The 576,716-nt window shown below is 38.1% G+C and overlaps 1 protein-coding gene and 2 pseudogenes across 15 annotated transcripts; all 3 read right to left on the bottom strand.

The window, feature by feature from the left end:
• Positions 1-102,606: 102,606 nt before the first annotated feature.
• Positions 102,607-337,112, bottom strand: LOC149233060 (tRNAHis guanylyltransferase). 15 transcript variants are annotated; one of them, XR_016248206.1, is made up of 11 exons: positions 336,700-337,104; positions 326,372-326,506; positions 324,383-324,500; positions 261,597-261,728; positions 261,209-261,253; positions 260,938-261,107; positions 218,394-218,479; positions 217,376-217,483; positions 168,706-168,844; positions 167,998-168,130; positions 102,607-103,043 (listed from the first exon to the last, which is right to left on the bottom strand). XR_016248206.1 is itself a non-coding variant. In XM_089379675.1 (9 exons), exons 2-8 carry the CDS (start codon positions 324,484-324,486, stop codon positions 168,713-168,715), a joined length of 777 nt encoding a protein of 258 aa, XP_089235801.1. In that variant the 5' UTR covers positions 324,487-324,500; positions 336,700-337,101; the 3' UTR covers positions 102,607-102,916; positions 168,706-168,712. The 15 variants fall into 15 exon arrangements, 4 of the variants coding, with proteins under 4 accessions (XP_089235801.1, XP_089235800.1, XP_089235802.1 ...); XR_016248205.1 differs by lacking the exon at positions 326,372-326,506 and adding an exon at positions 103,487-103,517 and having other exon boundaries at positions 102,957-103,348; positions 336,700-337,099; XR_016248207.1 differs by lacking the exon at positions 326,372-326,506 and having other exon boundaries at positions 336,717-337,103.
• Positions 337,113-564,245: 227,133 nt separating this feature from the next.
• On the bottom strand, positions 564,246-565,664 carry LOC149233059 (uncharacterized; annotated as a pseudogene).
• A 751-nt stretch (positions 565,665-566,415) lies between these two features.
• LOC149233058 (transcriptional corepressor SEUSS-like) lies at positions 566,416-567,822 on the bottom strand (annotated as a pseudogene).
• Between the last annotated feature and the right edge of the window lie 8,894 nt (positions 567,823-576,716).

Below are 576,716 nucleotides of genomic sequence, written 5' to 3'. Positions count from 1 at the left end.
GTGATATTAAGTCTATATGTCATATTTGATGACAATAGGACCCTCAAAATTCTCATGACCGAGAGTCGGTAGTGGTAGAGGAGAAGGAGCAAGAGGCTCCTAAGACTAAGTAGGGACCAATAGCAACAATAGGGACACAACCAAAAGAGTCAAAGGATGATCTATGTTGTAACCCTAGAGACAACCTCTAGCTGAAAGGAGTGTAGTGCCTAGTACATTCATGCAATTCAAAAAAATATTTTGTTTTCTATCTTTGCCAAGCGACAACCCTTGGTGTAATGTTATTTTCACCCTTGGAAGAATAAAAAAACTGCTTCGAAATAGCATGTATATTTGTCGTTACAATTTTTATTGAGGTTGCAGTATGGTGAGGAGAATTTACGATAACAAAGATTAAATGTCTAGGGCAAGACATAATCCTATTCACCAAATATTAGCAAAAAACATGAAAAGGAAGAACATGAAATAATGAAATTGTGGAGCGCTTCATTAAGGCCTCTTTATATAAATATTAACAAGTATATTTTATTTTTCTCACAACATTATAAATTTGTTTAATGAATAAAGAAACTAGCAGCTTCATACACAAATTTCAAAAGAAGAAGATACGCCATAAACGAATTCCAAAGACAAGAAGAACATAATGTAACCAAAAAACATATGGAATCACTTGAAACTTCATTAATCTTCCAAAAGGGATCCCAACATTACTTCAAATACACTCAGATTGGTTCTCATCTTTTTAAAGAAAGATTACATTCAAGAAAAGTTACATGTTACTATCAAACTATCCAGTTATCTAACTATCTCCTAATTAAAATTTATACATTATTACAAAATAAAAGTATTTTCATCCTTTGAATAATCGAATGGGAAATGGTATTTTGTCCCTTGGACACGACACATGGTTCCACAACTTCAATTGTAGCCCGTTGGACCAATTTTTCGCATCTTTTCCAAGCATTTTGTATGAAACATGATATTGAGTCATTTTTGGAAGGCAACTTGTAAGTCTGACAATCTGGTGTGATTAGGTTTTGATTCAAACAATGGCTTCATGAACTACATCAATTGAAAGTCTCTTTGCAAAAAATTGACCATTTTTCTTCCTTTTAGCACTATATATTTCTCCAAATATGAGTCCAACCTACATTTTGAAGCTATCTATTGTTTTCATGAACTACAACAATTGAAAGTCTCTTTGCAAAAAATTGACCATTTTTCTTCCTTTTAGCACTATATATTTCTCCAAATATGAGTCCAACCTACATTTTGAAGCTATCTATTGTTTTTCATAAGCTTCCCAAGGCAAAAAGCTTCCATCCTTGTTACAACATCTTGGTAACCCAACTCTCTGTCTCTAATCAAACCTGGAATCAAAAGAAACAACAAAAATTTTAACCATTTCCAATTTTCCCTCAGTTTGAATGCACAGGTGGTTTTTCTCAATGGCTTTGTTGATTTCCAAAATAATTGCAACCATGTCAACAATATGCATTGTTTTCAAATATGTTGTGGATTTTTCATTCAGGAACTTGAACATCTTCCTGGCTCTTTATGCTTCTTTTTGCATGTCCTTCTTACATAAAGTTACAACTTCTATGATACCTGTGATAGCAACCCTTTCTTCAAAAACAACTTGAAATAATCCCCAAGTTAAATGCACCATCTAAATTATGTGGTCCCAAATGATATAAATGGCTTCAATCAAGGACATATTTCCCTTCAATCTACTCTTCATCTCTTTTATTTCTTCTTGAGTTGACCTGTGATTCTTAGAGATTTTTTCATTTTCTAACTTCCCAGACCTTAATTTTTTCTCTCTAACACCTACATCTACTTGAGATAGTGTCAACTGATCGTATAGATTTTTCATCTCTAACCCTAACAATATGAGTTCATTCATTATCTGTGTCAATTTTTCTACAAGATCTTCAGACTTATGGGACACTACAATTGTACACACATGAGTTTTGATAGTCCGATTTTGAATTAACAGGCCAAATATCTTGATTTACTTTCCATTTAATTTCAGGCCTACTTTCATGGGAGTATGGTGTTGAATTCACACATTTCCTTCTCTCAAAAATAACTTGGTGAGGGTCATATTTCCATTTCTCTCCCAATTCAAAATGAATTCCTTCATCATATCCTCTACCTGAGTAAGCGCCTGTCAAGAATTTACTATTAATGGACCTACAACATTTTCCAGTTTAAACATATACCCTCTGTGCCTAGGAACAAAATGGACTTGGTATTCATGTAGGCTTTGCCTTATGATCTCCAAGGAAAATATTCCCATAGGCAGAAAAAATTGGCAGTCTGTAAAGTTGCACTTCACATCCATATAGCCTTATTTCTATGAATTCCTAAAAAAGGTACCAATCCCCAACCCTGGTATGCTTAATGAGTTGTAGAAATTGCTTCTGTTGTGGTATAATTCTTGGGGGGCGTATACCATTCAAAATAGTGTAAGTAGTTTCCATGTATGTAGACAAAAATTGAGAAAAGCATTCATTTTTTGGCTTTCGTTTGAATACATTTGTCCATTCAACTAATGACCTCCTCTATTTCTTAGAATAAAAAGTACTCAGACCCAAATATTGAAGCTTACCCACATGAGTATAAAGAAAAAGGTAAAGCAGAATGGAAGGGTACCTAAAGGAATTGGCAATATGGAAGTTCTTGAATTGAAAATTGATGGATTGAGCTAGATATGAAGGTATATCCAAGACCACATCTAGTTGTAACATTTGACTTAAGAACCCTAGGAACAATTTGGTCACATTTCCTGTATCATATTGTTTAAGTAATGTTAAGATGGTGGCTAATGTTTTTTGTGCATCTTGAGAGAAGTACATAGGGTAGGTTTTAGCTGCTAGGGGAATTTGTGTCCCTGGAGGCAAAATCAGTGTAAACAAGAATTGTTTGTTTTCTTCTGATAACTGAGTGAAATTCAAAAGTAGTGAGGATTCAGTGAATGAATATTAATTTTGTGTATTGGGGAAACAAAAGGCTTTGTGGATGAGGTCAATTGTAACCTCGAGGATATTCTCCCCTTCAGAAGAGGCAACAAAATTCCTTTGAGAAATGTATGCAGACGTTAGCCAGGTCAGTTATTTGAGGAAATGATAAGTAGTTGGGTTTATAACATAATAAAAACCAAATTGTACAACCATAAAATAATCCTCTTTATTCAAAAAAATACCAAAAGACTCAAACCAAAATTCTTCAAATTCAAGGGGACAAAAAGAATCAAGAATTTCACCCTCTGTGTCCATTAAGGGCTCCTTAGATGCACGATTGGGATTTGTAGGTTTTGGAGCCAACTTTAGAGCTTTCTTTAACTTAATCATCATGAGAAATTGTGTTCTAGAATGGATTCTAAATAGCTAATACTGGCGTGAAGTAGTAGGAGTTGAGGTGTATTGGTTGTTGGTTGGCTTGGACATTGGTTTCAGAACTTTCTGAGCATGAAAAACACAAGAAACTGACAGGTAGGAACCACTAAACAAACCCTTTAATCCTTCTCCTCGAGTGGAAAAAAAATTAACTATTTGGTGCGAATGGTAGAGTGATGTGACTTACAAATGATGTGGAATAATGAGGTGGCAGTGTGAGAAGGCGGATGGGCTGACTTGCCTCACTTTCTTAGCAGGATCACTTGGTGGGTAGAAAGATCATGTGCTACAAACTAGAAGTGTTTTTAAGAAACAACTTATCAATTGTGACCCCCCCAATAGAGGTTTCAGAAAAATGGGTCGGTTTGGTGCATTGTATCTTGACCATCAATCGCGTCATGGACGATTTTGCAAATTAACTTTGCACCGCCCCTACCAATTTTTAAAGCTTGTGCAATTTGGTCAATCATAGTTTAATGTGATGTGACTTCTCAAAAAATCCTTGTGATCTATCGTTGGAATTGCATGAGGATTAATCCTCCCTTTTTATCATTATGGGCCCACATATTTTGGATTATTTGTCAACTCTAAAAAGTTAGAGCTTGCAATAAAAAAATATAATTAGGCTCTAACTATTCTACAAAATTTCCTTTTTTGTTTTTTTTCTTACACACACACATGGATATATCTATATATATATATATATATATATATATATATTTCAAGTTTTGGAAAAATGAAAACTTGAACTACAACATTGGCTCCACCAAGGGATAATGCTTAGGAACAAAACACTAAGAATCGCATATCAGTGCCTTCACCTTGGGCATGGAGTCAAATTGTAAATGAAACTGGAAGTAAAGTAAAAACACACGAATACTTATAGCAAACTTATCGGTATTTACAATGGCATGAGTATATGACTTCAATGTTGAAAGTAATGCTTAAGATACTACCCATTTACAGGTAGTTGCAACAACTCACCATCAAGGTTCTCCAAGAGGAATGTGTTATTTCCTTGGAATCCAACTATTTTAAATGGTCCAAACCATAAGGCATCAAACTTACCATGTTTTCCCTTGTCTTCTTGCCTCACATCCCATCTGAGTACAAGGTCCCCTGGCTGGAACACTTTGTCTTTAGATTTCTTATCAAATACAACTTTCATTTTCTCCTGGTATTTGATCAAATTCTATGCCACTTGTTCTCTGCTCTCATTTAACTCCACCAACTAATTAATTCTCCTAGTCAATGGGTTTGGTTCTTCCTTTACATCTTGAATTAACTTAGCTACAGGCATAGCTAGTTAGCTAGGAAATAAAGTTGTAGTCCCATACACCAATTCAAAAGGAGATTTTCCAGTGGATCTCTTTGTTGTGACTTTGTTTTCCCAAAGTGAAAAAAAATAATTGAAAATCCAAATTCTTTTCGTTATGTGCAATAATTTGTTTGAGAATTCTAACCAACATCTTATTAAAAGACTTAATCGATCCATTTCCTTGTGGATAATAACTAGTGGAATGGCTAAGTGTGATATTATATTTTTGGAAGAAATTAATAAGCTTCATAGATTTAAACCATTAGAGAAATTTTGATGTCTAAAATGGGCTTCCTAAGGAATATTATAAAATAATAGTGGAAATAATAAAACAAGATTAGATTACATTATCAAATTTTAAAGAGAGAAAAGAAAAAAAATATGTTTTCAACTCGTAGTTTCAACTTATCTCCTTATGGTTTTACTCAAATTTCAAGTAGGATCACTTGTTGGATGAAGAATTTAATTCCTCATCCAAGGAGTACCCATGTTACATATGGACCTTGCTATACGAAAAATGAGAAATACATTAAAAACGTGACTGCAATCACGATATTTCATGTATTTCTCAATTTTTAATGTAGAAGTGTCCATTGAAAGTATGCAACATGGGTACTCCTTGGATGAGGAACTAAATTATGCATCAAAAAAGTGCTCCGACTTGAAATTTGAGTAAAACCATAGGGAGATAAGTTGAAAATACGAGTTGAAAAAGTAGTTTTTTTATGTTTTAATTTTTTAATCTTTTTTACTTTTTTACTCAAAAAATGGTGAATTATCCCCCATTGTTGACATCACCATCTTGAATCCTATTGGTTCTTATAAAATTGATTTTGGTTGTACATTTTTGTTTTGAGGCACATTTTAGACCTCAAAATTTCTCTAATTCACCTTGGCATTATCAGTTGTTATCTTCTTTGGGAAACCGAATCTTGCAAGAATATTTTCTTCAATAAATTTGATCACCACTGAATCTGTTGTTGTCTGAGAAGAGATGGCTTCCCCCCATTTTGAAAAATAGTCTGTGTCAGTCAAAATCCATCTATGTTTCCCACAGGATGGTGGGTGAATATCACCTATAAAATCCAAACCCCACTACCTAAATGGCTCCTCTACAAATAGTGGAATTAAAGGTAAAGGTGACAATTTTTCTTTTCAGCAAAGATTTGGAATTCTTACAATATTTCACCAATATATACACATCAAAGAACATTATTAGCCAATAAAAACCAACTTTCAAAATTTTGTGAGTTGTCACTTTCCAACTATAGTGTCCCCCACAAGCACATCCATGGGATTCATTTATAACTTTAGGGATCTCCTATGTCAAACACAACAATTGTTGAAATATATAACAAGGTTGGATATTCATATGTACTCTTGATTCTTCAATATTGTAAAATGAAAAAGAAATTATTATTATTATTATTTGTAGCATGGGTTTCATGCTCAAGGTCATTTTATTTTACATCAAAGCACCCATTAAGTGCTCCTAGGTTTTTTCATTGAGTCAAGAAGTCAAAGGGTTATTGTCATGTGTATAAGACCCCATTGGGAATTTCATAGCATATAAAAGGAATGGTTTTTGAGTCTGTTATCCCCTACAATGTCCCTAGGCTGAGGAGGAGATCGAAAGAGGTAACTTCAAACCACTTTCAGTTTAGTAGCTAACCCTACTGAACCAAAGAGGGACCTCTCTAAGGATTTATCAATGAATAATTGAAAAAGAAATGGATTTTAGGCTATATGTATAAGTCTTGTTTGAGTATTTGAAAATTTAGGGTTTTTAGGTTTGTTGGACTAGGGATGAGAACAGGAAATTAGGTCAAGTTATCAAGTGTGCAGTGATAGGCATAAAAAGGAGCTAGATATCAGTGTGTTATGATGAACTTAGGATTTATTCAATGTAGTATAGGTCTGAGAGTTTGAGAAAACATAATGAGCATGTATAAACATGAATTCATTAATTTTAGAAGAAGAGAGACACAATCATGATTTTCCACATAAACAGAGCTTAAATCTAAGTATTCTGCCTATATGACTGCAAGGAAAACCATAAGAAGAAGACAAATCATGTAAAGAGAGATGATTTCATCAATTAAGAACTGATATGAAAGAAAAATAACACCATAGACTCACTGAACAAGTATTCTTGAAATATAGCTGCAACTGCTCCTTGATTAGCTGTAAGAAAACATAAGGTACAAGCCTCTCCACAAAAGTCCAACCCTTCTCTCTGAATGAGAAATGATACATATAGACTCAATCAAACAACCTCCCCACCTTTAGGAGTCGAATTCCTAATTGGTGGAACTGTTTCCAAGGTTTTCTCAACCAACAAGTGAGAGTGAGAAATTCAAAAACAAACTCTTCTCTTAAACTTTGATTTGAGTTTTGCCTCCTTTATGAGGCCTAATTAACCATAAAAAAAACCTATCGTGCTTATTTATTAATGATTACATCATCTAAAAGTCGAACTACTGAAGTTACATCATGATTTTAACTTTGACCAAGTCAAACTAAAAACCTAAGGAATTACACAGTCAAATTTTTAAATAAAAACTTAGAAATTTGCAAAAGCGCAACGCTAACTTTGAGGCCAATTTTAGGTTCCTTCCTGAGGTCAATTTGAGATCTGAGAGAACACTAAACTAGCCTTGCCTGTCTAGTTTCCAGAAAATCTTGATTTTTTGAAAATTACCCATGGGAAGGCCTTCAAAAGTTTATTCTATCAAGGTGTCTCCAAAAGTGCAACGCCTGTCAAAAAGAGTGGCAGAGTGATGATTTTTGACCCCTTTTTCTCCTTTTTCTCAAAATATGAGCATTGTCTAAGAAATATGATGAAATGGTTTTGACAGGAGGTCACCAGCTTTCCAAAAATGTAAGCCACTTGTCATTTGGAGCCTTGAGGAAAAAGACAGCGTGTTTCTATGACTAGCCCATTTTCTGAATTTTGCACCAATATTCTCAAAAGACCAAAAATTCTCAGAAAACTCCCAAAATTGGTCATGAAGTGAAAAATGAGGTGTGTCATGCTCTCATGGATGCTTCAGAAAGCATATCCAAGTTATCCCTCTCATTTTTGTCTTTTAGGGTTTCCTTTAGCTTGTTTTTCATTTGCTTGAGCTTGATGTTGCAAATCATGTTTCTGGTCTGATAGTGGTGGGCCATGTGCCTCAATATTTGATTGTCCTTGTTGGCCTTGTCAAGAAGCTGCTCTAGGTGACCATTGACCTTACTTAGCCAATACTCTCTATCTTCATTGATCTCCAAGGCAATTATGTCTTCAATGTCTAAGTCTTCATCTAGCAGGTTATGTTATTTTTCTTTCTTAAATGACCTTTTAAATCCCTTATTCCTCTGCTTCTTCTTTCCAACACTACGTTACCTTTTTCTTCTTGTTGCAACACCTTGGATTTCTCTTTCTCCATGATTAGTTGTTTGGCCTTAAGCTAATTGTTTTCTTGCTTAAGGAAGGAAATGATGATAGGGTAATTTTGGGAGATGGATAGAGGTTGTAGAAAACTTAGGAAGTTTGAAAGGAGTGAAAATGAGGGAGAGAGATGAGTCAGAGAATTTAAAAATAGCCCTGCTAGGAAAATTGTCCAAAATGATAGGTATGAGCTAGGGTTTGTGAAAAGGTGAGGCAAACTGAAGGTAAATGAGTTTATTAGTGAATGATATGGTGATTTATATGTATATAGAGGTGTGAGATGGAAAATTTTAAAGTTTGAAATGTCATATCTAACAAAACCATCATTTGCACTAGCTTTGAAGCATGAAATTTCACATAAACCCTAGATGAAGAAAAATCACCATTTGTACTTGCTTTGCCAAAGGAAAAAGTGAGTAAGATGATGATACTTACTTGTAGAACAACTTAGAAGAGAAAAGAAGAGAAATGCAAGCTTTAATTTGAAGTTTGGGTGAGTTTTGGCAAGTTTTGGGCCACTCTATCCCAAGTGGAGCACTGTTGGCAGAAGCGCGGCCCCAAAGCGTAGTGCAGTTCATGGAAGTGCAACACCACCTCCAAAAGCGCAACACAGTTAGCAGAAACGCAACGCCAAGATATTTTTTCCAAATTTATCTATAAAACCCATGTTTTTTCACCAAAGGAGAGGAGAGATCGATGAAAAAAGGAGGTTAGGATGTAAATGATTGGGACTTTTTGACCTTTTATAGGCACAATATGATCTTCTTTTGAATAAAAATGGGCCCCACATACCTTTTCAAAACATGACTTTCACCTTTTAAACTTGGCCACTTTGGAGACTTGAAACCTAAACTTCTCTTTATCTTTTTGAACAGTGAGACTTCTTCTTTTGGAACCTTGAGATTGTAACCATGAAGAACTTATGAAAATTCATAAAAACTTATTGCAAAGAGTTTCTTATCACAACTCATCTAATGTCGGATTTATGCATGGAATGAAGATGGACCATGAAACCCTAATGACCTAATGAAGACATCAGACTGAGTGAAATGGTAATGATGATGACTGATATGATGAAAAAATTATCTTTATTATGATTCCCTCATCTGAGTGATGTAAGCGACTGACATGTGAGATTTTTTAAGAGAATAGAGACATTCCTAGACAAACTAGCCAATGACCAAATTTTACTCTGAAAACCTAGTGACATGATAAAATTTGACCTTGAGACCCCTAACAGACTTGGTAAAAGCATATTTGATCACTGGTGACAGGTAGACAAGACTGACACTAACAAAGTCAAAGTGTAAATAATACCCCTCCAAGACCAAGTCGGTCTGGCAGAGAAGAAGTTGGCCTAATTATGGCATGTCGTACTCCTTGGAAGCCTATATATAAGGGAGAATTTGACCTCTTATGGAATCACTCACTTACTCATCTATCAAGCGAAGAACAATAAGAAGAAGAAAATCAAAAAATTTGAAAGGCAAAGAAAGACAATATTTTGATCTCTCTCTCTCTCTCTCTCTACATCTCACACATGTAAAAAAGAAGGCTAGGGTTTTTCAGCTACTCGGTCAAAGTTTTCAAGAAATAAAGATGGATCAAAATATAGGGAAAAATAGGCAATTTGATCTCTCTCAAGGCATAGAAGAAGAAGCATTCCACGCAAAGGAAGGAAGAAGCTCTAGAAGCCCTAATTCTACCACACGTGTGAAGTTGTAGCTAGTTACAGGGGACGAAAAATTCTCACCTGCAATGGGGGCCAAAAATTTGTAGCTGGGGGTCGAAGTTATGTTGCTGGAAGAGATTTGACTTGGTTTGACTTGGATATAAGAATCACATCATCAAGAAAGTCTGACTTGGTCTTGGAAGGGTATTGGTCTTGGTTTAGATGTCTTGGAATTCATCATTTGAAGAATCTATATGAAGAGAAGAGATTTATGGGTTTTCCTCTTAAAAGAAGAGGTTTTGGCCTTGGCTAGCAGCCTACATCTTGTGTCCTTGTGTACTATTGATCTTCATGTTTTGATAATTGTTTGATGATAAGAACAAAATAATAATAAGAAAAGAATAAGCTAATAATCAAGAAATGTAAAAGAACATCACAAGCAATTATCAAGTCTAAGAGAAATCACCTCTTTTATAGCCCTATTGATTTCTCAACATGGTTTTAGAGATAAGGTTGATCAAGGGCATGATGAATATCACGACATCCTTGAAGAAGTGATTGAAGTTCTCATTGAATCAGTACTCTATGATGGCAAGTCATCTCAAGCAAGGCATCAAAGCATTTAAGGATCTCCTGTTATCCATCAAGAACTATTTTACCAAGACCTCCACTACAAAGCACAAATAATTATTCTCAACACTTACAGGTATGTTTGAAGATGAAAATATATGGGAAATTGACAGTGGAGCATCTAGCCATATGACAACTGAACATATACAACTAAATACCTTATCAAGAGGAAAAACTTCCTATTCGGTCGAACTTGGAGACAACAAGAGTTATGCAATAAGATGGATTGGATCAAATCCATTGGAGCTAGAATATGGAGGAAGCATACATCTCAAAAAGATTCTATTTGTTCTAGGTTTGAAGAAAAATTACTTTCAATTTCATGTTTAGAAGATAAAGGAAATAGAATTGTTTTTATAGATGGAAAATTTATGGTATGGGATAAGGGATCTAACATTAACAATGCAAAAGTTATTGGGATTCATGAGGAAAGAATCTACAGATTACTTACACCTCTCTCTCAAGCCTTGGTTCACACTGAATTCAACCCATGTGAGCTTTTGCATAGAAGGTTTGGACACCTTCATTACAAAATCTTACCAACTCTAAATACAATGGTGAATGGCATCCCTAAGCTAAAAGAGGATCACGAAGGAATTTGTAAGGGATGTGCATTAGGAGAAAATGTAAAGAAACCATTTGGAAGCAATGCTTCAAGAGCTAAAGAAATCATGGATCTCATTCACTATGATGTATGTGGTCCTATGTCTACAAAATCTCTTGGAGGTTGACATCTATATTATGTGACTTTAATTGATGGCCACTCAAGGAAGACTTGGATTTATCTAATTAAGTCCAGGGATGAAGTATTCAGAAATTTTCAAGAATTCAAAGCAGAAGTAGAGAATCTTAAAAAAGAAAGATAAATATGCTAAGGTACTACAATGGAGGAGAATACACATCAAAGGAACTTATATATTTTTTTAAGGAGGTTGGAATTAAGAGGGCGCTGATAGTTCCATGTAATCTGAAACAAAATGGAGTAGAAAAAAGGAATAATCATACAATTGAAGGAAGTGTGAAAGAAATGTTACATGATCAAGACCTACCTCAATTTTTGTGGGGTGAGGCATCCAAAACAACTGTATATATTCAAAATCGAAGTCCTTGTAGATCACTTGACAACATCACTCTTGAAGAAACATTTACTGGAAAGAGACCATGTATAGATCATCTCTAAATATTTGGTTGCCCTATTTACATTCACATTCCAAAATATAAAAGGAAGAAATTGGATCCTGCAAGCTTGCAGGGCATATTTATTGGCTATAGTAACTCTTCAAAGGCATATAGGATCTACATAAAGGAACCTATGCAACAAGTCATAATCCTTGAAAGTCGAAAATTACCAATTAGGTTAAAGTCTACTATCCAAGAAGTAGAAGGACATGTTGCAGCTAAAGGTACATTCAAGGAAATCAAGAAGCCTAAACTTGTATTTAGGGAATGCAACCTATATGACAAATTTAATTGAATTGGAACCATCCACCTTTGAAGACGTCATCAATCATCAAGAATGGAAATATGTTATGAATGAATAATATCAATCAATAATGAAAAATGAAGTTTGGGAAATCATTCCTAGGCCTAAAGACAAATATGTAGTAACTTCCAAATGGATCTACAATATTAATCATGCAACATATGGAAGCCTTGTCAAGTATAAAAAAAGTTTTGTGGCTAAGGGTTTTTCTCAACAAGAAGGCATCTATTATGAAGAAACATTTGCACCTATAGCTAGGTACACAACTATAAGATCGTTGGTCTCTTTGGAAGAATTTATGGGATGGAACAACCATCAAATGGATGTTGAAACAATGTTCTTGAATGACCGTACCATTGGTGAATAAGTGTATGTTTAAAAACCCTTGGGATTTGTAGTACACGACATAGAAACTCATGTCGGTAGGTTGAAGAAGGAACTTCATGGCCTTAAGAAAGCCCCAAGGGCTTGGTATGAAAGGATGGACACATATATACAAAGATTGGACTTTTCAAAGAGTTATGTTGATCCAAATATTTATATCAAGATAGTGAAGGATGAACTAGTGATCATTCTTCTATATGTGAATGATATTCTCATAATAGGTGTGGAAGGTTGTATTCAAGAATGCAAGAGACAATTAGTAGAAAAATTCAATATGAATGATCTAGGGATGATGCACTATTACTTAGGGTTGGATGTTTGGAAGGGACCTAGTGAAATATATCTAGGTCAAGGAAAGTATGTGATCAAGATGTTGAAAAGGTTTGGCATGATGGACTGCAAACCTATGACAACCCCCATGATAAAAAATTTGGAGGTTAATAAGTCTAGATTCAATCCCTGTGGATCTTACAAGTTACAGACAATTGGTTGGATCTCTGATGTATCTTGTAAAAAATCTACCAACCATTTTCTTTGTAGTGAATATTTTCAGTTAGTTTTAAATAGAGACTAGACATGACCACTGGATAGCAACCAAGCATATGCTAAGATATCTACAAGGAACAATACACTACTGGCTAAGTATGATAGAAATAATGATATCCAATTGATTGGATATATAAATTCTGATTGGGGAAGCACTGAGATAGATGGAAGAATCATTATCAAAGGATGTTTTAGCTTGGGATCCTCTATGATCTCATGGATGACTACAAAGAAAGAATCAATTTCTTTGAGCAGTGTTGAAGCTAAAGATATTGCATCATGTGAAGTTAGTAGAGAAGTTGTATGGTTGAGGAAGTTGTTATCCAATTTGTTTGAAGGACTTATGGACCCTACAATTGTATATTGTGACAGCACCAATTGCATCATATTGTCAAAATACCATGTATTCTATGAAAAGACAAAGCACATTAACAACAAGTATCTTACATATGAAAGTTGGTGCAAGATGTAGTTTTGAAACTACAGTATATCTCCACCGATGAGCAGGTAGTTGATATTGTCACTAAATCTATTCCTAATAAGAAGCTTGTGTATTTGAGAGACAAGCTTGGATTGGTTGATACTTCCTCCCTAGTTGAGACGGAGAGATAGACACATCATTCTTGTCTTAAATTTGTGAAGAAATAATGGAGGAATGGGTAAGCATCTAGTTTCCAATACTCTTTGAGGATGAGGTATGGAATCCAATAGGTAAGAGTAGTTGAAGAGGAAATTTATGTAGGATGTGTTAATCCAAGACAAGAATTGTCCTGGAAGGACATACCTTGTGAACATCCGGATGGGGCATGTGCCTTAAAAGAAAATTATGATGATTCCTATAAGTTATTGTCTCGCCAATGTTGCACTCTTATCTTGTGGAGAGATAAAGATGTTAGTCAAGGCCTTGCTATGTGACAATGCTAGTTTAGTATGATGAGATGCAACAAAATAACTTGAAATGATAGCTTATGATATGACTTATCAATTCGACTCTTCTTATGAAATCTCTTCAAAATGATAACATCCATGTACCATTATGAACACCTCCCTAGTTAAGAGGGAGTGTTGAAAAATATAACTAAGTTCATTCTTCATATGTACTCTTGATTCTTGTAAACTGTAAAATGAAAGAGAAATTATTATTATTATTATTATTATTATTTGTAGCATGGGTTTCATGCTCAAGGTCATTTTATTTTAGATCAAAGCACCCATTGAGTGCTTCTAGATTTTTCCATTGAATCAAGAAGTCAAAGGTTCATTGTCATTTGTATAAGACCCCATTGGGAATTTTGTAGAATATCAAAAGAATTATTTTTGAGTCAAAATGTCAAGAATACTCCTCTAAGACCAAGTCGGGCTGGCAAAGAAGAAGTTGACCTAATTAAGGCATGTTTTACTCCTTGGCAGCCTATATATAAGAGAGCATTTGATCTCCTATTGGACTCACTCACTCACTCATCTATCAAGAAAATAACAAGAAGAATAAGGCAAGTGAAGAAGTTGAAGGACGAATAAAGACAATATTTTGATTTATCCCTCTCTCTCCACATCTCACACATACGAAAATGAAGGCTAAGGTTTTGCAACTACTAGACCAAAGCTTTTCAATAAGTAAAGAAGGATCAAAATCCAAGGAAGAAGAGGAAATTTTCTCTCTCTCAAGGCATAGAAGAAGAAGCAGTCCAAGCGAAGGAAGAAGCTCTAGAATCCCTAATGCTACTACACATGCCAAGTTGTAGCTGGTTGTAGGAGCCCAAAAATTTTAGACCTGTACTGGGGGTTGAAAATATGTAGTTGGGGGTCAAAGTTGTGTTGCTAGAAGAGATTTGACTTGGTTTGACTTAGATAGAAGAAGCACATCATCAAGAAGTTATGACTTGGTCTTATAAGGGTATTGGTCTTGGTCTAGAGGTCTTGGAATTAGTCATTTAAATCATCTATAAGAAGAGGATAAATTTGGGTTTTCCTCTCAAAAGGAGAGGTTTTAGCCCTAGATAGTAGCCTGCATCTTGTGTCCTTGTGTACTAGTGATATTCATGTTTTGATAATTGTTTGATGATAATAACAACATAATAATAACAAAAGAAGAAGCTAATAATCAAGAAAAGTAAAATAACATCACAAGCAGTTATCAATTCTAAGGGAAATCACCTCCTTTGTAGCCTTATTGATTTCTCAACAACAAAAACACCCAAACAAGGTCCTTCCAATATAACTGACCATTAGATATGACAAATTTCTGAGCTCGTAATCTTAAGGCTTTATATTTAGCTATGTCAAAATTTGGTGGACATTCAAGAAACAACAAGTAATGAAAAAGGTACTTGTACCATTCTGAGCATTAGTATTTATAAGAATTTTTGTCATTTTTCTATTTAGATTTGTCTTTCTCAACTTCTTAATTTAGCCCAGAATTATCAGCTAACAAATTAATACCCAATGCTTGACAATTTTCCTTTGACAAACCTTTGGTGATTCCTTACCCTTTTATTAGCGTTGTTGGCTCTATGTCCACATCATACTCCTAATATTTGCAATACATTTTACTCTTTTACCTTCGTTGTCTCCCTGTTTCAAAACATCCTTGACTGTTGTAGTGGGAACATAAACTATAATTCTCGATTGAAATACATATGTTCTGAAAGCTTTTAGTTCTTTGACAAGGTCATAAGCTTGTTTTCCCAAAATGTGATACTTTAGTTCAAAATCCCTCAAAAGATGGTTGAAAAAAGAAAAAAACATGTTGCTCTTTCTCATCATTATTTTTTTGTAGTAACACAGTTGCAATGGTGGTGGGTGATGCAAAAGAGAATATAAATAAAGGCTTCTCATAGTTCGGACTGATTAGCATAGGAGCTTCCAAAATCCCTTTTGATTCTTGAAAAATAATCTCTAGCTTCATGAGTCCACTTGACCTCTTTATCCTTCCTCAGCATATCAGTAATTTCTTTCACAATTTTTTCATAATTAGGAACAAATCTTCTCAAGAAATTAATTCTTCCAAGAAAAACCTGAATCTCCTTTTTATTCCTTGGTAACGAGATGTTATTGATAGCTTCTACTCTCTTAGGGTCAATTTTTACTCCTTCCTTTGAAACTATATGTCCTAACAACTTACCTTCCTTGAGAGCAAACTGTGATTTCTTTGGATTTAAGGACAACCCATACTTCCTGCACTTTTCAAAGGTTTGTTGTAAATGATCCAAATGTTCATCATCAAATTTTGAAAAAACAATTATATCATCAAGGTAAATCACTACAAACTTATCTTTCTCCCAAACAAAGGCTATGTCCATTTCCCTCTGAAATGTGGCACATGCATTCATGATGCCAAATGGAATCTTGGCATACATGAATGTACCCCAAGGTGATGTAAAAGTTGTATTCTCCTAGTCATTTGGATGCACTGTAATCTGGTTGCAACCAGAAAATCCATCTATCATTCATATTCTTTAGAACCCCACTACATTCTGCAATATATAATCCATTTGAGGCAAGGGATAATTATATTTCAGAGATGTGTTGTTTAGGTTCCTGAAGTATACACACAAACTTGTCTCTCCATTATTTTTCCTCATTGGGACTAGAATTGAAACCTAGTCTGAGTATCTTAAAGGGACAATAATCTTTGCCTGAAATAACTTCTTAAGTTCTTTTTCTATTAAAGGAAGTAAAAAAGGATTCATTTTTCTAAGCTTCTACTTATAAGGCTTCACTCTTGGTTTCAACAGAATTTTATGTTGAATGATATTGGTATTATATATCTTCAAATATTCATATGACCAAGCAAAAATGTCAAAACTTCTTGAATAAAACTACATACCTCTGTTTATAATATTTTGGAATCCCCTTTTCCAACTTGATCAATTTGGTTTTCTTCTTTGAACCAATATCACAATCTTCAGTATCTTCCTCCCAACCTTGCTTACTTACTTTAGCCGCAACAACGTTCGCATCAAACAACCTTTCCAACGGTACAAGTCCTCTTGGAATTGCATTACCTTTAAATTGTAAAATATTTTGATCTGTTATAGAACCTTTCCAAGGCAAATCTTCTTCGACTTCTTTTTTCTCATTTTCACCTTCTTCTTCTTGGTCAAATATCGAAGAAGATAATTCTCCAACTACCTCCATAAAACGCTTGATTTAGTCCCCATGTTTGAACACTTGCCACTTCTTCATTATCAAGCACTGAAGGTTTATACCTGACTTCAATTTCATATCTCAAGTGAGGATTTTGTGGAGGTTTGAATGTACTAGTTTCCACTACTAAAGAGTCAGCCAATTTGTTCTTTTCTCTTGGAAAAAATTGTATGTTAAAAGTTGAGAATAAATTGTCAATCAAGTCCCAAACTTCATTTCTATATGACCTCAGCCTTGGATTTTTGGTTTTACATTGGCCCTTTATTTGTTTTATGACCAACTCATAATCCCCAAACACTGACAGACATTCTATTTTCAAATTCTTTGCAACTTGTAATCCCAAAACTAATGCTTCATACTCTGTGATATTGTTTGTTGTGTCAAACTCCAATTTATAAGAGAAAGGAATCATCTCACCCTTAGGAGACACCAACAAAACTCATGCACCATTACCTTCCCTAGAGTATGCTCCATGGAAGTACAACTTCCAAATGGAATTTTGCATTACCTCTGGTTTTTGTACAACTGCTAGAATCTCAGCCTGAGTATCTTCAACTATCCTTACATCTACTTCTAAAAAAAACAAGAAACATCTTTTTCTTGGTCATGCTCTAGGGAGATACTTGGATTACCTTTTTTGGTAATGGTTTTAACAAACCTCGATTATATGTACAACCTTTGTTCTTCCTCACCCAATACTAGGATCGTTACATATGTGAGATCTAATTTGATGGAATCTCCAAGTTTCATTCCCCAAGACCTTGAAATAATTATACCAAACTGTGTTGGAATATCAACAACCACGATCTCCATCACTATACTCCTGATAGGAATCTGTGCCAAAGTGACCACCAAATCTTTAATCACACCAAGACACTTTACTCTCTTTGAATCAAAAGAGTACAAATCCTTATATGGTTTAGTAATCTGTAAACCAAGTTGCTCCATGATAGTCAGAGGCATGATATTGTGAGAGGCCCTTGAGTCCAACATACAATTATGTAGCATCAAATCATGAATTAACAATGTGATATAGAAAGGAGTAGTAGAGTCCTGCTCCTCTACATGCAGCCCAAACATCACAACTGGTCTCTCCTCTTGTAAATTCACATTATCTTGAGTGGCAGTTACTTGTGTTAAGGTCATGAAATTAGCAATATGATGTTTGTAAGAAAGTTGTCTTTCTAATTTTTCCAATGTAACATGGATATTTACTTTCTCTAACCCCTCTTTGATGCTAAAGTATGTATTCTTTTCTCCACCTTTACATGTTCATCTTCTTCCTTATTGTCCTAGGTTACTTGCTTTTACTGCATAGGCTACTTTTCTTGATTTGTTTCAATTGGCTTGGCTTGCTGAGATTGTGATGATTCTCCTCTAGTTACTGGAATAGACTAAATGGGTGCTTTCCCTTTACCATTACCTTTTTGTGTCATCTGTTGGTCCTGATCATCATTTTGATCCCAAGTTCTAGACCTTTTCATGGATTTTAGAATATATCTCTTATACAATTCAGCCTACATGAATTTTGCAAAATTCTTATAGTAAGCATCAATCTCATCTTCATCTAAAGGGGCATCCAAATCCATACCTTCTTCCTATGTTTTTGTTTCTTCTTTTGACAATCTAGAATATTAATTCTCCTGAAACTTTAGTGCTTCTTCCAAACTTTCCTCTAGTTCATCCTCTATGTACAAATGTGGTTAAAACTAATCATGTTGATCTTTCTCTCCCTCTATAGGATCTGCAAAGATCACCTCCTAAACTGGGGATTGAAATTCATGTTTGGGCCTTGTGGGATTTTTCTTAGAGGATTTTTATTTTCCAACTCTAACTTTACCAGCTTATTTGAAATATTTCTAATCACTTTAGTCATTTTGTCAAACTTTTGCTCCTACATATCCTTTTGTTTCCCTAAAGGACCAGCTTCCTCTTTCCCCTTTCTTTTATCAACATATTCTATTTTTGCTTTTAACTTTCCTGTTATTTCTAGAATTTCTTCCACCTCTAAAGCATTAGTTTGAATAGGGTAGGTGATTTTATTTCCCTTCGGGTAAAGCCAAAATCAAAATCAAAATCCCTTGCAAAGGCTACTTTTATAGCTAATGATGGAGGCTTGATTTTTGTTGGTAGATTGTTGTAAACTTTGTTAAATATTTTTATGAATTCAGTAACATATTCATTACCCTTTTTCTTTATTCCATTAAAATTCTCTTAAACTAGGGATTGAAATTCATGTTTGGGCCTTGTTGGATTTGTCTTAGAGGATTTTTATTGTACAACTCTAACTTTACCAGCTTATTTGAAAGATTTGTGATTACTTTAGTCATTTTGTCCAACTTTTTCTCCTGCATATCCTTTTGTTTCCCTAAAGGACCGACTTCTTCTTTCCCATTTCTTTTATCAATATATTTTTCTTTTTCTTTTAAATTTCCTGTTGTTGCTAGATTTTCTTCCACCTCTAAAGCATCAGTCTGAATTTGATCAAGGGTAGGTGATTTTCTTTCCCTTAGGGTAAAGCCAAAATCATAATAAAAATCCCCTACAAAGACTACTTTGTAGCTTATGGTGGAGGCTTGATTTATGTTGGTAGATTGTTGTAAAAAAATTTAAATCTTTTTATGAATTCAATAACATATTCATTAGCCTTTTTCTTTATTCCATTAAATTTTGTTAAAAAATACCCATGATCCTTCTTTCCTCCCCATTTATGCATAAAAACATTTTCTAATTCCTCCCATGTATTAATTTAACTACCAGGTATGGTTTTAAACAACTTTCTTACTTCCCCATCAAGAGACTAGACAAACAACCTCATCACAACATCAAGATATTCAACATTAATATTTACAGCAAATGCACAGAATGTTGCCACATGCTTTTTAGTTGTTACTTCATCTTCTCAAGTGAAATGGGGCAAGATTTTCAAATATTCTTGGGGCATGACATTCATTGGTTGTGGTAGATATAGAGGAGCGTATATGCAAAAACATGGTATTTCCATATTTTAAAGTGGGGCTGGGGGAATATTTATTGTCTATGATGTAGATTAAATAGGAGGGATTGTAGTTGTTGGATTTGGTTGTGGGATGACTACAAGAACTTGAGATGCGATTGGTATAACAATATCTTTAATCTCTTCGACTTTAGGGAAAACTAGGAAAGAGAAAGAAAATGATTCAGAAGATGCTTTCTCTAATTCGGACTCAGTAAAAGGAAATCTAGGAGGGGGTGTTTAGGGGTATTTACTCAAGTATTTTGAGAACTAGAACTTGAAGCCCCGTGAGTAGATATGATGGGACTGGGGGTTTTTGGATATTTTTCTCTTCAACCTGTCTTTGAAATAAGTTTCTTAGAGTCATATACAACTAGGGTTTTTTGTTGGGAGGTGTCAGAGTGAGTGTGAGGTCTTCTTGGAGCTAGGATCAGGTATTTTTAACTCCCTACATTGAGTGGTCTCATCCTACACTTTATTTTCTCACCAATCAAAGAAATACTCAAAAATATTCAAATTTGTTCCCTGACAACGGTGCCAAAGGATGTTGTAACCCTAGAGACAACCTTCAGCTGAAAGGAGGTCAATACCTAGGACATCCATACAATTCAAATAAAGATATATTCATTTTTTTCTATCTTTGCCCAAAGAAAACCCTTGAAGTGTAATGTGGTTTTAAATCTTGGAAGAATAAAAACATTACTTCAAAATGGCATGTATATATGTGGTTATAGTTTTTATTGAGGTTGCAGTACGATGAGAAGAATTTCTAAGAATAAATATTAAATGTATAGGGCTAAACAAAATCCTATGCACCAAATCTTAGCAGAAAACATGAAAAGGAAGAAGACGAAATGATGAAATTGTGGAGCACTTCATTAAGGTTTTTTCATATAAAGATTAATAAGTATACTTTTTTATTCTCACAACATTGATAAATTTGTTTAATAAAGAAAGAAACCAACAACTTCATACATGAATTTCAAAGAAGAAGATACACCATAAATGAATTACAAAGATAAGAAGCACATATTGTAACCAACAAACATCTAGAATCACTTGAAACTTCATTAATCTTCCAAAAGGGCTCCCAACATTACATAGAAAATGCTCAGAAAGCACCTCTAAGGCAGAAACTTCGAACACCCTCAGATTGGTTCCTCTCCTCTTTTTAAATAAATATTACATTCAAGAAAAGTTACATGTCACTATCAGACTATCCATTTTTCTAACTATCTCCTAACTAAAACTTATACATTATTACAACATAAAAGTATTTCATCCTTTAAATATTCCGATGGGAAATGGAACTTTACCCCTGGGATGTTGGAAATACTGAGAGGGGGTGTGAATCAGTGCTTCTTTTCAATTGTTTCTTTTACTAGTTAGATCACTTATATTTAGAACACAAAATGAACAGTAAGAATAAATGATTTTATTATCTTCTTCTTTACAATAAATCAAATACAATATATGTAGGGATCCAACCCTAGATGAAGACATCGATCTTCAATCTCCCAGGCTCCAACCTGTATTTTCCAAGCACCAACTTGGACTTCTAAGGCTTCATCCTTGTCAATTCTGAGGCACCAACTCCAAGGGCTCCAACCCTATATCCGGTACAAGCTCCAACCTGTATTTTCCAAGCACCAACATGGACTTCCAAGGCTCCAACCTTGTCAATTCTGAGGCACCAACCTCAAGGGCTCCAACCCTATATCCGGTACAGGCTCCAACCTAGTTTATTGAAGACTCTAATCCTCTAGAGCTCCAATGCTATCTTCCAAGGTACCAAGCTTGTCTTTTTGAGGCTCTAATGTTTTGCTTCACTTTTTCAAGATGTATTTGATTATACTTCACGGCTCCTAATGTCTTCTTCAATGAGCCCTATCTATCTTCGTCTTCACTATAGTCTCCATGTTATGTCATCAATGACAACCTTGTCTTCTTAGAAGGTATCACCACTATTCTTCATGTTACCCAAAAAAAATATCCAAGGTTACCTCATCATGGCTTCATGCCTCATGGTCTTCAATTATCTCCACAAATCTTCAATATGTTGCTTCACAAATTTCTCCAACTCTGCCCTGTTATGTTCTCAAGAGAATACTTCAACAAGCTCTATTTTTCCAATCCCAATAAATCAACACATCAACCATGACAACTTCAACCACAATAACTACGACAACTTCGACCACGGTAGGTTCAACCATGGCAACTTCAACTACGACAACTTCAACCACGGAAACTATGACAACTTCAACTACAGTAACTGTGACAGCTTCTACCATGGAAACTATGGCAACTTTGACCACGGTAGCTTCAACCAGGACAACTACGACAGCTTCAAGTATGGTAGTTGTGACCACGAAAACTACGACAGCTTCAACCATGGCAACTACGGAAGCATCGACCACGACAACTTAGAACACAACGACTATGACAACTTCGAGCACAAAAACTATGGGAACTTCTCTACTCCTAGCTCGAACCTGTGGGAGACTATTTAACTCAAGAATAATTCAACAAACTTGTCTTCCTTGCTTTTCTACGTTGCGGCTGCTTCTCTACCTCTTGTCTTGTCTCCACCAAAAAATATAAGTTTGAATGGACTAGTTTAGGTTTATATTTATAGTGGTTTTTCCATATTCTAAAGGGATACGTCTCTTTTCCAAGGGTTATGAGCCTACTCAAGTCAACTTGGATAGTTTGACAATTTTGACATATGCCGATTTCAAAAGTTGATCTCTCTTCAACTGTAAGGAATTTGGGGGCGTGCAATAGCTCGTTACAAAGAGGAAAAATTCCTCTTCACTCCTATGTCAATACCATCCTTAAATATGGTCATTTTACCACCAATAAAATTATTTTTGTGATACTGTCATTATTATTTTATATATGGTAGTCATTAGGATTTTAGTTTTAGGCATCCAATGTTTAGGGCTCCTTCTTTATAGAATTAGGTCATCAAGCTTATTAGGATTACAGATTATTTAAAGGTATCATGGACATCAACAAGATTAGGATGCCTTTTCAATATGTATTCATGGGCATCTTCATTTAAGGCTTCATCGTCAATGATCTAAGGATTTTCAACGACATTAGGGAAAGGGTTTATTCATTAGGATTAGGGCTATGTACACATAAGCTTCCATTCATGTATCTTAAGGGCATCATAAGTATTAGGACTCGCATCAATGTGTTAGGGCTAAGGTATCTTCTAGAGTATTATGGGCATTTAGATCATGCATCACCAATCAAGGGCATAAATGTACTTAGGGTTGTCATGTAGTTAGGGAAACACCATGAAAGGGTTTAAGGCATGCATCACGAGAATATTTTCCATCTCCAACAATGCCATATTGACATCAATGACAACCTTGACCAAAAATTTCCCCCTTTTTCATTGATGGCAATATTCTTTCCCTTCCAACCTTTTATCCCCCTATGAAATCAATGGAAAATGGGGTGCCCAAATACTCCCCCTATTAAGTTGCATCTCTTCATCATATTTTCTTAATAAATAATATTTCTTCATAGGTAAGTTGCTCCCCCAGTTATTCATCAAGGAGGATCTTGTCATTCCATTGTATCCAGAGAGTTCAAGTTGTCTTCAGCTTCGTCAGCTTTGTCAGTGTTCTTCAGTGTCCAGTGTTGTCTTCAGTTCTTCCGGTGTTGGATACATCGTCATGGTAGATGTGGTCCAAATTGTTGATTGATGGTGTTTGATGATTGATTGTCACATGGTGACAATATCATTTGTAATGGTTTTTTTTATATATAAGGTGATGAAAAAGGTTTATAACCTAAGCTAAGTACAAAAACTAGCAATAAAGGGTTTAAAAACTAAGTCTTAAACCTATGTGACAATATTAATGTAAAAAACCTAATTACATAAATCTAAGACCTATGTTAAAACCCAAAATCAGACTTTATTATAAAACAATGCAATACAAATCATACACCATAGTCCCTAACCACGCAGGTTTGGAGACCGCAGCAGGACTACCATATGTGAACACTGCAATGGAGTAACCTTAGCACGAGTGTTAACCGCAGTGGAGGTGGTGACCGTCGAGGTTGCAATCAGCATGTGAACGGTCAACACATAGTTTTGTAATCTGTGGTCTTGAAGCCTTAACAGCAGTAGAACCACTAGTTGGAACAGTTGTCACATGCAATGAATTGGCAGCACTGTTAGCTGGAACCGGTGGAGGGCGATCGCGGAGGTGGCAACCTGTGGTTAGACCACCCTTGTTCACATGGGCATGGTAAAGGCTTGTGCGTCATTGTCTAACCGCCAGCAAGCTTATTTTAGCCTAAGGTGTATTTTTGGGTTTTTGTGGATCTTTTGTGCTATTTTTAATTAAATGACCATGTAACCACTTGCCTAAGGTGTCCTCCTATGACAAGAACGAGCACATTCAACCTTTAATGCAACCCATTCATGCCAAGATTAGCCATCAGGGCCTCGAATGAACCTGAGGGGTTATAAATTCATCCTTTGATCATGAAGAAAGGAGAGAGTGATCTTTGAGTCTTGTATGTAGATGTTGAACTAGAGGGGAAATTGTTGATTTCAGTGTATCTTTGTCGTCTGGAGGCGGAATTGGGAACCGAGATAAGCGTTGGAAAGCTAGGAGAGAGATATTTCTGTTGACAGAGACCAGAAATGCCTGCATTCACATTCAGTTTGGTTTTCTTCTCCGTAAAAGACCTCTTTTGATCAATCCTAATAAAGCGGATGCCCATCTTGAAAGTGGACCTGGAGACGTAGTCCATCAGGGACGAACTCGTAATCAATGTTTGTTGTCTTCTATCTCTATTCTTACTACAAATTCATGCTTAATTATGTTTCTTAAGTTATTGATTCAGTCTTAAATCAACTGTTTTCCTTCAGTCTTCCACATTCAGCACTTAAGGTTAACAATCAATTCGCTATTGGCAATTAATCAATTCTACTTCAGTTTTAGTTTATGATCGATTTCAGATCATATAATTTGGTATCAGAGTAGGTTGTGTTTGGTAGAATTTTTTCCAGTGAATGTTAATCAGGTCTAAGTCACAACGTGGAGAAGGAACACTTAAGGAGTTTGATCCAGAGATTGGAAAGCGAAAAGTCGCTCATAAATCAACCATGACATGATCTGATGCAAGTGAAACTCCTGAAGAGAAGATGAGTGAGGAATAGTTTCAGAAAGTGTTTTTGAGCATGCAACAGATGTTGGGAGAACTCTACGAAGATAAGAAGGTGAGAGATGCAGCTTCTTCTTCAAAGACATTGAAGAAGGACAAGGGAAAAGGCAAGGCTGATAAAACTCCTTCTCCTCCATCATCTTCTTCTTCTTCTTCTTCCAGTTCAGATTCTAAAACAGAAAAGAAACCTAAGAAAACATCTCTTTTGAAACTTCATGTAAAATTTGAGCTACCTATTTATGATGGCGAAATGAATCCTGGAAAGTTAGATAACTGGATTAAGTAGTTAGAAGTGTATTGTCGTATTCAAAATATTTCTGATGATAAAACTAAAATTCAGTTAGCTACACTTAGAATGGGCGAACAACTTTAATCTGGTAGGAAAGTAAAACTCAAATAGATGTAAAGTAGAAAGGTAAAGTTGTTGGGTCCCTATAATACTAGTGATTATCCCATTACTATTGTAGTTGTACCCTTATTAATATTATTGTGCCCCTATTATCCCCATAATGTTATTACTGTGCCCCATAGAATCCCTCTTTTGTTATTTTTGTGGCTTTATATTGTTATTGTTAGGTCGACTGGGTTATATTGTGACTCCTTAGACTCCTATATATAGAAAGGAGGTTTTGTCATTTGAATCTGTTGGCATTATGACACAGGTTTGGTGCTATGGCACAGGTGTTGTCCTTGATGGCAACTCACTCTAGTGACAGATCTCAGTTCAGGCTCTCAGAATGAAGGAAAAATATATGTACGTGGGTTCATCGTGACCAAGCTACGTATACACACGGGTTAGATGTTCCAAAGACGTGTATGCGTATACACACACTTTCTCACAAGGAAAAGTGCGTACATGTGGGAAAACTTATGTTTGGTATGTGGTACTTAGTCCTTGGTATTTGAACCTATGGTTTTCGACCATGGTATCTCGTCTGAAGTGTTGATCCCAAGTATTGGGTCCATGGTATTGATTTGTTATGGTTTTGGACCGTGGTATTGTGAAAGGCCTAAGACTATAAAAGAGGAAGGAGATCATTAGGCAAGGTCATGATCTGAATTATTGAATATCCGATAAAGTGCTAGATCTGGAATACTGGTGATTGAGGTTAAGGTGCAGAGTTGGATCTGAACGAAGGAGGAACCTAAGCGCAAAGAAAAGGATAAGTTCTATTGATGGGTCAAAATCTTAAGGCTTGAGTAATAGTATCTTTGTATGATTTTGATCTGTTATATGTGGCGCACACTTGATCTATAAATCTGATAATTTGGGTTAACTAATGTCTGAATATTTAAAGGAGTGAATTATCTTTATAGATCTGTACACAGGTTTAGTGAAGTGAAGGCGAGTATACACGTTGTTTCTGTTATGCAAAAGTGCATATACGCAGGTTGGTCTTAACACAGAAGCGTATACACGCAAGTTTCAGAATATTGAAGTAGCGTACGTCTCTTAGATTATGTTCTAGCTGCTTTTGTTGATTACTGCAGTGATCTGGGTTCAGAATTGGTGTATGGTTACTGTTACTATGTCTGGGTACAGTTGTTAGAGAAGTGTTTATTTGATTCAGTTTTAATTGGTGAAAAGGAGATTGTTTGATGCAGAAATTCTTGATGTTTGATTGATGTTCATGGATCCAGTCTAAAAATTTATGAAACGTGGTCCCTGGAAGAAAAGAGAAGGTTGTAGCCTTCTGTAGGTCAGCACCTACATACTAGTATCTCAGCTAGTACAAGAGCTAAGGGGGTTGTAGCTCCCTTCCAGGAGAAGCTGGAGAACGAGAGAGGGTTGTAGCTCTCTGCAAGTTGCAGCCTGCGTACTGGTAAAGGAATGCACCAGTACAGAATCATTGTAAAAAGAAGTTTCTAATTGAAAAAGATAGAGACATATTGCAGCAGGTGGTTTTCACCCACATTGGGTTTCCACCTTATATCTTGTGTTCTTGTGTGTGATTGTCTTCTGCTCTGTCTTACTATTTCTGGTTACTGTTTATATGATTCTGATGCACAGATTAATGATCAACATCTGTAGAATAAATTAAATTATAAGTCTGCATGGTATACGTTGGTTTCCTTATCTATAGTTGCGTATATACGCAGTTTTCTCTAACTGAAGTAGCGTATATGATCTGGATGTGAAATAAAAATAATTGACTTGATAAGACTGATTCACCCCCCCTCTCAGTATTATTTCCAACAAAATCATCCAAGAATTGTTCTTTTATGTAATGTAAAGGAGGTTTCCCCCTCGAAGAGGCTGAATTTTAAGGCGTTGATCTATCTTTTCTATCTTTTACTTGAGCTGGTTTCATCACATTTGGTATCAGAACTTTGGATTCTAGGGTTTCGCTGCTCCAAATAGGTCATCATGGCATTTTCGCTATAATTTTTTTTCTGCAACGTTTCAGAATCTAAAAAAAAAAACCCATTTGAGAAGACATCGTTGAATCTCTGGTCTGAATTTCAAAGCTTTTCGCGCTATATTTGCGGAGATATGATCTGAGGAAGTTGGTCTTTTTGCAGACTCATGAAATACATTCCAAACAGGTGACCTGGGTAAAATCGTCAGAACTTTCTCTCTGAGCATCGGATTGAAATTTCGTGAGAAGGTATAGAAAGAGGATGGACTGTAGTTTCTTGTATATATTTTTCAGAGCCAAAGGTCGAAACAGTGACTCGTGGCACGTTGTACAAGTTCGCTCTACTAAAATAGTCTATAATCAGGTCACCGTGGGAGATTTCACATAAATCTTCCTTAGAGAATCCAATTTGGATCACACTAGTGGCATTGGAAAGAGGACATAGAGGGCTACTGTAGGTCACAATTTCAGAACTGGATGATTTGAAAGTAGAGAGATACATCAGAGGCAATATCGAGCTCCTAGCAAGTGGAAAAAGGTGTGTAGATTTAAAAAAAAAAATTCTTAAGCTTGGTTTGAAAATTTATTTTAAAGGAATTCAAAGGGCATAGTAGAGCATTATTATTGGTAACTGATACCCTGAGGAAAGAAAATTCAAACACCTAGTAAGCAACCTGAAAGCTCTAGCATGACTCATGAAGAAGAGGAAGAAATGCTACATGATATATCAAAATTACAAGACCAGGTGCAACAAATGTCACTCTCACAAAAGATAATAGAAGCTAAGATAAAGGGCATGGAAGCTAAGATGGATGATTTGAAGATAGATTTGAAGATAGATTTGAAGAGAGACATGACAAATTTGAAGATAGATTTGACAAATTTTCTACAAGAAATACTTACTAATGGTGAAAAGGTAGTAAAGGAAACTCATGATGCGAACAAAAGAAATGTTAATCATGATTTCATAGATTCTAATGTGTGATTGAAGACCCACCATATTCCAAAAATCGATATGAGGAAGTTTGATGGCAAGGATCCTGCAACATGGATATTACAGATGGAGCAATTTTTCGATCTCAATAATGTGCAAAACACACAAAAGGTACGTATTGCAACTTTATATTTGGAACCAAATCAGTTTGTATGGTATCAATGGCTTTGCTCTCGTAAACAAATTATCACTTGGGAAATTTTTATGGAAGAATTGACAGCACATTATGAGGATACAAAAAGCAACACTTTTTTTAGCCAATTGATAAGTCTCAAACAAAAGGGTTCAATAATGGAGCACATTGAGGAGTTCCAAAAATTGAACATAAGGGTAAAAAATATTCCAGAGGAGCATAGGATTGATGTGTTCATAGGGATTTTAAAGGATAATATCCAACATGATGTTCGCCTTTGGGAACCTGATTCATTAGAGAAGGCATTCAGGTTAGCAAGAAAAATGGAAAGCAAAATTATGGCAACCAGGAAGCATACCACTCACAACTATAAAGATGGAAGTGTTGTTGCCCCTAGTCTTCCACAACCTATAAGGTTGACACCACAACAATTGGAAGAAAAAAGAGCAAAAGGGCTTTGTTACAGTTGTGATAGCAAATACACTAAAGGTCATAAGTGTGCTGAGAAGAAATTATTCTACATAGATTGTGAAGAGGAAGAAGAAAAGGAGCAAGAAAGGTCAAAAGAAGAGGATATACTCCAGGAACAAAGCCTAGATAAAGAAGAAATGAATCTGACCATATCTTGTAATGCATTGGTGGGAATTACCACTCCTCAAACCATCAAGATAGAAGGACAAATCAAGAAGAAAAAGGTAATAGTGTTGATTGATTCAGGAAGTACCACAATTTTATTCATTGTAAGGTAGCAAAAGAATTGAATTGCTTCTTATATCCAGCACCAGAGTGTCAAGTGATGGTTGCAAATGGAGGAACAATAAATTTCTCTGGAAAGTGCCATAATATCAAGCTATCCATGGGAGAATATGTATTGACTAGCCCAATGCTTTCCATTCCAATGGGAGGTGCTGATGTTGTACTAGGAGTCCAATGGCTACAATCCTTGGGTACAATAGCTTTTAATTTTCAAGAACTTTTCATGAAATTTTCTGTGGAAGGAAAGGAAGTTGAATTAAGGGGTATTGCAGGGAAACCAGGAAAGATAATCAGCTCTAACAGTATGACAAAGCTTCTAAAAAAGGAACAAAGAGGTGTAATTGCACAATTATGTTCGCTAGATGTTTCCACATTGGAATCATCTATTTCTCCAGATCTCCAAAAAGTCTTGGACAATCATTCCAAGGTATTTGAGACTCCCAAAGGTCTCCCACCTATTCGTGATCATGATCATGCTATTCATCTGATTCCAGGAAGTGTTCCTCCAAACATCAGGCCATACAAATATCCATATTCCCAAAAGAGTGAAATTGAACGTATGGTTGCAGAAATGCTAGAGGCTGGTATAATTCAACCGAGTCAAAGTTCTTTCTCTTCCCTAGTAGTATTGGTGCACAAGAAGGATGGATCATGGTGCATGTGTCCGGATTATAGGGAGCTCAACAAGCTCACTATTAAAGATAAGTTTCCCATTCCTGTCATTGATGAATTACTGGATGAATTGCATGGATCAATTTACTTCACCAAGTTGGATCTTCGTTCAGGATATCATCAAATCAGAATGAAGACTGAAGACATTCTGAAAACAACATTTAGAACTCATGAGGGTCATTATGAATTTTTGGTCATGCCTTTTGGCCTTACCAATGCACCTTCAACATTTCAAGGTTTGATGAATTCAATTTTCAAACCATTCCTTAGAAAATTTGTGTTAGTATTTTTTGATGATATACTAATCTACAGCAAGTCTTGGAAGGATCATGTTGAACATGTTGACAGTGTGCTACAACTATTGGAGGAGAAACAATTATATGCAAAAAGATCCAAATGTTTCTTTGGAGTACAAGAGGTGGAATATCTGGGTCATATTGTATCTCATGAAGGAGTTAAGGTAGACCCTAGCAAAATTAAAGCCATTAAGGAATGGAAAATCCCCACATCCATAAAGCATTTGCGAGGATTTCTCGGGTTGACAGGGTATTATCGCAAGTTTGTTAAGAATTATGGGAGAATAGCAGCACCTCTAACAACATTATTGAAGAAAGATGCATTTTCATGGACTCCAGAAGCAACAAAGGCCTTCGAACATCTTAAAGAGGCAATGTGCCAAGCACCGGTCTTAGCTACACCGGACTTCACAAAAACCTTTATTGTGGAATGTGATGCTTCAGGAAATGGAATTGGTGATGTTTTAATGCAAGATGAAAGACCCATTGCTTTTGAAAGTCGTCCAATCAAGGGAAAGTTTTTACACAAGCTATTTATGAGAAGGAAATGTTGGCAATACTCCATGCACTTAAGAAATGGCGACCCTACCTAATGGGAAGACACTTCAAGGTAAAAACGGATCATGATAGCCTTAAATACTTTTTAGAACAAAGATTATCCTCTGAAGAGCAACAAAAGTGGGTCACAAAGATGTTGGGTTATGACTTTGAAATCATCTACAAAAAAGGGAAGCAAAATGTGGTGGCAGATGCACTCTCAAGAAAGGATGAGGATGTGGAAGCATTGTTGTGCGCCATTTCTATTATCCAACCAGATTGGATAAACGAAGCAAGGGAGGAATGGAAGAATGATGAAGAAGTGTGGGCACTTATTCGAAAGTTACAACAAGATTCCAGTACGTCTGATACATTTAGCTGGCAAAATGATTCGTTATGGTACAAAGATCGCTTATACCTCTGTAAGAATTCCCAGCTAAAACAAAAGATTCTTATGGAATTGCACACTTCTCCCTTAGGAGGGCACTCAGGATTTTTAAAAACTTACCACAGGGTTAAGAAGGAATTTTTTTGGGATGGCCTTAAATCAGATATTCAAAAGTTTGTGGCGAAATGTTTGGTTTGCCAACAAAATAAAGTTGAAACAATTAAGACACTAGGTCTATTACAACCTTTATCCATTCCAAGCCAACGTTGGGAGGAGGTTTCAATGGATTTTATCACAGGTTTACCCAAGTCTGAGGGAAAGAGTGTCATCATGGTGGTAGTTGACAGACTTACCAAGTATGCACACTTTTGTGCATTATCACATCCATTTAAAGCCAGTACAGTTTCTACTGCATTTATGGAAACAATTCAAAAGCTACATGGAAACCCAAAGATTATTGTAAGTGACAGAGATCCCATTTTCACTGGAAATTTTTGGACAGAATTATTTTCTTGTCTTGGTACTCAGTTAGCTCATAGCTCATCTTATCATCCTCAATCTGATGGGCAAACTGAGATAGTAAACAAATGTTTGGAAGGATATCTTCGTTGCTTTGTATCTGATAAACAGACACAATGGGTCAAATGGTTGCCTCTGGCTGAATGGTGGTATAACACTTCCTTCCATACAACAACAAAAATGACCCCATTTATGGCACTTTATGGGTATCAGCCACCATCCATCACATCATATTTAAGAGAAAATTCTAAGGTTCAAGCAGTGGAACATCACATCGAACATCAACAACAAGTCCTCCAACTCTTAAAGGATAACCTCGTGTTGGCACAGAATAGAATGAAACAACAGGCAGATCAACATCGCATGAAAGAAGTTTTGATGTAGGTGATTGGGTATTCCTACGGCTACAACCATATAAGCAAATGTCCCTCAAGCAAGCTAAGAAGGAAAATAAATTATCACCAAAGTATTATGGTTCGTACAAGGTGTTGCAAAAGATTGGTACTATGGCATACAAATTGGAGCTTCCTGCAGCTTCTCGATTGCACCCAGTTTTCCATGTTTCATGTTTAAAGAAGGTTATAGGCGACAAGCTCCCAGTTCAAACAATATTGCCAAAACTTGATGAGGAAGGAAAAATTATATTGGAACCAGAAGCAGTCACAGAAACAAGAACTCAACAACTACGAAATCGATCAATTTTGGAGTATCTTATCAAGTGGAAGAACTTATCCGCTGAAGATTCCACATGGGAGGATGAGAATTTTATACAGAAGCATCCAGAACTACTCAAGCGTTGAGGACAACACTTTTTTGAAGTAGAGGGGCATGTTGGGTCCCTATAATACTAGTGATTACCCCATTACTATTGTAGTTGTACCCCTTATTAATATTGTTGTGCCCCTATTGTCCCCATATTGTTATTACTGTGCCCCATAGAATCCCTCTATTGTTATTTTTGTGGCTTTACATTATTATTGTTAGGTCGGCTAGGTTATATTGTGACTCCTTAGACTCCTATATATAGAAAGGAGGTTTTGTCATTTGAATCATCCAAGAATTGTTCTTTTATGTAATGTAAAAGAGGTTGCCCCCTCGAAGAGGCCGAATTTTAAGGCGTTGATCTATCTTTTCTATCTTTTTCTTGAGCTGGTTTCATAACAAAAGTCATCTCTTCATGGTCTAAGTTTTCAAAATCTCTCAGGAAACAATTCTATCCTTTGGGACACATGCAGCAAGTTGTTATCGATTGGCAACATTTGAGGCAAGGTAAGGGGAAGAATGTTCAGGAGTTTACTCAGGAGTTCGGGAAGAAAGATTTGGAGCTTGGTATTCCATTGGATACATGTGAAACTTTATTAAAGTGCATTGGTAGTTTACATTCATATTTACAACGTACATTATTAATGTTTAACCTTGATGACTTTGATGAAGTGTGTGTTCAAGCCATACATATTGAATCAGGGGGAAAATCATTCAAGTTTTCACAGAAACCATCCAAACAATTGGAAATAAAGGATTCCAAAGACAACAAGAGGAAGGGAAATTTGAAGGAAAAGAGATCAACGACAACTCAGAAGGAAAGTGAAAGACCTACTTGTACTCATTGCCAGAGGATTAGACATGATGAGTCCAAACGTTGGGAACTTCACCCAGGACTAATACCAAAGAAGTTTCAGAAGAAGAAAGGTGAAAAGAAGGCGAATGCAGAAATCCAACAAGAATTGGGCTCCGACTCAGGTGATGAAGGTAAAATAACCAATGGTTTCTATAAGTAAAACTTCTAACACTGGTTCAAGTTCTAATACTTCTGCACCTTCTTCAATCATAAATCATTTGAATGAGGATAAAATGGTTGAATTATTTCACATAAGGATAAATTCTAAGCACAAGAAAATAGATACATTGTTTGACAGTGGATCACAGGAAAATTTAATATCCGCAGATTTAGTTAAGAAATTGGGTTTGGAGACACAGAATCATCCAAGACCATACCCACTAGGTTGGCTAAATAAAGAGACTCGAATTAACGTCACAAAGCAGTGTCGGTTAAAATTTTCCATAACAACTAATTACATTGATGAAGTGGATTTAGATGTGATTCTAGCAAACATATGTGGAGTAGTGCTAGGAAGTCCTTATCTCTATGATCGTGATGCAGTGTTTCATAGGAAAGATCATAAATATCACCCTAAGAAACATGGGATTGAATATATTGTCCGGGCACATAAACTCAAATCACACTTGGATTTAGTTTCAGTTAATCAGATGAAGCGATTAATAAGTTCAAGTAAGAAATATGTACTCATGGTTGTAAAAGAACAACATAAGGATCAACATGATGATTTTTTAGGTTGTGAGTCTCAGTTTAAAGATAGTTTGGTTAAAGTGGTAGAATCTTTTCCAAGTCTATTTAAAGAACCAAAACATCTTCCTCCTAAGTGATAAATACAACATGAGATACAATTGATGTCTGATTCCCCTCTTCGTAATATTGGAATATATCACATGTCAGTTATAGATAACGAAGAAATAAAGAAACAAATCTAGGAATCGATTGAAAAAGGTTTTATTCGACCCAGTTCATCTCCATGTGGCTCACCCATAATTTTGGTTCCTTAGAAGGACGGGACATGGAGAATGTGTGTCAACTTTAAGGCCTTAAATAAAATCACAATCAAAAATAGGTATCCTCTTACCAGAATAGATGATTTACTTGATCAACTGTAAAATGTTGCTTATTTCTCTAAGTTAGATTTAATAAGTGGGTATCATCAAATTCTCATAGCAGAAAATGGCATCTGGAAAACTGCATTCAAAACTAGGCAGAGATTATTTGAATGGTTGGTAATTCCATTTGGTTTGTGTAATGCTCCAGAAACTTTCATGCGGGTTATGAATGATGTATTCCGCCCATACATTGATAAATTTGTAATAATCCACTTAGATGATATTCTGACTTTCAGTTCTAGTATGGAAGAGCATGTTAGGCATGTTAAGTAGGTGTTTGAAGTGTTGCACAGGGAAAAATTGTACCTTAAACTTTCCAAATGTGAGTTTGGGAAAACTTCACTGAATTATCTTGGTTTCATAGTTAGAGGTGGAAATTTGAAAATAGATCCATCTAAAATCGATGTGATTGTTAAGTGGCCAAGACCACAGAATGTGATTGAAGTTAGAAGTTTCATAGGTGCAATTCAGTATTGGAGGAAATTTATTGCTCAGTTTTCTTTTATTTCATCACCATTACATGCTTTAACAGGTTTTAAAGCTCCCTATCAGTGGGGAGGAAAACAAAAAAAATCTTTTGATACACTTAAGCAGAAAATTGTCACAGCACCAATATTAGCTTTACCAGATCTTCAACAACCATTTGAAATTGAAACATATGATAGTGGTTATGCAATGGATGCAGTCTTACTTCAAAAATGGAAACCAATTTTTTTTCATTCCGAAACTTTTTCTAAGACAGTAATGAATTATCCGACATATGATAAAGCATTGTTTGCTTTGGTTGAAAATGTTAAGAAATGGAAACATTATTTAATGGGTAAGGAAACAGTGATTCACACAGATCATCAGTCACTTCAATACCTTCAGTCTCAAACTAAGTTGCAACAATCTCATCATTACAGATGGATGGTATTTCTTTAGCAATTTCACTTAGTAATTAAGTACAAGAAAGGTGTCACAAACAAAGTAGTTGATATTTTGTCTAGACCATCTTTGAATGCTTTAGTAGTGCTGCATAATAGTTCTTTAAAACATGAAAGTTATATAGAACAATACAGTACAGATGTTGATTTCAAAGATATTTATGAATCACTAACTCATGGTGCTCAGGTGGAATAAATAAATTATCATATTCATGACATGTTTTTATATCATTTGGGTAAGTTATGCACACCAAAGACAAAAAGAGTGCATGTCATTCGGGAAGCACATTCTTCTCGCATTTCAAGACATTTTGGAGTAATAAAAAAGGCACAAATTCAAAGGTATTGTTACTGACCTCGCATGTATGAAACAATTTTTAAGTACATTAAAGGATGTGTGATGTGTTTGACCAGCAAGCCAAGAAATTGAAAGATTGGTTTGTACATGCCACTTCCAATTCCTTTGCGACCATGGGACAACATTTCCATGGATTTTGTTGGAGGACTTCCTATGTCCAGGAGAGGGCATGATTACAAGTATGTTGTGGTTGACAGATTCAGCAAGATGTGCATCCTTGTTTCGTGAAAAAAGCAAGTGACTGTTGAACAAACTGCAAAGATTTTCTTCAAATAGGTATGGGTTCATTTGGGTTACCTACTTCCATTATTTCTAATCGACACACTCGTTTTGTAGGAGATTTTTGGTCCACTTTGTGGGGACTCATGAAAACAAAGTTGAAGAAGAGCACAACTTTTCATCCATAGATCGACGGACAAACAGAAGTGGTGAAAAGGAGAGTCATACATATTCTCTGACGTTATTGCAGTAAACATCCTAAGTTATGGGATGAACATTTACCTTATGTGCAGCGTGCTTACAATCGAGCCTTACATTCTTCATCTAATCGATCGCCATTCGAAACATGTTTTGGGTATCTACCAAAGTCACCGCTGGATTTCATGTTTGGTGAGGAGGATAAAGTCAGTGAACATGATGATGCAAACAAAGCAGTTAAGTTCATTCAATGGATACAACAAATACATGAAGCAGTACAGGATCAGTTAGAGAAGAGTTAGACCAAGTACAAAATGTGCATGATAAGCATCGAGTCGATCATGATTTTGAGGTCAGCGATCAGGTATGGTTGTATATCAGTAAAGACAGGTTGAAATGAGAAGGTAAGAAACTGAAACCCATCAGGTATGGTCCTTTCAATATTTTGGAAAAAGTTGGAAAAATGCATTCCATTTAGATTTGCCTCCTTACATGTGTATTTACTCAGTTGTAAATGTAGAAAATATAAAGTTGTATGAACGTCCGATGATCATGGATCCTGAGGAAGATACACAGATTCCAGCTATTGATGATTTGGCACCTAAGTATATGAATGAGTTGCAAGAAGATACCATCTTGGACAAGAAGATTCGATCTTCAAGGCATGGAGATGTTGAGTATCTTCAAGTGGGACTCAAGGGCATGAATCCTAGCAAGGTAAGGTGGATGGAGATTGGAAGAGTGAGGGAATTGTACCCTCACCATATATATGCTTAAATCAAACTTTGTGGTCCAAAATATTTCAAGTGGAGAGGATTGATCAAGGAGGATCTTGTCAGTCCAGTGTATCCAGAGATTTCAAGTCGTCTATAGCTTCGTCAGCTTCACCAGTGTTCTTCAGTGTCTGGTGTTCTATTTAGTTCTTCCGATGTTGGATACTTCGTCATGGTAGATGTGGTCCAAATTGTTGATCGATGGTGCTTGATGATTGATTGTCACATGGTGATAATATCATTTGTAATGGTTTTTTTATATAAAAGGTGATGAAAAAGGTTTATAACCTAAGCTAAGTGTAAAAACTAGCAATCAAGGGTTTAAAACCTAAGTCCTAAACCTATGTGACAAACCTAATGTAGAAAACCTAGTTACATAAACCTAAGACCTATGTTAAAACCAAAAATCAGACTTTATTATATAAAACTATGCAATATAAATCATACACCATAGTCCCTAACCGCGCGAGTTTGGAGACCGCAGTGGGACTGCCATATGTGAACACTGCAATGGAGTAACTATAGCACAAGTGTTAACCGCATCGGAGGTGGTGACCATCGGGGTTGCAGTCAGAATGTGAACAGTCAGCACACAGTTTTGGAAGCCGTAGTCTTGAAGCCTTAACCGCAGTGGAACTGCTGGTTCGAACAGTTGTCACATGCAGTCAATTGGCCGCACTGTTAGCAGGAACCGCTAGAGCGTGACTGCGGAGGTGGCAGCCTGTGGTTAGACCACCCTTGTTCACATGGGCATTGATCCAAAAATACTTTATTATCATAGGTTATAAAATTGAAATAAAATAATTATTAATTTAAGAAATTAAATTAATAATTATTCTAGAATGATTAATTATTTTAGAGACAATTAGAATTAGTATATTGTTGTAACAAGATATGACTCTCCAAATGAGTCGTATCTTAGGCTCTATTATAGGAGATTAGTTAGCTAGTTGGTTTGAATAGCATTTATTGTAAATGGACACTTGTAAGTGATCCATAATTAGAGGTAGTTAGGACATGGAGCTTATAAATAGCTCATTGCAAGAGTGTTTGGTTGTTCGGGTGTAAACTCTTGCAAATCAATTATGTAATTGTTTTTTTTCTGATTAATAAAATTATGTGTCTGAGGACACTTCTGCCATTATTGTGGTATCAGAGCTCCAGTAATGTAGCAATGAATTTGAGGAGAATCCAACTCAACGAAGTCCTGGAAAACTCCATTTAGTTGGCCAGCAAATCATTGGTATGGAAATTGTACAGTTTTGTTTAAAAGGAAAATAAATTTTATCATTGATTTTAGATTTTTTTAAAAATCTAAAATTCATTTTTTATTATAAAAAAAATTTGCCTCTGTATCTTGGAATTTTGTATGATTGTTTCAAATTGTTTGAGTAAATTGAAACAAAAAAAGAGAACAGCGCTAAAGTTTCTGTTTGAACGAGGTTGCTTTGAGTAATTGTGGTCGTTGGGCAGAAAGGATAAGTGGATCACTGGGATTGTTCTAGCTCTTCCAGCAATCGAAAATTTCTTGGAACAACAACAGTTGCGTGGTTGGCCATCGGAGCCGATCCGATCTAAACGTTGGAAGTGGTGAAGACCCTCAATAAATTATAATGAAGCCGTGGATCTTCTCAATAAATTATTGAGTCAATCCCCGGATCTGTATTCTGTCGCTGCTAAGAAAATCCAGGAAATCACTGATGAATTGCGACAACAGGTCGCAGCGGAAGACGTGACCCAGAGATTGGATGAGGTGCTTGTGGATCCAGTTCAGAAGCCCAAACAGAGGCCGAGTTTGGAAGCGGAATGTTCTATGATAGCTCTACCGATTTCAAATTTTTATAATAATATGTTATTTTATTTTGGTTTTGTTAATTGGCGTAGTCATCAATTATTTCGAACTCCTGGCAGTAGACGGGTCACGGGGATAAGTCCAGACAACCTTGGGAGAGGTGATGTCATGTTTCCTCGAATTGAATCTACAAAGTTCAATTATTGATGGACCTTGGAAATTAAGTCTCGTTGCTTGTCCCAAGATTTGATGTGTACCAATCGGATGCATATTTCATTTTCAATATCAGTACGCAGTCAAATTTATCTTTCATTTTCAGTTTCAGTTTCTCTGTTCCCAATCTACAGAACTTGTTTAAACAAGATATGAAATTTCTCTGTGAGGGACCATCACCCACATCTGTATGATTCAGAGCAGCCCCTGAAATCTGTCACAATTTCTTCTGTAGTCAAAAAGCGTGGTCGAAAAGAAGCAAAATGATTTAGAATCAGAACTGAGATTATCCCGTGCGCTCCATGTACATTACCCATTTTCGCATCGGATATTCCTATGAACAAAAGTTGCGATCTATGTATAGAGCCGATATAGCCATGCACATGGAAATATAATTGGATTTCTTCCAACATCCAGCAGGAGAGCCGTATATGCAGCTTCAGCAAAAGGATGCAGGACTACAGCTTCTTGAATTTGGTCTTCAGGTGCTTCAGCGAACTCCTCCAATGACGGCAGCGTTGTTGTTTGTCTCTGCAGCAGGGCTATGCCTGCCAGAAACTCCAAATGGCCAGCAATTAGAAATATTTTTTTAATTTTGTGAGCTTTGTAATTGAGTGATGAGTGAGCTTTTTAAAGTTTTTTTTTTTTTTTTTTTAAAAAAGGGGCCTTGTAATTTTGTATTTTAGTGGAGAAATAAGGTGCAATAGCAATTTGTAAGTTTTGGAGCAATAAGGAGTTTTTTTTTTTTGTAATTTTTCGAAGGAGATAAATGTAACTCAAAGTAATTTTACTTTGAGGGAGGGTAAATTTTTTTTTACCAGATTGTGCAAAAGCACCAGTGTAAAAAGTCAAATTTTGAAAGTTTCCCTGTAAAAATTTGAGAAATTGACTAGAGCCAAGTGCAAAGCTCAGTCAATATTCTCCTATTTTGACGACTATTCGAGGGTCAAGGCCAAGCCCCAATAGATCGTGTTTTTTGCGTGGTGTGTTGTGTTGACTATCTTGTACTCTCTGTTCTGCTTCTTGGTGCGTCTCTTCAACGATAAAAATGTCTAAGTTGATTAACTTATTTTCTGATTCCGACAAACTTGAGGGCACCAAATCTAACGTGGCATCGTCTTATTGAAAGCACACTCATTTACAATGAATTATGGCAAGGAATATGTGATGGAGATGTTAAGCCTAATAAACCCACAGATGCAGATCCACTGGCAAAATGGGAAATCAAGAATGCTAAAGCTTTAGCTCATATTAAATCGTCTGTGAATGATGAAATGTATGTACATATAGAGAATGCCACAGATGCATGGACTGCCTTGAAAAATTTTAAAGACCTCTTTGATACTCAGCCTGAATCAAAGAAGGTTGATCTACAGTTAAAATTGTTGCAACAAAAATTAACTGAAGATGGTGATATTCTTGAATATCTCTCCAGACTTAAGAATATTAAGCAAGAAATTATTAATGCTAGTTTTCCCGCAATTGATGATAGCTTTATGGTCACAATTGTAATTGTTGGGCTTCCTTCTTCCTATACGCATTTTTTAGAGACTTTACAAGTAACTGGGAAATTAGAAAAACTAAAGTTTGATGAACTTTGTGAAATGTTAAGTCAACATGATAAAAATTTTGGGAAGAAGAAGAAAGTTGGTGAAGATGTTTTTCTCACAGAAGCTAGCACAAGTAAGTCTTCAGCAGATAGTTCTCGAGGAAGAGGCAGATGGAATCAGAATCAAGCAGCACATAATCGAGGTCGAAGCCAAAGCAGAGGCAACAATTTTAACAGAGGAGGAAGAAATAATTTTCAAGGTAGAGGAAACAACCAAGGAAGAGGCAATTTTCAAGCACAAGGATATAATAGTCAAGGTAGAGGACAATCTCCAAATAGAGGTCAAAGCAGAGGCCGAGGACAATCTTCAGGACGAGGAAGAGACTTAAGTCAAATTGTGTGTCGAAGATGTAACAAAGTTGGCCATTATGCTGAAGATTGTCGAACTTCACTTAATAAAATTACCAAGTTTCAGCAGCATTCAACACAATTTGCAAATGATCAAGATGAAGATAACTCAGAATATGTGTTTACTTCCTCACCAGCATCACAAATTTCATCTCATCTTAGAAGTGACTATGAAGATGCCTGGATCTTGGATTCCGGGGAAACTCAACACATGACTTGTCGACGTGATTTTTTCTGGAATTTTCAAGAATGCCAACTTAATTCAATTTTTCTTACTGATGATACAAAACATACTCCTTATGGAAAAGGAGTAGTAAAAGTTTTTCTCCCTGACATTGGAGAAAAATTGATTTCCAATGTATGGTATGTACCCAGTTTCAAGAAAAATTTGCTCTCTTTAGTCACGATTTGACAAGCAGGACATCAGGTGATTATGGAAGATGGTTTAGTGAAGATTAATTCAGTGAAACAGAACTTGAAAACAGTTATGACAGGTTATGAAGATGGAAAACTGTTACGGATGAAAGGGACAGTTATTCCAAGGCATTCTGATTTTGCAGGGGCAGTGACTACAAGTATTTCACCTATCAGACTATGGCATGTAAGATATGGAAATTTGAATTTTGAGAGTCTTTCTCAATTGCAGAAACAAGGAATGGTTAAAGGACTTCCCACATTCAAAAGGGAAAATGCAAAATGTGAAGCTTGCATTTATGGCAAACAAAACCGAGAAAGTTTTCCAACAAGTTCATGGCGTGCAAACAGGCGGCTACAACTAATTCACAGTGATGTTTGTGGTCCACTACAAACTTCCTTTGGTGGTTGCAAATATTTCTTACTATTCATTGATGATTTCAGCAGAATGACTTGGGTTTACTTCTTGAAGAACAAGTCAGAAGCATTTGATAAGTTTAAAATTTTTCGCCAACTTGTTGAAAATGAAGTCAAAGAAAAGATAGGTACTCTCAGAACGGATAATGGGGGAGAATTCACTTCCAATGAATTCCAAACATATTGCAGTGAAAATGGCATAAGACGACATCTCACTAATGTTTACACTCCACAGCAAAATGGAGTAGTCGAAAGAATGAATCGCACTTTGTTAGGAATGGCGAGATCCATGTTAACCTTCAAGAGGTTAAGTCCAACATATTGGGCGGAAGCAATTCATACAGCTGTCTACTTAAGAAACAGATCTCCAACTGCTTCTTTAGACGGAATCACACCTTATGAAGCTTGGTTTGGTTTCAAACCTCGAGTTAAACATCTTAGAGTTTTTGGGTCAGTGTGTTATGCCTTAGTTCCGAAAGAAAAGCGAACTAAGCTTGACTCAAGAAGTTTAAAATGCACAATGATAGGCTATTCTGATGAGAAGAAAGGGTATCGTCTTTTGACCAATGGAAAATTCATTGTGAGCAGGGATGTCATTTTTGATGAAATAGAGAGTAAGAGTGCTGAAGAAATTGAAAATCTTCTTCACAAATTAGAAACTAAGGGAAGTAAAAGAAATGGAAAAATGCAAAGTCAACCAACTTCACCAAATTGGTATGAACTTGATTTTCCTTCCTCTGAAGATGAGTCATCCAGTCCATCTACATCAACAACATCATCTGGGTCTTCTAGCAGTTCATCCGCATCTCCAAGCAGCAGCAGTTCTTCAGACAGTGAGTCTCCACATTCTTCACCTGAGCGACGTACATCAGTTTATATTAATCCTCTTTACAATGATGGGGACTTTACAGAAGCACAAACAAGTGAGCACCAACTTCCGAAATGGGCAGTTCAACTTTTGAAAGATGTAAAGCCTGATGAACAAAATAAAACTGGCACCAGAAGGGCACATAGAAGTGAAGGCAATTTTGCCTTGATCGCAAATGAATTTACTGAACCTTCCACATACAAAGAGGCAGTAAAACATAAAGAATGGCAACAGGCTATGGTTGAAGAATATAAAGCAGTAATTGATAACAACACTTGGAAACTTGTTGATTGTCCAGCAAATGTTAAACCCATAGGATGCAAATGGGTTTACAGAATTAAGTATAATCAGAAGGGTGAACTTGACAAGTATAAAGCACGACTTGTCGCAAAAGGTTTTGCGCAGCAGGAAGGCATTGATTATGAAGAAACTTTTGCTCCAACAGCTAAATGGAACACCATCCGATTAACACTTGCATTGGCCGCTCAAAAAGGATGGAAAGTTCATCAAATGGATGTGAAAAGTGCTTTTCTCAACGGGGATTTACAGGAGGACGTGTATATGACCCAACCACCAGGTTTTGAAGTCGAAGGACAAGAACATAAAGTCTGCAAATTGATCAAGGCTTTATATGGGTCAAAACAAGCTCCACGAGCCTGGTATGCAAAGATGGATGATTACCTTAAGAAAGTTGGTTTTCAACGAAGTGAATCTGATGATACTTTGTATGTGCGACAACAGGGAAATTATTTGGTAATTCTTGTTATGTATGTAGATGATTTGATCATCACTGGCAATCATGAAGATCATATTGCATAGGTAAAAAAGGAGTTACATGCAGGTTTTAAGATGACAGATTTGGGATTACTTCACTACTATCTTGGAGTTGAAGTCTTCCAACGTCCACATCATATTTTCATTTCTCAGAGTAAGTATGCCGCAGAGGTTCTTCAGCGATTTGGCATGCAAGATTGCAAGCCCGTTCTCACCCCCATGGAGTAGAATTTGAAACTTTCAAAATTTGAAGGGGGGGAAAAGGTGGACAACTTACAGGCAGTTGATTGGCAGCTTGATTTATTTGACAAATACTCGTCCTGATCTATCTTATGCAGTCAGTATTCTTTCACGTTTTATGCAGGAACCACGAGACAGCCACTGGAATGCAGCCAAAAGAGTTCTTAGATATATCCAAGGAACAAAAGATTTTGGTCTTCTTTACACAAAGACTAAAAATTTTGTACTTGGTGGATATTCCAATGTCGACTTTGCTGGAAGTATTGATGATCAAGCATGAACATCGGGTTATTTAATCAACATGGGGTCAGCAGCAGTATCTTGGAGTTGTAAGAAACAAGCTACAGTGGCCACTTCTTCAGCAGAAGCAGAGTACATTTCAGCATGGGAAGCAGCATGTGAAATTGTTTGGTTGCGCCGAATTTTGCAGGACTTGGGCATTTCTCAGGGAGAAGCTACATCATTGTTCATTGATAGCCAGTCAGCCATCAAACTTGCCAAGAACCCAGTTTTTCATTCAAAGACAAAGCATGTGGACACCAAGTATCATCATATCAGGTCTCTCATTGCCAAAGATGTCCTCAAACCAGTTTATTGTCCTTCCGAAGATCAGATCTCCGACATTTTCAGGTAAAGGCCTGCGCCTTTATCTGATCACTGGTGGGCTTATTTTAGCCTAAGGTGTATTTTTGGGTTTTTATTGGTATTTTGTGTTATTTTTAATTAAATGACCATGTAACCACTTGCCTAAGGTATCCTCCTATGACAAGACCGAGCACATTCAACCTTTAATGAAGCCCATTCATGCCAAGATTAGCCATCAGGTCCTCGAATAAACCTGAGGGGTTATAAATTCATCCTTTGATCATGAAGAAAGGAGAGAGTGATTTTTTAGTCTTGTATGCAGATGATAAGCGAGAGAGGCAGTTGTTGACTTCAGTGTATCTTGGTAGTCCAGAGGCGGAATCAGGAACTGAGATAGGTGTTGGAAAGCTAGGAGAGATATCTTTCTGTTGACAGAAACCAAAAGTGCCTATGTACACATTTAGTTTGGTGTTTTGGTTGTTTAAAAGACCTCTTTCAATTAATCCAAATAAAGCGAATGCCCATCTTGAAAGCAAACCCGGAGACATAGTCCATTAAGGACGAATTCCGTAATCAATGTTTGTTATTTTCTATCTTTGTTCTTAATACAAATTCATGCTTAATTATGTTTCTTAAGTTATTGATTCAGTCTTAAATCAATTACCTCCCTTCTTTGTACCACATTCAGCACTTAAGGTCAACAATCAATTCATTGTTGGCAATTAATCAATTCTACTTCAGTTTTAGTTTATGAGCGATTTTAGATCAGTTATGGTGCTCTTCCTTCTGGAAATGTGGTCCATGATAGATGTGTTTACATTTCTTCATGTGATGAACCAACTACCTCTACCTTTATAAACTCCTTTAGCTCAAGAAAGAGTGCTTGCTTTGTGATCAAATGGAAGAAATCTTCAACAATAGTCCATCAAATGAGTAAGGGATCATGTTCTTCAATGGAGTTTCTCCTAAGAGATGATCTATCAAAGGATGATTGTCCATGAGTGACTCATCAAGGATTTCATAGGGCCCTTTCACGGATAGCTTCTGTAAGAATGATCCCAAGCTCCCCCTAACTGTATGGTCTCCTTTTTGGCAAAGTCTCATCATCAAAAACTTGGAATATCACATATGTCAAGGATGTCTTCATCAAATCAACAACATGTGTTGTTGGCTAGAGTGTCCAAGAGACTTTCAGATCCAATTTGCTTCTTTCTCCATATTTGTGTGACTTTCTTTTCTGGCTTGGTTATCGTGGTTCTAGCTTATGTAGGTGATCCAGGTGGATATTGGTGGCCACTCGCCTACTCCACCTAGACCCCCTAGTCAGTTTCATCGGTTTCCTTGTTCATTTTAGCATTTACTATTTTTAGCAGTTTTCCAGGTCCTGGACATCCATACCAGTTTTGACCCCCTAAACAGCGTTTTCTTTGGGGTCCATGGCAGGCTCGTAGCTATTGGTAGGGGCCTACGGAAAAACATGTGGTACTTAGAAAGACCTTTCCAACAAGGTATCGTACACGCCAAACAGAGATAATATGACCAAGTTACGACCCCGAGAAGTTGGCTGCCCAACTAACCCCAATGGGGCCAACAAACTCTTGGTGTTATATCTCCTGAGGTTAGGGCTTTGGTTGTTTATGGTTTTCTCATGTTTTCCAATAATAAATAAGCCCTTAAACCTCATTGTAACATAGTTTAGAGGCATGTATCCACCACATCTCTTCTCATAGATAAGCTACCATCGCCCGAGCTATCTTATTTCCATTCTTTTTGTAAGCATAGTTCAATATTTTTCTATTAATGAAATGAAGTGTTTTTCTGCTACATCTTTGTGTTTATGATTATATTTGTAAGTTGTTTCATTCTTGTTTAAGCTCAGATCAATGGTAACAAAGGGCTCTACTCTTTCTCTATTTTTATTTGCATGTCCCCAATGAGGTTAGGGTATAAGGAGTTAGGGCTTGATCTGGTTGAACCATTGCAAGATCAGCCTCGCAAAACCTAACAACCTCCCATGGCGGAAGAAAATAAAGATGAGGGGGAAGGAGATCCTTTCAAAATGTTGCTCGAGGAAGCCCTCAAGCGACAGAGGGACGCGATGATGGTTAACTTTGCCCAGATCCATCAACGGATACCCACAGGTGATGCATCTTCATCCAGTAGCCACTCTGGCGGCGCCACTCCTTTTAAGGTACAATTTAACTTCCCATATTCGAAGTCCCGATAGATGCAGACACCATAGATAAATGGTTAAATCTATTGGAAGGATATTTTCAGTTCATGACTTTTCCAATTGGGAAAATATTACTTTTGCATTTCTCAAAGCTACCCCACATGTCAAGGATTGGTGGGAAACCTATTGTGAACAAAAGGACGAGAGCGAAGCCTCGTTGTTTTCAGCCGCAGCCACTTGGAATTATTTCCAAGACACCATCAAGGAACAATATTACCCTTCCGAGAGCTATGAAGACAAATACATAAAGTAGACCACGGGGTGGCAAGGAAGGGACCAAGATGTGCCAAAGTTCACAAATATTTTCCATACCCTTTGCACGAAGCTGGGTATCAAGGATATTGAGAGGCATTTGGTGCTCAAGTACTGTGGCTGTCTACCAAAGTACATCCAAGATGAGATGGAGTTCTTGGAAATTTCCTCGCTCGGCATGGCATATCGGTACGCTGTCAAGATTGAGAAGAAATTTAAACAGAAGAAGTGGGACTTTGTATCTACAAATCCAAAGCAAAGAAAAGGTGCCCCCAAACCACAAAACAAAGGACCAAGCCAAGGCGGGGCTACCAAAGACAACCTACCGAAGCTCCAAGAAAAGAACAACACTACGAAGACGAAGAAGGACACGAGAAAATGGTGTGAGTTCCATAAGAGATCCACTCACAATAAAAGTGAGTGTCAGGCCAAGCAGTGACTGGTGGCCAAGTTGAAGGCTTCCGAATCAGACACAAGTTTTGACTCTGAATCAGAACTTGATAAGGGAACTGACAAACAGAAGTAGATCATTGATACAGAGCCTAGTGCCACCGTGGCCACCACCAATATCCACCTGGATTAGTAGGGACCCAAGTCAAGTTACAATCATGTGCCATATGTCCAATGTGATGGAAATTGAAGCACTCTATCTTGTTTATGAATGAGCAATCATGACTTCTTCTTGCAAAATTGCTTCTAGGAGAAAGACGAGGACTATTATATTTGTCTTTGTGATATGCCCTACAATATTTTTCCATGTGCCCAAAGTTTGTACAAGAAATATACTTTGACACCTGGGATATGAAGATTTCCTTGATATACTTATGAAGTCTTTTTGCCTTGGGATTCTTTGATGATATTCATTACCTTTTGTATTCCTGACACCATCTACAAGTCTCCTTGGAATAAGATTTCTTCCATTGTTGTCTGGATCCTTCTCTTGCCTTTGTTGGAACTAGGAGCATCAACATTTCTTCCTGGCTTCCTCACATCCTTATTGTTTTAAGCATTATCATCCTTGATTGAGGATTCACCTGCATAGCCATGACCTAATTTATTGATGGGAGACCTTTGATGACTTATGATGTCAACTAGGGTTTGAGAACTTTTCAAGTTCTTATTCAAAAAGTCAACTTCCTTTTTAAGAAAGACAATTCTTCCTTCATTTTCTTACATTCTTCATCCTTCTTTGATATAATGATCTCCATTTCTTCCTTCATCTTTGTTGCTTCACATTAGTGGGCCTTAAGAGAAGTGATTTTTTTGATCTTAAATTAGTGATGTCATCATCCTTTTCTTCTTGTTGGCATATCATGGTGATTCTCTCCTTTTCTGCTTCATCAACTTGTCCTTCTATGAATGCCAAAGCTTCCATCACCTTCTCAACACCTTGTGCTTGTTTCATTGCTTCTTCTAGTTGAGATCTAAGGGAGGAGACCTCTTCCTTGTATTGACCAATCTCTGCCTCAAGTTTGTCCATGCTCTTGAGTCTTTGTTCAAGGTGGCTTGACAAAGTTTCTTCCCTTTTCTTTGCCTTATCTAATTGATTTTTCGTGGAAATGACTTCTTCATGACGCTTTCTTTTGTTTTGATGAAATTCCTCCTTAAGTTTGGTGATCTCCTCAACTCTTTCTAGTACTTGAAGCCTGAAAAGGTCAGCTTCCTTCCTTTTCTTGTGTTGGTCACCATATTGCACTTTCTTCTTAAGTTCCTCATTTTCCTTTTTCAAACTGTTAATCTCTTCCATGGAAAATATAAGTTTAGTCATGAGATATTATTCAAAGTCTTTTTTTCTTTCTTCTTCTTCTAGGTCTTCTTTGGCCTCGATTTCATCATTCTTATTTTTAGGTTCCTTGATGGGTTCTGGATTTCCTTCTTGCTTTCCATCATCTTCTTGACTAGTGGCCATGCTTAATTCTCCTTTTGAGTGGAGATCGTGAAGTTTTTCCCATATACCCTTTGCTGATGGATATTTTTCCAAAGTGGCATTTATAGAATCTAGTAGCCCATTCAAAATTTCCTTCATCGATTTTGCATTGTCCTCCATGGATTCTACGTTCATCACGTTATCATTAATCATTGATTCCCATACTTCAACGCTTTGAGCCATCAAGAAATTTCTCATTCTTACCTTCCATACATCAAAGTTTCCATTGAACAATGTAAAATTCCCAAATTGATTGTCTTCGGTTTTCATGACTGAGGAAGAGACATCTTTAGGAGGATTGGAGGCTTTCCTCCTTGGCTTTGCCATTTCTATTCTAAGGATCAACCTTCAAGTTGTTAGGCTTGTCAAATGGTACTTGCTCTGATACCAATTGTTGGAAATACTGAGGGTGGGGTGGGGGGTGAATCAATATTTCTTTTCAATTGTTACTTTTACCAATTAGATCACTTATATTTATAACACAAAATGAACAATAAGAATAAATGCTTTTATTGATTTCTTCTTTACAATAAATCAAGTACAATATATGTAGGGATCCAACCCTAGATGAAGACACCGATCTTCAATCTCCCAAGCTCCAACCTGTATTTGCCAAGCACCAACTTGGATTTCCAAGGCTCCAACCTTGTCAATTGGAAGGCACCAACCCCAAGGGCTCCAACCCTATATCTGGTTCAGGCTCCAACCTAGTTTCTTGAGGACTCTGATCCTCTACGACTCCAACGTTATCTTCCAAGGCATCAACCTTGTATTTTCGAGGCTACAACCTCTTGGGTTCCAACCCTTAGCTTCACTTTGTCAAGATGTCTTTGGTTATACTTCATGTCTCCCATTGTCTTCTTCAATGAGTCAGGTCTATCTTCGTCTTCACTGTAGTCTCCATGTTATTTCATCAATGAAAACCTTGTCTTCTTAGAAGGTATCGCCACTTCTCTTCATGTCACCCAAAAAAAATCCCCAAGGTTACCTCATCATGGGTTCATGCATCATGGTCTTCAATTATCTCCACAAATCTTCAATATGATGCTTCACAAAGTTCTCCAACTCTACCCTATTTTGTTCTCAAGAGTACTTCAACAAGATCTATTTGTCCAATCCCAATAAATCAACACATCGACCACGACAACTTCAACCACGATAGCTTCAACCACAGCAACTACGACAGCTTCAACCACGACAATTTTAACTACGATAGTTGCGACAAATTCGACCACAGAAACTATGATAGGTTCAACTACGGCAACTGTGACAACTTCGACCATGGAAATTACGGCAACTTTGACCACAGTAGCTTCAACCACGGAAACTACGATAGCTTCAAGTATGGCAGTTGCGACCACAACAACTACGAAAGCATCGACCATGACAACTATGGTAGCGATGACCACGACAATTTTGACCACAGTAACTACGGAAACTTTGACCACAGAAACTACGGCAACTTCTCTACTCCTAGCTTGAACATGTGGGAGACTATTTAACTCAAGAATAATTCCACAAACATGTCTTTCTTTATTTTCTAGGTTGTGGTTGCTTCTCTATCCCTTGTCTTGTCACCACCAAAATATCTGAGCTTGAATGGATGAATTTAGGCTTATATTTATAGCGGTTTTCCATATTCTAAATACACATGTCTCTTTTCGAAGGGTTATGAGCCTACTGAAGTCATCTTGGACAGTTTGACAACTTTTGACATATGTTGATTTCAAAAATTGATTTCTCTTCAATTGTAAGGAATTTGGGGGCGTGTAATAGCTCGATACAAAGAGGAAAAAATCATGTACACTTCTATGTCAATCCTATCCTTAAATAGGTTCATTTTACCACCAATAAAATTATTTTTGTGAGACTGTCATTATTATTTTATTTATGGCAACCATTAGGATTTTAGTTTTAGGCATCCAATGTTTATGTCTCCTTCTTTACAGAATTAGGTCATCAAGCTTATTAGGATTAGGGCTTCTTTAAATGTATCATGGACATCAAGAAGATTAGGGTGCCTTTTCAATATGCATTCACGGGCATCTTCATTTAAGGCTTCATCATCAATGATCTGAGGCTTTTCATGGACGTTAGGGCAAGGGCTTCTTCATTAGGATTAGGGATTCATACACATAGGCTTCCATTCATGTATCTTAAGGGCATAATAAGCATTAGGACTTGAAACAATTTCTTAGGGCTAAGGCAGCTTCTAGAGTATTACGGGGATTTAGATCATGCATCACCAATCTAGGGCATAAATGTACTTAGGGTTTTGTCATGTAGTTAGGGAAACATCATGAAAGGGTTTAAGGCATGTATCACAAGAATATTTTCCATCTCCAACAATTCCATATTGACATCAATGAAAACCTTGATGAACATGGGACTCGGCACATGCTTCCACAACTTCAACTGTAGTCTGTTGAACTAATTCTTCGTATCTTTTCCAAAGTATTTCATTTAGAATAGGATATTGAGTCATTTCTTTGGAAGGAATCCTATAAGTCTAACAATCTGGTGCAATCAAGTGTTGATTCAAATAGGGTCTTCAACAACCACAACAAATGAGTCTCTTTAATGAAAATTGACCATTGTTATTCCTTTTAGCACTACAGTTTTCTCCAAAGATGAGTCCAACCTACATTTTGCATCTATCAATACTTTTTCATAACCTTCCCAAGGAAACAAGCTTCCATCCATGTTCCAACATCCTGCTAACCCAACTCTCTATCTTTGATCAAACCTGGAATCAAAAGAAGCAACAAAATTTTTGACCATCTCCAATTTTCCCTCAGTTTGAATGTGCGGGTGGTTTTTCTCAATGACTTTGCTAATTTCCAAAATAACTGCAACCTTGTCAACAATATCAATTGTTTTCAAATCTGCTATGGGTTTTTCATTTAGGAACTTGATGATCTTCCTGGCTCTTTATGCTTCTTTCTGCATGTCCTTCTTACATGAAGTTACAACTTCTATGATACTAGTGATAGCAACCCTTTCTTCAACAACAACTTGAAAGAATCCCCAAGTTGAATGCACCTATTGAATTATGTCATCCCAAATGACCTACTTGGCTTCAATCAAGGACATGTTTCCATTCAATCTACTCTTTATTTCTTTTATTTCTTCTTGAGTTGACCCATACTTCTCATAGATTTGTTCATTTTCTAACTTGGAAGACCTTAATTGTTTCTCTTTAACACCTACATTTGCTTGAGATATTTTCAATTGATCGTGGAGTTTTTTCATCTCTACCCATGGCAGTGTGAGTTCACTCATTACCTCTGTCAAATTTTTTGCAAGATCTTCACACTCACTAGACAATACAATTGTACATACATGATTTTTGATATTCTGCTCCAAGTCTTGGACAATTTCTATTAGATCTATTATCTCCCTATTTTTGTATGTCAATTGAATCATTAATTGTTCCTTTTATTTTTCTACAAAATCCAATTCAGCAATTTGCACATTTTTTGTCACAAGAATTTTCAACTTCTGCCTCAATGACTACATTTCATATTGTTTTCCTTGTATCAGAGCTTTTATAGCTTCTATGTCATTTGGGTCAACACCCAGCTTGATAATCAATTCCTTGTAACCTTCATTCTACATATAGAGCTCTAGAATTGGCCTTTTCTTGTTTGATTATGTTTGAGGCTTTTTCTAAGAGTTTCTCTGCTTTGTTGACTATCACTGAAGCTCTCCTTAAGTCATTATATGTCATCTCACATGTTTTCTTTTTCAAATTAATTGTATCATGTAAATGAACATCAGCGGTATTGAGAGATAAATCTATTGGTTTAAACTTTCCACCTGAAGGGAGTGACTGGACAGTAGGATGCAACAAAGATAGTTTCAATTGGTTCCTTTTTATGTCCATTGTTGAAAGAAACCTGGTCTAGAAAGAAGAAGATGCATGTATGGCCAACTTCGCCTTTTCACTCTTTTCTTCAATGAGTTGGTAGTTCTTTAGTGTTATATCAATTACCTAAGAACTTCCTCCAAATGTGGGCACCGCAAAATCTGTAAAATTGGAGGGCATGATAAGCTCAAGGTTTGCCAGATTCATCTGAAAACCTGGTTCACTAGAGGTTTCTTTCATGAGCTTCACTTTCATTTCCTCCTTACCTTCATACTGAATTTTTCCTTTCTTATGATGGTCGCACATCCTCCATGCCTACAGCCATTTCTTCAGCAGTATTTCTTTTCAAATAATTCTCTTTAACTGCAGGAGTTTCAATTTCCAATTCTTAATTAATAGGCCAAATATCTTAATTTTCTTTCCATTCAATCCAGACCTGCTTTCATGGGAGTATGGTGCTCAATTCACACTTTTCCTCGTCTCATAAATAACTTGGTGAGGGTCATATTACCATTTCTCTCCCAATTCAAAATGAAATTCCTTCATCATCTCCTCTACTTGAGTAAGATCTTGTATGGAATTTACAATGAATGGGCCTACGATATTTTCCAGTTTAAGCATATACCCTTTGTACTTGGGAAGGAAATGGACTTGGTCTACATGTAGGCTCTATACTATGAACTATTGGGAAAATATTCTCATAGTCAGAAAAATTGGTAGTTTGTAAGGCCGCACTTCACATCCATATAGCCTTATTTTTGTGAATTCCTCGAAAAGGTACTAATATCCAACCCTGGTATCCTTACCGAGTTGTAGAAACTGCTTATTTTGTGGTAGAATTCTTGGGGGTGGTACACCATTCAGAATAGTGTAAGTAGTTGCCATGTATGTAGACAAAAATTGAGAAAAACCTTCATTGTTAGTCTTTCTTTTGACTACATTTGTCCACTAAACTACTGACCTCCTATGTTTCTTAGAATCAAAAGTACTTAGGCCCATATATTCAAGCTTACCCACATGAGTATAAAGAAAAAGGTAAACTAGAATGGAAGGATGCCTGAAGGAATTGGCAATATGGAAGTTCTTGAATTGAAAAGTCATGGATTGACCTAGATAGGGAGGTATATCGAAGACCACATCATGTTGCAGCATTTGACATGGGAACCCTAGGGTTGGTTTGGTCACATTTCCTGTATAATGTTTTCCAATTAATGATAACATAGGTTAGGCTTTAGTTGTTGGGGGAATTTGTGTTCCAGAAGGAAACATTAGTGTAAAAAATGATTGTTTGTTTTCTTCTTATAACTAATTGAAATTCAAAATTAGTGAGGCTTCAATGAATTGTTGTGAATTTTACATATTGGGCAAACATAAGGCTTTGTGTATGAGGTTAGTTGTAACCTCGAGGATCATTAGAGAAATTTTGAGGTCTAAAATGGGCTTAAAACAAAAATGTACAACCAAAATTGAATTTATAAGAACCAATAGGACTTGAGATGATGATGTCAACCATGGGGGATGCTTCGCTATTTTTGAATTAAAAAACTAAAAGGATTAAAAATAAATAAATAAATACTAATTTTTCAACTCATATTTTCAACTTATCTCCCTATAGTTTTACTAAAGTTTCAAGAAGAAGCACTTGTTAGATGCAAAATTTAATTCCCCATCCAAGGAGTACCCATATTTCATGTTTTCGATGGACTCTACTACACGAAAAATGAGAAATACATGAAAAGCATGATTGCAATCACATTTGAAATACATGAAAAGCATGATTGCAATCACATTTTTTCATGTATTTCTCACTTTTCTTATAGCAGAGTCCATGGAAAGTATGCAACATGGGTACTCTTTAGATCAAGAATTAAATTCCACATCCAAAGTGTGTTCCCTCTCGAAATTTGAGTAAAAATGTAGGAAGATAAGTTGAAAATACAAGTTTAAAAAGTAGTTCTTTTATTTTTTTTCCCTCTCAAATTTGAAGATGTAATCTAATCTTCTTTTAATATTTCTACTATTATTTTATAATATTCCTTAAGAAGCCCATATTATACCTTAAAATTTATCTAATGATTCTCCCCTTTAGAAGAGGCAACAAAATTCCTTTGAAAAATGTATGCGGATACTAGCCAGGTCACAAATTTAGGGAACTGATAAGTAGATGGGGTTATAACATAATATAGACCAGGATTTACAACCCTAAAATAACACCCTTTATTCATAAAATGACCAAAGCACACAAACCAAAATTATTCAAATTCAAGGGAACAAAATGAATCATGAATTTCACACTTGGTGTCCATTAAGGGCTCCATCGAGATAGGATTGGGATTCACAAGTTTTGGGGCCAACTTCGGAGTTTTCCTTAACTTAATCATCATGAGAAACTGGGGTCTAGAATAGATTCTAAATTCTTAGTACTAACGTCAAGCAGTAGCTGAGGTGTACTAATTGTCGTTGACTTGGAGGTTGGTGTCAGAATTGTTTGAGCATGAAAAAGACGAGAAACTAATGGGTTGGAACCACTAAAAAACCCTTTAATCCTTCTCCTCGAGCAGGAAAATAAATTAACTATCACAAATGGTAGAGGAGTGATGTGATAGATGAATGACGTGGAAGAATGAAGTAGCAGGGTGAGATGGGGGGCGAGCTTGCTTGCCTCGCTCGCTTGGCAGGCTTTCCTGGTGGGGGGAAAGATCACATGCTACAAACCAAAAGTTCTCTCGAGAAACAACTTACCACTTGCCCCCCCCCCCCCATTAGTGGTTTCTGAAAGATGGGTCGGGGTGGTGCAATGCATCTCTTCACATGATGTGCAGTTTTGCAAATCAAATTTGTGTCGCTCCTGCCAATTTTTAAAGCTCGTGTGGTTTGGTCGGGTGTTGTTTAATGTGATGTGAATGCCCGAAAAAACCTTGTGATCCATTGTCGGAATTGCACAAGGGTTAATCCTCCCCTTTTATTAGTGCAAGCCCACATATTTTGGATTATTTATCGACTCTGAAAAGTAAGAGCTTGCAATAAAAACAATGTAATTAGGCTCTAAATATTCTACAAAATTTCCTTTTCGCTTTTCTTGTTTAATATATATATATAATATATATATATATATATATATATAGATATAGATATGTATATATATTTCAAGTTTTGGACAAACAAAAACTTAAACTACAACAAGCTAGATATATCTTCGAGTTCTACCAAGAGGAGGATGAGATGGGCCAAACAGACATTGAGGGATGTTGAGGAGCATGTGTAGTGCTGATTTTTTCTCGAAACTTTAGTTACATATATATGTCTAAGAACACGATCACAAACACACTAGCACTTTGCACAACAGAAAGCATACAACAATGAATCAACGTAGTACACAAGAAAATTTTGAACCCAAAACTTGTTATATTACAATATTTAATACAACAAACATAGGGCTCTTATACCAGGGATCATGGCCCTTACAGTTAGCTCTAATACAAGAAAAACTCGGGCTTGGGATCAATAACTTGTGATCACCAATCTACCCTTGAACAAATTATGCTTGATTTACTTGCTGATGTAATGCTTCCACAACCCTTTCGGTCCACGTACCTTGAACACATCTAGCAAGTCCTTTACCACATCTTTTGTTGCTCACAAGTACTTATGCAACTTCAAAATGCTTGCATCTTCAACTGAAAAATATGCTTCTATCAATTGCACTGCTACTCCAATTTCATTGATCTTAGGCTCACCAATCTTCCCTCTAACAACCCTCTTGTTGCTCCAAGAAGCTTACTCTTAGGGTCTTCACAATTCTACCCTCTTATCACTGATCTTTCAACCCCAAATCACTGAACTAGGGCACACAACCAAACTTCTGACTAACTGACTTATGCTACTCCAAAAGATCAGTTCTGAGGGACTTCAATTTTTCCCTCACACAATCCACAACAATAATTGATCTAGGGCTTACTTTTTAACCCACACATCTGCAATTTGACTCCTCATACTGCAAAAAACTTAAGGCTTCTATATTGTTGTCCAAAACTCTTTAGGACAAACCTACCATCATCTTGCAATCATCAACATAAAATAATCAACCACATATATGTTACACACTCAACAAGTTCACGGTCTAGGGCAGTTACTTGACTAAGATTTCAGGCCTCCAATACAGACCTCCGTAGCCACCACAATCGAGTTTCCTCAATCAGTAACTTTTGTGTTTTCCTTCCCTTTTTGTACCTTAAATCCTAGCACAACAATGTAAGGGAACAAGACCCTCACACTAGGTTCATCACAGGCCTTTAGACCACCTTTCCCAACCATGCAGGCCCAAAACCACGCAAGGACATAATCCTTGCTCCTTAAGAAAACTTGGTTGCATCACAGGAATAAACTCGGCCCCTTTCCAGATTCCATAACACAGAACATACCTTGTTAATTCTTCTTCTACATCTCAACTATCTTCTGAGGTAGACGTCCTTGGTAGGCTCTCATTCTTTGCTTAGATGATTTCTCATGGATGGATTATTGAATGACTCAATATTGCCTTCTTTTTATAGTGTTCTATGGTGGTCTCACATACCACCAAGGGTCACATCACATCATTAAATCCAACCTAAGCATCTTCCTTAAACACCATTAAAACATAAGACAAAAATTTCTTTCATTCATCTTTTTCCACCTCATTGAAGCCTTAGGTGCCCCTTAGCCCTTCAAGGGTGCCCCACATGCTCTCAATGAATAAAATATAATTTTTTCCTCTTGGTTTCGCACCCACAAATTTGGGTACAAAACCCACTGCTTGGATACATTTCTCATAAACCACTTTTGTGGGTCAACTCCTAACAAACCTAGTACCCCAAGGGTTGTGGGAGTACCTCCCAAGATACAAAAATCAACATGCGAGCTCTTAGCAAAACTTTCAAGTAGAGCATACCACCGACTAAATATTCCAACTATTTGACACTATCGAGTAGTGTCTACAAGTCTGAGACATCCACTTTTGAGAAGGCTATAGGCGATAAAGTATAGAGGGATGCCATGATAGAAGAGTATAGCTCCATCATGAGCAATGATGTTTATGATATAGTGTCGAGACTGAAGGGGAAATTTGTGGTCACTTCTTGATGGATATACAATATAAAACATGCAACAAATGGCAGTATCAAGAAGTATAAATAGAGGTTCGTGGTGAGAGGGTTCTCTCAGAAGGAAGGAGTGGATTAAGAGAAGATATTCACACCCATCGCCAAATATGCATATTTTAGAGTAGTTATGTCCCTTGCTTCAAATATAGGGTGGAGGATACATCAAATGGATGTGAAGACTACTTTCCTCAATGAAGTGATTAAGAAGGACATTCATATTGAGTAGCCTCAGGGTTTTGAGATACATGGGAGATATTCCCATGTATTATGTTGAAAAGGGCCCTTTACGGGCTATAGTGGGATCTACACACATTTTATGCTAGGATCGATGGATATCATCTTCGTTTGGGTCTCACCGAGAGTGAGGTGGATCCTAACCTGTACTTTGTACTCATTGAGGGTGAACCGCTCATCTTGGTATTGTATGTGGATGATTGAGGGTGGATCGCTCATCTTGGTATTGTATGTGGATGATATCTTCTTGACAGGATCAGAAAATCACATAAGGATGTGCAAGGAGGATCTTTCTTCGAAATTTGACATGAAATACATCGGCTTGATGCATTAACTTTTGGGATTAGAGGTGTGGCAGTAGCGAGGAGAGATTTCCCTTAGATACGGCAAGTATGTAGTGGAGATCTTGACGAGATTTAGGATGGAGGATTGTAAGCCCTACACCTATGATCACTAATTTGAAGAAGTTAAGCGCTTCTGAAGGTGAACTAGTGGATCCCACACTGTATAGGCATCTGATAGATTCCTTGATGTATCTGGTCAACACTAGACTACATATATGTTTTGTTGTGAATACACCTAGCCAATTCATGGTGGAGCCAAGATAGGTTCATTGGGTGGTAGTGAAGCATGTGATGAGATACATGTGCAGGACAATATACTTTGGAATGAGATATATCAGAGCTAGAGGATTGGAGCTGTAGGGGTACATATATTTTGATTGGGGAGGGAGTGTGGTGGACAGAAATTCCACATTTGGATATTGTTTCAACTTGGGATGAACAATGATCTCATGGTTCAACAGGAAGCAATAGTTAATGGCACTTATTTCAGCACACACAAAGTACATGGAAACGAATATACTGAGTTGTGAGGTAGTGTGGCTTCGCAAGATGCTTGCAGGATTATCTGATCTACAAATTGGGCCAATGGTGATATGTTGTGATACTCATAGTTTCATTAAGCTCTATGAGAATCATGTGTTTCATGACTGGTCCAAGCATAGCGAGATTAGATATCACTTCATCAAAGACAGGGTCTAGAGGGGTGTTGTGAGATTACAATACATTTCTACATAGGGGTAGGGGGGATATGTTCTCACAAAGCCTCTAGTGAAGGAAAAATTTGTGAAGTACAGGGATAAACTAAGGGTGGTGGACAATCCCTTCCTTGCTAGGAGGGAGTGTTGATGTGTAGCATTGGAAGGCTTTCAACAATTTCTTGGTGTCTTAGAATGTGGAAGACATTATTTGCCTCTTCTAATGATTTATGTCTTCTTTCCTAAGTTTAACTTGGGAAAAGTAAAATTATTAAAGTCAATTAATTGTTGTGGACTATTGAGTTATTTTCTAAGGATAAATTTTTTAATTATTTAAGTGACTTACAAATAATCTCAACCATTGATCTTCAAGATGTTTCTAAAGGAATCTTAAAGATGTTTCTAGAAGTAATCTTCAAGATGTTTCTAGAAGGAAGATTCAAGATGTTTCTAGCGAGGAGATTGTGGTTAGGGATTTGGACTCAATGAAGATTATAAATGGAGGCTAGCAATGGGGGTGAAGACAAAACTAAAATCACAAGTGTGTGTCATGAGTCATCACGATAGAGATCGATTCTCTCTGCAGTGCAAGTGGCTCAATGCCTAGTGCGCAGAGGAGGAGTAGTATGAGTGGGTTTCAACAAATCTAGGAGGTCCAAGTTGGAGGAGATTGCAAGGCCGAGTTGTCGAAAAGAGATCTAGTTTTTTTGGAGGAGGTCAAGTTGTTGGAGTGTAGGGATTTTTCTAGTGCATATTAGTGGTAGGGCATAGATCATGTTGTTGCAAGATGCAAATCTTATTGTTGTAGGTCGATTTATTCAAATATATTTCCTCTGGAGGCAGATTTCCTTGAGAATGATTCACCTAGGTCAAATTCATTTTGAGGGAGTCGAGTTACAGGGTCCAGGTTCTATTTTTCCTTGTATCTTTGTGGTTCAAAAAACCCATATTTTCCAGATAATGAAATGACTTAAAATTGTTAGTGGGTTAATTAATTTTTGAAATGCACGATTGAACTCTATGGTTTATTTCCCCTGCATCTTATTATTTTAGAACTTAAAGATACTAGTAATTTTATTTTTCGGTGATTTACTTATTATTTTGGTAAATAAACAATAAAATGGGGATAAATTAAATTGGCATGAGAATAAATCTTGTTGGTAGTAGAAATTTGACCAACATCACCCTCCAAAAGATCTCTCTCATCAAAATGTGTCATGGATGACACAAGGGGATCCTCCTTGTCCCAAAAGTCAAATCTCCTCCTCAAAACATGTCCAATTATGAAGCAACAGCTCCTTCAACAAGGAGTTATAATCAAATGTGTCCATGTCATTAATCCAACGAACATGAAGGGAATGTCATGGAGCTACGACATGACATCATCATGTGCAGTGGTGTATCATCTCCTTCAGAGGGATCTCAAATCACCATCTTCATCATCATCAAATCATATTAGAAATAAGAAAATGTCCATCAATAAGATACAACGCCAATTTGGGGGCATGTTATCATCTTTGGTACACATCAACTCTCTAAGAACTTCCATCGCCTAGATGTGCACTATTTCAGGTTATCGATGGAAAGGAGAGTGTCCTCAACAATGGTCAATGTATCTCAAGGTCAAATATCCTCAAAAGTTTATCAATTTCCAAGTTCTAGTGCCATGTGGAGTCATCAAGTGGCGTTATTTATCCACTCTAAAGTATTGGAGAACCATCATACAAACCCTTAAGGGATGGCAGTTGTACCAGGGAGCAAGCATCTAACACAACTCAAAATCAAGTGAGATCAACATCATAGGTTCCCAAACCATAAAGAGTACCAAAGTGCGTCATGTTTAATGTAAAATTCATCAAAGTACTTTACAAAAGCATCATTTTTAAATGTCTTCCTAGCTTGTGATCTGTAAACAAGTTACCTTGCTTAGATATAGGAGGACTATCAAAGGGACCTATTAGGTGCTTCCAACACTAAGGGTAGGAACAATTCCTAAGCTAACCCACCAAATAATAGGTGCAATTGATAAATGACATGACATGGGATTTACTCCATGGAGGGTGCCACTGTCTTCTACCAGCGATGAAATTCCAAAATCTTTGAGCATTATGATGTGAAGAGGGAGAAATCCTGGGACCTAACTTACCCCTTTCCTTGACCCATTTTTACCACCTCACTTGTGCATTTTCTTCTTCATTGATTCTCTTTTTCTTCTACAAATATAGCTTAGGTTACAAGATTTCACTAATTCATCATTAATACCATAAAAATGAAGTGTTTCATCACTCATCTAGATTGAGATATGCAAGGTTCCTTTTGTTTAGATTGGTCATGCATTAGCCAGCAACCAAGTGAGGGAAAATGATGGGGGTAGAGCTCAAGCTAGACCTGTTTCCATCCACTTTCATTTATCCCTACCATTTCATTTTAACATTATGTATCATGCTTTTTCATTTCTTACTACTATATTAACCTCTTAAAGCAAAGTTTGGAAGCCCCTACCCATGGATTAGGAAAATAGGGAACCAATACTAGTAACAGATAATGATAAACCCAAAGATGAGATGTGGATACAAGAGAGAGGTGGAAGGTGTTAAGTATAGATTCCCATGGATTCTCAACATGAATCAGAGCCTCTTATTTGTGAACCTCCTAGACAGTGAAAGAAATTCCTCAAAGAAGGTCAGAATAGAATAGAGGCACGAACGTGAAGCATGGTAACAAGAATACAACCAAAAGAGGTATATCATTCAATTCAATGTGTGATCCATAATAGAATTCCCTTAAACATTTAAATTAAAGCAGTTGGATAAAAAAATGGTTAATATACTTCATATTCGATCACTCACCTTAATCGAGTGAAAGGCATCTAAGGCTAGCTATATGTCGATCATGATAGGGCTGCTAGTTGGCAAGGTACACAATAGGTGTACGACTACAACTAGTCAACTTGGACCAACATGATACGTCTACAAAAACATGTTCAATGGATGAGGCAAACCTCTTAAGAGGTAGGAATCACATGTCAACATGATTTCCATGAATTTTCCAACCAAGGGGCTAAAAATAATTCAAATCCACAAAAAACCAACATTTGGAAAAAAGCCTCCTAGCAAAAGTTTGGAAAAACAAATAATCATACTTTCCTTACACAAACAAAATGTTGAATTTTGTAGCTATGGTCGGCCTTCATAATTTATATTTTATCCCTTGAAATATATAATGAAATTGTAAGACATGTTCTTCATGTCATTTCTATTGTTTATCCATTGAAATAATTAATATAAGAAATGTTCGTCATGTCAGTATAAAAAGATAAATTTTTGGCTCCAAACTTGTCAAGTCGACCCTCCCTCAAGTCTAGTTGGCCCCAATGAAGAGACACCCATTCGGATAGGAAAAACATTATATATAGATCATTTGACCTCCTCCACGAGGCACCATTCGACTTCTCACAAGGCAAGATAGTATATGGGCATACCAACGAAGAATATGAAGGATGAAGGACAAAAAGGATGAATTAATCTCAAGAATATTGTTCTCTCTACTTCGCACGTGTGATTTTTTGGGCAGTTTCTATGCAATAAGTCAAACTTCTAATCAACAATTTTTGGGCAGCAGGGACGAAATTTTGGGTAGAATATTATGGGCAAAATGGTCAAGTTTCTAGGCATATTCTAGGAGGTCGAAATTTGACCTAGGCAGATCAAAGACAATCGAGGTTGAAGGGAAAAATATTGACCTGACAAGAGGGTTGCTTGACACGATTTTACCATATCCTTATTGGTCATAGTTGACTAGTTGTACTAGGTGTATCTCTTGTTGAGCTAAAGAATTTCTCTAAGGAAAAGGTCGTTGAGTTTTTCCCCAAGTGGGTTTTCCTGGGGTAAATCTTGTGTCCTCTTTATGCAATGTGATCTATATTGTCCTTATGTATTTATGGTTGAATTTCTGAAGTGTAATTTCTTAATGATAACTGGAAGTGATAAAAGAATATCTACATCTTTAGAAGTAATTATCAATATTTCAAAAATTTGTGCCAGTATCTATCGCACTTAAAAAATAAACATCGTATCAAAGCTTTAGTGAAGGATAGGACATTGAGATCACTCTTAAATAACTTCGGTAAAGGGAAGAGCAATGAAGAAAACCTACATCTACAATCTAATTGTTTATCTATGACTTTGGGTTCACCTATGAAGTCTAAGAACAAATTGGAAGGAGCTACAGATTTCAGGGTTTGGAAAAAAAGGATTATCTCATCCTTGCAAAGAATGATCTCTTAGGTATTGTGAAGGACAAGGTCACTGAACCCTTCGATAATGAATGAAAAATAAAGTATGAGAAAAATGGCATCACAAATCTTGCCTCATCAAAGAAGTATGATGCCCTACTTAGATTATACACTATCAACAACATTGGTCAAGCAATGAGTTTGAAGAATGAACTTTGTGATGTTAGAATGACAATAAATTATATTATAGCCTCATTATTCATGAGGAGTTTTCAATTCGGAGATCAACTTGAAGCAATTGATGAAATATTTTCTCAAAGGGAACTCATCACTACAACACGTAATGGCTTACTTGACTCATGGGATTCGTTTTCATCTAGTATTTGTGGCAAGAAGGAAACTCCCAAGCTTGAAGAATTATGGATTGCATGTACTCAAGAAGAATGTAGGCTCATATCAAAGGGAAATATTCAAAGATCTGATGAAGGCGATTCTCAATCTTTTGCAGCACGTTTCAAGAACGTTGGAGGAAGAAAGAAGTTTGGTTTCCAAAGAAGAAATGAAGGAAGAAAACTTGATCCTCAAGGAAAGAAAGATATGTCGAAACTCCAATGCTATCATTGTCACAAATTTGGTCACTATAGACATGATTGTCCTGAAAGATCGAATGATAGAAAGAGAAAAGGAAAGCAGCATGCTACCACAACAAACATTGATGAACTTCCAAAGAAACCTAAGAATGAAGATTTAGGTACCAAAGACTTCTTCTATTTTTCTGCTCTTACATATTCTATTGCAGTTAGCGATGATTTGTGGCTAGCATATATTAGTGCCTCAAGACACATAACGGGAGACCATGACAACCTCACAAGTCTAATGGAAAGTATATTATCCTAAAAGGTAGAGCTTGATACAACAAAAATTATGCAGTAAAGGGCATTGGTAAGACATCCATTGAGCTAGAATCAAGTTAAAACATTCATCTTAGCAACATAATATATTTACAAGGTTTGAAGAAAAAAAATGGGTTTCTATTTCATGTTTGGAGGATAAAGGTGATAGCGTGGCATGTGTTGATGCTAAAGTACTAGAATAATTGGAGTTCGTGAAGGAAGGTTGTATAGACTCTTGAAACAACCTGCTAAAGAATTAGTACATAATGACATCAATCCATGTGAAATTTGGCATAGAATATATGCTCACCTTCACTATAGAGTTTAGCTAGCTTTAAAACAAATGGTTTCAGGTTTTCTAAAATTGCAGATGGAGCATGAAGAAGTATGTAAAGGATGTGCACTTGGGAAGAATGTCAAAAATCATTTTCCAAGTAGCGAAAGTAGATCCAAGGAAAATTTGGATTTAGTTCATTCTGATGTATGTGCTCCAATTCCAATAAAATTTCTTGGAGACTCTTTGTATTATAAAGCCTTCATTGACGACTTCTTTCGCAAGACATGGATTTACTTCATGAAGAAAAAGGATGAAGTATTTACCAAACTTCAAGAATTCAACGCTGAAGTAGAAAACTTGAAGGGAAAGAAAATCAAGACCTTGAGACTAGATAATGGAGGAGAATATACTTCAAAGGAGCACCTTACCTTTCCTAAAGAAGTTAGGATTAAGAGGGAGTTGATAGTCCCTTACAATTTGTTGATGGTGCTAGACCTGACAAAATGTTAGGGGATCTCCTCGATAAGAAGTCCCAACTAGACCTCAGACCATTTGGAGTGGGAGTCCCAGCAGCGGGTGGTAAAGAAATGCCTTGATTGCGATAGCACGCAGAGGTAAGTGTGATATCTTTGTCGAAAGAGTGTGTGACCTTGCAGCGAGTCAAGTGAGATGCATGGGGGTTCTAACACACAGAGGGTAAAAGGAAGTGTGTCCCTTAGAAGCATGTAATAGTATGCAGTCTTAAAGGAACACACAAGTTGAATGACATCACAAGCTAGAAAGCATAATAGTCCACAATCCAAAGTGACGGGTTAAACCAACAACACGTTTGCAACAAGATTCATACAATTGCATAAAAAATAGTTCATACACAAATGCGTAAGTTAAATAACATACATTGCTAAAGAAACCATAATAGTCCAACTACAATAACAACATATGCAAGAAAATGTGTTGGCTCTATTATATATATCAAGTGAAGGTTTCATCCATACATACATCATTGACAGCCACTAGCCCCAATAGTGGAACATTACAATCAACACCGCATGCTTGTCCAAAGAGATGTATTTGATCTTCATTATGGAGAAGCCAAGGCTCGTTACAATACTCTCCAAGCCTTCTCTAAGCAATGCCTAGCCAAACTTGGCTCCCAAAATCCTCTACAAAGAGTTATGAGGTTCTATATATAGCATAGGGTGGGGTGACCCTTGACATTCCCCTTTGACTCTTGGACTACCCTCATGACTCTTCACATTACAATAGTGCTTGTTCCCATTCCACTAATGACACTTGGAATTTCACTTACAACATGTTTACAATAATACAATTTCCACATATACCCATGTGGAACAAAAAATAGCTCGAGTCAGCCTCACAAGACAAACAACATCACTCGGGGTCTTGTTGAAAGATCAACTCAGTAACCTCCTCACGATGGTCTTCGGTGACGAACTGATACCAAGCTTGGTACTGCATTATTGTGTCCCCGTACTGTTTGATTATGTCTTTGTCGAAGCAAACTCTCACCTCCATGGCTTCCAGGTATATGGTTCTAAAAACTTTGTCGATCTCATCCTAAAGCATGTGCAACACTGTCCTAAGTGTGGTTGGACCACTGATGTACCTTTTCTTGATCTCTGCGTTGAGATGCAAGTCATCACTGGTGGCTTCGCGCATCAACTTCTCTATGTACTTGTAAACATCCAGCATGACTTGGTTCTTCCTCATGGTCTGGGTGAGGGTTCTAATGGAAGAGATCTTGTGCGTTCGCACTATGAGATCCAAAATCCTAAATAACCGTGCATAGGAAGCCTCAATGCTAGTGAAGAGTGGAGGGAGTTGTTCATAGTTCTGAATCAACCTCTGAATACGTGCTTTGTCTAGCTCAGCCTCTAGATTCATCCTCTTGTGCAAGTAAAGTGGGGTTTCCTTGTACCTCATTGTCCATTGTTGCATGTTCACAATAGAAGTGTGAATGTCTTTGAGAGTTTGGGTTGTCTTTGCGCGCTACTGCTGAAAACCATATACATGGACAACCACTTTGCGCACAGTGACAAATCTTCTATACATTGTCCACATGGTAGCCTCCAAAGTTGATATCTCCGCCACTATTGCTTTCTTCATCTCTTTCATGGCAGATATTACAGACTGCTCTGTTCTTTGTCTGGCCTCTTACAAGTCCTTCACCATTCGATCATTCTCTACTATCAAGAACTTGACCATTGAACTTGTGGCTTCTGCATAAGCCTTAGAAGCCTCGTCCATGACAACTATATGTCTTCTAACATCTGGAACAATCACCCTTTCTTCTTTGTGCGTCGGTCATGTATGATCATCCGGGAGCTACATTTTTCATGCATGTACAATCCTCTGTTGTGACTCGTCAAATGCCAGATTGTACACATCCATCTCTGAATCATCATCTAGGAGAACAAATTCTCCTTTCTCGCTCGAGACTGGTTGTCATTATGGAGGTGGCAGACATTGTGGTGTGACCTCGGATGCTCTCAGCATGAGATTGGTGTCTTGGTCCTGTAGCTCATATTCTGTCTCCATATTTGTTGGCTCAACCAACTGCTCAACCTGTTGAGCACATTCCCGAACCTGCACCTACTAACCCTCTTCCTCATCTATTGGTTGTTCTGCTTCTTCAACCTGTATCTATGCAGTTTGCTCTGTTAGTGCGCTTTGTCCTTCTTCTTGTTCCTATTTCATCCTTTCTTCCCTTTCTCTCCTCCTGAGTTGTTGTTATGTTTTCAGCTTCTTCTACGTCTCCTACAATCTCCTCTCTGTATCTTCCAACTTTTTCCTCTCTCTCTTCTTCTGCTCTACTCTCCTTTCACATTGTCGCCTCTTCACATATATCTCCAAAGCTACTCTCTCAACAAGTGGATCTTCTTTGAACTTGTAGCTTTGTTCAACCCCTGCACTCTCGGAAATCTTCCTCTTACCTCTGTCTTATATCGGTTTGCTGCTCAACTGTTGTTGTTGTTGTTGCTTCCTATGGTGCTACTTCCTGCAATGTTTCTTTCCATTCTATAGCCATGTTGACTGGTTCGTTGAGACTAGAGTAGTTATAGAAATACCTCGAAGGATCTTCCTCTCGCCAATGACATGCCCCGTGGATCCATGGGTAGTACAACTTCGCACAATTGTTCTTGCATATGCGGTGGACATCATACGGATTGAAACTCTTAGTCCCGAACCCAAAAATTTTCAAGTCCTCGACCTTGGCATCCGCATCTTTTAAGGTGCGGATCTCGTACAACCCAATCCGCAAACGAAGAGTTGGCCATGGTGCCTTCTTCCTCTTGTGCAGTCCTATTTATAACCCTATGGAGATGGGGTATTCAACCTCTTACACGGAAAACTTGCTCATGGCAAACCTCGGTAGCTCATGCGAAGGCTTCTCCATGCCAAATATCTTGATGAAGGTGCCACTGGGTGAGGCATACCAATCCGCAATGTTAACCAATGCCTGCATCACTTCTTGGGACATGCAAGGTGGATCATGTTCAAATATCATCATGTACAATGGGGCGATGAAGTGGTCAGACAGCCTCGCCATGACTCCTTAGTAGCTACACTCAAAGAGAAACTTGCAATAAATGTTCACAACATCCTCTGATGGTGTCCATGTCCAACCAATGTCAGGGAACTATTGCTGGGCACATGTTGCATCAAGCAGGTACGTGAACATAAATAATTTTTCTTGTCCATCCTTAGGTGGATTCCGAGCATTAGACATATGCACTTTCAGCTGAGAAGCCAACATGTCCGACCAGTTGAAACGCCTTCCTTCATTTTCCAACTTATCTAACATAACAACCCAACTCTGCGGGAAGTTCTCCATGCTCTCTTGGCCATACAAGCGACATGCAAAGATGATCAGGAGTTGGTAAGCCTTCCTAAGTGACTTTGTCTTGTAGACCTGGTTGTGTGTCATCCTAAACTTCGATGACTCTTTTACCCAATGCTTCATGACATATCTAGTGCACACATTATTGTTGGGAGCAAAGAATAGTGCATCCATGTAGTTCACCGACTCTGATAAGTGATACATCTAATGGTAGATTTTCATCCTGAAGGTGGAAAGTTGTGTCCCACTGGTATTGCTCAATGTCATCGTCTCAGGATCAGTATGTGAGACAACTCAGTGAATGATATCCGTGCACGAGAAGGCGAGGTACCTAAATGCAACCCTATACAAGCCTAACTTGTGAATGTTGACATAGGCTTGTTGATCTTCCAGATCTTCCTTGAAATTACCTGCAAATATGTCCTTTATTTCTTTCCATGTGATCTTCATGTCCCTCTCTATGAACAGTTGCATGTCTGCATAGATGGGAAAGTTCATTGGCACCTATTCAACCACATCTCCAATGTTGCTCTTGACAATGTCCATTGATCTAGCTCTCTTGGAAACCATGATGCCTGTATTGTTGAGAGACTGTTCAACAATTGATGTACCTGGAAATAGTGTAGACACTCACGACAAGCAAATGTCAATTTAAAACACAAAGCACTTCAAGGATCAATCATGCAACAAGTTGGGTGACTGTCGGGCAAGATTGCATAGTAGTGACTCTCAGAGGCTAGGAGACTATCAGTTGGAACTACGCATTGCACAGTCCCAACTTCCAGTGAGACCTGTTGTTGAATGGAACTACACAGAGCGCAGTCCAGTGAGGCTGACTATGAACTGGAACTGCGCAATGCACAGTTCAGTCTAGCTTGATTGTTGTTTGGGACTACGCATTGCACAATCCCAGTGAGAAAGACTGGGTACTGTCTCCCAGAACTACATAGAGCACAACTGGAGGCCAGTGACAAGCATCTTTTGCACAATTCCTAGAGCCAAGGTAGAGCCTTGAGGTCCATAAATGCGCAGTGCATGCACGCAAACCTGGATCTAAGCCAAGGCAGCATAGATCTCCCCAAGGGAAACTTGAAAACGAGAAGATCTGAATGCATGAGCGAAGGATGGTGCAGATAGGAGTGATTGATCATGCATATAATCAAAACCAATGCAGGAATCAGTCAAACGAACGAACAACGAACCTCGTAGATAGGGTCATCTCATCGGCGATCATTAGTGCAAAACAGTGTTATGCTTGCGACGCTTAAGAAAGACAATGCAAAACTTGAAATATCACTTCTACAAGTTAAAAAAAAACTAAAACGCTAGCAGTCATTTAGTAAAACATGCAAAACATCACTCGCACAAGCCAAGGAAATAAAAGCGACAAACAAAGCAGCAAAAGACTTGAAAAGCAAAACTTACCAAGAAAAGATGTGTCGATTGTGCCAAAGGTTCCTAGATGCCTTGGGAATGTTAGAGCTCCAAGATCGAATGTGTATAATGAGCTCTGGGGCATCCATTAAATAGATTTGGTAGATTCAGGGTTTATGATGTGCATACCAAAAATCTAGGAAAAAGCGGCAAGTGGCGGAAAGTTTCTAAAATCAACTTGAGTGTAACTCTAAGTCCTAAAAATAGATCCCTATTTTTAGGGATGCTTTTTTTCTTTTTCGGGAAAGGATGTCATGCATGCATGGAGAAATTACGCAATTCTGGAGGTAATCGGGAAACTTGTCTACACATGCATCGGACAGCAGCTAATGGAATGCTTCTACATAATTCCTGGGCTAAGTGGCTCGAGTTGTCTCTCATGCTATGCACAATATCCCAATTCAAGACAAGTTGTTAGCTAGGTCTGCGCAAGTTTTAAGTCAAAGCTCACTTTCGAGATGTTTTGCGCAATTTTCGAGAGCAAGACTGACTGTCGGGATGCTCTACGCAATTCCTAAGAGCAAGGCAGGATTCCCTATAGGATTGTGTAGTTTTCCAAGACAGCACAAGAATTAGATTTAGTCCAAGTCACAGGGTCATCTTGTGGTTAGTCAGCAAAGCGAGTAAGCGAACACACGCTGCAAAGTGAAAGATAAAAATGCAAGACAAGCTGCTAAGATTTTGAGGAGGGAGGCTCCAAAACAAAGCGAAAGGAAAAGTTTGGAGGGTGGTTGTAACTACTACAACACAATCCATAAAAAATGGAGTTGCTCAAACAAAGAATAGAACCAATGAAGAATTTATTAAGACAAAGATGCATGATCAAGACTTGTCTATGTCTCTATGGAATGAAGCATCTATGACAGCTATCCATATTCAAAATAGAAGTCCTCATTAAATTTTAGAAGATGAGACTCTTGAACTAACATTCACCGGACAAAAACCACAGGTTGGACATGTGAGAATATTTGGTTGTCTAATCTATATCCATGTACCTAAAGATAAGAGAAAGAAGCTAGAGCCTTCAGGAAAGAAAGGAATATTCGTTGGATATAGTGAGTCATCAAAGGCCTATAGAATCTATGTTTCAGGACAACGATAGGCTAAAGTCAACAGCATCGTGACCATTGACGAGGATGTTGTTGATTGGAAATCTAAAGAAGTTCCCATGGACTCTGATGATGATGAATAACATGAAGCTCCCAAGGAAGAAGGTTTAGATCCATCCAATCTTGCAAAACATCCATAGATCGTCAAGAATAACAAGAAGGGCCTAGTGATCCAGTGGACCCAGTTATTGTTCCTAAAATCTAGAAGACACCAATTTGGCTTAGATCTACTTTGCAAGAAGTAGAAGAACATGCAACACCACATGGCACCTTTAGGGAAAGCAAGAGACCAAAGAGGTATTCTGGATATGTAACATTGATGACTAATCTCATTAATTCTAAACCTTCCACCTTTGAAGAAGCAATTAGCCAGTAAGTTTGGAAGGATGCGATGCTGGAATAATATTAATCAATTATGAAGAATGACGTATGGTTGATTGTACCTAGACCTAAAGAGAAGTCAGTGATAACCTCCAAACGGGTATACAAGATCAACCATGCAATGGATGGCAGTATTAACAAATACAAGGTGAGATTGTGGCTAAAGGGTTCTCCCAAAAAGAGGAAGAGGACTATGATGAGACTTTTGCTCTGGTTGTCAGGAACACTACCATTAGAACTATTATTTCTATTGCTTCTATGGATTGGAATTCACATCAGATGGATGTAAAGACCGCTTTCCTCAATGTTGTGATTGAGGAATAAGTGTACATAGAATGACCTCAAGGTTTTGATGTTCGCGAGAGAGAGTCTCACGTTTGCATATTGAAAAAAGCCTTGTATGGACTTGAGCAAGCATCTAGATCCTGGTATTCTTGAATTGGCAGCTACCTAACAAGATTCAATTTCTCCAAAAGTAATGTTGATCCAAACCTATACATCAAGGTTGAGAAAAATGAACTTGTGATTCTATTATTATATGTTGATGACCTTTTTCTGACATGTATGGAGCATCTCATTAATGGGTGTAAGAGGGAGTTGGCCTTTAAATTTGATATGAAGGATCTTGGTTTGATGCACTACTATTTGGAGCTAGAAGTATTGCAGAATCCTGGTGAAATCTTCCTTGGCCAAGGAAAATATATTGTCAATATTTTGTAGAAGTTTGGGATGGACTATAAATCGATGGCAGCTTCCATGGTGCAAATCTGAGAAAGTTGAGACTCTGAGTCAAATTTGGTAGATCTATCCATGTACTAAAAGCTTATCCACTCACTAATGTATTTGGTTAATACCAAGCCAAACATTTTCTTTGCAGTGAATACTCTAAGCCAATTCCAGGTTGAACCAAAACACGATCATTGGATTGCAACAAAGCATGTAAAGAGATATTTGTGCAGTACAGTTGATTATGGTTCGAGATATGTCTCAAACGATGATACACAGCTACAGGGATATACAGATGCAGAGTGGGAAGGGAATGCTAAAGACAAAAAGAGTACATGCAGAGGTTGCTTCAATTTGGGCTCCACTATGATTTCATGGATGAGCAAGAACCAAACATTTGTTACACTCAGCACTATTGAGGCAAAGTATATTGCAACAAGTTTAGCAATTTGTGAAGCAATATGGCTTCAAAAGTTATTCGCGGGATTATTTGATCAGGTGTTGGAACCGAACATGATATATTGTGACAATCAAATTTGTGTGAAGCTTAGAAAAAATTCACATTTCCATGACAGGGTTAAGCACATTCAGATCAAATACCACTTCATATGACATGGTGCATAAGGCAGTAGTGAAGTTATAATATGTCTCTATTTATGAGCGAATAATTGATATTCTTAGAAAGATTCTATCCAAAGCGAGGTTTGTATACTTCGGGAAAAAGCTTGGACTTCTTGAGAATGCCTCTCTTAATGAGAGAGAAGTTTTGTTGAGGTAGCATCATGGACTAACATACTCCTTGTGTCAATTATATTGACCCAAATTAGGGAGAATGGCCTGGTAGAGGATTATCATTCTTCATGTGTCAAGTATGTTAACCCAAATTAGAAAGAATGTGTGAAAATTCTATCACTGCAGCAACAAGTTTACTTTTCCTACTTATTTCATCATAACTTATTCATGAAATTACTTCAACAAACATTAAAATAAATATCGCTGCAGATATCACACAATAATACAAAAACAAACATATGCACACATTGACACAGTTATTTTGGACTAAAGACCCCAGAAAAACCCAATGTGGGAAAATCGGTGCAGCAAGGGAGGATTTTATTATTCAACAATTTTCTAGTACAACAGGGTGCCAAACTGGCTTACCCACAGATAGACGAATTTCCAGCACTTTTTCTGAACCTAGCATAGGCCCTACTGACCTCTGCATCACCCTGAAACCCTTTGCGTCAGCCTACCGAGGCTCTGCTCAGCCTCTCTGGCCTTCTACGTCACTCATGCAACCTCTGCGTGGATGACGCAGACCCTTCTGGCTTTGCACAATCTCTGTTGCCTCTGCATGGCTTCCTCTGGCTCTGCGTCTACCTCTTCTGACTCTGCGTTGATCTCCCATCTCCCTATTCCATATTTGCTGCCTCCTGACTACTCTCCAGACCACTGGTTCAATTTCTCAACAAACCCCGCTCCAAAAATTGAACTGCCTGGTCTACCTCAGTGTGTTCTCCAGGTGACCCTCAAGCCTCCTCTTATACTTTCTTCGTTGACAAATCAACAGCGAGATTAAGTCCCCAATCAACGGCTAAGATTAGATCTGGCTTGATCCATGTCTTTTGGACCATTCTAACATAGTTTCATATTAATACACATTAATATTTTATTTTCCCTAAGTTTAGACTTAGTGTCTCCATTAAAAATATTAATTATTTTAATATTTACTGAACTGTTTAGAATCTGCCAAAATCCTTTCTGGGTATTGGAGATATCATGTGCCCCAACCTCTCCACCAAATTTCGTGGCTAGAGCACATCTGATGCTACCCCAAATCAATAAAATGGTCCTAAAGCATCAGGTTTGTTTAGCATCAAGCCCCAAATTACTCAGAGAGAGTGGCCTTTGGAGATTCACCATGTGTCAATGATATTGACCCAAATGATGGTGAGACAAGACTAGTTTGTATACCATGTGTCAAATAGACTGGAATTATGGTGACTAGTTGATGCTAAATGATGTACCATGTGTCAGGAGTACCGACAAAGATTATGGTGAGGAAATACCATAGGTCAGACATACTGACTGGGATTATGGTAATTGGTTGATGTTATTGATTCACCATGTGACAAAGATGTTTGACCAAATTATGGTAATTGGTTGATGTCATTGGTTTAACATGTGTCACAATTGTCAACCCAATTATGGTGATTGAGAAACGATAATGATTTGTTGTAACCTTTTCTTAGAGAAATTTTTCAACAAAAGAACATTTGTCTAGTCATTATGAATACCTCCCTAGCTAAGAGGGAGTGTTGAATTTTGTCACTATGGTGGACCTTCCTAATTTTTATGTTAGCACTTAAATATATAATGAAATTGTAAGACATGTTTTTCATGTCATTTGCATTGTTTAGCCCTTGAAAGAATTAATATAAGACATGTTCTTCATGTTGGTATCAAAAGAGAAAATTTCAAAATTTGAATTTTGAATTTTTAGCTCCAAACTTGTCAAGTCAACCCTCCAAGTCTAGTTGGCCCTAGTGAAGAGACACTCATTCGGATAAGAAAAACACTATATATCAAACATTCGACCTCCTCCACAAGGCATCATTCGACTCCTCATGAGAAAAAATAGTTTATGGGCACCCAAGTGAAGAAGGAGGACAAATTCATCTGGAGAATATTTTTCTCTCTCTACTTTGCACGCGTGATTTTCTGGGCAGTTTTTGGGAAGTAGGTCGAACTTTTGGGAAATATGACCGAAATTCGACCTAAGAAAATTAGAGAAGGCCAAGGTTGAACAACAAAAGATTGATTTGACAAGAGGGTTGTTTGACCAGGTTTAACTATAGCTTTGTTGATCATAGTTGACTAGTCAACAAAAGAACATTTGTCTAGTCATTATGAATACCTCCCTAGCTAAGAGGGAGTGCTGAATTTTGTCACTATGGTGGATCTTCTTAATTTTTATGTTAGCACTTGAATATATAAGTAAGACATGTTTTTCATGTCATTTTCATTGTTTAGCCCTTGAAAAGAATTAACATAAGACATGTTCTTCATGTTGATATCAAAAGAAAAAATTTCAAATTTTGAATTTTGAATTTTTAGCTCCAAACTTGTCAAGTCAACCCTCCATCAAGTCTAGTTGGCCCTAGTGAAGAGACACTCATTCGGATAAGAAAAGCACTATATATCGAACATTCGACCTCCTCCACAAGGCACCATTCGACTTCTCACAAGACAAAATATTTTATGGGCACCTAAGCGAAGAAGGAGGACAAATTCATCTGAACAATATTTTTCTCTCTACTTCGCACATGTGATTTTCTGGGAAGTCTTTGGGAAGTCGGTCGAACTTTTGGGAAATATGGCCGAAATTCGACCTAAGAAAATCAGAAAAGGCCAAGGTTGAACAAAAAAAGGTTGACTTGACAAGAGGGTTGTTTGACTAGGTTTAACCATAGCTTTGTTGATCATAGTTGACTAGTTGTATTAGGAGTATCTCTCGTTGAACTAAGCAGTTTCTCTAAGGAAAAGGTTATTGGGATTTCCCCAAGTGGGTTTTCCTAGGGTGAATCTTGTTTATATTTGTGCCTTGTGATCTCTATTGCTCTTATGAATTTATGGATGAATTTCTGAAGTGTAATTGCTTAACGATAAACTGGAAGTGCTAAAATAATATTTACATCATTAGAATTATTTGTATTTCAGAAATTTTTGCTAATATATTGCACTTGAAAAATCAACACAAAATACGCCAAAATCTTGTTAGACATTTTCAAGATGGCAAATTGTAAACTTTCATCTACACCTACTGTTGAAGAAAAGTGTAACTAGGTTCGATATTTGTAAATGTAATTTTGGTCTTTGCACTTGTCAAGAAAAGAAATACTATTTTTGTAAATTATTCAAATGAGCTTCTTACTCATTCATAGGTCTAGAAAAGTCAAAGAATCAAAGTCATGTTAAAGAGCTCTTCTTGAGCATGAATATGGGTCAACCTAATGTCAAGTAACCCTCCAAGACAGGCATCATCCTCCAAAGAAGAAGACTACAAGAAAAATGATGAAGATAACATCATGTCCCCCTCAAATATAAATATAAATGTCATGTCAGCTCATATAAAAGACACAACGATTCACTTGGTCAAGTCGGCTCAAAAATGGAGTCATAACCACTATATATACCCAGTTAGGGTCACCGCAAAAGAAGAGACAAGAACTCGCATTTTCTGAGATGATTCGGTTAAGTACAGGTACTGCATTCTGCATTACAAGAGAGTAACAATTTAGACTCATCTACAAACTCAGGTAAAGATAGAGACTCAAATTCACCGTGATTGTTGGATGTTTACTGGATGGGATCCTCACAGTTAGGGTGGCAAACAGTGAAACACTTTCCTCACACTTAAGGTGGAAAATAGTGAAACAATTTTGAATGTATACCCCAGAGGTATAGTTTCCGCATGGGTTAATGAAGAAGGTCTCAGATTTTTGTCTCGGCATATCTTATGAATAGTCCTCACAACGACACGCACTATCTCATCATACAAAACTTTCTTGGCGCAGTACTCAATCAGAATACTTAACATAATCATGTTCTTGACATAATAGTCTTGATCATAATCCTACCGAAGATAAGGTCATAATGAAGAAAGATATGATGACCTTTTTGATATGGTGAAGGTCTATGGAAATACAGTAGTGATGTTCTCAGTGATGACAACAGTAATAAAGATCTTTGCAGTACAATGAAGATGATCTCAGTAGTGATAAATAAGAAGATTGGTGTCTTGGTCTTGGAGTGTCATAGAAGGTCAAGTGTCATGGTCTTGCTGTTCATTAATTGAAATCTCTAAAAGAAGAATTATGTGCGGGTTTTCCTCCCCAAGGGGGAGAGGTTTTGGCCCTGGTAGAATGCCAACTTTTTTTCTTGTCTCTTGGTTTTGGTAGCTATTTGATGAAATAAGAAACACACACTCTAATAATGTCAAAGAGAAGATTATGCTAATAAGAAAGCAAAATTCCTCACAAATAGTTATCAAGTCAAAGAAGAATCTCATTAACTACATGTGCCCTAGATTCTTCAACATGGAATCAGAGCTAAGGTGTTGGAGTCAAAAGAAGGGCAGCAAAAGAGACATACAAGGATCACTCTTCAAGAAAGGCATCAAAGCAAGAGCTTTGTCAATATTAAAGGATTAGTCTACAACAACAAAGGTTCTTATCTATATAATCAAAGGTACAACCTTCAACAATCTATACTGCTCACAGTATTTGTGCTATGCTATTGAGATCTCGGTGCCACAATAGGATTAAGTAATCCCGGTGAAATAATGAAGTTTAGATTACAAGTACTCAGAAACCAGGCTCATGCAGCAGTTTCGATGCCTCTCATAATCTTAGTCTATGTCATACCACAAGGATCTCAATATAGAATAAAGGTGTTCGTTGATGGATCTCAATACCATAAAATGATCATCATGGAAAGCAACATCAAGACTCTATGGTTCTACACAATGTTGCATACTACAAGGTTCCATAATCCACTTATGTGATAGCAAGACAATGCCATATCAAGTTCATCAACAGTTTTCTAATCATAAGAATCAAATGTATAAGTTGAAGAAACTTGAAGACAAGAAGGCAAGCTTCGTACCATTACATCAAGGATCTCATCTAAAGGAAGCATTAACGCATCTACTTCAACCATCATCAAAGCAATCAAGGTGAAGATTTCATCTTCACATCACAAGTAAGTATCTTTTCAATTTATAAATTTGGTTAAACGACTTCATGATTGCAAAGACATTTATAGGTTAGATGGGTCATCAAGATTCCTTGCATGAAGAGGGAGGATAGACATAGCTCTCTAAGTAGTTGAAGTCATTAAACATACCAATAGGTCTCCTCTGAATTTATGGAAAGGGATGCTTATGAAAGATCCTCATATAGCAATATTGGAGACATCAAAGTGATGTAGATGATAAACTCATTCTCTAAAGATGTAATGAAGAAGGTCGCATGAAATATGATCTACATGAAAGTAAAGGGTATCAAAGGATGTTGGACATCTTCCATCTACAAGATCTATGAAGGAAGACAATCATCATCATTCTAACTCATAGGCAAGCTTACAAATGTCCATGAACAAGAAGGTTACCTCATTCAACAAATTGTGGTCTCTATGCTAGACAAAGAAAGACAAGTTGATGACAAAAATATTGAAGGTTAAAAGAACTCAACCATGTGTAGAAAAGAAAGGCAAGGTTGGTCCTCAAGCAAGAAAAAATAAGTATAGTTAAGATTCAATGCTATAGAAAGATTTTGAAAACTCATATCACTGAAAAATGGAGGAAGCTGAAGAAAAGGGCCAAGGAAAGAGGGAGTAACAAATCTCTCCTATGAGTAAGATAGTATCCCTCCCAAAGGGAGCCTATCATAAGCTCCTAAATCTTGTGTTATAAGATATGACAATGATAATAAGATGCATCATGGCCTCATGGAAGCATTAGAAACAAGAGCTCGTGACATCACCATAGGAATCATAAAGGACAAAATCCATGGCAGACAAATATGTAAGATATATAGCTCTTGGGAACCTCAGTAGACATCGAAGGAAATAAAGGAGTCATCTAAGGCTCATCATACATCAAGTCAAAAAGGAAACATCTACTAGTTGGGCATATACAAGATCCTCAAAATTCTCAGATGGAATTCTCATCATAGAGTTCACTGATCTAGAGAGGAAGCAAGTGTTTCAACAGGAACTCCAACTTATGGAATCCATGAGATGATGATGTGATGATATGATGCAGATCAAGCGATTGAAGATCGTTTCAAACAAGGAATTTGTTGGAAGAAAACTCGATGACCTGAAGGTAAAATAAGGTATGTATGCTTGTGTTTAATTGTTAAAATTGGAAACTAGGGCCAAATTCCATGTGGGTCTTCTTATTTATGGCAACTGATATTTTTCTTGGATTCCTCTTGTCGAGAGGTGTAGTATTGATCTAAAGATCGTCCGATTCCAGCATGTATTCATGGAGATATGAATTTATTTATGTTATGGGACAATTTGCCAAGGTTGGCCAGCAACCAAATTGCCCCCACTTATCCTCCACATTTTAGTATAAATAGAAGAGGACTTTAAGTCATTTGACACACACTCACTCTTGTGATCTCTCTTCATTCTGTTTTGGGTTTGATGAAGATGAGATCTAGAGGGAGTGCCCTAGGTGATACACTGCCCTAATAGGAGATGCCCTAGAAGCTATGATGGGGAAGGCTCTACGATGTCATGGAGAAGGCTCTACGCTACCTAATGGAGAAGCCTAATGCAGCCATGGAAGAAGCCTTAATTTTATCATGGAGAAACACCTACATTGGCATGGAAATAAAGCCCTACCGTTGAAGCCTCCTAAACGCAATCATGGAACAAGGGTTCTAATGTTGTCATGCCCTAAAACGTAGAGAGACCTAAGCTCTGGCCTAGAGGAATCATGGTTGCAACCTAACGTTGTCATGGTGATGACCCTATGGAGATGACCTTAACGCAGTCTCCTAGTTGCAACACTTAAGGTTGCCCTAGGCCGCAATCCATGAGGGTATATACGCAGCAAGAAGGGACTCATATCTAGCCCTAGTTGTTGTCCTATGTTACCCTAGCCACAGTCCTAAAGGGTGAGCTAAGACGCAGAGGGAGAGGCCTTAACCAGCAGCGTGTGAAGGCCTAATCTACAGTTCTAAAGAGCCCTAATTGTTGTTCAAAGGGTGACCCTTATACACAGTCAAAGACTCTTATAAGCTGGCAAGCAAATCAATTTGTAAAGCTCTAATATGCAGCAAACAAAAGGAGCCTTTTGGTAACGAAAAGGGTCTCTATTCTAAGACCAAGGGTAGTGGAACTTCCAGCATGGAAGAGAAGGACTACCATTGTTTAGAAGTTGTCATGGAGGAAGACTTATTACGCAGCCCTTATCTGTAGTTAAGAGAGGCTCATTAGTAGTCTTGTATTGTTGTCATGATTTGTTGTAGATGACAGCGTGGGCTAATTAAGGACTATCTGGGCATATTGGTGATGATCCATGAGCATGATTTGAAGGGTTGCTACAGCTAGCTACTTTGCTAGGCTGCAAGCCATAGCAAGCAGCTAAGGCTGTCCCATGACAGTATTGCAGTATGCAGCATATAGGTGACAGTGAGGATGGGTGCAACATGGTGCAGCACAGTGATGATGGGCATGGATGTATAGCAACAACATGATGTATTGCGACAGTGGGTGCAACATCATGATGATGATGTATTGCAGTATGCATAGTGCAATGAAGGGTACAACACAGTGCAGCATGAAGGATGCAGCATAATGATCATGAACAGAAGCATAGTGATGAGAGCAGCTCAGTGATGGGGTGCAGCATGGTGATGGAGTCACCTTGAAGCATCAATTGAGGCAGTATGCCTTCACCTAAGTCCAGATCAGCTACCTCATGTGTTATCTTCTTAGGGAAGATCTCTGCTCTTATTTTAATAAGTCAAAATGTTGACTTCTAATGTTTATGTACTATCTCTCTCTCTGATTAACTATTGAAGAACATAAGAAGAATTGATCAAGGGTTTCCCCACATTGGGGTTTGTCCCTGGCTGGCACCACATCTTGTTTCCTCTCGTGTTGGCTTGTCTTTGGTGATTTATGTTTATGTTCTATCTGCATTTTACTATCATGTTAAATGTGATTGCTAATCTAGAATTGATATTGAGTTAATGTGAAAAATTGAAGTAAATTCCTCTCAACATAAAACATACCTTAAATTTAACATGGTATCAAAGCTGAGGTGAAGACAAAGCCCAAGCAAGAGTGAAAGAGAAATCGCTGAAGACAGTTAGAAAGGACAAAAGGCTCAATGGGTTCTTCATCCCAGTTCCAATTCACTAAGGGAGAAATCGAAGCAGAGAATATTATCCGAGTGGCACAACGGAAGCATCTGATGGCCTACCTAAAGATCACTTCAATGGGAAGTTCTGATCTAAGGGTGAAAGGAAAGGTAGATGCCTTGCTTGCAATAAGTTTGGCCATTATGCAAAGGAGTGTCCAAATAGAAGGGGCACATCAATTGATGATGATAACAATCATTTTAGGGGTATCTTCAACAATTGAAGGAATGACACGTACAATGGCAAAGAAAAAAGGAATGCAGGTCATCAAGGAAATGGCGAACTCTTCAAAGAAAGAAAGAGGTATGAAGAATCAAATGTTGTTTCTGATAAGTTCAAGGAGTATTATCTTATATTGACCCTCTCCACTACTTCTCCTCCAGCCTCTTTAGGAATCTGGCTTATTGAAGGAAGTGCTTCAAGGCACTTCATCGGATAGAAGGAAGCTCTCTCTAATTTGATAGAGAAGGAAACAATTTGGGAGATTATTCTTGGGGACAATGCCACTTATCCTGGAAAACATGTAGGGAATGTTACCCTTAAATTGAATGAGGGTAGCATGATTCATTTACAAGAAGTTCTTTATGTACCTAATCTCGAGAAGAACCTGGGGTCCATTTCGGCAATGGAGGACAAAGATGACATTCATCAATGGAAAGGTACATGTGTGGATAAGGAATTTTTAAAGACGCTCTTGGGTTCAAGGTTGGCAATTTGTATCAAGTTGCAAGAAGTCCATTGGGTTGACACATCTCTTCTATAGCTCCGCAGGTCTACCCATCTTCATTGTGGGGCCCTACCTAATGTGAGACATATGGTGATAGGGATGCCTGAATTCAAAAAGAGCATGAAGGTACATGCTCGAGATGTACCGAAGGAAAGCTTACAAGGGGACCATTCCCCTCATGTAGCAAGTTCATAGATTTGGAACAACCCAAGGGGTTTGAGATTCATGATCGGGAATCTCATGTATGCAGGTGCAAGAAAACTCTCTATGATTTAAAGTAAGCACTCTGAGATTGGTGTGAGAGGACTGATATTTATCTGATGAAACTGGGATTCACTAGGAGTGAAATCGATCCAAACCATTGCTTTAAGGTTGTGGATGATAGACCTCTCATACTGGTACCTTATGTGGACGACCTCTTACTGACAAGTGCAGACCCTCTCACTTGCAAAAGTAAGAGGGAGTTGGATTCTAGATTTGGAATGATGAATTGCAAGCCCGTGACTACCTCGATGAAGCCTAACTTTAAGAAGTTATGCAGTAGTGATGATGGACCTGATTTGGGAAATGACTCTGAGTTTCATAAACTCATACTAGCATTGATGTTCTTGGTGAACTCCCGTCCAGATATATGTTTTGCAGGGAGCATGTTGAGCTCATGTAAGATTGAGCCTCAGTGGATTGGTGCCAAGAATAATTTGAAATACCTTCAGGGCATAATCTCTCATGGATTTAGATACACTGTCGAAAATGTGAAGCTACATGATTATTCTGATGTTGATTAGCAAGCAGTGTGGAGGATTGCAAGAGCACTTCTGGGTGCTAGTTCTCTTTGGGTTCTGCTTTGATATCCTGGATGAGCAGGAAGCAGAAGTCGACTGCTTTGAGCATCGTCGAGGCCGAATACATAGTAACGAGTACGACCTCATGTGAAGCTGCCTGGTTGAGTAAGCTCTTCAGTGAGTTGTTTGGACACATGCTGGATACCATCGTGATCTTCTGTGGCAACCAAAGGGGGATTCGATTATTGAGGAATCACGTGTTCTATGATCGCTCCAAGCATATAGACATCAAGTACCACTTTATCTAGGATGTGGTACATCGAGGAGCAAGAATGCTCCATCGCATTGGGACTGATGTGCAGGTTGCCGATATTTTGTTGAAGCCCCTGGGAAAGGTCAAATTCTTGAATTTCCGAGAACGACTAGGAGTTGTGGAGAGACTCTTTCCTGAAGGTCTCCACTCTCTCCTAAGCATCTTGTATGATATGGACATTGAGCTCTGGGAGCTCCGAGGGGCTTGGGGGTACATCGGGAAGCAATGCGCAACCATAAGGTGAGTGGTTCAACCCTCCCTTAGTGATCTCCTATATAAGCAAGATGAGTGGTTCATCCTTCTCCTGCTAAGACACAATCATAGGGTGAGTGATTCAGCCTTCCCCTAGTGATTTGTTATGTACAGGGTGAGTGGTTCAACCTTCCCTGGGATACCACATGGCGATATGTAGGTAGGATGAGTGGTTCATCCTTCTCCTGTCGAAACATGCTACCCATGCAATCTGGGACTCATGGGAAGTACCTCTCATCTGGCCAATAAGTAGGGAAATGAGGATAGGGACCATACTAGTACCGATGGACGCATCATGTTACTATCGTACTCCCTATGCTAGGATGATATTGATCTGGGATCAATTGGAACTGATTTCGGGTCAATAAGAGTAATATAACTCTCTCTTTTGGAACTGACTTCGGGTCAGTAAGAGTGGTATGACACACCCTTTATCAGAACTGACTTCGGGTCAGTGAGAGTGGTATGAGACACTCTTTTATATGGGACTGACTTCAGGTCAGTAGAGGATGGTATGATACATTCCCGTCACTTCTTTATAACTGAGCAGAGCAGAGAAGTGCAGGGCACTGATGGCCGAGATAGTACAATCTGGAAAATGGATTAGAAGATGGAGTTCTCCCAAGTTGAGAGGGAGTGTTAAAATTGGAAACTAGGGCCAAAATCCATGTGGGTCTTTTTATTTATGGCAGCTGATATTTTTCATGGATTCCTCTTGTCAAGAGGTGTAGGATTGATCTAAAGATCACCCAATTCCGACATGTATTCATGGAGATATGAAATTATTTATGTTATGGGACAATTCGTCAAGGTCGGCCAACAATCAAATTTCCCCCACTTATCCTCCACGTTTTAGTATAAATAGAAGACGACTTTAAATCATTTGACACACACTCACTCTTGTGATCTCTCTTCATTCTGTTTTGGGTTTGATGAAGATGAGATCTAGAGGGAGTGCCTTAGGTGATACGTTGCCCTAATAGGAGATGCCCTAGAGGCTATGATAGGGAACGCTCTACGTTGTCATGGAGAAGGCTCTACGTTGCCTAATGGAGAAGCCTAATGCAGCCATGGAAGATGTGAGGACCACATCCAGACTATATACATTTTTTTTAAAATAGCAAATACAACCAGAAAAGAAACGCATTGAAATTCAAATTTATTTAGCACACACATTCCTGCCACTCCTTTCAGGAAACATATCATAACATTTTCATACTTTTAACTAAGATCAATAGTAATGAAATACATATGTATCGTTCACCAAAAGGCGAGACTCCACTTGCTCTGCTGTTGCTGGTATTCCCTTGTAGCTGGTCACCTCCGCGAGTGAATGATGACGCACTTGATCCGAATGCGAAGACCCACCAGTTAATCTCCCAGCCTACTCCTTGGGTACTCTTCTTTCCCGCGGACCCCCGAGCTGCAATGGGGTTGTACAATGGAGGAAAGCACTAGCTGATAGAGGAGAGCACACCTTGGCTCAAGAGTCCCCTCTCTAAAATCCTCTACCTCACCAAACTCACTATAGCTTCGTAATCACTGCTCTGACATCATCTCATCCATCCAACAATAGGGATCCCCCCCAAAAAGTCCCTTCTCCCATGGCTTGCCCCTTCTTTTATAGGAGTCCTCATAGGTGACACTTGTCATGTCATGCATAATTAATTATTTTTTTATAATTCAATAGCTTGATTATTCACCCACCCATGTGTCATTCTCGCTTGATTATTCACCCACCCATGTGTCATTCTCACATCAAGGGTCTCCCAAAATTATTTACTTAAATTTTTATTTAAAACTAATATTTTCCTCACCTCAACAAGATTCCTATTTCTCCTCCTAGTTGTCCATTTATTCCCCCTTTATATTCCTTAATTTGTGTTCATTACTTGAAGTCAATTAATGAGTCAAGATTTTATCCCCAATCTACTCCCTAATTTAACTCAGGTTATCTCCTAGATGGATATTCTTATGTTGGTTGTTGACACATGGAGCTTCTCTACAATTCTCTAAATTTAATTTATTATTCTCATTTTAATTCACCTTCCTCTTTTCTTAATTAGGTTTAAATTAGTTTAGGATTAATCATTATCCTTACAATTATGTTTGTCCTTCCCCTTTTTTCCTAATTAAACCACATAATCTTCCTAGTATTTTCCAACATGGGAAGGGTAGAGTTTTTAAGGTACTCTATTTTATTTCTTTCTATGATCCTCCTTATTCCAAGTTTTATTTTTGATTTAATTACCTTGGTTTCTAATCATCATTTACCCTTGATGTAACTTTACCTAGTTTTCATTCCTTACTTATATTTATTTATTATTATTTATTTTTACTGATTCCAAGGGTGCCAAGTTTGGTTGTGCCCTTCAAGAACTTCCCTAGAAGTTCCAAGGGTGCCACACCTAATAGTTTATTTGTGATGCCAAGGGTGCCAGTTTGGTTGTGCCCTTCAAGAACTTCCCTAGAAGTTCCAAGGGTGCCACACCACATGCCCTTCAAGCATCCAGTGACTACGAGGGGAAAGTATAGTGCAACGTCATAGACCACTATCATCTCCTATGTTGTCTGCTATAGTGAGACTAATGGTGTCGGGGATCAAGGAATCCGCCTTGATGCGCGCCCCCCGGTAAAGTCCTCATGAGCGACCCAACTTTGGGACCTGCCCTCATGGCATTGTGATCTTCAAGGTGAAGCTGTTTCAACCCTTCCAGCCCAAGTCACGGCGGGAGTGCTAGTGGGTGAGATCAGGGACTCTGTCCCACCCCTCCCATGTAGTTCCATCCACCTGTACAACCTCATCACCCATGTGTGGATCATTCGGTCAAGCAACTAATCTGTGTGTACAACCATTAACATATCATCAGAATGTAGTTAAACATGTATGGCAGATTTCAAGATCGACTTAGACTTTAAAAGATAAACTAATATGAATTTTCATCAAACCAGATGTCATCGACATGTCATATGCGAGTGTCTCTGATGGTTTCCTACCATACTCAATAATCATCAGTAACAAGATTTCTCAATACTCGTCAATTATCATAATAGCATCATTAACAATTCCTGGTCATTCACATCATTGTCCATTGTAAGTCTGAACTAAAGGAAGTAGGTAACATAGGGGACACATCCCTCATGGCTATCATCAATAATCATCAATGGAAACATACATATTCATTAAGCTGTCAACATCGTAACATCGTAGAAATATACCTATCCATCAAATTTATCCTCATTATGTTTTTGGTAGAGCGCATACATATTCTTTACTACCCTCATCATAAATTCAAATAGAGACCAACTTAACTATTTAATATTGCAATCATCAGAATACTGATAGATAAGATACATAACCATTCATGCTATCATAATATCAATGGAAAGCATTCATAAACATCACAACCATGAATATCTCAATCGCTAATAATAGTGTCATGGGTCCAGATCCTCAATCTGAGGTCCTCGAAGAATAAAGTGTCTAAGATAATGTCGTATTAAGGTCAGGAAACTAGAGTGGGCACTACATACACCCCCTCTTAACAATTGACTTCGTCCCAAAGTCCTCAAAACATAAAGGAAAACGACGACACATATCCTAGGAATCCTTCTTGAAACTCTTGCTAACCTTCTGGTAACAGGCATCTTTGATTTTTTTAAATTAAGCACATTTTTTTCTTAAGGAATTAAAATCAATTAACAAATTCGTTTTCATCTTCTGGATTAAGTAATTTTCTCAACTAGTTTATTTATTATTATTTTTATCATTTTTACCTAATTAGTTATATTAGGCCCTCATGAAACATTGTCATAAAATCTAATGCTTCTCATTTTCATTCCTTTAACCTCTTGAATATTCAAGAGTGTCTTTCAAGTATAGTTCCTTCGAACATGAGCTTGAGATGTAATGCCCAACAATTGTCCTTGTTATGATCATCCTTCATACTATGTTCATAATGCAAGTCTTTTTTTTTTTTTTAGGAAACATGATATCAGGGTCCACACAAACTAATTGCTTTGGATTTACAAACTAACTGAATTATCATCGCATTACACCTCTTACTTACTATACAAGTCCATGCTGACACTGATCATTTCAAAAGAAGCACGTGTTACTCAAACATCTCAAGGAAAATAACTTAGAGCAATGTTTTTCAGACTACAAACGCTTAAGGCACATTGCTCTTGCCATTGGTAGCAATAACATATCCTTGATCAAAGAGACTGGTTGAAGATTTTGAAATTAATGAACCAAAATTCCCATTCCAGGTTCCAATTCATCATCTTAAAAGGAGATATCACTTACAAAAGCTTTGATATAAATTTTCATTCTGCAATACAAATTTTATTTCCTCAGGCACTCAAAAATAAGCAAAATGTTTGTATCATATTTTAATAGCCACTCCCAATGACTACTTTGTTGTCTGAAATAACATGTTTATTTTATTTTTCATTTATCATCTAACAACCCAAAACTTTGTACAAGGAACAAACCAAAAATAGATTGCTTCAGTTGATAACTCTAAAGCACTGGTGTAGAGAATTGAAGCAAGATAATATAGATTCAAACTGTATTAGTTAAAAGCATAGAAAGGATTTTTAACGATTAAGGGTGTTATTTAATACTAACATTGTTTTATCCCCAAAAACAAGATTCATTTCAAAGCTTTATCTAGAGAGGAAACGAATAGACTCATAAATACCACAACTCCCTAATGGAAGTAAGACTCATCAGTATTAAAAATCTGTGTTTTAAATCAAAGGATCACCATAGCAGATTGAAATAGGGAATAGAATAGACAGCTTGGGATTTATTTTCAGTGATAATAAGAGACATTAACAATCAAGGTTCATAAGCTATGTTATTAGAATCATTTAACATGTTAAGAAACTCTAGCATAACAGAGGAATACTTTAGCAGAAATGACATTTCAGCATATCTGGAATCTTTTAATCATATGATAGATGAAGGAGCTAACAGTAAAGGCCTTAAATTCAACCTCAATGACCAAAACATTCGAAAAAAAAAAAAAAACCGATTCCAATATGAAACAAGATTGTTGGCGAACATATAAACAGGCTGCATTTTCGATAGATTGAAAATTAGCAAAATCATGAAGTCAGCATTTGGCATGCATCTACCCCATGCCAAATGGAATGTCTTAAATGAAAACCAAATAATTTTAGAAGTATTTCGACAAAACTAGAAAATTTTACTGTATAACAATCTTTATTAGACTATATGGTCTATTTAGCAAAGCAGTAATTTTAACCACGCATCGTCTTTCATGCTAAAGTAAATGTCCTTAATGATTGGATGAAAGGGTGGTGGTGAGGTGGGAAGCCCCTACACTTGCAAATAGTACAATAATTGGGACGTTGGTAATGTGAGACCGGGTAAAAGTACTTTGTCAAACAACAGAGTACGATACAACATGCAAATTCCCAATATGGTTATGCTAAACCTGCTACTTCTATGGTGGACGCTTTAACGCCTTCTCAAGACCTGGGAATCACTCAAAGCTCGTAGATTCTCACTCTATGATTTTACATAACACAAAACCATGCACTATATGTATATATACATCTAATATTACGTTGTGCTATAATGCCACTATCCACCCCTTCCATCATGTTATGCACCTTCTGAATTAATTCAAAGCACTATGACTTATCATAGGTTACCAATCTACTTTTAGTGTGACTTTGGATTAACGTTGAGTATTGTTGTGTTCTTATGTGGAGTTAGTTTAAATCATCCATCCGACATGTTGTCAAATATCTCACAATTTCATATAACCAAACAATAGACCCATGTCTAAATGTAAATGTCTAGAACGCTATGACCTACGGTTCCTTGGAACATCTCAAATTCCACATGTCATGCGTAGGAGGGGCTAGTGATATGTTTTCACTCGACAGGTGTTTGATCCTTTTCGTCATTTCTTAGGGTTTTTAATTGGACGGTCCTGTTGCGAGCATCACAGTTAAGGTAACCAAACCTTTCCCTCCACCGCAGCAGAACCTCCTTTAGAATCATTTGTGATTTTCGTTCTCTGTGGGAGAACTCTGCAATTATAAACCAAAACCTAATAGGTATTATCACTTAATAATGCATGTCGGTGTATATAATGCTTTCCTGCAAATGCATTTATCCAACTTTCCATTATCTTGATATATCTACCTTTAACTATGTTAATTTTTTTTTTGTCATTATATTTTTGACATATGATCATCCTGTTAAGTTGTCATGAAACAGCAAATCCTATCGAAAAGGGAAAATGCCATTTCCTTGGATAATTCAACAACTGAAGGGTCAAGCTTGTGGATTGAAAGTATTTGATAAAGGGCCAAATAGCCAAATGACATACAAGCATTATGAAATAATCTTCACAGAACAGATATATGATACAAGATCATTCAGAATTTAAGAGGACCTTTCAGGAAAAGATATGCACAGAATGTAAAACAATAGAGAGAAACCCATGTCTAAAATGATCATTGACTGTATCGAATGGCATTGGTAGAAGTATGGTGCTCCAGATAACCATAAACCAATACTATAGCTCTATTTCTGCATTAAGAACTAGCAAAGAATCCAAAAAGTCATAAAGGCAAAGTTTTCTTGTTACATTACAAAACATTGAACAAAGAAGTCAATCAAATCAAACAAAGAGAAGCTCAAACTCCCTGTGAGATTACAGGAAGAGAGCAGAGAAAGAACGACTAAGTTTGGCATCTAACATTCAAGGTGATGTAATTGAAAATCTGTTGCCTATGGTGGACAATTTTGAAAGAGCCAAAACACAGATTAAGATATAAATCATAAATATTACAATGTATAATATTATCATGATTGTAATATGCTCCTATGTTGCTTCTTGTTGTTCTGGTCCATTTTCAATTGTTCTAATTGGAATTAGTCTCAGTTAATCCTTTACCATTGATAAACAATAAGACCTATTTAGACATTGCATGTACATAATCACTCTTTGCTGGATCATTCTTTGTTGTTGGATAAAATTAATCTTAAATAAGGCTGAACTCTTGGAATCAAACTTCATCTACCAGCAAGGGGTTTATTCCATTATAAATTTGATAAATTCTTTATAGAAGTTTCAAGAATAAATATAGTTCTATTACTACTATTATGATTTAAGTTTATATATTAGATTACTTTTTATTGTATCAATTTATAGGGAACCAAAATGAGCAAGCTAAACATCAAGAGAAAAATCACAATAAGTCAAGAAAGTTGAATACTTAATAGAAACTAAAATAAGTAGAATTACACTGTAAATTTTTATTGGAAATTTTATTTCAATTAAAAATAATACCTTCAATATATCTCACTTAAATTCTCCATGGCAAAGCAACCGTTCGAAAACATTAAAATATCAAATAATTTATAGACCAAAATACTCGACCAACCGCACAAAATCCATAAAATTGTAAATGCAATTGAAATGGAAAATCGTTGCAAAGAAAATTGAAATACAAATATCGAAGAAAGATATTTTAAATATTCTAGATTTACCCAATTTTAATGAATGGAAAATGTCGAATGTATATGATTACATGTTCCATGTTTTAATGAATGGAAAAGGCTTCTGAATACTTTTCAACAACTTTATTTTTCTTTGCCAATAAAGCAGAGAAACAATATATGTAGGAATTAATTGTGACAACTGAGAGTTCTACGTCACCATATAAACTGGTAAACCCAGAATACAAAGAGAAATATGTTCAAGAATTCCTTAAAAAGAAAGCCAGTAAGATGGCTAATGTCAGGCAATTGGAAAATTGAATTGAAAATATAGAAACTGTTTAAGATATGCCTTGAACCCCTGTTATTTTCTTAAACTGTTTAAGATATGCCTTAAACTTTTTTATTAAATATTTTTATAATGCTTATTATTACTTTTATGAACCCCTGTACGAAAATAGTTTAGCAATGTAGGCACGAAAACAATTTAGAAATGGAGTCGTCAATCCTATCATTCCAATTTACTTTACAGATTGGCTTCCATTAGACGCTAATAATGCTCCTAATTTGACTGGAGTATTTATAAACGGTTCGTAGAAATCATGAAAGGATTTAATGTTAATGTGGTCAATACTGTTGGAAAACCATTTGATCCCATGTTACACGAAGCAATTATGCGTGAGGAAGAAGACTGTCACTGACTACCATTTTTATGTACAAATATCTCACTTTAAGTCATGACAAATACAATCACCTCCATCGAAATTAATGACTGCCAGATCTACCAACTTCTTACCCTCATTGGGCCCTAAAGCACTAAATGTTTTTCTCCATTTGTCCAAAACAAATTTGCATAGATCTTGAGCATTGAGTCAAATCAAACACTTAATAAACAAAGCTAGACAGTGCTTTGTTGTAAAGAACAAGCAATATGTTCCTTAGGTCAAGCGTAAGTAGGACGGTTATATAACTGCCCATAAAATAAGGTTGTATCAGGGCCAAATATAAGTGACATACTGTCAAATAGAAGTGACAAACAATATGTTTCTTAAGCCTGCGAAGAACATAGATTACTACCATTTTCAATTCCAAATATGCCACTTTAGGTCATGACAAAGAAAGTCGAAAGACTACCAGAGCCATCAACTCATTAAGCCTTCGGTCCTCTTTTACATTTGTCCAAAACAAATCTAGGTGGAAATAAATCTCGACCATTGAATCAAATCAACCACTTAACAGACAAACCAAGGCGTGGCTTTCTTGTAATGAACAAACAATATGCTTCTTATGCCAACTAAGTGTAAACAGTATAGTTATACAACCAGCCTATAGAGTAAGGTTGCAGGACCTGTAACAGCATAGCAGGTTACAAATTCTACCATAACTGGATGAAATATTACCACCTCTGACACATCTAGGTGACCCGGAAAACGCAATTTTTTTTTTTATCATCACACCTTATCGGAGGAACCAAGGAATGTATTGTTCCTGTAATAATATATTATTACAATGCATCAGTGCCAAATAGATTTCATTATCTGGTTATGTACTTGTTCACCAAATATATTTAGGACTCTATTTATGAAATCATTCAGCCACTAGTTACATCACACAAGTAGCCGATGCCTGTAAAGTTTTTCTTTTGAGTCTTGACACATATTACTAATTATATCTGAGCAGCAGGTCTGTCATTACTCATTCTGGAAGTATAAGAATAGAATGTCAGTCACATTTCAGAAAGATTTGCTCACATTTATAAGAAGAATTCCAGTCAATGCTTATTTTCAATAAAACTATCAAGGTGCCATGTTTACCTAATAGATGGTCTTTAAGTCTTCACACTATGATCCTTATGGAATTAGGAAACAGTATACAGAGGATATTACTGTTGGATAAGCAGCTGATGAAGTACAGTTAATGAGATGGGATGACATACTGTGCTAATTGAGCACACTAAAATATTTGGGCCATGTAATGATCAATCTAGGTGTTTGGAAACACGGAAGCAATTCAATCACACATACTATGTGCAACAAACCAAGGCTTTGTTGTTGACATGCACACATCTGTTCTGATAATTCCTTACTATGTGGAAATGATGAGGGATGTCAGTATGCAAGGTGGAATTATGGAGCCAAAGCTATCATTTCTGTTGCAAGGAACTTCTTTCCAGGATTGGTAAAAAGGTGAAGGTGTGAAAAAGAAGCTGGCTCTTTTCAATTTTGTGAACCTTCTTGTTGTTTTGCACAGTATTGTGGGCCTAGTTGTAGTTTTTAAACAATTAGGTTGCCTTATACTCTTGCTCTTTTAGAAAATGATAAGCCATTTTAAAATATTGTTAAAAACAGTGGCTGTGAAAACTTCAATTCGAGTCTATATAGAAATGTTATAATGAGAATTGCAAAATTCTGCAAGCACTCAGAGTCTTCTCTGTGGAAATCAGTGTTACAATACAGCTAACCAGATCTTTTGCTGCTATATAAAGACAGGAAGGGAAGGAAGTTGGATTATACGGATGGAGAGGAACCATTGGGTAACTGTTGGTGCTGCTTTATTCAGTGTGTTCCTTGGATGGTCTTCTACGGGCTGGAGCATGTACAGCAGATCTGGTTGCTTTCTGTTACAGTGGCAGAGGATCCGTACAGCATTAATTCAGATCTGTAGGTGACGGTACAACACGAAATTTGGCTTCCAGCAGTAAGGGCTCATACATGCATGCGCCGGCTTTAGATAGGATAAGGTTATCAATATTCTTAATCTCCAGTCATGCATGTAGGTTATCATTATCCTTAATCTCCAGTCATGCGTGCCACAACTTTAGATAGCATAAAGTTATCATGTCTTTAGTCTCCAGTCAAAGTAGATAGATTGTTGGATTTAGTTCAGTCGTACTTTTAAGCAATTTATCTACTTTGAAGTTTGACATTTAGCTTCGGCCCAGATACCAAGATAATCTAAAGTCTTTCCTTGGATTACACTACCTCATCTTCATGTTGATCCATATATCTAATTTTGAACACATAAGTGCGTCTTCTTAATTTGTATACCAGACCATAATTCATGAAATTTGAACAGAGATGTTTTAGATTTCCTCGGCGAATAGAATTTCAAAAAAAAAAAAAAATAGGGCAACAGCGAAAATTGACGAATTTGTGAGCAGAGATTATTTAAAATCCCCCGCCAGACGAAATTTCAAGGGATAAACGAAGGAGGAGGTCGGAGTTCGTCACATTAGTTAGAGATTTTCATCATATATTTAACAAAACTAGCCATACATGCATGGGCCCATAGGCCTCAAGGGTTCAACATAGCTCTGATACCAAGTGTGAGGACCACATTCAGACTATATACATTTTTTTTAAACAGCAAATACAACCAGAAAAGAAACGCATTGAAATTCAAATTTATTTAGCACACACATTCCTGCCACTCTTTTCAGGAAACATATCATAACATTTTCATACTTTTAACTAAGATCAATAGTAATGAAATACATATGTATCGTTCACCAAAAAGCGAGACTCCACTTACTCTGTTGTTGCTGGTATTCCCTTGTAGCTGGTCACCTCCGCGAGTGAATGATGACGCACTTGATCCGAATGCGAAGACCCACCGGTTAACCTCCCAGCCTACTCCTTGGGTACTCTTCTTCCCCGCGGACCCCCGAGCTGCAATGGGGTTGTACAATGGAGGAAAGCACTAGCTGGTAGAGGAGAGCACACCTTGGCTCAAGACTCCCCTCTCTAAAATCCTCTACCTCACCAAACTCACTATAGCTTCGTAATCACTGCTCTGACATCATCTCATCCATCCAACAATAGGGATCCCCCCCAAAAAGTCCCTTCTCCCATGGCTTGCCCCTTCTTTTATAGGAGTCCTCATAGGTGACACTTGTCATGTCATGCATAATTAATTATTTTTTTATAATTCAATAGCTTGATTATTCACCCACCCATGTGTCATTTTCACATCAAGGGTCTCCCAAAATTATTTACTTAAATTTTTATTTAAAACTAATATTTTTCTCACCTCAACAAGATTCATATTTCTCCTCCTAGTTGTCCCTTTATTCCCCCTTTATATTCCTTAATTTGTGTTCATTACTTGAAGTCAATTAATGAGTCAAGATTTTATCCCCAATATACTCCCTAATTTAACTCAGGTTATCTCCTAGATGGATATTCTTATGTTGGTTGTTGACACATGGAGCTTCTCTACAATTCTCTAAATTTAATTTATTATTCTCATTATAATTCACCTTCCTCTTTTCTTAATTAGGTTTAAATTAGTTTAGGATTAATCATTATCCTTACAATTATGTTTGTCTTTCCCCTTTTTCCTAATTAAACCACATAATCTTCCTAGTATTTTCCAACATGGGAAGGGTAGAGTTTTTAAGGTACTCTATTTTATTTCTTCCTATGATCCTCCTTATTCCAAGTTTTATTTTTGATTTAATTACCTTGGTTTCTAATCATCATTTACCCTTGATGTAACTTTACCTAGTTTTCATTCCTTACTTATATTTATTTATTATTATTTATTTTTACTGATTCCAAGGGTGCCAAGTTTGGTTGTGCCCTTCAAGAACTTCCCTAGAAGTTCCAAGGGTGCCACACCTAATAGTTTATTTGTGATGCCAAGGGTGCCAGTTTGGTTGTGCCCTTCAAGAACTTCCCTAGAAGTTCCAAGGGTGTCACACTTAGTAGGTTATTTGTGATGCCAAGGGTGTCAGTTTGGTTGTGCCCTTCAAGAAGTTCCCTAGAAGTTCCAAGGGTGCCACACCTAGTAGTTTATTTGTGATGCCAAGGGTGCCAAGTTGGTTGTGCCCTTCAAGAAATTCCCCTGAAGTTCCAAGGGTGCCACACCACTTGCCCTTCAAGCATCCAGTGACTACGAGGGGAAAGTATAGTGCAACGTCATAGACCACTATCATCTCCTATGTTGCCTGCTATAGTGAGACTAATGGTGTCGGGATCAAGGAATCCGCCTTGATGCGTGCCCCCCGGTAAAGTCCTCATGAGCGACCCAACTTTGGGACCTGCCCTCATGGCATCGTGATCTTCAAGGCGAAGCTGTTTCAACCCTTCCAGCCCAAGTCACGGCGAGAGTGCTAGTGGGTGAGATCAATGACTCTGTCCCACCCCTCCCATGTAGTTCCATCCACCTGTACAACCCCATCACCCATGTGTGGATCATTCGGTCAAGCAACTAATCTGTGTGTACAACCATTAACATATCATCAGAATATAGTTAAACATATATGGCAGATTTCAAGATCGACTTAGACTTTAAAAGATAAACTAATATGAATTTTCATCAAACCAGGTGTCATCGACATGTCATATGCGAGTGCCTCTGATGGTTTCCTGCCATACTCAATAATCATCAGTAACAAGATTTCTCAATGCTAGTCAATTATCATAATAGCATCATTAACAATTCCTGGTCATTCACATCATTGTCCATTGCAAGTCTGAACTAAAGGAAGTAGGTAACATAGGGGACACATACCTCATGGCTATCATCAATAATCATCAATGGAAACATACATATTCATTAAGCTGTCAACATCGTAACATCGTAGAAATATACCTATCCATCAAATTTATCCTCATTATGCTTTTGGTAGAGCGCATACATATTCTTTACTACCCTCATCATAAATTCAAATAGAGACCAACTTAACTATTTAATATTGCAATCATCAGAATACTGATAGATAAGATACATAACCATTCATGCTATCATAATATCAATGGAAAGCATTCATAAACATCACAACCATGAACATCGCAATCGCTAATAATAGTCTCATGGGTCCAGATCCTCAATCTGAGGTCCTCGAAGAATTGTCTAAGATAATGTCGTATTAAGGTCAGGAAACTAGAGTGGGCACTACAGAAGAAGCCTTGTTGTTATCATGGAGAAACACCTACATGGCATGGAAATAAAGCCCTAACATTGAAGCCTCCTAAACGCAGTCATGGAACAAGGGTTCTAATGTTGTCATGCCCTAAAACGCAAAGAGACCTAAGCTTTGGCCTAGAGGAATCATCGTTGCAGCCTAGCGTTGTCATGGCGATGACCCTATGGAGATGACCTTAACGCAGTCTCCTAGCCGCAGCACTTAAGGTTGCCCTAGGCCGCAATCCATGAGGGTATATACGCAACAAGAAGGGACTCATATCTAGCCCTAGTTGTTGTCCTAAGCTACCCTAGCCACAGTCCTAAAGGGTGAGCTAAGAAGCAAAGGGAGAGGCCTTAACCAGCAGCATGTGAAGGCCTACTCCACAACTCTAAAGAGCCCTAATTGTTGTTCAAAGGGTGACCCTTATACACAGTCAAAGACTCCTATACGCTGGCAGAAAAATCAGTTTGTAAAGCTCTTATATGCAACAAGCAGAAGGAGCCTTTTGGTAATGAAAAGGGTCTCTATTCTAAGACCAAGGGTAGTGGAAATTCCAATGTGGAAGAGAAGGACTATCATTATTTAGACGTTGTCATGGAGGAAGACTTATTACGCAACCCCTATCTACAGTTAAGAGAGGCTCATTGGTAGTCTTGTATCGCTATCATGATTTTCTGTAGATGACAGTGTGGGCTAATTAAGGATTGTCTAGGCATATTGTTGATGATCCGTGAGCATGATTTGAAGGCTTGCTACAGCCAGTTGCTTTGTTAGGCTGCAAGCTATAGCAAGCAGCTAAGGCTTTCCCATGATAGTATTGCAGTGTGTAACATATAGGTGACAGTGAGGATGGGTGCCGCATGGTGCAACACAGTGATAATGGGCATGAGTGTATAGTAGCAACATGATGTATTGCAGCGGTGGGTGCAGCAGCATGATGATGATGTATTGCAGTATGCATTGTGCAATGAAGGGTACAACACAATGCAGCATGAAGGATGCAGCATAATGATGAAGAAGAAAGCATAGTGATGAGAGCAGCGCGGTGATGAGGTGCAGCACAATGATGGGTGCAGCATGGTGATGGAGTCACCTTGAAGGATCAATTGAGGCAGTATGCCTTCACCTGAGTTCAGATTAGCTACCTCATGTGTTATCTTCTTAGAGAAGATCTCTGCTCTTATTTTGATAAGTCAAAATGTTGACTTTTGATGTTTATGTACTATCTCTCTCTCTACTAAACTATTGAAGAACATAAGAAGAATTGATCAAGGGTTTCCCCACATTGGAGTTTGTCCTTGGTTTGCGCCACATCTTGTGTCCTCTCGTCTTGGCTTGTCTATTGCGATTTATGTTTATGTTCTATCTGCATTTTACTATCATGCTAAATGTGATTGCCAATCTGGAATTAATATTGAGTTAATGTGAAAAATTGAAGTAAATTGCTCTCAGCATAGAACATACCTAAAATTCAACATTAATATTATAATGTCATGTCATATGGTTATAGGTAACATGGATCATTGCTTCTATCTTAAGAAGCATGATCAAGAGAAAAAGGATCTTTTCCTCTAAAAGGATGCAGGAAGGCATACGTCACACTAGATGAAATCAACATAATATGTCCTCATATGAAGTATGAGGCAATTGACTATAAGAAACTCTGATTGAGAGCTGCTGGGAATGGAATGTGTGAGGAAGGAAGAGATCGTGAGATATAAAACCATGAGAAGGCAATCAACATCCAAAAGACCAAGAAGATTTGAATAAGAAATCTCTCGAAAATATATGAAGACTCTGATGAAAGTCTCAAAAAGACGAAGACCCTTGACAATGGATATCTTTGGGAGACATGTCAATATGTGTGCAGGATGTTGATACCTACAGAAAGATGTCATGATGAAGAGCCACCTAGTAAGGTAGGATTTGATTTAATAATATATTTGATTTCTTAAATAATATCAGGATAAGTTCGTGCAAGGCTACTTTCAAGTACAACTAGAATTCATGTAATGAATGGAAGAAGCATGATAAGAAAGAAGTAGTCATATGACAAAGGTTCCAGATATGAAGGCCTCTTTCCATGAAGAGAGGAATGACATGACAAACTAAGGAGGAAAGTGATCGATGATTGTTGCCCTACAAGAAAGAAGCTCAACTAACTTTCATGACATCAAGGAGAGAAGTTGATCAAGCAGCTGAAGGACCCACGAAGAAGAAGTTGTTGATATATTGAAGAGTCCCTAGCTAAGAGGAAGCTCTAATAGGTCCTTGATCAAGAGGGAGCTTGAATTAGATCACCCCTGATTACAAAGGAGCGACAATTGTGTTTTTCTATTTCATGTGTCATGCACTAGACTAGAACAAACAACCGTAAGTCTAGGTGAAGGCCATGAATGGAAATGTAGACACATGATAGACACAACATTATTGTCTTCGCTTGGGAAGAAAGAATGGAGGATTGGGTAATCATCTGGCATCTGATACTCTTTGCGAATGTGTAGGGCTTCCATGATAAGAGTGGACAAGAGGATCGATATTCTTTGAGGGTTGGGAACCCAAGATAAGAATGGTCCTAGAAGGTCATACTCAGCGAACACCCAGGTGGGTAGGTGGGTATGTACCTTGAGAGACAATGATGAAGGTGTCTATAAATCATTGGTCTTGCCAACATTGTAGGCCATAGTCTCATAGAGAGATGGAGTTGTTAGTCAAGGCCTTGCACTATGACAATGCTAGTTGATATGACGCTATACAGATGGGATTACCAATCCGATTCTTCTTATGAGAAATTATTCAAATTGAGAATGACCAAGTACCATTGTAAATAACTCCCTAGTTAAGAGGGAGTGTTGAAGAAAAGTGTAACTAGGTTCGATATTTGTAAATGTATTTTTGATCTTTGTACTTGTCAAGGAAAAGAAATATTATTTTTGTAAACTATGTGAATGAGTTTCTTGCTCATTCATAGGTATAAGAAAGTCAAAAAATGAAAGTCATGTTAAAGAGCTCTTCTTGAGCATGAATATGGGTCAACCTAGTGTCAAGTAGCCCTCAAAGACAAGCACCATCCTCCAAAGAAGAACACTGCAAGCAAAACGATGAAGAGAACATCATGTCAGCCTCAAATATATATATAAATGTCATGTCGACTCATATAAAAGACACAACGATTCACTTGGTCAAGTGAGCTAAAAAATGGAGACATAACCACTATACATATCCAGTTAGGGTCACTGCAAAAGAAGAGACAAGAACTCGCATTTTCTGAGATGATTCTGTTAGGTATAGGAACTGCAATCCGCATTACAAGAGAGTAACAATTCAGACTCATCTACAACTCGAGTAAGGACAGAGACTCGAATTCACCATGACTGTTGGTTGTTTACAGGATGGGATCCTCGCAGTTAGGGTGGCAAATAGTGAAACAATTTTGGATGCATACCACATAGGTATAGTCTTGACATGGGTGTAATGAAGAAGGTCTCAAATCTTTGTCTCAGCATACAACCATAATCTCGGCATATCTTATGAACATTCCTCACAATGACACACACTATCTCAGCATACAACACTATCTCAACGCAATACTCAATCAGCATACTTAACATAGTCATGTTCTTGACATGATAGTCTTGATCATAATCCTACCGAAGATAAGGTCATAATGAAGAACAATATGATGACCTCGTTGATATGGTGAAGGTCTTTATCGAAATACAACAGTAATGACAGCAGTAACGAAGATCTCTGTAGTATAGTGAAGATGATCTTAGTAGTGACAAATAAGAAGATTGGTGTCTTGGTCTTGGAGTGGCATAGAAGGTCAAGTGTCATGGTCTTGGTGTTCGTCAATTGGAATCTCTAAAAGAAGAATTGTGAGTTTTTCCTCTCCAAGAGGGAGAGGTTTTGGCCCTAGCAGAATGCCAACTTCTTGTGTTCTTGTCTCTTTGTTTTGGTAGCTATTTGATGAAATAAGAAACACACACTAATAATGTCAAAAAGAAAATGCTTCACAAATAGTTATCAAGTCAAAGAAGAATCTCATTAACTACATGTGCCCTAGATTCTTCAACACCTACAACAAAAGCATTTCAACCAACATTGATTCAAACAATATGAATCAATCAATCTACAAGCAACTCATGGGCAACTGGGCCCCTTACAACCACTACCCTTAACATGAGCTATGTAGTCAACAATAGCTTCCAAATTTCTTCAAGTTTCAAAAGAAAAACACTACATAACAACAAAGAAGGTGATATGAAATATAAAAGGAACATTGGACTTTATGTTAAAATTGGCAACCAGGGCCAAATTCCACCTTGGGACAGCTCATATGATGGAGATGATTATTGCATTGAATTCCTCTTTTCAAGAGGTCCAATTTTGATATAAATATCATCTCATTCGAACAAGAAGTGGAATTTTGAATTTATTCTCTCTCATGCACAAATTGTCAAGGTCGACCTCTGTCAAATATAGGCTCAAGAAGCCCAATGGGTGTCTCCTCACCCTCAACGAATTGTAAAAATAGGAGTGACCTCTCTCCTCATTTGGACATCACTCACACAGATCCTTCTCTCTCTCTTCTCTTGATTGACTCGTACAGCTTGGGCAGCCTCTCTCTCTCCCACGTGTGGCAAAGAAGGACAAAATTTCAAAAGTGAAGCTGCAGGCCGAAATTTCCGAAGTGCAGACCAACATTGACCAGGGGTTGTTTGAATATCTTTAACTACATTTTTCTAGGCATAATTCAAATCTCTTAAGGCCGCATTCTCTAGCACAAAAACCGAGGCAATTAAGGCTATTTGACTTGCATTGACCGCAGGGTTGTTTCACTGCAGGGCTAACTGAAGTTTGACCAAGGTTGATTGAGTTTTTGTGGATTGTTTTGGGTTGCCTTTCACCCTTCTTGAAGGCTGAATTGGATTGTTATTGACCGAGCTTCTTGGAGGAAGTTTTGTTGCTGATTTGACTAGCGTTGACTTTCTGGTTAGAGCTGAAGTTGACTGCTATTGACTACTAATTTTGACACGGTTGGTTTCAGTGTATATTCGGCAAGTGAATTTGATCTATGTACTCTTTGTCTCTGCTGAACTATTGAATAATAAGAAGAAGATTTAATCAAAGGGTTTTCCCTACATTGGGATTTTTCCCTGGTATCCACCAAATTTTGTGTCCTCTTGCCTTGGCTTGTCTTCTACACAGTTTTTATGTTCTATCTGCATTTACTGTCAATGTGATTAAGTTAATGTGATTGCTACTGGAAATTGTCATTGGGCCTATAAGAAACATTGAAGTAAATTGTGCTAAGCATAGATCATACCATTGTTATCTAAAATTAACAGTTTAGCATACAAAGTAGACAGCAAATGAAATGTGCACATATCCTTGTTGGATAAAATGTTAGTATTCCTCATTTTTACCATAGCAAAGAAAGAAGAATCTTGTCCATTCTTAGAACACAGACATCTGCAAATTTCCTTTTCCTTATGCAATATATGAAGCGAATTGGCTTTGGTATTTCCCTTTGGTTTATTTGTGTGTTAGCTCTTTGTGGTACTTAGAAAGCCAAAGAAAACAAAGACTTTAAAGTAAAGAACACATCAAAGAACAACATTTCCACTACTCAAAAGATGCAAAAGTTGAAAAAGATATCAATCTCAAGTCTTCTCTAAAAGAAAAGAAATAGAGGAAAATGCAAGAAAGAGAAAAGGATTAAAAGCGTGAAAATCTAAGTTATCAGCAATCCTATTGTCTTTCCATACTTAATACAAATATTGTTTCTAAAAAAGAGAAAAGTCCAATAGAGATATCAATTTGCTTTAAATTATCAATAAAAAGTATGATGTCTACTCCAAAAACGAAGCTAGCTGGTTCACATGCATGTTAAAGCTTCTTGCATCAACTTGATTTGTTCTTCTTTATTAGTATCCGTGTGCTTTGCAAAGAAAAAAATGGTGCTCCTACTTTGGGTCTTCTCTTCTTGTAAGCACATTAGACACATTTCTCCTGTTTTACCATCTCTAGAGTCTCACTATGATTTTAGACAAATAAAGTGGGTACGATTATTAACAATTCTTCCCTATTTTCCCTTCTTAAGGCAGCAACAACAGATCACAGCGAACATTCCCCTTGTAGAAAATTAAAATTGAAAAGGAATCGGTATAATACATTACACAAACTACTCTTTTCAGAGATGCTTGCATTCATCACCTTAATCTAGGAAAACATAGAAATACACTTAGATAGTGGAATTATGATGAGCAAAATGAAATTGTAATAACATGTTAGATGACCAAGAATGGTCAATAGGTCTGACAAAATTATAGCACATCATGGAAGTGACAATCTAATTCTGGCAGTTATAGAGATACGTAAGGTAAAATGGCATACATGACCCAATAAAATTATTCATACAATCAATGTTAAGTCCAAGAGCAACATTTCCAACATTTCAACCCAATTAATATTTAGAGCAAGGCTCAGCAGTAAGAATGGGGCTATGGGCCTGTGATCCTTTCTGCCATCATTTGTTGCATTGCCCAAAATAACCAACCAATTTGCCTGATAAAAGGCACCAAAAACATGTCACAGAGATGTCTCATGTACAACTCATCTGTGGATGCAAAGCATCATTAGCTGGCCCAGCACAAGCTTTTCATAATATGCAGCATTCAGAATCTATCATTGACTGATTTAAACATGAAATTATCAGTGATTAATTGTCAAATCTCTTCTTCAATATTCATAAAAAATATCTAACATGGTTAATGGAATATGCATGCCAAAGTATCTTATACTCAACAAAAACCTCAAAACAACATTTCCTAAAAGATAACTGTCATTCTGAATTAGACATGAAAGGTTTTAACTTGCAATGAAGCTATGAAAATGCTCGATTTCCAAGAGCCTATATGTTAGCAAGTAGAAAGTAGTAATTTTAAAAGAAAGATGGAGTCAACGTCTCTTGGTGCAGTTTCAACAATTGTCCACTATCTGCTCCACCAAAATTGACATGTTTTAGAACAAGAATTGCATGATGATTGAACTGCCTTGTTAATTGCAAGTGGCAATGTATATATATTCTCCTAAAAGATTATCATCCAGTGACAATGAGGCTATGTTTTATCTTACCAATGGAAAAAGAATATTCATTTTCATAATCCTGAAAGAGGAGAAACAATTACTCATTTAATCGTTTAACTAAAATGTGAATTAAATCAGCCAATTAATTCCTAACTATGGATACTTATATACTGAAGTTAATGCAAATAAGAAAATGTATATGTCAAATCATACTAAAAGGACCGGACCAAATGTCATAGGAGAGAAGGTAACTAAATATAATCATCCCAAAATTCATAAAAGATCAAATGTTGTGAATGGAATATGCATGCCATATCTTATACTCAACACAAACCTTAAAACAGCATTTCTTAAAAGATAACTGTCATTCTGAATTAAACATGAAAAGTTCCATCTTGCAAGTGTTGAAAAATGTAACTAGGTTCGGTCTTCATAATTATCATTGTATTTGTATCAATATGTAAAAGCAAAAGAAGAAGAAGAAAACTATTATTATTATTATTTTTCTATTACAAGCATGTTCTTCATGCTTCTAGGGTTTACAGAGTCAAAAGAAAATTTGTCACGAGTCAAAGTCCCATTTGGACTATTTTGTAAGAAAGAGAAAAATTATTTTGAGTCAAAAGAGTCACTGTCACCCACAAGACCAAGTTGGCCCTGGAAGGGACAAATTCAACCTCCTGGATGTGTATATATAGAGAGCATTTCAACCTCTTTGGAACACAAATTCACAACTTCGATTTCTGTGCAAAAGAGAAAAGAAAAACCAGCGAATAATCTAAAGAAAAAGAGCAAAAGTCAAAGGAGAGAGAGCAAAGGACAAATGACAGAATCTTGTGATTTCTGCCCTAGAATCAGCCACACATGCAAAATTTCAGACTGCTGCAAGGGCCGAAATTTTCAGGAATAATTGCAGGGCCAAAAATCAGAGTTTGACCAGATTTGAATAGCATTGACCACCGTTGACTTTGTTGGATTTGACTTGCTCGAGGAAGGATTGAAGGAAGGCTAATTTGCGTCTTGTGGGAGGTCTTGATCTTGGTTTTTGGGTCTTGGATTTCTCATTTTGATCTGATTCTATCAGAAGAGAAGTTGGTTGGGTTTTCCCCCTTATGGGGTTTTTCCCTGCGTTGGAACCTACATCTTTGTGTTCATTGTCTTTAGTGATCTTCGTAGAGAACATAATAAAAGAAATAAGAAGCCAACATATATTCACAAGAAATTATCAAGTAAGAGAAATCAACCCTAATTTACTAGCCTATTGGTTTCTCAACAGCAAGGAAGCTACTCAAATGCTAGAATTCCTTGAGCCTGTCTGTTAGCCAGTAGAAAGTAGTAATTTTAATTATACAATAAGAATCAATGTTTCTTGTTGCAGATCCAAGAAATGTCCATTATCTGTTCCACTCAAATTGACATATTTTAGACCAAGAAATTGCATGATGATTGAACTGCCTTGTTAATTGCTAGTGGCAATGTAAATATTCTGCTACCAGATTATCATGCAGTAACATAAAGAGAGTATGTTTTATCTTATCGAGGCAACAATAATATTCATTTTCATAGACTTGAAGGAGGAGAAACAATCATTTGACTAAGACGTGAATTAAATCTGCCAACTAATTCCTAACTATAGATATTGTATACTGAAGTTACTGGAAATAAGATAATGGATGTCAAATCATACTATAAGGACCAGACCAAATGTCATAGGAGAGAAAGTAACTAAATATAATTGCCTCAATATGTATATAAATGACAAAAAAATTTATAATATACAAATATGGAATAAAGCATTGTTTCTCCAAAATTTCCTATAAAAAACTATTAAATTGCTCGTCAAAATGTTGATTTTCTAGTTGCAAACAAGATTAGAACAATTTTCAAACTGATAACTACTTCCAATGGTACAATTTGACTTCTTTAGAGCATTCCAATCATTAAGCAGTTATACTTGAAAATTTCAACCATAAACTTCCATAGAGTAATAGGGATCACAGTGAAAACAATAAGACAAGAGACACCAAAATTTCTTGAGACAAAACACCACAAGGGGAAAAACCCGGTAATCTTTCCTTATGAGAGAATTCAATTAACCAATTGTACCTCAGAATATTCCAATCAAAATTCCAACCTTTGACTTCAATAAATGTCGAATCAAGAGTCAAAAGAGAATCTGGTCAACAATCTGTTCAGAGTCAAAGTCTGTACAAGGGGCCGAATTTTGGCTTGACACTGCTGGTCAAACGGCCGAAATTTGGTCCTGCAATTTCCACAGAAAAGCTTGGTCAAATCTCAGAGTTTGACCAGCAGTCAAACTGTTGGAAAATATGGTATCCATGGTCGATATTTTGATCATGAAGAAAATGGAAATTTTGAATTTTTATTTTTGCCAACCAAATATGATCAAGTCAGCCTCCTTTTATTAAAGTCAGTTGGGCCCCTACGAGACACCCATTTAACCCCCTCTTGAAAGGCTATAAACAAGGGATCACTCCTCATTTGCACATTGAATTTGGCTTGAGTATATCTGATCCAGCGAATTTCAGAAGGAGAATAGGAGGGCCAAAAATTTGGAGGGCTTGGCATATTGGCTTGGTATCTATTCTTGGTTATAGGTTTCGCTATTGGTTTGCTATTTTTGGACGTATTAATGAATCAAACTGTCTCTCTCATATGGAAAGACTTTTTTGGGTTTTCCCCTTGTGTGTTTTTCCCTTGCCTTAGGCCTAATTTCTGTGTCTCTTGTCTCATGGTTTCATGGTTATTTCTCTACTGCTCTTCCATGTTTTAATGGTTGAATTTTCTTTTGTACAATTGCTTAATGATATTGGAAGAGTGATATGTGAAATTAATGCTAACTGAATCATTGGAAGTAGTTCTTTGTGGAAGAAAATTTGTTTCTAGCTTGTGACCTAGAAAACTCAACATGGAATCAGAGCCATGGTTCATTGAGCAGTTGAGAAAATGGCTTCACTTCCGGATCATCTCTAAGGCCTTTGTTCTCCTTTTGTGGATTGAACGAAATCCTTCAGAAGGCTTAATTCTATGTAACCCTTGTATTGTGATCCAAATCAAAAAGGATTGTGGAAAAGGTCTATAATTTTGAGCATCGAAGGTCTGTCGAGAAGAAATGTGAGGAGACATATAATTCTAATTCAAGCCACCGAAGTTGTATTCTTGTTTCTGTGACATCAACTATCAAGTTTGTCCATTGATTAAGGTAGAGTTGAAGTTTCCTGAGGTAGTATGAACCTTTGTGACAATGCGAGTTATCTCTAAGAACAGGTGCAAAATTATATCTATGGCAAGGTTCTTGTCTCAAATTATATGAGCCTTCTGGCATCTTTTAGCATTTTTGTGGACAAAGCTAGAAGGACGAACTTATAATATCCCTTGTAATCCGAGGTTCAAACCTGTGATGATTTCTATGAGAAAGATCCAAACCTATGGTTAACAATTGGCTTGTATGAGAGGTATAAGTTAATTTTGTAGCATCGGAGGTGTTCTAGTCTCGAAAAATTGTGGAGAGGCTAAACAGAAGAGTTCTCCAAAACCCAAAAATTGTTTCTGGAAGTTCCACCTAGAAGTGTCTCAATTAGATTATTAACCAAATTTTAGATATTTCATAAGTCTAAACTTAGGAAAACTCATTAATTAATCAGTATTAATTGAGAAAGGTGAGAATTATCTAGAAACTCGCATGGATTGACTGGGAAATACTCTCAGCCATAGATTAAGATTTAATCTTGGTCGTTGGAGTCCCATAGTAAGATTTTAAGAAGTTGATATTTAGATGGAGACACAGGTTGTTGAGAATTCAATAGAGCAATGTACATGTTAATTCTCTTAACTTGATAACTGTTTGTGTTACCTATTTACTTATTAGCTTTGATCTTTCTTATTCCAATGTGCAATACAACAAACAACTACCAAAACAGTAAGAACAATGACACAGTATATAGGTTGCAAGCCAAGACCAAAACTCCTCCTCTTCAGGGGAAAACCCGTAAAATCTCTCATTGTCTTTCAGATCTTTCAATTGACGAATACCATGACCTACACTTAGACAAATACCCTCCAAGATCAAGTCTTCCTCGGCCTCCTGTTAAAATATCTTCAACCTTCCAGTAGATCCAAAATTCTACTCCCCAACAATTGCTGCAACTGTTATTGCTTCTCTAGGAGACTTTGATCTCCCTCTAATTGCCTTCCCCTTGACCTCACTTGCCTTGACTTGAGCCCTAGGGCTAGTAAGATGCCCTAAGAGACCTTCTCTTGCCTTCCTTCTCTTTTGCTTCCAAAATCGAACCTCAGACTAGCCTAGCACAGAAATCCTAACTTTGCACTTCCAAAAGAATGGAGAGAGACCCAAACACTTTGACTTCTTCGTCCTTCTCTTCTTCACACTTCCTTCTTCGACTTTCTTCTTTTGCCTTCTTCGCATAAGAAATGAGTGAATCATCCAAATGGAGGACAAGTTCCTCTTATATATAGGCTCCTTCAAGGGTGGACGTGGCTCTTCATGTAGGCCAACTTGATAGTTCATTAGTCAACTTGATCTTGGAGGTATTTTGACACTTTCATGACAAAAAAAAAAACAAAAATTACAATTTACAATGCGCCCATAAAGTCTTCCATATATGACAATGACTCTTATTCCTAGGACAAACCCTAGAAGCACTCAATGGGTGCTTGACCTATAAAATAAAAGAACTTGAGCATGAAACCCATGCTCCAATAATAATAATAATTTCTTCTTCATTTTATATATACAAGAATACATTTTATATTAATGAAGACCAAACCTAGTTACACATTTTTCAACACTCCCTCTTAACTAGGGAGGTATTCATAAGAGGTACATGGTCATTCTCAATCTGAAGAGATCTCATAAGAACAGTCGAATTGGAAACCCATTTGTCTAGCATCATAATAACCAGCATTGTCACATAGTAAGGCCTTGCCTAACAGCTCTATCTCTCCACAAGATCAGAGCACAATGTTGGCGAGACCAATGATATATAGACACCATCTTCATTGTCTCTCCAAGGTACATCCCCACCTGAGTGTTCACAGAGTATGACCTCCCATTTGATTATTCTTATCTTGGGTAGCTAATCCTCAAAGAATATCGGTCCACGACTACTCTTATCTTGAATGCCCTACTACGTTCTCAAAGAGTATCGAATTCCAAATGGTTACCCAATCCTCGATTCTTTCTTCCCAAGTGAAGACAAGAATGGTGTGTCTGTATCTCCCTCTCAATTGGGAGGACAAATCCACCAAACCAAGCTTGTCCCTTAAGTATACAAGCTTCTAAGTGATTTTGTCAATATGTCAGCTAGTTGCTCATCGTTGGAGATATAATGTAGCTGCACCACACCATTTTGTACCAACTCTCCTATATAGTAATACTTGTTGATGATATGCTTTGTCTTCCTATGAAACACTGGGTCCTTAGACAAACGAATACAATTGGTGTTATCACAATGTATCACTATAGGGTTCATCGGTCCTTCAAACAAGTCAAATAGCAGCTTCCTTAACCAAATTGTTTCCCTGCTAACTTCGCATGCTGCAACATGTCAAGCTTCAGCACTACTCAAAGCAACGATGTCTTGCTTTCTGCTCATCCATGAGACCATAGAGGATCCCAGAGTAAAACATCCTCCCGTAGTGCTTCTTCCATCTTGTTCACTGCCTCCCCAGTCGGAATCAGTATAACCAGTCAATTGAACATCATTCCTTCTATCATATTTCAAGCAGTAGTTTATGGTTCCTCGCAGATATCTCAGAATATGTTTTGTTGCTATCCAATGATCATGCTTCGGCTACACTTGGAATTGACTAAGTACATTTACTGCAAAACGTATGTCCAGTCTAATATTCACCAAGTACATCAATGAGCCAATCAATTGTCTATATCTGGAAGGATCCACAGGGCTTGATCTGGAACACCTTAATCTTTTCAAGTTTGTGGTCATCGGAGTGGTCAAAGTTTTACAGTCCATCATGTCGAACTTCTTCAGTATCTCAATCACATACTTTCCTTGACCTAAAAAGATTTCATTAGGTTCCTGCCAGAATTCTAGTTCCAAATAGTAATGCATCATCCCAAGATCCTTCATGTCAAATTCTGCTTCCAATTATTTCTTACATTCTTCAATTCGACCTTCTACACCTATCAAGAGAAGATCATCTACATACAAAAGAATAATTACAATTTCATTGTTTACAACCTTAATATAGAGGTTTGAGTCAACAGAACTTTTCGTGAAGCCTAATCTCTGTAGGTATGCATCCATCCTAGCATACGATGCCCTCAGTGTTTGCTTGAGGCCATATAATGCTTTCTTTAATCTGCAAACATATGCCTACCAATCTTTGATTTCAAATCCCAACGGTTGTTCTATGTAGACTTCTTCATCTATAGTTCCATTCAGAAACGCAGTCTTGACATCCATTTGGTGGATGTTCCATCCCATCGACGCTGCCAGAGAGACTAATAATCAAATCGTTGTATAGCTTGTTGTTGGAGAAAATGTTTCTTCATAATCGATGCCTTCAAGTTGAGAGAACCCTCTTGCAACAAATCTTGCTTTATACTTATCTATACTTCCATCAGATGCATGCTTGATCTTATAGATCCATTCGGAAGTAACTACAGATTTGTCTTCAAGCCTAGGTACAATCTCCTAGACTCCATTCTTCATTATAGATTGATATTCTTCATTCATGGCATCTTTCCATTCTCGATGTTCTACAACCTCTTCAAAGGTGGATGGTTTTGATTCTATTAATTTATTCATGTATGCAACATACCCAGAATATATCTTGGGTCTTTTACTTTCTCTAACTGATCCTTGAGCTGCCCCATGACCTTCTGCATCAATCAGTGTAGACTTCAACCAGTTAGGTCTTTTCCTTGTTTTTGGAATGACCATGGGTTGAACAAGTTCACTAGTTCCTTCTTCCTCATGGTGAAATCCTTCTCCTTCCTTGTCAACTTCTTCCTCAAATATAGGAAGTTCTTCGTCGCCAAAATCTATAGAAAGTTCTTTTGATTTCTTGAATGTTATGCTCTCATCAAATATGAAATCACAACTAACTTCAATGTAATGACCATCTTTCATATAGATTCTATAGGCTTTCAATGAGTTACTATACCCAACAAATATATCTTTCACACCGGAAGGATCCAGCTTTTTTATTTTGTCCTTTGGCATATGAATATACACAGGACATCCAAAGATTCTGAGATGATCGCCAGATGGCTTCTTCCCAGTGAACACTTCTTCCAAAGTCTTGTTGTCTAGAGATCTATGAGGACATCGATTTTGAATGTAGATTGTTGTCTTTGTTGCCTCACCCCACAGAAACTTAGGTAGATCTTGATCATGTAATATTGCTTTCACACTTTCTTCAATGGATCTGTTTTTTCTTTCTACAACTCCATTTTGTTCGGGATTGTATGGAACTATGAGCACCCTCTTAATCCCAGATTCCTTACAGAATGCTATAATCTCTTTGGATGTATATTCTCCTCCATTATCAAATCTTAGTATATTGATTCTTCTTTCTAAGAGGTTCTCCACTTCAGCTTTGAATTCTTGAAATTTAGTAAATACTTCATCCCTGGTTTTCATTAAGTAAACCCAAGTCATTCTTAAGTGATCATCTATGAATGTGACATAATAAAGATGTCCTCCAAGTGATTTTGGAGTCATAGGGCCACACACATCAGAGTGAATGAGATCCAAATGGTCTTTTGGTATTTTTTCCCAAATGCACATCCTTTGCAAACACCTTCATGATCCTCCTTTAGATTTGGTATTCCATCTACTATGGAATTTAGAGTTGGAAGTATCTTGAAATGTAAATGACCAAACCTTCGGTGCCAAAGTTCACATGGACTAATCTCAATGTGGACTAGGGCATGGTTTACAGGAGATATTAATTTGTAGAGCCTTCCTTCTCGGATGCCAATCACTTTTGCTTGTTCTATGCTTGAGCCTTTTGCCCATACAACTACTTTACCATCAATGAAGGCTACTCTATCTCCTTTATCTTCTAAGCTTGAAATAGAAAGTAGATTTTTGTGCAAACCTGGAACAAACAGAATGTTGTTGAGGTGGATGTTGCTTCCATCTTCGAGCCTTATGGATGATGATCCAATGCCTTTCATTGGATAGCTTTTGTTGTCTCCAAGTTCCACAGAGTATGCAAATTTTCCTTTTGACAAGGTTTTCAATTGGTGGGAGTGAACAGTCATGTGCCTTGATGCACCGCTATCAATCACTCAAATGTCTTCGTCTTGGAATGTCCCAGAGAGAGCCGAGAAGAGTCCCTCATCCCTTTCTTTGAGTGATACCTTCTTTGAAGAGAATATGAGACTCCATAATTCTTTGATACCTTTCTTGAGATGGCTTGCAATCCTTTTGATGACCTTCTTCATTGCAGAGAAGATCTTCATGATGCCCTTAGAGAACCAAAGTTTTGATACAATGTTGAGAATTCAATAGGGCAATGTATATATTAATTCTCTTAACATGATAGTTGTTTGTGTTACCATTTTACTTATTAGCTTTGATCTTTCTTATTACAATGTGGAATACATCAAACAACTATCAAAACAGTAAGAACAATGACACAATATATACGCTGCAAGCCAGGGCCAAAACCCCTCCTCTTGAGGGCAAAGCCCGTAAAATCTATTCTTATATTTCAGATCTTTCAATTTATGAATACCATGACCTAGACTCAGACAAATACCCTCCAAGATAAAGTCTTCCTTGGCATCTTGCTGAAATATCTTCAACCTCCCAGTAGATCCGAAATTCTACTCCCCAGCAGTTGTTGCAATTGTTGTTGCTTCTCTAGGAGGCTTCGATCTCCCTCTAACCGCCTTCCCCTTGACCTCGCTTGCCTTGACTTGAGTCCTATGGCTAGTAAGATGTCCTAAGAGACCTTCGCTTTCCTACCTTCTCTTTTGCTTCTAAAATCAAACCTCGGACTAGCCCAATGCAAAAACCCTAACTTCACTCTTCCAGAAGAATGGAGAAAGACCCAAACACTTCGACTTCTTTGCTCTTCTCTTCTTCGACTTTCTTCTTCTGCCTTCTTCGCATAAGATATGAGTGAATGAATCATCCAAATGGAGGTCGAGTTCCTCTTATATATAGGCTCCTTCAAGGGTGGATGTGGCTCTTCATGTAAGTTGACTTGATAGCTCATTAGGCCAACTTGATCTTGGAGGTATTTTGACACTTTCAAGACAATAAATTTTCTTTTACAATTTACAATGTGCCCATAGGGTCTTCCATATATGACAATGACTCTTATACCTAGGACAAACCTTAGAAGTACCCAATGCGTGCTTGACCTATAAAATAAAAGAACTTGATAATGAAACCCATGCTCCAATAATAATCATAATTTCTTTTTCATTTTATGTATACAAGAATACATTTCATACTAATGAAGACCAAACCTAGTTACACATTTTTCAACACAGACTTGTGACACTTAAGATCGATTTCCTTAGGCAGATCGATTTCTCTAGAGAGCAGCGGCAATTGTTGGAAGAGTTCAAAACAAAGAAGGGAAGCAGAGACAGAGAGGGGGCAGAGACAATGAGTCCAGAGGAAGTTTTCTAGTTCCGAAGAGTCAGAAAGAGGAGGTCGAAATTTTCTCCAAGAGGCTGCACAGAGGCAACACAAATCCTCAAGAGGGAAATTCAATCCAGCTGAAAGAGGAGCACATTCATAGTTCCAGAGGCCGAGAATACTTTCTAGAGCGCTGAAGAGATAGTTTCTCAATCAACAGCAGGTAGGACGGTTAGATTGGCAGTTGATTCAGACAGAGCATTTGAGGGACTGTGCTAGGGTGACACAGGGCCTGCGCAAAGCTAGTTGGACGACTAGCTTTTTAGAGGCAGTTAAGTGTCAGGATTGTTTGGAGAAAGGATAATTTCCCTCAAAGAATTTTTAGCAGTATTCCTCTTGGATAGAATCACCAGTTTGGCGATATTTATTGTACTCAGAATTTCTCACTACTGCATAATAATAATAACCCTCAGCTACTGCACCGATTTTCACAAGTTGGGTTTTTCCGGGGACTTTAGTCCAAAGTAATTGTCATATTTTTTTGTGTGTGCTAGTATTTTCCAAGTTTCAAGTTTATCTTCTGCAGTATTTTATTTGTGAAGATTGTAGTGTGATTTATTCGATATTTATCGTCGCAAATAAATTGCTAATTAATTTACAGTTAAAAGAATATTCCAGTTACTGCAATAAAAATTTCAGTAGTGAAATATTCACATGGTATCAAAGCGATTTTCATCAGATGTGGAAGCTTGGAAGCGGAAGCAAAAAATTCGTTGTTCAGAGGAACCACCAAGACGACTTTATGGGGGTTGCACAGTGCCTAGCCAGGTAGTGAAAATTGTTGGGCGGTTCAATTTTTCAGTGCAGGATTGATAGAAAAATTTGGCTTGCCTGAGTGAGTGATTTTAGCAGAAAGCAGCAGCTAAGTATTTTTCGCTGTGCAAATTCCTTGTTTAGGCGCAAAAGGGTTTTGCAGTAATTGTTAGAGCAAAATCAACATTAGGTGGAAAAAAAAGTGCACACACAAAGGGAACTTCTCTCAGAGGACTTCTAGTTTAGAAATTCGATTTTCCAGTCGCAGTCGACAGTAGTTGCAAGTAGATTTTCTCACACTAGAAGGGAGTGCGAATAGCAAATTTAGCAACAGAGCAGGTGAAAGGGGAAGTTTTCCATTTCAGTTTCAGAGACAGCCATAGTTGGGCTTAGAGATAAGGAAAGGTTGGAGGGAGCCTCCAACTATGTCATCTGGAAGGTCAACATGTCCTTGTTGGATGAATTTGGCCTGAAGACCTATGTGGATAATGTTGTGGCAGTATCGAACGATACAGATCAGCTGAAGGAATACGGAAAAGAGATGGCAAAGGTGAAGCGAATGATCCTAGATGGAGTCTGGGACCATATAGTCTCCCATATATCAGCCAAGAATACAACCAAGAAGATGTAGGATGCTCTTGTTCATCTATATCAAAATCCTCCCGAGCAGCGAAAGATGTTCTTGCAAGAGAAGTTGAGAAACATCAGGATGCAGAACAGTGAAGGCATAGATCCCTTCCTCGCCAAGATTCAGGAAATCTTGATCAGCTTGTCTTATGCACTTAACTTGCAAGAATAATAAAATGCCAAAAATATGAAACAATATTGCCAAAAACACAGAAATATCACATGAATTGAGAAAAGTTGCAAAGATATTTTATTATTCCGAAGAAAATTACAATGTTCACTTGCCTCTTCGAAGGGGAAACCTCCAACAAAGCAAAGCTCAATTACCATAAGACACTATGATTCTTCGCTACCTATCTAAGACTATTTATAGCTTTATGATATCCAAAACCCTAACTACTAGTGGTCCCTTGCATAATATGGTTTAACCACTTTATTTATTAACTATGGCTCCTTTATAAATAATTGTGGTCCCTTTTCTATCATTCGGATCAACCACTTACAATTATTATTAATGTGAATAACCACTTACAAGCTTTATCGACTCAACTAACTAACTATGACTCTGACTAGGCCCCTTGGGTTTATTGCATAAATAAAGAGGTTAGGGTTGAACCCTTGTTGATTTGGGGTAGCATCAGATGTGCTCTAGCCACGAAAATTGGTGGAGAGGCTAAAGCACATGAGATCTCCAATACCCAGAAATGGTTTCGGCAGATTCTAAACAGTATGAGAGATATTAAAATAATTAATATTTTTAATGGAGTCCCTAAATCTAAACTTAGGGAAAATAAAATATTAATGTGAATTAATATAAAATTGTGTTAGAAGGGTCCAAAAGTCATGGATCAAGCCAGAGTTAATCTTAGCCGTTGATTAGGGACTTAATCTCGGTCGTTGAATTGTCAACGAAAAAAGTATAAGAGGAGAATTGAAGGTCACTTGGAGAACACACCGAGTTGATCAAGATTTCTATTTTCTGGGGCAGGGTTTGTTGAGGAAGTCGAAAGAGTGATCAGAGTTGCAACTGAGGGGCAATGAATACAAAAGCAGACAGGCAGAGATAGTACTAGGAGGATCAGCGCAGAAGTCGGGAGAGAGGGACGCAAAGCCAGCTAGGAGTTGAGCAGTGCCTTGGAGAGCCAGCGTGGGTAACGCAAAGGCTCTAAGGGCTAACACAGTGCCTCCGGAGGCTGATGCAGGGCGAGCTAGGGTGATGCTGGGCCAGAAAGGGCTAACGCAGTCCCTAGAGGCTGACGCTCAGGTTTTCGTGGGGCAGATTGGAGTTGAGAGTTGTCGGAGTGTTTATTCGGGGTTTCAACCAGAATATTTGTCTCCGACTGAGAGCTACTACTGCCGAGATTATTCTCTGTTGGGTGAGTCGGTTTTGGCACCCAGATTGTATTCTGAAACTGCTTAATAATTAAAACCCTCAAGTCGCTGCACTAGTTTTCCCACATTGGGTTTTTTCAGGGACATTAGTCCAAAAACAACAGTGTCACTTGTGTGCTTGTTTTGTTTCCTACAATCGGTGATCTATAATGTGTTGAGCATGTACTTGTATTTATTTTCAGTATTTACATGGTAAATAACTTGTTAATTAATCAGAACAAGTAGGAAGAAATAAATCAGAAAAGTACATGAAGGGTTTCTAACAGTTAGACTTAGAAATTCCAACATGGTATCATAGCGTGGTTGCAAATCACAGGAGAACTAAGGACATCAGCCGAGCAAAGCAGCGACAACAGAAAATAGTTGTCCCGAGTGACAAAAGTTATTCCTAGCAGAGAAGCAGCAAGGAAGGGGTGACGCAGTGCCTACGTCATCAAGTTTGAGCCGGGAAGAGGATCAGCGTAGTGGCAGAGGGGAGCAAACTTGACCTACGCAATCCCCAGTCATCTTTCTCAATCAGGAAGGATTGATGCTCGTGGCCAAGAGGTGCGGATTTTGCTGGTGACGAGATTGCGCAGAGCCTAGAATCTCTAACCTTCAATTTGTTGGGGCTTAGGAGATTGTGGGTAAGTTGTAGAGTCAAGCTGGTGGGGGATTGTGGTCAGTACCTAATAGGGCAAGACCAAGGAGGAGGGAGTTGCTGCCAAGGATTTCTAGCGATGAAATCCGGATCAGCGGTGTAGTTGCACTAAGGATCGGAGTGGGGGGCATCTCAACATTGGCAGAGGTGTTTCCGGGATGGAAATCAAGGCTCAAAGGGAGTCAACCGAGAACTTCCAGAAGGGAAGTAGAGGAGCAACGAGATGGCAGTGAATGGGGTAAGAGACCAGGACAGACTGGAGGGAGCCTCAAACTTCGTAGTCTGGAAGGCCAGAATCTTGTCCATTCTAGATAGGAATCATGTCAAGCACTTCACCTTGAGGACAATAGTGGTCCCAGTTGACTTGGCTGATAATAATAAGTACAAGGATGCAATGGCGAGGGCTAAAAGCATCATCCTTGATGGGGTCAAGGACCATATACTACCACATATTGCCGAGAAGAATACGGCAAATGAGATATGGGAAGCCCTAACGAAATTGTATCAGCATACTTCCGTGCAGAGGAAGATGCTACTAGAAAATCAGTTGCGTTCATACCAGATGCTAAAGGGAGAACAGATCGGCATCTCCCTCGATCGATTGAAGGAGATCCGGGATCAGCTAACTTCCATAGGGGCCACGTCGGATCAAGAATTAATGGTGAGAACAGCCCTGAACGTAGTCTCTAAAGACTGGGAGGTGTTTGTGTAGAGCATACTGGACAGGGCGACCCTTCCAGATTAGGCGGAAATGTGAGCGGCTCTTCGCCAAAAAGAGATCAGAAGGCTCACCAAGGCAAGAAGCAGCGACAACGGGGTCAGAATCAAGAAGGAGGAAGAGGAGGATGTTGCCCTAGCATCTGAGCGCAAGCAGGAGAAACGGAAGAAGAAGGACCTCTCCAAGGTCAAATGCTTCAACTGTGGGGAACTGGGTCACTATGCGAGCCAGTGTCCGAGGAAGAAGAGTAAAGGAGAGGCTTCCAAGACCAAGGTTGTGCCAGCAAGCACGGAGAAGGAAGTGGAGACATATGATGATTCTGCCATGAGTGCTCATACGCCACTTGAGAGGAAATGGGGGGACATCGAGCTGTAGTCAGACAGACTACAGGCGATGAGGGGCAAGATCCTCGACGTACCCAACCTCTTGCATTATACCTTGCTACAGGAGCCCCAAAGAGGAGTAGCAATACTGACGGATGTCAGCAGAGACAGATGCGGATGGAGCGACAAAGGGAGCTACAATGCAAGATTCCCAAGACAACGTGAGGCAGCAATGCGAGATGCATGGAGTTGTTGCAACAGCGCAGAGGTCAGAGAGGGAGCACTTGTCAGCGACAAAGGGAGCTTCAGCATCGAGGGTGTCTCTAGCCTGACAAAGATATCATATTTGGGAGATCAATTACTTACTTCTCAGTAACTGAGTTAGCAGTGGCAATGTTATGGGCAGCACGATGTAGCATGATGAGAGGGGTTGTCGTACAGATGCAGCAGTGGCACTGGCAAGGCCATGGGTAGCAGTACATGATGCAGCAGTGCAGAGGATGTTGGGCAGCAGGCCTAGCATCAACACAGGGACCGATGTCGGATGATCAAGGTGATGCTCAGTGAGGAGTATTACTAGAGCACAGTCCTCGCTAAGAGGGAATGTTGATTTGGGGTAACATCAGATGTGCTCTAGCCACAAAAATTGGTGGAGAGGCTAAAGCACATGAGATCTTCAATAACCAGAAATGGTTTGGGCAGATTCTAAACAGATTGAGAGATATTAAAATAATTAATATTCTTAATGGAGTCCCTTAGTCTACACTTAGGGAAAATAAAATATTAATGTGAATTAATATAAAACTATGTTAGAAGGGTCCAAAAGTCATGGATCAAGCCAGAGTTAATCTTAGCCATTGATTAGGGACTTAATCTTGACCGTTGAATTGTCAACAACAAAAGTATAAGAGGAGGCTGAGGATCACTTAGAGAAAACACTGAGTTGATCAAGATTTCGATTTTCTAGGGCAGGGTTTGCTAAGGGAGTTGAAAGAGTGATCAGAGTTGCAACTGAGGGGCAGCGTATACGGAAGCAGAGAGGCAGAGATAGTACCAGGAGGATCAACGCAGAAGGCGAGCGAGAGGGACGCAGAGCCAGCCAGAGGTTCACGCAGAGCCATCCAGGGCTCACGCAGAGGCAACCAAGAGTTGTGCAGTGCCTCAGAGAGCCAACGTGGGTAACGCAGAGGCTCTATGGGCTAACGCAATGCCTCTAGAGGCTGACACAGGGCGAGCTAGGGTGAGGTTGGGCAGACGCTGGGCCAAAAAGGGCTGATGCAATCTCTAGAGGTTGACACTGAGGTTTTCGTGGGGCAAATTGGAGTTGAGAGCTGTCGGACTGTTTATCCGAGGTTTTCGTGGGGCAAATTGGAGTTGGGAGCTGTCGGACTGTTTATCGGATTGCAGTTCTGCCAAAATGCGGGTTTTGAGAGTGGAGGTCGGAGATAGCACTACCCGATCCTTGTAGCGAAGAACCTCATCCTTCCAAGAGTAGTCCTCTAAGGAATTAGGATCTTCTCTTAATCTATTAATGAGTTGGGACAGAGAGGGGTGGGAGAACCATTCATGATAGGCTTCTTCAATCCAATCTAGTATGGGTAGAGAGAGGGATAAAAGGGTGCCCTCATCCTCAAATTGGCGTGATAAGGCATTGACCACTACATTGTCATGCCCCTTCTTGTAAATTATCTCATAATCATATCCCAACATTTTTGCAAGCCATTTATTTTGTTGTGGCGACGATAGATGCTGCTTGAGGAAATATTTTAGGCTATGATGGTCAGTGCAGATTTGGAAACGACACCCCAATAAGTATGGTCGCCAAGTGTCTACATGTAAGATGGCCATCATTTCTTTCTCATATGTAGATTGACATAGATGCTTGCCACTAAGTTGTTGACTCGTGAAAGATAATGGTCTACCTTCCTACATTAATATTATGCCAATGTCCATACCTAAAGCATCACATTCAATCACAAAAGGTTTTGTAAAGTCTGGTAGGGCCAATACTAGAGTGGAGCACATGGCCTGTTTGAGAGCCAAAAAGGCCTGCTGAGCTACATCAATCCAAAGAAATGAATTTTTCTTGAGAAGATTAGTGAGGGGTCGGGCAATGCGTCCATAATTGCAAACAAATTTGCGATAGTAGCCCGTGAGACCCAAGAATCCTCTCAAACTCTTCAAGGTTTTTGGTTCGGGCCACTCTTGCATTGCCTAAATCTTTTTCAGATCAACCCTCACTCCTTCATGGCCCACAATGTGTCCCAAATACTCTATTTCTTCCATAACAAAGGAAGATCTGGATAATTTGACAAACAGTTTATGATCATGGAACAGTTGCAATACCTAGTCAACACGCTGAAGGTGAGTGTCCCATGTTATGTTGTAGATGAGAATGTCATCAAAAAAGACCAGGACGAATTTTTTGAGATACAGTTTCAGAAGGTGGTTCATGAGGCTCTAAAAAGTGGATGGGGCATTACAAAGACCAAATGGCATGACCAGGAATTCATAATGGCCTTCATGAGTACGAAAGCTTGCCTTGGGAATGTAAACTTCCTTCATCTATATTTGGTGAAAGCCTGAGCGGAAGTCCAACTTGGTAGAAAAATTTCCACCATGCAGTTCATCAAGCAGATCATCAACTACTAGGATAGGAAATTTGTTCTTGATAGTGAGCTTGTTAAGGGCCCTAAAGTCTAGACACATGCGTCGTTCTCCATTTTTTTAGAACCATGACCACTAGAGATGAATAAGGGTTGGTGTTGGGACAAATAACACTGGCTTCGAGGAGTTCCTTGATTATTTTTTCAATTTCATTCTTTTGGGCAAAAGGATATCGATAGGGGCAGACATTTGGCGGTTGGGTACCTAGGAGCAAAGGGATGTTATGATCATATTCACCCCTAGAGGGTGGGAGCTCCTTAGGTTTGTCGAAGAGTTGCTGGTGGTGATCCAATACTTGTTGCATATCGGGATGAATGGGAGGAGCAGTGGATTCAATGGTGTGAATGGCATTAAATTGTGCTACTATCCCATGATGGTCCTTTTTTAAAAGCTTCTCCATTCGATGTGAGTTGATGATAGTAGGAGCACCTGCCTGGAGTCCCCACAATGTATGAGTGTGGTCGTTCTGCTTAAAGCTCATATATAACTCTTGGAAGTCCATTGTGATAGGGCCCAATGTGCAGAGCCATTCAGCACCAAGGACAATGTCACAACCGCCCATTTCAATGGCAAACATGTGGGTTTTGAGGTGATAATCCCCCATTTGAAGCTTAATATTTTCACAGCAGCCTTCACATTTCATGGTTCCCCAATCAGCGATAAAAACTTGTAAATTAGATATCGCCCTGACAAAACAATGAACTTCTTCTGCTCCTCCCTTATGGAGAAAGTTATGCATGCTACCACTATCAATCAACACCACTACTGGCTGATGTTTGATAAAACCTCGAATTTTGAGAGTTTAGGGGGAAGAAATGTCGGCCAAAGCATGGAGTAAGATAATCGGCTCATCTAGCATAGGTGGAGTATCAATGTCCGGGGTTGTTAGGGGTTCAACTTGTTCCTCCTTAGTCACTTCAGTGGTTGAAGCTTCATCCGCAAAGTTATTTTTAGTAGTGTCAATTTGAAAAAATATTGGTTCCTTGGATTAATGTCCCAGGGAGTATTTGTCATCGCAATAGTAGCAAAGTCCTTGTTTCCTTCTTTCGGCCATTTCTATCGGCGACACTTTTTGAACCTTAAGTGTTTGGGTGGGGCCCATAGCCGGGGTGGGACATGCACGTGCGGCAAAATTTGGATGATTGGATTGGGCATTTAAAGTGACTTCTACTATTAATCAAGGTTGTCATTGATGTCAATATGGCATTATTGGGATGGCAAATATTCTTGTGATGCGTGATGTTGCCCTAACCCTAGGGAAATCCTAGCTCTACATAATGCTCTAACCCTAGTTGAAGCAAACACTAATCCTAATCATATCCAATCTATTGTTGAAATCAACCCTAGGAAAATTAATAAAAATGAAGAAATCCTAGATAACAAGCCCTAGTTTCATGATGCCTCAGCCTTGCTAAAAATACCAATAAAACCCTATATATATATATATATATATATATATATATATATATATATATACTCACACCCTAGCATAAATAAATGAAGTTCTAAATAAATTAATCCCATAGTCCTACGCTAAGCCCTATCGTAACCATATCATATTTCATAAATTCCTCAAAATCCTAATATAAAATCTTAATCCCCTCAAAATTATTTCAAACATACCACCTACCTCTTATCATGTCATATTATTCATTCATATCATGTAGCCTCTCCATGTAAAACATAATACACACTACCAAACATTATTAAAACAAACATAATCCTTGGCAACGAATATGTTTTTGAAACAATATCAAAAATTCCTTATTAACAAATGGATTTGTTTAATGGCAAACAAACATGGCATACATATGACCATACATGGCAGACATAATGTATAATGTAGGCAGCATGGTTCCCTATGACCATACATGGTAGACATAATGTATAATGCAGCAACATGGTGTAATACATCACTCACATGGCAGACAAGGCCTTTTCCATAGTTCTTATATGATCCATCTTTCACATGGCAGACAGATGTAATGCATGTATGTTACATCACATGGCAGACCAAAAAATATCTCCGCACTAAACATTGGTCACAATTCATTTAAATTTAAAAAATGCAAATCGATTCTTCTAAAGGCTTGACTGTTCATGTTAAATGAAATCAAATAAAAATTAATCCACTACAGGTCAGCTACGAAAAAGGGACATGACAGCCCATATTTATGTCGGCTTTCTCCAAAGAAACACGACTATTCAACCTAACATGTCAGCCTCCATACAGTGACGTATATATAAGGATTTCGGACCTCATTCTCAATTATCCAATCCGGTGATCATCACAGAAGTGCCACAGCAGCTCGGATAAGGGAAAATAAGGGAGAAAGGAGCATAAAATAATTAAAAATGACTTGGGTCTAAATCTTTATTACAGCTACAGTGATTGGGACATCTCAGGACACATCTGTGTGACAGTCAGCTCGGATTTACAATCATATTTGTTTAGGCTCAAGATTAAAGCCACCTGTAGAAGGAGTTCATCTCGGACCTGAACATACCTATTACGAATTGCAGATCTCTGTGTGTGGACAGCTACTCGGACAAGAGCAGTTAGTGGACAGTCATCTTGTGAATGACTCAGATTTGTTGGGGAGGCTCGAGCTTAGATCTGTAGCAGCCACCTGGACAATTATCTCTCCAAACTCAGGACAATCACTTGGTGTGTGAACAGTCATCTCTTCAAGCTCAGATTGGTAACCTGTGACTAGTGAGGTAGCTCGGACAGACAGCCTTTGGAGTTAACTCAAGACAGTCATCTTGAAGAGCTCGAACCTGTGACAAGAATATTCAGAATTGTGGGCAGATTTTTAGTCCTCACCTGTGGCATAATCTTTTGAACAAGAGTTTGGCGTTGTGGATATTGAACACACAGTTTAATGCTTAGATCTTGGTTGGAAGTTTGAAGGATTATATCCACTGCAGAATTACAGTGATATATTCCTTGAAGAGTTGTCGTGACATCTAGATATATTGTAACACTCTTGCGAGACTTGGGTGATCTTGGACCAAACATTGAAGCAGAATTGAAGGATCCTCAAAGTCATATTGAAATAACAACGCTAGGAGTTTGGGCTTAAGTTTGTTGGGCTTGTTGATTGATCTATTGAAGAGAATTTGAAAACTTGGTAAACTGAAAGCTAAAAGCAACCTTGGGCAGACTTGGTGAGGATTGGAATCAAATCTTGAAGAATATCTTGGAGAACTTTTGAAGAATATCTTGAAGACTGTTTGAAGTTGATCTATTGTGCATTTCTAAAGCAGTGCTTGAACCCTTGCAAAGAAGTTTATCTTGCAAGCTTTTGGGAGACCTTAATGCATAACTAAAACCCTCATGGAGTAACATTGAAGAAACTTGTTTTGGGTATCATAAAGAGTTGTCGAGATACTTTCTAAGAGATCAAGGTTGTCATTGATGATGTAGCGTGAAGACTACAGTGAAGCTGAAGATTGACAAATCTCGATGAAGAAGACCTTGGGAGCTGTGAAGTACAACCAAACATACCTTGACAAAGTGAAGCTATAGGGTTGGAGCCCTATATACATTGTACTTGATTTATTGTGAAAAATAAATTAATAAAAACATTTGTTCTTATTGTTCATTTTGTGTTCTAGATATAAATGATCTAACTGGTTAAAGTAACAATTGAAAAGAAATATTGATTTACCCCCCTCTCAGTGTTTCCAACATCTACCTCTATGGCCTTGTTGCATGCTTCCAACCAAGTAGTTGGGTGATGCATTATGACATGGGCTTGGATGGCTTCCTTTAAGCCACTAATGAAACATTCCAAGTAAAAGGCATCTCCTAGTGCTCCAGTCTAGATGGCCAATTGTTCAAAGGTTGCAATGTAGTCTAGTACTGTACCCGTTTGTTGAGCCTAGTGAGACGACCCAGAAAGTGAATTTTTCGATCAAAGCGGTCACAAATGGCTTTTGAAAACATATTCCAAGTTGTCACCCCTAGATAGCATTTTTTATGTGTCTGTTTTTTACTGCTGCTTTATTTACTGTTATATGCATTTATATATCAGTTTAAGCACATTCACATATCAGTACAAATAGTAGATTTTAAAGCAAATAATCAGCGAAAAACAAATACAAGCATACACTTATATTTTCAACCATTTCTTAATTCCGCATTGGTTAATCATAGAGGACTTGGGAAAATTCAAGCTTTGGAAGTGGAAGAGGTTCTTGTAAGCTAGACAAGAAGCTTAAGAGCCTCATTTTTAGATCAGGTGGTATCAGAGCTTGAGATTGATTGACCACACCTTTAAGAAGGTTATATCAGAATGCTTGATTGACAAAGCAAACACTGCTTGCCTGAAAGGTGTTTGAACAGCGAGAGGCTGATTGTATGCTAGTTTGCAGACTGACTATTTGTTGAGTTTGCAGAGGTGAAGGGAAAGCTATTGATAGCTCAGTCCAGGAAGGACAAAAAGGAGAAGGGCTGAAGGCATTCTTCGATCCCAAAGGACCTTAAGGCAATCTTTGGAGCACAAGAGGTTTGTTGCAAAAGGTTGTTGAATAAGCTCTTTAATTATCTTGTTGAAGTTTTTTTTGTTCATTGACATGATGACAACTTCTACAAGTGGGTCCTCAAATTCTGCATTCTTCACAAGATTCCTTGATGAAGACATGAGGCAAGAATTGTCCACCATAATGGATATGGTGAGAGAAATGTATCAGGATAGAAGGAAGAGCAGCATGCTTAGAAGCCTTAGTCAAGTATCAGCTTGAAGAAGAGGTAAGCCATTCTAGTTTGTCTTCAAATTCTTCTAAGAATGATTATATTGGTTCTTTTGAGAAACATACTAAAGGCATAGGTTCCAAGCTAATGTCCAAGATGGGCTATGAAGGAAAGGGCTTGGGAAAGCATGCACAAGGTATTGTTGAACCAATAATGGTTGAGGAAAGACCCAAATATTTGGGTCCTGGCTATAGACAGTCTTATGGAGAGAATTCCAAAGCTGCCATGAAAGCCATTGAAACAGTCACAAGAAGGAGTTTCATTTCATGTCCTCTACCTCAGAAGTGTGAAGGTTGTATCCAAGAAGAATACAATAGCTTGAAACATCAATTGCAGGATGCAGGTGTTCAGAAGCACACACTTGAACCAGAGAGTTGGGGAGACTCTAACAGCCTTGAAGAGTTTGATGGTGTTCCAAAGGGAGCCACTTCTTCATTTGCTTCACCTCCTCATCAAGGCAATAAAGGTGAAAGAGGCAGGTATAAATCTGGTTCTAAACACATTCCTTTTGATTTTGCAAAGCATGATGAATTTCCACATAAGTATGAGGAAAGAGTCACATGTTCCTTTTGTGGTTTGGATAACCATGGTGTTTCTAGTTGTTGGAAGAGAATGACCACATACATGAAGCAGAAGAAGGAAAAGAAGCAAGCAGCCAAAGATCCATTGGACAAGGCAAATCATGTTATCAAGAGGATGCACATGCAATGCACTTACTGCCATAATCACAGACATCTTGTTGCAAATTGTTGGACACTGAATCCAACAATGCTTCCACCAAAGCTGGAGAATGTGGAAAGACAAGATGGCAGAAATGAAAGTGAAGATTCCATGTATGATGTGTCTCAAAATGATTCACATGATGGTGTTGATGTGCAGGCAAAGGTAGTACCTTCGGAAGGGATTGGTAAGTAACAGTTAGAGTTCTTATCCGATTAAGATTGCATGACTATTGATGCATCTACATTATATTTCATTTTAGTTTCGAAGTACAGTGTGCTTAAGTGAAAGTTGAGGGATGAAATGCATGCGCTGCATGTGATGCCATGTTGACTTGAAAGAAGTTAACTTGGTCTCCAAATGGAGACAATGATGAAAGTTTCATCTTTTGGAAAAAGAGTCCTAATGGTCTTTTTCTACATGTTTGACTTGAAGGATCATTTGTTTAAAGGCATGTTTTGTGGGCTTGTTATCTAGTCCATCATTTTTATGCAGATATAAGACATGGAGGTGCTCACAAGTTATGAAAATCTATTTCTTTTGTTGAAGCAAGAGCTTAGTCCATCCAGTTGTTGTTTGTATGCTTGTTGTTGGCAGCTTGTCAAACAGGTACAAATGAAAGTTTTGTGGAGCAAATGTACTTCACATTTGGTTGAGCCACCTTGGATCAATGATCAAGGCAAAGAAGCTCAAACTACCTTCTATGACCATTTTGGTGTAAGTTTTGCAAGAAGGCAATGAGGAAGACAGTGCTTCTCAGGAAGACCAGCCCATCCAGAGAAGGGAAGTGGTCAAAAGCTTTGGTTCATAGGCACTATGCAAAGGAAGACCAGCCCATCCAGAGAAGGGAAGTGGTCAGAAACTTTGGTTCATTTACTGTTCAGATCAGTATATTAGTCTTTTGGAGACCAAAAGTTCTTTTAGTGGGAAGGCGTGATCTAAAAATGGATCCTGGATAAACCTCTAAGTCTAAAAGACTTCATGCAAGAGGTGAAAGGTGCCAAATGGCACAAATCCTTTGTAAAATCAGAGGAAAATGAAAGTCGCAGGTTGCTCTCAAAAATAGTCTCATTGCAAAGATCTTCTCATTTTGAATCCAACGCAACTTGAATGGGCAAAAACGGACTCCGGATGAAGGAGTTATTGTAAAATGAAAATTGCCCAATGTCCTTAGAAAAGGAGGCAATTTCATTAAATTTCGAACTATATTGAAAATTTTGATTATAGGCTCACGGGCCAATCCACAACTGACACATGGCAGGCCGGGATTGGGCCACGTGGCCCACTCTGATTGGTCTAAGAAGCATTGATATCACATCGGCAGATGGCTATATAAAGGAGGAACCGCAGGTCTTAAGACATCGCGACATGCGATTGCTGAAATATCGCATCACTTAAAACCAAAGGGAAGGACTTACCCATAGGCACAGTGACTTGTCGATGAGCGATCACCGATATCGGCGGATTGCAATCGGCGTTGGCATAGAGCATTATATAAAAAGGCCTCAGACTTGTGCGATCTGCGATTGTGACTTGTCACATCGTAGTATCGCATCGGCACAACACATGTAGCGGGTCCACATATATATGTATACGGGCGATCCGATAGCCGGACCCGACGGCGATATACATTGGGTTTTATATATTTTAAAGTCCGCTGAAAAAGAATTTTTATATGCATTTTAGCATATTTCGTTTAATAAACGAAAAGCGAAGGGAACCGCGATGCGATGCTATTGCGCTTCCCTTGAAAACCCAGAGAGCATGAAGGTTGCAGAAGGCAGAAAGAAGCCAGAGAGCGTGAAGGTTGCAGAAGGCAGAAAAAAGCCAGAGAGCGTGAAGGTTGCAGAAGGCAGAAAGAAGCCAGAGCGGGAGATCCAAAGAGCCAAGAGCCCAAGCCAAAGAGCCAAGAGCCAGAACTAGAGCCAAGAGCCAAAACCAGAGCCAAGAGCCAAATGCCAGAGCTTCAAGAGCCAAAAGGGATAAAATGGTATTCGAACCCCCTGTTTTTGTACAGAACAGCAAAAGTTGAGCCAAAGAGCTTGTAAAAAGACTTACACCATAATCCCAGAGAGCCTAGTTGAATTAACTAGAGCTCACGGAGACGTAGCCCAAGAGTTGTGGGTGAACTCCAAATTAATTTGTTGTCTTATGTGTCTATTTTTACTGCTGCTTTATTTACTATTATATGCATTTATATATCAGTTTAAACACATTCACATATTAGTACAAACAATAGATTTTAAAGCAAATAATCAACTAAAAACAAATACAAGCATACACCTATATTTTCAAGCATTTCTTAATTCCGCATTGGTTAATCATAAAAGACTTGGGAAAATTCAAGCTTTGGAAGTGGGAGAGGTTCTTGTAAGCTAGACAAGAAGCCCAAGAGCCCATTTTTAGATCATATCTATTGTGGCGACGAAACCCCGACTGTTGGATATGATTTGGACAACAGCGGTCGAACCCCAACTATTGGATCTGAGTTGGACGAGAAGGTAGGGGGTAATCTTCAAATAGTTGAGGGAACTAGGGTCACAAAGGAGTGTCCAATGCTACAGATCGTAATATACACAGGGATCTAAGAATAGTACTCAACCCAATCTTTCAGAGCGCTAACTAAGGAGGATAGATCGTACCCTTAGCCGTATTACCTAACTACCCTATTGTGTGAAAATTTAGAGACCCAAATTCGCCTACTGCAGTAAACTGATATTACTTCTCCTACTTGTTAATTCATGCAAGTTATTTATTGTGTTACACTGTAAATATTGAAGTAAATACCACTGTAGCCTTCACTAATTAAATGATATGCAGAAACAAGTATTGGGCAAAAGAGAAATAGCACACACAAGTGACACCGTTGTTTTTGAATAAATGTCCCTAGAAAAACCCAATGCAGGAAAACTAGTGTAGTAGCTGAGGGTTTGTATTATTATGCAGTAATTTCTGAGTACAATTATTCGAATGCTCAAACTGGCAATCTTATACAGAGATCTAACTAGACAAAAAGATACTGAAATGATCTCACCCTGTCACTGGGAAATCTAGCACTGATCTGCATTGGAGATGAGCCTCTGTGTTGTCTCTACGCAGTACTGTGTCACACCCATGTAGTTACCGTGTCACTTTTGTTGGGACTGCGTTGCACCTCCTCTCGATCCTCTTCTCACTGGAAACTTTGGCCCTTTGGCCTCCTGGTCTCACACCCTGGCTTTAGCAGTACATCCCGACTGTTCCCCAGAAGAAATACAGACTCCCTCTGAAACTTTGTGGGGCCACAGCGTAGCTCTACGCTGCCTCTGTGTGGCCCAGCGTTGCCTCTCCAAACTACTCTCTGCCCTGTCTACCTTGCACTCTCTGGATCAGAAAAACTTCCTCCAAAAAATAATCGTGCCCCTCACTGCAAGAAATCTCCTCAATCACCTTCTCCGGCAACTGTTGTGGTGCTCTCTTGAGAAAATCGATCTATGATTTCTCACCTTATGTGTTTTCCAAATGCCCATCAAGCCTCTTCTTATAATCCCTCATTGATCTATCAACGACCTAGATTAGATTCTAATCAATGGCTCAGATCATTTTGACTTGATCCTCGCCTTCTTCTAGAAGTTCCACCCCCAATTTAATTAATACCCTTTAATTATTTTAATTTCCTAAGTTTAAACTTAGGCATCCATTAAAAATAATTAATTATTTTAATAAAACTGTCTCCGAGTGGAATTTCCCAAAACGGTTTCTAGATATTCTAGAATACCTCTGTCTTAGCCTCCCTGCAAATTTTGATGCTTACAGCACATCCGATGCTACCAGAAATCAACACTCCCTCTTAACGAGGAATGTGCTTTAGTAATGCAACCTGCTTAAGCATCACCCTGACTATGTAACATCTCCCTCTACGCTACTAACGTTTCACATCATTGCCCACCAACTACTGCGCAAATGTTGCATTTGTGTTGTTGTTGACTCTGTGTGTTGCTGCCAACTGTAGCTGCACTACAACACTGCTCCAACTGTTGTTGCGGCTTTCTGCCAACTGCAATGAAAAAACATCCTACTGAACCAACAGTATTCAGTATGATGCATCTGTTGTCTGAGTTCTGACTGCTGCTAGCCTATGCGCTGTCACTAAAGTCTCTATGTTGTTGTTGACTTTGCCCTGTGCCACCTGACACTGGTCCATCCTGTTACTGTTGACTATGGGCTCCCGTAGCATGGTCTTGGTTCAAGAGGTGGACTCCTCAAGGATCATGCCCATCTATGGTTCTTTCGAACTACATTACTAGATCACCCCACCTCTCCCCTGGAGGTATCTAGGCAATCATGGCAAACTCCTCCTCCTCGATCTTTGTGGTTGCAGTCTATCGATCATGTTTCTCATCCTTGTCCTTTTTCTTGAGAGGACATTGTGTAGCATGTGACCAAATTCACCACATCGGAAACATTTGATCTTTGAGACGTCCTTCTTCCGACTTTGTTGGTCCTACTGCCTCGTTGATGCAAGGGTTGCATTCACCTCCTCCTTGGGCTTCGTCCCACAGTTGCAATTGCCATCAAGTTTGCACTTGATTAAGTCTCGCCTCATCTCTTCATGTTGAAGAGTGGGCCAGATCCCTTCCCAATCCGGCAATTTTTCTTTACCCAGGATATTCTAGAAAAATACCTTCCATTCTTGTGAGACTGAATGTAGGGCCAACCTCACCATCTTTATAGGCTGAGGTGATCACCCTACAGCTGCCAACTAATCTCGGACTTCCCGAAGCTTCGATATCAAAGGATCAATGTGTTCCTCATTCTGCATCCTCGCAGATCTCATTTTCTCCTCCAAGTACATCTTCTGCTGCTTGGAAGATCCTTGATACAACGTAGCCAAGGCATCCCACATCTCTTTGGTCGTCCCTTTGCCAGCAATGTGACATACAACGTGATCCCTCACTCCATCGAGGATCAACCGCTTGGCCTTCGCCATTTCAGCCTTGTACTTCTTGAGTGTATCCGCATTTGCAAGTTTAGTTACCACACTATCGACATAGGCTTTGAGATTATGCTCATCCAAAAGGCAGGAGATCCTAGCCTTCCAGATCACATAGTTGGATGCTCTGTCCAACCGATCTTGATCTCTCAGCCCATTAGCTGCCATCTCTGCCAACAAAATGTCGAACTGCCTCTTCTCTCCTTTGTGTTACTGCTAGGTTGGCCTACACACTCCCTACAGGAGTTAGTAGATTTGCTCCTCTCTATTGCTTCTCAACAATTGAAAAAATGAATTCCCTGGCTAGGAATTCTCTAAGGAAGAAATTCCCTCAAAAAGTGCCTTCTTCCTTCTTCTAATTTTTGTCTGTCCCAGCAACTGCTACAGAAAACTACGTCCCACTTGAAGACTACTCAGCGTTAGATCTGCTACTGCGCTGCTCCCTTTGGCACTAACAAATCACGAACTGGAAATCTTACCTCCCTGCCGACTCACTCAGAGAGATTTTCCTCGAGAATCTTGCCCTCCTAGCTTGGACTGCACAATCCCTCTGGGGATTTGATCTGTTGCCTACGCAGCACTTCGAACTCCCTCCTCTTCAATGTTGGGCTCCTCCAGTCTGCTCTCTTGCTTCACCTATGCTCTGATACCATGTGAAAATTTGGAGAACCAAATTCCCCTACTAAAGCAAACTAATCTTACTTCTCCTACTTGTTAATTCATGCAAGTTATTTATTATGTTACACTGTAAATATTGAAGTTAATACAACTGCAGCCTTCAATAATTAAATTATATGCAGAAACAAGTACTCAGCAAGAAAGAAATAGCACACACAAGTGACATCGTTGTTTTTGGACAAATGTCCTTGGAAAAACCCAATGCAGGAAAACCGATGCAGCAACTGAGGATTTTTATTATTATGCAATAATTTCTGAGCAGAATTCTTTGGATGCCTAAAATGGCAATCCTATACAAAGATCTAACTGGACAAAAAGATAGCGAGATGATCCCACCCTGTCACTGGGAAATCCGGCATTGATCTGCGTTGGAGATGAGCCTCTGCGTTGTCTCTTCGTAGTACTGCGTCACACCCACACAGTTACTATGTCACTACTGTTGCGACTGCACTGCACCTCCTCTCGATCCTCTGCTCACTAGAAACTTCAACCCTCTGGCCTCCCAGTCTCACACCCTGGCTTCGACACTAGATGTCAATTGTTCCCCAACAGAAATATGGACTCTCTCTGAAGCTTTGCGCTGCCACAATGTAGCTCCACACTGCCACAGTGTAGCTCTACGCTACCTCTACGTGGTCCAGCGCTGCCTCCTCAAACTACTCTCTGCCCTCTCTGCCCTGCACTCTCTAGATCAGGAAAACTTCCTCTACAAAATTATCCATGCCACTCACTGCAAGAAATTTCCTCGATCACATTCTCCAGCAACAGTTGCGCTGTTCTCTTAAGAAAATCGACATCTGAACTCTCACCCGATGTGTTTTCCAAATGCCCATCAAGCCTCTTCTTATAATCCTCTCATTGATCAATCAACGACCCATATTAGATTCTAATCAATGGCTCAGATCATTTTGACTTGATCCCCGTCTTCTTCTAGAAGTTTCACCCCTAGTTTAATTAATAACCTTTGATTATTTTAATTTCCTAAGTTTAGACTTAGGCATCCATTTAAATTAATTAACTATTTCAATAAAATTGACTACGGGTATAATTTCCAAAAACGATTTTTGGGTATTTTGGAAAACATGTGTCCTAGCCTCTTTGCAAATTTTGAGGCTTAGAGCACATCTCATGCTACCAAAAATCAACATATTGTAGATGTGACTAATCTCCCCAAGTGTTGTTCTCAATGCATTGTAGCAGCAATATGGCTAACGACTTATCTAAGGTTAGGTTTCAAATTACCCTAGGGGGGATTCTAATATACGCAAGGGTACTTGGAAGTGCAATTTGTTCACGGTTCTGTCTAATGCACTACTACTCGAAGGGGTACCCATAGGGGTTACAAGGGAATCCAACAAGCATGACCACCTCTTGTAGTTATTATGTGCATGCCTACCCAAATACGCAGGTTTATGTGCTCAATGACCCATGGTTTAAAGACGTCGGAACACGTCTTTAACCTAAAAAAATTCTACAAAAATTGGAAGTATAGTTGGCCCTGAAATGTGCTTTGATACCACTTGCTATGCACTTAACCTGAGAGAATAAAAGAATGCTAGAAATATGAAACAATATTGCCATAAACACATAAATGTCAAGCCAAAAGGTAACTCCTCAACCTGAATTGTGATTTTGCATTAAGATTGATCATAGATATATACATGGAGGGAGAGACACTTGGGATTCATCTCCCAATGTCTCTTCATATTCCAACTCTCCTTATTTTATATTTACACTATTTTACATATCCACACAATCCCAATGATTAGGTGTCAACATTTCCCCTCTTAATCTGAAGGGATGTTGGTGAGTCCAAGCATTGTTTTGAATCTTTTGAACTTTTCTCTTCCAAGGGCTTTGTTGAAGATGTCTGCAATCTATTCATTTGTGAAACAATGGCTTAGATGGATTGTCGTGGCCTCAACATGATGTCGAATCAAATGGTATTTTGTATTGATGTGCTTCGTTCGATCATGGAACTTTAGGTTTTTAGCCAAATGTATTGCAGAAGTGTTGTCAATCATGAGTGGAGTTGAATTCACTTGTTTCACCTACAAATCTTCCAGAATTTTCCTGAGCCACACAATTTCCTTTACTTCAGCTGCTGCCACATATTCTGTCTAAGTTGTGGAATCTGCTGGAGATGATTGTTTGTGTGACCTCCAAGAGACAGCTCCTAATCCAAGACTCATAGCATAACCTGAAGTAGATACCCCAGTTCCTTTATCTCCATCAAAGTTTGAATCAAATTATCCAATCAAAATGAGGTCACCCACCTGTGTATACTTAGATCCAAAATCTTGAGTTCCCTGTTGAAATTTCTAAGTCTGACATGTCAGAAATTCCCACTGCATTATCTAGTTTATTTCACCTACTTGTTTATTTCTTAACAAATTATTTATCCATATAAATATTGAAAATAAACACAAATGCAGTCTCAACTCATATACGAATCATCAATTGAAATAATAGACAAACACACAAGGGACATCGTTATTTTTGGACAATCGTCCCCGGAAAGACCCAACTTGGGAAAACCGGTGCAACAGTTCTGAAGGTTTTATTATTAAGCACCTTTCTTGAGTATAACTAGGGTGCCAAACTAGGTCTCCCAATAGAGATTTCTATTTGGCAATAATACCTCTCCTCGGAAGCAGATATTCAGCAAATCTACCCCACGAAAACCCTTCCAGTGTTTCTCCAAGGCTCTACTTCAACCCTGCTAGCCTTTGTGTAGCTCTGGAATCCCTTGCAGCAGCCCTCTACCTCTTTGTGTCAGCTCTCTAGCCTTTTACATCACCCACGCAGGCCCCTCAGCCTCTGCACAATCACAAGCTGCCCCTACATGGCTCTTGTTGCCTCTGTGTAACCTCCTCAATCATTGCGCTGGCCCTCTAGCACTATCTCTACCTCTTTGCTATGTACTCACTACCCCTCGCTGCAACTCAGATCACTTTTTCGAATTTTCTCAGCAAAGGCTGCTCCAGAAAATCAAACTGACTGATCAATCTTGGTGTATCTCCAACTGACCCTCAAGCCTCTTATACTTTTCATGTTGATTCTTCAACGACCGAGATCAAGTCTCTAATCAACGGCTAAGATTAGATTTGGCTTGATCCATGTCATTTAGAACGTTCTCGCCCAGTTTTATATTAATACCCATTAATATTTTAATTTTCCTAAGTTTAGACTTAGGAACTCCATTAAAAATAATAATTAGTTTAATATCTCTCTAACCGGGTGGAATTTCCCTAAACCATTTCTGGGTCTTGGAGATCTCATGTGCTTTAGCCTCTACACCAATTTTCATGGCTAGAGCACATTCGATGCTACCACAAATCAACACTCCCTCTTAGCGAGGAATGTGCTCTAGTAATGTTCAACCAATGAACATCACACTGAACCTCCAGCACCAGTACCTGTGTTGCCATTGGCCCTGCTGCACTACATCCATTACACTACTGCCAACTGTATTGTTTCCCATGGCTCTGCCACTGCCATTGCTACATCTGTACTGTAGCTCCCTCTGCATCAGTGCTGCTACTGGTCCTTCTTCCCAACACTGCATCTGCACTGCAACTCTCTCTCAACATGTTGCATCATGCTACCCATAGCACTACCACTACTAACTGCTGCACTGCAACTCAGTTATCGACAAGTAAGTAACTCATCTACCCAACTACTGACATCCTTGTTAGTCTAGAAGCCCCTTGATGATGAAGAGACCTCTGTTGCTATCATGTGCTCGCTCTGCTGCCTCTGCGCTACTGCAACACCTTTGTGCCTCTTGTACTATTGTAACCACCTTTGTGCCTCTCTGCATTGCTGCAACCATCTCTATGCCTCTCGCACTGCTGCAACCCCCACTGCACTGCCACAGGCCCCTGCACTCTAGCACTGCCTTGTCGCTCCATCTGCATCTTTCTTCTACCGACATCTGTCATCCTGCTACTGTCACTTAGGGCTCCCGTACCTAGATATGATCCAAGAGTTTGGGTACCTCAAGGATCCCACCCCTCATCTTTTGTAGTCCTCCTAACTACAGCTCGATGTCTCCCCACCTCTTCTCTAGAAGTGCATGAGCACTCATGGCACAGTCGTCATCAATCTCAACTTCTTTCTCCACCTTAGCCGAAGCTGCCTTGGAGTCAGAAGCCTCTCCCTTATTCTTCTTCCGAGGACACTGGGTTGCATAATGACCCAACGCCCCACAATGAAAGCACTTTACCTTGGAGATGTCCTTCTTCTTCCTCTTCCTATGTTGTCCCGCAGATGCTAGAGCCGCATCCTCCTCCTCTTTCTTCATTTGACCTCATTTGCCACTACTCTCCATCTTGATCAACCGTCTGATCTCTTCTTGGCGAAGAGCTACCCACATCTCTTCCCATCCTGGAAGAGTAGCTCTGCCCAAAATGCTTTGGACAAATGTTTCCCAATCCTCGGAGACTACATTCAGGGCAGTCCTCACCATGAACTCCTGATCCGTTGTGGCCCCTATGGAAGTAAGTTGGTCATGTATCTCTTGCAACCTATTGAGGTATAGATCTATCTACTCCCCCTTCTGCATCTAATACGACTGCAGTTGACTCTCCAATAGCATCTTGCTCTGCACAGAAGTGCCCTGATACGATGTCATGAAAGTATCCCACATCTCCTTTGTCGTGTTCTTCTCGGCAATATGTGGTACGACATGATCCTTGACCCCATCAAGGATTAAGCACATTGCCTTCACTATTGCATCTTCATACCTTTCATTATCAGCTGGGTCGACTGCAATAGCCACAATTCTCAAGGTGAAGCCCTTGATGCGACGTCTATCCAAAACAGACAAGATTCTGGCCTTCCAAATGACAAAGCTGGAGGCCCCGTCCAACTTGTCCTGATCCCTCAATCCATTCATTGCCATCTCCGCTCTTCTTCTGGACTCCCTCTGAGTCTCGACTTCCCTTCTAGAACTTCTCTCCTAGACTCCCTTTGAGTCTCAATTTTCCGGCTAGAAATCTTCCTACCAATTGTTGATGCGCTCCTCTTCGATCCTCTTTCTAACTGCAACTCGGATCTGGATTTCTTAGCTAGAGATCCCTCAGGGCAGTGGCTCCCTCTACCTTGGTTTTGTCCCGTTAGGTACTGTTCTGCTTCGATAGCAACAGCACCCCACCAACTTCCCAATCAACAATCTTCCCACAACTCCCTAGGCCCCTGTAGCTGAAGAAATTGAGCCTCTTAGCTATGTGCAATCCCGGCAAGGCTGAAACGCTCCTTTGGCCAACTGCGTCAAGCCTACCTGGCTAAGTAGGATGATGTGGCTCTTCGTGAGCCTCTTCTGCCTCTCATTGCCTCTGCACTGGCCCTCTCTCTGGCTCAAAATGATGACGCAGGCCCTCTGCATCACTCCTTCTCGGTTGCTCTCTGCTTAGAAGCGGCTCTGTCTCTCGGGACAGCTTCTACTGCTACAAATACTTCTGATTACGTTGGTGCCTTTAGTCCTCCTACGATATGCAATGCTTTGATACCATGTTGAAATTTTTAAGTCTGACATGTCAGAAATTCCTACTGCATTATCTGGTTTATTTCACCTACTTATATATTCCTTAACAAGTTATTTATCCATACAAATGCTGAAAATAATAGACAAACACACAAGGGACACCGTTATTTTTCCACAATCGTCCCCGGAAAAACTCAACATGGGAAAGTCGGTGCAATAGTTCTGAGGGTTTTATTATTAAGCAACTTTCTTGAGTACAACTAGCATGCCAAACTGGCTCTCCCAACAGAGATTTCTATCTGGCAGTAATACCCCTCCTCAAGAGCAGATATTTAGCAAACCTACCCCACAAAAATCCTTCCAGCGCTTCTCCAAGGCTCTACGTCAGCCCTACTAGCCTCTGCGTAGCTCTGGAACCCCCTGCGTCATCCCTATGCCTCTCTGCATCATCTCTCTGGCCTTCTGCGTCACCCACGCAGACCCCTCAGCCTCTGCATAGTCACCAGCTACCTCTGCGTCGCTCTTGTTGCCTCTGCATAGCCTCCTCAATCACTGCGCTAGCCCTCTGGCAATATCTTTGCATCTTTTCTATGGACTCACTACCCCTCGCTGCAACTCAGATCACTTGTTCGAATTTTCTCAGCAAACCCTGCTCCAGAAAATCAAACTAACTGATCAATCTTGGTGTATCTCCAACTGACACTCAAGCCTCCTCTTATACTTTTCTTGTTGAGTCTTCAACAGCTGAAATTAAGTCTCTAATCAACAACTAAGATTAGATTTGGCTTGATCCATGTCATTTAGAAGCTTCTCACCCAGTTTTATATTAATATCCATTAATATTTTAATTTTCTTAAGTTTAGACTTAGGAACTCCATTAAAAATATTAATTATTTTAATATCTCTCTAACATAGTGGAATTTCCCCAAACCATTTATGGGTCTTGGAGATCTCATGTGATTTAGCCTCTTCACCAATTTTCATGGCCAAAGCACATCCGATGCTACCACAAATCAACATTCCCTTCAAGTACTTTAGAACTCTTTTCGTAGCAGACCAATGTCCCTTACAAGGCTTTTGCATAACCCTAGAAAGGATTCCAATAGCAAATGAAATGTTTAGTCTGGTAGTAGTCAGGTAGTTGAGACTTCCTACAAGCTATCTATACTTTGTTGCATCCTCAAATTCTTTTCCTTCAGTGGATGTGAGCTTTAAGTTCTGTTCCACTGGAGTAGTCAAAGGATTGCACTCAGCCTTGCCAAACTTGTTCAATAAATCTCCAATGTACTTCTTCTGAGAAAGGAATATAAACTTCGAATATTCAATTACTTCAATACCAAGATAGTGGTGAACATACCTCAAATCTGTCATTTCAAAATCTTTCCTCAATTCCTTCTTTATGGATGCAATGTAGCTCTCATTGTTCCTTGTCATCAAAAGATCATCTACATACACCACAAGATATACAACTATTTTTCCAACTTTTTTACAAACAAAATTGCAACATCAAGATCATAATGTTTGAAGTCAAGTTTCAAAAGATGCTCCGTTAACTTCTTGTATCAGGGTCATGGTGCTTGCTTGAGGCCATACAAAGGTTTTACAAGCTTATGTACTTTATGTTCATGACCCTTCAAAACAAATCCTTCTGGCTAGGACATAAAAACATTCTCTTTCAGATCTTCATTCAAGAATGCAGTTTTTACATACATTTGATGGACTTTCCAACCATTCTAAGTTCCCAAGGCAAAGAGTGTCTGGATGGTAGCCCATTTTGTTGTGGGGGCAAAAGTCTCCTCATAGTTGACCCCTTCCTTCTGTGCAAAACCTTTTGCCAACCCTGGCTTTGTGCTTGTCAAGTGAGCCATCAGCTTGTATTTGTTCTTGTAGACCCACTTGCAACCTATTGGTTTGGTTCCCAATGGAGGATTAACCAGCTTCCAAGTGCCATTCTTTATCAAGGCATCATACTCTTTTTGCATTGCTTCTTTCCATTCATCACGAGAAGAAGCTTCTTTCAAGGAAGTTAGTTCAAAATCTATAGACAAACTCAGTTTACAATCATAAGAAACATCCATATCAACAAGTGAATCAAAACCGTCTACATCACCTCCAGTTTGGCTTGTTGAATTTCTTGTTCCTGTCTTTCCAACCTCACCAGGATGAACACTTTCAAGTGTCTTTGTCAGCGATTTTGGAGGACCTTTCTGAGATAGCCCGAGTTGCTTAGTTGACTGAATTGGGACTCAACCAAGATTTAGTCTCCAAATTCTGTCAATCACATCACTCAAAGTGTCATCAGTGGCTAGAGTTTCATGTGGGGGAGAGAGTGTTTCAAAAGAAGATTCCACAAATTGATCCAGTATAGGAATCCCCACTTCAAGATGTGGAATCTCATTATCAAATTCTTGAAAAGACTTGACATGTCTGAATCTATCCAAGCAATCAAGTAGTCGCTCAACAACATTGTCAGCCTTGGAAGATTCAATAAAGATCACATCTCTAGACACTACAAACTTCTTATTAACTTCATCATACAGATAATATCCTTTGGAGGTATTTGAATACCCCAAGAAGATACACTTACGACTCGTTGCACCGAGTTTGTTTCTTTATTCCTTTGGTATCAAGGCATAACAAGTGGAACCAAAGACATTGGGATGCTTTACCGAAGGAATATGACCATACCACATTTCATAAGGAGTCTTGTTTCTAATAGCATTAGATGGATCCCTATTCTTTATATACACAACACATAAAACTGAATTAGCCCAAAACATCAATTTTACATTCTTGAAAAACATCATGGAACGTACCATATTTAAGATTGTCCTTATAATTCTTTCAGTTACTCCGTTGTGTTGGGGATTATAAGGCACAGTGGTTTGATGTTTGATCCCATGTTGACAAAGGCAGTTTTCAAATTCATTTGAAGTGTATTCTTTTCCATTATCAATGTAAATAGAGCCAATATGAGATTGATCATCATTTTCAATCCATGCATGAAAGTTCTTGAATGTTTGAAAAGCATCAGATTTGTTCTTCAATAAATAAACCCAACACATTCTGGTGTAGTCATCAATAAATGTCATCATATATTTATTTCCATTTGCAGAAGGAACAAGCATTGGGCCACATAAGTCTGAATGAATAAGTTCAAGTTTTCTATGTGCTCTGGAATGTGAATCATTAAAAGACTTTGTTGTGCTTTCTTAAGATACAAGCATCACATTGCTTAAGTTTCCTAAGAATTGTAGGGAAACCAATAACACCACTTTTCTTCAACATACGAAGGTTTTCATAATTCAAGTGTCCAAATCTAGCATGCCATAAAAGACTTGATGGAAATGTACCTTCATCATAATGAGAAATGTATGATAAGTTTTGAGCACGAACAGAGGTACCTTGTATCTTCAGAAGTCTTTCTTCTTCTATCCCCGTCATGACAAGTGAGTGATCTAATGCTTTTTTGACCTCAACCTTGCCATCAAACATATGAATGGAGTGTCCTTGCTAGTGGATGTGGACCAAAGATAGCAAGTTTCTCCTCAACTCCGGAAGATATAGAACATCATGCAGAAGAATGTCTGGAAGATCAAGCAGTTTGAGCTTGATTGTGCCAAGATCTGAAGGCTTGAGTTTTGATTTGTCTGCAAAGTATACTTCTCCATCAACATTGTCAGTAAATTCTTCAAAAAAATCTCTTCTAAGAATCAAGCAACCAATCATTTTTCCAAGAAGCAAGTGAAGCATTAAACAAGTCTTCAGTTACTCCAATATTACAATGTGCCACATCATAGTGAGCCGATTCAGGTGCTTTACTTTCGCTTTGTCATTGGTTTTACCCTTGGCTTCATTTATTTCCTACTCAATTATGTCCAAAGGCAACTTACATGTGGATGCATCATGCCCATCTCTATTGTAACGTATGCAAGAAAGATCAGACTTTTCTCCTTGGAACTGTCTGCCCCCATGCCTTTAAAGTTCCTTCTCCCTCTACCTCTTCGGCCACCTCTTCTTCTAGAAGAATCTTGTGCATGATTCTTTTCTTTATGTGCAAAACACACAGCTTCTTCAGAAGAATGAGGAGTTGTCTTCTTCCCCAAAGCCTTCTCTCTCTCAGCAAACATTTTCTCAAGGGAGTCAAAGATAATCTCCTTGGGGTTTCCACTTGCTTGCGATGACTCAAGATAATTTGAATAAGTGGGATATAGTGTCTTGACATAAGCTATGAGAGGAATGTCTATTTGAACACCAATGGTTTTGATATTATGCATAATAGATCTTACTTTTGATGCTAAAGCAAGAGGGTCATCATTTTTCTATTCAAGATTGAACAATTTAATCATTAATTGGACAACTTCAAGTTCCAGGTGTGAGTCATAGAATTCCTTCAACTTCTGTAAGGCTTCAAAAGCATTTGAAAATGGTGAAATATGGTGACTCACCTCTTCATTTACAGATGTTGCAATCAAGGCATAGGCATTGTTATTCTTATTTTCCCAAATGGCAATCTCCTTATCTGAGGTGGGCTTTGCAGGATCATTATCTCCTTCTCCTACACAAACTCCTTTCCATAACTCATTGAAAATAAGAGTGTGTTTTATCTTCCTCAACCACTCAGAGTAATTCTCTTTTTCCAAGAAAACTACTCCAACAATAGATATCAATGAATGCATTTTAAAATGTGTACTATAAAAAATGTACTTCTGCTAGCAAGAAATGCACTTTTGGTGGTAATTTTGTAAAAAAATTAGCATAGGTATTATATGAGGGAGGGAGTATACGAGGGAGGTTTATATGGGGGGAGGGTTATATTGGAAGAGGATATATATGGTGGAGTTGTATAGGAGCGGGGTGTATTAACAGGACAACGTGGTTCAATTTAGGAGTCCTTGCAACAGTAGAGTATTCATTAAAGTCCGTAGGGTGGTAAACTAATGGAATATCCAAATACCAACAAAATAGATGCAAATATAAATTGAACTCGTAACTCAAAGGGGCGTTGGTATGATGCAGTATTATATTGAAACGCAATGGGTATTGTAACGCAGTGGGTATTCAACGTAATGGCAGAGGACTGGTGGTATGCATAATATTATAACATAGTCATTCAAAAAAAAAACGCAGCTTGGTAATATTCTGGACTAGCGTTCAATGTATGCAATGGATTGGGAGAGCATTCAATGTATGTTGACCAATGTTATATGGATAGCCATCGTTATATATGAAGGCATTAACCACAATGTTAAGGCATTAACCAAGAGCAGTGTTCATATGGCATTAACCATAGTGTTCATATGTCAAGCGCAGAGTTATGATCGTCGAGTGCTAATAGAAGTGGTAGTATTAAATAGCTAGTGTGATATAGGGAGGCGGTTTGGAGCGGCCATGATGGGTGGTAGGGGAGAGCGTTGTTTGGGAGGAGAGCAGCCATCACCATATAACACAACGATGACACAGTGAGGCGTGGTATGGGCAAGGAAATGGAATGGTATTACCGTGTGAGGGTGTAATGACCAATGAAGACAATGTGGTATTAACCCAGAATACGACAGAGAAGGTTACTACGCACAACACAGTCAACACAACACAGAAATGTGCACAGCACCACATAGTAAAACTGCAAATACGCCAACATAAAATATTTAACATACCATGAATACTTTGCATCAAATATACAAACCAACACACCAGGGCAGCTTACATCCCAGCATTCAACTAAACACACAGGAGATCATCAACGTACAAGGAGGAGACACCAGCCGACAGACTGCAAAAAAAATGGCAGAAGGGAGTTACAAGTGCATAGAGGGATGCCAAAAATGGAGCTGGCCCTAATACCATGTCAGGCCAGGAGGTAACTCCTCAAACTGAATTGTGATTTTGCATTAAGGTTGATCATAGATATATACATGGAGGGAGAGACTCTTGGGCTTCATCTCCCAGTGTCTTTTCATATTCTAGCTCTCCTTATTTTCTATTTACACTATTTTACATATTCACCCAATCCCAATGATTAGGTGTCAACAAGAAATATCATATGAATTGAGACAAGCTGCAAAGATATTTTATTATTTTGAAGTAGATTACAATGTTCACTTGCCTCTTTGAGGGGGCAACCTCCAACAGAGTAGAGCTCAATTACAATAAGACTCGATGATTCTTCCCTTGCTATCCAAGACTACTTATATCTTTATGTTATCCAAAACCCTAACAACTAGTGGTCCCTTGCATAATACAGGTTAACCACTTTATTTATTAACTATGGCCCATTTGTAACTAATTGTCGTTCATTTTCTATAATGTGAGTCAACCACTTACAATTAGTATTAATGCAAATAACCACTTACGGACTTTATTGACTCAACTAACTAACTATGACTCTGACTAGGTCCCTTGGGCTTATTACCTAAATAAAGGGGTTAGAGTTGGACCCTAGCAGCTTGCAACCGTTGGGGAGGCGCCTCAACCTACATAGCTTGTTCATTTGGGAGTGAACAATGTCTCAGAGGAGTGTTAAGTCTTTGTCAAAAGTATCTTGGGCAAAGCCACATTGCCTAGGTGGAACAAGATGTGATCAGACCTGCGACAGGAGGAGATGCAACAAGCTCTAGTAAAGAGCTCCATTAGCGAAAGCAACAGTAAGGGTGAGAAGGGTGAGAAGGAAGAGGAGAATGTGGCCCTTGCATCAAAGGGTCCCAATCAAGGATAGGGTGATAAGAAGAAAAAGGAGGAGCTACCTAAGGTCAAGTGCTTAAGGCATGGCGAGTTTGGCCACTATAGTACTCAATGTCCTCTCAAGAATAAGGACAAGTAGAACCAAGCGGCAGCATCCACAGAGATAGACAAATTATCCTCCAGGTTGGAGGAAGACTTCGCCATGATTGCAGTTATACCTCCAAGAGTGAGATTGGGTGATATGGAACTATAGTCGTAACCAAAACAGAGGTTGGGCAGGGTCCATTGAGTTGTCCTCCTCATGGATCATCACCTTACTACAAGGGCCTCGCAGTATTTAGTAGCAGGACGGATTAGTGTCAGTTGATGCAGTGAGATTCCCGAGTGATACTTGTAGTCAGGTGCTCAGGAGCACAGAGCAGTGTTGACAGCAAAGCAAGAGGCTCACTACAGATCAGCAATAGCGCGATTCTTCAGTGGACAATGTAGAGGCTAGTAGCAATCAGAGGCTCAGGAGACAGTTGCAGAAACAGTTGATTCAGTGTTTCGAATGCTTCTCAATTGCAGTAGTTGCAATAACAGCAGCAATAGTTGAGAGGGACTTGCAGTGCAGATGCGGAGTTGGCAGCAGAATAGCAGTGTTAACAGCATCAGGGATGTACAGCGGTTGTGGGGCAGTATGAATATCTTGAGCTATATCTACCATGCTCCTATATTCTAGAACATATTTCTATCCATGCATTTTGTTCTCATTTATAAATGCTCTTTCTACATGAGTATTTAGAACTCTATGTACATCATGCGTCTAGATTCTAGAATATGTTTCTAGCCATGCAATTTTATTCTATTCCTACACGCTCCTATCCTACTCAAAACTTTGAAAGAAGACCTTAAGTAAAGAAGTAGACTTAGTCATAGTAGAGATCCGGAGGATCTTCCTTCCTTTGCTTCTTGTCTTCTTGTTTCATTTCTTGAGTCACATGAGCTTCTTCCCTTTCTCTTTTGTTGTTGTTGTCCTTCATTAGTTGAGCTTCTTCCCTTTCTCTTTTGTTGTTGTTGTCCTTCATTAGTTTAGGACAATTCCTCTTGTCGTGTCCATATTCTTGGCATCCACAGCATTGGATTTTGGACATATCTTTTTTGTTTGTTCTTCGTGGACCAAATTTGCCAAATTTTCCCTTTCTCTTGGCCATGGTAGAAAATCCCTGCACCTTTGATCCCACATTCTCTTTTGCTTTGAATCTTTTCCTCTATCTTGCATAAAGACCACATTCACTTAGTGGGTGGCTTCCTTATTGGCATATATGCTTGATGTGAAGTTGTCCCAATCCTCAGGTACAACATTGAGTACTATAGTTGTCATTTCTCTGTCACACATGACTTCCCCTAGCTCTTGAAGTTGATCCCTAATCTCAGAGATCTTCATGAAGTAGGGAGCTATTCTTTCCTTTGATATCTTCATCTTGTACAATTCATTTCGTAGAGATATCACTTCTCCAACTGTGCTTACCGAGAATAGCTCTACTAGTTTATCATAGATTTATTTTCATGTTTCAAGTTTGGAGACATAAGGAATGAGAGAGTCTTTGATGGATTCTTTTAAAACCTTTGAGCTCTTGTCTCATCCTTATTATACTTGGCTAAGGCTTGAGTTTGTTCCTTAGCAAGAATAGTGACATTCCCTTTGATGTGTTCTAGGAGTTCATTCTCCTTGAGACGTAAATCAGTCCTCTTCTTCAATGAAAGAAAGTTATTGGTTCCTACCAATTTGTTGCTTTCCTTGCAAAAAGGCATTGATGTATATTCAGAAGGGGACATATACTTACTTGATAGATTTTGAGATGTAGTAGACTTGCTTTCTCCTTGAAGACTTGATGGCTTGCCTTCCTTAGATCGTGATGTTCTTCAAGTTGATTTCTCCAAGTGGGCTTGCTTGATGATGAGATTTGCTTGATGACTTGTAGCTTGATGTAGGTCCTTCTTTGATTTGCTCTTCTTGTAGATGCCTTTGTATAAGGCTCTTCTTCTTGCTTTGTAGTCTTTTTTAATGAAAGCTAGATGGTAGACCTTCTTGTCCTTGATGTAATAGAGACTTCTTGGCTAGATGCTTCAACTTTTGTAGATGTTCTTCCTTGATGAGTGTTCTTGAGATGCACTTTCCATGATCTGCCACCTTAGCTCCGATACCATGTTGAAGAATCAAGGGCAATGATGTGTATTAGGATTCTTCTTGACTTGATAACAATTTGGGAAGCAATTTTACAATTATCTTAGCTTGATCTTCTTCTTAGTATTAGTGTGTGTGTTTCATCAAACTGCTACCAAAACCATAAAGACAACAACGCAGATGTTGGCTCTCTGCCACGGCCAAAACCTCTCTCTCTCTTAGAGAGGAAAACCCTTCGGTAAGTTTCTTTTATTGAAGCTTCTTATTGATCAATGCCAAACCCTAGACCCCTGACAAGAATATCCTCCAAGCACAAGTCAAGTCCTTTCTCCTTTCTGCACTTTGTTCCCCAACACTTCATTCTTTCGGCACTTCATTCCCTGGCACTTTGGCACTTCACTTCGTTCTTGTTTCAACTGTTGGTAAACCTTGTTGCACTTGCTATAGAAGAGGTACCTTTAATGAGACCCTTTTCTTATGATGCTCCCTTTCTTCTCTTCACCAACCAACGAACTTGTATGACTGTAATGGGAGGGTTGTTATGATAGCAGAGACAACCTCTTTACCTTCGCATGTGTGATTGGTTTGCTTGTGATGTTGACCTCTTCCTTCTTCACTTGAGAGAGTTCCTTCTTCACTTGAGTGAGGGCCCTTATAGTCCTACATAGATTGCCCAACCAACAAAGTTATGTGACGGTGATGGTAGTGTTGTAATGACCACAGGAAGAGGCTTTGTTTCTCGCACATGTGACTATTTTCTACCCTAGAAAACAGCCATCTTAACTTCGACCTAGACTTCACCTTGTATGCTGCAATAGAGGCTCTCTTTCTTGTCACTTGATCACCCTTTACTCGTTCCTTCACTTCACAGATTTCAAAGGTGAATTTCGTTGTCTTTTGAGGGAGTGGACAACCTCTATTTATAGAGGATTGTCCCTCCTTTAGGCCGACTTGAGGCCGACTTGCTCATTGTAGGCCGACATACATTTTCTTCATCAATTTTCATTGTTTAGCCTCTTTTGAAGGACATTGCTACATGGAGAGGACTTGTACTTGGCTTGGAGGTATTCCTTTGACCTTATACAATATTCTACATAGTGTAACATGCCCTCTAAGGGTCTTACATAAATACATTGACACTTTGACTTCCTAGAAGCACTTAAACATGTGCTTGACCTACTTCAATGAGCAAGAAACTCATTGACAAAAATAATTTCTCTTTTCTTGAATAAATACAAATGTCAAAATTACATTTATGAAGACCGAACCTAGTTACACTTTCTTCAACATCATGGTGGCATGCCCTTCCGTAGTGGGCTTTGGCATGTACAAGTGTCTCCAATCTCAATAAGGGGTTAATCAAGGACCCTATTAGGTGGTTTCAACATTTAAAGGGGGTGACAGGTCCATGGTACATCCCTCAAGTAGCAGGTGCAAAATGATATAGTAATGGAACAAAGTGGGGATCGAGGGAATCATCCAAACCACGCGTCATAGTACAAGGGTAGCTATAATGATGGGAGTCCACACCTGGGTATATGAGACTAGGAGGGAGCAAATCGTGGTGCATGAGTTACCCCAACCTTTGTTATTCCACCCTTCTTCATATTACTTTTGCCTTTGATTGATTTTTCTTCATAATTGCTCGGGGCTACAGGGGATGAGACCATGATGTGTAATATATGGCAATGGGTACCCCCTTAAGGTGCGGTGGTTCATTGCCCATTAGGGGTTGGGACAATCATGGGTTCCTTAATGACGGAGGGGGCTCATCTAGGGCCCATAGGAATTAAGGCGATGGCCATAGATAAAGGGTAGAGCTCATGTTTGGCTTTTGCCAGCATACTAAATTTCTATGTCTTGGCCATCTTTTGCATTTTGTGGTACATTTCTTGTTGAAATTGGCCAAATAATGCTTTTTATTTTCTTTCCAACTGCATCAACCTCCAAGGCATCATTCCAGGCCCGACCCAAGGTGTGAACAAGTAGAGGCTAAGGCTAACACTATGTGGACCCAGTGGACACATGTGAACCCAGTGGAGACATGTGGACCCGGATGGGAAAAGAAATGAATGGGGTTACAATGAGTGGAAGGGGATAATGTATGTGGTTTCGGGGAGTGGGACGACACAACCAAAGTCGGGATTTCCCAAGTAGTGCCAACCCTAAAGCTAGTGGCCAATAAAGCAGATCCCACGGGACTAGGATACAAGGTTAACCATCAAACCAGGCAATGGAGACAAGAATACAGACCTAGCCCACTCTTTCCACCGAATACCCCCACCAATCCATGCCCAAAAGTGCCCATGACAAGTATGGAAAATTCCTCAACTATACCAACGAAAAGCCATACCTTCGAGGTCAAGAGGCCCACCTTAAAACATACAATCATAACAAGTGGGAGAGGGACCACATGGCAGGCTCAAGTGGTGGAGATAATGACACATAGAGCTATCTGGTGGCTGCAAGGGGTTGTTGGCTACCGAGGACCATCTAGGAGAAAAATTTTATCCTATATACACTACCCACAGGTGGTGGGTAAAAGAGTAAAGGCATGCACTTGCCCATTTGAAAAAAGAATTGAATTTACTAAACTTCACATGGCTGCCACAGGCGGCATTGTAGAGATGGAGGAGGGCAAGCCTACTATTTTAAAAAAACCAAAAATTTTAAGCACAAAAGAAAATTACTCTCAAAGAGAAATCAAAGAAAAAGATTCAACTAATTTATCTGAGGGTTCTGGTTCTAGTAATCTTGTTCAAGTAAAAAAGGCAAAGTTGTTGTGACAGAGTGGTTCAATGTGCAACGCAAGAATGAGGCAGAGGATGAAGTGGTTGAATTCTTCTTTGTCAATGGAATATCATTTAATGCCACGCATTCCCCTCAGTACAAAGATATGATGAAGAAAATCATCCTATTAGGTGGTTTCTTCTTCCAAAGGGCGGTGATATGTCCATGGTGCATCCTTCAAATGGTGGTGGCATGCGATTGTTGATTTCTAGTAGCATTGGATGTGCTCTAAGCCTCAAAATTTGCAGGGAGGCTAGGACACATGAATTCCAGAATACCCAGAAATCGTTTTGGGAAATTCCCTAGAGAAGGTTTTATTAAAATAATTAATTATTTTTAATGGAGGCCTAAGTCTAAACTTAGGAAATTAAAATAATTAAAGGGTATTAATCAAACTGGGGGTGAAACTTCTAGAAGAAGACAAGGATCAAGCCAAAATGATCTGAACCATTGATTGAAATCTAATTTGGGTCGTTGGTTTCTCAATGAGAAGATTATAAGAAGAGACCTGATGGGCATTTGGAAGATACATTGGGTGAGAAATCAGAGATCGATTTTCTCAAGAGAGCAGCGCAGCAGTTGTCGGAGAAGTGATTGAGGTGATTTCTTACAGTGAGGGGCAGGAATGGTTTCCGAAGGTAGATTTCCTGATCCGAGGATACATTACAGAGGAGGCAGAGAGAGATCCAGAAAGAGGTAGTGCAGAGCCACGTTGGGTAGCATAGGGCCACGCTGAGGCAGTGTAGAGTCTGAGAGGAGATCCGAAATTTGTTGGAGAATCGAGTTCCAGAGCCAGAAGTCGGGGTGTGAGACCAGAAGGGCAGAAAGTCGAAGTTCCAGAGGCAAATCGATCAGCCTGAAGGAGTGACGCAGTTTCCAAAAGTTGTGACACAATGCAGCGCAGTGATTGCACAAAAATTGCGCAGAGGCAACTAGGGGCTTGCCATTTAGTGGTTGGATCAGTATTGGATTGCCAATGATAGTGTGAGGTATATCTCACTCATCTCCCTATCAGTCAGATTCTCTATATTAGATAGCTAGTAAGGCATCCAAAAATTGTATTTAGAAACTACTGCATAATAATACAAACCCTCAGCTCCTGCACCGGTTTTCCCACATTGGGTTTTTCCGAGGACATTGGTCCAAAAACAACAATGCCACCTGTGTGTGTTATTTCTTTCTTGCTTAGATTCTTGTTTTCGCATATTATTTAAAGTTCTGAAGGTTCCAGTTGTATTTACTTCGATATTTGCAGTAGAACACAGTAAATAACTTGCATGGATTAACAAGTAGGAAAGTAATATCTGTTTCTTGCAGTAGTGATTAGGGGATTCTCGAAATTTCACATGTTATCAAAGCATAGGTGAAGCAAGAGAGCGGACAGGAAGAGCCCAATGCTGAGGAGAAGAAGGGAGATCGAAGTGTTGCGTAGGCACTAGATCGAATCCCCAAAAGGATTGTGCAATCCAAGCCAGGAGGGCAAGATTCTGAAGGAAAATCTCTCTATGAGTGAGTTGACACAAAGGTAAGATATCCAGCTCGTGATTTGTCAGTGGCAAAGGGAGCAGCGCAACAGCAGATCTAGCGTTGAGCAATCTTCAGGTGGGACGCAATTTCTGTAGCAGTCGTTGGGGCAAAAAAACGTCAGAATATGGAAGGAGTCACTTTTGAGGGAATTTCTTCCTGAGAGAATTCCTAGCCAGGGAATTTGATTTCTCATTTATTGAGCAACAGAGAGGAGCATATCTACTAACTCTAGAAGGGAGTGTGTAGGCCAGCCCAGCAGCAACGCAAAGGAGAGAGGAGGAAGTTCAATATTTTGTTGGCAGAGATGGCAACTAACAAGGTGAGATATCAAGATCAGTTGGATGGAGCATCCAACTATGTGATCTGGAAGGCTAGGATCTCATGCCTTCTAGATGAGCATGATCTCAAGATGTATGTCGATAGTGTGGTAGTTGTACCCGGTGATGCAGATCCACTCAAGAAGTACAAGGCTGAGATGGCGAAGGCCAAGCGGTTGATCCTCGATGGAGTGAGGGATCACGTTGTATGTCACATTGCTGGAAAAGGGACGGCCAAAGAGATGTGGGATGCCTTGGCTACGCTATATCAAGGATCTTCTGAGCAACGGAAGATGTACTTGGAGAAGCTAAGATCAGCAAGGATGGAGAAAGGGGAACGCATTGATCCGTTCCTATCAAAGCTTCAAGAAGTTCAAGACCAGTTGGCAGTGGTAGGATCAACACCTCAACCTACAAAAATGGTGAGGTTGGCCCTGAATTCAGTCTCAAAAGAATGTCAAGTATTTGTCCAGAGTATCCTAGGTAGAGAGAGATTGTCGAATTGGGAGGGAATGTGGGCTACTCTTCAACAGGAAGAGATGAGGCGAGACTTAGTCAAGTGCAAACTTGATGGCAGCAACAACAGTGGGACGAAGCCAAAGGAGGAGGAAGAGAATGCATCCCTTGCATCAAAGGGGTAGTAGAAGCAGCGGAAGAAGAAGAAAGATGTCTCAAAGATCAAATGATTCTTGTCTGGCAAATTTAGTCACTACGCTACGCAGTGTCCTCTCAAGAGGGCAATACGATCCAGTTGAAAGAGGAGCTCGTTCTTAATTCCAGAGGCCGGGAATATTTTCCAAAGTGTCTAAGAGACAGTTTCTCATTCAACAGTAGACAGGACGACTAAATTGGCAACTGATTCAGACAAAGTGTTTGAACGACTGTGTTAGGGTGACGCAAAGTTGGTTGGACGACTTGTTCTCAAAGGCAATCAAGTTTCGGGATTGCTTGGAGAGAGGGTAATTTCCCTCAAAGAATTTTTGCCAATATTCCTCTCGGATAGATTCGCCAGTTTGGTGATATTTATCGTACTCAAAATTTCTCACTGGTGCATTATAATAAAAAGCCTCAACTGATACACCGGTTTCCCAAGTTGGGTTTTTCTGGGGACTTTAGTCCAAAATAGTTGTCATATTTTTTGATGTGCCAGTGTTTTCTCAGTTTCCAGTTTATCTTCCACAGTATTTTATTTGTGAAGAATGTAGTGTGATTTATTCGATATTTGTCATATCAAATAAACTACTAATTAATTTGCAGTTAGAGGAATTTATTCCAGATGCTGTAATAAAAATTTCAATAGTGAAATTTTCACAATGTACAATGGTGATGACAAATTTCATTTTGGATTTGTTCAATGAAATGCAAAGGTCCTCAAGAAAGTTTGCAACGGCTAACTAAATGAAGAAGTCTATACTCATCCAAGATCCGATCTTGAGAGACTCTTGAGGCATGTTTTTCTTTGTCTTATTCGAGCATCTTTGTGGCAAAAGTATTGTGGATTGTTGCGAACTCTATGGCAATCACTCGAGCTACTTGTACCATTATTTATGACACAGACATTGAATTGTGACAGAGGAAGGCAATTGCGGACCGAAAACTCATATAGTCCTGATCTCTATAATTCATACGAGCCATGCACAGTGCTCCTATGGAATGCAAGCTTCTCTAATGCACATTATGGTCTTAAGGAACATTAAGCCTATTCAAGGTATGTAATTAATCCAAGTTCTACTATGGTTGTCATGATTCCCATGAAAGAAAGTCTGGGCTCATTCTATATGTCTGAGGCAAACAATAAATTTTTTTCAAATCCTATGAGGATCCTAGTTACAATCTTACAAAAAATGCTTATAAGAAGAATTGTATTAATATAATGACATCATGATCTAAGTTTTGTAATCCGAGTTGATTATGATCTGAACTATGTGATGATTGGAATTCAGTATGATGATCCAAGTTTCTCTAAGCATCATATTCAGTGACATTTGAATGATGACTAAAGCCTAGAATAAGTATGAATATATGTTGCATGGGGACCCATCCCCACCAAAACCCATGGTATTTCCTTTGCCCTGACGATACGGGTACTTTGAAACTCGTCGGAAACACCCCCAATTGATCGGGGATGCCATCGAGGGATGAGGATTTCAAGGATGTCTCGGGGTTGTCCCTCGAAAACCCAGGGACTTTTAGGGGATGTCCCAAGCATCCCTTGATAAATCGAGGATGTTAGGATTTCCCTCGATATCATGCTCATTAAACTTTAAAAGAAATTAAATTACAAAAATAAAACCTAAGTTCTAAAGTCAAAAAATTAAAAAACAAATTTACAAACCTAAACCCTATGCATACTACCAAACCTAACCCTAAACCTATCGCATACTACACACTAAACCTATCACATACTACACTGAAAGGCGATGAAGGTATGAAACAACGGCGAAGGTAAACACTAAAAAGAGAACTCCATTCACGACGACAAAGGTAAATAGAGAACACAAGCAAGGTTGCAGGAGAGGTAAGATTCAAGCGACAGGGCGAACTCTGAGACGGCAAGCGAAGGTAAACACTAAATAGAGAACTCCATTCACGATGGCGAAGCCTGAGATAGGTTGAAGTCTGAGACGAAGGCGAAGTCTGAGATAGGGTGAAGTCTGAAACGGTGGCGAAGATAAACAGAGAACTCAAGCGAAGGTTACAGGCGACGTAAGAGTCAAGCAACCGAGTGAAGTCTAAGACAGTGGGCGAAGGTCACGACTCATAGGTCACTTGAATTTTTCAAGCTATTGTTTGAGCTTTAGATATAAAAACAAAACAAAACAAAAAACAAAAAAACTCTTTTGTCTAAGATTTTTAATTTTAATTTTTTCTTAAAATATTAAAGCAATTTATTGCATTTTTTAAAATCGAAATACCATTTTCTTTAAATTTCAAACCTCACCTCTCAAACCAAATCAAATGGATAGCAATATTTCAACAATTGCTCAACTTGAGGGTGAAACATTAGCAATGGAAGCAAAAAATTATGTTTTAATCAACACAAAGAAACACTTGCTTCAATTTGTCAAAAAAATCACCAAGAATAAGAAGAAAAATAGTGGTGGTTTAGAGGATTGGGTCTGCAAACTTTGTGGCCATAATTTTAAGAGTAGCAACACTAGGGTTTACCATAATCTTCTGGCTATTCCCAGAGATGGAGTATGTTACCGCTCAAACTAGCAAGGGTCCTATGAGGGGATTCTATAGAGAAACTACTAGGTGAAGCGAAAAAATGGAGCGATAGCCCACTGTCACCTCAGTTAAAGCTCCCTACTCTTTACGACTTTTACTGATGGGAGGAGACCTAGTATAAAGGGGAATCACTAGATGAATGGAACAACAAGAGGACAAAGAGTGATTCCTAAGGTCTAATCACAAGAGACACTCAATTATATGGCTTTCTTTCTCGAGAAGCAAGGTGATATGCTCTCTAGGAAGGGCTAAGAGAATTCTCGAGGGTAAGATTTGGGAATATCTTGCAAAGATGATTCCTATTCCTCGAAATCCTTATGCAAAATTAGTCTTTGTGTGATCTTTATGGAATTGGCATCAATAGGTTGTGGGACCACACGGGACCAAGCGGACCCCAAATTAGCTCAAGGGTATGGAATTGATCACCCAATGAGGACATGACCTAATTAGTGAGGAGAAGAGGATCAAAGGAAAATTTTTCTTTGAGGTTTGAATTTAATGATCCTAATAAGGACACTAGCCAAGGGAAACCTAGGGCAAGAAATGGTCCTTGAGCTATGGCTCGCTATATCTTGAGATCCCACCGTCGGACTTGCATCAAATTTGAAGGGCCGCTAGAGAAAACCTCAGCGCAATTGTGGACCAGAAATCCAAGTGTTTGATGGCTAGATTGTGAGATAATTGATGCCCTAGGTGACCTATGTAGGCTAGGCCTAGAAAAAGAAGGATGTGAAAAGAATAAGTGTTGAAAACGATCACCTATGGTGGATTAGTGCCTTGTCCTTTAGGAGAGATGGAGTCAAGGGGAATTTGTGGTTTGGAAAGAGTTCACCCAATCAAGGAAGCCTTAAAACAACTTTGCATGGCACTACGGCATGAGAGCAGTTGCTTCAAGAACTTAATACATTGAATTGCAAGAATTGATGACTTATAGAGATGTATTTATTACAAATTATCACTAGGAACATTCACCCATTCATACATGGCCCATGACATGATGCAACACTATAAAATATCACAATTTCCACTAATTTGTATAGAAAAGGAGTAAATTTCAAACTTATATAGAGAAAATCCCAACAACATTCATGTCACAAAGTAAATATCAAAAATAAGCATGAAAAGAACACTTACATGTATAAAAGAGTATATCCAATCATCAAACTATGCCAATAATGAAGCTCCAAGACGAGAGATATCTAAATATCCAAACTCACCCTCCAAAAGTGATAGCGAAAATCTCAAAAGAGCAAAATAACCCAATCCAAGTGATGATGAATGAGACAAAATGCCTATCTTCTATTTATACATCCTCTAAGTGATTTGAATGGCCTAATTTGGACTAATAATGCCCCTAAAATAAAATAATGTGCATAATAACAATAATTTTGGTGACAAGCCCACCAAAATACCTTAATAACATAAGAATAAGCCTCTCAAGAGGGCAAAATGATCAATATAATGAGTCGTTGGGGCTTTGAGGAGGCCTAATGAAGTCCAAGGAGTGCCATGATGTAAAAATGGACTTCAAACATAGTGGTGCTCTGAAGTGGATGTGGGGGCACTAAGACATCCTTATGGGTCTACAAGTTTATCGAAAATGCATGTAGATTGTCTGTAAGGGCTAGTGATGACATAATCCCTCCCTCTGCAATGGGAGACAACCTCTCGACCCTGGAACCTCTGCCAAGTGTATGGTGCAAGTGTGGAGTCGGTTGGGCGTGGTGAACTAGGTGCATCATCCTCATCCAAAAGGTTGAACACAAGCAATCAATTAATGGTGTTGCGGATCCAGGAAGTACTTCCTACTATAGTGGAGGCCCATGGCTCTCAACGCTCACCCTACAAGTGCCAATGTGACCCTCTAGAGGACTAGAACCACATGTAGCGGGACCAAGCCCCAAATAGAAGTCCACCTACAATCCTACATAAGATCCAATGTGTCCCCTTGCCTTCCAATACAACACATCATTAGAATAATCAAGGAAAGGAGCTTATAAGTCATGGAATCAATGGGGCACTTCATGTGCTAAAGAATCAAGGGCAGTGATGTGTATTAGGATTCTTCTTGACTTGATTACAATTATCTTAGCTTGATCTTCTTCTTATTATTAGTGTGTGTGTTTCATCAAACTGCTACCAAACCCATAAAGACAAGAACACAAATGTTGGCACTCTGCCAGGGCCAAAAGCTCTCTCTCTTAGAAAGGAAAACCCTTCGGTAAGTTTCTCTTATTGAAGCTTCTTATTGATCAATGCCAATCATTAGAGCCCTGACAAGAATATCCTCCAAGCACAAGTCAAGTCCTTTCTTCTTTCTACACTTTGTTCCCCGGCACTTCCTTCTTCCGGCACATCATTCCCCGGCACTTTGGTAAACCTTGTTGCACTTACTCTAGAAGAGGTACCTTTGATGAGATCCTTTTCTTATGATGATCCCTTTCTTCTCTTCACCAACCAACTAACTTGTATGACTGTAATGGGAGGGATGATATGACAACAGAGACAGCGTCTTTAGCTTCGCACCTGTGATTGTTTTCCTTGTGATGTTGACCTCTAAGGGTCTTACATAAATACATTGACACTTTGCCTTCCTAGAAGCACTTAAACATGTGCTTGACCTACTTCAACGAGCAAGAAACTCATTGACAAATAATATAAAAATAATTTCTCTTTTCTTGAATAAATACAAATGTCAAAATTACATTTATGAAGACCGAACCTAGTTACACTTTCTTCAACACTCCCTCTTAACTAGGGAGGTATTCATAACTCGTTACAAGGTGTTTCACTATCTTTCAATCTTGAAGAATTTACATAAGAGAAACCGGATTTGCAATACATCTATTATAGCATCATAATAACCAACATTGTTTTCACAACAAGGCCTTGACTGACATCTCTATCTCTAAATAGATCAGAGCAGAATGTTGGTGAGACCAATGACCTATAGACAACTTAGTCATTGTCTCTTAAGGTACATACCCACCTGGGTGTTCACTGAATATGACCCTCTAGGACTACTTTTATCTTGGGTTCCCAGCCCTCAAAGAATATTGGTCCTCTTTCCTGCGCTTATCTCGAATGCCCTACACATCCTCAAAGAGTATTGGATGCCAGATGATTACCCAATCCTCCCATTCTTTCTTCCCAAGTAAAGACAAGAATATTGTGTCTATCACTTCCTCTCAATTGAGGAAGACATGCGCAAGTATACTCTCACAAGGTACTTGTCCAAGTTCCTTTGTAATTGGGAACTTGTTATAACTCCCTCTTAGCTAGGGACTTGTCCATTCATAAGCAACATCTTCTTCGTGGGTCCTCCAGCTGCTTGATCTCCTTCCTTCCTTTGATGTCATGAAGTCTTTGGTCGAACTTCTTCTTGGTAGGGCAACATCCATCGATCACTTTCCTTCTCGGTTAGTCATGTCATTGCTTCTTTCGTGGAAAGTGGCCTTCTTGTCATATATCAGGTTCTCTTGTCAGCTAGTTATTTGTTAATTTTAGGTATGTTCTATGCTTAGAGCAATTTATTTCAATTTTCACAGTTAGCTCCATACCTTTTCTAGATTAGCAATCACATCAGCATTAAAGTAAACTGCAGATAGAACATAAACATAAATCGCAGAAGACAAGCCAAGACAAGAGGACACAAGATGTGGCACTAGCCAGGGACAAACCCCAATGTGGGGAAACCCTTGATCAATTCTTCTTATATGTTCTTCAATAGTTCAGCAAAGAGAGAGAGAGAGAGATAGTACATTTACAACAGAACTCAACACTTTGACTTATCTAGATAAGAGCATAGATCATCTCTAAGAAGATGATACATGAGATCAGTTGAAGACATGCTGATTCAACTAATTCTCCAAGGTGACTCCTTCACCTATCGTTGTGCTGCATTTCGTCATCATGCTGCACCTCATTGTGTTGCACCATGTTGAACCCATCATCACTATGTTGCATCTCATCATGCTTCATTAATCATGACTGTACCCATCATTGTATTGCATTATGTGCCATTGTTGCACCATGTTGCCATCCTGACCTATGTGTTGGCTGCACCTTGCTTGCTTGTTGTCCCTAGCATGCTTGTTGTCCTTAACATGCTTGTTGTTGAATGCTAGTTGTCCCTTGCATGCTAGCTGTAACATTTCATGCTTGGTGTATTTGCTGCTAAGTACCATACAACTGTCCCAATGTTAGTTAGTTGTCCCTTGCATGCTGCTTTCCTTCGGACACAGATGCTCTGGCTGTTTTGGCAATTGCCAGCAATTCTGGCAGTTCCGGCTATTCCCGGCAGTTCTGGCTTTTCCGGCAGTTCCAACAGTTCGGGCATTTCTGGCTTTTCCGGCATTTCCGACTTTTTTGGCAATGCCAGCTTTTCCGGCAGTTCCGTCTTTTTCAGTAGTTCCGGATTTTCCGTCTTTTCCAGCAGTTCCGGCTTTTCTGACAGTTCTGGCTTTTCCGGCATTTTCGGCTTTTCCGACAGTTCCGGCTTTTCCAGCTTTTCCGATAGTTCCCGCGTTTCCAGCTTTTCCGGCATTTCCGACTTTTCTGGCAGTTCCAGCTTTTTCGACAGTTCCGGCTTTTCTGTCAGTTCCGACTTTTTGAGCAACGTCTCAGCTTAGTCTCCCATGACTACATTTAGATCTAGGGCATGTTATCTAGGGCAGCGTATATCCTAGGGAACTCCCTCTAGCTCTCATCTTCATCAAACCCAAAACAGGATGAAGTGAGATCACAAGAGTGATGTTAATTTTTGGTATGTTCTATGCTGGAGCAATTTATTTAATTTATTTTCCATATTAGCATAAAGTAAACTGCAGATAGAACACAAATATAAATCGTTGAAGACAAGCCAAGACAAGAGGACACAAGATGTGGCGCTAGCCAGGGACAAACCCCACAATGTGTGGGGAAACCCTTTGATCAAATCTTCTTTTATCTTCAAAGTTTAGTAGAGAGAGAAAGAGATAATACATTTACAACAGAAGTCAACACTTTGACTTATCTGGATCTCAGCATAGATCATTTCCTAGAATGATGAGATCAGTTGAAAACATTCTACTTCAACTGAATCTCCAAGGTGACGACTTCACCTATCCATTTCGTTCATCTGCTGCACCTTACCGTGTAGCACCATCATGCTGCATCATGCATCTTCATGCTGCACATGATCACTGTGCTACCCATACATCAAGTTGTCCATGACTTCATACTTCATGCTGCTCATGCATCATCATGCTTCAAGCTACCCATGTTGCCCATGATCTCATCATGCTTCATGCTGCCCATGCTAATATGAATCATCGTCATCATGCTGCTACCCATACATCATGTTGTCTCATTCATCATTGTGCTGCCCTTTACTGACATGCCCATGATGCTACTTCTATCATTATGATCTGAGACTCTTCATCCTTATTATGTTGAGTACTTTTACAAGCATACCAAGGATCTCTTGACCATCATAGTTCTATCATTGTTGTTGTTCATCATTATGACTATTATGCCAAGACAGTCATATATATATATCACTGAGATAATCACTTAACGTCATCTCCATTTAGCTGAGACAGTGTTAGAGCATGCTTACCCATATACATTTATATCCATGTGCTTAGGCTATTTAGAAGGCAGGTCCGAAGTGATGTTTATCTGAGACATACTGAACCTGCACCTTGACATCAAGAACCTGTACTCACTTAAGATCAGCGTCATTCTTTTTTTTGCAGTGCGGATCTGCCCCCATACATGCCAGGTCTTGACTACACCTTCCTTTATATCACTGCGGCTACCCTTATGACTACGGCTTCATTTATTTTACTGCGGCTACGCTTTATGTTGGACAGCATATAAGTGCTCCATGCTGTGCGTATATATTGTTGCATATAGACTGCGTTTAGAAGGTCTTTATTACAGTGTATGATGTCTTCCCTTTGCTGCGTGAACATGTCTCCTGTGCACATGTCTCCTTTGCTGCGTGAACAAGTCTTCTTCCTGTTGTGTGAACAGGTCTCTATTGATCTGTGTTTAGGCTTCTACAGGCAATGTGTGACAGCGTACAAGGGCCTCTTGGACAACGTATTAGTTAACTATATAAGGGCTTCTTGCACAGTGTATCAGGGTCTCCATCTTTGCTGCTAGGATCATCATACTGCAGCTAGGGCTTCATCTGCGGCTCTGCGGCTAGGGCACCATACAAGACCAGCGTACACTTTTGGTGTCTCTCCTTCACCAAAACCCAAAAACATGGAGAGGAGGAGATCACCTTAAGAGCATATGTGTATTACAAAATGACTTCAAGTACCTTGAATTTATACTAAATCGTAGAGGTTGAATAGACATGATGTTTGGGCTTCTTAAGCCTACATCAGATGCTAGTCAGCTAGATAATAAATCCATAATCAAAATAAATTCATATCTTCATAAATACTTATCAGAATCAGATGATCTTTGGATCAATCCTACACCTCTCGATGAGAGGGATCCAATAAAAATATCAGTTGCCATAAATAAGCTGACCCACATGGAGTTTGGCCCTAGTTGCCAATTTAACAGAGTGTGTGTGTGACAAATGACTTCAAGTCCTCTTCTATTTATACTAAAACGTAGAGGTTGAATAGACATGACTGTTGGGCTTCTGAGCCTACATAAGTTGCTGGCCGACTTGACAATTTGTCCATAATCAAAATAAATTCATATCTTCATAAATACTTATCGGAATCGAATGATCTTTAGATCAATCCTACACCTCTCGATGAGAGGGATCCAAGAAAAATATCAGCTGCCATAAATAAGATGACCCACATGGAGTTTGGCCCTAGTTGCCAATTTTAACACTCCCTCTCAACTAGGGAGAACTCCATCCGCTGATCCATATGTCCAACTATACTATCTCTGCCATCAGGGCCCTGCACTGTTCTACTCTGCTCTGATCTGCTGAGCTCTACTCTGCTCTACTCTGCTTTGCTTTGCTTTGCTCTGCTCTACTTTGCTCTGCTCTGTTGAACCATGAAGAAGAAGAATTGATCGAGAATGTCTCATACCATTCTCTACTGACCCGAAGTCAGTTTCATTTGAAGAGAGTGTGTCACATCACTCTTACTGACCCGAAGTCAGTTTTATTGATCCCAGATCAATATCACAAGAGAGTGTCTCAAACCACTCATACCGATCCCAGATCAATTTCATTGATCCTAGATCAATATCACAAGAGCGTGTCTCAAACCACTCACACTAATCCCAGATCAGTTTCATTGATCCCAGATAAATATCACAAGAGAGTGTCTCAAACCACTCATACTAATCCCAGATTTGTTTAATTGATCCTAGATCAATGTAGGTCATCCTAGCATAGGGAGTACGGTAGATACAACGATGCGTCTATTGATAGAACTATTATGGTCCCTATCCTCATTTCCCTACTCATTGATCAGATGAGAGGTACTTCCCATGAGTCCCAAACTGCATGGGTAGGATGCCTCGACAGGAGAACGAATCATCCCGTCCATAGGAGAACGAATCATCCTGTCAGTGGATGCCACGGAGAACGAATCATCCTGGCCCACAGGAGAATGAATCATCTTGTTCCACAGTCGCCATGGAGAACGAATCATCCTGGGCCACAAGAGAACGAATCATCCTGTTCCACAGTCGCCACGGGGAAAGAATCATCCTGGCCCACGGAGAACGAATCATCCTGGCCCACAGGAGAACAAATCATCATGTTCCACAGTGGCCACGGAGAATGAATCATCCTGGCCCATAGGAGAACGAATAATCCTATTCCACAGCGCACCACAAGGGGAGGGTGAGTCGCCCTGTGGTCGTATGTTGCTCCAGTAAGTACCCCAAGCCCCCCAGAGCTCCCAGAGCTCAATGCATGCAACATGCAAGATCCTTATAAGAAGGTCTCTCAACGACTCCAAGTCATTCAGGAAAGTTACAGATTTGACATTTCCCCGGGGCTTTGACAAAAAATGTCTGCAACCTGTACATCAGTCTCAATGTGATGAAGCCTCCTCGCTCATCGACTTACCATATCCCAGATAACGCAGTATCTGATGTCTATCTGTTGGAGCAATCATTGAATACGGGATTCCTCAATAATCGAATCCCACCTCTAGTTGTCACAGAGAATCACAGTGGTATTCATCATGTGTACGAACAACTCACTTAAGAGCTTCTACAACCATGCAACTTCACACGAGATCATACTCGTAGCTGTGTATTTGGTCTCGGCGGTGCTTATAGCAACCGATTTCTACTTCCTGCTCATCCATGATATCGAAGCAGAATCCAAAGAGAACCAACACTGAGAATTGCTCTAGTGATCCTCCACACTGCCTGCCCACTCAGCGTTCGAATAATCATGTAGTTTCATATTTCTGGCAGTGTATCTCAATCCATGAGAGATTGTGCCCCGAAGATATCTCAGAAGATTCTTGGCACTAATCCAGTGAGGCTCAACCAAATATGAGCTCACCATGCTAACTGCAAAACATATGTCTGGACGGAAGTTCACCAGGAACATTACGCGAATGAGTTTATGAAACTCAGAGGCATTTCCCAAATCTGGTTCAACATCACTACCATATAACTTCTGAAAGTTAATATCCTCGAGGTAGTCACAGGCTTCCAGTTTATCATTCCACATTCGAAATCCAACTCCCTCTTACTTCTGCAAATGAGAGGGTCTACACCTATCAGAAATAGGTCATCCTCATAAGGTGTCAATATGAAAGGTCTATCATCCACAACCTTCAGGTAATGTTTTGGATCGGTTTCAAACCTAGTGAATCTCAACTTCATCAGACAGCTATCAATCCTCTCATACTACGCCCGGGGTGTTTTGCTTCAAGCCATAGAGGGCTTTCTTCCACCTATAAACATGAGATTCCCATTCATGAATCTCAAACTCCTCGGGTTGTTCCAAACCTGTGGACGTGCTGCATGAGGGGAATGGTCCCCTTATAATATTTTCCTTCGGTACATCTCAGACATGTACCTTCATGCTCTACCTGAATTCAGACATCCCTATCACCATTTGACTCACATTAGGGAGGGCCCCATAGGTACACCTCCAGTGTTATAGATGCGATATGTCAATTGACATGATCCCCAATGGACCATCCTGCAACTTGATACAAATTTCCAACCCTGAACCCATGAGAAAAAAGCATCTTGGAAAATTATATTTCTAACACGTACCTTTCCATCGATGAATGCCACCCTGAAACCTTTGACTTCCATTTTCGAGATGGACACTAGGTCCTTATTGTGATCAGGTACATAAAAGAGATTCTGTAAATGAATCGAGTTACCCTTATTCAATTGAGAGTTAACATTCCCTACACCCTTTTCGGGATAGGTGGCATCAGCTCCAAGTATAATCCCACAATTGTTTCCATCTCTACCAAATTAAAGAGTGCACCCATCTATCCGATGAAGTGCCTTGAAGCACTATAATCTATAAGTCGGATTCCCAAAGAATCTGAAGGAGAGGGCCAATACAAGATAACGCTTATTTATCTTATCAGAAACAACATTTGATTCTTCATACCTGGGGTTCCTTGCTTTCTATGAAGAGTCGGCCATTTCCTTGATGACCTGCATTACCTGTCATACCTTTTATCATTGAAGATGTCCCTGGAACAATTGTTATCATCATCAAGTGATGTGTCCCTACCATTCGGACACTCCTTCGCATAATGGCCGAACTAGTTATCTGCCCTTCCTTCCACCCTGAGATCCGGTCTTCCAATGAAGTGATCTTTAGGTAGGCCATATTCCGCTGCGCCATTATGATAATATTCTCTGCTTCGACTTCACCCTTGGTAAATTTGAAGAGGGATGAGGAATCCACTGATCCTTTTGTCCTTTCCCAACTATCTTTGGTGATTGCTCTTTCACTCTTGCTTGGGCATTGTCTTCACCTCAGCTCTCATTCCATGTTAATTTTAGGTATGTTCTACGCTTAGAGCAATTTATTTCAATTTTCACAGTTAGCTCCATATCTTTTTCAAATTAGCAATCACATCAACATTAAAGTAAACTGCAGATAGAACATAAACATAAATCGTAGAAGACAAGCCAAGACAAGAGGACACAAGATGTGGCGCTAGCCAGGGACAAACCCCAATGTGGGGAAACCCTTGAAATTCTTCTTATATGTTCTTCAGCAGAGAGAGAGAGAGAGAGATAGTATGTTTACAACAGAACTCAACACTTTGACTTAGCTAGATAAGAGCATACATCATCTCTAAGAAGATGATACATGAGATCAGTTGAAGACATGCTGATTCAACTAATTCTCCAAGGTGACTCCTTTACCTATCGTTGTGCTGCATTTCGTCATCATGCTGCACTTCACTGCGCTGCACCATGTTGAACCCATCATCAATATGTTACATCTCATCACGCTTCATTAATCATGATTGTACCCATCACTGTACTGCATTATGTGCCATTGCTGCACCATGTTGCCATCCTGACCTATGTGTTGGCTACACCTTGCTTGATTGTTGTCCCTAGCATGCTTGTTGTCCTTAGCATGGTTGTTGCATGCTAATTGTCCCTTACATGCTAGCTGTAACATTTCATGATTGGTGTATTTGCTGCTAAGAACCATACAATTGTCCCAATGTTAGTTAGTTATCCCTTGCATGCTTCTCTCCTTCAGAGACAGATGCATAGGCTGTTTCGGCAGTTCCCCGCAGTTCTGGCAGTTCTAACTGTTCCCGACAGTTTTGCCTTTTCCGGCAGTTCCGATAGTTCTGGCATTTCCAACATTTCCGGCTTTTCTGTCTTTTTCGGCATTTCCAGCTTTTCAGACTTTTCTGGCAGTTCAGGCTTTTCAGGCAGTTCTGTCTTTTTCGGCAATTCCAGCTTCTCTGTCTTTTCCGACAGTTCTGGCTTTTCTGGAAGTTCCGGCTTTTCCTGCAATTTCGGCTTTTCCAACAGTTCCGGTTTTTCGACTTTTCCGGCGTTTCCAACAATTCCGACCGTTCCGACTTTTCCGGTAGTTCCGGCATTTCCGGATTTTCTGGCTTTTTCGACAATTCCGGCTTTTCTAGCAGTTCCGACTTTTCTGGCTTTTCTGGCAATTCTGGCTTTTCCAGCTTTTCCAACTTTTCCGACAGTTCTGGCTTTTCCGACAATTCCGGCTTTTTGAGCAACGTAGATCTTATTCTCCCATGACTGCTTTTAGATCTAGGGCATGTTATCTAGGGCAGCATATACCCTAGGGCACTCCCTCTAGCTCTCATCTTCATTAGAGAACATAGAATATAGGTTGCAAGTCAGGGCCAAAACCTCTCCACTTGAGAGGAAAACCCGCAAATCTCTTCTCTTCCTTATAGATTCTTCAATTGACGAGTTCCAAGACATTAAGACTAACACCAATACCCTCCAAGACCAAGACCAACCTCTTTGGATGATGTGTGAACCTTGATCCAGTCAAACCCAGTCAAATCTCTTCCATAAGCACTTCTTCGACCTTCTGCTACAAAATTTTCCATCACCACTGCAGATCTGAAATTTCGTCCCCCCTGCAGCTACTGCTACTACAAAATCCTTCATTCTATTCAAAGCTTTATAAGGAAAATGAGCGTACCTCTAATGCCATAGTTCACAAAAATCAAAGGTGTTGTGTATCAAGGCTTGAATTGAGCGACCAAGGAGACAATATAGGCCTCCTATTCATACACCAATGACCTTGGCAAATTCAAAGGAGGATTCTTTCTTCCACAATAGAACTTGACCATCAATGAAGGCAATTCTATATCCTTTGTCTTCAAGAGATGAAATGGACAACAAATTCTTCTTCAAACTAGGAACATATAAAATATTGTTAATAGAGACATTACCTCTTGATTCCAATTGGAAGGATGATGAACCAATGCCCTTGACTTCGTACTTGTTAGTCTCCAAGCTCCACCCTTTGAGCTATCTTCTTTTCAACCAATTCAGAGAGATTATGACGACTTCCAGTCATGTGCCTAGAGGCACCACTGTCCACCAACCAAATTTCATCATGACCTGCAATACAACCTAGGAAAGCAAAATAAAAGCAACACTCATCATTTTCATAATCTTCCTTCCTAGGCCTCCTCTTGAATGAAGGTTCATTAAGATCCGCTGCAAAAGTTGTTGCTTCCCTTTCCTTTTTCAATCATCATTTCTTTGAGGACACCTATTTTGATATTGCCCATATGCTTGGCAACGATAACCTTGAACATTTGACATGTCACTTCTTTCTTGAGAGGGAGGGGGAGGTCTTCTTTGTGGAGCAGGTCTTGGAGCTGATCTTGAAGTAGGACTTCTACCAATACTTCTTTGAACTCTTCCATAATTTATCCTTCCCTTGCTATTCTTTGAGTGGGCTGCAAAATCTTGAGAATCTTCACCTAGATTTGGAATCTTGCCTTTAGACATGAGCATAGATTCTTCTTGAGTGCAAGCAACTGATAGTTTATCAAAGTAAGGAACATTTTCTCTACCACTAATGCTTGATGCAAACAAATCCCAAGAGTCACGGAAACCATTGACTGCTATAGCTACTAGTTCTTTATCAGGTAACTCTTCTTCAAAGGCTTTGAGTTGATCTCTCAATTAAAATCCTTATGAAGTATGATGCATGTCATCTTAACATCACGACGTTCATTCATTAGACTTATAGATTGACTAATGTTGTTGATAGTTATAGATTCCAAAATGATGCTCATAGCCAAGATGTCATCTTCTTGGAACTTGTATTTTCTTGCTTGATCAATTGCTTCAGTAACTTTTCCTTTCACAATACCCAGGACTTTATACCTTGCAAGAACAAGGTCAATTCTAGTCCTCCACGCTCTGAAGTTCGTATCTCCTTCAAGCTTGTTTTTTGTCTTCTTGAAGGAATTCATGATGAATATGATCAATCGAGACAAAAGATGAGGATTTCAATGCTCTTCAAAGTGATCACAATGCTCTTCAAGGTGATCCCAATGCTCTTTTCCTTCACCAAAGCTCTAATTCCATGTTGATGTTCTAGTTGTTGATTTTTGGGTAGCATCGAATGTGCTCTAAATCCGAAATTTTGTGGAGGGGCTAGAACACATGAGAACTCCAAGACCCAAAAAATCGTTTGGAGAAATTCCACCCGGAGTGCATGTTATTCAAATAATTAATTATTTTTAATGGTGCCTAAGTTAAAACTTAGGAAATTCAAATAATTAAAGTGAATTAATGTAAATATGGGTGACAAGCTTCTAAGTGACGAGGATCAAGTCTAATTTTATATTGGTTGTTGATTAGAGATTAGATCACGATCATTGATTTCTCAACAGAAAAAGTATAAAGGAAGGCTTGGGGTCAATTGGAGAATACACATAGGGAGAGCAGCGCTTGAGCTAGATCGAAAATCTGGAGCATGGTTTGCTGAGAATTTCGAAGTAAGCTTCTAATGCAGAGATGGGCAGTTCGGCAGCGGGACTTTCGACCAAGGCCGAGAATACATAACAGAGAGGCAATGCAGCACAAGGGAGAGACAGAGTAGCTCCAGAAGGGTGACGCGGAGGCTGGAGGGCTGACGCAGTCACGCAGAGGCAGCGCTGGGGTTTCTGTGAGGCAGATTGGGCATCAATTCAGTAGAATGATTTCTGAACCGGGAAGGCTCACCGAGAAGGTGGCACAGTCCCAGCGCAGAGTTGGGAGCAGCCATCGCTGCACAGCACTGGGGATAGGCGTAGTCCTGTGTGGGGTTTGTTCATCCAATTGCTGGATCCGCCATAATATTTGTCTCTGAATAGAGGTACTTTTGTCGGGTTTATTCTCTGTTGGGTGAGCCGGATTTGGCACCATAGTTGTATTCGGAAATCTGCATAGTAATAAAACCCTCATATCTGCTACACCGGTCTTCCCACACTGGGTTTTTCTGGAAATTTTTAGTCCAAAAATAAGTGTGTCCTTTGTGTGGTTGTCTCATTTATTTTTTCAGTACTTGATTTGTATATTGGTGTAGGCGGAAGTGTATTTGCATTAATATTTTCTGAATAATACTAAAAATAACTTGTTAAAATGAAGAACACAAGTAGGTAATGCAATACAGTTTACTGTAGTAGGATTTCTGATTTGTTAGATTCATAAATTTTCACACTAGTTGCAAACAAGACTAGAACAATTTTCAAAATGATAACTACTTCCAATGGTACAATTTGACTTCTTTAGAGCATTCCGATCATTAAGCAGTTATACTTGAAAATTTGAACCATAAACTTCCATAGAGCAATAGTGATCACAGTGAAAACAAAAAGACGAGGCACCAAAATTTCCTGCGACAAGTCACAAAACCCCACAAGGGGGGAAACCTGGCAATATTTCCCGACAATCTTTCCTTGTGAGATAGAGTTCAATTCATCAATTGTATATCAGACTATTCCACAAAAAAAGCCAACCTTTGACTCAATGAATGTCGAGTCAAACCAGTCAAAGGAGAGAGAATCTGGTCAACGATCTGCTCACAGTCAAAGTCTGTACAAGGGGCCAAATTTCAGCCTGACGATGCTGGTTAAAGGGCCAAATTCAGTCCTGCAATTTCCATAGAAATGCACAGTCAAATCTCAGAGTTTGACCTGTGGTCAAACTTTGGGCAACAGCCCAGAACAGATACAAAATTTTGCTCAATGAACAGTCATCAAACCAAGCAACATTCAGCCTCCAAACTTCAGTCAATAGCTCAGTCAAACAAGAGAGAAACAAATCAAGTCAACGCTGGTCAAAAGAAGTCAAATAAGCTGGTCAATGCAGAAGTCAATCCTCTTCCTCTTCTTCGCATGTGTGAACAGATCTCCTTGTGATTGGTCGAATGAGTGAGTGTGATATGATCTCAAATGAGGTCAACGAATGCCATTATATATGTGAGTAAAGAGGAGGTTTTCAACCTTGGGGTCAAACCCCTTCAAGTAATGGGGCCAACTTGTTCATTTGATGCCAACTTGGACAGCTGGAAGATAAATGATTTCTCCTTTAATTTTGACCATGAAAATACCGACCGCAGCTACCATTTTTTTCAACACAAAATGCAAAACATTATTATCACTATCTGAGTGGAACCTTGGGATAAGGGGTTTTGATTAAAAATTAGGTTATCAATGAAAACTTACAAAATTATTAATCCGACAGTAGATAAGGATGTTCATCCCAGAGATTCTTCCCAATAATATCACAGTGCTGCACTACTGTTTTCCTTCTCCGTCTTATAACAGGATCTCCAGCTTCAGTGCACTTAACAACTTCATCAACCTGATGATCAAGATAACTGGCAAATCATCAATAATATTCCAAAATACAACCATGAAAACTTGAAAATATCATGTGTCCTTTATATCAACCAGTAATTAAAACTTTTAACCAGGCTTAATGTGATTAAGTGTTGTCGAAGCAAACCAAAAACATCTGTTAGATGTGGCAATCCACATTTCTACAGTGAAGCTTTAAGGGTGCAGTCATGAAGGTGGTATGTAGCTCAGCGATACCCCAACCTATTTCTAAGTATCAACTTATCTAGTAGCCCTTCAAATAAGTATATCATTTCAATATTGTTGTTTTCAGAGTGACGTAATTTGATTGATCACTATCATAAGCAGGATTTTCGCTTAGATTATAAAACTCAAATAGCTATGGTCATGACTCATCAGTCAGTTTTTAAGTACACACATTCACCCAAGTACACTAGAACATGGTAAGAATATCAAACTATTTTATCTTAAATCTGCAGCAGTTATACAACAGGACCAACTCGAGGGACGCTCCCTACATAAACAGAATTACCTACCACATTCTCTCTAATAACTCATGTATAGGATACAATACCAACAGCGGTGTGGACATATTATGGCAGTTTAAAGAATGTTATTCTGCTCAGAACCTGTTCAGAATCAGTTGGCCCCAAAATTAGGAGGCGGGACTTGACTTGGAACTAGTAAATGACTTGGTTGAATAAAAAGTGAAAAAAAATACTCAAATTTCAAAAAGAAAAAATATATATCCACATACATTAATGAAAATCAAAACCATTAGACACCAAATATGCAAAGTTTGCTGACGTATATTGCATGTAAGGGTACAAATACGTAAATCTTCATCCATGTATAAGTTTTGGGATACATAAAATTAATGTTCAAAGCCTCTAAATGGCCTCTAGAGTCCAAAAATCATCATACTTGTTAACCCCCAGATTTTCCTCCTTTCCAAACTGGAGGGTCAATGGCCAAATTACTTCAACAGGCTGGTGTTCAGAGTTATTTCCAGAGACAGCTTTTCATGAGACAGGTGGTTTCCACGGAGTTTAGATCCAATATGGATCAGTGATATGCTCCTGGTTCAAAGCTATGTTGCAGGAAACGTGGGGTAGGAGGGCGTTTTCGTACGGAAACGGGTACGAAACGCTGAAACGTGTTTGGTACGGCCCTGAAACGCGTTTCAGGCCGTACTGCCACGTTTCATGAAACTGAAACGCGTTTCAGGGCCGTACGACCCACGTTTCAGCATTTACTTGTGTTTTTTTTAATTTTTAATTTTTTTATTTGTTTTGTAATCTATTGTTACGTTATCCTAGTGACTTCTAGTTGCTTCCAGATGCCTGTCTAAAGTTATAAAAGTGAACTTTTGCCCTAGTGTTGATATGCAGTTCATGGTAATGTTAAATTCTTAAAGTAAAAGGATGAAAATGAAAAATAAAGGAGAATACCACCTTTATTTTTCATTTTCATCCTTTTACTTAAATTTTTAACATTACCATGAAATGACTCAGGATGTTTGAGAGTGGTTTCGCCCTCATTGGATTTCATATGGAGAAAGTAGAATTTTAGATCTCACTCAAAATCCAGAAGACTTATCTGTTTTTCAGGATTTCAAGATTGGGGTGATTGCAATGTTTCCATTGGATTTTATCATGTACTAGGGTATGGAACTTGTATTTAATCGAGAGAACAAAGCCCTCTATGCAGGGGAGACTCCCAATAATCAAGAGAATGTAGGGTACTAGGGTATGAAACTTGTATTTAATCAAGAGCACTAAGGTCATTCGACTATGTAGGAGGAGACTCCCAATCAAGCACGAGACAAAAAATTAGAAATTTCTCGTGGCTGATTTTGGATATTTCTATTTTCATTATGTGATTATTCATGAGTAAATCTGATGTAAATTTAGATACTTATAGTTTATGCATTGACAATTGACAATTTTATCATAATGTAATAAATTAAAATGTATCATATATGCTTTATGATTGCACATATTTCTTAAATGTCCATATATATATATCTATATATATATATATATATATATATTCGCGTTTCCCCGTTTCCAAAATTTGGGGAGGTCGCGTTTCGTATCGCTTCCCGTTTCGGAAACTCGTACCCGTTTCCCCGTTTCGTGCAACCTTGGTTCAAAGTTAGAAAAATTGTGCAGGTCTTTTCATCTGTTTAGGAGAGGATTACTACTTTTGGCAGTTCTCCTATATTTTAGGAGGCAGAGTTCAGAGGACCACATGGCAGTGGTGGTTACATAATTGGAGTCCTTGCACACTTATGATTCAAAAGAGCCCTTTTAGGGAGACATGCACAATACTACTATTTTTAGTAGTTATAGTTCAGAGGCTTGGATGTCAATTCTCAGTAGATATCTAGATTCCTCAAAGAAAACTTAGTTCAATGAGCTTAATTTCATTGACATGCAAAGATTTCATATTTTTAGCAAACAGCCATGCAGAGTGACATGTGGAGTCCATGCTACGGTGGTGTGGCAGCTCCGGGTTGAGAAACCTTTGGGAGCGACAAGTGGCAGCAAGAAAAGGGCACATGCATGAGAGATCAATGCACAAGCATGAGTCTGGGGTGATGTGGCACATGTTGTAGTTGATTAGGTGTTTGCTTGAGTCATTTAAGGCGCATGCATAAGTCAACTAGAGGTAACCAGGACACATGAATGAGTCTAGAAGTGAGGTGGCACAAGGAGTTTGTGAGGTTCCTTGTTTGAGTTAACTGGCCACATGCTTTAGTTCACTGGGACACATGCATGAGTTTTGGAGATAAATGGACACATGTGAGATGATTGTTAAGTTAAGTAGGTGTTTGGCAAAGCTAACTAGGACACTTGGGTTATCAAAGTGCATGTGTATCTTCACCTCACTTTATCATCAAGTTCACTAAGAGCATGGGGAGCGGATGTTGAAGAATCTAGAGCAAATGAAGTTAATAAGATTCTTCTAGTCATGATAACTATTTGTGAGGTGCTTTTAACTTTTGCTTATTAGCATAATCTTCTCTTTGATATTATTAGAGTGTGTCTTCTTAGTTCATAAAATAGCTACCAAAACAAAGAAACAAGAACACAAGATGTTGGCTTTATGCTAGGGCCAAAAACTCTCACTCTTTAAGAGGAAAACCCACACAAAATTCTTCTTATAGAGATTCCAATTGACGAATACCAAGATCATGACCCTTGACCTATTAGGCCACTCCAAGACCAAGACACCAATCCTCTTCTTCGTCATTGTTGAGATCATCATCATCACTACTGCTTCACCAAGGTCATCATTACTGCACCTTCATTGAGATATTCATCATAACAATGAGATCATTATTGCTGCACCATAGCTCCATCTTCACTTAGATCATTGCTGCACTCTCACTGAGATCATCACCATGTCAACGAGGTCTCTATACTGAGATATGTATGTATATACATATGAAAGTTGCACCGAGATCTTGTCTTCATCAAGATTATGTCCGAGACCATGGTTGCCACTGTGCCGAGATTATGACTATGTTTGGTATGCCAAGAGTGTATAACAGTGAGGTCACAATCATGCTGAGACTCGAACTATGTCTAGAGAGTAATGTCGAGTGTGTATGATTGAGAGCTCCTTGCACCAAAATCTTCATCACCAATTATGTCGAGACTGTTTATACTGAGACAGTGATCATGATGACCATCCAAGAAACATAGAACCACTGTACTCATCCGAGATTCTGAAACACTATACTTCTCCGAAAATATTGTGCCACTGTACTTATCCGAGACTTCAAAGGAATCCAAGTTTCCTGCACTTCACTGTACCCATAGAAAATTACAGAGGAATCTGAGCTTTTTTCTTGTTCTTTTGCGCAGACCCTAACTGGGTATATATAGTAGTTTGTCCTCCATATTTAGCTGACTTGACAGTGTGAACCAGCATGTCTCCTTATGACTTCTTTTAATTCGATTTGCAAGCCGACATGACGAAGAGAATTGTGCTTGTCATTTTCGAGGGCTTCTTTGTTAGGGTCCCACCCTAACCCCCTTATTTATGTAGTGGGATCGAGTCATAGTAAAGAGTCAATAAAGCCCATATTAATAATTGTAAGTGGTTAACCCGCAATTAATGACGGGACCACAGTTAGTTGCAAATGGGCCATGGTATTAGATAGATGGTATTAATAAAACCCATGGTATCGATCCTTGGTATTGCATGTATGAGTCATATATAAAGGATAGAGACTCCCTGCGAGGAGCATCGTGTCTTATTTTTGTATCGAGCTCTGCTCTATTGGAGGTTGCCCCCTCGAAGAGGCCAGTGAACATTGCTTTCTGAATAATAAAATATTTGTTGTTGTCTCTCACTATTCTATGTTCTGGGTATCTTTCTTCGCATATTCTGTATTTGGGTATCTTTTTGCAGGTTAAGAGCATAACATTCTTGACATTGTTTATGACTCAAATACATTTGATATATGCCCAAGAAAGATTCTTCAACTTTTCCTTTGACTCTTTGACTTTCCTATAGCAATTCAACGCGTGCTAGACCTATGCAATGAGAAAGAAAACATTTTTACAATTTACAAAAATAATATTTTTTTCTTTTACGAGTACAAATATCAAAATTACATTTATGAAGACCGAACCCAGTTACACTTTCTTCAACAGAGGACTCTGTTGAACAAAGTGTAACTAGGTTCAGTGTTTACAAATATGATTTTGATCTTTGTACTTGTCAAAAATATAAGAATGAGTTTCTTGCTCATTTCATAGGTCTAAGGAAATCAAAGAGTCAAAGTTATGTATAAGAAGCTCTTCTTGAGCCTATGTGTAAATGAATACTAGTCTACAACAGCCCTCCAAGACAAGCACAATCCTCTTGAGAAGAGCAGCAAACAAAATGATGTCAAACGCAATCAAGTCAACCAGCAAAATGATATAAGAACAGTGATGTCGGCTCAAATGAAGTGACACAACACTTCACTGTCATGTCGGCTTATTTATAGAGACGTGACAACTATAAATGGCTTCTTGAGGTCACCACAGGAAACAACAATCTCGTGTGCCTCTGAGATTTCGGATGAAGGCACAGGAGCTCTGAAATCTCGGACAAATTGCAGTAAGAAACTTGGTCTTATCTACAACCTCGGATGGGTACATGAGGTGCAGGAATTTCAGATTAGGAGCAGTAGTTCAGGATCTCGGATGAGGAAGTGTCACTGCAATTTTGGATGGATGATACAGTGAGATACTCTTGGCATGATGGAAGCACATAGTCTCCTCCTCGGTACAAATCTAAGCACTGTCATAACCATAGTAAGGATGATCTAAGTAATCCTTCTATTCTACACATTGTCCAAGCATGGTGGAAGTATTTAATAGTAATACATTGACTCGATATGATGGAAGGATCTCACAGTAACACACTGGCTCGGCATAATTGAACGAACTCATAGCAGCACACTATCTCGACATACAGGTGCAATCACAATCTTGTTCTTGATGAAGATAAAAAGGTCATGATGAGACTGTCATAGTATCATTGAATCTATCCTCATCTCTCTTATACACATGAAGACCTTGTAGATGAAGACCTCGGTGATGGAGCAGCAGTGATAATGATCTCAGCATTAATGTTGAAGAGGATTGGTGTCTTGGTCTTGAAGTGGCCTAATAGGTCAAGGGTCAAGGTCTTGGTATTTGTCAATTGGAATCTCTATAAGAAGAATTATGTGCGGTTTTCCTCTCCAAAAGGGAGAGATTTTGGCCCTAGCAAAAAGCCAACATCGCATGTTCTTATCTCATTTGTTTTGGTAGCTATTTGGTGAACTAAGAAGACACACTCTAATAATAACAAGTGAAGACTATGCTAAGAAGAAAAGTTAAAGCTCCTCACAACTAGTTATCAAGCTAAGAAGAATCGCATTAACTATAAGCGCCCTAGATTCTTCAACAGACTCCACTTAAACTAGAGCATGTGGCCATTTTTAATTTGCTTCATCATCAATACAACAAAAAGCATCTTCATTTAGATAGTGTGCATGGCCACTTCTAATACACTCTTTTATTAAGTCAACAAAGCACAACTCCACTAGGACTAAGAGGATGAGGGAAGAACACTTTGACTAGTCATATCCCCAGTAGGGTCGGAGCTCATGGCCACTCGACTACACTTAAGTCATCAATGCGCGTGAGCTAAGGAAGACTCTACACATGACTAATGTGCACTAAGCAATTGAGAAAAGGAGGAGGCAAATAATGGTTTGGGTGGTGGAATTTTTTTATAGCAGTATCATTTTCTCTTCCATTATTTTCCTCCTATCCTAACTTCTTGTATTCTAAGTAGCAAATATCAGCAAAAAAAATTTGTATTTGTCTTTGTGGTGTATTCAACCTCTTGGCTAATGCAAAATAAAGTTTGACTCTGCTATTTCTCCAACTCTTGGAACTTGTTGGTACATTGTTGATTCTTTGTGCAGTGTTCTTGAAGTTCCTTAGGCATTTATTTTGGTAATATCTACCACTTAGAAGCTTTCCTATCTCCTTTTCTTTACCATTTTTAAGAGATTTCAAAAGAAATGTTTTGTCGGATTATTTCAAAATCTTTCTCACCACATCTTTGGCTATTTCAGTTGCGTGCCAAACCCAAATGGAGAGGAATTTTACCAATGACAAGTTGGTCTAAATCTCCTATATGTTAACGTTGAGTTCTCTCTCCAAAATTTTAAAGTCATACATTTTCTTATAGTGCAAACTTGAGTGCTAACAAACTGGCACCATTGTCAGGGATTGTCAATGGTCCTCAACTATTACAATGACGTCGATGAGTGTTTTCGCTTCTTTATTTTCTAACTCACTTGGAGACTCCATTGTTGAGCCACTTGAGGGAAACATTGGACCTCTCCTAACCCCCAAACATTATTCCAAGTCAATCCAAGCTAATTTTGAGGCGAAGTTGAACATTTAAGGAAAACCGTCCTCACATTTCAAGCAAGTAAAGCCTCTTTAGTGGTAAGTCAACCTTTTTAGGACAGACTTAGGTAATTTCAAGTTAATTTTTGTAATGATTGTATCTCCAAGTCTATTTTGGATGACAAGTCACCCCTTTTTGAGATTCCTTAGACATTTTCTGTTAATTTTAGATAACAATGGTATGTTCTATGCTTAAGAGAAATTTACTTCAATTTTTCTTATTAGCCCAATATTAATTTCCAGATTAGCAATCACATTAACATGACAATAAACGCAGATAGAACATAAATGAAAACAATAGAAGACAAGCCAAGACAAGAGGACACAAGATGTGGCACATGCCAAGGACAAACCCCAATGTGGGGAAACCCTTTGATCAATTCTTCTTATTATTCTTCAAAATTTCAGCAAAGAGAGAGAGTACAATATACAAAATTCACTTGCCCAATCAAAGTCAAATCTATCCAATCAAACAACAGTCACAGGAAGCCCTAACTAGAAAGTCAATGTTGGTCAATGTGGTAGAATTTCTCCTCTAAATCAGCTCGATCAAACCCAATCAACTCGGCCTCCAACAGAAGTCCAAATCAGCCCAAAACAGTGAAGAAAATATTAGTCAACGAAGAGTCAAACCTACGGTCAACGCTGGTAAAATAGCTCTGAATGCCTCGATTTCTATGCCCAGAAATGTGGCCTACCCAAACAAAATATTCCCCAAGAAAAATGCAATCAAACTCAATAAATTGTAGCTCGGTCGACGCTGGTCAAACCCTCCTGAAATTCGGTCAATGCCCAAAACAGAAAATTGCAGTCTTGTCCTTCGTATGTGTGGAGAGAGATGCTGCCCAGAAATGCGTACGACCCAATCAGATGAGAGAGAGGTGTGTGTGTGATTAGTGTCCAAATGAGGTAGATGATCCTTCTATTTATATGCAACATTGAGGATGAATAGACATGTCTTTCAGGCTCCTGAGCCTACATTAGATCGCTGGCCTACCTTGACAATTTGTCCATAAACGAAATAAATTCATAATTCCATTTGTACATGTCAGAATGAGATGATCTTTAGATCAATCCTACACCTCTCAGAAAGAGGAGTCCAATAAAAATATCAGCTGCATCATATGAGCTGTCAAGGGTGGAGTTTGGCCCTAGTTTCCAAATTTAACACTCCCTCTCACCTAGGAAGAACTCCACCTGCCAAACTATCTGACAATCTCTACCATCCATGTCATCCCTGCTCTACTCTGCTCTTCTAAACCATGAAGAAATAATGAACAATAAATGATCAAGAATGTATCATACCATTCTCCATTGACTTGAAGTCAGTCTCCAATAATCGAGTGTCTCATACTACTCTCCACTAACCCGAAGTCAGTCTCCAATAATCGAGAATGTCTCATACTACTCTCCACTGACCCGAAGTCAGTCTCCATTGATCCCCAAATCAATATCAAACATCCTAGCATAGGGAGTACAGTAGTACACGATGCTTCCATCGGTAGTACTATGGTCCCTATCCGCATTTCCCTACTCATTGGCCAGATGAAAGGTACTTCCCATGAGTCCCGAACTACATGGGGAGGATGTATCGGCAAAAGAAAGTGAACCACTCATCCTGCTCATATGCCATAAGAGAAGGTGAACCACTCATCCTATGCATATCTCAACCATCATGGGGTATCAAAGGGAGAAGGAGAACCACTCACCCTGTACATCGCGCACCGCTAGGGGAAGGTGAACCACTCACCCTAAGGTTGCTCATCGCTCCAAGAAGTACCCCGAGCTCCCCGGAGCTCCCTGAGCTCAATATCCAAATCAAACAGGACCCTCATAAGAGGGTCTCTCCACAACTCCAAATCGTTCACAAAAGGTTAAGAATTTGACCTTTCCTAGGGGCTTCATAAGAATATCTGCAACCTGATCATCAGTCCCAGTACGACGGAGCCTTATTGCTCCCTATTGTACCATATCCCAGATAAAGTGGTACTTGATATTAATATGATTGGAGCGGTCATGAAACACAAGATTCTCAGAAAGACGAATCCCACTTTGGTTGTCGCAAAAGATAACAGTGGTATCCAACACATGTCCAAATAGCTCACTAAAGAGCTTCCTCAACCAAACAATTTCACAGGAGGCCATACTAGCAGCAATATATTCGACCTCGGCGGTGCTCAAAGCAACCGACTTCTGCTTCCTGCTCATCCATGATATCGAAGCAGAAGCTACAGAGAAGGAACATCTCAATGTGCTTTTACAATCCACCACACTGCTAACCCAATCAGCATCAAAATAACCATGGAGCCTCACATTCCCGACAATGTATCTCAGTCCATAGGTGATTGTGCCCCGGAGATATCTCAAAAGATTCTTGGCAGCAATCTAATGTATGTGATGAGACTCGACCATAAACTGACTCAATGCGTTCACTGCAAAACATATTTCTGGACGAAAGTTCACCAAGAACATCAAGGCCCCCACGAGTTGACGATACTCAAAAGGATTTCCCAAATCGGGCCCAGCAGCACTTTTGCATAACTTCTTGAAGTTAAGTTCCATCAGAGTAGTCACGGACTTGCAGTCCACCATCCCAAATCTGTCAAGTATTTTCACAATGTATTTTTCCTTGAGAGAGGAAAATCTCACCTGGCTTTCGCCAGACCTCCAACCCTAGGAAATAACGCATCAATCCTAGGTCCTTCATTTCAAATTCGGAAGCCAACTCCCTCTTATTTTGATAAATAAGAGGGTCTGCACCTATCAGAAAGAGATCATCCACATAAAGTACCAAGACGAGAGGTCTGTCATTCTCAACCTTAAAGTAAAGGTTCGGATCAACTCCACTTCTTGTAAAGCCCAGCTTCATCAAATAGTTGTTGATCCTCTCATACCAAGCTCGGGGAGCTTGCTTCAACCCAAGAGGGCTTTCTTCAACCTACATACATGTGTCAGACGATCTTGATCTTTGAACCCTTCGGGTTGTTCTACACAAAATTCCTCCTTAATTGAACCATGGACAAAGGCGGTTTTGACATCCATCTGATGTAGGTTCTATTCTTGCGAGGCAACAAGGGCTATAATCGAACAGATGGTGGTATATCGGGCAACTGGTGCAATTGTCTCATCGTAGTCCACACCTTCCTTTTAAGAGAAGCCTCGAGCAACAAACCTTGCCTTGAACTTTTCAGCACTTCCATCAGCTCCATGCTTGATCTTGTAGAGCCATTTCGAGGTGACAACAGATTTGTCCTTGGGTCTAGGGACCACATCCCAAACATCATTCTTCATAATCGACTCATACTCTTCATTCATAGCATCCTTCCAAACTTGGTGCTTCACAGCTTCTTTGAATGTGCAAGGCTCAGATTGAACAATGGTGCTCATGGCAGTTAAGTACCCTTGGTACCTATTCGACTTCTTACTTCCATGAAATGTCCCCCTTGGTGCAATATGTCTCTCGACACCTTCAAGAGTTTCCCTAAGCCATGAGGGTCTCCTTTTTTAGGAGGGCTCATGATGAAGTGGATGAATTGGATCCATTGGTCCTTCAACATCAGGCATCGGCTCATCCTGCGGTTCTCCCTACTTTCCTGTATCTGCGTCTTTGTCCTTTCTTGGAATAGGAAGGTTACTAATCTTCCCAAGGGCAGCATCTTCGTCAAAGGTGACATCATGACTTATCTCCACTTCTCTTTGACCAGGCACATAGATTCTATATGCCTTAGAAGTTTCACTGTAGCCCACAAATGTTCCTCTCTTCCCAGATGCATCTAATTTGCTTCTATTTTCTTTCGGCGCATGAAATATATGAGTATACCAAAAATTCTAAAGTGAGAAACATCAGGTTTCTTACCAGTGAAAACTTCTTCGAGAGTTTTCGAGACCAACGCTTGATGAGGGCATCTATTTTAAACGTACACGACAGTGTTAGCAACTTTTTCCCATAAGAACTTTAGAACGCTTTCATCATGAAGCATGGCACAAGCAGCTTCTATAATAGAACAACTCTTCCTTTCAACAACACCATTTTGCTCAAGAGTATATGCAGTAGTAGTCTCCCTCTTAATGCCAGCTTCTCTACAATAGTCATTGAACTCATTTGATTCATATTCGATTCCACTATCAGTCCTCAATATTTTGATCTTCTTCCCTGTTTTATTTTCGACCAAAGCTTTGCAAGAGAGGAACCATGAGAATACCTCGTCCTTCTTCTTTAAGAAATATATCCAAGTTTTGCGAGAGAAATCATCCACAAAGATAGCATAATATAAATATCCTCCCAAAGATGTCACGGGCATCATACCAGATAGATCAGAATGAACCAATTGAAAAATGTTAGTAGTCTTGCTATCACTTGAGGGGAATGGTCTGCTCGTATGTTTTCCTTCAGCACATCCATGACAAACACCTTCATGTTCCACTTTAAATTCAGGCATAATTGTCACCATCTTCCTCACATCAAGTAGAGCCTTATAATGTAGATCAGCAAACCTCCAGTGCCCTAATTCGGATTGAAGAGATGTGTCGCAAGACATAACTCCTTATGGGCTTCCTCCAACTTGATATAGGCTATCAACCCTGAATCCAAGAGTAAATGCTTTTTTGAAATTTCTATTCGAAACACATACCTTTCCATCGATGAATGCCACCTTGAATCCTTTGTCTTCCATCGCCAAGATAGATACCAGGTCCTTCTTTAGATCAAGCACATTTAGTACTTATTGAAGATGAATGGTGTTACCTTGATTCAATTGAAGAGTAACATTCCCAACTCACTTCACGGGATAGGTGGTATTCTCCCCAAGAATGATTTCCAAATTTCTATCCTTTTTTATCAGATTTGAAAGAGCTTCCTTATACCCAGTGAAGTGCCTTGAGGCACCACTATCAATCAACCAATTTCCCAAGGTATCCGCAGGAGAGGCAGTAGAGAGGGCAGATATAAGATACAATTCTTTTTGCTTGTTATCAACAACATTAGATTCATCATACCTAGAGTTTCTTGATCTTTTGGGAGGTCGACCATATCCATGTTGAGTAGCGAGAGCACTCCTTTTTCCTTTGTTGTTGTCCTTTGATTATCGTTGCCCCTGAAATTGTTGTTGTTGTGGTTGTCATCATAATGAGGTGTATCCCTTCTATTAGGGCACTCCCTAGCATAGTGGCCAAACTTGTTACAAATGAAGCATCTTCCCTTCCTTCCATTTTTGAATCTCAGTATTCCTTGACATTTCTTCTTAGCATTTCTTTTTAGCATGAGCAGAGAATGCAATAGGTTCATTCCTATTTGAAGACATGTCCATTTCTATCATGCTTGTCTATTCTTGAGAACATCTAGTCAGAAATTCTTCAAAACCAAGAATCCTGTCGTTGTTGAAGATAGTAGTGTTGAACATATGCCATTCACGAGGGAGTCCTCCAAGGGCAATGAGAGTGAGCTCCCTATCAGCAATAACTTCTCCAATTGAAAGAAGATCATTTTTTATCTCAGTAATCCTCAAGGAGTAGGATTGCATATCTTCACCTCTTCCCTTCTTTATGTCCTTCAGCTTGTTCTTGACAAAGATAAATTGGTTTGCATTGACAACCTTGAAGATCCCAACCAACCTATCATACATCTCCTTGGATGTGTTCAAATTAGAGATTTATGCAACCAAATGCTTGTTAATAGAATCCCTGATGATCTTCTTTGCTTTGACTTCACCTTTCTTGTACTTTGTCTTAGTGGCAACCAGTGCATTTGAAGGAGGTTCAGTGATCTTTTCCTACACATAGTCCATGACATCTTGCTCTTCCAAAGTCAAATCAAGAGACATCTTCCATGCATGATAATCAGACCTATCATTGAGCTTGTCATCAGGCTTGAAGTAAGATGCAGAGGCCATTGACTCTTGTCCTTGTCCAACAAATCTCAGTGATTGCTCTTTTAACTCTTTCATGGCCTTTTTCTTCACCTCAGCTCTGATACCATGTTAATTTTAGATAACAATGGTATGTTTTATGCTTAAGAGCAATTTACTTCAATTTTTCTTATTAGCCAATATCAATTTCCAGATTAGCAATCACATTAACATGACAATAAATGAAGATAGAACATAAATAAAAATAGTAGAAGACAAGAGGACACAAGATGTGGCGCATGCCAGGGACAAACCCCAATGTGGGGAAACCCTTTGATCAATTCTTCTTATTATTCTTTAAAAGTTCAACAAAGAGAGAGAGTACAGTATACAAAATTCACTTGCCCAATCAAAATCAAATCTATCCAGTCAAACAGCAGTCACAGGAAGCCATAACAAAAAATTCAACGTTGGTCAACGTGGCAGAATTTCTCCTCCAAATCAGCTCGATCAAACCTAGTCAACTCAGGCTCCAACTGTTGGAAATACTAAGAAGGGGGGTGAATCAATATCTCTTTTTTTTGTTGTTCTTGTTGTTACCAAAAGCACACATACATATATATATATATATATATATATATATATATATATATATATATGAAACACAGAAACAGAGAGCTGGAATTAATGCTTTTATTAACACAAAAACAGTACAATGAAATAAATACAATATATATATATATAACTAGTTGCAATTAGTTGCCAAGCTCCAACTTGGACTTTAGTGAGGCTCCAACCTCCAGAGCACCAACTCTGTCTTGCAATAGTTCTGCACTTAGGAGCACCAACTCCCAAGGATTTCAATCCTGTTTAGTTCAGAGGCTCCAACCTCTTGGGCTCCAACCCAAACCTGGTAGCAACTGTTTTGCTGCACTTTTCTACACCCAACACTGTTGACTCTTGAGCTTCTGCCTTTCTCCAGTTCTCCTACTTCTCTGGTCTCTCTTACCTCTTGCCTGTTCTTCGGCCTCCTCTCTTATAGATTATGCATTCATCAATAGTACTTCCCCTTGTTTTTCTGTTTTTATGTGTTTCATACACCTCTGACTATTTGTTTCCACTTTCCACTGCCTCTTTGGCTTCCTCCTCCATCGCTGTAGATTCCTCTGCCTCACTTAATCTTTCGGCTTCCCTCCGCAATCATTGTCGCTTCCTCTAAGCTATTCGAGTTCACTGATACTCCATGGACACGTAACTTCATAAGAGAAGTCCAAGGAAAACTCAGAGAAATCATTGTAACGTGTTACATCGTAACAACGTTCATTTTCCAATCATTATGGACATACACAGGGTTTTTTCAGTTTAACGGAGATGTTGTGTCCCAATCGCAATCACTATCACCATGAATCACCCCATTTAACTGATGTTCAGCCTCCTGAACCATCAGAACAGCTATCATAAGCCTTTCGGCCTAAAACACCCCGCGCAAGCCAAATATTTCATTACACAGAGAATATGAGAAAAAATAGTCAAAAAGACTAAAGGGCAGACTTCAGGAAATATTACACCCGCACCTATTCCTGTATCGGGTCCGGTCCATATCACAATCGGCGCTTTAGTGTGGCAAGGCTTCATAATATGCGATATGTGACGAATGCGATGACAAATTAAGTCATATTGCAATGTGCAGTGGGTCCGCGTGGATATGCATCGCAGTCGGGAGTTGCCCTTGGCGGAGGTCCGATGCGACGTCACAAATCACTATCGGCAATCGCAATGGACCGCTTGACACATAGTAGCTCCGCTCCCGAAGTGCCGATGTGATATACATCGGCAATCGCAAGTCGCAAGGGTTCAGGGCTTGGCGTTAACGCAGACCACTTCATTATAGCGATGCGATATTAGGTGTTGGACCCGATATGACTCACCGCTCCCATGTATTAAGTTTCAAGTCTGCTTTCCGCCTCCGATAGTGTATTTGCCTATACTCAGTCTTTCTGCCTTTTCTGCTTCCCGATAGTGTAAAAGCATGCATATATATGATTTAGCCGCCGATACATGAGGTTGTGGCATATATATGATATGTGCTCCCGATAGTGTATTCCTTTAGCATATATGGCCCCCGAATGTTATGTGCTCCTGATAGTGTTTAAATGCATGCATATATATATATATATATATATATATATCTTGTTCTGTGCCTCCAATAGTGTAAAAGCACACATATATATAATATATGCTCCTCTGCCTGTGTTTGCATGCATATAACTCTTTTGTGGCCCGATAGCTCCCGATAATATAAATGCACCCATTGCTCCTCTAATGGCTCCGTCTGCTTCCTTATAGCTATGCTTGCTCCTCTGTTGCTCCGATGGCTGTCTGTGTCCACTGCTCTTGGACTTTGTTCCTCATGGCTCTGTTCTGCTCCTCGAATATTGCCATATTGACATCAATGACAATCTATGTCCAACACCAACAGAAGTCCAAATCATCCCAAAACAATCTCGAAAATATCAGTCAAGCTCAGTCAACGCAAAGTCAAACTTGTGGTCAACGCTAGTCAAACAGCTCTAAATGCCTCGATTTCTGTCCCCAAAAATGTGGCCTGCCCAAACAAAATATTCCCCAAGAAAAATGCAATCAAACTTGGTCAATTGTAGCTCAATCAACACTGGTCAAACCCTTTTGCAATTTGGTCAATGCTCAAAACAAAAAATTGCAGGCTTGTCCTTCGCACATGTCGAGAGAGATGTTGACCAGAAATATGTACGACCCAATCAAATGAGAGAGATGTGTGTGTGATGAGTGTCCAAATGAGGTAGATGTTCCTTCTATTTATATGCAACATTGAGGATGAATAGACGTGTCTTTGGGGCTTTTGAGCCTACATTAGATCGTTGGCCTACCTTGACAATTTGTCCATAAACAAAATAAATTCATAATTCCATTTGTATATGTCAGAATCAGATGATCTTTAGATCAATCCCACACCTCAAAGAAAGAGGAATCCAATAAAAATATCAGCTTCATTATATGAGTTGTCCAAGGTGGAGTTTGGCCCTACTTGCCAAATTTAACATTTTCTAATAAGAAAAAGGGGAATAGATGTGGAGACTCTCTTCTATAAATATAGAGCTCACTCTCCTCCCAAATCATTGTGAATTGTTGAAATCATTATACCATAATGTAATATTTTTATGAAGCTTTGGAGTCAACCTTGTAGTCTCTTTTTATTGGCTATTCTACATATTTTCATAGCCAACAATGTGTTAATTCAAGACAACTGCAAGGTTATCATGATAGTTCCATTGAAGGGTAACTCAGGGCTGCTTGGGAGTGGGAGCAAAAACGGGAGCGGGAAGCTACATTTTCAAAAGCTCCTGGGTCAAGAGTGAATCAGGAACGAATTTTTATATAATATATATTTGTGCATATTTTGATGCATATATGTCAACAAAAACATGTAGAATGATGAATTAGATATAAAAAGCATTAAACATGGATTAAACCATATAATATCAATCATCTAGAAGTTATAATATTCATCAACCACATGTCCACAAGCTACATGTTGCAACTGTTGAAAATGGTAACTAGAGTCGGTCTTCATTATAATGTAATTCTTGCGACGGAGTTTGAGATGAAGGACATCGGCTTGATGCATTACTTTTTGGGCTTGGAGGTGTGGGAGGAGGAGGGGCATTTCTTCCTGGGGCAGGGGAAGTATATTGTGTACATCCTTAGCAAATTCCACATGGAGGATTGTAGACCCATGTCGACACCGATGATCATCAACTGGAAGAAGCTTCATGCTTCGGATTCCGAGTTGGTGGATCCCACATTGTACAGGCAGCTGATTGGTTCCTTGATGTATTTGGTCAACACTAGACCAGATATCTGTTTTGCAGTCAACACGATGAGTCAGTTTATGTCTGAGCCTACGAAGGTTCACTGCGTGGCTGCAAAACACATTTTGCGGTACTTGCAGGGGGCAGTGGATTATGGTCTGGACTACAGGCAGGGAGATGGAGTGAGATTGGCAGGATACACTGATTCTGATTGGGCAGGTTGTGCTTCTGATAGGAAGAGCACTTAAGGGTGTTGTTTTGGGTTGGGTTCAGCAGTAGTGTCATGGTTCAGCCAGAAGCAGCAGTCAGTAGCACTGAGTTCAGCGGAAGCAAAGTATATGGCAACCAGTCTAGATAGTTGTGAGGCTATCTAGCTTCGTAAGATGTTGTTTGGCTTATTTGGTCAGCCGTTGAGACCTTCAGTGATTTACTGTGATAATCAGAGTTGCATTAAACTCACGGAGAATCCAGTATTTCATGACAGGTCAAAGCATATCGGGATCAGATATCATTTCATCAGAGACTATGTTCAGAAGAGAGTTGTGAAGCTTAAGTATATTTCCACTGATGAGCAGGTTGCAGATATTCTTACCAAAGCCTTACCACGGGGCAAGCATGTCTACTTCAGAGACAAGATGGATGTGGTGAGGAACACCTTCCTCGGTAAGAGGGAGTGTTGAAATTTGGTACCGGAGGACGGGTGGTTCCCTTAGGCTTTGATCTTTGGCCTAGGGAAAAGTGTCCAAAAGAATTTAATTTTTTCTCCTAAAGTGACTTTGTAATTTTTTTTATAAAGTTAAATCTAATTTAAAAGTGACTTTAAGTGATAAAGTTACTAAGTCTAATTTTAAAGTGACTTTTATAAAGTCAATGAAAAATTAGAAAGGAAAAGTGACTTCGGAAACAAATGACTAAGTGGGTCTTTATTAAAGTGGGGTGAATTAAAAAATAAAAAGTGAGATTTAAATGAGCATTTAATCTCAGCCTTAGATCTCAATCTATTTCAGCCATTGGATTTAGGGATCACCCAAAAGTCACTTGGATCACCCAAAGGTCACTTGGGGTTAGATTAAAGGAGGAAAAGGTCATTCATTCTTTCAGGAGTAGATTGGGAGAAGGAGAGCAAGAGAGCAAGAGATATTTCTGAGCAGGGAAGAGAAGGAGACAGCAGCTTGCCACACATTCCAAGGCAGCAGTTGAGCAGATTTGTACAACTGGTTCAGCACACAGTGAAAGGCAGATTTTGGCACGATTTTCGAGGAGTGGTTTGCACAAAAATCGAGAAGCAGTTTGCTGATTTTTCTGCACGCAAAACGAGGGTCGTACAATGCATTTATTGCAGGTCGTACAGTGCATTTATTGTAGTCCGTACAACGCATTTAATGTTGGTCGTACATCAGCATTTAGTGCTGAAACTAGGCACGAAAATTGAGGAGGTCGTACAGCATTTATTGTTGTCCTGTTTGCTGTAATTTCCAGTTTGCTGTGAGGCATGGGAAAAGAGATGTAAATTTGCTTGCTGATTTTTTTGTTGAATATTTCTCACTGTGAAAAAGGCATTTTCAGAAATAAATAAGAGCTTTCGAACTGGTTTTCCCCAAGAGTTATAGGGGGTTTTTCCAGGGTCACATTGACCAAAAATCTCAGTGTCTAAATGTGTTTTAATGGCTGTTTATTACTGCTGATTTTTATTTCTGCAATTTCCAGCATTCTGTAAAATTTCCAGAATTTGTGTTTTCAGCAAATTTATTTTTTCCAGCTTGTTAAATGTATGGTTATGGGAAAGGGCATTTAACTATATGGGAGAAATAAGGAGAAACTGAAAACCGGGGTGGGAAAACAGAAATTTCTGCAGTTGATTGAGGCAAAACCTTCTTCATATGAGAATGCAACTAAGCATCAAGAATGGAGAAGTGTTATGCAAGAAGAATACCAGTCCATAATGAAGAACGATGTATGGGAGATTGTCCCTAGGCCAAGTGAAAAATCGATAGTCACTTCAAAATGGATTTATAAGATAAAGCAAGATGCAAATGCGAGCATCGAGAAATATAAAGCAAGGATTGTAGCAAGGGTGTAACAAACAACGTTTATATATGCAGCAATAATCTTTAGAATTCTTCGAAGACGAAGACATCCATTGTAGGACAGCAATTGTATATTGAATATTGTATAAAGGAATTGATGTGAGAGATATGAGATGGTTACAATAACGGTGAGGGCCCGCTTATATACCATAGGCAAATACCTCTTCACCAATGGTCATGTCCTTACGGACATACCTTTTCATTAACTAGTTACTAACTAGTCATTATTTATTAATTATTATTATTGTTTACATTATTTGTATTATTTTATATATATTTTTATTCATAACATTGCCCTCCTCTTCAAAAAGCTTTGTCTTCAAAGCTCACTGATGAATGGGCTTCATCTCTTTTCGAAAATCTTCTCGTCTTCAAACTTTCATCTTTGTGAATACAAGACAATATGAACCTCTGAGTGATAAACAAATTTGTCAAACTGAGAATGGATCTGACCATCCTATACTAATCTTTTACGAAATCTTTTGTTCAAGGAAATTTGTAATGAATTGTTATCATAGGACTAAGTTCTACAAACTTTAGTATTGCTTGGAACATAAATCTATTTTTTTTGTTTTGAATGGTTCAAATATGTAGGTTGACTTAGTTGCCATGCTCTTGTGATTCAGATGTCGATAAGGAATTTTTGCGGTTTAACCTTCCCTTATCATGTGTGTGGCAATTTCCTGATTTACTTCACGTACTGTCGTTGTTGAGTCGGTTACTAAATCATCGCTTGGAATTTTCATTGTTTGAACTACAACATCTAAATATGATTTAACTTCTATTGGTTTCTCTTCTTCTTGAGTTGTGATATTGACTAGATCCATATTTATTCCTTTATCTTCAACTTGGACTGAAATGACTGGACACTTCAATACTTCATTTAGTGACTTCTTGTTACTTTTAAGCTTCATTATTTGCATAAGAAGGTTTTCGTTATGATTCCTTAGATGTAAGAGTTTGTCATTTTCTAAAACATTGACTTTGTCCCTAGTATCCTTCTCTCTATCTTTTATACTTTTCATTTGTTCTAATAATCTTTGATTAAGGGGTTTTAAACACAAATTTTCTTTTTCCTTTTCTAATAGACTCTTCTTTAGTTCCTTCTCAAAACTTTATTTTTCTTGTTTTAGTCTTTGTTTCTTAAACTTGGACTTTTTGATCTATGAAAGTAATTTTTCATTGTGGTCCCTTAGGCACAAAATTTATTCGTTCAAGTTTTGCAATTTCTTCTTTAAATCTTTTAATTTGCATCTGGGTATTACCTTGATATTCTTCCAAAGCAAACAATCTTCGACATTTTGGAAAAAGTATAAATATTGGTGTTCTATTCGACAAAATTGAAATTTGGCCAAAATGTAGAATTATGTTTGGAATCCTTAGTTTCTTAATTCATTTTCGAATTAAACTCTATTTCTTTCTCTTCAATGGTTAACTCCAATTTTGCCTTTTGTCAAAATTATAATCCTATCTTTGAAACTTTGTACTTTAATACCTTTTTTCTTTTGTAAGTTGTACTTAGAAGAAAATAAATTTAAAAATGTTTCACTTTACCCTTTCCTTTTTTTTATAACTTTCAATTGGAACTTAGGGATCTTTAATCAACTTGAACTTGTTGATTTCTGGTAGCATCGGATGTGCTCTAAGTCTCAAAATTTGTAGGGAGGCATAGACACATGCATTCTCCAATGCCCAAAAATCGTTTTGGGAAATTCCACCCGGACACAGTTTTATTAAAATAATTAATTACTTTTAATGGGTCCCTAAGTCTAAACTTAGGAAATTAAAATAATTAATGGGTATTAATCTAAACTATGGGAGAAACTTCTAGAAGAAGACAGAGATAGAGTCCAAATGATCTGAGTAATTGATTAGAATCTAATCTGGGTCGTTGGTTCTCAACTGGAGGATTATAAGAAGGACACCAATGGGCAGTTGGAGGACACATCGAAGGGAGATCAGAAGATCAAATTTTTGAAGCACAATAGCTACCGAAGAGAAATTCAAAATGATCTTTTGTAGTGAGGGGCAGGGATAGTTCTAGTTACAGATTTCTCCTGATCCGTGAATACTCAGCAAAGAAGGTAGAGTGAGATCCGGGAGTGGTAGTGCAGTGGCTAAGCTGGCCAACGTAGGTTGACGCAGAGGCAGCGCAGAGCCTTGAGGAGGTCCAAAAATTTGTTGGGTGTGAGACTGGAGGTGAAAATCGAAATTCCTAGGCAGCAAATCGATCAGCACAAGGGCTGACATCGTCCCTAGAGGTTATGACATTGGGCTAACGTAGTGATTGCGCACAGGCAATCCATTCAGTGGCTAGATCAGCCAGAATCTTCAGTGATAGTGTGAGGTAATCTCACTTGTCCCTTTGTTAGTGATATTCTCTGTATTGGATAGCCAACAAGGCACCCAAAGATTGTATTCAGAATTACTATTGCATTATAATAAAACCCTCAGCTACTACACCAATTTTCCCACACTGGGTTTTTCCGAAGACTTTTGTCCAAAAATAATTGTGTAGATGTGTTGTGTATTTCCTTCTTGTTCAGTTTCTTGTTTCTGCATTTTATTTAAATGGTGAAGGTTGCAGTGTATTAGTTTCGGTGTTTATTGTAGGAAACAGTAAATAATTTTGTTCAGTAATTTAACAAATAGAAGAAACTTAATTAGTTGTTGCAATCAATGTTTTTAAAACCGGAACTGGTGACCGGACCAGTCCACCTAATGAACCGGTTTACCGACCGGAACCGGTCTAACCGGGACTGGTTTGGTCGAAACGAACCGGTTTTAAAAAAATACATTAAATAATTAATTTTTAATGAAACAAAACTATTTTTAAGATGTAAAACCATGATTCCAAGCCAATAGAGACAAAATATGCAAAGTTTGCTCATTTATATACCATGTAAAGGTGAATATATCAAAATGGCATCGAGTACAATACATATCATCGACAAAATAGCAAAATACATAAGAAATGAGGCTCTAAATGGCCTATAAAGTCCAAAAACAATGCTGCAAGCTATGAGGACATTGGCCTACTACAAGTCTACAGTGTACACATGATCAATCATCAAGTCCATCACCACTACTAGACACAGGATCATCATCAGGAGCTACATAGACATCATCTGGTTCAGAGTCTGAGGATGCCTCAGCCTGATCTGCAACCTCAGTATCAATGCCACCAATGACAACAGAAGTGGACCTAATGGAAGCACGAGTTTGTCGACCTGCACGACTAGTGCCTTCCATTGGTTCTTTGCCTTTCCTTGATGCCGCTATTGATCCTGGTTCTGATGCCACCACATAATCTGCCTCATCCCCCGCTAAAGCCATGTCGATATCAAAATCAGCCTCAAACACAGGATCTTCAGTCTCCTCCACCCATTCTGATGTTGGATCAATATCGTCCAACACAATGGGATCTAGATCAGGTGATTTGCTCATCATTTGGTTCCTCCTCAGTCGAAGGTTGTATTGCACAAAAACAAGATCATTTAACCGTTTTTGTTCCAAACGGTTTCTCTTCTTCGTGTGTATGCGCTCAAAAACAAACCAATTGCGCTCACAACCTGAAGCACTGCAAGTTTGACTAAGGACTCTAATTGCAAACCTTTGCAATTGAGGACACTGGCCACCAAATGACTCCCACCAATGTGCTGCAAAGAAAAAGACATTAATTAGTAACTTAGTTTATAATTTGAATTGTAAAGAACGTAAACAATTTTAACTTGAAAAGAAAAACAAAATGGAAATTGGAATTGCTTACCTGGTTGGTCCACATCTCTTGCCATCTTTGCCAAGTTTTTGCCAAAAGTACCACTTGCCATATTGAAATATTTCCAACTGGTCTACATGGCTAGGGACCATGCGCTCCAAGCAATCAATCAATCCAACTCTGACCTCCCCATCATGCTGATCTTCTAGCCAATTTTTATAGTGATACCTTGGGTTCAAAAAATACCCAGCTGCATGTATAGGACGATGGAGTTGATTGTTCCATCTGTTATCAATGATCTCCCATATACGGCCATATTTAGCTAACCTATCCTTGTAAGCTGCCCGTATCTGCTCCTTTGCCTGATCCATAGCTTCATAAATGTAGCCCATGGCCAATCTTTCCCCATCCACCAACCTTAGCACCTTAACAAGGGGCTCGGTAATTTTCACAAACTCTACAGACCTTTTCCAAAAATAAGTGTCTAACACTTTCTTTTTGGTGTCTTTTCCATCTGGTCTACGAGCCCACCGAGATTCAAACCATTCTTCAGAGGAAAACATTTTCTGCAAGGTTTTATGTTGACCATTGAGACATTGCAACGTGAGGAAGTGAGTTGCAAATCTCATAATTGCAGGCCTAACAAGCTCTTTGCCTCCAGTGTGTTTCCTCATTAGGTTCAATACCCATGAGTGGTTGTAAATGTATTTTGTAATGCACTTGGCATGCTCTACAGTGTTTTTTACCCACTCCACTTTGCCTATATCCTCAAGCATGAGGTCTATGCAATGTGCAGCACATGGAGTCCAAAATATGGTCTTATATTTGGCCTCAACCATCTTTCCAGCAAGAACATAGTTTGAGGCATTATCAGTGATGACCTGCAAAACATGCTGCTCCCCAACTTCTTGGATAACGTTATCCAAAAGCTCAAATAGAAGGATTGCATCCTTTACCTTATCAAATGCATCAACTGATTTCAAAAACATGGTTCCTTGAGGGCAAGAAACAAGGAAATTAATGATAGTGCGGTTCTTTCCATTGGACCATCCATCTGACATAATGGAACAACCTGTTTTGAGCCATGAATCTTTAAAATCAACCAAATACTCATCAATGGAAGATATCTCTTTTTGCAAAAGAGCTCCCCTCAAGTCATGCATACTAGGGCCTTTGAAGCCCTTTCCTACAGCTATAACAGAGTCCCACATAGCTCAGTAATAAGGTGAGCGAGCAGCATTAAATGGGATATCTGAATCATACCACCATCTAGCAATGTATTGGTGAGTAGTTTCTTTGCATTGTCTTTTCCAATGTTGATCCAAAGTGGCTTGAGAACTTGGCTGAGAGGAAGTGGGATTAGAAGAGGCAATGTTGGCAGAAGATGAGAAATAACTTTGGATGTTTGTTCTCTTTGTTCCTTTTGATGGTTGGCCAACAGAAGGATGAACATAGTGAAAGGGGTCATTCGTGGAAGGGATAGAAGTGGAGTCTTGAATCTCATAATCATCATACCCACTCTCTTTCATGGCTTCTAATAATTCCTTCTTCCTTGCAATGTCATCTTGGATGGCCTTCTCCCTAGCCTTATCCTCATAAAATTTTTCAAGCTTGGAAATGTATTCTGCCCTAATAGGACCTAACAGTGCACTTGGTGCATCACATGGCTTTACTTGGCCTCTTATCCCAGCCAAGTGTTGTTTCAACCTAAGAATACCCCCACCTCCAATAGATTTATGGCATAATTTGCATATCATTTTTCCATCAATTACATCACAATGAGCCCATGCACTGTCCTTTCCTTTTGGAGCCATGTTTGCTTGAAATAATAACAATTTGCAAAGAAATCCGCCATTTAAAAAAAAAAAAAATTGCAGCTAAGCAACATGGAAAACCAAAGATAAATGTAGGAAAACAAATGCACATGCAAGGCTCAAGCTACAAATTTTGATAGCATAGAGCTAGAGAGTTTATAGCATACATGATAGATCATAGAAGTGAGAAGTTTATAACACATAAAAAAACAAAATTCATGGACAGCAGACTCAAATGAGGAATTATCAAGTGCAAACCCTTACCTGGAAATGCAAACTAGCTCCCTTAGTCTCCTCTCGAAGATGGCAACTCCACTGACAGCTACACACTATCTCCAAAATAGCTCCAACTCCAACTCCAAGATGACTACTTCAGCAAAAACTCCACACTCTCCAAGCTCACAAACAAACTCACAAACACTCCAAATCAGTTGTGTGAGACAAATGAGAGTGAGAGGGGTCTCTTATAGCTTGGAGAGGGTGTTTTTGGAGGGAAAACACCTTTACCTCCCCCCCAAAACCCCTAAACCACAGTCAAAATCTGCCTTTTTGCATGGTTCGGTGGGCATGCCAAAAACCAGCCGGTTCCGGCCTAAACCGGCCGGTTTTCACCGGTTAGGGCCAAAAAAAGGTGAAATGCCATATAGAACCGGGTTTTTTGGCCGGTTCGGACCGGCCGCCTTGCTAACCGGTCGGTTTGACCGGTAACCGGTTTTTGAAAACGGTTTTAAAAACACTGGTTGCAATAGAGATTTGGGTCTTCCAAAGTTTCACATGGTATCAAAGCACAGATCGTGACCAAAAGAGCTTAGAAGCAGAAAGGAAGAGGAGTTTGAATTCACTGCAGAGGCAGCAATTCGAAACCCCAGAGGCAACGCAGTTTGTGGGCCAAGAGGGCAAAGTTTTGAGAAGAATTTGATTTCTTTGAGTGAGTCGACAACAAAATTCGATCTCTAGATCGAAGCTTTCCAGAGGCAGAAGAAAGCAGCGTATTTTTCCTTGCATAGCAGATCTTCAGCTAGGACGCAGTTATTTTGCAGGAGTTGTTGGCAGAATAGCATCAGTGGGAAAGAAAGAGACACTTGAGGGAATTTCTTCCTCATAGGATTCCTAGCCAGGGAATTCGAATTCTCATTTGTAGAGTAGCAACAAGGGGCAGCAAATCTACTAACTCCAACAGGGAGTGCATAGGCTGGCCTAGCAGAAGCACAGAGGAGAGAGGTCATTCGACTTTTTCAATTGGCAGAGATGGTAGCCAATGGATTTAGAGATCAGGATCGGTTGGATGGTGCATCTGATGAGCACAAACAATGTACAATTATTTGGGCTCATTCAACTTCCTAATTTGGCTTAATCCACCATTCTCATTTGTTTATTGCATGTTGTTGATTATTTTTATGTTAATAGAGTGAATTTGGTTAGTCATTATGCCAACAAGTCTAATGGGTGCTTTGTGTAGCCTTGTTGGTCAACTTGGAGACAAATTTGAAGGTCTTAATGAGCACTTGGCAGCCAAATTCGTGAGAGAACAAGCTAGAGGATTTGTAGGAAGGTGTCCCCCTCATTTATGGGCCCTTACCTCGAATTCTCCACCATCAGCTCGGAGTTCAAGGGCCACCGAATCAATCAGCTCAAGGGCAGCCAAGCAAGTCAAGTTGGACTGCTGTTAACTACAAGTCTTGGGCAGCCAAGTCCCTAACTTTTAGGAGGACTGTTGGGTCCTCAAAATTGTATAAATAAGAAGGCTTGGGGCCTCATTTTGGTTAGCTAGTTGGTAGTCATTTTTGGTAGCTAGTTAGTCATTTTGTTTTAGCCATTAGTTAGCTAGCTTGTAGTTCGATTTTTAGGCCATGGATTAGCTTTGCTTTCAGCTCATTCTCAAGCTCTCCTTATGGACAGTTTTGATGTACTTTTCATTTCTTGATTAATAAAGATGGATCCAGCTTTGCACCAGCTCTAAATCTCTCTTGGGAGGCTGTAGTTCTTGGGGTTGGGCCCATCTCAAGCGCCCAGTACCTCCCTTGTTTATATTTATGTGTCTTTGCTGCATTCTCATAATAAAATCTTCTATTTGGATTTAAATGTTGCGTTGTTGTTTAGGTTGCTTTTGATGATTAGAAAAGGTTTTTAATGTTCAGATTTGCTTGATAGGTTAATCACAGGGAATATATTCAGAAAAAGGCTATCAAGTACTTTGGATCTCACCTCCCCTTCAGTGGAATCATGAGCTGGGACCAATGTAACCTTGCTGCCAACAAAAACACTTTCTTTGCTTCACCATGCAATCATTAGTGTTTGAATCTCATTTGCAGAACTTGATATCAGTTTGGATGCATGTTTAGGTTTATAATCACTTAGTTTCATAATTGTTTCACATGGTTTCACTGCAAATAAACTTCTGTTCATTTCCTTTGCTGTTAGGCCATATTAGAGTAAAGTAACTAGGTCATAGGTTTCATAACTAGATCTTTGTTTTCTTGCATGTCCTTGTTGGTTCAGTTGTAAACAATATGCAGGGCACCTTCATCATCTCCTCAAGTTCTATTTAACCTCTGTCTCACTCATTTACCCTCCAACTCTCTCATTTCCCACATAGCTCCATCTCCTTCAACTTTCGTTGGTTCCATCCTTCCAATCATCAAACCATTGCATACACTCTTCCCTCATCTGATTTTCCAGCTTCTGAGCCATCACCAGCCTTATTCCTACCTTACACATCTCCCCCAATCATTCCATCACTTCAAACACTCACGGTAGGTCATCCTGTAGCCGGTTGTAGACATCCTGTAGAAACCAGAGTATCCTGTAGGATCCCTTGCAGACTTCCTGTAGGAGGCCACTCACTCGGTTGCCGAGCTTCTGAATGTGAGGAACCTCTGTGGATGGATGCTAAGGATCCCTAGGGACCTCTCCTAGCCTCCCCAACCTGTCCCGCGCTTTCCTTCCTTCTCCATCCCATCTGCACAATCAAACCCTAGTTAGCACAAAATCACAATCATTCCACACACTTAAGGGAAAAATACAAAAACATATCTTTCATGATGCAAGTAGTTTAGATCCATGCATTTGCACTTATTAGAGGTAACAGCAGCATTGGTAGAAGTTTCATTCACATTCTTTGCATCATAGAGGTTAGACTAGTTAAATTAGGGTTTCCTAGGGTTTCCATGTTTTGATTTGCTTTCAGTTCATTTTTGCCAAGTAGATTAGTCTTCTTTGAGCTAGCTTTCGTCCATCATTTAACAAGCTTCTTCTGAGAGCCTATAGAAGTTGGCTTGAGCCCTAGCGGACTTGTGCCAGCTGACCAAGTGACAGCTACGACAAGAGCTAGTACTTGTGCATACAGCACTGTCGCTTCCAAGTTTGTACGAACTACCGGGTTGATAAAATTAGAGATAGGAAGCTCCAGGAGTTGTAGCATTATTGCTACAATACTGGAGCCCACCAGCATCCAACTATGTGATCTGGAAGGCAAGGATGTCATGCCTTCTAGATGAACATTTTCTCAAGATCTACGTCAAGAGTGTAGTAGCTAAGCCCGCGGATCCGAATCCTCTCACAAAGTACAAGGGAGAGATGGCGAAGGCCAAGCGAATGATCCTCAAATGGAGTGACGGATCATGTAGTATGTCACATCTCAGGCAAAGGGACTGCCAAGGAGATGTGGGATGCCTTGTCCACACTATATCAGAGACCTTCCGAGCAATAGAAGATGTACTTGGAGCAGAAGATGAGATCCACACAGCTACAGAAGGGGGAACTCATTGATCTGTTCCTTGAAAATCTTAAGGAGACTCGTAACGAGTTGGCAGTTGTGGGGTCAACACCTCAACGTATTCACATGGTGAGACTAGCTCTAAACTCGCTTGGATAAGAGGCCCAGTAGGCCTAGTTTGTAGCCCAAATGATGAGGTATGTTGGGAGGTGACTTGTTGCTGCCTAACCGCATATAGCCCTTCCTTTTCTTCGCACGTGTGGTTGGTATTGGCCCTAAAACAGTGCCAAAACCTTCGCTCTTGCTTCTTGCTTCTTCGTTGCACTAGAGGCTCCTTCTTAGTCCCTTTCTCGACTTCTTTTTCAGTTCTCTATCTTCGTTGATTTCGGAGTGAGTTGCTTGTCGTTTGAGGGAGTGGACAGCCTTTATATACGGAGGATTGTCCCTCTTTTAGGCCGACTTGCTACCTTGAGGCCGACTTGACTTCCTTTGCTTCGATGGGTAATTTTAATGGTGCCATTGCTTCTTTTGATAGTGTCTTTGTTAGGAGGAGACTTGACTTTGCATGGAGGTGAGTTCTTTGACTCATACATAAATATTCATAATGTAACATACCCTTAAGGCCTTCAACATAATTATTTTGACTCTTTGACTCAGTTATAGCACTTTAACATGTGCTATAACTACTTCAATGAGCAAGAAACTCGATGACATATATTATAAAAATAATATTTCTTTTCTTGAATAAATACAAATAACAAAAGTACATTTATGAAGACCGAACCTGGTCATATTTCCTTCAACACTCCCTCTTAACTAGGGAGGTATTCATACAACATTACAAGGTGTTTGGCTATTATCAATCTTGAAGAATTCACATAAGAGAAACTGGATTGGAAATCCATCTGTTACAGCATCATAGTAACCACATTGTATCCACAGCAAGGCCTTGACTGACAACTCTATCTCTCAATAGATTAGAGCACAATGTTGGCGAGACCAATGACATATAGATTCTATAGTCATTCTCTCTTAAGGTACATACCCACTCGGGTGTTCACTGAGTATGACCTTCTAGGACTATTCTTATCTTGGGTTCCCATCCCTAAAAGAATATCGGTCCTCTTCCCTACTCTTGTCTTGGATGCCCTACACATCCTCAAAGAGTATCGGATGCCAAATGATTACCCAATCCTCCCATTCTTTCTTCACAAGTGAAGACAAGAATGTTGTGTCTATTCCTTCCTCCAGAATGAGGAAGACATGCCCAAGTTTCCTTTGACAAGTAACTTGCCCAAGTTCCTTTGAGAACTTGTCAGAACTCCCTCTTAGCTAGGGACTTGTCCATACATCAGCAACTTCTTCTTCGTGGGTCCTTCAGCTGCTCGATTTTCTTCTTTCCTTCGATGTCATGAAGTCTTTGTTCAAACTTCCTTTTTGGTAGGGCACCATCCATCGATCACTTTCCTTCCTGGTTAGTCATGTCATTGCTTCCTTTGTGGAAAGTGGCCTTCTTGTCATATATCAGGTTCTCTTGTCATCTGGTCATTCTTTGTCATCTTGTCTATGCTTCGGACTACTCTTCACATGGATGTTTCTTTGTACTTGCTTGTTCCCATGCTTTGATCTAGTAGACCTTCATGACTCCATCCTGATATTACTTCAACAATGTTTTTGTTGGATGGCTTCTTCATCACGACATCTTTGTAGAGTAGAATCAGTTATCTGCACCTTTCATATCTCCAAGGCCTTCATAGTTGTCAAGGGTCCTTTGATCTTTTTCTTCCTTTGTCAAAGTTGCCATGCCTTCTTTTGGGAGATGTCTTCAATGTATCGTGTCAAATAGTGATTCTTTGTAATCATGGTGTTCTTTACATGCTTGATCTCTTTCTTCATTTGCTTCTTCATGGAGAGATTGGTCAACCACCTTCTACTCCTTATGGGAGCACTTCTTCGTTGCTTGCTTCTAGGACTAGTCAACATTTCTTCTTCACATGCTTCTTAGTCAACAATTTTATACTCCTTATGTGAGTATGTCCTTTTGTTGACCTTCATTGCATTGTTGTACATGCCTTCAAGCATTTCATTGGTGAAAGAGAATCTTCCCTACTTGATGATGTTATAGAACTATTCCCATGACTCAATAATATACATATAATAACATGACTAAACTATGATGCATACATACCTCATCTTGATTCTCCTTTGATCATCTTGACTTTATTTGATTGTTCATGGTGTGGCCCTTCTTGCTTCATCTTAGCTTGCCTGCACATCATCCTTTTCTTGAATCCCACGAATGGGACTTCCCAATGAGACATCTGCTTCTTATTCATGAATCTTCTTTTGAAGATTCCATCTTACGATCTTGAAGACCCTTATTTTGCACATGTTTCTTTCATTTGATGATGGAGGCCTTCTAAGATTCTTGCTCATGATCAATATTCCTTCATTGGGGATGAGGTCCTATTCTAGGTATGCTCTGTCTACATGAATATCTTGAGCTATATCTACCACGCTCCTATATTCTAGAAGATATTTCTAACCTAGCATTTAGTTCTACTCATAAATGCTCCTTTTACATGAGTATTTCGAACTCTATGTACACCATGCTTCTAGATTCTAGAAGATATTTCTAGCCATGCAATTTTATTCTATTCCTACATGCTCCTATACTACTCAAAACTTTGAAAGAAGACTTTAAGTAAAGAAGTAGACTTAGTCATAGTAGAGATCCGGAGGATCTTCCTTCTTTTGCTTCTTGTCTTCTTCTTTTATTTCTTGAGTCATATGAGCTTCTTCCCTTTTTCTCTTGTTGTTGTTGTCCTTCTTAAGTTTAGGACAATTCCTTTTGTAGTGTCCATATTCTTGGCATCCAAAACATTGGATTTTGGACATGTCTTTGTTGTTTGTTCTTCGTGGACTAAATTTGCCAAATTTTCCCTTTCTCTTGGAGATGGTAGCAAATTCTTGCTCCTTTGATCCCACATCTTCCTTAGCTTTGAGTCTGGATTCCTTTGTCTTGCATAGAGACCACATTTCATTTAGTGTGGTAGCTTCCTTTTTGGCATATATGCTTGATGTGAAGTTACCCCAGTCCTCTGGTAGAGCATTGAGTACTATAGTTGTCATTTCTTTGTCGGACATGACTTCCCCTAGCTCTTGAAGTTGATCGCTCATCTCTGAGATTTTCATGAAGTAGGGAGCTATTCCTTCCTTTGTTATCTTCATCTTGCACAATTCCTTCCTTAGAGACATCACTTCTCTGGCTGAGGATACCGAGAATAGCTCTACTAGCTTATCATAAATTTCTTTTTATCTCTCAAATTTGGAGACATAAGGAATGAGAGAGTCCTTGATAGATTCTATTAGAATCCTTTGAGCTCTTGTCTCATCTTTATTATACTTGGCTAAGGCTTGAGTTTGTTCCTTAGCAAGGATAGTGATATTCCCTTTGATATGTTCTAGAAGTTCATTTTCCTTGAGAAGTAGATCAGTCCTCTTCTTCAATGCAAGAAAGTTATTGGTGCCTTCCAATTTGTTGCTTTCCTTGCAAAAAGGCATTGATGTAAATTCAGAAGAGGGCATATACTTACTTGATAGATTTTGAAATGCAGTTGACTTCTTTTCTCCTTGAAGTCTTGATGGCTTGCTTTCCTTGAATCTTGATGTTCCTCAAGATGTTTTCTCCAAGTGGGCTTGCTTGATGATGACACTTGCTTAATGATCTGTGGCTTGATGTAGGTCCCTATTTGATCTACTCTTCTTTGTAGGTGCCTTTATATAAGGCTCTTCTTCGAGCTTTGTAGTCTCCCTTTATGAATGATAGATGATAGACCTTCTTGTCCTTGATGTGATAGATACTTCTTGGCTTGATGCTTCAACTTTTGTAGATGTCCTTCCTTAATGAGTGTTCTTGAGATGCCCTTTCCTTGATGTGTCACCTTAGCTCTGATACCATGTTGAAGAATCTAGGGCAATGAGATGTAGAGTGATTCTTCGAGACTAAATATCAATTTGTGAAAGTCTATTTTACAATTGGTTTTTGTTAGCTTAATCATCTTCTTCTCTTATTAATGCATGTGTGTACTTCATCAAACTGATATCAAAAACATAAAACAAGAAGACAAGATATTGGCTCTCTACCAAGGCCAAAACCTCTCTTCTCTTGAGAGGAAAACCTGACAACAAGTTTTCCCTCATTAAAGCTTCTTTCTTGATCAATGCCAAACCCTAGACCCTTGACTAGAAGATCCTCCAAGCACAAGTCAAGTCCTTCCTTTTCTCTGCACTGTCTCCCCAACACTTTGTCCACCTTATTGCAGCACTTCGTTCCCCGGCACTTCGTCCTCCTTTAGGCACTTCATTCTTCCTTCCACTGTTAATAGTCCTTTTAGAAGAGACACTTATCTTTTGTACTTAGTGAGATCCTTCACCTAAGGATACTCCTTCCTTCTCTTGACCAACAAAGTTCCTTCTTGATGTATAGTTGTAGGCTTTGTGTGACATCACTGCAGCCCTAATTATCGCACATGTGATAGGTCTTGTTGATGTTATATGGCTCCTCTTTCCTCCGCTTGAGGTCCTTCCTTCTTCGCTTGGATAGGAGGCCTAGTAGGCCTAATTTGTAGCCCAAACGATGAGGTATGATGGGAGGTGACTTGTTATTGTCCTAACTGCAGATAGCCCTTCCTTTTCGTCGCACGTGTGGTTGGTATTGGCCCTAAAACAATCCCAAAACCTTCGCTCTTCCTTCTTGCTTCTTCGCTGCACTAGAGGCTCCTTCTTCGTCCCTTTCTTGGCTTTTTTTCAGTACTCTATCTTCGCTGATATCATAGCCAGTGCTTGTCATTTGAGGGAGTGGACAGCCTGTATATATAGAGAATTGCCCCTCCTTTAGCCCGACTTGCTGCATTGAGGCCGACTTGACTTCCTTTGCTTCGATGGGTGCTTTTAATGGTGCCATTGCTTCTTTTGATGGTGTCTTTGCTGGGAGGAGACTTGACTTTGCTTGGAGGTGTCTTCTTTGACTCTTATACATAAATATACATAATGTAACATATCCTTAAGGTCTTCAACAATAATTCTTTTGACTCTTTGACTCGCCTATAACACTTTAACATGTGCTAGACCTACTTCAATGAGCAAGAAACTCGTTGACATACATTATAAAAATAATATTTCTTTTCTTAAATAAATACAAATATCAAAAGTACATTTATGAAGACCGAACCTAGTTACATTTCCTTCAACACAAACATCATTGTTTTTCTCCTTTGCCCGGCGGCCTTCATTGCCCAGCAACTCGAACCTGCCTTGATAGCCCTTAAACAGCCATAAGACAAATGGCCAATTAGCCCATCACTTCGATCTCCAAACAGTCCTCTTCCACGTTGCTTCTTGGCCTCCAAATAGACTCATCCCCGCGCTGTCTTGACCCCACGTTGTCTTAACTCTCTCTTGTTGCAGCGAGACCATCCGAATTTGAGAGCTATCTTGGAGGATGTATCTCAAATGGATGCCTAAATGACTCCAATACACCTTATATTTATACACAAAACGAGGGCTCCATGAATTCATGAAGAGACCCATCTATTGGATGAATTTTACATCAAGCCAACATGACTTGAAAACCAATAATTACTAGTCAACTTCAAAAATCCATAACTTCGTTTCTAGAGCTTCGATTTGAGTGATCTTTGGAGCGTTGGAATCGACTCGCCAAGCTCTATCACCTCAAGTTTTCCCAAGCTCAAAATAGTTTTGATGCAAACATCAATGGGTGAAAAACCCCATACTTCAGTTCCAAGCCCATAAGTCGCCCTTGTGGTGCTTTGCCCTCCAAACCCTAAACCCTAAGGCTTGGAGTACCTCCCAAGCTACACAAATCAACACTCCCTCTTATCGAGGGAGGTACTTCCAAGACTAGGAAGTCTCTTGTCATCATCATCACTGCTCGCAACACTTGCCCAACTCTTGGCGCTCACAATTGCAGCAATCCCTATACGGTGAACTATGCCCTTCTTGGAAGTGTCGTTGTCACTGCTAGAAGCACCCTACTTCTTCTTCTTATCCTGTAACATCTTCCACTCTCTCCATGATTCCTTCTTGGCAGTTGTAGGAGCACCCTTGCTCCCCACTGACCATGCGCTCTTCTTGGGTTGCAGAGTCTCCCTCTGAATCTGCAAGCTCCCTCTCGAACTAGACTCCCTCTGAATCTCTAGAACCTGGACCTTCTTGGGAAAATGTACCTCCTTCTCAGGAACCTGTACCTACTCCTCTGACGCCTGCATCTGCATTTGCACCCGCTCTTGCTTCTTTCTAACCTGCATCTGCTCCCCCTGCTTCTTTCCATCATCCACAAGCTTGCTCATCAACCTATAGACACCATGCTCTCTAACTCCGAGTAGAATCCCATCAGACTTAGCGCCTCTAGGCCTAAGTTTTGCCTTCTCATCCTGGAACAAGACCTCAAACCCCTTCCTCTCAATCATCGAGACAAAAATCACACTATATCTGGGTCCTGGTACAAACAGTGCATCTTGGACCCGCATCATACGTCTTGTCTCCTTCCTGAATGGCACAACACCCGATCCTCGGATCTCCAACTAACTCTTGTCGCCCAACACCATGTGCAACTTCGAGTCCCATTCAGCTAGAGTCTCAAAAACCTCATGTGACCCTGTCATATGCTTCGTCGCACCATTGTCCACGTCAATCCATCCTCAGCGATAGTACCCTGCGAGAAATGACAAATCATAGCAAAGTCCTCCTCTTCCTATCTTCTAAAGAGATCATCTATCTTAGATGAAGTGGCAACATCGGTGACCTGCTTTCCTTTCTTCTTCTTATCATTTCCCTTCTTCTTCATCGAACATCTCGACGAAAAATGACCCATCTCGCCACAGTCAAAACACTTGACTTTACTCAAGTCCTTCTTTTACTTACCCTTCATTCGCGATGCAAGTGCCATGTCATCATCTGAAGCCTTCTTCTTCGGATGAAGATCCTCATCTCGCAACTCTTCCTGAATGAAGTCATCCCACAGCGTATCCCAGTCTGGCAGCTTGTCCTAGGCAATGATTCCTTTGATGAAGGGCTTCCATTCCTGGGTGAACGCTTTCAAGGAAATCCTTACCATATCTCCATTTGAGATAGTCACACCGATGGCAGCAAGTTCATCTTTCACCTGATACAATCTCGTCAAATACGAGGTCACACTTTCACCCTTTATCATCTTGGTGGACTTCAACTTATCCTCCAATACCAATACCCGGTTCTCGTTCTTATTCTGGAACAAATTCTGAAGAGCCATCCACATCTCATGTGCATTGTTCTTCCCGGAAAAATGAGGTATTAGGGAATCCTTCACACCATCTAGGATGATCAATATCGTCCTTGGATCCAAATCTTCATATATTTCTAGCTCCTTAGGGTCGATTGGATTCTTGATCTCTTTCTCGGCGAACTCCCAGAGCTTGTTGACCTATAAGACCAACTTGATCCTTTCCTTCCAAGGACTATAGTTGGACAAACCCTCCAACCTGTCCTAATACCGAATACCAACCTGCAACTTCGACATTGTAGTGATCCTTTCACTTATAATGTGACCAACTCCCTCTCACGCTGTACTTTGTTGCGCACAACTCTGATTTACTTACTTCCAAAGTAGCTCAAACACGCTCTAATACCACATTGAATTTCCACGATCTTGGGTCTAGGTTAGAGTCTTAAAATCACTGAGACTACCAAACAAAGAATCTCAACCATAAACTACTTTGCACAGTGGAAATATAAAGTAGTAAATCACATGCACAAATATACAAGGTTTTTAACAAAATTGTACAATATTGTATAATCATCAATCTTCGTTATATTAAACCAAATCTGAATAATACAACGATCTATGGTATACAAGATACAATGAAAAACTTCGATGTCATGTCTTATCTTGTCGGTCCTTCGCAACTGTACTGCTCACTAGTAGTGCCTTAGTCCATCAAGGCCACTACACATCGAGACTCTAAGAGGGTTGCCTCCTAACAATGTTGCAAGTCACTTCTGCTGCATGTACACGGGCTCATCAACTACTCTCTAGGTTGGCCAATACCTGAGCTCCAATCTACCTTCTAGTAGCCACTTTCACCCATCAAAGAGCTACTCATAAGGCTGCAATCCTTCACCCAATCAAGCACCAACAATGTCCTTCCTGTCTGTTGCTCAAGGGCTACTTTGGGTAGCCAACAGACTGCCCTGCAATCAGATCTATGGCACCTAATCACGTCACTGCAAGATCTGCTCCGATGAAGACACACAATCACCCAATCTCGTCTTCAAATTGCCTCCCACAAGTTGCAAGATAAACTGATCCAAATCTAGTAATACTTTGACCCAACACACCTCCACAAAACGTTATTGTCCTCTTGTTGTCATTACACCTCTAGCTAGGGCACACAACACTGCCTTCCACCCCACAAACAGTCAACAAGATGAGCCTTTTAAGGTTGCGGATCTCCAAGGGAAGACACCTCTTCACCCACGTTGCCCCTTTCTAGGCCTGTCCACCTAGATGTTGCCCTTAAAAGGCCTCTAGTTGTTGGCTATGGCCTGCGGCCTAGCACAGCAGCTAGCTATGGCTGCAACTTCCCTCAAACACCACCCAAACTGCCTCCAAACAACATTGTTTTACTCCTTTGCCCTGCGGCCTTCACTGCCTAGCAACTCGGCCCTTGAACAGTAATCGGACTTGCCTTGATAGCCCTTAAACAACCCTAAGACAATCCGCAAATCAGGCCATCACTTCGACCTCCAAACAGTCCTCTTTGTGAAAATTTGGAAGCCCAAATTTCTACTAAGCAACTGATTATGTTTCTCCTATTTCTTAATTACCGAACAAAATTATTTATTGTTTCCTACAGCAAACACAGAAACTAATACACTGCAGCCTTCACCATTTAAATAAAATAAGGAAACATGAAACTTTACAAGAAAGAAATACACAACACATCTACACAATTCTTTTTGGACAAATGTCCCCAGAAAAACCCAGTGTGGAAAAACCAATGCAGCAGCTGAGGGTTTTATTATTATGCGGTAGTAATTCTTAATACAATCTCTAGATGCCCTGTTGGCTATCCAATACAAAGAATATCACTGACAGAGAGATAAGTAAGATTACCTCACACTATCACTAGAAGTCCTGGCTGATCCAACCACTAAATGGTCAGCCCCTGGCTGCCTCTGTGCAGTCTCTACACAATCACTGCGTAGGCCCTGCATCACAGCTACTGGGGTTTGTGTCACTCCTCCCGTCTGATCAATTTGCTTCTGAGACTTCGACTTTTGCCCTCTCGGTCTCACACCCCGGCTTCTAGCACTAGAAATCGATTCTCCACAAATTTACGGATGCCCTCAAGGCTTATGTGCTACCTTTGCGTGGCCCTGCGTCAGCCTCTCTGGCTTTGTGCTGCCACTGTTGGAGCTCTCTCTGCCTTTTGTGCTGAGTATTCCTAGATCAAGAGAAATCTCCAACTGGAACTATCCCTACCCCTCACTGCAAAAGAGCACTTCGAATTTCTCTCCGGCAGCTGCTCTGTTCAAAAATTCGATCGTCTGATCTCCCTTCGATATATCCTCCAAGTGCCCATCGATGTCCTTCTTATAATCCTCCAGTTGAGAACCAACGGCTCAAATCATTTGGACTCGATCTCCGTCTTCTTCTAGAAGTTTCACCCACAGTTTAGATTAATACCCATTAACTATTTTAATTTCTTAAATTTAGACTTCGGGACCCACTCAAAATAAGTAACTATTTTAATAAAACTGTCTCCGGGTGGAATTTCCCAAAACGATTTTTAGGTATTGGAGAATGCATGTGTCTAAGCCTCCCTGCAAATTTTGAGACTTAGAGCACATCTGATGCTACCAGAAATCAACACTCTCTCCTAGCAAGGAATGTGCTCTAGCAATGCACCCTACTGAAGCATCACTCTTTTATGTAACATCTCCTTCTGCGTTGCTAATGTCTGACATCCTATCTACCAACTGCTGTGCAAATGCCACATCTCTACTGTTGCTAACCCTGCCATTGTCAACACTGCATATGTACTGCGACTCCCTCTAAATTATGCATTCGTGTTGCAGATGGCACTGCCACTACCAATACTGCATCTGCACTGCAACCTTCTCCAATTGTTGTTGCTACTGCATCAGCAACAGAAAAGCATCCCAAATTACTGAACTGGTGTTCAGTATGATGCATCTCGTTGCTAGAGTTCTAACTGTTGCTAGTCTCTATGTTGACCCTTTGAAGCCTCTACATTGTTGTTGACTCTGTTTTTTGCCAACTGCATTGTTGTCAACTCTACCTCTGCGTTGCTCAGTCTCTGGCACTCCTAGCCATTGAAACTGTCACTCCGACACTCCTCTGCATAAACTGACCCGGTCCATCCTGCTACTACTGATCTGGGCTCCCGTAGCAAGGTATTGACTGGAGAGGTGGACTCCTCAAGGATCTTGCCCAACTACAGTCGAACTATAGTTCTAAATCAGCGCACCTCCCTCCTGGAGGAATCTCGGCTGTCATGCCAAACTCCTCCTCGATCATCGCGGGTGCAACTTTCGAATCATGCTTCTCATCTTTGTCCTTCTCCCTGAGAGGACATTGTGTTGTGTAGTGACTGAATTCATCACACCTGAAGCATTTGATCTTCGAAACATCTTTCTTCTTCTTCTGCTACTCCTGTTTCCCTTTAGATGCAAGGGTCGCATTCTCTTCCTCATCCTTGGGCTTCGACCCACTACTGCTACTTCCATCGAGTTTACACTTGACCAAGTCTCTCCTTAGCTCCTCTTGCTTAAGATTTGCCCACATTCCTTCCCAGCCCGGCAAGTTCTCCCTATCCAGGATCCTTTAGACAAATACCTGCCACTCCTCTGAAATTGAGTTGAGGGCCAATCTTACCATCTTGGAAGACTAAGGTGTAGACCCCAGAGTTGCAAGCTCCTCTCGGGTCTCCTGAAGCTTTGCAAGGAATGGATCAATGTGTTCCCCTTTCTGTGTCGGCGTGGACCTCATCTTCTGCTCTAAGTACATCTTTGGATGCTTAGAAGATCCCTAATACAGCATCAACAATGCATCCCACATCTCCTTGGCAGTCCCTCTGTCAGCGATGTGACAGACTACAAGATCCTTCACTCCATCGAGTATCATTCTCTTTGTCTTCGCCATTTCTCTCTTGTACTTTTTGAGCGGATCTGGATCCGCAAGCTCAACTACGACGCTATCGATGTAGATCTTGAGAAAATCCTCATCCGGAAGGCATGACATCCTTGCCTTCCAAATCATGTAGTTGGATTCCCCATCCAACCTATCATGATCACTCAATCCACTGGTTGCCATCTCTGTCAAATGAAAAGTCAAATGACCTCCTCTCTCCTATTGTTGCTCAACAAATAAGAATTCGAATTCCCTGGCTAGGAATTCTCTGAGGAAGAAATTCCCTCAAGTGTCTCTCTTGTTCCTTCTACATCTTTTTGCCCAACAACTACCTGCAGAAAACTGTGTCACACCAGAAAACCCTCTTCGTTGAAGCTTTTGCTACGTTGCTCCCTCTGTCACTGAAATATCTCGATCTAGAAATCCTACCTCTCTGTCGACTCACGCAGAGAGAGATTTACCACGAAAATCTAGCCCTTTTGGCTTGAACTGCACAATCCCTCTGGGGATTCGAATTGTTGCCTCTATCGGAATTTCGAACTCCCTTCCTCCTTCAACGTTGGGCTTTTCCGACACTGCTCTCTTGTTTCACCTGCAGCTCTGACACCATGTGAAAATTTAGAAGCCCAAATTTCTACAGCAGTAACTGATTACTTTTCTCCTATTTGTTAATTACTGAACAAAATTATTTATTGTCTCCTACAATAAACACCGAAACTAATACACTACAGCCTTCACCATTTAAATAAAATGCAGAAACAAGAAATTGAACAAGAAAGAAATACACAACACATCTACACAGTGATTTTTGGACAAATGTCCCCAGAAAAACCCATTGTGGGATAACCGGTGCAGTAGCTTACGGTTTTATTATTATGCAGTAGCAATTCTGAATACAATCTTTGGATGCCCTACTGGCTATCCAATATAGAGAATATCACTGACAAGGAGATAAGTGAGGTTACCTCACACTATCACTAGAATAGCTGAGCCAGCCACTGAATGGTCAGCCCCTGGTTGCCTCTGCACAGTCTCTACGCAATCACTGCGTAGGCCCTGTGTCACAGCTACTGGGGTCTATGTCACTCCTCTCGGTTGATCAATTTTCTTCTGAGACTTCGACTTCTGCCCTCCCGATCTCACACGCCGACTTTTGCTCTAGAAATCGATTCTCCAACAAATTTACAGATTCCCTCTAAGCTTTTGTGATGCCTCTACGTGGCCTTGTGTCAGCCTCTCTGGCTCTACGTTGCCACTATTGGATCTCTCTCTGCCTTCTGCTAAGTATTCATGGAGCAAGAGAAATCTCCAACCGAAACTATCCATGCCCCTCACTGCAAAAGATTACTTCGAATTTCTCTCCCGCAGTTTCTCTACTTCAAAAATTCGATCTTCTAATCTCCCTTTGATATATCCTCCAAGTGCCCATTGATGTCCTTCTTATAATCCTCCACTTGAGAACCAACGACCCAGATTAGATTCTAATCAATGCCTCAGATCATTTGGACTCGATCTTTGTCTTTTCATAGAAGTTTCACCCACTGTTTAGATTAATACCCCTCAATTATTTTAATTTACTAAGTTTAGACTTAGGGACCCATTAAAAATAATTAATTATTTTAATAAAATGGTCTCTAAGTGGAATTTCTCAAAACGATTTATGGGTATTGGAGAATGCATGTGTCTAAGCCTCCTTGCAAATTTTGAGACTTAGAGCACATCCAATGCTACCAGAAATCAACACTATTCCACGTTGCTTCTTGGCCTCCGAACAGACTTGTCCCCACGTTGTCTTGACCCTCTCTTGTTGTGGCTAGAGCATCCAAATTTCAAAGCTATCTTGGAGGATGTATTGCTCTCAAATGGATGCCTAAATGACTCCAATACACCTCATATTTATACACAAAATGAGGGCTCCACGAATTCATGAAGAGACCCATCTATTGGATGAATTTTACATCAAGCCTACATGACTTGAAAACTAATAATTACTAGTCAAATTCAAAAATTCATAACTTCGTTTCTAGAGCTTCGATTTAAGTAATCTTTGGAGCATTGGAATCAGCTTGCCAAGCTCTGTCACCTCAAATTTTCCCAAGCTCAAATTCATCATAGTTTTAACCCAAATATCGATGGGTGCAAAACTTCATACTTGGGTTCTGTTGTCGCATGGATTGTCACGGCAACGCTTAGACTGGGGGTTGTCACCCTGATCCCCGATCTCTCCGTTTAAGCCTGTCTCCCGCGGCTAAGGGGGGTAGACCCTATGGGAAAATGGATGACCAACTGTGAATCAGTTGGGTTGGGAGACACGAAGGGAAACCAGCACTAAATTGATTTTATTAATTTACAGACTAGTGCCTTATAAAATATATGACTAAACGATTATTTATCAAATGCTGCAAAAACATGGACTTATCAACAATAGTTTATCATCAAAGCTTAACTTTTACCAGATACGAGATAATCAATAAAGGCTCAATGGCTTAATGATACTCCAGCAATTAAAATTTCAAAAGATAAAACAATCACGTAAAATATTAATCAGAGATCACATTCATGTAGTTAATCATTCAGATGAGCGTTAAAGCATGTTAAACATTCATTCCTACATCAAAATTTTAGCCTCAGCAGAAAAGATAAAACCTAAGATATTCCTGAGCCAAGACTGAAAAAAATTTCCCAAACTATTTTTATATTTTTCCGATAAAACAAAATTTTGAAACTAAATGAAACTTTTAAATCAAAAAAATCTAAATGATATTAAATCTAAACTAAATTAAATCAAAATCTAAACTACAAGAAAACAATTTCTTTATGCTTTTTTAAAGTTTTATGAATTTTTTATTGTTATATTTTTTAAAACAAAACTTAAAATTAAAATCTAAACTAAAACTAAAGTAAACAAAACTTGAAAATATTAAAATCTAATCTAAATCTAAAACTAAAGCTTTAAATCTAAAAATTAAACAAAATATAAAACTAAAATCCTAACTGAAGTCTAAAAAGGGACTTTTTAATTTTTTTTTATTTTTTTATTATTATTATTATTATTATTATTATTATTATTATTATATATATATATATTATTATTTAAATAAATAAAAAAAACAAACAACTAACTAAATCTAAAATCAAAACTCTAAACTAAAAAAAGGAAACTTTTTATGTCTTTTTATATTTTATATTTTTTATGATTTTTCTATTTTTATAAAAAAAATTATGATTTTAAAATTTCAAATTTAAAATGAAACAAAACTTAAAAAAAAAAGTGAAATCTAATCTAAAACTAACCTAATCTATAGAAACTAAAGGAACCAACCTTTTTTATGCCTTTTTTGAATTTTATGATTTTTATGTTTTTTTTATTTATAAATAAAACAAAACCAAACTAAAAATTTCTGATTATTAAAAGTAAAGCCTAACTAAAAAAACAAACGAATAAATCTAATCAAACAAAAATATATACAAACTTTTAATTTCTAAATAAAAAAAAAAAATCGAAATGATTAATTTCAAAAATGAAACTTTAAACGATACTCTACCCTAACTCCGAAATGAGAAAACCTGTGCGTATTTTATTTGCTGTTTGTAATGCATATGTGCAAGCACGCGGATAAGCAAGGAGGGTGACCAGGCAGCTCGCGTGGGAGAAGGATCCGTAGGTAGCTGAGGGAGATGCGGAGAGCCACAGCGGAGAGGGAATAGCGCTGCAAGCCAGTATGCAGGCTTGGACGAGAGGAAACTACGCAGGGAGGCTCCAAGACGTCAGGGATATGGACAACGTAGAGAGTGAGGCAATGCTGGCTCGAACGGGTTTAGAGCTAAAGGGAAAAAGCAATGGGAGGTTGTGGAAGGAGGGATAGCTGGCAGCAATGAGGAATAAGGATTTGAGGGACCATATATGAACAGAAAGAAGGCTGAGGCAGAAAATGGGAAGGAGGCTATGTAAACAAGAGAGTTGCGTGAAGAGTGAAGAGCTGCAAAGGAGAATGCAACTAGGGTAGGGTTTTGGTAATGATACATAGGCAGACAGCGGGTGAGCAGCGTGGAGCTGCGTAGGAAATTTGCAGGAATGACAGGATAAGAGGGAGCCACAGAAAGAAACGACATATGGAATGAGGTGAGAGGAGAAAGGTAGGATTTGGAAAGAGAACGACGCAAAGGAAGAAGAGGCTGCCAGTGGTGAAAAACCGTGCGGAAGTAAGGTAGCAATCCCGCAGCCTGCTTAGAAAAAAAAATTAAGATTTTTTCTGCAAAATGAAACCCCAGGTAGCAGCAGACAGATGACAAAATTCTCCAGAAAAACTGAAAAAATTTCAGATCCTTTTGCTTCAGATTTGCCGAATGAAAACCCCACAAGAAATTATTTCTCAAAACCTGTACCTGCAATCTGCAAAAGCAAAGAAAACCCAAAATAATATGTGCAAGAAACGAAACTGAAAACCCTAAAACCCAGCTAAAAAATTTACAGTATTTACAGATTTTCGACTCTTTATCAGCCAGATTTGTCAATAATCCACAGTAATATTTTCAAAATATAAGTTTAATGTGAGATACTTCAGAAAACCCTGCATGCATTCATAAAAAATTTCAGATGATAAGCCCGGAATTAAAACTAGCTGGGCTCTTTCAGGAAATGCAATCCGGGAGTTGGCTGGTTCAGCCGAGAACTTCCCCTAACGCCCGGTAAACTCAAAACTAAGATTTCCTGCACAGCTTAGAATCAACCATTAACATAGAGGGAAAAAACGATTGTGAAATCCAGATCAAATGGAGATACCTGCCATTATATTTCAGGATCTAAACTATCATTCAAACCCTAGAGATCAGACAAGATACCTGTGCCTGAATCAATCTTCATCAAGCTAAAATCAATAGCTGAAAATAAAATTATGCAGAATCATAAAACATCTTACAGCATTTCGAGAAGAGTAACACCAGCAAGATTTCAACCCCAAAGTCTTTTTTTATTGCACAAAAAATGACTACAAGAAAGCTTTCTTTAGCACCAGACTCTCAAATCTAATCACAAATGACCCCTAGCACCCTATTTAAAGGAAAAATTCCCAACAGCTAGTTCGAGTGATCCACGTCAAAATGATCTCGACCGTCGATGAGGATCAAGATATCTCTTAATCTCATCCGTCGAATTTTTAATGCATTAAAAAATTGAAATTTTGCATTTATTTACTCAAAATATTATTATTTTATTATTTTTTAAGTTTTTATTTTATTTAATTTTTTTTATATATTCCTTTTTTATTTTTATTTTTATCTTTTCAATTTTTTAATCTTTTTATTTTTTTAATTTTTAATTTATTTTTAAATGGATCCTCGAACTTAGCCTTTGGAAAAATCACCTAAGACCTAGGACTTAGGACTTATGAGGGGATTAAAACATTTTCTAACCCTCAAGACACTTTACATCATGACTTTTACAACTTTACATCTCAAGGGGGAAAACCCATTTGACATAGACCCTCATAAACCACCCAGTTCTGCGACACAACTATAATCTAGCAGATTAACACACTAGGATTCTCCTAAGATTCTAATGACAAAATTCATTCCGGCTTTGGGGTTAGGCTGAAGGAAAACTCTGTTGATCATGGATCGGTTAGACAAAAAACCTTCCGGAACGTAGATTATCACTAGAAAATTAGGTCCACCTAGGCAATTTACATACATGACTCAACTCTGCTAAGATTATTTACAATTCACACATGCAGACTGGGTTTACAACATAAATTGATCAAGTCGACGATGACTGTCGAATGGCAGGGACACGTCAATCAAGCGCTATCCCTTTTGCGAAGAAAAGGGGGTGTACTACTATAGGAAGTTGACACGTAGTGGTCAACAGGTTCCAAGCCCACGAGCTGCCCTTGTAGTGCTTTTCCCTCCAAACCCTTAACCCTAGGGCTTGGAGTACCTCCCAAGCTACACAAATCAACATGTTTTACCAAGATTTATGCAAATCCAAATCTATATATCAAGGTGGCCCAGGAGGAGCCAGTTATTATACTCTTATATGTGGATGATCTACTAGTTATGGGTGTAGATCGACAAATTCAAGAATGTAAGAGGCAACTAATAGTCGAATTTGATATGAAGGAACTTGGAATTATGCATTATTACTTGGGAAGTTGGGACTAGAAGTATGGTAGAAGTCGGGAGAGATGTATCTTGGTCAAGGTAAATATGTGATCAAGATGCTTCAAAAGTTTGGCATGATGGATTGCAAGCCTATGATGACTCCTATGGTTACATATTTGAAATGGTTGACGATTTGTCCGGTAGATCCTACTTTCTACAGGAAATTGATTGGGTCCTTGATGTACCTGGTGAATACCAGGTCAGACATTTGTTTTGCAGTAAACGTCCTCAGTCTGTTTCAGATAGAGCCAAAACATGACCATTGGATTGCGGCTAAGCATATCTTAAGGTACTTTTTTGGAACGATAGATCACTACCTCAGGTACACTAGGAATGATATCCAACTTTCACGATATACAAATTCAAATTGGGGTGGCAGTATGACAAATTTAAGGAGCACAACAGTGGCATGTTTCAGCCTTGGATCTTTCATGGTTTCATGGATGACCATAAAGCAAGATAAAGTTGCTTTGAGTAGTGTTGAAGTTGAGTATGTTGCTGCAAGTGAGGTCTGTCAAGAAGCAGTTTGGCTCAGGAAATTGTTATCAAACTTGTTTGAAAGACTGTTGAGCCCTACATGGATATATTGTCATAATTAGCGTTGCATAAGGTTGATTGAAGACCCAGTGTTTCATGCTAAGACGAAGCATATAAATAACAAGTACCACTACATCAGAAGCTTGGTACAAGATAGGGTCGTGGAGCTGCACTATCTACCTACAAATGAATAGGTAGTTGACATATTGACTAAAGCATTACCAAACAAGAATCTTGAGTACTTGAGAGGTAAGCTTGGTTTGGTGGATATCTCTTCCTTGGTTGAGAGGGAGTGATATCAGATAGTTCTTGTCTTTATGGGTTAGGCACTAGACTAGGACTAACAACCATAAGTCTTAGTGAAGGCCATAAAGAAAGAATGGAGTCTGGAGGATTGGATAAGCATCTAGATTGAAACTTCTTATGGATAGGAGAATCCATGGAAAGAAGTTGGTCGTCGATGCTCTTTGAGGATGAGGAAGGGCATCCAAGATAAGAGTAGTCGAAGAGGACCGATATTCTTTGATGATCCAAGTTTGAGAATCCAAGATAAGAATAGTCCTAAACGGAGATGCCTTGTAGACATCTGAATGGGGTATGTACCTTGAGAGGTAGTGCGGAAGCTCACGTAAAGCCTCCCAACATTATGAGTATAGGAGGGAGCAACCGTGGTATATGAATTAACTCAACCTTTGTTTTTCCACCCTTCTTCATATGCCTTTTGCCTTTTATTATTTTTTCTTTATAGCTGCTCGGGGCTCTAGGGGATGAGAGCATGATCTATAGGATATAGCAATGGATATCCCCTTAGGGTGGGCAGTTCATTGCTCATCGAGGATTGGGACAATCACGTGTTCCTTAAAGATGGAGGGGGTTCATCTAGGGCCCATAAGAACCAGGGTGGCGGCCAGAGATAGGGGATAGAGCTTATGTTCGGCTTTTTCCCACATGCTAAATGTGTATGTGTCGGCCATCATTTGCATTTTATGGTACAGTTTCCTATTGAGAGTGGCCAAATATGCTTTTTATTTTCTTTTCAGCTACATCAACCTCTAGGGCATCGTTCTAAGTCTGACCCAAGGTGTAGACAAGGAGAAGGGGAGGCTAACTCTTTGTGGACCCAATGGACAAATGTGGACTCGATGTTGAAAATGCAACAAGAAATTCCTAATTTAAATTTCCCTTGAATTAAATTAAGAGAAAATTGAATTTCCACATCACAGGACAACTTTAATGAGTTAATTGTGTTGTTATCACTTAGCTGTGTACAGTGATTCCTAAATTTTAGGAGCCTAGGTTGAGTTAATTTCAGTTGTAACAATTTAATTTAGTTAAACTGAGTTTAGGTTAGTGAAACTAATTCCAACTGTTGGAGGAACTAGTAGGAGGTCTAGCAGTGGGGTGCAGCTTCAGTTTTCAACCAGTTAACAGATCAATCAGCCTTAATTGACTCATGCATGCAAAATTCGAGTTACCCAGTTGAGGTTGGAGTTCAAGGGCGGTGTATTGTCAGTTGTATAGGTGGTGCATGTAGTCAAAGAAGGGACCTACAAGGATTGTGCAATTCCAATTGGGAAATTCCCTAACTAATAGGAGGCTAATTCCTTGAGGAACAGCACAAGGAAATAGGGACTTGGGCAGGCTTGGATTTGGTTAAGTATTGACTAGAGCTTGTCTAGGAAGCAGTGAGATAAATTATACTAGTGCAGAGGTTACTCGGGCTTGAGCAAGCACTGTATTTCTTCTCTACTTTCTGACTAATGCAATACAAATAGGAAGGGGTTTTGAGCAGTTGCTTTCCCCTTAGATAAATCTCAGAGCATATGTGATTGAATCTTGTCTCATATTTATGTTGTGATTTCTCAATCGTTTAATTGTTTCCGTTGATGAGTAGAGTAGATTCAAGTCTTTTGTTTTAGAAAATTACATAAGCAGTTTGAATCTACAAGGGATTTCTACACCTGGATGAGAAATATGATAAATGGGGTTATAATTAGTGGATGTGAGATGATATATATGGCTTCGGGAAGAGGGACCACGCAACCAAAATCAGGGTTTCTCAAGTAGTGTCATCCCTAAAGCCTACTAGCCAATAAAGAAGATCCCACGAAACTAGAACACAAGGGTAACCACCAAAAAGGGCAGAGGAGACAAGAATACAGAGCTAGTCCACTCTTTCCGCCGACTCCTCTCACTAATCCATGCCCAAAAGTGTCCTTGATAAATAAGCAAAAATACTCAATCACACAATGATAAGCCATACCTTTGGGTTTGGAAGGCCCACCTTCAAACATATGATCATAACAAATAGGCGAGGGACCACATGGTTGCCTCTGGGGGCTGCAAGGGGGTATTGGCTGCAGGCTGAGGACCATATGGGAGGAAAAAATTTCTCCTAGGGATATCACCTACAAGTTGGTGGGTACAGGCAACATCTGTGAAAAGCCTTGTGTATATCCTTCAACTCAAATTCATCCAAACTACAATGGAAATTATAAAAATATCTGAATGGTTGAAACATGATTTCAGTCATGAAAACAAAGATGTGTTATAAACAAATAAAAAATTAATTCATATCGACTTATAGAATCTGAAGATGCTAGCATAGATAGCAAAACTAACCTCTTTCTTAAATATACAGGATCCCTTACGAAAAATAGCAGGAAGTGTGTTATAGTTGATACCAAATTGCTGGAAAAGGAGTTCATTCTTTTCCTGTGTTTGAGTACCCTGCAAAATTCAAGTTAGAGCACAATTACCATCTTATGGATGTGGATACAATAGGATTTTGTAAGAGTTTGGATTATGATTCATTTGGAGACAGCATACAGAAAATTATAAAGGAAAAATAAATAAAATGAAACTCAGCAAAATACCATTCAAGATTTCGGGAATATAACTAAGAGAATTGAATCAGCATGAATATTAGAGCATCAATTTTGGATTTTCATTTTGATGTGTCTTCAACAAATTTCAAACCTCGGAAACTAGACTGTTTTATTATCATCCAACTTGATAATCATTCCTTTCAAAACAAAGGAACTAAGCTTATGCAATAGGCTCCAATGCTCCCTTCGTTTCCCTTTTGTCACTTCTATAAATCATTCAATCCTACACGTTGTTCTTAAGTGAGGATGTTAGGATATTTTGTGATGATTTCATTTAACATATTAATTAATAATATAATAAAATGCACATAAGTTGTATGTAATAAATAATATTTATGTTACATATAAGCTAAGTGATTCCTAGTGAGAGTAACAGAACCCCACACGCACAGTCACACATATCTTATGTAATCATATGCACATTGATATAATACATTTCTCATACTCAGACTCTCTTGCTTGTCTCTTATATTCTCCGAGCATAGTTTAATAGTCTCAACACCAGGAGGTAGTTTAAGTTCAACTTGCTCTAATGTGCTTATATGGTTAGTGTGCTTCTGTACTACTATTACTATGATGGTCACAATCATGTCTTATACAGAGTGATCTGATAATTAAACATCTAGTCAATATCAATGACACTAGCTGCTCTACAGCTTAACACCTAGTTGGTTCATGATCTCTACTTAAAGACCATGCAGAATGTTGGAAATGATTTCAAATCATAAACTTGTGTCTATGGCATATGCTACCTTCAAAACATTCTGAGCCTCTGTGGCACACTTCCCTGACTTTACCAACATCCAAAAGCAGGTATTGTATTGATTATTTATGTGGCCTGCAAAATAGAGTTCAAACAAACACAATTAATCTTAGAGCACACATGCAATTTATTTTTAAGCCGATACGCGTCCACCCCTATTGAGCATTGGCAGATTAATCTTTCTTTTAATTCAAATCTTTATCTTATGGTGATAAATGAAAGAAGGCGGCATATTCTCATCATCACCTTTATATCAATCGATGGAATTTCAAATATATTAACTACCTTGCATCTCTAAACCCATGTTTGCCTTTTCACATTTACCTAATACAATAATGAAACTACCCTGCAAATTATCAAATAACAAATGGCATCATCTTGAAATTAATGTTTGCCTTTTCACATTTACCCAATACAATTATAAAATTAGCATGCATATTATCAAAAATCAAATGGCATCATGTAGATTCGTAGGTTTATAAAAGGCAAAAATAAGCCTGATTGGTCTTATATCAACCACATTTGCTAATGTGAATGTGCTAGTCTAATATGTATATGAAAGTATTTGCTGCATGTGTCAGGGCACAAGAGAGAATGAGCTACAGTAAGCTACTTGTCATTCCACATCTGCACCATAATCTGTTTACATGGATGTAAAAATGCCGGCGGCTAAAAATACTATAATACTATCAGGCAGCTATGCTGAAATTCAAAAGGATGATACTTAATAATCTGTTTGTTCCATGTCACTATTCTAGAATAGAGGGAAATTCATCTTCAAAAAGTCTAAAACAAGAGAGAAAATATACAAATTATAAAGTGTGAAAGCTGGATAGCAGGACATATCATATTAACAAAGGCTGAAATCTAGCACTCTACCAGCATGTAGATACAGATTCCCCTGCCTCAAAGAAAATGTTCTAGTAGAAACCCAAACAAATATCATAAAAGATAAAAGTAAAATATTATGAAAATAACCCAAACAATATCATAAAAAGAAAGGAGACTGCAGCAAACATATATTCCCTTAAAAGTACTCTCAAAGTCACTCTACAGTCTGAAAATAGTTTATTTTGGGTCAAATGAACTGGCGATTAGATAACCATGATATTCACCAATAACTGCTTGGAAGTAAATTATCATCGGTGGAGATTTTGTCAATATTCCAGTAATTTCACAAATAATTGAAATAATACATCAGCTGTGAATACCAGAACATAATTATTCCACGTCACATCTCTGTTTGATTGGGGCCAAACAATTCTGCTTAGACATTTTGTGACTATGCCCTTAAGCTGGCATCAAATCTCAGCAAGGATAGCTCTCTGACATCCCCTCATTTTCCATTCTCTGGACTCGCAAAGCACATATTGAGTACACATTTTGAGAACCATTAGACATGAGACTTGCTGCCATTTTTGAGACTTGTGGAGAGAGATATACTGTGGGACATTCCCCTTTTTCCCACTATCGATTTTCAATGCTCGTGGTGAATAAGCATTCCACTGAGCATTAGACATGACACTCACTACCATTCTTGATAATCTTGTTCAAAAGAGATATACTCAGGTAGTTCTTCCAGAATTTTTCCTACTATTGTCAATATTCTTGTCATGCCTGTTTCCTCCTAGATCTGCACACAATATAAGTCCAATATTCTGAGTACAAACCAAAGGAGAACCCTTGTAAATTCTACCCACTGTCACCTTAGTAGAACCTCCCTTCATTTGCGCCAGCTCTCCTCAGGCGCAAGGGGTGCTTCCCTAAGATCAAATCACTAATATGTCCGTTAACACGGATCTGAAAATCAGATTAGTGATTCATGTGTTTGATGATCTTCTTTAGAATAAAAGCATGACAACACAAGTAATACCAAGGGCCTCGTCCTTTGAGCAAATGGAATCGAATCAATACTTAATGAACAATCTTATGATGCAAAAGGAAAATCAGCAAGTTATGTTATACAATACATCAATAATTAAATCAACCATATTAAGACAACAAACTGTATGATATGTTCATTAACATGGCATTTCAACACCTAATTCACCGGGTTTGAGTTTCACAACCATTAATACAACAAAGATTCGATAGTGAAAATTTTAGCAATAAAATTCGGCATTAAGTTCAAAACACTATAAAATTCCCTTTAGGTAAGGCATACAATTCTTTTCGGGCTCACAAGATTGCAGGAATCATATGGTCATGGAGCAGCATTCTGATTTCCATTGCAGCTGCATTCTGATTTCCATTCAGATAAGGCGTACAATTCTTTTTGGGCAATCAAGACTCTAGGGACCTTATGGAGTTCATCAACACATTGGATACGTTAATGTCGAGTCATGCATCTACCAACAGAATTAAGGTCAAACCCAGATCTGCAATAAAAAAATTGAGCAAGGTATCGTTTATAATCAATGTAGCTCAACAAGTATAACACAACTAGGGCAAAAGAGCATGCCCATGCCGAATTGGAGCCTCAACCCATAAACTGTAAATTTGAACAATAAATTCCAACAATGTGAGAATTAAGTGAATTTCAGCGAATTCCCCTTTAAAAGGAATGAAATTACTGGAAAATTTAATTGTCAAATTAGGGAAATGAGATTCAGCCGAATATATAGGACAAATTTGAAGGAATTAATTCGTTGTCCCTTGAAATTTAGCGATTTTGAAACTTCATGAATAAAAGTAGCCTAACCCGGTCACTTAGGTCATCACCAACCCCAAACCAACCACTTATAGAGATAAAATGCCAAAGAGGACATGAATATTCCTGCCTCAAAATCTAGTAGGTCTTGTGATAGGCCTCACAAGAAAAGGACTAGACCAAGGGACAGCACTATGAGTAGGAGGCCCACTGTCATGTAATGTTCCCATTTTCAGATTCCCTTATGACGCAGTCAGGATGGACTTCCAAGGTTGGTGGCAGGCAGTTTACAAGAGCGAGATTACACCATTAGAGGACACAAAGGGATTTTGGAGGAGTTTATAGGGTCCAATGGAAATCTCTTACTATATTTCGCCATCTGGGGTATTTCCACATGGTTCATTTTTGGTTCGGTTGCATCCTGATGACTCTCGTAACACGAAGTTATTTTCCGTATGTTTTAATTGTATACACTAAAGGTGTTGTTGGGAGCAGGTTATTTGGAGAAACACCTTAGCGTAATATGTTGGAAACACTAAGACGGGGGTGAATCATTTTTTTACTTACAATTCGTTAAAAAAAATTAGAGTATGAACAATAGAGCAGTAATCAAAAACACATCACAAAAGTAATACACCACAAATTTTTAAGTGGAAACCCTTTCGACAAAAAAACCACCGAATGCTTTTCTAATATTTTGTCCGTACAAAAATGCTTCAACTCCAACTGAAAGGGAAGCCCCAACTTCCTAGTACTCTAGAAAAGCATTCAAGTTTATTAGGTAGCTCCAACTCCTGAAAGGATGCTCCTACACCTTGGTTTCACTAGCTCCAATTGGAAGGATGCTTTGACAGCCTTGTTTTATCAACTACAACTAATAGGATGCTCCAACACGTTCCAAGCTCCAACTTGCCCTAGCACCACCCCACCACCCTTAAAATATATAAAAATAGAGAAACTATTTGTGGGCTCTCGTACCACCCTTAAATATATATAAAAAAGAGAGAAACTATTTGCGGGCTTTAGATCCACGTGACGTGATTGGACCTCTTTCAAATCCTAGAATTTCAAACTTTCCAGACACTTTTCTACATTTTCCATATTTTTAGTCAAGGTCTAGGCGGCCTTTACATCAGCAGGCTTAGCATGCCACAACTCAAAAGAAGGATCAGCAGGAAAAGCATTGATATAATAAACCAAGAGAGACTTTTCAAGAGGTTTATAGTCTTGAGGTAAATCTCTTACAAGATCATTAAACCTCTTATTAAATTCTTCCAAGGGCTCATTCTCCTTTTTTATAGTACTAATAGTGCTAAGCAAACATATTTCCTCCTTACCTCCATATCTATTCTTAAATGCATTGATAATAGCTTGCAGAGAATCAAAAGAATTATTCGGAAAATCATGGAACCAATGCATAGCATCATCCTCCAGAGAAAGGAGAAAGAACCTCAACTTAATATCTTCATGATTGTAATTAGTAGTAGCGCACCACTTTCCCACATAAAGATTAAACTTCTTAAGGTAATCACTAGCACTAATTGCATTGTTGCCTTGAAAGGAAGGCAACTTCTCAACGGCTTTCTCCGGAATGTCATGAGGATAACTCTGAATGTTAGTAAAATTACAAGGGGCAAACAGGTCATCCATAATGTCTTGTTCAACTAGATTAGGAAAAAGAAAATGGATATCAAGGAGAGCTTCCTGTCCGAGATAAACAAGAAGTTTACTAGAAGTAAGCTTGGTTAATCGAACTATGAAGGCCTTTTCAGGATCCAGAGTAGGATTGACCAAGCTACCTGGTTGCCTTCTAGTGTATGCTCTTGTAAAAGGTGCAATAAGTGGAGTCTCTACTCTAACAAAAACCTAAATGTAAAACCCAAAATGCTAAGAACCAAAATTTAGTAAAGGAGAAAACATCATCAAGAAACTTATCCCAAGCAACGGCGCCAAAAAATCTTGTTAATGTCGGGTCAAAGAATACTATCGAAAACCAAGGATAACGAAACCTTGTCCCTGGCAACAGCACCAAAATATGTTGTCGCCTAAGATGTACACCTAAAGTGGGAAAAGTTTCCAAACCCACAATGTATAGTCTTTATGGTGCAATGCTCAAAGTACGAGTTGTCACCTATTCCCTACTCACTCTGTTTAAGCTCTCTCCTACGGAAGCTAAGGGAGGTAGTCCCTAAAGATAGAAAAGCTAAGGGGAAACTTATTGGAACAACAAGTCTAGGAGATCTACGGGCAAGGCAATTACTTCTCTTAGTAACTTGAATTAAGGTTAAATGGCAAGTTAGATTATAATTATCGAGCAATACGAGGAAAAAGATAGATTCAATATAACACTTAAGATGAAGCAAGGAGAGACCAATGCCTTACAAACAATACTCAAATGAATTTAAAGTACTTGCACAACTGGATTAGGAAAAAGAAAATGGATATCAAGGAGAGCTTCCTGTCCGAGATAAACAAGAAGTTTACTAGAAGTAAGCTTGGTTAATCGAACTATGAAGGCCTTTTCAGGATCCAGAGTAGGATTGACCAAGCTACCTGGTTGCCTTCTAGTGTATGCTCTTGTAAAAGGTGCAATAAGTGGAGTCTCTACTCGAACAAAAACCTAAATGTAAAACCAAAAATGCTAAGAACCAAAATTTAGTAAAGGAGAAAACATCATCAAGAAACTTATCCCAAGCAACGACGCCAAAAAATCTTGTCAATTTCGGGTTAAAGAATACTATCGAAAACCAAGGACAACGAAACCTTGTCCCTGGAAATGGCACCAAAAAATGTTGTCGCCTAAGATGTACACCTAAACGTGGGAAAAGTTTCCAAACCAACAATGTATAGTCTTTATGGCGCAATGCTCAAAGTACGGGTTGTCACCTATTCCCTACTCACTCTGTTTAAGCTCTATCCTATGGAAGCTAAGGGAGGTAGTCCCTAAAGATAGAAAAGCTAAGGGGAAACTTATTGGAACAACAAGTCTAGGAGATCTACGAGCAAGGCAATTACTTCTCTTCGTAACTTGAAATAAGGTTAGATGGCAAGTTAGATTATAATTATTTAGCAATACGAGGAAAAAGATAGATTCAATATAACACTTAATATGAAGCAACGAGAGACCAATGCCTTACAAACAATACTCAAATGAATTTAAAGTACTTGCACAAAATAATAAGTGAGAACTCAAGTTACAAGATAAGCAATGTTGCAAGGAACTGTAAGTACAAGAAACCAATAGATCAGGATAATCAAATATATGAGCAACAAAAACTTTAAGACCAATTGCAAGGAAAACAGACTTGCGATTCTAAGTAAAGATGATATTTCAAAGGACAATAAACTTGAAGTAACAAGTATAATGAAGTAAAACTTGCAATTATAAGTTAGACTCACAATTCCAATTATAATGATCAATGATGACAGATGAATGCAAGATCTATCTAATGTGAGATATAGGATCTTGGTTAATTTTATTTATATGCATATGCTAAGGGTGAAGGCCTTCTTCTCAATTATTAAAGCAAGTCTTAAACAAGGTTGTAGAAAGAATTGTTGGAGAAGGAGGCTAAGGCCTCATTAACGATACCTCCCCAAGAGTTCTAATGACTTGTTGTCGCTCTAATTGTCCACAAGAATACGATAATGCTCAGGGCAGTGGTTGTCACTCTGATTTGTACCCTCTTCGTTTAAGTTGTCTCTTAACTGCAAACTAAGGGGGGTGCTCCCTGTGAATGAAAAGATGAACTTCTTGTTGGAAACCAACAAGTGAAGGAAACACAACTACATGGCCTAGCAACTTGGTTAAAATAAATAAGCAAGTATGATTATTAAGCACCACTTGATTAGATTTATTGAGATTATTAGTTAGAGACCAGTGCCATTAAAATTGAGTACTTGCACAATTCGAATTATAATTCTAAGTTACCGGATGAACAGTCGTTGCAAGATGCAAATCTATCCTAAATGAAGTGCAAGACCTAGATCTAAGTGAAATGCAAGATCTCGGTAGATTTTAGTTAAATGTCCTATCTAGGTGAGTCCCTTCTCTCAATTGTTTTGAAGTTAGTCTCGAATGTAGGTTGTAGAGAGAAGTCCAAAGGAAGGAGGCTAAGGCCACATTAACGATACTCCCGTGGAGTTCTAACCACGTAAGTGTCTTTGTTCCTACAAAGGATTGCCCGCAAGAGAACTGCAAGGTAACATGTGTTAACCACAAATGAATGTCTAAACTTCGCAAGTTGGGTGAGAAAGGTGGTCCTATATTCTTACAACAAGCTTATGCTTGGAGGTGCCTTTTAAAAATGCACTTCTAGTCCTAAAATTAAATGAAGGATATTAGTGAATGCTTTAATAAGTCCCTCAACCAGATTTATTCGAATCCAAACACTTATTGTGATGAACAATTAGCAAGAGGAACTTGAAATTATAATGTTACAAAAGAAAATGCTTAAGGTATTGTTGACCACTGAAGGTACACCAAAAAAAATTCGCAGACTCCATGCCCGAAGATATGTCAAAGGCTTCATGTACCATCCGAGTTCATATATCATCAGACTTTTTTAACTTTAGCTTCTTCTTATCATTTTCTTCTACAATGTACTCAAATTTCGCAAGCGACGCTAGTGTGATGGATTGAGTCATGTAACAGGCCTAGGTAACTTGGGACATTGTCATCAAGTGACTTTACTCTAAGAGATTTTTCTACTTGGTTAATTATTAGTTACTTTCAAGCACTTAATAATTAATCAAGTTATTTCCTCCAAGCAATAACCCCAAAGCTAGAGTGTGGTTTGACGACAAGGCCTTGAGTGAGTCCTAGTGTCTAGAGTCATTGTATATTACCATACTAGATCATTCATAAAGTTTCACAGAATTTGATTAGGTCTAGGGACCATTTTTTATTTTTTTAAATTTCCTGCAAAACGAGATTTTTTAATTAATTTCTATGTAATGATGTAAATAAATGGTCTTAGGAAATGTCTAGGGAGTGTGCCTACTCGAAATTCATCCTCAAAGGCCCAGCATTATCCTAAGACCCACTTTGAGGGTCAAAAAACGACTTATAACCCCTCAAAAGCCACTTTTTTTAATGTTAGTGGCAAAAATGAGAAAAAATTCAAAAGAATGAAAAATTGGAAAAATCTAGAAATTTTTCCAAAGTCACAAAAAGTCAAATTTTGACATTGAAGATTGAGGGGAAGCAAAAGATCATGTGATAGGCATGTGGGGCCCACCAAACAAAGCACAACTCAATTCAAATTCAAATGCCAAATAAGCAAGTCAAAGAGGCATCACGTTTAAGTTTTAAAGGCCCATTGAATTTTTCAAGATGAAATTTTAATTTATTTTGGGATATGATGTTATCCTATTAAAATTGTCAACTAGGGCCAAATTCCACTTTGGCCAGCGCATTTTATGGAGATGATGATTGCATTGAATTCCTCTTTTCGAGAGAACCAAAATCGACCTAAAAATCATTAAATTTGGACAAGGGAAAGTATATTTTTGAATTATGAGCCCACATGTGCATATTTGATCAAGTCAGCCCTAAAGCAAATTAGACACCTTTGGAAGCCTATAAATACAAGTAACCCCTACCTCATTTGGACATCACCATGGATCATTCTTCTATTCTCTTTCTTGTTTTTGGCTCGCATAGGTCTAAGGCAGGTTCATGGAGAAATGGGTTCACTCGAAGGTGAAATTGTCGAGTCTGAAGTTCGCGCGTATTTTTCTAGGGTTTTGTTTCTCAGTCGCAGGCTTACCAAAGGACAGATTGGACTGGTTCCTGGCTTGCAAGCTCGAGGGAGAGATTGAAAGCTCCCAGTCACTCGCATTCCCACTTCCTCCATGCGACTAGGGCCTAAAGTTGTATTTTTCTATTGTCTAAAGCTTTCGCTCATTCACCGCAGTGTTCGGCAATTGACCGTAAACAATGAAAGTTCATTACATGCTTTTGAATCAAGATTTTTGAGTATCAGCATGGTTGGGTTCATCTCATGGATATCGTTTAGTTGATTTTTGCTTGATAGTGTTGGGATATTTTGACACATAGTTCTTTTTGAATTTTTTCTGATTTTTGCCACTGATCTATCCCGATGATGAACCATGGTGGATGACTCGAAACGTCGATGCAAACAATCATGGATGCGAGAACTCCGGAAGAAAACTACACACAAAGCACTGATCGCAGAAGCCTCAAAACAATAACATAGGAAATAGTTAAGTATAACTTGGTCTAGTGTAGAGTTAGGTAAAGTGTGTTTCTTTACTATGTACTTTTGTAACTTACAATCTGACGGTCACGATATGTAGTGATCCGACGGTTCATTCTCTCATCGGTATTACTGGCACTTGATCCGTGGCTTCACACCCGATTAGTCCATGATCTCTATTTAAAGAGCATGGAGGGTCATTTATAGGGTAACTGTTCATGAGAGAAGCTTATGTAAATTTTATTTATTTTATTAATAAATTGCCTGAAGCGGTCGTGTTAGCTCGGTCGTGGACTATTTCCCTCTTTGAGGGTTTTAACCACGTCAAGAATACTGGTGTATTGATCTGCGATCTATTTGCGAGCGGTGTTCTTTGGTGTTCTATCTGAAGAACTTACCTTGTAAATTCCAACATGGAATCAGAGCTATTTGAGGGTTGCATCCGTTGGTGATCCAAATCTGAAGCCAATACCACTGCATCTGGCGATTGTTTCCTAGATCTATTGTTTCTGACTGTTTTCGGGCCAAGAGGACTGCTCTATTGTGTTAGGAGCATTTGTTCCAATGAGGAACCCCTTTCGTTTCACACGAAAAGGTTTCTAGTAGCCCTAGCTACATCATTTTTAAGATCTGGAGGTATACAGTCTTTATTTGCAGTTCTAGCTATTCATCTCTCTATTTATTTCGGTTTATTTAGCTCTCTGTTTTATATTACCGGATCTATACCTTTCATTTCTGTGTATGCTCCTTGCCCCGCAACTCTGTGCAATCTGGGCAAATCAAAAACAGAAAGGAAGGATTTTTCTCATGCATATGCTCTTTTCCGCCTCGCCTTAGTGTGATCTCGGAAAATCAGAAACATTGAGGAAACTATTTAGTTTCCGGCTAAAGCTAACTTCAAGTCGTAAGGTTTGTTTTTTTTTGTATGTCCGTGTTGGGTTTTGTGGTTTTGTTTTGTAGGCAAAAAAAAAGCATTTTCAAATAAGCATGCACCCCAAAGCTTCAATGACTACTAAAAAAAAACAAAACCCTTCCTCTTTTCGAAAAATTACTAACCTTTTAAACTAGCTCACGTGGTCCAAAGTTACTTTATGAAAATAGAGGTCTTGAGTTCAAGTCTTTCTTTTTGTTGAGTTACTTTTTCGAAAAGCATATGTAACTTATGTTTTAAAGTTACTTTATGTAAAAGTTTTCTCACCCATTATAAAAAGTGAGTCACTTATAATTCTAAAGTCTCTTTATCTTTTATTTAAGTTACAATTTAGTGGGTAGTTCATAAAGTACCATTGTAAAAGTGACTTTCATTTATTTATAAAAGTGAGTCACATAAAATCTTTTTTTTAAACTGAGCTAATTAGATTAAGTTTGGAAACGGGAGGGGGGGGGGGGGGGTTCTAAATATAACATTATCATTCATTTCCGCACATTCATGCACTTCATCGGCATTTTCAACAACTTTTCTTCAAAAAGCCATAACTTCTTCATCCAGAAGTCGTTTTCAAAGCCATTTTTTTTAATCAGCCTAATTTTTCGAGATCTTTCCATTGGAACACTTAGTTTCAGCATCTATAGCTTCAGTTTCTGTTAAAATGGAAAGTCCATGCCAAGTTATTCTTGACAGCACCAACTACTTCCAATCGTGGTCCTACATTGTGGATTTACTTAGAAGTAAAGGTCTTTACAGAATCGCCTCAGGCCAAGAAACCAAACCTCAAGAAGAAGATAAGGCAACCAAATGGGAAAATAAGCAAGATCAAGCACGTGGGTTGATAGGGATGTCTATTTCTCCAGACCTTAGATTCCATATCGCAGAACTTGATACTCCTAATGAAGTAATGAAACAGCTCACTAAAGTTTTTGGAATTAAAAATGAAATTAGAACCCGTCAACTCGAAAATGAGTTGCTTCCATTGGACACCAATAGTTTTTCTACCTTTGAAGATTTTTTGTCCAAGATCAAGACCCTTAGACTTCTCTTGGAAGGTGTAAAGGTTAAAAAAGAAGATGGTAGCCTTATTTTTTCCATTCTTACTAAGTTGGGACCAACCTACTCTGTGTTTGTTTCCACCTTCAATTCTACTAGAGAAGCCTTTATTTCTCAAGGACAAGACTACAAGTCCCCCTCTTTTGATGCCTTTTGTGATTCTTTAATAAGAGAACAAGAAAAACTCTTATATCTTGGTCTTCTTAATCTTGGAAACTCTTCTAAGAAAGCCTTAGCCACCCAACAACAACCAAATTCAAAGAATCCTAAGAAGCAGTATCCTAAAAAGAATGGTCCTAAACCAAACAAGGGTCCTAAGCAATTTCAGTCTCAAAATGAAAAATCATTTCAACAAAATGATAAGGCAAATAAAAACAAAAGGAAGAAGATTGATAGACATTGCCACTTTTGTAATCGAAATGGCCACTTAGAATCCAAATTCTTTAAGAAGATGGAAGCCGTGGAAGCAACAATGAAGAAGCATAACATCCATTTGGAGCACTCTTCAACTTCAAATTCATCTTCAGGAATAGCACTTTCTGCTTGTGGTTGTCAGGCATCTCGGTCTGGTTATGCACTAAATGTATCTTCTTCTTCTCATTCTCATGAGTGGCTCATTGATTCTGGAGCTTCTTATCACATGGCCAAAAACAAGGCCATGTTTTCTTCCTTAAATGATTGTAACACCAAAAATATATATGTTGGTGATGATAGATCTCGTAGTGTTGTAGGGACTGGAACTGTTCATCTAGACAATGGTCAATTTGATGATGTAATATGTGTTCCAACCTTATCCTGCAACCTTCTATCTGTATATCAGATAACTCATTCAAGTGAAGGTAAAATCGTTGAATTTTCACCTCACGATGTTGTAATTAAGGACCTAAGAGATCCTAGACAGATTTTAGCTACTGGCATTACTGATGATTCTACAATGTTGTATAAGTTTAACAACTTTGGGTTATCAAATCTTCCCTCGGTATTTGTTGCTCATAATGATGAAGTGAGCAAACTTTGGCATGAGCGATTTGGTCACTTAAACTATCGCTCCCTTCAAAATCTATGTAAAGAAAATATGGTGACAGGTCTTCCAATGCTATCTTGCAGAGATGGTGTTTGTTCCGGATGTGTACTCGGAAAACATCATCGGGATAGTTTTGAAAAACGTGCCTCTTGGCATGCCTCAGCCCCTTTATGGCTTGTGCATAGTGATTTATGTGGTCCACTTCCAGTTGTTTCATTTTCTGGCTACAAGTATTTCTTAACTTTCATTGATGATTTCTCTAGACGCACTTGGGTATACTTCTTAAAACTCAAAAGTGAATTATTTAACATGTTCTTGGCCTTTAAGGCCTTTGTTGAAAAACAATCTGGACATCAAATTCTTAAGCTAAAATCTGATAATGGTGGAGAATTTGTTAACAACAAATTCATCAACTTTTGCACTGAGAATGGAATTCAAATACAACATATTGTTCCATATACTCCACAACAAAATGGTGTAGTTGAAAGGAAGAATCACACCTTAAAGAAAATGGCTAATTGTATGTTTCAATCTAAAGGACTTAGTCTTAATTTTTTGGCAGAAGCAATTAACTGCGCAAATTACATAATAAATCACACTCCTACTAAGGTTTTAAAGAATATCACTCCAGAAGAATCATGGAGCTCGATTAAACCAGATGTAAGTCACTTTCGTGTTTTTGGAAGTGAAGCATGGGCCCATATTCCAGATGAGAAAGATAAAGCTTTAGAACCTAAGAGTGAAAAATGTATTTTTGTTGGATATTTTGAAGATGTCAAAGGATATAGACTTATTCCACTTGAGTCCAAAAATGTTATCATTAGAAGAGATGTAAAGTTTGCTGAAAATATATTGGCCTACGAGCCTAGTTTGGCGAATGTGCCACCTCTCTCTATCCCTTCTACTTCTGAAAATATTTCTTCTCCAGATGATGACAGCGAGGATGACAATCCTCCCCCACCTTCTCAAGATCCTCCTTCAGCTCCTCAGCTCCTAAAATGGGTCTGTGCTACTCGGGATGCAGCAAGTGCTCTTGCCGGTGATCCTACAGATCAGCGACGTACACATTCTCAGTTCGATAGAGCCTCTTCTTTACTAGCTCAAGCTTCAGCGAATCATGATCCTAACACCTTTGCAGAAGCTTCAGGCCATCCAAATTGGGACGCAACTATGAATGAAGAATATCGTTCATTATTGGCAAATGATACATGGGATCTTGTTCCTCTTCCAAAGGGACGAAAACTTGTTAGATGCAAATGGGTTTACAGAACCAAGTATGGACCAAATGGAAAAGTTGATAAACATAAAGCTTGTCTTGTTGTTAAGGGTTTTTCACAAGTTGAAGGCATTGACTATACTGAAACCTTCTCCCCTGTTGCCAAAATGAACTCTATCCGCCTTGTTCTTTCCCTTGCTGCCTCTTTCAAACGGGAATTCCATCAGATGGATGTTAAATCTGCCTCCTTGCATGGGGACTTGCATGAAGAAATCTATATGGAACAACCTACTGGATTTATGCAAACAGACTCCAGCCTTGTATGTCGGCTTAAGAGATACCTTTATGGTCTCAAGCAAGCCCCTCGGGCTTGGTATGCCAAAATGAATAGCTTTCTTTTAGAAACTGGCTTTTTTAGGTGTCATTCTAACAATACTGTCTACACCAAGAAAGTGGGCAAGTCTCTTATCATTCTTGTTCTTTATGTTGATGATCTTATCCTTACTAGTAGTGATCCCAACCTTATAAACCATGTGAAGTCCAGCCTTAAAAAGAAGTTTGAAATGACAGACTTAGGACACTTGCATTATTTTCTTGGCCTTCAAGTCTTAATCCAAGGAAGGTATTTCCCCTTCCCAGTCCAAGTATGCCTATGATCTTGTACACCATTTTCACATGGAAGACTGTAAGCCAACCCCTTCTCTCTTTCAGTCACTTGTACTTCCCCTGAAGTTGATGCTACCTTATACCGTCAACCTGTAGGAAAACTTTTGTATCTGACCCATACTCGTCCTGACCTTTCCTTTGATATTGGCCTTATTTCTTGGTTTATGCAAAACCCACATGAAAGTCATTGGAAAGCAGCTAAAAGAATACTTCGTTATGTTCGATATACAGTTCAGTTTGGGATTCATTACAGTGCAAAAGCATCTCCTCTATTGGTTGGTTTCACTGATTCCGATTGCGCTAGTGACCCTGATGATTGGAAGTCTACTGCAGGTTATGTGTTCACTCTTGGTTCAGGACCTATTACATGGGCTTGCAAGAAACAAAGTAACATTTCTCTTTCTTCAGCAGAAGCAGAGTATCGTAGTGTCGTAGAAGCTAGTAAGGAAGCCCTATGGCTTCACAAGATCCTGTCAGAGTTTGGCTTTCAGCAGCAGTACCCGACTACACTTTGGTGTGATAATCAAAGTGCTATTCAACTATGCAAAGATCCAGTCTGACATCATTGCAACAAACACATTCATGACCATGTTCTTGAAGTGCAATATTGTTCAACAGATGATCAAGTTGCAGACATCTTTACAAAGGCTCTCACAGAGGCGAAGTTTACTAAACTTCGATTTATGGTTGGAGTTCAGGAAGTTGTCACTAAAGGGGGATAGGCTCTAATGCCTCCTTCCTTCTCCTATTGTGTCATATTTGTACATCCTTCAATCCTATCCCAAGTTGTTCTTAAGGGGGGATGTTAGGATATTCCAAAACATAGGAAATAGTTAAGTATAACTTGGTCTAGTGTAGAGTTAGGTAAAGTGTGTTTCTTTACTATGTACTTTTGTAACTTACAATATGACGGTCACGATATGTAGTGATCCAACAGTTCATTCTCTCCTCTGTATTACCGACACTTGATCCGTGGCTTAACACCCGAATGGTCCATGATCTCTATTTAAAGAGCATAGAGGGTCATTTGTAGGGTAACCGTTCATGAGAGAAATTTATGTAAATTTTATTTCTTTTTTAAATAAATTGCCTGAAGTGGCCGCGTTGGCTCAGGCCATGAATTGTTTCCCTCTTTGAGGGTTTTAACCACATCAAGAATATTGGTGTACTGATTTGTGATCTGTTTGTGAGCGGTGTCCTTTGGTGTTCTATCTGAGGAACTTACCTTGTAAATTCCGACAGATAGTTGTATTGATGAAGATATGGATCATTGTACTCTCTTTTGTTGAATCATTCAATGACAATCTAATAAGAAGAAGAATTTGAAAGGGTTTTCCCCATAGTCAGTTTTGCCCTGGTCTCCAACCAATCCTGGTGTCTCTATGTGTGAATGTTTTTCTTCTATTGTTCCTTGATGTTCCGCTACATTGATGATGATGATGATATTGTTCTTTCTACATAGTTCCATATGTTGTTGAATAATGATGTAAATATGAATAAGTAAATATAATTTGTAAATGAAGAAATGTAATTATCAAAGCAAAGAACAATATAGCCCCTAGAAAAATTAACATTTCCAAAGTTTAAACTTTAGAGAAATGAGTGGGTAATGGACCCCACCTCATTCCCTCCACCTTATCTCAACACATAGTTTACAAAAGGGACTTACTCACATGCAAAAATGAAAAGGAATCCACACAGCAAGGTAAATCAACGTAAAACTTTGGAGATTTGCAAAATATTTGGTTCAGAATTACCTGGAGATATGTCTCCACCAACATTACCAAACATTACACTTGTTCCATGCATTTCACTTCAGCTCAATGTCGCAGTTAATTCACACATACGCGCAGTAGCTCCTACAGCAGTTTAACACAAGAAAAAAGGGAAGTTTCGAAATCGACTTCTTGTGGTGTCACTCCATGCAATTTTGGCTTGAGATTTTCATGGTTATAAGTTGCCCTCTCCACCTATAATCACCCACACTTGGAACAGTAAGAAAGCAACTCAAATTTTGGTACACAAAGAAGGAAGAAACATTGTCTACAGCCCATATTTCAACCTCTACTCTTGGCAATCAATCTTTACACCAGTAAATTCAAATTTTCCTTGTGATCTCCTCCCTCTAACCACTTGGCATTTGGCTTCCACATTGGGATTTTCTCCATTCTTCTATAAATTAAGTCATTGGGCTCTCATTTGGTATTCCTGATATGAGTTATTGGGCTTGAGGAGACTTTGTCAAATTGTATACTTGCTTCGATAATACAAAAGACTTTGGGGTTTCGTGGATGGTGTTCTCATCTCTTGAGGTGATATCTTGCTAGTTTATGTGCTTCAATTTCTTATGCATTTGGATTATATTAGCATCATATTGCCATTCATTTGGATTTATATGTGCAAGCTATCTTGTGTGTATCTTTGATTTAGAGTAATATTCTAGGAGTGAATAGTACTAGGTGATTTTTGGAGGAATCTCTAGTTCTCTCACCCATTGTATTTCTCTATTTCCTTTATGAACGCTAATATCTCTTTTCAAGTGTGTAGAAAACTCTTTTGAAATTTTTTGTGAAGGATTATTTGAGTGTGGGATAGGTCTCAGATAAATCAACTCACTCTCAAAGTCAAGAACTAAAAGACCCATTGATTTTGGCTCCAAGGACTTCATCCACCAAAAAACAAAGAGGGGAGTTTCATTTTCTTTTACTCTATGTGAATCGTATGAAATTCAAATTTCATATTTCTTTTGATCGAAATCTAGAGCTTTCAATGATTACATGAGCTACTTAGAGCATTATTTTAGACTAGAGGAGTATGGAGTTCCACTCCCATAACTTGATCTAGCTCTTGTATATTAGTTGTGGATTATTGTTTCTTTCCTTCCACGCTCTCCACTTGTGAAATTATTTTGCAGCCTTTTGAGTATAAGTGAAAGTCCATTTTGGTGGCAACTTTGAGGGAAGATCTTCCTAAAACTACTAACACATTTTCTGCAAGACCTCTCACACTCTTTGGTGCAACTTTCCAACTAGGTCGTGGGATTTGAGGAGACTCTCTCTCTCTCTCTCTCTCTCTCTCGACTTATGGTAATTCTCTTCCATCTCAAATCTGAAATTCGTACTTAATTTTCAGCTTTCAAAGGTTTTTTTAGGCCTCATTTGTATCAAGTTTTCATCAAGGAAAGTCTATAGTCAAAATATTTTGTTGTAAAGACCTCCTTGAGCTTTCTAGAGGCCTTTAGAGCCTCTCATTTTCTTGTAACAAATCTAATAAAAGTGTTGATTTTTGTGCAAGCATGGGAATTATCCCCTGGCATCCCACCTCCTCATTTAGAATGAGGGCTTTCTTGAGTGGATTGACATGCATTTGTTTGCTTCTAGCTTTCTCATTTGGTTTATTTACATGCACTTTTGATTTTCTAATCTAGCTCACATAACATTCATATTTTAGTTTCATTTCAACTTGCTTTACGTTTCTTAAGTATTTGTATTTTGCAACCTATTACAATTCATGCAATATTTTTCTTGAGCAAGCAAATACTTTACAATCTGTGTGTCAAGTTTAGTTCATCTACTTAGAAAAATTGTTAAATAAATCTTTGGAACACATAGCTTCATTATATGATGTCAACCTATGCTTGTTTGTTATCTTGATCATGGTCGATACATTTTGAAGCAATTTGCAATCTAGCAATCATTTCATTTACTTCCAAGCAAGTTATTTCCTTTGCAAAAATTTATTTGTAACTTGTGAGTAATAATGGGCTATTTTCATTTTGAAATAATTGGAATCATTGGTATAATCTTACTTTGAGCAATTACTTCACTTACTTTGAGGCATTTGTATCAATACTTTCCGTTGGAATTACAAGCACTAATATCCACGCATCTCATTTAGGCATTCTTATCACTAATTTGCATTTCTAATTTATTCAACTCCAAGCATAAGCTTAGTTGAAAGACTCTTTTTAGGGACCCCTTTATTTCACCAACTTCAGGGACTTAGACCCTATTTTGTAGTTAACACGATGAACTTGCATTCATCAGAGCCGCAGTCTCTACAGCGTCAGAGTCATCGGGTGGTTGGATTTTCCAGGGGAGGGATCGTTAATACAACCTCAATTATCTTTCCCTGGGTGTCCCTCCACAACTCACATTAGAGACTTGTTTCAAAATAATCGAAAGAAAGGCTACATATAGATAGGCATTTAGCTTAAAATTTACCAAGATAATTGCACTTCACATTAGATAGATTTGCATTTCATGCTAATTAAATCATCTTGGAGTAAATTAAGATTTACTTGCAATATTATTTATTTCATGTACTTGTTATGGTGAATGGCCTCATGTTTACTTGATGCCATTATCTCTTGTCATTTGAGCATTTCCTCTAGCAAGTGCAACATCTATTTACAATGTGCAAGTAATACCTTTATTGGATCTTTTGAAGCTCTTTTGCAAGTTATCTTTTTCCAAAGTAACATTTTGCAAGTGGTGAGGATCTTTATATTGGCAATCTTTACTTTGTTTGTAAATTGCTATCTCATATACTTGTACAGATCATGGATTATTGAATGATAGATCTTGTTATTTGAGCATTTCTTACAAGTATTATTTCAATATTTCATCTTGCAATTGATATTTCATATTTCATCTAACATTGTTCTCTTTTGTAGGATTGATTGTCATTACATTTTCATTTGAGTAAGTACATGTTATTTTGTTTGAGCAATTAATTGTTTGTCATTGGTCTATGATGTCATATTTTTCTTGAATGAATTATTGAAAATTGCTCATATATTTCTTTACTTGTTCAATCTGTGGGATCAATTCACTATTGTTGATAAGTTTTCCATTTAAATTAGACCCCTAGAAAACTCACATTTCATTCACTAACTTTCATTAGGTTCCACACCCCCCCCCAGTTTTAACTAGGAGAAAGCTTTAACGGAGAGAGTTGGGAATAGGTGACATCCCCCTCGCTGAAGGAAATGTAACTAGGTTCGATCTTCATAAATGTACTTTTGATATTTGTACTTATTCAAGAAAAGAAATATTATTTTTATAATATATGTCAATGAGTTTCTTGCTCATTGAAATAGGTCTAGCACTAGTTAAAGTGCTATAGGGGAGTCAAATAGTCAAAGAAAAGGTTAAAGACCTTAAGGGATTGTTACACCATGCAATAATATGTATTAGGGTCATAAGAAGACCTCCAAGCAAAGTCATAAGCCTCCTCCAAGCAATGGCACCATCAAAAGAAGCAATCTGAATTATGTCAAGCAAGTCAGCCTCAAGTCTTCATGTCGGCCTCTAGTCGGCCTAAAAGAAGGAGACAAACTCCTATATAAGGAGCCATTTGACCTCCTCAAAGGAGAAGAACATCATCTCTGAAATCAGCGAGAAAGAGGACGAGTAAAGGGTACGGAAAAGTCAAGGGAAGAGGTCTCCAAGTGTAGCGGAGGAAGAAATACCAAAGCTTTGAAGGTCTGTTCTAGGGCTAAAAGACAGTCACATGTATGAAGAAGGAGAGGGTCTCCCTGCTGTCATAGCATCCCTCTATCACAGTCCCACAAAATTCATTAATTGGGCTAAGAACATAGGCCTAAAGGGCCTCCCACTCAAGCGAAGAAGCAAGGAAGAATAGCGAAGTTACTAGGGTTGTTCTGAAGCCTACTGCAGTCACACGTGCGAGGAAACAGAGGTTGTCCTTGCAGCTAGGACAGCAACAATTCATAGTCACCCATCTATCTTCGTTTGGGGCTAAATCTAGGCCTACAAGGCCTCCTACTCAAGCGTAGAAGAAAGACACTCAAGCGAAGGAGAGAAGGGCATACAACACCTAGTGAACCTCCCACACGTGCAAGAAACTAGGGCAGCAATACAGTCATACACTCATATCTCAAGAAGGATCTTGTTTGGTCAAAGAAGAAGTCTACTTGAGCAAGGGATAGAAGAGGAACACCTCATCTAGAAGGCTCACTCAAGGAAGGTCTATCTCTAGACAAGAAACAAAGAAGGAAGACAAAGTGTTGAGGAGCAAAGTGCCGAAAGGAGGAAGCCTATGTGTCAAAGAACAAAGTGCAGAAAAGAGGAGAGGACTTGACTTGTGCTTGGAGGATCTTCTTATCAAGTCTAGGGTTTGGCATTGATCAATAGAAGCTTCAATAAGAGAAATTCATGAAAGGGTTTTCCTCTCAAGAGAAGAGAGGTTTTGGCCCTGGAAGAGAGCCAACATCTTGTGTTCTTGTTCTTATGTTTTGGTAGCAGTTTGACATAGTACACACACATACATTAATAATAAGAAGAAGAAGATTAAGCTAACAAGGAAAAGTAAAAAGAATCACACTACACATATTTTCCCTAGATTCTTCAACACCCCTCTTAGTTTGCCACCAAGTTACACCTTGTGGGGATGAGGATTTTTCCCACATTAACCAAGTGTTGAAGCGAGGCGGCAACATTTTTGGGTGTCGTCGGTGACAAGTCCTCTTGTATCTAGAATATGATTAACTTTTGGTTTTTGCATAGTGGAATTTAAAGTTAGATTCCTGCTCAAGTGGCAACTTCACTTGGCTCAAATTTTGCAAGAGTTTCTACTAGGAGGAATTCTAGTGGTCTAGTTAGCCCCATTCTCGAGGCCTAAAAGGATTTTCAGAGTGACGCTAAATAGACTCTCTCATAGTAGGTTGTCCGTTAATTCTTCCTTGGTTTCTGTTGGTTTCGAAAATAGTGGAAGTGGTTCTATTAATAATAATTTTTATAATATTCAATTGAATAATAATAATATTAATTGGTTTAATAGTAGTAATAATAATAATGAATATATTTTCACTTCAGATAGGAATAGCAATAATACTTTATGTTTGGATAATAATAATAATTTGTATAATAATAATATTAATGAGGTTAGTGACTCCACTTTCAATTCTGATAATTGTAATAAAATTAGGATTGGTAATAAGACTCTATGTTTGGGTAATATGTTTGTTCCAATTTTCTTTCCTCTTCTAGTAATAGGGTTGTCAATCTCTCTAGCATTTCTTTTGATCCCCCTATCTTTAGTCTTTTGGGAAAAGGTTTAAATTTTGCTCTTGCTCCTAGAAATATCCTGGTCGATGATATCATCTGTGACATTGAATATGGTATTAGAGACTTACCGGACATCACTAAAGATATCATTCGTCAAGATAGTGCAGTTGTCCTTAGAAAGGCAAAGCTCCCCAAGAACAACATCAAGAAACCTGAGTTTGAGGCTCTCAAATCGTTAAACAATAATAAGAATATTGTTGTTCTCAAAGCCGACAAAGGTGGTGTTGTGGATATTCTTGATAAAGATGATTATCGTCAGAAGATGTTGGACCACCTCCATAATAGCGGGAGCTACAGGAAACTCAACAAGGATCCCCTGAAGAAGATTTCCAAAAATGTGGCTCTTGCTATAAAGGCTAGTAGCTCGATAATCTCATTCAGTCATAAGCTTATAGAAAGTTTCCCTCTTACCCCCAGAATCGATGGTCTACCAAAGATTCATAAGGAAGGGGCTCCTTTGAGACCCATTGTCAACACGATAGGAGGGCCAACTTATCTTCTTGCTAAATATTTAGCCCAGAAGCTTAAGCCCCTTGTTGGCCATACAGAATCCTTTGTCAAGGACTCTGCATCGTTTGTCAATGAATTAAAGACTTTCGAGCTTGATCCGGATGACAAGCTTGTGAACTTCGATGTGGTCTCCCTCTACACTAATATCCTATCAACGAGGCCATCGAAGTCATCAAGCGCATCACAGATCCTGATACGGCTAATTTAGTTAGTATTTGTCTTACTTCTTCTTTCTTTTCATTCGATGGGGAATTCTATGAGAAAACTTGCAGTGCTGCCATGGGTTCCCCCCTCTCCCCTGTGGTAGCTAATCTATTCATGGAAAATTTTGAATCAAAGGCCTTATCTTCTTCTCGTCTTTTGCCTAAGATGTGGAAGAGGTTTGTGGATGACACTTGTGTCATCTGGTCCCATGGTAAAGAAGAGTTGGAACTGTTTTTCCTCCATCTTAATAATCAATCTAATTCCATAAAGTTCACCATGGAATTTGAATGTAATGGTAGTTTTACCTTCCTTGACGTCCTCCTCTCAAGGAATGATAATGGTTCTTTTTCTCATCAGGTTTTTCGTAAGAAAACTCATATGGAACAATATCTTCATGCTAATTCTCATCATTTCCCAGCTCAAAAGCTTGGTGTTCTCAACACCTTAGCGACTAGAGATTTAAGAGTTTCTAATGACAACCATCTCAATGAAGAAAAAGCACATCTCCTGAGTCTTTTCTTTAATAATGGGTATAGTAGACACCAATGTACTAAGGCTTTCCTCAGAGCTGAAAAAGGTCCTAGTGCTAAGAAAGATACCAAGGATCGATTTTTTGGTGTTCATCTTCCTTTTATCCAAGGGACCACTGACAAGATTGCAGGATCCTAAGGAAGCATAAGGTGGCTTCAACCTTTAGGCCTTTAAATACCATTCGAAGCTCCCTTAGATCTGTAAAAGACCCAGTGGACCCCAAGAATATGAAGGGAGCTTATGTTATCCCATGCTCTTGTGGGACTCCCTACATTGGTAAGACTGGTCGCTCAATTAATCAAAGGGTTCGTGAGCATGCCATTGACATCAAGCATGGCAGGACCCGCTCCTCCTCCTTGGCAGAGCATGCAGATTAATTTAAGAATCACATATGCATTGAGGAGGCCCAAGTCATTGCTAGGGTTAGTCATTTCCATCATTGTAAATTGAGGGAGGCCCTAGAAATTGAAAAAAAAACCCAATAATTTGAATAGGGACGATGGTTGGAATATTAGTAGAAGTTGGGTCCCTGTCCTGTCCTCCTAGTGTTCTAGGCTTCTTTTTGTGATTTATTTTGTTTGCTTTTTTATCTATGTAGATAGTGGCGTCCTTTTTATAGTATTTGTTATTTATTCTTCATTAGAGTTTTTTTTCTTGATCCTTCGTGTTTTCTTAAGTATTTTATCATCCTATTTGTTCTTAACTCCTTTTAGTATTTTTGTTATTTGTTTAATGGGCCTCAACCCCATATTTTATTGTTGACCCTGTTTTATTCACTGATTACTTTTCTTTGAATATATATATATATATATATATATATTGACTTGTGTATATTTTTGTTTTATTTTATTTATTTTTCCATTAATTATTTTTAATTTAGTTTATTTTATTTCCATTAATTATTTTTATTTATTAAAAGATCTGGTCTCGATTAGGTTCTTGACTCCTTTTTATAATTTTTGGCTTCCCTCCTTGTTTAGAGTGCCTTTGATTTTTTTATTCTTATTAGTGGCTTTTTTTTAATTTGATTTTAATAAATTAATTTAAATAGTATTTTTCAAAAACTAGTTGTTTAATATAGTCGTTACTTATTAATATTTTTTTTCAATAAATTAATAAACTAATATCATAATTTAAATATTTTTTTTCAAAAATCTAATAATATTTGATTTTAATAAATTATTTTAAATATTATTTTTCAAAAATTTAGTAATATTTGATTTTAATAAATTAATTTAAATATTATTTTTCAAAAACTAGTCGTTACTTATGAATATGTGTTTTTAATAAATTAATAAACTAATATCATTATTTAAATATTATTTTTCAAAATCTCGTTGTTTAATATAGTCGTTACTTAATAATATTTGTTTTTAATATATTAATAAATTAATATCATAATTTAAATATGATTTTTCGAATATAGTCATTACTTGAAATTATGTCTCTACATTACTCTCTATTTAAGCCTCTGCCATGGTCTGTCTCTTCCTCTGGTCCTGATGATGAACCACACTTGTTGGTTTGAAACACGTCAGCCAAAAATTTCTCTTATGTGATTTCTACCGAAAGACTTTCCTTAATTCATTATGGATCACAGAAGCCTGAATACAAAAAGTAGACTTCTTGTTAATCTTGGGCAGGAGGCTATTTCTGATATCCATTTGTTTTTTCAAGAACAAGTAGAGCTAAGCATCATGAATGATCTTTCTGCTCCTTGTGACTTCACTAACATTAATGGCTATCCACACAATATCCCTGACAAGGCTATTGAAAAGTTGCCTTATTTTCAAGGTAACAATGTCATTACTGCTGCATCACATGTTAAGAACTTCAATGTTTGCATTACTAACTGGTGTAACACTGCTAACTATGAGGATGTAAAGATGAGACCCTTTGTCCTCTCCTTCGAAGAGGATGCTCTTGATTGGTTCACTGAGAGACCTCCTAACTCTTATAACTTATTACAAGCCACCATAAGTGCCTTTATGGATATGTATGGAGAGAAGAAAGAACATACACGCTTAATCAATACCATTGGCCACCTCAAAAAGAATGAGAAAGAAATTGTGGAGTTTAACATGAGATTTAATGGCTTGGTGAAAAGTATGCCTCAAGATGCTAAGCCTCCTAAAAAGTTTTTATTGTGCTCTTATTTGGATGCTTTTGGTGTTGACACATCTTATGAGCTGAGGATGAAAGAACCTACAAATCTAAATGCAGCTTAAACAGAAGCCTCGAAGATGTAAAAGGCTAGGAATGAATCAAGAAAAGTCAAAAATTCTTGGTTATAGTAAAGGCCCATCGAAATCTCATGAACATAAAGGGAAATTTGAAGCAAAGGAGGTTGATAAGGATCCCATCAAGGAATTAACCCAATTGATCAAGAGCATGGAAATGAATCATGCAAAAGAAATGCAAGCCATGCAAAATAGATCAATGGCCATGGAAAGATCACAAGTGCAAAGATTCCAACCTAGGCCCAATGATAGATGGCAAAAGAATAAGGGCCCTCGACAAGATTATAGGCCCCCAAATCCATTGTTGCCCACACACATGGTAGATCAGGTTCCCCCTTATTGTAGGTCATGTGATGAGTGTTAGTTTTTGTAGTATCAGATGTGTTCTAGCCATGAAATTTGGTGGAGAGGTTAGAATACATGAGTTCTCCAAAACCCCGAAATTGTTTCTGGAAATTCCACCTAGAAGTGTCTCAATTAGATTATTAGTCGTTTTTAAATATTTCCTAACTCTGAACTTAGGGAATATTATTAATTAATCAATATTAATTGAGATAAGATGAGAATCATCTAGAAACTCACACGAATCGACTTCAAGATAATCCTATCCATTGATTAAGATTTAATCTTGACCGTTGGTGCTCCAACAGTGGATTATAAGAGGAAATCGATGGGCACTTGGAGAACACACTTGAGAACACCAAAAATTCGATTTTCTTGGCAGATTGATTTCCAAAGTAGCAGTAATCAGTTGCCGGAGAGCCAGAGATCAAAGCAGTGAGTGAGGGGCAGGGACAGTGCATCCGGAGGAGAATTTCCAGATTTGGAGAGGCAACAACAAGTGAAAAAAGTGATCCACACAGAAGCAGCACAGCGACTGCGCAGAGGCTGACAGATAGCAGTTTGATTTAGTTGAGCAGGAGGTCGATTCAGTTTCTAGACGCCGAGAAAGTCTTCTAGAGGGTCGGAGAGTCACTTCCAACAGCAGAAGCAAGCTAGACGCCTTGTTGAGAGGAAGAACTTAGCCACACGTGTGAGAGACAGCGCAAAGGCAGTGTAGAAGGGCTCACGCTAGGGTTTGGACAACCAATTTTCTGTAGAATCCAGTGTTGGGATTGTTTGCGGGGTAAGAGAATTTTTCTCCCTAATTGTTTCTATCAGATACTTGCTGATTGGATTGTACTCAAATTTCACTGCTACTTAATAAAATAAAACTCTCATCTATCGCACCGATTTTCCCGCATTGGGTTTTTCCGGGAAGTTTTGTCCAAAAATAACAGTGTTAATTTTTACGTGTTTGTGCTAGCATTTCTCAGTTTCCAGTGCTATTTTATTTCCGCAGTTTTTATTTGTGAAGGTTGCAGTGTGTTTATTTCGATGTTGTCGTAGCAATAAACTGAATAATCAATTTATCAGTTAGAAGAAATAATACCAATTGTTGCAATAGGATTCTAGTTTTGGAATTTTCACATGGTATCAGAGTGTAATTGATCATCCGAAAGTTCAAAAGCGAAGGAAAGAATTTCGCTGCTCAGAAAGAGCAGCAGGCCGAAATTCTTGAGGCAATGCAGTTCATTGCCAAGCAGGCCGAGTTGCTTGGGGAATTTCAATTTTTTCAATGTAGGAGGCAGAAAAAAATTCGAGTCTCCCAGATCAGTGATTCCAACAGGCAGAGGGAGATGCAACAACTTAGTTTTTCGTTGAGCAGGTTTCTGGTTGGACGCAGAAGGTTTTGTTGCAAGTTGCAGAAGGTTTTGTTGCAGGTGGAAGAGAAAAGCACACACAGCAGAGGGAAAATTTTTCTTAGGGAACTTCGAGTCTTAAAAGTTCATGTTTTCCTTGCAGATTGGCAATAGTTGTGAGCAGATCTTCTCACTCTAGAAAAGAGTGCGAATAGCAAAGCAGCAGCCAAGAAGAAGGAAAGAGAGGATTTTCGACATTTTCAGAGATGGCCACTGCTGGGCTTGGAGATCTGGATAGGATGGATGATCATCCAACTATGTCATCTGAAAGGCTAGGATGTCCCTCTAGATGAATATGGCCTGAAAGCCTACATTGATAATGTAGTGGCAGTTCCCCAGGATGCAGATTCGCAGAAAGAATACAAGAAGGAAATGGCGAGGGCGAAGCGGCTGATCTTGAATGGAGTCTAAGATCATATAGTATCACATATCGCGGCTAAGGGGACGACCAAAGAAATGTGGGATGCTCTCTCCATGCTGTACCAGGGTACTTCCAAGCAGTGAAAGATATTCCTAGAGGAGAAGTTGAGATGCATAAGGATGCAGAAGGGGGAAGGCATAGATCCCTTACTCACCAGGATTCAGGACGTCTGAGACCTATTGTCAGTTGTTGGGGCAGTGCCTCAACCTTCAAAGTTAGTACGATTCGCACTCAACAGTGTCTTAGAGGATTGGCAGGTCTTCGTCCAGCGTATATTGGGCAAAGACATGCTACCAAGATGGGACAAAATGTGGGTCGATCCGTAGCAGGAGGAGTTGAGACAAGCTCTATTGAAGAACTCCATCAGTGGCAACAATAGTAGTAAATCGAAGGTGGTGAAGGAGGAGGAGAATGTGGCACTCGCATCAAATGGTCCTAGTCAAGAGCAGAGGGAACATAGAAGGAAGAAAGACCTGTCAAAGTTCAAGTGCTTCAGGTGTGGTGAGCTCGGTCACTACAGCACGCAGTGTCCTCTCAGGAAGGACAAGTCGAAGAAACAAGACCAGCAGGCAACATCAGCCGCAATCGACAAGTTGACCTCCAGGTTGGACGAAGACTTTGAAATGTTCGCAGATATACCTCGAGGAGTGAGGTAGGGAGATTTGGTATTGTAGTCCCAGAGAACTACATAGATCTGGGGAGGGTCCTTGAGAAGTCCACCTCATGGATTAGTACCTTGCTACAGGGGCCCACAGTATTTAGTACCAAGATGGATCAGTGGCAATTGATGCAGTCAATACCAGAGTGACAGTTACATACTAGTAGCAGTCAAATACTGAGGAGCACAGTGCAGTGTTGACAATAGAGCAGGTGGCTGAATGCAGAGTTGGCAACAGCGCAGATTCTTCAATAACAGTGCAAATGCTAGTAGCAATCAGAGACATGAGAGATAGATGCATCGTATGGAACGTAGTTGATTCAGTATTTTGGATGCTTTTTAGATACAGATGTTGCAGTTGTTGCAGCAACAGATGAGAGGGAGTTGCAGTGCAAATGCAGTGTTGGCAGCAGTATGGCAATGTTAGCAGCAGCACAGATGCAACATCAGAGTTGTGCAGTGGCTAGTTGGAAGTATGGCCAGACAACAGCAACGTGACAGTGGATGGTACAGAGACAGTGTTGTGGCAGGATGTGCAGCACTAGAACACATTCCTCGCTCAGAGGGAGTGCTAGTTTTTGTAGCATCGGATGTGTTCTAGCCACGAAATTTCGTGGAAAGGCTAGAATAAGTAATTTCTCCAAAACCCATAAATCGTTTCTGGAAATTCCACCTAGAAGTGTCTTAATTAGATTATTACCCGTTTTTTAAATATTTCTTAAGTCTAAACTTAGGGAATATGGTTAATTAATCAGTATTAATTGAGATAAGGTGAGAATCATCTAGAAACTCACACGGATCGACTATAAGATGATCTTCGCAGAATCACTCACGTGGATCCTATCAAGTTGAAGTACAAGAACGTGATGAAGAAATCGGTGTCACACACAATGAGGATTCATATTCTGAGTAAAGTAGAATGATGGTGGAAGGCAGAATGGCAGAGTGACAACACTGCAGTGGAATGACACAGTGCAGGTGCGCTCTGAGAATCAACGTGCTTTGATACCACTGTAGAGAGAACCAAATGCAAGAGAGTAATTGAATGTAGAGTTGTGTAACAATGTGAAGTAATTTGTATTATTGATAAAATATGAATGTGGTACAATGGACTTCGTGACGGTTTCTTATAAAAGCATTGATTGGTCACGAAGGAGTTGGGTCATGTATTTTGACCATAAACCCCTTTCATAAATAGTAATGATTAAGTTAACTAATTTAAATAATTAATTAATTATTATTATTATATATACTATTTACTTTTATTATTTATTTATTTATTGATGTGTTGATGAATTAATTACTCATAACATGATGCTAGTGTGATGAATTGAGTCATGTAATAGGCCTATGTTATTTGGGACATTGTCATCAAGTGAGTTTACTTTGGTAGTCTTTTTTTACTTACTTAATTATTAGGTACTTTCAGACACTTAATAATTGACTGATTTTTTCTCCAAGCAATAACCCCAGAGCCTGAGTGTGGCTTGATGGCAAAGCCTTGGGTGAGTCGTAGTGTCTAAAGTCACTGTATATTACTCATAAAATTTCGCAAAAATTTATTATGTCTAGGGGTCATTTTTTAACTTTTTTAAATTTCCTTCAAAATGAATTTTTTAATTAATTTTTATGTAATTATATAAATAAGTGGTCTTAGGAAATGTCTGGAGCGTGTGACTACTCGAAATTCATCCTCAAAGGCCCAACATCATGGTAGAATCCACTTTGACGATCAAAAAATGATTTATAACCCCTCAAAAGCCATTTTTTCTAATGTTAGTGGCAAAAATGAGAAAAAAAAACTCAAAAAGAATGAATAATTGGAAAAATTTAGAAAAATTTTCCAAACTCAAAATAAGTCAAATTTTGACATGGAAGATTGAGGGGAAGCAAATGATGATGTGATAGCCATGTGGAGCCAACCAAACAAAGCACAACTCAAGTAAAAGTCAAATGCCAAATAAACATGTCAAAGAGGCATCATTTTGAAGTTTTGAAGACCCTTTGAATTTCTGAAGATGAAATTTTAATTTAAATTGGGATATGATGGTGTCCAAAGTTTAAACATTAGAGAAATGACTGGGGAATGGACCCCACCTCATTCGCTCCACCTTATATCAACGCATGGTTTACAAAAGGGAATTACACACATGCAAAAATGAAAAGGAATCCACGCAACAAGGGAAATCAACACAAAACTTTGGAGATTTGCAAAATATTTGGTACAAAAATCTTTAGAGATGTGTCTCCACCAACATTACCAAACATCACACTTGTTCAACGCATTTAACTTTAGCTCAATGCAGCGATTAATTCACACAAACGCATAGCAGCTCCTACAACAGTTTAATGCAGGAAAAAGGGCAGCTTCGAAATCGATTTGTTGTGGTGTCACTCCATGGATTTTTTGCTTGAGATTTTCCTGGGAATATGTTGACCTCTCCACCTACAATCACCCACGCATGGCACAACAAGAAAGCAACTCGAATTTTTGCACATAGAGAAGAAAAAAATGTTGTATACAGTCCAAGTTTCGCCCTCTACACTTGGCAACCAGTCTCTACACCAACAAATTCGAATTTTCCTTGTGATCTCCTCCCTCTCACCGCTTGGCATTTGGCTCTCACATTGAGATTTTCTCCATTCTTCTATAAATTGAACCATTGGGCTCTCATTTGCTATTCTTGATATGAGCTATTGGACTTGAGGAGACTGTCAAATTGTATACTTGCTTTAAAAAATAATACAAAAGACTTTAGGGTTTCATGGATGGTGTTCTCTTTCTCACTTGAGGTGATATCTTTCTAGTTTATGTGTTTCGATTTCTTATGCATTTGGATTATATTAGCATTCTATTTCCATTCATTTGGATTTATATGTGCAAGTTATCTTGTTTGTATCTTTGATTTAGAGTAATATACTAAGTGAATAGTACTAGGTGATTTTTGGAGGGATCTTTAGTTCTCTCGCCCATTGTATTTCTCTATTTCCTTAATGAATGCTAATATCTCTTTTCAAGTGTGTAGAAAACTCTTTTGAAATATTTTGTGAAGGATTATTTGGGCATGGGAGAAGTCTCAAATAGATCAACTCCCTCTCAAAGTCACGAAGTACAACATCTATCAGTTTTGGCTCCAAGGACTTCATCCAACAAAAAGAAAATAATGGAGTTTTATTTTCCTCTGCTCTACTTGAATCGTATTATAATGACCCATCTTTAATATAGAGAGCACAAGAATATTAGCATGCCTACAATGCATGCATATGATAGTTACATATGCATGTATTGCATGTATTGCACTATTATATATATTTTAAATTAACAATAAATGTTGAATATCACGACACTGCTTCAGATAGAAGTTACACCCTCACCCATCACCAAACATATTGCTTAATGCGCCATAATTAAGGAGAAAATACCTTAAATAATTTCAAGGATATAAATTTAAAAGTATAAAGTAAATATGGTTATATATTTATATATCCCATAATATTAATAAATTATCAAAATGTGAAATTAAATCAAAATAAAATACATATTATAAACTAAGGGCATTTATATAAAACTAATAAAAATCCTAAAGGTAAACTTTATACACATGTCAATATTCCTGTAGTTTTGGACGAATAGAGTCACACGTTGCAAAGGAGAAAAGGTGTCACCATGTAGGGAGGGGTGACCGCCAAGAAATAATATACATAGACTGAAGGGGAGCATGAAATGGAGGAGGGAGGGTGGGAAAATCAGTTTTTGGGGAAAAAACAGAGGATTGCCTTCCCCTGTGGAATCGAGTGCAAGGAGGAGGAAATTCAGTGAATGGTGATAGAAAATACCTCTGTTTGAGGGATGAGCCAGGGGCTCGATTTTGAACTGTAAATTGGGAAATTTTGAACTGTAAATTGGGAAATTTTGAGCTGTTCTAGGAGTTTTGGGCACGGGGGCCAGTGGACTTCCATTTTGAAGTCCTCTGGATTTGGAAACCGCAGAGGTTGATCCCAAATAAGCAGGGAGGAATCCGTTGGTTTGGTAAACTCGAAGCAACATGGACCGAAACCAGATGGGAGAATCAGGTACGCAATTGCATTTAATTTGATAGAATTAATCAAATAGAATTTTACAAAAATATGTGTCCATCTAGTTGAATCTTAACTTCAGCCCTTACACGTATAAAATTCAAATTTCATATTTTTTTTTATCGAAATCTAGAGCTTTCAGTGATTATATGAGCTACTTAGAGCATTATTTTAGACTAGATGAGTATGGAGTTCCACTCCCATAACTTGATCTAGCTTTTGTATATTAGTTCTGGATTATTGTTTCTTTCCTTGCATGCTCTCTCCACTTGTGAAATTATTTTGCAGCCTTTTGAGTAGAAGTCAAAGTCCATTTTGGTGGCAACTTTGAGGGAGGATCTTCCTAAAACTATTAACACATCTTGTGCAAGACCTCTCACACACTTGACAGTAGCTTTCCAACTAGGTCATGGGCTTTGACGAGACTCTCTCTCTCTCTCTTGTCTTATGCTAATTCTCTTCCATCTCTAATCTGAAATTTGTACTTAGTTTTCAGATTTCAAATGTTTTCTTGGGCCTCATTTGTATCAAGTTTTCTTCAAGGAAAGTCTATAGTCAAAAACTTTTCTTATAAAGACCTCCTTGAATTTTCTAGAGGCCTTTAGAGGCTCTCTTTTTCTTCTAACAAAACAAATAAAAGGGCTGATTTTTTTGGGAGCTTGGGAATTATCCCATGGCATCACGCCTCCTCATTTAGAATGAGGGCTTTCTTGGGTGGATTGACTTGCATTTCTTTGCTTCTAGCTTTCTCATTTGGTTTATCTACATGCGCTTTCGATTTTCTAATCTAGCTCACATAACATTCATATTTTAGTTTCATTTCAACTTTCTTTACATTTCTTAAGTATTTGTATTTTGTGACATATTACAATTCATGCAACATATTTCTTGAGCAAGCAAATATTTTACATTCTATGTGGCAATTTTAGTTCATCTATGTTAAAATTGGCAATTAGGTTCAAATTCCACCTTGGGACATCGTATTTGATGGAGATGATGATGGCATTAAACTCCTCTTTTCTAAAGGACCAAAATTGATATAAAGATCATCTAATTTGGACATGCAGAAGCGTGTTTTTGAATTTGTGCCAACATATGTGCAAATTGCTTAGGTCGGCCACATCATCATGTAGGCTCATGAAGCCCAATGGACGTGACTCTTCACCCTCAACAACTTGTACAAGTACAAGTGCCTTCTCACCTCATTTGGAATCATCATCACACACATTTCTTCTCTCTCCTTCTCTCATTGATTCGTACAACGATTGAGCAGATCTTCTCTCTCTCACACGTGTGGCAAAAGGATGAATTTTCTGGGCAAATTGCAAGGCCGCATTTCAGGACTATTGCAGGAATCCACATGACAAAAAAGGTGATGGAGACAATTTTCAAAACACATGTGATAGGGAGGATGAGTCCATGGAATGTGAAGTTAAGGTTAACCCAACCTTTTCTAAGGATACTATTTCTGATAATCCACTCTCTAAAGACTTTGGAGAAGGTGATCCTGTAACCCCTTCAAACATCGATATCAGTGACTACTTACATATTGAAGAAGAAAAATGGGAGGTTCATGGGAATAGCTTTGACAAGATCCCTATCTATGACACTAATGATGAGGATATCAGTAGGACACTTGTCTCTCTTCACAATCCTAAGGTTGTAGTTGAGTTGCATGTGGACCCTTTCCTCAACCCTTCTTGTAATGAAGAATCTTTTCTCTCGCCTAAATATGATCATCTTGGCAAACTGCTTGTTAGGTCTCCCATGTCATCCATCTTCCTTTCCTTCCTGTTACCGCTCAAACTAGCAAGGGGTCCTAAAGGAGCACTTGCTAGGTCAAGAGCAACAATAAAGCTAAAGCCCATTGTCACCACAGCTAAATCTTCCTACTCTTTACGGACTTTCACCGATGGGAGGAGACTTAATATATAGAGAATCATTTATGAAGGATAGATCAACTAAGATGGATCTTGATAACCCTTTCCTAGGAGAGACTCAAGAGTGGGACTTGCTTGCTTCTTAAGCACTGTACCTGATTCTCTAGGATAGAGGAGTAGGGATTTGAGGGCTTGGCTTAGGGAATGTGACTTGTAAAGGAGCTTCCTAAACCCTAAAATCCTTGTGGAACTTCGTTTCTGAAGTGGTTTTTGAAGAGATGACTTTGATCAAATATGGAATCACACAGGCCCAAGTGGACCCAGGTTAGGTCAAGGGGATAGGATTTAGCAACCAATGATATGCTTGACCTAATTAGGGAGGGGAAAGGGATCAAGGAATGAATTTTCAATGAAAGACAATGTAAGGATCCCAGTGAAGTTTCTAGCCTAAGGGAAACCAAGGGCAAGAATTGGTCTTCGAGCTAGGGCTTGCGATATCTCAAGATCCCACGGTCCAAATCTCATGTAATTTGGAGGGCTTCTTGAGGACACAACAACGCAGTTGTGGACCAAAAATCGAAGTATTTGGATGTCTAGATTGTGAGATATTCAATGTCCTAGGTGACCTATGGGGCTAGACCTAGAAAGAAGAGGAGAAGTTGAAGAAAAAGAAGTTTTTGGGTGATCACCTATGGTAGACCAGTGCCTAATCCTTTGGGGAGATTGGAGTAAAAAATGATTATGAATTCAGATTTCATTTTCTTGGTCCAGGACGCCTTAAAGGCACCTTCACTTAGTATTAGGGAAAAGGAGAGCAGCTTCAAAGACTTTATACTTCATTTTGCAAAATAGATGGCTTATCAAGATAAATTTCAGCCATGAAATATCCCTAGGAATATTCACTCATCATACATGGCCCATACATGAAGCATCACTATCTAGAAACAGAATTTCCACAGCTTTGCAATAATAGATGCAGCAAATTAGCCCTAGAATAGCGGAATCCCATCAACAATGTATGTGACAAAAATAGAGCAAAGAATAGCATTAAAATTGCACTCACATGTATTAGAATATATCTAACCATAAAAAATTTGCCAAACAAGAAGCTCTGAGACCAGAGAAAATGACCCAAACATCAGAATTCATTCCATGCTCCAAAATTTTGTCCACCAAGAAGGATAGTGAAGTTCTCTAAAGAGATACAACTCCATCCAAGTGATGATGCTAAAATGAATTCACATCACTTGTATTTATACACTTCTAATAAGTTTGATTTAGCTAATTAGGCCTACATTAGCCCCTACAATAAAATAATGTGCAAAATAACTAACTTTTGGTGACAAGCCCACCAAACTAGCTCATAAACAAAAGAATAAGCCTCTCAAGAGGTCAAATAATAAATAGTGCATGTCGTTGAGTCTGTGAAAATTCGGCTACCCCGAATCCTATTGCAACAACTGATGTTATTTCTTTTATTTGTTAATTTAATTAAATAAATTATTTGTTCTGTGTTACAGCAAATATCGAAACAAATACATTGCAACCTTCACAAAACAAATACTGCAGAAGAAATAAAAACACTGGAAGAAATAGATGCACACACACAATATGACACCGTTATTTTTGGACTAAGTCCCTGGAAAAACCCAACTCAGGAAAACCAGTGCGGCAGTTGAGGGTTTTAATATTATGAAGTAGTGACAATCTGAGTACAAACTATGGAAGCTTAAATTAGCAATCCAAATAGAGAAATAATTGGCAATAATAACTAGTGAGAAAAAATTCTCACTCCACAGGCGATCCCACAATGAGCTTAGCTCGAATTGAGCTGCTTCTTTCTCCCTCTGCACAATCACTGCGTCAACCTACGCAGTTACTATGTCCCACAAGCTCAGAACAGAATCTCCTCTCCCTACTTCATTAGTTGTTTTCTGGGAAATTGATACTCCTTGCCTCTGAACCCTCTGCCCAGCTTCTAGCTCAGAATCTCGACTTCTCCCCAGCAAAACATAAATCTCCCCAAGAGGGATTTGTGTTGCCTCTCTGTGGCAATCACTGCATCTCTGCAATGTACTCACCAGAACTGGAAATGCTTCCTCCGGCCTCACTATCTTTGCCCCTCCCTCATTGCTTCGACCTCACTGAATCACTTCCGGCAACACACAGTTGCTACTCTAGAAATCTATTTCTCGGCAAAATCGAACTCTGCAAGTGTGTTCTCCAAGCCCCATTGAATTTCTTCTTATAACCCTTTGTTGAGACTTCAACAACCAAAATTAGATCTTAATCTATGGCTAGGATTAACTAGAAGTCGATCTGTGTGAGTTTCTAGAAGATTCACACCATAACTTAATTAATTCTGACTAATTAGTCATATTCCCTAAGTTTAGACTTAGGAAATATTTAACAATGACTAATAATCTAATTAAGTCATCTCTAGGTGGAATTTCCAGAAACGATTTTGGGGTTTTGGAGATCTCATGTATTCTAGCCTCTCCACAAAATTTCATGGCTAGAACACATCTGATGCTACAAAAACTAACAATGCCTTGGAGGAGACCTAACGGAGTCCCAATGTGCCATAATATGTAGTTCACCTCCCAAAAGCAGCAGACAAAGGTTGGCCTACTGTGATAACTTGTGGTGCTCCAAATGACATGTGGGGGCAGATAAGTGTCCTCGTGGATCTCCAAACAAATTGAATATTCTTGTAGATCGCCTACAAGAGCTAGGATGATGGTGTAGGTGATGTCACATCATCGTGCAAGTCCTGGATCATCTACCAAGTGTATGGTGCAACTCTAGGGCCAACTGGGCATGATGGATCAAGTGCATTTTCCTCGTCCAATAAGTGAACCATGAGCAATCTTTGAATGGTTATAGGTATCCATGGAGTGTTGTCTATTGTTGTGGAGGCCAATGGCTCTCTACACACACCCTACATGTGTCAATGTATCCCTCTAGGGTAGCAACCCTGTATCGGGAGACCAAACCCAAATGAAAACCACCTGCAATCCTGCATAAAATCCAATGCGTCCCCGTGCCTTCCAGCATGCCAAGTCATTAAAGAAATCAGGTAAAAGAATTTATAAACCATGGATAACAAGTGAGCACTTCATAAAGGCATGCTCTTCCATAGTGGGCTTTGGCATGTGCTAATGTCTCATAGCTCCAAATAGGGTTAACTAGGCATCCTAATAGGTGGTTTCTACCTCTAAAGGGGGTGGTATGTCCATGGTACATCCTTCAAATGCTGGTGGCATGTAGCATAATGATGGAATGGAGTAAGGAATGAAAGGAGGCAACCTAGATCACATGCCATGGTACAAGGGTAACTAATAAAAGGGAAGCCCACACTTGGGTAAATAATGTGTTGGAAGGAGCAATCGTGGTGCATGAGTTGCCCCGGCCTTGATTTTTCCACCCTTCTTCATATGCCTTTTGCCTTTTTATGATTTATTTGGTTAACTGCTTAGGGATCTAGATAATGAGAGCATGATGCGTAAAATATAGCAGTGGATACACCCTTATAAGGTGGGGTAGTTCATCACCCAGCAGGGGTTGGGACAATCATGAGTTCCTAAATGATAAAGGAGGTTCATCAAAGGCCATGTAGGAACCAAAGTGATCGCCATGGAGTGGGGTAGAGCTCATGTCATGGCTTTTGCCCACATGCTAAATGCTTTTTTCCCGACCATCTTTTTCATTTTGTGATACAATTTCCTGTTGATTGTGACCAATTATGCTTTTTCTTTTTCTTTTAGCTGCATCAACCTCTGGGCATCATTCCAGGCCTGCCCAAGATGTGGGGCAAGGGGAGGGGTTGGATAACCCTATGTGGACCCGGTGGAGGAATGTGGACTCATGTGGGAGGAGAGATGATTAGGGGTGTAATGTGCAGAAGGGGAGTAATATATGTGAATCAAGGAGTGGGACCACGCAACCAAAATTAGGGTTTCCCATGTATTACCATTCCTAAAAACCAATAGGTCAGTAAAAGAGAACCCACAGGACTAGGGTGCAAGGTTAACATCCCAAAAGAGACCTAGGGGACAAGAGCACAGACCTAGACCACTCTTTCCGCTAAATCCCCCCATTAATCCATGCCCAAAGTTTCCATGATAAATAAACTAGAATACTCAATTACCAAATAACAAGGCATACCTTTAGATTTGGGAGGCCCACCTTCAAACATATGATCATGACAGATAGGTGAGAGACTACATGGCTGGCTCAGGTGGCAGAGAAATGACTCATTGAGCTAGTTAATGTTTGCGAAGGTCTACTAGCTGTCGGCTGAGGACCATCATGGAGAAAAAAATTAACCTTGGGATATCACCCACAAAATGGTGGGTAACACTTCCAATCATGGTCCTAGGGAAGCCATAAAGCGCAATATGAATGATAAGGACCATGATGGGGATGACATGCCTAAGGTTGCCATCCGTAGGAGGTTTATGAGCTTGATTGTTAATATCTTTATCTTTTGGTTGGAAGATAGGGTCCTGTGGAGTAGATTATATCCCTTTGTTCCCTCTTCCCTCGTGATGCTCCGTGTGTGGTAATTCTATTTTCCCACCTCTCGCCCTTGTAACCTTTCACATAGCCATTACTCCCCTTTCTTTTAGATCTATTGCGTGAGTAAGAAGAGGGGCAATTGTTCTCATATTGACTGGATGATATGTTGGTTGCATTGGGACTATGACTATACTTAGTATATGTTTGATATAATATGTGCGTTAGAGAAGGATGCATTGCATATTGATTTTACATTAGAACTAATGTCATATTATGGTATCATGCTAGAATAGGTGCATTTAGAATTAAATTTTATTTCTTGTAGATTTTTTTGGCCTAACAAAAGCATGGGCGATCATAAGATGCCCAAAAACATGTTACCCCATTTGCTTAGTCTTTGATATGCAAGTAACAGGTCTATGGTCCCAAGAGATTGTTGGTGTTCTCATGACCTCCTCGTTCGAGTACGGTCATGCACTATACTAAGAGATCATGCCCAATTTGGAGCCAGATGTTACCCACTACTTGTGTGGGGCTCCCATAGAAGAAACTTTTCTCCTATATTGTCTTCAGCCAGCAGCCAACAGTCCCTTGTAGCCACCGGATAGCTCGATGTGCCACCATCTCCGCAACTTGAGTCAGCCACTATGTGCCTTCGCCCATCTGTTATGATCATATGTTTGAAAGTGGTCCTTCCAACCTCGAAGGTATGGCTTTCGTTATGTAGTTCGGTATTTTTGCTTACTTGTCATGGACACTCTTGCACATGGATTAGTGAGGGGATTCGGCAGAAAGAATGGGCTTGGTTTTTACTCTTGTCCCCTTGTTCAACTTGGTGGTTAGCCTTGTATCCTGGTCCCGTGGGATCTCCCTTATGGGCTACTGGCTTTAAGAGTGGCACTACGTGGGAAATCCCGATTTGGGTTGTGTGGTCCCGCTTCTCGATACCATATACATTACTCCCCTCCACTCACTGTAACCCCTTTCCACACATTTCCCATCTGGGTCCACATTTGTTCATTGGGTCTACAAGGGATTAGCCTCCCCCTCCCCTTGTCCACACTTTGGGATGGGCCTGAAAGTATGGAGGTTGATGCAACTAAAAAGAAATTAAAAAAGCATAATGTAGTTGCTCTCAATAGGAAATGTATGGGTTGGGCCTGGAAGTATCGAGGTTGATGCAACTAAAAAGAAAGTAAAAAAGCATAATGTAGTTGCTCTCAACAGGAAATGTACCATAAAATGCAAAAGATAGTCGGGACATACAAATTTAGCATGTAACCAAAAACCAACCCAAGCCCTGCCCCTATCATCATGGCCATCACCCTAGTTCCTAGGGCCCCTCATATTGGCCCCGTGCATCATTAAGGAACCCATGATTGTCCCAATCCCTTGTTAGTGATGAACTGCCCAACCTTCAGGGGTTAATCCCTACTATATCTTACACATCATGCTCTCATTCTGTAGAGCCTCGAGCAATTATAAAAGAAAAATCAATAAAAGCAAAAAGGCATATGAAGAAGGGTGGAAAAACAAAGGTCAAGGTAACTCATGTACCATGATTGCTCCCTCCTACATCTATACACCCAAGAGTGGGCCTCCCTCATCATAGCTACCCTTGTAACATGGCATGTGACTTGGAGCCTTCCCTGATGCCCCCAATCCATTCCATCATTATGTCACATGACCCCTGCCGTTTGAGGGATGTACCATGGGCCTGTCACTCCCTTGGAGGCTAAAACCACCTAATAGGGTCCTTGATTAACCACTTACTTGCACCTCGGGACACTTGTACAATCTGAAACCCATTATGGAAGGGCATGCCACTATGAAGTGTCCACTTGGTTCCATGATTTGTAAGCTCATTTGCTTAATTTCACTAATGAATTGTTGTACTGGAAGGTGAAGAGATGCATTGGATCTTATACAAGATTGCAAGTGGGTCTTCATCTTGGGGTTTGGTCTCCCTATATGGGGTCAGGGCCCTCCGGAGGGTCATATTGGCATTTGTAGGATGTGCATTGAGAGCCATGGGCCTCCACTATAGCAAAGAGTAGGTAGCCATGCCATGTGATCCTTCAACACCATTAATTACTCGCTCGTGTCTGACTTATTTGATGATGATGATGCACCTAGACCACCTTGCCCAGCGAGCTACACACTTGCACCATACACTTGGCAATTGAGACAGGGCCCAGATGAGGTTTTGTCTCACCATGGGGGATAAGGGAGGGCTTGTGTCATTATTCCAACCCTTGCAGATAGGATACACGCTTGCTCGATTCAGTTGGAAACCCATGAGGATGCTTTTGTGCCGCCACAGCCACTTGGGAGCACCATAGGTCATTTTCTTGGAGATCAAGGGCCCACCCCCTTCACCACTATTATTGGATCCCTCCTATTCATTATGGCACATGAGGGACTTCACTAGGCCTTCCAACGACTCGTATTACCATTTCAGCCCTCTTGAGCGGCCTATTTTTCATATTATGGAGCTATTCGATGGCCTTGTCACCAATTAGGGTGTTATTTTGCACATTAGATTCATTTTTAGGGGTTTGTTGGGAAAATTTGACCCATTTGAACTGTTAAAGGCTCATATAAATAAAAGTGAGGCCTCATTTGTAACTCATCATCACTTGGGATTTTTGCTAGCTCTTCTTGAGAATTTCAACCTCCAATTTACGAAGTAATTTGGAAGGAATAAATGCATTTTGACATTTGGAAATCTTCGCTATCTTTTCTTGGATCTTCTTGTTGCAATGTTGTGGATGGATGGATGGATATATTCTTCATTTTATTGTAAGTTCCCTTTTAATGCTATATTTCTGACAAAATGATTGTCTAATGCATGGAATTTCTTTCTTATGGTTATTATTGTGCCCTAATTCAAGTGAAATTGTTTTAGGCCTTGATATTATTGGAAAAATTTTGCATTTGTTACTAATAAATATAATGAATGGATGAATGTTCCTAGGGGATTATTTGCATCCTTGAAAATCCATAATATTTGCCATCGAAGTATAAATGCCTAAAGTTGCTATGTACGCTGTAGCTGCATCCCTAGATAGTGAAGTTGTTGCTTTAGGCCTCCTTGAAGAGAGAAGGTGACAAAGTCGCGATCATTTTGACTCCAATCCTCCCAATAGTCAGGGACTGGTCTTAAATCCTATTGTGATCACCCCAAAACCCTTTTCTTTCCTTTTTCTCTCTTTTTGCCCTAACCCTAGAAGGCTAACTAGGGCCTTGTATGAATTTCAATAGTGACATCTCCTTGGGGTGCAAAATGGCAAGCAACTCTGCTGGTCAAGCAACTCTGCTGGTGAAGCTCCTATAAGCCCTCAAAATTTGAGGCCATTCTTGTGGTTGGATTGGGAGATATACCAAGCCCTAGTTATTAGACCACTTTCTCTAGGCTCCTTCTTGGTCAGTGGCTTTTCAAGGGTGTTCTACACTTTAAAACTCAAAGGAATTTCATCTCTCATTGACCTTACTATCATCCTCACTTGATCTAGTCATTTTGTCAATAATCATCACAAACCTTAGGTCTCACTTGGATCCCCCAGGACTCTCTTGCAGTCCTAGCCTTTGTATGATCTACATTTCACAAAACCTTAAAAGAGGTCCTCCTCCCTTTCTAAGAAACCTTGATCTAGGTCTAGGACTCCTTCCCTCAAGCCTTCTTGGAGAGCCCTTCGTTTGCTTCTAAAACAAGCAACTTATTCTCTGAGCCTCTCCTTTAAATGGGATTTCGAAATCACATTGTACATTGTTATTGACCTTATCATTCTTGTGATTTCTGCTACACTGGGACTCCTCCCATCGGTGAAAGTCTGTAAAGAGCAGGGGACAATGATTGAGGTGACAATGGGTCCTTGTCCTGTTTTCGTCACTTGATCTAGTAGTAATCCCGTTGGTGCCCCTCCTAGGACCCCTGCTAGATTGAGCAGTAACAGTCCTGCCATTTACATATCACTATCAAGGCTCAATGTGAAGGAAAATGGATTCATGCGATGTTGGTTCAGAACTTTTCCAACTGAGCTGATGCAAATGAAACAACAAGAAGCAAACCGAGGAGTCAGATTCAACAAAAAGGTTCAGCTATTTAGGATGAAGAAAGGAATTGGGTCAAATTATTGTTTAAGCCTGTACTGTTCTGCCAATGCTGCACAGTACTGGTTCAACATTGAATAAAAAAACATGCATGCTAAGTTATACATGTGACTTCTGGTAGCCTAGTATGAATAAATATACCCTGAAGGTTCAAGTTTAAATTGCCTTTGAATATATAAAGTATTACAAATCAGTTATATTATCTGGGGAATCTAACCTTCAGTTTGTTCTCTTGAAAATAGCAAATCTTCAGTTTTAGCATACTTGTATGTACATTAATTTCTTCGAATTTAATGTACCACACTTGAAAATCAATCTTAGCACACAGATATACATCATGGTTCTTACACAGCTCTACAAGTACACACATACATTTCAATAAAATATATGGAAGACAATACAATTTCTGCATTTATGCATTCAATGGACTCACTCATTTTATACGAGAGATTGCAAAGAGATCATTTTATTGACATATTATCATCAGGACTTCTGCCTTTAGATGATATGAAGTCGAGACACATAAATTACTGCAAGCGTAAGCATTCAGAATAAAGACAACTGAAATGCGCATTGTGGACCAAAAGAAACAAAAAGAAAAAATACTTTGCATATAATTGTGCCAACTTATCTGCCATAAAGTTGCCTCACGATTTCTTTTCAATTATTTCACACAGTAGCATGATTGTATTTGTTTCTCCAACTGGCAACTATTAGTAGCTGCAACAAAACAGACATGTACTCACAGACATAATAGAGTAGCAGACTTGCTTGGGTAACTCACAATCTACTTGACGCCAAGCAAGGTAATCTCGAAGAATGGAAGTCGAAGGATAGCACACGACCCGTCCATCAAAAGAAGGTGGATACTGCAGCTCCGTATGTGGGAAAAACTTGTGCCATTTCATAACATATGTGGAGGAAAAGAATGAAACCATAAGTGACACTATCTTACTGCAAAGGTGGAAAACACAGCACACATAAATAATGCCTCCGCAGATGAAACATAACAGCTGACGGATTTCGTGCAAATCAAAACCTATAGTTGCACAAACCTGGCACGCCTTTGATGAACAGTGCTTGACTTCTTTATCACAAAACTGCAGAATACCACATTAAAAAGCCTGTTAGGATGTCCCTTGGCCATAAATCTGGTACTAGAGAGAAGCATCCACCTCATTTCAAAGCTCTTTAACTTTCCTGGGATAGTTTCATGCTAGTGAGCTAATATTCCTTTCTTAATATTGTATAGGGTATCCTTCAAATTGTAAAGAAAATCAATCCAGAGGTTCATGTAAAAAATGAAGACCTAGTAAATCCACTGGTCCACTTGACAATTGACCATGAAAATCAGCACAAAAAATGTTCAACTCATATATGCAAGTGCAATGCTGAAGGTAGAAAAGTTCGTAGCCTAAAATTTAGAAATGAAGCACTAGATACCTGTACTCATCACTCATGCCATATGCAAATACTATATCTGGAAATTCTTCAAGCATATCTATCGCACATTCATTCAATAGCTGTAAAGCATGCTCATCATTGGGTTTCTCAAAACTATGAACTTGTGAGAACCTGTCAATGGGATAAGATTAGATAAGATAATTTTATTAATGACCATAATAGTAGGTAAATGAGACTAAAGCACAAGCAGTGTAAGTACATATCAGATGATACTAATCAGATTTTACAGAGCACGTTGCTAAATTGAACATTTCTAAAGTTTCAATGACACGTAAGTCCATCTTTAATTCTCTACTAGAAAATGCAATCCCCATTCATGTTCAATTGCAACCAGCTTAATTGGGTAGTACAGCCAATGCACCTACATGCAATATCAACGCATAATAATACTTCCAACTCACTGCTTTTATTTTTGGATGATAATGTATGATGTTAAAATCCCAGGACAGACAGGAGATTTTTTGTTCAGGTCCATTTTTGGAGGATAATATTCACAATAGACTGCAGTGGGGGTGGAGTGGGGGAGGGTTTCTTGTTTTGATCTGTGATCTATTTGATCCACGTGTATTCAGGGGTATAGATGAACACCTGTTTTGTCTTCATTTTCTTTTGTTTCCGTGCCTAGAGCACATAAAGAATGGGATTTCCATTCTTTCTTTTGAATAGAAAATACAATTTTCCGCTGAAAAAAGAAAATATATATATATATATATATCAAAGCAAGGTTACAAAAACATTTAATTTTCTGCTCGAACAAAAATCTGCCTCAGACAGTAAAACTATGATTAATTTACTAAGTAAGATCAGTAATGTCACATTTTTACATTTGAAACAAAATGGATTTATAAATCATATTCCATATAAACAAAATCCAATAAGGTAACCCCTCCAATGGGCTTGCAAAGTGCAATTTGCCATGACATCCCAGAGATCTTATACATGCTTAACTTCCACATATGCTTAAGCCCAGAGATCTTAGACATTCAATTTACATCGCACTATGCATTTCCACACACCAAGTACAGACAACCCCTTTGAGGATGAGATTGTGTTGGAAATGGTACTCGCAAAATTAAGTGATGAGTAGTCGGTGAGTTTGGCAACAGACTCATTATCCAGATTATGCCTCAACCAATGTACAAAAGAGGGGAGTCAAAAGAAGATGATTTCCTATCCAACGAAGGACACTAATGTTAGTTTTTGTAGCATCGGATCAGTTCTAGCCACGAAATTTGGTGGAGAGGTTAGAATACATGAGATCTCCAAAACCCAGAAATTGTTTTTGGAAATTCCAACATTAGATTATTAGCCGATTTTTAAATATTTCCTAAGTCTAAACTTAGGGAATATGATAAGGTGAGAATCATCTAAAAACTCACACAGATTGATCCCGAAATTATCTGAGCCATTGATTAAAATTTAATCTTGCCCATTCGAGTCCCAACAGGAAGATATAAGAAGGGATCGATGTGGTGATGGAGGATACACCAGTGCAGATACTTAGTTGCCCAGGTAATTCAATTTTCTCAGACGCAGAGATTCAGTAGGGAAGATAGAGTCAGAGGGTGAGCAGGTGACAGAGGGAGTAGCAAAATTCCAAGTCGAAGTATTCTAGGGAGTGAGAGGAAGGTCGAATTCCCCAGAGGTTCTACGCAGAAGGCTCAGCATGTGGCTAGGGAGGCAGTCTCCGTAGCAAAAATTAGTTGTGGGGTGAGAGAAAATCCTGACAATAATTTTGCCAATAGTGCATCTAAGTTATTGTACTTAGAATTGTTGCTGAAGAATAATAATAAATCCCTCATCTGTTGCACCGGTTTTCCCACATTGGGTTTTTCTGGGGACAATTGTCCAAAAATCACGGTCAAAATTCTTACGTGTGTGCCAGAATTTCTCAATTTCCAATATTTTATTTTCCACAGCATTTTTATCTTGAAAATTGCAGTCATGATTTTATAAATTGTTTGTCGTAGCATATAAACTATAAAATTTAATTTATAGTAGGAGAATAATTTCCAGTTGATGCAATAGATGAAATTTTCACATGGTATCAGAGCTAAGTAATCAGCCGGAAGCTCAGAAGCAAAAGCAAAGAATTTCGCTGCTCAGGAGGAGCAGCAAACCGAAATTCTTGAGGCAACGCAGTTCATTGCCAAGCGTGCTGAGTTGCTTCGTGAAAGTTCGATTTTTTTAGTGCGAAAGACAAAAAAAAATCAAATTTCCTAGATCAGTGATTCCAGTAGGTAGAGGGAGCAGTTGCAGCTCAAATTTTCGCTAAGCAGATTCCTGGTTGGACGCAAAGGGTTTTGTTATAGTTTGCAGAAGCAAAATCAGTGTCGGGAGGGGAAGAGGAATAGCACAGTATGGCCTTGGATCGATTTAATATTCAAGGAGCTTCAGAGTTATCTTCCAGATTGGAGGATGAATTTGCTTGCTTATCAAGCTCAGCTTCATACGGTGTCTAGTATATAGACAGTGGAGCGTCAACTCATATGACAAGGGTTAGAGAATATTTCTCTAGCTACAAGGAGCAGATGGACTTCTAGATTACGAGGGAAACAAAACTAAGTGTACTTCAGTAGGGAGAGCTACCATCAATTTTTAGAGGGAGTCAGGAGCAAGCACCAGTGCTACAGATGTGCTGCATGTGCCAAGATTGGCCATGAATCTGATTTCAGTATCCTAGCTATAGGATAAAGGATATGATATCCACTTCGTAGGGAAGAGAGTGTTATTAAACACTCAAGCAGAAAGAAGGTAAGATAGATTAAAGTCTGAAGCAACAGATTGTACAGGTTGCACCTCGACTCTACAATGGCATTGATAGGCAATGACAATAGCAGTGGGAAGGATCTGAATGAGCTATGGCATTAGAGAATGGGACATCTAAACCATGGAGCACTCAAGATGCTCAAGGAAACAGTTGCAAGGATTCCAGAACTTGGCACGAAACATGATGATGTGTGCAGAGGACGCATACTTGGGAAGTATGCTAAGGCAACATTAACAAGAAGTGACAGCAGAGCAAATGGCGTGTTAGGACTTATAAATTCAGATATTTGTGGCTCGATGTCCACTAGAGCTCTCAATGGTGTTGAATACTTCCTCACCTTCATTGATGACCATTCTAGGAAAACCTGGATCTACTTCTTGAAGACCAAAGATGAGGTCTTTGGTCGCTTTAAAGAGTTTAAGGCTCTCGTGGAGAATGCGACAGGTAAGAAGATCAAGATGCTTCGCTCAGATAATGGTGGAGAATGGACAACCCCGTAAAATCCACAGCAAAATGGGGTAGTGGAGCGGAAAAATAGAAACATAGTTGGGGTTGCAACGGCTATGTTATATGACCAGGATTTGCCCAGGTTTCTATGGGCATAGGCATTGGGGAAGAAAACGCCAGAAGGGGTCTTCACAGGGAAAAATCCCAAAGTCAGTCACTTTAGGATCTTTGGAAATGTTGCTTGTTGCTACGTGTCAGAAGAAAAGCGTACCAAATTAGATCAGACTATAGAGAAGGGGTTTCTTGTTGGATATAGCGAAACCTCAAAGGCATATAAGATCTACAGTCCTAGCAGTAGGAAGATTGTGGTGAGATGAGACATGAAGTTCATGGAAGACCGAGCCTTCAAGACATCTCGTGAGATGCCTGCAAGTGATCAGAATCAGTAAACAAAAACTCCTTTGGTCCAGCAATAGGGGCAACCAGTGGGACCGGCAAGAGGGCAATCACAGGGATCGAGTACAGTGACTAGTACCAGTATTTCCTTAGGTGCAAGAGATCCAGGGAGTTCTCAGTAGATGGAGCAGCAGAGGCAGGATGAGGAGGAGTTGGTTGAACCTCCCACCACTAATAGTCAAGCCAGCAAAGAGCTTCGTCAGACATTGAGAGATGCATAGGAGTTTATTGGAACTCCTAGGACGAACAGAAGACAGCCTGACAGGTACCAAGCATTGGTGGCTCAGGTTGCAAAACCTTCCAGCTTTTAAGAGGTTGTGCAGCATCAGGTGTGGGTAGATGCCATGGTAGAAGAGTATAGCTCTATCATGACGAATGATGTTTGGGAGGTGGTGCCAAGACCTGAAGACAGGTCAGTTGTAGGTTTTAGATGGATCTACAAGATCAAGTATGCTACAGACGGTAGTGTGGAAAAGTACAAGGCTAGGTTCGTGGCAAAGGAGCATGCACAGAAATAAGGGATAGATTATGAAGAGACCTTCGCCCCAATTGCTAGATACACCTCTATCATGTCATTTATATCCCTAGAAACTCAGATGGGATGGCAGATTCACCAGATGGACGTCAAGACAACTTTCTTAAACAAGGTGATAGAGGAAGAGGTGTACATAGAACAACCAGAGGGCTTCGAGACTCATGAGAGGCGCACTCATGTGTGCACACTGAAGAATGCTCTATACAGACTCAAGCAGGCTCCCAGGGCACAGTATGGTCGGATTAATAGCTACTTGCAGCAGATGGGATTTCTCAAGAGTGACACAGATTCCAACCTTTACTATTTGATGGTAGAGGATGAGCCACTCATCCTAGTTTTGTATGTGGATGATCTTTTTCTGACAAGACCATTAGGGCTCATAGAGGATTTCAAGAGGAACTTGGCAAAAGAGTTTGACATGGAGGACTTGGGTTTGATGCATTATTCCTAGGATTGGAAGTGTGGCAGAAGGATAGGGAGATCTTCCTTGGGCAAGGAAGATAAGCTACAAATATTTTGAAGAGGTTCATAACGCAGGATTCTAGACCCATGTCTACACCCATGATCACCAACTAGAAGAAGATAGATGCATCAAATGACAAGGATGTCGACCCCACCTTGTATAGATAGCTTATTGAGTCTCTCATGTATCTAGTCAACACTAGCCCAGATATTTGCTTCACAATCAATACTCTCAGTCAGTTCCTAGTAAAGCCGAAGAGGGTACATTGGGTAGCAGCGACACATATTCTGAGGTATGTGCATGGCACAGTCGAGTATGGGTTGAGATTTACCCGAGGGGATGACGTCAGACTATGTGGGTTCACATATGCAGATTGGGCAAGCAATTTTGTAGACAGGAAAAGTACCTTCGGGTTTTGCTTCAACGTTGGATCACGGATGGTTTTGTGGTGTAGCAGGAACAGAAGTCTATAGCTCTGAGCTCTGCAAAAGCAAAGTACACGGCAACAAGCACAGCTACATGTGAAGCTATATCGCTTTGGAAGCTGCTAGTAAGCTTGTTCAGGCAGAGAATGGAGGCGACTAGAGTCTACTATGATAATCAGAGTTGCATCAAGCTCTCTGAGAATCCAGTGTTTCATGACAGGTCGAAACACATAGATATTCGATGTCATTTCATCAAAGATTGTGTATAGCGTGGGGCGGTCCAGCTACAATATGTTCCCACAAAAGAGCAGGTTGCAGACATACTCACAAAAGCTCTAGGGAGAGCTAAGTTCGTCTATTTCAGAGAACAAATGGGTATGGTGGAGAACCCATTCCAATAGCAGAGACAGATTTTCAATTACAGATGAGAGCGAGTTGCAGTGCAAATGCAGTGTTTGCAGTAGTATGGCAGTGTCAGCAACAGCACAGATGCAACATCATAGTTGCGTAGTAGTTGGTGGGCAGCAACAATCAGACTTCAGCAGCGTGACAGGGGATGATACAGAGAGAGTCTTTTAGCAGGGTGTGCAGCACTAGAACACATTCCTCGCTAAGAGGGAGTGTTAGTTTTTGTAGCATTCGATGTGTTCTAGCCACAGAATTTGGTGGAGAGGCTAGAATACAAGAGATCTCCAAAACCCATAAATTGTTTCTGGAAATTCCACCTAGAAGTGTCTCGATTAGATTATTAGTCTATTTTAAATATTTCCTCGGTCTAAACTTAGGGAATATGGTTAATTAATTAGTGTTAATTGAAATAAGGTGAGAATCATCTACAAACTCACACGGATCAATCCAGAGATGATCTGAGCCAGTGATTAAGATTTAATCTTGGTCGTTAGAGTCCCAACAAGAAGATATAAGAAGGGATCGATGTGGTGACAGAGGATACACCAGCGCAGGTACTCAATTGCCCAAGTAGTTCAATTTTCTCAAAGACAGAGATTCAGCAGGGAAGATAGAGTCAGAGGGTGAGTAGCAAGTGGCAGAGGGAGTAGCAACATTCTAGGTGGAAGTATTCCAGTCCCAAGAAGAGGCAGTGAGTGGAAGGCCGAATTACCCAAAGGTTCTGCGCAAGAACTGCGCAGAGGGTGACACAGAAGGCTCAGCGTGTAGCTAGGGTGTTATGAACTTAAAATCATAACAATTAAATAAAATATTAAAATATTATTTAAATAAATAAATTGTTAATTATAATCAATTAAGTAACAAATAATTAGTTAAATGAAAAGACATCAGTCCCCAAGGGACATGTCTCTCTGATTAGGCATGGCAAGTCAACTCCTATTTAAGGAGCACCGCCTCACCCTTGTAAACATCATTCAATTTTTATCAATATATATATATACATATTACATTCAGAATTTGTTTGGTGCTTTATTACAAGTCTACAGCAATCTAGAAAAATACTCCTAATAGTGGTGTCTGGTAATGTCATCAGTTTGTAGTCAGTCTTCAGCCACAGAAATTCAAATGAGGTGGGGATATCTTAAGAGTTCTCTATCAAATTTTGAAAAGGTTTTGGAAGTACACAATTTTTCATTCTCACATGCTAAGAAGTTTGGATTGGTAATCATGGAGAGGGTCTCTAATACAAAAATCAATGGAAAAGTTCACGAGCTTATCGATAAATTAAAAGTTATCACGATGAGTGCTTCTGATGCAGAAATGACTGGAAAAGCTCAGGAGATTTTTGTTCCACTAGGGCCACCTCTTCTATCCTACAAGAGCAACTGTAAAGAAATGTTGAAAGCTATAGGTGATTTTGTCCAACTGGAAGTAGACCATAAATACAAAGCAAGAGAACCAATTGTTGTCAGGTTTGGCCCTCAGCCAAATGCAAGATTATTGTTGAATTATGGTTTTGTGGATGTAGATAACCTTCATGGCCGTCTTATAGTGGAGGTATCACTGGATACAAAGGACCCTCTATACCAGGACAAAAGAATTACTGCACAGAGAAATGGCAAACTGTCTGTGAGGACATTTAATATATACATTGGCAGGGAAAAGGAAGCTGTCTTAGATATGCTTCCCTACTTACAACTTTCCTATGTTGCAGATCCTTCAGAGGTGCAGTCAGTATACCAACTTCGAGTGGAAAAATGACATCTTATGGTACAATGGGAGAATTTACCTAACACCCGCATCCAAATTTAAGGTGAGAATACTAAAGGAGTCCCATAATTCGCCAACAGTCGGACATGTCGAATTCTACAAGACTTACAACAACTTCTGACAATCATTCTATTGGAAGGGTATGAGCAAGGAAATTTAGAAATATGTTGCAGAATGTGATATTTGTCAAAGAAACAAGAGCGAAAATGTTCCAACTCCAGGGTTGCTACATCCACTACACATTCCAAATCAGGAGTGGGAGGAGATTTTGATGGATTTTATTGAAGGACTACCTGCATCTGACGGAAAGGATAAAATATTTGTAGTAGTCGATAGGCTCACTAAATATGCCCACTTTATGGCTATTAAAAAGACTGACACAACTAAACAAATCGCTGATGTGTTTTGTAAAAATATTTACAAACTACATGGGTCATAGTCAACGATAAAGATGTAAGGTTTAAAGGGAAATTTTGGAAGGAATTTTGCCATCAAGCAGGAATATCCCTCAATATGAGTTCGGCCTATCACCCCCAAACAGATGGGCAAACCGAAATCGTTAATAAATGCTTGGAAACATATCTTTGTTGTTTCGTTACAGATAAACAAAACAGATGGACACAGTGGCTACACCTGGCAGAATGGTGGTATAATACTGCATACCACATGTCAGCTAAGATGACACCCTTCCAAGCCTTATATGGTTATGAGCCACCCAGGTGGAAGGACTTTGCACTCCTTGATTCTAGGGTACCAGCAGTTAAAGACCACTTAGGAGAAAGTCAAAGGATCATCAACTTACTAAAAGAAAATCTAACCATGGCTCGTAACAAAATGAAACAAGCAGCCGACCAACACCGTTTTGAAAGAGAGTTCGAGGAAGGAGATTGGGTCTTTGTTAGACTCCAACCTTATAAGCAACTATCACTAAAACAGCAAGGGAAAAATAAATTGTCACCCAAATATTATGGCCCGTACCAGATAATCAAAAAGAAAAGTAGTGTAGCTTATGGGTTAAAGTTACCAGACAATTGTCGAATCCATAATACCTTTCACATATCAAGTCTCAAAAGAGTATTAGGGCAAAACCAAATAGCACAAACAAAAATACCAGAGACCGATGAAGAAGGAAGAATAGTCCTTGAACCTGAAGGTATACTCGCTACCCGAGAAAAGGTTTTACGATCTAAGACAATAAAGGAATACCTCATCAAATGGAAGAGGTTACCAGAGGAAGATTTGTCTTGGGAATCAGAACATTTCGTGCATCAACACCCAGGCCTACCTATGCTTTGAGGACAAAGCATCTTAAGGGGAAGGCAATGTTATGAACTTAAAATCATAAGAATTAATAAAATATTAAAATATTATTTAAATAAATAAATTATTAATTATAATCAATTAATTAGCAAATAATTAATTAAATGAAGAGACATCGTCCCCAAGGGACATGTCTCTCTGATTAGGCATGGCCAGTCAACTCCTATTTAAGGAGCACCACCTCAGCCTTGTAAGCATCATTCAATTTTTATCAATATATATATATAAACATATTACATTCAGAATTTGTCTGGTGTTTTATTATAAATCTACAGCAATTTAGAAAATACTCCTAACATAGGGAGGCAGTCTCGGTGGCAAAAATTAGTTGTGGGGTGAGAGAAAAGTCTCACAATAATTTTTGCAGCGTTTTCCTCAAATTAGATTGCCAGTAGGGCATCTAAATTATTGTACTCAGAATTGTTGCTGAAGAATAATAATAAAACCCTCATCTGTTACACTGGTTTTCCCACATTTGGTTTTTCCAGGGACAATTGTCCAAAAATAATTTTGTCGAAATTCTGATGTGTGCACCAGAATTTCTCAGTTTCCAGTATTTTATTTTCTGCGGTATATTTATGGTGAAAATTGAAGTGGTGATTTTATTCATTGTTTGTCATAGCAAATAAGATGCACAATTTAGTTTACAGTTAGGAGAATAATTTCCAATTGTTGCGATAGATAAAATTTTCACAACTAACAGAGTTGAAGAGACTAAGCAAAAAAAAGCTCTATTTGGCCTAGTAAATGATAAATGGAAATTAAGTTTCGGTCCTTATCCCAAAAATGGTGGAGAGAAGGACTTTGGAAACCCAAGGAAACCAAGGAGACACCCAAATGGAAAGCATCATCTCTCTTCTTAGAAGATAAAAACTATCTGTTTTCGCACAAAGTGTCTAGGCACCGCAGCAATGCTCAGAATAAGGATTGTCACTCTAACCCTTACTCACTCCATTTAGACTCTCTCCTACACAAGTCAAGGGGGGTAGTCCCTAAAGTGAATGAATGAGAATAGTATGTGGAACACAGACTCTAGGAGACTTAGAGATGGACAACTTGATGAATGTAAACAAGTCTTGGTTAACTGAAATGGATAAATTATAAAAAAATAAGACACAACCACAAGATAGAAATGATTATAGACCAGTGCCTTCATACTCAATTAACCATAGACTAAATAAAAAACAAGTTATCCAGAGCAATTTATAAATGTGGCAAAGCGACGATCATGAACAATTAAATGTTAACGTCCATAATCATGAGAAGAATTATGAAATTTAAATGCTAAGCAATGATTCCAGATTTAAAATGATTTTTATTAATAACCCAGATCTAGAATAATTTATCACTAACATTAATTGCACCTGACAATAGAGAAATCACTACCACAAAAGACACCAAGAAGGAACTTTAGATTAATAGTTTAATTATCCCTTAGGCAAACTTAATGTGTTAAGCTTATGAAGCAAATGAATTTTTTAATGTGACCAAAAAAATAAAAATCAAAAGGACTTTAATAAATTAAAAATTTTACTGGGCCATAGGCCACATAAAAATTTAATTTTTAAAATGTGAAAGTGTACGTCCTCTTATGATTTAATTCCTTAGTAATCTCATAGTCACAAGAATGAAATTTTTTTATTTTAAATTTTTTTAGATTTTTAATGTTTTTTTATGTTTTTAAAAAAAATTAAATGAAATCAAAATCAAAATAAATAAATAATAAAACCAAAACAAAAAATAAAATGAAAATGAAATACAAATCAAAGTTTAAAAAAATAAAACATTAAATATTTTGATATTTCATTTAAGTTTAAAAAAAATAAACAAAATAAAATGAAATGTAAACAAAAAAAATAAAATGAAATCATGAAAACCCAACCCTAACCCAAAAATGAAACAAAAAGCAAACGAAGGAAAACAAATGAAATCGAAAATGTATGCAGGCAGAGCGAGAGGAGAAGACAATGGAGGCAGCAAGTGCAGGTCGACGAGGAGAGGGAGAGAAGTAAGGGAAGGCCGTGGGAGGAGCTTGGGCAGCGATGGGGAAGAGAGTTCGCAGGAGAAAGGAGTTGGAAGCACGCAAGAAAATGAGGACACGGGATAGCATCTATGGAAGAAGCAAGGGAAAACGATGGAGCCACGACAAGGGACAGGACCGCGGAAAAGAGACACGCAGAGAGATAGGTGGGACCATGAGGAACTGCGGGGAAGAGAGGGAGCAGCAGGAGGAACGCAAATGGGTAAGGGGAGAAGGCAACAGTTGAAAGGGAGAAGAGGACGCAGGCTGAGATGGAAACCGTAGAGGAGTTTCAAGGGTGGAATAAGGACGAATGATGACAAGCAGTGTTAAGAAGTGAAGAGGAAGCCTCAATGGAGATGATCAATTTCAAAGTTTTTTCAGAAGAAGATAAAATGCAGCAGAAGAATAAAAAAAAAAAAAAAAAAGCAGCAAAGAGGAGCTACGATTTTTTTAGGGGGTTCAAGGCAGCAAACTGAAAAAAATGGTAGCCCAAAAAACCCTTAAACAGTTTCCAAGAATTCTGACCAAAATGTTGAATCCTCTTGCTTCAAATTTATCCCTAAAACCCTTATGAAAATTTCCAGAAATTTTAATTAAGATGTTGAATCCACTTGCTTCAGATTTATCCCTGAAACCCTCATGAAAATTTCCAAATCTAAAAATTTTACAACCCTTGGACTGCAAAAATTTGAATAATATCCCCACAAAATTATGTTGATAAACCCCAGAGATCCAAATCTTACCCTCCAGGGCCTAGATCTGGACTCTACACGAATTTCTTCCTCAGATATGTAGTTGCACGTCAACAAGAAAACACCTAAACGATATATACAATGATAAAAACTAAAATCCAAAAAAAAATCCACGTTAGAAAAATTATTACAAAATTTAAAATCTGCAGACTCTAATCAGCCAAATCTATCATTATGCCACATACAAATAATTAAATTTTTAAATTTTTAGGGAGCTGCTAACTCAAAACCCTTCATGTATCACCAATAAAATCTTATGATAAGCCCAAAGCAAATTTAGTTGGGCTCTTCCGAGAACACAGATCGAGAGTTGGTTGGTCCAACTGAAAACTTCCCCTAATGCCCGAGGATCTAAAATCAAGATTTCCCTGCAAAACTCGATCCAACCATTAAAAATAGAGCGAGAAAATAATAATAAAACTCAGACAAATAGAGATACCTGCTATTACGTTCAAAATTTAGATTATTATTCAAACCCCAGCGACTGAGCAAGATATCTGTACTCAAATCACTCTTTAGAAGCTATCATCAATGGCTTTAGAAAAAATTATGCATGAAAACAACACATCTTACAATATTCCCATGAAGAGTAACACCAGCAAAACTTAACCCCAAAGTCTTTCTTTATTATCCAGAAAAAGATTACACAAGAGCTTCTTGCTAAGCATACAACTCAAAGGTCAGATCGATCAATTGACAAATGACTTCCTATTTAAATATAAATCCTCAAACGGCTAGTTCGAGTGATCCTCGTCAAAGAAATCTCGACCGTTGATGAAGATTAAAATTTCTTTTATCTCATCCATCGAAATATTTAAATATTTGGAGAAATTGGAAATTTTTCATTAAATGCATTTTAATTAACTCAAAATATAAAAAAATTCAGTTAATTTCCCCAAAGATTTGACTTTGACTTAACCCCCACGGATCAAAGGTTTAAAATTTAACAAAATAATTAATTGACCTTAGTCCCGGGACCTTTTAAAATTTAGTTTTTTAGAACTGACAAATTTTGCCTTTGGAGAATTTAAATTTACCTAGGACCTAGAATTCATCAAATTTCTGGCTTAGGATTTTAATTAATTTTTTGCTAAAAAAATTTAATTAATTAACCTATGAGGGGATAAATTATTTTTCCAACCCTCAATACACTTTACATCATGATTTTCATATTTTTTACATCATAAGCGAAAAACCCATTTGTAATAAACCTTCACAGACTACCCATTTTTGCGGCACAAATATAATCCAGCAGACCCAATAATCTATAATAAAATAATCTAACCAAATAGTCTGGATTATTCCCAAATTACTTTTACATAGACTCGATCTAGAGCACTAAGACTCGCCTAAGATCCTAGTGACAAAATCCATTCTAGCTTTGGGGTAAGACTAGAGGAAAACTCTGCCGACCATCTGAGAATGGATTGGTGAGACAAAAAACCTCCCAGAATGGAGATCGTCACTAGAAAAGTAGGTTTACCTAGATCGTTACATACATGACACGGATCTACTGAGATTATTTACATTATATACATGCAGAAAGGGTTTACATAATATCTTGGAAATCAAGCTGATGATGATAACTGGACGGCACAGACACATTGATCAGGCGTTATCCCTTTTGCGAAAAAAGGGGTGTACTGCTATGGGTCGTTGACACGTAGTGGTCAACACCATCCACCTTTAAAAATGTTGGAAATGAGGATCCTATGAGGCAATGTAATATTTTTAAGACAATTTGAGTTGTGAGAAAGACTAGAAGGCATATTGAGCAGTCATATTCCCTACAACACACAAAGACATTGCACAATACTGCTATGAAGTAACAGATTTGAAAAGAAGCTGAAATTGTGATGAGATAATAATGAAGTGTTGGATGAGATATACAACTCAAAATAGAAGAGAAGGCAAAGTATCCATCAATATAGATTGAAACTAAAGGTTCATATTAAGAGGATGGAGACGAGTGACAATGATCTATTGCGAAGGTAGTCCTTGGAAGGAATCTTAAAGAAGATAAAGAAACGAGATGATGCCAATTCCCTCTACATCATCTGAAGAAATATGAATGAGATATTGATCTTTTAGAGTGAAAACTACAGAAGGTTGCCAACAAGAACTGGTGATGAACCGTCTAAAATACAAATGTTGAGAGAATATGTTGCTAAGTTAATCAGGGAGATGGCTAGTAGAAAAGAGTAGGTATGCAGAGATTGCAAAAAAAGATGCCTTGAATCAATGTGCTCAAATAGACAATGTTATCAATTATATAGTGTGAATTTGAACAATCATGACATCCAGTGAGTGCAGATATAACTTTCTGAATGGAAAGGACAAAAATGTCATGTTTATGGAAGAGGGGACAACAAGAAACCTAAGAATAATAATATGGAAAACAATAACAAAGAAGAATACTATCCTAATCAGAGAAGAGTTAGAAACAATGACCTCAAATAACCAATGGTGCTATGATTTCATTGTGGAAAATGGAGACATTATAGCAAAGAATGTGAGCATGAACCCACAAAGATATTGATGTGTTACTGGTGCACACCTAGTGATCATGAAGATGATCAATTGCCCAAAACTCAAGTGAACCTCATGGAAAATGATTCTTATGTTGTGCAACTGGAAACCACTGCATGTGTCGAGCAGGGACAATATCCAAAGTTTGTTGCATAGAAAGGTCGAGCCATGGAAGCAAAGGAAATGATTGCATTCTGGGCAAAGGCAATAGTCCAATCACACAAGTATTTATTAGCAATATATCACATTTATCGCCATATAGTTATCCCTGTCTACATCAAACTCATCTTCTAACCAAATTCATGGTCTTTCAACCCTCATTTTGGGAAAGTGAGTTAAGGGATTGATCTCTAAGCATACTATGGCCATTTTCCATACCGCAAATAAAGGGAAATCCATTGAATAAAGAATTTTGCGTCAATAGGCCCTGGGATAGTCTAATGCTTAATAACACAAGTATTTATCAGTAGCATATTGCTCTTACCACGATAAAATTATTGTTGGATATACTGAGAGTAGGTTGAATCAATATTTCACTTACAATTAGTTAATTGTAAAAAATTTAGAGCATGAACAATAGAACAGTAATCAACAACACATCACAAGAGCAGTACACAATAAATTTTTAGGTGGTAACCATTCCTAGAGAAAAACCACCAAATGCTTTTCTAATATTTTATGAGTACAAAAAAATGATTCAACTCCAACTCATGAAAGGGAAATCCCAACTGCCAAGTACTCTAGAAAAGCATTCAAGTTTATCAGGTAGCTCCAACTCCTGAAAGGATGCTCCTACACCCTAATTTTTACTAGCTCCAACTAAAAGTTTGCTCCAACACCATGGTTTATCAGCTACAACTAATAGAATGCTCCAACACCCTACAAGCTCCAACTTGCCCTAACAACACCTTATCACCCTGAAGTATTTTCAGGTTACAACCTGAAGGAGATTCCACTCTCCTACCTTGCACCACCTAGCCACCCTTAATAGAAAGATAAAACAGAGAAATCATTGCGGGCTCCCGTACCAGGGACAATGTCCCACTTACAAAAATCAATAAACTCCTTTTTTTGCCAATGTATACCCCAACCTTCTTCAAACTTCACAACTACTAGTAAAGGATAACAATGTAACTGAGCAACAATTCATGTACTTTGGGATGCCTTCAAATATTTTGAAGCAAATTCACAATTGATCCTGAAGATGTCTTCCACTAAAGAATTGTCTTTACCTTTTTGCTCTTATCTTGTTTTTAATGTATTGATGCTACTACCCTTTAATTTCATTGATGTAGTTGAAACCCTTTCACGAAAAGGCCTGAAAATGATCAGTAGCTACACTTGCCTAAATTTAAAAACTTTTTAAACCATTCTAAAATAGACAAGGTCTACCATACCCAATGAAACTGGAACAGCCACAAAAGTTCAGTGAATAACAACCCAAATACTTCAAAGATAAATCATGACAATAGCTACTAGTAATACTTCCTCTGAAGGACATCGATTAGGGCTTATAACAGTTGCTCTATAGTGTCAATACCCCAATAATTTCAACACAAACTTGTCACAAATCAGCGGCACAATTTATACTACTGTATGATTCCTCAAAAATGTCTGAATGCAACACAAGGATGTATGCCCTTACAACAATCCAGATCTACCACAAAAAGATCAAACAATTCTTACAAAAATGTTGAGTCAAGCTCATATTAGATTATGCCATATAAAGGAGGCTTCATCCCTGAAGAATGTTTTTAGGTCAAAACTCTAATCCAAAGAGATGATGAGACCAAATGAGCTCGGATGGATGCCTCAAAAGTCACAACAAAGATGCATATGCTGGTTGCATTAGGGCTCGAGTACTGCATTATTCTGCTCAGCGAAAAAGCCATTCTATAGTTCGCAGAATGGCAAAGTCACAGCCTCGAATAGGCTCAAAAATCTAAATACTTGACCTTAGAATATTGTCATAAGGGACGTCCTTAAGCTACTTGCAAACTCGTCTTTAATCTTGTGTTATTTTGCCTCCAGATCCACTTCAGAGTGTATCACAATAACACCTGTCAAGGGGACTGAGTAGGGCTCAAAATCTGCAAAATTTTGGCCTCAGAAAAGGTCGCATGGACGTGGCTTCATAAGGCCGAATTTAACCTCAGACAAACTGCCTTAAAAACCATGAATAACAGAAGAAATGCCACAAAAAGTCCCACACAGACCAGATCAGAAGCTCAGAAATCTCCGCGAAGGGGGCCCAATCCAAGCCTTAGATATCTGCACATGTATCTTCAGAGGAGGGGTAACAAACCCACCAACGGCCTTTGATAATGTACCCTAGTCAACCTCAGAAAGGGGTCGAAAACCCTTTGCAAATAACCTTTGATCTGGCTTCAAAAGACGTCTTACATTTGCCTCAAAGGAGGCCGAATGGGCTTCAAAAAATCCTAGTGAATAATCATAAGCAATAACTTAGAAACCCTTCTTTAATCTTTGACCTTCTCCTTTTAATATTCATGACTACTCCAAGCCGCAGTCCAAAACCGAGGTATGTCACTTAATGCTTGATCGATCTCTTACATCCTAGGAGGGAAAATGTGACCCTATATATAGACTCATAAAGTCTTTTAGGAGCCGACATGAAAAGAAGGGAAGTCGACTTGAAAGATGGAGGGAGCCAAATTGAAATTTGAATTTCAAAAATTAATTTTGGAGCCAAAAACCCCACAACCATTTTAATTCAAATTTTGGTTATTTGCCCTTGATAAAAATTGACTTTTGACTAGAATAGGATAAGCCCAATTTAATTTAATTTTCTTTGAATGAACAAAAATGGCTTGTAGCATATCCTTTGGGGCTTCTTGACCCAAAATGGGGCTCCAATCTTTATAAAGGCATAACTCCTCAACTGTGAGGAATTAGGAGACGTACCACCTACCATCAAAATCGGCATGACGAAGAGAATCAAATGACAATGATCCTGACCCCAAAGACCCTGATTTTCCTTGTCATTTTTGTCATCGAAAGCACGGCTTCTTCTGGCACTACATGGGTTGGCATCAATGACAACCAAATTTCAATAATTATCACCCAGTCCATGTCAATCTCACCTTCTAACCAAATTCTTGGTCCTTTAACCTTCATTTTGCGAAAATTAGTTAAGGGATTGAACTCTAAGGATATTGTGACCATTTTCCATCTAGCAAACAAGGGGAAATTTGTTGTTTTTATTTGCATGATTCATTTCATGAGATAGATTTATTTTTGTTTTGATGTCATTTTGTGTCATGTTGTCAAGACTTATCATACAAGACAAGTTTCATATTCCATTGTTGATGTGTGATGCGCCACTTGACCTCTTATACATCCTATAAATGAATTTTATTTTCATATTTATGTATCAACGTGGTTGTTTGATGTTGTTTTTTTAGACGTTTAAAACATGGAAAAAATTGATTATTTTTGTATTTTTAATTTTCCCAATATTTTCCTTCACATTGCTAATAGGATATATTATGAACCCTCAATGATAAATTCGTCAAGATGATATATGTAACAATGCATTATAGTATTAGCCCCTGGGGAGCAGCTCAATTGGTGATGGCCATGAAAATGAAGTGTTACATGCGAGGAGGTTCGAGGTTCAAATCCCCTTGATTCACCTGTGCCTACAGAAGGGGCATACTCCATGTCACACGAGTACGACACTAGCGCGGTTGTCGATTCCTCTAGTCACAAAAAAAAACAATGCATTTAGTATCGCCAAAGTAAAGAAAAAACAAAGATGTGTGAACATATTAGTTGCAAAGAAGGAAGATAATAGGATGCCAACTCAGCTAGTGCATAAAAACTCATTCATAGATATGTTAGATTTTAATGTAACTACAAAAATATTTTCACCTTGCTAGGAGAGCATTGACTCCTGGCCCTTTGGCAATGTTTCATGTACATATGGATGACTTAGTTTGGATTGATACTTAACCTTGCTTAGAGTGCTAGAATTGTGCCCTTACATAGGAAGTTGTTACCCTAATCAACATGCTAACTAAACCATTCAGTGCACACAATGGGGCAATCAATCGCTTAATCAGCGGAGGTACCTACCTAGGAGGACAAGAGTTGCGCACTTGGAAGAGGGAATTTAGCCCTTGGAGCTTAGGACCATACAAAATATACCTTGGAGGTTAAACACTCAACTTGAGGATGCTTGGGTTAAGCAGCATATTTGATGGATGTTGATGATGGACCAGAACATATAGGTTGAAGAGAAGCATCAAAGCTTGTGACCACATAGGCACACATGAGAGGACATGTAGCACATAGTTAGAGGAGCAACGCATTGCAGCAAGGACACTTGGATAGTAGTCCATCATGGAAGAGGAAGTGTTGGCCCAACAACCTGTCGAAGGGCATAACATGTTGGAGAAGGAGCATTGATTCCAAGAAGGATCATGCTTGGAGGGAATTTCACATTAGGGGATGGATAAACCCTTATTTGACACATGTACATCCATGTACTATAGAGCACTCCATGTGGGGTTGCATTGTTGCTTACCTATATGGACTTATGTTCTTGTTTTATGTTACCCTCCCTCACCTATTCTACACATACAGGGAAGAGAAGGCCCTTGTATTCATTATCATCATTACACTATCTTTGTACTTAGAGAAGTCTCGTAGGGAGCAAAAGATTAAGATTCATGAGAAAACCCTAGCAGACAGATAAGTCGTCAAGGGAGCAAAACACTAGGGTTCATGAAGAAACCCTAGGAGCTAGATGCTAGTGCTCAAAGGAAACACTAAGAGAAAACAAGGAAAGAGACTAAAATAGAGATGTCTTGATGTTCATGGAGAGATGATCTTTGTGATAATAGGGTTTGTGCCATGCTTCTAAATGTTAGAGAAGAACATGGCACTGGGGATGATGATGATTAGTATGGCCTTAGTTGTCGCACTAGGATTTCTAACCTCGTAACAGACAAAGGGTGGAACTAACACCCTAGATGATTTTGGAGCCTTGATCTTATGGGATGTGAGACTACAACAAGATTATGAAGAGACTAGCTTGACGAGTCTTCACCTTGGTGTGATCCCTTGCTTGGAAGAATACCCCATTAATGTAACATTGATGTTCCATGGAGGTCTTACAGCTTTTATTGGTGCAAGAGTTGAAGACTAGGGGTTTGAGCACTCCAACCCTAGGATGGAAATGTAAGTTTGGAGGCTAATGTTAGTCTTTCCATGTACTTTTGTGATGCAACATGGCTAGGACTTATAAAACCTAATGAAGACAATAATGCTACTTTGGAGAGAGCTTGCACGATACAAGTTTGTCCTATGTGCCAAGACATGCCAATATGTAGAGGATATTTGGTGGATTGACCATTTTTGGTTGGGAGTGATTTCTAGCTAAGAATTTGTGGCTAGGGTTTTATTATGCTTTCCATAGCTAGGGTTTGGAGATATTGACTTGTACTTCATATATATATATATATAATCAGTGTTATCATGACCGGATTGGACCAGTCAGATCTGGTCAGTGTTGAGAAATCTAGGGCATCAAGTGTTAGATTTGATTTCTCTTTTATTATGACATTATCTTATGATGTTTCACTTCTTTCAATTAGTTATGTTTTTGTTATTAAGATTAATGCCAATCCATGAAGATCACAAAAGAGGAGACACAAGATATAGGCGGACAGCCAAGGAAAAACCCCTAGGTAGGGGAAAACCCAGTCAAGAACTCTTCCTTCAGTAGATTCATATGACAGAGAGACAACCAAGACCTTAACCTAAACTTTTCTCCATCCATCAAGTCAGCCTTTCAGTAGTCTTCTTCCAAAACTGATCTTCAAGAATAAGAGATCCCTCTTCAAACATAAAACAACTTCTGCTCTTGCAATCACAGGAAGAAACCTCGGTTCTGCAAACTGTAATGATAAATTTCGGCCTTTATGAGTGTGAAGAATTTCAGTCCTAAGTTAAGTTGTGCTCCAGTACTTCGTTGTCCTGTATGTAGACCTTCTTGCACTTCAACTTCGTTGTCCTTTATCCAGACTTTCCTGCACTTCAACTTCTTTGTCTTGCATCCAGACCTTTCTTCAATAATAGAAATTTCATCTTCCTGAAAAAACTTCGGCTTTCTGTATATGAGCTTGGTCCCTTCGTTTTATACCTCAGTCTGTAAATATTTCAGACCTCTGAAACTTCGCTATGCTTCTGTGATTTTCAGATTGATCTATTTGTTCCTTCAACTGGGCCAAGTACACATGGCTATTTATACTTGTTGTTGCCTGTAAATGAGCCGACATGAGCAAAAGATTGATTTAAGGCCAACTTGCAAGGTGACAAAGGCCGACTTGATGGAGGAGAAGTGACACTTAAATATTCTTTTCTATCATGTTCCCAAGAAGGGTTTGTTACATCAAATTTTGACTTTTTGACTCAATAGAAAAATCCTAGAAGCCTACAATGGAGGCTTGACCTATGACTATTGACCCAAGCATGAAACCCATGCTTTAATAAGTCAAATTAATAATAAATTTCTTTTGACAAATATATTACAACATGACTCACGTACAATTATGAAGACCGACACTAGTTACATTTCTTCAACAGTGAATCCACCCAGTTGGAGGCCAAACTAGTTTGAACCTATGAACCGGACTAGAAATGGTCAGTTCAGCACCGAACCAACCATTTTCACTGAACTGGCTGATTTTATATCGCTACGTATGGCACAGCTCATGGGACCTCAAACTCTTTTTTTCCTTTTATTTTTTTCCATTCTTAGCTCGCCCACAAAAAAGGAAACTTATGCTACTCTCAAAGTTATGTAAAGGCCCTCCAAGCTTCTTGTATTTATTAAGCAAAGATTTCTGACTGGGTTTTGGAGAGATATTTACAATTTTTAAGGGTTGTTTTCAAGAAGTTCTTGTTCAAATTTAGATATCTGGCTGAAGGGCTGAGATGGAGAGATTTTGTTGTAGAGATTCAAAGCTACAATAGATTTTTTTTGGTCAAATATTGTGAGCTAGCTTTTACATGTTTTTCGAGGTGACTGCAGAGGTTTTTGGGTTGTTTTTTGGAGCTATTGTTTGGAGTTACTATTGTTGTCAACTATTGGAAGGCTTCTCCACATACGTCAAGCCACCTAAACTTCTTCTTTCTCAATGTTCCACGAAGTGGGGACGAACCAGGCGTGTTTTTTAGAAGCGTAGCGTCAAAAGCATCATTTTCCAAAAATTCTTAGAAGTGAAGTAGTTGTTGAATATATGAAAGCATGCATACTTTTACATAAATCAAGATAGAAATGGCATCCATAGTACATTAATGATTAATTATTCAAGCATCAACCATCTAGAATCTAGATTCTATCAATTACAAACAAACACACAAATTTTCAAGTCATATAATAGAAAGTAGACTATTACCTTAAGGAATGAAATAGGTTATCAAACAACTGTGAACAATAACATGACCAAATAGTTATGCTTACAAAATAGGCCATCTACACACCAAAATATGAAAACCAAAAGGTCTAGAACAAAAAACTGAGCTAGTTGCTAAACACCTCTCTAGAGAATAAGTGTTCACCAATTTTGAAAGCACCCATCTTGCCAAATGTTGTAGTTGTAGGGTAGCATCGCCATGCATGCTCCACCATGCCTTCACAATCAATGTTCCACCATCACTAGTATCATCCTTCATTCTTCTCCTCTTGTCTAGATGTTGCCTCTACCTCGATTCTCTAGGGACATTAGTCAACATCGCCCAATTTTGATCAAAATTCCTAATCCAAGCCTTAAAATATGGTAGAAAAAGCTTAACATGCCAAATCAATGATTTTGGTTTAAGCGAAGGGTACATTTTTGCTAAACCCATGACAAAGGAGTTCAACAATCAACCCCACCAATACTAGGGTACATATAGTGCTTGGCGCTCTTGATTAGATGTTGATCACAGACCCTCATAAGTGATAGAATCTAATGAATGTCGCAATCCCATTAATCCGGATATCCTGAAAACTATTAAGTCTACTGAATTTTGAATGGGATATGAAATTCTATTTTCTCCAACATCCTGAGTCAACTAATGGTATTGTTAAAAATTTCGTAAAAGAATGAAAATGAAAGATAAAGGAGAATGTCACATTTACTTTAACATTACCATTAGGGAGTATCTAGGAAGCATCAAGGGAGCAGCTTGGGAGTGTCTAGGAAGCAAACTTCTCACTTAACAGTTCCAAAATTCCAGGAACCATGCAAATCCAACTTGAAGTGTGCTTTTGAGCGCCCTTTGCTCACGGATTCGCAAGAAGCAGAGTTTTGTGGTTTTGAGCGTTGGGGGGAGGATTGGGCAGGGGCAATTCCAGCAACATTGATTTTTCTTTTAAAATTTGTTTTTTTCCCCTAGAAAATGATAAATGCTAGGGCTTTCTATTCAAATTTATATTTTAATTTGTCTTGTATTTCTCTCTTAAAAATTATTGTCTATTCCTAGAAAGTAAGAGTTGCTATGGATTCCTATGCAGAATATCTTGTTCAAGGTTGTCATTGATGCCAATATGGCATTGTTTATGATGGCAAATATTCTTGTGATACATCCCTAACCTTATGCAAACCCTAGGGGGAAACCCTAAGCACGAAGATGATGTATGATCTAATGATGGATGAAAAAGTCCTTACCATGAAACCCTACTAGGCACATGCATGCATAATAACGACAATATGATGTTCTAGCCTTGTTGAAGATGCTTATGATGCCCTTAAGATACATGAATGGAAGCCTATGTGTATGGAACCCTAAGCCTATGAAGAAAACCTTCACATACAGGAAAGAAGCCCTAATCCTATTGAAGATGCCCTTGCCCTAATGAAACCCCTGCTAAATGGTGTCCTTTCTCTTGATGAAGAAGCCCTAATCCTTTATACCTTGACTCATGGTGACTGAAGCCTAATCCCAAGAGGTCCATTAATGTCAAGCCTTGAAGAAGCCTTTAACCTTAGATGCCATAATCCTAAAAATTTGACGGCCTGATGTCTATGAAGAAGGAATCCAAGACATAAACTATTAAGGCTTCCATGATAAATTAATGATGTAATTTCACAAAAATATAAATTTATTGATGCAAAGTGACCTCATTTAAATGTGGAATTGGCATAGGCTTGTAGAGGATTTTTTCCTTTTTCCAACAAGCTATCACTCGCCTTCTAACTCCAAATACACTGAGAGAAAATAATTTTTCAAGATGAAAAAATATATTCGTTATGCTAGCCGACCTAAGCCGACTTGTGTAACCTTGACATGCCTCTTCAAAGGATGTGTCTTTTCAGTTGGAAAACCACTATAAATATAAGGTCGAATTTGTCATTTCAGTAATCCAATTCGGTGAAAAATTCAGAGAAGAGTACAGGAGAATAAAGGCCAAGGATAACCAAAAGTGATTGAGTTTGGGCTAGTTTTGTTTTCAGTGATTGGGTATACCATCTCTCCAAGCTCGGGCTAGAGACCAAATTGCAGACTTGTGGATAAGGCACAGACTAGTAATCTGATATAAAGGTCTATTGTTTGGGCATCTTCAGTATTTAAGTCATTTTTTTGAAGCTCGAATCTATGGATAAGAGGCTAACAGCTCAGACAGCAACCTGTGATAGCAAAGAAATTTGGACAGTTATCTGTGGAAAGACAGACCTGTGCTGAGAATTTGAAGAAGCTCGGATTAACATTAACAGTCACCTGTGGAACCCAGTCTTCTGTGATTGGAAGCTCAGATCTATGATCTAGAAGGGTCAGACTTCAGACTAGTGGAACAGTCATATAAGAGGCTCGGACTTGACTCTTTCAAGCTCAAGATCAAGGACAGTCACAGCTCAGATTGCAGATCTGTCTATGTTATCTCGGACCTGTGGTCAGTAGACCTGTGGAAGCTCATTTCAGAGGCTTGGACCAGTGGTATAGTTTAAGAAAATTCCAATGAGAGTATTGCAGAAGGGCAGTTTCCTATATGAGCTCGAACTATGATGTAGATGTATCGAACCTGAGCAGACATGTGACTTGTTGAAGGCACTTTTTGGACCTCCAGTAGCATCTTCCTCAAAACTGTGGAAACCATCATTTCGGACCTGTGAAGATTACACTTCAGACTTGTGTTGGATTGTTGCAGGCCTTCAGTGTTGTCACAGTTTTGGATTTGTCCTGTAATTACAAGAACGTTATTGACATTGCTTTTTCAAACCTTATTTCAAGGCTTGGAGTCCTCAAGTGTATAGCACATCTTGGAGGCACAGTATTGGTAGTCTATTGCAGACCTTGAGTTGGCAGTTTATTGCAGACTTTAAAAGCACAGGATTGGCAGTTCGTAAGTGTTTGAAGACATTCTTGATTGGAAAAATTTGTTGAGCTTGTTTGAGGCAGTTTTATTGGGCTTGATTGAGTTGACTTGTGGGCTTACTTTGTGGGCGTCTTGAAGCTAATCTTGGAGACACCCTTGGAGACCATGATGCATTGAAGCCATCATGAGGGTGACTTTGGAGAAAGTGTTTGGGTGACATGAAGAGCAGTGGTGACACCTTCTAAGAAGACAAGGTTGTCATTGATGAAGTGATTTGGAGGAGGCATTGTTGAAGAGATTGACAAGGCTCGTTGAAGAAGATATTGGGAGTTGTGAAGAATCATCAAACTTATCTTGACAAATTGAAGTTGAGGATTGGAGCCTCATAGAGACAAGGTTGGTGCCTTGGAAGATAGGGTTGGTACTCTAGAGGATAGGAGTCCTCAAGAGACCAGGTTGGAGCCTATACCAGAAACAGGGTTGGAGCCCTAGAGGTTGGTGCCTCAAAGTGACAAGGTTGGAGCCTTGGGAAGTCTAAGTCGGTGCTTGGAAAAATACAGGTTGGAGCCTGGAAGATTGAAGATTGGTGTCTTCATCTAGGGTTGAAGCCCTACGCATTATTGTATTGGATTAATTGTAAAGAAGAGATTAATAAAAGAATTTATTCTTATTGTTCATTTTGTGTTGTAATTATAAGTGATCTAACTGGTAAAAACAACAATTGAAAAGAAATATTGATTCAACCCCCCCCCCAAGTATTTCCAACAATTGGTATCAGAGCCAGTACCTTCACTCAAAGCCTAATAGCTTGAAGGTTGATCCTTAGAACACAAATGGCAAAGCCAAGGAAGAAAGCCTCCAATCCTTCTAAAGATGTCTCTTCCTCATCCGTGAAAACTGAAGACAATCAAATTGGGAAAGTTCCATTGTTCAATGGAAACTTTGATATATGGAAGATGAGAATGAGGAATTTCTTAATGGCTCAAGGCATTGAAGTCTGGGAATCAGTGATTACTGAAAGCATGATGGAAGGAGAATCCAAGGAATATAATACAAAAGCAATGAAGGCAATCTTGAATGGGCTACTAGATGCTATAAAGACCAAAGTGGAGAAATGTTCATCGGCAAAAGGTATGTGGGACAAACTTCAAGATATTCACTCAAAAGGAGCATTGACCATGACTGCTAGTCAAGAAGATGATGGAAAGCAAGAAGGAAATCCAGAACCCATTAAGGAAGCTAAAAACAAGAGTGAAGACATCAAGGCCAAGGAAGACCTAGAAGATGAAGAAAATAAAGATGACTTCCAAGAAGATCTCATGGTGAAGCTAGTAGCTTCCCTAGAAGAGATTAGCAGTTTCAAAAAGGGAAATGAAGAGCATAAGAAACAATTACAAAATGATGACCATAGCCTTGACAAGACAAGGAAGGAAGTTGACCTATTTAAGCTTCAAGTACAAGAAAAAGATAAGGAGCTCACCAAGCTAAAGGAGGATTGTCATCAAAACAAGAAAAGACATCATGAAGAAGTCATATCCATGAAAAATCAATTGGATAAAGCAAAGAAAAAGGAAGACACTTTGTTCAAGCTAACTTGAACAAAGACACAAGGACTTGAACAAACTTGAAACAGAAATTGGTCAATACAAGGAAGAGGTCTCCTCCCTTAGATCTCAACTAGAAGAAGCAAAGAAACAAGCACAAGGAGCTAAGAAGGTGATGGAAGCCTTGGCACTCATAGAAGGACAAGTTGATGAAGCAGAAAAGGAAAGAAACACCATGACATGCCAACTAGAAGAAAAGGATGATGACATCACCAAATTAAGATAAGAAATCACCTCACTTAAGGCCCAATCATGTGAAGCAAACAAGATGAAGGAAGAAATGGAGATAAATCTATTAAAGAAGGATGAAGAATGCAAGAAAATGGAAGAAGAAATTGAAATCCTTAAAAAGGAAGTTCATCATCTTAACAAGAGCCTAAAGAGCTCTCAAACCCTAGATGACATCCTAAGTCTAGGAATCAATGATTACTGAAAGCATGATGGAAGGAGAATCCAAGGAATATAATACAAAAGCAATGAAGGCAATCTTGAATAGGCTATGAGATGCTATAAAGACCAAAGTAGAGAAATGTTCATCGGCAAAAGGTATGTGGGACAAACTTTGAGATATTCACTCAAAAGGAGCATTGACCATGACTGTTAGTCAAGAAGATGATGGAAAGCAAGAAGGAAATCCAGAACCCATTAAGGAAGCTAAAAACAAGAGTGAAGACATCAAGGCCAAGGAAGACCTAGAAGATGAAGAAAATAAAGATGACTTCCAAGAAGATCTCATGGTGAAACTTGTAGTGTCCCTAGAAGAGATTAGCAATTTCAAACAGGAAAATGAAGATCATAAGAAGCAATTACAAAATGATGACCATAGCCTTGACAAGACAAGGAAGGAAGTTGACCTATTTAAGCTTCAAGTACAAGAAAAAGATAAGGAGCTCACCAAGCTAAAGGAGGATTGTCATCAAAACAAGAAAAGACATCATGAAGAAGTCATATCCATGACAAATCAATTGGATAAAGCAAAGAAAAAGGAAGACACTTTGTCAAGCTACCTTGAACAAAGACACAAGGACTTGAACAAACTTGAAACAGAAATTGGTCAATACAAGGAAGAGGTCTCCTCCCTTAGATCTCAACTAGAAGAAGCAAAGAAACAAGCACAAGGAGCTGAGAAGGTGATGGAAGCCTTGGCACTCATAGAAGGACAAGTTGATGAAGCAGAAAAGGAAAGAAACACCATGACATGCCAACTAGAAGAAAAGGATGATGACATCACCAAATTAAGATCAGAAATCACCTCACTTAAGGCCCAATCATGTGAAGCAACCAAGATGAAGGAAGAAATGCAGATAAATCTATTAAAGAAGGATGAAGAATGCAAGAAAATGAAAAAAGAAATTGAAATCCTTAAAAAGGAAGTTCATCATCTTAACAAGAGCCTAAAGAGCTCTCAAACCCTAGATGACATCCTAAGTCATCAAAGATCTCTCCTCGGTAAATGAGGTCTTGGTTATGCAGGTGAACCCTCGAATAGTAATGATGCAAACCCTAATGCTTCAAACAACAAGGATGTGGAGAAGCTTGGAAAAAATATTGACGCCCCCAGTTCCAGTAAGAGTAAGGGGAAGAGTCAAAGTGACATTAGAAGAAACCCTAATTCAAGAAGATACGCAGACGGTGTCAAAGATACAAGAGGCAATGGATATCATCAAAGGATCCCAAGGCAGAATTACTTTAGAAGTACATCAAGGCAATCTCCATCCTCCAGGTATCAAAGTATATTTTTTGGTTATTGCTATTCTTGTACAAATTTTGGGCACATGGCAAAGAATTGTAGGGCATACGACAAGGACAAATATAATGGTCCCGATCAATTTCCCAGAAGCAACTTTGCAAGAGGAAATTATGCTTCCTCATTTATGTACAAAACTAAATGCTACAAATGTCATAATATTGGTCATATAGCTCGTAATTGTAACTCGAAATGGGTCCCTAAACAAGATAAAACTATGACTACATAGCATGAACAAAAAGATACACAAATATGGAGAAGGAAGCAAATTGGATCAAAAAATGTCTTGAACACTCATGGCATCAACCCACGTTGTTGATCTGATAAGTACATCTTTGGCATATATATTCCAAGCTATGTTCCAGGAAACGCGGGGCAAAAGGACGTTTCCATAGGGAAACGGGTACGAAACGCTAAAACGCGTTTGGTACGGCCCTGAAACGCGTTTCAGGCCGTACTGCCACGTTTCACGAAACTGAAACGTGGCCAGTACGGCCTGAAACGCATTCTAGGGCCGTACGACCCAGTTTCAGCATTTACTTGTGTTTTTATTTTTTATTTTATTTGTTTTCTAATCTATTCTTACGTTAGCCTAGTGACTTCTAGTTGCTTCCAGATGCCTGTCTAAAGTTATAAAAGTGAAATTTTGCCCTAGTGTTGATATGCAATTCATGGTAATGTTAAATTCTTAAAGTAAAAGTGATATTCTCCTTTATTTTTCATTTTCATCCTTTTACTTAAATTTTTAACATTACCATGAAATGACTCAGGATGTTTGAGAGTGGTTTCGCCCTCATTGGATTTCATATGGAGAAAGTATAATTTTAGATCTCACTCAAAATCCAGCAGACTTATTTGTTTTTCAGGATTTCAGGATTGGGGGATTAAAATGTTTCCATTGGATTTTATCATATACTAGGGTATGGAACTTGTATTTAATCAAGAGAACCAAGCCCTCTATGCAGGGGAGACTCCCAATAATCAAGAGAATGTAGGGTACTAGGGTATGAAACTTGTATTTAATCAGGAGCATTAAGGTCGTTCGACTATGTAGGAAGAGACTACCAATCAAGCACGAGACAAGAAATTAGAAATTTCTCGTGGCTGATTTTGGATATTTCTATTTTCATTATGTGATTATTCATGAGTAAATGTGATGCAAATTTAGATACTTATAGTTTATGCATTGACAATTGACAGTTTTATCATAATGTAATAAATTAGAATGTATCATATATGCTTTATGATTGCACATATTTCTTAAATGTCCTAATATATATATATATATATATATATATATATATATATATATATATATATATATATATATATATATATATATATATTCGTGTTTCCCCGTTTCCAAAATTTGGGGAGGTCGCGTTTCGTATCGCTTCCCGTTTCGGAAACTCGTACCCGTTTCCCCGTTTCGTGCAACCTTGATTCCAAGTTTTGATGGTGAAATTTTGCCAAAAAGGAGACCATGCATGCTGTTAGGGGGAGCTTGTGATTCTTGACTATTCTTGCATAAGCTATCCATGAAGAGCCCTATGAAATCCTTGATGAGTCACACATAGGCAATCTTGATAAAACATCTCTCAGCAATAATTCCATTGAAGAAAATCATGAAGGATGCAAGATATCTTCCAAGGCAACAACCTTTCTTATCTTGAGCCAAAAGAAGAGCTACAAGAGCTTATGCAGGCATGTGGAGTTTGTTGATCATCTACTTCATCCATTTCCATGAAGGCATGCAGAGGCGTAGGGAGAGCAAGTACATAAAAGAAGAACACTATGGCAAGGGGAGAAACATATCTATCATAACTATCATTGATGAAGAAAATACGATGAAGAGAAGCAGATTGTTTGAGGGAGTACTTAGGCACCCCATTTGCCATAGATGTCAAAGGGGGAGAAATTGTTGAAAGGGCAAGAATATTGCCATCAATGACAAAAGGGGGGACTATTGGTCAAGGTTGTCATTGATGCCACTATGGCATTGTTTGTGATGGCAAATATTCTTGTGATACATGCACTAACCTTATGCAAACCCTAGAAGAAAACCCTAAGCATGAAGATGATGAATGATCTAATGATGGATGAGAAGTCCTTACCATGAAACCCTCCTAGGCACATGCATGCTTAATAATGACAATATGATGTTCTAGCCTTGTTGAAGATGCTTATGATGCCCTTAAGATACATGAATGGAAGCCTATGTGTATGGAACCCTAAGCCTATGAAGAATACCTTCACATACATGAATGAAGCCCTAATCCTAATGAAGAAGCCCTTGCCCTAATGAAACCCCAACTAAATGGTGTCCTTGCTCTTGATGAAGAAGCCCTAATCCTTTATACCTTGACTCATGATGACGGAAGCCTAATCCTAAGAGGTCCATTAATGTCAAGCCTTGAAGGAGCCTTTAACCTTAGATGCCATAATCCTAAAAATTTGAAGGCCTAATGTCTATGAAGGAGGAGCCCTAGACATAAAATATTAAGGCTGCCATGATAAATTAATGATATCATTTCACAAAAGTATAAATTTATTGACGAAAAATGACCTCATTTAAATGTAGAATTGGCATAGGCTTGTAGAGGATTTTTTCCTCTTTCCAACAAGCTATCACTCGCCTTCTAACTCCTAATAAACCGAGAGAAAATAATTTTTCAAGATGAAAAAATATCTTCGTTATGCTAGCCAACCTAAGCCGACTTGTGTAGGCTTGACATGCCTCTTCAAAAGACGTGTCTTTTCATTTGGAAAACCACAATATATATAAGGTTGAATTTGTCATTTCAGTAATCCAATTCGGTGAAAAATTCAGAGAAGAGTACAGAAGGAGAATAAAGGTCAAGGATAACCAAAAGAGACTGAGTTTGGGCTAATTTTTTTCGGTGATTGGGTATACCATCTCTCCCAGTTCGGACTATAGACCTGTTGACCACTACATGTCAACTACCCATAGCAGTACACCCCCTTTTTCACAAAAGGGATAGCGCTTGATTGACGTGTCCGTGCCATTCGACTGTCATCATCAGCCCGATCATGTTATGTTGTAAACCCAGTTTGCATGTGTAAATTGTAAATAATCTTAGCAGATCTGAGTCATGTATGTAAATTACCTAGGCAAACCTAATTTTCTAGTGATAATCAACGTTCCGAAAGGTTTTTTGTCTCACCGACCTATGGTCGGCAGAGTTTTCCTTCAGCCTAACCCCAAAGCCGGAATGGATTTTGTCATTAGAATCTTAGGGGACTCCTAGTGTACTTAGTTGAGTCTATGTAAAAGTAATTTGGAAATAATCCTAACTATTTGGTTAGGTTATTACAAATTGCTTGATCTGCTAGATTATATTTGTGTCACAAGACTGGGTGGTCTATGAAGGTCTATGTCAAATGGGTTTTCCCCCCTTGAAATGTAAAATTGTAAAAGTCATAATGTAAAGTGTCTTGAGGGTTAGAAAATGTTTTAATCCCCTCACAAGTCCTAAGTCCTAGGTCCTAGGTGATTTTTCCAAAGGCTTAGTTCGAGGATCCAAAAATAAAATATTAAAATAATAAAAAATTAAAAAAAATTAAAATAACTAAAAAAAATTAAAAAATAACTTAAAAATTAAAAAATTAAAATAAAATTAAAATTAAAAAATAAATTAAAAAAAGATAAATAAAAATTTTAAAAAATAAAATAAAATAATAATAAGTCAAAATTTTGAGAAAAATAAATGCAAAATTTAAATTTTTAATATATTAAAATGCATTTAAAAAATTTCGACGGATGAGATTAAAAGGGATTTTGATCATCATCGACGATTGAGATCATTTTGACATGGATCACTCGAACTAGCTGTTGGGAAATTTTCTTTTAAATAAGGTGTCAGGGGTCATTTGAGATCAGATTGGATCTGAAAGTCTGGTGCTAAAGAAAGCTCTCTTGTAGTCATTTTTTGTGCAATAAAGAAAGACTTTGGGGTTGAAAATCTTGTTGGTGTTACTCTTCTGGAAGTGCTGTAAGATGATTTATTTTTCTGCATAATTTTATTTTCAGCCATTGATAATAGCTTGATGAAGATTGCTTTAGGCACAAGTGTCTTGTCTGATCTTTGGGGTTTGAATGATAGTTTAGATTCTGAAATATAATGGCAAGTATCTCCATTTGATCTGGATTTCACTATTGTTTTCTCCCTCTATGTTAATGGTTGATTTTAAGTTGTGCAGGAAATCTTAGTTTTGAGTTTACCAAGCGTTAGGGGAAGTTCTCGGCTGAACCAGCCAACTCCCGGATTGCGCTTTCTGAAAGAGCCCAGCCAGTTTTCATACTGGGCTTATCATTTGATATTTTTTTATGAATGCATGAAGGGTTTTCTGAAGCATCTCACATTAAATTTAAAATTCTGAAAATATTTCTGTGGCATATTGACAAATCTGGCTATTTAGAGCCTCTGAGCTTTAATTACTGTAATTATTTAGTTGGTTTTAGATTTTTTTTAGTTTTGTTTTTTGCATATTTTATTTGTGGGTGTTCAGTTCTTACAGGTTGCAGGTACAGATTTTGAATATTCTTCAGAGTTTCCATCAGGCAATCTGGACCAGGAAGGATTTAAAATTCTAATTAAGTTTCTGGATTACGGGTCTCTTACCTCTGGTTTAAATTTCTCTACTGCCCAAGATCGATTTTTTTTTAGCTTTCTCCGTCAAAACGCAGCTTCATTTCACTACGCTATTCCATTATGCCCCTCGTTACTGTTGCGGCTCTCTGCGTCCCTCTCATTCTGCTCACGCTGCCCTGGACCTGCACGCAACTCCATTTCTCTGCACACAGACCACCAATCCGCTGCTCCACGTCATTTCTCTGGTTGTTGTCACTTCCATTTTCACACTGCCAAAAATTCGTACGCCATCCACCCTTTAAAACCCACGCCTCTCTCCTAAAACCCTCACGTTGTGACACGCAATCTCATCCACGCGATTTCCTTGCTCCGTTCAGCTTCCATTTCACTCAAAACGTTGCTGCACCCTCACATACTTCTCCAACGCCCTATACTTGCATCCATTTCCGTTTCTCTGACAAACCTCCCTATCTTAAATCCTTACTGCCAGCTCCAAACCTTCCTTCTACCTGCGTATCCTTCAACGCAACCACCTTCAACCTCCTATCTCTCCTCCGTCCATGCTCCTCGCTGCTATATCTGCCTTCGAATTGTTGCTTTTCCCCTCCTCTGCGGCTATCATCGACACTCTTGTCTCCCTTCGTCGTCGAGCCACCATTGTTTCCTTCGTTGCATCTCCTTTGCTCCACCGTCCGACTAACCTGCGTACATACAAGCAAAACAATGCATGTGTTTTCTATGTATAAGTGGCATTCCTTTTTTTTTATTTCATTTATGCATTGGTTAGTTTTCATTTTTTTAGCTTAGGGTTAATGTAACTAACTTTTTTTTAGGATTATATTTTAATATGTTTTAGTTTAAAAAAGTATAAAAAATCATAAAAAGTTTTCTTTTAGGTTTGGATTTAGATAAGCTTCATATTTTCATTTTTTTATAATGTATATACGTTAATTCATTTTTAGATTATTATTTTGATTTTTAGGCTAGGATAGATCTTTATTTAGTTTAAATATGAGTTTCATTTAGTTTAGGTTTTAGATTTGAACTTTTGTTTATATTTTAGAATTAAATTTTTAGTTTACTTTTTCTATAGTTTAGAATTTAATTTTTTTTAATATTCCGATTTCATTTCATTTTTTTTTTTAAGAATAAAAATAAAAAAAAAAAAAAAAAAAATTTAGTTTTCATTTTCCCTTTTCTATAGTTTAGAATTTAATTATTATTTAATATTCCGATTTCATTTCATTTTTTTTTTAAGAATAAAAATAGAATATTTAGTTTTTTTTTTAATTTCAGTTCATTTGTATATATTTAATGCTTGTTTTTTTTTAATTTTTTCATTTAGCTTAGATTTAAATTTTTGTTTAAATTTTGATTTTAAAAATAATATCAGAAGAATATAAAAAGGGCATCTAAAAATTCTTTTTAGACTTTAGTTTAGATTAGATTTTATTTTTATTTAGGATTTTAGTTTTGTTTTATTTTGACTTGGAAGTTTTTTTAATATATACAAAAATATATAAAAACTAAAAAATATTTTGAAAAAGCTTAACAAAAAATTGGAATTTCATTTTTGGTGTCTTTTGTCGTCTCTATGTTCCACTTTTCTATAGTTAAATGCACTTAAATGTTTATTTAAAGTTAGCTATATGAAAGTGGTAACTGGTTAGCATCTAAATTGTATGGTTGTTTAATGTATTTAATCTTTAGAAATTTAATTTCTGGATAATTATTAAAGCATTTTGCATTTATCGAATATCTTGCATTGCTTGGGTTTTTTGATGATAAATGATTGTTTTATAAGGTTCATATTTTTTGCAAATAAATAATCATTTAATCATTAACTCCATAAGGCACCGGTATATTAATTCCTAAAATCAATCAAGTACTGGTATTGCCTTGTTGTGTCTCCCAACCCCACTGGTCCACAACTGGTCTTCCTTCATCCCATAGGGTCTACCGCCCTTAGCCTCGAGAGATGGCTTAAATGGAGAGATCGGGGATCAGGGTGACAGCCCCAAGTCTGAGCATTGTCGTGACAATCTATGCGACAACATTTTTTGGCGTCGTTGCCGAGGACATTTTATTCTAGACGTTTCAATGACATTCATCTTCTCATTTCTCATCATTCTTTCATCTTTCTCATCTCTCATTTGAGCTGGCAGATTCAACATTTTTTGGCATCATTTGGATCTTTTCATCGCCTTATTTTTCATCATATCAGCAATTACTCTTCAATTCGTTTCTTGTTTGGGTGACGACTCCATTTCTTTTCATTTATTTTTCCCAGACAAGAAGCCTCCCTCATATTAGCTCGTTTGTTGCTTTTTGGATCCTAGAATTAAATTCATTGTTCAAGTGGTGACTCCACTTATTTCATCTCCTAATTTTCTTGAGCAGAGATCTCTCTCTATCATCCATTTGGTCTCTCGTTATTCATCATCGATTATTCGTTTAAACCATGTCATTTTACTGATGATCTCCATGATTTACCGAAAGTGGCCATTTCTAAATTACCTTTGTTCTCGAGTGGTGGCTCAATCGTTGTTAGAAGGCATTTAAGGAGTTTTTATCGTATAACGGTCAAGTATTGTAGACTTCCTCAATAGGATCATGAAGATGTCAAAATGCGTCTATTTGTCCTTTCTTTCGAGGGTGATGCTTTGAACTGGTTTAATAATTGTCCTGAAGACTCTTTCACTTCTTTACAAGACATTTACAATGCTTTTAAAGATAGATATGGTGATCCAGATAGCTCGCCTTGTGCCCCTAAAATTGTGCAACAGAATGAAAGTAATCTTATAAAAGGTCCGGCTGTCGATGAAAGATTTCAAGACAATTCTTCATATCGGAATGTGCCATCCACCTGTACCATTGCAGATCAAATCCATGATAGTGGAAAAGCAGGGACAAATTACAAAATCAGTGTTGACAATGAAAAGGAAGATCAAAAGCAAATTATACAAGAACTAATGTCGCTGGTAAAAAATATGGAAATCAATCAAACTAATTACGCCAGTGATGTGAGAACTTTATGCACCCACCTGGAAAAACGTAATAAGGAGATGGAGATCATGCAAAATCAGCATGCTGAGGAAATTGAGACCATGAAAACTAATCATGACATAGAAATTAGTTTTGTGCAAAGCAAGTTATCAGGCTTAGAGGAAAATATGACGACCATGAAAGTTAATCATGATAGGGAAATTAATTTTATGCAAAACAAGTTATTAACTATGGATGAAGAAATGACTATCATGACATTCGATCATAATAATCAGTTGGCTACCATGCAAGCAAATCATAAGAAAGAGATAAACTCTATGCAGCATTGCTTGATGACCATAAAGGAAAAGAACGATAAAGTAATACAAGATATGGAAGAAGACCATGCCAGGGAAATCAGTGCTATGAAAGTTGAACACTCTAGCTAGATAGATGCCATTACAATACAGGTACATAAATTTCAACAGTGGTTAGAGGATGAAAGAAACCAGGAAACATCAATAGATCAGGAGCCTCCTCATTTGCTGCAACAAGCTCCATCTTATTATGAGGAGGTCATTGGTTCGATTGAAAGGTGGTTAATTGAAGGTGATCCAGATAAAATTAAAAACGATAAAGATCAGATGCAAGATGAAGAAAGACATGTCACGCATATCTTACATACTTCATCTGAGAGCTTTGAAGCAGAAAGTTCCACGTCATCAGTAATACAGCCTGCCACGAAGAAAAAGCGCAAGAGAAAGAAAATGAGAAGAAGATTTGATGCATCAGACAACCGCGAGCAGCTTGATTTTCGGATAGGGAAAAGTCCTACTGTATGCAAAATTGGACATGGCACATCCGACAAGCAGTCGACAGATTTGCTTGAAAGCAGGCAAATGCTCAACATACACTATATTGAACACATCTGATGCCATGGGGCATCCTCTGTATTTCTAACCCTACTTGTTTTTTAACATTTTCATGTCTGTTTCCGGATTAGATTTACTTTTCATGTTACTAGATAGTTAATAAATGAAGAGCTTATATCTTTCCTATGCTTAATGTTATATGATGATTTTTGGATGGACGCTACTTATGTTTTGTGATGTGTTGTGCGAATGCAGATTCTAGGTTCTCACATTCCTACAATGCAGCAGCTTGTCCCCAAGTAGAGCCAGTTGTTGACCACTACGTGTCAACTACCCATAGCAGTACACCCCCTTTTTCACAAAAGAGATAGCGCTTGATTGACATGTCCGTGCCATTCGATTGTCATCATCAGCCCGATCATGTTATGTTGTAAACCCAGTCTGCATGTGTAAATTGTAAATAATCTTAGCAGATCTTAGTCATGTATGTAAATTACCTAGGCAAACCTAATTTTCTAGTGATAATCTACGTTCCAAAAGGTTTTTTGTCTCACCGACCTATGGTCGGCAGAGTTTTCCTTCAGCCTAACCCCAAAGTCGGAATGGATTTTGTCATTAGAATCTTAGGGGACTCCTAGTGTGCTTAGTCGAGTCTATGTAAAAGTAATTTGGAAATAATCCTAACTATTTGGTTAGGTTATTACAAATTGCTTGATCTACTAGATTATATTTGTGTCGCAAGACTGGGTGGTCTATGAGGGTCTATGTCAAATGGGTTTTCCCCCCTTTAGATGTAAAATTGTAAAAATCATGATGTAAAGTGTCTTGAGGGTTAGAAAATGTTTAAATCCCCTCATAAGTCCTAAGTCCTAGGTCCTAGGTGATTTTTCCAAAAGCTAAGTTCGAAGATCCAAAAATAAAAAATGAAAATAATAAAAATAATTAAAAATAATAAAAAAATTAAAAATAACTAAAAAAATTAAAAATTAAAAAATAACTTTAAAAAATTAAAATTAAAATAAAATAAAATTTTAAAAAAGATAAATAAAAATTTAAAAAATAAAATAAAATAATAATAAGTCAAATTTTTGAGAAAATAAATGCAAAATTTAAAGTTTTAATGTATTAAAATGCATTTAAAAAATTTCAACGGATGAGATTAAAAGGGATTTTGATCCTCATCGACGGTCGAGATCATTTTGACATGGATCACTCGAACTAGCCGTTGGGAAATTTTCCTTTAAATAGGGTGTCAGGGGTCATTTGAGATCAGATTGGATCTAAAAGTCTGGTGCTAAAGAAAGCTCTATTGTAGTCATTTTTTGTGCAATAAAGAAAGACTTTGGGATTGAAAATCTTGTTGATGCTACTCTTCTGGAAGTGCTGTAAGATGATTTATTTTTCTGCATAATTTTATTTTCAGCCATTGATAATAGCTTGATGAAGATTGATTTAGGCACAGGTATCTTGTCTGATCTCTGGGGTTTGAATGATAGTTTAGATTCTGAAATATAATGGCAGGTATCTCCATTTGATCTGGATTTTTCTATTGTTTTCTCCCTCTATGTTAATGGTTGATTTTAAGCTACGCAGGAAATCTTATTTTTGAGTTTACCGGGCGTTAGGGGAAGTTCTCAACTGAACCAGCCAACTCCCGAATTGCATTTTCTGAAAGAGCCCAGCCAGTTTTGATCCCGGGCTTATCATTTGAAATTTTTTTATGAATGTATGAAGGGTTTTCTAAAGCATCTCACATTAAATTTAAAATTCTGAAAATATTTCTGTGGCATATTGACAAATCTGGCTATTTAGAGCCTCTGAGCTGTAATTACTGTAATTATTTAGTTGGTTTTAGGTTTTTTTTAGTTTTGTTTCTTGCACATTTTATTTGTGGGTGTTCAGTTCTTATAGGTTGTAGGTACAGATTTTGAAAATCCTTCAGAGTTTCCATCAGGCAATCTGAGGCAGGAAGGATTTAAAATTCTAATTAAGTTTCTGGATTACAGGTCTGTTACATCTGGTTTAAATTTCTCTGCTGCCCAAGATCAATTTTTTTTAGCCTGCTCCGTCAAAACGCAGCTTCATTTCACTGCGCTATTCCATTACGCCCCTCGCTGTCGCTGCGGCTATTTGCGTCCTTCTCATTCTGCTCACACTGCCCTGGACCTGCACGCACCTCCATTTCTCTCCACACAGACCACCAATCCGCTGCTCCACGTCATTTCTCTGATTGTTGTCCCTTCCATTTTCACACTACCAGAAATCCATACGCCATCCGCCCTTTAAAACCCATGCCTCTCCTAAAACCCTCACACTGTGGCACGCAGTCTCATCCACGCAATTTCCTTGCTTCGTTCAGCTTCCATTTCACTCAAAACACTGTTGCACCCTCACATACTTCTCCAACGCCCTACGCTTGCATCCATTTCCGTTTCTCTAACAAACCTCCCTGTCTTAAATCCTTGCTACCAACTCCAAACCTTCCTTCTACCCGCATATCCTTCAACGCAACCACCTTCAGCCTCTTATCTCTCCTCCGTCCATGCTCCTCGCTGCTATATCTGCCTTCGAATCGCTGCTTTTCCCCTCCTCTGCAGCTATCGTCAACACTCTTGTCTCCCTTCGTTGTCGAGCCACCATTGTTTCCTTCATTGCATTTCCTCTGCTCCACCGTTCGGCTAACCTCCGTACATACAATCAAAACAACGCATGTGTTTTCTACGTATAAGTGGCATTCCTTTTTTTTATTTCATTTATGCATTGGTTAGTTTTCATTTTTTTAGCTTAGGGTTACTGTAACTAATTTTTTTTTAGGATTATATTTTAATATGTTTTAGTTTTAAAAAGTATAAAAAATCATAAAAAGTTTTCTTTTAGGTTTGTATTTAGGTAAGCTTCAGATTTTCATTTTTTTATAATGTATATACGTTAATTCATTTTTAGATTATTATTTTGATTTTTAGGCTAGGATAGATCTTTATTTAGTTTAAATATGAGTTTCATTTAGTTTAGGTTTCAGATTTGAACATTTGTTTAGATTTTAGAATTAAATTTTCAGTTTTAGATTTTAATTTTAATTAGATTTCATTTTACTTTTTCTATAGTTTAGAATTTAATTATTTTTTAATATTCCGATTTCATTTAGTTTTAAATATATATATATATAGTTTTTTTTTTTTTTAATTTCAACTCATTTGTATATATTTAATGCTTTTTTTTTAATTTCATTTTCATTTAGCTTAGATTTAAATTTTTGTTTAAATTTTGATTTTAAAAATAATATCAGAAAATATAAAAAAGGCATCTAAAAGTTCTTTTTAGACTTTAGTTTAGACTAGATTTTATTTTTATTGAGGACTTTAGTTTTGTTTTATTTTGACTTGGAAGTTTTTTTAATATATATAAAAATATATAAAAATTAAAAATATTTTGAAAAAGCTTAACAAAAAATTAGAATTTCATTTTTGGTGTCTTTTGTCGTCTCTCTGTTCCACTTTTCTATAGTTAAATGCACTTAAATGTTTATTTAAAGTTAGCCATATGAAAGTGGTAACTAGTTAGCATTTAAATTGTATGGTTGTTTAATGTATTTAATCTTTAGAAATTTAATTGTTGGATAATTATTAAAGCATTGTGCATTTATCGAATATCTTGCATTGCTTGGGTTTTTTGATAATAAATTATTGTTTTACAAGGTTCATATTTTCTGCAAATAAATAATCATTTAATCATTAACTCCATAAGGCACTGGTACATTAATTCCTAAAATCAATCAAGTACTGGTATTGCCTTGCTGTGTCTCCCAACCCAACTGGTCCACAGTTTGTCTTCCTTCATCCCATAGGGTCTACCCCCCTTAGCCTCGGGAGACGGCTTAAACGGAGAGATCGGGGATCAGGGTGACAGTGCTCGGTCTAAGCGTTGTTGTGACAATCTGTGCGACAACAAGACCTATTACAAATTGCATACTTGTGGATTAAGGCACAGACTAGTAATCTGATATAAAGGTTTACTGTTTTGGCATCTTCAGTATTTAAGTCATTTTTTTGAGGCTCGGATCTATGGATAAGAGGCTAACAGCTCGGACAGCAACCTGTGATAGCAAAGAAATTCGGACAGTTATCTGTGGAAAGACAGACTTGTGTGATTGGAAGCTCAGATCTATGATCTAGTCGGCTCAGACCTATGATCTAGTCGGCTCAGACTTCGGACTAGTGGAACAGTCATATAAGAGGCTCGGACTTGACTCTTTCAAGCTCAAATCAAGGACAGACACAACTCGGATTGCAGATTTGTCTATGGTATCTCGGACCTGTGGTCAATAGACCTGTGGAAGCTCATTTCAGAGGCTCGACCCAGTGGTATAGTTTAAGAACAGTCTAGTGAGAGTATCGCAGAAGGGCAGTCTCTTATATTAGCTCGAACTATGGTGTAGATGCCTTGGACCTGAGCAGACCTGTGACTTGTTGAAGGCACTTTTTGGACCTCCAGTAGCATCTTCCTCAAAACTGTGGAAACCATCATTTCGGACCTGTGAAGATTACACTTCAGACTTGTGTTGGATTGTTGCATACCTTCAGTGTTGTCACAATTTTGGATTTTTCCTACAACTACAAGCACATTATTGACATTGCTTTTGCAAACCTTATTTCAAGGATTGGAGACCTCAAGCATATAGCAGATCTTGGAGACACAGTATTGGTAGTCTATTGCAGACCTTGAGTTGGCAGTTTATTGCAGACTTTGGAAGCACAGGATTGGCAGTTCATAAGTGTTTGAAGACATTCTTGATTGGGAAAAATTGTTGAGCTTATTTGAGGCAGTTTTGTTGGGCTTGATTGAGTTGACTTGTGGGCTTACTTTGTGGGCGTCTTGAAGCTAATCTTGGAGACACCCTTTGAGACCATGATGCATTGAAGCCATCATGAGGTAACTTTGGAGAAAGTGTTTGGGTGACATGAAGAGCAGTGGTGCCACCTTCTAAGAAGACAAGGTTGTCATTGATGAAGTGATTTGGAGGAGGAATTGCTGAACAGATTGATAGGGCTCGTTGAAGAAAATATTGGGAGCTGTGAAGAATCATCAAACTTTTCTTGACAAATTGAAGTTGAGGGTTGGAGCCCTAAAACAAAGTTGCGGAGTGAAAGTGAATTCAATCCTTACCCAAGCAGCTTTGGCAATGGAAGCATTAAGAAAGAGAGAAAATAGAGCTTGCGGGAAGGAGAACTAAGGGTGCATAAAACAGAACAAGTACAAAGGGAAGAATGGGAACAAAGGAGAGAATAGGAGGAGACGTAGAAGCAGAAGCAAGAAGAAGAAGAAAGGCAAGGCGCAATGGCAGAAGAAACAACGTCGATTCAAGTTGAAGTGCAAGAACAAAAACAGCCAGCAGCAAAGGGAGAGAGCGAACAAATGCAAGACCGGGAGCTTGCTCAATCGATTGAATATTTGATTGAAGTTGCGGACATGGAGTTGGGATCGAAGCCACAGGATGAAGATATTGATCTAATGCTTAGTGCACCGCAAGTCATCGTTTAGTCTCCACCACCTCCAGCCGCAAAGTTAGCCCGAAGGGGGCATACTTCCCCTTGATGATGATCTAGTAACGGATGTGTACAATCTGTCATATAATGAACTTCAAGAGAGAATTGTACAAACACAGAGAATCAATTTTCGAATGATCATGCATCACCTTCATTCATTAGAGAAAGGGTGATAGTGGCAGACACCAGCAAGAATCCAAATGCCATTGCCGAAGCCAACTTGGCCTTCGCGGGTGCGAGTAGGTCAAACACTCCGTGTTTGACGGCGAGAACAAGCAATTGGTACAAAATCTACAAGTTGCCTAGCAAGAGATAGAACAGCTTCGCAAAGAAGCACAAAATGCAGCTTACGCATAGGTCTACTTGGGGTAAACGTGAGCAACAATACTTGGTAAAGTATCAACACTTGGAGAGAACATGTGGGAGCTCATGACCGTACATAAGGCAGTTGTCTGATTACATAGCTTGCAGCAGCAGAGCAAGGAAATTCTCAAGGCTCTTTAGAATGTCCAAACTGCCATCACTGTCATGCAGTAATGGTCAATGCGATACAAAGGGGCACCATTTACTTTGGTAAAGAAGATGAAGCCGTAGGCAGAGCTGCAGAAAGAAAGAGTTCAAATGTTGATTTAGAACAACAAGCAACTCACCTCGTTCATTGGAAACATTCAGGCCTCATATGTACGGTTCTACAACAGTTTGGATTTCATGAAGAGTACCCACAAGATCCCATCAGTCAGCTCACTCACCGAAGTTATGCGCAAACATCAAGTTAGGCCGGAGATTGAAAAGTATCTAGAGTAGCTGAAACAGATTTCCACCAAGGAGGATTTGGAGTTGAACAGACAGAACATGCAAAACTACATTGGTGGTCCTATTTAGATCAAAACAATGTTGCTCCTGGTTGAGAAAGAGGTTAAGACTGGCTCCAAGTCATAGTACCTAGATGCTATGGAGGCTAGAGTCCGCTTCCAGCCGTACACCATCACACAGTTTGGGGATGTCATCCCACAGTACCGAGCTTGGCACCAAGGTTGTTGAGCTAGAGCTCTCCCAAACTCAAGCATCATAATGTCGTGTCTTGTTAGGTTGTCATGTTGTCTCTACCCTATTTTGTCGTATATGGGTACAAGTGTAAAATGTAATATTATTTGTAGTTATGTTGTAAGTGAAATTCGAAGTGTCAATATTGGAATATGAAGAGTCATGATGTAATGTAATGAGTCATTTTGTAAAGAAGTTGAAGAGTCATGATGGTAGTCCAAAGGTTACGAGGGGAATTTGAAGAGTCACCCCCTCTTGTTATAAATACAACCTCATAACTCATGTAAAGGGCTTTTGGGCGCCAAGCTTTTGGCTGGGCCTAGTCTTAGAAGGAGCTTGGGGATATTGTGAAGAGTCTTGGCTTCTCCGTAGCGTAGAGCGAGTATACTTCTTTGGAGGAGCAGGTGTTCTTGAATTTAATGTTCCACTATTGGGGCTAGTGGTCCATCAATGGTGTATGTATGAATGGAACTTTCACTTATAATAATAAAATCAGAGCCAACATGCTTTCATGCATATGTTGTGAATATAGTAGGACTATTCTTGTTGTATTTGCAATGTATGTTATTTAACTTATGCTTATGCTTATGAAATATTTCGTTTGCATTTGTATGAATCTTGTTGAATGTGTGTTGTTGTATTAATTCATCACTTTAACTTGTGGACTATTCCGCATCTTAACTTGTGATGTCATTACACTTGTGTGTTCCTTTAAAGATGCATACTATTATAGGCTTCCAAGGGACACACTTCCTTTCCCCTTCGTGTGTTAGAACCTTCATGCATTGCACATGACTTTTCGCAGGGTCACACGCTTGCTCTCACCCAAAATTGCCGTACTTCACTCTGCATATTTTCGCAATCAAGGCATAACATTACCACCCACTATTGGGACTCCTACTCCAAACAGTGTGAGGTCTAGTTGGGACTTCATATCGGGGAGATCCCCTGAATGTTGGTGGGTCCAACACCGTTAATAGTATATTACCATGCTAGGTCATATCTAAAGTCTTACAGAATTTGACTATGTCTTTCTAGGTTTTTTTTTAATAGTTAAAATTTCTCACAAGATGGGATTTTTTTATTAATTTTCTATGTAATAATGTAAAAAAGTGGCATTAGGAGATGTTGGTGGCATGTGGGTGCTCAAAAATCATGCTTAGAGCAACAACATTCTTCTAGTACCCACTTTGGGGGTCAAAAATAATTATTCCCCCATGAAAACCCTGCTTTTCCTAAGGTCGGGATAAAAGGGAAGAAAATTGCAAGAAATTAATATGTGGAAACATATTAAAGTCATATTTCCAAGTCAAAGGGCCCAAGTCAAGTGACATGGCATGGAAGTTGGATTTAAAGGCAAAGCTTAAGACTGATGTGGCAGCCACCCAAGCACCACAAGTTGGTCCCACCAATCAGGTCAAATTAGCAGCTAATTTAGAGGGAACGAATTCCCAGATAAGGTGTCGATTTTCCAGTTGTCATTGGGACTGACATGACAGATTTAATTTGCAGAAAAAGTGGGAGTTTAACTCCCCCTTAACCCCCTGTCCTCTCCACCTGTTTGGCAGCAACAAATTAAGGGACATGCACAGCAAGAATATAGGGAATGTATGCTGCCACCTTGACAGTCCCACGCAGCCACATATCAAGCCATACACAAGTCCTCTTGAGTCTTGACAAAGATTAAGGAGCTGCAAAACGCCCAGATTTGGAGGCCTGATGAACAGTACTATTGGAGGAATACACAAGCCTAATTGAGGTTGTCTAACAGTCAATTTGGAAGAGAATTAGCACGCACCAGCAGAGGATATGCTTAGCCAAATTAAGGGAATTCATTGGGCCTCTTGAGCCCTCTCCATTTCTCTATATATTGTGGTCTTTTTTCTCTCATTTAACATGAAGTCAGTCTGAGAGCTTGGGCAAATTCTGATGTAATTTTGCTACAAATTGATAATAAAGCAAGACTTTGAACGTCCATGATTTAGCATCTTGTGTGGTTTGCTTGGATCGCCTATTGAGGTAACTTGTGTTTTCAAATTTAATTGTTCAAGATTTGTAACTTAGGCCTTGATAGGGGCATTGTTGCCCAGAAGAGAAGATAGCAATTATTTGATGTCTTCTTGTTATCTTGCATTCTAGGATCTAGTATTGCACATATTTCTCAGCTGAATAGCATGGTTACATTGTTCATTGTGCAAATTACACCTATCTTACTAATTGTTTGAGCAAGACCTCAAGTGCGATATAGGTTCCTCAAGCTTCAAGTTGGGGAAGTCCTCGGTTGGACCAGCCATCTCAAAGCATCTTTCCATTTTAGGGAGAGAATCTTGGGAGTGTCCACCCTATCTCTCCATTTTAGGGAGAGAATCTTGGGTGGATTGACATGTTGGTTTTAACTTTTCCATTTTGCTTTCACATCACATATGCATGCGCTAATTGGGAAATAACACAAATCGCATTTCTCTATTTTCAAATTTGCTAAAGCTCTTTAAACTTGCACCATTTATAATTGTTGCTACAAGTCTCAAATTTACATTTTACTTTGCAAAGCAATTTTCTCTCACTTTGTGCAAGCATTTTCATTATTTTAGCAAACTTTGACATACTTGGCTTGGCTATTGCCTAAATCATTCATGCTTTATAGTTGTGGTACATTTTGAATATATTTGGAGCATTGTATGTTGGGAAAATTTATCTTTCAAAGCAATCATTTACTTTCATGTCAAGCAAGTTGTCTTTCATTTTCTCAAGTTAAGAGTTTCTTTTGCAAAGCTATCGTGGGCATAAATCTTATTTTATTTTCAAAGTATTTGCAATTTACATTGAGAAAGTTTACAAGCTTCATTTGCTTTAGTTTGTTCATCATCCATCTTTAGCAACTCACAATTCTTATGAAGCTTATGCATCTTGTGTTTACTTGAGCAATAATCTTGTGGAGCATACTTAATTGAAGCAATCTTTCACATAGCACTTACAATCTCACTTGCACATCATAGTAGGCATTCTAATTTAGTTGCATTTTAAAAATTGACCTCCAAGCATAAACTTGGTTGATAGAAATCATAGGAAAAGACTTTCTTGGAAAGTTCTTCCAATTGGTACGAAGTAAGGTAAAGGCGTGCGACACTGCAGTGATGAAGGTGGCTTGTCCCCTTATAGGAATGAAGACAACACCATCGTGTCGTCGCCCCCTCTTTCTTATGGTCACCCCAGTCTTTACCTTTTGGTAAGAGCTCAAAAGCAGTATCTCTCACCTAGATTAGGAATTTAAATTAAAAGCAACAAAGATAATTACATCCAATATTAGTTAAGGTGCATTTCATATTTACTCATTTTATTGTTTTACTTGCAAATAACCATTAAATTTGTCATTTATGAATATGTGTTGAATTGAATCCTTTGTTTTGGCAAGTAACATCTCATTCCATATTTTGCAAGTACAATTCTAATTAGTTTCCTTTGCAAGATATTCTTTCATTGTATGCTTTGGATTAACAAGTGATCATATATCTTGAAAGCATATTTATATCTTGCATTGATTTTGTTGAGCTAACATTCTTTTGTTTGATTACTTGTGCTTCCATTTGAAAGCATTTCATTTATTTTGAGCAAGTATCTTTCATTTTTGGGCAATATTTCAAAGGCACTGGTTTTATATATGCTTATCGTTATCTCATGTGTTGATGGTTATTAAAGTTGATTTTGGTTCACATTGCTCATATTATATTTGCTTGCAATCTAACAAGCAATCCATTTCACTCTAACATCTCCTAGAAACCTCACATCTTTTAACTTAGTTTTCCATTTAAGGACCACCCCCTTAGCTAACCTAGGAGATAGCTTAAACAGAGAGAGTAGGGAATACGTGACAGCCCTTTCTCTTTAATTTGCCACCAACCAAACCTTGTGGAGTTAAGGTCTTTTCTCACTAACTGGTAGGTGTGTGTGTAATGAACGGCAACATCTCCCTAGCTGGAAATCAAAGGAGACCATTGTGGGGCTTCTACAGAGCTTCAGCTTCAACACTTGGATCAGCAGTGCACATTTACTAGGTGCAAAACGAAAGCTGACCTGCCCATTACGCGAGCTGAAGAGGAGATTGGGAGATAAATTTTGTAGGGGTTGTCTTTTGGCGGAGAAGCGAGATTTTGGTGGTCATTTGCAGGGGTATTTGAGAGGCATTTCTGTCGGCCGAATTTAAAGTTCCTAGCAATGTGTGGGCCTCACTGGAGGAAGTCTGCGCAGGCATAGGAGTTGGGTTGATTAGGGGCTGACGAATTTGGGCTTTCTAGAGGAAATTCCAAATCTATTGGGAGTTCTTCAGTTATGGAGTTGATGGCTACTCCTAGCAGAGGATTTTGTCAATAGTACGCACTAGGTGGCGAGTTGGGCATTCGCACCAGTTGGAGGGGTTCCTCGCTCCATGGGACCAAACCAAACCCTTTTTGGATTTTTGTGGGTTTTTGGAGAGGAGTTCGTGGCGTTGAGAAATCTAGGGCTTTAAATTAGAGTAATTATTAACTAATTTCTCTTTAATCCTTGACATTTTGTTGTGATTTATATTAGGACATTTTTCATTATTATTTAGTTTTGTTCATCATCAAGACTAACCAATAAGAAGATCACAATGCAAACACGAGAACACCAAATGTAGGTTGCTAGCTAGGGCCACAACCTCTCCTAGAGAGGAAAAACCCACAAAAATCTCTTCTTATATAATTTCAATGAAGACTTCCAAGGCCTTGGCCTTGACCCAAGACCAAACCCCAAGAGATGAGCGAGCCAAATCCAAGACTTGTCTCTGCAAAATATTAAATGAGGAAACCCTAGATCCCCCATCAAACTCGCACGTGTGAGCATAGATAGTGTGAAAATTTCCAAATACGAAATTCTACTGCAACAACTGATTTATTTCACCTACTTATTTCTCACAATAAGTTATTTACGAAATCCCTTCAATAAATATTAAAATAAATTCTACTGCAGTTATCACATAATTACATAGAGAAAATAACAGTGATATACAAGCACAAGAACCAATCACATCAACACAGTTGTTTTTGGACAATTGTCCCCGGAAAAACCCAATGTGGGAAAACCGATGCAACAGATGAGGGTTTTATTAATCTTCAGCAACAATCGCTTTACAAGGAATAATTTTACAGAGAAATTGAGACACTACTGAGAGAAAACACCCAAGGCAAAGTTCATTCCTCTCCTGGAAACTTTCTGACACCCTGGAGACCCTTCTCTCACTTCTGCGTCACTTCTATGTCACTTTGTGTCCCTCTGCGTCAGCCTGCGTGAGGATTGCATCTCCTGGACTGTGTCTTCCCTTTGCGTTGTCTCTTGATATCCCTGCATCACCTCCTCCTTAGTCACTGCTATTGTTGATGCCCTCCTCTTCCTCCACCCTGCAACTCTCCCTCTGAAATCGATCTCCCTCTTCGAGAATCGATTTTCCTTGGAATACTGAGTATCTGTTGGTTTGTCTCTAAATGATCCTCAAGTTTTCTCTTATATTTTTCCTATTGTTGAATCAACGGTCGAGATTAAGTCTCTAATCAACGACTAAGATTAAAACAGACTTGATCCTCGTCTCTTAGAAGCTTCTCACCCTTACCTTTATTAATACCCATTAATATTTTTATTTTACCAAGTCTAGACTTAGGAACCCATTAAAAATATTAATTATTTTAATAACTCCTCACCCGAGTGGAATTTCTCCAAACGATTTTTGGGTCTTGGAAATCTCATGGTATTCTAGCCCCTCCACAAAATTTTGGAGCTAGAGCACATCTAATGCTACCCAAAATCAACACTGCCTCTTAACGAGGAATGTGCTCTAGAAGTTCTTCCCAACAGAAGCACCACACTGATCCATGGCATCGGTCCTCTACCCCCCATCCACTATGATGTTGCAACCTTACTGTTGCCCATGACACTGCAACTGCCACTGCTACATCTGTACTGCAGCTCCCTCTGAATACGATGCATCATGTTGCCCATAGCACTGCCACTACTAACTACTGCACTGGTGAGGAGTGGAATTTCTCCAAACGATTTTTGGGTCTTGGAAATCTCATGGTATTCTAGCCCCTCCACAAAATTTTGGAGCTAGAGCACATCTAATGCTACCCAAAATCAACACTGCCTCTTAACAAGGAATGTGCTCTAGAAGTTCTTCCCAACAGAAGCACCACACTGATCCATGGCATCGGTCCTCTACCCCCCATCCACTATGATGTTGCAACCTTACTGTTGCCCATGACACTGCAACTGCCACTGCTACATCTGTACTACAGCTCCCTTTGAATACGATGCATCATGTTGCCCATAGCACTGCCACTACTAACTACTGCACTGCAACTCCCGATATTATCTGTTCTATTACTGAAATGGATTCTTCTCCATCCCCATCTTCTCCCTGATATAAACAAACTTTGTTCTTCCTAGAGCCTTAGTGAGGATGTCTGCCACCTGTTCTCCTGTTGGAGTGTACCTCAACTGTATTGTCCCTCGTTGGACATAGTCTCTAACAAAGTGACACCTGATATCAATGTGTTTCGACCGATCATGAAATATTGGATTCTCAGAGAGCTTGATGCAACTCTGATTATCACACAAAATCCTGGTCGCTTCCATCCTTCTCCTGAATAGATTCACAAGCAATTTCCTAAGCCATATGGCTTCACACAAAGTTGTGCTAGCTGCCATATATTCTGCTTTAGCTGAGCTCAAAGCCACAGATTTCTGTTTCCTACTACACCAGGAAGTCATTCTTGATCCAATGTTGAAACAGTATCCAATTGTACTTTTCTGATCTACTAAACTTCCAGCCCAATCTACGTCAGTGAACCCACTCAGCCTAATGTCATTGACTTGGGTGTACAATAGTCCATGCTCGACTATTCCTTGTATATACCTAAGAACATGTTTGGTTGTTGCCCAGTGCGCGCTCTTGGGTTCCACCATGAACTAACTGAGGGTGTTGACAGCGTAACAAATGTTTGGCCTAGTATTGACCAAATACATCAGGGATCCTATAAGTTCCCTGTACAAGAAGGAATCGACGTCTTTATCTTCTGATGCATCAATCTTCTTCTAGTTAGTGATCATTGGAGTAGCCATAGGTCTACAGTCCTGCATCCTGAATCTTTTCAAGATCTCCGTAGCATATCTCCCTTGTCCAAGGAAAATCTCACCCTTTTGCTGCCAAACTTCCAACCCCAAGAAATAATGCATCTATCCCAAATCCTTCATGTCGAATTCTGTGGCTAGGTTCTCCTTGCAATCTTTGATGAGCCTAGATGATCCTGTCAAGAAAAGATCGTCCACATATAACACCAGGATTAGAGGCTCATTCTCTACGACAAGATAGTAGAGATTAGGATCTACGTCACTCTTGACAAATCCCATCTTCTGCAAGTAGTCATCAATTCGACCGTACCATGCTCTAGGTGCTTGTTTAAGCCCATCCAAGGCTTTCTTCAACTTGAATACATGAGATTCCTTCTCATGTGTCTCAAAACCCTCTGGTTGTTCAATGTATACTTCTTCTTCTATCACCCCGTTCAAGAACGTCGTCTTGACGTCCATCTGGTGAATCTCCAACCCCATCTGTGCTACAAGGGATATCACAGTTCTAATAGAAGTATACATGGTTATTGGGGCGAAAATTTCTTCGTAGTCTATCCCTTCCTTTTGAGCATACCCCTTAGCCACAAACCCGGCTTTGTATTTCTCCACACTGCCGTCTGCAGCATATTTGACTTTGTAGATCCATCTTGAACCTACCACTGACCTGTCTTGAGGCCTAGGCACCACTTGCCATACATCATTGACCATTATAGAACTGTATTCATCCACCATAGCATCTACCCATACTTGATGTTGAACTGTATTCATCCACCATAGCAGATATCTGAGTGTATCAATCCTAGAACACTCCAAACCCTATTGTCACTTCTAGAAAAAGTTGCTTTGGCATACTTGCCTAGAGCGCACCCTCTGCATATATCATCTCGTTCAGTACTTAATTTTGGAACTCCTGATACTGTTTTCCCGAGAATTCTCAAGGCCCCATGGTGTAAGTGTCCCATCCTCCTGTGCCATAGTTCATTCAAATCTTTATCCCCATTATTGCCTATCAGTGCCATTGGAGATTCTAGTTGTAATCTATACAGCCTGTTACTTTTGATTCCAATCTGGGCCTTCTTTTTCCAACTCGGGTGTTTGACATATACTTTCTCCTTAATGAAGAAAACGTCATAGCCCTTGTTTTGAAGTTGAGATACGGAGAGTAAGTTCATCCCCAATCCTCGCACATGCAGCACATTGGTTGCTTGAAGCCGATCTCCTGCTTCTGTTTGAAAGACTACAGTACCTCTTCCTACGGGGGTACATTTTGCCTTATTTCCCATGGTGATTTGAAAATTCATCCTTTCTTCCTGATAATTCGAAAAACATTCTCGTATTCTTGTCATATGCCAGGAAGCTCCACTATCTATATACCAAACTTCCAAGGAGGCAGAACTTGCTAGGCAAGCGACTTTTTCTTCCAGTCTAGAAGCTAACATAGAATAATCATGATCCATGTTCTTCGTGCTTTCTTCTTTCTATGGAGATCTACGTGAGTCTCTCTGAGTTGATGCCTCAGCGTCATGCTTCTGACTCATAGCAGATTCTTCTCTCCTGTTGCCTGATCTTCGCTCTGATACCATGTGAAAATGTCCAAACACGAAATTCTACTGCAGCAACTGATTTATTTCACCTACTTATTTCTCACAATAAGTTATTTACGAAATCCCTTCAGTAAATATTAAAATAAATTCTACTGCAGTTATCACATAATTACATAGAGAAAATAACGATGATATACAAGCACAAGAACCAATCACATCAACACAGTTGTTTTCGGACAATTGTCCCCGAAAAAACCCAATGTGGGAAAATCGATGCAGCAGATGAGCGTTTTATTAATCTTCAGCAACAATCGCTTTACAAGGAATGATTTTATAGAGAAACTGAGACACTATTGAGAGAAAACACCTGAGGCAAAGTTCATTCCTCTCCTGGAAACTTTATGACAGCCTGGAGACCCTTCTCCCACTTCTATGTCACTTCTGCGTCAACTTGCGTGAGGACTGCGACTTCCTTCTGCGTTGTCCCTTGATATCCCTATGTCACCTCCTCCTCAGTCATTGACTGTTGTTGATGCCCTCCTCTTCCTCCACCTTGCAACTCTCCCTCTGAAATCGATCGCCTTTTCTTTGAGAATCGAATATCCTTGGGATACTAAGTATCTGTCGGTCTGTCTCCAAATGATCCTCAAGTCTTCTCTTATACTTTTCCAGTTGACGAATCAATGGCCGAGATTAAGTCTCTAATCAACGGTTAAGATTAAAACAGACTTGATCCTCGTCTCTTATAAGCTTCTCACCCTTATCTTTATTAATACCCATTAATATATTTTTTTCCCAAATTTAGACTTAGGAACCCATTAAAAATATTAATTATTTTAATAACTCCTCATCCGGGTGGAATTTCTCCAAACGATTTATGGGTCTTGGATATCTCATGTATTCTAGCCCCTCCACAAAATTTTGGAGCTAGAGCACATCCGATGCTACCCAAAATCAACAAATAGTTGTCAACAACAGAGATTCACTTCCTTCACTTCTTTGTTGACTTCTTAACAATTTCGCTCCTCCTCCATGTTGGATCAAACCTCTTCTTTTTTGCTAGGATCAAAAGTATGTGTGCCTTATGCATATCTTCAAATGTGAGAGCGAGCTTCTTTTATTTCTTTGCATAAGATCTGTGTTTTTGGCATGTTGTTTGGGCCACAAAGGTATGGGAGCTACAACATTGTTTAGGAGGGAATTTGGGTGGACCGTGAGGTCTAGGATTGCTCTCCTAGCTTAGCCGCAGAGATCCCTTGGACGTTGTAGCCTAACTAGTCTCTTCTTCATAGGTATTGGGGCAGCTTATACCATTATGGGTACAGGTATGTTGTAGGTTGTGTTGAGGAGCAACCTCAAGTCCTAACACAATACTCTGATCCCTAGTTTGGATAGCAAATGAAGCAGCCCAGTAGGAGAAGATAACACGGAGTTTGGAGCAAGTGTTGAGCGTTGTGAAGTGTACCCTAACCAGAGTTGCAGCATGCACAGAATTCAAGGCAAGGGGACAGCAACAGCAAGTTGTAGATGGAACCTTGGTTGATTGTTGATGGTTGATGGAATGATGTTGTTGTTGGACAGTGAGCACAGATCTTGGAGGACTGTTGTAGGAATTGTTGATTTTGGGTAGCATCAGATGTGCTCTAGCTCTGAAATTTTGTGGAGGGGCTAGAACACATGAGATCTCCAAGACCCAGAAATCATTTGGAGAAATTCCACCCAGATGAGGAGTTATTAAAATAATTAATATTTTTAATGGGTTCCTAAATCTAAACTCAGGAAAATAAAAATATTAATGGGTATTAATAAGAATATGTGTGAGAAACTTCTAAGTGACAAGGATCAAGTCTGTTTTAATCTTAGTCGTTGATTAGGGACTTAATCTCGATCATTGATTCATCAACAGGAAAAGTATAAGAGGAGGCTTGAGGATCAGTTGGAGATACACTGGAGTGACCAATCAGTTTGGTTTTTTTGGGTCTGGTTTGTTGAGAAAATTGAACAAGTGATTTGTTGCAGCAGAGGGGTAGGGATAGTTGAGGTTGGAGGATCTTCTCAGGGACCTCAAATACACAGCAGAGAGACGACAAAGGAGGCAACACGAACCCAGGGAGGCTGACGCTGGGCCAGGAGGGCCCACGCAGTGCCGGCGCAGGGGTAGAGCCACCCTCCAGCAGAAGTTCGAGTTCAGCCAGGGAGCAGTAGGATCAGCCGAGAAGGCTGACGTCAAAGCTCCAAGAGGCAAAGGAGGCAGCACAGTGCTGACGCAGTGTCGCAGTGTGCTCCAAGCAGACCCACGCAGCTACTGTGAAGGGGCTGCACAGTTGTAGTCAATGTCACATGGTTTGGGTTCGGGTTCAAGTTCGACAATGATTAAGTTCGATTCGAATTTGAATTTTATGATAAGGTTCGAATGAGGTTCGCCATTAAATTCGAGTATATATATACATATATAATTTTCCTAAATTTAAAATATAACCCAATATAATGTTTATACATTAAATTTTTAATGCTTATATTATATAATATAAATGAAATTGCCTCGTCCCCACACATATATATAAAACATAAAATTTTATTAAATTTAATATATAACTCATTATAAATATTAAAATATTATGTTTAATATATATGAAACAATATATAACAAATTATTTATAAAATTATCTTATAAGATATTAAATTTAAAAGCAATTAAATTAAGTTAAATTTAATAAATAATTTATTATAACATTAATATATTATTTTTTTTAAATATATAAAACAATATGTATCTACAACAAATTATAAAACTATACTGATGTGATTCAAATTAAAAAAAACGTTAAAGCTTATTCCCTAACCTATCGAAGCGTCATTCCTCTGCATAACCTATCAAAGTGTTATTCCTCTCTGTGCGAGTGCAACTCAATCCATGGTTTCTTAGCATATATTATATGTAAAATTGTTGGCTCTCGGACATTTAGCATATATTATATGTAAAATCGTTGGCTCTCGGACGCGTGATGGCCCTCATATAGCATATAGTTATCTTTGTGCACATTTTCATCGTGATGGTAAAATTTGAATTACCTTATGCACTGTCACAAAAACCGTTGTCTGTGCGCTTAATGACCCTAACAAAGTTACCCTTCATCTACACGCTTGACGACTAATCGATAGGAACTTCAAAATTAAAATATGGCAAACGACAGACCCGATACCGTAAAATAATGCAAACGAAAAAGCGAACTTGAACCGAACATGATCGAACCTCATGCGAATTTGAAAATATTTTTGAGGTTCGCCGAATTTCAAACCTAAAGGTTCAAATTCGACGAACCCTGTGACATTGGTTGTAGTGGGGGACAGTCAGTCTAGTTGCCGGAACAGAGAGATTTTTCCAGGTGACGTGAGGTCATCTCACTTAGGTTTCTGCTAATATACTTTCATCTCTGTAACTGGATAGCCGAGAGGGCATCCAGAGTTGTATTCAGAACCACTACTTAATAATAGAAAACCCCTAGAGTTGCTGCACCAGTTTTCCCGCATTGGGGTTTTCCGGGGATGTTTGTCCAAAAATAACGGTGTCCCTTGTATATTTGTCTCGTTCTATTTTCAGTTCATGATCTGCATGTATGTGTAGTCTACAATAGTGTTTTCATCGTTGTTTAAATATTTAAATAACTTGTTGAATGTATAGACAATTAGGAGTTGATAAACCAATGATTGCAATAGGATTTTTGATGTGTAGATTCAGAAATTTTCACAGGAATTTTGGAGGAGACTACAACATTGTGCTTACATCTCTTGACAAGAGAACAGCAGCAGCATGTTGCAGAGGTTCTCATGATGGTGTCCTAGGAGAGTACTAGTCGAGGAGACTATTGGCAGCCAAGAGGAGGGGTTTCCTAAGTAGTTGCATGCCCTAACCAGGAGCAGATGCTGCAACAAGGATTGGTCACTCGTTGTCTGTTGGAGGGCAGTGTCAGAGTGGACCAAGTGTAGGCAAGGATTGGGCATTTATGGTCTGTTGGAGGACAGCGTGAGTGTCCAAGTTGGATGCCGGTGTGCACCATCTTCATGGACATAGGTGGTTGCTAGAGTGACAGTTGTTGAGCTCAAGGTTTGATGAGCCAGAGGAGCAGTTGAGCAACCCTAGACTTGTGTGTGGAGAACCACTTCTACAGCAGATGATGGGCAGTCCTCCTAGCCCGTGTTCATTGTGGGAGATGGACATCTTGCAGTGATAGGTGGCAGCCCTATGTTAGTCTTCATTGGAGCAACATAGGAAGACTATAGTAGGTTGAAATCCCTGAGTAGCTAAGGAGCAGCAGTGGGCAGTTATGAGTTGTTCACAAATGGTGTTGTGAACAACTCAACAAGAGTCTCAATGTGTTGTGCCCTTGATGGACTAAGGCACAACTAGTGAGCAGATTCTATAACCGTGGTTCAGTGCCCAGATGGACTTGGATCGTTGATAGAGGTAGTGCTGCAAATCAAGAGCCGAAGGAACAAGCAGGTACAGGGTATGACCAAGGCAACTGTGAAAAGCTCTACATTAGCTAGATAGTAAGAGTATCTAGTTGAGGGTAGATTGGTTATCGATGGATTGACACCAAGCCCCTAGTGGATATTTGAGGGTTATTATCCCCGGTATGGGAGCTCTAGATTGTTGTATTATTCAGTTTGATTAATATAACGAAGTTGAGTTGAAAATTGAAAAAAAAATTGTCTATACTTTGTGTACTAGTAGATTTACTGTAGTTTATATTAAGCTAAGCAAAGTAACTTCGTTGTGATTCTTTGTTTGGTAACGTCAGTAAATTAAGATTCTATCCCAAACACCAAGGTCATGGAAAATCTACATGGTATCAGAGCAAATATGAGCTACTTTGAGGGACAGTGAATCAGAGTGTGCATAGCGAACCAACTCAAAGGGAGTCATGGGTGTCTAGATCATGGAGCAGAGCATTCAGCTGAAGACATGGAGATGTGGTCTTGATATGTTACATGGCAAGATGGGCTAGGAGTTCTGTTGGATCAATGGTGAACCTGGCACACTTCAGTATGTTTTGTGGTGGTTTGTAGATCATGGGCTTCCTTTGTCTTGTCATGGATGGTTGGTTCATCTCGAAGGTTTCCTTGGCATGGACGAGATCACATTGATCAAGATGGCTTCATGTGATGGGCTTCAGATTGGCAAGCTAGCATCTTCATCAGATCATGATGTTGCATATCCGAGATTGGAGGGATTTGCACAAGTGGTATTTGATCCAGGAGGATGAGTGCTTGCAGAACTGAGTTAGTGGAGATCGTGTAGGCTCAGAGGGAGTCTAGCCTCAAGGGAGCAGCCTTATGGAGGTTTGGGTTCTTCGGGTTCATATATGATGAGGCAAAGGCACTATCGAGATTTTTGGGTTCATTCTACAAGGTATGTTGGAGTGATGGACATCAGATGGGCTAGTGTCGCCAATGATGATGATGGTTACTTCCTAGTCTTGGAAGTACCTCCCTCGCTAAGAGGGAGTGTTGATTTTTGTAGCTTGGGAGGTACTCCAAGCCTTGAGGATCGAGGGTTTGGAGGAAGGAGCTCCACAAGTGGCCTTGTAGGCTTGAAACCCAAGCTTGTGGTTTTGCACCCATCGATGTTTGGACCAAAACCATGACGAGATTGCAACATGTGATGGACGAGGAAGATATTAGATGACGAGACGAATCCAACGAATCAAGAACGTCTGATTCCATGTTGTCATTGAAGAGATATTAATTTTTTAATGTTTGATGTGGGCTTGTTCAAGTCAGCCTAGTGTTAGTAGGTTGTTAGACAAGTTGGCAGCCCTTTTAGGGTTGCTCGTTGGAACCCAAGGAAACCTATAAAATAAGGCCTTGTGTGAGACACAAAGATTGCTTGAGGAGCAAAGAAGGGAGCTCGGTTGACGACAGGGATTCTTTGTTCTAGACCGCAGCCCTAGGCAATCAAGCGAAGGAGAGAGTAGGGCACTCTCATGACTGCTTTGATCTGGGTTTGGGTAGGTTCAACGAGCACAGCAAGGAGGAAGGTCGAGGTCTATAAGGGTCATTCTAGGCATCAAATCTAAAGTTAATCTCTGTGTATAGACCGAGAACCCTTGTGTTGATTGCAGGTGAAAATTAAGGTTGTTTGGGGTGATCAAATAGTCTAGAAGGTAGCCTAGAAGACGTCGCATCTTTCTATGGAAAGGACGCAAGTGAAGAGGATCTATGGAGGTGTTTTGGCGCAAGAATAGTAAGCCCTAGATAGGGTCGCATATCTCAGTGAGTGCATGTCCAAAACAATCGTGTTTTGGAGGGTTGGATAAACGTCCTTAAGTGGAGAAGAAGGTAAATTGGAAGGTTGTTCCAACAACTGGTTAACAAGTATGTTTTAGAGCTATATTTTGTGCACAAGATTTGAGTTTTTGGCATGTTGTTTGGGCCACAAAGGTGGGGGAGCTATAGTATTGTTTAGGAGGGAAGGTGGGTGGACCGAGAGGTCTAGGATTGCTTTCCTAGCTCAACCGCAGAGATCCTTGAACAATCTCTTCTTCATAGGTATTGGGGCAGGTTATACTACTTTGGGTACAAGTATGCTATAGGGTATTGTCGATGGATGGACACCAAGCCCAGCTTTGCATTCTTGTGCTAGTGGATATTTGAGGGCCATTATCCCTGGTACAAGAGCCCTAGACTGTTGTATTATTCAGTTTGACTAATATAACGAAGTTGGGTTGAAAATTGAAAAAAAAAATGTCTATATTTTGTGCACCAGTAGATTTACTGATGTTTATATTTCGTTGTGCAAAGTAGCTATGTTGTGATTCTTGGTTTGGTAGTGTCAGTGATTTAAGATTCTATCCCAAAAACCAAGGTCATGGAAAATCAACACCTTACAATTCCCTACTTCCATCATGCTTACCAAAACAGAGGATCTGCTCATCCTTCTTTCTTTATTTCTTGTACCTGCAGTATTCACTGACAAGTACACCCAAGCCAAATATACAATAATAAAAGCATCATGTCAATTTGTCAATCTAGGATTACCATGAGATCTAGAGTTTTCAAGTGCCAACCCTAGACCAATTTATCATCCTTATCTATTCATATTAGTTATGAGCCCTAGATTGCACACAAACCTTAAAGACCAAGGGTGAGGGTTTCTATGAGGGAACAAGGTTAGGGTTTTCTATATGACAAGGGTTTTACATGAGTCGTCGGTGGTTTTAGATATCAATACAAATATCAACAATTTTAACAACAAACCCTAGAACCATACACTAAACCAACCCTACAACATTTCATGTTGGATTCTTAAAAAAATATGCCATACATACCTCAAGGGTACATACCTTAGTCGTAGTGACCTGCTATTCCGGATATTTCCTCAAGGTGTATATCAACTCAAGCTATATTTCACTGTATTCATCTACTTACCTTTTCTTTCTTCAGGATCAGTATGCTACTGCTCTTTATTAGTGATGCACAGATGTAGAGAATTGTTTGCAACAATATATCATTTTCCCAAGAACTTGTATAAGTTTCCAATATGTTGACAATGACTGTCAATAAAACTTATCTTGTTTTCAGCTACTGACGAAATGATAGTCCTTTGATCAGAACCTTCCTTCAAAGAGATGACTTGTCACAATTTCATGGCCCTACTTACTTCCTTTGGACTGTTATCTCTTCAAAGTAGACTGTTGCTTTTTTGCTTGCAATTTTGTTATTGCACAAGTCCCACAAAGCTGACTACTACTATAAAGTCTTCTTCAAAAAATGTTGACTTTGAATATTTCTTGTCAGAACTTCACTAACTCCAAGGAGGCATCCTTGTTGTCATTGTGGCACTACTTACTGCCTATAGCTTACATCTATGATCTATATGTGACTTCCTCGCTGATGTCTATACCTTAGGACCAAAATTTTAATATAGACCCATACTCAAAATTGATTCCCAAAAGAATGCCACAGTATGATTCAAAGATAAATGAATGTACCTTTTTACCGTAGGTCGGCTTACTGACTTTTGTAGACTTGGATTGTTTATATATGCTAATTTTGTCACTAATGCATGCACAGATCCTTCATACCTTTGTGGATCTCGTACCACAGGTTCTTTTCCACTCCACAGGTCAGTTCATCCTTTGATTGACTAGGCTTGAATCTTGTATATGTATACTCAGAACAGTGGATCAAAAAAAAACTTGTCTTCTATACATAGAGTTGTCACTTCTACATGGATCTATACTATTGTAGGTATGCTTATATCATAAGTGAAGAAAATCGTGCTTCCCTCTTGTATCCTTCTACAACTTCTTGATACTACGGATCCACAAATACACTTCAGAACTTCGATCTAGAAAATGATGATGGTTTTGATGGACCTAGAACTTTTATGGGATAAGGGCGCTTTTCATGCATAGGTATATTGCATAGGTCTACACAACTTGAACTCTAAGTAAGAAGATCTCGGCCTTCTTATGCTTTTCATAGTCCTTCAACAAAGCCAGAAATTTGTACCTTAGTATTTCAGACTTATGCTCAAATTGGCCTTCCAACGAAACCCTTAATGAATTCTATCTTATGCACAGGTAGGTCTTCTTACAATAGTGCTTCCAGCTCTCTTTGAAAAGGTGAAAAAGGCTAGCCTTTTAGACGTATGCACAGAACAATACAAAATTTTGGACCTTTGACTCTTTTCTAGGTTAGATAGGGATGACAATCCATAGGCCTTTGATGCCTTGCAAAACTCAGAACAATTCTTCAATAAAACTCTAACAAATTCCTTGATCTACAATGTACATACCAGAGATAGTAGTTGCTCAAAAATTTGGAATTTTGGATGAAAATTGTAGAACTTGAGAGGTCTCTTTAGACCTTCACTCCTTCATCAACAAGTGCGGCCTTCCTTGAGTTGTTAGACTAGCCTTTCGGTCAAGGACAAGGCTTCCTATGCCCTTGCTCTGCTGAAGTAGGCCTGCAGCCTTGTCTTTGTGCATAGGACTTCAATCTCTTCTTTAATGAATTCGGCCTTGAGAGGGCTACTTCCTTACCTATTCGATCCCTTAAAATAGAGCTTAAATGCCCTCAAAAACCCTTGCTTTCTTCTGAGCAAGCCGGCGGCCTTATTATAGTGACTCGGGTTTGGCTTTAGATTATGCCCAAGATTTGATTCCCTTCCTCCACGGAGCTCGATCTTATAGATTTGTCTTCTTCTTGATATCTTGAAACCTTTTGTGACCACCTTACTGCCCTTAAGCAAACAAACCAAGCTCTGATACCATGTTGAGAAATCTAGGACTTTAAATTAGAGTATTTATTAACTTATTTCTCTTTAATCCTTGACATTTTCTTGCGATTTATATTAGGACATTTTTCATTATTATTTAGTTTTGTTCAACATCAAGTCCCATGCCAATAAGAAGACCACAATGCAAAGACAAGAACACCAGATGTAGGTTGTTGCTAGCCAAGGCCAAAACCTCTCCTAGAGAGGAAAAACACACAAAAAATCTCTTCTTATAGAATTTCAATGAAGACTTCCAAGACCTTGACCTTGACCCAAGAACAAATCCCAAGAGATGATACAACCAAACCCCAAACTTGTCTCTGTGAAATCTGAACTGAAGAAACTGTAGATCCTCCATCAAACTCGCACGCGTCAACAGAGATAGATGTCAACAACAAAGATTCGCTTCCTTCACTTCTTCACTGACTTCTTAACAATTTTGTTCCTCCTCCTTGCTGGATCAGACCTCTTCTTTCTCGCTAGGATCAGAAGTATGTGTATTATGTTTATCTTCAAATGCAAGAGCGAGCTCCTTTTATAAGTTTCTTGTCAGAGTGGATTAGACCTCCTTAGACCAACTTGAGGAGGGCTGGCCGACCTATCTCTTGGAGGCTTCTACACTCCATATTTTACAATAATTATTTTATTTCTTGTTACATGAGCCATCCAAGGGCTAGTACATCATGACCTTGACTCTTAGACTTGACATCAAGACCACTAGAGCACTCAATGGGTGGTTTAACCATAGGACAACAAATTGATGGGCAAGAAACCCATTTCAAAAATAATAAACTCTCTTTCATAAACAATTTTTCTTTTTATTTTCCTTCTGACAAATACATCAATAATATCATCAAGTAATGACTCAAGTCAATTTATGAAGACCGACACTAGTTACATTTCAACACGTGAGTGAAGTTTCAGGCTGATCCAGGCAATATTCAGGCAGGATATCATCATTACAGCAGTCAGCCAGCAACATCACTATTCTGATTTTCCTACCACTTGGGTCAGTGGCATATTTCTGGGTTTTTCTCAGCTTGCTTATCAAGCTCAGGTTCCATTGTTTATTGCCATTTATGTACTCAGAACCATGATTTAATAAAATGGCTCAGATGCTCTACCGACTTCATTGCATGTTGAATTTGTGATTTTTGTTGCTTCATTTTAATTGTTGTTCCAAGTTCATTTTTGGTATCTACTGTTAACTTTTCCATTAGGAATATTACAGAGAGGCCATGCTGCCCAAGGCGGACACACTATTTGTTATGTCATTAAAGGACAAAAATGTTATGCACAATGGGAAAATCATAAGGAATGATTATTTGTTGTCATTAAAGGACGACAATGTTATGCACAATGGGAAAATCATAAGGAATGATAATGTCATCTGTAACGAGAAATATATGTAGGACATGGATGAGATGCAACACAAGATATCATGAATTCCAGTCATAATGACCCTAGAGAATGCCTACATACAAATTCAGATATCAAGCTACTATACGGATGGCAAGATGGATCACTGAGATGGAAGCAACTAACACAAAACGCAGTGGCAGCTTTTTTCCTCTCTTTTCTCTTACATTAAAAAACTATTTAAAAAATGATAAGAAAGACAACATGATGAGAAAAAAAACTGTCAAGAGAGGAGTTGAGAACTTTTGGACTAAAAGAGCACAGAAGCTCTAGAAACACTTATAGCATATTGAAGAGTAGCTATGCTCCATAATTTGGCATTCAAGTAACAAGGACAATTGCTACTAAATAGATAAGTCTGTACATAATACAAACAAATACACATGTTTTTTATTAATACATATATACATAGATAGGCATATACCTATGCCTTAGATAGATAAATTATACATAGATAGGCATATACATACACCTTAGATAAATTCACAACTTATGACCATTATATGTAATTAATATAAGACTAGTGATCTTCTTTTAATAATATATTAACTATACAGCATTTGAATCCACCAAATCTCTCTCTCTCTCTCTCTCTCTCTCTCTCTCTATATATATATATATATATATCTGTGTGTGTGTGTGTGTGCGACAAAAAAATTAAAATCCTAAAGAAACTGGTCACCCAGCAAAGATAAAAATTAATATTATTTGGCATAGGTCTACACAAGAAGCAATGTTCTTACTTGTGAAAATGGCAGCCATCTATTCTAAGTACGATCCATGTTTGAGGCAGGAGGTTGTCTTGCAATTCAAATGACTTAACATACTCATATTTGCTATTTGCCATCAAATTTAGTGTCCCTGCAGCAAGCCCACAAAAGTAATACAGAACAATCAAATGTGAAAAAATAGTATCGAACCAAGATGCATAAAAAGAGAACAAGAAAAAGTACCTTTCCCTTATTTTATTCCTAACAAAATATCGAACACCCTGTGTTAACGCCTTCCTCTTCCATATAACTCAAAAGTATCCTGAACTTTTTGTCTGGATACAAAGTAATACCTCCACAACACTAAAAACGGAATATCTATTTTCTAGTTGAATCTATTATAAACAAGGGTTACATTAAGGTCTGATGTGTCCTTGCATATTAAGAGAAAATTCAAATATGAAAAAATAGTGTCTCACCAAGATAAGTAAAAAGAGAACAAAAAAGAATACCATAATCTCTTTTTATTCCTAACCAATCAACCACCCTGTGATGTTCGTTCAGGCTTCCTATGTCTATCAACCCTTTGCTTTTCCATATAACAACTCAATCAGCCTGAACTTCTTGTCTGGAAACAAAGTAAAGTAATACCTCCACAACACTCAAAATGGAATTATCTGGTTTCTTGTTGAGTCTATTACGAACAAGCGTTACATTAAGGTCTCATGTGTACTTGCATATTCCAAATCCTTGTCAAAAGGTAGCATTATTGTTGCATCATAATTAAATTCAAGAAATTCTCATTCAAAGGAGCTTGAATTTAACTCAAATCAAGCAATACTTATACTTTGTGAATTATGAGATAAATACATGTATTGTCATGTACCCGATAAATAATTTTGCTAAGTAAAATCCTCAATTCTGTAATTTTGGTGATGGATAAATATTTCAGCAAATAAACTTAGGAAAAGTGGGTTGAGGAGTCACTCACTTAATTTTTGGACAAAGGAGGCCACAAACATTAGAGGAAAGAAAAAATAATTTTGTAGAGAGATGTGGAGGCCAACCAAAAAGGGAATTGCAACCCCTTAGGAAAATTGAACCAAGGCAGGAGGAGGCAAGAAAGGAGATTTGAACTAGTGGGGGCCACAAGGAGGAAAGGGGAGCAACAATTATAAATAGAGGAGGAAAGCCTCATTTTGACATATTTTGGCCATTTTATTCAGAACTAGAGTTTGCTTGAGCTGCTTAGCTAAGTCAACCAGTGCTGCTTAGCACAAAGAATTTCCAAGTGGGAATTCCACCTCTTCTTTGGTGAACTTCGAGTGTCACCCTAGGAGAGAATTTGAGAGTTGATCTCAGGTGATTTGGGGAGCCGTTTTGCAGTAATTCTTCAGCTGGTGCGAGTTTCCTCAAGGATGCAAGAGAGGTTTCTTGGTGTTGAGGGTCAGCAATTAGCAGAATTTTTGCAGGAGAATTTGCAGAGATTCTCCCTCAAGAAGGACGAGAATTTCCTTGTTGGTTTGCAGGCTGAAAGTATTGTTATTTGGGGAGGTCGAATTTGTCTTATCCAAGGCTTGCGCAAGGGTCTTTGGCTTCCTTCTGTACAGTCTTGTGAGGAATAGCTTACGGGGGTTGGGTAAGCAGAGATAAGGAGGATTGTATGAAAATTTCTGAATCTAATAAACCAGAAATCCTATTGCAGTAAACTGATTTACATTACCTACTTGTATTCTTCATTTAACAAGTTATTTTCGGAAATATTCAAAATATATAAATGTAAATACACTACAGCCCACACTTCTATACAGATCAAGTACTGCAAAATAAATGAGACAATCATGCAAAGGATACTTATTTTTGGACTAAACGTCCCCAAAAAAACCCAATGCGGGAAAACCAATGCAGCAGCTCTCAGGGTTTTCTATTATTAAGTAGAAGTTCTAAATACAATTGTTGGTTGCCCTCCCGGCAAACCAGTGACAGAGAAATACAATGGCGGAAAACCTGAGTAAGTTTTACCTCACATTACCCGGCAGAATCCGGCTGTTCCGGCAACAAATCTGGTTGGTACGGCTACAACTGTGCTACCCCTTCGCAGTGACTGCGTGGGCCTGGATGGAGCTCTCTGAGACTCTGCGTCAACAATACTGCACACTGCGTCAGCATAAGCCACGTGAGACGTGAGTGGGAGGAATATTATCTGAGATTTGAAGAAATCAACTTACATAACCATTGCACTTCAATGTTTGATTTAGTTGACCGCAAGTGAGTGTGGGGGACGACTCTCCACCAAACCATCCTCTCTATCAAGACAACCGCCAAGCCCTCAATAAACTACTTATATGAACTTCTAATATTTTTTTCTTTTTTTTAACAAGATCGGATATTTGTTATATTATCAAAACAGGATTTTGGAGCAAGCTTCTTTTACATTCCGTTGTTCTGATATGATACACTGAGCGGTTGAATAGGCACGCAGACCTTTCTCCTGTGCTTGGTATCAAAACTTCAGAAGTTTTTTTAGCTATTCTAGAGTACTGTTTAACATATTGACCCGCTAAGAAAACAAATTTATATCGCATATTTCACAAAAATTTATGGTTTGTAAGTTGGAAGAGTAAATTTTGTTCCTTAAGTTCATTGTTCCTTGTGTTGTTATTCGTTCTACTTGCTGTTCCTTGCTGTTGTTCCATTAACCTGTTGTTCCTTTGGTCTGTTTTTCTTTCGTTTGTTGTTCCTTATGCTGTTGTTCCTTTTTCTGGTTGTTGTTCCTTCTTCTGTTGTTCGTTTTGCTTGTTGTTCCTTGTTGTTGTTCCTTCGGCCTGTCATTCCTTCAGTCTGTTGTTCCTTCGGCCTGTTGTTCCTTCGGCTGCTGCTCCTTCTGCTGCTGTTGTTCCTTTTGGTTGATGTTCCTTCTGGCGTTGTTCCTTCTGCTGTTGTTCCTTCTGGTTGTTGTTCCTTCTACTGTTGTTCCCTCGTCTTCTTGTTGTTCCTTCTGCTGTTGTTCCTTCGGCCTGTTGTTCCTTCGGCCTGCTGTTCCTTCTGTTGTTGTTCCTTTTGGTTGTTGTTCCTTCTGGTGTTGTTCCTTCTACTATTGTTCCTTCTGGTTGTTGTTCCTTCTACTGCTGTTCCTTCGTCTTTTTGTTGTTCCTTCTTCTGTTGTTCCTTCAATCTGCCTCGATTTTTCCCAGTGCCTCTGCTTTTCTCATGAAAATTGTGGTCTGAGCTGCCATCACTGACATCTATCATGTGTTGTTCCTTGCTGTCATGATTTTTCCTTTGACTATCCGAGTTTTTTTTATTTCCTGATGGCTGTGGATTCCTTGTTGCACTGTACATTCTCTTCCTTGATATTTTTCTCTACTTCTTCTACGCTATCCTCTGCTTAGCTCCTGTGTATTGATAATTGAAGTTCGTTGCTCTCTAATTTCTATTTCCCGATGCTGCCTCTAATAATGAAGGTTCCTGCACTTGAGGTTATTTTTAAAGGCTTGATTGAGCATGCTAAGCTCGTGACTCTTCTCGGCCTACTCATGAATATCTCGCTGACTACGGTGCTTGCCCGATTTTCCATTCAGCTCAGAACGAACACTGCCAAGATTGATTTGACCTTTAACTGCTATGTGCTGATCTTGGGGGCGATTCTTTCTCTGTTGTAAATCATGATGCCTCCAATTCTTAATTATGAGGATTCTCCTCACTATTCGAGAAGGATTGGCTAAGATTTTTCTGCCAGTCATGTACAGATGGATCTCATGTTGCTTATTCATATTTTGATTCCTTGCTGCAATTGATTTGATGTGATTAACTATGCTTTGAGTCTTAAGCCTATCCCTTTGAGGGAACGAATTATGGGATTGCTTGTTCATAGATTTCATGGTTTTCTTTCGCCATTCCGGCTCTCCGTTCCACTGCCTTGTTGGCTAGTGAGTCGACCTCCTTGTTTTGGGTTTTAAGAACATGTTTAAAAACAACATTCCCCAGCTTCTTTATGTTGTCCATAATTCTTTGTCGAATTTTATTTAAAGCTAGATTTTTGAAGTCTCTCCCTACTTCCATTGTTGCTATTATAATTGTCGAGTTGCCAATTATAATAGGATCTTTTAACTGATATTTTTTGAGGATATTGTTGCCCATTAGCAAACTGTATGCCTCCGCCCTATTGTTTGTCATTGTTCCTAGCCCCCATTCATAAGTAGCTATTGTCTCGCCTTTCGGATCCAAAATTAATCCGCCTACCCCTGCTCTTCTAGGGTTGTTCTTTGAGGCTCCATCAAAGAAAAGAATATGATTTCTTTGATTTTTAATCCATTCCTCCATCTCCTTGTCGTTCCCACGAAATTTCCAATCTATGATTTTTCTTCCTACCTTCTTTGGTAATTGATTCCTTGTTGAGTCTTCAATGAGGGCTTTTTTATACCAATCCTTTTCTTCTTGCTGCAAACTGTTTTGGTCCAAACTTGGCACTCCATTTGCACTTATCATTTCTGAAATTTGACCCCATGTCTTGGCTAAAATGGTCCCAATATTTGGCTTTTGGCCTTTAAAGATACACTTATTCCTGGCTAGCCATAAATGCCAGCACAGAGTGGAGGGGAGGCACTTCCAGATTCGATTTATGACAATTTTTTTCCTTGCATATGGATAACTTTGCTCCCAATTTACATTTAGAGTTGTCAGCTGCTCAAATGTGTCAATGTTCATTTCAAGAGGACTGATGATTTGCTTCCAGCATTGTCTGGCAATAATGCATTTCAAAAATAAATGTTGAATACTTTCTTCTTCCCTTTGACACATAACACATATAGAAGGGCCTTGAAAACCTTTTTTCCTTAAATTTTCCGTTGTAAGAATCTTGCCTTTAAGAAGAGTCCATGCAAAAAAAAATATTTTGGGTAAACATTCATTCTTCCATGCTGTTGTCCATAGATTCCAGTTTTCATAATTGTGGTATTTTTGCAGAAAATTGTAGCCTGATTTTACTGTAAATTTTCCTCCAATTGGGTCCCATATATAACTATCTTGGCTCTCTTTATTTATTGGGGCTGCTCCTGCAAGTAAAAGCTTCAATTCTTCCCACTGATTTTTCAGTCTATCTGGAAGAAACTGCACTCTCCAAGCTGTCCATCTGTTTTGTTCCCACTCCGATATGGAGTATAATGAAGTAGTGTCTTTCTCCTCCAACCAATCTTTCAGTCCTCTTAAGTTTTGATATTGATTCAAGGGAGTTGTTCCCAGGATCTTGTCATCCCAAATAGAGGTAGAGTTCCCATTCCCCGAGTTCTTGGAGATTTGGTCTCTAACTTGAGGAATAAATTTTTTGATGAGTTTCCATCATTGAGTACAAGGACGATCAGGGATAATTTCAGTGAGCATCTTTGACCACTGACAGTTGAGGTATTTCCTTGAAAGCGCTTCGCCCCACCAATGATCCTTCCCATTCAACATTCTCCAAACTAACTTGATCCCAAGTGCATTATTTGACAAACCTAGAATTCTAATAGAGATACCTCCTTTTTCAAATGGAAGAGTCACTTGATCCCAACGAACCAGACTGAATCTTTTGGATTCTTGTTTTCCTCCTTGCCATAGAAAGCCTCTAATGATTAATTCCATTTGTTTGTGGGTGCTTGTCGGGGCCATAATTATGGCAAACTGATATATTGGCAAGGCTGAAAGAAGAGCTATGATTAATATTGTTCTACCTGCTAGATTTAACCACATCATTCCCCAACTTTGTATTTTCCCCCTCATTTTTTCAATATGTTTGTTCCAAACCTCTGACTTAACCACTTCTTTTGCCAAAGGTAAACCTAGATAAGTAAAATGGCTCCAGTTTAGCTAAATCGGAATATCCATTATTTGAGAAATCCTCTACATAATGTTAATTGGCACATTCCAATTGTAGATTCTGCATTTTTTATTGTTTAGAAGGCCTCCTGAAACATCAAGGAAATCATCTAGAACTTTTTTAAACTGCCTGGCAATTATACTGGAGGCTCCCCCAATGAGAATAGTATCGTCAGCAAAAAGCGAGTGGTTTATTTCTTTAACTCCTCTGGCAATTCTAATACCTGTGATTTTCCTCTTTGCTCTTTGGTTTTCTAGCTGAATACTCAACGTTTCCGCCATTAAGTGGGCACCCTTGCCTCAGACCTCTTGAGCTGCGAAAATATTTGTTTGACCTCCCGTTGATCAACGGTGCTATCCAACGGGTGGAGATGCATGCCATAACAATACCTATGAACTTAGGAGAGATGCCAAACTTTTGAAGGACGGCTACAAGGAAATTATGATTACTCTGTCGAAAGCATTGGCCATATCTAGCTTTATGACCATGCCCTTTTCCTTTCTTTGAATACTATTGTGTATGGCCTCCTGCACTATAATAACATTATCTGTAATTTGTCTTTTTGGGACAAAGCCACCTTGGTTTTCAAAGATGATATAAGGCAGAATTCTTTTCAGTCTATTTGCCAAGATTTTCGTGATGATTTTATAGGAGTTGTTGCTTAAAGAGATAGGCCTGTATCTATCAAAGGAGATAGGATTCGGATCTTTTGGGATGAGAGCCAGATGAGAAGCTTTGGTATTTTTTCCAACTATTTTTTTTAAAAACATTTTTGATCATTCTTACTAGACCTTTTTTTATTGTCATCCAATGGTTCTTGTAGAAAGAAATTGTAAAACCATCCAACCCTGGTGCTTTTTCCGGGTGCATACTCCAAATTGCCTCTCTTATTTCCTCCTCTGTGACCTCTTTCTCGAGCTCTCTGTTTTGTTGTTCTTTGATTTTGTTGCTAATTTGCTGAAGAAAGTCTTCGTTGTCCACTTGTTGGTCCCCTACTGATAAAAGGTTTTTATAGTAGTTATGGGCAGCCTTTTTGATAGCTTCTGTTTCCCTTATTTCCTGTCTTTCCACTTGAATTTTTCAATTTGGTTACCTGCTCTTCTTATCTTAGGGTTGCTATGGAAAAAGGCGGTGTTTTTGTCCCCCACTTTTAGCCATAAACATCTTGACTTTTGCCTAATTTCCTCCTCCTCTAACCTGTTTTGCTTGTATAGGTCTATGAAAATTTCTTTTTCCTAAGCATGCTCTTGCTCACTATCTTGTTGATTCTCTTTTTCCTTGCTCATTTTTTCGAGTTTCTCTTGCAGCTCTATTTTTTTCCTTGAGAGCGTTTTCTCTTGCCCATGCTTTTAGTTGTAATCTTAAATTTTTCAACTTGGTTCCCATACATAACGGGGGGAACCTATTACATTGATTTCCCAGCTTTCCAAAATCTTTCTTCTTGTCCCAGATTTTGTTGTATTTGAAAGGTATCGGACCTTGATTCTCCAATCTATCCAATATCAACACAACAGGCTTATGGTCAGAGGCTGAAGCATGCACTATTTTGCTTTTGATTATGGAAAAGGCTGCTGCCAAATTTTCTTGTATCAGAATTCTATCTAATCTTTCCTTTATATTGTGTGACCCTGATCTTTTATTACTCCAGGTAAATTTTCCATTACTTGGAGGAATATCAAAGAGTTTGTGCTCTTCTATAAGTTTTTCCAGTGCTGCTCTTGAGGGATCGCTACAATAATTACCTCTCAGCTTCTCAACTATATTTCCAATCAAATTTAGATCCCCTCCTATCACTAATTTTCCCCTCTGTCCTTCTTATGCTTCTTCTTTTACTGATTTCCAGCATTGAGCTTTATCTCTATAATGGTTTGGAGAGTATATATTTATGAAAGTACATTCTTCATTCGTGCTCTCTTTTTTCAAATCTGTTCTTACCCAATAGTTATTGAGTTTTTGATTAACAAGTTCTCATTTCCATTTGTTCCAAATTGTGCATATACCGCTTAAGGCTCCATTGGAGTCCATGGTTGTTCCTTCGAAAATTTTTTGAGTTTTGATCAATTTTTGAACCTCTTGATTGCTGACTTTGGTCTCTTGGATCATAAGAATATCTGGTTGTTCCTGTTTTATTATGTCTCGTACTACATTGATTTTCAAAGCAAATCCCAGACCCCTGCTATTCAAAGAGACCGCAACCATTATTTACTAGATTTATGATGGGTCCCTCCCTTTTCCTTTTGCTGGTTTTTCTCTCCACTTCCCTTTTGTTTGTCGAGAAAAGAGTCCATTGGCTGTCGAGTGCCTATGGCCATTTCCTTCACTGTTGCCTCGTCCCTTATTTCTTTGTTGGATTTCCTTCCGACTTTTTTTGGTTGTTCCCATGCTTGGTTGTTTTCTTTTACTTTGTTTCATGTATGAATTCGGTCAACTGTGGGTGGGGAAGAGAATGGGCTCTGGGTGGGGGATGAGATGATGGCTAATGCATTAGCTTGGGAAGGAGAATGAGGGAATGGCAGGTCTTCTCCCAGAAATTCGAATGGATTCGAGGAAGGATTTACTGGAAGGGTCGTGTTTATTGGGGGGATAGAGGTTGTTGCATTGGTTTCATGAGGCTGAGAGGAATTAGTGGCAGCTTGTTTATTATGGGGTTTCTTTCTTTTTACTTGTTCCCAAGTATCTTCTTGAGCTTCAGCATTCTCTACTTCTTTTAGCTTACTACATCTATTTGCAAAATGACCGTATTCATGGCATACCTTACATTTGAATGGGATTTGTTCGTAGTCCAGCTGCTAGATGTGTGTCCATTGATCCACCTTGATTTTAATAGCCTCCGGTAGCCCTTTCCCCAAGTCTACTTCCACACAGATTCTAGCACAGACATGCATATTATCTTTTGGTTCACCTCTGTCTATGTACTTGCCTACCGCATTTCCGATTGCTTTCACTGACTCATCGCCCCAATAGTGAAGGGGAAGATGAGGCAACCTGACCCAAATTGGAACAGCACTTGGGATGTCCATCTCTGGATCAAAATCTGGAGACCATCTGTTCAAATATAAGCCTCATGAATCCATAAAATAGAGTCCATTTCTAAATATTAGATTCATGTCTTCCTTAATTCGAATAGAAAAGTAAAATATCCCCTTCCACAGAATCTAATGGATATTTTCCCTTGGATATTTGCACTCCAGTTTCTCTCCACCCATTTTTGGACTGCTCTGGGAGAGGGCCACAACCCTGTAAATTGTCCCATCAAACCACGTTCAGCTAAAGAGATAACAACTTTTCTGGGGAGTGTTGGAGGTAATGAGATCTCTGGAATGTCTGCTAACTTCTTTACGAATTTACTAGCAGTTGGCCTGGCTTTTGGAGCTCCATTTTCTGCTAATAGAGAAGCAAAGGTTGCTTCGTGATCATTTGTTCCTTGATGGGAGGAAGAATATCCCCCTGCAGAGAGGGGCATAGTGAGGGAGAACTCAGCAGCAGGAGGCTGCCAAGAGGAAAGAAAACAGCAGGAGGCTCCGCAGGGAAAGGGAACGCATCAAAGAGGGGCCAAGCCCGAGCTTAATGAACTTCTAATCTTTACTTCCCAATAATTATCCCAGTTAAAAGAAATGTCACACCTCTTTCTCCTCCATTAAATAGAATTTGTGTTTATCCATCACAAGGTCCCCTTATCATCATGCAAATTCTCCTTTTATCTTAACATTTTCTTAATTTAGTTTTCCTATAAATTTATTTTTACCTATTTTTACCATTTTTCTTTTATTAATAAAGTGGTTTATTTTTGTTTAATTATTTTGATCTTTTACTTTATTTATTATTTATTTTTTTCTTTTGATACCATTTATCTATTATTGTTATTTATGTAGTATTATTACTTATTTTCAAGGAGATTCGTCCCATAATTAACTTTGATTGTGTTATTATTGGGTTCCTATTTTTGCTCTATATCTTCATGAACACCCTCTGTTGTAAGCAATACAAGAGCCACACCAAGTGCCCACAACAAGCATTGATAATTCACACCATGACTCTGGGGGAGTGTGAGTACTCTCTAGCCCTTCTTCCCAACTTCCATTGCAAGTTAAAGCTTGTCAATCTAACCGATGCCCCAAGGCCTCATTTGCCAAGATGTTTGTCATGTTTTTAACATTCTAAAAGATTCTCGTAAGAATTTATGTACATAACAAAAATGACTTTGAGATGACTGGAAACAAGAGATACCTTGTAATGTTGTAGCCAACCAATAAATATTCCTCAATAACAAGGTTATGCTAGTTCACAATTAGGTTTCTGCATGTTTCACCCTAAAAGGGCAAAGGACAAATTTTGTGGTAGTAGTCAAAAGTAACACATATAACAGATTTCAAAAAATAACTATTAAAGAATGATAGCAAATGCGTTTTGCTTTAGTTGTGAATTCTGAAACCTGATAAGAATATAACTTAACTCTCAAAAAATTTCCTTTTATCATATAATGGTGTATACCTTTTTTAGATTTCAGATTCCCAAATGCATAATTGAACAAGAAAACATTATAGGGCATGGAAAGTGTGATTATCCATGCGCTTATATTTTTATAACAACTATTTTATTTTACGTAGAAATCACAACAACAAAAAATAATAATAATAATATAATACATTAGCCATTTTCAAGCCACCAGTTAATTCAATCAATCTATGATTTCTATCCAATTAGAAAAACTTGTGAAGCTAGTTAACTAACCAATGAATTATCAATTTCTTATTTTTTCCCACTCTAATTTGCATGTGCAAGATGTCTTTAATTTGGATGTCCAAAAAAATCAGCCTCCAAATTTATATATCAAGAGTTGAAAAGGGATATCTTGTTAAATTTTAACACCCTTTGGCCTTTTAGAACTTATTCCATTGAGAAAAATTCAAAATGAATTTGGTGTATGAATTTCGTAATCTGGTTGGCCAAAATCTCTTTCTGGTAAGACAACATTGTCCTCTATTATTTTTTTCAACTCATGTATTCAATATCCCACTTCATAACGACGGTGATGTTAAAGACTCATTTTGGCCATTTGATAGTGAGCCGTTTGACTGCAATTAAAAACCCTGCAAGTTTGAGAATCCAATAACCACTTGGATTCGGACAAATTTGACTTTTCGAACAATTAACCGACTGCTGGTGCAGCAGAGCTAATGTAAGAAATAAGACAACGGGAAAATCTCTAGCCAGTGGCAATGCAAGAAATAAGACAATGGGAAAATCTCTAGCCAGTGGTAATGTAAGAAATAAGACAATGGGAGAAACTCTCGCCAGTGTAAACGAAGGGGTTGTGGTTGTGGTGCCCCATGAAATCGATCCCACGATACCATATCGAGATATCCCATTTTCATAATCAAGGAGGCACTTGGAAGTTGCAATGAAAAGTTACACTACGGGTTACAGTCTCAAAATAAATAAATGCAAGTCCTATGCATTGATGAGACAGTTAACCTTAATTTTCTTTCTTTTGTTTAATCAAAGCGATTAATCTATCCAGTCTCGGTTAAGAAGGTTTTTTTTTTTTAAATCGAAGGACTGAATATTCCGAGTTTGATCTAGGGTTTTCACACCTATTTCATGGAGAAATACTAACAATCCAACTTCTCTTTTTATGCAAACTTCCGTTATTTTTCAACCAAAATAATAAACAGACTTCACCGCGCCGGACATACCCGCAGTCATGGCTTCAGGCTGAACCCTCGAAGGAACCCGAAATTTATGAACAAACTCCCCACGGAGCATGCGCTTTTGTTTCTGCGGTTCTAATTTAGACTTGATCCTGTCAGGACAAGGGAAACACGGCTTCGAATTTCACCGAAACCAAAGCCTACGGTAAGGCCGGGTCAAGGGTTTTATGACGAAAGTGCAATGCCAATGACATAGTCGCTTGGGCAATAGTAAAGAGGCTAGGGCATGAGACTCCATCGATAAAATCCCTCCTGAGAGACTAAGCTCCAATGCAATTCGAAAGACCTATTCTCTTCTCTTTTCTTCAAAAACCCCGCATAAAACCTGGGAAATGCTTGGTCTGAGACCTGAAAAATCTAAAAGCTTTGTTCAAAATCCTCCAATATCCGATGGAAAGGAGAGGCTCTTCGGAGTTTTGAATGTGGCTGGATTGATACTTACCGGATCAGCGGTGAAATTGAGAGCCATCCGACGCAGATATTCAAACTGGTAACCGGATAGAGATTTAATTTTGGCTTTAATGTTTTGGTGGAATGAGATGGTCTTTCTAATTCTCCAGTATCAGAATAACTTCGATGAAAAAAACATGTCCACTTTTAAAGTTTTTAACAGTATTCCGAAGCTCTTCATTTCGATTCTTTAACAAATTCTGAAGCTCTTCAACTGAATTGAACGACTTGCAAAACAAAATGATACTTGTTTTAATGCGATAATCAACTGAACACTCTGAAAAATCCACGTTCTCAAAGTTGAAAGTGACTAGGTGAGAGGACGGTTTGCATACCGAAGAAGAAAACGCACCCAATTCGCCAGTAAAACCGTGCCCTGGCCAGTGTTGTGACGAGAGGAAGTACTGTGCTGTTAAAGATTACTGATCTCGCTACAGCCTTCGAAGTGGAGCATTGTTCGAGTAAAAAGCTGGCAGCTGATAGAAAGCCCTCCGCAGCCTTTCAAACGCACTGCATACCGAGCAGACAGTGGCGCGCGAATTTAAATGAAGGGCTTTATTTTCTTAATTTGAAAACTGGTTAATTCACCAGATAGTTAACGGACAAGCAATCTGCATGGCGCTGCAGGGTATTTATGGCCTTGCTATGCATCACGGGTATTGTTGTGTTTAATTCGGTGCATATATACACTATAAGATGTAAATCTGATGGATTTGTTATGTTTACCAGGCTAAAGACAGTTTATGGGACACATTGCTTCTTCATATGTTTGATGTATTAGGTCATTTTTCTGTAAAGCTTCAAAATAAATGTTTCTAGCTTCTCGACAAACTCCTCGCTAAAATCTACATAGTTTTCCCTGTTGTCTTTGAAGGCCTCACATTCTAAAATTAAATGTTTTTCTGTTTCCACTTTTTCTAGAAGAACAAAAAATGCACTCTTTCCTCCCACACTTCTTTTGGCCTTTTCCAGCGCATGTTTCACAACGGAGTTGATGAGAATTAGTCCTTAACTGAGCAATAAGAATTTTGGCTGTCCAAGAGATATTGGTCTCTATGTATGCTTTTGGTTGATGACTATGAATGGGATTAAACACTTCAATACAGTACTTTTTCTTTCTTCTTAGCACCTTATCCCAAGTATGCTTGTGGAACTCTTCCATAACAAAAGCTTTTATCTCTTTGTTGTTTATGGGACACGCGTTCAAGCAAATCCCCATTTACTAAACCATTTGTTATTTTGTTGCATCCAAGTATTTTTCCCCTTGCACAATCTATCATTAAAGACAACCTTGGGCCATCTACCCTCTTCCATTTGCTCATTTTTTTTAAATACCTTATGACTCGCACCATAACAATTGCTTCAATAGGAGCAGTCATTGTTTCACTTAACAAGATAGCATAAGGAACTGCAGTTTTAATCTTGAATTTGTTTGTAATCAAACGCTTCTGAATTTTCTCAATTTGTCTCCACTGCATGTCGGATGTACTGTTGGCCCATAGTTCACAACCATAGAGAATCACCAGAATCACTAGAAGCCCAAAAAGAGTTTGAGTGGTTTTACAGTCCCATAACTCTGCCTCTCTACACCTATTTTGAAAAGTATAAAATGCTTTCCAACCCCCCAAGATTCTTTTCTTTCTACAACTATTCCACTTAGATTTTTGTTGAAGTCAATTCTAAGGTATTTGTAATCTGCAACTTCTTCCAGAATGTTGCCTTCAAAGTAGAACTTATGTTGGTTATGTTTTCTTTTCTTAGAGAAAACCACTACTTTCGTTTTGCTAATATTGACTTGCATCCCCACACTTCTACAAAAATGCTCAAGGGATAGTAAGTGCTCTTGCAAACCAAGAGCCGATTTAGCAATCAAAATAAGGTCATTTGCATACAAAAAAATCCTTATAACAAACTTGCCCAAATAGATACCATCACCCCCTTGCAAATTTAACCACTCCTCAAGCTTGTCGATATATAAACCAAAAAGGGTAGGAGACAGTGGGCAACCTTACTTGACCCCGATATCACTTCTGAAACTTTCAAAAATGCCTGTTGAAGTTCTAATTTTGACTTTCACCTCTTCATACAGCCTATGCATAGCTGCTCCCAAATGTTTAGGAACCCCAAGTTCCTCCATTCTATGCCAAAGCTTATCCCTAGGAACCGAGTCAAACACTTTTTCTTAAATCAACAAAGCAACAAAAGACTTCTTCATTTTTCTCCCAAACTTTTTCAATGATGTGCCTTAAAGTTATACAATGAACAATTGTGGAATGTTTAGGTCTAAAACTTGCTTTCCCTTTAGCACGCTTATCTCTTTGTTCTGCCCACTTGCTAATTTTGGTTTCTAGCACGCTTTCAAATAGCTTTGCAAACAAAGTGTTTATCATGGTGGTCCAATAATTGGATGGATTATTGACGTCACCGCTCTTAAAAAGACGTATAGCCAGACTAGTTGTCCAATCTGTGGGGAGCCCCTGTTGTGTGATGTTGTTGAAAATTTTTGTAATGTGAGGTGTGAGAATCTTTGAGCCCCACTTTAGATATTCTTCTTGGAATTCAACTAAGTCTTTTGCTTTTCCAACACCCAACTTCTTGATACCCATCTCTATCTCTTGCACTGTGAAGAGTTCTGTATCAGTGTTGACCAAGGGGGGAGGGTCACCCTTGGGATCTTGCTCATAGAGTTGTCTTGCATAGCCAAACCATTTAGAAGCCGTAATACTATTTCTAGTTTGTATCTTTTTTCGGTTGGAGCTCCTTCCAAAATAATTTGGGTCTATTTTTCCCAAGGAAGATTAGTTCTTCCCTCCTTGAAACCATGAAATCAATCTTTTTCTTGCTTAATAACTGCGTGTAAACTTTGAGCTTTATGTTATCCTTGTTTGACTCTTTCCACATTCTCCTTGCCTTTTCGCATTCCTCGCCAAACCAAGCATTAACGGGAAAGCAATTTGTTTCAGACTTCTTAATTTTTGCTCTTTTTCACTTTGCAAGTGCACATTGAATTAAATGTGTTAATTCATGACTATGAAGGCTATGAATTGTGAATTGTGAATGGGTTGTGCATGGTTACAAGGCATTTTTGGCCCATTGTGACCCATTGAGTGTGTTGGCACTATCATGTTTTGTGATTGCCTAGAGTAGCAGAATGTTACTCTATCTAGCCTACACCTCACAATATGAGCTCATTATTATGTTTTATATTAGTGGAAAATCATAACTTCTCCAACATAGAACTTAAGCTTTCATATTGTCACAATTCACATTGTACTTCTTCAAAGTAAAAAATGCAATGTAATAGAAATCCATATTCATTCACAAAATACACTATTTGTACACAATATGCAAATCTTATATGGAATGGCTTTCTAGCCGTAATTTTTTTATAATAGCAAAATTTACATAAAATATGCAATTTTTGCCTTGCAACTCAGCTCCTTCCTTAAACCATGCAAAAATCACCAAAATATAAGCCAAAATTTGACTCACTTGGATTAGTTTCCAGCTCACTCGCATCTTTGTTCACCAAATTCGTGCCCTGCCTTAAGTTCGTCCGCACATTCTTCCCTACCGTATATCTGCTTAAACTTTGCAACACACAGCTCAACTTTCCCTTTGGTTCATTGTTCTACTCTTCTATGTCTTGCAACTTCCCATCGCATATTTGGTCCCGCCCAATCTAAACCCCATATTCAAATTCCTATGCCCAAGCCAACTTGACTAACCAATTACTTTGCCTACTACAAGTGACTTGCCTTGCTTCTATTGCTTAACCTATCTAGTCAAACTCGCCTTGGTATGCACTCGCTCATGCCCAAGTCATTGACCATAAATCCCAAAACGTTACAAATCTTGCAATATAAATTTCACAAATCCTACAATGGAGATGTCCATGGTGCGTTTTCGGTTAAAAGTGTGCCCAACTCTAAGGCCTAACAATAGTAATATAAGTTGGTAAATACATAGTGAGATGTATATATATGGAATGCATGTGTGGTGTGTGTGTGGAGAGAGAGAGAGAGAGAGACTTGCATCTAGATAGATGAATTATAAAAAGTGATTATTGCTTTAAGATTAGAATGTAATGCTAATTTGTGGATTAGAAGTTATAACTTAGGGTTTTAGAAAGCCAAGTGACTCCTAAGGTCATTTTTTTTGGGTTGTTTAAGGTATGTGGTTCTCATTTATGTGAATTTAGGTGTTTATGCATCTTTGTGTCGAGATTTTGTATTGCATTAATACTCCTCTTATCTATTGTGTTTGCATGTGGTAACATTGTCATGTGAGACTCGCATAGTTTATAAGGCACTCTCTATACCAAAAACTTTAGGTTACAAGCCCCCATGATAATATCAGAGCATCGTCTCTCACTCTCATGTTAGCATTATAGTTACTTTCAGTGGCATGCCTTATGGTTGTTCTCTATATATGCTAGAGGTTATCTCTATAACGTAAATACTTTTATGTTGGGGTTTTCCACCCCCATTGATGCCCATCTTCTTCCAAGGTCATTCTCAATTTAAGGTTACACTCCATGAATGCATGTTAAATATTATGTAGTATATGATGGTGAGGTGGAATGGAGAAGTAGATTAAATAGAGCTAGAATGAAGTAGATGTAAAGGAATATCCATTCCTTTCAAGCAATATTATGTTAAGCTAAGGAAAGTAGTTGAAACCTTTCTTGAATTCTTCAAAATGGCATGCACACAAAAGCAATTTATAATATAAGGAGAATTCCACTCAATTTATTCAAAAGAGTTTATGGAGGGGGTTTCTCAAACATCCCAAGAAAGTGAATGTGCCAATAAAGTACATGTTTCCCACCCCTTTCTTTGTGATGTTCAAGATAATCTCCCTTTATTTGATTAATTTTGCAAACATGTTTATACTTTTAATTACCAATCTCATTAACAACTTTGAGGATAAATATATTTATCCATGACGATTGTGAGGCATGCCACAAAGGACGTGCCCAATGTGGATGTGACCTCCCTTTAGTGATGCTATCACTAGAAATTGCAAGAGACACCCATAGGAAATTTGAATTTGGTACAAGGATTGCTTAGGGATTACAACTTGACATCAAATACCAGGATTGAATGCATGGTGGATCATTGGGTCAAACTAAGTTCGCAAAGGGAGAAATAAAATAATTTGTTCACTCTTGTTGCAAATGTAGCCATGTCCATGTCTAAGCTCTTTGATCACATTTGTAACATGGTTGACGTTGGAGTCTAGCTCCCACTATATTGTACCTTGATACATCAAAACATAAAACTCAAAGCAATATTAATAATAATGTAGTATGGAAAGTAAATAAAACAAAACCAAAGTATTGAAATGATGACAATCGACAAACCATTCAATGATATTCTAAAAGGAATAAATATTCACTTGCCTTCTTAAGGGAGCATACCACTAATATGATATTAATCATGCGGCACTGATTACATAGCTTCTACTATTATGAATAGTTTCTAACTATCAAAAACACTAACCACCTAGTGGCCCTTCATTAATGAGGTGACAACAACTACCTAGTGGGCCTTCTTTAATAAGGATACATCAACTACCTAGTGGAGCTTCTATTATGTGGTCGCATTGCATTTATTGATTACACACTCTAAATATGTAGTGGACCTTATAAAAATATATCCCCTTAACTAGGGGAGTTAAGACTAAACCCTAACACGCCCTTCCCCATAAAAAGCAATGTTAGCCCCAAGGTCGGAGATGCGGAAATTGATGTATAATCATAAAGGATTATGACGTGGCGTCTTTAAGTTGTGTATTCTAGGAGGATGATTTGAACCTATGTCACAAGGTTTTCCAAAATTAAACCTCAAGGTTCAAAATTTGATGAACCCGAAAATAATTAAGCTTTTTTTTGGTTCATCAGACGTCATGGGTGTTGACTAATTCCTCATTTATTTTCCCCATCCCTTATAAACTTCGCATCGCAACCCAAGCTTATGATTTATTCTTGTAATGTCCATGTCCAACAACATTTTTTGTGGTTATTGATATTGATTTGTTACTATTTTATGTTATAATTCATCTCTCTCTCTCTCTCTCTCTATGTGTGTGTGTGTGTGCGAGAGAGAGAGAACCTAAAGGCAAGCCTTGTTCAAACCTCATCAAAAAATTCAAATCTGGACCAAGTCTAATTGTTGTCAAACTCAAACTTGAACCTAAATCATTTGACTTAGGTTTGAACTCAACAATTCAACCCTGCCACATTTTTCAAGCATGGCACGTGAAATACTAGGTGAATCTTATAATTTGTTGGGAGGACCAACTTGTCAAAATTTAGGTACAAACTTTAGGTGGTTAGATACAAATGAAAGAACCCCTAATTGCCTTCTTCAAAGCAGTGCCATGATCATGTTTATTAGCCTAATGCTTCATTTTCTTATGAACCAACACCAAATTGTCCTTGAGTGCAAAGAGAATGTTAGAGCGAGCATTTAGGGTTTTGTCCACCTCTTGAACCTTGGATCTACCTGGTATGAACATGTCCACTAATAGGGGGTTTTTTCAATAGACCATTTCATAGGGTAAAATTTTGGTAGCACCGTGATGCTAGTATTGTACCTTCACTCTACAAGGGACTCACAGTAAACCCAATGTGCTTTCCTTTTCCAGCCAAAACATCATAATAAGGTTTCCAATCAACACTAATTTTCAATTAGGTATCTTGTAGTTTAAACAATACCTGCCATAAATTGTGGTTGAATGTATGATCAATATCCATCATAATGGAATGAGGCATGCCATGGAGCTTGGAAACATTGTACAAGAAAACTTATGCAACTATGGATGACTTGAAGGGGTGTTATGACGCACAAAAGTGAGCATATTTGGAAAGGCGGTCAAGAAGCAACATAATTATCGATTTATTCCTTGTATGGGGCAACCCCACAATAATATTCATGGAAATGTTAGTCTAAATTATTGCAAGAATCGACAAAGGTTACAATGCTCCTAGAGGCTTCACTATTTCATTGTTGTTGCTTTGGCATGTGTCACATTCTTCTACAAAGGTGTAAATGTATTTATTCATGCCCTCTTTAAACAATGAATACTTAATCCATTCAAATGTTTTCTTAATCCCTTGGTGACGCACAGTGGAAGAGGAATGCAATTCATTTTATTTGAATATTAAACTATGGACCATAAAGATACACCCTTTATGTTGCAATGTATCATTGTATTGAGTATGACCATGACGCTTATATGGGTCAACATACCACTAGTGGAGAAGTTAAACAATCTTGGCATCCACCAATTATTCTTGATGAAATCCTCTATCCAATCGAGCACCATTGAAGACAAAGCAAATAAGGAACCTTCCTCCTCACACTTCCTATATAAAGCATCAACCACCACATTCTCCTTTTCTTTCATGTAGATAATCTCATAATTATAACCTAAGATTTTGGTGACCCATTTTTTGCACCTTTGTTAATGACAACCTTTTCCAAGAAGTATTTTAAAATTGTGATGGCCTATTTTTATCTAGAAATAAATCGCAATCAGGGAAGCTCTGAATGTATTAATTGCGTGAAAAATAACCATCATTTGGACTTTTCATAGGTTTATTTTCCCAAGTTTCCACCACACAATTGTTTGTGGGTGAAGATCAATAAGCATCACTCTTGCATTAACATCGCCCATGTACCTTTACCTAGTGCATCACATTCTAAATGAAAGCCTTCTCGAACAAATAGTAGTACACATAGCTTCATGTAAATCTTGAAAGCCTCGTTCCATAACATCGTTCTAGCCAAAGGCATTTTTCTTAAGCGAGGTGGTAACCAAGCAAGCCAAGGAATCTGTGGAAAATTTATTATGGTCTTCTATTGCCTTGAATTTTTTAGGGTCGACAAATAATGCATCCCCATCAACAATGTGCCCCAAAAATATAGTTATGAGGAGTGAAAAACACATTTAGAATATTTGATGAATAGTGGATGATTGTAGAGTATTTGTCAAGCTTGATCCATATGTGTCGCCCAAGTGTTGTGATATATTGAGATATCATCAAAGAATACAAGGACAACATGTTACAAAAGGGGTCAAAATATTTGTCTACAAGGCTCTAAAAAGTGGAAGGTGCATTGTTAAGACCAAGAGGCATCACTATGAACTAGCAATGCCCTTTTGTATGGGGGAAAACTAAAAAGCACCATGTATTCTCATTATGAACAAAAAAAGTACAAGCATCAAGTTGCGCAGTGGCTACTTATAGGGAACCCAACCACTCCTCAACTCAAAGTTCCCTCAATATGGCCATTAAGGCGTTAGTTTGGTAAATTAAAATACAAAACAAAGACCCCATAATAGTTCCATTCATCTTGCTAGCAACCTATAACTAATGTATTGACTATATATGCAATAGAGAAAAGGAAAAACTTTGCAAGCCATGATGGAAGGCCTACAGAGGTCAAGTGGGTATTGTGATTCCATATTCTTCATTAGTAGTATCAGATGTAATGCAAGTTTTTGGTGGATCCGTGAATTGGTCCACCTCGTCAAAGATGATGCAGTTGTAAGGATTTTCGTCATTTGGCTTTGGCTTGTTGACCTTTATTCTCCCTTGAAAACTAGTTTAACTTCAAAACTGATTCCATACACCCCTTGGCACATCAATTTGAATTTGTCTTTGAAGATTCACAATGCATGTAAAGTATCATCATGGAGAGCTTGAGCTCTCTCCACATCCTTTATTATCCACAACATTTCAACAAATCATATAAAATTTGTATCATGGGTTCATGAGTGAAAGTAATATGATAAACAACCTTCCACTTCAACTATAATCTAATTCTCAAGCAAACCCCTGCATATGTCTACTACTTTATTTTCCATGTTTTCCATTAGTCGCTTCACCTCCTTTGAAACCAAATCATAATATCAATGCTCTATTACTCTGGCAACCCTTTTTTTTTCTCACTTAGTGGGGGGGTAGAGAGGACAAATAGGCGTCACTTTCCTATTCATGGCCCCACTTGTTCTTTCCCCCTCAACTCCATCCCTTGCCTCTCACTATTAAATGCCACAAGTGCTCATACCTCGCCAAAAATCCAAACTATAACATATAAAGTTGCCTGTGTGTGGGGATATTACCTCCAAAACATGAGGAGAATGTAGTCTGTGGCCTCAACAAGTGGCTAGTGCATTGAAGCTTGAGCTATGCTAGGCTATACACCTTCTTGACAAATGTGCCTCTTTGATGGGGGATTCCCAGCTTACTGTTATGCCACAAAGAAAATTCATTAATGAAATAACATATAGGTGGTTACAGAGACAAGAAATAAATATAATGGTACTTGCCTTGCTTTTCACCCAAGAAAGAACCTTCTATAGTGGAAACATCGTCCTCTTTCTATTAGTTTGTCGAGATACCCTATTCAAAGCACACATTCACCATTTTCCTTTGTTTCCCTATGCTCGCAAATCTCATGCATGCCAAAGATCATAGTGAGGGTAAGGTCAAACAAGACATTGAAAGAATCATCATGGCTCATATGAGTAGTCATCTGAGAGGAGGGGTGGGCACCTTCCCTCATTATTGCACCGCCTAACTGAGTCTCGTGCTAGGGTGCCTTCCACTTGTCATGATGAGGTTAGAATGATGTTAATCTAAGAGGTATACAAGTAGCATGCACTAGTCATCATGTATCCCCCCAAACCCCTCCCTTGCCCCAATGTTTACTCCATCTAGAGAAGTGGAAAGCATTTTTTAACATATTCTCCATTCATTCTATTTTGGTCATAACCCAAATATAGATCAAGTTTAATGAGGACCTACGTTTTATGTAGCTCGTCCAAGAGGTCATTATTGACTAGAGTGTGAAATTTATCTTTGTTTGTCAATTTGTTAAGAGCGTGAAAAATTAGAAAGCATGCACCAAAAACATTGTTCTTTTAGAATTATGACAAGTAGAGAGGGGCACACATTAGTATTAGGGCATATCCCACATGATTCCATCAATTCCTTAATGACCTTTTCTATCTCATTTTCCTTTATTGTAAAAGGATGTCATAAACTTACGAGGAGGTGTCCTTTAGGACGTGGATAACATGGAATTGTGTATTAGTCCTTAGATGGCCTTTCCTCGTGAGCTTTCCATATGATGGGAACTAACTATTTCCAAAGAGATTGGCTTGATACCTTCGAGAGTGTAGCAATGTTTTTTGAAACTCATGTGTGATTCTAGGAAATCCATGGTTATCAAATCTAATGTTTTCAACCATTCTACACCCAAAACAATATCCACTCTTTCATGTCAATGGAAAATTCATGGATGTTTTGGAAATAATCACCCACTTAAAGATAACTACCTTTTGTGCTCAATATTGTTGATTAACTTTGATGTCTAAGGAGATGAAATGCTTATCATTGCATGAATGGATATTTGAGGTGCATCACAATGTTGGGCCACAATGGGAATGTCCTTTATAATAAGTATGTTTTCCATCAAAATCAACCCGTTATCTTCTTCATCAAATAGGTCCTCGAAGATGGCCATAAATAATTTTGGTTCCTTACATTTATGTGGAAGGAAATATTTGTCAACACAATTATACAAGAGATCATTGAGTTCTTGCTCCATCATTCTGCTCACAACACTAGTTAAACTTGATGAGTGGAGCAAGATGTTGAGGAGGCATAAGGTTTTAGTGTGGTTATGGAACAATGTTTGGGCACTTGGACTGGGTAGATCTCATAACTTGTGCACAACAAGCTACTTGAGAGACCTTCAATTAGGTTGTATGGTGGTTTACCTAAGTGTAGAAATTTTTTACCTTCTTCAAGGCCGTTAATAAAACATTGCTTGAAAATTTCATCATTTAAGTTTATGTTCTTATGTCCTTATTCTTTGATCATGATTGTTTGATGCAATATGGTAACTAGTACCATAATATTAGTATATTTTTCCAAAGAAAGCAATAAGGACTTTGCACATAGAAGCGATGCAATGTATCTTAAAGATGCTTTCTTATGCCATTGCCAATGTTCCCAATCCATATATAAAACTTGTATAATGAGTTTCAATAGATCATCTTCTAATAGGAAACTATTAGGAAAGGGGTTACAACCACAACAACCTTCACTCATGAATCATCCACCATCGTCATACTTAGCTATGGTTTATTAAGATTATCAAAACAAAGTGTGACTTGCCTAATGATAGTAGTCACGTGGGTCTAAAGTTGGTCCTTGGTTGCATTTTTTTTTTTTAAAGGACATGATTTATGGTATTATGTCATTCACTCTACTTCCATGGTTGAAATATTTCTAATGTGAGTCATGGGACCATGGGGATTGTTACCATCCACACATATGGGTAATTAGGAGAAAATTTATTCCTAAAATGCAAATTTCCAAGCAATGGCCTCACATGATGCTCAAATAACAATGTTTCAAATGGCTCTCACCTACTCATCGGTCAACTCGCCTACTTTATCGCCTGTAATACCCTCCTCCCACATCTACCCAAGTAATTAGCCAACCATAGTAAACATGTGACAAGAGGCTACTATGATGGGATTCAACCTCCCATGTGACCTTACGGAAGTAGAATTGATGGAAACACAACATACAGACCTTCCACATCAGCATGAGGACTCCCAGGAACCATCCCAACCTTTTTGGCAATGAGCCCCTGGGTCCCACTGAGTTTTTAGACCAATTAACCCTCGAACTCTCCCATGATATGGGCATGCCTGCGTCCAGAGGGCTTTAGACACTCCCACAGCATGGCATGCCGATGTCAAGGGACTATTTTGCTCAGTGTTGTGCCAAAAACCCTAGGATTTGAGCCACTTTTTGAGGTCCAGAGCCTAGGTCACTGCCCATAATTAAATGACACCTTCAGAACAAAAAAGATAATAAGGCAATGATGATACAAATGCAATTACTTGAACAATGGATTTACTAGACCTCTACTAACCATGACAGACATTTCATCAAGCATATCACAAATATGTAATCTATAGATATAAACGATAGATCTGAGCATAGGGGTCTCATACTTATCTGAGAATCGGTAAGAAGCATTGTTCCCTTATATCATTAGTTGCATTATCATCTATTAGTTCATAAATACATTGTTCATTTATTTACAAATCAAAACATGAGGAGAGACATACATCATCACTGTCATAATACATGCTTATAACCAACATAATAACAACAGAAATATCAAGGATACATCAGCCATAGAATCTACATATAAACCAATACATTTACACATAAGGTACCAAGGAAAGAACCTCTTATTAATGAATGCAAAAGCAAACCCAATATGGGACTACCAAGTTCAAATCGACCATAGAATAACTGAGCCAATTCTCTCTTCACTCATTCACCCTCTTGCCATATTCCAAGCATGAATGTGGGACTCAAACCAAAGGAACCAACTAGGGCATCCCAAGGCTAAACCACCTCACCCTCATCAATAGAAACCAGGCTTTACCATAATCCATCCTAGATCACTAGGCCAACACAATAAACATGTAATAACAGGCTTTACCATGATCTCCACTAGATCACTAGGCCAAACAAGCATGGATGCCACCGAATTTCTCCACCTACACTGCGAGGAATTTTCCTGTCTCCCAGTCTCACAAGATTTACTGCAATCCACACCAGATCACTAGGCCCTAAACCAAGACCCATTCTCCAGACTTTACTTCATATTCCATCTCGGGATTACTAGGCTTGATGGAGAGCACCCACATCTAGGCTTTATTGTATATCTCACCATTCACTGGTCGATGATTCCTAAGCCCACAGAGGCACACAATAACTAGATTTACCGCAACCCATAGTCTGGTTCAGGGGTCACTATGTCGGTGGCTTTACAGCAATCCACAGTCTGGTCTAAGGCTCACTAGGCCATGTGTTTTTTCTTTCAGAGGTCCACCTCACTCAACTTCGAATCCATCCAACAATCTAGCTTAACCAAAACATGAGAACTCCATCACACCCATGGCTTTCCAGAAATTCCAAGGCTAGGTTGAAAACACTGTCACACCTAGTAAAACCCATGCCATAACAACAAAGAACTGCATGCAATACCATGCATGCCAAAGCTAGCAAAGAAAACACACATGCAAATTGGTACCTGCAAAGAATCATTTTGTAGTTGTTGGATCCTGCTCTTCCTTGCTTAATCCTTCCTTCATCTTTCCTTCCTTTCCTTTCTTGATCCAATGCGAAAGTGCTCCAAGAAAACTCTAAGTGTCCAAGAGTATGAGAGAGAGAGAGAGAATAGAAGAGAGCTCCACCAAAACCTGTCAAAATCTTTCCAATTGATCCTCAGAAGCCTTTTTTTTATCAATGAGGCCTCTATTTTCTTCATTTTCCATTAGGTTCCTTCATTTTCCTCCCCACATGCAACCTGTGACCTTTCACCTTCATTTTCTCCTAATTTGCATTATTTTCATAAATAAAAGTGCCAAAAATACCATTTTGCCTTTCCACAACCTTAGCCATTGCCATTGCCAATTTCCTTAGCCATAATAAACTGAATGAACACCCATTAGGATGTCTTTCCCACCATTCAACTTGGAATAGGTGTCCCATCAACCGTGGTCTTAAATATTTTTTCATGGATTTTTAACTGAGGTTGTTACAGGACCCTCCCCCTTGGGGGACACCGTCCTCAGTGCTCAATGAAACCTATAACCAACAAGATTGTTGAAAATAAAACATACTGCCCATGGAGCTTTATAACATAGCTTGTTGCAATATTTACAATGAGCATCTAGTAAAACATGACAACCATAATGTTTACTAGAGATTTATAACACAACTCATTACGGTATTTACAATAATAACCACATATACACAAATACACATTTGCTCAACCAACAAATAAAAGGATACGATGCCTCCATCCGCAATAAGGGAATCTAGAGGCTCACACCTCCAACCTCAAAGTAATACTAGGATTAATCTCCTTCCCAGGAATTCTAGAATCCACTACTTAAGTCAAAGATGCATCTAATATCTAGTGTTTTAATCCTGCGCTACTTTTCATCTTAGTGAACACTTACCGACTCATTATTCCAAGGCACACTCCCAATGTGCATTTGATTTCATCTGGCAATGCTAATGACCAAAGCAAGTTCATGCCCGACCTTCTCTTCTTTGCTACATAGTCCCTCGGACAATCCGGTGATCCCTTCGGTGTAGTCACTCACCTTCTAAGTTCCCTGACATCCAATATCCCGGTCGATCCGTCCCTTGGCAAGGATTCCTCGCATCGGAAGGTCAAACAACCAAGGCATATACCTGCCTCAAAACCATCATACTTGTCATAACATGCTCATGGAAATCAATGGACACTATTGGGTACTAGTATCCCACAATGGCCCTCCTCTTGAAGTGCTTTACCAGCATACTGTTGCATGTTCCAATTCCTTTCACTGTTGCTGCTAATTTATTGTAGTCAGTTTCAACCACCCATCCTAGCATTTCATGCTTTCCTGTACCAAGCACATAATTTCCATTAGATTCAAATAAATTTAAATAACTTCAAATCACACCTCATTGGTGGCTTGTCAACAAGGTACACTTGCAATTTTGTTTGCTTCCTGTCACAACAAGTCAAAATAGCATATTTGACCAAATCATCATGTATAAACATATCACATCACGTTAGCTCAAAACGCAACCATCATAGATCAAAATCATAAATCACATGTAACCATCATAAACTAGAATCATATATCACATGCATAATAAAACTGAAATAAATATCGATACTTATCCCTCATTGATCCTTACTTCTGCCTTTGTTCTTTCTTTACACACACCAGATGGGTTGCCACACCTAGCAAACACCCAGTGCCTTTATCTTTTCTTCAATCACGTACACATACACAATGTACCTCACAGAACATACATCCACACACAATGTATGAAACCACACAATGCATACACCTGCACGTGATATACAACACAACACATACATCTATACCCGATGTACAATGCCACACAATACATGTACCTACACCTGGCGTACAACACAAAACAATACATACTTTTACATCTGATGTACACCATAACGCAATACATACACCTACACCTGATATACAACAAAATACATATACGTACACAGAGTACAACACAACGAATATGTTGAGAAATGGCAACAATAAATTATAGTTTAATTTGTCCTTGAATTAAAATCGAATTCTATTCTCATAGCAAATTGTAAATAGTTAATTAAGTTTAATTAACATAATTAGCTTAGGAATTTTGAGTTGGAAGTCTTTCTGAAGTCATGTATATGTTATCCCTAAGTTTTAGGGGTCCAGTATGAGTTTATATTGTGAGTTGTAAATAGATCATTTAGTTTACTGAGTTATGTTAAGTCAAATTAGTTCCAAACTATTTGAGGAACTAATAGAGAGTTAACAGTTAGTTGGTGCACTAGTGTATCCACAAGTGTCACTCTAGTTAACTGAATATTCCCTCATCAGAAACTCATGAATGTCGATTCTGAGAAAAACTGAGTTGAGACTAGAGTGCAGGGACAATGATTTTCTCAATTGTAAATATCATGCATCCAATCATATAAGGACCTATGTTTGGATTGCACAGTCTTGGAACCATGAATTCCCTTTAAATACATGTTATTCACACTAGGAATTATGCAAGGAAATAGGGGCTTGGAGAGCTGCTGAATAGGCTAAGGATTTGGCTTGCACTAGCTTGTGAGTTGAGAGAGTTGAGCATACTTGTGTGGAATTGTTCTAGTGATAACAAGCTTTGTATCTTCACTCATATTTATTTTTTATGAAATACAGATAGCAGGGTTTTGAGCAGTTTATTCCCCAGATACATATTGTTTTATGTGCCATTGATTTATCTTCTCCTTGTTCATATTGTTTTCATCTATCTATTGGCTTCCGCTGGTTGAAAGTAGAAGTGGATTCTTGTCCTGTGATTTAGTACATTGCATGAGTTTGTGAATCTATAGGATTTTCTACATGGTATTGGAGTTAAGAACAATATACGAGAGGAGATTTTGAAGTTTTGAGTTTTGCGTTACATGTGAAATTCAAATTTGAAATACATACTTCACGATCGGCAAATGGAATTCTACAGTTTGTGGCTCGAGTATGCTTTTGAAGGCAACTCGAATTTTATAGCCTAGAGGGATAGAATGGAGGTCGTGCAGGCCATGCTAGAGGATAATGGTTTGAAGGAATTCGTTGATCAATAATTCCTAAGCCAACAACATCAAATGCACAGAATTTGGCAGAATGGAAGAAGTGTGTGGCGAAGGCGAGGCAGATAATCCTTGAGGGAGTTCGAGGCCACATTATCTCAAGTCTCCATGGTAAGGAAACTTTGTATGCTATGTGGAAAGCATTGACAGACTTGTATCAGAATAGCAGTGGCCAAAGGAAATTGGCACTAAAGGACAAACTTCGAAAAATCAAAATGGAGAAAGGCGAGACTATTCCAAAATATTTGACCAAGTTCACTCAATGTCATGATGAACTTGGAAGTGTTGGAATCACAGTTGTCGAGGATGATATGGTGAGTCTTGCTCTTCTAGGACTCCCAAAGAGTTGGCATAGTTATCAGGGCTCTGTCAATGGTCGGGAGAAGCTGGAGGATTGGGAACGACTATGGTCAAATTTGATGCAAGAAGGGATTAGGAGGAACACCAGGGATGGCTCTTCATCAAAGGTTGATGATGAAGGGAAATGTGCCTTAGCAATTAAGGAGAAGAAGGGGAAAGGGAAAGCTTCCCATTCCAAATCGAATTCTTATCATGGAGGTAAGAAGAAAGACATGACGAAAGTTAAGTGCTTTCATTGTCATGAGTTGGGCCATTTTGCTACAAATTGTCCACTCAAGAAGTCCAAGAAGAAGTCCTCAAGAGGAGCGGTGAGTGAGGCTTTGGCCTCTCAATTCGAATTGGACTTTTCCCTCATTGCATGCATGGTGTCATCAATGATGGGAAGTGTATGGTACTTAGACAGTGGAGCTTCATTCGACATGACTGGCGACAAAGAGTTATTCAATGACCTGGAGGAGAAAGATCTCTAGATGCATATCAAGATGGGTGACGACGGGAAGTATAGTGTTACTGGATTGGGTACGATTACTTTTCAGAAGGAGCATGGGGCTCCACTCACCTTGAAGAATTTTATGTATGTGCTTAGGTTGAAGAAGAACTTGGTATCTATTGCGATGCTTGAGGATAAAGGCTATGATGTGATCTTCTCAAGGCTATGGAGCTTTGAAGATATTGCAACATATCTCTACCGATCTTACCAAAGGTACGCTGTAGGAAGTTGATACATGCAAGGGGTGTACTTTGGGAAAATACACAAAGCCTTCCTTTCACGACAGAGACATTCGAGCAAAGGTTATTCTAGAGCGAGTCCATTCAGATATGTGTGGACCATTCTCGACAACATCCACGGCCAGATACAGGTATTATGTTATATTTTTTGATGACTTTTCTTAAAAATGATGGATATTTTTCATGCAGAAAAAGGATCAAACTTTCACAAAGTTTTGTGAGTTTAAAGCATTGGTGGAGAAAGAGTCAGGAAAGAAGGTTAAAGCTATATGGATTGATAATGGTGGTGAATATGTCTCAAACGAGTTTAAGAACTTCTATGCAACAGAAGGGATTAAACAGGGGTTGACGACACCCCATAACCCACAGTAGAATGGGGTGGACAAGTGGAAGAAGAAAAACATAGTAGGGGCAATGAGAGCGATGTTGCATGATGAGGTCCTACCACTACACTTGTGGGCTAAGGCATGCAACACAACAGTTTATGTTCAGAACCGTAGCCCACATCATATACTTGAGATGAAGACACTAGAGGAGGCTGATTTCGGTAAGAGGCCAGATGTTGGTCACTTCATAATTTTTAGGTCATCAGTATATTTCCATGTGACCAAAGATGCACGGAAGAAGCTTGAGTTGACAATAGAGTTGGGGATATTTGTGGGGTACACTAATACACCTCACAACTATCGCATGTACTTTTCGACCTAGAGGATGATAGTGGTTCGCAGGTATGTCATATTTGATGAGAGAAGGCCATGCAAGTTTTCCTTGAGTGGGAGCTTGAGCTACATGTGGATGATGAGCTTTTAGTTCCTAAGCTTGAGGAGCCTCAGATTGATGTGGAGCAGACACGTGAAGAGGATCTGGGTGTGGAGATATCCACTCAGGCAGAGTCTTCCAGAGAAGGAAGAAAGCGCACTAGAGAGGTTGCCTGATTATTAGATGATGCACGGGAGAATGTGGGAGCACCCATTTCTCAGCAGAGGTAGAGGAGGTCACCTGAGAGGTACACTGGATACATGGCTCTTATGGGCGAATTTGTTGTGACAAAGCCATTTTCCTTTAAGGAAGCAGTGCAACAGCTTGTGTTGGTTTGACGCCATGGTGGAGGAGTATGACTCAGTTCGTAATAATCTTTGGGATGTGCTCCTGAGACCAGAGGGCAAGCCAGTGGTGAGCTCTCGCTGGCTTTACAAGGTAAAGCAAGCTGCTAAAGATAGTGTGGAGAAACATAAGGATATATTTGTGTCCCGTTGATTTTTACACGTAGAGGGGAGTGACTATGATGAGACCTTTTCTCCTGTTGCAAGATACTCGTCGATCATATCTATATTGGCAATATCAACACAGATGGGTTGGAAGATACATTAGATGGATGTGAAGACAACCTTCCTTAATGGCATGATTGAGGAAGAGGTGTACATAGAGAAACCTGAAGGTTTTGAGACCTTTGACTATGAGTTGCATGTGTGCCAACTCAAGAGAGTGTTGTATGGGATGAAGGAAGCACCCTGTACTTGGTACACCAAGATAGATAGGTACTTCACCGGGTTGGGCTTCACAAAGAGTGAAGCAAATGCAAACTTGTACCACATAGTGGTGGAAGGTAAACTGTTGATCATTGTACTTTATGTTGATGGTCTCATACTAACAGGTGATGATCAGTTGATCAAGTCTTGCAAGGAGAACCTTGCAAGAGAGTTTGAGATGAAGGACACGGGGCTCATGCATTTACTTTCTTGGCATGGAGGTATGGCAGGGATATGGGGAGTTGTTTGTGTCTCAGGGCAAGTATGCCAATGAGATACTCAGGAGATTCTGCATGGAGAGCAACAAATCCTTGGAGACTCCTTTAGCAGGTAACTAGAGGAAGGAGGATGCTACTTCAGGGGAAGTAGTGGAAGCTACCGTTTACAAGCAGCTTGTGGGTTCACTCATGTACTTGGTCAACACACAACCAGATATGTGCTATGTAGTTAACTAGATTAGTCAAGTGATGGTTATTCTTACCAAGTTGTATTGGAAGGTGACAAATCATGTGTTGAGATACCTTAGGGGCACTTCTTAGTATGGATGATGGTACAAACGGATAGAGGGAGTGAATCTTCAAGGCTTCATTAATGCAAATTGGGCAAGGAGTCCATCCGACCAGAAGAGCACATCAGGAGGGATCTTCAGTATTGGGTCAGCGACAGTTTCTTGGTACAGCAGGAAACAAAGATCAGTTGCACTCAGTTCAGCAAAGGCAGAGTACATGGTTGCGAGTCAAGCAGCATGTGAGGCCATATATAGGAGGAAGATCCTGGTTGGTTTGTTTGGTCAGCAGATGGATCGAACTGTAATTTACTGTGATAATCAGAGTTGTATCAAACTCTCTAAAAATCTAGTTTTTCATGATCGGTCCAAGCATATTGATTTCTGATATCATCATCTCAAAGATTGTGTATTGAGGCAGATCATGTTGTTAGAGTACATTCCCATGGAGGAGCAAGATGCTGACATTTTGAAAAAGGCATTGTCAAGATTTAAATTCAAGTTTCATAGAGACTGGATCGGGGTAACTGATAATCCATTTCTTGTTAAGAGCGAGTATTGAGAAATGGCAACAAGAAATTCCAGTTTAATTTGTCCTTGAATTAAACTAAGAATTAAAATCGAATTTTATTCTCATAGAAACTTGTAAATAGTTAATTAAGTTTAATTAACTTAATTAGCTTAGGAATTTCGAGTTGGAAGTCTTTCTGAAGTCATGTATATGTTCTCCCTAAGTCTTAGGGGTCTAGTATAAGTTTAAATTGTGAGTTGTAATTAGATCACTCAGTTTACTGAGTTATGTTTAGTTAAATTAGTTCCAAATTGTTTGAGGAACTAATAGAGAGTTAACAGTCAATTGGTGCACTAGTGCATCCACAAGTGTCACTCTAGTTAACTGAAGATTCCCTCATCAAAAACTCATGCATGTAGATTATGAGAAAGACTCAGTTGAGACTAGAGTGCAGGGATAGTGTACTATCAGTTGCGTGATTTATTGAGTTGAAAATATCATGCATTCAATCAGAGAAGTACCCATGTTTGAATTGCGTAGTTTTGGAAGCATGAATTCCCTTTAAATACAGGCTATTCATCCTAGGAATTATGTAAGGAAATGGGGGCTTTGAGAGTTGCTGAATAAGCTAAGGATTTGGCTTGATCTAGCTTGTGAGTTGAGAGAGTTGAGCATACTTGTGCATAATTGTTCTAGTGAGAACAAGCTTTGTATCTTCACTCATATTTCTGATATATGCAATACAGATAACGAGGTTTTGAATAGTGGCTTTCCCCATATACATATTGTGTTATGTGCCATTGATTTATCTTCTTCTTGTTCAAATTGTTTTCATCGATCTATTAGCTTCTGTTGGTTGAAAGTAGAAGTAGATTCTTGTCATGTGCTTTAGTACATTACATGAGCTCGTGAATCTACAGGATTTTCTACAAAATACACATGTCATGATACCACGACTACACAATGCACATACATAGTGCTGCATGGCCGCAACACAATATGTATGACATGCACACAATACCACATGTACACCAGTACCCTATGTATATAACATGTAGACAATACCACCTATACAAAGCACCACCTTCACAACGTGTGCACAAAATCACATGTACACTTCACCACCTGCACCACACGTACGCAATGCCACATGCACGCCGCACCACCTGTACAACGTGTACACAATATCACATGTACAAAGTACCACATGCACGACGTGTACAAGACACCACATGTACACAGCGCCACGCGCATGGCATGTACACAACACCAACTGCACACAACGCCACTTGTACAACATGTACACAACACCACGTGCACACAAAACCACTTGTACAATCATGCACACAACCCCATATGTACATAGCACCACATGTACAACATGCACGCAACACCACATGTACATAGCACTGCATATCTAACATGTACATATCATCATATGTAAACAACACTGCATATCCAACGTTTACACAACACCATACACACACAATGCCACATATCCATCATGCGCATAATACGATATGTACACAACACCACATCCAACATGTTCATAGCGCCATCTATACCAAACTCTATGTATGCAATAAGCACACAACACTATCTGTACCACCCTGTACATAAAATTGCATAAATAACATGTACACACACTATATATACACAACACCACATGGGCACAACATCACAGATGCAACAACATATGCACAACAGTAGTACCACACATCCAAAACCACACTGTCTATACCAAGCAACCTTGCTTCCAGTGTCTTATCCATGCTTATCCTAGCATGTTGCGGATTATGTTGTTTTCATTCAACTGATGGATCCCTCAGAGTTACCTGTCATAGCATTAACATAATCATAATACAGGCATACAATATCAATTCATATCCACATGATACTGACCTCTTATATTTTTCATGAGTAATCTCTCCACTTGATTCCCCATAAGACCAGGAACCTCATCATGCCATTCATCTACATAAGCAATCATTCATCCACAAGAATGATCCCTGACAACCTTGTCGAACGGTGACATAGATACATGGATACATACATACATCTACATAAACATTAGCATAAAACAATCATGATCCATGACAACCCTGTCAGACACGACATACATACATGCATACATGTATACATATATAAACATCAACATAATCATGATCATAACATAATTACCAGATAACATAAGGTCAAGGTTAAGAGAACTCCCTTTATCTGTGCACACCATGCATAACATTGAGAAGAATCGTTCCTAACATAGCCAAGGCATCTGACATCTCAAATCTATTTACTTCACCTTTCATATTACCTTTCTCATGATTGTACTACTACTATCCATTTACACCAATGGACCAAACCAATCCAACTGATTGTCATATTCTTACCTTCAACTTCCCTTGCTCATGCACTGAGCTTCATTCAGGTCTTACATTACCTGCTAGGCTTCATTTATCTCTCCGTGAGCTCCATTAACTTTCCTCTTTCCTTGCCAATTCCCAAGACCCTCAAGACATAAAAGGCAAGAAAAACATGAACAAGAAGAAAACCATGAAAACCCATAATAATACGACACTGCGAACAAAGTGGTATGGCCACATACTAGACATAAACAAAGCTGCAAATCAAGCGGAAACAAATAACAAAGTATCGAAATCACAAGACTCTCAACAAACACCATGACTCAATCCCTATGGTTCCCAGTGCTTCCAAAGGAAATCTCAGCCTAAGCCTTCTTCAAAATTTCATGGCAGACTCTTTGCTATGCAATCCCCTACATCATACTGGCATACACACATAACTGTCAGCGCATAAATATATAATATACCAGTTACCTTTATTGACCCATATTGTCATTGATGTCAATATGGCAATATTCTGGATGAGTAAGCAACGATGTGAGGCCAAGGAGAAGTAGAGCAGATCCGTGAAGAAACAAGACTGGTATCGGAAGCCACAGGAAAGCCAAGTAAGTGTAAAAGCGGGAGATTGAAGAGGAACACGCATCACGAGGAGAAGCCAGTGGAAGAATAGTTAACAGAGGAGCCATATCATGTGGTATCGGAGGAATATCAGAGAAGAGCTATTGGAGCAGTGCATCGGAAGCCATCGCGGAGTCATATCATACTAGAAAAGAGCGAAGGAGTATATATCGAGTTACAGTATATAACCACATATATCGGGTTAAAGTATATAATATTGGGTTAAAGTCAAAGTGAATGCACGTGGTTATATTCCAGAAGGCGGATTTGTAATAGCGGCAGTGGTTTTCAGGTGGATGCTAAGCAGTAAGTGGTATTTAGAGGAGAGCGCCTGATTCCATACAATGGGCGACACGTAGCACTAGAGTGGAGAGAGAAAACCAATTTTCAGGTGGTTATTTCCCTTGCAAATTGCTCACCCAAAATTCATGTAGGTCGTTGGATCCAGCGCTGGTTGATCAACGACGAAGGATCAATGGACAGTTTTGGGTTGATCGGGTTAAGTGTTGACCATCGGATCGTGAGCAGATCAACGGTGGAGGATCGCTAAGGAATACTGCTTAATATCATATCATAAGTTATAAAGGGATGACACATTAAATATATACGTATATGTATATATATATATATATATATATATATATATATATATATATATATATATATATATATATATATATATATATATATATATATTATATATATATATATATATATGTATATATGTATACATACATACATATATATATATATATATATATATACATATATGTATACATATATGTATATATATATATATATATATACATATATATATACATATATGTACATATATATATATACATATATGTACATACATGTATGTACATATATGTATACATATATGTACATACATGTATGTACATATATGTATATATATATATGTACATACATGTATGTACATATATGTATATATATATATATATATGTACATATATGTACATATATGTATATATATATATACATATATGTACATATATGTATACATATATGTATATATATATATATACATATGTACATATATATATACATATGTACATATATATATACATATATACATATATATATATATATATATATATATATATATATATATATATATATATAGATTGTACTTGATTTATTGCAAATATCACATTAATAAAAACATCCATTCATGTTATCTATTTTTGTGTTCCAATTATAAATGTATTGAACTGATAAAAATAATAATTGAAAAGAAATATTGATTCACCCCCCCTCAGTATTTCCAACAATTGGTATCAGAACGGTCTTCTTCATATCGGCCTAACAGCTTGAAGAAGGATTCTTAGTCATGATGAGAAATCAAGAAGTGTCAGGAAGACCTCCTCTATTCAATGGCACAAATTTTGGTTTCTCGAAAAAGAGAATGTCCTACTACTTAATGTCCCTTGGACCTGAAGTTTGGCACTCGGTCTTAAATGAGTACATAGCTCCTTCCACTCTTCCAATAGATAAAGACGAGAGGAAAGTCTACGTTGCAAATGCAAAAGCCTTAAATTCCATCATTAGTGGAATCACTGATTCTAAATTTACAAAAGTCATGAATTGTAACTCTGCCAAAGCAGTATGGGATAAGCTAATTGGCTTATACGAAGGGGACTCCAAAGTCAAGAAGGCAAAGCTTCAAACTCATAGAAGGCAATTTGAAATTCTGAAAATGGATGATGAAGAAGATATTGCATCATACTTTCTCCGAGTAGCTGAAGTGGTCAACTCTCTTAAAGGATTGGACGAAAACATTGAAGAAAGCACCATTGTTCAAAAGGTCTTAAGATCTCTCCCAGATATATTTGACTCCAAAGTAAGTGCCATAGAAGAAGTGAAGGATCTAGATACTCTCAAGATGGATGAACTCCATGGAATCCTCATTGCCTATGAGATGAGAAAAGGTTGCCTAAGTTCCAGAGATGTAGCATTCAAGGCCTCAAAATCAAAAAATGGGAAAGAAATGAATGTCAGTAGTGATGACTCCGACGTTGAATCCGAATTGGCGCAATTGTATGAAGACTGAAGAAAGGATCTAAGCTAAAAGGTAAATACCCTCTTATTTGTTTCAAATGTGGAAAAATAGGTTATTATGCTGCAAAATGTCCTCGTAAGCATGATAATGAGGATGAAGAAAATTCTAAAAGGATGGTATACAAAAAGAAAGGGTTCAATAAGAATAATTTCCTGTCTAAGCAAGATGAGTCTAATGAAGATGAATTTGTAGTCATAAAAAAGAAATCAACTAACCAGTTCCCTCACCGCAAAGGAGATAATGAAGAATCAGATGAAGAAAATGATGATGCTAGAAGCCAAGAAGTATTATTCATGGCATTCACAAATGATGATGACTCAGGGCTAGATGGAAATGTAGATGAATTGTTAATAAGTGCCATTGAAGAAAATGAGAAATTACGGAATAAAATCATTTCTCTCAAGGTAGAAAACGAGGAAATAAAAAGAACGGAAGATCTCTTGAAAAATAAGCTAAAAGAAAAAGAAGAAGCTTGAAAAGAACGTGAAGCCGAGATAGTATCTTTGAGGAAGGAATTGGAGCAAGTTAAAAAGGGTTGGAAAAGATCTCAAATACTTGACACTATCCTAAATAATCAAAAACCTTAACATGACAAATCCGGAATAGGTTTTAAAGGAGAATCATCAAGTGCTAAGAATAATGCGAAAAGCTATACCGACGTACTTTCTAGCAACCCAACAGAAGAAAGATTATTTCATCAAAGGCTCATCCCAGATCCAAAGAATGAAGAGAGAGTAACTCCAAGGAAGAATGTTGATTCGAATAATGGATGTTACAACAGATATAAAATAGTATTTCATCAAAGGCCCATCTCAAATCCAAAGAATAAAGTGGGAGTAACTCCAAGGAAGAATGTTGATTCAAATCATGGCTATTACAACAGGTACAAAACTATCTTTTTTGACATTATTTTCATTGTAAAAATTTTGGTCATCAAGTTAGACATTGCATGGCTCGTAAGAATGATACATCAAAACTGAAGGATCAAATAAACAAACCATATGGCCCCAAAGGGCAACGACAAATCAAAACCTACAATTCTTTTGATCCCTTGGCCAAATTTGATCTAATATTCTCATTATGTAACAATAATGGACACAATGAAAAAAATTGCCCACTCAAAAGAGGAAAAGCAAGAAGTGAGAATCCAAACACGGATGAATGTGGCCTAGCTCTATGTGATCAAAATGACGAAAATAATTGGTTTGTGGATAGTGGGTGCTCCAGACAAATGACAGGGGACAAAAGGAAGTTTGTCTCATTGAACAAAAAGGAAGGAAATGTAACCCTTGGAAGTGGATTTGCCAAAATTGCTGGAGAAGGAACTGTTACTCTTATTAATGGAAAAGGAAAAGCTCAAAATGCTTTGCTAGTAAATGGGCTCAAACACAACCTCCTGAGTGCTAGCCAAATCTATGATGAAGGACATAATGTTGTCTTTACCACCAAAGACTGTGAAATAAGGAACTCTTCCTCAGGGGAACTTGTGGCGAAAGGGGTTAGAACACTAGACAACATCTACATTCTGAACAAGATTCAAGAAGACAAATGCTACTTAAGTCAAGCAGATGAAAGTTGGTTGTGGCACAAGTGACTTGGACATGCAAGCTTTGATAACTTGATCAATATCAATAAGATTAAAGCAGTACAAGACATTCCAAATTTATTCAAACTGAATCAAGGAATATGTGGTCCATGTCAACATGGAAATCAAACCAGAACCATCCACAAGACCAAGGAGTTTTCTACATCAAAGCCTTTGGAAATCATCCATGCTGATTTATGTGGACCAACTAGAACTCCGACACTCCAAGGAGAATGTTACTTTGCTTTATTTGTTGATGACTATACTAGAATGATGTGGATATATTTTATAAAATATAAATCTGAAGCATTTGAGTGTTTTAAGAATCTTAAAGCTCTTGTAGAAAATGAAAAGGATTCGAAGAATAAGTGCCTCAGAACAGATAGAGGGGGATAATTCACATCAAAAGAATTTAATGAATTTTGTAAAGTACATGGAATTAAAAGAGAACTCTTTGCTGCTAGAACACCCAAGCAAAATGGGGTAGTTGAAAGAAGAAACCGAACAGTTCAAGAAATGGCTAGAACAATGTTAATAGCAGCTGACTTACAACCAAAATTCTGGAGAGAAGTAGTCGGGACAACTATCTATACCCTGAATCGAACTCAATTAAGACCAAATAATGAAAAGACTCCTTATGAATTATGGAAAGGAAGACCTGCTTCAGTAAAATATTTTAAGATTTTTGGAAGCAAGTGCTTCATAAAAATCAATGATGGCTCACCAGGAAAGTTTGATTCTCGAGTTGACGAAGGGATCTTCCTTGGATATTCTACACGGAGCAAAACCTACAAGTGCTACAGTAATCGACTACAGAAAATAGTGGAAAGCATTGATGTGAAGATTGACGAAGACCTTCCAGAAAAAGAAATTGAAGAACATGAAGTTGATCCTCTCATTGAAGAAGAAGAACCTAAAGAAGAAGGAAAAAATCAAGAAATACCCAAGGAAAAAGAACCATCTCAAACTCTTTCAAAGATGAAACTTCTCCAAAAATATCACCCGAAAGAGCAGATTATTGGCAATATAGATGAAGGGATGCAAACTTGAAGAAGGATGACAAATACACCACAGAAAAATGATATTGATCTTCTATCCATGATAGAAACAAAAACATTTACTCAAGAAAGTAAGGATCCTCATTGGGTAAAAGCCATGGAAGAAGAAATGTCTCAAATTGAGAAGAATGAGACATGGGAGCTGGTACCTTGTCCAAAGGACAAAAATATAATAGGAACCAAGTGGGTGTTTAAGAACAAAATGAATGAAGATGGACAAATCATCAGAAACAAGGCAAGACTTGTTTGTAAAGGCTATTCACAAATTGAAGGAATTGACTTTGAAGAAACATTTGCCCCAGTAGCTCGTGTGGAAGCTATCAGGATGTTCCTGGAATATGCTTGCTCAAAAGGATTCAAAATATATCATATGGATGTAAAATCAACATTTCTGAATGGGGAGCTCAAGGAAGAAGTCTACATGGAACAACTAGAAGGGTTTAATCTAACAGAAGGAAAAGACTTTGTTTGTAAGTTGAAAAAGGCATTATATGGGTTGAAACAAGCTCCTAGAGCTTGGTACACAAGATTGGATCACTATCTACAACAACAAGGCTTCAAGAAGGGGGTGGCAGGAAGTAATCTCTACATAAAGACAGATGAGGATAAGTTACTAGTCACACTTGTTTATGTTGATGATCTGATTTTTGCTAGTAATAATGATGAGATGAGCCATGAGTTTTCTCAAAATATGTCAAAAGAGTTGTCAATGATAGGAGAGTTATCTCACTTCCTTGGACTACAAGTATCTCAAACCACGACATGCATGTTTATATCTCAAGCCAAATATCTTAAAGACATGCTTAAAAGATATGGAATGGAAGACTATGCACCCATGAACACACCTATGACCACAAGTTGCAAATTGAGCAAAAATGATGACTCCCCTCCGGTAGATGCAACTCATTATAGGTAAATAATTAGAGCCCTTTTGTACTTAACTGCTACGAGACCCGACATTATGCAAGTAGTAGGAATGGTGGGAAGATTTCAATCAGCTCCTAAACAATCCCATTTGTTGGCTATGAAAATAATTCTCAGATACCTGAAAGGAACTCCTGATTTCGGTCTCTGGTACCCTAAGAGCTCAACTCTTACTTTGACTGCATACACCGACGCTGATTGGGCCGGAAGTGTCGATGTTCGAAAAGTACTAGTGGAAATGCATTCTTCCTGGGAGACTGTTTAGTATCTTGGCTCAACAAAAAACAAACATCCATATCACATCTACAGCTGAAGCCGAGTATATAGCTGATATAGATTGTTGTACTCAAATACTATGGATGAAGGAAGCTCTAAAAGATGTCAACATAGGTACAAATCAACCAACTACCATCTATTGTGATAACACAAGTGCGATTAGCCTCAGCAAAAATCCAGTGATGCACTCAAAGACCAAACATATACCAATCAAGTATCATTTCCTTCATGAACAAGTAGCTGAACAGAACATCATCTTGGAATATATCAATTCTAAGGAGCAGATAGTTGATATTTTCACAAAAACTCTTCCTCTAGAAGCATTTGAACATCTTTGTCAAAAGATTGGAGTTATCTCTTTAGCATCATTTAAGTTGATTCATAAAGATGTTGCAGGACAGGGGGAGCAGTTCGATAGGGGGAGTCCCTGAGCACTCCTTTGCCATTGATGTCAAAGGGGGAGAGAAGAAGAATATTTCCATCAATAACAAAGGGAGAGATTGTTGACCTAGATTGTCATTGATGTCAATATGGCAATATTTTGGATGAGTAAACAATGATGTGAGGCCAAGGAGAAGTAGAGTAGATCCGTGAAGAAACTGGACCAGTATTAGAAGCCATAGGAAAGCCAAGTAAGTGTAAAAGTGGGAGATAGAATAGGAACACGCATCAAGAGGAGAAGCCAACAGAAGAGCAATTAACAGAGGAGCCATATCATGCAATATCAGAGGAATATCAGAGGAACTATTAGAGTAGTGCATCGGAAGCCATCGCGGAGTCATATCAGACCAGAAAAGAGCGGAGGAGTATATATCGGGTTAAAGTATATAATATCGGGTTAAAGTCAAAGTGAATGCACGTGGTTATATTCCAAAAGGTGGATTTGTAATAGTGGCAGTAGTTTTCGGGCAGACGCTAGGCAGTAAGTGGTATTTAGAGGAGAGCACCCGATTCCATTCAATGGGCGACACGTATCACTCAAGTGGAGAGAGAAAACCACTTTTTTTTGGGTGGTTATTTCCCTTGCAAATTGCTCACCTGAAATTCATGCAGGTGATCGACGGTGAAGGATGAACGGATGGTTTTGGGTTGATCGGGTTAAGTGTTGACCGTCGGATCATGAGCAGATCAACGATGGAGGATGGCTAAAGAATACCGCTTAATATCATATCATAAGTTATAAAGGGATGGCACATTAAATATACGATTGCGATATTTATATATATATATATATATATATATATATATATATATATATATATATATATATATATATATATATATATATATATATATATATATATATATATATATATATATATATATATATGCGATACAATGCTCGGGCCCGAGGATTCCGTTGTAATACACTTTAAAGTTACATCGCATCCACCATATCACAAGACTCTTATAAATCCTTACCACATTGAAAGTGTCGATTGCGATAATATACGAACCCAACTGGACCATTGCAATATGACTTAATATATTATCGCATCCATTGCATATCGCAAGCCTCTTGTAAAGCCTTGCCACATTGAAAGCACCGATTGTGATATATATATATATATATATATATATATATATATGGACCCGACGGAGTTATTAAAACAATTTAAAATAATATCGCGTCCAGGTATCGGGAATTGGCTATGTTATGTGCAAATCTGTCGATTGCGATAAAGTTGTGAAGGAGCGGACCAATGAAGTTATAGATGCGGGCGTAATGCATTTGAAGTCCGGCCTTATGTGTTCGGAGGGTGTATTTCCGTGTATTCCTGTGGTTCTGATAAATGTGTTGCCCAGGGCTTAAAGTCAAATAAACGCTTCCGATAGGTTTGGGTCCATTGTATGAATATTGAAAAAAAAGGGGGGCCTCTCTGATATAGTTATTTCTTTAATATGTAATATTATTGTAATTCGACCTCTCTTCCACATTAACGTGTCCTGTGTGTATTGATGGATTTGAAGAGATAGAGGAAGCCGAAGAGTGAGCGCAGAGGAAGCTGAAAGATCAAGCGAGCATTGAGGAAGCTGAAGAGCTAGCGGAGAAAGGAAGCCAAAGGTCAGGGTTATCACGAATATAAAACAAAGAACAAGGAAAATTTAGGGTGACCGACGAACTGTAAGAAAAATAAAGGAAGTCGAAGCTCTGGCAGAAGTGGAAGGAACAAGAGGACAGAAGTAAGTCATAGGTCCAGCAGGGTTGGGAGCAGAGAATTACAACCAAACAGATCCAGATAGTTACAATAGAGGGTTGGAGCCCTTGAGGTTGGTGCCTCATAATTGAAAGGATTGGTGTCCTGGGAGTTGGTGCTCCTAAATTCAAGGTTGGTGCCTTGACAAGACAGAGTTGGTGCTCTAGAGGTTGGAGCCTCACAAAGAGTCCAAGTTGGTGCTTGGCAACTGATTGAAACCATATATATATATATATATATATATATATATATTGTACTTGATTTATTGCAAACATCACATTAATAAAAGCATCCATTCCTATTATATATTTATGTGTTCCAATTATAAATGTATTTAACTGATAAAAATAATAATTGAAAAGAAATACTGATTCACTCCCCCCTCAATATTTCCAACTACCTTACCTTATTGTGCCAAGCATGTTGCCCTATAACTGAACACATACACTTCTCAAGGAACTCCAATTCCTTGACGAATCCAGCTATAACTAGAAGCCAACTATTATACCTGTCAAATACATGTCCATTAATATAGCACATATCCACATAATGTCAGACAAAATCAAGGTTAAGAAGACTTCCTGTATGCAAAGCACTCATTCATTTGGAATTGTAGTTTCCAAACATAACCAAATGAATTCTTACCTAATTCCTTTCTTTTACCTTTTCCTTGCTGCAATTGAGTCTTGCTACGTACTATCACATCATCCAACTGTTAGTTATATAAACACATAAAATATTACCTTGTCATTCGAACACCAAGCATGTTTCCCTGCAATTGATCACACATGTCGATCACGTATTCAAAATATCAAGAAAACATATCTATTAATTTGAAATCTACCTTTACCAATTCTAATAGCCATGTCATACTTCAACAATCAACTCACATACATCAGTCATAATACATAATGCTACAACTATCACCTAATTACACTCAAGTACATATCAGTTGTCTCAACACATATGTATTAGTACAACCATCTTAAAACAAGAGTGTTACTCACATCATTCAAGTAATCAAATATTTAGACAACAAATACACAACATAATAAACACCAAACACTCAAACACTAAATAAATGACATAGTCAAACATTCAAACACCAAATAGACGACATAAGAAAACTTATACCTTAATGTATCTAAGGGGAAGCTATCTTTTCTACACAATCAAGCTATAGTATCTTGATATAACTTCACGACATATCAACTCAAAAATAAATAAAGTCATGATATCCATAATAGTCAGTAGCTAACATGTTCACATCATAAACTCATAAACAATTATCATTCATACATAGTAATCACATATGCACAGTTAGTCTAGATTAGTATGACATAATATCACAACATATTAACTCATACCTACATGTCACAACCCTAACCATTTGCATAGACCAACCCAAATTAGTATGATACATATAACATCAAGATATTAATGCAATAACCCTAATAATCAAGTTACTAGCATATAACAACAACAAATTATATATCGTGCTTATAAACAACATATAACCTAATCATCAATTTAACTATCATATAAAAAAAACAAGTTAACATATAACATACTCATCAACAACATATAACATAATAATCAAGTCAACTATCATATAACAACAACAAGTTAACCTATAACATACTCATCAACAACATATAATATAATCCTCAAGTTATCTAACATAAAACAACAACAACAATGCATACAACCACAAGTTACAATCATTCATGACTGTCTGACACATGTGCATATGACTAGACTAATCAACTAGCATTTATCATACATGTAACCATTATAGAAATAAATGACAAACATATATATATAACCCTAATGTATATAACAATCCTTAACCTACATACCTGCATGGCCAACATACAAACCTGTATGACGACATGCTCTTGCCTCGAGGTCCAATGCTGCAACTTCATTGTGATGATCTGCATCTCCTTCTCTATCTCAGCCAACACATTAGCATCATAACATACCAATGTCATCATGATGACCTAATTGCATGCAATGACCTCAAATGCATGTTTGACCTACTATACATGCATATCTATAACCATGATAATGCATGCATAACAACATCTAGACACCGACATGCATAACAAATGCATATACAACCTTACACTCATGATGACACATCCCACAACAACACCATCAACCTTCACATGGCAACATCGCTACAACCATGATCAACACCATGAAAATGCAACAATCACATGTACTACAAGCATAAGGAACACATATGCAACCGACATGAATGCATTACCAACACACAGGACATCCAGTCCGATGGGTGAACCATGATCTGATACCACTCTATGGTATCCGATATGACCCAAAGAGATTCCAACCCACTCTGATACCACTCTGTAACACCCTCCTCCCACATCTACCCAAGTAATTGGCCAACCAGGGTAAACATGTGACGAGAGGCTACTATGATGGGATTCAACCTCCCATGTGACCTTAAGGAAGTGGAATCGATGGAAACACAACATAAAGACCTTCCACATCAACAGGAGGACTCCAAGAACCATCCCAACCTTTTCGGCAACTAGCCCCTCGGTCCCACTAAGCTTTTAGAGAAAATTAATCCCCGAACTCTCCCATGATATAGGCATGCCTGCATCCAGAGAGCTCTGGACACTCCCACAACATGGCATGGAAACATCCAAGGACTATTTTGCTCAGTGTTATCCCAACGTCCCCGAGATTTGAGCGACTTTTTAAGGCCCGGATCCCAAGTCACTGCCCATAATTAAATGACACCTTCAGAACATAAAGATAACAAGGCAATGATGATACAAATGCAATTACTTGAACAAGGGCTTGACTGGACCCCTACTAACCATGACAGGCATTTCGTCAAACATATCACAAATATGTAATCTACAAGTGTAAATAATAGATCTGAGCATAGGGGTCTCATACTTATATGAGAATCACTAAGAAGCAATGTTCCCTTATATCATTAGTTGCATTATCATCTATTAGGTCATAGACATATTGTTCATTCATTTACAAATCAGAACATGAGATGCATACATTATCACTGTCATAATACATGCTTATAACTAGAATAATAACAACAAAATTATCAAGGATACATCAGCCATAGAATCCACATATAAACCATTACATTTACACACAAGGTACTAAGGAAAGAACCTCTTTTTAATGAATGCAAAAAATAACCTGGTATGGGACTACCACGTTCCACCCGACCATAGAATGGCAGAGCCAATTCTCTCTTTAGCCATTCACCCCCATGCCATATTCCAAGCATGAATGTGGGACTCAAACCAAAAGAACAAACCAGGGAATCTCGAGGCTAAACCACCTCACCCTCATCAATAGAAACCATGCTTTACTGTAATCCATCCCGAATCACTAGGCCAATACAATAAACATGTAATAACAGGCTTTACCATGATATCCACGAGATATCTAGCCCAAGCAAGCATGGATGCCACCATATTTCTCCACCTACACTGTGAGGAATTTTCATGTCTCCTAGTCTCTTAGGCTTTACTACATACCACATCGGATCACTAGGCCCTAAACCGAGACCCACTCTCTAGGCTTTACCGCAATCCCATCCCGGGATTACTAGGCCTAATGGAGGGCACCCACCTCTAGTCTTTACCGTATATCCCATCATTCATCGATCGAGGATTGCTAGGCCCACCGAGGCACACAATACTTGGATTTATTGCAATTCACAGTCTGGTTCAGGGGTCACTAGGCCAGTGGCTTTACCACAATCCACAGTCTGATCCAGGGATCACTAGGCCATGTGTTCTTTCTTTCGAAAATCCATCTCACTGAGCTTCAAATCCATTCGACAATCTAGATCAACCAAAACATGAGAACCCCATCACACCATGACTATCCGGAAATCACAAGGTTAGGATGACAACATTGTCACACCTGGAAAAACCCATGCCATAACAACATAGAACCACATGCAATACCATGCATGCAAAATATAAGAAGGAAAACACACATGTAAATCTATACCTGCAAAGAATCTGTTTGTAGTTGCTTGATCCTGCTCTTCCTTGCTTGATCCTTCCTTCCTCTTTCCTTCTTTGCCTTTCTTGGTCCAACGCCAAATTGCTCCAAGAAAACTCTAAGTGTCCACGAGTATGAGAGAGAGAGAATATAATAGAACTCCACCAAACCCTGTCAAAAGGTTTCCAACTGATCCTCATAAGGCTTTTTATCAATGAGTCCTCTATTTTCTTCATTTTCCAGTATTTTCCTTCATTTTCCTCCTCACATGCAATATGTGACCTTTCACTTCCTTTTCTCCTAATTTCCATTATTTTGATAAATAAATGTTCCAAAATGCCATTTTACCTTCCCAAAGACTTAGCCATTGCCTTTTCCAATTTCCTTAGCCATAATAAACCGAATGAACACCCACTACAATGTCTTGCCCACCATTCAACATGGAATACGTGTCCCATCGACCGTGGTCTTATAAATTTTTACATGGATTTTTAACTAGGGTTATTACATCACCACGCTCTTTTGATGATGTTAGGTCAATGACCATGAGGTGTTGTTGACATTATTAAACTGTCCATCAATAGTCAAGGTGTTCTCTCTGGTATGAGGTCACAATTAGATTTCACACCATTTGGGATGAGAGAACCATCTAGATTTTAGATCGGCAACCATTCTTAGTTTTTCAAAAATGTTGTGAGATATGGAAAATCGTCAAAGAAGGGGGTATACAAATCATAAACTAAAACTATCTAAAGCACCAAGATGAAAAGGGTAAGCTAGCTAGCAATGAAAGACAAAGAAGTAGGAATTAATGAGCTAGTGAACTTATAATTTCACAATCAATAAAACAATAAAGACAATAATGGACGTTTAACTTACTAGAACATTTATAGAATAGTTGGTATGTTGTGTTAGTTTTTTCAACTGTGGTAAAATTACACCTTGGACAGCTCAAATTACCGAGATAATGATTTCATTAGATATCTCTTTTTGAGAGGACCAAAATCGACCTAAATATTACCAAATTTGGTTAAGCGGAAGTTGAGTTATGAATTATTTTATTCATACATGTATTATGAAATGGGTTGGCTCTAACCACATGAGTAACTACTTGGGTTAGCCTTAACCCCAATTGAACCCTCAGGAAAGCCTATAAATAGAAGATACCTCAAGATCATTTGGGCATATCTTCTCTTCTCTTTTGTCTTGGTTCACACAGGTTTGACAGAAGGAGTTCGCTGAAGGGTCTGAAATCACAGGCGAATGGTTCACTCTAGGTTAGGGTCTTCTGTATCTTGGTTGCTGGCATGGAACAAGCAATTATGGTCCCTTGACGCTGGCACATAAGCCTATGAGAGTGGATATAGACCCTTGAACGCTTACACACAGGCTTATGGGAGCGACTATGGCTTCTGAGACATATATGGAGGTATGGGTTCCGGTCGCTCGCACAGAGTGGTCCTAAGAGCGACCGGGACATCTCGATCGCTCATACAACAACAATATTTTGCTGCATCATTTGGTGATGATCTAAGAAGAATAATATTTGCAAGGGCTTTCCCGATAGTTTTTTTTTCCCTGGTCTTGGACCAATCCTGGTGTCTCTATATGTGTGCATGCTTTCTTCTATTGTTCCTTTTATGTTCCGCTACATTGATGATGATGGTGATGTTGTTTCTTTCTATGTTATTACACATAACTCAGTAAACTGAGTGATCTAATTCCAACTCACAATTAAACTCATCCTGGACCCCTAAAACTTAGGGAAAACATATACATGACTTTTGAAAGTCTTCCAACTTGAAATTCCTAAGCTAATTAAACTTAATTAACTGTTTACAAGTTATTATGAGAATAGAATTCGATTTTAATTCTCAGCTTAATTCAAGGACAAATTAAACTAGAATTTCTTGTTGCCATTTCTCAACAATCCCTCTCAACAAGAAAGGGATTATCAGCTACCATGAACCTGTCTCTTAGAAACTCGAATTTACATCTTGACAATACCTTTGTCAAAATGTTAGCATCGTGCTCCTCTATGTGAATGTACTCTAACAACATAATCTGCCTCAATACACAATCTTTGAGATGATGATATCGGATATCAATATACTTGGACCGATCATGAAAAACTTGGTTATAAGAGAGTTTGATACAACTCTAATTATTGCATTAAATCACAGTTGGATCCATTTGCTGACCAAACAAACCAATCAGGATCTTCCTCATGCAGATGGCCTCACATGATCCCTGACTCACAGCCATGTACTTTGCCTCTACCAAACTGAGTGCAACTGATCTCTGTTTCCTGTTGTACCAATAAACCATCGTTGACCCAATACTGCAGATCCCTCCTGATGTGCTCTTCCGGTCGGATGGAATCCCTGCTTAATCTGCATCGCGAATCCTTGAAGCTTCACTTCCTTTGCCTGTTTGTACCATAACCCATACTGAGAAGTGCCCCTGGGGTATCTTAACACATGCTTTGCCGCCTTCCACTACAGCTTGGTAGGCCTAACCATCGCTTGACTAAGTTGGTTAACTACATAACACATATTCAGTCATGTGTTTGCCAAGTACATGAGTGAACCCACAAGCTGCCTATAAACAATATCTTCCATTACTTCCCCTGAAATAGCATCCTCCTTGTTCTAGTTACCTTCTCTAGGAGTCTCCATGGGTTTGCTGCTCTCCATGCAGAATCTGCTGAGTATCTCGTTGACATACTTGCCCTGAGACACAAATAACTCCCCATCTCCCTACCATACCTCCATGCTAAGAAAGTAATGCATGAGCCCCATGTCCTTCATCTCAAGCTCTCTTGCAAGGTCATCCTTGCAAGACTTGATCAACTGATCATCACTTGTCAGTGTGGGATCATCAATATAAAGTACAATGATCAACAATTTACCTTCCACCACTATGTCGTACAAGTGTGCTTCCGCTTCACTCTTCGTGAAGCCCAACCCGGTGAAGTAGCTATCTATCCTGGTGTACCAAGCACGATGTGCTTGCCTTGACCCATACAATGCTCCCTTGAGCTGACACACATGCGACTCATGGGCAAAGGTCTCAAAACCTTCAGCCTTCTTTATGTACACCTCTTCCTCAATCATGCCATTAAGGAAGGTTGTCTTTACAACCATCTAATGTATCTTCCAACCCATTTGTGCTGATAGTGCGAATATATATTTGATTGATGAGTACCTTGCAACAGGAGGAAAGTCTCATCATAGTCAATCCCCTCTACCTGTGAAAAGCCACGGGCCACAAATCTATCCTTATGCTTCTCCACACTACCATCTGCAACTTGCTTTACCTTGTAAAGCCAACGAAAGCTCAGCATTGACTTGTCCTTCGGTCTCAAGAGAACATCCCAAACATTGTATGAACTATGGATTCATACTCCTCTACCATGGCATCAATCTAAACCAGCTGCTCCATTGCTTCCTTAAAGGAATATGGATATGTCACAACACATTCGCACATAAGATCCATGTACCCAGTGTACCTCTCAGGTGATCTCCTCTTCCTGCGCTGAGAAGTGGGTGCTCCCAGATTTTCCAGTGCATCATCCAATAATCAGTCAACCTCTCTGGTGCGCTTTCTTCCCTCTCTGGAATACTCTACCTGAGTGGATATCCCCACTCCCAGATCCTTTGCATGTGGCTGCTCCACATCAATCAGAGGCTCCTCAACCTTAGGAGCTAAAAGCTCCTCATCCACATGTAGCTCGAGCTCCCTCTCAAGGGAAACTCACATGGCCTTCTCCTCATCGAATTTGACATCCATGCGAACCATTATCATCTTGTTGGTCAAAAAGTAAACCTGATAGTTGTGAGGTTTATTAGGCTACCCCACAAATAATCCTAACTTTGCTCTCAGCTCAAGCTTCTTCCGTGCATCTTTGGTCACATGGAAATATACCGATGACCCAAAAATCTTGAAGTGACCAACGTGTAGCCTCTTATAGTAATAAGCCTCCTTTGGTGTCTTCATCTCAAGTATCTGACGTGGGCTACGGTTCTGAGCATAAACCGATGTGTTTCATGCCTCAGCGCACAAGTGTAGTGGTAGGCCTAGATCATGCAACATCGCCCTGACTGCCCCTACTATGATTTTGTTTTTCCTCTTGGCCACCCCATTCTGCTAAGGGTTATGGGGTGCCGTCAACTCCCATTTAATCCCTTTCGCTGCACATAAGTTCTTAAACTTGTTTGAAACATACTCACCATCGTTATCACTCTATAGAGATTTAACCTTCTTTCCCGACTCTTTCTCCACCAATTCTTTAAACTCACAAAACTTTGTGAAGGCTTGATCCTTTTTCTACATGAAAAAATATCTAGTATTTTCGAGAAAAGTCATCAACAAATATAACACAATACATGTGTTTTTTCATGGCTGCTGTCGAGAATGGTCCACACACATTTGAATGGACTCGCTCTAGAATAACCTCTGCTCAACTGTCTCTGTCGTGAATTGAAGACTTGGTGTATTTTCCCAAAGTACACCACTTGCATGTATCAACTTGCTCAAGCGTACCTTTCGGAAGAATGGTAGAGATTTGCTGTAATATCTTCAAAGCCCCATGATGCAAGTGGCCCAATCACCTGTACCACAACTCACCAACGTCTCGACTCTACACCCTTTCTGCTTTTGTGCTCAAATTAGCACACTCCTCTACCTCCAGTTTATAGATATTCTTCACTCGAATCCTATCTTCTTTACTTGACCCGTAGCTATATGTCAAAGGAACACCTTTCCTTTCGAGAAGATCACATCATAACCTCTATCCTCAAGCATGGAAACGGATACCAAGTTCTTCTTCAACCCGAGCACATATATTACATTCTTCAAGGTGAGTGGAGTCCCATGCTCCCTTGAAAAGAAATTGTGCCCAATCCAATAACACTATATTTCCCGTCCTCACCCATCTTGATATGCATTTGGAGATCTTTCTCCTCCATGTCACTGAATAACTCTTTGTCGCCAGTCATGTGGAATGAAGCTCCATTGCCTAAGTACCATGAAATTCCCATCATTGATGACACCATGCATTCAATGAGGGAAAATTGCAATTCGAATTTAGAGGCCAAAGCCTCACCCCCCGCTCCTCCTGAGGACTTCTTCTTGGACTTCTTGAGTGGACAATTTGCCGCAAAATGGCCCAACTCATGACAATGAAAGCACTTAACTTTTATCATGTATTTCTTATAACCTCCATGATAAGAATCCAATTTGGAATATGAAGCTTTCCCTTTCCCCTTCTTCGCCTTAATTGCTAAGGCATAGTTCTCTTCATCATCAGTCTTTGATGAAAGGCCATCACTTGTGTTCCTCCTGCATCAAATCCAACCACAGTCATTCCCAATCCAGTAGCTTCTCCCAACCATTCACAGGTTCCTGATAACTATGCCAACTCCTTGGAAGTCCTAGAAGAGAAAGATTCACTATATCATCCTTGGAAACCACGATTCCAACACTTCCAAGTTCATCATGATATTGAGTGAACTTCGTCAAGTATTTTGAAATAGTATTTCCTTTCTCCATTTTGATTTTTTCGAATTTTGTCCTTCAGTGCCAATTTTATTTAGTCACTGTTGTTCTGATACAAGTTTGTCAATTCTTTCCAAATACCATACAGAGTTTCCTTGCCATGGAGACTCGAGACAATGTGGTCTCGAACTCCCTCAAGGATTATCCGCCTCGCCTTTGCCACACACTTCTTCCATTAGGCCCAATTATGTGCATCTGATGCTGCTAGCTTAGGAATTTCTTGATCAATGAATTCCTTCAAGCCATTATCCTCTAGCACAACCTCCATTCTGTCCCTCCTATCTATAAAATTCGAGTTGCCTTCCAAGGCATACTCAAGCCACAAAACGTAGAATGGCATATGCCGATGCTGAAGTATGTATTGCAAATTCGAATTTTACCTGTAACCCAAAACTTCAAAACTTGGTATTTTGGTGGATCCTTGGCTATAGGAATTTGATTTGGTGAGGATCCAAACTTGAGCACATGAAGAGCGCTAGTAAATCTTGCTAAGGCTAAGATATTGGATTTCCCTGTGTTGTGAAACTATGGGTTGTGTGTATGTCTAGGCTTGGAGAAGGTCAAGAAAATTTCGAGGAGATGGGATGTGAGTACTTGCATAGTATGGCTGAAAAAACCACTTAGGTTTCCTGTTGTGGGCTGAAAAATCACCCATAAATGTGCACTATTGCAGTGCTTGCCTAGCTGATAAACGCTTGTGTGTGTGTGTATAATTCCCATCCTCATTGAGTTGAATATGGCTTTATGCCGAAGTTGCTGAGGAAAATCCCCTTGGATTGTGGATTTGGCTCGGGGGTGATAACTGCAAGTGATATTGACTACAATTAGTCTAAGTTTGGGTGGAAAATCAAAGTCCCACCTTCATTTTTCGCCATTTATTTATTGCAGATAAGTGCAATTAGCTAGGAGTTGTGAAATTAAATATTGTTTATTGTTGAATTTAATGTATAACTCTATGGAATATTGCATGGTTGTAGGAAATTGGTGCATGACATTAATTGGTTAAATTTCCTTGAATGTCCTATGGATTATATGAATTTCTGCCATGATTCTATAAGCTAATTTCCTCGAATTCTCGTGTAAAATTATTATGTTGCATGTAGTCATGCAAGTTCTGTGATTTATAATGGCTTTCATGATTGATTGTGTGATAAATCAAAGACAGCCAGTCTTGTTAAATGTTGAAAATATGAGGTCTTGATTTTGATATGCATGAGTATATATTGCATGATGACATGCAGGACTCCAAAAGCATAATTTCTTTGAAGTTTGGTTGTTTATTGATTTATGATGATTGCTTGTCATGTTGAATATTTCCAAGAGGTTTGTTGTTCAAATTATGCACTTCGATTTATAATAAACATAGAGAAAGGATGGGGTAATAGTTTTTTAAAGTACTGTGAGAGGAACCTTGATCTTAGTGTTTTCAATATGGAAAAATGTTGTGTTTTAAATTGGGAACGAATTTCCTTTGTTTAATGTAAGCATTTCTTACGTTGGGTGATGTTTTCGTTCTATATTTTTGATGTTGAGGGAGTAAACAAATAGGACAACATCAAAACCAGTTTGGAAGCTGGGATCTAGCCTTGCCAACTTCAGAGAGGGATCTCTCTGTTTAATTTAGTTTGTTTTATGTGAATTTTAGGCTAGTTATGATTGTACTTGTTTGTTTTAATTTAATTGGTTTGGTTGATTTGAGTGTTATAATTCCATTGGGCTATGGAGTCTATAAATTAAATTGGATTTTGCATCAATTTTAGAGGAGTTCTCACAGGGCAAGCTATGTTGAACTATTTGGATCTTTTCAGAAATTAAATGAATTGTGGAATAACAGAAGTGTAAGGTTTAGTAGAAACCAAGGAGCAATTAAGAATTCCTTGATTTGACTTCAGTGGAAAACATTAAAATTACCAACAACCAAAATAGGGTGCTCTAAATAACAAATCCTATTTATCACAATTTCTGTTAAGTAATTCAGATTTTCAGAATAATAGAGAAAGAAAAAACAATGTTTAAACAGATAAACAGAAGAGGCACATCACCATTTGGTACACCACATGAATCCTATGAAAGGTCCTTGTATTATTGATGCTCCAGTACTTTGAAAAATACAATATGCAAAAGAAATTACATTCGGAAATCAACCCTTAATACTTCAAACAATGAAGTATTTATACTGAAAATTACAAAAATCCTTTACAAAATCGTTGTCAAACTGACAATGTATTATTAGCCTAATTACAAACAATATGATCTAATCCTAGCAGACAAATAGGCCACGTAGATAGCTGAAAAGAAAGGTGGCCCTGTTTTGATGGTTTCGGTTGCTAAGTCAACCCGAAACTGTGTTGCTTTGCTGAACTAACTGTCGTGCTGGACGTTGTCTTACTGCTCCCAAATTACTATTTCAATCCAGTAAATCGACCAGTTCTTCCCATCTCTTTTCATCTAGTATGGTCAATTTTGTTACCCTGTGGTAAATTTCATCTACCTCTATGTATTTGGCAAATGTCAGCTTCAAAGTAAAAATGTGTTTTACCTCATTCTGTAGGTAGAAATCATTTGACATGGTTTCCAAAAATGCCCTTGATGTCATACTGCCCTTTATTCCACCGACCTTAATACTGCTTCTGCCCATTTCTTTCATCTTCAGGACATAGTCTTCCTGAGTGATTAATTTGTCATTTATTACATAAATGTTGGGCAGTCCCTTCTGGATCAATGCTTCAATTTTGTTAGTGACCCTGTTTACTTACAACTCCAAGGTTTCACATCTTTCTTCAAACTAATCAATAAGGTTCCTTTTTGTTAAGACTTTATTGACTTCAAAAATAGTGGAAATTCTATCATTGATCCCTACTTCTTCAAGCTCATATTTGGACTTAGAGTTCAAGAACCTAATAATGTTGGAGGCTTCTGTGGCATCTCTCCAAGCTTCTCTCTTCCCTGCATAATAGTTCCTGTAGCCTTTTCTATCAACTCCTTTTGCTCAAATATGATTTGGATAGAAGGCCAAATCTGATTCATAGAGTCTAGTATATTCATCCAAATGGTTTCCTTGGCTTGGGCCAAGGTCTGACCAATTGAAGTGTCCCTTTCCACCTTCTGCAACTTCTCCAACAATCTATGGGATTTCTGCATTTCAGTAACCCAAGCAGCTTCAACTTTGGCCTTTTGCACTTCTAAAGCTTTGAGTTGGCCCTGCAAAGTCTCAATCTCCTTTGACTGGAGTGACATGTTCTCCAATGTCTTTGTTACTTGTTCAACACTCATAGTCTGAGTGGAAGAAGTGGCTGCAGTGGTTATTCCTATTGCTGGAAGATGATAAATGGGTATGGCATCTAGGGGGACAATGACCATCTTCTAACTCTCTTCTTTCTCCTTTATCATTTTCTCCATCTCTGCCTCCATTTGTCTAATCTGTATATTCTGCTCTATGATTAGCTTCATCATGTCTACTTTCTGTGCTTCACTTTCTTCAATGTCCTTGGTCAATGGATCCTCTGTGGCTGGTAGCTTGAGCTATTTTCTCAAGGCTGCAATGTCTAGATTCTTCTTTTTAATAATCTCCTTAGCAACATTGACATCTTTAGGGTCATACCCTATCTTTAGTACCAAGTCTTCCAAAGACTTGATCTTGTTATCCTTGGCTAAGGAGGACACTTTCTCCATTTTCAGCTGAGATTGAACATTAGCAAATGAAACCTGCAATTTAGATAGTGACATAGCAGTGTTAGTCAATGTGGAGGATATCATTTCACCAGTTTGTTTGTGCATCTCCATTTGATCAATGGGATGAATGTCTTTTGTGCTAAACTCAAAGGTAGTACTCTTGTAGTCTGTTGCTAATTTTGGTTGTGGAACTTGGGCCTCAAGGAAGGCCATCTACATTTTTCCATGCTTTGTGTCAAAGACTGACAACAACCTACTCTGTGAGTCAGAGGTCTTCTTCCAAAACTGATTATAAGTACTATTTTTTAGAATCTCATTTTTGAGCTTAATTTCCCCATACTTGTCAAAAACTGTCTTCTCTTTTTTTGTTTGGACATTCTATGGCTCTAGCTCAGTTTCCTTCTGACCTTGTGAGGATGAAGGTCCAGTAGGAGATGTTGTGAATTTGCTGGTTGCAGGTAGTGAATCTGTGATTATGATGGCAGCCTGTTCTTCTGTTTCTTTGCCCATCTCTACTCTAGGAGTCAACTTTGTCATCTTCCTATAGTTGATCCTAAACTCTTTGGCTTCACTTCCTATGGTCGAGGATGATCCTTCCTCCATTTGTCTTTTGCTTGACTTTTCTCGAGGAGTGGGAGTTTGCAAACTTGAAGTGGAAAAGAGTTGTTCTTCAACTTCTTGCAAAGTGTTTTCTATCCATTCCAACTGATTGGCATATTGCTCTATTTCATGCCTTGAAGTATGAATGTAAGGAGTGCTTTAATTCTCCACTCTGAGCTTTGAAATAATGCTACAACTGTAATAAGACCATGTAAAGACTGAACTTCATTTCTTTAAGAATTCTATCTACTCCTTTCCCTTTTGTCCTTGTGTTACAAACAAATTGGCCCACCTGTGTCTTTATTTTGAACTGTGATTTTTTCTTGGCCACTACAAAATGGATATCATCCGAATTTAGCATTTGTCTAATATACTTTAGGGAAAAAATCCTCATGGGGAGGTATTTGAGGAGTTTGTATGGTGCTAATTCACAACCATACACCCTGATTTCTGTATAATTTTCATATAAATACTAATACCCAGTCTTTTCCTAAACTGTTAGGTGCATAATTCTCTTGATTTCTTCACTGATCCTGGGCTGAATTGCAATGTTAAGGATGTTCATGGCAGGATGAACAAAATATTAAATGAATTGCTTATAAGAAAACTCATGTTATTCTTTCATGACCAATGAGGTCCAAAAGATCACTCACTGCTTATTTCCTGCATCAACAAGCTTCTGCATTGCAAAATTGAATTTGTTTACCTAATAGTAGAGGAACATATAAATCAAAATGGAGGTGTAATTAAACACCTGTTTTGTGGGAAAATTTATGAATTGTTGATGAATACTGTTAGCCAAGAATTGACTGAAATTAAACACAATGTAAGGCTTGTTGTCTATGGAAAATATGGAGAGGAATCCTAAAATGGGCTCATCTACCCACTGATTAGAATAATAACCTAAAATGTAGGAAATCATGGATATAATTTGTTTGGCTTGATCAAGGAAGATGGAAGAAGGATATGGAGGATTCTTTTTGGTTAACTCGACATTCTCATGCAAGAAGATTTCGAAGATTTTAGCTCTAGTGGAGAAATCCAGCTTTTGATAAAGCTGGGTGAGGGCTTCTAAGGAGAAAGGAGTATTATTTTCCACAGTGGGAGCCAACATCATTTGGTCTATGGACTGGGCAGTAATTGTGAAGAGAATGTCACCTGAAGGGGCCATGATAGCTCTTTGAGTAGGGACATAGCATGCCTGACACTTTCTGGTAAACTCAGGGGCTTGGAATGTCAAGGGGAAAATGTAATGGGGAAGGTTGGACTCCTAGAGCTCAATTTCATCGGTTTTATCTGCATGTTTGTTTTCTAACCAGCAATATAATTCAAGAAAATCACAGTCACATTGAGTTTCAGCAATCATGTAATCCATGTCGACCAAAGGGATATGATCTAAGTCTACAGAAGGGGGAATCAAAGGATTAACAGATTTGTGTTGGGTTTTTGTCTTCGGAGGCATGGCTGTAACAATGTGAAAAACAAGAAGAATTGACAAAAGAGCTTACTGGGGAAAGTGTTTGAGTAACAAACTGTCAAGTAAAAGAAACAAGGGACTTCTGTCTTGGTCTGGTCGCGGAACAACTTTGAGAGTAATCGCTGTGAAAAGTTGTCAATAACAGAAAATAAATAGCAAAAAGAAGGAGAGCGATAGGATGAGCAGTAAAGAAAGGAGAGTGATGGGTTTAGAAACTTTTAAACGCTGGGAAGGGTTCGTTGAAAATGGTCTGGGATCATTAGTTTTTGAACGGTTACCCAAGAAAATGTAATTAATGTCGAACGGTTTTTCGCCAGGAGAGCATTCAATTAGCTAACGACTATGCAACGTAGCGGAGGAATTGTGGTGGGGCGCGTAGAGTGGGTGAGGGAATGTTGGTTTTTGGAGGGGGTAGGTAGCGGTATGTGGTTTCGGTGAGGGGGGTGCGAAATCGCTAGAGGGTGACATGTAGGGGATGGGGCTCGACGAGAGAAACAACTTTTCGGACCCCCCCCCAACCCCCCCCACCGAACCCCACCCCCCCTCCCCCCCCCTTCTTAAAGGCAGGATGGAGAGGGGTGGGGCAAAGGATAATGAGAGTCGTGGATGAGGAGTGGGAGTGGATCCCGAGGCTTCAAAACTGCTGTACTTTAACCATAATACGACAAACAAGCTTTGTCGCCATGTGCCTTTACATTTTTCCTGTCGGACTTAGGATAAAGGTAAATAATAAAATATATGAAAATACTTTATTCCCTTGCGCCCATTTTTCCTGTTTACCCTATCATTTAAAACTTAGGATAAAAATTACATATGCATATATTCGCAAAATCATCTAATTTACCTACCCATAACTAAACTAGCATTTTTATTTTTTTTCTAAAGGGTGCACTTAGACTAGCAAACCCACTTTATTTTCTTTTATACAAAACAAAAAACTATCTAACATATCCCTTATTTCTCCTATTGATTCATATCAAATAGTTGAATCAATGTAATTTTCTACCTAACTATTGATTTACCCAGATTAAATTGATGGGCAAATCTTTATTCGCTAACCTAATTTATAGAAATTGAAAGGAGTTTAATCATGATTACATCGTATGATTAAACCAAAAGCTAGTGATTGTGACATTTTGAACAAGCTGCACACAACCTTTATTTTTCAGTGACAAAGCAAAACTATCTATGAATAATGACATTTAGACTTGCAACACTTTCAGTATTATTCCTTTTCTTTCTTTTGGTGGGGTTCAATCTTTTCTTATTTTTCAATATTTTTTCTCTTTTTCTTATTTATACCCTCTTTAAATTTTTTATTCCATTTTTTCTTTTAATTGGAAATCATTGGCAAATTGAGAAGTATTTACAAAATAAGATTCCTGAGGTACAATAGTGAATTACCTTGAAATCTTATAAATTATAGGACCCTAACAGGTAGGTTCGAGACAAGACCCTGAGACGTTTAAATTTATTCTTTTAACTAAGTTTTATGGGTGTGGGACCCTTTGGGGTGTAAACTATTGATATTAAAATGAGAGCTTTTCCTTTAAATGGTTAACGAATGTGTTAGATAGTGGGGCTCAGTTAGACTGGAGGTTGGAGGTCAAGCAATTTTTACCTTGCAAATAGCATCAAAAGGTCGACCACCGAATGGCCCAATTTGGTTGAATGTGCAGAACGGTGGGGCTTAGCTAGAATGGAGGTTGGGTTGAGTGGGTTGAATGGAGTAGGGTTGTGTTGTTAGGTGAGGTAGTAGAAGCCATGTAGGATTAACTATGGCATGTCAGTGCCAAAGGGGTGATGCAATACTACGTGGGTACCAAGTGGAAGGCCCTTGCTTATGTGGCAAGGTTTTTAATGGTGAAACTTTAATTGGTCATAAATTTCGATTTGTAAGAGAGATTGAGGAAATGTTTATATTACCGAAAATCTTTGGATGAGCTGGTTGCAATGGTGGTATTTGTTTTGGATTTCAAGAAGGTTGGATTTTGAGGTATTTTGTGACTCTATTTCGATATTGGGACCTTGGATATGAGGTTAGTTTGGTGTAATACGTTCCATTTCCCGAGATTAGTCTAAGGGAGTGGGAGGGTGTGTTACAAAGTTGTATTAGAGTGTCTAATTCAAGCACTAGACCTGAAGAGGTTGGCATGCACACACTAGATGAATATTTGATCGACTATATTTCCTTTTAGTTGATAAATGTGTGATGATACTAAAGTTGCAAACCAATATAATGTATGGCTTTATAGAATTTTTGATTGAGTATTTATTCACGTGTTGATTGTGATTTGATGTTTTAGATGATTCCACATTAATATAAGCTAAGGTGATGAGTAAATGTGTTATTTAATTTCTTATTGGTTGACTAACAATTGTATGTGTAACAACACATACGTAGACATCAAGGTACACTAAGAAAGAGAAAGAATGAACAACAAATTTAAAGAGTATGGTATAAACATATCTCAATAGGGTCTTGAAGAAGAGTTAATTGGGAAGATAAAAGAGGATACTCCTAAATTAATGGACACCCTTAGAAGTCTAAGAATTTAAATAAGAAGTTACAAGAACGAAAATATTATCATATAACAAGCATAAGTGAATGCCATATTATGATAGAGCCTATTAGATATGCAAAGATAGAGGCAACCAAAGAATGGTACCAACCATTAGGATAGGTACAAGCCCTAGTAATAGTCCACCAGAGATATAAAAGCATAAGTTGGATACTAAGAGAGCAGAAGGTGGCCAATCAAGAAAGAGGCAAAGACATGTAGAACGAGGAACAAACTTGCTAGGCTCTTCGGAAAGAGAAACGAGCATCCTTGATAGATCATGAAATAATGCAACTAAGAAACATAATGATCAAAGGAAGATTACGAAGACTCCCATGCAAAAATAATTCAAGAAATCAAAATCTCCTATCTTTGATGGAGAAGTAAAGAAAGCAGAAGATGTAGAGGCATGGATCTTGGGAATAAATAAGTACTTTAAATTGCATGATTATTCTGAGAACATGAAGGCCAATTTGGTCGTCTTTAGTTTAAAGGGAAAGGGTGATATACAGTGGCAGAATCTCAAGAACATCAAAAGTATCATAGAAAAGGAGCCAGCATGGAGGAAGTTTGAAAATTAATTTTGAGCGAAGTAGCTATTTGAATTTTTTTTTATGATAGTAGGGCCAAGGATTTATATGAACACAAAAAGGGGCAGTTGAAACCCAAGGAATATATCGATAAATTTTTGGAATTGCTAAAGTATGTAGCTTATGTCAAGGAAGAGAAGACTAAGATCTAGAGGTGTATCAGTGGGTTACCACATGCATACTAGGACATAATACAACTTGATGAGCCCAAAATCTGAAGGAGGTTATTTGGAAGACCAAGCATTGTTATGAATAGTCTAAGCATAAGACTAAGGTTTAGACCAACTGGAAGAAGAAATATAAGGGAAAATTTAAGTGAAAATGACAAAGGACCTCATGATATAAGTAAGGGGGAAATATTGGAAAGTTTAATACCTCCACCATGAATGAACTTCAACTAAAATCCACAATCAACAAAAATTTACCTCATAAATCAATTAATGAAGAGGCTGAAGGGTCAGGGAGAATGACCATGTAGTGTTGGGAATGTGGAGAGAACCACTTGTGGAGAAATTGTCCTCAATTGTAGAAGACTAGCACAAATCTATACAACACCCAAGAGGTAACAATTGTGAATGATGTGGCCCATAACATACCCAAAATTAATGTTGCATTAGATAATAGGTAGGCAGACCAAAAAGTTGTGGTTATTCAAATGGAAGGTATCGTAAAAAAACTTACAGGTCTCAATTTTAATTAATCTAAGATATAATTTTCGCTGTATTAGCCCTAAGATTGTGGGAAAATGTAATTTGCGAAAGAAATCCAAGGAGAATCATGGTCTGTTCAATTGGCCACTGGGACAAAGAGACTGGTAACAAACATGGCGGAGTCTTTCCCTATGGAAATTGGAAGCATGACCACTACAATTAGGATCATATGATATTTTTATTTGTATTGATTGGTTGAAAGGCAACAGGACCAAGGTTGATTGTTATGACAAAGTGTTAAACCGTCTCAACGATGGAGGTGAACCAATAACGTTGCAAGGACTTAAGAGGACGATTGCAGTCATAATGATATCAACATTATAAGTAAAGTATTGCAATAGAAGTGTTGTGCTCTTTACTCTATCCAAGTGACAGAAGAAAAAGAAATCAGCATAGACCATTTTGCAATTTACCTAATGTTAAAGCAATACAATGATCTGTTCCAGATGAATTTCTAGGACTTCCACTGAACAAAGATATTTTATTCACGATTGAGTTGATCCCAGGAATAGTGGTAGCAGTAAAGGCTCGATACCATATGAGCACACTTGAACTTGTTGAGTTAAAATTGCAGCAAAAAAGAAATGATGGAAAAAGATTATATACAACCCAATGTTTCACCGTGGCGAACCCAACACTTTTTATCAAAAAGAGAAATGGAACGATGCATTTGTGCATATACTACCAACAATTAAATAAGGCAACTATGAAAAATTAGTATCCATTGCCTACATTGATGAATTATTCAATCAACTAAGAGGCGATGCTAAATTTTCCAAAATCTATTTGAGTTTTGTATACCATCAAGTTAGAATCAAAGAAAAAGACATTCATAAAACCACATTCAAGAAAGGGTATGGCTAATATGAGTTTGCAGTGGTGCCATTCAGGCTTATAAAAGTACAACAACTTTTATGTCCCTCATGAATAATGTGATTAGACCATACTTGGATAAATTTGTACTGGTGTTTGTAGATGACATCTTGGTATATTCAAAAAATGAAGAGGAGCATGAGGACCACCTGAGATTTGTTCTACAACTGCTAAATGAGCATAAATTATATGCAAAAATCAACAAGTGTGCGTTCTTCCAAACCCAGGGTCACTATTTGGGGAATGTAAGTTCAAAAGAAGAATTGGTTGTAGACCTAGAAAAGATCAAAGCAATAATGGAATGGCCCACACCCCATGATGTGATGGAGGCCAAATCCTTTATGGGGTTAGTTGGTTATTATTGAAGTTTCATTTGAAATTTCTCCTGAATGTGCAACTAGTTATGAACAACTAAAGAAGTTACTCGCTTGTGCACTTATCTCGAGAATAACTAACCTAAAAAAAGATTTTGTGTTTGCACCGATGCTTGCAAGGAGGGACTCGGTGGAGTCCTAATGCAAGAAGGACATGTAATCTACTATGAATCTAGGAATTTGAATGATCATGAAAGGAATCACACCACTCATGACTTAGCATTGGCATCCATTGTGCATGCATTAAAAATGTGGAGACATTACTTACTAGGGAGGAGATTTGTATTGATGTTAGATTACAGTGGACTGAAATATATGTTGGACTAGCCAAAGTTGAATTCCAAACAAGCGAGATGGTTGGATTTAATTAGTGAATTTGACTTTGAAATTAAGCACATTAAAGGAAAAGAGAATAAGATGGCAGATGAACTCAACAAGAGTTTGCAAGAGGTTCACCTAGCAGCTTTGAGCACATGCTCATTTGACATCAAGGAAATAATTAAAGAAGGGATGATTAATGATGAACATTACTAATATGCGAAGAAAGTTTGGCAAAATTCAACCAGATGGATTTGTAAGCAAAAGTTACCAGCTCATTGGTGATCGCATACTAGTGTTAAAAAAAAAGTACATATGTACCTGGTGCGATTGATTTAAGGAAGCTTTCCATGGATGAATTCCATAGAATACCTTACTAATGTCACCCTAGATATCAAAAGAAGATGACAACCATGAAGACGACATTTTTTTGCCATGAATGAAGAAATATATTGCAAAATACCTTACAAAGTGTTTGGAATGTCAACAAGTGAAGATAGAGTGCAAACATCTATTTGGACTACTACAACCAATTCTAATCTTGGAATGGAAATGGGAGGTCACATATATGGACTTCATCCTAGGATTTCCCAAGACAACTAGACAACATGATGTTATCATGGTAATACTGGATAGTTTTAGCAAGGAAAGCCACTTTATAGTTGTTATATATACTCATAAAGCAATTGATATTTAGGTTGCATGGAGTACCTAAAAAGATAATATCAGATAGCGATGCGAAGTTCACTTCAAACTTTTGGAGGTCATTTTTTGTTGGTTTTGGAACCCATCTAGCTTTTAGCACTATCTACCATCCTCATAGAAATGGTCAATAGAATACTAGCAGACATGTCGAGGATGTATTTCATGCATTAGCCAAGAAAGTGGGAAGACTACCTTCCACTAGCAGAGTTTGCATAGAACAATGGCTATTAAGAGTCATTGGGAATGAGTCCTTTTGAGGCATTTTATGGTAGGAATACAACACTCCTATCAACTAGGATGATCCAGTAAATAGAATAATCATTTGGCCATATATGTTCAAGGAAATGGAGCAATATATGGTCAATATTAGGCAAAAGTTAAAGGAAACCCAAGATAGACAGAAAAATTATGCAAACCAGTAGAGAATACATAAAGAGTTTCAAGTGGGAGAAAGACATATTAATTTATTCTACCAATTTGCTTCATGTTTATGAAACAAATTTACAATTTCAACTCATGGCTATGCTTCAATTCAAATTTGCTTTCTAATATGAATTCATGCAATAATGATCCTATTAATCTTGATGTTAAAATTCCTATTCCAGCTAGTTTAGATCTCACTAAAAATAAATTTTTGAAAATCAACAAAATTATCAGGTTTCCTTCACTGTAGTTCATGATGATGAAGTTAAAAATAATCTGTCTATTGATATCAGTTATGATATTATTGCATATCCATTTGATAATATTGACAATTCAAATATTTTCATGATCTGCAAGAGAGGGAAGTTACCTTTGATAATTATTTTGATATTACCAAAAAGTGAGATAATACCCTTAAATAATACAGATTATGGTGATTTTCCTTTATTAAAATAAGTTCCTTCTAAACAAAAATATGATTTTTTTTAATATTATGACGATGCTTGTTTTATTCCTCATAATTCAATTCAAGTGTCCACAATTGTGTCTGTTAATTTTCATTGGGTACTTGTTTTTAACAAACCTTTGTGAAACCATCTCCTTCCTTTCGTAAGCAGATATTCATGTTAGAAACGAGTTATCATTAGGGAAGACACTATAACTTTTCTTTTCACTTTTTATTTATCATCTTGCTCATATTCAATTTTGTTAAATATTTATTTTGAGTCTCATACTTTAATAGCTAAATTTATAAAACTTCTTTTGTAAATGTTTAATGTTATCAATTTCACTATGAAGCAAGAATATTTAAAAGGGGCAAAAAATTATGATAAGACAACCATATTTGAATTCATATTCACAAATGTATGATAAGTTTAGGAATTTGTTTGTGACTATTTTCCTAGAAAAAGAGCCTAACTGATAATTACGATACAAGACAAACTTATCATAAGCATGACATAAGTTAAAACACATCTTAATCTGGCACTAGTAATGTACCTTTCTTTTATGTTAAGATATTCCTTCACATTTTGTCTTATTGGAATCTTCTTTTATTTGAGGTTGGTTTTTGCAAATTTTCTATATTTTCTCTTTCTTTTTCGATGTTTTTAAAGATGCTTTTTTATTCTTCTTCTTTTTTCAACATTTACAAGATTTCCTATGGTCTTGGTTTTCATAGTCATTTGAGTTTATGTATTTTTTTTTTAAATACTTTGCTTAGATTTCATTTGGATTTGGATTTCATGTTGTTTTCAAATTTCTATATGGGAATATTTTAAGGCAACACAAATTGGTGTTCAAGGGAATCTATACTCTATCATTACAAATGGGGGTTTTATTAATTTAAGAACATATTTATCAAATTTATATTCTCCCACATTGGCTAGTGGACATGGAGGAACACTAGACATATTTCAATTATTGTGGTTCTATTTTACATAAAGGAAATAATCTGTCTCAATCTTTTTCTTTGATTCCTATCCTTTACCCCAACACACTAAATCATCTATGTTGGTAGCTTAACCAGAGAGTTTTGGAGTCAAAATTTAAAGTATTACATCCATGTTCGTGTAAATAAAAGCATCTCTCGTGCCACCCTGCTCTCTTCACCCAATTACACAATGCAATTCTCAACCAATCAAATATAAAGGGTGGAAAAACAAGAGAGTTGAAAGCAGTGCAAAGTGTGGTAAGTACAAGTAAATCTATCGGGGCTATAAATGCTCGCTAGCAGCGGGGTTATGCTTGTATAGTTTTGAGACATCATTGTTGGGGATATGGATGCTCATGGGCAGTAAAGCGATGTAAGGAAAAAATATTTTAATTATACATTCAGTAGATGTGTAATCATTGTAAAACTTTAGAGATGTACTTCTTCTATCAAATATTACGAGGAAACTATAAGATGAATTTCTCTTTAATTGCATTCATCATTTAAGACTAAGTAGGTATCAAGTACTTGAATCTTTATGAATTTATAATATTTGACTTGTCTTATGTGGGACCCATAGACACTGGTGCAATGTCATAGGATCTTGAGAAACTTATCATTTGTGTTGATAAATTTATATCCCACTATATTAAAAACTAGAGATAATTGCTTCATCCTAGTGTGTTGCCATTTATTGAGGCCTCAATAGCTCCCCTTCTTTTTTTTTTCGAAAATAAATGGGTCCCTATATAAATTTTGAAAATATCACCTTGGATTGCTTTTAGGTACCTATTTTGAGTTATTTTTGGACTTCATATTTTGTCCTTTTTGCCACTCCCATAATATTTGTCTTGTCAAGACCTTTCCAACAATATAAAGTTTGCCTCATTTCGACTCCCAGATCAAAAGTTATGTACATTTGAACTTTTATGTTTTTCCACTAGTTTGATGAGGTGGTATGACATGTGGCAGGTTACATGGCGTGCTGACATGATAGTGCTGAATTGGGATAGCCCACATGGAACAAAATTATGCATTTCACTTCCACGTCATCACCACGTGTCACTATATCCTATCCACACCAACATCTATGCACTTTTTTCCACGCACCACATGACACCTCCACGTAGGCGACACATTAGCATTATTTATTAGGTGATTTCCACATGGCACCTTTGTAGGAATACCACATAAATATGCATGCTATGTTAATAATCTACCATGTCATCCCGCCATCAAGTTCATGTCAGGTTCATATTTTTCATGATCCAAATATTGGTGTGGAAAATTTGACAGATGATGAAGGTTGCAGTCGGAATCCAACAATTGACGAAGGGCATAAATGGAATCCTCCTATTGACGGGGGAACTTGATGATGATGGCGATTTTTCATGTCCAAAGACAACAATTTTTCCATCCTATGATGGGAATTTTCATGTCCTGCCATCACTATATGATTTCGTTTCTCGACGTGATGGCATTATCAATCTTGGTTTGGTCCAAGAGGGCACGATGGGGGGGGGGGCGGGGGAAGGAGGTATATATGCATTTATTATTATTTTATGTAATATATATAACCACTTGTTGTGCTAAACAACAACCCCCCATTTCTTATAAAATCTTTATATAAAATTTTAAATAAGAAATGGGTCCCTTTAAATCAACTTAGGTAAGATTTGTGTGTTAATAAATAAAATTGGTATTAACCCATCATAAGGGAAAACCCTTATGAAAAGGCTTAAGGTAAATGAATTATTATAAAATCCTTTTGAATGAAAATAAATTGTGACTTTTAAAATATTATAAAACTCTTCGTTATTGCGATAAAGCGATCGGAAGATCGCATATGGCAATAACAAAGGAAACATACACAAAAGCGACGAAAAACCTTATCCATTCTCTCCGATCCAAAAAGGTAATCGTAGTCGGGAAATCGGAGAAGCCAAATTCCAAGCGCAATATATTCAAGCCCTTTAATTCGTCTGATGCAATAAAGTATATCGCAATCGGCAAATCGGCGATGACAACAACAAGCCAACACATAAACAAACACATGCTCAAAACCTCCAATGCGATAAAGCATATCGCCATCGATAATTGGCGAAATCATATTGACAAAGCAAAAAATCCCGAGTCCATTTCCGATTGCGATATATTAATTAGGCGCACATCTCGAAAATGTATTTAAAATGGTTTGCATGCATTATATCACCTTTCGGTGATCAGAGGTATTTAAAGCAAGTATTAAAGCCTGCCCCTTGACATTCCTGATCACCGATTTGCAATTTATCATTGATCATACATTAAAGAAATCTAAGGCACGCTCGAATTAATCATTCAACATATAAACGAAATGATGGGCATTTAAAATCGTCTTTATCATGATTGACAGGTTAAATGGCTATTCAATGAAGCAGTTAAGGGTAGATATTTTCTTTAGATTTCATCCGCGACAAACTTTAACTATATTCCATTATCACCTGCCAATCGACGTAACTCTTTTTCATTATCATATTGGTCTATAGCAGCATTTCTTTGTATCATGGTTTTTCAATCGCTTGTGTAGAATTCCAGTGAAACCAGAAATCTGAAGAAAATGGGAAAGAAATCTAAGAAGTCTGCAACAGCAACTCCTCCAGCAAAAGATCCAGGACCGAGTAAAAAGGGATTAATATCAGACACAATGTGTCTCGGACTGGGAAACACTAGCTGGGAGAGTATCTATAATCTGATTGAAGTTGAAGAGCCTGAAGAATTATTCGAAGAAGCTATTAGCGCTTGAAATTTCACCTCAGGTTGAGAAAGGCAAACCTCAAGGCAACATCAAACCACTTAGCCTCGTAGCTAGCCCTACGGAGCAGGAGAGGGCTCTCTCCGGTCTATCTCAGTAAAGATCTTCAATTGGTGAGATGACCAATAGGGTAACACTGATTTTAGGCTAGTAAACTGATCAAAAGGGTTGATTTGGGGTTTTTAGGGTTTTTGGTGGCAAATTGAGGAGATGGCAATTTTGGGTGCGGGGATTGGACACAGTTTCTGCAGGGGGTTCTTTGGGGCGAGATAGGAGACAGTATTGATGCCTTAGATTGAGGTGAATGGATGAGAAAGACAGGTGAGGAGCTAAGGAGAGCAAACAATAACTTTGAATTCTCCTTAAATAGTAGAAAACATTGAAATTAAACAAACTTAAAAGCAGAGCATGACAGTCATGAGTTCTACTTTAACACTTCATTTGCTTAATGTGCAGAAGGAAAAGAAAGGAAATGATTCACATAACACACTTACAAGTACATAGAGAAACACACCATCAATACATGTAACCACAAGAATCCCAAAAAGGACTGCAAAACCCTGGTCTTCCTTAGCCAAAAATTGCAGAGATACAGTGAATAATACAATGATAGCTTCTCCCTCAAGAGTCCAACCTCTCCCAACCCCTGAAAATGACTAAGAAAATACATAATATAGGCAAGCTAACACCTTTCCTTGCCTCTAGGGGTCGAGCTCATCCTTCTAGGAGCTGTTTCAACCAATTCTAAACTAAGCACTGAAAACTAGGCAGTCAAAACAACTTGCCTCTATAAACTAGGAAACCAATTCATTCATTTAATTTTCACCTATCTCATGAATGAATCTTCCAGAAGAGATACACAAGTGTAAAAGTGTCATAAATTTACATCATTTACAACAAGAAGGATAAAAATCAACTCCAAAAAGTCAAACACAGTCAAAACTGCGTTTTGTTGAGCTGTAGGCTGAAATCCTGAGCAATTTGCCTGACGGGTCGTGCGCCTTTGAGAGCACTTTTGGGGCACTTACAGGTGTCCAAATGAGGCAAGAGTAGGCTTGTTGGAAAGGTCAGCGAGTCTACTTTCCAACCCAACTGGAATATCTGAATGTGGTTGTCATTTGCCCCTCCAAAATTGAAATCTCCCAAGACTGCTTTCTGTGTGTCAAAAATGTGGCAGAAAGTCATTTTTTGCTTGTTTTTTGACTTTCAGGAGGCCCAAAACTTCATAAAATCTCTTGGAAATGGGTGAGAATGTGTAAATTTTCATGCCAAATCTAGAAATGCTGAGTTTTTTGAAAATAGAGTTGCCAAGTGAAAGGGTCGCGCGGGGGGTGAGACCCGTCAAGCGGAAAAACCTGTGTTTGACACAAAAAATTCACAAATGACAAAATTTTCTCCAAATTTCTTGAAATTTGGGCTGGGAGTCACCAATCAAGTACCATGTTTATTCAAAGAGGCTTTGGCCAAAATTTGGAGTGGATCGGGCCTTTTCCGTCGTTTTAGTGCCTTGGCCAACCTCCTTGGATCCGGCGATTGCAATTTTGACGTTTCTCTAAAACCATGACACCTGTGCAAAAAGTGAAGGAGGTTTTTATTTTTTGGCATGTTATGGACAAAAACCTCTCTCAGTTTTCCAAAATTCATTTTTGATTGCTCTGAAACGGCTTTTGAGTGAGACTGATCCCGATGTGTGAAGCAAGGAATTTCGTGGAAATGAAGCGAAATGAAGGGGATAGGGGGCTTCTAAATTCTTGGGGAAATTTTTGGGAGTGGGGAGGGATGTTAGGAAGCAGGGGAAAGTGGAATCTCAGAGATTGAGTGAGGGGAAGGGGTCCAAAAGGGCAAAACACAGGCCAAACCTAGAAAATTGCCAGGTTGTAGCTAGAAACTAGGGTTTGTGCAAAAATGAGGAATTTGACGGATCTAAGGGATGGGAAGCATTTGATAAGATAATTTAAGGATAGGGGAAGGTGTATGAACATCAGGATACAAGTTTTGCCGATGATTTGACCATCCAAGAGAAATTAGCTTTCAAAACCCTAGGAGAGGGAAATGACCTTGCCTAGGCGCAACTGAAGCATGAACAAGGTGTAAAATGACTCATTAGACACTGACATGATAATGAAAACCCTCTGAATGATGATAGACTCAGCTGAATGATGACATAGATTGACATTTGGGCAACTTTGAAAACAGTGAGAGCAAACCCTAGACCTAATGCCTAGTGACCAAATTTTGCTTGAAAACTCTTTGAAATGACAAAATTTGACCTTGACACTCTAAGACCACTTTGTAAGAGCATATTTGATCACTGGAGGAAGGCTGGAAAGACTGACACTAACAGAAGCCAAGGCTGATTCAACTAATAAGTCTGAAGGAACTCTTAAAGAGTTGGCATGCTCCTTTCTTCACAGAATAGCAGCGCGAGCTAAAGTCCTCCCATATACTGATGTTATGAGATGGGTGGTGGAAAAAATTCCAGTTACAAATAGAACCTTTTGCACAACTGACGGGAGGATATTCGGCTCGTTTCAGCCTGATGATCTAAGGAAAATGTATCACTTACCTGAGCCTGAGAAGCGGTACAACAAAGCATTCCTAAAAGATTTTGTAAAGAAAAACGAGTCAGATTCAGCCTCGATTAAGCAGTGGAGAAACTTCCCTGAGAAGCACAAGCATGAATCATCGCGTAAGTACTCTGTAGACTCATTGGCTTCTCCTTACTGTTATGCCGAAGCTATGATGTGTAGAATGTGGGGAATACATGATTCCACTCAATTCACTGTAGAAATGGTCCCTCTAATGGAGGATGCAATCAATGGCTATGTGATGGATTGGGCCAATATTTTATCTGATAAACTAGCCACAACAATTCTAGAGTACAGGGCAAATGTATATCATACTACTAGGACCATTCCCCCATTCTATTATAGTGCATTCATTATGGATACTATTTGTTTTAATTCTGAATTTCCATTGCTCGGGTGGAGATGGACCCCGCAGACCCTAAACCAATACATATCTATCATGAGCAGTTATGGAAGGCCAATTACAAAAATCATCTGTATAAAATCTGCAACAGTTTTATTTTTCCTATTTATTACTCTATTTTTGATAAGCCTGCTCCTAGGATATCTCCAGAAGTAGAAACAGATTTGACAACAATAGGCAGTTGGTTTGGGGAGGAAAAATTCACTTATATAAGGCTTTTTGGTAGCAATACAAAACCCCATGTCCTTCCCCTGTATGTGCTCGATAAACTGTTAGCTCGGGAATTGGCTTATCAGATAACAGTAGATGGGACATCCAAAACCCTTAAAAATTCCAAGAAATAGGTATGGCCTACATTCCCATTACGGTGCGACATTTTCACTCTTCATGATTACAAGCACGCAGAGAAGGAGACAGAAAAATTGCAAACACTAAAGCTTGCCACAATTCCTAACAGACAGTATGATCCCAGAAAGGTGGCCTATAATGTTCTTGACCAAGCCAAACTTGCCAAATTTGATCATGAAGATGATGTCTTCGATGATCTATTTGCCTCATCTGAATCATTATTCCAAGTTAAAGCATTGGCTAAAATCAAATATCAAGATGAAGGACTAGAAGTGTTTAATAGGCTTAGAGAACAGAGGTTGCAAACTCTGCCTTTAGACCTCTTAGTCACAGCTCCTATAGTCCAGTCATCTGCTCAGGCTGAACAAATAGTTACTGGTAAGACTTCTGATATTGAAAAGGTCTCTAAAAAAGAAAAGGAACAGGAACAGGGACAGGGAAAAGATAGTCAACTCATGGATACAGATACTCAGATTGATCCCAAGCTTCTTAAAGAATGGCAGCAGTTCGATTCCATTATAAGCAATACTGAGAATTTACAGGAATTTAGTACACCTGAAGTGACAACTGGTCACAAGACAACAACTAATACGGTTCCAACTGAAGGAACCAACGACCCACCAATCACTCAAAAGGATATGGAGATAATTCCAGAAAATCCATCCGATGAAATCATCCTACATGTAGAAGAAATACCACCTTTAGATGTCTTCTATAGCCCTAAGCATAGGGCTGTAGTAAAAAGACAAAGGAAAAAGAGAAAGCTTGATCAACCTTCTCTTTTACCTGCACAAATGGAGATGGCTAATGTGTTATGGAGAGAGGAAGTCAATCCCTTCGAAGACCTCACAAAACTCTCTCAATATGCCGGGGCATACTCGGCAGCTACTATGGATAAAGCATCGGAAGTCAGCAGCTAACAGCGCAACAACAATTAAATAACCAGCTAAACAAGCAATTGCTCAAGGAGAAGCAGAGGATAGACCAAAGCGCAGTTCATAAACAAAAAGAATTATCCTTAGCATTGGCTAAGTTGAAGTCAATGAATGAGCAGTTGAGGAAAACGAAAGATGAGCAAATTGCTCAACTGTCACAACAAATAGAAAAGTTCAAAGGTTTTCCTCAAATAGCTGAATTCAAATCCGAAGCTCTCCAGATCAATAAAGCATTGATTAATCAATTAAATTTGCTATGTCATAATATTTCTCTTGCTGAGCCCCTTTGTGAAATTTCTTCATCAATGATTGATAAATCAGTTGAAGCAAGACATAATTTGGAGTAGGCCGATGAGACATTAACAGACTTTCTTGCTTGGGAAGAAACCAAGGAAGGGCAAGCTGCAAATCTGCCTCAAATTCTGGAATCGCACAAGGAAATTCTTTTCCTAGAATAACAATCTCAATTGATGAAAGCAGAGCGGGAAACTTCAAGATGTAGATCAACAACTGGTAATTTGATTGAATTAATCAATGATACACTTTATCTGTCTAATTTGATTTCAGAATGTACTCCAGGTAAACTGCCATCAGCTAAAGCATTGGAGCAGAAATGCAAACAAGAATTAGCAAAGAAGGAGAGATTAATCACGGGCATCCAAAGTTTAACTTGGGACACCTTTTGGTTCTTCCTGGTTAAACCCCATAGTCAAAAGGCAGCAATAAAATGTTTAACCGATGCAATCGGTTACATGATTCCTGAAATTAATGATGCTACGTATTCAGCCCAACTGCATTTGCGTATGAGTCACCCTCCAGAATTGCAACCAATGCTCGCTATATGCTAGCTCAAGCCAAAGGATAATCAACCAAAACAGTGAATCGTTTTGCCAACTGCAAGCATGTCTATTTCAAGGAGATTTTCATGATTTGGTTATACCACCTCACAACATTTTTATTTCATAGTTAGTTAGTTAATAAGTATTTATAGACCCTTTCATTGTATTTAGAAAGGGTCCTCAATTTTTGTATCAAAAATTGGATTGGGAGTTGCACTATTGTGCTTCCGATATATTTTTTTTTTATGAAGACTGGGCCTATATTCTGAATTTTAATGAAGAATGCTTTGATAAGATATGCACTATTGCTTTTTGTGAGAGTATTTCTAAATTGAAAGACGAGATCTGAATGCGATTGATATTGGAGGGGATTCAAATTACATATGGTACTATTATCTATGTCTTTGTTCCATTCTTTTATATGAATCAACGTTTATTCAATTATTGCTATCATTAGATATATGTATGTGTTTTAATAGCAGTCCTTTTACTTATCACTATTGAATGTTTAAGGAATGTTATTCTTTCAATCGTATTTATGTCAATGATATATGAAGAATAGTGTAATAATGTTTTAATTATTACTTTGTTCAACTACTTGAACAAAGTAATTATCATATGAATGAATGTCTTTATTTATAAATGGAGTCATCTATATGCCTATTTGTAGATAAAGATCATCAAAAGTTACACTAAAGTGGAAATTTCTCGAGATAGATTAGTTGTTTATAATTTTACATTTTAGAGTAAATCATCCATCATTATCATTAGATAATAGACGATCAATCACTTATCCATCCTATTTACAAACCATTGGGAAACTGGTCCCATCATATCTAGTCGGAGCCACCACACCAAACGGAAAAGGAGTTGCCTTTAAGGTCCGGACTGGGTGGTTTTCCCCAATGTTGATGCAGCGATTTTTGAGGCCTCAACACCACCTAAGATACACGTGAGCTCCACCTAAGCACCACCTCACAAGTCCACATAAATATCCATGTTGGACACCTAATACGTTAAAGGTTGGTGTGGAAGAATGTGAACTACCACTGATCTGAAATGGGGACCTAAAGGCTTCTTGTTAGCTTACAAGAACCTCTCCCACTCCAAAGCTTAAACAATTTCCAAGATCTATGCTTATGATTGATAATTTGCGGAATTAAAAGAACTTGAAATAGGTGTATGCTTGTGTTTGCCTTTAACTGCTTAATTGCCTTAAGTTTATTTGCTTAAACTGATATATAAACACTGTTCAGTAAATGCAGCAAATAAACAAACCATAAAGACAACAAGTTTAATTAGGAGTTCACCCTGATATCTTGGGCTACGTCTCCATGAGCTCTAGTAAACTCAACTAGGCTCTTTGGGATTATGGTAAACTTTTTTTACAAGTTCCACACTTAACTCCATTGGTTTACAACTAAACCTATGGGTTTAGAATACCATCTTATCCCGCTAGCTGTCCATACTCTGCAGACAGATGTAGGCTTTTCTGGACTAGATTCCTTCAATCAGTGCTCCGGGCTATCTTGATCTCCTAGCTCGCACCAACTCCCTTAGAATTATTTTACTATCTCTGGAATTCCTTCTTCTGTCTTCAACACACATAAGACACTAGCAACAACTTGATCATTTGATCCCTTTGCCGCTCTGAAACTTCATTACAGCCTCATGGCTCTTAGAAGTCTGTTTTGAGCTCTTTGGCTCTTTGGTTCTGCCTCCAACCTCTGGTGGCTTTGCCTCTATCAAGCCTCCAACCTCTAATGGCTCTCTGCGAATCCTCGGCTCTATGGCTCTTTGGCTATGCAACTCTGTTGCACTCAAGCTCTCTGACTCTGCAACTCTACTGCGCTCAGCTCTATGAGGAATCACCCCTTTTCCATCGCTCCCAACCTCTAGTGGCTTCTCTGGCTTTCTCTGGAACTGCGGCTCTATGGCTCTGTGGCTCTCGACTCTACCAGCTCTCAACTCTATGGCTCTTTTCCCAATTGTGAGCTCCCTGAAGGGAGACTTTCTCTCTCAAGGGAAAACTTTTGAAGGGATCCCCCTTTCTTCACTTGGCTCTCTAGCCTTTGAAGAATCCTTCGACTTTGTGGCTTCCATGTCCATTCCTCTCTGTGTAATCATTCCTCTATGGCTCTGCGGCTTCTTCTGCTCCTTGTCTCTTCGACTAGCCCTCTGGCTTATTGGCTCTGTGGCTCTGCGTCTAGCCCTCTGGCTCTCTGGCTCTGTGGCTCTGCATTTCACCCTTTGGCTTATGGCTATGTGGCTCTGCGTGTTACATAACGCATTCCTATTACAAACGTATCATTGTTTCAAAACGCCCCCTTACAGCGTGGCACAATGATTTTAGAACAAAGACAGTTAGAAAGGAATCAACGGCCTTTCTTGGGATGAAATCCCAAAAACGGCCATAATAACCGACATACAAGAAATACACAAAAAATCCTCTATTGGGCGCCAAGGCCAGATTTCAAATGATATGAAATCGCTTCCATAAACCTTATCAGGTCTGTGATCTTATCGCATAGCACATATCGCGCTACCCAAATGTCATGGTCCATTTGTATTTGGGATTCCTGATCTCCGATCACCGATATCGCTGATTGACACATCGCATATCGCATGTCGCATGGGTCGAGGTACTCTGCTCCTGCTTTCTTGCGATCCGATCTCCGATCACCGATCACATCGGCATATCGCTATCGGCTCCATTGCATGTGCATTGGCCCTTTGTATTGTCGTGATCCCGATCTACGGTCCACGTTATATCATGCTGATTGCTAATCACAATTCCCTAAGGCCACGATCCTTTAAACACTCCACTTGGATTTTCTCTGATGCGATGAAAGGTTGCAATGTGATAAACTTTAAGGGATTTTATGTTTAAAAACACATTTTCCCTTAAGTCCCATTTAGTAAGAAATTGCCTCCTTTTCAAAGGACAATGGGCAAATTTCTTTTTACAATAACTTCTTCATCTGAAGTCCGTTTTCGCCCATTCAAATTGCGTTAGATTCAGAATGAAGAGATCTATGAAATGAGACTATTTCCAAGAGAATCCTTTGATTTTAATTTTCCTCTATGAGGAATATTTTTTACTTAGAGTTTATACTAGATCCATTTTGGATCATGCCTTCCCACTAAAATGATTTTGGACTCCAAAAGACTGATATGCTGATCTGAACAATAAATGAGATTACGTCACCCTCTTCTTTAAGCCTCCATACACTTTCCTTGCATAGTGCATCTGAACCAAAGCCTTTGAACCCTTTCCTTCCTGGATGTGCTGGTCCTCCTAGGAAGAACTGTCTTCCTCCTTGACTTCATGCAGAACTCCTGCTAAGAAGGTTACAGAAGGTAGTTTGAACTTCTCTTCCTTGATCATTGATCCAAGATGGCTCAAACAAATGTGAAGTTACATCTTCTTCACAAAAATTTACATTTGTATTTGTTTGACATATTGTCAACAACAACTGTTAACAACAACAGAATTACAGACAACAATTGGATGGCCTAAACTCTTGCTTCATCAAAAGAAACAGATTTCACATCTTGTGAACACCTCCATGTCTTTACATCTGCATACAAATGATTGACTAGATAACAAGCCAACAAAACATGCCTTTAAGACAATTGACCCTTCCAGTCAAGCATGTAGAAAAAGAACTGTAGGATTCTTTTTTTCAAAGATGAAACACTTCATCATTATCTCCATCTTGGAGACCAAATCAACTTTTTCCAAGTCAATATTACATTACATGCATGTTTAAAAACAAAGCAATCAACCCTTCAAGTTAATTACACATACATGTTCAAATACAAGGAAATCATCAACATCCTTGTGGTCATGCATATCATGCTTATGCATGCATTTCATCTTTCAACTTTCGCTTAAGCACACTGTACTTTTGAAGCTGAAATGAATATAATGTTGCAGCAATAAAGTGAGTCTCCTACTCAACTTTTCCATTCACCTTCTTGGTAGAATCCTGCAACTTGCATCTCATTAACAAAGAAATGCAAATAGATGTGATACATTTCTGTTCACATCAAAAGATATGCAACTTTAATTGGATAAGAACTCTAACCATTTCTTACCAATCCATTTCAAAGGTCCTTCCTTTGTCTGCACATCAACATCAACATGTGAATCATCCTGAAACACATCAATTATGGAATCTTTCTTTCCATTCTTGCCATTATTTCTTTCCACCTTCTTCAAGTTTCGTGGAAGCATTGTTAGATTCAGAGTCCAACACTTTTCAACAATGTGTCCTTGCTTATGGCAATAAGTGCAACACATGTGCATCTTCTTTACATCATGATTTGCCTTGTCCCTTGGACCTTTGGCTTCTTGCTTCTTTTCCTTCAAAGGTTTCCTGTATGTGGCCATTTTCTTCCAACATCTAGAAACATTATGGTTATCCAACCCAAAAAATGAACATGCAAGTCTTTTCCAATGCTTATATGGAAATTTATCATGCTTTAACAAAACCAACAAAGAGCTTATTCAAGCAACCTTTTGCAACAAACCACTTGTGCTTCAAGGATTGTCTTGAGGTCCTTTGGGTAAGGAGAATACCTTCATCCCTTCTTCCTTCTTGTCCTCTCCTGGACTTATCTCATCAATAGCTTTCCTTGAACCTTTTCAACTCAAACAACAGTCAGTTTACAAACAGTCAAACACCTTTCAAGTCAACCAAGGATATAGATTGCTTTGTCAATCAAGCATTCTGATTTGATACCACTTGCATCATGATACAACCTGCTCTGGTATAACTTGGGCTCCGATATCACCTTCTTTGAAGGTGGGATTAATCAACCTAATGCTCTAATACCACCTAATCTAAAATGGGGACCTAAAGGCTTCTTGTCAGCTTACAAGAACATCTCCCACTCCAAAGCTTAAACAATTTCCAAGATCTATGCTTATGATTGATAATTTGCGGAATTAAAAGAACTTGAAATATGTGTATGCTTGTGTTTGCATTTAACTTCTTAATTTCCTTAAGTTTATTTGCTTAAACTGATATATAAACACACATAACCGCAAATGCAGCAAATAAACAAAGCATAAAGACAACACGTTTAATTAGGAGTTCACCCTGATATCTTGGGCTACGTCTCCATGAGCTCTAGTCAACTCAACTAGGCTCTTTGGGATTGTGGTAAACTTCTTTTACAAGTTCCACACTCAACTCCATTGGTTTACCACTGAACCTATGGGTTTAGAATACCATCTTATCCCTCTCGCTGTCCATACTCTGCAGATAGATGTAGGCTTCTCTAGACTAGATTCCTTCAATCAGCGCTCCAGGCTATCTTGAGCTCCTAGATTGCACCAAATCCCTCAGAATTCTTTTACTGTCTCTGCAATTCCTTCTTCTGTCTTTAGCACACATCAGATACCAGCAACAGCTTGACCATTTGATCTCTTTGCTACTCTGAAACTTCATTACAGCCTCATGGCTCTTAGAAGTCTGTTTTGAGCTCTCTGGCTCTACCTCCAACCTCTGGTGGCTCTTTGCGAATCCTCGGCTCTACTACTCTCTAGCTTTGCAACTTTGCTGCACTCAAGCTCTCTGGCTCTGCAACTCTACTGCGCTCAGCTCTCTGAGCAATCACCCCTTTTCCATCGCCCCCAACCTCTAGTGGCCTCTCTGGCTTTCTCTAGAACTGTGGCTCTACGGTTCTGTGGCTCTTGGCTCTATCAGCTCTCGGCTCTGTGGCTCTTTGCCCAGCTATAAGATCCATGAAGGGAGACTTGCTCTCATAAGGGAAAACTTCTGAAGGGAGCCCCCTTTCTTCGCTTGGCTCTTTGGCCTTTGAAGAATCCTCCGACTCTGCGACTTCCATGTCCATTCCTCTCTGTGCAATCATTCCTCTACGGATTTACGGATTCTTCTACTCCCTGTCTCTTCGACTGGCCCTCTGGCTTATTGGCTCTGTGGCTTTGCGTCTGGCCCTCTGGCTCTTTGGCTCTGTGGCTTTGTGTCTGGCCCTCTGGATTCTGGCTCTGTGGCTCTGCGCGTTACATAACCCATTCTTATTACAAAAGCATCATTGTTTCAAAATGCCCGCTTATAGTGTGGCACAATGATTTTAGAATAGGGACAGTTACAAAGGAATCAACGGCCTTTCTTCAGACGAAATCCCGAAAACGACCATAATAACAAATACACAGGAAATACACAGAAAATCCTCTATCGGGCACTAAGGCCGAATTTCAAATGATATGAAATCACGTCCATAAACCTTATCGGGTCCATGCTCTTATCGCATATCGCATATCGCGCTGCCCAAAGGTCATGGTCCATTTGTATTTGGGATTCCCGATCTCCGATTGCTGATATCGCCGATCAGCCCATCGCATATCGCATGTTGCATGGGTCGGGGTACTCTACTCCTGCTTTGTTGTGATCCGATCTCTGATCGCATCAACGTATCGCTATCGGCTCCATCACATGTGCATTGGCCCTTTGTATTGTCGTGATCCCAATCTACGGTCCACGTTATATCGCGCTGATCGCTAATCGCAATTCCCTAAGGCCACAATCCTTTAAACACTCCGCTTGGCTTTTATCCGATGCGATGAAAGGTTGCAATGTGATAAACTTTAAGGGATTTTATGTTGAAAAACACATTTTCCTGAAGTCCCATTTAGTAAGAAATTGCCTCCTTTTCAAAGTACAATGGGCAAATTTCTTTTTACAATAACTTCTTCATCCGAAGTCCATTTTCACCCATTCAAATTGCATTAGATTCAGAGTGAAGAGATCTATGCAATGAGACTATTTCCAAGAGCATCCTTTTACTTTCATTTTCCTTTGTGAGGAATATATTTAGACTTAGAGTCTACTAGATCCATTTTGGATCAACCACGGAAGTCCAAGAGACCTCTTGGAATATGAAATCAAGGGTCAAGAAATTTGTATAAATATGTACATATTTGTGAATAGAAAAGAATCATAGATTTATCATATATTGTCTATTATTTCATCTGTGATTAACATGGTATAAGAGTAGGCTTATTCCTACCCTACTCAAGTTTGTGTGATTGTGTGTGGCCTTCTCCAACCACTAGTTGTCTTGTATTTTTTATTCGTTGAGCTTGATATTGGTGCAGGTTTGTCCCTCTGAGAATTTTCCATTCTCTGTTACCTAGGTTTGAAATTCTGAATCTCCTCTCAGCTAAATTCGAGTTGCATTCTCTGCCAATATGTTTGGATCTTTTTCTACTCCGACCTGCTCCTTTGATTTATTTTTCCATTCTGTGACATCCTGTAAGCTAAGGAAACACCTGATTCTTTGCCTTCTCTGTGGGCATCTCAGAGCTGGGCTTGTCAGATCCACACCTGTTCAAAACTGACCTTGCACAACGTTGTCTTAGGTCATTTTTCTACCCTTGACCATTTATAGCCAGCACTAACCTTCCATCTCTATCGATTTTTCACTCCCTATCAAGTATAAGCAAAGAATGGGTCTGGAAAAAAGAGAGAAAGTAAGGAGTATTTTTAGGATTGCATTTCATTTGTTATGCTCTTACCTTGCGATAAGATTTAATTTCTCTCAGAGAAATTTTTTAGCTTGCAAGAACATATAGAAACTATAGGCCTGATGTCTACCATGAATGTAATGTTTAAGTGATCCTTCCATTTTGTAAGCATGCCAACAACCTTGAAGTATTTTAGGTGTTTTAGTTGATTCTACGCGATAGCTGAAGCAAAGATATCTAAGGAATATTAGAAACTTGATAGTTGTAGACAATTTTGGCACTTGTGTGAGTCTTAAATTTAGATTTTGGTCTTCAGAGAAAATTTTCAAGATAAATATCATTTCCCACCATATTTGGGTTCGTCAGAGAACACACAACTACTAGTAGTAATAATTGCATTGATACTTATGTTTGGCCTTAAACTAGTGACCATTTTTTCCAAAAAGAAAAAACCATCATACTTTCATTAATAAAAAAGTAGATACATATTTTCTGGAATTACATATCTCTAGTCCTTTCATCTTTGTCTCATAGAAAGTCTAAAAAAATGAAAAAAAACTTTTAAATCTAAAAACATATGGATTCTTTTACTGTCAAACTAGATCCATTTGAAAACCTTTTGGTAGTTCTTGAAACAATTTTCTACATATTAGAATCCTCTTGAAGTTACAAGAAATATTTTGTGATTGGAGTGACTGTATTGTAGTTGTTGAGAAAGAACAACTATTAAAAATTATTGTTGTTGTTGTTTTTTTGTTTTGTTTTTGTTTTTGTTTTTTTGTTTTTTTTTTTGTTTTTTGTTTTTGTTTTTGTTTTTGTTTTTGTTTTTTTTTTTTTTTGTGATTGGAGTGACTGTATTGTAGTTGTTGAGAAAGAACAACTATTAAAAATTATTGTTGTTGTTGTTTTTTTGTTTGTTTTGTTTTTTTTAGTTTTTGTTTGTTTGTTTGTTTGTTGTTTTTTTGTTTTGTTTGTTTCTTTGTTTTTGTTTTTGCTTTTTGTTTATTTGTTTGTTTGTTTTTGTTTTTGTTTGTTTGTTTGTTGTTTGTTGTTTTTGTTTGTTTGTTTGTTTTGTTTTGTTTTGTTTTTGTTTTTGTTTTTTGTTTTTGTTTTTTTTGTTTTTGTTTTTTTTTAATCATATCCAAGTGAGTGACGACTATATGAATAAGGTTCTTAGCGTCATTTAGGAAAAACTGAATTTTGGTGCGACATCCCTGGACCAAAAAAATCTTTATGATTGTCATGTTGCAAAACAAATGGGGTCCGCATTAAGTCCTTATGACGATGGATATACCATACACAATCGGGAATATTGGTCATGCGAGTCATCAAACTGAAGTGAGAAATAGAAGATGCATTAATAGGTGTATCTACAATTGGTGGATTGGATGGAGTGATCTGATCCAAAAATTCTTCTTTGATATTAACATTTATTTTTTAAGTACCTTTTGCCAAATGTTTTGAGTTATAGGACACAACCCTTTTCACGATTTTCACTCTTTTGGTTATAAATATGTAATTTTCAAGGTTATATTCCAATTTCATTCTTATATCTTGGTGCAGAGCTTGTGAGCTTATATCTGGGTCCTCATCCCATAATTTTTCTTTGATCTAGCTTCTTATTATAGGCATCTAGTCCAATAAGACCTTTTAATCAATTCTTTTTTATCATTGCATTCAACCTTGTCTTGACTTTGTGTCATTTCAATGTTTAATCGGATTTTTACCTTTGTTTTTCTATGGGGTGTTTGATGCCTACAAATACGAAGAAAGACATGGGCGAGGATAAGTTTTTCTCAACATAGAAGCACTAGTCTTTGTATTCACAAAAGCAAGGAATTTGACCATAACAGATTTGAGTTTATTAGCAGTGATAATGAAGCAACTCTGTCTTGGATTGGACAATACCTTTTAGATGTTAAAGTGCAACAAAAAGTTTGATTAACCACTGTTGTCTCAAAACATTTGGAAATAAAGAACATTTTACATTTGTTGTATAATAATGGCCCACTAACTTTTTTACTCATTCGCTCTTCAATGATTGTTTGATTGTTGGTGCATTTTTATCAGAAATAGAAACATTTCATTTATTGAGCTTGAGTTTTCGAGAAGATGACTTGATTTGGTGAAGTATTAGAGTTATTGAAAACTCTAATACACTCTATTGTTCATGATATAATAAAAATAAACAAATCGACTCTTCTTAATATTAAAATTTGTCTACAAGATGCACATGGGAAAATTGAAGTTTTGCACCTCTAATCTTAGCTACAACAAGAGTAGTTACAACAGAGGAGTCATCATTCTGAATTGGTTTTGTTCAGAACAATTCCTTGTTTGAAGTTGATTCCCATCAATAGTTAGATATTGATCAAATCAGGGACATTGAGGTTGATTTCCATCAAGTGCTCACTTCAAGAGAAAATTTTCATAAAGATGTAGAGGTTTAGCCTATACTTCCCAAGCCTATAATTAGACCTTGGGAAGAAGTTGTTAACAATAGTAACATAATAAGTCTTGGGTATGACAAGGATGTGTCCTTTCATATTTCATACGATTCTATTCCCATCAAGTTTCAAAGTGTTGGGTTTCATCATAACGATTCATTTTCACCTGTTTCACAGTATGATTCTATTCTATAGCCACATTAGAGTGTCAAATTCCAACATTGTGATAGGGTTGGCCATGTGAAAGATCATTGTTTTGACCTTCACCCTTGTAAGCATTGTGGTAAACACAACCATCATTCAAATAAATTCTCTAGACATAACACTCCTGCAAGAACAAAGACTCACCTTGGATGGATCGCCTTTTGGAAATGGGCTTCAACAACTAAAAATATATTGTAGTCATACGCTAGAGTTCATTCTCGAGTATTGGCACACCTTGCAGTTGAGATTTATTCATCTTCTCACCTTGAATCTGACAGGAGGGGAATTGATGGTTTCTTACCAGATTCAAAGCCAAATCTACTGAGCCTAAGCCACAACTTGAACCAGAGCCAACTGCTCGAGCCTAGAACCAGAGTCTGCCATAGCCAGATTCAGACTTGTAGCCAAAGCCAAAGTTATGCTCCATGAGCATTGTTTTGGTTTGTGGCCTGCCCTTAACCACCACCAGTAGAAGAATATGGTTTCTGCTACATCAGTTTGTGGTCATCTATAAACCATTATCAGGGAGCACGTCCACTAGTAGAAGAATTCAACTTCTATCCATATTTGGAATTGTTCTGGGCACTGCTTTGAGCTTAGTTCTAGAGTTGGTGGTCAGCCTTAAGCCACCACTGATAGAAACATCGAGTTGTCCCACCTCATTTGGTTTGTGTTCTTCCTTAAACCATCATTTAGAAGAGCATAACCAACCATTTGCTACCATTCTTTTGTATTTCATCTCTCTTCTTGGACTCATATAAACTTGTTTGGATTAAGGGGGAAATGTTGGACACTTAATCCAATAAGGGTTGGTGTGGATGAATGTGAATTGGCAGTATGTGGTCATCTATAAACCATTATTAGGGAGCACTTCCACCTGTAGAAGAATTTAACTTCTATCCATATTTGGAATTGTTCCAGGAACTGCTTTGAGCTTAGTTCTAGAGTTGGTGGTCAGCCTTAAGCCACCACTGATAGAAACATCGAGTTCTCCCACCTCATTTCGTTTGTGTTCTTTCTTAAACCACCATTTCAAAGAGCATAACCAACCATTTGCTACCATTCTTTTGTATTTCATCTCTCTTCTTGGACTCATATAAACCTGTTTGGATTAAGGGGGGGAATGTTGGACACTTAATCCATTAAGGTTTGGTTTGGATGAATTTGAGTTGGCATGGAATTCCAAGAGATCTCTTGGAATATGAAACCAAGGGTTTGGACAATTGTAATGATATGTACAACTTTGTGAATAGAAAAGCATCACATGTTTATGTAATCTTGGCTATGAAACCAAGGGTGTGGACAATTGTATTGATATGTAAATCTTTGTGAATAGAAAAACATCAGATGTTTATGTAATCTTGGTTTCAATCTTGGTTATGAAACCAAGGGTCTGGACAATTGTATTGATATGTAAATCTTTGTGAATAGAAAAACGTCACATGTTTATGTAATCTTGGTTATGAAACCAAGGGTCTGGACAATTGTGTTGATATGTAAATCTTTGTGAATAGAAAAACGTCACATGTTTATGTAATCTTGGTTATGAAACCAAGGGTCTGGACAATTGTATTGATATGTAAATCTTTGTGAATAGAAAAGCATCACATGTTAATGTGTAATCTTGGTCTATTATTGACGCTCCATGGCATGAAGGTTTAATTCCTTAAGGTTTGACTTTGATTTAATATATTTTATTAATTATTATTTTGAGTAGTATTTATGCACACATCTCCTGCTCCATGCTTCCTAATACACGTTTACACAACCCATATGAGCCATTAAAAAATATAAATACTTCTCATTCTATTTCACCCATGCATGTGGGGTATTTTTTTTGAAATATAATTGTTCAAGAAAACACACCAACCATTCACCATAATGCACCTGAGCTGAAATGATGTTAGCAATATACAAGTCATATTGCATTTGTGTGATTGCTCATAACTCTAAATTATGCTCATTTAATGCTCACGTAATGTTATATGAAATGGAATACGTAATCAAAATCTTATTGGGGAGGCTAGAATCCGTCTTGTAGGTAAAACACTACCACAATTTGCTAAATACCAAGCTAAATTGTTGGCACAAGCAAAGTTCATAATGAGTAACTGTGCTTTTATGTATATATACTAAGGTTAATTTTTATGAAAGCACTCAATTGTAAGTCTGAGCATTTAACTTTGAATATATATATATATATATATATATATCACAATTTAAAACAATATGACTTATACCTAAATCTGGATGTAAGAACTCATGAGTTGGTTGAATTTGGTATAGGTAGGAAGATGAAATAGCCAGGATTGGATGCTTGCTTAATAAATCCCCATGCAATGGAAGGAATTCTACAGTTTAGAATCTCAAATCTTCATAGGACAATTATGCTTCACACGAATTTATGTTTGTTGGAATTTACATTGTTAATACATAGTACTTCAACCACAAGTTGATTGTAGCTATATGCGTGTTATAGAGATATATTACAACCCTTGAGGAACTGTTTGAATCTTCTATGTCCTAAAATATATGCCATTACGATGCTTTGTATGCTTGAAGTTACAGAGGCAATGAGAGGCATAAGCCTGACAATATATTTTTTGGATCACGTATGTGTAAAAATTATATAGGGCAAAATGAAACTATATTAAAGAGAATAATATGTGACGAGTAAAAACTGGAAACAAGCCTTACTATTGGCTTGGTTTGGGCTGACCAAGGTTCAATCTATACTGTGCACCAACAAAACCCTCAATCATTGGCCCTTTTGGCAATGAACTGCAAGCAGATCGCAGTCTCACACGAAGTGACTATGGGAGTATGCAAAACCAGGTTTCTGCAGCCTTGAAGGATGTGCAGATGTGGTATTATTGTGTTATTTTTTTCTTAACGTTCATAAATCACCTCGCCATATTACATTAATCACTTAAGCATATCATATAGAACCATAAACCATCATTGTGACGAAATCAAATGCTACTGTAATAACTGCAAGTCTAAAACAAATAATAAGAAAATATACACATGAAGACACCAAATTACTGTGGTTCACCCCAATGTGGGGCTATGTCCAAAAGAACTGTTGCCTATATAATGAATATGTGTACAACAAACAACTCTTGGCCTACGCACTAAGCTGCAGGTTGTTTGCGCACTAAGTTGCAGACTCGGGCCTTTGTGCACTCAGCTGCAGAGCCTTGCCTCTCTCCAAAGTCTATATCACAACAATACAACCATAAACATTGATCTGGATCATAAATATGATTTTCTTCTTTATTGCTTTACCCTATATATATTATTACATTGAGGGTTACATGATCAAATACCATGGACTCCCTAAAACAAGCTACTTTGGTTCGAAAACTATTAATCTCTTACAAAATTGTGTTCTTTTACAAAAAATTAGGCTTCGACTTGCCTTGAAGTCCCCATACCACGTAGTAAATATACTGCGCAATCCACATCGCGCTCCACTGCATTCTCCACTATGCACTCCGCTCCAACAAATGTGGAGTCTTTTCCAAAATCTAGGCCAAGTTGGGTTGTGCCAAACAGGCCCCCAACACTCACATGTGACTCATCCCGAGTCACTCAACTATTTTGCCTATGATCTTTGTTGCAATACTATTATAGGCATTGTTGAACTGTTGTAGAATCTCTGTGACCTGCTTCTATTCATTGTGCACTTCCTCCAACAGTGCTTCTGTCACATGTTCTATAGCCTTCTGCACCATTGATGTCTCCCTCCGTCAAAGCTCTTGAAGCTTCTCATATACTACTTGGGATAGTTAGAGAGCATCATCCTACCGCGACTAATTTCTCTCTCTCAAAAATTGTTCTTCCTTCCTTATCTCCTCAATATTTTTTTGGAGGGAATTTCCTTAATTGATCTTGGTGGGCTTCTGCAAGATTGGTAAGGTCTTCTCGATTTCCTGAATCTCTTCCAGTTGCTAGTGCTTCTGCTGAATGTCTTACTACAATTTCTACACATTTGGATCTTCCTGCAGCGAAGTCCAAATATGTAAACTCTCGTCCAAAAGTTTCCCACAATGTGTCATTGCTGTGGAGATGCTGACCACTGCAGCCTCTAGGATGGTCTCCCTCTTCTCCCTTACTTCCTGAGGCGGTGTTGGCTGCAACTTCATCTGCAACGCATTGATCTGCATTTCATATTTAAATTTTACTACAATGATATTTTCCTTATATCCTTTTACTACAAGGCTTAGCTTCGTGACGTTGTCCTCTACTGACTCTTCTCCTCGGACATCAAGGTCTGAAATCTCTCTGCATGTTGCTTCAACCACCTCCTTGATCTTATGTTGCTGCCGAACTGCTTGATCCCTCTCCTAGATCATTTAGTCGAGCTTCTATTGTAGTGAATCTCACTTTCTTTCTACCTGAATATTCAACTGTGAGGTGTGTTGTTCACGCAACTTCAACTCCTCTATTATCTCTAGGTGCAGCTTGTGTAATATTTGCAATGGTATTGTTGCGATGTTCATGTTGACATTACTCCATTCTTTAGCCTTCTGTTGAACCTCGACGGAGTCAAACTACAGTGCTCCGAAAGGTATTGATGTTATCCACACTGCAAGTGTAATCTCTATTTTCCTTTCTTCTCCAATCTTCTCCACTACCTATGCTAGCTGTATAACTATTGTTTGTGCCAAAGTTTTTGAGTTCTGCGATGCGCTCTTGCACACTTGTTAGAAGTGCATCATAGCGATCTTCCAGCATATTCCATGATTTTTCTATTGCCCCCTAGATTCTATCCCCAATCTGATCCAAGTACCCATCAGTAAGGACCATTGGCGTGATATCCTTTGTCTTAACTGCCTTATGCTTCTTCTTTCTCTTTGTGGTAGCTTTGCCCTGTGCCTTCCTCTTTTTTGTGACAGCTTGTTCTATTTCTATCTTTTCAGACTCTTTATTCTGCTCATCTCCTTCAGGATGATCCTGGTGGCCTTCTTCATGTTTCTCCTCTTCTTCTGACTCATTCCCATCCTTGCCTTTGTCCTTTCCACTTGCTTGCCCATGCTGCATGTGTCCTTCTCTGTCACACTATCTTCTTCTTGTGTTTCCAGCGCAATCATCCATTATGCAGGTCACTTCTGTACCTACGCTAAGAGATCATCTTCTAACAATTTTGAATTTCTAACCCCATCATTAGCTCATATTTTGTTTATATTATGCTCATTAATTGCATATCTATCCCTAGATCTTGTGAATCTGTCCTCATAAATGCAACTTTCCTCATATATTAATGTTAACTTTCCCTTTTAATGGTCATATTTTTTTGGAGAACTTCGACGCATCCCATACTATAGCTAACAACCCATCTTACGTCACAGTTCATATGAACTTCGACATAACGCACTGTAGCGAAGTAATTTCCTACGTTGAAGCTCTATGTAGTGTAGTTTATAGTCCAGTGCTCACTTTCAACTACAAGTTTCACTACAAATTTTATCCTTTCTTCTTCACAGCGAAGTTGTAAGGGCAAGATTGTCCCTGTACAACTTCAATCTACTGCCATTTACTCTTCCTTGAATCAATTCTTCATTTAACTTTTCTAATTGAACTTCGCCTCCATCGGTAATATGCTTGATAATATATGGGCCCAACCAATGCATCTTGAATTTTTCCTGGAAATTTCACAAACTTACTGTCATATAGGAGAGCAAGGTCTCCTACCTAGAACTTCTTCTGCTTAATATGTCTATCATGCCAAGACTTTTCTCTTGCTTTCTGTATATGCTGATGGAATCTTGCTATAAATCTATATTCCTCCAAAGAAAGCAATTGTGTCATTCTTTCCTTCATTATATCAGGGCCTTCCATGTCTGTAAAAGCTACAATCCTCAATCTAAGCAAGATGTACTCCATGGGTGTCACAACTTCTTGTCCATAAACTAACCTGTTTGGTGTCTGACCTATCAAATTCTTACATGTGGTCTTATAAGCCCATAATACTGTCGGAATTCTAAGGTCTCAGTCATTTCTATTGACATTGCATAACTTAGTAAGTGCATTCTCCAAAATCTTATTAAATGCTTCTATTGTCCCATTGGCCTGAGGGTGATAAGGGGTACACTTCTGAGATAAAATTGGAACTCCTCAGTCAATGCTTCAATAGTCTTATTTAGGAAGTGTGAACCTTAGTCACTCATCAAAATCTTTGGACATTCAAATCTAGAGAATATGTACTCAAAAATAAACTTCGTAGTAGTCTCTGTGTTGCAATCCCTTACTAGTTATGCTTCGGCCCATCTTGTCAAGTAATCAGTCATTGTGATTATGTACCTCGCACCAGTCCTTTTCCAGGTGGGTTGGTGGGTCCAACAAAATCGATGGCCCACTTATCAAAGGCCTACAATGTAACTTGTGGTACCAATGGCATCTAATATCTTCTTGAAGGCTTCCTTGTTCTTTGACACACATCACTTGCTCAATAATACTCCTTTGCATCTTTGTGTAATGTAGGCCACCAAAATCACACTCTCAAAATCTTCTACGCAATAGCTTTTCCTGCATAGTGTCCACTAGCTGCGCCCCCATGAACCTCTGCTAGAATCATCTGTCTTTCATGTTCAAGAACATATCTGTGAAATATCTCATATGGTCCCATATTATATAAGTGTCTTGCTACTAATGAAAAGTTAGCTTCCTTAACCACTAATTCTTTCTTTTACTGCTTAATATACTATGAAGGAGTTATTCATGTGGTAAAAAACTGAATGATATCTACAAAATGGTCATCTAAAACTCTGATTGCAAATAACTGCGGATTAGGGAGATTATCCTCTATGTTGGTTGGTTCTTCCCCTATTTCCAATCTTCACAGATGGTTAGGTCCTGCATTCACTCTCCCTAGTTTAACAATTATCTCAAAGTCACATTCCTGGAATAACAATAATCATCTACAAATATTCCCTCCTAAGATAGGCTTATTATCCAGATACTTCAGCGCAGAATGATCTATAAACATTTTAAAGTGTGATCCTAGCAAATAGTGTCTAAAATTATGCAAAGCATATACCATCGCCAGTCCTTCCCTTTTTGTAGTGGTGTAATTATTTTATGCTTTATATAACTTTGTACTTGCAAAAGCTATAGGATAATCAATCTCTCCTACACGAGGTTGTGCCAATACTACTCCCAAAGCTACACAAGAAGCATCCACATGGACATGGAATTCCTTATTTCAATTAGGGAACACTAGTATAGGTGAAACTACCATTTTTTCTTTCAATATGTCAAGGCTCTTATGACATTCTTCATTCCAATAAAAAGTTACATCCTTCTTCAACAATTTCTCCATAGGCTCAATGACTTGAGAATACCCCTTGATGAACTTCCTGTAATACCCAGTATGTCACAACATAGTGCGAAGCTATCTTATTGACTTACGTTGAGGAAAGTTTACAATGATAGCAATCTTAGAAGGGTCCACCATTAGTCCTTGTTTACAAACAATATGTCCCAACAATATGCCAAAAGGTACACAAAATATGCACTTCTTTAGGTTCAAAGAGATCTGATATTGTCTACATGTGTCGAGCATAAGTCTTAAACTTCTAACATGTTTTCTTAACAATCCAAATATTGTCCAATCATCAAATTATACCTCTAAAAACTTGTGGATATATTCCTTAAAAGTTGGAACCACCACCCTAGAAAATATAGTAGGGGCAATTTTCAATCCGAAAGGAAGTATTGTGTATTGATATGAGCCCCATTATGTAGCAAATGTGGTCTTATTCCGATCTTCAGGTGCATTCCTAATATGATGATAACCTGAGAATCCATTTGTAAATGAGTAAGTTTATTGATGTCCTACATTGTCTAGCACTTCATCTGTGAAAGGGGTATGGAAGGGATAATATAAACACGCATCATTCAACTTTCTCAGATCAACACATATCCTAATATCTCCTTGAGTCTTCTTCTCTTGCACCACCATAGGACTTACCCATTCTGATTCTTCTACAAGTTCAATAATTCCTGCTACTATCATCTTATCAAGCTGTATCTTTACTTTGTACTTATACTGGGTTCAGCCTAAGGTCCTTGTTTGACTGGCTTCACATCAGGCTTAAGGGGAATCTTCATGACTCCTAAATCTCCTATTATACCCATCATCTATGAAAACTTAGTGGGGAACAGTTCTTGATATTCATGAAGTAAATTTGTAACTTTATTGTTTTTTCCCTCATCCCAGTAGTCTCCTGTTGTTTCAAACTTGGGTTCCTTTTCTGATCCTATGTTCACCTTCTTGGTCTTCAGTGGCTTCATTATATCTGTTATCTTTGGCTCAGGTCCATTTACTTCGCGATATCCTTATGGCTCTTCTATGTCGATGTTGCAAGGATCTTGTTCTTCATCTACAATAAGGTTATAATACTACAATGCATTTTCTATCTGCACATCCCAATCAGGTAGTCGCCATGCCAATGGGAGTACATTCCCAAAAATCTTCTTCTTGACTGTTTGAAGGCCCAAATCTATGTATGGACAATCATCCTCAAAGCTGAATGTTAATATGAAGCCATCAACAATGTCTACCCAGTTTACTGTACCATGTCAAAGCTTTGTTTCTAGGTACCAGTTCTTAGGGATTGCCTCTAATGTATTAATGAATCCATGTACCCATTCTTGATGTGAAATCTCCTTCCATGCTGTAGTGCATAGCTGGATATGATTCCTAGGATTAGTTTCACCATGATATTTTATCTCTATCTCTATATCTGTCTATCCAAACCTTATCCACATCAATCTTCGACATTCCTGCCAACCTCTTATATTCTTCTTGTGTGCGTTCCACCATCTAGCAGTGGTAGATTTCAAGGCTATATCCAAGACTGCCAACCTCTGATTTTCTGGAAATTTTTCTTCATAATCATTAAGAAAAGTATTTACATCCCCTAAACCATCATAATAAGGCAGGTTACATACCTCAGATATCATACAATGAACTGATTTGGTAATTCTTGCACAGCGCCACGTGGATACTTCATGCAACCTATTTTGCCAATTTTCCAAATCTTCTTCTGAGTCTTAGGTACAAGAACTATCACGCTCCCAACTCAACTTGCCTTCTAGATTAGGGTTAACACAATCTTGTTCATTTGCTTTCATTTGATACATATTATCTATGTCAGCTGCGCAATATTCTTCTTTGACTGGTTTTGTGTATCTTACTCCTTCTGATGGATCCAAGGGAACAATTACTTTTGCATTGTTTCCTTCAAATATCATCTGTCTCTTCTTTAGGTTAATTATGGCCATATTGTCAAATTCCCAGTTAATTGCAAGCAATGCAGGATAAGGGTTACTTTCATCGATGATCTCTATTGCCTCAAAATTAGAAATAGTGAGAACTCCTTCAATATCCATTGTGACACCTAATAGTCTTGCTAGCGGGAAAATATTTTTTCTGATTTTCCATCCTTAACTGAATAGGTGACCACTGTAACTTTGGCTTACCCATTAATTCCCATGTTTGCTTCATCAAGACATTAACATCAGATCCCAGATCCAGAATAACTTGATCCATCTCGTATACTCCTATCTGCACACTAAGCCTCATCTCTCTTTCTGTTCTTTTTTGGCGATGCAAATTATTGACTACGTGCATCTCACTTCATGGTGTTTCTTTGGATGCACAAGAATCTATCAACTCCTGAAGCCCTTCTATATCCTTTTGATCTCTTAATAATTTCATACAAGTCTGGAGGAAAGACTTTAAAGCATCTGCTTGATTTTCTGAATCCTGGTCCTGTGTCGGAGCTCGGTTATGTGTTGAAGCTGATGACATGTCGCATTTACTTTTCCATTCAGGCTTTGGGTGTGCACTAGATTTTGAAGCTCCAACATCGATAAAATTCACTTTTCTTCCATAAATACTTATTTTTTTTTCTAAATATAAAAAAAAAAAACAATAATTTTCTCAATAGTCTTTCTAACCCATGTGCTTTCAAATTCTTTCTTTTCATCCACTTTATCACCACCAGTCGCAGCTCCACTTCTAGTGACAATACTAATTCGAGGTTCGTCGGTCCTCCTTTTAGCAGTCATCATTTGAATATTTTGTGTCAGCTGCTAATTCCTTTTTTCTTGCATCTTCACCATAAGTATAGGACATTCTTCAATTACGTGGTCAAAGGATTTATAGTACTTACATGTTGTTGTGGAATTCTCACAATCTCTTGCAAAATGACCTGGATGACCACGGTTATAACAAATGATCTGTCCACATCCTCGACCTCTTCCTTGGTAACCTCCTCGACCACCGCGTTGTCCATTGTCCTCTTGTCCATGCTCTTCTACTTTCATTCTATAAGTGTTAGCACCATGTTCCATCATTAGTTCGTAAGCTTGACAATTATTCACATCATGTCCCACTGATTTACAGAATTTGTGATATAGATTCCTCAGTGTCTGTACATATTTATGTAACAAGTAAAAATCTTCTGAACGATGCTTGCCTATAGTCTTACATATTTCTCACCACAGGCTAGATCTTGCGTTCAAGGGATTCGGTTCCCCACTAGCCATGCAATTCTTGAAGATAGGCCATTGTTCTTTAGAATGGCCCTCTGATCTGCATTTTGTACACCATACTTCTTCTCTGACTTCTTTACTTTTCTTGAAGTCTTGTAACTGCGAGGTTAGGTTTGCCAGCTGAATCTGAATCTGTTGCATGCCTGCATTAGTATCTCCAGTAGGCAAAGCTTCCAATTTCATTGCAATTTCTAAAGCTTCAGCTTGAGTTCCTATCTTTTGTTGCATTAATGGCAATCTGATATGTGGTAGCAACACAACTATAAACCATTCTTGATGTTGCTGCAGAGCTATGTCGAAGCTTACTTGATCCAATAACACCTTAAATCCTTGATCAAACTCCCAAACAAACTCAGTAGGTTTCTGTTTGATCTCTTTTAACTCAGTGATGCACTGTGACTCAGACTTCGTCTTCTTAAATTCTCTTATCAGTGTTGTTTTAATATTTGTCAACATTATGTTTTGATTATTTGAATACTTCATATACCATGTCAATGCTTTATCTCAGAATGTCGTAACGAGCTACACTTTCTTTATATTCTCATCATTGATCTGCTTCGCGTTCCATATTGTTTCACATAAAAACCAAAACTGTTTCAGATCCTCCAATCTAGCCCCTTTGAAAATTGGTAGCTTAATATAATCAACCATACGTCTTCTTGGAGGGGGAGGGTGAGAGCCAAAAACACCTTGGTTATTACTGGATTCTCGCTTTGGAAAAATCTCAGGCTGGAAGGGTGGATACTACGGTGTTACTTGAGGGTTATTAGGGAGGCTTTCTTCACTTTCAGATTCACTCAAAAGAGGGTTATAATCAATCTCTATGAAAGTCTTCAGATCTTGTCCATGAGATCTCTTTCTGGTATCTACTCTATATCACTTTCCACTTCACGTTGTTCCAATATCTTGCTCAAATTTATTCCCTCTTCTTCCAATCATAAGTAAACTAGAAATATGATTGCATTTGTAAAACTTCTTTTTCATACAAAAGCATCTTAATCCAAAGTTTCAGGATTTTAAATACTGACCTCATAGTCCTTTGAAGAATTGTCGTTCTACTTCCCTGTATGACACAGTTGAGTCTACCACGAACTCATAAATGAATCCTGCGAAGATTCTATCAATCCATAAATCGACAACCCTTGAAATCCTATTGTGAGTGCTCTCGAGTCGCTGTATCAGTTCAGGAGTCCACATCGTAGGTTCATCACCTTTAAAATAGTTCTTTCTTTCAGTCAACATCAATATCCACTTGTACAACTTGGAAGGAAATGAAGCGAAGAATTTTTTTTATTGATCTGTAAAAATATACTTTTGTAACCAAGCTTCGACTGTCACATGAGGGTTTCTATTTTCTTGATTCACAAATTCTCGCTCTTTTAGTTCTATCCAGTCTTTAATCTCTTTCTTCGACGGGTGCCACATCCACATATCCTTCAAATAGATCTCGGTCTCGGAAATAGATTTTTGTTGCCTTGGTTTGGGCTGAACTAGGTTCGATCTATACTGCGCAACAACAAAACCCTTAATCACTAGCCCTTTCGGTAACGACTTGCAAGAATATCACAATCTCACTTGAAGTGACTATAGGAGGATGTAGAACAAGGTTTCTGTAGCCTTGAAGGATGCAAAGATGTGGTATTATTATGTTATTTTATTCTTAACATTCATAAATCACCTCACCATATTACATTAATCACTTAAGCATATCATATAAAACCATAAACCATCATTACGCTGAAATCAAATGAAAATGCAATAACTGCAACTCTAAAATAGATAATAAGCAAATATACACATGAAGACACCAAATTACTGTGGTTCACCCCAATGTGGGGCTATGTCCACAAGAAATGTTGCTTATATAATGAATCTATGTACAATAAACAGCTATTGGCCTACGCATTAAGCTGCAGGCTATCTGTGCACTAAGCTACAGACTCAGGGCTCTGCACACTCAACTGCAGAGCCTCGCCTCTCTCCAAAGTACAGATCACAACAATAGAACCATAAACACTGATCTGGATCATAAATATGATTCTCTTCTTTATTAACTTACCCTATATATACTATTACATCGAGGTTTACATCATCAAATACCATGGACTCACTAAAACAAGCTACTATGGTCTAAAAACCATTGATCTCTTACAAAATTGTGTTCTTTTACAAAAAGGAGGGGCTTCAACCTACCCCGAATCCCCCATACCACACGATATATTTACTCTGCAGTCCACTTTGCGCTCCGCTGCATTCTCCACTGCGCACTCACTTACACCAAATGCAGAGTCTTTGCCAAAATCTAGGCCAAGTTGGGTTCTGCCCAACACTTACATATAAGTTACCCTATAAACCTGTCATGTTGACATGTAGTGCCCACATATGGGACCGTGTATATAATAATGGCTAGAAATATAAACACTCAATATATGAATGTTCACCAGAACACTATCATTATAACTTGTTGAATTCCACTTAAGAAGCTGGATTGGCCGCAACTCAAAATAATTGTCTATTACACATACGTAAATACTCCTACCCGATGAAAGCATAAGCCATAAGTCTAAGGATTGATTTATAAACTCCACATGTATGGACTGTGTTGGCCTTATGGTTGGTTGATTGGTTGGCATTGATGTCAACCTGGTGTTGGTTCATGGTTGGTGTTTGGCTAATTTGGTGTAATTTGGCATAGGAATTTTCTTGGTCACTAATGTTTTGGATTGTGAACGCATTAATCATTGTTAAGTGGAAATGGTCTAAAGGTCACACATTGCTGGAACAATTTGGTCCAAAGGAACTATCCTATTAATTAATCTGGTCCATGGGCATCATAGTTAAATATATACATACTCAAGTGCAATCTAAAGAATGAAAAGAGCAAGGGTGCGTCTAAGTAATCTGATGAAATTCGCTCTAGCATCAACACTCATCTTTGTATTTTATTTTGTTCTGGAGTAGGTGCTCATTTTTCAGATCTAGATTTGTTCTGTTCTAGCTTAATGGATATGAGACTGATGGACTAACAAAATCATGCATCCTCATAGGCTTAGAATTGTTTTGGATGAGTGTGATCGATGATCTACTAGTAGTTGCCATCATATGTAGAGTTTTAAGACAAATGAAAATCTCAATTGATCAAGTGAGAACGTTGATCTAAATTATCGAAGGCTTAATCTAGTGTTAAGTTGAAAAGTTTGATCAAGTGAGGTCTGAAGAAATTTGACTGAGCAATGACTAGCATTATCATCCATTTAAATGGATCTAGTCGATCTTTGTAGTGGAAGAGACAATATCAAACTCATCTGGTTAAGGGTACCATGATTAAAGTGTGATCTGTTTGGTTGTGCAAGAAATTAAGGTGTGATGGAATTGAAGCTACTTGTGCGAGTGGGAAAATCGATGCTCCTTCGTAAAAAGAGCGATTAAGTATGCCTGTACCTAATGTGTGATTTGTAGAGGTCGATGGGTCAACAATGTTGTTATTGTTTTTCATGATTGATCATTGAAGAGGTGGCATGGTTGTTAAATTTCTATAACAATTTGGTCAATTGTTAGGATAATCACATCAAATGTTGGGTACACACCTTGAGGCATGGATCATTGTTTAGGTTACATGGACAATCGTCTAAATGTGCCTTGAATAACCACATAACCGTAGCAAATGTTTGTGCACACCTGTGTATGCTATGGATAGAAATTAATTAGCATTGGACAAAGAAGAACATAGGTTAGATCATGTATACATGAAGACTCAAAGCAATAGTTCAGAGAGTAGTCCTGTAACTGTGGGTTATAACAAACAGAGGATCAAGTTTGTGCATAACAAAGGTTAAAATACACATGGATATGTTGCAACATAGGTTGATATGTTATCAGAAATGCCAATGTGCTTTGTATCAAGAACAAAGAGTGCACATGGACAATTCGATTCTCAACAAAAGGTCAATTGGACAATATGATGATGACAAAGTGGTCATACAAAGCATTTTTCGGTGAATGGAGTGTGCTATTGTTTAGTAAATGCTTGAGATGTTATTGTGTTTATATGCTAATGTATTTGTGTTTGCAGGGGTCCCTAACTGAGCTCGTTTTGTTGTAACATAGAGATTATATGACTGATCCTAGTTTGCTGAGATGGATTGATGCCATGTGTATGGCTTTGTATGCTACCAATTATTTTAGTGTATTGAAAGGGTCTTGTGTTGGGATGTATGTATGCTGTTGAGAACAATTTGTATTGAAGATTTGTGTTTGGTTTGAGAGCATTGTGTTGGTGATTGTATTGAGTCAAAATCTATGGCTCAGTGAGAATATGGAGAATATGGTTTAGTTGAGTGTTGTTGTATGTGAGGGCACATTGTTATTTGAGGATAACGTCTATATTAAGAGTAGATTTGTTATGTGTCCATAATGCTACTAAAGTTGAGCGCAATAAGTTGAGTCAGAGTTTGATGAGTTAGGATTCTTGTGAGTTGATTGGGTTTGTTATTAAGTCTGTATGTCATGAGGAGAGCACATGTTGATGGGTGAGGGATTATATGATTGTTGTTGATATGCGAGATGTATGGCTGAGCTATTGTGACTTTATACAATGATGTTTTAAAGGTAGAATAACTTTTGCTGTAGGCATAATGACTTATGCAAGGTTGTTGCTTAGCTGTGGGGTGAACAGAGAAAGTATTACACTATCATATGCATGTTGTTTATACATTGCTAGGGTTTGATGAATTGAGTTGTTGGTGTTAGGGTTTGGCACTATTGATGTTTTTTGTATATGTCGTTGAGCCTTATATTTAGGGTTATACAATATGATGATGTATTGTTGAATTGTAGAGGGTCTGATGGTGTTGATGTATTGCCAAGGTTTGATTGATGTTAGAGTTTACTTACTAGGGTTGTGGCAGTTTTGTATTATAGATATGTATTGACGATAGATTGTCTTAATGGTTGTATGAACAACATTGGTGAGAAGATTGGTTATTGATGAGAGGATTTGGTTTCATATTCATATTGATGAACAAAAGGTTGTAAGTGGGTCCAACATGAAACATTTTGATGAAACCCGGCTTGCAAGATTTGTGCTTGAGTGATGTGGTTCCAGTGTGAAATATTTTGAAATGAGGTCCACAAGAAGTCTAAGGGTTGGAGCCCTCAGTAAGGAAGTGGTAGCTTCCTTTCGGTGGTGGCTGGAGAACTTGATTAGGGAGGTGGTGGCCTCTAGCAGGTAGGAGTTTGCACACTGGCAGAAGTCTGTGACAATGTAGGTTGTAAAAGAAGGTTTTCTTAATAATAATAAGAAGAAGACAAAGAAAACAACATCAACGGTTTTTCCTAGTTGGGTTTTCCACCTAATATATGATGTTCTTGATGATCTTATGTGCTTGATGATGTTTATTGATCATGGCTCATGATTGATAATGTTCATAACTACTCATGATGTTTATGCATGTTCTACAACTTAGTCATTGGTTCAGTTAATGTTTGTAAAGAAAAAGTAAAAACAGGAGAAAAATTGAGATACACCCCCTCTCAATATTTCTAATAGATTGTTGAACCCATCACTTCCATCATCAAAAGAGATTATGGCATTACTTAGGATAAGAATGTGGACTAATGTATCCTTGTTTGGTAGAATGGAGTATCACAACTCATAGCTCAAATCCCTAATTAATAAGTGTTTTGTTGCAAGGGCAACTTACTGTATAAATATTTTGATTTATTATCTTCTCCTGAATACATATAGGAAAACCTACACAATAAAAGATGATGTTACATATATGTTAATGGGTGTGAATTTGAAGTTAAGCTTTATTAGACAAGACACCAAAAATTGATAGAGCTTATATAGGTAGTATATATATATATATATATATAAAATTTGAAGTTAAGTTTTATTAGAGAAGACACCATATATTGTTGGAAATTATATGGGTAGTTAGTGTGTATGTGTGTGTGTGTATATATATATATATTTGTGTGTGTTGCTGAGGATGGAATAAGTATGGTGTATATTCATGATAGATATCAATGGAGGTAATAAACTCCAATAGTAAGCTAATTTGAGTAAAAATCATATTGAGTTGACACTCGAAACATACATGCCTAAATATATCTACGAGCCAAATATACGAAAATGTATTAAGTATTATAGGTGGTTACGCCTCACAAAGAATAATGGACACATATATAAACAAATGTCCAAGCACAACCAAAAGGAAGAACATGATTCATATCATAGGTCGAGGATACATTCTTTGTGCGTGGTCCAATTGGTGCATCCTCAAATCAGAGGACAACACTTGATATCTCACCCTCGGTCACATGACAGGTCACGTGGCTAAGTGGAAGAAAGTTTAGAGCTAAGCACCCCACGGAAAGGTTCATCCTTCATGGTTTAGTGCAAGGAACAAAGCCATAGACTAGCTATGGCAAAAGTCTATCACCCACAAGCACCAATCATCGAGAGGGGAGATCATATCATTGTATAAAGTACCAAAGTAAGTGTCATAACCTTTAATAAGGAGTACACTTATCAAATCTAAATATTTATGCTTAATAATTTATTTTTACATCTCATTTTTAAAATATTTATTTTTAGTATATATTTTACTCATAAAGATGTGCAAGACAATAAATATAGCCATTCATATTATATTATATTATTTTTAGTTTGATAGTTTATAATTTTTTAATTAATATTTAGATAATGAATTTAATATAAAATAAATAACTACATATTTTTTAGTTATAATACTCATTTAAATTAATTTATTTGCCTAAACTATTTAGATTTCTTTTTAAATATAATTTATTTATAAATAATTTATTTAGACAATGTTTAATTTATGTATTTTTTATGTTTTTTTATATGAAAACATTGATGTTGGATTTCAAAATTTATATATTTATACTTTTCAATACAGTTTTTTACACAATAATAATTTAATTTTAAGATATATAAATATGAGATTTTGTAGATTTTTGTGGTAAGAATTTTGAGATTTTTTATTCGGATTGTCCACAATCTCTATTTTTCAGTCTACGTTTCAAGTCTATAACAAGACATTAGTCCCGAAGATGAGTCTTGTTATAGACTCGAAACATAGACTGAAAAATGGAGACTGCGGATAATCTGAATAAAAATTCTCAAGATATAAATATGATATTATATGTAATGCTATTTTAAATTGGGGTTTATGATTACTATGTAGCATACTTTATATATACATGGTTTAAGAGGTTTTTAACTCTATAAACATTTAAATTAATCTAAATTAACTATCAATTACATGGTTTTGAAGGTTTTTAACTCTAAACATTTAAATTAATCTAAATTAGCTATCAATTACTTTTTACATAAGAAGCAGGTATTAAGCAACAACGTTGCATATTACACTTGTTTCTATATAAGTGCACATGACAAGTTAGAAATATTACAAATGTGTTGACTTAGGGTCCCACAAAAATATCACGTCGTGATATATACATTTGTATAGTCAAGGGTAGAGCCAGACGTGAGTTCATATGAGGGTATATAGATAATAAAAACAGGAGGGCCCACGAAGGTTAGGCAAATAAATATATTTTCATACCATGAGCCAATAACTAAGAGCCTAAAAAACACACACAGAGATATATATATATATATATATATATATATATATATATATATATATATATATATATATATATATATATTCACTCTTGTTAGAGTGGGCCCGACTATTTTTTTGACTATTTTTTGTGGCAATTTTATTTTAGAATGCGAGGCCTTCAAAGACAACAGGGAAAGTTATGCAGATATTTTGACAGCTAGCTTTTGGGATAATTTATTCAGTGAGGGGTTTGTCGAGAAACTCAAAACATTTATTGCGAAAATTCACAGGGAATGGGTCGAATACAAGAGCCAAATAGAAAAGCAATCTGTCCCATAGACTATCTTTAACCTCATAGATGTTAAAATAACTTCTTATTCTATAATATAGTGTATATAACTAGCAGTTTCCTCTAAAAATACAAAGTACACAGAAAAATAAAAAATTTAAGAAAATAAAAAAAAATTGCCCACACAAAATTAAATTAGTTTCACACTATTGCTTTTGCTTTACTAATCAAATCAATACAACTTAAAAAACAACTTCAAAGCACTAAACAAAACAATAAATTTAAAACAAACTGCAACATTCTTACCCGCACCAAAATTATAATCCATTCTTCTCAATAAAATATAAACGTTCTGTCAACATTCTAATACTTCACTAATGTATTTTTATATTTTGGAAATCCATTAAAGCTGGAAACCTCCAGTGGATTATGATTTTTTTAATTAATGTAATCAATTAATATGAAAAAGACATCCCATTTAAATAACATTGTTAACTATAATTTTAATATTATAAGATATAACCTTATACAAATATAGAATACAAATAGTTAAATATATAGGTCTGATGCATGCGTTGCCTTGGTCGAGAAGACCATTTAACAGATCGAGGACCCCCCAATCGACGTCATTCGCAGCAGGGCACAAGTGTTCGCTGTCACGATAGGCACACATTGCACATAGTTCACGTGTAGAATGAAAAGCGGGCCTTGAAATGCTTACGTTGCATTATATATGGCATAATGGTACAAGATGGTTATATGACATTCAAGCGAAGGACTATACGTTTGTGTATAATTATATAAGAGCAAGGGGTTATATATATATATGTATATATATAAATGGGTAAGTGGTACACACTTGATGCTATAATGTGGTTAGAAGGTTAAGGAGAACTTTATTGTATACCAGGTATATATATACTTATAAGTATGTTATTTAGTCTATCACTGGTTTGTCTAGAGTATCATAGTGACCAAGTGGTACTTGTTGAAAAATGTAACTAGGTTCGGTTTTCATAATTATCTTTGTACTTGTATCAATATGTATTTCTTGTAAAAAGCAAAAAGAAGAAAACAATTATTATTATTATTATTATTTTTCTAATCAAAGCATGTTCTTCATGCTTCTAGGCTTTATTGAGTCAAGAAGAAATTTTGTCATGTGTCAAAGTCCCATTTGAATAATTTGTAACAGAAAGAAAAATAGTATTTTGAGTCAAAAGAGTCATTTTGTCCCACAAGATCAAGTCGGCCTTGCCTTGTCAAGTTGGCCTTGAAGAGGCCCAATTTGACCTCTTGGATGGGTATAAAAGGAAGAGACTTCGACCTCATTTGCTCACTCACTTATAATCCGATCTTTGTGCAAGAAAGAAGAAGAAGAAGTGCGAAGGCCAAGAAGAGGGAGAAGAATCTAAGGGAAGGAGAAAATTTGAGTTTTTTCTTGTCTTTGTTCACACATGTGAAGTTGTTGGGATTACTTTGCAAATTATAGAGGAGAAAATTTCTATTTTTCTGAAGGTTCTAGGGAAACTCTGTTCTGCAAAGGTGCTAGGGAAACTATGCGCAGTTGCAAGTTCGAAATTTTGACTTGAAGAGGTTTGACCAACTTTAATTATTGTTGAATTGGTTTGGTTGGAGGAGATCTGAAGGAGGGTTGACTTGGTTTTCTTGTGGAGGTCTTGGTCTTAGTTTTTGGTCTTGGATGTCTCACTTTGATCTAATTCTATAAGAAGGGAAATTGTTTGGGTTTTCTCCTGGCTTGGAACCTATATCATGTTCCCTTTGTCTCTTGTGATATTCATGCAATTTGTGTTTTTAGTAATTGCTTGATGAAGAAGACATAATTAAGTAATAAAAGACAACAAATCTCACAAATAATTATCAAGTAAGAGGAATCAACCCTAATCTACAAGCATATTGATTTCTCAACATGGTATTAGAGCTAAGGTAAAGGAAGGACAACTTGAGGATCACTTTTGTTGGCACTCTTATTGAAAGATTTTCTTGAAGCAATTATCTATCTTCTCTCTCCCTCTCTAATGGCAAGCTATATGAATCAAGGCCTCAAGGCTCTTAAGATTCTCTTTGAAACTATCAACAATTACATCATCAAGTTCATCTCCAAGCTATATAAAGGATTCATGGATGAAAGTTTTTATTTTACTCTTACTAGTTCATTTGAAGACAATAATACACAAGTCATCGACAATGGAGCTTCAAGGAACATGATAGGGGAACATGGTCAACTCAAGACTCTATCGAAATGGAACTATTCTCACTTATTGGAATTTGGAGATAAGAATAGATACTTGATCAAAGTGTTGATTTTTGTAGCTTGGGAGGTACTCCAAGCCTTGAGGATCAAGGGTTTGGTGGAAGGAACTCCACAAGTGGCCTTATGGGCTTGAAACCCAAGCCTGGGGTTTTTCAACCATTGATGTTGGGGATAAAATTATGGAGATATTTCGACATGTGATAGATGAGGATGATAATAATCGAGCCGAATCTGAAGCATCATAAATCATCCGGTTTCAAGTTGTTTTTGAAGATATCTTAATTTTTGAATGTTGGATGTGGGCATGGTGGCACAAGGTCAAGGTCAACTTGATGTTAATAAGCCTTGTGATAGGTTGTCAAGCCCTCGAATGGAAGTTCGTTGGAGCCCTTAGAAAATATATAAATAGAGGTCAAGTGTGAGGCATTTAGACACATCCTTGGGCAGAAGTGAGAGCTTGCTTTGGGTGAGGGAGATCTTTGAATTAGTCGTAGGCCTGGGAAGAATCCGAGCAAAGGTAAAGGAGGCTATGCTAGAATCCTTCATGACTGTTTTGGAGGCTGAGTGTATTGAAGGTCAGTCCGAGTAGGAAAGGATGGTTTCTGGATTTGTTTGGGCTGCGTTTGAGGTGCCGTGGTGGATGATTAGGGAGCCACATATATGGGTTGAAGGATGCAACCCTAGTTCAATGTTGTGAGGGGTATTGGTTCTGTTCATAGGGTTGGAAATAAGCCTAGACTCTAGCGTATTGAAGCAACACCCAAGGAAAGGCAGGCCATCGCAAAAAAAGGTGAGTTTAGAGTGTTTTATGGTGCATATTTGTGATGGGACCTCTGCTACAGGTGGGCCGTAGATTGTTGTAGCTTACAATAGGTGATTGATGGAGTGTTGAGGGTCGTGAGGCCTTGTGGAGAAGGTTCTTTGTAGGACACAACCTCTATAGGAACAACACAACTTGTATAGGGGTAAAGGAGGCTTCAAACATGATTTATTCTTGTGCCTGGAGGCAACCTCAGTTTGCTATAACAATATGAGATATTTCAGAGCCTTGTGGAGGTGTCCAAGGTGTCTAGAAGATCAAGGAAGGAACAACAAAATAAGTGGAAGTTTGGAAAAGAGAAGAAAAGTTTTGGAGCTGTGGTTTAGGGTTGTTGTGTGCCCTAACTAGTCTTATGCATGCACATAAATTGAGGGTAAGAGATCAACAACATTATGCAATAAATGATCTTTTTGTGATGAGGATGCTAGGTGGATGGAAGTCCTAGTTTAGGACAGTTGGAGGACATCCTATGAGCAAATTATATCAACAGTTTTTTGGGTGTCATGTCAAGAGGAGCAACATAAGGTTGCAGGTATGTATGTCCTCTTGAGTTGATGTAATTTGTAGATGGATGAGTGTCCTAGGATAATTCTGTTGGCAACCAAGAGGAGGGGTTTCCTACATGATTGGATGCCCTAACTAGGAGCAGATGCTACAACAACATTGGTCACTCGTGGTCTGTTGGAGGGCAGCGTGTGAGTGGACCAAGTGTGAACATTGGATTTGGCATTTATGGTATGTTGGAGGACAATGTGATAGTGTCCAAGTTGGAGCCCGATGTGCACCATCTTCATGGACTTAGATGGTTGTTAGAGTGGCAGTTGTTTAGCTCAAGGGTTGATGAGCCACAAGAGTAGATTGATCGTCCCTAGACTTGTGTCTGGAGAAGGACTTCTATAGAAAATGATGGGCAGTCCTCCTGGCCCGTGTTCATTGTGGGAGATGGATGTCTTGCAGTAATAGGTGCAGCCCTTTGTGCCCTATGTTGGTCTTCATTGGAGCAGTGCAGGAAGACCATAGTGGGTTGAAGTCCCTGAGTAGTCGAGGAGTAGCAATGGGTAGATTAAGATTTGTTCACAAACGAAGTTGTGAACAACTTGATGTTGAGCCTCGAACCTGCACCTTCCTATACACCCTCTCAGCCTTCTTTTTCCACTCATTTCATCCACCAAGTTGATTAAATCATTGTATTTTAGTTTAAAAAAAGAGCTTTTGACATGGTTTTCTAACTACGCTGATGACTGTTGTTTGGTTTAGAATTTTGTTCAGACAGCTGCGGAAGCTTCTCAGTTTCCGCAGCCGACACAGGTTTCCGCAGCCGACCCAGGTTTCTGCAGCCAGCACATGATTCCGCAGCTGTTTTGTCAAACACCATGCTACAGGTGTCCTCTGAAGAAACGAGCCACATGGGCAAGTTACAGGAGTCAAGGACATGGAACGTGTCCCTCCAGATCATCCAGCACGCCCATAAAAGCCCGCGGTCAAACAAGGGGCAAAAGATAGTCAACGGAAGTGTTCAGCGTTGGCACGGCTCTGCGTAGCTCTATTTTTGAGCACGTGAAGCTACGTGGCACAGTCCTTAGCCACGAAGACATCCTGGTAGCGTGGATCCAACAACCATACCTCTCAGATTTAATAAACATGATGACAGTTACCTAGATCCGGGCTGAAGAGGATTTACGTGTCTCTAGCAGCGTGGTTAATAGCGTAGATTTAGTTAATTTGTTTAGCTTTCTTTCCTTATAAATAACGCGTCCATGAACGCTGTAAAAGTTAATCTCTTGTAATGTAATTCGAAGTTGTTGTATTCCCCCACTGCACTTTTACGTTGCTGTTTAATATATGAGAAGACTGGTTTAAACTTAAGCTTGTAGCTGTTCGTTGAATCGGCTGAAGTGGCAGAGGGCCCCTGCTCACTAAAGCCTTGTACAATTGTCCTTTAACTCTTGCATTATTTTTTTTTCCTGTTCATGTATATTAGCTGTACAGTTGTCATTTAAATGTTGTGTTTTATTTCATCATGTATATTAGCTGTACATAACAAAGCTTTTTGATTTCTGTTGATTTACATTTTCATTGCTGCTCTTTTATGGTTACAACTGATCAGTGTTTTCTGCAGGTTTTCTTAGGCAGCCCGGGGCAATTTTTCACCTTTTCTTTTTATAACTATTGGCATATGAGATCATCTTGTCTTTGTCGCTGACTCTTGTTTTCTGAAGTTTGATTTCCAGTACTGTCATTTCCTTAAGTTGTACATTTATTTTCTGCTCTTAGATATCATGCTATTCATCTGTTAACGGTTTCTTTCTATAATCAAATAACTTTATTAGGAACCAGAATATCACTCATTATAGCTTGATTTAGTTTGCTTTAGATCTCACAATTGCTTGACTTGTTCATGATTGTTTCTCACAGGGTAAATTAAGCTGAAAGGCAAAAGGTCAAGAGAGTTAAAGTAGTGTGATTAGTTTCTTTTATGTAGTTTAACTTCTTTTAGATTTCACATTGCTTAACATTTCATGATATCTTTTCCCAAGGAAGATTGAGTTGAAGAATTGAAATAGTGTGGATTAGTTGTTCTTACTTTTAATTGAATTTAGTGTAGATTTCACTTTCATTTTCATTCAGCAACAAAGATACTGGGCCGATGTCATTAGTTCATTGTTTGATGTCTTTATTTCTTTTTAAGAATTGATTTCATTGCAGTTATTTTAAAGCTTTCTTTCTTTTAAGTTTTGAAAAACCACTTAGAGATCACCATAATCATCCATATTTCACTTGCTTTATCACCTTTTCATCATCTCACATTAGGGAAAGATAAATCCAAAAACAAACTTAAAAAACTAAAAACGACAAAAGACTAAGGAAATGGTTATCTAGTACATATAGTACACTTCACTTCGTCAGTTTACGAACCCCGGGTTGACATTTTAAAGTAGCAATTTAGACCTCACTAAATTGACCAAACATTTTGGCGCCGTTGCCGGGGAAGTGAAATTAGGTAGCCAAATTCTTAAAAAAAAAAAAAGATATAATAACAAGAAAATTTCAAGGAAGGAAAATTAATAACCTCTCAAAGTATGCTCTCCTCTTGCACCTAGAGTGATCTGGAGGATCAGAAAAGAGAAAGTTATTGGTTTAATAGTTTCTTAAGTATGCTCTCTTCTTGCACCTAGAGTGACCTGGAAGATCAGAAAAGGAATTATTACCCCGACTTGAAGAAAAAATAAAAATGACATGCATAGAGCAAGAGATTCTAGGGGAAGGTTTTTAGCTAGGGCTAAGAGTTCGATTTTTACAAGTCCATCCACTTCAAGGGAAAGACAAGAGACATCTTCATCATCTCCAACCCACACTCCTAGTCCTAGGGTCCCTGGAATTCAAGAAGCAGTAGTTGACTCACCCACACCATCTATCGAGTCTGAATTAGGAAGAGACCCTTTCCTTCCTTCCACAAGAGGACAAATTGTAATTGAAGAAGTAGAATCACCTGAGGAAGAAGAGGGAGGAATTCCTCCTCGTTCACCATTAATAGAGGAACCAGAGGACTCTGAAGTCTCTAGGGAAACTATCATGACAGAGGAACGAGTAAATGGATTTGGTAGAGGTAGAGGAGGTGGAGGAGGAAATAATGGAGAAGGTAGAGGTAACATTGGGGGAAATACAGATGGAGATAACTCATTTGGGTTTCCTATAGTTGATGAAGACTCTCGAGCAACCATGAAAAACATCTCACCATCTGTCCTCCCAAACTTTCATGGGATAAGAAATGAGGACCCTGAAACATTTCTATTTGAGTTTGAGGTCGTGTGTCGAACTTATGATTATTTGGAAGACTCTCAAAAACTCAAACTGTTTCCTTCAACATTGAAAGGCGCAGCTTTGAAATGGTTCATGGGGTTACTCCCTCAATCCATTACGTCTTGGAATGACATGAAACAAAATTTTTTGGATAGGTACCTGGACTATTGTATGCCCACCAATCACAAGGATGAGGTATTCAAAATGGTGCAAGGAGAAGTTGAAAACTTGGAAGATTTGCTTGAAAGATTCCAATACAACCTGAAAAGAGCAAAAATGAGTAATGTAGATGAGGATACCTTAAAAGCCCTTCTATTAAAAGCCATCAGAGATGAATGGATAGATATTTTGAACATGACGGGGAAGGGAGATATATCTCAACTTTCACTCCATGATATAGCTGAGCTATGTATCCATCTCTCAAGGGGAAAATCTAAAACTAAAAAGGGGCCTAGAGATCCTTCTCTCATTAGAGCAAATAAATCTGCAACTGGTTCAGTAAGTAGGGCTGAGATTGGCAATATGCTGGATGAATTCAAAACTGATATCTTAGGGAGTCTTAGTGAACAACTAGACACCCTTAAGATACATAATAAGCAGAAAGCAAAGGTCGAGGCTTTGGCCATATTTTGCCCAAAATGCCGAAAAAAACATGCTCTAAGGGAATGTCCCTTGGATGCAAAAGTTGTAGACACATGTGTAATTTGTTCAGAAAATCATGAGACCAAGGATTGTCCTTCAATCCCTGGCCTTAAAGCTGTCTTTCAAGAAGATCCAAATACAATTGAGTCTCTCTGTTTTGTGGCAAGGAGACCTTGGCAAGGGCAACAAAATCAAGGGTTTAACAACTCTATGAACTTTCAAAACCCACCAAATTGGAATCCTTGGCAATCTTGGTCCCAATCTCAAAATCCTTTTCAAACATGGGCACAAGGTATGCAAAATCCTTATGGAAGATTTTCTCAATTTTATCAATATCCTCCATCTTTTCCAAATCAACAAGCTTTACAATTTCCAAATCAATATCCACAATTATCATTACCATTTCAACAACAACAACCTTCTCAACAGAATCCAAATTCTCAACTCTTGCTTCCATTCCAACAGAAGTCAAATTAACTTCCTTCCCAGCCATTGCCAAACCCCAATAATAAAAACCCTCAAAATGCTTATATGGTAGAAGGACAACAATTTCCTACCTATATGATTGTTCCTCTCAATGATGTACAACTCAGATATGGTAGAATTTTTGATAAGCCTTCTATAGATGCCCAAAAACAAGACATTTTTGAGGAAGAGTCTCTTGAAGCCAATAAAGGTTCTGAAGCATCTCTTCAAAACCCAAACACTCAAAAAGAAAAAGAAAAAGAGTTAACCCCCACAACTCCCATAGTTGAGCAACTTGCATCTTTATCCACACCTCCTTTTCCTGAAAGATTACAAATTGACAAAGGAATGGAAAAACAAATTTGGTTGCCTGACTATAATTTTCTAGATGAATTGAAGAATGTCTGTATCAAGATTCCCTTGTTACAAGCCATTAAAGAGATTCCTATTCTAGCAAAAACAATAAAGGAGTTGAGCCTTAAAAGACTAGGAAAGAAACCAAGAGACACAAGAAGAATCCACCTGGTAGGAAAAATTGCAGATATCATGATGGGTAAAATTACCATGCAAAAGTATATAGATCCCGGTAGTCCAATTGTCAAAACACATATCAATGGAATTGAAATTCCAAATACTCTGATTGATTTAGGGGCTGCTATCAACATTATGAGTAGACAGACTATGGAACAGCTAAAACTTCCTAATCTTCTCTTTACACCTGCTTTACTGCAACTTGCAGATCGATCAATTATCAAACCAGATGGTGTATTAGAAGACATTCCAGTCTCCTTAGACTCTTGGGAATATCCAGTCGATTTCATGATTTTAACTCCCAAGAGTAATCTAGGAGGACATCCTCTTATTTTAGGAAGACCTTGGCTAGCGACAGTTGATGCTTTTATCAGTTGTAGGTTTGGGGATATGTATATTTCAGATGGTAATTCAACAAAGAAGTTCAATCTGTATCCTTCAGCAAAGGCAATAATAGAAATAGAAGAAGATGAGTGGGTCGATGATGAAGATACTATACAACCTGTCCTTACCATTTCTGAGATTAGTGAAGATAGTCAAATTCTAAACACACTAGAAAACTTTGGAACACTTTCAGAATATGACTACACACAATTTCAGTTGGATGCCAACATTGAGTATCTATCCTCTAGACAGATGTCTCTTTTCTCTATGGAAGAGTTTGGTAGTTCCACCATTGAGATCCTTCCAGGGAAAACATTGAATATCAACAGAAACTTAGAAAGATCACAACAAGAAAAGTTAACCAAACTCTTGCAAAAGCATTCTACTGCATTTGCATGGGAGTATACCGATATGAAAGGTATCGACCCTAAGACTTGCATTCATCACATCTACATCGAAGAAAACAGTAGACCAATTAGACAACCTCAGAGAAGGATGAATCCAAACCTTAGGGAGATAGTGAAAGAAGAGCTCCAAAAACTACTCAAGGTAAACTTCATTTATCCAATTTCAGATAGCCGATGGGTTTCTCCCTTGGTTATAGTACCTAAAAAGAATGGTAAATGGAGGGTTTGCATTGATTACAGGGAATTGAACAAAGCAACTTTGAAGGATCACTTTCCTCTACCCTTTATTGATCAGGTATTAGATACTTTAGCAGGCAAAAAGTATTTTTCATTTTTGGATGGTTTTAGTGGCTATAATCAAATTTAGGTAGCACCTGAAGATCAGGACAAGACCACATTTACCTGTCCATGGGGAACTTTTGCCTACCGAGTACTTCCTTTTGGATTATGTAATGCACCTGCCACATTTCAAAGGGCAGTACTAGGAATTTTTTCCGATCTAATCCATGATTGTGTAGAGGTCTATATGGATGATTTTACAGTTTATGGTAATTCATTTCAAGAGGCATTAGAAAATTTGGAAAAAGTCCTTATAAGATGTAAAGGAACAAATCTTTCATTAAGTCATGAAAAATGTTTTATGATGTTTACTGAAGGGATTGTTTTAGGACATCATATTTCGGGAGATGGGATTAAAGTTGATAGATCAAAAGTTGAAGTCATCTCCAAGTTACCTATTCCAAATTGTCAAAGAGATGTTAGAAGTTTTCTTGGATTTACTGGATATTATAGAAGATTTATTGAAAACTTCACCAAGATAGCATCTCCGCTCTTCAAATTACTTACAAAAGACTGTGAATTCAATTGGGATCTTGACTGTCAATCTGCATTTGAAACTTTGAAAACAAGAATATCTGAAGCACCCATTTTGAGAGGGCCAAATTGGAAACTTCCTTTCCATATTTCTACAGATGCTTCAGATACAGCTCTAGGAGCTGTATTGGGACAAAAGGATTTAGTTCCTTATGCCATTTACTACACCAGTAAAAATCTGACTCCCACTGAGTTAAATTATACTGTGACTGAGAAAGAGTTCTTAGCTGTTGTTCATGCAATCAATAAATTTAGACACTATATAACTGGCTATGAAACTTTTGTCCATACTAATCATTCTGCAATTAGATATCTAATGAACAAACCTGTTACTAATGGCAGAGTTACCAGATGGCTCTTACTTTTACAAGAATTCAATATTACCGTATTGGATAGACCAGGGAAACAAAATACGGTAGCTGATTTCTTGTCTAGAATCCAAAATACTAACGAAGATTCTCTTGTAGAGGATACCTTTCCAGATGAATATTTGTTTGCAGTAACTACTAAAACTCCTTGGTATGCAGATATTGCTAATTATTTGGTTAGAGGGAAACTACCTCCACATTTATTTCCTAATGAAAGGAGAAGAATTATTCAGGAGAGTTCGAGTTATTCATGGATTTCTAATGAATTGTTCAAAACAGGGCTAGACTGTGTGATCAGAAGATGTGTTCGGGAAGATGAAATGCCTGACATCCTCAAGGCATGTCATGATGAGCCATGCGGTGGGCACTTCGCTGACAAGAGGACAACTTATAAAATCCTTTCTTTAGGATATTATTGGCCTTCTCTCTTCAAAGATGCAAAACAATATGTCAGGAGGTGTGATAGCTGCCAAAGAGTTGGGAGACCAACTCTTTCAAATGAAATGCCATTACAGCCACAGGTACTCATCGAACCCTTTGAAAAATGGGCTTTAGATTTCATTGGACCTATTAATCCACCATCTAAACAAAAGAAGTATATATTGGTTTGCACTGATTATGTTACTAAATGGATAGAAGCCAAGGCATTGCCTTCTGCCACTGAAAATTCAGTTGTTCAATTTCTTTTTGAGGATATTTTTACTCGTTTTGGTGTCCCAAGAGAAATTGTAACAGATCAGGGAAGTCAATTCACATCTAATTTGATGGAGAAGCTGATGGAAGAATACAAAATCAAGCATAGAAAATCTACTCCGTACCATCCGCAAGCAAATGGCCAAGTGGAGTCTACAAACAAAGTCCTTGAGAAAATCATCACCAAAACTGTTCATCTACATAGAAGAGATTGGGCAGAAAGGCTTCCTGAAGCCTTATGGGCCTATAGAACTACATGGAGGAATACAACAGGACATTCTCCCTATGAACTTGTTTATGAGAAAGAAGTCCTGCTCCCCATTGAGTTTCAAGTCAAGACTTTCAAGATGGCAGTTCAGTTGGGGATGAATTTATCAGAAGCCCAAAAGCACATAATGGAGCAGCTGAATGAGCTAGATGAAATATGACAAGATGCAATTTTAAGGACTGATCTAGTTCAGCACCAAAGAACTAAGTGGCATGACAGATATATCAAAGAGAAAAAGTTTCAAAAGGGAGATTGGGCGTTACTATTTGATTCCAAGTTTAAAGACTTCAAAGGAAAATTTCAGACTCATTGGGTTGGACCATATGAGATTGACAAAGTCTTTAGCAATGGAGCAGTTCGAGTCAAGACCATTGATGAGTTTCAAACTCCTCTCATTGTGAATGGCCACCGATTGAAAATTTATCATAAGCCACTCTCAAAAGAGGAATTTGTCAAAATGTTTCAAGAAAATTCTTCAATGAGGCTGGTGGAGAGGAATCCTTCTCCTCCATTAGCCTAGTCTTTGTTTCTTTCAGTTGAAAAAAAAAAAAAAAAAAGGGAAAAAAAAAGAAAAAAAAAATCTTTTGTATAAGCCTGAAAACCAATCATAGATTGGCAGTCTTATACAGAAAATGTAGAGTGAAAATCAGGGGCACCTGACACTCTATATTTTCCAAAAAAAAAAAAAAAAAACTCTCTCTCTTTCCATCTTCACTCCACCTCATTTGCCATTTCAGTTCATCCATCTCATTTTCATCTCCATCTTCACTCCACTTCATTTCCATCTCATTCCACTCATTTCATTTCATTACATCAATAAAAGTCCCTCTTAGGACTATTTTATTTAGTTAGTTCTTCTCTAACTATCTTTGTGCAGTTAAAGGGGTGTTGTCTTAGTTTCCGCAGCTGGAAACCGTTTCCGCAGCTAGAACCAGTTTCCGCAGCCAGAAACGATTTCCGCAGCCAGCATCACTCTGTCTTTACAGCCGGCATCACTATGTTTTAAAAAAAAATCACAGTCAAAGGTTAGTGTCATCATCACCAAGTGCAACAAAGACATGGGGCATCTTCAAGATCAAAGAACAACAATGGGTCAGAAGCCTTAATCAAGAAATGATAAACTTCCAAAGGTATGATCAAAAATCTCTACCAAATAACAATTCAATGTCATTATTATGCATAGTTATTAAACCATGGCAAGTTCCACTAAATGCAATGATTTGATACGGCAAGCCCCATACCACTCCTCTTCCATGATGTCATTCCACACACCTTATTCATTTCTAACGGTCCCATGATCATTCTAAATTTAAACTCGAGATGGACTGCTCTCCCATTTATTGGCCATACTTTTGAGACGTGACCTACTGTACTACGGCTCTTCTTCACCATAATTTCCGCAGCTGTCTGCTGAGACGTGTGCGCAAGTCATCCGATCCAAAAGGACTCAGCCGTTATTCTGCCCATTTATCACTTCACTCCCGCATGCATTCGATGTTGAACTCGTTACTGTTGCTTACCCTTTACTCCCTCGGTACTCATACCATTCCCTGTTCTCCATTTCCGCTGCATCCACTACAGCTTGCTCCAAACCCTGGCTACAGTCACCACATACATCCTGAACTTCGATTACGGCCACTCCAGTTACCCTAAGAATCCCGTAATCAGCCCATTTTTTCCTGAACCTTCATATGCTGTAGAATTTTCAATCGGAATTTAAAGCCGAGAATGGCAAAACTACTAAGAGCTTAACCGGAAGGACCAAAATACCTAGAGGGTTATCCTCAAACGAAGGAGTCGTTGAAGAAAGCAAGGTGGCTGAGATTCATTCAAAAGTTCAGGGGCTATAACAAAGAAGTGACTAAAGCCTTTGCACGGTCCTTTAATGGACACGCAGTGGAGATAGGAGACTTAAAATTTACAGTGACCGAGGCCACAATAGCAGCTGCAACAAGTCTCCCACAAGAAGGTGAAAGGTGGTTCAAAAACAGAAGTGTGGACGATCAAGGATGGAGAATCATGCTCCAAAACCCAGGTATGGATACCTCTGTATTTACAAAAGGAATCCCTGTGCATGCAATAAAAGAAGAATGGTCCACTCTGTTATTACTTATCCAGAAATTTATCACATGCGATGGTCGTTTTGGTTCCATGTACATGTATCATGCCAGGCTAATGATGAATTTTATGGAAGGTTATACCCTTAATTTGCCTTATTTTCTGTTATCAAGCTTGAAGAAAATGAGCTCTACTATTCAAAAACACGGAGGCAATATTGAACCCCATCTTTACCATCACGGGTTCATAAAAATCCTTATTGAAGATCAGTTGAAAAACACTAAGGATACTTGGGAAAAGTTTTTGACAAGAAACCACTTCCAAGAACTGACTAAAGCCTCTGGAAGCAGTTCCCCAAAAATTCCAAAGAGAAGTAGGAGGAAAGAAAAGAATATTACAGCCCAATACTTTCCTACAATAGACATTCAGGAAACTATTCAGAAAGAAGAAGAAGAGGGAGCTAAAAACAAGAAACAGAAGAAGGACAAAGGCAAAATAACCATTCAAGAAACCTATCCATCCTCTGAACCATCCATAGAGGAAGATTCTCAAACTTTGGCAGAAAGATTAGTACATCTTCAAGCTGCTGCCATAACAAAGAAACAAAAAGGAAAACAGAGTGCACAGGAAAAGAGCACTAGTCCACACGTGAGGAGGAGCAGTAGGCTAAAAGGAAAGAAGAGTGTAACCCAAGAAAAACAATCACACTTTATTGATTTAGGTGAAGAAACACCTGAAATAGCTCCAGCTCAGCCAGACATTGAGTCAAGTCCTCCATGTGATGAAAGCCCTTTTCGGCCAGAAAGAGAGGACAGTCTTCCTCCTCCACCAGATTTTGATTTTGAGCCTAGCCAAAGAAAGACACCTGAAGTAGATCCTAATAAGCAAGAGGTATATAACTACCTAGAGTCCTTGGAACAATCAGCTGCAGGACCAAGCACCACCTTGCCACTTGATGCACAAGTACAGTCTTTAAAACAGGAAGTGTTTGAATTGGAAGTCCTAAATAGGCACATCAAACAGGAAAACGAAGCACTCAAAGAGCAGAGTAAGGTAGACAAGATTGTCCATGATAACACTATGCTCCATTTAGGACTGTGGCAAAAGAAGAACAGGAAGCTGAAGAAAAAGTGTAAAAAGTTGAGCAGGGCATTGATTAATCTTAAGTTCAAATGTCTAGTCAGGAAACCAAGGACCATTTTAGCATCAAAGAGAAAGAGAAGAGGGCTAGATGTTCTTGCAGAAGCCTCAGAGCATATGGATTAAGGGAAAATAACTAAGTTTTGGTTGCATGAGGACATGCAACACCTTCACAGTGGGGGTATGTTGAGCCTCGAACCTGCACCTTCCTATACACCCTCTCAGCCTTCTTTTTCCACTCATTTCATCCACCAAGTTGATTAAATCATTGTATTTTAGTTTAAAAAAGAGCTTTTGACATGGTTTTCTAACTACGCTGATGACTGTTGTTTGGTTTAGAATTTTGTTTAGACAGCTGCGGAAGCTTCTCAGTTTCCGTAGCCGACACAGGTTTCCACAGCCGACCCAGGTTTCTGCAGCCAGCACAGGATTCCGCAGCCATTTTGTCAAACACCATGCTACAGGTGTCCTTTGAAGAAACGAGCCACGTGGGCAAGTTACAGGAGTCAAGGACATGGAACGTGTCCCTCCAGATCATCCAACACGCCCATAAAAGCCCACGGTCAAACAAGGGGCAAAGGATAGTCAACGGAAGTGTTCAGCGGTGGCACGGCTCTGCGTAGCTCTGTTTTTGAGCACGTGAAGCTACGTGGCATAGTCCTTAGCCACGAAGACATCCTGGTAGCGTGAATCCAACAACCATACCTCTCAGATTTAATAAACATGATGACAGTTACCTAGATCCGGGCTGAAGAGGATTTACGTGTCTCTGGCAGCGTGGTTAATAGCGTAGATTTAGTCAATTTGTTTAGCTTTCTTTCCTTATAAATAACGCGTCCATGAACGCTGTAAAAGTTAATCTCTTGTAATGTAATTCGAAGTTGTTGTATTTCCCCACTGCACTTTTATGTTGCTGTTTAATATATGAGAAGACTGGTTTAAACTTAAGCTTGTAGCTGTTCGTTGAATCGGCTGAAGTGGCAGAGGGCCCCTGCTCACTAAAGCCTTGTACAATTGTCCTTTAACTCTTGCATTATTTTTTTTCCTGTTCATGTATATTAGCTGTACAGTTGTCATTTAAATGTTGCGTTTTATTTCATCATGTATATTAGCTGTACATAACAAAGTTTTTTGATTTATGTTGATTTACATTTTCATTGCTGCTCTTTTATGGTTACCACTGATCAGTGTTTTCTGCAGGTTTTCTTAGGCAGCCCGGGGCAATTTTTCACCTTTTCTTTTTATAACTATTGGCATACGAGATCATCTTTTCTTTGTCGCTGACTCTTGTTTTCTGAAGTTTGATTTCCAGTACTGTCATTTCCTTAAGTTGTACATTTATTTTCTGCTCTTAGATATCATGCTATTCATCTGTTAACGGTTTCTTTCTATAATCAAATAACTTTATTAGGAACCAAAATATCACTTATTATAGCTTGATTTAGTTTGCTTTAGATCTCACATTGCTTGACTTGTTCATGATTGTTTCTCACAGGGTAAATTAAGCTGAAAGGCAAAAGGTCAAGAGAGTTAAAGTAGTGTGATTAGTTTCTTTTATGCAGTTTAACTTCTTTTAGATTTCACATTGCTTAACATTTCATGATATCTTTTCACAAGGAAGATTGAGTTGAAGAATTGAAATAGTGTGGATTAGTTGTTCTTACTTTTAATTGAATTTAGTGTAGATTTCACTTTCATTTTCATTCAGCAACAAAGATACTGGGCCGATGTCATTAGTTCATTGTTTGATGTCTTTATTTCTTTTTAAGAATTGATTTCATTGCAGTTATTTTAAAGCTTTCTTTCTTTTAAGTTTTGAAAAACCACTTAGAGATCACCATAATCATCCATATTTCACTTGCTTTATCACCTTTTCATCATCTCACATTAGGGAAAGATAAATCCAAAAACAAACTTAAAAAACTAAAAACGACAAAAGACTAAGGAAATGGTTATCTAGTACATATAGTACACTTCACTTCGTCAGTTTACGAACCCCGGGTTGACATTTTAAAGTAGCAATTTATACCTCACTAAATTGACCAAACATTTTGGCGCCGTTGCCAGGGAAGTGAAATTAGGTAGCCAAATTCTTAAAAAAGAAGAAGATATAATAACAAGAAAATTTCAAGGAAGGAAAATTAATAACCTCTCAAAGTATGCTCTCCTCTTACACCTAGAGTGATCTGGAGGATCAGAAAAGAGAAAGTTATTGGTTTAATAGTTTCTTAAGTATGCTCTCTTCTTGCACCTAGAGTGACCTCACTCACCCCTTTTCTGCCCTTTCAAGGCAAGAATGGCTGCTAAAAATGATTTCCGTGGCCTCTGGAATGCTACTGGCGCTGGCTGATTTGAATAGGAATCATAAATGAGGAGTTTCTGTCAAACTGTGAGTTTTTGGGCCTGCTAGTAGCCGAGCAATATGAAGCTTTCCATTCTGGTCATTTTTTCTTAGCGATGCGCGATTAGCGCTAATCGCGCATCGAAAACTGCCTCAGTTTTTCATTCAGGGCTCTTTTTGCTGCGATTTGCACCCTTCGCGCCTTCCTTTGGTGATGACGTCAGCATGACGTCAGTAGTGGGTCCCAGTACGGCAGTGACGTGGCAGGGTGACGGGGTTAAATCGGAGATTGGAAATCGGCGGGGACAGGGGGCAATGGCTTTTATATATGTGATGCAATGGGAGCGATCGCCGATATCGGAAAAGCGATAAGGCATGCGGCTGTGCGAAAAAATGGGAAATATTTGCGGAAATGAGTGGATCGCGATGCGATATGCTTTCGGGTGTGATAGCAATATTGCATCGGTGGATGAGAGGGGGGCATATGTATATAGGTACAAAAAACCTGTGACTGTCGATCGTGAAATCGCATCGGCGAAATGATATCGGGGAGTTGCAAAAGGGGGCCGATGAATGAATGTTGTGACCTCCGACAGCGATATTGCGTCGGAGGGGGGAAAAACTCATTGGAGGAGGGTTAATGCGATCGGAAAAGGCTTTTTAAGGCTTTGGAAGGGTTCCTGAGGCCTCGGAAGGGGTCCGATAACCAAAAAGAGGGACTTCATGCCTTGGAAGGAGTCCAAAGACACTTTGAGGGAGTTTAAGAAGCAAAACTGAGGGTTCTTACTTAAGTTTCAGGCAAACTTAGTAATTCCCAAGCATATTTATGGTTATATCTCAACCAGAGGAGGGGATATGTAAATAATGGGAATTTTTTACTATATTTTTTAGTATGGGAAGGGGAAAATAAGGAGGGATTTATATAATCGAGTTAAGAGTTAATATGAATTCTGTGAAGAAAGCGCTAAGGATAGAAATCTTTAGGCTTTAAGGGGGGAAATGTCTCATATAGGAAGTATGAACATTCCTTGAGTAAAGTAGATTTTTACCAAGGCAAATGGTATGAAAAATGATGAAACTAAGAGGTATCAAGCAGATCTTGACCTCTTTAGGGAAATTAGTGAGTGATTTTGGGAAAGAGGAAGAAGGGGAAGTTAGACATGCCTCGCTTGAAGTCATTCAAAATAAAAAACTGCCTCAAACTTGTGATATGAATAGATGTGACACTTGAAAAGATGAAATGGATCACAAGCCATGATTCTGCAACAGCAAAACTACCTACCCGGCCTACTCACCTAGCATTTTCTCTTCGTTTGGTTTGGATGCACTTGAACTAGCATACCGAGCTTTTCATTCTTTTCTTCTCGCTGTCCTCCTATCTACATCTACACTTATTTCATCTAGGGGCTCATATTAAGCTGTTGAGCACCCTTGTTTCTCTACCTATCTACATATCTGCCAAGATTAAGCTGTTTGGACAAATAATGATTCTCTATATTCTACAACAGGAAATTGAAACCTAGGGAGACCAAGATTAAGTTGTTTGGCCTTCCCTTAATTGAAAACTCATCAAAAATGGATCAACTCATCAAAAATGGATCATAGCAGTGGCACTTCGACTAGCACACTCTCATGGACACTTCTTTGGCCTCTGTAGCAAATATGGAATGTTGCAGCATGCAAAGTATGACATATTTGGCATGAAAAAATGTCGATCATGAAAGATGAATAACTGCTGCAGCAGGAGGCTAACAATGGCTCCACTTGGGGATGGCTTTTCCTTGTGAAAAGCCAAGAACAGCAGGTCAGGCTGCCTTGATCTTCTATTGTTGATGTGGAACTGAAAACAATTCTTCGTTGGTTGCTAAAAGACTGGAATTTTGAGAACTGAACAACACTCTCCCCAACTGAATTACTGTGAACTATATAGCGTCACCTGCTTTCTTCTGCGTGCTTAATGTTATGTACAATGTTGCCTGAGCGCTGCCCTTTGAAATAGTCTCAAAACATGGATCAAAACTGATGTATTTCCTTTATTTTTGCTTTGACCAAGGGTGCTGATATGAAACCTAAAAACGCTCCTCTGTTTTGATACTATTGACTGAAGTGGGAAGCTTGATTGTAGCACTTCTAACTGAATTTGATTTGATATAACAGCGCTGCTTGGTTCCAAGCAATCGGATTGCTTATACAAACATAAAAAGGAAAGCGCTGACATATATACAAACACTAATATACAAATATATACACAGGGGCATTGTATCCCTTTAAAAGGGATCTCGATAATGTTTCAACATTCGGCCATTTACAGGGCCGTCTTCCAGTGTGCTGTCATCTATAGATTTGAGAAAATACATGTTATTGCCTTGCACAACACTGATAACCAATGGGCCTTTCCATAGAAAATCAAATTTTGCATGCTTTCCCTTGTCTTCTCTTCGTGAGTCCCACCTTAGAACTTTGTCGCCAATGTAGAAATCCTTAGCCTTGGTCCTTTTGTCAAATGCTTTCTTCAGCCTCTCCTGCACAATTTGAGCTCTGTCATACACTTGCTCTCTGGTTTGCTGAAGATGAATGGTCTGATTTATTCTTCTTTGAACATTATTCGGTTCAGCTTGAGTCTCTTGTAACAGCTTCATGATGGAAATGCCCAAAGAAGATGGAAACCTGGCCTCCATGCCATACACCAGCTCATAAGGGCTCATCCCAATGGATCTCTTTGTTGAAAGTCTGTCTGCCCAAAGGGCATTTGTGAGCTTTTTATGCCAGTTCTTCTTGTTTTCTTCTAGCACTTTCTTTACAATGTTGATGAGGCTTTTGTTGGATGATTCGGCCAAGCCATTACCTTGAGGGTAATAGGCTGTGGAGTGGCCCAAGGTAATGGGAAATTTATGGCAAAAATTGATCATATTTTTGGATTTGAAGGCGGTGGCGTTGTCAGTAATGAGCTTCTCAGGGCAGCCAAATCTAGAAAGGATGTTGGTCTCAAGGAATTGGATAATGATGGAGTCATTGGCCTGTCTACATGGGATGACTTCAATCCACTTGGTGAAATAGTCTGTGGCTGTTAGGATCCATTTGTGCTGGCAGGAGGAAGAGGGATGGATTTCTCCAATGAAACCAAGACCCCATTGTTGAAAAGGCTTTTCGGTTGAGATAGGCTTAAGGGGCAAGGGCAGCAACTTTCTTTTGCCCTCAAAGATTTGGCATTTGTGGCATGAGGTAGTAATTACATCTGCAAACAGAGAAGGCCAATAGAAACCAACCCTTAAAATTTTATCAGCAGTGGACTTCCAATATAGATGTCCTCCACAGTCCCCTGCATGGAATTTTTTCATGTCATTGTTAGTTTCATTCATGGTTAAACAATTAAGCAATATGCCTTCATGATTTTTCCAAAATAATGCATCATCTAAGATACAAAACTTTAAAGCCTTCATTTTTAAAAGTCTTTTCTTGGTTCTGGACAATCCTGGGGGAGCAAACAGGTTTAAGAAAACAAAGCATATATCAGCATACCATGGGGATTGCAAAAAGGTTTCATTGATCTGTGGAGTCGCCAACTCCTGTTCATTGTCCAGTTGGTTAATGTCTAGGGCTTGAAAATTTGTTTCGGACATCAGTTTGGCTAAACCTTATCCCTTTATGAGCTCGGTTGGCTTTATTTCAATGTCATACTCAAGGATATTAGCAATCCACTTGCCTCTTTTGCTTTCTAATCCCTCTTGGGTTAATATGTCTTTTACAACAACATTTGGGACATAGGCAATCATATGTGAATATAAAATGTAAACTCGGAAATCTTTGATTGCTTTAACAAGGGCATAGGTCTGCTTCTCCATGATTTGGTACTTCAAAGGGGCATCCCTAAGGGCTCTGCTAAAAAATGCAATTGGCTTTTCATTTCCTTGATCATCCTTTTGCAAAAGGACAACAACTATGGTGTGTTCAGATGCAAATGAAAAAATGATGAAATCCTTATCAAATTGAGGACTTGTCAGGACTGGGGCTTGGGTTAAGGCAGTTTTGATACTCTCAAAGGCTTGCTTGGTTTCAAGAGACCATTTTACCTTGGCATCCTTTTTTAACATGTTGGTTAACAATCTTATCAGCTCGGCTAGATTTGGGATGAATCTTCTTAGGAAATTGATCTTTCCAAGGAATGCTTGCAACTCTTTTATGCTTCTTGGAAATGGGATTTGAAGGATGGCTTGAATTCTTTCAGGATCAATTCTAATCCCATATTTTGAGATGATATGGCCTAGTATTTTACCTTCTTCAAGGCAAAAGAGAGACTTCTTGGGGTTCAAGGAAATGCCGTATTTCCTACATCTCATGAATATTTGCCTTAGGTGTTTGAGGTGCTCTTGATCAGATTTGGAGAAAGGGGTAAGGTCATCAAGTTAGACAACCAAGAAATCATGGATTTCCTTGGCAAATGCAATGTCCATTGCCCTTTGAAAGGTTGCACCAGCGTTCTTTAGTCCAAAAGGCATTTTAACATACTTAAATGTTCCCCACGGTGTGGTAAAGGCTGTCTTGTCTTGGTCATCCGGGTGAACAAGTATTTGATTAAAACCTGAAAAGCCATCAAGCAGTGAAATTCTTGATGACCCCACTACTCTTTGTAGGATGTGGTCCATTTTTGGCAATGGGTAGTGGTCTTTTAGGGAGACTTGGTTTAAATTTCTTAGATCTACACATAGCCTAATCTCACCTATCTTCTTTCTTGTGGGAACAAGATTGGATACCCATTCAGAAAATCTGATGGGTGCTATGATACTTGCTTCAAACATTCTTTTCACTTCCTTTTCAATCAAAGGGAGAAGCACAGGATTGATTCTCCTTAGTTTTTGTTTGAAGGGCTTTTGGTTTGGTTTTAAGGGAATGGTGTGTTGGATCACTGAGGTGTCGTAGGACTTCAAGTCCTCATAACTCCAAGCAAATACATCTTGGAATTCTTTAAACAAATCAACATATTTGGGCTTTTGATCGGGTGGCAAAGATTGAGATAGTTTGATCATTTTGGGCTTCTCTGCTATCCCAATGTTGTGTTCTTCTATAACAGCATTTAAGGGCTGCATTTTTGGCTTTTTGGGAACATCATTTGCATCAAACATATCTTCTAATGGAGTGAGGCCAGCAGGGAGAAAGTTATCCTTTAGATCAATGATCTCGGCCTCTGTTTTGGCTATTTCCTCCAAATGCATTTGTTTCAGCTCTTCTATGTTTGCATTGTCAAAAACAGTTGGGTTTAGGATTTGTTTGGCTGTTACAGCCTGCTGATTTTCATTTGTTTGCTGTTGTTCATCCGTCATAGCATCCATGTCAATGTTAATATTTGAAAACTCATGCTCAAGAGTGAGGAAATTGTTAATCTGGGTATCATTTTCGAACACTTGCCAATCTTTAACATTATTTGGGACAGCAGGCCTATGTTTTATCTCAGCAGTGAAATGGTGATTTGGCTCAAAGGGAAGCTTGCATGTACTAGAAAAAGTGTCTAGGCTGTGTGCATGAATGTTATGATTTCTTGAAATCTTGGCAAGCTCGGATTCAAAGAATGCATTGAGTATATTAGTGGCAGTTGTCCTATAGGCCCTCATTCTATTGTCATTAGTAACAAAGTTACCTTTCATTTGTTGGATTACTAGGTCGGAGTCACCTAGAATAGACACTTTGGTAGCTCCTAAAGCTTTGAGCAGCTTAAGGCCTAAGAGGAGTGCCTCATACTCGGCCATGTTGTTGGTGCATTTGAAATTCAGTCTATATGCATGACCTTGTGCATGATTGTTATGTGTGTTGTGGATCCATATTCCAGCCCCTGCTCCTAACTTATTAACTGAACCATCAAACTCTAAATACCATGTGATTTCTTGATTGTGGTTAGTATTAAGAGTTTCAGTCATTTTAGGATTGGGCGGACCTGAGTCTTGTGTCTCGGGAGTTTCTTCATGTGTGCTGGTTGCATTGGCTGTTGTGACAGTCTCATGAGTATGTGTAACCGATTCTTCATTGATGTGTGCTTGTTGTTCTAGAGCCAAAGGCTTGACATCAGTTAAAGGGCACCTATCATCATTAAACAAAATAAATGAATCCATATCAGTATGGATTGAGTAGATGGGGAAGTTTTGTGGCTTATCCTGGCTACTCACCATATATTTCATGAGTGTTTCTCTATATAGTCTTTTTGGTTGCCCAAAGACTGATATAGTGGCGTAAGAGAGGTCTAATTGGAGGGATCCTTGGAGTTTTGCTCCTCAAGTTCTTGATAGGAGCATGCCATACTTTGGTGGAACGTCAGCAACCACCACATCCATGAGGATTGTCTTATTGGGATATTGGACTAAGGAGACACACAAGTCTTTGATTAGGCCTAAACACTTGACTTGACTTGAGTCAAAGGAGAATAAATATTTGTATGGCCTGGTTATGTCAAGGTTTAGTCTTTCCATTACCGCTTTGGGCATAAGATTGTGTGATGCACCTGAGTCAAACATTGCATTACGTAAAATTTTATCATGGATATGCAAACTGATATAAAATGGAAAAACTACTCCATTGACTGTTTTTCCGTTGACTTCTGGGCAAAAGAGCAGCTCTGGGGTATCATCTAAAATATTTACATCATCCTTAACCTCTGGGATTTGTAGCGATCTTTGTATTTTCTGCCTATAAACATCATGCTTGGCGAGTTCTGAGAGGGGGATGGATATCTTAAGTTATCCAATCTCTGCCTCTAAATTAAATGGCTTTTCCAGTGGAGTCTTGGTGTTGATGATGGAAGATTTTTCTTTTTCATTTGAATTATCAGTGATGGGCGCGATCGCCTGTGTTTTTTCAGTTATGGGCAGGCTTTTTGGAATGTTGTGCGCATTTTCCTTTGAGGAAAAGGGCACGACAGGCTGCTTTTTAGAAGGTTGTTCGATAGTTATATCATCTATGGTTACGTGCTGTGGGTTTGGGACAGATTGTTCAACGTGTTCTGTTGTAATGGCCTTGCCTTTGATTTTATCGGGCTGTTGTTTTTCCTTTGGTTTGATGGGCTTGGGCGCATCAATCATTCTGGTTCTTAGATTATATTGCTTGTTTAACTCATAAACAGATGGGTCATAGGTTTGTTCAAAGTCGAAAGACTCTTGGGTTTGGGTTTGGAATTGATGCATATTATCGTTGTTTTGGTCTTCTTTAGTTAAGAAGACATGTTGCTCGTTTTTCAAACCCATTTGGTTTATGTGAGTGTCTTCTATGGGCTCATTAGCTGTTGATGTCTCAGCGTAATTTTCTTGGAAACGAGGCCTTATTTCACGGTCTGGGCTCGCTCTTCCAGCGTTCGGGTTTTGATTCCTTCTGAAGTTCGGGTTCCTAACAACGTTGGTTTGCTGCCCATCCCATGATGGTTTTTTATCAACGTTGTCTACTCTGTCTACCAGCCTATGCATGCCACTGATAAGGGCATCCAGTTTTTGGTCTATGGCTGAGGGTTCTTCCTTAAAGGTTGTTCTCCTCTCTGTTCTGGCTCTGTTTCTTTTGGCAATTAAATTTGCCTCCACGGTGACAACCACATTTTGCATTTCGGCAAGGCTGTTAGGGGCTCTTTCTTTTAACTGGTAGGCCATATTTGGGTCGAAACCATCAGGGAATTTATACAAGGCAAGGTCAGGTGGAGGCCTTAAGTTCTGTGGTATTGCATTGTAGACATTATTGAATCTTGCACAATAGTCCAAAACAGTCTCTTGAGGGCCTCTTTTGATTGTATCGTATTCGGCTAGTATGTGCAAGGGGTCTTTCTTTTTCTCCCATATATTGGTAAATGGCTGGTATAAGGCTTTTGGGTTTGCTATGGAATTAGTTGGGAGTGCTCTAAACCAAGTCCTGACATCGCCTGTCAAACTTTGGACAAAAATCTTAATTCTCACCCCATCATCGTCAATCTCATAGCTTTCAAAGTAATCCTGCATTTTCTTTGTATGCTGAAGGGCTGTGCAGGCACTTGTGCCATCAAAATAAGTTATTTTAGTCTGGTAATCCTGAGGCATAGCCTCGAGATTAGTAGGCAGCTGTAAGGGTGCATATCTATTAGCCATATTAATAGGTATAAGTGGAGCAACAGGGATAAACAGAACAACTGGAACAACTGGGATAATAGGAGTAGCAGTGGTAGTATGCGCAGTGAATGAAGGTGTGGAAAAGGTGCTTGGAGAGGTGGATGAAGAACAAGGGGAACTAGGGTTTGAACGAAATAAAACTTTGGCAGGGGTTGGAAAACAGCTAGGCTGAACTGTTTTAGGACTGGAATCAACAAGCTCTCCTTGTTTTTGCTTGTTGAGGTTTCTAGAGATTAAATTGGGATTTTCAAAAACAGCTGGTGGATTTGGGTCCGGGTTTGACCTGGTATTATGTGTTTTCTTCTTAGGAGCCAGCTTCTAACTTGCTTTTGGAATTTTCTGAATAAGTCCCCAGCGGAATCGCCAATGATGTTATCACTCAGGTTGTCCCTTGGCTCCTTAAGGGATACAACCGAGGTAACCACAAACCAATCTTTGGACTGTAGGTCCTAGCCTACCTGCAATCAGAGAGGGCTCTCTCTTTCTGATTTAACTTTGTTTTGGGTTGATTTTAGGCTAGTTATATACTTCTTTGGGTTTTTGTTTAAGTTTTGGTGGGATGATTGATGTTTTCAAGTAGGGAGGCATGCATAGTGTGAGAGGTTCAAACCATTGGGCATGGAGTCATGGAATTGGGTTGCTGGTGCATTTTCTTGGTCACAAGAGGAATATAGAGCAAGATAGCTACACATGAAACAATCTTTTAAGTTAAAGGATGAAATGAAGGCTAAGGAATGAAAGGCAACTAAGAATCTCTCATTCAGCTTAACAGAGGGGAGGCGAGTGAACTATATCTAGGAGCAGTCAAGAATTCCTAAATAACAGTCATACATGAATGAAATAGAGCAAATATGAGCCATGAGGAATTCATATTTATGCCTAAATCAGAAGAAAACATATAGAAGTCGCAGAAACTAAGCATAGAGTGCAACCACACAAATTCTAAGCTAATCTTTCTTTCTGTAACTTAGATGGTGATATATGTATGATATAAACATATATGAATTGAAAACAGAGGTAAGAAACACTTATTGGGCCATGTAGCAGCACAAGAATTCTATATTTCACTCTTCAGCCATTAATAACACAACAGACAGTCCATCCTCCAAGCTTTTCAGCAGTCTTTGATTACATAAATTCTCAAAACATACAGTGTGAGTCCAGCATGAGGATTATCAACCAACCAACCCTTTAGACAATGAATTAGGGTGGTTTATATAGGGAAAATATCTAAAAATATCCATTACGAAAGATCTTAAATAGATCTGAGAGAAGTGAGTTCTTTAATCTAATCTTGTCATGGAATTAATGCAAAAAAGATATCTAAGTGCTGCGCTGGGGCAGCAGCCTCAAAAATGAGTCAAAATCTATCCTTATGGCTCTGTGCTATTCATTTAGCCATAACTGTGCTTTGGGCTTTGATCCCCTGCTCTTGAGTGGTTTTGATGTGCATTAACTGTGATCTGAGAGCCTTTAAATGGCTTCACCGCTTTCTTTGACTTTGCTTGGGGGCCTTTAATGTTCACCGGCTTCGATCTGATACTCTTTAATGTAATCGAGGCTTCGTCTTTCCTCTGATACTCTTTAACACTTAAATTGGGCTACTTTCTCTTGATCTGATATGCTTGAAACTGTCAAATCGCCCCTTTTCTGCCCTTTCAAGGCAAGAATGGTTGCTGCAAATGATTTCCGTGGCCTCTGGAATGCTACCGGTGCTGGCTGATTTGAATAGGAATCATAAATGAGGAGTTTCTGTCAAACTGCGAGTTTTCGGGCCTGTTGGTAGCCGAGCGATATGAAGCTTTCCATTTTGGTCATTTTTTCTTAGCGATGCGCGATTAGCGCTAAGCGCTAATCGCGCATCGAAAACTGCCTCAATTTTTCATTTCGAGCTCTCTTTGCTGCGATTTGCGCCCTTCGCGCCTTCCTTTGGTGATGACGTCAGCAGTGGGTCCCAGTACGACAGTGACGTGGCAGGGTGATGTGACAGGGTGACGTGGCAGGGTGACGGGGTTAAATCGGAGATCGGCAATCGGCGAGGACAGGGGGCAATGGCTTTTATATATGTGATGCAATGGGAACGATTGCCGATATCGGAAAAGCGATAAGGCATGCAGCTGTGCGAAAAAATGGGAAATATTTGCGGAAATGAGTGGATCGTGATGCGATATGCTTTCGGGTGCGATAGCAATATCGCATCGGCGGATGAGAGGGGGGCATATGTATATAGGTACAAAAACCTGCGACTGCCGATCGCGAAATCGCATCGGTGAAAATGATATCGGGGAGTTGCAAAAGGGGGCCGATGAATGAATGCTGCGACCTCCGACAGCGATATCGCGTCGGAGGGGGGAAAAACTCATCGGAGGAGGGTTAATGCGATCGGAAAAGGCTTTTTAAGGCTTTGGAAGGGTTCCTGAGGCCTCAGAAGGGGTCCGATAACCAAAAAAAAGGGACTTCATGCCTTGGAAGGAGTCCAAAGACACTTTGAGGGAGTTTAAGAAGCAAAACTGAGGGTTCTTACTTAAGTTTCAGGCAAACTTAGTAATTCCCAAGCATATTTATGGTTATATCTCAACCAGAGGAGGGGATATGTAAATAATGGGGATTTTTTACTATATTTTTTAGTATGGGAAGGGGAAAATAAGGAGGGATTTATGTAATAGAGTTAAGAGTTAATATGAATTCTGTGAAGAAAGCGATAAGGATAGAAATCTTAGGCTTTAAGGGGGAAAATGACTCATAAAGGAAGTATGAACATTCCTTGAGTAAAGTAGATTTTTACCAAGGCAAATGGTATGAAAAATGATGAAACTAAGAGGTATCAAGCAGATCTTGACCTCTTTAGGGAAATTAGTGAGTGATTTTGGGAAAGAGGAAGAAGGGGAAGTTAGACATGCCTCGCTTGAAGTCATTCAAAATAAAAAACTGCCTCAAACTTGTGATATGAATAGATGTGACACTTGAAAAGATGAAATGGATCACAAGCCACGATTCTGCAACCACAAAACTACCTACCCGGCCTACTCACCTAGCATTTTCTCTTCTTTTGGTTTGGATGCACTTGAACTAGCATACCCAGCTTTTCATTCTTTTCTTCTTGCTGTCCTCCTATCTACATCTACACTTATTTCATCTAGGGGCTCAGATTAAGCTGTTGAGCACCCTTGTTTCTCTACCTATCTACATATCTGCCAAGATTAAGCTGTTTGGACAGATAATGATTCTCTATATTCTACAACAGGAAATTGAAACCTAGGGAGACCAAGATTAAGCTGTTTGGCCTTCCCTTAATTGAAAACTCATAAAAAATGGATCAACTCATCAAAAATGGATCAACTCATCAAAAATGGATCATAGCAGTGGCACTGAGACTAGCACACTCTCACGGACACTTCTTTAGCCTCTGTAGCAAATATGGAACGTCGCAGCATGCAAAGTATGACATATTTGGCATGAAAAAATGTCGATCATGAAAGATGAATACCTGCTGCAGCAGGAGGCTAACAGTAACCACAAAACCACTTTGGAAGTTGGGATCTAGCCCTTCCAGCTTCAGAGAGGGATCTCTCTATATGATTTAGATTTGTTGTTTTGAGATATAAGGCTAGTTATAGAGTTCTGAGTTTGGTTTTTTTAAAGATTTTGAAACTGCAAGGAAAGTCTAGTGGGCAATGGGGTCATGAGTCTTAGGGTGATCAAATACAAGAATAACAGAACAAATGTAACAGGGAAAGGTAGGCAAGCTTTCAGATCTTTAGAGCATTTGTGGAATGAATGGGATGAAAATATTTAGATTCAATTAAAAATAAAGCATACTAGGATAATTCTATATTTAATATCAGAGTGAAAACATAGATATTCTTTAAAAGCCAGAGCAGAATGTATTTAAACGAATTCATCCCTTATTCTTCTTTAAATATAAGAGACATAGAAACATATGAAAAATTCAGAAAATAACAAGTTTACATGAGAGGATACATCACCAATTCCGTGACACAGGAATCCTGGAACAAAATTTATGTATTAATGAAATTGATCACTTCAGTACATGCACAAATTACATCAAAGATCTGCTTTATTTCTACAAATTCCAACCTTTTCTAAGTCTTATTTCTAAATACTTATAGAAAACTATTACATCTCAGATCGGATTTCAAAAATAAAATATATTTACAATAATATATGTTTGAGGTACAAATATTTTTAGACATAGAAGAAGAGAAAATAGGAAAATCTGCTAAAAACTTGCTGCACTGTTGAGGCTATCTAGGAGTTTGCTGATGACTATTGCTACTTCCCTACAAAGGATGTTCCTATTATGCTGAAAATTCTGTGACTTTGGTTACACTTCACTCGATCAATTCTAGCAGCCGGTCCCACCTTTCTTCACTTGGAATAGAAAAGCTAACCATATTTCTGAATCTTTCATCCACTTCGGTGTAAGTGTCAAAAGTGGGTTTATTTACAAAAAGGTGGTGGATCTCGTGCTGGATATTCAAATCAAATTGGACCCCTGTATGAATGCTTCTCCACTGATAACTCCTTTATCTTTTGCAAACTTGGAAGCATCAACACCTATGTTGCACAATTGTTCTTGGTAGTTTTCTAATGGGATCAATTTTCCATTAGAATTCCTGAGAGTAGGAAAGCCTTTTTCCTGTAGCAATGTAAATTTCCTGTTGAACCTTCTAACCTGCAACTCAAGATCTTTACATTTATTTTCCAACTGTGTCATCAAATTCCTCTTTTTCAAAATCCTCTTAACCTCCATGACCGTTGTTGTTATGTCTGGAATATTCATGTCTTCTAGTTCCTCCTTGGTTTTGGAATTTATCAACTTGACAATATTTTGTGCTTCCTCTGGTATGTGCTCCAAATCTATGTTTGTATTTTTTATTGTTGTCTTGACTCTGTGTACAAGTTATTCCTGCTAGATTATTTTTTTTTGGTAAACATTGTAGAGCTCTCTGTATTTACTTTTTTAGAAAAAAATTTACATCCATATCCTCCGGTTAGTCACCTGCCTGAAGGAAACCAGGTGACCACTGGTCAGCATTATAACCATTCCAAAATTTGAATAAGTTCATCAAAAACCATCTACTTCTAGAATGCTTGTCTCTACTATTGTCTCTGTAGATCATAACATAATTACTTATTTTCTGCATCTAAAACAGAATTCAAAGACAAAACTCAAACTCTAAACTATACTAATCCTCATCCAAGGATGCTATCTGAACTGAATCCTTTGCACCAGGGCCTGAAGCCTTTACCCCAGGGCCTGGAAGCTCGCGTCCCTGTGTTAGTTTCCATTTAAGCTCTGTCAGAGTCTGCTCGATCTGGCCCAGTGCGAGATTATTCCTGTAGGTTTGGATTTGTATAGTCGTGATATCTTTGAGAATTTCCGCCCGAACTGGGTCTGTCTCCTTGCTTCTTTCCTGTTTGTCTAGAACTTCACCTTCCATGTGTTCTTGGTGAAGAGTCATAGCGTGGGCTACGACGTGTTTCATGATCCAGTATTGCTGCAATGTCTTTTTGAAAAGTGATTGCCTACCATTTGATGTCCCCGGGTCTTGCAGCATTCCTTCCCATTCTTCCATGGGTAAGTCTCTGCACCTGAGGTTGTTTCTTAAATCTCTTTCCCAACTCCAAATTTGGTCTCTGACCTCTTTCGGGTTTCCTTCCATATAGGAGTCTATGATTTTCTTCATTTGCTCACCGTCAGGCTTCCTTCCCCTTTTCTTTCCTTTGCTGTTGGTGCCTTCTTCTTTTTTAATCATCCTCTTACTTCTCCTGGGCGCCATTCTTCTTTCCTCTTGGCCTTTAGCTCTCTTTGCCTATTGCTTTTCGTTCTGATTCACAGTATTGCCCTGTGCTGAGGCGAGACCTATCACAAAATACACACAATTGTCAGTCCTATTAGTTAAGTTTGCATTTTTATCCAGGGGTTTTCTGCCCCCCCTTCTTTCCACTCCTTCGGTTACCCACTCCCTGAGTTTCTAACCTCTGGTTTCCTTCCCTGATAGGAATTGCTATGGCCATTATAGTTCTTTTGGTTTTGGGGTACCCATGTTTACTTGGATTTGCCCAATTCATACAAAAAGCCCTTTCCTGGTTCGAGTGCTTTTTCTTTCTCGAAAGTTCGCTCCTTGTGCGAGTTGGGTTGCAGGCCCCTCTCTTTGTTATGGAGCTTTCGGCATGGTCAGCCAGATTTTGGCTAGCTACGGTTTCACCCCTCACCATGAGGTGCACCTCCATCCCCCCGGGGTTTTGGATTTTCCTATCCCCTCTGCCATTGCTCAACGCAGCATGCGTTCTTCCTTTCCCTGGACTATGATTGACCAGGATCTCTATTCTACAGTGGGGGTCAGGTGAAATTGGGTCCTGCAAGCCATTTCTCTCATACTCCTCACCCTTGCTCTTACCTTTCTCTCCATCCTTGGCACCCAGGAGCTCTTCACGGTAATTTCCTTTCATCTCTCTAGGATTTCTATGACAATTGCTATTATCAACCCAGATCTGCATAACATTCTTCATTCCTACTCTATGATTCAGACTGATTACTTTTTCATAGATTAGGTTGAGAAATGTCACATACCCTTTTACCGTTCTGCGCTTCACTACCACCTTCTGCTCCCGCTTGCTATCTGCTCTTTCGTTCTCACCACCTTTCTCCTTTCTCGTCCGCATGCAATATGCCTGTTTTCCTTTTTCCTTAGGCTTTATCCTTTTTTCATTACCCCTTCGTGATTTTACCGCCAGCTATCCTCCCTTCCCTCCTGCCTTGGGATGCTGCCCGCCTGTCTTGTGTGCCGTCCTTCATTTACTTCTTCCCTCTCTCGGCTGCTCTTGCCATCGGGTCGTTGACTCCACTCTGCCACTTGGCATTAACTCGCTGCCCATCCTCGGATTTGCTATCCTACCCTCTCCTCTTCCATTCCTTGCCATCTCTGCCCCCATGTTCTCAGGGGTTGTCCTTCCTCTGCCCCCCTCCATCATCCTACCAGGCTCTGGTCTTTCATCTGTCCTGTGCTGTTCCGTTTCTATCCTATTCTGTCCCTCTTGCATCTGCCCTTGTCCTTCTCCACTCCCGTCATATCTGGGCGAATTCTCTAGATGCTCACTTTGGCGCCTGTCTTGTTCTATTATCTGGAGCAGTTGTCCCATTTCCTCTTTCTGATGAAGCTCTTCTGCGCTCACGTCCAATTGCTGCTCTCCTTTCCGACATCCCCAATTCACAAGGTGATCTGCAGGAGCATTTCCTTTGCGCTTCACATGAGAAGGTATGGTGTAGGCTACCTTCCTCAATTGATGGTTTATTTCTGTTACTATCCATGCCGTCCGCCAACTTTTACTCAGTTTCTCTGCTGGAACTCCTTGCTGTAGTTGTTTGACTGTTTCTATCACTAGCATCGAGTCGCCTTCTATCTGCAGGCTTTGGTACCCTTCCCTGATCGCTATTGCTAATCCCTTGTTTAGTGCGTGGAATTCTGCTTCATTGTTGGAGGCAATTCCACAATCCATCGCATAGACCCAACGGATTTTCCCTCCATCATCTCTGAATATCCCTCCTATTCCGGCCTCCCCTGGGTTGCCTTTTGTTGCGCCATCGAAGTTTAGCTTGGTGAATCCCTATGGCGGGTTCCTATAGTGGTCTTCGGCTCTTGCGTTACCTACCTTGTGTTCTCTTCCTGTCATGCATGTTGTGCTTGCTTTGATTTGCAGGCGGTCCATAATGCATGTCTCTGTTGCATCGGTCTTCCAATCTTCCTCGTTCCATTTTTCAAGGATTATTGTTTCGCGTATGTTCTTTATGGTTTGACTCCATATTTCCTCTTTGGCTTTTTCATCTTCCCTGAATATCACCCGATTTCTTGCCTTCCATAGGTTCCACAGGAGGAATCCTATGGAGAGGTTCCAGGCTCGGTTCAAGATTATGTTGTGGTACGGCTTGCTCCTCCATTTCTCTACTGTTGTGGTTATGCTACCAGTTTTCCTATCACTAATCTCGAAGAGTTGATGGTGGTTTTGCCACAGGTTGTTGCTGACGCTACAGGAGTTTGCCACATGCTCCATAGTTTCTTCTTGGTCCTATAATAGGGCACATCACGAAGGTCCATGCGTCCCCTTCCTTCTTAATTGGTCCTAGGTTAAGGCTCACCCGTGCAACAATATCCAGGTAAATAACGCCACTTTTGGCCAAGTTTTTAATTGCTAGATTCTATCCCATTTTTTTATGTTTGGGTTGCTAGTTCTTTCGACCTTTATATGATATCCTTCCATTATCGTAAACATTCCTTTGATGCGTTTTCCTCACCTTATTATGTCTGGACCATATTTGACTGCAATTTTCCTTGTCTCCATTTCCTTTTGGTAATTTTCCCAATGTTCTGTTTCTGGTGCTTCTTACCAGTCATTTTTCATTTTTCATTTTTTCCAGTAACTGTCCTGTTCAGGCAGCTAGTAGTTTCTGACTGCATCTTCCTCTATTTGGGTGGTGAACTGTTGAATGTCTTGGAGTTGTGGTTGCTGGTTGAGGGTTTCTCGCTGCTGCCACGCCTCCTGCTAGAAGTTTGCTTTGTCACCCTCCCTAATTTCCCAGAAACTGTGTTCTCTTATCAGGTCCCTATTTAACCTTGCTAGGTTCCAGATGGCTGAGCCTTTCTTTTTTGATTGGCTTCAGAGTTTGCCTTCAGGAGACCTTGCCATCTCGTATTTCTTTTCCCATAACATTTTCCATAGGTCTTCTCCTCCTTGAATCCACCTCCACCATAGTTTTGCACCCATGACTTGGTTTAATATGTAAGGATCCCTCAACCCTAGACCCCTTTTGTTACAGATTTGCTCAGCCATTTCCATGAGAGCAACACCCACTTTTTAGTTTTTCTTGTTCCTTGCCATAGATTTTTTTTGAAAATTTCCACCATTTTTTGACATATAGTTTTTGGGATAGCTTGACTGGCCATTTGGTATATTGGTATAGCTTGGAGGACCGAATTCAGGAGGATAAGGTGACTCGGTATATTTAGTGTTCTGAGCGTCCAGTTATCCATTCTTTTCTGGATTTTCCCTATTAGGCCTCCCCAGTTCGCTATTCTATTCTGCTTGTCGCTCAGCTGTACTCCCAGATATTTGGTAGGGAACTTCCCAATTCTGAACCCCATTGTTCTGGCTAGGAATGCTTGTGACAACATTGGGGTATTGAAGAAGAATATTTCTGTTTTATCCTTGTTTATCTCTATTCCTGATGCATTTGTAAACTCTTCAAGGATTTCCAGTAGTTTCTTCGCTTCCTTAAGATTAGCTTGACTATACATCATTACATCATCTACAAATTGTTGATGTGTAATAGTTAATTATTCTCCCCATAAACTAAGGCCTTTAAGTTTTCCACTGCTTATGCTTGCTTTTATTAATCTGCCCAAACCATCAGCTGCTATTATGAACAGGAAAGGTGACAGTGGGTCTCCCTGTCTGAGCCCGCGGGACGGCTTGAAGGTTTCTGTAGGTGTTCCATTCAGTAGTATGGACATACTTGGAGTGGATATCATGGACATTATCCATTCTGTCCATCTGTCATCAAACCCATAGGATTTTAGGATTCTCTGGAGGTATTCCCAGCTGAGTTTGTCGTAAGCTTTTGCTAGGTCAAGTTTGATCATCATTCCTTTGTGTTTCAAATTTTTCAGTGAGTGAATCGCCTCTTGTGCGACTATGATTCCATCCACTATCTGTCTTCCTTTCACAAACCCTGTTTGTTCTTTTGCTATCAGTTCTGGGAGTATTGATTGTAATCTTTTCACCATTATGGTGGCTAGAATTTTGTATATTACATTACATAGTGCTATTGGTCTAAAACCCTGGGGTTCATCCGCCTTTTCTAGCTTCGGTATCAATGCTAGGAAGGTTGCGTTCCATGCTGGGTGCATTCTTTTATTGCATCTTGATTCTTCCACTGCATTTACTATGTCTTGCTTCATAAAACTCCAGGTTGCTTGGAAAAATTCTATTGTAAATCCATCCGGGCCTGGGGCTTTGTTCTTGGCCATTGTCTTCACTGTCTCCTCTACCTCTTTTTCAGTGATTACCCTTAGGAGGGCCATGTTTTGCTCCCTATTCACCTTTTTAGGGATGTATTGACTTATTTTTGTTATCTCCTCTTCTCTATTGCTTTGCGTCTCCGTCAATATGCCTTTGAAGTGTTGTATCAATAGTCTTTCCATTTCCTCTTTCTGAGTTACCCTGTTGCCTTGGGTATCTCTTAAGGAAAAAATTCTGTTCTGCTGCCGGTGCTGTTGCATGGCTCTGTGGAAGAATTTTGTGTTTCTTTCCCCCTCTTTCAGCCATTGTACTCTTGACTTTTGTCTCCACAGAATTTCCTCCTGTTTTCTTCATTCCTCCAGTCTGTTTAAAACCCCTCCTTCTTCCTGCGCTAGTTCCTCTGTTCTCCCTTCTTCTATAATTTACTGTTGTATCCTTCTCATGTCTAATTGCAGCTTTTCTTGGTCCTTTTGAATGTTGCCAAATTCTTCTCTATTCCAGTTCTTGATTTTACCTTTTAACTCCTTTAATCTTAATTGGAGTGTGTGCATCTTGTTCTTTCCTTTTATTTCCTCCTCACTAATCTTCCACCAGTTCTCCATTTTTTCTATGAAGGTTGGGTCTCGTAGCCAAAAGGCTTCAAACCTGAATGGTCTGTTTTGGTTTTGATTGTTCATGGCAATTTCTAGTTTTATGGGCCAATGGTCTGATCCTTGGCATGGTAGGATAGTTGCTTCATAAAATATGTCTTTCCCAAGAAAGTGTTTTGTTGCTAAGAACCTGTCCAATCTGGAAGCTATCTGCCTGCTGCCTCCTCTTCTATTATTCCAGGTGTATTTTCCATCAATAGTGTTTATGTCAATCATTTTTAGGGATGCCTGGGTTTCCCTAAATCTTTTCATGTCTGCGTCCTCCCGTGGCAGTCCTCCCTTCTTTTCCTCTTTTGAAGTGATCATATTAAAATCTCTCGCTATCACCCACAGTTTTTCTGTGTGCATGTTTCCCAACCATTGCAGATGTGTGAGGAAGGCCTCTCTTTCCACCGTTATATGAGGCCCGTAAACCACCGATACTAAGAACCAGTCTCTGTGACCTATCAGTCTGAATCTCCCTGAGAGGATCCTCTTCATTCCTATCCAGTGGTCTACAGTAACTTCTGCAGGGTTCCACAAGATTGCAATTCCCCTTGCGCTCCCTTTTGCATCAAGTGTCATGCACTCATAAGTAGGCTTAATTTTTTTGAGAATCTCCTCCATTTCCCCCCTGTTATTTTTGTTTCTTGAAGCAACATGATTTGGGGTTTTTCTCTTTTGATCCTTTCTGCTAGGTATCTCTGCTTACCCTTGCTATTAAGACCCCTAATATTCCAGGATGTTATTATCATTGGGTAGGTGGGGTGGTTTGGTGGAAGACCGCTGAGAGCGGTACTACTCTTCTCGTATTAACTAGCATTTCTCCCATTACTTGTATTGACTCCTGGAGATTCTTTCTTCCTCTTTTTTCCCTCTGTTACCTTTACTTTGTTGTTCTTGGTTGTTTTTAGGTTGTATTCCTATTTGCTCATTCATGCATGTGTTTCCTTGCTCCCGTTTTTCTTTATATTTTTGGAAGATTTCCTTGTATAATTTTTTATCCTCTTTTGGAATAAACCTCTCATCCAGATGCCTCCATTTGTCCAAAAGTTTCCTCAGAATTTCTTCTTCGTTTGTTGGGTCTTCCCCTTTTCTGATATCTATTTCCATTACTTCATTTTCCTGTTTATCCTCCTTTTCTGTTCTTGCCTTTCCCCTGTTTATCTTTGGGTTTTCTCTTTAATGTTGTTCGTGTCTTGACTTAGTCTGCCTTCTGTTCTTTTTCCTTTTGATAGTCCATTACTCGGATCTTTGAATCTTCTTCTTCTACCTGTAGGATTTCATACCTGTTTGCCTTATTTGTTTTGGCTGGTGGTTCTTTGCTTCCATCCTTAGGGGTTTCCTTTGCAGGTCTTTTCCTGTATTTTATCTCTTGGAACCCTTCATTATCTTCTGTGTTTTTCCTCTGTTGCTTGGTCTTTCGTTCTTCCTCCTCGGCATTAAGGGGGCATTCCTTATAGAGGTGCCCATATTTGTGGAATTTTCTGCATCTAAAAGGAATGTGTTCATAGTCCAATGCCTGCGGCCACACCTCTTTGTGGTATTCTAGTTCTACTGCTCTTGGTATAGGGTTCACAATGTTCATATATACGCAAATCCTTGCATAGGATGTATATCTTCATTTATTTGTTGATTCCACTATTTTAACAAAGCTACCTATTGTATTTCCTATTCCTTCTAGGATCTCTGGGTCCCAAAAATCCATAGGTAATCCAAACAATCTTACCCACATGGGCGCTGCTAGGAATTTTTCTTTGTCCGGGTTATAGCATTCCTCCCAGTACCTCATAAATAAACCTGCATTATTATGAAAATATGGACCATTTTCAAGCAATTTTTATTTATCTTGCAGGTTTGAGAAGATTACCGTAAAGAATCCTCGTGCACCTAGCTTCAACTCTATGTGGCTGCGGGATTGCCATTTTTTCTGTATCCATCTTGTCAGGTCTTTCTCGGATGGCCAGACATCGATGAACTTGCATATTAATGCATGGTCCTTCATGTAACTTCTATAACGCTCAATTTTGTTCATAGGGATAACAAATCTCGGTTTTTCTATTGTGCATGGTAAGCATTTTCCTTTGCTTCCTGCCTGCCATCTTGCTCCTAGGACTGGTCCTGGTGTCCTCTTCTCTTCCTCCAGTTTGTTGTTGCTTGTTCCCTCGCTTGTCGTTGCGTCTCTGTAGGAGGGGATCTCTCCCCTTCTGACTTCCTCTGTCATTTTTGTGCTTCCTGTCTGCTTCGTTTTCCATGCCTATCTGCTTATTTTCGAGGTTTTCCTCGCCGCCTACCTCATGGCCGCGTGACCATTAGGGTTGTAGAGCTCCAAGAACCCCTCACCGTTTTAAAGTTCAATTATCATTTTTGCTAAAAAATAATTTGAATTGAAGGCCACATGTCTATTATGTTGGCATGTATATTATGCCAAATGTTGTTCTTAGCCTTTGCCAACATCTCAATGACAAAGGATTGGTCTTCATATTTTTGTATATGTTGGATGAGTTTGTAGTTTTTCTAGAGTTCTGACAAATATGCATTATCAGTTTTAAGCTTGCTCTCCTCCATCTTGGCCAATGTTGCTAACAATCTGTCTTTCTCAACCTGAGCTGCTGTTAATTCATCTAGAACTCTGGTAAGTTCTGCTGTAGACTTTGAAGCTATGGCCTTTTCTGAAGTCTCTGTAATTGTACTTGTGCCTGATGTAGATGCTCCTACTAATTTCCATTGTTATTTTTCTTTAAATAGTGCTTCCATGCCTTACTCCATCTTTTGTATCTGGGCATTTTTCTCAATCACTAAAGTAAATTGTTTTCTTTCTCCATTCTATATTGGCAACCTCTTTAGCTTGAGGATGTTCCGTGGAGGGTAGCTTCAATTGTTTTCTCAATGATTAAACGTTTTCTTCCTTGTTCTTGATGAGATCTTCTACTGCTTTAATATCCTTAGGATCATGTCCTAGATTTATGATCAAGTCCTCCAAAGATTTGATCCTGTTGTCCTTAGCAAAAGATGATATCTTCTCATTCTTTAACTGAGAATTCATGTTATTAAAAGATGACTATAACTTTGAAGCAGTCATTACTGAACTGGTGAGGGTTGAAAAAATGAGCTCCCCTGTCTGCTTATGTAAATCGATTTGATCTATTTCATGTATTTTCCTAGTACCTATTGAGAAAATGGAGGCTTTATAGTCTTCAACACTCCTAGGAGCTGGCACTAGAGGTTCCATGAAGGCTATCTGGAACTGTCCTTTCTATGAATCAAATGTAAAAAGTAATCTATGCTGTGTCTTAGTGGTCTCCTTCCAAAATTCAGAGTATGTGGAAGCCTTCAAAGCTTCATTCTTTAATTTTATCTCCCTGTATCTTTATGTTGACAGTGCTGGACCTACCAACATGTTAGGGGATCTCCCCAGTAAGAAGTTCCAACTAGACCTCAGACCGTTTGGTGCAGGAGTCCCAGCAGTGGATAGTATGGTATTGCCTTAACTGCAATTGCGCGCAGAGGTAAGTAGGATGTCCTTGTTGGTAGCAAGGGTGTGACCTTGCAACAAGTCAAGGAAGGTGCATGAATGACTCTAACACACGGAAGGGGGAGTGAGTGCGCCCCTTAGAAACATGTGATAGCACGCAGCTTGAAAGGGAACACACGAGAAGTAAGACATCACAAGATGGAAAGCAGGATAGTCGACGATCCAAAGTGATGGGTTATATCAACAACACGCTTCGATAAGATTCATACAAACACATACGGAATAGTCCATACATACATGCATAAATAACAACTACATACATCATTAAAGTAACTAGGATAGCCGAACTACAATAACAACATATGCATGAAACATGCTGGCTCTGTTATATTAAGAAAGTGAAATATCCAATCATACATACAACCGAGACTTCCACTAGCCCCGATAGCGGAACATTACAGTCACTGCTGCCTGCTCCTCCAAAGAGATGTACTAGCTCTGCACTGTGGAGAAGCCAAGGCTCGTTACAATACACTCCAAGCTTTCTCTAAGTTACACCTATAGGAAGCTTGGCTCCCAAAAGCCTGTACAATGAGTTATGAGGTTCTATAAATAGCAAAGGGTGGGGTGACCCTTGACATTCCCCTTTGTGACTCTTCACCTACCCTCATGACTCTTCAACTACTACATGACTGTTACATTCTACTATCGACACTTGGTCTTTCACTTTTACAACATGTTTACATTACAATTTGCACATGTACCCATGTCAGACAGAATAGGCTTGAGAAATCCATGCAACACATCACAAAGACTCAGACAGCTATGGGAAGACTAAATCTTTAACATCCTCGTGATGATCGATGATGGTGAATTAATGCCAAGCTTGGTAGTCTATTATGGTGTCCACGTGCTCTATGGTAACATCCTTCTGAAAGTGAAGTCTTGCCTTCATTGCATCTAGGTACACTGATTTGGCACCTTTATAAAACTCATTTGATAAGATGTGAATCATAGTCTGGAGTGCAACCGGACCAACAACATACTGATGCATAGTGTCTGCGCTGATCTCCAAGTCTGCGGTGGTGGTTACGCACATAAACTGATCAAAGTACATGTCTAGCTCCTGTTGGACTTGGTTCTTCGACTTCGCCTCTATGAGTGTGCCAATGGATGGGATCACATGCATGTGCACAATGACATCCATGCTCCTGAACACTTGTGCATGTGAAGCCTGCAAACTGGTGATGAGCTGCGGGAGTTCCTCATACTTCCAGATCTGACTTCGGATGCGTACCTTCAACTCTACCGCTTTTGGCTTCATCATCTTTGGCAAGTGCAATGGGGCTCCTTTGTACTTCATTGTCCATGTTTGCATGTGATCGACAACAGTGTGAAACTGACAAAATGCGTGCTCTCTTAGCACAGTGCTTCTACCAACTATTGATATGGACAAGTGACTTATGCACGGTGATGAATCTGGAATATAGCTTTCGTGTGGCTGTCTCTAGAGATGATATTTCATCCAGTATCGCTCTCCTCAACTCCGCTCTGGCGGATGTTGTAACCTATTCTCCTCCCTGCTTGGCCGCTTGTAACTCCTTAGCCATGTGCTCGTTCTCAGCTATCAAGAATCTAACATTTGAGATGGAGGCTTCGCCATATGATTTGTTAGCATCGACCAATACAGCGGGATGCTTTCGCACTGCACGCACGATCACTCATTCTTCAAACTGCGCAGGAGATACATGGACATCTAGAGTAGGCACTCTGCATGACTACACAACTCTGTGTTGTGACTCGTCGAAAGATATGTTGTGCATCTTTGCTCCCAGATTGTCTTCAAGGATTTCAGTGTCTCCTTAATAGCTTGGGACTTGCTTTGCTTCCAAATCTGGTGAAGCCGGTGGGGTGACCTATTGGGTCTGAGGCATGAGGTCAATATGCTGATTTGACTCTGGTTGAACCATATCTGTGTCCATCTACTCTAGAATCTGTTCAATCTCTTGAGCCAAATCCTGCTTCTACGACTACTCACCTTGTTTGCCGTATGCCAGCGGTTCAGACAAGTCTATAATGTGTATGGGTGCAATTTCATCAATCTGTGCATGCTGCGCCTCCTGCTATTCCTGTCCCTGCTGCACTTCCTTCTCTCTTCTATGCAACTCCTGTTCTTCCCTGAGTTGCCGCTTCAACTCCTACAACTCCTTTTGTATTTCCTCCATATTCTGTTTCTCTCTTTGTCTTTGTGCAATCCTCCTATCAGGTTGTTGCCTCTTAGCCTCAATCTCCAAAGCTACTTTCAAAACAAATGTATCTGCTTTGAACTTGCAGCTTTGCTCTGCCTCTGCGGTGTCAACAACCTTTCTCTTTCCTTTGTAGCGCGCAGGTTTGATACCCTCTGCTGCTACTGATGATGCTTCTCTCTAAGATGCTGCTTCCTTATGCTTTTCTAACCAATCTATGGCTATGCTAGCCAGTTCATTGAGCCTTGAGAAGTGATAGTAATATCTCCATGGGTCTTCCTCAGGCCAATGACACACCCCATGGATCCAAGGATGTTGCATTCTCGCACAATGGTCCTTCACTAAGTAATTTGGGTCATACAGATTAAAACTTCTGGTGCTGAAGGTGAATCTTTTGAATTCCTCCATCTCGGCCTCAACATTCTTGAGATTCTAGATCTCATACAACCCAATCCGCAAAGGAAAAGTGGGCCAAGGTGCCTTCTTCTTCCTATGCAATCTAGATGACAAACCTGTCGAGATGTGATATGACACTTCTTGCATGACGAGCTTAAACATGCAGAGCCTTCTCCATGTTGTACATCTGTATGAAGGTGACAAGGGGTGACACATAACAATCTTTTATGTCGATCAATGCCTCCATCGCTGCCTACGACATGCAAGATGGATCCTACTCAAATATCATCCTTTACACCAGGGTGATGAAGTGGTATGATAATTGTATGATAACTCCACTATAGCTACATTTAGAGATTGACTTGCAATAAGTGTGCACAGAGGTTTTCGAAGGTGTCCATGCCCAACCCAAGCCTGGGAATTATTGACAAGCACAGACTGCATCCAGTATGTAAGCGGATATGTATATCTTTGCTTATTGACCCTTGGGAAGATGTCAAGCTTGTGTTACCAGTTCCTTCAACCTGAGAGATAACATGTCGGACCGGTTGCAAGGTCTTCCTTTGCTCTCCAGTTGATCCAACACAATCACCCAACTCTACGGGAAGGTCTCTGTGCTCTCTTGGTCATATAAGTGACATGCAAAGATGACCAAGACATGATATGCTTCGCAGTATCTTCGTCTTGTAAAATTGGTTGGGTGTTGTCCTGAACTTGGATGGTTCTTTCACCCAGATCTTAAAGATATCTCTTGAGTTTGCAATACTATTGGGTTTGGTGAAGGGTGTATCCATCGTGATCACGGGTTGTGGCAAGTGATACATCTCCTAAAAATCCATTTCCCTGAAGGTAGAAAGTTGTGTTCCATTGGCATTGCTCAACAACATTGTCTCTGGATCAGTATGTGAGACAATCCAGTTGATCATGTATGCGCATGGAAACATGGGATACCTGCATGCAATCCAGTATAAGCCAGACTTGTGAATCTTGACATAGACCCTACGGTCTTCCAAAGATTCCTCAAATGTGCCGGAAAAGGTGTTGTTGATGTCTTGACATTTCATATTGATATTCTTGTCTACGAATAACTTAGTGTCTTCATAGATAGGCAAGCTCATAGACACTTGCTCAACTGCATCTCTAGTTACACTCTCGGCGGTGTCCTTTGACCCTGCTCTCTTGGAGGCCATTGTACTTGTACTATTGAGAGATAGACGAACACCTGTGATACCTGGAGATAGAGAAACACTCATGGAAAGTAATCTATTAGTTGAAAACTAAAAGCAACTTGAGGACTGACATGCAACACACCTGGGTGACCGATTGGGAAGATTGCACAATTTCCATCGGGAGGTTGGGAGACTGACTGCCAAAATTGTGCAAAGCACAATATGGACTGTCAGCGGGCTAACTAATTGTTGAAATTGTGCAATGCACAATCCAGCTTAACCTATTAAGGACTAGAACTGTGCAATGTGCAGTTTCAATCAACAATCGTTGCAACCAACAAATTGCATTTGTGCAATTTCTGGGGCTAACGAGGCACTGCCTCTGAGAATTGCACAGAGAAAGCCTAAAGGCCAGTGATGGGCCAGCTTTGTGCAATTTTAGGGAGGAAGGCAGAGCCTTCACTCTCAGAAATGCACATTGCAGGCCAGGCAGCCTAGACCTACCGATAGGCGACTGAAAACATGAAAAGTCTGAATGCATGGCGAAGTTGAGTGCAAACGAGAGTGAAATATCATGCATGGAAATAGTGAGTGCAAGATTCAAAGAATGGGAAAACAAGCATGTGTGTGAAGTGAGTCGCTGCAATGACGAGTGTCAATGAAAAACAGTGTCATGCATGCGACAATAGTGAGATGCAATGAAAAACTTGAAACAATGCTTCTACAAGCTAACATGCATTAAAATAGAAGCAAGCATTGAAAAAAACCAAGCAAATATCACTCACACAAATCGAAATACAAAAAGCGATAGAAAGGCGGGAAAAGACATGAAAAGTGGACTTACCTGGAAAAACTTGAGTTGAGTGAGACGAATTCTCCTAGATGTGATGTGGGATGTCAGATCTCCAAGATCGATGTGAGGAATGAGCTCTGAAGCATCGAATAAATAAGTTTCAAAATATCGAGGCTTATGACGCGCATGCCACAAATCTAGGAAAAAGTGACACTTGGCGGGAGGTTTCTAAAACAAATTTTGTAGGTAACTTCCAACTGCTAAAAATGGATCCCTAAAATCAAGGGATGTTTTTTGCTTTTTTGCTTTTTTCTTTTTCGGGAGGGAACTAGTCAACTGGGAGCACATGCAACAGTTTGCAAGCCTGGGAATGACTTTTGCGCAGTTTCTGGGTTGAGAAAGTTCGGTTGTCCCTCATGCATTGTGCAATTCCTGGATTGAATCCCTGGTTATGAGTCAAAATTGCACAATTTTTGAGAGGAAGCCCAATGTTGGGCTGCATTGCGTAGTTTCCAGAGGGAAGGCTGCCTGGCTGTTCTGTGCATTTCTAGAGAGAAGCAAGAAACCCGGATGGATTGCGCAATTTCCAGAGGGAAGTTTGGTTCCCCTCTAGAATTGCGCAATTTTCCAAGTGAACATCACAACCAGAAACTAACTAAGTTCTAGAATGTCAGCCTGCGGGAGAGAGTCAAACAAGTTGAGAAGCACAGGTTAGTAAGCTATGGAAACTCAACTGAAGAACTTGTACTTGTACGGTGCATGACATGCTACTAAGGATGGTTGCGAGGGAGGCTTGAAAATGAAGCTAAGGAAAAATTTTGGAGGGTGGTTGTAGCCCCTACAACACTTGGAAACACACTGGTAGAACTACAGATCTTAGAATGGAGCTTTTTTCGTGAAAAGCAAGTCTAACTCCTCCGGAAGTATTGTTCAATTCTTGGATCATCTTGGTTTCCACACTATCTTGATTGAAAGATGTAGTACTTTCCATGCTCTTGATTGGTCAGCACACATTCCAAACCAAGTCAACACAGTTGTTTCGATTGGGGATGAGGGGTATATTGGAACACAAGCAATATGACAATCAAAGTTTAAGTTTCATCTCTTGTGTTGCTTCGCTGCCAGCAGGCTTGGACAATACCTTGACAGACTCACGTAGGAACACAAGCATCACTCCACTGCTAGTAAGCCTGATCATTACCGCGGTGAAGTTAATTGCATCACCTCTTTGCGTATGAAGCCTTTCTCTTCTTTCACCTTATTCATTTTTCAAAATTTTTACATTTTAATTTTTGATATTTTCAAGAACTGTGCATAACACTTATTTATTTCAGAGGTGGAAGAGGGATCCCAACTTATTGAGAGGATAAGAGGTTGTTCCTTCGGAGAAGTATTTTGTATATACCTCTGACATACTTGTTAAGGTTTTCCCCCTCACCTTACTCTACTTGGTTGAGCTGACAATGATTAACCCAAAAAAAACTAACTAGAGTAGGTGGTACTAGTTAGAGCACAAGCTTTGTGTTTTCACCAAGGTTCACTTTGAGTATAATGTATTTTCCATCAGTGTATCATTGGATGAAGACAAAAAGTTCTACAAACAGAGAGAGGACAACAGATAACCAAGTATTGATAGCTGCACAAGTCCTCTTGTACTTTACCCTGCTTGTTTCAAGAGTCGTGCACGGTTTCATGCGAAACTAACCTACGAACGTAAACAAGTAAACAAAACAAAACAAAGCAAAGAGAAAAAGTAAATGTGAAAGAAAATCAAGTAGGCAAGTAAACAAACAACAAAGTAAGAAAGCAAACATGCATGCAAGCAAACAAGCAAAAGAAAACACTACTCCTACACCTAAACTAACAGTGCATGGGTATGATCACGTAAAGTGATATTTCGAATGCAGCCACCAATGGATTGGTTGACTCGTGTTGGTGAAGGAATGGTCTGCGAACAACACAGTTAAGCAAACCAACAAACATGAAAGGTAGAACAATGAAGACAAACACACTCCAAGTTTAAATGCGTCCACAGAAAAGAAAAAAGTGAAAGAGCATGACATGCATTATGTGGACTTGCCATGGTGCTATGATACATTGCGTTTAGATGTTAAGAATATGACTCTCTTGACTGTGAAATGCAAGAAAACATGAGAAACATAGACAACTTGTGTCATGCAAGTGTGCTTGCAGTGTAAGTTTCCTAAAATTCATGGGTGATGGGATCATGTGGTTCTAGTGGAGGAAGCAAAATATATGTGTTGGATTGATCTTCAATGCATACAGATGAGTGATGAGGATCCTTGGGTGTTTCAATAATTTCCTGATCGGAAGCGAAACTAAACTCAGGACAGCGAGGGCATGACATAACTATCAGCTCTGGCTGAAGTGCCTCAACAACCTACTGGGTTTCAACTTCAACGACAGATAGATCATCATAAACAAGTGGCTTTGAAAGATCAACATCGATAGAATCAACATCGTGATCGAATATGGGAGTAAATAGATCACGACAACTACGATCAGAAAAATCAATGAGTTCATTGGCATCCTCATGATCAGATGAATCAAACATAGGGGTAGATGAGAAGCAAGAATGTTCACCCTCCGTGTTTTTGGAAAAATAAGATGAAAAATCAAGTGGATTTTCAATAAATAATTTATCCTCTCTGCTGTCGAATGATGTACTGACATCAGGTGTGTTCTACGAATGATCAACAGTAGGTGCATTTGTGGATGGATTTACACAAGGAAAATTAGAGATAGCAGAATCACCAAAGATGTAAGGAAAAAGTGGAGGAGGCGTGGACATAAGGAAGTCATCCTTCGCCATGGGTTGATGTTTAGGTTCCCAGTCATAGTCATCATAAATGACAATGCAGGTTGGTTGTGCAATACCAACTCCGTCGATGGCTTGATCCTCGTTCACAACAGGTGTAGAGTTTGGAACGAAAGAACACAAGACAATGCAATCCATAGGATCAACATAATGTAGAGATAGAGGTTAAGGTAACAAGCGCGTGTGACAACCCATGGGCTTCCCAACCAAATCTGCACAGAAATTGAGAGTAATGATCATGAGAGGATGTGACAGTTGAACAAACGTATGTGCATGTTCTGCCACATCACTTTGCAGTGGTGGAGCTGTTTGATGAGGGGAAGGCAAACAATCACTTGAGAAAATGACTGTGTCCGCTTGTTATTGTGCATCTCCATCACCGAAGTACGATGAGTGGGGTTTTAACTTTAACTTCATTTTGGGGTAGAATGATTTTTGAAGACAATATTAAAATCTGTCCCAAAGATATTGGAATTTCATCTAGTTTTCAGAGCTTCAAACTAAAGTACATAGAATAGCTACCACAAATCCATAGGCGATTCATGCAGAGTCCTTCGTTGTTTTAAGAAATTTTTGTCAAGAGGCTCAAGATAAAAATGATGGAAAGTAGATTCAATTAGATCACAGAGCTGCTTAAGTGAGTGCACACAATTGTGAGGCAAGTTGCGGCACCAATGTTGTGGGGATTCACGAAGTGTGGTTGAAAGTAGCATGATGACCTTGACTTCATCAAACTCATATGCATCCTGCAACATGAAAGGAGGTCATGTAAGTGTTCAGGCCAGGTCACTTCGCCTTCACCATCGTATGTGAATTCCGACAAGAGATCATAAAACTCCTTTGTGATGTTAAAGGGTTGTGCATTAGAAAAACATCGTGGAGGGTGGACTCTAATGATTTCCATGACATGTGCGAAGATTCAAAATAGGATGTGAGGACTCAGCTTGTTATCTATCCCTCTTTCTAGTGCCAGGAATGTTGATGGTGCTGGATCTGCAACATGTCAGTTGATCTCCCCGGTAATAAGTCCCAACTAGACCGTAGACCGTTTGGTGTAGGAGTCCCAGCAGTGGGTAGTACGGTATCGCCTTGACCGTAGTTGTGCGCAGAGGTAAGTAAGATTTCCTTGTTGGTAGCAAGGGGATGACCTTGCAACAAGTCAAGGAAGGTGCATTAACGACGCTAACACGCAGAAGGGGGAGAGAGTGCGCCCCTTAGAAACCTGTGATAGAATGCAACTTGAAAGGGAACACACGAGAAGTAAGACATCAAGAGATGGAAAGCAGGATAGCTGATGATCCAAAGTGACGGGTTATATTAGCAACATGCTTCGATAGGATTCATACAAACACATACAAAATATTCCATACATACATGCGTATATAACACTTACATACACCATTAAAGTAATCAGGATAGTTGAACTACAATAACAACATATGCATGAAACGTGTTGGCTCTGTTATATTAAGAAAGTGAAAGATCCAATCATACATACAACTAAGACTTCCACTAGCCTCGATTACAGATTGTTACAGTCATTGCCACCTCCTCCTCCAAAGAGATGTACTAGCTCTGCATTGTGGAGAAGCCAAGGCTCGTTACAATACACTCCAAGCTTTCTCTAAGTTACACCTATAGGAAGCTTGGCTCCCAAAATCTTGTACAATGAGTCATGAGATTCTACTCCTCCAAAGAGATGTACTAGCTCTGCACTATGGAGAAGCCAAGGCTCGTTACAATACACTCCAAGCTTTCTCTAAGTTACACCTATAGGAAGCTTGGCTCCCAAAATATTGTACAATGAGTTATGAGGTTCTATAAATAGCAAAGGGTGGGATGACCCTTGACATTCCCCTTTGTGACTCTTCACCTACCCTCATGACTCTTAAACTACTACATGACTATTACATTCTACTATCGATGCTTAATATTTCACTTTTACAACATGATTACACTACAATCTGCACATGTACCCATGTGAGACAAAATAGGCTTGAGTAAGCCATGCAAGACATCACTAAGACTCAGACAGTTGTGGGAAGACTAACTCTTCAACATCCTCACGATGATCGATGGTGGCGAACTGATGCCAAGCTTGGTAGTCTGTTATGGTGTTCGCGTGCTCTATGGTGACATCCTGCTGAAAGTGAACTCTTGCCTCCGTTGCATCTGGGTACACTGATTTTGCACCTCTATCCAACTCATCTGATAACATGCACATCATAGTCTTGAGTGCAGCCAGACCAGCAACATATTGATGCATAGTGTCTATGTTGATCTCCAAGTTTGCGCTGGTGGCTACACGCATCAACTGATCAAAGTACATGTCCAGCTCTAGTCGGACTTGGTTATCGATTTCACTTCCATGAGTGTGCCAATGGATGGGATCGCATGTGTGCACACAATGACATCCATGCTCCTGAACACCCATGCATGTGAAGCCTGCAAACTGGTGATGAGATGTGGGAGTTCCTCATAGTTCCAGATCTGACTCCTAATGTGTGCCTTCAACTCTACCGCCTTTGGCTTCATCATCTTTAGAAAGTGAAATGGGGCTCCTTTATACCTCATTGTCCATGTTTGCATGTGATCGACAATAGTGTGCATATCTGACAAAATGCGTGCTCTACTAGTAGAATGCTGTTGCTAACCATTGAGATGGACAACTGACTTATGTGCGGTGATGAATCTGGAATACAACTTCTGCATGATTGTCTCGAGAGACGATACTTCATCCAGTATCGCTCTCCTCAACTCCACTCTGGTGGATGCTGTAACCTATTCTCCTCCCTAATTTTCCTCTTGTAACTGCTTAGCCATGCACTCTTTTTCAACTATCAAGAATTTGACACTCGAGTTGGTGGCTTCTTTGGTAGCATTGGCCAATGCAGATGGATTCTTGTGCACATTGGACACGATCACTCATTATTCAAACTGTGCAGGAGATACATGGACATCCAGAGTAGGAACTCTATGCGATTTCCAAACTCTATGTTGTGACTCGTCGAAAGATATGTTGTGCATCTCCGCTCCTAGATTGTTTTCAAAGATTCCTGTGTCTCCTTGATCGCTTGGGACTTGCTATACTTCTAGATTTGGTAAAGATGGTGGGGTGACCTCTTGGTTCTGAGGCATGAGGTCAATATCCTGATCTGAATCTGGGTGAAACATATCCGTGTCCATCTACTCTAGCATCTATTCAATCTCTTGAGCCAATCCTGATCCTGCGACTGCTCTCCCTGTCTGCTCTGTGCCAATTGCTCAGATGAGTCTATAACATGTATGGGCGCAGTTTCATCAATATGTGCATGCTACGCCTCCTGCTTTTCCTGTCCTTGCTGTGCTTCCTTCTATTTTCCTCGCAACTCTTGTTCTTCCTTCAGTTTCTGGTTCAACTCCTGCAACTCCTTTTCTATTTCCTCCATATTCTGTTTCTCTATTTCAACACAAGTTTATCTGCTTTGAACTTGTAACTTTTCTTTGCCTCTACGCTGTCAACAACCTAAATTCTCTTGCCTTTGTTGTGCGCAAGTCTGCTACCCTCTGCTGTTGCTGATGATGCTACTCTCTGAGATGCTTCTTCCTTCTACTTTGCGAACCACTCTACAGCAATGATGACCAGTTCATTGAGCCTTGAGAAGTGATAGTAGTATTTCCATGGGTCTTCCTCAGGCCAATGACACGCCCTGTGGATCCAAGGATGTTGCATCTTTGCATAATGGTCCTTCACTAAGCATTGTGGGTCATACAGATTGATTCTTCTGGTGATAAAGGTGAATCTTTTGAATTCCTCCGTCTCGGCCTCAACATGCTTGATATTCCATATCTCATACAACCCAATCTGCAAAGGAAGAGCGGGCCAATGTGCCTTCCTCTTCTTGTGCAGTTTAGCTGATAGCCCTGTCGAGATGTGATATGACACTTCTTGCATGATGAGCTTGTCCATGGAAAACTTCGGTAAAACATGCAGAGCCTTCTCCATGTTGTACATCCATATGAAGGTGCCAAGGGGTGAGGCATACCAATCTGCTATGTTGATCAATGCCTCCATCGCTTCCTACGACATGTAAGGTGGATCCTGCTCAAATATCATCCTATACACCAGGGTGACGAAGTGGTCTAATAACTGTATGATAACTCCACAAAAGCTGCATTTGGAGAACAACTTGCAATAAGTGTGCATAGAGGTTTCCGAAGGTGTCCATGCCCAACCGAAGCCCAGGAACTGCTGACGGGCACAAACTGCATCCAGTTTGTAAGAGAAAATTTATATCTTTGCTTGCTGACCCTTGGGAAGATTCCGAGCTTCTGTTACCTGTTCCTTCAGAATGAGAGCCAACATGTCAGACCAGTTTCAAGGTCTTCCTTCGCTCGCCAGTTGATCCAACATAATCACCCAACTCTACGGGAAGGTCTCTGTGCTCTCTTGGCCGTATAAGTGACATGCAAAGATGACCAAGAGCTGATATGCCTTCTATAGTATCTTCGTCTTGTAAACCTAGTTGGGTGTTGTCTTGAACTTGGATGGCTCTTTCACCCAACTCTTCAAGATATCTCTTGAGTTTGCACTGCTGCTGGGTTTGGTGAAGGGTGTATCCACCGTGATCACCAACTGTGGCAAGTGATACATCTCTTGAAAATCCTTTGCCCTGGAGGTAGAAATTTTTGTTCCACTCATGCTTCTCAACACCATTGTCTCTGGATGATTATGCGAAACAATCTAGTGGATCATGTTCGCGCATAGAAACTCAGGATACCTGCATGCAATCTGGTACAAGCCAGACTTGTGAATGTTGACATAGACCTTGTGGCCTTCCAGATTTTCCTCAAATGTGCCCGAAAAGGTGTCATTGATGTCCTGCCATTTCATCTTGATATCCTTGTCTATGAACAACTTAGTGTCTTCATAGATAGGCAAGCTCATAAACACTTGCTCAACTGCATCTCGAGTTGCACTCTCGACAATGTCCTTTGACCCTAATCTCTCGGAGGCCATTGTATCTGTACTGCTCAGATATGGACGAACACCTGTGATACCTCGAGATAGAGCAACACTCATGGAAAGCAATCTGTCAATTGAAAACTAAAAGCAACTTGAGGATTGACATGCAACACACCTAGGTGACTGACTGGGAAGATTGCACAATTTTCCTGGGAGGCTGGGAGACTGATTGCCAAAACTGCGCAAAGGAAAATCTAGAATGTTAGCGGTCTGACTGACTGCTGAAACTGTGCAATGCATAGTCCAACCTGGCCTGCTAAGGACTGAAACTACACAATGCACAATTTCAGTTAGCAATGACTACAACCAACAAATTGCATTTGCACAATTTCTGGGGCCTGCAAGGCACTGCCTCTCAGAATTGCACAGAGCAAGCCTGGAGGCTAGTGCTAGGCTAGCTTTGTGCAATTTCTGGGAGGAAGGTAAAGCCTTCACTCTCATAAATGCAAATTGCAGTCCGGGCAAGGCAAGGTTTGGGCCAAGGTAGCCCAGACCTACCAATGGGCGACTGAAAACATGAAAAGTATGAATGCATGGCGAAGCTGAGTGCAAACAAGAGTGAATGATCATGCATGCAAAGAGTGAGTGCAAGATTCAGAAAATGGGAAAACAAGGATGTGTGTGAAGCGATTCGCCGCAACATCGACTGTGAGTGTAAAAACAGTGTCATGCATGCGACATCAGTGAGATGCAATGAAAAAATTGAAACAATGCTTCTACAAGCTAACATGTATTAAAATGACAACAAGCATTCAACAAAACCAAGAAAACAACACTCACACAAACCAAAATACAAAAAGTGACAGAAAAGCAGTAAAAGACATGAAAAGTGGACTTACCTGGAAAAATCTGAGCTGAGTGTGTCGAATGCTCCTATATGCGATGTGGGATGTCAGAGCTCCAAGATAGATGTAAGGAATGAGATCTAAAGCATCAAATAAATAAATTTGATAAGATCGAGGCTTATGACGCGATTGCCACAAACTAGGAAAAAGTGACACTTGGTGGAGGTTTCTAAAATGAATTTTGCAGGTAACCTCCAACTCCTAAAAATGGATCCCTAAAATCAAGGGACGCTTTTTTACCTTTTTTTTTTCTTTTTCGGGAAAAAGGAGCCCATGCATGCAAATCAAGATTGCTCAATCTTGGAGGGAACTGGTCAACCTGGGAGCACATGCAACAATCTGCAAGCTTGGGAATGACTTTTGCACAGTTTCTGGGCTGAGCAAGTCTAGTTTTCCCTCATGCATTTCACAATTTCTGGACTGAAGCCCTGGCTCTCAGTCAGATTTGCATAAGTTTTGAGAGGAAGCCCTGTGTTGGGCTACATTGCATAGTTTCCAAAGGGAAGGTTTCCCAACTGCTCTGCAAATTTCTAGAGAGAAGTAAGTAGCCCAGATGGATTACGCAATTTCTAGAGGGAATTCTATTTCCCCTCCAGAATTGCGCAATCTTCTAGGTGAACATCACAACCAGAAATTGACCAAGTTTCAGAATGTCAACCTGTGGGAGAGAGGCAAACAAGTTGACAAGCACAGGCTAGTAAGCATTTGAAACTCCACTGAAGCAATTGTACTTGGATAGTGCAAGACATGCTGCTAAGGATGGTTGGTAGGGAGGCTCCAAAACGAAGCTAAGGCAAAATTTTGGAGGGTGGTTGTAGCCGCTACAACACGTTAGAAGATACTCTATTGAGTTGAAATATGTGAGCTGGATGATACTAGAAACTGGACTATTGCTTCTACAATAGGTGATTGTACTATTTCTTGTACTTGAGTAGAAAGAATGATAGGGGTCCCTCATAAAATCACTATGACTGACTATTGCGCATCCTTTTCCTTTGGAGTTTCATCTTGAATAGTAATTATTTGAGGCCTAAACAGAGGATTAATTAGAGAATCTGATTTCTGAGTAGTATTTGGGTCCTTCTTCTTTCTTTTAAAAACAATAAATTCTATGTCTGGATTGTCAGAATCAGTAGGGGACATGGCTTCCCTTTCCCTTTTGCCCTCCTTTTCTTTAGGAATTGGTGTCTGCATAGATGATTGACTCACAAGTTGTTCTTCAACTTCTTGTAGAGTACCCTCTGTCCATTCCTCCTGATTTGCATATTGTTCAATTTCAGGCCTTGGTGTGTGTGCATAAGAGGTACTCTTATGTTCTAATATAAGTTTTGAAATGATGCCCAGGGGATCATAAGACCAAGAGAAACTCAGTTTGAATTTCATCTGACTCAAGATAGCATCTACTTCCTTTGCTGCAACTTTGGTGTTGATGATGTAGGGCCCTACGTGAGCTTTCAACTTGAACTGTGATTTCTTCTTGTAGGATACAAAATTCAACTCATACATATTTAGCATTTGCCTTGTGTATTCTAATGCAAAGATCCTAACAGGTACAAAAACTGGAAATCTGTAAGGAGGAAATTCTGATCCATAAACTCTGATCTTAGTGTAGTTATGGTATAAATAGCGATCTCCCACTTTAGCTTGATCTAATAAATGCAAAAATTTCTTTATTTCTGGTGAAATCCTTGGGATCACACCACTGCTCAACAAACATAGTGAGGTATACAAAAACTTATCAACATAATCAGTATAGGAATATTCCTCTGATTTATTTCTAACTAGAGAAGTCCAGTGAATGACTGACCAGGGGTTACCTTTGTTATCTATCTTCTGTAAAGGGAAATTAAATTTTTATGACTGGTAAAATAGCATAAGGTAGACTAGGATTGACTGATACTTAAAGAAACCTTCTACTTAAAATTGACAAACTAGTGATGGATGGAGCTGGCCAAAAACTTACTATAATACAAAAGGATGGAGGGTTGTTTGCCAACTGTAAAATTAGATAAAAAAACCTAACACTATCTCATCTACCCACTGGTTATTATGGTACCCAAGCAGTCAATTTACCATGGAGATTACCTGTTTGGACATTTCAAGAAACATTGAAACTGGATATGGAAGATTGGTCCTGGGTAATTCAACGTTTTCTGGAAGAAAAAACTCGAAAATCTAGGCTCTCTGAGGGAATGTTAATTTCTTATATAATTCCATAAAAATATCAGCATAAAAAGGAAGGTGTGAGGTCTGATAGTCAACTTGCAGGGCCTGGTAGATGATTTCAGTGGAAATAGAGAAAGTGACTTCATTGTCATGGGAAATGACTGCCCTTTGACTTGGCAAATATCCAAGGTGGCACCAGATAGAGAACTTAGGAAAGAAGTGAGTGTGGGAGAAAGGATTCCCAGACACTTAATTCATCACTTTTATCCAAGTATTTCTGCTTTTCCCAGTTATGGAGCTCATAGAGACCAAACTTTTTCTGGGTTTCAACACTTTTATATAGGGTGTCTATTAAGAGGGATTTATCAAAGTCTGGGACTAGCAGAATCAAGGGATTTGAATATGTGATTTTCCATTTTCCTTTGTGGTTCAACATTTTTGAAAAATGAAAAACAGGGAATAGAAGGACAATACTAGATAAAGAAAGCTAGATAGAAGAAATATTGGAGGATAGGGTTACCCTTAGAAACTACTGACTGTGTGCAAGGAATTGACTGTTGAAAGTTGGATTCATTAATGATTATTTAGTGGAGAGGATTTATTGGTAAAACAGGTAGGGTGCGGGAATTTAATATCATGACGTTCAATTAGGATTTGGTAGTAGTTTCAATGTTGAATGGGAAATGACGTGGATAGGGAGTGACTTGGTGAGACAAGTGGCAAAGGGGGAGACACATGGCGGGAGGCAAATGACAGATGAACGAGCCGTTGGCGAGAGAGTGGAGGTGGTATTTCGGGGGGGGGGGGGGGTGTAGTTGGTAAGCGGAATAGGGATGGGACCCTCCGAAATGCCCTAGGCATTGCCACATTAGCCCAGGGAGTTTGGGTGAAATTTTTCTTTTGGTCCCCACCCTTGTGATAACTGTCGGGAGCGCTGAGGGGAAGGGGGGGGAACACCCTGCCACCGTAGATCTAGGTAGAGTAAATCACCTCCGTTAATTTTTGTGCGAATTTTATTTGAAAAATGACAAAATGACTTTTGTCGTATTATGTTTTATCAAATACATAAAAAAAAAAAAAAACAAAGCATATATACTAAGGTTTCAAATCTTATAAAAATTTGCATTTTTTGGAATTAGAATAGCATTTTAGCTAGCTCACTTATTGGGGCCTTTTTTTTTTTTTAATTTTATATTTTTTTCATTTCTTTTGTTTTTTTTTTGTTTTTTGTTTTTCTCACATATATCATTTTTTCTTATATATATCCCCTATTTTTTTTCATATATATTTTTACTTTTCTTTTTCTTCTTTTGAACTATTGAAAATTGCAAAATGAAATCATTATTTACAGCTTCTCATGACATGAAAATCAATAAATAATCATCAATTGATCCTATAAATTATAGGACCCTAACAATGGCTCCAATGGGGATGGCATCCTCCTTGTGAGGTGTCAAGAACACTGTAGATCAGTAGCCTTTGTCCATTGGGTACTTTGTTCTTATTCTGTAACTAAATTGATTAGCTGTTGTTATTATAAATATTGGTAGCAACTCATCAAAAGCTTAGGGCCTTCTCCATGGGCTTCAATTCCTGATGTTAGCCACCCTCACTTGCAGTAGAATGATAAAATGATATTTACAATGACATGTATGAAAAACTTATCTATCCTTGAGTGAAATAGTGCTTGAGTAGTCTACCATTGACAGGTCCTCCTGGAAGTCCTCCAGTCAAATCTTTCAGCAAGAATGCATTGTTACCTCGAAAAGCTTCAATTTTATAGGGTCCTTTCCATAGATTGTCAAATTTCCCATGCTTACCTTTCTCTTCATTTCTGGAATCCCATCTCAGAACAAGATCATTTATTTGGAAATCATCTGCTTTGGTCCTTCTATCATGAATCTTCTTGATTTTTTCCTGAATTATCTGAGTTTTGTTGTAGACCTCCTCCCTGGTTTGCTCCAACTGAATCATTTGATTTAACCTTCTTTGTACATCATTTGGCTCCACTTGTGATTCCTGCAATAATTTTAGCACTGGAATTCCTAGGGAAGTGGGAAAAATTGCATCCACTCCATATACTAATTGGAAAGGAGACATTCCAATAGATTTCTTAGTGCTAATTCTGTCAGCCCATAGAGCATTAATCAACTTCTTATGCCAGGATTTCTTATTTTCCTACAACAGTTTCTTTATAATGTTGACTAAACTCTTATTAGAAGATTCAACTAATCCATTCCCTTGAGGATAGTAAGAAATAGAATGTCCTAAATTTATGTGATACTTGTGAAAAAATCAATCATTTTCTTTGATTTGAAAGCATCTGCATTGTCAATAATGATTTTATATGGACATCCAAATCTGGATAGAATATTACCTTCTAATAATTGAATTATGACATAATCTGTAGCATGTCTGGTTGGAACGACTTCAATCCATTTTGTTAAGTAGTCAGTAGTAGTGAGGATCTATTTATGTCGAGCTGAAGAACTTGGATAGATTTCTCCAGTAAAATATAAACCCCATTGTTGAAAAGGAACCTCCACTGAAATGGGCTTTAAATGTAAGGGCAAAAGTTTTCTCTTTCCTTCAAAGATTTGGCAGTGATGGCATGTCGTAACTTTGTTATGAACATCTGCAATCAAGGTAGGCTAATAGAAACCAACCCTTAGGATTTTGTTGGCTGTAATATAAATGTCCTCCATAGTCCCCTTGATGAAAGTCTTCCATGACTTTGTCTGCTTCATCTTTTAATAAAAAATTTAGCAAAATACCTCCAGTATCCTTCCAATACATAGCCTGATCTAAAATGCAGAATTTCACAGCTTTTAACTTGAGGAATCTAGCTTTGGTATTTGTCAAACCAGGAGGAGCTTGTAAATTTTGTAAAACATAGACAATATTTGCATACCAAGGAGAGGTAGAAAATACTTCTGATACCTGTGGAGTCGCCAACTCTTCCTATTCATCAAGTGCAACTATAAAATTTATGTCCAGTGCATGGAAATTTGACTCAACCATTAGCTTAGCCAATCCATGACCTTTGATGAGTTTAGTAGGCCTTATATCAATGTCATATTCTAAAATTATTGCAATCCATTTGCCTCTTTTCCCATCTGGATCAGTCTGAGTGAGGACATCTTTCACTACAACACTTGGAACAAATGCAATTATGTGGGAATGTAGAATGTAAACTCTGAAATCTTTCAGTTCTTTTACCAAAGAAAAAAATTGTTTTTCCATGATATTGTACTTTAAGGAGGTATATCTTAAAGCTTAGCTGAAGAATGCTATAGGTTGTTCATGTCCCTCCTTGTTTTTCTGCAACAAAATTGCTGCAATAGTGTGTTCTGATGCAAAAGAGAAAATCATGAAATCTTTAGTAAAATCAGGGCTAATTAAAACAGGAGCACATGTCAAAGCTACCTTTACTTCACTGAAATATTTTTTAGCCTCACTATTCCATTTTATCTCAGTATCTTTCTTCAACATGTTTGTGATTTCTCTCAATATCTCGGCCAGGTTTGGAATAAATCTTCTCAGGAAATTAATCCTGCCAATGAAATACTAAATTAATTTTTTGCTCTTGGGATGATCAATCTTCATTATGGCTTCAAATCTGTTGGGATCTATTCTGATACCATCCTTTGAAATAATGTGACCAAGTAGCTTTCCTTCTTCTAAACCAAAAATAGATTTTTTGGGGTTCAAGGAAATGCCATATTTCTTGCATTTTTCAAAAACATTCCTTAAGTGCAACATGTGATCTTCATATGTTTTGGAAAATATAGTAATTTCATCCAAAAAAATCACAATAAATATATCCTTCTCATTATTGAAGGTAATATCCATTTCTCTCTGGAAGTGACCCCTACATTCATAAGTCCAAAAGGCATCTTGACATACGTAAAGGTAACCCAGGATGTTGTGAAAGCCGTTTTATGTTAATCATCAGGATGTACCAGAATTTGGTTATATCCTGAAAAACCATCCAGCAAATAAATTCTGCTGGAACCAATTATTTTTTGTAAAATATGATCCATTTTAGGTAGAGGGTAGTTATCCTTGAGAGAAACTTTGTTCAAATTCCTGAAATCCACACAAATCCTTATTTCTCCTGTCTTCTTTCTAGTTGGCACTAGATTTGACACCCAGTTTGAAAATCTTAAAGGCACAATGATTTTTGCATCAAAAATATTTTTAACTTCCTTTTCTATCAAAGCTAACAGAATTGTATTTACCCTTCATAATTTCCGCTTGAGGGGTTTTTGGTCCTCTTTGATGAGGATGGTATGTTGTATTATACTTATACCATATGTATTTAAATCTTCATAATTCCAAGCATATACATCAGAAATTTATTTTAATAGATCCATGTACTTCTGTTTTTCATTGGGATGCAAGGACTTGGACAGATTTACAATCTTAGGGTTTTCCTGAGTACCAATATTGTAGTCTTCAACCTCAGCTCCTACAGGTTCTATCTTTGGCTTTTTCGCTACATCATTAAAATCAAACAACTCTTCTAATGGCACCAAACCTCTTGGTAACACATTGTCTTTCAATTGTAGAACCTCAAGTTCTTCTGGAATGTCATCAGTCTCATTTAACACTATTTCATTTATATCATCATCTACATAGTTATCTGCATCAATATGTACATTCTCAAACTCTTCTCTTAACTGCAAAAAACTTTCTATCTGCTCATCACTACCAAAAACCTGCCAATATCTAACATTATCTAGGATAGCTGGCTTGTGTTTCACTTCAACCTCATATTTTCTATTGGGATGGAAAGACATCTTACAAATACTGTCTAAAGTATCCAATGCATTAGTGAATTTTTTTTGAGCTCTGGAAATCAGAGACAATTGATATTCTGGGAAACACTGTAGAAAATCTAAGACTACATTTCTGTAGGCCCTCAATCTAGGGTGTTTAGCTGAGTACTCACCTTTAATTTGGTTAATGATGAGTTCAGAATCACCATGTACAAAAATCCTTTTAGCTCCCAACCTCTTCAAAAGTTGTAGTCCTAAAATCAATGCTTCATATTCAACTATATTATTTGTACATTGAAAATTTAGCTTGTAAGAATGTCCCTTTGCTACACTTGTTTGTGAGTTTAAAATCCAAACACCTGCCCTTTCTCCTTCCTTACTCACTGCCCCATCAAAATCCATGTTCCAAAGGGCTTCACCCTCTTCATCTTGTTTCCTAGCATCTAATTTTATCTGTTCTGTTTTGCTCAATTTAGTGTCTAGGTCTAATACCTCTCTTTCTTCACATATGTCATTATACAGGATGAAGGAATCCATATATGAATGCACATAATACAGGGGGTAATTATTTGGTTTGTCTTGGCTACTAACCATATACTTCATTAATGTTTCCCGGTATAACCTCCTCTGCTGACCAAAAACAAGAATGGTGGCATATGTCATGTCCATCTGCAAAGTACCCTGTAACTTTGCTCCCCATGATCTTCATAACAACATTCCATACTTGGGGGTTATGTTTGCCACTACAATGTTCATTACCATACTCTTTGTTGTTATTTGGGCCAAAGTAACACATATATATTTGATGAGACCTAAGAATTTTAATTTTCTAGAATCAAAAGAATATAAATATTTATAGGGTCTTGTTATGTCTTATCCTAGATTTCCATGATGGGCACCAGAATCAAGCATAACATTGTGTAGAATTTTTTCGTGAATGTTTAAATTGATATAGAAGGGCAGCACACTACTATCCTTCGACTTCCCTTTGACTTTAGGCCCAAACAATAATTCAAGTTGGTCATCAGTCAGGTTTACTGTGCTTGTTCCTTCTCCTATCTTCAAAGCCTTCATAACTTGAGATCTATATGCATTCTTATTTATCAATTCTGTCAGAGGAATAGAAATTTTCACCTTGGCTAATTCATTTTCAATACTGAAAGATGTTTGAGGTTTGTCTATTTCTTTGACATTTACATCCTGTTTTGGAGAAGTTTCCTTTTGAGAATCATCCTTAGCCTAGTTGGTAGAAGGGGTGTCACTTTGAATTTTCTTGGGAGGATTTCCAACAGTCTTTTTACTTCTCAAATTGTATTGCTTATGCACCTCCATGATAGCATTTTGGTATCCGTTTCTATAATCATCTATCTCTACAGGGATGCCTTCTAGATGTGATAACAAAAATAGATCCTTCTCCTCCTTAGTTAAGAAAATATTGTGAATTTCTCCTTCCACAAATAAGTTTATTTTTTTTTCTTCTGTATCCTCAGGTAACTTAACTTCTTCATCTACATAATTTTCTTGGAATGGAGGTCTAATTTGGTGCTGATCAAATGGGCCTCTTTGTTCTCTTTGTTTTATTTGGGGTGGGTTTCTCCTAAATTTAGGATTTCTAATTTGAGAACCCCTTGATTTTCCCTTGGAGGAGCCCTGTCAGATATACTTATCCTATCCATAGTTATTTCCATGTTTTTGACTAAGGTATCCAACTTAGCATCCGATGAAGAAGAAGCAGGTTCTTCTTTAATAGTAACTCTTCTCTCAGCCTTTAACCTAGCTCTCTTTGCAAATAAATTGGCCTCCACACTGACTACATTCCTTTGCATTTCCTCTAGGGTAGCATGATTTCTCTCCCTCAGTTGGTAAGACATATCTAGATCAAAACCATCTGGAAATTTGATCAGAGCTAGTCTAGGTGGGGGTTGTATTGTAGTTGGAATAGAATTGTAAATATTATTGAATCTAGTGTAGTAGTCTTGGACTGTTTCACTAGGGGCTCTCTTTATACTCTCATATTCAACCAAGATTTGGAGAGGATTCTTCTTTACTTCCCATTGTGTGAGGAAAATTTGGTGAAATTGTGTGAGATCTAGGATACTAGCTACTGGCAATGCCCTGAACCATTTCTTAACTTCTCCTATCAAACTTTGTGCAAATAGTCTCATTTTCACATCATCTTCATCAACTTCTTGCAAATATGAATAATCATTCATTCTGTCTATGTGCTTTTGTGCTGTGATTGGCCCCATGCCATCAAATTTAGGGATTCATCTCTAATAATACTATGGCATGGCATTATTTTGTCCAGGCAGGACAAGGGGGGGTATAATGAGCTGCCATGACTGGTAGATGGGAAAGGGAAGAAGATGAAACTACAATAGATGCGGATATTCAGGGTATTAAAGGAGGTGGGATTATACTTTGCTGAGTTGGTGTAGTAGTAGTAGGGATGATAGGTGAAATAGGGGTAGTGGTATTGAGAGAGACTACTGGAGGGATTGGAGATGAGGCATAAGAAGAAGAAGATTTAGTTGATGGATCACTGAATTTTTTTTTGCACAACCTCGTTTAATTTAGTCACCAAAACTTCAATGTTTTTAAACTGTTTTATTACATCTTCATTTGACTCTGGATTAACAGGTTGATGTTTTGGGATATAAGGTTTTAAAAATTTTCATCATTTCTTTTTTTGGACAAGTTTCTCAAGATTATCTACTATTTTAGGTGTTTTAGGATCTCGATGGGCTCTAGTGTATATCTTTTTAGGAGCCAGGTTTTCAATATATTGTTCATGCATATAAATATGTACAAAATTTGGGTGGAAAAACCAGCCTTAATAACATCTCTTTAACAAACACACACTGGAAATAACTTTGAGCTTTGAAAGAAAAATTTACCAGGGAAAAACACAATTTTTATTAGATTTGTTCGAGTCCCTAGTATGGTCGCCAAAATGTTATCACTCCATAATTTCCCAAGGTTAGGGAGAGAAACCCAAAGGTAACCATAAAACCACTTTGGAAGTTGGGATCTAGCCCTTCTAGCTTCAGAGAGGGATCTCTCTATATGATTTAGATATGTTGTTTTGAGATATTAGGCTAGTTATAGAGTTTTGAGTTTGGTTTTTTTCAAATATTTGGTTGAAACTACAAGGAAATTTCAGTGGGCAATGGAATCATGAGTATTACGGTGATAAAATAAAAGAATAGAAGAACAATTGTAACAAGGCAAGGTAGGAAAGCTTTTAGATATTTATAGAATTTGTGGAATGAATGGGATGAATATATTTAGATTCAATTAAACATAGAGCATACTAGGATGAATTCTGTATTTAACATCAGAGTGAAAACATAGATATTGTTTATAAGCCAAAGTAGAGTGTATTCAAACAAATTCAACCCTTAATATTCTTTAAACAATAGAGACAAAGAAACATATGAAAAACTGGGAAAATAACAAGTTTACACGGGAGGAGACATCACTAATTACCTGATACAGGAATCCTGGAACAAACTTTATGTATTAATGAAATTGATCACTTAAGTACATGCACAACTTACATCAAAGATCTGCTTTCTTTCTACAAGTTCCAACCTTTTCTAAGTCTTATTTCTAAATACTTATAGAAAACTATTACATCTTAGATCGAATCTAATATATATATATATCTATATCTATATATATATATATATATATTTATATTTATAATAATATTTGTTTGAGGTACAAATATTTTAGACATAGTAGAAGAGAAAATAGGAAAATCTGCTGAAAACTTGTTGTGCTATTGAGGCTATCTAGGAGTTTTCTGATGACTATTTCTACTTCCTTGCAAAGGATGTTCCTATTATGCTGAAAATTCTGTGACTTTGGTTACACTTCACTCGATCAATTCTAGCAGTTGGTCCCACCTTTCTTCACTTGGAATAGAAAATCTAACCATATTCCTGAATCTTTCATCCACTTCGGTGTAAGTTTCAAAAGTGGGTTTATTTACAAAAAGGTGGTGTTGGATATTCAAATCAAACTGGACCCCCTGTATGAATCCTTCTCCAATGATAAATCCTTTAGCTTTTGCAAAATTGGAAGCATCAACACCTATGTTGCACAGTTGTTCTTGGTATTTTTCTAATGGGATCAATTTTCCATTAGAATTCCTGAGAGTAGGCAAGCCTTTTTCCTACAACAATGTAAATTTCTTGTTGAACCTTCTGACCTGCAACTCAAGATCTTTACATTTATTTTCCAACTATGTCATCAAATTCCTCTTTGTCAAAATCCTCTTGACCTCCATGACCATTGTTGTTCTGTTTGGAATATTCATGTCTTCTAGTTCCTCCTTGGTTTTGGAATTTAGCAGCTTGATAATCTTTTGTGCTTCCTCTGGTCTGTGCTCCAAATATACCTTTGTATTTTCTATTGTTGTCTTGACTATGTGTACAAGTTCTTCTTGCTAAAAAGTAATCTGAATTAAAGGCCACATGTCTGTTATGTTGGCATTCTGCCAAATGTTGTTCTTAGCCTCTACCAACATCTAAATGACAAAGGACTGGTCTTCATATTTTTGTATCTGTTGGATGAGTTTGTAGTTTTTCTAGAGTTCTGACAAATATGCATTGTCAGTTTTAAGCTTACTCTCCTCCATCTTGGCCAATGTTGCTGACAATCTATCTTTCTCAACCTGAATTATTGTTAATTCATCTAGAGCTCTGGTAAGCTCTGCTGTAGACTCTGAAGCTGTGGCCTTTGCTGAAGTCTCTGCAATTGTACCTGTGCCTGATGTAGATGCTCCTGTTGCTTCCCACTGTTATTTTTATTTCAACAGTGCTTCCATGCCCTGCTCCATCTTTTGTATCTGTGCATTTTTCTCAATCACTAAAGTAAATAGTTTTTCTTTCTCCATTTCTATATTGGCAACCTCTTTAGCTTGAGGATGTTCTATGGAGGGTAGCTTCAATTGTTTCCTCAATGCTTGAATGTCTACTTCCTTGTTCTTGATGAGCTCTTATGTTGCTTTAATATCCTTAGGATCATGTCCTAGCTTTATGATCAAGTCTTCCAAAGATTTGATTTTGTTGTCCTTAGCAAATGATGACATCTTCTCAATTTTTAATTGAGAATTCATGTTATTCAAAGATGACTGTAACTTGGAAGTAGTCATTGCTGAACTGGTGAGGGTTGAAAAAATTAGCTCCCCTGTCTGCTTATGTAAATTGATTTGATTGATTTCATGTATTTTCCTGGTATCTATTGAGAAAATGGAGGCTTTATAGTCTTCAGCACTCTTGGGAGCTGGCACTAGAGGTTCCATGAAGGCCATCTGGAACTATCCTTTCTCTGAATCAAATGCAGAAAGTAATCTGTGTTGTGTCTTAGTGGTCTGCTTCCAAAATTCAGAGTAGGTGGAAGCCTTCAAAGCTTCATTCTTTAATTTTATCTCCCTGTATCTTGAGAAGATACTCTACTGAGTTGAAATTTGTGAGCTGGATGATACTGGAGACTGGGTTGTTGCTTCTATAGTAGGTGATTGTACGATTTATTCTACTTGAGTAGAAGAAGTGATAGGGGTCCCTGATAAAATCACTGTGGTTGGCTGTTGTGTGTCCCTTTCCTCTGGAGTTTCATCTTGAATAGTAATTATTTGAGGCTTAAACAGAGGCAGAGAATCTGATTTTTGAGTAGTATTTGAGTCCTTCTTCTTTATTTTAAAAACAATAAATTCTGCATCTGGATTGTCAGAATCAGTAGGGGACATGGCTTCCCTTTCCCTTTTTCCTTCCTTTTCTTTAGGAATTGGTGTCTGCATAGATGATTGATTGACAAGTTGTTCTTCAGCTTCTTGTAGAGTACCCTTTGTCCATTCCTCCTGATTTGCATATTGTTCAATTTCAGGCCTTGGTGTGTGTGCATAAGAGGTACTCTTCTGTTCTAATCTGAGCTTTGAAATAATGCCCAGGGGATTATAAGACCAAGAGAAACTTAGTTTGAATTTCTTCTAACTCAAGATAGCATCTACTTCCTTTGCTTCAACTCTGGTTTTGATGATGTAGGGCCCGATGTGAGCTTTGAGCTTGAACTGTGCTTTCTTCTTGTAGGAGACAAAATGCAACTCATCCATATTAAGCATTTGCCTTGTGTATTCTAATGCAAAGATCCTAATAGGTACAAAAATTGGCAATCTATAAGGAGGAAATTCTAATCCATAAATGCTTATCTCAGTGTAGTTATGGTATAAATACTTGATATGAAAATGTGTGATCGTCCTCTGACACTTTGCAAGATTTTAAAATTATGTCTTTAGTTCATAATTTATTCACATATGAATAATCTAATTTTAATGAACTTAAAGATGAAAAATATTCAAAGCATAAAAATGACATAAAGAAAGAGACACAACCAGTTGATGATGGAGTTCACCCCTCCTGGGCTACGTCTTCGGGCCCTACTCAAAGGCTAGGCCGCTTTATTGATCTTGCTGCAAAGTGATTACATCAATAATATTTGTCTTTTAGAGTCAATTTGATGTTGGAGTGGCATTGTTTCCCTTTAGGAAACGTTCTCCTATAGAGAAATCTCACCCTTGAACTGACTCAATTTTACAAAGAGGCGAATTCATCATTACAAGGAGGACTAAGCAACAACAATCCTTGTACTCAACTCGAGATCAACAAAGTAATATGTCATCTTCAAAAAGTCTCTTTACATGAACTTCACCATTCTGGAATGTGCTCGCAGGCATTAATGGCTTCTTTCAGAAGATAGGCCTTGATCTCAGCTACCCGATGTAACTTACAGATCTCAAAAAGGCCTAATATTGGCCAAGTTATGCCTCACAAGGCATACAAACACCAATAACACAAACTTGAGCCACTTTTCTTAAAACCCCTCCACCTCTGGTTCAATGGTAAAATACTTTATAGATCCATGGGCAGGTCCCGAGATCAAACCTGCGGGCCTCCCAGGATTGGCTTGACAATACATAGCAAATTGTTGTAACTTAATACAATTTTTGGCATTACATTGTTCGGAGGATATAAATCTTCAACCATATATAACATATGGTTTTAAAACTTGTATAAATATAAACCTTCCGCGCCATATGTATAGCTGGCAGTGTAATAATGTTACAACCCGTGGCATATATGGTTTATACCATAGTCAACGGATATATGAGAATCTCCACGCCTTAACATTAATCTGACGGTTACCAACCTTCGACCCGTGGCATGTGACAGTTTGGCATTATATATGGTTACAACCAACGATTCAGTGGTGATATATATCATAACATTAAAGCGACGTTGAAATATATATATGTATGGCAACATTTTTTATGTTGGTTATATATATATATGGCACATTTTTATGTTGTTATAACCAAAGTTAAAACTATATGCCATGAATAATAATCCGTTGGAACAACTCCGCGCCGAGTTAGAATGGAAGCTCCGATAAATTGACCTTTTGGTTTGGCGAGGCCACCAGATGTGGCGGGCTCCACCAACCCTTACCCCATTATGCCATATTACCACTCTTCAAATATATGTATGGCCACTGTATTAAAAAAGCAATGTTGTGGCTTGACGGTAAGATTTTGTGATGTTGGTTAAGAGGTTATGGGGTTCGACTTCCGATCTTACGGTGTGACCTATTGCTAAGTTTGAATTTGACTTGCCACATCATTGACCCTGCTATGTGTTTCGCTGAGAGACTGCCATTTGGCATGGCATGTTCTAGCCCACAGGTCTTACTGAGAGACCACCACTTGGCATGCTCTAGCCTCTTTTTTGCGTGTTGGAGAAAAACTTCAGTGTGCATTTTCTCCCTCATACGAAGGCCATTTTGGAACCCGAATATACTACCGGAATCAACGCAATGAGCTCTTTGACTTGGCACTGGTCTTGTGAGCATATGAAACTGTTGACTTTGACCAACTGACTTTGAAGTTTTCCCAACTTGACTTGAACTTTGACTTTGCATAACTTCTTCGTACGAAGTCGGATTTCAGTTATTCAAGTTGCGTTAGATTCAAAATGACGAAATCTATGAAATGAGTTTGGGTTCAACTGCATATAAGAACTTAAAAATTTGGAGCATTTGGAGGATTTGCTGCTATCCATGACCTTCTTGGTCTCAAAACATTACATAACCAATATGACTAAACTCAATCAAGATCCATCTGGATCATACCTCCTAACTAAAAGACTTTTGGTCATGCAAAATTTTATTACAATAAGGAATTTATTACATCAATCATTAGTACAAAAACTGTCTAGACCTTATTACAAAATTAATCAGACTTATTGATGTGATGACAAATCATAGACACACAATAAAAAATAAGGCATGAAACATGCCCAGTTCCAAGTAAGCAATTTCTCTGGAGACTTACATTCTTCCTTGCTAGTTTTCTTTGCTTCCCCTTGTCTTGATTGTGCTGGTGTCGATTCATCTGGTAGCATTGGACATGTGATATTTGAATGTTGTTTCAGATTACATTGTGAACAAAATCTCTCTCTTGAGTTTGTAACGGTTGTCTTCTTGCTCGATCTCTTCAAGATCTGTTTTGACTGTGTCGAATCTTTACTTGCCTGTACCAAAGTCTTCCCCTGACTTTTCTTTACTTGTAGTGTTGCGTCTTTCTTCCGTGGAATACTCCTTGTAGCATGCACCTTTTTACTGTAAGCTTTATGCTTCCAGAATTCAACTACACAATGGTTGTTACTTCCATAGAAAGTACATGGATAAGTCTTTTTAACAATATTCATAATGAAATTTTGATTAAAAAACTCACATTCTAAATCACTGCTGGAATGACTCGTCTACTTACCTTTATGATTCTGTAGTTTTTTTGGCATTTTATTAGGATGTAATGACCAACACTGATCTTCTGTGTGACCTTTCTTTCCAGAGTAGTCACATGTTGATTGGTCAAATCCCAATCCTCCGTATTTCAGTCTTTCCTGAACTGATATTGGCTGGAGTCTGCCTTAACCATGCTTGCCGAGGCCTTTACATTGCTGATGTCCCATTTTGTTCATCAAATTCATACCAATTGCTTTGGTATGTTTCTCGAAAGCTCCAATCTCATGATTGCTTGAAGCCTTTTCCTTCTCTATGTTTGAATCAATTTCCTGAGATGCTGGTACATAAGAAAGTTCCTCAGAAGGTGAGGAAAAAGTACCAATCACTTCCTCCATTGGCTGTGCTTTTGGAGAAGCAGATGGAGATGATCTTTCTTCATTTGATTGATGAAGTGGATATACTTCATTGCCTCCAAAATGAATGGAATCCGATATGAGAGACTTTCGCTCTTTCGTTTTCCCTGCATGGCTTCAATCCTCGCTTGCAGTCTTTGTTTTTCTTTATGCAATGCTTTCACCACGCGTCACAATGCATCATTTTCTTGCCGATATTGCTGATTCAATTATTCTAATTCTTGCAATCGAATTTGCTTCGTTCTTTTACTCATCCTTGCAATATGGTCAGAACATGCTTCGATACCAAAAATGATCTAAAAACGTGTGATCATCCTATGACACTTTGCAAGCTTTTAAAATTATGTCTTTAGTTCATAATTTATTCACATATGAATAATCGAATTCTAATGAACTTAAAGATGAAAAAAATTGAAAGAATAAAAATGACACAAAGCAAGAAACACAACTAGTTGATGACGGAGTTCACCCCTCCCGAGCTACGTCTTCAGGCCCTGCTCAAAGGCTAGGCCGCTTTATTGATCTCGCTGCAAAGTGAGTACATAATAATATTTGTCTTGTAGAGTCAAGTTGATGATGGAGTGACAATGTTTCCCTTTAGGAAACATTCTCCTACAGAGAACTCTCACCTTTCAACTGACTCAATTTTACAAAGAGGCGATTGCACCATTACAAGGAGGACTAAGCAACAACGGTCCTCGTACTCATCTAGAGATCAACAAAGCAATATGTAATCTTCAAAAAGTATCTTTACATCAACTTCACCATTCTGGAATGTGCTCGTAGGCATCAATGGCTACTGTCAGAAGACAGGCCTCGATCTCAGCTTCCTAATGCAACTTACAGATCTCAAAAAGGCCCAATATTGGCCAAGTTATGCCTCAAAAGGAATACTATAGGCACCAATAACAAAAATTCGAGTTGCTTGCCTCATAAATCCTCCACCTCTGGTTCAATGGTAATTCTTTTAATAGATCCATGGGCAGGTCGCAGGGTCAAACCCATGGGCCTCCCTGGATTGGCTTGACAATACATAGCTAATTGTTGTAACTTAATACAATTTGTGGCATTACATAGTTCGATGAATATAAATATTCAACCATATATAACATATGGTTTTAAAATTTGGAGAAGTCTAAGGAGTTGCCTTTAGTGCGACTTTTTGGAGATTCCGGTGACGGAATCCGGTAGAAAAAATTGAGGTTAAATCTTGATTTGTATTATTTAAAATGGTTTTTTAACTGCATATTTGGATTTAGCACACTGAAAAACCCGTGGGACACTTTGATTGTGCAGAAATTAGCTATCAAACTTGCGATTTCAATAAATTGTTGTCGGATTTTGATCGGAAAAACCCACTGGAAAAGCTTCCAAAAAGTCTCTTTAAAGACAACTCCGAAATATAAACCTTCCATGCCATATGTATTGACACATGAATCATATAATAGCCTGTGGTGTAATAATGTTGCAACCTGTGGCATATATGGTTTATACCATAGTCGGTGGATATATGAGAATCTCCACGCCATAAAATTAATCAGCGGTTACCAACCTTCGACCCGTGGCATGTGATCGTTTGGCATTGTATATGGTTACAACCAATGACTTGGCGATGATATATATCATAACATTAAACCAACATTGAAATATGAATATATATATATATATATATATATATATATATATATATATATATATATATATATATATATGGCACATTTTTTATGTGGTTATAACCAAAGTTAAAAATATATGCCATGAATAATAATTTGCTCCGATAATTTGACCTTTTGGTTTAGCAGGTCCGTCGGATGTGGTGGGCTCCGCAAACCCTTACTCCATTATGCCATATTACCACTCTTCAAATATATGTATGCGCCACTATATTAACAAAGAAATATTGTGGCTTGATGGTAGGATTTTGTGATGTTGGTTTGGAGGTCACAAGTTCGATCCCTGACCCTGCAGTTTGACTTGAGTTTGAGTTTGAGTTGCCATGTGTCCTGTTGTTTGACTGCCACGTGTCTTGTTGTGTCTTATTGTTTGACTTCCACGTGTTTTGCTGAGAGACTGCCACTTAGCCTACTTTGGCCCCTCTCCGAGACTGCCTTCCACGTGTTTTGAGAGACTGCCACTTAGCCTGCTTTGGGCCCTCTCCGAGACTGCCACTCAGCCTACTTTGGCCCCTCTCTGAGACTGCCACTTAGCCTGCTTTGGCCCCTCTCTTATAAAGAGGCCATTTTGGAAACCGAATATACTGCTGGAATCATCTTGACAAGATTTTATCCCTCATACAGAGGCCATTTTGGAAATCGAATACACTGCTGGAATCATCTTGACAAGCTCTTTGACTTGGCGCTGGTCTCATGAGCATCTGAGACTGTTGACTTTGACTTTTTGCCCAGCTTGACATGAACTTTGACTTTGCATAACTTCTTCGTACGAAGTCAGATTTCAGTCATTCAAGTTGTATTAAATTTAGAACGACGACATCTACACAATGACACTGGGTTCAACTACATTTGAGAACTTTGAAATTTGGAGCATTTGGAGGATCTATTGCTATCCATGACCATCCTGGTCTCAAAAAATTACATGACCAATATGATTAGACTCAATCAAGATCCATCTAGATCAATACCAGTCTCCCACTTTAGATTGATATGATAAATGCAAAAATTTCTCTATTTCTGGTGAAATCCTTGGGATCACACCACTGCTCAGCAAACATAGTGAGGTATACAAAAACTTATCAACATAATTAGTATAGGAATACTCCTCTGAGTTATTTCTAACTAGAGAAGTCTAGTGAATGACTGACTAGGGGTTACCTTCATTATCTATCTTTTGTAAAGGGAACTTAAATTTGTCTAACTGGTAAAATAACATAAGGTAGACTAGGACTGACTAATACTTAAAGACACCTTCTGCTTTGAAATTGACAAACTGGTCATGGATGGAGTTGGCCAAAAACTAACTATAATTGAAAAGGATGGAGGGCTATTTGCCAACTACAAAAATAGTTAAAAAACCTAACACTATCTCATCTACCCACTGGTCATTATGGTACCCAAGTAGTCAGGTTACCATGGAGATTACTTGTTTGGACATTTCAGGAAACATTGAAATTGGGTATGGAGGATTGGTCTTGGGTAATTCAACATTTTCTGGAAGAAAAAACTCAAAAATATGGGCTCTTTGAGGGAATGTTAATTTTTTATACAATTCCATTAAAATATCAACAAAAAAGGATGTTGAGAGGTCTGATAGTCAACTTGCAAGGCCTGACAGATGCTTTCAGGGGAAATAGAGAAAATGACTTCATTGTCATGGGAAATGACTGCCCTTTGACTTGGAAAATATCTAAGGTGGCACTAGATAGAGAACTCAGGAAATAAGTGAGTCTGGGGGAAAAAAAATTGTGGGAGAAAGGATTCCCAGACACTTAATTCATCACTTTTATCCAAGTATTTTTGCTTTGCCCAGTTATGGAGCTCATAGAGATCAAATTATGACTGGGTTTCAACAATTTTATACAGGGTGTCTATTAAGGGGGATTTATCAAAATTTGGGACTGGGAGAATAAAGAGATTTGACTATGTGATCTTCCCTTTTGCTTTGCAGTTTGACATTTTTGGAAAATAAAAAACAGGGAACAGAAGGTTAATACTAGATAAAGAAATATGGACAAAAGAAAGCTTGGAGGATAGGGTTACCCTTAGAAACTGCTGACTGTGCGCAAGGAATTGGCTGTTGAAAGTTCACAATTGCTGGTAATTTTGTCCTTTGTCTTGCGGGATCAATGACAAGAAAAACTAAATGAAGTAATGCCCCCCAAAGGATCTTTTATAAGGGTGGAATTTATTGGATATCAACTTCATTAACGACTATGGAGCAGAGATGATTTATTGGTAAAACAGGTAGGCCGCAAGAATTTAATATCATAACATTCAATTAACAATCAGCGGTAGTTTTGAACGTTGAGTGGGCAATGATGTGGACGGGGAGTGATGTGGCGAGACAGGTGGCAGAAGCAGAGTGGTGGGGGGCAAAGGTTATGTGATGAGATATGAGAGACGAAGGGGGAGACACACGATGGGAGGCAAATGACAGATGGACGAGTTGTTGGCAGGAGAGAGGAGGTGGTATTTCGGGGAGGGGGGGTGTAGGCATTAAGCAGAATAGGGATAGGATCCCCCGAAATGACCCAAGTGTTGCCATGTTAGCCCAGGGGGTTTGGCTGGAAACAATATTTCGCCCCCCCCCGTCGTGTTAACTGTCGAGAGTGTGGGGTGGGGAGAGGGGCGCGAAAACACCCCGCCACCATAGAGATTGGCGGAGTAAATCACCTTAGTTAAGTTTTGCGTGACTTTTATTTGCAAAATGACGAAATGGCTTTTTTCGTATTATGTTTTATCAAATACATAAAAAAAACAAATAAAGTATATATACTAAGGTTTCAAACCTTATAAAAAATTGCATTTTTTGGAATTAAAGTGGAATTTTAGCTAGCTCACTTATTGGGGCTTATTTTTTATTTTTCTAATTTTTTCATTTCTTTTGTTTTTTCTTTTTTTCTCATATATATCATTTTTTAATTTTATATATCCCCTATTTTTTATTTATTTATCATATATTTTTTACTTTTCTTTTTCTTCTTTTGAACTTTTGAAAATAATTTGCAGAATGAAATCATTATTTACAACATCTCATGACATGAAAATCAACAGATAATCATCAATTGATCCTATAAATTATAGGACCCTAACACATATGTTTGCAGGTTTGAAGTGAATTGGAAGGATACATTTGAGGTTTGACTTTACTTAGTTCTGGTTTCCTTTGTAGGTTAGATTATGTTTAGAAGTAGTTTAGTTTTGTTTGTTATTTTTCTTTTACTTACCCGAAAAATGTAGTTAGCAGGTGTCGGGCTATTTAAGAAAGTCCACTTTAACCTTTCCCTCTCTTCATCATTTATGGTCTTGCTCATGTTTACTTCCTTTAAACCTTTCTTTAACTTTGATTATCAACTCTTAGTCAGAAAAATTCTAATGCAATCACTTTTATCATGAAGCAAGAACATCTGAAGAGACCAAAATAAAAAAGAATTTGTTGAAGGTCTCATGTTTCATTCATAAAACTAAGTTTTGATGGATATTTATTATTTCTTTCTGAGGAAGAATTGAAAAATGGTTCACAGTGCTACCAACAAAATCAAGTCATTCATGGAACCAAATTATGGAAGTATTACTTCTTTCTCATTAGAATTATAATTATGATGAACTATGCTTAGAAATGGATAACATTTGTATGCTGAAAAATGAATATGTAGATGCGTTTTATTCAATATTTATTTTACTTTGTTGTAGATTTCATCTTGAAGACCTACCCTTTGAGGAAAAATTAATCGAATGGTTTTCTACTCTTGTCTGTCTTACTAATAGACATAATGAAACAAATGATGATGAACATAATGTAAATCTTACTCAGGATGCGCAAGACATAGATCCAATAATTAATCTTGGATTCTATTTCTAACTTTAGTGAGCTAATGAATAAATCTGAGTTTGTTTCACAACCACACACATTAGGTGTCTATTTTACACATTTTCAATGATTAGAAAATAGCTCAGATTTAGACCTTCAATCTGAAAATGTTCCTAAAACCCCTCTTGATGTCGGTTATCTAGAAAAAAAAATGCTAGAAATAAATCTCTTAGAAAAACAAGATTTAACCAATAAACACATAAACAATACCTCTTCTTGAGATGTTGATACAGAATTAGTTCCTTCCATTTTAGCCAAAAAAGTACCTTCTAGTTATAGTTTATCAAATAACCTCATGGAAGTTGTTACATTCATTATGATCAGGATAATTTTTACTCTGCAAATCATTATTTTATGTATTCAATTTTGTTTTCTAATATAAGTTCATGCAATAATAACTCTATTAATCTTAATGTTAAAACTCACATCACAACTAGTTTAGATCTCATTGAAAAATTATTTTTGTAAATCAATGAAATTATGAGGTTTCATTCACTTTAGGTCAAAATGATGAAGTTAAAGATAATCTATCTATTAATATCAATTTTGATGCTCTTGCATATCCATTTGATAATATTGATAATTCAATTTTTTTCATCATAGGAAAGAGAGGGAAGTTACCTTCAATAACTATTTTGATATTGATAGTGTTGAATCTCAACAAAGTGAGATACAACCCTTAGAAATTGTAGATCTTGATGATTTTCCTTTAATAAAATCATTTCTTTCTAAATACAAATATGAAACAATTTTATATTCTGATGATGTTTATTCTAATAATGTTGATGTTATTCCTTAGAATTAATTTAAGTGTCCACAGATGTCTCTGTTAATTTTCCATTGGATATTTGTTGTGAACAAATTTTTGTGAAACCGTCTTCCTCCCTTCTTAAGCAGATATTCATGTTGGAAACAAGTTATGATAAGGTAAGACACTATAATTTTTATTTTCAATTTTATTTATGATCTTGCTCATATTAATTTTTGTCAAATATTTCTTTTGATCCCATACTTTATTACTAAATTATTAATACTTATTTTGTAAATGTTTAATGTTACCAGTTTCACTATGAAGCAATAATATTTAAAAGGGGGAAAATTATGATAAGATATCGATATCTGAATTTGTAATCATAACCATACAATTAGTTAGGAGTTTGTTTGTCAATAACTTCTTAGAATAAGAGCCCAACTAATAATTACGATACACGACAAACCTATCATAATCTTGACATAAATTGAAATACATATTAAACTATCACGAGTAATGTACTTTCTTTTATGCTAAGATATTTCTTCACATTCTGTACGATTGGAATATTGTTTTATTCGATATTGGTTTGTGCACCTGTTCATTATTTTCTCTCTTTTTCCATTCTTTTAAAGTTGTTGTTTTTCTTTCAACATTTGCAGGATTTCCTATGGCCTTGGTTTTCAGAGTGATGAGCCTCTAAATTAGACATAAATTAAGGCCTATGACCATCCTTCAGCATATTAAACCTCTCTTTTTGCATTAGATAATGTATTTTTAACTTTAATATATTCATTAGGAAGGTTTATGAATAATTGCATATTTGTGCCTAATATTATTTATTTTTCTGGAATATTATGAGAATACTAGGCAGATTATGAAGATTTGGAGGAGGAGATAATTTAGGGACTTGCTCCCTACTACAGGAGGATCACTATTAAATAATAAATCAATAAGATATTATCGAATTATGGCACAGATTGTGGAACTCCAATGATTGAGAAAATATAGGAATGTGTTCCCTGCCATTTAATGTAGATTCTTAGTATTGGGAACCAGATCCACTAATCAAGGGATGTTGGTGGGGAAAGCTTCCTGCATTCATGGGGAATGATTCCTAATCATTTTGTACAAGTACCAAGTCGAATTTGCCTATGGGGGGGAGGGGATTTTCATAAGTGTTCTTGTGAAGAGAACTCGTATTTCTGTAGCTCCATTGTATTTTCTTGCAGGGATGTAATTGGATTGATGAGAATAATGAAGATTGGTGTCATGTTTAGCTTCTAAATCTTGTTCTCCTCCATCGGCCTCTGAGTTTCCTTGGGATTGGCCATCCCAGGAGCCTCAGAGCCCTTTTGTATCATTTTCTTTCCTTATTTTCACTTCTTATTCACATGCATCTCTTATTTTTGTTTCTTTCCATTTCTGCATTTAGTATTAATGATTTCTTGTTGTAGGATTGGGTTAAATGGTTGGTGTAAGTTCTTTTGCAGGATCAAAAGCATCATTTCATCCTTTGAAAAGATTTGGAAGGTCATAGTAATCATTGAGCTACTTGGATTAGTCTTCTTATTCCCAAATCTAGATTTTTGGAACTCCTTTGTGGCAACTAGCAGTAAATTTCTGCTATTTTTTAGAGCATGCTAACGAGCTTCAATCAAGTTGATTCCACTTGTATTAGATCACAAAAACATTCTATTTCATAAAAAAAATTACCCCATTTCATTTTCACTTGATTAGGTTAGGCATTTGATGGATTTACTAGCTCACTAGTTCTCAAATTTCTGATTTTTAGACTAGTAATTTTCTGCTATTTTTTAGCATGGGTTAACAGAGGTATTTTTGAGTGATTCCACTTGGAATGGAGACCTAAGACATCCTAGTCAATAACATAATTTGTCCCATCCAATTTGGTTTTTATTTTCGTGGTCATTCAATGAATTATAATTTTGTATGTAAATCTGTAACATCCTATAGTAAAGCAGGGGATCCTGTAGGGGAACTAGTACATCCTGTCGGAAATCCTATAGCGGCCTGTTTTGAGCCCGAATTGAGAAAGTCATCATTGAAGCTAGGAGTAGGCCTCTACTTTAGCTCCATGCCATCAAGATAATTTTAACCCTCTTCCTCCATACCTGTCTCCCCTTCCAAAGGACAAGTGAGGATTAACATTTGCATTTATAAAACAAAAAGATTAAAAAATGAGTTCTTTTATATTCACACATGCACATAACAGTTAATACTCCTTGCTTAGTTAGTTTAAATCATCACATGTGATAAATAGGGTTAAGTTAGGTTTCTTTTACATTTAGTTCATGATCTTTATGCAATTAGAATATGTTTCTTTCCTTATACTTTATTTCTTGCAATAGGTTAAGGTTTTCATTTTGAGCATTTCGTTTTCTACAATTAGTTTAGGATTTGGTTTCAGTACATGCACTCCATTGAATCATGACAACAAAGGAATGACACATTGGATACTACACATATAGTTCCGATACCTCTTAAATTTGTACGAACCCCTAGTTGATAATTAAAAGTTAGTAACCTTGGGAGTTGCAACATTCTTGTTGCAATAATGAGGCTCATCACATAGTCCTTTGAGTTTATGTACAATTTCTTTGCTTTTCTTTGGATTTCATTTGGATTTTTATTTCATGATGTTTTGAAATTTCTATGTAGGAATCTCTTCAAGGCAACACAAATTAGTGGCCCATGGAAGCTATACTCTATCATTACAAATGGAGTTTTTATCCATTTAAGAACATCTTTATCAAGTTTCTATTCTCTTTATTTGGCAAGTGGCTATGGAGAAACACTGGACATATTTCAAATACTATGGTTCTCTTTTACATAAAGGAAATAATCTATCTCAATATTTTTCTTTGAATCCCACCCCTTATCCCACCACACTAAGTTCTCTATGTTGGTAGCTTACGGGAATACTTTTGTAGTCCGATTTTAAAGTTTTACATTTATATTAATGTAAATAAAAGCATCTCCCATGCCACCCCACTCTCATCACACAATTATATAATGCAATTCTACACTAATGAAATCTAAAGGGTGGAAACACAAGAGAATTGAAAGCACTACGAGGTGTGGGAAGTAAAATTAAACCCGTTAGGGCTATATATGCTCGCTGGCTGCGGGGCTATGCTTGTATGGTACCAAGATATCTTCATTGGGTCTATGGATGCTCATGGGCAGTAAAGCGATGTTGGAAAAAGAGATAAATTATACATTTAATAGACGTGTAATCATTATAAAACTTCATAGTTGTACCTCTTCTATCCGATATTATGAGGAGAGTATAAAATAAATTTCCCTTTAGTTTCATTTATCATTTAAGACTGACTAGGTATCAAGTACTTAAATACTTATGAATTTATATTTTTTGACTTGTCTTATGTGGGACCCACATAAGTTGGTGCAATGTCCAAGGATATTGGGAAACTTATCATTTGGTTTTTGATAAATTTAAATCACCTTATATTAGCAGCCAATGTTAGGTCCCTATTATACTAGTGTAGCCCCCTTATTGTTATTGTTATTGTAGCCCCGTTATCATTATTGTTGTGCCCATGTAACCCCCATATTGTTATTATTGCGCCCTTACATTATTATTGTTATGTAGGCTCTGATTATATTGTGACCCCTTAGACTCTTATGTATACCAAGGAGGTCTTGTCATTTGAATCATCCAATAATTGTTCATTTATGGATTGTAAAGCAAGTTCCCCCCTCGAAGAGGCTAATCTTCAAGTCGTTGATATATCTTTTCTTCTATTTTGTGATATGGTTGCATAACATTTGGTATCAGAGCTTTGGATTCTAGGGTTTCGCTACTTCAAACAAGACATTTTGAAAATTTTCCTATAATGTTTTTTCTACGAGGCTTTCGATGCTGGAATTTTGGCCATGTGGAGCCACAATATTGATGAACTTTGTGTCAAAATTTCAGATCCTGGTTCATTATATTTTCTCAGATATGGTATGAATAAGTTAGGGTTTCTGCATGCTTCAGAGTTCAGTCTCACATAAGTGACCTAGGGAAAATAGTCATAACTTTCTCTTAGAGAATCGGATTTGAATTTCATAAAAAGTGACCAAAAGTGAATGGAATTTAGTTTCTCATGTATCAATTTCAGGGCTGAAGGATGAAACAATGACACATGGAATCTTGGACAAGTTCACTCTACTGAACGAGTCCATAATCAGGTTATTGTGGGATATTTGGCATAACTTTATGTTGAGGAATCCAATTTTAGTCTAACTTGTGGAATTGAAAAGAAGACTTAGAGGGATACCAAAAGACATAATTTCATACTTTTGGAGACCAAAATTATAGAGATATAGTCGTTTCAAGGCCGAGCTCCTAAAAGAAAGAAAAAAGTGTGTATCTTTTTGAATTTTTCATAGCTTTTGTTTGAAAAATAAGTTTGAAGTGATTCAAAGGGCATAGTGAAGCATAGATATCGTTGTTTGATTCCAAAATTAATTGAAACAAAAAATGGATACAACTAGTAAGCAACCATAAATCTCTACTATGACGCATCAAAAAGAAGAAGAAATGCAACATGATATATTAAAATTAGGAGACCAAGTGCAACAAATTTCGTTCTCGCAAAAGATGATTAGAAGAAATATTAACCAAAAATGAACTAGAAGCTACGATGGATGGTGTAGAAGCAAAAATAAAAGGAAACATGGAAGTTTTGAAGAAATGTTTTAAAGCATACATGGAGGCGATGAATGTCAAATTGGAAGGGTTGACAAAGTTGTTGTAAGAAATGCTTCCCAGTGGTGACAAGGTAATCCATGAAAATAGTGATGAGGACAAAAGGAATATGAATTATGATGTTAGAGATTCTAATGTTGGGTTTAATACCCACCATATTCCAAAGATAGATATGAGGAAGTTTGATGGAAATAATTTGGTAACATGGATACTATAGATGGAGCAATTCTTTGATTGACATGATGTGTCACACACAAAAAAGGTACACATTGCATCTTTATATTTAGGAGAAAATCAGTTTGTGTGGTATCAATGAATTTGTTCTCGTAAACTAATTGTCACTTGGAAAATTTTTGCGGAAGAATTGGTAACACATTACAAGGATACAAAGAAAAATACCTTCTTTAGCCAATTGATAAATCTAAAACAAAAGGGTTCAATGGTGGAGCACATTGAGGACTTCCAAAGATTGAATATCAAGTTAAATGATACTCCAAAGGAGCATAGGATTGATGTCTTCATAGGGAATTTAAAGGATAATATCCAACATGACGTTCGTCTTTGGAACCCTAATTCATTAGAGAAGGCATTCAAGGTGGCAAGAAAAGTTGAAAGCAACATTATGGCAACAAGGAAGTCTACCACTCACAACTATAAAGATGGAAGTGTTGTTGCTCCTAACCTCCCATAACATACAAGTTTGACACCACAACAACTAGAAGAAAAAAGAGCAAAAGGTATTTTTTACAGTGTTGATAGCAAATACACTAGGGGTCATAAGTGTGCTGAGAAGAAATTGTTTTACATAGATTGTGAACAGGGAGAAGAAAAGAAACAAGAAACATCAAAAGAATAAAATATACACTAGGAACCAACCCCAAAGAAAGAAGAAATGAATCCAACCATATCTTGTAATGCATTGGCAGGAATTACCACTCCTCAAACTCTTAAGATAAAATGATATATAAAGAAAAAAAATGTAATAGTGTTGATCGATTCTGGTAGTACCCATAATTTAATTCATTGTAATATAGCCAAGGAATTGAATTTTTTTCATATCCAGAATTAAAGTGTGAAGTGATAGTTGCAAATGGAGGAACTATAAATTTCTCAGGGAAGTTTCATAATATCAATCTAGACATGGGGGAATATGTATTGAATAGTCCAATGCTTTCTATTCCAATTTGTGGTGTTGATGTTGTATTAGGATTCCAATGGTTACAATCTTTGGGGATGATAGTGTTTAATTTTCAAGAAATAATTGGGAAGGAAAATAAATTGAATTAAGGGGCATCGCAGGGAAACCGAGGAAGATAATCAAATCTAGTGACATGACAAAGATTTTGAAGAAAGAACAACGATGCATAATTGCACAATTATGCTTGTTAGATGTTCAAACATCAAAATAACCCATTTATCCAAATCTCCAAAGGATATTGGATAATCATTCCAAGGTATTAGAAACTCCCAAAGGCCTCCCACATATTCGTTATCATGATCATGCTATTACTTTGATTCCAGGAAGCGTTCCTCCAAACATCATATCTTAAAGATATCATGTTCCCAAAAGAATGAAATTGAATGTATGGTTCCAAAAATGCTAGAGGCATGTATAATTCAACCTATCCAAAGTTTTTACTCTGCTCCAGTAGTATTGGTACACAAGAAGGATGGATCGTGGCGTATGTGACGAGTCTCGGTATTGCAACAAGAATGTTGCAACTCCCAAGGCTACCAAATTGAGTGTATGTAATAAAATCAGATCCTAAACTAATTGCAGAAAATGAAATGCTTGAAATGGAAACCTTAATCTATTGCAAGAAAGAAAATACAAGGAGATAAACATACTCTAATTGCATAAATTAAATATCATGAAGTAAATGTTAATCATGAAATTTCAAAGAATTTAGGTACATTAAAAAATTTTATTGGATGTGGCAATCATCATTGTATTATCCATTTTATAAATCTGTCCATTAGCCCAAATCGCTGAAATGTTTTTCATGGGTAAAGAGGCAAGTCCTAAGATGTCTTTAGTCTTCCCTGATAATTGATTTAGAGACTAGGGGTCTTGATTCAAACCTAAGGGACAATAACAAAGCTTCTTGAGTGAATATGGGCAAGTATATACATGTTGGAAGGCTACTACAGGAGATCCTCTAGTTACTAAAGGAAATTGCAGCTTTACAGTAGGAAATTATAATTCACCGAATGACCAAGCAAATCAAATACAAATTGGATAGGAATTTTTTATTTATTGAATAGGATGTCTTAGGTTTCCATTGCAAGTGGAATCACTCAAAAATACCTCTGTTAAGCCATGGTAAAAAAAATAGAAAATTACTAGTCTAAAAAATAGAAATTGGAGAACTAGTGAGCTAGTAAATCTATCAAATGCCTAACCTAATAAAGTGAAAATGAAATTGGGTAATTTTTTTTATTAAATATAATTTTTTTGTGATATAATGCAAGTGGAATCAACTTGATTGAAGTTCATTAGCATGTTCTAAAAAATAGCGGAAATTTACTGTTATTTGTCACAAGAGACTTCCAGAAATCTAGATTTGGGAATAAACAAATAATCCAAGTAGCTCAATGATTAATATGACCTTCCAAAGTTGTTCCAAGGATTAAATGGTGCTTTTGATCCTGAAAAATAACTTACTTCGACCATTTAGCCGAATCCCACAACAAGAAATCATCAATACTAAATGCATAAATAGGAAAAAACAAAAACAAGAGATGCATGTGAATAAGAAGTGAAAAGAAGAAAAGTAAATGATACAAAAGGGCTCTGAGGCTCCTGGGATGGCCAAGCCCAAGGAAACTCAGAGTCCTATGAAGGAGACCAAGATTTAGAAGTTGAACATGGCACCAATCTTCATTATTTCCATCAATACAATTACATCCCTGCAAGAAATGAAAGTGGAGTTGCAAAAATACGAGTTCTCTCCACAAGAAGACAAATAAAAAATCAACCCCTAGAGGCAAATTCGACTTGGTACTTATACACAATGATTAGCAAGAATTCCCCGTGAAAGGAGGAAGATTTCCCCACCAAAATCACTTAATTAGTGGATATGGTTCCCAATACTAGGAATCTGCATTAAATGACAGGGAACACATTCCTAGGTTTTCTCAATCATTGGAGCTCCAAAGTTTGTGCAATTATGCCAACACATATTCTTTATTTATTATTTAAGATTGATCCTCCCGTAGTAGGGAGAAAGTCCCTAAATTATCTCCTCCTCCAAATATTCATAATCTGCCCAATATTCTCACAATATTCCACATAAATAAATAATATTAGGCACAAATATGCAATTATACATAAACCTTCTTAATGAACATATTAAAGTTAAAAAAACATTATCTAATGCAAAAGAGAGGTTTAATGTGTTGAAGGATGGTTAGATGGGCCTTAATTTATGTCTAATTTAGAGGCCCATCATACCCTCCTGCTGATAGTGTTGCTCATCCTTTGAGAAACTTAGTGACCTCATTGTGCCTCATTAATGGCCCTGGTGACCTCTCTCTTGTGCATTCCTCAGTCCTTTCTCTTAAGAATCTTGGCTGTAAGTTCTGCAAGGACAAGCATAAAAGTGTAGTTATTGTTTTCATGATTGTTTAATAGTCTTTCAAGCAAAAAAACATAAATTTCTTCTTTTGAAGTGAAATTTGTTGGCTTGTAGATCCATTTCATCCATATCCTTTCCCTTGAAACCTTCATTCCATTTCCACTCCTTTTTCCAAAACTGTTCGTGCATAGAAAAATCACAGTGTTTCTTGAGACCATTAACCTGCCTTCTTCCCCTTATTCAAGATGGGTTCTTGAATATTTTTCAGTTTGGCAAGGTGTTCCACATCCTTTTCCAACCTCCTACTACCTTTTTCCACCATTTTGACACCTCTAAAACCTTCAAAATGCCTTTAAATGAGAACTAGGACATCCTGTATTAATTTCTGTAGTAACTACAGGAAACACTGTAAAAATTCCTGTAGTAACTATAGGAAACCTTGTAGCAGCTAGTTTAAACCTGTTTTGAGCGGAAATGATAGTCTGAGCCTAGGGTAGCCCGTCAACTTGACTTCCATGCCTTATTCCCCTTTCTATAACATCTTTTAGGACTTGGATAAAAACTAGAAAGAGATTAGAGACCTCTTGGAAAGCCTCTTTTCATCACTGCAATTTGAGTTCTATTTTGATGGTGAATGCCTTCTTGCCTTTTGTTGCCTTCTTCTTCTATTTTGTGGCTTAGATGATTTCCTGATGGCCTTAAAGTTCTCTGTTTTGATTAAGTCTCTCTTAGACACTGCCATTTTGGGTTTTAGCACAATTTGTTCCTTTCTTCTTTCTTGTAGCAACATTCTGCCTTCCTGTAGCAATCATTCCTTCTCTTTCAAGGTCTTCTAACTGTATGGGAGTCATGAGAAAGTATGTAGAGGGTTTGGAGGATGATCCTAGGGCTCAAAGGGAGTAGTGTAGGTTTGTGAAAATGGAGAGGATGTGCTTTGTGTGTTTTTTTCAAGAAATTTTCAAGGTGAGACAAAGTGTAGGGTTTGTTCTTGAAAAATATTAATTTTTTTATTATGAAATGGGATGGATGAATGATGGATAAATAGTGGATATGAAGTGGATGGAGGGCTTGGAGCACTGTTGTGACTTGGCCTTTGCAAAAAACTTTCTCTTTTAACTGTTGTCCCCATTCCTCGAAATCATCACGCTTCCTAATTTGATTTTTCCTTATTGCATGAGTGAAGAAGTTAGCTGTATTAACTAGTTGAAGGTGGTCGAGACTGCTGAACCATCCTTAGCTTATAAAACCTCATCTCTCATGCATTGACAACAAATTTCTAACTATAATATGCTCAAGAGAAGAGGTCAAGAATATTGCATACCTGTACCTACCTGATGGTTATTGGAGAGGCATGCATGCTGCTTTTGAGTTGATGATCGATCCATGGTCCTTTGGGGGTGATAATTTCCTTTGTTTGCTTCTGCATAGGTCTTCATAGCTTGGTGATTCTAAACCTATGTCTTCTAGTTACCATGAGAAAGTTATCTTAGTCAAATCCAACCTTCTTGGAGTGCTGGGTTGGGCCATGGGTGATGTTAACTTTCCCCACACTTTTCACAACTATCATACCCCTTACCAACACTTCATTTCACCTTCCCTACCTTCCTATAGCCTTCAACTAGTTTCCTGTAGAAAACCAGGACATCCTGTAGTAACTACAAGAAACCCAGTAACAACTTGTTTAAACCCATATCTCCCAAATGGTATACTAGATTGACTTGAAATTTTTTGAGAATATTGCCATCATCCTTATGCACCTCCCCATAAGATAATTTTGGCTAATGGATGCATGAATCTCGAGAAAAAATAAAAATGGCTATAGGTGATGGAGGTCGATTTCTTGAAAATTATGCACTAGAATTTGCTGAAATTTCTTAGGAATGTTACCATCATCCATATGCATCTCCCCAGAAAAAGCTTTACAAATGGATGCATGAATATCAATAAAATTCAAAAATGACAGTAGGTGATGGAGGTCGATTTGTCAAAAACTGTGCACTCGAATTTGCTGAAATTTCTTGGGCATGTTACTATCATCCATATGAATCTCCCCTTAAAAAACTTGGCAAACATATGCATGGTTTTCAAGATATGACAAAAATAAATTTATGCTCTATTTTTTTTCCTGTAGTAACTACACGATCTTCCTGTTGTGTTTCAGGACAACAAGGAAAATTAGTGGTAAAAGCTTGGGAATAAAGAGTAGATGGTGGAAATAGATGAGGGTGATGGATTTTCACGGCCTTGTTCCTTCTGGAGCATTCGAGAAAAGGAGGAGAAAGTCCAATTTTGACTTCCTTTGGCTAGGCTTTTAATCAACTTTTCTTTTGGTGGCCAACGTTTTTGCTGCTTGCAGATGTTGGAGAACACCTGCATTCATTAAAGAGAGATACATAGAGCAAAGATATATATATACCTCAATGAGGTTTTCAACTAGTAGGTCTGCCTAGGCACCTCAAAGGAGGTTTTCACCTAGGATCTGTCTTTTTCTCTCTCCCTTTTTTTTTTTCAACTCATTAACTGCCTCATGGAGGTTTTTAATCAATGAGACAATCTCAGGCATCTCAAAGGAGGTTTTCACCTGAGATTTTATTTTATTTTTCATTTTTATTTTTTTCTATCCTACTCTACTTGAAAAAAAAACAAAATCATTTTTAAGAGTAGGAATACTTCCAATGGAGCCATGTGCACATCAAGATAATAGATAAAATGATGTGTAGGCTTGAAATGAATTCTTTGACATGTACCTAAATGTAAGAGACCAAATGCTTTGACTAAGATGAGATTAGGAATTGTTGAAGAAGAGTGTGTTGCTGTAATTTAACACTTTGATGGGACCATATTCCAATATAGTTGTGATGCCCCTGGTCCATTTTCTGATTTGGATCATCCTGGATGTCTTCTTATTCCATGGAATTGAAATCTTCTTCCTTTTGCATATTATTCTCTTGAACACATGGAGGATTTGATGGTAAAGATGAGGGCACCTTATCAATCTCTGATTCTGATGTCTTCTCTTTGTCAAGTGCAACTCATGATCCTTTGGTCATTTGATTTGAATCTTCTTTTTCTGCATGTTGTCCTTCAATGATATCAAGAGAATATATTTTTTGCAATACTCTTCCTGTGCTAAGATGAATACCATTTAAATCAAGAGGAGATGTTTGGAAGTGTTGTGCCTCAACATTGTGAGTGGGATGAGCTACTTCCTTGTATGGGTTTGGAAATGGTGGTACAGGTAGTTGAGTGGGAGTGGATATTTGAGATGGATGTGGTTGGAGTTGTGGTTGTGGTGTTGGTGGAGGTGGATGATAGGGATAACATGGAGTTGAGTATGGAGGATATTGAGGAAAATATCGAGGATATTGTGGATCGCTCCCATAAGTTCCTTGCCAACCTTGTTGCCAATATTGGTTTCGTGGTTGAGATGGCTAAGGTTTCCAAGGAAAGGGTGTGTTCCAATTATTTTGATATAGATGTGCATAAGCTTAAAATTGTGAATTAGGCTCTTGCATCATATCAGGTTGAATAGGGTGCCATTGTACTCTTGGAGCTACATAACATAGTTATATTGGCAATTGACTTACTCCATTGTCCTCTTGGTAAACTTCCTTCAACCTTGGTAATGAGGGTAATATTTAACATGTGATTCTGCATGATAACACAAATATCAACATCTTCTTTTTCCTCATCTTGCATTCTTAACATTTCTACTTGTTTGGTTAGTTTGCTAAGAATTTATGTTTTAAAGTCATCGAAAAACTTTAAAAGTTTAGCTTGAATTACCGATCTTGATGCTGATTTACTTACTCTTGCCCTTCCTCTTGATATGTGTTTGCATTTTTCACAAATTCCTTCAAATGATAATTGTTATACATCTCCTCTACTCATGAGATCAACGAGATCAATCCACTCATCCCTAATTGTTCTAAGTAAGAGGGTTTTCAGTGTGTCAGATCCTAAATGATATATTTGTGCCCTCTTCACATTATACATGAACCTCTCTATTAGATCCTCAAGGCTCTCATGTTATTTTTTATTCATTCTAAATATTTATTCTTTAAGATCATGATATTTATATTTTTCTAGAAATATTTTTTGCATACCATTCCATGATCTTATTGAATTAGTCCCTAAACTCATGAAGCATTTAGGAGCTCTATCCTTCAATGTTACCGGAAACAATATCAATTTTTGAGTGTTTAACAAGTAAGCATAAGATCTACAAACAATTTCAAATTCAAAGAGAAATGTTTTTGAATCCTCTGACCTTAGACCATGAAATTTTGGAAGAAAATATGGAGGGATGTTCTTCATGTGCACACTACCATCAGTATCTTGAATGGGAAATCCAAGAGGATCTTCTTCATTGTCATCATCTTCATCAATTTATTCTACATTCTTTGCCATATATTCTTCTTCTACATGAAAAGGTGGATGGTGACGTGGCTCTTACTGTACCACGTGATTAAATGGGGGGGTGGGTTGGTGTTGGAGATTTTTTTTGTTTTTATGATTGGATGATAACACTATTGCAATGCACTTTTTTGTTTTTGAAATGAAATATGCCTAATTAAATATTTTTGTTTTTGCAAAAAGTAAAAAATAAATGAATCAACTAGGGAAGAAAACAATGCATACTTTGACACCTCCCCGACAACGGTGCCAAAAAGTGATGAGCCTTGGTATTGCAACAAGAATGCTGCAACTCTCAAGGCTACCAACTTTAACTATCAACCTGGGGTATGTACAAGCTTAAGAGGTATCAACACTATATGTGCAACATACAATGTGTCCTTCCTTTGATGTCATGTTGTAATAGAGTGAGTGTAATAAAATCAGATTCTAAACTAATTGCAGAAAATGAAATGTTTGAAATGGAAAACTTAACCTATTGCAAGAAAGGAAATAAAGGAAAGAAAACTATTCTAATTACATAAAGTAAATCTAATGAAGTAAATGTCAATAATTACATTTCAAAGAGCTTAGGTTCATTAACAGAGTTCATTGGATGTGGAAATCATCACTGTATTATCCATTTCATAAATATGTCCATTAGCCCAAACCGTTGAAATTTTTGCAAGGGTAAAAAGGCAAGTCCTAAGTGGTCTTTAGTATTCCCTAATCATTAATTTATAGCCTAGGGGTCTTGATTCAAACCTAAGGGAAAATAACCAAAATTCTTGCGCAAATATGGGCAAGTTTATACATGCTGAAAGGCTACTACAAGAGATCCTGTAGTTACTATAGGAAATTGCAGATTTACTATAGGAAACTTTAATTCATAGAATGACCAACCAAATAAAATCAAAATTGTATGGGAGGAATTTTGTTATTTAATAGGATGTCTTAGGTATCCATTCCAAATGTAATCACTCAAAAATACCTCTGTTAACCAATGCTAAAAAATAATAGAAAATTACTAGTCTAAAATTTAGAAATTGGAGAATTAGTGAGCTAGTAAATCTATCAAATGCCTAACCTAATCAAGTGAAAATAAAATGGGGTATTTTTTTATTATTAAATAGAATGTTTTTTTGATCTAATGCAAGTGGAATCAACTTGATTGAATCTCCTTAGAATGTTCTAAAAAATAGCAGAAATTTACTGTTATTTGCCACAAGGGTCTTCCAGAAATCTAGATTTGGGAATAAGCAAACTAATCCAAGTAGCTCAATGATTACTATGACCTTCCAAATTTGCACCAATGATGAAATTATTCTTGTGATCCTACAAAATAACTTCAACCATTTAACCTAATCCTACAACAAAAAATCATCAATACTAAATGCATAAATATGAAAAAACAAGAACAAGAGATGCATGTGAATAAGAAGTGAAAAGAAGAAAAGTAAATGATACAAAAGGGCTCTGAGGCTCCTAGGATGGTCAAGCCCAAGGAAACTCTGAGTCCTATGAAGAGGTTTATAAGTTGAACATGGCACCAATTTTCATTATTTCCATCAATACAATTACATCCCTGCAAGAAATGAAAGTGGAGCTACAAAAATACGAGTTCTCTCCACAAGAAGGCTATAAAAATCAACCCCTAGAGGAAAATTCGACTTGGTACTTATAAAAAATAATTAGGAAACATTCCCCATGAAGGGAGGAAGATTTCGCCACCAAAATCCCTTAATTAGTGGATCTGGTTCCCAATACTAGGAATCTGCGTTAAATGACATGGAACACATTCCTAGTTTTTCTCAATCATTGGAGCTCCAGAATCTGTGCAATTATTTGAAAATATTTTCTTGATTTATTATTTAATATTGATCCTCCTGTAGTAGGGAGCAAGTCCCTAAATTATCTTCACCTCCAAATCTTCATAATCTACCTAATATTCTCACAATATTCTACAAAAATAAATAATATTAGGCAAAAATATGAAATTATCCATAAACCTTCCTAATGAATATATTAAAGTTAAAAATACATTATCTGATGCAAAAAGAGAGGTTTAATGTGCTGAAGGATGGTCAGATGGGCCTTAATTTATGTCTAATTTAGAGGCCCATCATACCCCCTTGCTGAAAGTGTTGCTCATCCTCTGAGCAACTTAGTGACCTCATTAATGGCCTTGATGGCTTGTTTCTTGTGCATTCCTCAGTCCTTTCTCTTAAGAATCTTGGTTATAAGTTTTGCAAGGACAAGCACAAAAATGAGTTGTTGTTTTCAGGATTGTTTAACAGTCTTTCAAGAAAAAAAAACACAACTTTCCTCTTTGCAAGTGAAATCTGTTGCCTTGTAGATCCATTTCATTCATATCCTCTCCCTTGAAACCTTCATTCCATTTTCACTCATTTTTCCAAAACTATTTGTGCATAGTAAAATTGTAGTGTTTCTTGAGACCATTAGCCTGCCTTCTGCCCCTTATTCAAGATGGGTTCTTGAATATTTTTTAGTTTGACAAGGCATTCCACATCCTTTTCCAACCTCCTGCTACCTTTTTCCACCATTTGGACACCTATGAAACCTTCAAAAACCATTTAGATTAGAACTAGGAAATCCTGTAGTAATTCTTGTAGTAACTACAGGAAACCCTGTAACAATTCTTGTAGTAACTACAAGAAACCCTCTATCAACCTGTTTAAACCTATTTTGAGCAGAAATGATAGTCTGAGCCTAGGATAGGCCCTCAACTTGACTTCCATGCATTTCTCCCCTTTCTATAACATCTTTTAGGCCTCGAACAAAAGCTAGAAGAGATTAGAGACCTCTTGGAAAGCCTCTTTTCATCGCTGCTTTTTGAGTTCTATTTTGATGGTGAATGCATTCTTGCCTTTTGTTGTCTTCTTCTTCTCTTTTGTGGCCTAGATGATTTCATAATGGCTTTTGAGTTCTCTGTATTGATTAGGTCTCTCTTAGGCACTGCCATTTTGGGTTTTAGCATAATTTGTTCGTTTCTTCCTTCTTGTAGCAACATTCTGCCTTCATGTAGCAGCCATTCCTTCTCTTTCAAGGTCATGAAACTATATGGGAGTGATGAGAAATGATGTAGAGGGTTTGGAGGATGATGCTAGGGCTCAGAGAGAGTAGTGTAAGTTTGTGAAAATGGAGAGAATGTGCTCTGTGTGTTTTTTTCAACAAATTTTTAGGGTGAGACAGAGTGTAGGATTTGTTTTTGAAAAATATTAATTTTTTCTTATGAAATGGGATGGATGAATGATGGATAGATAGTGGATATGAAGTGGATGGAGGGAATGGAGTGTTGTGGTGACTTGGCCTTTGCACAAATATCCTTTTTTAACTGTTGCCCCCATTCCTTGAATTCATCGACCTTCCTAATTTGGTTTTTCCACATTGCATGAGTGAAGGAGTTAGTTGTACTAACTAGTTGAAGGTGGCCGAGACTGCTAAACCATCCTTAGCTTATAAAACCTCATCTCTCATGCATTGACAACAAATTTATAACTATAATATGCTCAAGAGAAGAGGTCAAGAATATTGCATGCCTTTACCTACCTAATGGTTGTTGGAGAGGCATGCATGCTGCTATTGAGTTGATGATCAATCCATGGTACTCTAGAGTTGATCATTTTCTGTGTTTGCTTCTGCACAAGTCTTCATACGTTGGTGATTCTAAACCTTTGTCTTCTAGTTACTGTGAGCAAGATATCTTAGTCAAATTTGGCTTTCTTGGAGTGTTGGGCTGGGCCATGGGTGATGTTCACCTTCCCCACACTTTTCACAACTGTCATACCCATTACTATCACTTGAATTCACCTTCCTTACCTTGATATAGCCTTCAACTAGTTTCCTGTAGAAAACCAGGACATCCTGTGGTAACTACATGAAACCTTGTAGAAGCCTGTTTAAACCCATATCTCCCAAATGGTATACTGGATTGACCTAAACTTTTCGGATCATGTTTCCATCATCCTTATGCACCTCCCCATAAAACAATTTCGACCAATGGATGCATGAATTTCGAGAAAAAATAAAAATAGATGTAGGTGATGGAATTGATTTCTCGAAAACTGTGCACTGGAATTTGCTGAAATTGTTTGGGCATGTTACCATCATCCATATGCATCTCCCCATCAAAAAAATTTGCAAATGGATGCATGAATATTGAGAAAATTAAAAAATGGTTGTAGGTGATAGATGTCGACTTCTCGAAAATTGTGAACCGAAATTTGCTAAAATTGCTTAGGCATGTTACCATCATCCATATGAATATCACCCTGAAACAACTTGGAAAACAGATGCATGGTTTTCAAGATATGACAAAAATAATATTCTGGTCTATTTATTTTTGTTTCTTGTGGTAACTATAGGATCTTCCTGTAGTATTTCAAGACAACAAGAATAATGAGTGGTAAAAGCTTGGGAATGATGAGTAGATAGTGGAAATAGATGAGGGTGATGGATTGTCATGGCCTTAGTCCTTTTGGAGCATTTGAGCAAAGGAGGAGAAAGTCCAAGTTTGACTTCCTTTCACTAGGCTTTTGATCAACTTTTCTTTTGGTGGCTAACTAGTTTTTGTTGCTTGCAGAGGTTGGAGAACACCTGCATTCATGAGAGAGAGATACATGGAGCAAAGATTTTTTTTTTATTTTTTTAGGCATACTAGCCACCTCAATGAGGGTTTCAAATAGTAGGTCTACCTAGGCGCCTCAAAGGGGGTTTTCACCTAAGATTTTTTTTTCAACCCATTGACTGCCTCAAGGAGGTTTTCAATCAATGAGCTAATCTCAGGCACCTCAAAGGAGGCTTTCACTTGAGGGTTTTTTTTTTTTTTTTTGTTTTTTGTTTTTGTTTTTTGTTTTTGTTTTTGTTTTTGTTTTTTGTTTTTGTTTTTGTTTTTGTTTTTTTTGTTTTTTTTAATTTTAATTTTTTATCCTACTCTACTTGAAAAAACCAAAATAATTTTCAAGTGTAGGAATACTTCAAATGAAGCCATGTGCAAATCAAGATAACAGATAAACTGATGTGTAGGCTTGAAATGAATTCTTTGACATGTACCTGAATGTAAGAGACCAAATGCTTTGACTGAGATGAGATTAGGAATTGTTGAAGAAGAGTGCTTTGATGCAATTTAACACTTTGCTAGAACCATATTTATATATATTTGTGATGTCCGTGGTCCATTTTATGATTTGGATCATCTTGGATGTCTTCTTCTTCCACGTAATTCAAATCTTATTCCTTTTGCAGATTATTCTCTTTAACACATGGAGGATTTGATGGTAAACATGAGGCCACCTTCACAATCTCTGATCATGATGTCTGCTCTTTGTCTAATGTAGCCCATGATCATTTGGTCTTCTCATTTGAATCTTATTTTTCTGCATTGTTGTCCTTCAATGATATCAAGAGAATTATTTTTTGCAATACTCTTCCTGAGCTAAGATGAATACCATTTAGATCAAGAGGAGATGTTTGTAAGTGTTTTGCCTCAACATTGTAAGTGGGTTAAGCTACTTCCTTGTGTGGGTTTGGAAATGGTGGTACAGGTAGTTGAATGAGAGTGGATATTTGAGATGGATGTGGTTGGGGTTGTGGTTGTGGTGGAGGTGGATGGTAGGGATAACATGGATTTGAGTATGGAGGATATTGAGGAAAATATCGAGGATATTGTGGATGGCTCCCATAAGTTCCTTGCCAACCTTGTTGCCAAGATTGGTTTTGGGGTTGATATGGCCAAGATTTCCAAGGAAAGGGTGTGTTAAAATTACTTTGATATGGATGTGCATAAGCTTGAAATTGTGAATTAGGGTCTTGCATCATATCAGGTTGAATAGGGTGCCATGGTTCTCTTGGAGCTACATAACATAGTTGCATTGACAATTGACTTGCTCCATTGTCCTCTTGGTAAAATTCCTTCAACATTGGTAATGAGGGTCAATGTTTAACATGTGATTCTACACGGACAACACAAATATCAACATCTTATTTTTCCTCATCTTGCATTCTTAACATTTCTACTTGTTTGGTTAGATTGCTAAGAATTTATGTTTTAAAGTCATCAAATAAATTTCCAAGTTTATCTTGACTTACCAATCTTGACGTTGATTTACTTACTCTTGCTCTTCCTCTTGATATGTGTTTACATGTTTCACAAATTTATTCAAATGATATTTGGTATACATCTCCTCTACTCATGAGATCAATGAGATCAATCCACTCATCCCTAATTGTTCTAAGTAATAGGGTTTTTAGTGTGTCAGATCCTAAATGGTGTATTTTTTCCCTCTTAACATTATACTTGGACCTCTCTATTAGATCCTTATGGCTCTCATCTTCTTTTTGATTCATTCTAAATATTTCTTCTTTAAGATCATGATCTTTATATTTTTCTAGAAATATCTTTTGCATATCTTTCCACGATCTTATTGAATTAGTACCTATGTTGGGTCCCTATAATACTAGTGATTACCCCATTACTATTGTAGTTATACCCCTATTTATATTGTTGTGCCCCTATTACCCCCATATTGTTATTTCTGTGCCCCTTAGAATCCCTCTATTGTTATTTTTGTGGCTTTATATTATTATTGTTAGGTCGGCTGGATTATATTGTGACTCCTTAGACTCCTATATATAGAAAGGAGGTTTTGTCATTTGTATCATCCAAGAATTGTTCATTTATGTAATGTAAAGGAGGTTGCCCCCTCGAAGAGGCTGAATTCTAAGGCGTGGATCTCTCTTTTCTATCTTTTTGTGAGCTGGTTTCATAACATTTGGTATCAGAGCTTTGGATTCTAGGGTTTCGCTGCTCCAAACAGGTCATCGTGGCATTTTCGCTATAACTTTTTTTCTGTGACGTTTCAGAAGTCGCAAAAAAAACCCATTTGAGAAGAAATCTCGCTGAACCTTGGGTCCAAATTTCAGAGCTTTTCGCGCGATATTTGCGGAGATATGATCTGAGGAAGTTGGTCTTTTTGCAGACTCCTGAATTACATTCAAAACAGGTGACCTGGGAAAATCGTCATAACTTTCTCTCTGAGGATCGGATTGAAATTTCGTAAGAAGGTACAGAAAAGGACGGACTGTAGTTTCTTGTATGTATGTTTCAGATTCAAAGGTTGAAACAGGGACTCGTGGCACGTCGTACAAGTTCGCTCTACTGAACCAGTCTAAAAGAAAGTCACTGTGGGAGATTTCACATAACTCTTCCTTGGAGAATCCAATTTGGCTCAGACTTGTGGCATTGGAAAGAGGATGCAGAAGGCTACTACAGGTAGCAATTTCAGAATTGGATGATCCGAAATTACAGAGATACATCAGATTCAATATCAGGCTTCTATAAAGTGAAAAAAGGTGTGTAGTTTTTTTTTAATTTTTGTGTAAGCTTGGTTTAACGGAATTCAAAGGGCATAGTAAAGCATTATTATCGGTAACTGATGCCCCGAGGAAAGAAAATGCAAACACCTAGTAAGGAACCTGAAAGCTCTAGCATGACTCATGAAGAAGAGGAAGAAATGCTACATGATATATCAAAATTACAAGAACAAGTGCAACAAATGTCACGCTCACAAAAGCTAACAGAAGCTAAGATAAGTGGCGTGGAATCTAAGGTAAATGGCGTGGAATCTAAGATAAAGGGCATGGAAGCTAAGATGGAGGATTCGATGGCAAATTTGAAGATAGATTTGAAGACAAACATGGAAGAATTGAAGAAGTTGCTACAAGAAAGGGTCACTAATGGTGAAAAGGTAGTAAAGGAAACTCATGATGAGAACAAAAGAAATGTTAATCATGATTCCATAGACTCTAATGTTGGATCGAAGACTCACCATGTTCCAAAAATCGATATGAGGAAGTTTGATGGCAAGGATCCCACCACATGGATATTACAGATGGAGCAATTCTTCGATCTCAATAATGTGCAAAACACACAAAAGGTACGTATGGCAACTTTATATTTGGAACCAAATCAGTTTGTATGGTATCAATGGCTTTGTTCTCGTAAACAATTTATCACTTGGGCAATTTTTACGGAAGAATTGATAGCACATTATGAGGATACAAAAAGCAACACTTTTTTTAGCCAATTGATAAGTCTCAAACAAAAGGGTTCAATAATGGAGTTCCAAAAATTGAACATAAGGGTAAAAGATATTCCAGAGGAGCATAGGATTGATGTGTTCATAGGGTCTTTAAAGGATAATATCCAACATGATGTGCGCCTTTGGGAACCTGATTCATTAGAGAAGGCATTCAGGTTAGCAAGAAAAATGGAAAGCAAAATTATGGCAACTAGGAAGCATACCATTCACAACTATAAAGACGGAAGTGTTGTTGCCCATAGTCTTCCACAACCTACAAGGTTGACACCACAACAATTGGAAGAAAAAAGAGCAAAAGGGCTTTGTTACAATTGTGATAGCAAATACACAAAAGGTCATAAGTGTGCTGAGAAGAAATTATTCTACATAGATTGTGAAGAGGAAGAAGAAAAGGAGCAAGAAAGGTCAAAAGAAGAGGATATATTCCAGGAACAAAGCCTAGATGAAGAACAAATAAATCCGACCATATCTTGTAATGCATTGGCGGGAATTACCACTCCTCAAACCATCAAGATAGAAGGACAAATCAAGAAGAAAAAGGTAATAGTGTTGATTGATTCAGGAAGCACCCACAATTTTATTCATTGTAGGGTAGCAAAAGAATTGAATTGCTTCCTATATCCAGCACCAGAGTGTCAAGTGATGATTGCAAATGGAGGAACAATAAATTGTTCTGGAAAGTGCCATAATATCAAGCTATCCATGGGAGAATATGTATTGACTAGCCCAATGCTTTCCATTCCAATGGGAGGTGCTGATGTTGTACTAGGAGTCCAATGGCTACAATCCTTGGGTACAATAGCTTTTAATTTTCAAGAACTTTTCATGAAATTTTCTGTGGAAGGAAAGGAAGTTGAATTAAGGGGTATTGCAGGGAAACCAGGAAAGATAATCAGCTCTAATGGAATGACAAAGCTTCTAAAAAAGGAGCAAAGAGGTGTAATTGCACAATTATGTTCGCTAGATGTTTCCACATTGGAATCATCTATTTCTCCAGATCTCCAAAAAGTCCTGGACAATCATTCCAAGGTATTTGAGACTCCCAAAGGTCTCCCACCTATGCGTGATCATGATCATGCTATTCATCTGATTCCAGGAAGTGTTCCTCCAAACATCAGGCCGTACAGATATCCCTATGTCCAAAAAAGTGAAATTGAACGTATGGTTGCAGAAATGCTAGAGGCTGGTATAATTCAACCGAGTCAAAGTTCTTTCTCAGCTCCAGTAGTATTGGTGCACAAGAAGGATGGATCATGGCGCATGTGTCCAGATTATAGGGAGCTCAACAAGCTCACTATTAAAGATAAGTTCCCCATTCCTGTTATTGATGAATTACTGGATGAATTGCATGGATCAATTTACTTCACCAAGTTGGATCTTCGTTCGGGATATCATCAAATCAGAATGAAGATTGAAGACATTCCGAAAACAACATTTAGAACTCATGAGGGTCATTATGAATTTTTGGTCATGCCTTTTGGCCTTACCAATGCACCTTCAACATTTCAAGGTTTGATGAATTCAATTTTCAAACCATTCCTTAGAAAATTTGTGTTAGTATTTTTTGATGATATACTAATCTACAGCAAGTCTTGGAAGGATCATGTTGAACATGTTGACAGGGTGCTACAACTATTGGAGGAGAAACAATTATATGCAAAAAGATCCAAATGTTTCTTTGGAGTCCAGGAGGTGGAATATTTGGGTCATATTGTATCTCATGAAGGAGTTAAGGTAGACCCTAGCAAAATTAAAGCCATTAAGGAATGGAAAATCCCCACATCCATAAAGCATCTGCGAGGATTTCTTGGGTTGACAGGGTATTATCGCAAGTTTGTTAAGAATTATGGGAGAATAGCAGCACCTCTAACAACATTATTGAAGAAAGATTCATTTTCATGGACTTCGGAAGCAACAAAGGCCTTTGAACATCTTAAAGAGGCAATGTGCCAAGCACCGGTCTTAGCTACACCGGACTTCACAAAAACCTTTATTGTGGAATGTGATGCTTCAGGAAATGGAATTGGTGCTGTTCTAATGCAAGATGAAAGACCCATTGCTTTTGAAAGTCGTCCAATCAAGGGAAAGTTTTTAAGCAAAGCTATTTATGAGAAGGAAATGTTGGCAATACTCCATGCACTTAAGAAATGGCGACCCTACCTAATGGGAAGACACTTCAAGGTAAAAACGGATCATGATAGCCTTAAATACTTTTTAGAACAAAGATTATCCTCTGAAGAGCAACAAAAGTGGGTCACAAAGATGTTGGGTTATGACTTTGAAATCATCTACAAAAAAGGGAAGCAAAATGTGGTGGCAGATGCACTCTCAAGAAAGGATGAGGATGTGGAAGCATTGTTGTGTGCCATTTCTATTATCCAACCAGATTGGATAAACGAAGCAAGGGAGGAATGGAAGAATGACGAAGAAGTGTGGGCACTTATTCGAAAGCTACAACAAGATTCCAGTACTTCTGATACATTTAGCTGGCAAAATGATTCGTTATGGTACAAAGATCGCTTATACCTCTGTAAGAATTCCCAGCTAAAACAAAAGATTCTTATGGAATTGCACACTTCTCCCTTAGGAGGGCACTCAGGATTTTTAAAAACTTACCACAGGGTTAAGAAGGAATTTTTTTGGGATGGCCTTAAATCAGATATTCAAAAGTTTGTGGCGGAATGTTTGGTTTGCCAGCAAAATAAAGTTGAAACAATTAAGACACCGGGTCTATTACAACCTTTATCCATTCCAAGCCAACGTTGGGAGGAGGTTTCAATGGATTTTATCACAGGTTTACCCAAGTCTGAGGGAAAGAGTGTCATCATGGTGGTAGTTGACAGACTTACCAAGTATGCACACTTTTGTGCATTATCACATCCATTTAAAGCCAGTACAGTTTCTACTGCATTTATGGAAACAGTTCAAAAGCTACATGGAAACCCAAAGATTATTGTAAGTGACAGAGATCCCATTTTCACTGGAAATTTTTGGACAGAATTATTTTCTTGTCTTGGTACTCAGTTAGCTCATAGCTCATCTTATCATCCTCAATCTGATGGGCAAACTGAGATAGTAAACAAATGTTTGGAAGGATATCTTCGTTGCTTTGTATCTGATAAACAGACACAATGGGTCAAATGGTTGCCTCTGGCTGAATGGTGGTATAACACTTCCTTCCATACAGCAACAAAAATGACCCCATTTATGGCACTTTATGGGTATCAACCACCATCCATCACATCATATTTAAGAGAAAATTCTAAGGTTCAGGCAGTGGAACATCACATCGAACATCAACAACAAGTCCTCCAACTCTTAAAGGATAACCTCGTGTTGGCACAAAATAGAATGAAACAACAGGCAGATCAACATCGCAGTGAAAGAAGTTTTGATGTAGGTGATTGGGTATTCCTACGGCTACAACCATATAAGCAAATGTCCCTAAAGCAAGCTAAGAAGGATAATAAATTATCACCAAAGTATTATGGTCCGTACAAGGTGTTGGAAAAGATTGGTACTATGGCATACAAATTGGAGCTTCCTGCAGCTTCTCGATTGCACCCAGTTTTCCATGTTTCATGTTTAAAGAAGGTTATAGGTGACAAGCTCCCAATTCAAACAATATTGCCAGAACTTGACGAGGAAGGAAAAATTATATTGGAACCGGAAGCAGTCATAGAAACAAGAACTCGACAGCTACGAAATCGATCAATTTCAGAGTATCTTATCAAGTGGAAGAACTTATCCGCTGAAGATTCCACATGGGAGGATGAGAATTTTATGCAGAAGTATCCAGAACTACTCAAGCGTTGAGGACAACACTTTTTTGAAGGAGAGGGGCATGTTGGGTCCCTATAATACTAGTGATTACCCCATTACTATTGTAGTTATACCCCTATTTATATTGTTGTGCCCCTATTACCCCCATATTGTTATTTCTGTGCCCCTTAGAATCCCTCTATTGTTATTTTTGTGGCTTTATATTATTATTATTAGGTCGGCTGGATTATATTGTGACTCCTTAGACTCCTATATATAGAAATGAGGTTTTGTCATTTGTATCATCCAAGAATTGTTCATTTATGTAATGTAAAGGAGGTTGCCCCCTCGAAGAGGCTGAATTCTAAGGCGTGGATCTCTCTTTTCTATCTTTTTGTGAGCTGGTTTCATAACAACCTAAACTCATGAACCATTTAAGAGATCTATCCTTCAATGTTTCTAGAAACAATCTCATTTTTTGAGTGTTTAGTAAGTAACCATAAGATCTACAAACAATTTCAAATTCAAAAAGAAAGGTTTTTGGATCCTCTGACCTTAGACCATGAAATTTTGGAAGAAAGGATCGAGGGATGTTCTTCATGTGCACACTACCATCAATATCTTGAATGGGAAATCCGAGAGGATCTTCTTCATTGTCATCATCTCCATATATTTCTTCTACATTCTTTGCCATCTCTTATTTTTCTACATGCAAAAGTGGATGGTGATTTGTCTCTTATTGCACCACGTGATCAAATTGGGGGGGTGGGTTGGTGTTGAAGATTTTTTTTGTTTTTTATGATTGAATGAAAACACTAATGAAATTCACTTTTCTTTTTTTCAAATGAAATATTCCTAATGCAAATCTTTTTTATTTTTTCAAAAAGTAAAAAGAAATGAATCAACTAGGGAAGAAAAAAATGAATACTTTGACACCTCCTTGGCAATGGCGCCAAAAAAGTGATGAGCCTCGGTATTGCAACAAGAATGTTGCAACTCCCAAGGCTACCAACTTTAATTATCAACCCGAGGTTCATACAAACTTAAGAGGTATTGGAACTATATGTGCAACATATAATGTGTCCTTCCTTTGATGTCATGATGTAATGGAATGAATGTAATAAAATAAGATTCTAAACTAATTGTAGAAAACGAAATGCTCGAAATGGAAACCTTAACCTATTACAAGAAATAAAATACAAGGAAAGAAACCGATTCTAATTGCATAAATTAAATATAATGAAGTAAATGTCTATAATTACATTTCAAAGAGTGTAGGTCCATTAACAGAGTTCATTGGATGTGGCAAATATCATTGTAATATCCATTTCATAAATTTGTTCATCAACCCAAATGGCTGAAATGTTTTGCATGGATAAAGAGGCAAGTCCTAAGTGGTATTTAGTCTTCCCTAATAATTGATTTAGAGCGTAGGGGTCTCGATTCAACCTTAAGGGATAGTAACCAAGCTTTTTGAGTGAATTTGGGCAAGTATATACATCTTGGAAGACTGCTACAGGAGATCCTGTAGTTACTACAGGAAACTGTAGATTTGCTATAGGAAACTATAATTCACCGAATGGCCAAGAAAATCAAATCCAAATTATATGGGACAAATTTTTTTATTGACTAGGATGTGTCAAGTCTCCATTCCAAGTGGAATCACTCAAAAATACCTCTGTTAACCCATGCTAAAAAAAACAAAAAATTACTAGTTTAAAATATAGAAATTCGAGAACTAGTGAGCTATTAAATCTATCAAATGCCTAACATAATCAAGTGTAATTGAAATGGGGTAAATTTTTTTCTTAAATAGATTTTTTTTGTAATATAATTCAAGTGGAATCAACTTTGTTGAAACCCATTAGCATGTTCCAAAAAATAGCAGAAATTTATTGTTATTTGCCGCAAGGGACTTCCAGAAATCTAGATTTGAGTTTAAGTAAATTAATCTAAGTAGCTCAATGATTACTATGACTTTCCAAAGTTGTTCTAAGGATGAAATTATTCTTGTGATCTTACAAAAGAAATTACTTCAACCATTTAACCCAATCCTACAACAAGAAATCATCAATACTAAATGCAGAAATAGGAAAAAACAAGAACAAGAGATGCATGTGAATAAGAAGTGAAAAGAAGAAAAGTAAATGATACAAAAGGGCTCTGAGGATCATGGGATGGCCAAGCCCAAGGAAACTCAGAGTACTATGAAGGATACCAAGATTTAGAAGCTGAACATGGCACTAATCTTCATTATTTCCATCAATACAATTACATCCCCGCAAAAAATGAAAGTTGAGCTGCAAAAATACAAGTTCTCTCCACAAGGAGACTAATAAAAATCAACCCCTAGAGGCAAATTCGACTTGGTACTTATACAAAATTATTAGGAAGCATTCCCCATGAAAGGAGGAAACTTTTCCCACCAAAATCCCATAATTAGTGGATCTGGTTCCAATACTAGAAGTCTGCATTAAATGACAGAGAACACATTCCTAGATTTTCTCAATCATTGGAGCTCCAGAATCTGTGCAATTATTTCAAAATATCTTCTTGATTTATTATTTAATATTGATCCTCATGTAGTAGGTATCAAGTGTCTAAATTATCTCCTCCTCCAAATCTTCATAATCTGCCCAATATTCCACAAAAATAAATAATATTAGGTACAAATATGCAATTATCCATAAACTTTCCTAATGAACATATTAAAGTTAAAAATACATTATCTAATGAAAAAAGAGAGGTTTAATGTGCTGAAGGATGGTCAGATGGCCCTTAATTTATGTCTGTTTTAGAGGCCCATCAATATGTGTCGAGATTATAGGGAGCTCGACAAGCTCACTATTAAAGATGATTTTCTCATTCCTGTGATTGATGAATTGTTGGATGAATTACACGGAGAAATTTACTTCACCAATTTGGATCTTCGTTCAATATATCATCGAATTAGAATGAATACTGAAGACATTTTGAAAAAAACATTCAAAACTGATGAAAGCCATTACGAATTTTTGTTCATGCCTTTTGGCCTTACTAATGCACCTTCCACGTTTCAAGGTTTGTGAATTTCATTTTCAAACCTTTTCTTAGAAAATGTGTGTTAGTATTTTTTGATGATATACTAATCTACAAGAAGTCTTGGAAGGATCATGTTCAACATCTTGACAGGGTGATCAAACTATTGGAGGAGAAACAATTGTATGCAAAAACCTCTAAATGTTTCTTTGGGGTACAAGAGGTGGAATATTTGGGTCATATTGTATCTTATGAGGGTGTTAAGGTAGATCCTAATAAAATTAAAGCTTTCAAGGAATGTAAAATCCCCACAAACCTAAATCGCCACAAATTGAAGAAAGATGTATTTTTTTGGACTCTAGAAGTAACTAAATCTTTTGAGCATCTTAAAGAGGTAACGTGCCAAGGTCTGATTTTAGCTACTCTAGACTTCACAAAAACCTTTATTGTGGAATATGATGCCTTAGGAAATGGAATTGGTGCTATTTTAATGCAATAAGGAAGGCCCATTGCTTTTGAAATTTGTTCAGTGAAGGGAGAGTATTTAAACAAACATATTTATGAGAAGGAAATGTTGGAAATACTGCATACCATGAAGTGATGATGCCCTTACCTAAAGGGAATATACTTCAAGGTAAAAACATATCATAATATTCTTAAATAATTTTTGGAACAAAGATTATCTTCAAAAAAGTATAAAAATTAAGTCACTAAGATGTTGGGTTATGACTTTGAAATCATCTATAAAAAGGGAAGCAAAATGTTGTTGTAGATGCGATATCAAGAAGGGATGAGGAAGCATTGCTCTGTGCCATTTATATTATCCAACCTAATTGGATAATTGAATCGAGGGAGGAATGGAAGAATGATGAAGAGATGTGGACATTCATTCAAAAGCTACAACAAGATCCCAACACACATGATACATTTATTTGGAAAAATGACTCATTATGGTACAAAGGTCACTTAAATCTATGTAAGAATTCCAAACTCAGAGAAAATATTCTTTTGGAATTGCACACCTCTCCTTTAGGAGGGCACTTAGGATTTTTAAAAACATACTACAGGGCCAAGAAGGATTTTTTTTGGGATGACCTCAAATATGATATTCATAAGTTTGTGGCAGAATGTTTGGTTTTCCAACAAATAAAGTTGAGACAATTAAGACCCCAGGTTTGTTATAACATTTAGCCATTCCAAGTCAGTGTCGGGAGGAGGTATCTATGAATTTTATCATAGGTTTACCCAATTCCAAAGGAAAGAGTGTCATCATGGTGGTAGTAGATAAAATTACCAAGTATGCACACTTTTGTGCATTATCTCGACCTATTAAAGCCAATACAATTGCTACTACATTTATGGAAATATTTCAAAAGCTACAAGGACACCCAAAGATTATTGTAAGTGATAGAGATTCCATTCTCAATAGAAATTTTTGGATGAAATTATTTTCTTGTCTTGGTACTCAATTAACTCATAGTGTTGGAAACACGGGGGTGGGGGGTGGCGGTTTGAATCAATATTTCTTAGCAATTAACACTTTTAAATCTTTTCAGAGCATTAGTTAATATTCAATTATTATTAATGTTTATCCAGTAACAACAATAAATAATAAAACATAGTAGGAACAACAATTTTAGATGGAAAACCCCCTCCGGGTCAAAAACCACCAAACTCTTTTCTAATAAATTCTTTAATCTTCAGCCCCAACTAAAATGAAAGTTACAACTTCATAGGATTCTAGAAAAGCATTCTTCTCTAACTCCCACTGGAAGGATGCCTCAACGCCCTGGTTTCTTTAGTAGTCAACTGAATGGATGCCCCAACATCCTAGAACAACCTACCACCCTGAAGTGTTCACAGGATCCAACTTGTAGGCGACTTCATGCACCTACCTAGCACCTCCCTGCCACCTTATAATGACCAAAAATGAAACAAGAGTGTGGAATCGCGTACGAGGGACAATGATCCATGATACAATATAATTTACCATGATTTTCTTGTACTTTACCAATTACCCAATCACACTATGACATACAACCTAACCATGAAATCATCCAACAATGACTCTTATACCTCCCAACAATGCCTCTTTAACTCTAGGCAGATTGACTTTTTAAAATAATGACTCTTTTATAACTTTACAATGATGATTATCTTTTATAATAATGACTCTTGACAAGAACTGACACTTAACTTGACATGGCTTCTTGGATCACTTGAAGTTTCTAAGATACTATCTTTCTTGCTTCAAGTAATGGTACTTTGGCGCTACATGTCCTTCTAGTATGTGTCTGAGTTGTCTTGAAGTGTCATCCTTCATGCACATGCATTAATGAAAAAGACCCAAAACAATACAAAAATAAAATACGTACACTCTCTTGTAAAAACACATGTTAGAGATGATATTAAAAATTCAAATTCAAACACTAATCATACATACCTTGTTGTAGCAGACTTACCCTTGACTGTTGAAGTGTGGTCCTTACTGCAATGATCCTTTTTCTTTCCTTGTAGGAGCTCGATATTGAATCTATTGTATCTATGCAATTTTAGATCTCCAAGGTATGAAATTTTGTCCTGTGATAGCCCTCTAATTCCTCTTTCCAACCCCATAGGTCTGATCGAGATTGGATTCTTCAAGAAAGAGTTATGCCAAATCTTCCATGATGACCAAATTATAGACTAGTTCAGTAGAGAAAATGTGTACAAAGTGCCACGTGTCACTATTTCCACAGTCGGTCCTAAAAAAGATACCCAACAAACTAAATTCCATCGTATTTATTTCAACTTTTACGAAATTTGAATCCAATGCTTAGAGCGAAATTTATGACGATTTTCCCAAGGTCACCTGTCTGACATGGAATTTGGGACCCTGCAAAAACCCTAACTTCCTCAGATCATATCTTTGAAAATACAGTGAACCAAGATCTAAAATTAGGTCACGAGGTTCATCAAGATTTCAGCTCAAATGAATTTTAATTTCAGCTTTTGAATAGTCGTAGAAAAAAAGTTATAGCGAAAATTTCACGATGGCTTGTTTGAAGTAGTGAAAACCCAGAATCCAAAGCTCTAAACTTGCTTCAGAATAGACGTTCAAACTTGATCATAATTTTGTGCCCTAACCAGAGATTAAAAAAAAAAAAACTCTCTGCAATAGATCCTGTGTTAGAAGCTCGTGAGGGCCGAAAAATTATAATGGTCTTCTCACAAAACAGGTCGTCGAAAAGTACGTACACGAGGAGGATATGAGGGCCAAATATATAGAAATGACTTGAGTTGAGAGGGGCTTCAAAAAGTGAACGTTGGAGGGATTTTAGGAGCTTAAAAAATGATTAATTATTGACTATTCAATGACCAAAACCAATAATGAGTTCCATGCCACAACCCCATGGGGTTTTAGCCCACTAACTGGGGTTACCAAGTTCAAACAAAAATATCTCTCAAACCATGAATAATTACATGGCATGCCATATATCAATGGAAACATATTGACGAGTAGAATCCATATAGAAGATCCTTGACTTAGAATAGAAATAGTTGTCAAGTAAAAATTCCTATTGAATATTGGGGTAGCCCCTGGTGCTGCTTGGGTTGACATCAATGGAAACCACTGATCAACACATAGCTCATCTTATCATCCTCAATCTGACATGAAAATTGAGATAACAAACAATTTTTTGGAAGGATATCTTCATTGCTTTGTTTTTGATAAACAAACACAATGGGGATAATGGTTACCTCTAGCTGAATGGTGGTATAACACTTCCTTCCATACTGCAACAAAAATGACACCATTTATGGATATCATCCACCATCCATCACATCATATTTAAGAGAAAATTTTAAGGTTCAAGCAGTGGATGATCACATGGAGCATCAACAAGAAGTTCTCCAACTCTTAAAGGATAACCTCAATCTAGTGAAAAATTGAATGAAACAACAGGCATATCAACATCGCAGTGAAAGAAGTTTTGATGTAGGTGAATGTGTATTTTTATAGCTACAACCATACAAACAAATGTCCCTCAAGCAAGCTAAGAAGGATAATAAATTATCACCCAAGTACTATGGTCCTTAAAAGGTGTTGCAAAAGATTGGTATTATGGTATACAAATTGGAGTTGACTGCATCTTCCCGAGTACACCAAGTTTTCCTTGTTTCATGCTTAAATAATGTTATTGGTGTCGAGCTCCTAGTTAAAACAATATTGCCAGAACTCAATGAAGAATGAAAAATCAGATTGGAGCTTGAAGTAGTGACAGAAACAAGAACCCAACAACTACAAAATCGATCAATTTCAGAGTATCTCATTAAGTGCAAGAACTTACCCACTAAAGATTCCACATGGGAGGATGAAAGTTTTATATAGAAGCATCCAGAACTGCTCAAGCATTGAGGACAACACTTTTTTTGAAGGAGAGGGCCATGTTAGGTACCTATAATACTAGTTCAGGCCCCTTATTGTTATTGTTGTGCCCATGTAGGTCCCATATTGTTATTGTTGTTCCCTTACATTATTATTGTTATGTAGGCTCTAATTATATTATGACCCCTTAGACTCCTATGTATACCGAGGAGGTATTTTCATTTGAATCATCCAAGAATTGTTCGTTTATGTAATGTAAAGGAGGTTTCCCCCTCAATGAAGCTAATATTTAAGTCGTTGATCTATCTTTTCTTCTATTTTGTGATCTGGTTGCATAATAACCAGAGGCAATTGTTTTATCCCAGTGTGTCACTATGTATTGAGGCCTCAAAAACTCCTCTTGTTTTTTCTTGAAAGTAAAGGGGCCCTTGTATAAATTTTAAAAATATTGCCTTGGATTTCTTTTGGTTTCATGTTTTTAGTTATTTTTATATTTCTTAGTTTTTTTCTTTTTGACACTTGCATCATCTTCTTCTCGTTAAGATCTTTCCAATGATATAAAGTTTGCCTCATTTCAACTCTCATATCAAAAGATATGGCCATTTGAAGTTTTACATTTTTATACTGGTTTGATGAGGTGGCATGAAATGTGGCAACCTACGAGAAATGATGACTTGGAATATACCACGTGGAAAATATTATATATTTCACTTCCACATCACCACCATGTGTGACTGCATCTTGGCCACATCAACATCTATGCACCCTTTTCCACATGCCATATAACACCTCCACGTATATGACACATCAACGTAACTTTTAAATACATTGCTACATGGCAACTCTATGGGAATGCCACATTTGTAGACACACTATATCAACTTATGCCACAACATTTCATTTCACCATTGACTTCACATCAAGTTCATACTGTTCATGTTCTAAAAATTAATGCAATAGAGTGAAAAATCCAATAATTGAAGGAGGACACCATTGAAATCTAATAATAGATGGAGGGCACTGCCAGAATATGGAATTTGACAGAGGGCGTGTTTGGAACTCGAAAATTGATAGGAGGTGATTGATGATGATGGGAAATTTTCATTCCTAGGACAAGAATTTTCATTTCTTGCGATCACCATATGATTTCTTTTCTTGGCGCGATGGCATTATCAATCCTCACGTGATCAGGGAGAGCGCGATGGTGGGGAAGGAGCTATATATGTATTTTTATTATATTATGCCACCTAAGCAACCACCTAAGAGACATGTGAGCTCCACCTAAGTGCCACCTTACATTTAATTCCTTAAGGGTTGAATTTGATTTAATATATTTTATTACTTATTCTTTTGGGTCTAAATTTATGCACACATCTCCTACACTATGGTTCCCATACATTTTTAAACAACACATAGGAGCCATTAAACAATATAAAGACTTCTCATTTCATTTCACCCATATATGTGGGATAATTTTTTTGTTGAAATTTAATTGTTCGACAAAACGCACCAACCATTTGCAATAATGCACCTGAGTTGTTAAAAAACCTTGACTTATGGAGGTCATATCTTGGGCTACGAGGCATGAAATCAGGCCCATGATACCTAGTTGGAAATATTTAATCGAGGGGAACAATATGGGATGGTTTATTTTGGAAAATTTTCAAGTTAGACACTCCAAAAATTTAGCAGAAAAGGGGGCTACGAAATTGAAACAGACTAAGATCTCTGTATGAAATTTTGGGAAAAGTCTAACTGTCAGAGTGTCTTGCTAATTGTACCACATTACAATGTTGTCTATTAGGATTTTATTTTTAATTGAACTGCGTTTTGTTCGATTGATTAGCTTTGAATATTTTCAGATATGACTTTTTCTTTGAGTTTTAATATGTTTTTAATAATAATTTTAGGAGTTGTCTATAATGCGACTTTTTGGAGATTCCAGTGACGGAATCCGGCGGAATAAATTGAGGTTAAATCTTGATTTCTTGTAGTTAAAATGGTTTTTTAACTGCATATTTGGATTCAGCACCCTCGAAAACCCTTGGGACGCTTTCATTGTGCAGAAACTAGCTATCAAACTTGCGATTCCAATAAATTCCTGCCGGATTTCGACCGGAAAAACCCGCCGTAAAGGCTTTCAAAAAGTCGCGTTATAGACTATTTCATAATTTTATTGACATTTTTGCAGATTTTTTGCAAGTTTTTTCCCACGTGGATTCTCGTGATTCGTGGATTGGAATTTTGGAGGAAAATTGGATTCATCAGCTCGCCGTAAAATCAGAAAGCAAATCTTAATTGAATTGTCTTGAAACAACCCTTAGCTTTCAACTAAAATGTATGATTATATAATGGAGATATGTAAAAAAGTTGAGGGTTCCAAATTTTTGAATACAAGAGAAACTTTTGCGTCATTGTAGGAGATTGTTCTTGAATAAAATTGGAATTTTGTTGGACCGAATCGGAAGGAATATTAAAGATTAGAGACCTTCATGCTATCATGAACTTTCTTTAATTTTTTTATATTTAGAAGCTCATGATGAGATTTGTAACCCTTATGCACTGTTGTCTAAGTTAATGGCTGGTTGATGGCATTCATTTTATTAAGTTATTATTTATTTCTATATCATATAAGAGTTTATTGTATGATCTTGGCAATGTTGTTAATTTCATGTTGATTTATGCTTATTAAAATTGATGGAAAATTGCCTTTCCATAGTTGATTAGAATTAGATCATAATTGAACTTTGAATCCAAGTAGACCTATATGTCATGCTGATAGTTGTTTAGAAACCTGATTATATGCTCATATTTTCTTTAATTGTTTTTGCATTATGAGAACTATTTCTATGTTGCAATGACACATTTATTTCTATTCATTTATTATTATTTGGATCTACGTATGTGCTTTTGAGACTTTGATAAATGTTTATTAGATAACCAAATAAGCACATTTTATTCAATTGCTACAAATTGCATGAACTATTTATGTTATTTTATAACAGATAAATAATCTTAGGTTCAATTCTGGTCCATTATCTTTTCGTCTTTGTCTTGGTTTAGAGTGGGAATGTTCCTTCTCTTAATCGAGATAAATTATATTTCTTTCTTTTCTTTGCATATTAGCTTAAATTGCATTTTCATTTAGGATATCAGATTAGGAAGTATCCATTTTTGGAGAAATACACTCAATGGAAATTAGTCCCACATACCAGTCGAAATCACCATCCAAGATGGAAAAGGATCTAATTAGGCCCTAAATGGGTGTTTTATTAAATGTTGAATGTCATGTTCATTTTTTCCCATCAACATTTTTTTCATTAGGAGGGAAAAATGACAAGCTGAGCCATTGGATATTTTCATCTTAAAGTTTTGTTTTTTTAGTGGCTCCTTCCCAAATTCCTATTTGGGGTTATGTGTTCGAATGAGTATCATGCAACATTCCATTGAAGAGAGTAAAATGCTTGTCAAAATTTGAATTCGACGGTGAAAGTGAGTTCACTGCATCTGAACATGTTGATCAATTTATTAATAATTGTATTTCTCATAACATGTTTCATGGAGAGGTTATCTGTAGGATTTCACTCTTAATTTCGAAGGCCAGTGAAGACTTGATGTGAGACATTGCGGGTTGCATCAATCCATTCATTGAAGCAATTTGTAGATGAGTTTTTATTTGATTTTGATAATTGTGGTTGCAGTAGATTATATTATAATAACATAATCTTAGGATACAACTTGATGAGTCATTATTATATTTTTCTACACGATTGATTCATAGTTGCAATAGATTTCTTATTAATGACATGCCTTCGATTAGTGAATGTTTTGAACATATATTTTCTTTTCCAGATAATTTAAATTATTTAATCATTAATAAATCTAGATCACACGCTAATACGCATCACATAATGACTTCGATTTATATGAAAATTCTAATGATGTGGAAAATACAAAAGACAACATTTTATGCCAACCTTTTTCGTTCTCACAAAAATAAATAAGAGGGAACATGATATTTGAATGAATAACATGTGACCTATGATATATCTTAGTTGCCTACACTTTCATTTCTTAATGAGTAGATTTATTATGTAAACGATGAAGTCTTTGTTACCCATGAACTGAAAAATGAGGAAATTTTAAGTAGAGATGAAGAAAGTTATTTTATTCCAAAAACTTTAACAACTAGCTCAAAATTTGTTATGTATCGAGCTAAAAAATAACATAGAAACATTAGAAAGGATAGATCAACGACTAGATAATAAGCCACTCCGAGGTGGAAATCTCCCTTTACATCACATAAATGAACAATTCTTGGAAGATTCAAATGACAAGGCCTTCTTGGTATATAGAGGAGTCTAAAGTGTCAAAATATAATTAGGGCCTACATAACAATAATAATGTAAGGGAACAACAATAACAATAGTGGGCATCTATTGGGTACAGAATAATAATATGGGGTATATAACACTAGTATTATATGGACCTAACATGCCCCTTCAAAAAGGTGTTTTCCTCAATGCTTGAGTAGTTTTGGATGCTTTTGTATGAAATACTCATCCTCCCATGTGGAATTTTCAACAAGTTCTTACACTTAATGGGATACTCTAAAATTGATCGATTTCGTAGGTATCAGATTCTTGTTTTTGTCATTTCTTTGAGCTCTAATATGATTTTTCCTTCCTTGTCAAGTTCTGGCAATATAGTTTGAATTGGGAGATTGTCACCTATAACCTTCTTTATGCATGAAACCTGGAAAAATGGTTGTACTCGCGAAGATGTAGCTAACTCCAGTTTGTATGCCATATTACCAATATTTTGCAACACCTTATAAGGGCCATATTACTTGGGTGATAATTTATTATCCTTCTTAACTTGCTTGAGGGACATTTGTTTGTATGGTTGTAGCTGCAAAAATACCTAATTGCCTACGTCAAAAAATATTCTACTGTAATGCTAATTTCTTGTTGTTCCATTCGATTCTGCGCTAGAGTCAAGCTATCCTTTAAGAGTTGGAGAACTTGTTGTTGATGCTTGATGCGATCTTCCACTCCTTTAACCTTAGAATTGTCTCCTAGAGACGATGTGATGGATGGTGGATGACATCCATAAAGCGCCATAAATGGGGTCATTTTTGCTCTTGTATGGAAGGAAGTTTTATACCACCATTTTGCCAATAGTAACCAATTGACCCATTATGGTTTTTTATCCGATATAAAGCAACAAAGATATCCTTTCAAACATTTTTTCACTATCTCAGTTTTCCCATCAAAGTGATGATGATAAGGGGAACTATGAGCTAATTGAGTACAAAGACAAGAAAATTATTCTGTCCAAAAATTTCTAGTGAAAATGGGATCTTTATCACTTACAATAATCTTTGGGATTCCATGTAGATTTTGAACTATTTCCACAAATGCAACAACAATTGTACTAACTTTGAAAGGATGAGATAGTGCACAAAAGTGTGCATACTTGGTAAGTCTATCAACAACCACCATGATGACACTCTTTCCTTCGGACTTGGGTAGACATGTGATAAAATACATTGAGACCTCCTCCCAACACTAACTTGGAATGGAAAATGGTTGTAAAATAGTCGGGTTCTTAATTGTCTCAACTTTATTTTATTGGAAAACCAAACATTCTGCCACAAACTTCTGAACATCATATTTAAGGCCATCCCAAAAAAAAACCTTATTGACCCTGTGATAAGTTTTTAAAAATCACGGGTGCCCCCTATAGGAAAGGTGTGTAATTCCAAAAGAATCTTTTGCTTAAGTTTAGATTTCTTACATAGATATAAGTGATCTTTGTACCATAATGAATCATTCTTCCAAATAAATGTATCATATGCATTGGCATCTTGCTGCAACTTTTGAATAAGTTTCCACACCTATTCATCATTCTTCCATTCACCCCTTGCTTCATTTATCCAATCAGTTCAGATGATAGAAATGGCACAGAGCAATGCCTCCACTTCTTGAGATTGCATCTACAACAAATTTTGCCTCCCTTTTTTTAGATCATTTCGAAGTCATAACCGAACATCTTTGCGACCCATTTTTGCTACTCTTATGAAGATAATCTTTGTTCCAAGAAGTATTTAGGACTATCATGATCTGTTTTTACCTTGAAATGTCTTCCCATTAGGTAAAAGCGCCAATGCTTCAAAGCAAGTAGTATGGCCAACATTTCCTTCTCATATATATTCTTGTGTAAATACTTTCCTTTGATTAGATGAATTTCAAAAGTATTGGGTCTTCCTTCTTGCATTAAAATAGCACCAATGCCTCTTTAAGATCTTCAAGAGAACATTGCCTCTTAAACCGGATCTGGGGACATCGCCTCTTTAAGATATTCAAAAGCCTTAGTTTCTTATGGAGTCCAAATAAATGCATATTTCTTTAGTAATGTTATTAGAGGTGCTACTATTTTCCCATAATTATTAACAAACTTGCGATAATTCCCTGTCAACCCAAGAAATCCTCAAAGATGCCTTTAGGTTATGGGAATATTCCATTCCTTGATGGCTTTAATCTTGTTAGGATATACCTTAACACCCTCATGAGATACAATATGACCCAAATATTCCACTTCCTATACCCCAAGGTAATATTCATAGGGTTTTTCATACAATCGTTTCCCCGCCAATAGTTTGAGCACTCTATCAACATGTTGAACATGATCTTTCCAAGTTTTGATGTGGATTAGTATATGATCAAAAAATACTAACACATATTTTGTAAGGGTTTGAAAGTGAAATTCATCAAACCTTGAAATGTGGAAGGTACAATAGTAAAGGCCAAAATGTATGACAAAAACTTCATAATGACCTTCATGAGTTTTGAATGTCGTTTTCAAAATGTCTTTTGTCTTCACTATAATTTGATGATATCCTAAACGAAGATCCAACTTCGTGAATTAAATTTCTCCACGTAGTTCATCCAAAAATTCATTAATGACAAGAATGGAAAGTCTATCTTAATAGTGAGCTTGTTGCTCTCTCTATAATCCATACACATCAGCCATGATCCATCTTTCTTGTACACCAATACTACTAGAGAAGAGAAATAACTTTGGCTATGTTGAATTATACCCGCCTCTAGCATTTCTGCAACCATATGTTCAATTTCACTCTTTTGGGCATAGGGATATATGTAAGGTATGATTTTTGGAGGAACACTTCATAGAATCAAGTGAATAGCATGATCATGACCATGAATAGGTGGGAGACATTTGGGAGTCTCAAATACCTTGGATTGATTGTCAAGGATACTTTAGAGATATGGAGAAACGAATGACTTAGATGTTTGAACATCTAATGAGTATAATTTTTCAATTACCCCTCATTGTTCCTTATTCAAAAGCTTTGTCATGCAACTAGAGATGATTATCTTCCCAAGTTTCCCTATGATACCCCTTAATTCAATTTCCTCTCCTTCCCAGAAAATTTTCAAGAAAGTTCTTGAAAATTAAAATCCATAGTCCCCAAAGATTGTAACCATTAGACTCCTAACACAACATCAACACCACCGATTGGAATGGAAAGCATTGGACTATTCAATACATATTCCCCCGTGGTTAGATTGATATTATGACACTTCCTTGAACAATTTATAATTTCTCCTTCTACAACCATCACTTGACACTCTAGTGTTGGATATAGAAAGAAATTCAAATCCTTGGCTATCTTACAATGAAAACAAATATGGGTATTACTTGAATCAATCAACATTCATACCTTTTTCTTCTTGATATATCATTTTATATTGAGATTTTGAAGGGTGGTAATTCCCGCCAATGCATTACAAGCTATGGTCATATTCATTTCTTCTTTTTCATCCCCTGAGGTTGATTCCCACTGAATATCTTATTCTTTTGATGTTTCTAGTTCCTTTACTTCCTCGTCTTCACAATTTATGTAAAATAATTTCTTCTCAGCATGCTTATGACCTTTAGTGTATATGTTATCACAACTAACAAAGCCATTTTACTCTTTTTTGGTGTCAACCTTGTAGGTTGTAGGAGGCTAGGAATGACAACACTTCCATATTTATAGTTGTGAGTGGTAGATCTCCTTGTTGCCATAATTTTTCTTTTAACTTTTCTTGCCACCCTGAAATCATTATCCAATGACTTAGGTTCCCAAAGGCAAACCTCATGTTGGATGTTATCCTTTAAAATACCTACGAAGATATCAATCATATGCTCCTCTAGAATATCAATTACCTTGATATTCAATCTTTTGAAGTACTCAATGTGCTCCACAACTGAACCCTTTCGTTTGAGATTTATCAATTACTAAAGAAGATATTTCTCTTTGTATCATTACAAGGAAAATACCTTCTAGTGAAGGTTTTTAGTATTGTAAAATTGGAAATATTTTGTCAAAAAAATATCCGCCAAAACATATGTTTGTGGTAAAAAATGTTTTAGCAGAGGTTATAACGGAACTTCATCATAATTGAAAAAAACTGGGTGAATGAAGGTTTTAGCGGATGTTTTTTTGTGGTGCGCTTCATGGAACAAGTAGCATTGGTGCGCTACATATATAAATGCACCAGGCTACATACATAACTAAAAGCACCCAGGCGTTCAATGCAAAGAATACCAATGCATAATACATATCACACTGATGGTAATAGATTAAAAAATATCTGGCAGGGTCTTGTAAGGAACAACACCAGCTGGTGCAATGCACACTGGATGAACTCTCTAGCAGTTGCAACCCTGTGCTCTACTCATTGAGTACGCATCTAAAATCCTAATTGAAACAAAAATAACTTAACGCAAACCCAAAATTCCATCCTCGAACAAGGGAATTAACCTTTGTTTATTAACATTCAACGAATTTTACCATGTCAGGAAGGAACAATTAAACATCAACGTTATTACAGTCATGAACGCATGGAGGCTTCAACGAACTATCCTTGCAGTCCAATAGCTCTCCCCCTTTTCTATTACAAGCTGCCCTCTTTTTCCCTTCCTTTGATTCAACTGCTCTTGGTCAGTAACATGCTCTTTCTAGACTGGGTGGCCAAAACTATCCCCGAATGATCACAACCTCTTCACCTCCTCCTCACTGCCTTGGAATTTTGGCTTCAACAATGAATGTTCATTCTTTCACCTGAGTGTGATTATGACATGACGTAATCACATAAAAACAATAAGATGTCATTGGTTGCAGTGGTAGTGTTGAAGTGGCATTCCAACATGCATCACAACAAGTGTTTCATCCCACTACAAGAAGAATTACACGTGACAGAGAAAATGGAGTTTCAACCCTCCTTATTGGACTCTAACTATGATTGCATAAATTCATTTTTTTTAAAGGTTGCCCAAACCAAGAGATTCCCATGCATCAGACACCCCTGGTAAGCGAAACATGAGCCCCGACTCATGTGTTGGCCTCTACTGAAGGGGAAGAGTTCTAAAAACAAGGTAACTGAACTACAGTGACCCACATTGCATCTTCTTCTCCTCAATTCCTCCATTTAATTAAATACTCAAGGTACTCTTTCCAACGAGTCTTCTTGCAAATTCTTGTAGTGAGAATTTCTTCAATCTATTCTTCTGGCCTAATTGGCAAGTGTTGCTCCCATTCACTAATTGTAACTTCATCTGTTCCTCGCTTTCCCTCATGAAACTCATAAAGGTATACTACATTGAATGTATATGAGATATAAAACTTCTTTGGAAGCTCTAAGAAATAAGCATTTTCTGAAATATTCTTTAGGATGTGGTAGGGACCAATATTTTTATACTTCAACTTGTTATATGAACCTCTCAGAAACCTTTCCTTCCTCAAGTGCTCCATAACCATCTCACCCTCTTGGAATACTTTCCTCCTCCTTCGTTGATCTTCTCTCTGTTTATAGTTTTCATTGTTGAGTTGCAACTTCTTCTTTACTTTCTCTTGTGACTCATGTAGTCCATCCACAGATTCAATTTCATTTGCACTCTTTTAATTTTCCAACTCTGGAAATGGCACCAAATCAACCACCCCCTTCAACAACCTTCCATATACAACTTGGAATGGACTCTTCCCCATGGACTGGTTCACTAAATCATTATAAGCAAATTCAACTTGAGCCAATGTTAAATCCCACTGACTATGATTCTCTCCACTCAAGCTCCTCAACAAATTCCCTAAGCTCCTATTCACCACTTTTGTTTTTCTGTCCATCTGTGAATGACATGCCAAATTACAAAGAAAATTTGAGCCTAACTTTCTACAAAGTGTCCTCCAAAAATTCCCCAGAAATATCATGTCCCGATATGAGGTAATACTCTGTAGAAAACCATGCAATCTAACAACATCCTTGAAGAATAATGAAGCCACCTCACTAGCATCTCTAGTCTTCTTACACACTATGAAGTGTGCCATAATAAAAAATAGGTCCACAACTACCATCAATGAATCATGTTTCACTGTGTCATAGGCAGTACTAAAACAAAATCCATGCTTATGTCTTCCCATGGTATTTCCGAGACTTTTAATGGAGTATAAAGTCTGGTGTTTTGACTCTTACCTTTGGCTAGTTGACAAATTCTGCAATTTTCAACAAACTTCCTCACATCCTTACCAATGTTGGGCCAAAAGTATCTTTCCTTCACCAATGCCATGGTCTTATCAAAACCAAAATGACCTCCTAGACCACCACTATGCAACTCTTTAATAAGGTTCAGCCTAATGGAACTCCGTGGAATACACAACTGCTGATTTTTAAACAAAAATTCTTCTTCGATATGGTAATCCAAATATGGTGTTCTATTTGTTGGTATTATGATAAAAGTATTGTTCTTGATGGCAACTCACTCACAGGTCAATTCAATTTTGGTAAAAGGAAACTCACAATACAATAGGTATATTTAGAGATAACAGGGCAGTGGTACAAAAGAACAGGAAGATGGAACTAAGGTCTACTGATCAGAATAAAGAAGGTAAAGGAAAAGGCTGATGAAAAGTAGTTTAAGAAGTATACGTAGGTCCACTTAGTCAAAACAACGTATACACGCTGGTCCACAGAACAAAAAGAGTGCATACGTCTACACGCACTCCCATAGGAGGAAAAGAATGTACATGCTGGAAAACCAAGGTTTTGGTTTGAGGTATTTGGTCCGAGGTATTGACCCTAGGTATTTGGTCAAACGTATTGGTCCTAAGTGGTTTTGGTCCAAGGTATTGACAAAGGGCCTAAAGTTATATAAGGAGGAGAAGATCATAAGGCAATGTGTGGAAGTGAATGGGTTTCTAAGGAATACTTCTATCTAAAGTATATTTTATGTTGCAAGGGCTATGTTGGTGATTTGATCTGAAATATTTATGTGCACCTTGAATTCAATGTTGGATGAGGATCATGAGACCTAAAATTACTTATCATTGAATGATATGATATCAGTTGGGCTAGATCTGATTATGTACACATGTTTTATTCTTTAAATATCATGATCTGGGTTTGTCTGAAGTCCAGAATCACAACAAAGTTATGAGCCAATATTTGCATATCTGTACGCTGGTTTGTCTCTGAAAAAGCGCGTGTACACGCAGGTTCTACTCTTCCAAGTAGCATATACAAAAGAAAATACTTTTTCTTCAAATGTGATTGATTTATCTAATCAGTTCTGTTGTTTTACTGTTGTCTGTCAATGAAGTCTTCTTAGATCTGAATGTAAAATTGAATGCATAAGGAGTTTGATACCTGATTGATTGATTGAATAAGTGAGAAGGGTGATCTTTGCTACTACCTGTGTAAAGCTCTGTAAATAGACATTAGATGGTCAACATACTGCTGGTTGGTACAGACTTGATTCAGAAATTTTATGTTTCAGTAGTTTTGAAGGTATACGTAGGTTTGATTACAGGAAGTAGCGTATACATGCAGGTTGGGTTCATTCAAGTAGTGTATACATTCTCATGCATCATTTTTGAGGTTGAAGCTAGTTCGGAATGATGATGCAAGTTTTTGGGTTCAGTACAATGTTTTGGTGATAGTGATCTGATTATTCAGATTAACTGATTGTTGGTTGATGTAGTTTAAGTTTTAAAGTTTTTGATGGGTCCAGTATGAAAATTTGATGAAACGAGGCCTTCATGTGTATTGTTCTGTACCAGGAGCATCCAGTCTGAAAATTTATGAAATGTGGTCCCTGGAGGAAGAGAGAAGGTCGTAGCCTTCTGTAGGCTGGCGCCTATGTACTAGTAATCACATTGGCTAGTACAAGAGCTAGGGGGTTGCAGCTCCCTTCCAGTAGAAGCTGGAAAACGAGAGAAGGTTGTAGACTTCTGCAGGTGGGTGCCTACGTACTGGTATGAGTTTGCACCAGTACAAGATTGTAAACATATTTTATTATTGTTAAAAGAAGATAGAGACAAAAACATCAAGTGGTTTTCACCCACATTGGGTTTCCACCTTAAATCTTGGTGTTCATGTGTGTTTCTTATGTGTGATGGTTTATTATGTTTTTACTGGTCTGTTTAATAAATTACTGATGCACTGGTTAAAGATCAACACATGATAAATTGTCTAAATGACAAGTTTTCTGGGTGTACGTTGGTTTCTCTAATCATAGCTGCGTGTACACACTAGTTCACTCTACAGAAGTAGCGTATATAAATCTGTTTGAGAAAATAAAAATTATTGATTAGATAATACTAATTCACCCCCCTCTTAGTATTATTTCCAACAATTGGTATCAGAGCAGGTCCTTCTGAAGAAGCTTGATTGCTTGAAGGAAGATCTTTCAAGATGAATAATCACGAAGGCATGGGATCCATCATACCACCAATCTTCAATGGGAGCAAATTAATATATTGAAAAATAGGAACTAGAGCTTATCTAGAATCACTTGGAGCAGATGTTTGGGAAATTGTAGGAGGAGTATATCAATTTCCAACAACAATTCCTACAGACTCTGCAGGTAAGAAGTTATACGAAACCAATGCCAAAGCTGTCAATACATTATTGGGAAGTCTGTCAGAATCAGAATTTGTCAAAGTCATGCAACTCAAGACAGCCAAAGAAATATGGGACAAAATCATTCAAAGCTACAAAGGAGACTCTCAGGTAAAACGTGCTAAGCTTCAAACTCTCAGAATTCAGTATGAAACTCTTAAGATGCATAGTGATGAGAGTGTTGCTAGTTACTTCTTACATATAGATGAGATTGTTAATTGTATGAAGAATCTGGGTGAAGAGATAAAGGAAGTTACATTAGTGGAGAAAATTTTGAGATCTTTGTCTTCTAAATTTGAGTCAAAAGTGTCTGCCATAGAAGAAAAACAAGATCTTCAAACTATTACAGTGACTCAACTCCATGGAATCCTAACTGCCTTTGAAATGAGAAAAGGAGGTCCATCAGATATGAGAGAAGCCGCATTTAAAGCATCAACAAAGGGAAAAGAAAAGGAAGAGCACCATGAATCAGGACACATTTAAGAAGAAGAAGATGAGGTAAATTTTGTCAAGAAGCTTCAACGGGGTTCCGGAAGATTCAGAGGTAAGCTACCTTTCAAATGATTTGCTTGTGGTAGAGTTGGTCACTATGTTGCCAAATGTCCTCATAAAGATAAATATGAAAAAGGGAAGGAATATGCAAAAGGCAATAGAAAACAGGTTGTGAATAGAAGGAGTTACTATATGCATGAAGATAGTGATGGTTTATCTAATAGTGATGAAGATGAAACTGAACAATATTATAGACTTCTCATGGGCTATGACAATGATGATTTTTTGGATGCATTAGAAGAGGAAGATTTTCTTGAAGAAATCACTAAACTCAAAGTCTGTTTAGAAGAAAAGAATATGATCATAGATACTTTGGTACACCAACTTGCTGAAAGAGAAAAACACAATGAAAATCTAGAATGTGAAATTGTGGGTCTAAGAAAAGATCTTGAGAAGACAAAATCTCTCAATCTTAGATTTACTAAAAGATCATAAACTTTAAATGAAATTATCAAAGTTCAATGTTCTCCTATGATAAAGACAGGTCTTGGATATACTAAAGAATCATCTCAATCACAAAAGCCGTCAACCTCCACCAGAAGCTATCTTGATGTAGCAAAGACGAGTGAACAATATGTCAATCGTTAGCAAATGCCTAAAACTACTCATCGGGTAAATCATACTCAATTTACTCCAAGGATGAATATCAGTAGAAGCCACAACCAACAAGTAAACAATGTCAAAATATCATATGATCGCAGAAACTTCTTTAATGGGCAATGTTTTTCATGTCATAACTTTGGACAAAAGGCTGCTTAATGTGTTGCTTACAAAACCATCATGACTAGAGAAGCACAAAATCAAAGAAATGCAACATGAATCAAGAAAAGTTCCTATAATAACTTTTGTCCTCTTGAAAATGAAATAGAATGTTTGATTTGTAACAACTTTGGTCATGAAGAATTTGAATACAGGAGCAACTTTCGGCCAACATTTCAAAAGGAGCAAATGCCATTAAATCCCAAGATACGGAGAAGGAAGGAATCTCAATTAGAAAGATGTGGTATAGATTTGTATGCAAAAGGACAAGAAAATCAGTGGTACATCAATAGTGTATGCTCCAAACACATGACAGGTGATAAAGAGAAACTTCATTCATATAATGCTTTAGAAAAGGAAAAGAATGTCTCATTTGGAAATGACACTCCAGTTGTCATTAAAGGTAAAGGTTCTGTTTTCTTGAAAGAAAAGGTTAAAGTTGGAAATGTCATGTATGTATATGGTTTAAAACATAACCTGTTGAGTGTCAGTAAAATGTGTGATCAAGGAAATGAAGTGTTGTTTCGATCAAATTGATGTGTCGTTCACAAATTTGATAGAGGAAAGACCGTGATCAAAGGTACAAGAACTCTAAACAACTTATACATACTCAAAGGAGGACAACAACAATGCTATCTAAGCAAAACATATGAAAATTGGTTGTGGCATAGAAGATTGGGACATCTAAGCTTTTCTCAAATAAGAAAAGCATGCAGGCTCAAGGCAGTTCATGATCTTCCAAATATTAGCATCCCAGAAAATACCATATGAAAACCATGTCAAATCGGTAAGAAAACCATAGTTCACTTCATTGAAAAGGAAGGGTCAACAAGTAAGCCTCTTGAACTCATCCATATTGATTTATGTGGACCAACAAGGAAAAATTCACCTTGTGGAGAAGAATATTTTATTTTGTTTATTGATGATTTTTCTAGGATGTGTTGGATAGGTATTCTAAAACATAAAGATGAAGCATTTGAAAATAATAAAGCCTTCAAAGCTTTAGTTGAAAATGAATCAGATTGAAAAATAAAATGTCTCAAATCTGATCGAGAGGGGGAATTCATATCAGTTGAATTATTTGACTTTTGTGAACATCATGGAATAAAAAGGCAATTCTCCACCGCAAGAACTCCTCAGAAAAATGGCGTGGTATAAAGAATGAATATAACAATTCAACAAATGGCTCGAGCTATGCTAGATGAATATGGAACTCCTGCAACCTTCTAGGGTGAAGCTGCATTTGTTGCTGTGACTATTCTCAACAAAGTGAATGTTCGGATAAATAGCAATCAAACTCCACATGAAATTTGGTATGGTAAGGCTCCTACTATAAAACACTTTAGAGTTTTTGGAAGCAAATGTTTTATCAAAAGGACTGATGAAAAACTTGGTAAGTTTGAACCTAGAGCAAACGAAGGTATTCTTCTTGGTTATTCTTCCAGAAGTAAAGGATACAAATGTTATAATAGAAGACTTCAAAAAGTTATTGAAATCATTGATGTTGTAGTTGATGAAGCATGCAGAAATCTGGAACAAATGAAATCAACAGAGAAATATGACAGTGAGGAAGTTGGGGAATGCTTTCCCGCATCAAATCAAAATGATATAGAAGAAGAAACCAGTGAAGCACCAGAAGAAGAAGATACAATAGATAGGGAAAAGACTCCATCTAGGTATGTTCAGAAGAATCATTCAGAATCTCAAATTCTAGGAGAAAAGGGGGCTGGTGTATAGACAAGAATAACTCTTACAGGGTCCTCAAGCTATCTAGCATTACTATCCTCCACCGAACCTCAAAATTTAAATGAAGCCTGCAAAGATGAATGTTGGGTCAAGGCCATGGATGAAGAACTTGACCAAGTTGACACTTGGGAATTAGTTCCTAGACCTCATGATAAAAATATTATAGGAACAAAATGGATATTTAAGAACAAGTTGAATGAAAATGGAGAAGTTATTAGAAACAAGGCCATACTTGTTTGTAAAGGGTATGCTCAACATGAAGGTATAGATGTTGAAGAAAATTTTGTACCTGTCACCAGACTTGAAGCCATGAGAATGTTTCTTGCTCTTTCTAGTTTTCGAAAATTCAAAGTATATAAAATGGATGTAAAATCAACCTTCCTTAATAAATATTTAGAAGAAGAAGTTTATATTGAACAACCAGAAGGATTCATTCTTGGAAATGATGCAAAACTCATATGCAAGCTCAAAAAGGCTCTCTACGGTCTGAAACAAGCTCCAAGGGCTTGGTATTACTACCTTGACAAATATCTACAACAACAAGGTTTTACAAAAGGTTCTGCAGATAGCAATTTATACACAAAGATTGAAAATGATAAATTGCTAATTATTGTTGTTTATGTTGATGATATCATTTTTGGTAGCAATGAAGAATCCATGAGTCAGAATTTTGCTTCAGTAATGCAGCAAGAATTTGAAATGTCCTTACTTGGTGAACTTACTTATTTTCTTGGTCTACAAGTTCAGCAAACAAAAGATGGTATCTTTCTTTCACAAACCAAATATCTTAATTAGATCTTGAAGAAGTTCAGAATGGAATATTTTAAACCAGTATGTACTCCAATGGTAACAGGATGCAGTCTCAGCTCTAACGATGAATCGCCAACAGTAAACCAACCAACTTACAGATCTATGACTGGAAGTCTGCTTTATCTAACAGGTACCAGATCTGACATCATGCATGCAGTAGGAATTTTTGGAAGGTTCCAAGCAAATCCAAAGGAATCACATCTCCAGGCAGTCAAAAGAATATTCAAATATCTTCAAGGAACTCAGGACTTTGGACTATGGTATCCTAAAGATACAGACTTTACTCTTCATGCATATACAGATGCAGATTGGGTAGGAAGTGTTGATGATCGAAAGAGCACTAGTGGAGGTGCATTCTATATGGGTTCTCGGTTAGTGTCTTGGTTCAGCAAGAAACAAAGTTTGATTGCTTTATCTACAGTTGAAGCAGAATATGTGGTTGTTGCATCTTGCTACACACAACTACTTTGGATGATGCAAACTTTGCAAGACATTCAGATCACATGCCCTCCACCCATCTCCATTCTATGTGATAATACAAGTGCCATCAGTATTTCAAAAAATCCAGTCATGCACTCCAAGACCAAGCACATACCCATTAAGTGTCATTTTCTATGTGAACAAGTGCTTGAACAAAAGGTTAAATTGGAGTATGTTCCCTCCAAAGAATAGGTTGCTAATATATTCACTAAACTGCTTCCCAGAGAAACATTTGAATATCTCAGACAAAAGATGGGAGTAGTTGCTGCATCATCCTGCTGTTAAATCCATTTTTCAGAGGAAGGTTATTATACACAGGTTTCATGAAGTATGGTCGCGTATACATGCGGGTTTCTGTGGCTGAAGGAGCGTACATGTTATTTTTTTCTCTAACGAAAAAATAGTGGGGTAGACTCTGATATGAGTGCTCTATCTGATATTGATGATTACATTATGATGATATGCTTTGTTCATTGATTTTTATCTGACTGAAAAAGATGCCTTGATGAATGACTTGTTGAAAATGCACAGGTAGCACAGGTTCAGGGGGAGCATTAGCCTTCACACACATTCAACATTGTTAGCATCATGGTTGTAGAGTTCAGATATGGCTTTAGATACTTATATCATTTGTTACATAAGTCATGTAAATATCTAGGGTGTGACACGACTTCTTCTGTCATGATCTATGTTTCAATCTGTCCTATTGGACATATGATGTAATTTTTTTGCATGGGATGGATGATGTAATAATTGTTGTATTTTTGTCATTTATAAATAATTGGTACATCCCCACTTGATTGGGTGGATGAGTTAAATGTGATATATCCCCACTTGGTTGGGTGATTGATGTATGTATGAGTCATTGGTCATAAGGAGGTCATACTCACTTAGTTGAGTTATAGAGTCATGTTATTCCTTTGAATCATATCTCTGCAGACTCGGCATGTACTAAGGGGGAGCATGGACAACATAATGTATATCAAAGGAGAAAAGTTGCTTGGTCTGCCCTTTGCCCTTGATGTCAAAAGGGGAGAGTATTTTGGTGTTGCATGTTATCTCTAACAATTTCTACAACTTGTAGTAATCAACACCTTCATGGTTGCCATCAAGTCCAAAGGGGGAGATTGTTGGTATTATGATACAAGTATTGTTCTTGATGGCAACTCACTCACAGGTCAATTCAGTTTTGGTAAAATGAAACTCATAGTACAACAGGTATATTCAGAGGTAATAGGGCAGTGGTACAAAAGAATAGGAAGATGGAACTAAGGTCTACTGATCAGAATAAAGAAGGTAAAGGAAAAGGCTAATGAAAAGCAGTTTAAGAAGTATACGTAGGTCCACTTAGTCAAAACAATGTATACACGCTGGTCCACAGAACAAAAAGAGCGTATACATATACACGCACTCCCACAGGAGGAAAAGAGCATACATGTTGGAAAACCAAGGTTTTGGTCTGAGGTATTTGGTCCAAGGTATTTTGGGTCCAAGGTATTTGGTTTGAGGTATTTGGTCCGAGGTATTGACCCTAGGTATTTGGTCCAAGGTATTGACAAAGCGCCTAAAGCTATATAAGGAGGAGAAGATCATAAGGCCATGTGTGGAAGTGAATGGGCTTCTAAGGAATGATTCAATCTGAAGTATATGTTATGTTGCAGGGGCTATGTTGGTGATTTGATCTGAAATATTGATGTGCACCTTGAATTCAATGTTGGATCAAGATCATGAGACCTGAAATGACTTATCATTGAATGATTTGATATCGGTTGGGCTAGATCTGATTATGTACACCTATTTTATTCTTTAAATATCATGATCTGGGTTTGTCTGAAGTCCGAAATCGCAGCAAAGTTATGAGCCAATATTTGCAGATCTATACGCTGGTTCGTCTCGGCAAAAGAATGTGTACACGCAGGTTCTACTCTTCCAAGTAGCGTATACAAAAGAAAAGCCTTTTTCTTCATATTTGACTAATCTATCTGATCAGTTTTCTTGTTTTATTGTTGTCTGTCAATGAAGTCTTCTTAGATCTGAATGTAAAACTGAATGCATAAGGAGTTTGGTACCTGATTGATTGATTGAATAAGTGAGAAGGGTGATCTCTACTACTACCTGTGTGAAGCTCTGTAAATAGACAATAGATGGTCAGCATATTGCTGGTTGGTATAGACTTGATTCAAAAATTTTATGTTTCAGTAGCTTTGAAGGTATACGTAGGTTTGATTACAAGAAGTAGCGTATACACGCAGGTTGGGTTCAGTCAAGTAGTGTATACATTCTAATGCATTCTTTGTGAGGTTGAAGCTGGTTTTGAATGATGATGCAGGTTTTTGGGTGTTCAGTATAGTGTTCTGGTGACAATGATCTGATTGTTCAGATTAACTGATTGTTGGTTGATGCAGTTTAAGTTTCAAAGTTCCTAATGGGTCCAGTATGAAAATTTGATGAAACGAGGCCTTCATGTGCATTGCTGTGTATCAGGAGCATCCAGTTTGAAAATTTATGAAACGTGGTCCCTGGAGGAAGAGAGAAGATCGTAGCCTTCTGTAGGCTGGCACCTACGTACTAGTAATCACATTGGCTAGTACAAGAGATAGGGGGTTGCAGCTCCCTTCCAGTAGAAGATGGAAAACAAGAGAAGGTTGTAGCCTTCTACAAATGGGTGCCTGCTTACGGGTATGAGTCTGCACCAGTACAAGATTGTAAACAAATTTTCTTATTATTAAAAGAAGATAGAGACAACAGTAGCAGGTGATTTTTACCCACATTGGGTTTCCACCTTAAATCTTGGTGTTCATGTGTGTTGCTTATGTGTGATGGTTTATTTTGTTTTTACTGCTCTGTTTAATAAATTACTGATGCACTGGTTAAAGATCAACACATGATAAATTGTCTAAATCACAAGTTTTCTGGGTGTACGTTGGTTTCTCTAATCATAGTTGCATGTACACGCTAGTTCACTTTACAGAAGTAGCGTATATAAATCTGTTTGAGAAAAGAAAAATTATTGATCAGATAATACTGATTCACCCCCCTCTCAGTATTATTTCCAACACTATCTCCACTCCAGGGCTCTTTACATGCCTTCCATGCCTCTGATAATTCTGCATCTCTTTCATACAAATCTTTCATGCAATTCAAAGCCCCTACTTCAATAGACATAGTATTCAATAATTTTATTCGCCAACTCAATGTGTTAGCTACTTGTTAACGAGATGGAATGTACCACCAACAACTAGGGGGTCTCCCTGGTGTGAAGTCCCAATTAGACCTCACACTGTTTGGGATAGGATCCCCATCCGATATGTGGGCCTGAATGCCACCATGAATGTTTCCACACTTGGATGTCAAATGAGAAGGTGTCAGAGTGGGGACAAGGATGAAATGCCCAGACAATGAAACAAAATTAACCCAATATTGACAAACTATAGAAAGAGGTACAAGAAAGTCTCAACAACAATAAGGAGTATGCCATGGGTGGGATCATTGAGCCAAAACTCAATCAAGCATACATGAAAAAGAACATGTTAGAGGTTAAGTTCACAATAGATCACCGACAGGGCAAGATATAAGTAAAAATAAATTCGAAAGAAAAACATATATGAAAAAACTATGAACCAGTCCATAACATATTGCGTATATGAATGCAGACAAACAAATGTAGTGAAAATTTAGACAACCAATACAACCACCATGATTAAGCATAGGAATAAATGCCAAACATGAAGAACATCTTATTAATGTTGCTGCAAATTCAAGTACATATCTTGCAATCGGTTAAGGCCCAACAGTGGAACATGGGCTACTCATATCATTGCCCACTGCAATACCCTAGCCTCACTACAACTCACTCTACTAGCTGCCAAGAGCTAAGTGCTCATTGTAGTTCTCAAGCACAAATCAACTATCTAATGCTAGCCTCAACTCAAGTGCTAAAAAAAGTCTTGTACAATGAGGCATGAGGGCACATTTATAGAGATAAGGTGACTATTCACCTATCGTGACCCTTGTACTCCCCTCACGACTCTTAAACTTCCTCGTTGCTCTCTCATGCTTATTACTTAGTACATGCTGAATTGATCTCAACATAACTGCTAACACCATGATGAGAACATTTGCATACTAATAGAAGAGAAAATGTGAGTATAAAAGATAAGTTTTGAGAAACCCTAGTGTTGGTCCTTGTTACCAACATTGTTGTGAAACCCTGGAGACTTGCATGAACAATTGAACTTCTTGCTATTGTGCCTCACTTGCATCCAATCATCTTCTGTTGTTGTGTTCCTAAACTTGCCACCAGATTTTAGGAGCCTCAATGGATCCAATTTCGACCTCATTAAAACCCTATTTATGTAGCTTATGCAAAAAAACCATAGCTCCCTTCATCTAGGTCAACATTCTTTCTTTTTCTTGTTAACTGCAATAAAACAAAATGCATTAGGCATATACATATTGGTAGTAAAAGAATAATATCAGAAATATTAAACCATTGACTGAGAGTGAAACACCAATTTGGACCCCTGTTAAGTCCCTTTCTACGCCACAATGCTATCAATGAATCTGATTTTTGCGAGATGTCTTTGGGCTCCAAAATGTTGGCATCAATTCCTGAAAGAACTATCCATATCCTTTTGCTTGAATCAATCTCATCTAATGGTTTTTAAGGTGAAGAATCTTAATATTTGTTATCTTTTGTGGAGGGATCGACAAGTATCATGAAATGGATGAATCCCACTATGGGAGATTTATTGAAGTTGACTAAGATATTGCATAGTGCATGTGACAAACATTATGTATTTCTACATAATTCTAATGGGTTTCCCCCACAACCTTTTGTTTTAAAAATAAATCTTCCATTGAAACTTAAGAACATTTCTTTAGTGGACTTCTAATCAAATTGATTATTAATGTAGCTTCCTAAAGTACCAAGACCATTCAACAATCTATTTCCTCCCAGTTCCCGTTCAAGTTTGAAATTGGGATCTTGAATTGTAAGATTTTGAAGTATAGAAGGTATATTGGGTCTCACATTTAATGACACAGAATTATTGGTCGTGCCTATATTGTTGGATCTAATATATTTTACTGAGATGGGCATTGAGCCAATTTCCCCTATGTTGTTGAAGTCAACATTTACATTGTTTGTCAAACAATTTCCATCTAAGCCATTTGAACCTTTAATATTTTCAGACATATTACTAGTTGGGACCAATCCATTTAAATTCTTCATATATCTCCCTATGCCACTATAAACACATAAAGAGCCTCCATTATTAGTCCCCCCCTCCCCCACTTGGATGGAAAGGTATTCCTTCATTGAGTTGAGATGACATCGTCATCTCTTGTATAATGTGTTGAACAAAATTTTTTGAATTTGTAAAAGAAGGTGTAGAGTGGGGTTGTGACTACTGGACGAGTTTGAGGAACCAACATAAGGAACTTGAATGGCGCTTCCAAAAGAAGTTGTGACACCACTTAAGAGACTACTCTTCCTGAAGTTCATTCTTCAGTGTGGTCTCATCATTGGTTCCACTAAACACATTATGTCTCCTTCCAATGTTAGTGTACATGTAAAATTCATGCATGCCCACTCTTTTGTGTCATTCGTGGTCCACATAGTATGGCATTGTCAATTTGAGCACGATTCTCAAACCCTTTTACCATCTCAATCACCGTGTGGTTTTTAGAAGATCCCTCCTATCACATTATTTGACCGGGTGCCTTCCATAAGTACATATCAGTGTAGTATGGGCATTTCCCTCAGAGAACATCTCTTTGCAGGGCGCTTGGTACTTTCCAACTCAGGGGTATGCATAAATTTTCATTTTAACCCTAGGTCCTATCAGACAATGGCATTCCAAGTCATTTAAATCCCATCCCAAGAAGTTTTTTTAGTGTGTTGGTCATCCCCAAGTAATTTAGTCTTTGTTCGTGGCCCAGAAACAACTATGTAATGGTCCTTGCTGGTATATCCTCCATCGCTAACTTGAAAAAGAAAAACAAAACTCATTCCACTATATGATACACTAGGAAACTTACTATATTTGTAAGTGGGACCCTTTCCACTTGTATAACTCTCATATCAAAGAATTCATAAACATAAATAGAAAACCAAGAGTATTTTGACCAAACGAAGTTTACAAATTCCAATGAGACTTTAAAATAATTCCCACAACTACTAGGCTCTTTCATTCGCAACAATGCTCAATAAGGTCATGCAGTTGAAGGTCAAGTTTGAGGGAATAAATTATCATTAGCGCTACCTGGCATGTCATGTGATCCCCTACCATGAAAATGCTTAACATTATGCCTTTAGAATGTCATGTGATCACATGAGGATCCAAATTTAGGAATGTAGGCCAAAGAATGGGTAAGGTGATGAGGCTTGACTAGTGGTGATGAGTACGTGCACCAATTATATTATACAGAGCATGGGGCTTGAGCATGCACAATTAAAATAATTATTATACAAACCTTAATGCATCCATAGGAACCAAGATGAGGAGAGGAAAACATATGTGATGGATGAGGAACCAATCATGAATTTAGGGGAATATGACATGTAATCATATTTACCACGATACAGTACAATTCTGATGAGAATGTTTCCTTTGAAGCATATGCATTAGGTCAAAATAAGAAGGGAAGCTTTCTTTTGACAATTCAGGGTTTCTCCCAAACCCTAATATGGTTGACATAATGAAAGAAAAATTGAACTCTTTCCTGTCCACACACAGTGCCTCCACCTACTGCAATGCTCATTATAGAAGGATAAACTTCAAAGTTACGAGAGAATTTTAGTGCATTGTTGAAGTGACAAAGTTTCAAATCCATAACACAATCATAAAGTCAATGTCATGATGTGTGGGTGCAACGTTTAATGCATGAATGGGAACATCATCAAGATTTGATAGGAAGGGTAGCGAGGAGAGTAACTGGTTGAAAACCTAATCGAAACCCTAATGGGTTGAGCAAGCAGAGGGGGACCCAAAATTTTGGATATGCCCAAAAATTTTGGACGTTGTTGTAGTGGTTACAACAATTGGTGAACCACTGGTAGAATCCAACATCTCTAGTTACGTCCTTACGATAGATTGATTTTGAATGATAATGAGGGGAAGTATTGAACAACTGCTATGGATAGCTCTTGCATTACCTTGACCTTAGAGATTTTCCCTTCCTCTGTGTCTCAACTAGATCCTGCTAGTCATTAAACACCTAGTTAGAAGTTCACACATGCTAGTAGTTAATGAATACAAGGTAGAGGGCTTATTGTATTCATAATTTTAAAATAGGTTTATGGTGTTTCTTCGCTACCAGCAGGCCTGGATAGTACCTCGATGGAGTCACTTCAAGAAATCACAAACGTTTCTTCACTACTAGTGAACCTGGTCAGTACCCCGATAGAGTCATTCAATTTCCTCAATATGCAGGATTCCTTTCTCAATCCTTTGCCCTTTATTTAATTTTATTTTATTTCATGTGCACATTAGCACTTATTATTGGGTGTTCATTGGGCTAGGGTGGATGAGGGATCTCGATTTATTTTGTGAGCAAGAGAGGTTGTTTCTTGTTTGAAAGAAACTAAAATATATTGTGGTTTAGGTTTTCCCTCATGCCAAGATTCCACATCTCATCTCGATTTAATAGGTGAATAGTGAAAACAAATCATTGAGATATTCAAGACCATGTTGGGCACAAGGTTCAGGTTATTGGTATAGGTCATTGAAACCGATTAGGTTTACCCACAAGAAACTTGTTCATATTTTCCTTGCTAATGAGTTAGACTCGTAGGAAAGATGTTTGTGATGCAACTTTGATTACCTGTTCTAAGAGAAGATACCTGTTGGAGTAACCATCACAACCACACACAATCATTAGGGTTAGGGTTTTAATATTAGCGAAAGGTGACCAAGGAAGCCCTTCTAAGGTTTCATCATGGGCGAAGAGGAGAAATCAGTCCTTGTAAGGTTTAAGCATGCGAAAATAGGTGTAAGAAAGCTAATCATAACACCAAAGTTTCGATGGCTTCCAGTTTCGTGAAGGCTCATCAAGTGGCATGCAACATAGAGAAAAATGCAAGGCTAGGTTAATGACTAGTGTATGCTATGAAAGAAGACAAATTCATGACGTAATGCAGTCAGCATGACTATAGTGAAAGGAAATTCTAGGTAAATGCAAGGAATAAATCATCCAATTGCAATTAAAATACCAATGCAATGCATATGTAGAGATTTCATGAATGCCATGCAATAATGAGTAGTGCAAGAATATGAGTGAAACCTTAAATTCCTAATGTCATGCAGCAACTGATCACCTATGATAAATAAAACACGACAAGGCATATCTAAACCATAAAGAAAATGCTAAGAAGCAAACCTCAATCAACAAATTAATAAGAAAAACCTAAAACCTAATCAGTATAAACCCTAAAACTCTAATTTAACCAGAGAAGAGGTCAGGCCATGTGAAATCAAACTTTCAGTGAAACCATTGTAACAGTTCCCGACCTTCAAAGACAAATACATCAACGATTAGACCTAACAGGGAGAGCTGAGAAAAAACCAAAATTCTCACCAATGAAACATGCACAATAGCAAGAAGGTTATGTCTACTTACTAGAAAACGTGCCAGAAAATACCATTCAATCCAAACTGCAATGCAATCCTGGTAAACAAAATGATATACTTGAAATCTATTATCATCCATCCATGACATGCATCCATTCATGCTTAACCTTAAATTTGGCGAAAGTGAGGCAAGATGTTGCCTGCTTGCAAAGACATTTTCCAGATAAGATCCTTTAAGCCAGCCAATAATCCCATCATGATGTTGAGGATGATCTTGATAAATTTGAAAAGAGGTTTTTTCACCAGGTGTAACTGAGATACTAGAGGATTCAAGCACATAAACCCTAATTTCGGAAACCCTAGTTTGAAGTTGTCCATGGATTTCGTCGAGGATGTGAGTACCTGACATAACCATCAACGGGAGCTGAAGTTCCTCAATGTCCTGAAAACTCTATGAACTTTCAAATGGAAAGCCATCAAATATCGGTGGTTTCATGAGATTAACAAGTGAATGCATATGGTCATCATTAACTGTGACAGGACAACTATCAATGAATATATTGTTGATTTGATCAGAGGTCCGAACACTGATAGATTGGTAGTTCAAAAGATCAAATTATTTAGATTCCCAAGGAAGTGAATCAACTGGAAGAGTCTCAGGAAAGAGAGAGGTTAGGCGATTGGTACCCCCACATATAGTGGATTGTAAGACATCACCTGCTTGTACCTGTTCACAATTCGTACTGGCTAGGAAATAGTAAAAAATATTTGAGACAATGGCTAGTGTACTCCCTTCAACAAACAAATTAGGGTATAGAGGTTGATGCATATCAGCTGATAAAGGATGGAAATATGTGCTCAGAGAAAAATCACTCGAATTAGAGGCTTTCCAAGATGAGCTTGCATTCAACAAGATGATGCTGAGAGAAGAGTGGAGCACAAAAACCCTAATTTCAAAAAACCTAATTTGACTTGGTTCAGGGGTCTCATTAGGATCGTGAGAACCTGACATAACCATCAACGGAAGCTGAAGTGCCTCAACTTCCTAATGAGTCCCCAAACCTTTGAAAGGTGCATCATCAAATTCTGGTGGCTTCATAGGATCAATAGATGGATACAAATGACCATCACCAAAGGTGTGAGCGAATATGTTTTCCGTACAATGAAAATCGGTGAAGCCAACAATTTGACCAGGTTGGGTAACTAACACATAAGGTTCTTCTTGGATTAAAAGTGAAGACAAATGAATGAGATAACCATCTTGAATGGGCTGAGATGTAAGATCTTCTTCTTCACCCATTAAATATCGTGGATGGAAGAGATCAAGAACAAGAGATTCAACATTCTCATAACATGATTGTGGAAAATCACCCTCCTGTACATGACTGCAACCAACACCAGCAGGATAAAGTTTTGAATGATTTTAAGCAACCGTTGGTGTAGTAGCAAATAAATCACGGTATAATGGATGAAAAGGTTCATATGAAGGGGGACCAATTTTACCAGGACTCACATCTTGCACATTAGTGTCAAACAAAGGGGGCATTGAATCTGTGTGCATGTCATGCTCCATGGATTTGATGGGATATTAAACTCTATCTAAGATAAGATCCAAGTCATTGCCAACAGGTGAATGAAGTTCAGGAATAGATTCAGACACATATATAATAGGTTGGAGCTTGATGTCATCAATAGGGAGAGGTGTTACATCGACTTGATCTTGAGGTTCAGATTCAACACAGTGTATGAGAGATTCAAAAGAGATAGATGTTGGTTCATTTCCATGCAAGTATTCTTCATCATCTAAACTATTTATGACCACAACTTCATTAGATAACGAATCAGAAGGAGGATGAAAAACTTCCCAAGCAGTAATTTCCTCCTTGGAGGCTTGAGGATTTTCCCAACTCATAGAGATAGGCAAGACAAGATTAGGGATAAGATTTGGACAATTTGTAACTTGCAAATTAACATGATGATCATAAGAATTGGGATTATTTATTTATTTATTATTATTATTATTATTATTATTTATATATATATATATATATATATATATATATATATATATATATATATATATATATTTATTTTTTTTTTTTTTATTTTTTATTTTATTTATTTATTTATTTATTTTTATTTTTATTTTATTTTTTATTTATTTTTTTTATTTTTATTTTTATTTTTATTTTTATTTTTATTTTTATTTTTATTTTTTATTTTTATTTATTTATTATTATTATTATTATTATTATTTATTTATTTATTTATTATTATTATTTTTTTTTTTTTTTTCAGATTGAAGGTGTTTTCGAGATACATAAACCAGACATCAAAATTTATCACTCAAATACATCCAATCAACATCTCTCTTCGGGAATTCACAACAAAGATGAACAAACCTAGTAGAAAAATCTTTTAGGGATTCTTCAAGTTTCATTCTAAGCTTATTTATCCTTTTAAAAACATCTTGAAAATCATACCTGTCAAAGGCTTGTTGGAGCTTACTGATGAGTTGCTCAAACGAATGGATGGAAGCTGTTGGCAACGTGTAGCACCATTGCTTGACGTGACCTTCCAGTGTGAGGGTAAACAATGTTCCAATAGCATCATTGTAATGTATTCTGTTAGAGTAATAAAAATGTAGAACTTGAAGTATATGTCCCAAAAAAAAATTTCAACTCTCTCCATCAAACTTCCATTGTGACAAGTGATAGATTATTTCCTTGAGGATCGAAAGGTTAATATTTCTAGAAAAACAACCCAGGATAGAGATTTAGGATGGAGCCATTTACATATATGAGACTAAACTGCAGGCTCCAAGGTCTCATCTTGTCATCTGGCTCTCCTTCTAGTGCCAAATCTGTTGATGGGATGGAATGTACCACCAATAGCTAGGGGGTCTCCCCGTTGTGAAGTGCCAATTAGACCTCGCACTATTTGGAATAGGACCCCCATCCGATATTTGGGCCCGATTTCCACCATGAATGTTTCTTCTCTTGGCTATCATATGAGAATGTGTCAAAGTGGGGACAAGGATTAAATTCCCAGGCAATGAAAAAAAATCAGCCCAAGATTAATAAACTATAGAAAGAGGTAAAATCAAGTCTCAACAACAATAAGGAGTGTGTTATGAGAGGGATCAGTGAGCCAAAACACAAGCAAGCATACATGAACAAGAACATGCCAGAGGTTAATTGCAAATCAGTTCACAATAGATCACCGACATGGTGAGAAATAAGTAAGCACAAATTCGAAAGAAAAACATACAAGCAATAACTATGAATTAGTCCATAACATATTGCGTATATGAAAGCGCACATACAAATACAATGAAAATATTAGACAACCAATGAAACCACCATAAGTAAGCATGGGAATCAATGCTAAACATGAATAACATTTTATTAATGCTACTACAAATTCAAGTACATATCTTGAAATTGGTCAAAACCCAACAATGGAACCTGGGATGCTCATATCTTTGCCCAATGAAACACCCTAGCCTCACTACAACTCACTCTACTAGTTGCCAAGAGCTAATAGCCTCTATCTCTCAAGCACAAATCAACTATCTAATCCTAGCCTCAACATTGGATCCATTTAGGCTCCTAAACGCTCGCTCCCTTCATCTAGATCGACATTCTTTCTTTTCCTTGTTATATGCAAGCAAACAAAATGCATTATCCATATACATATTGGTAGTCAAAGAATAATATCAGAAATATTAAACCATTGATTGAGAGTGAAACACCAATTTGGACCCCTGTTAAGTCCCTTTCTATGCCACAATGTTCTTAATGAAATTGATTTCTGCAAGGTGTCTCTGGGCTCTAAAATGTTGTCAGCAATTCCTGAAGGAACTGTCCATATCCTTTTGCTTGAATCAATATTGTCCATTGGCGTTTAAGGTGAAGTATCTGAAGCTTTGTTATCTTCTATGGAGGAATCGAAAAGCATCATGGAATGGTGAATCCCACTATGGGATATTTATTGAAGCTGGTGAAGATACTACATAGTACATGTGATAAACACTATGTATTCCTACATAATGCTAATGGGTTCCCCCACAAAATTTTTTTTTACAAAGAAATCTTCCATTGAAACTTAACAACCTTGATTAAGTGGACTTCCAATCAAATTGATTGTTACTGTAGTTGCTTGAAGTACCAAGACCATTCAACAATCTATTTCCTCCCAATTCCTGTTGAAGAATGAAATTGGGATCTTACATTGTAAGATTTTGAGGTATAGAAGGTATATTGGCTTTCCCATTTAATGACACATAATTATTGGTCATGCCTATATTATTGGATCTGATATCATTCACTGAGCTAGGCATTGAGGCAATTGCCCCTATGTTGTTGAAGTCAACTTTTACATTGTTAGTAAAACAATTTCTAGCCAAGCCATTTGAACCTTTAATATTTGTAGACCAATTACCAGTTGGATCCAATCCATTTAAATTCTTCATATCAATCCCTATGCCCCTATTAACACCTAAATTGCCTCTAGTATTATTCCCCCAACTTGGATGGAAAGGTATTCCTCCATTGAGTTGAGATGATATCATCATCTCTTGTATAATTTGTTGAACATAATTTTTTGAATTTGCAAAAGATGGTGCAGAGTGGGGTTGTGACTGCAAGATAGAGTTTGAGGAACCAATAGAAGGAACTTGAATGACGCTTCCAAATGAAGTTGTGACACCACTTAAGAGAGTACTCTGCCTGGAGTTCATAGAGTTATGGTGAAGAAGCCCTACTATGGTGCTTGTAGAGCTTGTATGGGAGGTTGAACTGACTGAATTATTTAGATTATTAATTTTATCATTTACAACAAGCTTCATAGAAGTAGGTTGAGATGCACTTTGTTCACCACTCAAGTTTTGTGAACCAATCCATTCTTGTGGCTGAGGCACCTAATTTTGAAGCCCAACAGACCTTGGAATTTGACGAGGAAAATTGCTTAGGATTTCAATGGGCCTAGATAAAAGTCTAACCCTAACCCATCCTTTAGATAAAAGTATAACCCATCCTTTAGATAAAAGTCTAACCCATCCTTTAGATAAAAGTATAACCCCTAACCCATCCTTTAGATAAAAGTATAACCCATCCTTTAGATAAAAGTATAACCCATCCTTTAGATAAAAGTATAACCCCTAACCCATCCTTTAGATAAAAGTCTAACCCATCCTTTAGATAAAAGTATAACCCATCCTTAAAAGTATCCAGTAAGCAACCAACAAGGTATCTAACCCCTGAAAACAAGTCATTTGACATCGGATTTGATAATCCATCTACATCAAAATTAAGAGTGCCAAAAACGATGTAATTTGGCTATAGCAGAGCCTTTTTAGGGACATATAGCAGAGCCTTTTTAGGGACATATAGCTCAGTGGTTAGAGCCTTTATAGGGTCGCAGGGTTCGAGTCCCGCTATGTCCGGCATACCAGTAACACCCAATATACCAGAATGATGATTCCTACAAGGCATGGTGTTCCTGGGTTTGACGCCATCTCAGGAATGAAATTGACCATACTCGTATGCGGCTCACTCCGTGCAGGCAATATTGAGCTTGAAGCAACACTGAGCCGTAAGCCATTGGGTGCAAATAATAGTACGTCACACCTTTAAAAAGGGCTTCAACACCCCTATGCCTTGTCCTGGAATCACTAAGGCACTGAGACTCATGTGGGGCTATCATTAATGATGGGGCTCTCTACCTAGATCATCGTGAATACAGTGGACTAGGTTACCAGGGTTAGCCAAACAGGGCTTTGTGCCTTAGCCAAATCAAATAATGAAATTATTGGGATGGATTTGTGAGTTCTGAAGTCTACATGTGGGTCCAACAAGTCAGATGTGGCACAGGATGGTAGGCCAGATAGATAGGCAGGATGGATAAATAGATGATCGGCAAAGGGACAACCACTACCAACACTAGGAGGCTGGGAGGTAACGCCTGGTAGCCCTGTAGGCCCACTACCGTATATAGTGGTAACCCTTCAGATACAGTAAGCTGCCTTGCTCCCTAACCAAATGATGGACAGCCTCTAATGCAGCAGTGAGGTTGAAACCCTGAAAGATGTAATGTGGTCCCGAGGGAGTTGCCATGACACCCAACCACACGGCTGTCCAAAATGAGTTAAGTGGCTACACCACCTTATGGTTGATACACCCCAACTTGATTTCATCGTCAAACATAACTCATTCATGGAACCCGTAAAGCAACATAGAATCCAATTTTATGATGTTATGACTACCCACTGTACGGTTTAAAGCATTATGTTAGAATGTCAAAACGGCATTCAGCTTGACCCTTCCAAACTGAGGTTGCCACATTACTTGAAACCGTGAAAGAATGTAGTAATGTGGTCCCGAGGGGAGCTGATATGACACCCAACCACACGGCTGTCCAAATGATTTAAACAGTACCTGATTATTTTAACACATGATGTTAGAATGTCAAGATTAAACACAGCTTGACCTTCCAAACGGAGGTTGCCACATTAATTGAATCCCTGAAAGAATGTAATGTGGTCCCGAGGGAGCTGCCATGACACCCAACCACACGGCTGTCCAAATGAGTTAAACTGTGAGTTTTCCATCAAGCCGTAGTATACAGATTTAGGTAAATGCTCAGTTAAAGGAATACTCTAGAATGAACAAATTATATTAGGACTTATAAAATATAATTTGTTCATTCTAGAGTCTTCGGCCTTTTAACTTGTAAAGTTCTGACTTCGACATTTAAATTGTGGGATTTTTCAACAAAGCGTCCCACAAGATATTTTATTTTGGTGTCTGACCTGCCCATACCCTGCCCTTTGTCCGGATATTTAGGTTTTATTTCTCTGCTAAAATCAATCAGATCCTTCATGTTGTTCACTACCCCTGATATCTGAAAGCATCGAACATATCTTTTTCTAACTGACAAGCATTCACAACAAACCTGTTACAGTTTCATTGTAAATCCTGGGTAGAAATATTTGTTTTACAATTCTGTACTGAAGTTTGATGCTTTTGTGTAATCGCACCCGATTGAGATACCTGTAGAATCAACCTTCGGGGAACGAGATCCTCGTGACTTCTTGCAAATGTTAAGGTATGAGGAAAAAAAAATCGAAGTTGACCATCACGTACAACACAAAATTGCTCAAATACACTTTCCTGCAATGTTTTTTCATACTCTACACAACATGGCCTGAAGGATTAGTATATTCACGAGGCATATCTATGTACAAGAGTTCTTCCATGGTTATGCTATCAGGTTTTTTATTTTATTTTGTAAATACTGGGTAAAACCTCCATTGTAGTTTCAAAGCCTCTTCCAGGTTTTGTACCACATATTTCACAATACCACACATCCCGAGGGAAAACCCCTGTTGTTTGGCGATCACTTCCATATAATGAAAAACACCAGCGCTTATTTGCTTGGAGACCGAGATAATAATGCACAAATTTTCTCCAGAAATCAATTAGTTTGCGACTTACGAAGGTCGCATAGTCATGCTACAACAAAGTCGCATTTTCTGGCAGCTTCCTTGAGGCATAAAAATGTGATTGCGTGACCCTGGTGGAAGTGCGACTTACCACAGGTCGCACATTCACGTTGTAGATAGGTCGCTCACTCTGGCTGCTTCTGGAGTGTGATTCTGCAACTTCCGTGAAAGTGTGACTTACTAGGCGTCGCATGGTCGCATAACATAGCTAGTCACACTTCTCGGTGAATTTCCTGAGGCTCAAAAATGTGATTTTGCGACTGGGATGACAACACTCCTCAAATGCAGCGGGGATCGCAAAGTCGCATGCCAGGGCAAGTCGCACTGATTCTCCAAGTTTTCTGGGTCTTGATCTGTAACTTGGCGACTTGACTCCGTCGAGTGTGACTCCATGCTGCGACCTTCTACGCCCATGATTCATGAAATTCTTTCCCTGGTAGCCTTAATCATGCCTTTTTCAGAAAGAAACTACAACAACAAATTTTGGAAATGCAAAATTGTTATTTCTAATAATTATAATACAGGAAACTATCCAATTTCATGCCCAGTGATTGGTACGCGCCCCAAAGTTGTAATCGATTGTAAAAAAGGATTTCTGTAATGACCTTCTTCAACGTGCTTTGATCATTGATTCTACTAAACGCATTATGTCTCCTTTCAACGCTGGTACGAGTGTAAAATTAACGTGTGCGCACTCTGATGTGTCATCTGTGGACCACAGAGTAGGCAATGTCGATTTGAGCGCGACTCTTGAACCCTTTTACCATCTCAATCACTCTGTGGTTTTTAGAAGATCCCTCCTATCACATTATTTGACTGGTTCCCTTCCATATGTACGTATCAATGTAGTATGGGCGTTGGCCTCAGAGAACATCTCCTTGAAGGGTGCTTGGTAAACAATTTCCAGCTCAGGGGTATGCATAATTTTCATTTTAACCCTAGGACCTATCATACAATAGCATTCAAGGTCATTTAAATCACATCCCAAGAATTTGTAAATCTATGAAAGTGCATCGGTCATCCCCAAGTAATTTAATCTTTATTCATGGCCCATCAATGACTCCGTAATGGTCCTCGCTGGTATATTCTCCATCGCTAACCTGCAAAAGCAATACAAAACTCATTCCACTATATGATACACTAGGAAACTTACTACATTTGTAAGTGGGACCCTTTCCACTCATATAACTCTCATATCAAAGAATTCATAAACATAAATAGAAAACCAAAAGTATTTTGACTAGACGAAGTTTACAAATTCGAATGGGACTTTAAAATAATTCCCACAATTACTAGGCTCTTTCAATTGCAACAAAGCTTAGTAAGATCATGCATTTAAAGGTTAAGTTTTAGGGAATAAATAATCATTATCACTACTCAACATGTCATGTGATCCCCTAGCATGAAAATGCTTAACATTATACTTTTAGAATTTCATGTGATTACATGAGTATCCAAACTTAGGAATTCAGGCCAAAGAACAGGTAAGGAGATGAGGCATGACTAGTGGTGATGAGTATGTACACCAATTATATCATAGAGAGCATGGGGCTTGAACATACACCATTAAAATAATGAATATACAAACCCTAATCCATCCATAGGAACCAAGATGAGTAGAGGTAAACATATGTGATGGATGGGGAACCGATCATGAATTTAGGGGAATATGACATGTAATCATATTTACCATGATGCCATACAATGCCCATGAGAATGTGTCCTTTGAATCATATGAATTAGGTCAAAATAAGAAGGGAAGATTTATTTTGATAATTCAGGGTTTCTCCCAAACCCTAATATCCTTAGCATAATGAAATCCAAATTGAACTCTTACCTATCCACACACAGTGCCTCCACTTATTGCAATGCTCATTATAGAAGGAGAAGGTTCAAAGTTAGGAGAGGATTTTAGTGCATCGTTGAAGTGACAAAGTTTCAAATCCCTAATGCAATCATAAAGTCAATTTTCATGATGTGTGGGTGCAACATCTAATACATGAATGGGCACATCATCGGGATTTGATAAGAAGGGTAGCAAGGAGAGAAACCAGTTGAAAACTTGATCGAAACCATAATGGGATGAGGGAGCAGAGGGGGAACAAAATTTTGGATATGCCCAAAAATTTTGGGTGTTGTTGTAGCGGCTACAACACTACCCTATTGGACTTCCCTGATCTATGCTTCAACACAAAATAATAACTTTGCAAGAATTCGACCAATTTTGTATGCTTCTGATGTAACTTACCTTGGTAGTTTATATACTGCAGGGATTTATGATCCATGTACAAGAAAAACTCCTTCAGCGGTAGATAATGTCACCATTTCTTCATTGCTTGCATAATAACGTATAACTCTTGGTCATAAACCGAGTACTTCTTCCAAGATTCATTCAACTTCTCACTGAAAAATGCAATGGGTCTGCCTTCTTGACTGAGATCCGCTCCAATTGTTGCTCCACTCACATCGCAGTCCACTTGAAACACTTTTCTAAAGTCGGGTAACGCCAATACAGATTGCGTTGTTACCTTCTTCTTCAACTCTTCAAATGATTTTGTTGCTGCACCAGTCCATTTGAACACACCTTTCTTCATGCACTTTGTAAGCAATGCACATATATGACTGAAGTTGTGGATGAATTTCCGATAGAAGCCTACCAACCCATGGAAACTCCTCACATCAAATGTACACTTGGGTGTTGGCCATTCAAGAATTGCCTTCACTTTCTTGGGGTCCATTTTCAAGCCTTCTTTTGAAACTACAAATCCCAAGTATACCAACTCTCGCTGCATAAAGGTACACTTTTTCAAGTTTATGAGAAACTTCTCTTCCTTCAACCACTACAACACGGCTCTCATGTGTTCCAGATGCTCTATTCTACTTCTGTTGTAAATCAATATGTCGTTAAGATATACTACTACAAACTTACCCATGAACGACTTCAACACTTGATTCATCAACCGCATGAAAAATGCATTTTGTCTGCCTTCTTGACTGAGATCCGCTTCAATTGCTACTCCACTCATATCGCAGTCCACTCGAAACAATTTTCCAAAGTCGAGTTACACCAATACAAGTTGCGTTATTACCTTCTTCTTCAACTCTTCAAATGATTTTGCTGCTACACCAGTCCATTTGACACACCATTCTTCATGCACTTTGTAAGTGATGCACATATATGATTGAAGTTGCAGATGAATTTCCGTTAGAAGCCTTCCAACCCATGGAAACTCCTCACATTAAATGTACAATTGGGTGTTGGTCATTCAAGAACTGCCTTCACTTTCTTGGGGTCCATTTTCAAGCCTTCTTTTGAAACTAAAAATCCCTAGTATACCAACTCTTGCTACATAAAGGTACACTTTTTCAATTTTATGAGAAACTTTTCTTCCTTCAACCACTGCACCACAACTCTCACGTGTTCCACATGCTTTATTCTTCTTCTGTTGTAAATCAATATGTCGTTAATATATACTACTACAAACTTACCCATGAATGACTTCAACACTTCATTCATCAATCGCATGAATGTGTTGGGCATATTTGTCAACCCAAATGGTATCACAAGCCATTCAAACAAGCTATCCTTCATCTTGAATGTTGTCTTCCATTCATCACCTTCTCTGATATGAATTTGGTGATAACCACTTTTCAAATCAATCTTTGTAAAATACTCTACACCACTTAAGCAGTCCATAAGGTCATCCATTCTTGGCAATGGAAATCGATACTTAATGGTGATCTTGTTTATTGCTCGAGAATCAATACACATTCGCCACTCCCTTGTCTTCTTTAGTGTCAGTACTTCTGGTACTGCACAAGGGCTTAAACTTTCACGAATCAATCCATGGTCGAACAATTCCTGCACTTGTCGATTCAACTCTTCATTATCTATTGGAGTCATTCTATGCAGCGCTTTGTTTGGAAAACTCGATCTTGCGATAAGATCGATTGGGTGTGAAATGTTAGACAAGAGAGGCAATCCATTGGGGATTTCCTCTATCACAATCACTTTAAATTCTTCCAGCATGTCTTGAATCTTTGTTGGAACAACACTACCTGTTTCAGCCTTTCGGGCTTCCCTTGGCAAGAGATCCAGACAATACCCATTATGCTTCTGCACCTTTAAAAATTCTTTGGCTAAGCACAATAAAATGATGTTGTTACTACTCCTTACCCCCTTGTTGCAAACCCCATTCTCTTCATGCATGGGCGTTAATATGTATCACTGTCCATTTTGCACAAATTGATAATTGTTTTCTCTACCATCATGAGCCACCTTCTGATCAAACAACCAAGGTCTCCCCAGCAGAATGTGACATGCATCCATGTCAACAATGTCACACATCACTTGTTCTTTAAACTCTCCAATCTGAAAAAACAAGAGACATTGCTCTGTCACAGTCACTTGCTAACCCTTTTATAACCACAATATTCTGTATGGGTTAGGATGTGGTTCAACTTTTAAATTTAGTTTATTTTTAACCTCGATGGAAACCAAATTCTCGATACTTCCTCCATCAATTATCAAGTTACAACACTTTCCTTGCAATTTACACTTGGCTTTGAAAACCTTTCTTCATTGTTTAGGCTCTATTGCAAGCTTTTGTTCCTGCCTCAACAAAAATTTTCAAAACATCATATTTTGACCTTCCTCCTGTGGAAGCACAACCACATTTTCCCCAACCACTGATGCCTCATCTGTCACTATCATTTGTGTCCTAGCCTCATTTATTTTACCGCCTTATCTGTCCGAGTATTCCGATTTTTTGTGACCTTCAACACCACACCTATAACATGTGATTACAGACTTGCTTCTACCTCTACCAAAACCTCTACCTCTACCAGTTCCACTCCCCCTAGTGCTTTGGATGCTTGAAGTATCCTCTTCCTTCTCATTGGATTTGGTAGGGTTTTATCTACCTCTTCCTCGCATGCCTTTTCCTCTAAGCTTCTGTTGATTTTTTCTTTCAACTTTCTCCTCAACTTTTAAGGCGATTTGGTAAGCCTCATCCATAGTTCTAAAATATTGTGTACTCATTTCATCTTGGATTGAATACTTCAACCCATTAACATATATAACCATACACTAATACTTCGACTCTTCAATACCAGACCTAAGTGATAATCTGAAGAATTCCTCAGCATACTCATGCGCAAACACTTCATTCTGCCTCAAATTCTGCATTTGTTTATATAAGTTATGCTGGTAATCTGCAGGAAAAAATTTCTACTTTACCTTGCTCACTATTTTCTTCCAAGTTCTGATTCTTTCTAGCCCATGATCACTCCAATCTCTCTACAACATGTCCCACCAAAGGGCCACATGGCCTTGACATTTCGGCTTCAACAATGAATGTTCATTCTTTCACCTGCACGCAATTGTGACACGAACTAATCACATAACAATCAAAAGATGTCATTGGGTGTAATGGCAGCGCTGAATTGGCGTTCCAACATGCATCACAACAAGTGTTTCAACCTTCTACAAGAAGAATTACACGTGACAAGGAAAATAGAGTTTCAACCCTCCTTATTGGACTCTAACTACGATTGCAGAAATTCATTTTTTTCTTTTTTAAAAAGGTTTCCCGAACCAGGAGATGCCCCTACATCACCAACGCATGCAAAAAATAATCGATATGTTGGTGCTTTTGTTAAATCTTGTAACATTGATGTGTATCATTTGTATAAATGCACCTGTGTTAGTTATATAAAATGACCGATGTTAGTTTTCATAATGCACCAGGTTTCGAAATAATATTTTATAGGACGGGGTGTTACTTATATGAAATCATTGGTGCATTAAGAATTATAATGTATCGGGGCGTTAATTGCAAACAATACCTGTGCTTGAAAAAATAAACACCCCAATGATGTTATTTACTGAAAAAGCACAGGTCATGCAAAAAAATGTCGTCACGGTGTTTTTATATAACATAACAGACTAATGTGTTTTATGTTATGGACGCACTAGTTTTTTGTATGAGGTTTTCTCTTTTTTGGAAACATTGATCTATGATAGTGCAATTATTGTAATTTTTTAGATCCATTATTCATCGAAAAATCAACATATATATTATAACAATATTCATAAATTAAAATTTGATTAGTGCATTTGTATATGATGTTTGGATTAATTTGTTATATTATCAGATTTCACATTTCTTCATTATAATATTTAATAATCCATATATTTAATCAGTGGTGTAACATTTCACAACAATATTACATAACACAATAAAATAAATTAAAATGTATTTTATTATATATTAATAAGAGGCTCCTTGTCATACAAAATGGGATTGTTATTGGTAGCCTATTGTCTTTCAGTTGGAATGTTATGTCCATTACATTAAACAAAATGTCTGATTTTCATAGACAATTATTTCAAAAAATTAAAAAAGGTTGCATTGATATCCAAATATATTATCATTCTTCACTGGAACTATTGTTAGTGCTCAAGTTACTTCCATGACTTAGGGTTATTTGGAGGAATGTTTTGTTGATTGCATCGATTTTTTTTGTCTTATTGATTTTGTTCCATCCACAAACATAAAAATAAAGTATAATGAGTGTATCTAAATTGGTGAGAATAATGAAAGTTGAAATAAATACTATACATCAACATAAATCAAATAATAGTGCACCATAACAAGAAGTGACTCATAAATTTGCACATGGTTTCAAAACCAAGTCTCGTGCCTTGTTGCAACAAGTCTTCTGTTGGTGTAATTCCACACTTTGTTTCCTGCATGTTTTAAACCCCATTATAAATCAGAGATTTAATAAAAAGTATTTTTGGTTCTTGATGCAAGATGCAACTGCCTACATAATATTTACAGTATAATATTGTTGTGAGAAAAAAAATACACAACAATTATACTCAAAACTCAAATATATTTCATTAAAGACCAAAATATTTACGATATAATATTAGCCTGATTATTATTGGCCATTTACTCATACTCCACACCTCTCCCACACTCTCACACACTCTATCATTATATATTTCATGACTAATATACGCAGAGATTGCATTCAATGAAGATAGTGGGTTTAGAATCTAGATCCACTAAGTTAAGATCTATTGCTCTTTTATAAGGGAAAAATAGCCAAAGATGGATTTTTATGACACCTTCCATATTTCTAAAGCTAATACTATCCTTACTACCACACTTTTCAAAATATTTTACATAATTTGGAAATCCTAGAAGACTTTCCTAGCTTTTATAAGTTCTAGAGACTTTTTTTGCAAGACTTTTATAAATTTCCTTTTTTTGAAGATACCCCTAGATGATCCTGCATCAATTCTATTAATTATAAACTCAGAGAAGTAAAACAACATAAATACTTACAAATTCCACAATTAATTTTTGATATCCCAACATATACTCACAACCCTTATTTAACCCAATGTTAATCAATTCTTCTGATGGCTCTTCTTTGTATGTTAGCACCTATTTGAAGACATTCAAGAATGGTTGTTGTAAAACAACTTAAAATATATAAAAATGAAACCTTGAGTTGTTATAAGGAAATATTAAAAATTACTTACAAACTTTGAAATCAACCATTTTCTTCCTTGTTGTCCTGTTTTATGTGCTAAATGAGTTCCATTTTGTTTTCTTTTCTGCAAGAAAATACTTGAAAATTAATATTTAATGCTAAATTATTTTTTTATATGTACAAAGTCAATCATGATTACATACATTTGAAGCACATTGTTTTTGAGATGGCTCCTCCTGTGATGCAATTATGTCCATTTCTTTGACCATCTCCTTGTACATTTTTTTGGACATTCCTACCAGCATGTTCTAGATATCATCTCGTTGATGATTTGAGATTTTCATAATCTTCTTGAAAAAATTAATAAACTATTTTTATATTGATATATGAAAACTAAATATAACAAAATTGATATTAATAAATGAATGGTTTGTAGTAATATATACATATAATTCTAGAAAAAACATTTTAATTATGAATATTACATTTTGAATGATTCTTTTTTTTTTTTTGGTATGTTTTTTCTATTGCAATTATGACATGTCTCATTGACCATTGGTTTCGAAATGCTTTCTATAGTTTAGATATAATTTGGTTCTTAGAACCATTGGATTGATTTTAGTATTGTAAGTGGAAAGTATGTCTTTATGATCGTTCCACTAAATCCCTCATAGTTTTGTAAAAAAATACCCCCCTCGCATTAACCTCCAACACCACTACAGATTAGCTTAGGACTAATTCATCGTCATTTACATGTTCTATACTTTTTCTTTTCTTAGAACGACATTCGTATTTTCCTTCGTTGTTGATCCATGTAGAATATTAAACATATATGAATTAATAAATTGTTTGAAACATGTTATTTAATATTCTTAAGTATATTATCAACGAAAATTCAAAAAACAAAAAACAAAAGCCTCATATTGAATATTATTTTTTCATTAACCTTATTCATCTTTCTGCAATTTTTCTATTGGGCTTTTACGCTCTTCTACACTTAGATTAAAAATAGTCTTATTGACTTTCTTCATTTTGTGGCTCTGCATGACACACACACACCAACCAATACATATTAATTAAACTTACATATAGTTCAAACATATTAATTTTTTAAAGAATTTACAAAAAACTTGCTTTCTTTGTTTTTTTTTATGTGTTATCTTTGTGTCAATAAAGATTTTTGTTACTTGACACATTTTCAAACATTTTTTTATCCATATACAACCTGTACCATTCAATACAGAAGAAATTTAATACATTTTACAAATAAATCATTTTAGCCAAAAAGAACTCTGGTAATCGGTGTGTTTATCTCATTAAATGCACCGAACATTTTTTTTTTTTTTTAACTCAAACGGTTATATTTTTATTAATTTGGAAAATCTTGGGTCTGATCCCAAGCAGCTTCAGTTACAATACATACTTCACCCTATTACTATTTAGATCTGCTTGCTTTTCACGGCATACATATAGTGCTTTCGTTGTTTACGATTAGGAGACCTTTCATCAAAGAGCTGCCTTTATTTGCCAGCTGATCTGCTTCCCCGTTTGACTTTCTGAGAATATGATAAAACTTAC

Source organism: Pinus tabuliformis, chromosome J, assembly GCF_031772625.1.
Source record: "Pinus tabuliformis cultivar Carrire ecotype Pingquan chromosome J, CPIR1, whole genome shotgun sequence".
Taxonomy (NCBI): Eukaryota; Viridiplantae; Streptophyta; class Pinopsida; order Pinales; family Pinaceae; genus Pinus; species Pinus tabuliformis.
Note: the sequence above shows the minus strand (reverse complement) of the source record. Positions and strands in the feature narration are given on the sequence as shown.

Bases quoted from the DNA above. Each gene is read 5' to 3' on its own strand.
- LOC149233060 (XM_089379676.1), bottom strand. From the start codon at position 324,486: ATGGCAAATAGCAAATATGAGTATGTTAAGTCATTTGAATTGCAAGAC. The intron at 217,484-218,393 runs GTAGCATATGCC...TGAATTTTGCAG, and splicing joins AGGCTCAGAATGTTTTGAAG to GGTACTCAAACACAGGAAAA. The intron at 168,845-217,375 runs GTTAGTTTTGCT...CTTGATCATCAG, and splicing joins CCTGTATATTTAAGAAAGAG to GTTGATGAAGTTGTTAAGTG.